This window comes from Annulohypoxylon maeteangense, assembly GCF_022496945.1.
Source record: "Annulohypoxylon maeteangense strain CBS 123835 unplaced genomic scaffold GGS22scaffold_8, whole genome shotgun sequence".
Classification (NCBI taxonomy): domain Eukaryota; kingdom Fungi; phylum Ascomycota; class Sordariomycetes; order Xylariales; family Hypoxylaceae; genus Annulohypoxylon; species Annulohypoxylon maeteangense.
Window position 1 is genome coordinate 1,234,550 of NW_025953255.1, and position 410,275 is coordinate 1,644,824.

A 410,275-nucleotide genomic window follows, 5' to 3' on the forward strand; every position below is an offset into this window, starting at 1 on the left:
AATTTTCGTTTATTTTAATATAATTAAAAACTTAAATAATATAATAAAATAATTAAATTAATTTATTTTTATTATTATAATTTTTAATATTATAATAAATAACGATTATATATTTATTTATTTATTAAATATTTAAATATAATAAAATTTAATTTAATTAATAATTATTATAACATTATTAAATAAATATTTATTTTTTTAATATTTTTATAAAAATAAAAAAATTTATTATATTTATTTAATAAATATTTACTTATACGTATTATAATTTATAAGTTTTTTAATTTTTAAATTATAAAATATAATATATTTTCGTTATATATTATATTTATATAATATATTTTTTAATACATTAATTAAATTAACGGGTTAACGGATTTATTTTTATGGTCCGCCGTCGTTTCGTTTATAGTAAATTTTTAATATTTTTTATATACGTTTTAATAAGATATCTGAATTAATGGAAATATTATATTGTGGTAAAGTTCGTCCCAAGTACACCGTAGGCAAAAGGCTCCGTTCAGCCTCAAGGACTTCATCTCTAACAAGGATCTTCCCTTCATACTAAATCATTCACGCTTCAAGTGATAAATCGAAGAGACTTTTACATCTTGACCATCCCCTGATGTCTCCTAGAACAATAAATCCATAGGTTTATATAGAAATACCTAAACGATAATGAATTCAACAATATGCAGTCATTGCCGCACGGCACTTCGCCAATCACGTCGAGCTCTACGAATGCTCCAACCACGCACAACATCAACCGGCAGCGTTAGGAAGAGCTCAAGCTCAGCTCCCAATACGACCCAAGACCTCGAGAACATCCTCTCAAAACCAAGTTGGTCCGTCCGCTCCCTCTTGCCCTCTTCGGCCTCGTCGGAATCTACGACTGGCTCCCCAACGATCACCCCACAGACCCTACAACATCTACTCCGGCTCTCCGCTCTCCCGCCCCCTAAATCCACCGGAGAGGAATCAAGAATGCTCGCAACCCTCGAATCACAACTCCAATTCGTACGTGCAATTCGCAAAGTCGACACTACCGGTATAGAACCATTGCGCGCCATCCGCGACGAAACGGCACAGGGTATGCGTGAACAAACCATCGGCCTAGACCAACTCAAGGAAGCCCTTGCGGGGGAGGACGTCGTTGGGCATGCACGGCGCCCCCGACGACGGCGGGCGGGGAAAACTAAAGGAAATGGACAAAAGGTGGAAGAAAATACTGATTCTTCGGTAGAGGGTTGGGATGTTCTTGGTGGTGCTAGTGAAACGGTAGGACGATACTTTGTCGTGCGGACGGGATCGACGGATCCAACCCAAGCAGGATAGTGAAGTCACGGCTGGAAACACGAAAAAAGACTTAAAAAGTAATATACGTAACAGTATGCATTCTGGTATGTGAATCGGGTATGTGAATCAAGTAAGTACAAACGTCCAAGCTATACTAACTTCATCCATTCGTATGCTCCCTAACCAGGAATGCTATCGCGAGCTTCCAGGGGGTGGATATGTTCCAGAAGAGAATTCCATAGCCTGCAAACTCCTCGTTCCTAAACCATAGAAAAAAACCCTATGATATAGAACCAACTCCCCATAACCGCCGCCTCAAACAAGAAATACCGGGTATCGTATCCGTTGCGGAGAATCCTAGAAGAGAAATTGCCGCCTTGCCAGACGTCAACGTTACTTTTTGTTGTTCTTCTTCTTCTTATCACTACCTCGTCGGTTGTCTCCGCCTCTATGCTCACCTCCACCTCCGCCAGCACCTCCGCCTCCGCCTCCGCCTCCGTTTCCGCTTCCGCTTCCGCCCTTACCTACACCACCGCTTCCGCCTCCGCCACTGCCTGCACCCGGGCCGGCACCAGCACCGGTACCAGTACCAGTAGGGACGTCGGCAATCGCTCGAACGAGTCCTACCTTGGTGGCTTCCTTTTTGCGGTTGGTACTCACGCCGTTCTCTACCTTGGTGGCTTGCTTTTTGAGGTTGGCACTCACGCCGTTCTTGTCTTTCCACCTCTGCTCGTTTTCTTTATCGAATTTCTCCAATTCGTTAGTCAAGCTAAGCAGATTGGCCTGACGCTGGGGGATAATAGAGGTATCAATATCCTCCCAACCAACTCGAGAAAGGGTGTAGCCGACGAGGTAACCCCATTGAAGATTGCTAGTGACGATATCACTCATGTCGAGGTTCTGAACATTCGGTACGCCTTGGATAGGCTGCAAGCCCGCGATACCCATCGGCCAATGACAGCTGCGGTATAGGAAGCCAAGGATATAATCATTCTTGGAATAGACATTGACGAATCTTCCGGCCACAACGCTCCTCAAGGCTGAACAGGCTCGAACTTCAGTTGGGCATGGTGCGCCCATCATTATCACGTTCTCTACCAATCCGAACGCTCGCTTCTCGGCCAGACACATCAGGCAAGCATAGATGGAGCGGGCTCCGAGACCGAATCCCACCAAGGTAACAGGTCTCTCTCCATAAAGTCGATTCATCAGGATATCGGCTAGCACATTGCCAGCCTTTTCTGCACGAACCATTCCGATACACCAATGATTGTCGACGACTTTGCTAATCCTCACGATGCCAACCGGCCATAAGGTCTTTCGCAACCTTTCAAAGACTAATATCAACATTAGCCAGTGTTCTAGTTAAATTGGAGAGAGCTTCTTACCGTTAACTGAAGACATCTCCTTTCTAAAATCATAACCAGGCGAAGTCTGCAGAGCCGCCATAATGGAATCGCCCGTATTCTTCAGTGCCTCCAATTCGTATCTCATGACGTATGCTTCATTCTTGTTGCCCAGGGCTTTCCAGGGATCAAGAAAGCTGTCTTCGCCAGTGATCATACCACCAATTCCGATAGTGACTCGCATTCTGCGGTCTCCTGTGGGCACATCTTTGGGGTCGATAAGTTCAGGCGTGTTTGCTCCGTGTATAGACACCATGCCGAAATCAAGTACATCCTTTCTATGAGCCTCGATCGTTTTGCTTCCTTGACGGGCTCCATACAGACCGAACAAGGTGCCAACGACCACAGTACTTTCATTCATGGGTCCCAGAAGTCCTGCTGTAGCAGACGGTTTAATGCTGACCTTGTTAAAAACAGTACCAATTCCGGCAGCGACCAGGGGAGGTGAGAGCGTGCCAGTGCTCCCACTTATGTTTGCCATGGCCATGCCCGGCTTCCAGCGTCGAGAAGTCTTGGCCTCTTCTGCCCGTCTCTGGACGATCTCCTCGACAGGGATACCCATTATGATATTCGAAAGAGCACCGGAAACTCTTTTCTCGTCGTCCAAGACAATAGGTAGCGGAATATCCAATGATGAAGCTAGTCGCACGAGTAGGATTCTTGAGTATAAACCATATTGGTCCAGCCCAAGGAAGATCAACAGTGTGCAATGCATAATAAGCATACGTTTTTCCTTAGAGCAGTACCTAAGAGGGGTATCGATTGCCGGGTACGCTTTATGGAGCATGTCTTCAATATGAGCGGGGTTAGGAGGTGGGAGGTTGAAAACTAAGACGTGAAGTTAGCTCTGGCCAGATACCTTTGGGGTATAAGCAAGGCAATGAACGTTAAAAGACAAGCAAATTACTAGATTTGCTCTTCACTCATGGACCGGCTCCTGAGGAATGACTTACCACTCGGCGCTTTTGGTTTTCCTCTCGTATGATAGCCGGACTGGGTGTTGGGCTGATTGCGTTGTTGGAAGCCTAGCTGTCCGGCATTACCTCGATTATTAGGCTGTCCATTATGGCCGCCGCCACGACCACCATAACCACCATAACCACCACGGCCACCGTGGCCACCGTAGCCGCCCTGGCTACCCTGGTTGTTTTGGTTGCCCTGGCTGCCCTGGCTGTTTTGGTTGCCCTGGTTGCCCTGATTGCTCTGATTGCTCTGGTTACCCTGACCACCAAATCCATTGCGAGAACCATTCTTGTTCCTGTCAGTCTTGACAACGATGTCGTTAAATCGCTTTACTGTGCTCAGACGCCACTTGTTAAAATGAGAAAGGGCATCTTTCTGCTGCTCACTAACACTCTCGACTAGCACTTGTTTATCCGACTTTCCTAGGACCGCTTGAAGCTCAGCAGCGTCCTTGGGGTACGTCCATCTGCTTTTGGGGACAAAGCCGAATTTGGGGCCTGGGCGTTCAAATACACGACGATCATTCTCGTTATCCTGATTTGGGATAATGTGACACTGTGCACCGGGGGGATTAATTCCTTGGTTGGCAGGAACTTTAACGGGATCCAAAGACTCGAAGTTCTCCAGCGTCCGCTTATGCATATCCTCCATAATGTCGTTGGCAAGTTTTACGAACTGGGCCTTCTGCTCCTCATCAAAAACGTCACTGAGATCGAGCTCGAAACGTTTGGCCGGACGGCCTCGAGGGGCGTTGTTTCGCGGCATGTTTCCGTCGTCAGAGGAAGACGAAATTGATGGACGTGGTAAATCCATCGTAAGAAGTTCAGTGGAAGAGAGTTAATGAGGGGAGTACATGAAAAGAATTTGGTCGAGAATGAATGGGAAAGCGCGATATTGACGTTGCTACTTCTTGGGTAAAAGAAATTTAATGCCTAGGAAGATGAAGTAAAGTCGTTGCTGCCAGGTAATAAATAAAATGTGCTGCGAGATACTTGGTTGCAAGGCAAGTATGTAAGTGCAAGCTTGGTGGATAAAAAGGTAGGTACAAGAAGGAAAGGTAGAAGAAGGTAGGAAAACGTTAACGAAAGGTATGGGCGCATGCACCTCAGTAGGAAAATGTGTGGGAAATAAAAACGGAAGGAAGGAAGGTACACAAGACAGAAAGTGAAGGTACGGGATGGAAGTGAATAACATGAAGGAACGGTGGGAACTTTGGGAATCTACAAGAATCGGTCGTCACCCACCGCGCTATTGAACTACCACGAAGTCGCAATCGCGATACAAGGGCAAGCCACTATTAAAAAAGGGAATCGCGGGGTTAAATATGCATTACATCTCCAGGGAGATCTGTGCTACAGATTGAAATACAATAACAAACAGCCTCGACTGTGCGCACATCGCATATCAGATGCATGAACGCGCAGATATCAGATACTAGCCTTTGTCATCTAGCCACTGCAGCTATCCGAGTTCCCTGGTTTGACGGCCGAATACTGCAGTATGAATAGATATTTCCATTTACTCGTTAATCGTTTCAATCTGTTAATTATTCTATGTTTTTATAGTGGTAATCACCTACTAGTTTCCCATGCGATGACTAGATAAAAAGGGGCAAGATTTGTCTGTGCCCAAACCAACCTTAGGACAGTAGAATCAGCCACCTAAATTGAACTTAAGTTCTACTCGAAATATTCATCTTGGCTACAGTACCCAGTATCCGAAACACCAGACTATCATCTATCTAGTAGCAAACTTACCTTCAACCTCTGACTCAACCTGGTTCTTACATATTAACCCGGGCAGTTTTGGTGCTTAACAGCTTTTAAAGATCTTATATATCGATGTAGATGACACTCGATATTAAGACTACCTACCTAGTAGGTACATACATTATGCAGGTAAAGTACCTAGGTACCTAGGATCCCGTCTCCAGGCTGCTGGGTCGTTGCGGTTTATGACTAAACATATCTAGACAGCTAACTACACAGTAGGTATAAGTTAGAAAGTTACTTACATACTTAAATATACTATGTACCTAGGTATGTACTTGAACACATGGCATTAAAAAGGTAGACAAGAATGAAAAGCCATTTATGAGCACTGTTCTCCTTTGATAGGTAACTTCATATACCGACTAGGTAGATAACATCGCTATGACTGCTCGGGTATATGCTACCACCCGTGATCCACAAACTCGGGACCACTCTGCCACTTCAAATTAACCACGCCTACGACTTGTTTTAATCCGCGAATTCCTATTATCCAACACTAGTGGGCGGTTCTTTAGGAATTCATCAGGTTTAGGATGCCATACGATCCCTACATGCTCGATATTGGATACCTAAACCATGCCCTTCTGGTAGTCCTTAGCATTCTCGAAAGCTCACGCTTCGCACTACTGTTCTCTTCGAGTTCTTCCTGTCGAAACCAGCTGTATATACTTTCAACACAATGATCCATACGCCTTTTTCTAACGTTCACTCTAGCTATCCTTACAAACAAATATATTGAGACAACACGAAAGAAAGCCCAGTAGCTAAGAGGCCCATGAGAAAATAGGAATAGGGCGACGAAACCCATGACATATCGCAATATCCGTTTAGATGACTGATCGAGACCCTTAGTAACCTTCCAAAATTTCGGGGTACTCTAGGTATTACACCCAAATACCCAAGTTAAAATCCTCAACGTAATACCAGGAAGAACTATGACCATCATGTCTGGCTACTGGTTCGATATTTTAGTGAAAATATGGTTCCCCTTAATGTGTGGAATAGCGATTATTATTTCGAGATTACTAGATTACGAGATGAGAAAATCATGAACTCAATTCATATACGTATCCAAGAGATGATCGCTTTCGTTACTCCTAGTTTGCTATTTAAGCTCCTGTTCTACTCGTCATACGAAGACAACCTTCATATGTTAGGAGAAATTGAGGGTATGAGACTTGTCGGTAGTCTGCAGCGCGATAACAATTCCTTGTGGCGGCGTGTCGTGGTACCCTACCAATAGCACGCTACAATTCGTTATAACCGTGCCCCAAAATCGTCAGCTCCGCTACAATATCCGACAAGTTGGCATCTATCTTAAGTTAGAAAAAAACTTGGGATTCTTCAGATACCGGTAGGGTACCTCACAAAACAGTATGGCTCCATTCTCCGGTATTGATAACTGATATTTTTTTGGGTATAGTTAGGTCAGGATCTCGTTATTGAATACACTCAACGATTCTCTAGAGACCAAGAATTCTCACGTGCCCACATCAAGTAGATCTTATCAAAAGGATCTAACCGACACAAGTGATCAGGGGTTTCTGCAGCGTATAGCATATTACCACCTAGTAGGTGAATAGCCACGAGGATAGACCGATTAGCACCAGATGTCCGTCTATAACCGACGTTGTCGGGGTCCATTCGGGAAGCCATCGGTATCAAACGCTAGGGGTGGCTAGAGCAACTTATGTATATTTAGTTAAGCACGGACTTCCCCCGAACCCGACCACAAGCCGATGATCCAGAACTCGGGACGAAGCTAACAAGTTCGCTTAATGGGTTGATCTAGGCATCTCAATGGCGTGATACATAATAACTATTTCCGCAGGATCCCCGCCTGGTATTCTATAGCTCGGGTTCGATGAGAGGTATATGTCCGTTGGCGTTGGCGTTGGCGTTTGGCGTAGGTACGTAGGAATTGGAACACACCAAGGCGCGTCGCCTATTGGTCAACCAACCCACGTGCGTACGAGGAGCTTTCTTAAAAGGATGAGAGACAGGTACCTGATACACGTATATGTAGGTATGCTAACATACGTAGCTCGAAGATATATGATTGGCCTTGGTTGTCAATCAAGATAGCCCAAGAAGTAGGCCGGAGCCGCTGTTCGTTTGTGTTTGACGCGTTTCTCCTATTTCCTCCCATTATGAGGCAGGAAGTTCGGATCCAATCAAGAAGCTCATCCGTTCAAATTCGGAGCATTTGAAGATCTGAGATTGGGTTTAGTTAGGCTAGACTCCGGTTTAAAGTATCATGAAAATGACAAGAAATACACATATCCATGTATGGAATTGAGTAAGTGCGGCCAATGCCCACGTGAAATCTTAACCTAAGTCTGCACTTGCTCAGCTTGAATGCAGGGGTATGTACCTACGGTAGGGAAGCTCCTATCGTCAAACTGGGGAAGGGGTTAAATATTTTTATTGAATAGATACCTTAAGGTACCTTAAACAACTGCTGTTATCCGTTGCAAATTGGTGGGATAACGACACGTTAAAAGTATAGCTTAAGTCACTTCCGACTCGAGGATGTGGGATCATTGGCCGTATCCGAGGGTCCATATATTTATTACAGGGTCACTCCCTAAGTGCTTCAGCTGAGGGGGGATTCAATTCAATGATGTTCATCCCGCAACCGGATAATTGAACTCACCTCACCTTGACCCGTCGACCATTCGACGTCGCAATCTGAAGACGACCGAATTTAGTAGGTCTTCGTGTCATGATGACCGCAACCTAGCATCATCCACCTCTAAACATCATCTCCTTCTTCTACCTTATTCAGACTCTTATCTACCCGTCGAGACGGTGGCTGGCCGAGATCTAGCGAGCGGATACCGTATTTCGTCTCAAGCTTCCCGCACTGGGCCTAAAGCTCAATTACACCCACAGTTGACCTACGTACAAGTACGAAGGACTGTCGTGTTCGTATGAACTTGCCCCTCATGGCTGTGCTGCACTTCAAGAATTGACACCCGCGCTCTAGGTTAGACCGCGCAACGATCACACAACCCTTCACCTGGTCGATATACTCCCGCCGCAATAATATCGGTGAAGCCGTCTCGCGCATTTCGTTTCGTCACTTGCCCGACCTTCCCCAAGCATCTCCAGTGCATTGTCACACCAGTCTATCAGGTCGCCTAAACTACAACGGGCGTGTTACATTGCACGATAATTCGTAACGGCTTTCAGCGAAGCAGATGTTAAACCCTCTTAGACCCCGTTAGACCTAGGTAACTCGAGGACGGTAAAATCGACCAGGACACTCCAAACTACGTGAGCGGCTCATAATAGACGATTCTATAGCACTCTCTGTATCATTGATATCTCCATACTTCCCGAGCACGGCTTCTTCGATCACGGACCCCTACCTCGACTGCTGACCATTCCGATCGGAAATATATCCCTTGATTCCCCACCCCTCCCTAAGAATTTATTTAGATTCCTTGTCGCCGGTTCACAACTCGATTTTATTTCCGCATAGATATCATAAACGAAATAAACCCACCCCTTATGGCAATAATACACATACAACTATAGTCATGAGAGCTCTCCGGTGAAGCTCCATGCCGGCTCGACACCTTAGGTTACTAATTATATGTGATCTCAATGCTTGGATGCGCTTATCGAGCTCCTTTCGTTGAGACTTAGACCGTGCGATTTATATAGCCGAGGATTAACTTAAGAGTTGGCTACATGCGATCGACAAAATGGAGAGCATCAACATTTGTGTTATAGGGGCCAACGGAGTCGGCAAGTCCCACTTCATACAAAGGGCGATGTCCTTACCACGCGTTCCGGGTCCCAATCCCACAACCGCACGCATTAATATCGATAATGTTCCTTACGCCGTTACTCTATTTGAGTTGGATCTCGAGTACTTCGACGTAGATCCTGATCGGCAAATTAAGTGGCCGAAACAGATGGGCGGTGCAATTGTACCTCGAGTAAATGGTGTTCTACTCTTATACGACGTGATGAATAGAGAGAGCATCATAGAGTTACCTCAAACCCTAAGTAAGTCATTGTAGATGCCATTCTATACCTTGAATGTCAACGAGATACTTTAATACGAGCAAAGACTAAATTAAATAGATGCACTCGTGAATTCGTCATTGCCAGCAGTCCTGGTCGCGACGAAGTGCGATAACCCGGACAATTCAAGACACATTGACACAGAGGCAGTTGCTGCGGCATGTCAATCGTGTCTTGCAACTTTTAAAACGTCTGCAAATAAACCAGAGAGCGCGAGGATAGCTTTATCTACGCTTCTAAAGGCATTAGTGTTGCGGAGCCTAGGTAAGTTTTAGCTCGAGGCCGTCCCCCCTTAATTAAAAAAAATATTGCGAAATACATTCATTCATAATATGATAGAAGTTTATGTAGCTTTCGCTTTTCCTAATTTTTGCTAATCATGAATACAGAGGCGGAGGGTACGGACGGGATAGGTTCAAGACGCAGAGCAGCTTCGGCTGCGCATCTTGATACCCAACTAGAATCATCAAACGCCCGGCCCTTAAGCCAACATAGCAAGCACAGCCGCGCTAGTTCGGATATGTCATTGCTTCGAGGTTTTCCAAGCCAGCCAGGAACGGATTATCGCACTGCAAGATCACCTCGTGTTGATTATACGGGAAGCCATGTCACCGGCCAGTTTCCAGACAATTCGGAAGATGATCCAAACCAAACCGTTTCTAGCATGCTCCGCACAACGGGAATCAGGCTAGATCGTTCCCAGAATGCTGCTTCGTTCTTGGACATCGAGGATTCAGATGCGGATTCGATGAGATATTCTGACGATATACCTTTACTACAGCGAAGCGATGAATCGGTATTTGAGAGGCCGGCAAAGAAGCTCGGTGTTACTTTCGACGAATTAGTAGAACGCCTTGTTGCCCCTAAGATGTCTAGAGCAGACAACAATTTCTTAGATATATTCCTATGTTTATATCGCAAATTCTCAACACCTGGATACCTCTTTTCGTCACTCCTATCCCGGCTGGACCGTATCAAGGACGATAAGTCTGTCCATTATCTTACTAAGACGGCTACGCAACTTCGAATTATTGAAGTGATTGCGAAGTGGGTCGCGACTTATCCTGGAGACTTTGCGCGGCCTGGGACAAAAAGAAAGTTAGAGGATTTTGTGAGACACTTATCTACAGAACCAATATTTTCTATAGCTGCGCAACAAATGCGCAGAACGCTAGAGTATGCCGTGATTGAGGCCGACGACACGGGCTGGGAAAAATCCGACAGCGCCGAGGATATCATAGCAGACGAAAGTGAGCTGGCTGCGAAAGATGCTTCAAGGCGTTTTGGCGACCTATCGGAAAGCATGAGCTCTCTCGGTGTTGATGAGCCGATCGAGCGACGACCTTCGGCTAGCTCATCTTTGCAGACGGATTCTGGGACTGCTGGAAAGATCCATTCATTCCAATTCCATTCGTACGAGGATTATGAACGAGAGGCGGCGACGATGGTGCCCACATATACATTGCCCCTAACCAAATTCCGATATCACATATTCATGGACACGCAAAATGACGATATCGCGGATGAGATGACGCGCATCGACTGGGTCATGTTTTCTTCGATTAGGATACGTGACTTGGTTCGGCACGTTAGCTTATCTACCGAACAGAAGGAAAAATGTAGGGCTATGAAGAATGTAAACCGCATGATCGCCCATTTCAACCACATCGCTGTCTGGGTTTCCAATCTAGTCCTCATGCGAGACAAAGCCAAGCATCGCGCCCAGATGCTGGAGAAGTTCATGAATATCGCCCTGAAGCTAAGACAGCTAAACAACTACAACGGTCTCGCAGCCGTGCTTGCCGGCATCAACGGAACGGCCATCCATCGTCTCGGCCAGACTAGAGCGCTTGTGCCAGCAGATGTTCAAAAGCGGTTTGCGAGGTTAGTACTTCTAATGGGCACGCAGAAGAGCCACTTCGCCTATCGACTCGCCTGGGAAAACTCGCCATTGCCGCGCATCCCTTTCATCCCGTTACATCGTAGAGATCTCGTCTCTGCCGAAGAAGGTAGCATGACGCTGGTGGGGCCCCAAGGGGATCGAATAAACTGGAAGAAATTCGAGATTCTTGGAGAAATTCTCCTGCCTATCATGAAGAGCCAGGGCACCCCATATCCAAACCTATCCAAGCACGACACGGCGAGGGAACTTATTCTAGACTGTTTGATGCCTACGGACGAAGAGGTAAGACGGATTTCACTTATTTTACAGTCCGTTTAGGAGCATACTCGCTAACTTCGCATTTTAGGATATCTATCAACGCAGCATTCAGGTAGAATCTCCTAGCGGTGGCCCTATAGATACTGGGAAAAAGAAATTCCCCTGGTTTGCGAAGTCATAACGACCACGTTCATTTTCACTTACGTTCGATAAGGGATAAATTTAACAGCCAATACTAAGGAGGAATGCTTATCGGATCAACGCCGGAGTTGGTGTTAGGCGGGCGACAGTTAAACTCCGACCCCTGTTTCCGAATATGACTTTTTGGAGGGCAAAGGTAGATTCGACCGGATGGTATACGACGGATGACTTTGGTTTTCATTTTGGCGATTTCCGATTTTCCAGCTTTGCAGCTATGTTTATCAACGAAGAGCCAGTTGGCAGGGGCTTAGGGCTTCTGGGCTATTCTTTTTATTTTCGTAGAATTAGCTCCGTTGCCGCGATTTATTTGGCGTCCATTCTGTTTTGGTGGAAACGATTCCAACCACGGCAAGTAATGTACGGATCTCATCTCGTTGGCGTTCGATACACTATTGATATACATACGAGGTATAGAGAGGGTGTAAGGTAGCAGTACATATACCTAAGCATGTGCTTACATGTATGTGCTTGCTCAGGGATGTATACCTGCCTAATGATGTCATCACACCCAATATGCCCAATACACCCCGCACATGCTTTTATTTCCCCTCATTAGGAGCTCTATGTACAGTGCAAGTATTTCTTTAACAGATTTTAAGCATCGGACAAGATAAGAACTAATAAGCTAGTAAGGTTTTCATACATTCGCCGTGGCTAGAACGATTGAACCCAAACACTGAACCCGGCTAGCTCGCTACATTCTATACATCCTGTGCATCCTGTAAACTCCGTCCGTCCTATCCCGTACATCCTATCCCATACATTTCATACACATCCCACATAGCTACCGACGACTAACGGACTACAAACCCAACGGCTTACCTGAATGAGATAGTCGTGGTCAAGCTCTACTCGCGTACCTGATTTGATTTGATCTGATCTGCAGCTCCAGCGCTTGTCGTGTCTTGCGTTATCACATCTTTCCTCTTTTCTTTAATAGAATCTATACAGGTGTTTCTTCTTCTTCTTATCTTGTGCAGTCGAAACTTATTTCCGACTTATATTTTCCCATAGTTATCCTAAAGTTGGAACTCATTGTCTTACCTTACTAGCTTACGCACGTGCCAGGCGTTACCCCGACTAATGAGCTTGCACTAAGTACCTGAGCAATCTTCAAACATGGTTGTAGTCGACAACTACGAATACCTCACCGAGGAAGAGAAGCGTCTCAAGGAGGATGGAAATCGGATCAAATACTGGAAGAAATGGGGGCCCTATGTTGCTGAACGACAATGGGCCACAGGCAAGCATAGCGAAGGAGCCCCTCCTTTTCGATCTCGCAAACTAACGAGTGGTGTGCAGTGCGAGAGGACTACAGTGCAGATGGTGATGCTTGGAGCCGTGAGTCTATGATTCTAGACATTATAGTACATATCCACACTAACATTCAATAACAAACAGATTTCACTCACGACCACGCACGATCTCGAGCTTTTCGCTGGGGTGAAGATGGTATAGCTGGAGTGTCAGATACTCACGGGTTGCAGAACATTGCCTTTGCTTTCTGGAACGAGCAAGAGTCCGTATTAGAAAATGCCATAGTACGAGTGTAATTTACTGACTATAATTAGCCCCTTCCTCAAAGAACGACTTTTTGGTCTAGCAAACCCCCAAGGCAATCATGGTGAGAGTATCAAAGAGGCTCATTTCCACCTTGATAATACACCTGTAAGCATTGAATATCACCTTAAGCTTTGTCATCACTAACAATTTAATAATAGACAGTAAGATATAGCACAACCCGTTCCACCTGCGCGTTTACTCACGACTGTCTAGCATTCCTATATGAAATACCTCTATAAGTACCCGCAAAGAGCATTTCCATACCAAGATCTCTTAGATACGAACGCCAAAAGAACCAAAACCGATAAGGAGTATCAGCTCATCGACACTGGCATATTTGATGAGGATAGATACTGGGATATCATCATCGAGACTGCGAAGGAGGCAGATGATCCTGATGAGATTCTCTTCCGGGTTACAGCATGGAACCGAGGACCGGAGCCTGCTCCTCTTCATATCATCCCTCATGTCTGGTTTCGAAACACTTGGGCCTGGGGAAGGGAAACCGAAGATAAGAAACCGTCTATCTCAGGGTATTCCGAGAACATGGCCAGGTCGAAGCATTGGAAGCTAGGTAATCGATACTTATTATTATCACCCTCGCCAGGTGTCGGGGTCAGTGGAGATGATGTGCAGCCCGATATCATTTACACTGACAATGACACCAATTATGAGCTTCTATACGGAGGAGAGAACAAGGTTCCGTATGTCAAGGACGCATTCCATAACTACATTGTCGATGGCAAGAAGGAAGCTGTGAACCCAGCTAGGACAGGCACAAAGTGCGCTGCATGGTTCCAGTTCAACGAATCAGGGGGTGTTGCTCCTGGTGAATGCGCTGGTATGTTACAGAGGACAGAAGACTACCAACATGATATACCATACTAACCCCCTTCATTAGTCGTCCGTTTCCGATTTTCAAGAAAGAATGAGACCTACCTAGACGAAGAAATCTTTGATGACATTGTTGAAAAAAGACGAGAGGAAGCAGATGAATTCTACTACAGGATAAGTCCATTGCCGATGTCCGAAGATCTTCGCAATATCCAACGCCAGGCCTTTTCGGGTATGATGTGGTGCAAGCAATACTACCAGTTCATATGGGACCAGTGGGCCAACGGTGACCCTGCTCAACCACCGCCGCCACCTGAGAGGAAGGAAATTAGAAACTCTGAATGGAGGCACCTATACATCGATGACATCTTATCTATGCCGGATTCATGGGAGTATCCCTTCTTCGCGGCCTGGGATTCCGCATTCCACTGCATACCGCTTGCTATGATTGATCCGGAATTTGCGAAGAAGCAGATTGATCTGTTCACTAGGGAATGGTATTGCCATCCGAATGGCCAGCTCCCTGCGTACGTTCTTGTTATTGAACCGTATAATCAATAAAAAGGCTAACTATATCACAGATACGAATGGAACTTTGGCGATGTGAACCCTCCCGTCCATGCCTGGGCTACTTTCCGGGTCTTCAAGATCGAGCGAAAGCTATATGGAAGACAAGACCTTGACTTTCTAGAGAGAGTGTTTCAAAAGTTGCTATTGAACTTCACCTGGTGGGTCAACCGAAAGGACAAGGACGGCAAAAACGTCTTCGAAGGGGGTTTCCTCGGACTTGACAACATCGGCCTCTTCAATCGCTCCGAGCCCTTACCAACAGGGGGGGTTCTTGAACAAGCTGACAGCACAGGATGGATGGCGTTCTATTGCTTATGCATGTTAAATATTGCTCTCGAGCTAGCCAAGCATCGACGAATTTACGAGGATATCGCCTCGAAGTTCTTTGAACATTTCATATTCATCAGCGATGCTATGACTTTCAAACATGGAGATAAGGACGAAAAATCCCTATGGAACGACGAAGATGGTTTCTATTATGATGCAATTTCCTGGGGTGGGCCGTACATTCAACAACTACCTGTCCGGTCTTTGGTCGGATTGATTCCTTTGTATGCAACACTTACTTTAGAGCCAGAGCTGATCAACAAGCTACCATCCTTCAAAAAGCGTGTCGACTGGTTCATGGAGAACCATTGCGATTTGGCGGAAAGGAATATGGCAAGTATTCGGAAGAGGGGTAAGGGTAACCGCATTCTCCTTTCGATGGTAAGCAAAGATAGGTTGGAGAAGATCTTGAAGCGTATGCTCGACGAAGATGAATTTTTCAGCGAGCATGGCATTCGATCACTTTCAAAATTTCATGAAGAAAATCCATACTCCATGGACGTGAATGGCCAAAAGTTCACAGTAGGATACGTGCCAGGAGATTCAGACAGCGGTTTATTTGGCGGCAATAGCAACTGGAGAGGCCCCATTTGGCTCTGTGTGAACTTCCTTCTGGTGGAATCCTTACAGCGGTTCTACCTATTCTACGGACCTAATTTCCAAGTAGAATGCCCTACAGGATCTGGGGAATTCATGCATCTCGGACACGTCTCTGAAGAGATCCAGCACCGCTTACAACACTTGTTCGCCCGGGGCGATGACGGACGTCGGAGTATCAACGCTGGGAATGATACGCTGGACTTTGACCCGAACTGGAAAGACTACATGTGGTTCCACGAATTCTTCGACGGCGACACAGGTCGTGGTTTAGGAGCAACACACCAGTGTGGCTGGACCGGGTTGATTGCTCGCATGATCCACGATACGGGGTAAGTCTCACTTTATGCGGTCACCACATACATTCATATGCTAACATATAGAACAGCATCAGCTGCCGCCTTCCGCAGACGCCGCGTACACCAACAGTAGGCATGGCGCACTACTTCGACGACGTCTTCCACCGGCATGCTGGGACCTCGACGAACGGCTCATCTAGGCCGCACAAAGGCCACATGCGCCGGTCCTCGACGGCACGGTCGATCAGTGCCAGGAGTGACTTCGATGCTTCGGTCAATGGCGAGGAGTTTGACGTCCGCAGCGAGGCGCCCGACGACCCGGAACGGCAGGCGCTGAGACGGGAGGCCGATGAGCATCTGAAGAATTACGTCTCGGAGCAGCTCCAGAGAGTCAAGGACCACGACGACGAGTTTGGCAGGTACGCCGATGTGGAGGAGTATGAGACGCATGTCTGAGGAGGGTTGCGTTAGGGGCCTAATTTGTGGGGTCTGGGACTTGGGAGCTTGGGAGAGGAGAGGAAAAGGGGGTTGGGAACGGGTGGGGAGATGCCTAACTTGCTCGCTTGGATGGATGGCCTAAAGGATACGCAGGCGGATATACATTGGTAGGCTGCATACAGATACAAATACAAGATACAAGATATACGGTAGATGGAATACGAGATTACGAATTTAATGAGATTATACGTGTATGAAGGTGCTTGATGCCCGATCTACCCGATCTATTTGTGATGGATGTGATGGTATGCATAGATAGTAGGTATCTATTGGTGCTTTACTGTATTGGCCTGGTAGGTAACTCATGCTCCCCTATTAGCGGGCCCTTTTGGCCAAAGGATGTTGGAGGTTGTTTATTTGTTTTGGGTCATTGATCTTTTCTAGTCTGTGTCATGTGAATGTGTAAGTACCTAGTAGTTAAGTGAGGGAAACCACGGCAGTGTCTATTCTCTTGGGAATAGTTTGTAGACGGCTTTCCCCTTTACCAGTAACTCTTGATAATAGAAACCATGTTCAAGGACATGATAATACCAAACCCACTTAACTAGATAGACTACGTAAGAGATCTTAAGTTCATCTCTGTTCATACGATGTGAAAGCCTCAATAGCACCTTACGAGGTAGGGTAAGCAATTGAAAATGTTCTCGATTACGTAGGTGGTTGTTCTATGAACGGATGGCTAGAAATGGGGGACGAATGCTTCCTCTATTTTACGAGCCTATACACAAATGGTATCTCAGCGGAGAACCAACCTTCCCGGCGCAAATCGTCTCTCCGTAGCAGCTCCCTCGCTCGCACAAAAGGAAATAGTTTACAGAGTGTCAGTGAGGAGCTTGTTCATCTTGGCAAGCTTGGATGAGACTGAGAGATCGATTGTCCTGTCACCAATCTCCACGACGAGTCCGCCAATGATATCCGGGTTGACTTGGTTGGTGACCTTCAGCTTCTTGCCTTGTCCAACGTACTGAGATTTGGCGACGGCGGTCTCTAGGCGGGAGAGGATCTTGCTGTCCAATTGCTATGATATGTGTTAGCCTTGTCTTAACCCTTCCTACATGGGGTCCGAATTCCGGACAGAAGATGACGTACCTGAGCACTGGTAACGATCAATTCAACCTCTCCACGGGACGCGCTCATGATCTGGCCGAACTTCTCGCAGATTCCCTCGAGTATTCCAAGGCGGTTGTTCTCAGCAAGAGTCGCGAGGAAGTTCTTGACGGTTTCGTTTGCACTTCCGGCACCAACATTCTTCTGTAATTCCGCAATGATGGCGCTCTTGTCCTTTTCGGTAAGAGTAGGAGTGCTTAGGATCGAGGCGAGCCTGGCATCCTTGGAGACAAGGCTGCCTAGGGTGCTTAAGGCCTTCGCAGTCGGGTCAAGGGAGGAAGACTTCACGGCCGCCGTGTACTAAATAGCTCATTGGTCAACACGGTTCATTTTATAATTGTTTAATCCTTTCTCTCCAGTCCTGGCCCCTCCAATTGGACTCTTGACTATTTCCTAATAATAAACATCAAGCTCCGAAAGAGATTGACATACCAGGGCAGTGGCATAGGTACCGTCGAGACCATAGACAGCGACTGGGGGCTTCACTGTTTGGGTAGAAGCGCCAGCGGCGGCGGCGTAGGAGCGTACGGGAGCGCGGGCAAGGGTCCGCTGGGGAGCTGCAGCTCGAATTGAGCGGATCGCCTGTCGAGACAGCATAACGGCGTGGATGGGTTGGGTGCTGGATTCGAAGGGATTAAATGTGGTCGTTTCTCAAGCTCGGCTTTCAATGAAGTTCCAAGTCTGTAAGAAATCCAACCGGCAACTTTAGCGGGCCAACGTTAACCGGAGTGGGTCCTAATCCAAAACGTCCTCTGAAAATTGTAATTGTGAGCTTAGCCACAAATTTGTGTGCAAAGCTCAAGGTGGTGTGGCTGTGGAGCACTATGCTTTGTGGCTCCGGTATGAATCCATGCAAGGTTCTTGGAAGTTGGGCACTTAAGGTTTTGGGAGCGACCAATAGTCTTCCTTACCTCATATTCGTGTCCATTCCTCCGCGTGACTTTTGCCTTCCGCCTTCCATTTTATGGGTCCATGCGCCCAGCGATTTACCATTCTTAACAGCCCGAATCTCGTTCAGATTCAATCCTCGATCTTTCTCACCGTCAACATCTTCCAAAACTAGAAGAGCCATTTTCTTAGGCGCATTTTGTCATCGCCCAACACAAGTGTTCTTTTTTCGCCGTCGCCCTGTTTAGAAGGATTTTGACTTGATTGACTCTATTCTAGGTATACACAGTACTGTGACGCCCGCTATCTACCTAGATCCATTCCCCGTCCATTTCCCGTCCATTTCTCACATTTCCATCACTATCCTCTGCACCAGCAAAAGCAAAATCATTTGCCCTGATCGGTTCCGACCGCAGTTCAGGTTTTAATAGGCCAAGACGCAGATCGCGTTTGGATACATATGATGCAATAGCCAGCCATTGTAGCCATCGTCTTCCTTTCACTTTTACTTTCACTTCATACAAGTATCACCCACAGGACCCTACTTTTCTCACGGTAAGGTTAGGATTACTGTCGTGATGACGAGAGAACGGAAAAAAGTCCCGGCGTCCAATCGTGGCGTACGGGCTCTAACTCGTCGTGCGAAGATGGAAAAAGCCCATCAGACACAACAGCAACATGATGATACGTGGAGAAACTTAAACCCTCACAAGGAGCCGCCCAGAATGAAACACAAGACAACCTTTGAATTGGTCGAGAACTCTGACAAGAAGAAGAAACTTGAATTTGAGGTAGCTATTCGTTATAGAAAGGACGACGATCTTAAAACAATTCTAACTGTCAATAGATTACCACCGATCGAAACCCTCCCCCAGGTTTCGAATTTGTCCCTCTAGGACATCCAGCACTATCTCACACATGTAAAGAGATGTCCAGAGAACAGGATGCCATGATTTTTATTGTCTCTGTGCGTATGGACATCAAATAGTATTTCACAAGTTACTAACACGATTACCTTAGACCCGCGAAAATCCTGATGCCCTAGAACACCACATGAATCGAGTTGGTTACCATTATCGACAAAGAATCGTCGAACAAGCTCGCGAGAAGTTGGTAGCTATTGGAAAGTCTTTCAACGCCCCCAAACTTCACAAGCCTGGCGAACCGGAACCGATCCCTCGAAATCAAGCGGAAATCGATGCTCAAGCTGATAATGTCATAAGAGACCTTTTCCCAAGAATCCCTCATACGGATCGACGCGAAATCATCCAACATGCCTTTCGAAAAGTGCGTTCCTATCCCTAACTCGAATCCGTATTCTGATGTACTAATATGGACCTTTCTACAATATAGGATGGTAAATTCCACGGAGAGTCTAGAGTTGGCATGGTTAAAGAGCTGACATTAGCACGTCGTGTTCAACTTGCTGCACTTGCTCACATTAGGCACACACATACTCGCTATGATGAGCTATTAAAGGAGACTAGTTGGGCTAACGCTCGAAAAGCTGTAGAAAAGCCGTGTCTAGACATCATCGTCAAGTGGCGAGGAGACGAAGAAACCGGTCGCGACCAGCTAGATGAGATCCTTCGTGAAGTCATTGAGATCACTGACACCGAAGAGTCCGAGGATGAAAGTCCAACTGCAGAACCTACTCCGGCGCCCCGTGCTAGCGCGATGCCCACTGGAGTATTGCCGAGGTACACAGCAGAACTAACACAAATGATGCCAGCTGATCACCAGTCGCCTGCTCAGGCTCGAAGACATGATCTATCCGTTCCAGGTGCCCCTACGTCATCCAAACAGAAGGCTCTTGCAAGAGCTGAGAAGAGGAGCGCTCGAAAGACGCAGCGCTTTAGGAGATACGCTGCTGCCGCCGAGGCTCTTGCAGGCACAGCTGGTCGAAGAAGCCATGGCGATGATGCGACTGTGGCTTCGGCTCCCTTCTCTACCGTTCCAGTGGATTTAACTCGGAGTCCCCGTTCCGTTCAAATGCTTGATCACAGCCGTGAGCCAACAGTGGCGGCGCACGGTACTCCCAATGTGGAGCACGTACCTCGTCATTTTGAATTGCGATCAGATCTGCAGCGTTTGAATGCAGGTCCTCGAAGAGAGAGGGTACCCACAATTCCTCACGATTATCCTGAGGCCAATATGCAAGCCTCGCCTCAACGAGCGTATAACCCGGAAAGTTATAGACCCAAAGTTGGGCACGTACCAAACTACGACCGCCCGCAGACTGGACACTCGATGGTAAGACATGGATTACAGGACATGTTATTACAGTCTATTGAGCCCGCATCTCCGCTCGCTCCCCGGCAATCAGATGAGGTTCCTCGTACCTCATACGGTTCGCCTCAGCGCTTTGTAGATGCGCCTCGTATCGTCCCTCGCGCGGTTCATGAACATGTGGACTCTATTCCACGCCCTTGGTCACCTGCGGTCATGAGTAATGGTAATGAATTGATAGCAGAACGCCATCGCCGCGGCAACTATCCGCCTGAGCATGCTGATGCATATACCGGTCCACCGTTTTTTAAGATTAACCGCCAGGATCGTGGTGAGGATCATCGACAGATGCCTGCTGAATATCTTCCGGACAGGCAGGTATCGTTCAGGCCCATTGATGGAGGTTTGCCCCACAACCCGCCAGTTCATAGTCAGGGGATGACACACTACGGTGGTGATACCTCCACTAGAACCCGGGCAAATCCGATTATTATTGATGATGATGCGCAATACCGACATCGTCCAGTAGTTGAGGTGCGACGACACCCTGGCGGAGAGTACCATGCTCCTCCCTTAAGGCAGGCAGAGGCAATCCCTCATCCTCCTATTCGAAGAGATACCCGCGTCCAAAATGACCCCCAAGTCGTATATATTGACACGCCCACCACTCAGCCAAGAAACGCATTTGACTATCGTGGCTCGGCTCACCTTCCCAGTCATAGGTTCAATCCGTATCAAAAGCCAGACGCCCATAGAGTGCCAGCCCCAGGACCACGACATACAATTAACGCGCCTGTGGGTTATGAACCTAGTCATCACAGAGAACCAATGCATAACCAGCACCAGGTTTTTGCGCGGGTAAGATCGCCTGTGAACATGTTTCGAGAAACACGGGCTGAGATGCGGGCTGCCCCTCTGGGGCTAGACCGACCTGATGTGTAAGTGAACTTAATTTGATGTGGAGGTCATACTCTACCTACTTTGAGGGCTTTCTATAATACAAAGGTTTTTACATGTCTTAACATGAGCTAACACGAATATAGGCGCTACGCAAGCACTTCACACCACTACCAAGAACGTCCGGACTTCGCGCCTCTACCAAACATGCAACAAGATCGACGAGACGTTCGATACTATAGAATAGATGAGCATCGTGAGGTTGCGCACCCCCAGGGGGAACATGGACCCAACTACCAACCTCCTCTTATCCCCCCTCCACCCGCGGAACATTACATGGAGCATTACGAGTCTCCACTCCGACAACATGTTCCTGAACGCCGTATGGTCTTCGTAGGCCGTTAGTCCTATATATAATAGGCATTAAAGAATTGTAAATCGACAACGAATCTCCTTGGTCTTATTAATGAGATGGATCGATAGATGGACATGGGGCAGCATTAAGGAAAAACTGGCATCGGCATGATTTGGACCAAATCACATTTGAGATACCCTTTGGCTTTGATGGTTTTCCCCAGCATCACCGCATTGCCAGGCGTTATTGGCGTTTGCATTAGAACAGAAGGCACATAATCGGTGGATGGTCTAGAAGGCTAGGAGTTGAAGGATTGCATTTGCATCTTTGGTTTGCAAAAGCCAACATTAACATACCTTGCCCACCACCAACAAACCCCTTTGATTTAGAACCATCGGCAATATGACAATACCAGAAGGGTATCAAGATGGAGTCTAGAGACAAACTGAATAATAAACATTTGCATATAAATATTTGGACCACTCTTTGAATTAGTGACTGTATATGGGATTTACAAGTTGAATGATGCCTCCATACCTAAAGACAACATTTGTCATTTCTTAGTTATATGACTTTGTTGATGCGATATTATTGTGTCTGGTGTTCATCTAGGTTATACACCTTGTTAACAGTTGGTTTCTACATGCTGGATCAGTGATCATCATATAGGCTCTAGCACTACGTGGTAGAAAGAGAGCATGAGAAAATGAGGAAATTTCCACTTTCTATTCATTGATTATAATAGCCAAAGCAGCCAGCTATCTTCACGATGCTATTCTATATCACCTCTGAAGTAACGCCCAACTTCCAAATCAAAACAGCTCCAGGAGGGTCACCTCCTTGACTCCCGTCGTACTATACACCCAATGTTTCCAACAACTTCTCATGCTCCATCCTCCATTATGCAGTTTATTTCGTAGTTATCTCCCCGTTTGCTCTAGTCAGTCGAACGTAGTTTACGCGGCAAGCATTGCCCTTCGTTCTTGTTCGGGTTCTTGCTCTTGAGGGGCTGCTTCTTCTTGTTGCGTGACCTCGACCTTGGGTAGCTTGGTATTCGGTACGTTTGGCAGCGGTGCTGGGCCGTTGACTTCTAGCTCGAGAGCGGCGAGCTCGTCTTCAACTTCGTCCTCGTCTTGGTTTGTTATCCTGCCGCCTAACATCTCGCTTATTTCCTGTATGATGGAAGATATGCATATTAGCGCGGCAATTCCCATATGTAGGGTGGGTGTAGGGTGTAGGAAGATGGAAGGGTGGGTATGGGGTAGATGAGTAAGGAGATAGATGGATGAGTGGATGAGTGGATGGATGGATAAACACGCACCTTCTGGTAAGCAACAGCATCAGCAGTCTCTCCCATCAGCTTCTCGACGTGTTCGACGCCGCCCATCTCGGCGTGGATCTCCTTCAGCACCTTGGTGCCTTCCTGCAGGCCGAAGACGATGTCCTTCTGGATAAGCGCGAACTCGACGCTGCGCGTCAGCTGCTCGAGCTGGGCCAGCTGGGCGTCGGTCTTCTCGAGCAGCGATTCTTGGTACTTCTTGCGCCGCAGGGCGAGGAGAGCGCGCTTCTTGTCGCCGGCCGCGAGCATCTGGCGCGCTACGGCCGTCTCCTTGTCCGTGAGCACCGTGATGCGCCGCTGGTACTGGTGTAGCTTGTCGCGCTGGAGTTTGAGGTCGAGGATTGCTCTGTGGAGTGGGAAGTGGGTAGATGTTAGTTGTGGACGGGAATGATGGGGATAAAGGGGGGGAATAAAGGGGGACGGACTTGTCCTGGGCGGTTACTCTGCTCTGCTGGTTGCCCATGATCGCCGTACCCTGGAATCTATCGTGGGATCCGAAGCGCGCATTGTTTAGAGGTAGTCGTTTGCTTAGATAGGTAATTCACAGGCGATTGCCTAGTCTAAGGCCGCCTGCTCCGTAACGATATCCGATGTGGTGAGCGTTTTTGAAGCATGTGTTAGAGAGAGGTACATACGTGTAGGACGTCGATGGTATTGCGAGTTTGGCAGGTGGGCATGGGACATGGGACATGGGTAGTTGGCTTATCGATTGCAGGGGGTGAGGCGCATTGTACCTTGTATTTTGTGCAATGACGCACATCATGCTAGGTATTTCGGCATTTCTTAACATTAAATTCAGAATTCGTTCGTTCTAAACTTAATGCCCACGTGAGAATCTTAGTTAAATAATTAGGATGAATTATAAATATTTGGTTCTATGAAGAAAATGAATATTCAATAATGAGCTTCGTTGTCTTTAAAGTGCAGATGCTTGTTCATACTTGGTACATCTTGGGTTCCAATTTTGATTGGCACATGTGATACTTAGGGACTGGTCATGATCTTGGTACGATACATATCTCTTCCACTAATAGAAGGCAGAATCTGGGCCTATTTCAATTCAATGGGGTATTGTTTGGTTCTAAATGGAAAATCACTGCTTTATATTATAACTAGGTACCCTAGGTACCCTTTCTTTGGTGAGGTTTCGTCTCTGACCATTGAGTTGAGAGACCAGTACTTCCTAAGTGCACTACTCTCAACATAGGTAGTAATATCTCGACCCACTTTATTTTTAAAGATCTAAAGTTTCGATTCAATCCAACAACTTTTTCTATATCACCAAGTAATTACATTCACAATACAACAACACCATAAATCCGTTTATGATACTCACCTTGTTCACTTGCTACCTGGCAGGTAGCCTATCACCACAATGCCTCCCAGGACGCTTATAGGCATTGATCGTGATGTTTACCAAATTATTAGAAAGCTCGAAGATGAGCATGAGCGCAACAACTCCGATCGGAATGGAAGCAAGCCACTTAAATTCACTATTTCCGGCGTCTACGATTCTATCAAGCGCTCCAATTCTAGTCTTGGGCGCATGAAGAAGCGACCGTTAGAAGACTCCATCGAACGAGTCCTCCGTCTACGGAAGGAAGAACGAAAGGAAGAAGATGAGGAAGAGGCTTTAGATGAAGCTCCCATAGATTCACCAAAACCTAAGGTAGGCTATTTCCCATATTCCAACACTCATATTCTGCAAATTTTAATATGATTATCGAGTGGCTTGGCTAACATGGCATACAGGAACGCGACTACTTTGTGATGAATAAGCACATCACCAAATCTTGGAATATACCCAAGGCTCAGCAGGGAACCCCAGAAGCAACCACAAGTGATAATGTCTCGGGAGTTGATACGACCGGTGCGGCAACTATCATCGAGAGACTGTCTAACGGGGAAGCTAAGTTGAAAAGGCGAAAGTACGAAAAGCCTAAGGAAGATCGCACTCCGCCCAGTGACGTTTCTCTACTTGATCTCGGCGGTATGGATGATGCTATCAGGGTTCTCGCCGAATCGGTTACGTTTCCTATGCGATTCCCCGAAGTATGTTTGGAAAATGACTTGGAGGCTACTCGAGGCGTTCTTCTGCATGGACCACCAGGTTGTGGAAAAACTATGCTCGCAAATGCTTATGCTGCCTCACTCGGAGTGGCGTACATACCGGTTTCAGCCCCTTCGCTGATCGCTGGCATGTCCGGCGAGTCCGAGAAGAAGATACGAGAACTTTATGATGAAGCGAAATCACTTGCGCCATGTCTTATCTTCATTGATGAGATTGATGCCATCATGGGGAAGAGGGAGAATGCGCAGAGGGAGATGGAAAAGAGAATAGTGGCGCAAATGTTAACCTGCATGGACGACCTTGCACCCCAAAAGTTGGGGGGCAAATTTGTCGTGACGTTAGCTGCGACAAATCGACCAGACAGTATTGACCCAGCCCTTCGAAGAGCTGGTCGGTTTAACCGAGAAATAAGCCTCGGAATACCGAACGAGGCTTCCCGTGAAGCCATTTTACGAAAGATGCTGTGTAACAGCAAACTTTCCCCAGATTTTGACTACAAACTAATAGCGAAGAGAACGCCTGGCTTCGTCGGCGCCGACTTGAAGGATGTCGTTTCTGTTGCGAAGAACGAAATGGTTAGAGCTACCATGTCCCAGCTGGCGCATGCGGGATCTGAAGAGATGGACCTCGACCCAGAACTCGATATCAACCTAGAGCCGGACGTCAATCCGCAGCAAAATATCCCACCAGGACTTCGGCTACATCTTTCAATAATGTCAGCTCCTGCTGAGGCGGTGTCTACAGATAAGCTTCTGCTCACAATGGAACACATGCTCGGTGCGATTGAGAAAGTCCAGCCTTCTAGTAAGAGGGAAGGATTCACAACGATACCGGATACAACTTGGGCACATATCGGTGCTCTTTACGATGTCCGAAAGCAACTCATGCTTTCTATAGTGAAGCCTATCCAGAACCCCGAGCGATTCATCAGCAAGGGTCTTGAAGCCCCTTCAGGTGTGCTTTTATGGGGTCCTCCCGGATGTGGCAAAACTCTGCTAGCGAAAGCAGTAGCAAACGAGTCAAAGGCGAACTTCATATCTGTTAAGGGTCCGGAGCTTCTGAATAAATACGTGGGCGAATCAGAACGTTCAGTCCGTCAAGTATTCAGCCGGGCACGTTCATCCGCTCCATGTATTTTATTCTTTGATGAATTAGATGCTCTAGTGCCCCGACGTGACGGAAACGGATCCGATGCCAGCGCAAGAGTTGTCAACCAACTTTTAACAGAGATGGACGGTATGAATAGTCGGGCAGGCGTCTACGTTGTCGGGGCTACAAATCGACCGGATATGATCGATCCAGCTATCCTCCGTCCTGGTCGGCTAGGAACGAACATCTTCGTCGATCTTCCCGACGCGGATGGGCGGGTTGATATTCTAAAAACTCGCATGAGGCGTCTGTTGCCTTCTTACACGGACTACGATATCTTAGAAGTCGTGGCTCGCGACCCACGGTGCGATGGATTCAGCGGTGCCGACATAGACAACCTACACGTGGCAGCCGGTCAAGCTGCAGTGGAGCGTGCCGACATTAGGGGACCGGACGTGCTCACCCCTGAGGACTGGGAAACCGCTCTTGGAAAGATCAAGCCCAGCGTATCTGTTAGTCACTCGACTAAGTTTAGGGAGTTGAAAGAGCTAGGTTGGGAATGATTTGAATACCCCCTGCCATTAAAACAAAGCGATACAATACAATTGAAAAAATTTGATCATAACAACATTTGACTCGAGAGCAATGAATCGTAGTCGGTGTTCGCCGTGAACCTGAGCAGCTGAGCATGGGTTATATTACACCTAACCCTTTGAGTAAGCAGCATGAGTCGATGCCAATTTTTAACCGTAGTGTTATGCGTACCAATCAATTCTCATGACGACAGTAATCTACGTACCTAAGTATCCCAGCGGTTGAACCACATAAAGCACATGCTCAACAAACTTCCGAGGATCTAAAAATAGTTATAGAGATATTGATATTCCGATTCCAACGCCAGATGTGTTGTATGAATACTCGCTTCATTGGTCAATGAATACCTATAAATGAGATTTGTCTATACCATACAGTAAAATATCGACTCAAAGTCAAAGTTTTTTTTTTTTTAAAAAAAAAAAAAAATCCGAATAACAATCTCGAATAGCCTTAAACAAGGTTATTATCACCGCTCATTCGAGTATGCTTACACCGCATATTATCTGCACGGAATTCCTCGGGTGTGATTGGTTGAAATTGCTCATGCTTTTCCATAAGGGGCATGGTTCTGGTTCTACGTGAATTGTGATTGGCTCTGTTTGGGTGAGTATATCATTGTTTGCCATCTCGAATCCTGCCACTGCCTGTGACAATTCACCCTTTATTCTATGTTGAACACTTCTCCTTGGGCATACATTGTCTTTTATACCTGTCTACATCGCCCATCCCCTTTTTATTCGTCGCTAAGAATCAATAGAACTGATCTACCGGTACGGTGGTGGAGTGGGTCTCTAGGAGGCAATAAGAGCTCATTTTCATCTTGGCTCTGAAATACGCCCTTACGTTATCACTGTCAACTACGTCATCGGTACATGCACATAGTCAGACCGCGAAGTATTTCCAGGTAACAAACCACCATTAGTAACAGTAGAGTCATGGAACATGCGCACTATTTTCAATCCCTTGCAACACATTATATTCAATCCAAGCCTCCACACGAAAGCCTGAACTCCTAGTACTCCGACCAGGTGAATGCTGCCTTGAAAGAAGAGGAGATGGGTATGTGTTCGCACCGCGACGGGTGGAAGTGAAGAAAAACGGTCTAGTAGTCTGTCTATAAGTACAACTGGCCGGTCCTGTCTATGCAATCATGATTGTAATGGTACACGTCTGTCTCGTAACTTCGTCTATGCCGTAGACTCCTTCAAGAATCTGTAATTACAATTAGTAAAGAGGCTCCTGACTTTCTCGAGAGATCTGTAACTCACGTAATAAGATCATTCCTGTCCTTGTCCTTCTTGAGACCACCGAAGGCCATCTTGGTACCTGGGATGTATTTCTTGGGGTTCTCTAGGTAGTCGAACTAATAAGAAAGTTAGCAAAGCTGCCCGAAGGGTCAGTCGTCTTCAGAAGCTACATACCAAAGTCTTGTCGTCCCAGGTAATACCCTTCTGCTTGTTGGCATCTGTGTAGGCGTAACCCTCGACCTGACCGGTCTTACGACCGAAGAGACCGTGTAGCGCAGGGCCGACCTTGTTGCCCTCGCCTTCCTTCAGGGTGTGGCATTGAGCGCATCGGGTCTTGAAGAGGTTGGCACCCTTCTTGGAGTCACCTGATTAAATAAACATGTTAGCTAAGGTACTCCTAGCGTAATAATAAGTGCCCAGGATCTCTCATGAGGTCTTAAACACCAGAAAACCACTCCACGTCAACGCCTGATGCTTTGCGCCCCTAGAATCGTTGTGCGACTGCGTTACAGGCAAGCCGATGTAGCTCCGTAAATAGCGCACGCCGCTGCAACTTTCCTAGGCATCAGATCGGAGGCTACAAATAAACCCGGAACGAGTTCTTGATATGAAATATCTGAGAATATTCTACCCCTCAGAGACATATCGTAGTCGTGCAGGTAGCGGTGGTGGTTCAATGGCTCGAAAACGGTGACGTGTTGACTCTCACAGGACGAAATCAAGGAATATGCAAGAAGCTAGACCTACCAGCAGCGAGGGGCATTTTGTCGGTAGATTTATGAAAAACTGAGAAGACGGATAGAGAATATTAATGATTAGGCGCGGCGAGTAAACGCAGGTATGCTGTCGCAAGGAGAACGAGAGTTATTCGTCTAAGTAAAATGCACTGAGGTTTGTATGAGGGCAAGAAAAGGAAAAAGAGAAAAAATCGGCGCAAGTGTTTTGGGAAATTTTAAGGCGATGAGCTCAGCGTCAGGGCATTTCGGCAAGGGTAGTACGGAAATTCTAGCCACAATGTGGCTCGTGACGAGCAGTTTCCGACCAATAGGGTTGAAGTAGAAGTAATACGTTCCCGGGGAAAGCCGGTTTTACTGACGCTTGGACGAATATTCCACTATTCTTTCCTTTCTTCTAGGCTCTACGTACCCACTAAGTCCACTAAACAGCTCACTAAACGATATAGTGGGGCGGCGATGCGGACGGGAGGAATTTCGGAGTCACAAGTCTAGAAAACTTACGAAAATTTTCGAGGAAACTGACTCCAGAATAACGCGTTTGCTCCCAGCAGCTACCACCTGGCAATTAGCCAATAAACCTTATCTTCCATGAGAATCCATGCTAACCTTAAGGTCCTAGGCCGTTCTGGGTAATTCAAACGGCTACCACCGACTCCCGACCATTTGGATCGGGAAGGAAAGAGACTTCACCGGATTGGATCGTAAGAGATGAGCGATACGAATTTGAATTTCAAAGTTCATGCAAAACGCGCTCAAATCTGTAGTGTATTTACATTGAGATATAGAGACGCGCCTGCGTCTTAATGGTCAATTGATACATAAGTTGGACTTGCTACTCACTCTTTAGTAGTGAACTCTTTCCCTGAAGCTTCAATTTATTTTACCCCGCGTTGAAACAAATTTTAGATTCTCACGATGGCTTCAAAAACGTCATATATCCCGCGATATCTGTTGCCTCAATACGGCGCATTATGGCGGACCGCCGCACGTTCTAATGCTTTTACAAGACCCCTGAACGCAGAACTTGGGCAGGTATTAGTGCGCTACGCATCTAAGACGGCCGCACCAAAAGGAGCTCCCAAAGCTATCTCCTCCAAACCGAGCGCTGCCAAAGCCGCAAAGAATTCCGCGCCGACAAAACAGCCCCCAAGAACCCCACCTACCAAGATTCAACCAGTAACTCCCAAGACACCCACATCTAAAGCGGCACCTACCTCGGAGCCGACTCCGGTAGCTTCCGCACCTAAACCGGTCTCAAAACTCGCACCCGCCCGGGAGATCCCCGTTCCCACGAAGCAGCCGGTCATAACTTCAAAGCCCGTAGATCCCTCAAAGCCCATCGTACTCGAGAAACCCGAAAAGTTTAATCCCCCGTCCCACGGAACACGGCTCCCGCGTTCAATGCCGAAGCATTATGGCGGGGGATTGTCCGAAGCAGAGTTCCAAGCTCAAACTGCGAAGACATATCCAGGTCTACCACCACCGCCGAATACATGGTCGCATTGGTTCCTGAATAGTCGGGGTATCCATCTATTCATCACCCTGGTACATTATATACACAGCCCCTTAAAATCATCAATCTTGATCTAACCGATTACTAGGGCACACTAACCTCTCTCGCTGTATACACCTTCATGGCGAACTTCAACGCCAAGTCACCGTTCGCCGACCTGATCCCGCCAATCTCTGAGTTCCCGCGGCATCCATTCCAGTACATAGGAGTGGTTATCGACGTCATGCGCATGCACGAGGAGCACGAGGCCGCCACGACAACCGAGAAGCGGAGGATGCGGGTCGACGACGTGGCCAAGCGGGCCGAGTACCGCAAAGCGCACGGCATGGAGGTGACGCAGGGGTTCTTCAGCAATGACAAACCAGCCCCTGAGCCGGAGCCGGTCCCAGTCGTCGAACCGGAAGCCGCTCCGACTGCCGAGTCCTCACCGGATGGGAAGCGCAAGAAGTGGCTCGGGATATTCTAAAATAGTACGCAACATACGAGGTAGTGCGAAAGAAAAAGAAAGGATAATAGAAAGGAAGCAATCGCCGCTACTCAATTAGCGTACGGTCTCCCTATAGGTGGATGAATCTCTGCTCAGCTCCGGGACAAGGCACAACCTTGCTTTGGTATTGCACTAATAACTTCATGGTATCGTAATTGCGAATCTACCCCAGATCGACGGCATCTAGACCCTCTAGGACCTCGTCCGCAACACCCCCTTTTTCCAATACCTTCTGCACCATAGCTCCTAGAACAGCCACCTTAGCCCCTCCCCTCGGCGCCTTCCACACGCCCTCTACGTTATCCGTCTCTGCCGTCCTGGCACCCGGATCCTTCGTCGTTCCCCCGCCTTGACCCCACGCTGCCGCGTTCACCGCGTTCGGCACTCCAGGCGCTGTTAGCCTCGAGGGCGGATCTATCGTCCGTACGGAGAGCAGGCGTAACTGTCTACTACTCCCCGCCTCCCCATCCACATCCATCGCCCCCTGCGACTCGTCCACAGGACCCAGCCTCTCGCCAACAGAAACAGCGAGCGCGGAGTCCGCGACCGCGAGCTCTTCTTTCGACGGGTCGAATATGATGTTGTCGCCCACAGCCATGACTAACAACGTGATGGGCGGACGCGAGCTGAGAACGCCCGTTTTTCGCGGGTAGATGAACTGCGAGGCGGCCCAGTCGTCGTCGAACATCGGGTCCTCGTCCGCCTCGGATTTTAACCGCGGCAGACGGGTCGCGAGGAGGGCGAGGTGTGTGGTTAGGCTTAGGAGGGGGAGGGGGTAGGATAGAGGTGGGGATATGAGGATTATCTGTGGTGTTAAGATGTATATATTAGCTTCAGTCCGAATATATCAAAGAACTGTTTAAATGTGTGAAATATGGGGGTGTAGAGCTTACATCGATGTACAACTTCCAGTGAAACCGCCGGTTGATGCGCAGCTTCTTCGTGAACTCGCCGTCGGCCAGGAGCGCCTCGCTCAGCATCGTGGCGAGGAACACCGTGCTGCTGTCGTCGTCCCGGTACCCCGGGATCTCAACCGTGATCTCAACCCAGTCGTTCGAGCCCCCGCCTACCGCGCTTCCCTCGTTCTTGCCATTTTCTCCCTCTTCTCCCTCGTCGGCCTCCCCTCCTTTCTGCTTCCGCCGCAGCTCCTTGTTCTCGTAGAAGTAGTCTAAATACGAGACCCGCGCGCGCTTCTCTACCTCCGCTTTCACACCCACGATCGCCTCCGTGCCGTCTGCGAAACAGATTCGCGCGCTGCCGTTTGCGCCGGGTAGCACCCCGGTTTCGGCTGTTAGCGGTCGGAATTGCGTTGCTGTGCGCCCGTCTGGACGGACTGGGGGGGTGAGGCGCAGGGTGCTGTGCAGGTAGGCGAGTTCGGCGGGGGAGAGGAGGAGGTGTTGTGTTGTTGAGGACATGGTTGTGAGGGAGGATGGTGGTCCCGGATTGGGTGCCCGAGGGATCGGGTCGGTTTGGTGGATATATCACGTCTTTGAAAATCAATCCGAGCTTTTGAAAATTGTTCCACCAGCTGTTTATCAGCTTTGATGTATTGGATTTTGGTCGCGAGGCTGAGGTGGGAGATTTTTGAACTGGGGTCTGGGTTGGTAGATGATTGGCTTAAGCTTGTGGTGGGGCATTTTTATTTTTGAGAGATCGACGAGGCTTGTGATAATGGTTATCGATAGTGTATCAAAAAGGGATATGATTTTATGCGATATTCTCTTTGCAAGATATCCTTATATTGTGCAAACTAGCTGAATTTCAATTCTCATTTACCCCCTAATTTGTGGTTTACAGGACACTACGAAGTATAGTATCCCTCTGTTCACCCATTCATCGAGACTATTATAAATCTCTATAGGATCCATTAAGACTTCTTTAGTGTATAATAAGACTGACGATAAATAGACTAGGGGATCTCAGAAACGAATTATCACGGGGCACCATAGCACCGATTATATCCTACGAGGACGTACGGCTATAGACATTGCCAGAAAGTTCTCGGATTTGATAATTCCAGTTCTCGCTTCACAAGGAATCACTAGCTCTATCCTTTCATTTCAGTCCACTTAACTGTATAATTCTCTTGTAATAATCAAGTACCTAAGCAAGACACATGGAAATTTACCAGGTTACCTAAATATATTTGCAGTGTTGATATCAAGGCATTCCACGCCTGTAAAGACATCTCTTTAAGGTCAATAGCGGAGTATATCGATATAAAAGATTCGTTACCAGGTGATGAAGTTACCTAGTACTACAAAATAGCCTCATCGGAGCCATTTTGTACCTGTTGCGACGCCAATCGAGATGCTGTGTAACGTCCGGGTGCTACGTCACCCGATAGTCATTTGTCTATCCCCTCAACTAGAATCTCAAAACAAATATCATTCTGGTACGTATACGTCCTTAAAGTTCATACATCGACATCCCTTATAAAACATGGCCTTTGCAATACAAAAACTTCTCGCTCAGGTCTACATGAAATGGTTCCACATCCCCCTCCCGCCACCGGATTCCTTCAAGGATCAGTCCGTCCTCGTAACGGGCGGGACGGCCGGACTAGGTCTTGCCGCCGCAGTACACTTCGTCAATTTAGGCGCCACCGATGTCATAATTACGAGTCGTGATTCAGCCCGGTCTCAAGCCGCCATTGCGACTATCGAGCGAGATACGAAAGGCCGAAGTAAAGGCCGAGTTCGAGTTATGGATCTTGATATGAGCCGGTACGCCTCGGTTGTAACCTTTGCGGAGGAAGCCCGGAAGATTAGACAAGGAAAGGGTGGCATCGATACCGTTGTGTTGAACGCGGGCCTTTCTACTATAGCTCCCACGCTCAGTGAGGAAGGTTGGTAAGACTTCCTAGATTCAACTCTTCGTCATTTTGGATCGCATAAGGGTATACTATACAACAATATGTGATAGATAGAGTTATGTTAGGTAGCTAACTGGTGGAAATATCCAGGGACCTAAACATCCAAGTTAACACCCTGAGCACTATACTCCTAGCTCTGCTCCTGCTCCCCTGGTTGAGAGCGGAGCGCGCCAACCGCTCGGCGCCGGCACATTTGGCTGTGGTGGGTTCAGGACGGCATCTAGAGCCGAATATCCAAGAGTGGAAGAAATGGACATCTGAAACTGGCCCCTTAGAGCACTTCAGCAAACCAGACAATTGGCCTGGAGCGAGCACGATGTACGCGACTACCAAGCTGATGGCTCAGTATGCGGTTAACGAACTAGTTAAAATGGCATTGGGGTCAAGCGGACGGTGAATACTTACTCCTTTATACAACCCCTATCTTCTAAGTTTCCCCTTTTTAATATAATAGTTACACTTACGAATACTATGTCAGCCCTAAGGTCGTAGTAAACACCATGTGCCCTGGATTCGTGGCATCGGATTTATCCAGAGACTTAAAGCAGCTAGGGATAGTTGTCAGTCTCATAGTCACTATATTCACGGTTATATTCGGTAAGTCGCCGTCTAACGGCGCGAGGACATACGTGGCAGCGTGTTTGACAAAGGAGAGCGAGCATGTAAGTTTTCCATCCAGCAAGATATTCGCCATAAATTATAGCCCTAGCTTAGTTGGTTGACAAGACAATCTACCAGGGGAGATTTCTCAAGTTCTACGGATCCGATGCCGACTACCAAGAGTAAGTTACTTCACACTTAATATCGAACCTGTCATAATAGTTTACACAGCTGACCTATAGCCTAGGACTGCAGATACTGTTATAACCGGCGAAGATGGAAGGGACATGCAGGCTTTAGTTTGGTCAGAGATGAAGACTGAATTTGTTGCGAAGGTTCCTGAGGTGAGAGAAATCTTAAAGTCGTAAGGATGAAGTTTCGAAGAAACATTGCCTGTTAGATACCTATACATGAACGATTATTACTCGAAAGGCCGTTAAGGGTATAATATGTCGGATAAAAATACTAATATCTAATATGTACCTAGGTAGGTAAGCTGTTACTGAGTGGCTATTTATTAAGCATTGTTGTCTTTAATATGTGTTCCTGGAAAGACTCGTAATCCCATTCCACATCATCGCTATAGCTACAGTACGAAGCGATCAGATGCGTAAAGCTCATTATGCTAGTCTCGCTATTTACAATCGCTTGGGTACTATAATGCTCGATAGTAATACCAAATATCACCTATGTCTTATGACCATATCCCCTTCGTATTTACCCGACACAGTTTTGTGATCTTATTCTCATGATTTCTTGAAGTCCAAACAGATATCATGTACGAGCCCTGGACCAACCGCTGCTACTAGTTCTGCAACCAGAGCCTTAGCCGATCCCTCACTGCTAATGCTTTCGTTATGCCAATCAAATAGATCGCCCGCATAACAGTAACCCCGATTAACACGCACCACAACATGATCCAAGTCCACTTGTTTCATATCTTCAATTGGGGGGATACCGGGCATGTTGCTGTTGAACAGCGGCTTGTCCTCGTCGCTATCGGAACCGTCCTCGGTGATTATTTCCCCCTCCCCTTCCCCGACCTCTAATTGCATAGCCTCTTCGTCAGTGGTAGAGTCGGTCTTAGTGATTCCTTCTTCGGCGCTTTGGAAATGGAGGAGACCGTGGTCGTCGAACTTTTTGATAATGTCACCAGTAAGTCCTACCCACCCTAGAGTGTCTGGGTCGAGAATTTGTTGGGGTGAGAAGTCGATCTTGTACCTCATCTTCGGGCATGTGTGGATATAAAAACCAGGGTACCACCACCTATTCTTGGTTAATATATGTCACTTAGCTCAAAGGTTCTGTAATAGAATCCTCGTGACAAGTTATGACGGCTCGCGTAAATGGACTCGTAAATGCGTGCTTAATCTCCAGAGGATATAGTACAACATAATAGGGGGTCAAGGGAGATGATTTTCTTGAGCACATACCGGTAGCCTCCCTCCATCGCCAGCGCGATTTCTCGTAGAGCCCCAAGCTTCCCGGGGCTAAATTTGTGAATAGATTCATGATATAAGAAGTATACTGTGCTGACACAGTCTGGAAGAAGATCCAAAACCCCTATCGCTACTAACTTACCGTCGATTCGGTAGCATTGATGAAATGAGCCGAGCTGGCGTTCTCGGCCATCTGGCGCTGTATATTTCTCTTGCTTTATTGGAGAGGAGCAGAGAAATCTCTTAAACCCTTCCCGAGAGATAGACGGCAGAGACTCCCGATGAATAACTTTCTGATAATTTTCGAAGACGAGAAATTTCTCTTCGGTAAAGTCGTCTGCCTCTAAGGTTACAGTGAAGGTGTGAGATGGCGCGGGCGGTTCTTTCAGCAACGACCTCTCAGCTTCGTGGATTCTCTCCACTAAATCAAACTCGGTGTCCCGCTTCCGAGCCTGCTCGCGTGACTTCGGATATAAGCGAGCAGCCTCTTTGGCGTAGACATCGCCTATAATGTACCTGTTGAAGCGATTGACAGCCTGCCGTTGATCTTTCGTCGGCCGGAAAGGGCCACAATCAAGGCGAATCGTATAATGCGGGCAGCAAGCGTCCCGTTGATTTGGTCGATAGAGGAGCGATCCGGAGCGCCTCCAACATCGATCCACCAGAGCCTGGTAGCTTGCTGGACTCATAGACGTCGCACGTGCATAATAGGAGTGGCCTGGAAGGCACAAGTAAGTTAAACATCGCTCAAATCACAGTTGCAAAGTCCAGCATGTGCTTGGACAGGAACATTCTTGTAAGACGCTACACAAAGCAAAATATGCGACTGATGACACAGCAATAACTGGATAATTTACCTGAACCACCGGAGCATCAGTGGTTAGGTGGGTTCGCAAACGAGGACATAAGATCGTGAAGAAATACTAGCATGGTCGATATGACGCATCCTCTGAGACTGACCGAGACCCTTGCGGCGGCAGTAACCGCAACTAGATGATTTTCTATAGCCTAGAAAGGATTAGTTTCCGAACATCTACACTTCTATATCGTGAGTTGTCAACTATGGTCTTCCAGCTGAGCTGAGTAAGAGGCAGTTGACCGAGAACGAATCTAGGGGTCATTGTCGATCACTTGATCATGTCTGCAGTCAACGCCTGATCTGGAAAAGGGGCAAGAAAGGAGCATTTCGGAGCACCACGGGAGCGGAAGGCTTGCGATGTTAAATCGTTGCTCCCGGGTGAGAACGAATCTGAGGTGACACGCGATGGCACGTCGGCTAAGTAAGAAACGGTGATTGCACGGCTGGCAAAGTTCGCGCAAGGTAACAAGATTTGCTTTTGGCAGGCTGTGGCTGAATGCTTGGTATTTAATGGTTGCTTGGCATGGGTACCTTTAGTCGCCCTCAGTCGCCTTCAGTCGGAGATGTTGTCGCTTTCACCTAGGTGCCTTACCGGAGCCGTGCGGCGGTTTTTCGAAGACGCCAGTGGGCTGGTAGTGGCGCGCCAACGAACATGACGGAGTGTAGTATTCCCCATAAAACCATATGCAAACTAGCTGACCAACGATAAGGTCGCAATGGCGCACGGGTCCGAATGGTTGGTTGAGAAGGAGTGAGAGAGCTCGAGCGGCTTGGGGTACTTTGTGTAGATAGACTTAAGGCGAAGTTCCAACTCACCAATTGGCGATATATACAAAAATGCATCTTCAAGGGGGGCCTGCATCCTTCAGTAACGCACTCTGTGGTGGCTAGGCTAGGCTAGATTTTTAGATGGCTGAAATGGCTGGATGGTCAGACAGAGCGGTACTGCGTCCTGGGTATGTAGCGTAGACGGTGCTTTGGATTGGACCGGGATTGGAAGAGTCGGTGTCGAGTCAGACGACGGAGGAACGAGTACAGTGCCCGCTATCGTAGGTAGGCTGGTAGGTATATTCTAATATTATAGGGGATCTGCTTTTATGGCTTGCAAAAGGTTGCCGTGGCATGGATGACCTGCATATTGCTTTTGTGGTTGTCCAAGTTTAGGGTTGAGATATCGGAATAGAGGAGGCGAAAATGGAAGATAGCAATGGAACTTGATATTCGAAGTTCTGTCCTGTCGGTGCCAGGTACTACCCAAGTGTGGGTATTTATTCTTTTAGATCAATCATATAGAAGGGTGGAAAGATGAAAGGTTAAAGATACCTAACGTCACTACATCAAACAGGTGTTAGCTGCAAGTACCTACATACATACGCGTTACCTTATTAGATCGAACTTTCCCACGGTAACAGCATCAACCATCAAGTCACTGCTACCTGCCTAGGTAAATTCTGGATTAAAGGCTGCATGGTATAATGCAGGAGCTATGACGAATTATACAACCCAATTCGGTTTCCCGCTTGTGCCTCCGACTCCTGCTGTCATGTAAATATCATCAAAATATGTCAATGTGAGATTGGTCGAGTGATACGCGGGAACAAGGCAAGCTGCAACAACCCAGTATACGAATAGAAAGCCTACCTAACCTACCTAGTACCTAAGTGTCAGAGTCTAGGTACAGTTACAGTTACCAAAGCCGGAGGATTTATGTACATATGGGCGCATGTAGGTACTATCACGTAGTCTCAGACAGATGGGATGAGGGATCTCCGTTAAGTCCAGATACTACGTCACCGACCCGGGTTGGTTCTGTCACGCTGATGGAGTTACTTCTCAACACTTTTATTTTTTTGCTTCCAATTCATAGTGTTAGCTGTTATCGAGTTAATGGTCTTGTCTTCGCCAATTATAACATGATAAAATAGTAGTACCTACTAGGTAGTTGGCATGCATGTCGGTGTCCCCATTCTATACTGAGGTAGCAAGTATAGCAAGATGTAGGAAGATTTTCCTCGTTGATGTGGCTTCTAGTTATATTCAATTGGGGAAATCGGGGATCGACGGTAGGATGCAGACGAGGGGCAGATCCGATTCAAAGCCATAATTAGTTTTATATGCCGACCAATGCTAGGTACAAAGGTAACAAGAATGAGCGCCTCTGAATAAATGTAACACTGTCGTGGGTAAGCTTAACGGTAACCAACATTTTTGTGTAATACTGTATTACTTGAAGGTAGAGGTAGCGTTTGATTAAGAAAGTATAATTGAGTCTCTTGTAAGTACACGCATATGTACATTTGAAACTTGAGACCTGAGGGTATAGCTATAGGTACCTGTTATAGGTATCTATAGCTTACAATTAATAAGGTTGAACTTGCCCATTGTAGTCTCCTATTCTTCCCAATATCTTCTCATGTTTATTTAACGTAAATACATGAATAACAACCTATCATTAGCTACATATAATTAAGGTATACGCGTGGGGTTTGGAAGGGGCATCGAGTATAATTCATCAATCATGTTAAACATTTGCAATTGCTGCATGCAGGTAGCGGGGGTGCGGCAAGCCTATCTGGGTTCTTCCATTCCAATTCGAGAAGAAAAAATTTTCCTTTCTCTATTTTTTCTCCTCCACTCTCGTGCTTCATATTATCATCTTTATCTCCTTTTCTTTCAACAAATCCCCTACCCAGCGCGGGCATTTCGTTAGCTTCGGCCCTGGGACCCGTAGCCAAAAGTTACTGAGCTTTGGCCCTAGCTTTAGCATTGGCACATGGTCGCTCAGGTGGTCTTTGCAGCACCTAATGCCTAGAAATATAGGCGGTACAGAATACTCAATAATGGATCATGCTGGCAGAACTGGCCGACTGACTTCAAAACATCCCGCGTATGATCTATACCGAGCTATACATGTACATCAATCGTCAACCCAAAACACGAAACACAAAACACTCTGGGCATCTGGGCATGGTTAGCATGGCTTAAGATGGTTAAACTAAGTAGGGTAGGTTACCTTAAGCTGTCTTAGCAACATCGAAAGCTGTGTATGTATGGCTTGCCTTACCTTCCAGTCTTTGTCTTGTCTTGCCTTACCTCACCTGGCATTAGATTCGAAGCTACATGTAGGTTACATATCAAATGAGATATGTACCTACCTTGGACATGTGGGTGTGCGGCGTACGTGCTAGCACGGTACAGATTTAGGGATTTTAGGAGGTAGGGACCGGTAGGGACTGGTAAGTATGGGATGTATCCAGGTACCTTTTAGGTAGTCTGGGTCCTGCATCTTACAACCTTACTAAAAAGTAATCGTACCTACCGCACCTACCTAGCTCATGCCTTCGCCCTGGTCCGCGGCTCCTCGCTCATTTTCTTAGACTGGGGGCTCCTTTTTTTTCTCCCTTCTAAAAAAGAGGAAGCACTATAAAAACCAACTCTGCCTGCTTTTCCTTGTCGTGCCCCTCCATTTTATTACAGTTATGGCACGAGACTTGCAACGGACGTGCTGGTCCAGCCAGAGCAGCAGCCTTTATTACAGCCTTTATCCTCACTCGTTAGTGGCTTATTCTCAACGTCAACATCGTCTTGGACACCTTACTTCACCTACGCCTACACTTACACATCAAATTCCCCTTCGTCAGACAAGGAATTGTTCGTTACCTACTTGACCGCTTGCTTCCTTGTCTGTTTGTCTACTAGGTACTCCCCACAAAAAAAATTCCGCTGCAGAATTAGAAAGAAGTCGGCGTATGCGACGAGTTCGTCCTACCCTTCCGCTCCTTTGACTGCCTGCAAAAAAAGTCCCCGGATCTGCCGCGCCTCCTTTCCACGCTTCCGTAACGTCTTCGACCCTGCGAGGATAACCCCGAGGTCACACGTGGGTCCGAAAGTGCCTCTGTGTTTATGTGGAAGTACAACTCTGCCAATACCGCTCATTCCCTTTTCTTGTTGGTTATTAGGGCCGGGTTTCCCTGGATACTACAATACCAGACAAATACAATATTTGTGTGCATTTAAGCTCTAACCTGGGAAGAAGCAAGCCCTTGTAGAAAGAGCTAAGTAAGACGGGAAAAGCTTGACTATTTTACACACAACGCCAACATCACGAGAAACACGATCATCACACCGCCGCTAATTAACAACATCGACTAATCCTCAGACTATTCACGACCATGCAGCTCAACATTCGTCGGTAAATCGCCTTTAGTTCCAGCTCCATCTGGCCGGCGCCCTCTACCCAGGATATCCACCGCACCCAATTATATCGGCCCTCCGCCTCTATCTCCGTCTTAAACTACTTCCTAGGTAGAATCGGAACATCCACGCCATTTCTGTTCCTCTATGTTTTCCAAAATGGCGTCCGGCTCGTCAAATAATCGCACAATGGAGTCTCGTACTGGTAGAAGCAAACAACGTAAGTTTTGTCACACGCTTCTTGGCCGATTTGTCTTGATTTGTTCTTGTGGCGCGACAGTTCTGAACCGCCTACCCCGTAGACCAACTGACCCTTAAATTCCTAGGCTATAACGCAAAAGGCGAACGACTAGTGGCCGGGGTTGTGCCGCTCACCGAGGACAGGTTATACGTCTTGCTCATCCAATCGACTAGGAGAAAAGGTTGGGTTATTCCCAAGGGAGGTTGGGAATCGGACGAAGAGTGTACGGAGGCTGCCGAACGCGAAGCTTGGGAAGAAGCCGGGATAGTTATCCGTATCGACTATGACCTCGGCGAAGTTGTTGACTCGCGGCCACCTAAAAAGCTATCCAAGGATGCGCCTAAAGCATTATACCGCTTTTATGAAGCCACTGTCCTCACAGAGGAAAGTAACTGGCCCGAGAAGCATAAGAGGGAACGTCAGTGGTTCACGTATTCCCAAGCGAAGGAGGCTCTCTCCGATCGGCCAGAGCTTTTACAGGCTCTCGAGCTATCTACCATGCATCGAACCTAATAGTCTAAGTACATAAACGAACCGTATTCACGAAAAGCTCGATTTGCCTTCCCTCGACGTTCTTCGTCTTGCGATACGGGTCAGCACTTACCTTTCTCTTCCTAATCGATTCATTCGATCCCAGTCCTTTCTGGGGAAACTGCATAGACTAGGGTCTTGGAGTTGTCGGTATCTCCCCTCGAGATATTCATTTTCCATTACGGAGCATTACAGCATTATCTCCAGCACCCATTATTTCTAACCTACTTACGGAGAAGAATCCAGGTCGAGGTGACGAACATTGGTATTGCCAATATCACATTCCTCCCTGCTCTTCGCTATTACTCTAATGAAAAGAAGGCATATTGAGCTTGCATATAACTAGGCGTTGTTGGCAACATGGGATAGAAGTTGTTGAAATCAAGATTGGTCGGCAGCGGGCATCACATATACACCTTAGTTGATCGGGCGTTAAATCGGTACATCTACAGAACAAGGCAGTACCAAGGAGAAGTTTTCAAACTTCTCTCGAAATATTTCACAAAGACCGGGGCGGATAACCGCCACGCTTCCCCGTTCCCCAAGCTGATATGCGTGGTGAATACCTACGTAAAAGCATGTAGCTGGATATTCTCCCTGCATGTCAATTCGTGCTAGGCACTAGCAGGTGACATGCAATAAGGGGTCAGATGAGGATCGCGTATTCCGTAACCCCACGCAAATAGTTTATGGATCACGCACTCCATTTCCGTATTTTCTACCGAGCTCCTTTTCTGGGAGACGGACCGACCAGTCGGTGCTTGCCCGGTTTGGGGGTACTTCCAATAAACGTCCCCCCTATCGTGGACGGTCGGTCGAAGTAAAGTAGGTAATGACTCATAATATGTAAACATCTCTATTTCCACGAACCAACCGTCCAGAACAGGGAAGCGTTTCGACCGGCGTAGATGTACGTAAGACTATAGTATACATCGTAGCAGAATCGGAAGTCCCGAGGCTTCCCGCTAATCTGATATGTCTCCGGGAGGATCGTACCGAAGACGCGTGTGTGGCATGTATGGATGTGTTAGATACTTCGAGCTGGGTCACACGACACGGTAAGTACATCTGGGCGTGGTTGGCTTGGTTATGTTGGGTAGCCTTAGCTATTAATGGAACTATCACACCTGCAGTTATCCGGCCAAGTTCTCGTCTTATTTGTCTTGTATCCCGTGTCTAGGTTTTGCTTTTATTGGACTGGCGTCAAGGGCCAGACAGCCTCAAAAACAAGGGTTAGGAAGTATTGGGTCAGGAGGTTCGCCAATAAGAACTGGGTCAACATGATTAATCGACTTTGGTTCTGCTTGATTTTGGTAGTTGTGAGGCTACCTGGCACTTAAGGGTACTGGATGTGTAAATAGGTATTACCTCCTTAATCGCCAACACTACTCGAGCCGGGCGCTAAAAACACACAAATTCGAGACACGGAATGTAAGAAAAATATATATGAATAAACTACGAGTTAGTTATAAATATTTAACACTTATTCGATATGGTATTCCAGTTCCGACTACGATTACTTAGAGTATCCCTTCTCCTTCTCCCGTCACTCCTAACATTCCCAACCCCCTAGTTTCTCCTTCCAAATCCCCTATACCCTTCATTCAAGCCCTAAAGTCGTGTGTGGCGTCCTCCCACATATTACATACCTAAACTAACAATCTCTCATTACATCCCGATCCCAACATCCTCGATCCGACCATCTACCCAGCCCAGCCTGACGAGCTAGGTACTCCCGAACGGCCAATTCGGGCCCCGCGTCTCCCTCTTCTCAGGCTCGGAGACGTCTTTGCTCATCCTAACACTACTCCTCCCGCCGTCGACCTCGTCCAACTCCCTCTTCCTCCGTTCCGCTTCGTCTCTGAGTCGCGCAGTGACCCCGCTGAGTCCCGAGCGACCCCTGTTCATAATTGCCTCCGCAGCTGAACCTCGTGGAGGGCCGTCGCGAATGCGCGGGAATGTGGCGAAGCTGGCCGGGCCAGCGTTTTTGGGCCGCCTGGGTGGTGACTGACTGCCCACGCTGTCGGGACTCGTGCTGTTCGTGCGCAAGAAAGCCGTATTAGTGTTCCTCATCGAGGACATTGTTGCGGAGCGAGAGCGCCGCCAGGCTCCGGAGGCCGGCGAGGGCTCTGCTGACTCGACATCACTGCTATCGCGGAACCGGAGACGTTGCTGACTGGTCATTGTGCTCATCACATTCATTGTCTCGCTGCGCTTTATCGGGGCCGGATCCGGCACTGGGTCTTCTGGTGGCTCGGAGTTTCGGACAACTCGGATAGTTGCTGGTGGCGGCTCCGCAACCTGAGACTCTACTGGCGACGGAGGTTCGGCAAATTGTTGTTGCGATTGCGCCTGCATTGTAACGGGTACTGCTACGGCTACCGGTACTCGTGTTGGAGCTGGTGCTGCCAGCACCTGCGCAGGAAGCGGTGGCGGCGGGGAATTCATTGGACTCAACAGGGCCGTCTCATCTTCCTCCTGGGCCTTGCCTTTATTGCTGCCTACTCGAATAAGCCGCACGCTTGTAGCACTCTTGATACTATTCTCCTTCTGTAACCTGAAGCTCGTCGGCGAGACGCCGTAAACGTCACTATTAGAACTATTAGAGGGTCCTGCGACAACATCTCTGCTGCTGTCTCTGGGGCTGTAATTGCTCCTTGCAAAACCAATATCGCTTAGGCTTGGGCTTGCCTCGTTCGTCTTCTTCCTTAAGAAGGGACTTAGGCCCAGTTCCGGGAGCTTAAATTTATCCATTGGATAGCCCGTGCCACCGCCAAATGGTGTAAAGCGAGGACTAGGACTTGCTACCGTACCGCGAACGGCAATCGGTTTTTCATATGACGTGTCATACTGTTGTTTTTCATTATTAGAATTCATTCCCCCCGCGAGAGGGTCGCGGTTTCGTCGCTTCTTGCGTAAACACCGGACGACGAAGTACGAGGCAATGGCCGTAAGTATAGCAGTGCCAACGACTGATACCGTAACTATTACGGCGACGTTTGTGCCTGACACAGAGTTGGATTGCACCTGTGTGACAATAGAATTCGCATCGCCCTATCATACATCGTCAGTTGACTGATACAATTTTGTAAGATTAAGAATATCAAAACATACTCTTATGCCACTTGCGTCGGCTCTTGCCGCTTGGATTTGACTGGCAGCAATGTTTATCGCATTTGACGCACTTGAACTTGCCTCTACCCGAGCGGCACTTATAGCGCTGTTCGCGCTGCTTTGAGCACTGGCTAAGTTGGACGAGAGACGGCTACTCATGCTTGATAGCGACCGCCCTAGGTCATCGCTCGCGCGAGCACTGGCTGCGGAGAGGGCGCTCGAAGCTGACGATATAGTCTGCGACAATTGCCGGTTAGCATCGTCGGCATTCTGATTGGCAGACCGGACCGCTTGGTCGGCGGACTGTCGGACGGACTGTGCGGATTGAGATACAAGGCTCATGGCCGAAGATGCGCTCGACGAGACGGACGACAGTGCTTGAGTCGCGGACTGTGAAAGCGACTGAAGCTGTTGCGAGAGCGCCTGGACTTGGCCATTGTCCTGACGCTTTTGCGGTTGCGCTGTTGGTTGGGGCGTCGTTAAGGCTGGAGCAGCCTGTTCTTTCGGGCTTCTTCTCGTCGGGTCCGGTATCCTCTCTACTATAAGTTTCCCAACTGAACTGTCCTTCTCGACCACGATGTGTTCAAAGTTATTCCATAAGAACGGCTCTTCTCCTCGTGGCACTTGCGCCACTCTCTGTGGTGACGATCCAGCATCCCCCCGGATATCCCCAACATCCTCCGTAGCCCATATCCCTATCGTGCCCAGCGCGATTAATAAAGAGCACCGCAAAATTCCGCTCTGCTGCATCGTTCACGGGCCCATAACGAGTGACTAGAAACAAAAAATGTCACCAGGACGATGTCATCAAGACGGAAAAGAAGGTGAAGGAAGGAAGAGAGAAGAATGATGAACTCAGTTGAAACGAGAATCGACGACATATGACGGCTGATGGGCACGAACGACAGCTCTTCCGCCCCCATCTTTGCTCATCCGGGTGATTGCTTGCTTTCCAGGGCCAAGCTACCATGTCGACAGAACGTGTTCGTTCATGCGATGGACAGTTAGCGAACCATTGGCGTTGAGCCCGGATCGGGAAACTGAACGTTGAAGCCCCTGTAAGTGCTCACAATCGTGAATCGGGCTGACAGGGGTATGTATGATCTGCTTAGCTGGTCCAGTTACTCCCCAAATCAGTCTGGGTCAACTGTGTGATCTACAATTAGAAACGAGTTAAAAGGCCGCTGACTAGCTGGGCTGCGTGTGCTTGAGAGATCTAAGTGAGCCGCATTGATGGTGAGTCTGCATTTGTGACACCATTCGTGGGTTTGTGGTGGTAACCACGTAACTCATGCTCGGCGAAGAAATATAGTTCTGAGGGTTTATTTGTCATTTTGTTTCTAGGTTGCTCTGATCTGCGTGAGAGAAGTTTGAATTGCTATGAAGTTGTTTATGGTAAATTCTAAGAGTGTTTAGTTTCGAAGGTCCAGCTCTAAATAAGTTCTAAGTTTCCAGGAAAGTATAAATTATGCTTTCTATTCAATGTTGAAGAATGCAACTTCCAGTATACGGATACATGGATACATGCATGTCCCGCTCTCGGCTGGCCACGCTCTCGGTAACTAACAATACCGATATCTGGGTAATGTTTAAGGTTAAATGCTACCATTCATCTGGCATCAAGATTTAGCACTATGATACTTGACATACCTAAATCCATCCAATATCCGTCCTATGATCTTTCAGACGATTTCATCTGAGATGACACTTAGCCTCTTCCGTGCTCTGTAGCCGCATACAATGTGGCACCTAGTGGCACCACGCAGTAGTACTACGTAGTAAAAACAGGGTACGCTGGTAGTAGCTGAAACGTACGGTTGCCCTCTGTCATCCCCTTATCATCGGATGGCTTAGAGCCGGATGGATATTGTCTCTCGCCTAAAGAAAAAAAAGAAAGTAAAAGGATCATGTAGGTACTGTGATCATATAGTGTGTAGCCAACCGGAAGAGTTCCCCACAGAGTATTCTACCTGTAATGACTGGGCCAAGACGTCGCCGCATTATCAAGGAGGGGGGGCGATACCTACCACTTTTAGGCACGTGCCAGTATCCAAGCTGGAGAATTCCTCGAAGTCGATAGACGGAGAGTTTCAAAGCGATGTACGAACCTACCATGATAATTTGTGTAGATATGTATCGGTCACATCGGTCTTCTAATATGTTTATGTGTTTACGTTTGGATAGTAAGTTTCATTTGGCAACCTGTTGCGGTGCTATCGACCACCACCAGTATTCGTTAATTCCAATCCATAGTCGTTTACAGATAGCCTGCGAAAACCGCAGAATGTGTTCGTGTATAAGCGGCAGACGATGAATAAACACTAGGTTGATGAACCCAACATCATCACGGACGCCTTTCGTCAGCCCTAATTTGAGAAACAATACATCCAGTATCGCCGAAGCGCACAAATAACGTGGTGGTCTCCAAGCCGTCAAAACACCTGTGTAAATGCCGAGTCCCTCTAGTGTTGATAGAAGACCATAGAACAACCGAATCTAAAGTATCCTCGTGCTCCTTGAACGCCCATAAACCATTAGTGCGGCCGCCCTCCTTTTTGTCGCCGTCACGGCATTGAGAGTTCAGTGTTTGCGTCAAAACAGCCCTTGTCATTACACATTATCGCGTGTATGTATTTCCTCATGACCTAGAAAAGGACGTTCGCCACTGTTGCGAAAACCGCTCGGCCTCCTTGGCACAGCTCTTGTCTCCCGTCTCTGTGCAGCGGGCGAATACGACGGCAATGTCGCCGTCTTTGTATTGCGCACCATAGTCATTACTACTATATGCATTAATAATGTGTTGGGGAATAACCGCCAATTTTGACAAAATTGTTGGGTGCCATTGAACAATATGCTCCTGATAGCTGTTAGAACACTCTTCTTATTTGAAATCGACATGAACGACGATGCAGAACATACCAAAGCATGGGTTTCCGCTTTCTGGAAGTTGTAGCTCCGATACAGCGGATCAAACCAAGTGTCGAGGAAGAATGTTGCCCATTCGCCGTTTTTGATTATAAAACTTCCCGAGGCAAGACCCTCTTTATCCTGGGACATGACAAACTCGATGTCGCTTCCCTTGATGTGCGAGAATGTCTTGATGATGCTATCCGGTGGAACTACGGGAAGGTCCTTGAGCATGTTGGCTTCAAGCTTGCTGGCGCTCATAACATAGTCTTCCACCTTTAGGTTCGGGTTCATAATGAACGCATCCTGGTCCAGGTACCACATATATTTACAATCGGGATATTTCGTGATCGCATGACGCATTGCCACGACCTTCGACCAGGACGCAGGCGATCCATTGAGGTCGTAATCACCTGCTTTGACAAGTAATGTACCATATCCTACTCGATGGTTAGAGAAGAAAGTTCCAGACGTTCGACCCATAGTTTATTATCTTACCATGTTTTTCCGCATATTGCACTCTATTTTCCTTGATGTTCTTGTGATATGCGGAATTATCACTCTTGTCATCGAACACGGTAACCAGTACAACTGCTGGTTTTCCCGATATCGTATGTTTGGTATGTTTTGAGCCGCCCGAGAATAGCCATATCAATCCGACAATTATTAGTACAAACAAGGCAATCGGTCGTAGATGGCTCCTTCGTATTCTTGGTATCCGCGAGGAACGAGGCAAGTAAGGCGGAGGATTCGAACTCTTCCGAGGGGGATAGGCGTAATGCATAATGAATGTCGATTGCGAGAATGATCTCTCCAAGGGTCGTTAAAGAAGGGAGTCAACGTAGGGATTGTCGGTTCGTTCGCAGACCCGTAGGCTGCTATTAGATTACGGCGCGTCGCAGTAGAGAGGCCACGTCCTCTGCCCTGATAACGATCGATATCCTTCTCAACAATGACAACACTCCGACTAGAGTACCTAGGTACGCAATTTGAACAGACAACGTCAAAATATTAGGTCAATAAGTGGTTGAGACAAAAGGCGGACGGTATGCCCAAATGTCTCGACGTGAGGGACGTGGCCACCTTGGCGCAAATTTGGCACGACGATGTGGTAAACCACGACAAAGAGGCGATAAGCGAAAGTTGGTTGAAACGATTAAGGAACTTCAGATGACTGATGGTTTCGAGTCGCATCAAAGTTACCTGAGAAGCTGACAATCAATGACTAAATGTAAGATAAGTATTATTTTAGGCTCGAATAGCCGTCGTGTTTGACATGTCGCAAAAAAAACCATGTGCACCGCAACCCATCGCCAAATTACGGGAAACTCATTTTTGGTTACTTTTTAATTGACCTAAAGACTAAAGTTAAAGCGGCCTGGACACCCCTGTTGGCCTGGAACGTGCAGAACGTCGTGATCAGACGTCCCGACAGTTTGACCCCGGGTAGCTTAGCTAATCAACCTAACCTATTCCAGGTAGCGTTGGGAGTGTACCCATGTACCTTATCAAGCACTTAAACGAGAAGGAACCAAACTATTAAATCTCAACCAATCGGCCTCTATGATCACTACCTACCTACATAGTAGGTTAGAGGAAGAATAACAACAATACGAGGCTTGATAGAAGATTGTCTGTATCGAAAATAGCCAAACCACACCTCTATGTGAGGTCCATTGGAATATCCATTGGGAAAAGGGTAGTTGAGTCAAACAAGCTCAAGAAGAGCCAATGACGCAAGGCAAGAAATCCGACGTCCTTGAACAAGTCCGGTTACGAATAAGAGCAAGACGCCCAAACTCATCAGATAGTAACAAGGTATCAATCTTTGCACACAGACTAGTTGACAAGAAACGGAAGAGCAACTTCAAGGCAACTTAAGAGTGTGCAAGTTCATCGTAGGGGAGTAATTGGTGTGACATAATATGGCAAACCGAAAAATACCATGCATCAAATTTGGAGAACGGTCAATTTCGTTTCGAGACTAATCATCTTCATCATCACTATCATCATCGTCATTATTGTCGCCCTGGACATTTAAAATCCGTTGACTTGCTCTGTCAAGTGTCTTCTCGGTCCACTTCCGCGTGGCCTTCCAGACCGTCTGAAATTGTCAGTAAGATGCTAAGACGGTCAAGGATAAAACTTACATATAAAAACGTAATGACGCCGATGATAACAAGGACTAAGTTAATATTCTCCATCCGGTCACGTCCGGTTCCAGCACGACGTCCTCCTCCTCCTATTATGCCGCTGGTCCGCAAATTCCACCATTGCCAGGGACTCATAACAAGGAAAGCCTTGACGAACCCGAGCAACCCAAGCGAGAAAAGTCCCTTCAGAAAGTGAATAAACCAGCCTGAATCGCCCAACACGTCAACGTCGTCTTCCAGACCAACATGGCCACTCGTAACTGACTCCGCAATGGTACCGACGGGATCAATCCATAAATTGAGGATAGGATCAGCTATAAACCCGAGTAGAAAGATAGTGATCACCAAGATGAGCATTGTAAGTGTGAGAGCAACTATTGGGCTTCGAATCCGCTGAGCCCAAGTCATTCGCTCCATTCTGTATTGGTAATGGCATCGACCGCATTTCCAAGCGTTTGGATTCTCATTCATCCATAGCTTCAGGCAACCTTCGTGGACATATTTGACACTGCCCTTGCACCGGCATGGGTTAATGAGTCGGTCTCCATCCTCAGAGATGTAGGTTCTTTTTGGTCGCCGATTTCGAATACCATCTAAGAAACCCGTCTCTTCATACGTCGGTTCTACATCATCGTGACAGATCCAGCACATTCGTGTGTGCTTTTTCGACTCGTTCGCATTTGGGCTAGTGTTTGGTTTGGGACGTCGTTCCGTTTGCTCCGATCTCCCGGGGATATCGCTTCCCGTAGCAGTTCCGAACGAAGAATGAAAGTCCGCCATATTGGCCGGGAATTCTTCCCCGAACAGGTTCGATTCTCGTTGGTGTATTCCAGGAGTAGTAACTGCGATGAGAAATCGAACGGTGATCTTGTTGCTTAAAAGTACTTCACTGAATGTACAACTAAAAGGGGTTGAAGGAATACGTGAAGCATAAATAATAAAAACCAAGCATCCCACTCAGAATCTCACCATTATAGTAGAACCTAGAAATCTATAATTAGACGACTAAGATATTGTTTGACGTTCAGCACAAAGAATGTACTGAATGGGATTCAAAGTGCAAGCTTGTGCAAACTGATATTGGTCAAAGACTTCAGTGTTGACTTGGCATAAACGACAGGAAAGAAAGGTTTGTATGTAGCGTTGAAAGTTTCCGAACGAAAATGCAGGCTGCCGCGGGAAGAATCACACTGTGCCGTAATACGGAGCATTAAGCTGTCAACCATGGGAGGTTGCTTCTCTCTTAACCCAGATTTAGCACACTAGGCAGCATCAAATACTGCCTCGTAGCATACTCGACGTCTTAGGTTCCAACAATGGTAAATTTGTATGTGAACGTGGTACTTTCCTCGGGAATCTCGAAGCTGTCAATTTCTCAAAAGATGATTGGAAGTTAATAAAGTAAAGTGGCATAAAATTGTCCCCTATGCGTGTGATGTAAGCTAGTGCCGGGTTGCTGATAATCCGGATTAGTCATTCAAAGTTAGGTCCGAATGGAAGGTACGGAGCTCAAAATATGGACCTAAGTACCTAGGTACCCGATAGGTGCGACGCACCACTTGCACTGGAGCTGCCCTAGAAGGCGCTATGGAGGAGTATTAGGTTGTACCTAAGCTCTGACGCGCAAACTCGCGATGCCTAGCAAGTAACTGTAGCTCTCCACACACAGCTTGAGGTTTCGTAGCCTCGCCATCTAATCCACCCAAGTCACTTCTACACACAACCTCGGAACCTTTCAGTTTCCCAGACATCGCCGAAATCCAACTTCATAATATCACCTCGCAGCAATGGCGGACCGTTACTCGTTCTCATTGACAACCTTCTCCCCTAGGTAAATTCCCTTTGAACGACCATATATCACCATCCTGCGACTCCAAGCTAACTTCCTGTCAGTGGAAAACTAGTCCAGATCGGTATGCCAACTTTCCAGTCGCATAATACTTGTATATGCTGCTACATAATAAAGAAACCCGGCCCTTTGCAGTATTCAGATGCTGTTTGCTAACGATACGGTCCACTAGAATATGCCCTCAACGCTGTCAACCAAGGTGTAACCGCCCTAGGCATCAAGGGTACGTATAATGTTTAAATTGTACATAATTATATAGCTAAATGTTTATAGCAACAAATGGCATCGTCCTAGCGACCGAAAAGAAGTCCTCTTCCCCTCTTGCCGACCCCTCCTCCCTATCCAAGGTCAGCTTAATCACTCCCAACATCGGCATGGTTTATTCAGGAATGGGCCCCGACTACAGAGTGCTAGTGGACAAGGCACGAAAGGTTTCCCACACTGGCTACAAGAGAATCTATAACGAGTACCCACCCACCAGGATATTGGTACAAGATGTTGCGCGAGTGATGCAGGAAGCCACCCAGTCCGGTGGTGTTCGACCGTACGGTGTTAGTCTGTTGATTGCTGGATGGGATGAAGGTATTCTACCAGATGAGGAGTCTGCCGTCGAAGGCGAGTTCGAAGGTGCGAAGAAGCCCTCGGGTAAGACCGGCGGTATTCTGAAGGGCGGACCTATGCTTTACCAAGTTGATCCGTCTGGAAGCTACTTTCCTTGGAAAGCCACCGCCATCGGCAAGAGCGCAACAACCGCCAAGACGTTCTTGGAGAAGAGATACACCGAAGGTCTAGAGTTGGAAGATGCCGTTCACATTGCGCTTCTAACCCTGAAGGAGACCATTGAAGGCGAGATGAATGGAGAGACGATTGAAATCGGTGAGTTGTAACAAAATCCTTAATTAGGAAATTTACTAACTACCTATTTCAAGGTATCGTTGGCCCACCTGCTGATCACCTACTCGGAGTTGAAGGTGTTCATGGTGCGACCGGACCACGATTCAGAAAGCTAACTCCACAAGAGATCGAGGACTACCTGACGAATCTGTAAGCGTAATTGTTACTAGGTCTCGCAGGAGTTCACGTGTATCATAGAGCAGCATAGAGGACCCAATTGAGGCAGAATCATCAAGGGTCTTTGTCTTTGATCAATATGAACGAAGTGCGCTGCCCTGCATTTACACCACAAACTATTTGTCCTACTTTTAACTGCAGAGATATCCTTGTCCACGATCTTGTCTCCTCGACTGGTAACCCTAGCTGGCCATTTGTGTTATCGCCAATAACATATACATCGTGCTCAGAAGTGAGCACGATCATATGTGATTCTCCAACTCCGCAGTCAATTATGTCGCTTTCTTCTACTATCACAGGCATCGGACTACTTGATAATCCGTCGAGTAAAGCTTTCCGTCCCGGGTGACCACCCCAGGCATAGAGATCATGTCCTTCCGTCAGGGCAAGAACCATGTATCCAGAAGCGAAAATCTTGACTATCTTTCCCGTCGGTAGGTCTTCAAGTTCTTCTACAAGACCAGGTCTTCCTGCCGGACTATTTTGTTGTAAGCTCTATGCCCCTGAACCCCTGAACCCAGGTAAGGTGTAATAGCTTACCTTGAGTGCGTTATCGGCCTTCCAAGGCAATCGCCATAACGCTCGTCTCCCCATGTCCAAACACGGCCATCCTGTGATAGAGCCGCAAAGCCTGTTTCGTATGCTACGAGTTGGATGATTTGTTCCATTCCAGAAAATTCATGATGCTCCTGTTCACCTCCGATAGATTGAGACAGGTATTGGCAAATTGTATTATGACCATCATAATCTAAAGTGGTGTTAGCGACGTGTAGGACCCATCGTCAGGATAATTATTACCAGCTATGATACCATTCCCAGCTATGGCTGCGGTGGATGAGAGGAGCTTCTCCTTGATGTTTTCCCGGTTGGCATCGATAAAGCCTGCATGTCGTATTCCGGAAGTAGTTTTAACTGATTTTCGTAAGCATATTAATTAACAAGCCTACGATGCAAGAGAGTGCCACCAACCTAAGGTACATTCTAAAAGGGAACATGGATGTCCGATGAAGTCATCTTTCAAGATAGACTGAAACGAATCGATGTCATCGGGTTCGGAGACTATGCGACTCTGTCGGTTGTTGAAATGAAGTTGCCCCCAAGCGTTGAAACCGGTAGCAAGTAGTTCCATGGTCGCGATACTTTCGATAGTATAATATGGTGCTGGTATTGGATAAGTGTGTTTTGAGTGGCTTTTTTATGCACTATAAATCTTATTGGACCAATGAAATGCGTTGAATAAATGAATAATATGCGACTTCCCTTCCCGTACTACACTACTACATACAACCTGAGTGTGTCGCTCCTTCAGACAGCAGCCTGGAGCCTTAGAGCCTTACCAAATTTAAAACTCAGAACCTGTCATACATGGATCTGACCTGTCGCTTCTGCCAGCGCATCGAGATGATATGACAGCTGAGTACATCTGGTTTGATTTTGTTCTGTTTTGTGTTTCCTGGCGTGGGGAGGGTTCTGTTTTTTTGTGAACACCTAAAGTCATGCTGGTCCCCTCGAACAAACTGCATCGAGGGTCGATATTAGATTGGGCTCCATTTCAACTAAATTCAATTCAAGTTTAAAATCATACGGACACAATGGATATGCATGAAGAGCCGCCGCTATCATGGCCCGGGGATTCGAGCTCAGAATATTCAAGCGACGACGACAATGATACTCCTGCTAGTCAAAACCAAGAAACTTCCGCTTCACCTTTGATTGAACCTACCGAGGCTATGGTCGAGGATGAATTCGCTGGAGTTGACCAGGCTACAGAATCGACAATCATCCATGCTCGTGAATACCAGCTCGAAATGTTTGAAGACAGCCTGAGGCGAAACCTAATTGTGACGGTAGGTGAACGCCGCAATGTTTACCGGGCTTATGTGCTTATAGACTCTGCAGATGGAGACTGGTACTGGAAAAACACAGGTGTAAGTCTTGCGATCTTTTACTCGGACTTACAAAAATGTAATTATTCTCATTCCCCGTATATACGCTCATAGCATTCTAGCGCCGTCCTCAGAATACAAGCTGAACTTGAAAGATCACCACCCGATAAAGTGAGAAACCACATCTACGAGTACTTGTTTTATTTTGAGCTATATTTGATATTGACATTTAGTAGATTATTTGGTTTCTCGCACCCACCGTCGCTCTTTGCGAGCAGCAAGCGAAAGTACTCAGATCACAGATGCCCTCTGTCCAAATCAAATTTCTCAGTGGCGCGGACGGCATTGATACTTGGACGGATGATCGCACTTGGGATGACTATCTAAAAAATGCTCGTGTTGTCGTCTCTACTTATCAAGTTCTCCTGGATGCAACCAGTCATGCGTTCGTGCGGATCGACAGACTCTCCTTAATCGTTCTTGACGAAGGTTGGTGAATCACCTTCCTACGAAACGTCATAAAAAGCAACGTTTAACTAAACTTGGCAGCGCACAACTGTGTTGGGAAACATCCTGGGAGTAAGTTCATGGCTCGATATCACGCTCGCAAGGCTGTCGGTCTCCCAGTTCCATCAATACTTGGCCTGACAGCAAGCCCTATTATGAATTCAAAGCTTGAAGCCCTCGAAATCATCGAAAAGACGCTAGATTCTGTTTGCAAAAGCCCAACAATTCACCGAGAGGAGCTTCTATCCATTGTAAAACGACCGGTCATGCGTTACATCTTCTATTCTCAAACAGACGATATCCTACAAACTAGGATGATGCAGAGTTTGGCTGAAGTGTATCTCAATATGGACATATACCGAGATCCCTACATCGTTCGGTTACGGGAAGAAGGTAGTGAGCGCAGTATTGTAGCTCTGAAAAAGGCCTTGGGAAAGAGGAGTACCTACGTCTTTGATCAGATGAAATATCTATGGCGAAAGAGCTCAGAGATCCAGAAAGAACTTGGATCGGTAAGTAACCACACACCACACACCACACATCTCGCTCCATTTGATGATATATCACACCGGATTTTCTCTGTCTACTTAGGAGCGATGAGCTTTATAGGTGACATTTTACTTTGAAACCGCCCCTATGTACCTTCTTACTGGTAGCTAACCACTCCTATAAATTAGTGGGCTGCCGATTACTTTATTTTTGCTAGCATCTCTAGCTTCCTCAAATCGGTCAAGGAGAACGATACCTGGTTCCGCGAATGGATGATTGAAGAGAAACAATACCTCTCAGAAGCCCTGGAAAAGGTCAATATATCGCGACCACCGCCACTGGAAGATAACATACCCGCCATCGATGTCTCGAACAAAGTTGCGGCTCTTATACAGGAGCTCTCGTGTGCAGCTGACGGGACGATCGGCATTATTTTTGTACGAGAAGTAGCTACAGTGTCTGTCTTAACACACATGCTCTCTGTCCATCCATCCATCAAAAATCGCTTTCGGATTGGAGCCATGATAGGTACGAGTAACCACGCTGGCCGGAAACGAGACATTGGTACTCTCAACAAGAATGATGGTTATCAGGACCTAGAGAAATTCCAGGACGGGACACTCAATCTCCTCATAGCTACCAGTGTACTGGAAGAGGGCATCGATGTTCCGGCATGTAACATGGTTATATGTTTCGATAAACCGGATAATCTAAAAGGCTTCATCCAGAGGCGTGGCAGAGCTCGGATGAGGGAATCAAAGCTCATTCTACTTTTAGATAATCCTACGCGCCAAGTAGATGAATGGACGGCACTCGAGGAAGAAATGAAGAAGCGCTATGAAGAGGATGTACGACAGATTCAAGAACTTGTGGAGCTTGAAGAATCAGAGCAAACGGAAATCGAACCGCTTTATATACCAGAGACTGGTGCACGTATTGACTTTGACCAAGCGAAATCACACCTCGAACATTTCTGTACTCAACTTTCAACTCGGCAATATGCCGATTCACGACCATACTATATTTTCAAACGATCGGAGAATTCTTTAACGCAATTCCGAAAAGTAACTGCGACTGTTGTCCTACCAATGTCAGTTCGTATTCCCGAACTTCGCCGGATAGAAAGTAGTGGATGCTGGTTTTCGGAGAAGAATGCTAGCAAAGATGCTGCTTTACAAGCATATATAGCTATTCATAAGGCTGGCTTGCTCAATAACAACCTGTTACCCCTGAATCATGAATTCCTAAGTAGCTATGATACAAGGGCTGGGATGGCCGAAGTTCATGAGCGATGGAGTCCATGGACACAAGTGGCGCATGCTTGGGGTCAACAGAACGATATATATCAACGTCGACTACGATTGATAAATCAGCACGGAGGTATAATATGCGAATTTGATGCTTCACTACCTGTTCCTTTCTCGGGGGCACCCGATTTCGATGTCTTCTGGGACAAATCAAATGCTTGGAGAGTTGAAATGGGAGAAATGAAGATCATACCTGCGTGCGATCTCCGTGCTGATCAAAGCCCGGCATTGATGAATCTGGCATACGGACATCGTAAGTTTGATGTTCGAGAGAGCACGCAAATCTTACATATTCGATCGCTCACCCAAGATATTCCATTTCAACAGCTTTCTGGGCAAAAATGTGTCGAAGAAGCCTATCTCGATGATACGGTGCTTATACGGTACAATAATGGAATTCCCTATATATTGAAAGCCTGGCTACCCGTTCTCGATATAGACACTCCAGTAAAAGGAATGCTGCAAGGCCAACCATTGGATATCCCTTGGCTGATGCTGGAGAAATTCTCCCGGCGAAAGAATTTCCTTCATCCTGTTGTCGGAGAAGCGACTTCCAGTAAACCAGCTCAATTTGTTGTCCCAGCACATCTTTGTCAGATGGATAGCATTCATGTATCCAATGTATACTTTGGTGCTCTCATTCCCTCGATCATTCACAAAATAGAAATACACCTTGTTGCAAATGAATTATGCAACACCTTACTGAAAGACGTTGAATACTCCGATATCTCACTTGTTAGTATCGCTATTAACTCCCCAGGTACTGGCGAGGGAACCAATTACGAAAGAATCGAATTCCTTGGAGATACGATTCTTAAATTGTTCACAACGGCAACTGTTACTGCCAATAGTATGTTACTGTAAAGTATGCTGCATAGATGATAAATGCTAACTTGTAATAGATCCAAATTTCCCAGAAGGATATCTTGATGGTATCAAGATGAGTATTGTATCAAACGCCAGACTTTGCCGTTCAGCAGTCGAGACTGGCTTAGACAAATTCATTCTCAAAAGAGGATTTAAGGGAAAGAAATGGCAACCCCTTTATGTCGAAGACCTTGTCAAGACGGATATAAACACAGGAGAGAAACGACCAATGTCGACCAAGACACTTGCAGATGTTGTCGAGGCTTTGATCGGAGCTGCTTATATAGATGGTGGACTGAGTTTGACTAAAGCTCTCACGTGTATCCGAATATTCATCCCCAATGTTGAATGGCGCAGTCTTGATTCTGCTCGGACGGCTTTGTTTAACCAGACTTCGCTGAGCACGGAGCTTGTCGCTCCCCTTGTGCCCCTAGAGGAGCTAATCGGATATTCTTTCAAAAACAAGAACCTACTCGTCGAAGCAGCTACGCATTCGTCGTTCGGTTTCGTGAACTCAACGGGGTCAAGCATGGAACGACTAGAATTCCTTGGCGACGCCATTCTCGACTATGTCGTCACCTCTGCCATCTGGGACTACGAACGAGACATGGACCAGCGGGAAATGCATCTTTTCCGCACAGCGTCCGTCAATGCGGATCTCCTTGGCTTTCTAGGGATGGAGTGGACTATCTCACAGGAGACTACCGAAATTGCCGAGGACAAGACGATCATTAAGAAGCAGGTCGATATCCCATTCTGGAAATTCATGCGCCACTCGTCGCGAGACATGGCAAACCGACAGCAGAACACGGAGAAAAGATATATGTCAGAGAAGGAGCCGATCCTTGACGCCATAAAGAATAGTAAGGGTTATCCTTGGGTCGAACTTGCGCATCTCGATATCCCCAAGGTCTTCTCTGATTTCTTTGAGAGTGTGCTTGGCGCCGTCTGGGTGGACTCAGGATCGATGGATATGTGCGTCCAGTTCGCCGAGAGAGCAGGTATACTGCCATACCTGCGCCGTATGTTCACAGACGAGGTCGATGTGCTGCACCCTAAGAATCACTTAGGTATATTAGCAGGAAAATACCTTAAGACCGTGGAATACAGGAACGAAAGCCAGAAAATGGATGATGGGTCAAAAGAGCTGTCCTGCAAGATCTTTATTAACGGAGAAGTCATTGTGGAAGTCGGCGGTGGTGTTAATCCTGAGGAGATACAGACCAAGGCCGCGCATATGGCATATAAGATCCTTAAGGCCCGTGAGGATAATGGCGAATTGATTAGGGATACTGGGGAGGATGTTGTTATGACAACTTGAATATGTCTTTGGACATATCCTTGGACGATTTGATGGATTATGAACGATGCCATTGGTTACCTTTGAATGTTAGATGAATAGGATGATGATATGATCGATGTTGGGTAACAAGGAAAAGCCCATATTTCATAGGTTTTAATGAACGAATTGAGAAATCGAGTAAATTAGTATTCGTGGATGTACTTAAGCCAACCGTACTTAGGTACCTAGCCATGTAAGTGAGATTATTTGTGATAATACCTCAAAAGATTGATAGGAAGGAGTTTAAAAAATAGTCATAAAATCATCACCTTGATCACCGACTTCCTCCCACGGCTTTCTTGAACCGCCGAGAGAGGGCTGTTGAATCAGTCGCCGGGTCATCCTCAAGTTTAATTACCTTGACTTCCTGCTTCATATCCTCTTCTAGTATAATGAATGCCTCATTGATAGATCTACCCTTCACTTTAAGTCGACGACAACGGGAGTAGGTCCCAGCAAGACAGAGATGAATTAGGATAGTTGCATATGATTGGCTGGCTGGGTGCGTTCTGGGGCTACTACTACTGTTAGCTAGTACCTGAGTATTTAGGTACAATACAGTGGAAGGACCGAAGGGGCTAAATAGGCCTTTTCGGGGAATAAGTTTTACCAGGACCCGAACTGCAGGGGCGGTCCCATCGCGGCAGGGACCAGGACTCGCTGATCTACCAAGAGCCTATTGATGCATCATCCAACTCATCCCTGGCGCTCTCAACCTTGGAAGTGATAACAACCTTCCTCCAATAGTCGCCATATCACGAATTGATTCCAACTCTACCGATTTAATCCACCATATTTCGAATCCAAAACATCACAAAATCAATCAATCAATTCACCATACAATTCCGTAAATTCGATCCCAAATTAATACCAACGTCTTCACACTCCAATTTACCACGTATTGCCTAGCTCTAAACTTGCTATTTCCATATCGTCATCCCGGACATTGTGCATCTCGACTTGCGACAAGCTCGTCATCCCGCTCCCCAGAGCTACCCAATCTTATTTTAAGTGATATGATGACGACGATGAGGTCCTATACATGAGCCTTCTCCTTCAATTGGAAGGAGTCTCACCATGCCGCCTGAAGGAGTGTTGAGCAATATTCGAGTCTTCATAACATGGGATGATCAAACTGTCTTTGCTGGCGAGGATATTAAGTGTCACATAACTTTCAAGAATACTGCCCCTGGTCCAAACCAAACGAGATCTTCGAGCCAAAAACCGCCGACTATCCCCGAACGATCGAGACAACCGTCGCCCTTACTCAGTCCTAGGACGAAACCGAACAATGGGTTGACACCCCCAGCCCCTACGCGAGGGCATCGCTCTACGTTATCTCTGACAGTACCTTCAAGCAGCTCGCGATTAAGGGGGCCACCTCAACAATGGACTCCAGCACAGCCATCACCACAACGACCTGGTCATGCTCATAAAAGATCACTTTCTATAGTGTCGATCGGATCGGCGGCAACTATCGAAGAACAGTCGCAAGGAAAAACTTCTCCCGCACGACATCCACGTCCACCTCGTGGCCATGGAAGGTCTGCAAGCTTACAGATATCACCAAGAGGTGGTCTCATAAATGGCCCACAGTCAGCGGCTTTGCCAAGTAGACGACCTTTCGGTTCGGAATCCTCACCCTTGTATAACTCCTTTCCACCAACCAAGCACGGATTTGGTCGCGCATCGGGAGCCTCGACCGTGCCGAACACACCTGGCTTTAATGGCTCACATCCGCCCAAAAGAAGCCCCGGGGTGATGCCGGAATTTAAATTTCCCATGACGCCGTCGCCACAATCAACCGACGGTATCTCGCCGAGTTCCCAGCCGGTTGATTATTTGTCAGCGCCTGGATCTGGTACGGGTGGGGTGGTCAGTCTTCCAGTGCGCTCAAAGGACCCAATACCCACCATTACCGAACAACCAGTCCCCGCCGCAGCACGGATACTGTCTGCAGCCAGTATTGCCGGTGGAACTCCTAGAAGTAGTGGCGAGTTCTATTCACTGAGCAATAACTCATCCGAGACACTAGCGTCGGAGTATGTGACGCAACCACTACATGGCGGACGCAGACCAGCCCATCTACGACGAGGCTCTGGTTTATTAAGTATAAGTCAGGCGCGACTACCCGAGTCCTTGATGATGGGGTATGCGCAAGTACAAGGTTCCTTCACCCTCGACGGATCGCTCATTAACTTGGGTCCCTTCGAGGCAGTTAAACGGAAAGCTGTGTTAGGTGGACAAGGAGGCGGCGTTATTGGCGTTGAAAGTTCAAAAAGAGCTAGTGGGCTTCTGACCGGGTTTGGCTGGGGAAGCCTCGGTAACTCCATCGGAGAACTTCTTGGTGGCGGTGAACTTAGCAGTATCAAGCAGATGCGAGGTGTTGCCAGCACCAAGTCCATTCCCCTATTGTCAACACCCCAGTCAATATTATTCGTAGACTTACAACTGGCCCCTGGCGAGAGTAGGACATACGAATATTCGTTCAAACTTCCAAAAGGTCTGCCACCAACACATCGAGGCAAGGCTATAAAGATCTCATATACCTTGGTCATTGGCACCCAAAGGCCGGGTGGTACTAAGGAGCAGCAAGTACGATCAGTCGAGATTCCATTCCGCGTTTTAGGAAGCGTTAATAGCCACGGCGAGATTCTTGGCCATGATCTACTTTCTCCGTACATCATTCTTCGCGATCTTGCGAAGGTAAAGGCTCTTGATAAATCAGTTATTTATGTCCCTTCAAAGAGACATAAACCTGATCATCCTGGTTCTACTTACAATGGTTTCCTTAGCTATGTCGAGGAACTTCTTGACCGACCCCATCGGGGTCTCGGACTTCTATCCCCGACAGCCACAGCTCCCCAATCCCGCCGTACATCTGCTTTTGAAGAGTCGGCCTCAGCGAAAGACGCTATAGACCTCGCTATTCTCCGCTCAAATTTGTCCTCCGATTCCGGACAGAGCAGCAACCGTTTCGAAATAGCTCGGAACGGCCGACGCGTTGGTGTCGTCATGCTCGCGCGTCCCGCATACAAGTTAGGCGAGTCGGTGAGCATGGCCATCGACTTCACTGGTGCCGAAATCCCGTGTTACGCCATCCATGCAGCCCTAGAGACCGCGGAGCGCGTCGAGCCGACGCTAGCACTAAGGAGCGAGGCCAGCGTCCACAGAGTCACGCGCAAGGTCTACGGCAGCTCCAGCGAGGCTACGCTCTTCGCCCGTCGCATAGTATTTAATCCCACCATTCCCATTAGCGCGACACCCGAATTCGTTACGAGTGGCCTAAGCCTCGAATGGAAGATCCGAATCGAGTTTGTCGTTCCGTCGTCCGCTAACGAAGGCCCCGAGATCGCGGATTCGGATGCCGGGGCCCAGCCCCACCCGTTGTTAGAGGAGATCTCCCGTGATGAGAGGGGCGGGCTTGTGCTAGTTGCGGCCGAAAATCTGGATTGCGAGAGCTTCGAGGTCGCTGTCCCGTTAAGGGTGTACGGCGCAGTGTGTAATGGACTTGAGCGTCTTGAAAGAGACCAGGCGCAGCAAGAGGGTCTTGTAGTATAATCTATCCCGTTATCTATGTTACGAAAGAGGAGGGGGGGTTCAGAGGCGCGATTGGTATAAGATAACTTTGGTTCTATTATGGGCTAGAAAAAAGAGGCACACGAGCAACCAAACTAACGATCAAGCGGGCGGAACGAGAGAGAGAACAAAAATTATGGGATCAGCGAGGCGGGCTCCAAAAAACACACGAGGCAAATGTCACCCCAGTTGAAATACTTTAGAATACTTATCTACGGATGGATGGATGGATGGATATGTATACTTGTAACCTAGCTTTAGAAATGATGAGATGGATGGTCAGATGGGACGAGTTGTGCTGTCTCCTCCCCGTCTACCTAGTCAATCCGTTTATAGAGAAGTATGCCAATAGGGCTCACTCGTCGAATTCATGTAATTATATCGGCTGGCTAGGTAGTTATCACACTGAGCTTGGCCTGCTTTTTTAAGATTACTTACACCTACCTACTCCCTACCAGCCAACCTGATCTCCGATCGCTGTAGTTAATGTGTAGGTACCTATGTTATTTCAACCTTCCACCCCGACGGGAACTTACCTACCCAGGTATCGAACCAGTGTAGAATAGAAGCACGAAAGTCAACTTTCACGAGAATCATATGTACAAACGGAAGAAGCAGAAAGAGCAGAAGCGAAGTATTGAACAAGTAGATGCCCATAAAAATGGGCAAAAAGTCAATTGATGCGATTTAAACAAAGCAAGGAAGCTCCCGTCTTCAGCTGACAGCAACAACACTGTGTGTCACCCCAACCTCCCTTCCCTAGGTACCGAGCGCACATCCCCACACGGCGCTATTACCGCATAACTCCGATTTTTTTTCTCCTGCCAAGTGGTATCATATTGAGTGGAAGCCAACGGATTGCGACTCGATAAACGGATAAAAAATAATATGACAAATCCTCATATCCTAACGCCGTGATTGTGTCTACCTCCTCCTAGACATTTTAACCGAAAAGAGTGAAAAGTGAATGTCCGAAACGCCTGCAGTCACTCAAGACTACATATCCTTCCTTCCTTCATCCTACCTTCCCCGTTACCAGCGTCAACGGCGCAAAACGTAGTTTGCGCAATTCTGTGAGATACAAAATGAACTAAGATATATCGTGAAATAAATGTTCGAGCTATGTCGAATCACTACTGGAAGCCGCTCCAGATGCCCCTGATGCCCCAGACGCCCCAGACGCCGACGAGCTAGGGCGTTTTCCGGGAGAGTCTGGCTCTAGGTCTGAAATCGATCGATAATTGAGTCGGAGCTTCTCGTCGAGCATAGCAACCAGACGCTCTGAGTACTGGTCGAGCAGGCCGTTTAGCATAGTGTCGCTCAAAGCCTTGCTTCGCGTAGCCCGATCACCTAGCGCAACTGCGGTAAGACGGAGCTCTTGATCTAACTCAGCTAATACATCCTGGCTGACGGTATCGCTAGAAGACAGCTTCCTCCGATAGGCTCGCAGCGTTCGACAAGCCTGCTCGGTAGCCATGTTAAGAGATCCAAAGGCTCTCAAATTGTTATTGCTTTTAGTTTTTGTAGAGTTGAGAGCTGGTAGGGATGGACGCCTTTTTATTCTCGCCTTGGGACTAGCTGGGGGACTAACACATCGGCTATCCTGCGACGGTCGCCTAGTCGGGGTATCCTCAACAACTGACAACGCTGGTCCGGTCTGAAGCGGTGGAACAGGTGGAACAGGTGTTTTTGAAGAAGATGATGACGCGGCTGACATATTTAGTATGGATCTCCTCTTTGAAATTGTCCTCGGGGGCGATCGTCGTCCGGCGGGTGGAGAAGGACGCTGGAACTCGGCGAGCTCAGCTTTGGATAGAACGCGCCGAAGAGTAGGTCGAGTATGGGTGGAACTATCCTTAATCGGAGATGGATCACGAGTAGCAGCACCCCATGACGGATCCTGCAAATCCATCTCCCAGATCATTATCGTACCGTCAGACCCGACACTCACAATATTCCGCTTACTGTCGTCACTCTCAACCAGCGCCAGGCCATTGATAGCCTCCGTATGGCCCCATTCACGATCCAAGAAAGTCCCTGATTGGGCGTCGTATATCCTGATCGATTTATCCGTATTCGAGACACCCAGAAGGAAAGCTGGTTCTTTTTCATTTGCGGATCGGGCAGTGAGGGAATCTAAAACAACGGATTCGATTCCGGTTTCATCGGTACATTTAAATGTGTTCGTAAGTTTTCCACTTTCTAAATCGAATATAGAAACGGATCGATCCATTAACGATACAAATAACGACTTTCCATCCGTATCTGTCGTCATGGATGACGGCGTACCCTTCAGAGGAAGGGTTTTGCAGGGAATAGCGGCCATGGCATCTGGCTCGCCATCCTTTGTTGCTAGATCGTGGATTTGCAACGTTCTATCTAGAGAACAGGTTATCACCCTATCGGCCGATGGAACGAGTACTTGGACCACTCTGGCGGCGAATTCGAGTGTCTGGAAATGTTCAAATTCTCCATTCGTTGACTTCTGGAATAATTGGGCTGTACGGTCTCGGCCGCATGTTGCAATAACAAATTTCGACTTATCCTCATAGGTGGTAATAAACTGGCAATCAGATGCGTGTGCTTTCATAGATGCCACACATTTTCGAGTTGAAAAGTCAATAATCTTAACAACGCCGAATTTATCACCTGAAACGAAGAATTTACCGCCCTCGGTGGCTCGAATTAAGTTTAGTTGGTTGAGAAGGTCGGGCTCATCCTCGGAATAGGCCTCATCAAGTGGCACTTGAAAAGAGGATTTTATCTGCCCATCAACATCCCACAGTATGACCTGTCCAGATGCGGACCAGCTATAAAAATCAGCGTCTGGCGCATTCGGGCGCTTGAGAGGATGAACGCCCAGAATGGGATCTTGGTGTCCCGAGATTGGGATAGGTGACTTCAAGTCTAATGTCTCCGGACCCTGTTCGAGCTCCCAAACGTGAATAGTGCGTTTAGTATCGACAGTTACCAAATTGTCACGAAGAAATCCCATCGCGAAGAGGCCCGCAAATGAGCCTACGCGCGTTCGTAGACAGTCTGGATTACATTCCAGGAAAGAGGGCAAATCCAGGGTTACGAGTTCCCCCGATCTGCCACCAACATAGACGACATTTTCGCGTAGCGCTGCACAGGTTATGGCAAATCCACTTTCGAGGACATTAGTCAACTTCATCTGCTTGTCCGCATCGTCGAATAGGCATATATCGCCCGTCTCAGAGCATATGATGGCCTTTGTATCGTCGATAGCGGCGGCGCACGTGAATGTAGCGTCTATCATGTTACCAAGTAACACATTCCGACCGGACAACGTCTTTTGGTGTGGTTGGGGGGCCGCGTTCGGTTCTCCAATGAACTTCTGTTTCACCGGAGACGGCGATTGGCCCTCCTCAACCCTCCACACTTTTATGTGACGTACGCCACAGGTGATTAGGTTGCTCCCCACCCATATCATGCCACGAATGTACGATGTGCATCTGTTTTGCTGAAACAGTTTAGCAGCACCTGTTTTGGTGTCTATCTTCCAAATGTAGAGGAAGCCATCGTTCGCAGATCCGAGGGAGGCAAGGTATTTGGAGTCGGGAGACCAAGCAACAGCCTTTACCCCGAAACCGTGCTCACTAATGGACACGAGCGGGGTATCCGACGAACTGTCTTCGAGGTTGAAGATGAGCACCCGAGGAGCATAGCCAGTTTCGCCAACGGCTAGGAATCTTCCCTCTTTGCTGAGGGCTAAACACGTTGCGGCCTTGATACGTTCTCGACTTGTCCACGTCTTCGACGATGACGTAGAAGATTCGGCCCAATCAAGGGAACCATAAGTTGATTCTCGCAACGAGACTCTATTTCGGCTGTCGTTCGCTTTTGGAGTCTGTGTGGGGGTCGAGGGAGAGTAAGGATGCGGAGGGATACTGTAGATGGGAGTGGCGGTCGGACGAGCTCGGTAGAAGCGCTGGTTATATTCAGCTCCGTCGACATCGACCACGACCACAGCTCCCCCGGCGATGTATGCGAACAAGGAGTTGACGGTGTCGAAACCGGTGGGCGAAGCACAGGTAGTACCGACAACTCGTTTCAGGGAGAGGCGAGGTTCTATCGAAGCTCTGCTACGATGAGGAGTTCGAGCAGGGTGAGGAAGGTAAGGCGAGTTCGATGGGGTCAATTTTAGCCGATTCGAAGGAGTAGACGCCATCTTTTTGCCATTGATTTTTTCTCTCTTTAGAATGCTATATAGGACTGAAGGGATTTTGAGCTAAAGAAGTTTTCTTTTCTCAAGTAATATTGCTAGTGCTAGAAATTTCTATGCGGTGAAGCGTCATGGAGATTTGGATCAAGTCTTGTGGGTAAGAGAAATGCGAAGAGGGCGGGCCAAGAGGCTAAATTAATACGGTATAACAAGAGAAGAAGGCGTTTGTGTCTCCTCTTTGTAAGAGTATACCAGGTAGGTAGTAAGAGAATAAGGAGATGTATGGATGTATAAGAATACTTTAAAGAGACAATAGGCGCAAAAGGAGGAAAGATGCAAGGGTCAAATGCTATAACAATGTCAATTTAGGGAAGCTACACCGCGAGTTATTGTTGTTCACAACTTACAGTGACGTGAAAGGAAAGTACCGGAGGAAGTCTTATTAGGATTGCATGTAACAGCTCATGGAGAAGAAAGACAAAGGCCTAATAGAGAAAGGTGAAAGGCTATTAGTCGCAGAGAATCTGTTGAGCTTCGCACACCTCGTCCGAAGAGGGTCTAAAGATAGGTCAAGGGATCAAGAGGTCAAGAGGTCAAGAATAAGGCCACCTAGGTATGTTAGGTGTCTAGTAAAGAATGTCCATTATAATGCCCATAATGCCCATTATTCTTTGAAAGCAAAAAGCAAAGACGATCCTTTCAGCGAGTCGCAGCTCTTAGACCTCTTGCAAATGGAAAGAAGAGGCGGCCAAAGTGGATGAAAGGACGCAGAATATCGGGTTCGAAGCATAACGAGTGGGAACATAAACCCAACCACCGATTATGGTCAGAGACTTTCTTCGATGTGGGTTTTATTGGTTTGTTTTCACTCCAGCAGTCCAGCAGCTTAGGACTGGACGGCTACAGCGTAGAGGAAAAAGAGAAAACCGACTGGGGGGGCTGGTAGGATAGGTGAGTTTGTTGACGGGGAGAAACCGAAAGTGTTTTTTCATTGGATCGTTCCTGGATTTTTGCGGATCATCCAAATCTCTCTAAACCCCTTTCGGTGTGACGGGTTTATCTGAGAGGTCTCAACCCTGATCATAATCCTGGCTTCCTAGCCCTTTCCTAGTCCGCATGCAGGTCTGCGAGGCTGCAAGTCGACAGGGACGTCACATCAATTCATTCCCCATCTTTTTCCAAAGTGACTTTTGTTACCCTTCCGATGTTAGGGTATGCTCTGTTAATGGTCGTTGCCCCTATTTTCGAGCGGCGGCTGATCGTGCATTTTGATATATGTAAGATCTAGGCAAATAAACTTTTGCATGAAAGATATCAGGATGTTGTTTGGAATGAATTGAATTGCAGAAGCTTGTCCGTAGCAACTTCTAGCGTAATAGATCGTTATCCCATAGCTTGGTGCCTACCTTGTAAAAATCCCGGTAACTACCGCCATATCTTGACCCCGGCTAGCTCAGCTAGACTAAGTTCGGTAATGCAGGACCGCACGGACGACAATCCGTTCTAACCGATGAGGTAAGAAAGGACAGGGGTGTCCCTGGAGTCTCGCGAATATCGTAACAATATCGCAACCCAACCAATTCTCGACCCTCAGACAACTTTTTCTCATCACATCTGCACATCCGCAAATCATTCCACTGCTATGCCTACAGCGGACACGCGTGCGCTAACTTGTCAGCTTGTTCGGTGGATGAATGAACTAATTGCCACGAGGCATGTAGAACATGTTCGTCTTTAGGAATCCGATAGTTTGGCTCCAAGCCACTAGCTACTGGTTGGTCAGTTCCTCAATTCGTCATAGTATCACGTTAGATATCATGAACTACATGGTAAAGGCTTCAAGATTTGTCTTTATTAAACGACTTCCTTAGTCTCCAACATTGTTTAATGCCTTCACATCTATGCTATGTAGCACCTCATACACAGGTCTTATCGTATCCCTTCATAGGGGTTGCAATGGTACCCTCACCGTTACTTCAAAAGCATTAGAGAGAGACGCATTGAATCACATTCCATATTCATATGTGCTACCCAGCGTTATCATCATGCATTATTGTATAAAATTTCTACTTTTTTGATAAATCCGCGAAATGGAAACAATGATTTTCATTACACTTCTCTTAGCATCCCAGGATACCATCAGCCATTCTTACCATCACCTACTTTTCACCATACATACTTCGGGATAGGATCAAGATTGCGACATAGGTTTAGGACATGTCTAGATAAGCAACATACGCGTGAAGATCGATCTACATACTATAATCGATAAGCTCTATAATATAGCAGGCAGTGTCTCGGGATCATTTTGAACGATTATGCTTATTCCACGAACCATTTCAGACTACTAATCTTTATCGAAACCAAAGAAGCATGAAATGAAGGATAGTAGTTCATCAAGTTTCTTCGTCTTGTCTGAGATGGTAAATTTTTCAGGATGGTATAATACAACTATTTACATAGGTGGTAGCCTTGGGCAGAGCAAGACTAAAAGTGAGACTTCCGAATAGCTTTCCGATCAGAATCCGGGTCAAAGCGCGCATCAAAAGCCTTCTCAAAAGCATCCCGGTTATCGGGAACTTTATCTGCCTTCTTCTTGGGTTCCCTAACAAAATCCCTATTAGAGTCCATATTGAGTTTCCTGCCAGAATCTCTATTGAATTTCCGATTAGGATCTTTATTGAAATTCTTGTGACCCTTGTCGAAGCTCCTGTGACCTTTCATGAATTTCTTATGGTGGCGTGGGCGCTCCTTCATCTTCTGGTGGAATTCTTCATTGGCATCTCTGAGGGGCTCCGGGTTAGAGTCTTCAACGACGCTCTCAAGAGGGTGCTCCTTAAAGGTCTGAGCAACCTCCTCATCGAAAGTTCGCCTTTCCCGCCGCTCCCGCCGCTTCAGCTGCTTCCTTGGATTCTTTCGTTTAGGCCACATATGATCTCTCACAACCTTCTCATGGCGCCATATACGCGGGGGCTTATTACCTAGAGCCGCCAATTGACTCCAGATACTCCTGCCGCGGCCAAACCAGCGTCGGTGGCGGTCCTCTTCCTCCTCAGCCGAGGGTTTCCAGTTGGTCCTGAGGATCCTACGAATGGCCTCGGGTGAAACCAAGAACTGGTCCGACAACTCCTCCGTCGTGAAGTGGCCAGGGTATTGCGCGTTCAGAGCGCGGATACCTTCCAACGCGTCCGGCGACAGCCGCTTGCGCGGCTTCCAGCCTTCCGGGAACTTCCGCCTGAGCGCCTCCTTCTGTATCCGCCAGTGTTCCTTCCGGAAGGCTCTAGGACGGCTCATTACCTCTTCCCGCCTTTTACCTCCCATGATCTTCAACTTCTTCAGTCTAGAGCTTTCTCTGATAGGTTTGCGGCTCGATTCGGACTCATCGTGGATAGTGGACCCAAACTTGAGGTTGGGAGGTAAGCGTTCCTGGGGCGACCACTCTTCTGACTCTGCGTCTTCTGACTCTGCGATGAGGGAGTCTATCGACTCAGGCGACAATTCAAGGATTGCGGCTCTACTTTCTGTCTCCTCATATTTGCGAGGAGAGGTATTCAACACCCGTTTGTTAGGTTGATTTACTGCTGCACGATTGTGTCTTTTCTTTTTCTTAGGTTCTGGGGCTTCAGGAGTAGCAGGCGTTGGCGAAGACGATGAGGTCCATGTTAGCGATGCCGATAATCGTCGTGGAAAGCCTAGGGCTGCAGTGGCAGTATATGGCCTGGTTAAGATGAATTGTGACCGAAGGCCAACTGTTCTTGTATATCGGGGTTGGATTGCTCCTGTTGCCTTGGTAGTCGAATGAGACAGCCGCAAGTCCGTCAGGCTTTTGATAAAGACCCTTAAAGACGTCGTGCGGCATGAGCAACTCATGATATTATCCAAGCGCTGGATTCTTTGAGTTAAGATAAAATTGTTGATAACTTTTTTTTTCTACCAAATTCTCTTATCACAGCCAATACTCGCTGATAGCGGTATCGCATGCGGGAATCAACGGTTAAGATACATATCTAGGAGAGATATGCATTTATGCATTATTCTACCCCACCAAATTTCATATATCGGGGTTATAGAGCTAAATGGGAAAACGTAAATAGAAAAGGGGGACGATGCTACTTGACTCGCCAACTACGTCAACCTCCTGACAATGCCTCATGATGGTGATGGTGTCTTCCCTCAAACTTAATCACTCTTAGTAAAACTTTGAGTAGGATCCTTTAGATTGGAAGCATTAATAACCGTATCTCGTCATGAGTGACCGAGTTATCTAGGTAGGTAATATAAAATGGGTTAAAACATCCTCTCCTCTTCGTGTTAGACTACAGTATAATATAAACTCATTCATAAATTAGTATTTATTATCCCTCCTAAAATGTATTGTTTCTAGGTCTGTTTATACCTGTAGAACGTATTTCATATTCTATAGATATTCAACAAGGTACCTACTCATTCTCCCTTAAGCTAAGCACCCTACCTAGGTCCTAGGATGGTCTTAGTAAATGATGAAGACATCAATGAATACGGTTGGAGAGAGTACTGGGGCATGAAATTCAAGTGGACTCCGGAGCATCTAACATCCAAAGACCTAGAGCCCCTAATACGCACATACGACACCGTCGCTACCGAGGCTGTCGAAAGATTAGATGAGCTCTCTCCGCCTCCTAAGAAAGAGGTTCCTGAGGAGAACTATGAGACGCCAACAGCAGAGAAGAAAGTTAGAAGAGACCTCTACGAACTTCTTAAACAACACGGTACTACCGACAAGAAGGCCAAAAGACTATGGAGTGAGGTCAATACCATTCCGGATTGGGTTGACTGGGAACAGATAGAAAGGGGCCAGAAAGTGTTCTACCGATACGGAGGCCCGGCCATCACGTCTGTGAGCGAACTGAATCCGGTAGCAGAGTTCCAATCAAGAAACGTTAGTTGATATAGAGGTTTTAGTTAACCTTCCTATCCCTATTAGGCGGCATGGGAAGCGGCCGAACCGTCGAAACCCTCGACCGAACTGGCGGCTTCAGCGCAGAAGTAGTCAGACGTCGACTCCTAGAAACCACACAGCACACCCTCAACGTAACCCGTGACCTAGAGTCCATAAAGCCAGGCGGTGACGGCTTCGCAGACTCGATCCGGGTGCGCATGCTGCACGCGACAGTGCGCCGGCGGGTAATGAAGATGGCAGCGTCTCGTCCAGGGTACTACGACATGCAAGCCTTCGGCATCCCGATCAACGACCTCGACTGCATCGGCACCATCAACGCGTTCTCAGCGACCGTGCTATGGATGGGTCTCCAACGCCAGGGCATATATCTCCGGCGGCAAGAGACAGCTGACTACCTCGCGCTCTGGCGATACGTCGCGTACCTCATGGGGACGCCGCACGACTGGCTATCGACGCCAGAATCAGCCAGACGAATGATGGAATCGCTGCTAGTCTCCGAGATAAAACCCACTCGCGCGTCCGCGAACCTCGCCAACAACATCATCACGGGTCTTCAAGGGCAGCCACCAACATATGCTTCGAAAGAGTTCATGTGCGCGCAGACGTATTGGCTCAACGGGCGAGAGCTGTCCGAGGCCTTGTCCATCGACCGACCGGGTCCGTGGTATTTTGCCCTCGTGCTCGGGCAGTGCATCCTGTTTATGGCGCTTAGCTACGTGAACCGCAGTGTCGGGTATCTCGACGAGCGAAACATCAAGGTGAGTTTCAACAAACACAACAACATAACATAAAACACCTATACCTACCTACCCAAGCGGCTCTGCCTCCCGAGATTCGCTTTAGCCTCGTGATGAGGCTGTGTCGTCGCAGTCCCACTCCGACTCCCACCGCCGAGGCACCAGGTACTGTTCGTCATTACAGCACATCGGCCATCCAACCCCTCCCACTATTTCAAATCGGATAAGTTCGCATTCGGCACCTACGACCTTTTTACGACACGTACGCGTGACCAAGCGGTCTGCGCCATCTCACACCCGGGCTCCCGGACCCAGGACACACGCATCCGCACCCGCATCCGCATCTGCATTATCAGAACTAACCCATTTCCTCGCAGCTAGTCCGCAAAGCCTTCTACCAGATCCTGCTCCAGGACAAGTCGAAAGGCGCGCTGGGGTATACCTCGAAGTTCAACATAAAGTACGTCCCCTCGTTCGCCAAGACGTCGACGGAGCGCGGTGCGTCGGCATCTCGTGTGATGCGGGATACGCTTGGGAAGGCGGAACGAACGGCTTTGGTATCACTGCTCGCGTCCGCGGCTTTTGTCGGCGCTTCTGTGTGGTGTTGTGCGAAAGCTGTGGCATGGTTGGTTAGCGGATAGTATATAGGTAACAAGTAGAGCAATCATCAGTCTCGTGGGTCACGATATGTATCTTACAGCCAAGTCCCCTATTTTGTCAAAACATTCCATATGAATCGTGGCGTTGCTCTCGTAGGTACACGTAACTCAACAGACGAGTCAGTAGTGGATTTTGATCGAGGCGTTGTAGTCGATGCGAGGAGGATGTCAAACGAAACAGAGAGATGAAACTTACCTAACAAATGTATGCGAATCCTGCCAGTTGGCGCAGTGGCTTGGAGGCTGAAGGGAAATCTACACCTACCCTGTTCGGTTACACTAGCGTCACGCATTCGCCCGGAGGCTGTCGACACGGGCAAATCGCTTTGTACACTTCATCTTGCTATTAATCGAACTTCTGAGCTCTATTGAATTTTGTACAATACGAATAGTTCATCGTCCTATGCTACTCTTCGTTTCTGGCATCTCAACAATATGTAACGAAAACCCCCTTTCCCAATACATTCCATTCTATCCCTCGCGTGCTTCTATTGCTCTCATGGACAATGCTATGCCGTAACGAATCCCTCGGAATGTTTGACCCAGACCCCAGACTCGCGTGCCAATAATTAACCCTGCCGTAACGCCAAACTGGTCCCGGTTGTAAACGGAAATATGCACTTTTCTTTACAAGACTTTGACCCCCGTAAGCATGAAGACATGGAAACCCTATTCCATCAGCTCGACAGGAGGCCGCGCCGTATGCGCTTTGATGGGGCCTTCGTCGTTCTTGGGGCTCAGCTCCATGGGATCGTCCGTCATGTCATCGACGGATATAGCGGGTAGATTCGGGCTACCGCCGTGCTCTTCGGGATGGTAGATTAGAGTACTGCTTCTACTTCTGCTCTTAAATGTCATAGCGGCGTCGACTGGTGAGATCGGTGAAGCGTCTGCGGGAGCGGCTTGGTGACGTAGTTTCGCTAGGGCTTCCGCGAGATCATCGGCGTGCACCAGCTTATTCGGGGCGTCCTCCAATTTCATCTCCCAGCCGTGAGGCGGTGAAGGTGGCGGGCTGATGAAAAACAGCTTTCCGGCATCGGGGAGCTTCAAATGCTCATTCTCGTGTAGATCTAAGGGAGTGGGCTGGCCGAAGTAGACTTTGCACCGCTCACCCATGATCGCCTCGCCGTCCCATACTGATCGTATCCTAATAGCGGACTGCTCGTCGAAGAATGATACTATTATGCGGCGGAAGGATTTTAACGGTGACCAAGTATATATGGGTGCTGTGGTTTGCATGAGCTCGCGGAGAGTTTGTAGGTTATCGGGACGGAAGATCTCAGTATCGTTTAGGTTGGTGATAAGTAGAGTATTTGTAGGTGGCGTTGGTTGGGTTAGAGGCGGTAAGCTGGAGAAATCTAGTGATAGAGATCTGGATGACCCGCGCCGTTCCATGAGGGGCCGCGCGGGCGATGAGGGGGTAGACGTAGGTGATTGAGACCCGGACATGATTGTCTATGGCAGGTCGGTCTAAGATTCTCTTTCAGGTGGGAGAATTATCGTTGTTTATCTGACAGAACCTTAAGTTGGTTTACGTCAGTATCAGCGACTGTTGCTGTGGAAGCGTAGGTATTAGTCTGAAGTCCGTGTGTGGTTGAAGGTTTTAGTAAATTGGTTGTAGTTGTAAGAATGTAAAGGAGAGGAGAAGATGGTGGTGTCGTAGAGTTATGTATTAACTCGTCGGTGGCTGCGCAAAGCGGTGGAATCAAATCACAGAGAGACAATTCCTAAACAAATGCCCTGCACATGCAAGTCGATTAGGTTGATGTGGTGGGTGGGAAATAGGTACTGGGTACTTAGGTACTTGTACAATAAATCGAATAGATGGCGGGCGGCGGGCAGCGGACAATAGCAGACTGGTCTCGGACCGTTTCGCCTGAGCGAGAAAAAAACAGAAGGAAACGTCGAACCGCCTCAGTGGATTCACAGTGCCACACAGTAAACCCAGTAAAATACCCCAGTGACTCCAATGGCTCCAGTGGTTCCACTAACTTATCTGGTAGCTGGCGCTATCCCGCGGATCGACTTGGCCTCTGGCTCCAGTTCGCCGCTGCTGTTACCACTGGCAACAGGGGGCGGCTATGCATGGGGGGTACGTATGCAGCTTGTAAGTCGGTACCTATGCCTGCTATGCCCGCCATGCATGTATTGCCATTGACCGCAGCAATCATTTGAATCATTTTCTACACGTACTCATCTGCTCATCCTACACTAGCGAATCCCTTCACTGTTAACCTTCGTACGTAAGGAGACTGCGGTAGACTAACAACATCGATGGATCATTCAACAATCTTAATTTCCCAACGATGCTAAGCCATCCTGACCGGTAGCTGCCATGCTGCTATGTCAAACCTAGGCCATGGATCATGATGGATGTTCATAGCATCGACCCAAACAATTCCTAGTGCTGTCACGAGAATCAACCTTATCGGCAAGGACATTTACCGTTCTCGGCGTCGTGTGGAAATTCGATCCATGGATGCTGTCGTACTTGGTTTTTCATGCTATTGGTTGTAGCATGACAAGTTGTCAGGTTGTTGTATAGTTTGAAATTTAGAGTTGATACTGTATTATGGATATAAGTTGATAACTGATCAATCTGTTAATCGGTCAATTAAGACGCTAAAGGAGCGGAGGCGTTACACTGCCAGTCGAACTTTCCATAACCGTAAAGTTTATATTAAAATTGTTTACTATATAATTTCCAAGGTTATTTAAACCGGGTAAAATAAAGTTAAAAAATACCGTTTATATATTAATTTTATTATTTTACATTATAATTTAATTTATTCTCGTATTATATAATTTATTTTTTTATTATTTTATTAAAATTATTAAAAAAATATTATAAAATTAATATTTTAATTACGATTATTAATAAAACGTCGACGGTAAATTATATAATTTTAAAATTTAATAAATATTTTTTATAATAATATTTTTTCGTTTTATAAATTTTTTAAATTTTTATAATTAATCGTTATAACGTAATAATATAAAAAATTACTTATTAAATTTTCGTATATATTCGTATTTAAAAAGTTAATTTTTATTTTTAAATTTACGATTAATATAATAAAAATAATAATTTTTAAAAATAATTATTTAATATATTTAACGTTAATTTATTTATTAATCGAAATATTTTTAATAAAAATCGCGTATAAAATTTTTTAATTAATAATATTTAATTTAAAAATAATTATATTAATTTTAATTTTAAATAATTTTATAATAATTTTCGTTTAAATTATAATTTACGTAACGTATTATAAAAATTTACATACGAAAAAATAAATTTCGTTATTAATTATTTATAAATAAAAAATTAAAATGTAAAGTAATATATTTGTTATATACGATATAAAAAATTAATAAAAAATATAAAAATTAATAAAATTTTTTCGAACGAAATTATTCGCCGTTATTTTAATAATCGTAATTTTTATTTTTAAAATAAATAATAAAAAAAAAAACTAAATAATAATATTATTATTTAACGTATTATTATAATTAAATATAAATAAAAAATTAAATATTAAAATAACGAAAAGTAATAATATCGTATTATTTTATTTAATAAAATTTATTACTTTTTTTTATTTAATTACGTTAAAAAAATAATACGATTATTAAAAAAACGAAAAAATATTTTTATAATAAATTATATAATAAAAAAATTATTTAAAAAAAAAAAAATTATTTAAAAAAAAACGCTAAATTAAAACGAAAGTTTTAAAATTAATTTATTATATTAATATAATTAAATATAATTATATTTCGTTATTTTATTAATATTATATATTATATAATAAAAACGAAAAAATTTCGTTAAAAAAATATATTAAAACGTTTTAATACTTTTTTTTTTCGTTTAAAAAACGTTTTAATAAATGTAATTTCGTTATATTAAAAAATGAAAATTTAATATATAAAACTCGTAAAAAAAACTTTATATATAAATAAAAAAAAAAAACGATATTTAATTTATTTATATATTATTAATAAACTTTAAATTAAACTTTATTAAATTTATTATTTTTTACGTTAAAAATTATTTACATTATTAAATATATAATAACGTTTAAAAATTTAAAAAATTCGTTAAAAAAATAATATAATTAAAATAAAACGCGTATTAATAAAAATATTAATAATATATTTAAACGATAAAATAATATTAAATTAACTTATAAATAACGAATAATATATTAAACGTTATTTATTAATAATTTTTATTTTCGATTTATTTTATAATTAAATTTTTTATAATTAAATAAAATTATAATATATTATACGATATTATATTAAATTTTTTAATATTAAAACAAAAAAAATAAATTATATAATACGGGAATAAATTAAATTATAATATAAAATAATAAAATTAACATATAAACGGTATTTTTTAACTTCATTTTAATATAAGCGCTAATATATATAAGAAACAAGTATACTTAATCTCGTTATTTTAAATTCGCTTTATACGTAACCTCGCTTCCAGGAGCTATTAATGATAGGATCGTATTTATCCATCCATGATAACAAACATAATATGTACCTACACATGTACTTTGGGAATCACCGTGTGTTACCTGGTCACGTTGGCAGGGGTAAGGTATGTAAACGCCGTCGGGATATTCTTAATAAACATGGCCGCATAGGAATATCAAATGCCGTACGCAGGTACAGTCGGGAATTCGTTGTCATAACAATATTTGATGTCTTAAAAGACTTATTACATTATTATCTTCGTTCTCTCACGGGTATACCTACCCCTTCTGAATCGTTAAACGTGACAGCGCATTGCATCTGTACCGTTGTAAAATCTAGGTATTATGCCTTTGCAAAAACGATCATCACTTACCAAAGAGTCTAGTAAAACACGATAAGACTATGTCATGTCAATGGTATCTCGGCGCCAATCCAGTCGAAACCTAATATGAATCGCAATATGAAGTAAAAAAGAACTATTGATGATTGGGGTATAATGCAATCTAGAATTCCGAAGCGAAAGACGGGTTTGCACAGCCCCGTTGGCCTCTCCCCCACATTGAATTAGCATAGCGCCGGAGTCGGGATCGTCTGATCGGCAGGTTTGGTTACTGTGGCGTAACACCGGGCTTCCGTCACACATTCCAGAATATCTTGGATATCTTGGTATGACCCCGGATGGTTCCCTCTCGACAAATTAATTCATTTGAATTTTGACTTACATAGCCATCAATTCAACTTCATTTGTTATCTTACCACGTGATACCACCTTGTTGGTACACGGATCCCCCGAGACGAGACCGTTTCTCATCCCTCGTGTGTTGGGTACTGAGGTCAGACGATATTATCCCGCACTCGGGAAAAGTCTGCCTTTGCACTGCCCGGACTAACGCCGGATCTGATGGAAGAATTTGCACAATCTGTTTTAACTTTTATTTGACCTCCTGTTCTCTGGCGTCTGGGCACTGCTAGTCTGGCAGGCTTGGTGTTTTGCGCCTTGGGTCCCGTGAGCCACTATCCGTGTAGGAAAATGAAAAAAGGAAACATGATGAATTTCTTCGCTGACCATACTTACCAACTTGTAGGTATGTACCTGGGACCTGGGTGATATGCAGGTCAGCCAACGCCTGAGCTGCGACCACATACCTGCCTAGGTAGATACTAGGTAACTATCTTTCCTTATTGCATTTGGTTCATGTATGCCATCTCATCGGACGTATGTGCCACGTGGATAATATATCCCCACCACCAAGCCCAAGGAGGCACGGATGACTGATTTGCGAGATGACACATCTTATTGAATATGCTACCGTTATCATAGTCGAATGCATATATCGTGGTATGTAAGCTTAGCAACTTCATATGAATGGCTAAGACCGTGTTAAGTCATGTTGAACCACATTTTCGATTTGATGATGCCCCTTTATAGAAGTGCATTTTTGTGTCTTATTAGTATAGGTATAGTTTACCTTATTTCTACTAGACACGTCCGCAGCGTCTCACGTGTGGTCGAACATGAATAGGTATTCTTCATACAGCGTAATTCCTAATGTCGTCGATTTTCGTCTGAATTTCCTTCGTGGAAATTCTTGAAGCTGAAGCTCGTATCTTTTATCCAAGATCTCTATCCCCTTATTTCCACGCCGAGTTTCTCTACTAGAGATCTCTGAACTTCTTCATGCAGCACATTTGCTTCTTTACTCAACAAGGTCCGAGTGAGACTGCGGTAGTTGATATGGTATGCTACACTCCTCCTGCCGGTTTTAGGATGCGTAAAATCGTCAAATAACTTCGCGTCTTCGACCGTGTCCCCCGCTACGCTACGCAGAATCTCCATGAAGTCATTTTCGCACCATTTATACTCACCCGCTTCAGTATCGCCGCTCTCTGGCGACGGCGACGGCAACCAGAATGATATGTCCCTCGAGCAGGCCGGGTACCTGGAGAACGGTATGAAGGGCCTCAAGGAATCTAGGTTGTCCGACACACCCTTGAACTGTTGGTCCCAGCGCCAATCTTGCGACCAGAAGAGCCGGATATCTGGAATCTTAAAAAGCAACATGGCGATCCTCTCGAGCCCGATGCCGAAAGCCCAGCCCAGCTGACTCGGTACACCTGCATTAATGTATAGGTCTTGCTTTACCACTCCGCAGCCGAGCACTTCAAGCCAAGCTCCGTCATAATAGACCTCAAGTTCCCAGGAGGGACTAGTAAAGGGGAAGTACGCTTCGACCCACCGCATTTGAATCGGTTCACCCAAGTAATTAGGGTCGGCTTCCACTGCTGCAGCCTTGGCGCGAGAGAATATCTCCACAACCATAAGCTCCAGGGACCTTTTCAGATGTGCAGCAATGGCCTCGACCTCTGCCGGGGAGTGATGGGCTTCTTGCCGAGGGTTCCTCTCATCGTGAAAAGGGGGGTTTGGGTCTTGTACCTCGATAGGGTGGCTCGGCAGTTTTTCTACGTCCGACAAGATAGTCGCCGCAATGTCCCCATTGGCTACCTTGGCGCGGTCCCACGACCGCGCACCCTCCATCTGGTGGAATATGGGGTAATGGCTCTTATCGATTTCATCGCGGCGGTACACGTCGGCGCTAATTAGGTAACCTTCGCTGGGGTTTGCGCGGAAGACGTCTGCTTGATGCGCGCTTGTATGTGTGCGTAGGAGCGTATCGCTGTTGATGTAGTACGTATCTCCCTTCGCCCGGCCAGGATGGTCCTTAGGGAAACCTAAAGAGTCGAAATTCTGGTATGTGGTGACAACCGGATTGAACTCATTATGGTAAGTGTAGATCGGCGGTGGGAAGACAGATTCGATGATCTGCCGGGTTATGTAAATGGGGTGATCTTTTTGGAGATGGAGTCGGCGGGGGATTTTATCGAGGACATTTTGTGGTATGTTGTACCAGGAGTCTTTCTTATATGAAGAGCCATTGAGCTCAATGGTATCTTCGGACGTTGAAATCGCTCGGCGTTGTACTGTTGGGACAGCTAGGAAAGTTCAGCTTTCGAAGTGCATATAAGGTGTGATGCATGATGCTCATTGGACACACCTCGCGACAAGACTCTGCTACTATTTATCCGTTGTAAGAAATTGGGTGTGTAGCTATTGGAGCTATTAGCAATTGAGCTAGATGCACTTTTTGCTCGAAGACATGATGTACAAAGCCGTCTTGCCAGCAACATTGTTGCGAATAGCTTCAGGCTGTTGTCGGCGCCGTTGAAGCTAGAGCTTGATAGTTGAGATGCTTAAAACGTTGAGGCTCTTTTTTCTCACTTGAGCTTGCACGCAACCATGAAAATCCGCCAATTCCATAAACTTTAAGTGGGATGATCTACAGGGACCTAGAATCTGCTGTACTGGGTCCATAGCATTTGAACAATCAACCAATGAAACGCCTTCTTTTGGCAAGAACCTTACGGCAATGCATGCGGAAGGAACCCTAAAGTAAAAATTGGTGAGAGTACCTAGGTACTTAAAGAATCGCACTCGCCCGAAAAGCACGGCTGCGCATTGACATTCCCCAATTTTTCTCGGGCGAAAAAGCGCCGCACGAAAAATAATAACCGGTTAAGCCGAAGCCGTTTTATCTCTTTCAATCCTTTTGGATGACTCGAAAAATACATGCCGTCAGGTTAGCCGCCAACTTTTCCTCCGAGCTGGATTAACAATTGCACCATTCTTTATGTCTTGGGCTCGCTGTATTTGGTAGGTGAAGTATACATGGACCTCCTACTACCTATACAATATTCCTTACTATATTACTCTTTTCGATCGTCTATATAGGCAGAACAGAAAAAAACAGTAAGCAGAGCAGAGAGGCATAGGGATGGTGCTTTTTGTCCACTCAACATTCTACCTACGCCACTTTCGTCTAGTGTAACCCTTCCCAGCAGAAAGATGGAGTCCGTTACCACTCCCCGGACCTCCAATGAGTCTCCGGTAGTCGCCGCAACCAACTCCGCGGCCGCCAAGCCCAAGAATCTGGAGAAGAAGAAAGCGGCATTGGCACATGAGCGGATCTCATATCCCTTCTGGTTCGGAGGCAGCGCGAGCAGCTTCGCTGCATGCGTCACGCACCCGCTCGATCTCGGTATGTTGAGAATTTTCTGTTTTCTCCCATCTCCGGTTTTCAGCCTGGTCGAGGATACCTCACCGCTTCACCGGCGGCTAACCAGTCCTGATGTGTAGTCAAGGTGCGGCTGCAACTGCGGTCTGGCGATGCCCCCAAGAATATGAGCGGGACCTTCATGCACATTGTACGCTCGCAAGGGCCGCTCGGTCTTTATAATGGGCTGACGGCCTCGCTCCTTCGTCAAATGACGTACTCTACAGTACGTTTCGGAGTATATGAAGAGCTGAAGCGGCGATCGACACCCGAGGGCACAAAGCCGTCCTTGCCGCTCCTGATCGGGCTCTCCACCTTCTCCGGTTTCCTCGGCGGCATATCGGGCAACGCGGCCGATGTGACTAACGTGCGGATGCAGCAAGACTTGGCGCTCCCGCCCGCCCAACGGAGGGGATACAAGCACGGACTAGACGGGATGTTCCGCATGCTGCGTGAGGAGGGTGTGAAGAGTTGGTTCCGCGGCGTATTGCCCAACAGTACGCGCGCTGCGCTCATGAATGCCAGCCAGCTAGCCAGTTACGATACCTTCAAGTCCTTCCTGATTACCTACACGCCCCTCGGCGACACCACTACCACACACTTCGCTAGCTCATTGATCGCCGGCTTCGTCGCTACTACCGTCTGCTCTCCCGTCGACGTCATCAAGAGCCGAGTGATGAGCACGAGCCACGAGCAAGGGATCGCCCATCTGCTGCGCGAGATCTACGCTAAGGAGGGCGTGACGTGGATGTTCAAGGGATGGGTGCCTGCCTTTTTGAGGTTAGGACCGTAAGTTCCACCCACTTTGCTCACTCACATTATTAGAATATTGGTTAGTTGCTAACAGCAGGATAGACAAACGATATGTACATTCTTATTCCTAGAGGCACACCGCAAGGGTTATAGAAAATTCAAGGGGCTGGAAGACTGAGCTTCTCTTGGATGTTACCTTACCTGCTTACAGACCAACTCTCGATACAGCACTAATAGAAAGGACTGGATATAGAGATTATACCTTGGAACAATGGCGTTTTAGAATGAGGGCTTTCTGCATGACCACAGGCGTTTGGGCGGCATGATACTTGTAGCTAGACAGCAGCAGACTAAGCGAACAGCCCTTTATATTATATGATTTGCATTATGTAGCCCTTCTTGGGCTGTGCTGTTCCTCGAGGATGTGTAATTGCCACGTGAAGAATTATAAGTATCATGCATGCAAATCCTTTTCCCATAGACTTAAGTGTCTCCTAAACTCCGTACCATGCAATGAAATCAGAAACCCAACCTCACGAGAACCAACACTCAAAATTGATAAGGAGTCGCCTGTCCATATCGTGCGAGTGGCCTGATACTGCCACTGCCTCTAGATGTGCCGAATTCATCCAAGGTAAGCCTGTCACTTAATTCCATCCGCTCGAGCCAGAGTTGCCATACGGCGTCGTTCCATAAGCCGTTGCGCCACCACCCCAAGCGCTAGTACCTCCGGTGTTACCGTAAGGAGTGGTATAGCCTTGGTCTAAGTAGTTCGCGCCTCCATCCATCGCATCGGGGCTTCGGGGGCCATCATAATCACCGTTCATGCCATCACTCTCGCCAAGTCCGTGGATAAGCCCGGCCAGTTTACGTTGGATCTCTTTGACACCCTCTAAAACAATAGTATCAGAAGATATGTTGCCAATGCCCTCAACCTCAAAGTAGAATCGTGACGGAACTGCATCGTAGTCGAAGACTTCATTATCACCGAGGGGTTCTTCGAGCTCCGCGTATTTCGACTTCGGCCTATTGAAGGAATTAATATCTGACAAAGCAAACAGAAGACTGAAGGAGGCCAAAAAACTAACCATTCGGCTTGGACATTCTCCGGGTCCTCGTGCCAGAGATCGATGTGGTGAAGATTGTTGTGAGGGTCATATTCGAAGCCAATGGCAGCAGTTGGAGACCATTTGGCGTGCTCTTTCGCAATGCCCTTCTTGGCGATACAGGTGAGCTTGAGCTCTTGGCCTTTACGTAGCTTGCATATCAATGAGCCCAGGTGATCTGGGTCGGTGATGACAGGGTTGCCAATAAGATTGTTAGGTCTCTCACTACGAGCCAACAAATCTCTAGCATAGACCTTCATAATATCGTCCGTAGTGCACTTCGCATGTAGATCGAGAATAATACTGCATCGTTCACAGTGCTGGTCACAGTCACAATCTCGCGAGTAGTTGAGTTGATCGATATTGCTCGAGTTGAGAGGAATAAGTCCGAGTCGGTGGGAGATAAATTCATCGGCAAGAACAGAGCTGTTGACTTCAATCTCGACTAGATCGATAGCAACGGTGGGAACTTCCGCATGCATGACGCGACGGAGACCATTGGCAAGCGACAGGTCGACGTTACTCAGCTCGAAATCGACATGAATTTCGTCAACCTATATTATACAATTATCAACGCGAAGTCCTAGAGAGAACGACAACAAAACCACCTACCGCAGACACTTGCACCTTGGGTCCAAAGTCATCTTTGAAGTCGCCATCCATCATGTGGTCGTACTCCATCGTGACAAGAACACAGCGCGACTCGCTGTGGTGACGTGGTTTAATGTGGATATAGATGTATGCAGAAAAAATTGAAAGAGCGGCGTTATTTTGACGAATTCGCGATGCGAAGATCAAGTGGGGTGGTTCGCTCTTTTGGATGTGATTGTTGTTGAACAAGGAAGATTACAAAGTCCAAATGTTTCCAAGGCTGAAAGATCTCAAGAAGACACCAGCTACGGTAGGTGGGCCTTGCGTAGAATACAATGCGCTAACCTATCCTGTACTAGCGCTATGTGGGAAAGACCTGCAAGGGACATGGTACGTACCACAAAATGACGTTGGTGGGGAGGTGTCAAGTCCAGCTCACAGGGAATCGATCAGTGGTGAATGGAATTTATTCGTGGTATCGAAATTGAATGGAGATGAATGGATAGATTTGCAGATTGGCTACTTGTATCATTGGTGATACTATAAAATATGCCCTTGCGATGCTCTTAAAAGATTATTTGGTCGGCTCACTGAGGATCAGTCAAACATCCCTCGCCATCTCTAGGAAGCCATTTCAAAAGACACTGGCTACGAATAGGTAATATGTTGATAGGAACAGGCCAAAATCTAGATTGGAGACACAGCATCTGCATAATATGAATATTTACACTTTATCACTACTAATGGATCTTCTTCGTAACCCTAGACAAGCTAGAGATAGCAATGAAAAATTCGCGTCACCTGGAGGCAGTGTAATACCAGGGACACAGTGAGAGCGATCATGCGCAAGCACAGAGGATGCGCTCTCTAGGTACAAAAATAAGAATAATCACGATTGAGTCCAAGTAGGACTCTTTCAGAGATTAAACTGAAAAGAACAGATACTACACTTGATCTAAGCCAAAAGGCAAAGAGAGCTGAAGAAGAAAGGAAAGAAAAGAAAAAAAGTGATGGGGAGAACTGAGATTAAATAGACTTGGGCGGAGGTCGCACAGGGCGGTGACGCTAGGCAGTACCCCACCAACAAGCAGCGACCACCGCCAGCCGTCAATACTCTGCCGGCAAGTGACACCGCTTAGACCAGGATGCCAATGCGGGAGAGCGGGCCAATACCTAGACACAGCTCCGCTAAACCAAAAAATTATTTGTATCGCCTCCATCTTGTACATAGTACGAGGCTTTAAACACTGTTCACAAACAGAATCACACGACTTTCCAACTTCTCCTCTTGACCTCTTAACAGTCACACACCTCCAATCCGACATCATGTTAAAACAAGTTATTTCTAGGTCGTCCCGAGCTATATCGTCCAGCTCAAGAACAATTGTGCGACAACCTCTATTACGGACACAATTTTCTCCGGCACCTTCAACCTCCCTACAATCCGCATTCATCCCAAGTCTAAGATGGTATAGTGACCAGACAGAGACGACAGCTAAGAAGGATGGCGAGGAACCTGCTGCTCAAACAGAGGCCAAAGAGACCAAGAAGGCTGAAAAGGATGAAAGCTCCAATGCGCCGTCGGACGTTGAAGCCGAGCTCAGGAAGAAGCTAGAAGCTAAAGAGAAGGAAGCCATTGACTGGAAGGTAGGCGCACCAAATGCGCAACACAATAAAACTGAGGCTAAAGTCTAACATTCTATATAGGACAAGTTCCTTCGGTCAGTAGCGGACTTTCGCAACCTTCAAGATCGAACACAGAGGGAGATGAAGTCAGCACGCGACTTCGCCATCCAGAAATTCGCCAAAGACCTAGTAGATAGTGTCGACAATCTTGATCGGGCTTTGATAATGGGCCAAGAGAAGATCAAGTCAGCTGACGAAGAGAACAAGAACGAGGATCTAATGAACTTCTATGAAGGTGTCAAGATGACCGAAACCAACATGCTACAGACCTTACAGAAGCATGGCTTGGAGAGGTTCAGCCCCGAGGGAGAGAAGTTTAATCCTAATGAGCATGAGGCGACCTTCATGACTCCGATGCCCGGCAAGGAAGACAACACGGTCTTTCATGTCCAACAGAAGGGATTCAAGTTGAACGGAAGGGTACTTCGAGCGGCCAAGGTTGGCGTAGTAAAGAGCCAATAAACGGCCTGACGACTTGAATGATCATGATCACGATCTATCGCCCACTATCACCATCACCACCACCACCACCATCATCATCACTGTATAATATTACCAAAAAGACCTTGTACACCACCATCACGATGAGATCGGCGTTGGGTAATGTATATAAAAATGCTCCTCTCACGAAAAGGCGGCCGGCGGAGATGACTACTTGCATAGTACGTATGATATGGCATGGCTGTTGATATCAAACAGCTTCTCGATCTATACAGGGTTCAGGGTTCAGGGTTCTAGGGGGGTTTACGATGTGCGGAGCGGGTTTGCACAATAAGGACGAAAGCGGCCTACCTAGGAATCTAATGAATATATCCTCGTCATATCCGACATTCGAGATACGCAAGCGACCTTCGAACACAGATATCCATGTGGTTAATGTACTAGGGTCGTAATTATATTGATTCCCATGGAGACCCGGATCAAACATGCTAACGCATACACAGTAAAACGTTCTAAACATTTGATCACCAGTGACAACCAAAAGTACCTTAATGACCTGATGGATAGCACAGTTATATCGCCGTATCAACCGAAGCTTCCAATAGCAAAGTTAAATACTACTGTGTACATAGTAGTACATACATGTTGTAGTGATCTGATTGACTGTGAGAGCACAGACCAATTGGGGTACCTAGGCAAACGCTTAAGCCACTAAACCAGAACGACAGCGAACTTAGTTTTAACTTCATTTTATTTTCTTCTTCATTTACTTTCGTTTTCTCTTTCTTTTTCTTTTCTTTGGAGGCTCACCAAATAAATACGAGCCTAAAAAAAAATAACACGCAATCATGTCGCTAGCACCGGCTATCTCGAAGGATGGGTTCTCCTATGCCGGAGACTTATTCGCCGAGGCTAGCGGTCTCAATCGCCATCGCCGTGCGACAGTAACGGAGCTTAAGGACCATTTCAAATCTGGCTCCGACAAGGACCATCCAGCTCATTGGTTCGAGGCTCAATGTATCCACTACGGCTTACAGTCCTCAAAAACTAAGGCCGTAGCTCGTATGCGCCTATTTGATGCTGTCAACGGAGGTAAACTCGCCGTTCCCTCTCACATCAAGAAGCTGGAATCCGAGCTCAAGAAGGAATGGACGAAGAACGAGCGTGAGGCCAAGAAGGCTCTTAAAGACACATCCACGCCTACAACCAAGTCTACCAAGCGCAAGGCCGGCGCCGATACCGTTGATCTGACCCTGAACGTCGGTGGTATCAACATAACAGTTTCGGCCAACAGTTCGGCCAAAAAGACCAAGACGACTACTGCTAAAGCAGCCCCGGCATCTTCCAAGAAGAAAGCAACCTCAGCAGCGCCTTCATCTTCCGCCTCTGCTCCTTCCACTCCCACTGCCAGAGGCCGTGCACCCCGCGGTCGTGGAGCGCTTCATCAAGGCCCCGGTCGCAACAGTGTTCCTGCCCCCTCACCCAGCCCGGTTGCACCGCGGCCTATCCAAACCGCCCACTCCAGCCAAGGCCGTGCGCGGGATGTGGAATATAACGGGAATACGGATATTAACAATCCCAAACGTTCCGGTAAATACGGTTCTTCCGTTGTCAAGGATGAGGATGAGGATGAGGACCAGGACAGAGACGAACTAAAGCCATTGGGTCTCCTAAATGGACGCTACGTCGTTGTCAGCTCTAACGAGTCGATACTGCTAAAGGAAGGCCTTGATGAGAGTTTCATAGTCCTAACGCTGAGTGGAAGCCAACTCTGGGGCTCCTTCAACTTCCCCATTATGCACGGCATTATCAGGCTCCAAACCCGGCCCTACCAATCCTCCCGCGATGCCCTCAAGTTTAACTGGCGCGGCAGAGAGGAAGCACCGGGAAAGATCACGTTTGGGAATGGCCACGGCGGATGGATCAAGTTCCTAGGAGACGGCATGATCGAGGTCTACATAGACGACTACGGTATCTTATTCACCGCTAAGCGGGTTGCTGATCAGGGCACGAGGAGCGAGATCGACGCCGCCACGATGAAGGCTGAGTATAACAGCTACACGTACGAGTTATTTGACGCGGAGAATAGCTACAAGTTCCCGAAGGCCGTATATGGAGGGTACCGGGGTTAGAACAGAGGCCGACTTGTGACTCTAAATTCCAAGGGGACCGTTGAATACCTGATAAATATTTTTTACGGAACTACTGGCGATTAGGATTGCTGCCGCGGACTTCTTGCCCTGCTGTGTACATACTGTGTAATACCTAAGACTAGCACCTATAATTACAACGGTGAAATTAAATACTCTACTACTGCAAATCACGGGGAACTAGAAGGTATTATAAGAGTTTAGGAGAATCAACTGCATTCAGAAACAGACCTAATGTCCGATGAAATGGGGGGAATAACTAGTGTACATGAAGAGAGCAATGTACAAAAGTTGCCCCGCTGCTTTAGACGTAGTCAAGGAGAGTCACATCCTATATTGAGCTGTATTAGACGTTCGATGAACAGTCAGGGCCAGTCATAACCCGGGTCCAACGGGCCAGAAATGGTAATCGTTGGTATAGAAAGAGGAAATGTCGGATCAGCAGCACATGCTGTATAGTCCAGCGTGTGTCTGAGAATCTGTCCGTATCATGGGTGGCTACACATTATGACCCATGTGTGCTCGACTAGTCGTGATGTATGTCGTAGTATAGTAACTTTCGCGAACCTCGAAAACTCCGAAACGATAGGCGACGTATTGGTGTCATCCGGGGGTACACACTCTAAATGCGTACTCGACAAATGGGATCTTCGTATAAACGGGATCCTCGTCGCAAGATAGATATAAGTAAGTTAATGGGACAAGCCTAAGAGGACTTGTCTCCTTGCTTGGAGCTCTCACCGGCCTCTTCATGGGCATATCGCGAAGAATCGCCTTGTTCCTCCTTCTGCTGTTCATCCTTGTCCTTGCGATCAGCATCGTCTTCGTCGTCATCGCCTAAGTAAGTCATGCTGTTGGAGCACGCGGTAGAATGAGCGAAAGTAAGATCGAACTCGCAACCATCGCGAACAACCCACTTGCCCTTGGGGCTCTGGTTGCGCTTAATCGGGCTCTTCTCATAGCGGACCGGGCTCGCATTGTAAATATCGTCACTGGGCACCTGGTCACACGGAGCCTCAGCCGCAGTAGCAGCAGCGGTAGTGGCGGGTTCGAAGACCGAGACAGGCGAGCGGAGCGTCAAACCAGCGATCTCAAGACCAGTGCCCGCGCTACCACCCGAAGACGAAGTCTGGGGCTTCGGCACAGCCTGGTTAACAGCGTCGTAGACCTCTTCGAAGGAGCTCTTGCCAACGATCAGACATTCCTCAGAGATATCCTGCTCGAGGCGCTTGATCGCCTCTTCCTGCGCCATGCGCTTGCCCAGGGACTCATTAATGCGCATCACAGCGGCATCGTACTTCACACGGATATCCAGCACCAGACCAACCATATGTTCGCGGATGCGTTCATCGCGATCAGCACGGCGTTTCGACTCTTCCATTGCCTTCTTCACGGCCTCGTCAGCGGCCGCTTTAGCGCGGTCTTTGGCGTCCTGACGCGCCTTGTCGAGGACCTGCTTGCGGAAGTGCAGGATCGGGATGTAGGTGTGTCGAAGGATGTGGTGCTCGGTTTCCAGCTTCTCGATGTACTGGCGCTGCGCTTCGATGATGGCCATTTGTTCTTTCTCCTGCTCTTCTACTTGCGCGACGATGCGCAGCTGGCTTTCGAGATAGGCGTCGTGCGCGGCTACGATTTCGGGGCCGGGGAGGGCGCTGTTGACATTGGCTTGGACGACGCGTTGGACGTCGGACTGGTGGGGTGTGTGTTAGTAATTGTATAATAGCTTAATATAATAGGCCTTTTATTTTTATGTTTTTTTTTTTCATCTTGGCCGCGGGAATGGATGTTGAGAGTTTGTACTTACCTGAGTATAATGCTCATTGGAGCTAGTAGTGGGCATGTCCATGATAGCACGGGGAGTAGGGTGCATGCGAGAGAAGAGGCTCAGGAAAGTGGCCGTCTTAACCGGCATATCGGGCACGCCAGGCGGAGTGTAGACAATAGATGGGCTAGTAGGGACCTCGTACTGAGGGGTGAACGGCTCGCCAGTGATCTTGTCGGCCTGTGACTTGGCCTGGTAAATGTAGTGAGGGAACTTGTCACCGCGGATAGGGAGGGCAGTCTCGGGGCGAACACGGGTCTGCGTAGAGAGAACCTATTTCAGTTAGCAAGTAAGTAATAAATGGAGTGGTGGCATAAGTGAAGGTGGAAAGAGAGGAAGGGCAGGGAAGAGGGGGGAAATACTTACATCCTTGGGATCCTTGATATCATCTCGGTTCCAACGCTGAGCACCTCGAGAGAAGGCAAGAAAGGCTTCCGGCGTGATGTGAGCACTGGGGGCGGTACCTTCTACGTCGTCAGGATCGTTATCCCAACCGGGGTGACTAGGGATGTTGGCACGTTCTTCGATGGGAATCTCTTCCAAATGCTGTACCTCGGTGCGGCTGTAAGCGGGTTGTCTATTGGATGTAATTATTAGTTATGTATCAATAATAGAAATATCTTCATGATCAAGGAAAACAAGTGAGATATATGTATAAAAAAACGTACTGGTGCATCAACTCCGCCAGAGGATAACCCTCTTGGCCTGCCACAGGACCTCGCATTGCCGAATAAGTGCGGATGAAGCTCAGCGGGAGGGGAATAGTCTCCTGCTTCTCAGCCTCCTTCTTGGTGTCTTTCTTGGGATCCATCTTGGGAGCCATCTTGGACTCCATTGCTTCTGCCGCTGTTGATTTCTTGGTGGGCAAGTATCCGGTATCAACAAGTGGTTTGGTTGGATCAAGGTTTGTGTAAAATCTCATATTTCCACGCATATAATCCTCTCGAACTTCTACATGGGCCCGACTACTAAAATAGTGGGTTGCTGCACGAGTGTGTCAATAAATTTGCATTGTTTATAGAAAATCGTTTTCAAGGGAATCTTACCAGACGATGCTCCATCTCGGGGGGCGACAGGCTTGGGGGGGGACGTGGGCGCCATCGTTAGAAGTGGTAGAAGAAAATTTAGGATATGATTATCGGTGTTTTCAATTTTCTTCGTTCACTAAAAGTGAACGAAAGAAAAAGAAAAAAGAGGGAAATATGGCGTGGGGGGGAAAGGGAAGAGAAGGACAGAAACGAGAATATTTATTTTCGTATATAGTAACCACCAAAAACTCTCACGACTGTCCTAGTACGCGGTAACTTAGGGCAGAAAGCGATTGGCTCATAACACGTGCAAGTTAATGACTCAACCAAATACAAGGTACCTAGACAATGCTGCAAAGCAACCAACGTCAACATATCGCGAAATACACACAGTGCATGTATGAATTTCTTTTCAGGTATTAGGTGTTAACAATCACATTATAGCGTCGACAATAGCACACCTGTACTTTCTTAACGTAATTCTCCTAATGAATGGCATGGCTCGTAGGATACGGTAACTAGTATAAAACACATACCTCCATGTATATATACCTAGGTATATATATGTAGTATGGAATGATCACTCCTTAGGTGAGGTTTTTTTTTAAAAGTTCCTTTACCCCTTAATTCATGATCTCGAAAACATCGGTGTATTATCGCCTTCATCGTCCAATATGCATGCTCACCCGAGATCTAATAAATATCGATAGCAAAATATGACATTGTTAGGCGTTCATTTGTGGTAGGGTTCTCACTTTTTTGCCTTGCCCTTCCCTCCAGTAGCCTTACCCTTACGCCCCTTCGTTGGTTTTCCCTCCTCATCATCAGCCTTAGCAGTTTTCTTTCCACCCCTCTTTGCCTTTGGCTTTTTGATATATTTATCCTTTTCAATATTACCATCGTCGTCATCAATAGCATCTGCAGCTTCGGCCGCCTCTATATCATCATCTTCGTCATCCATTGCCTCCTCGAGATCTGGTTTGTCTTTTGCGGCAGCCTTCGGAGCCGCTACACTGTTGCTGGCTTTCATGAAGGGAATTGGGTGGGACATTACGTTGTACCTGTGCATATTAGCCTGGAAATTAATTTCTAATCCATTTTCCACTTACAATCTAGTAAAAGTCGCTTTAGTCTGGGTGTCGATATCGATGTGCTCTTCGTCTTGTGGGCCGACGCCTAGCTCTTTGATGGAATCGAAGTCTTCTCTTGTGAGAAAGTAGCTATCCATAAGTTCGATGACTTCCTCGACGGACTCTTTGCCCTCGTCGGCGAGTCTCTTTATGAGCCGTGTCCAGAGCACTGGTAGGTACTGCTGACGAATCTCGTGATGGTCACCGGAAGACCTGAGTCGCATGTGCGAATGAACTTCGCGGATATATCTACCCAGCTTGTTGAATTTACTGTTGTTGCCAAGCCATGAGGTGAAGTTCGATCCTATCAGTTGGCCGGCTACGAAGCTAGCCGGTCGGACTGTGCTGAAGATTGCATGAGTGGGCATCAAACCCCAGTGTTGCTGCGGGCCGTGAATCATTCCGTCTACTAGGTCACCGTCGCTGATGCTCTCGGCTGCCTTATCGACCATTTCTAGGGCCTTTAGGTTTTGCTCGCGTTTATTGTATTGGTTCGCGTTCAGGACGGCTGGTTTTGTTCGAAGGTAGTTCTCTTGTATCATCAAGTAGCTAAATTCGTGATCGTTGAAGTAGAGCTCAATCTTATCATTGAGGGTGGCCTTGCTAGCCGGAGAGAAGAGTCCGCCACCGAGCATCTTCTGGCAGATGTCCCACGGCTTTAGCACAATCGACTTCTCCCAAGCCTTTGACATATTCTTGCCCTTATTAAAGTCTATCGACGATTTGTCCCTCGACGACTGGTCCATCGACATCTGGTCTAGCTTGATTGTGGATAACATATTGATGATCTGTCTGATATCCCGGTTACTACCTTCGACAAGGGCATCGAGAACTTGCGGAGGTAGCTTCAACTGTTCTCGATGGCAGATAGTCATCATTCGGGATCGGATCTGGTCAACGGTTGGTCGTTGGAACTTGACGTCGAATGCCACAAAATCGAAGGGTTTCATCTTCTGCAATTTTCGCTCGTTGCAGATCAGAATAAGAGGTACTTCGGTCTTTTTGCAGAACTTCGCAAGGGCGCCAACGCCTCCGCGGTCGCCAGCGGACATGCCATCGACTTCATCCATGACAAGAACGATATTCTTCTTTTCTTTATCGATCTTCTTTCCATCCCCAGCAAAGAAACCAAGCAGAGACGTGTTATTCATAACCTCGCTTACACCTGATTCCACAAGCTTTTTGCTACGCGTGTCGCTGGCGTTGCTCTCTAAAACGTCATATCCTTCGAGCTTGGCGGCTAGGTGCGCTGCCGTTGTCTTGCCGATGCCGGGGGGACCGGAGACAATGATAGCACGAGCACCGCCCATGCCATCCGCACCTCGCTTTTGGAAGTTGTATTTACGATGCTTAGGCCAGTTTTTCAGCCAGTTCTGGATCTTCTCGACAGCCGCCTTATTGCCACAGATATGGTTTGGCTGGGTCGGGGCATACTTCACCGTCCAAAGTTGAGAAAGGGGAGCTGGGGGGGTCGGAGCAGCGCCGCCAGCGCCGCGTGCGACGGCAGCCTTTCGCGCTTTCTCTGCTTCCGCCTTTCGAGCCTTTTCCTCCCGCTCCATCTCCACGGCTTGCTGTTTGGCTTTTTCTTCCTCAAGTTTTCTCTTTTCTCGGATCTTCTCTGCACCTTTGCCAGAACCGCCACCGGCTGGTAGGCGACGGATAAGCTGAAATAAGCCCTCTTCGTTGATAGTCTTCGTACCATACTGGCGAATCTTAGCAAGCTTGCTGGGACCGGCGTCTTCACCTAAAACTACATAGCTAGTTTTGCTGCTTGGGGCGCCGGTAATTTTTCCTCCGTATCGCTTCACCAGGGCCTGGGCTTCCTCGCGTGCAATAGTGGATAATTGGCCGGTGAAAACAAACGTCAGGCCAGCAAGACAATCTTCCTCTCCTTCAGGCATCTCAGCAATCGGATTTGGTGCCGGGCCAGAATTACCTCCCCCTGCCTTCCTCCAGTCAAACTTGGCATCCGGGTCTTTGGCTGGTGGTGTTGGTGGTCTAACCATGGGGATATCATCTAAGATTGCTTGAATCTCTGTAGATTCCGATTCCTCCGCCTTCTTTGCTCTCGGGGCCCTAGGCTTCTTCGCTACCGGCTTCTTATGAGGCAAAGGTTCATCCTCATCATCGTCTTCTTCGCTCGATGCAGCATCAGGTGTCTTTCTCTTCTTAGCTGAAGAAGCTCCGCCATTTTTGGCAGGTTTCAATGCACTAGGTTTCTCATCTTGGCGGGCTGGTTTGCTACGAGAAGCAATCCTTTTAGGTTTCGGTAGAAAATCTTCTTCACTATCTTCCTCAACATAGTCATCGTTTTTTCTTTTGTTTCGACCCCTTGCATCCGCAGCGAAAATGTCATCCCCTGCATCTTCATCGTCATCCACGAAAGCATCATCCTCATCTTCTAGGTATTGTGGCTTGGGCTTAGTTGAAGAACGATTCTTCGGTTTGGTATCGTTATTCTTGCTCGCGGCTGTAGTAGTATCGTTCGTAATAGTCTTCTTGTTTCTGGGACTCGACCGTACTTCGGCTTTAGGTTTTGGCTGTGGCTTGGCATCGGGCTTTGCAGCTGGTTGATTCTTTGACTTGCTTGAAGCGAAATATTCACTTGCTGTTGTAGCTGTCCCCTGAACCTTCTCATCATTAACACTAGATTACATGTTAGTAAGCGTTTGGCCTTTGAATCGGGATAGAAATTTTACTTACACCGGCTTCTTTCTTGGAGAAGACCTAGTTGCTAATTTCTTCGTCCTTAACAACTAGATTAGCTCCTACATAGTTAATATGCTGGTTGGATCATAAGATCTCTACTTACTCAACCAACTTTTCATCCTCATCACTATCCTCTACAATCTTTCGTACTTCTGGTAATTGTCATTAGCGTGGTCATGATGGAAAGCCGAGTGGCACACACTGTTACGTCTCTTATTAGAATCTTCCTCTGCTTTCACTTTCTTTGGTGCCGGTTTCGAGGGTGCTGCAGCACCACCCTTAGGTCCGAAAAAAGAACGGATATCCGCCATGTCAATTTGGTTCACGATGCCCTTGCGGATCAAGGGAAAAGATGGATGTTGCTTAAAGGAGGTGGTGTTTCGCAAGAAAAACGGATTATCTATTAAAATGCTTGACGCGAATTATGACGCGCTCAACATCCTGGACTAATCCTTGAACAGACATGCAGTATTAATGGAAGTCGCGAATCGTGCACGGGCCACCATGTCTAGGCATCACAGTGTACCTAGCAAGTACTAGGTACCTATGAATACCTACGTGTGCATGCTAGCCCATGTTACCCAGTACTAAAGACGGCTGCGGAAGGGGAAGGTACCTTGATATGTTATACTTCTAATAAGTATATAGTACACAGGTACTTCACAAGCGGCTAACAGCCCGCCTTTAGCTGTGGTGGAGCTTTTTGTCTTTAACCTTTGAAATCTCTAGAGCTGCGAAGTCAGACAATAGTGACCACGGCGACCACAGTTTTCGCCAATTAAGCCGTCAAAATGCCTCCCAATGGCTCGTCCTGTCTTGCCAGCGCATTTAGGTCGCTTAGAATATCCCATATTCCGACTGCGCGACCATCAATAAAACCTAATATCTCGATTGCATCCGAAAAGATTCAATGCCGTCAAAATGTCCGGTTTTTTTCCGCCACCGCATCGATGGCCGGTAGCTGGCTGGAGCCAGATTTGAACCGCAAGGATAAGATGATGAAGGGACGGGCAAGGGTGGCCACTGGCGGTTCGGTTAAAGGAACAACGGTTGTATGGGGGGATTACGGGTTACGGATGACCGACCATCATCGAAGGATTAGTGCAAAACAACTCAAAGTAGCGGAGGATACTATCAAGCAAAGATTACGTGGTCAGAAGTATCGACTCTATAAGAGAGTATGCTGCAATATCGGCGTGTTCGTCAGCGGCAATGAGGTTTGCTTCTCCGTGTCAACCCCGTTGTCTTTTAAACTAACATACGTTTGTAGATGCGAATGGGTAAAGGAAAGGGTTCGTTTGATCACTGGGCTGCAAGAGTAGCTGTAAACCAGATCGTCCTAGAGCTGAGAGGATTGATTCACGAACAAGTCGTCCGGGACGCATTCCGATTAGCAGGTAATAAACTACCTGGTAAGCAATATGCATCATTGTATAGTTGTACCAGCTATATTAACATTATATCTAGGGCAGTGGGAATTTGTGAAGAAGGGCGAGCCGGCTGTGGTTGGAATTACCAAGCTGGATGGAATCACACTGGAAGAATTAAAGAGACCGAGACGAAAGGTCCCCGCAGAATCGCTAAGCCCAGTTCCTCCCCCAAGTTCGGAGACTCAACGAACACCGTTGGATCTTCCTTGATCTTGAGGTATCGTACCCCATGTATAAATAAGGTATATAAAAAAAAGTCCCGTCCGTATCCAATATTGATTGTGTATACCGTGAGGGTCAGTTCCATGTCTCATATGTCTACCCCCCTACATTGAATAACAACACTAGGATCCATATTAGGTAGACTTTAAGTTAGACCTGGACGTCTTATCATTAAGTCTGGCATCATAGGGGGAAGCTACGATATAGTCCCATAGTTATGGCCGATGCTACCGGAACGCTAACACAACCTTAAGAAGTATTTCAAATTCGAACGCAGTTTCTGTTCATATGTGGGAAGCCCTTATACTTGTTCCTTCCCTTGGGCATTTTAAGAGGTGCCCTATGAAACTTCTAAGCTAGGAATCACGATTGAGATTTCTTTCTCTTTACCATCCCTACCTCGATGTAGGTTTCTATTAGGTATATCAATTACGCAGTCCTATGATTTTACCTCACTTACATATCCGGCTAGTCATCTCGATTTTTATATTATGCTCCGAAGAATGGATGCGTCCACCCTTGAGTGCTTCAAACAAGCTTCCTCGCACGCACAGATCTATCTTGTCATTGTCTATGGAACGGTTGTGGGGATGGTTCCTTCACCTTGCCATGGCCGATTATGCAGAGCTCGAGCTCAAGACTTTTGAACTTTCTAGTAGCGATTCCAATGCGTCTTTATCCGTGACTTCCCTTGCATTAATATCTGGTCCTCCTATTTCCCAACACCATTCCGAAGAGCTTTACCAGTTGATTCGGTCAAAGCAGCTGTGGCTCATATCTCCGGGCGTCTGCCGAATACAGATATCCATGGTATCAAACGAAAGCGATGTCGGGTTCCTGGAACATCTAGCCGATGCAATTTGCCAGTGTTCTGTAGGTAAATGCAAATATACGTCTTTTAGTACTGTTACTAATATGCAACCATATAGGTCTGGGCTGCCCTCGGACTCACAATCAAGCAAGAGGATATACAATATCAGCCCCTATACGACGGCGCGCCAAACCTCTATTTTATTGTTGAACATCCTCAGAAGTCATCTATACTCATCTCACCCCCACATTGTCCTACTGCTCAATTCAATGGGATAGAGTGTCTTTTCCGCTATCAATCGGAGGAAAACACAGTTTCTCATGCTACCACGGAGCAATACGATATATGTGATACGGACATGGGCGACTACTCTCACGAGACTACATTACAACTTGAAGATTCAAGTCCCATACATACTCCCTACAGAGATGAGATGTCGGGTAACTATTGGAGTGGTCTAATAGTTGATACGCACATAAACCGAACTCAGCAACGATGGGATGATGCAGCTTATTTTGCTCAAATGGCTCTACATGTAACCATTGGGGTAAAAAAGCGTATGCATGGTTTGCGACTATTCCAACTCGATGACAGACCTTCACTACTCGAATTAGCCCCTGCTATTTGGAATGCTCGCTATCTTGAGGTACCTAACCCCATTTTCAAAAGTTGACCTAGGCTATTACTAATAATGATGGTTAGGCGGTGACCTCTCATGTTGCCAATTTCCCTATTATTTCGAATATCCTAGCAACTTCTTCTCGGGGTCAATCGCCATCTCTCAGACAGAAGAGCGCGAGACTTCTATTAGATAACATACATCCTGAAAAGGTCCAGGACGGTGAAGAGCCAGATGGGGGCCTAAATATTTATCGGAGTTCCATCCAGCAAAGGCTTTGGGGTTTATTGCAAACAACGCTAAAGCCGACGACTCGAATAAAGAACGGTGACTTAAGCGTTAATTCATGGAAAGGTGGAACTACTAATGAAGATTTCGAGTTTATGTCAATGGAAACGGATGGCCTTGATGAATTTGAAATTGGTCTAGTCGACGATACAGACGGCGATAATCTTGGTTTTGACGAATTCTTTGACGGTGGCGGTCAATTGCATAAATTTATGGCATGTCATCAAATCGAGGATCCTGACAGTGACTCCGGCATGGTAACGGAACATCAGCAACGGTGGCAGAGGAGAGAAGTCCTCCATCTAGAAGCTTTTCACGCAGGAGAAGAAGCTCAGTCTGAAGAGCCTGGACATCAATCGGATCCGAGCCTGTCGGATTCGTTCCGAAGCCAACCCCAGTCAAGTCACAGAGAACTACTCGATATATCAACTGACAATCAATATTATCCACACGATTTTACGGAGTCCATTATCAATATCGATGATCTATGCTCATCTAACGATTTACGTACCGTTGAGACTGTCTATGGGGACTCGTATGAGCTTCCATATAACTCAGAAAATATATCCAGGGACGACGGCTATTATACCACATGGTCAGACAAGGCAATAATAGATGGGAATAATTATCTGGACGAAGAAATGGATTATCAGGCTCCACAAATGTATGAATATTGACAGAAATGTAACCAGTAAATACACAATGATTAAGGTGCTAGACGCGGCCTGCTGTCATCGAAGCACTTCTAAATTCCACCATTCTGAGTCTTTTCGTTCCTCTTCTCTTCTCTTCCTTATACACCGGAAATTTATACATCTAAGCGATGAAACTTGAGTCGCCTAGTTGTACGGAATCTCTCTATGCATTTCCTTGACGTTTTCACATCTTGGCATATCGCTTTCATCGTAAGAATTACAGTGGTATTCGGTCGGGATATGTTGTGGGTAGTGTAACCGCCGAGTCCCGTACCCCATCCTTTGTCGTGACTAGTGTTCAGCGGACTATCTCTATCGTGCTGCCGGAGGCTTCGCTGCTGGTTTCTTGCTGTCCTTGGGTTCCTTCTTCTTCTTTTGCTCAGGCTTCATGGTCGCGTAATGTATGTACCAAATGAATACGGACTGAAGGATCAGCGTGACGAGGATGACAACGAGAATGGTGAATATGTACGGCTGGTCGTTCAAAGTGGCAACGGCTTGGTCAGTCGCGCCAATCTTGGACATGAATCCGAATTGACCCGACATTTTGAAATATGTTTGGTGTTGTAACGACTCTGATGACTGTCTGAAGGGAATGAGTTGTAATTAATCGATTTCGAGTCGGAAGATTTTCGATTAGATGAATGGAGCGAACGATCAAGCGAGAGGAATTATAGGCTTGCAAGAAAATTATGGTGCACCAGTCACACTTATAATGAAGAAAGAAGAGGGAAAAAGTGATGATAGCTTCACTTTTCTTTTTCTTCGGAATTAGGATAGAAGAGAAAACGAACAACCAACTGAGTTGGGTAAAGGAGTCTAGAATTAGAATAAGTTGAAGGAGGAAGAGAAACGTAAGCAATCCTACAGAGCGTTTTGGTTTTGCGCAGTTATGAGACGAGCGCCCACCTGTTGCTTGAGGGCCTCGACTGATTGACAATGGCGATAATCCCTGTGAAACTCGTGTGTTTCAGACCTGCGGCAAGAGTCGACTGATTGGAAATAGCCAATCAGAGATAAGGGAAGGGTAACTCTCTGACTCCACTCTGATGAGATCTCGAGGGCGATTTGTGAAGGAGTTTCATTCTAGCAATTGCGCCGCATGAACTTCCCATACATCATCCTAATAGATCTTACCTAGCAGCCTAGGTGGCTTTAGAGAGGAAAGGTCGTTGTTTCCTACATACTGCTATATTCTCAGATACATCCATGGATGAATGATCATGCCATCTCTAAAGCTACGTAGCTACCCCTGCTTCAGCGTAAATAGTGATGGAAAGATAACCCAATCAGAAAAGGCGCTAAATCTGTGTTACCTGACACCAGAGAGTGGGGTTTATCGGTGGATTGTAAATCCGACTCAAGTATCGATATTCTAAAAAATAATTTCCATATACCGTAATTGATATGTACCAATTGAAGGTTCATATCCCCTCCACGCGGCACTTTAACACCCCTACGCCATTGCAGCCATAATTGGGCAGATACTTGGAGGCTAGGGATGCGATGAGCGTAGCACGACCAGCACGGTGTCTGCTCTCAAGGCGGTTTGCTGCCTCTGCTAAACCAACAGTAGCACCATCGCAATGTTACGCCTCCTTCCACAGCTCGGCGCAGCTCGCCTCGAGGCGGAAACCCCGATTCAAGAGCATAAGAGCTGAGGAAATGGGACTTGTTACGCCGCAAAAGGTTGAGGAATATGGAAAGAAGACGTTTCCCAGCTATACTCCGGAAGAGATAGAGGTTTTGAAAAAAAGGTACACTCCCGAGCAGATGGCAGCCCTGGAGGCCGGTGAAGCGGCTATCGACCCGAAGGACTTGACGATACAAGGCCGAATACGAAGAGATCCTTATAAACTGCCGTACTTGGACGATTTCAGCAAAATATATCCTATTATCGATAAGCGCCCTCAAATCCACCCTCCCCCCAACCCGAACGCTCGGTTTATGACGGAGGAGGAGCACACTCTTGACCTACAGAGGCACCTCGAGGCTTTAATCCCGAAAGACGTCGATTTCGAGGGAATGTCGGCGGAGGAGATAAAGAAGATACTAGCAAAGCGCGTCGATCTTCCGATGGAGGAAGCGAAATACTTCCTCGAGCCTGAGACTATGGTGAACAGCAACGGACCCACGAACTCAGCTGTCGCGCCGGCCTTAGGTAAGAAGCTGGCCGGAGTAGCGGGCTTGTATAAGCCAGCAGTCGACCCGGCGGACGAGGGCAAGGATGACCAGGGCATATATCAGCAATTGAAGCGGCGGACGGGCCTGACCGTGGGCGAGATATTGGACATCAACACCAAGATCCTCGTCGTACGCTTCGTCCACAACCAGACTCGTCTAGGCAAGATCCGCAGTTTGTGGATGTTAGCCATCGCCGGCAACGGCAATGGCCGCCTCGGAATCGGCGAGGCTAAATCCGTCGAGAACGAGGTCGCAAAGCAGAAGGCCAAACTCTTAGCCATCCAAAACATGCAACCGATCCGTAGGTATGAGGGCAGGACAATTTACGGCTCGGTGAAGGGGAAGGTCGGCGCAACCATCGTCGAGATCGACGCCCGTCCACCTGGTGAGTTACGACACATCCTATATGCATTATTCATCCGCTAGATACGTTACCAAAACTACTTGCTAATACAATTCTACAGGCTTTGGTCTACGCGCTTCCCACCGTCTCTTCGAGATCTTCCGCGCTGTGGGCATCAAAGACATAGCGGCCAAGATGCCGCGGTCGAGAAACCCGATGAACTCCGTCAAGGCCTGCGTACAGGCTTTGCAGAGCCAAAAAGACCCCGAGGAACTCGCTATCGGTAGGGGCAAAAAGTTGGTGGACGTCCGGAAGGTGTACTACGGCGGAAGGGTGTATTAATATACCAACCAACCGACTCGCTAATTTATGTGTATAAATATTATGCGGGTGAAAAGCCTACATGTAAATGAAGTTAAATAAACCAGATCAAGCGCAGTGAACGCACTGCAGCATCTCCTGTGTGTCCGGAACATTGTGTGCATGTGGTTTATTGATTCGGGTATCTTGCGCGATGTGCTACGTAACCTCGCCTGCCCCCGCCTAGCGCTCATTCATTGTCTAGGCGCATCTTCTCCAATGTATAATTGTCGTAGTCGGGATCCGGGCATAATATCCCTTGTATGCTGACGAGGCCTTATTACCGTAAGGTTGACTTAGGTAATGCCTCTTCTCGTAGTGTCTCCTACATATTTAGAGATCTCTCATATCTCCATGCGATGCGATACCTATGATTCGACAGCGTGATGCCCTAGCTACTAGGTATGCCGCGAATCAGAAGATGGAAAGCATGTATCGCATATTCGTCTTTCCTCTGTTATTGTCCGACGCTAGCTCAACCTCTAGCTTGGTCACCCCAATCGATTTCTTGTTGCAGCACAATGCTATAGACACTGGCCTTGAGCAGCGTGAACACTAAACTCGTCTTGCGCTCGAGCTCGCGCAGGCCGTCGAGGATCTCGGTCGTCGGCTGTCCGGCCATCGTATCAAGGACACCGGCGAGCTGTAAATGATTTATTAGTCAGCTTAGCTCGGGCTTTGGTGTCTCTAGTCCCAATATGGGAAAGGGAAGAGAAGGAGAGGGAAACCATGACGTGGAAGGAGATTGCGGTGGAATGTTGCGTATGTGTATGTAAATGTGTGTATGTGAATGTGATATAAGCTGACGCATGACCATTATCGTGACCATATCAGGTTTGTTACATACCTTCTTCATGTTCTCCGCCAGCCGCTCGTATTCCTCGAGAACCTCTTGCTCCAGCGGCGAGAGCTCGGGCGGAGATAGAAGGGGGTTTTGCGCTTGGCTATCCATCGTGAGATGGTTTTGATGGTTATTTGAGGGTGGAAAACATGCAATGAAATTGCACGTGTTTAAGAACGCGTGTTATTCACGAGGGGTCGTTTACTTTCAGATATTAAGTTGAGATTCCCCGCCAGTGACGTGAGTTACGCTGTGGTACAAATTATTCGGCACGGTAATTACGCTGTGCACAATAAAGAGTATGCATCTAACCTAATCAGGTAAGGTAAGCCCGTACCCGGGCAATGGATCAGGAACCCAAATGGTATATCGGCGATAAGATTACATGGACCAATCGCATGTCACAGTTTTATAATGGAAGGACCGAAATGGCTTTTCAGGATTTTAGGAGGTCACTTCGTATATCCGAGGCTTGTACTCCCTGACCTGTCAACGCTTACATTCTCAACTCCAGAATTGGATATCTCACCGAGCCTCTCTCTACTTCGACAACCTTCTTTTCCGGTCTGGTCTTTATGTGAGCTGAGCATGCGCCGCATCTCCGACTCGTTGCTTGTTTGTCCGAACTCCGACGAGTGAAACAGCATAGAAGGACACAGGTAACAATGGTCTGTGACTTACTTTCCTTTGTCCGTTTGCGTCGGCCGATCAATCTCGGTAGGGTTCATTGGCTCAGGGCTTATAGGGAAGCTGTTAAGAAAACAATCTTGGAATCTTACTATAACCATAACATCCACCTGCCAGCATGTCTACCACCTAATAGACTTTATACCTAATGCCCCGAAAAATACAAGGGACATGATGGGTTTAATACTTAAGACAATCATCCACTAAGTCGATCGTCAAAATATCCTAGCTCGGCCACGTCTGTCCAGATTGTCGGTTCGGTTTCCGACCTACCGAGTCTCGGCCGGGTGTTCAGATGACCTGCCAAACGCCGCCTTTTCTTTACACGAGAGGATGCTATTAGGATCCCATTTTGATTCTGTAGATTGCGTGCTCTTCTCTTCGCCTATCACTCTCTGCCCCCATATCGACTCATTTCTTTTCAGCTATACACGAAGTTACCTTACCCAGTGCCCAGCTAGTAGTGTCTATTAGTATCTATTTTATTAGTTCCTAAAAATCTTGAAATATCGTCACACAATTCAGCCTGGCTTTACGTCGAGAGGCACAGCCGGTGCGGAGGAGAGCCATGGTAGAACTTGAAACTACAGTTGCTACCGAATTTCCACAGTTCCCAAAACTTCCAGCCGAGCTAAGACTTCTAATATGGCGGTTTGCCCTTCCTCATCGAGTTTTCGAGATCCGGAGGGAGACGGTGTCTATCAAACAGGACGGCGAGGCGGACGTTACCAAGGAACTGGATCACGATGCATGGCGGATCCGCAATTCGGACCTAGTAGCCGTGCTGTTAGCCCAACCAGCTCTACGTTCCGTCTGCCGCGAGGCGAGGAAATACGCTTCGCAAACTGGGTCATGGAAATGTGTTGGAAGTCGTCCGCGCGGTAACGGTGGGGTTATTAGGCTAAAGACATGGTTCGACCCTTCGACCGATACGCTTTGTTTCGACGACTCGGCTTTCCAGAATGTCCCGGCACGGCCCACAGAGCGAAACGGACTCTCGATAGAACATCCCAACAACCCTGCCGTGACGAGATTCTACTTTGCCAGTTCTCCCGCGAGTCCTATCTGCATAAGCCTCGCAGCGTTAGCAGGGGCTCCGGGGAAGTTCTTTGTGGAGCAGTGGAAACGTAAGCGAGGCTTCTGGTCCGGCGTACCGCAGTACCAGTTCTACCACGATAGCATACTGATGCATCTGGGTAGATCTCCCAAGGTGTATGAGATTTTTGGGAGGGGTACAGATATGTGCCATACCCTGTTAGTTGATGCTCGAGATCATGGAAAATTACGGCAACTAAGAAAGTTATATGTCGATGAGTCCGACCCAGTCTTCTACCAGGTCAGTACCCCGGGCTTTTTATTCCTTTCCTCGCTAGGAAGTAGTTCTTCCCTATAACCTGATTCTGATGTGTTCTTCCTCGTTCGATCCAAACCCCGTCTAAATATATTATCTCCTGGACAACTGAATAAGGCAGATACTGACACATAAATGTAATAGAGGAGGGTTGCGGATTGGCTCGAAGACATTACAAACCCCGACGAAGGATATGTCCAACAGTCATTTAAGGATTTGAAAGACATTTGGCTTAAAGGCCAAGAAGATGTCCCATCCTCGGCTCTCGTCCTTTCACCAGACCGGGCGAGCATCCAAATGAGATCCCTAATCGATCCCGGCGCCGTCCTCCACACGATACAGAAATTTGACCACGCCCACGACTGGTGTAAGGAAACCGTAAAGACTATGCCGGACATGCAACTTGTAGTCCATTTCCGACTGTGTATCACGAACCATGATAAAGATTGTGATCAGAAGACCAAGAGTCTTGAGAATTAATTGTTATTGGGCTAGGATCTCTCCCTGGCCGCTGTACATACATTTATATCAAATACATGAACATAATACACCTATCTGCCTCTTGTTCTAATGCATTCGCGTTTGCTTAAACCGTGTTCCCACGTCTCACATTCGTAGCCCAATTAGGCGGCCTACCCTGCTTAAGTTTATAAATCCGGAACACAGCCTTACACGCGCCCATCCATCCCAGCTGCTCCCTCCGCCACTTCTTCTTCCCAGCATCCTTAAACAGCCTCTCCACGATCATACCCGGCGGCGGCCCATCCCACTCACCAAACCCATCCCCATAATCCGACTCACACATCTCCACCCCCACCCCATCCGTCCTCCTCCTCGCCCTCAACCCCATCCCCCCCTCAAACTCCGGCATCGAACCCCCTTCCTCCTCATCCCGCTTCTCCGACCCCGTCGTGCTCCCACTACTAGCGACCTCGATCCACACCTCCGCTTTGCGTATCGAGTCTGCGTAGATGATGAGTATGGTGATGAAGACTAATGGGATGGAAACGGCCCAGAACACGAAGAACTGGCTGTTGCCCGGCCCGAACGGGTCGCTCATCGATAGGATGCTGGAGACGATGGAGAGCGGCAGCAACACCCCGCCCATGTATGAGACGCGGTCTAGACTTTGCTGGTTCTGCTCCGAGGAGGGACGGTGCGAGGTTGCGGGCGGGAGGGCGGCGGTGGAGAGTTGGGCGCGGGAGCGGGGGTTGGATGGGGAGGAGGTGAGGGTGGGAGGGGGAGGGGGGTTGAGGTAGCTGAGTAAGGCGAGGTGGCGGCTTAGACGGGCAAGAAGGGATTCCCAGACCGTGGTGGCGGAGGATGGACGGCGGTGGTCGGAGGAGATCTTGTCGCGGAACTGCGACTGGGTTAGGTTTCGCTCAAGGCTTTTTTGCACTTGTTTGTACAGCGCGGTTGTTTCGGCGGTGCCGGGCTTTAGGTCTGTCGGAAGCGCGTCGAAGAATTCGTGCCATTGGTGTATGGCGATGTCTTCGATTGCGGCTGCTTTGTATATCTTCTCGGAGACTTCCTCTGCTAGACTTTGGTAGAGCAGGGTCTCGAGACTGGGGATGTCGTCTCTGTCGCGAGGGGTGGGTTCGCTGTGTAGCGTGTCGCTACCGATACTGTCCCCCTTTTCCTTTCTGGTGATGGGAGTAAAGCAGGTGTGGGATGGCCCCGACGAAGGATATATCGCTTTCCGGAACATTGAAGAGGACCGCGCCCATGACGGAGGGTCTAAGAGTAGAACTGGGCTATGATAAGTATTTGGATCTGTGAGCATTGTAATGATGTATGGACAACTTACCATCCTTTCTATCAGACAACCATAGCGAAGCGCGGCAGAACATCACATATTCTCCATCGTTTGACATCGCGTACGTGGGTGCTTCACCAGCAATATCACCGGCTCCTCTGGCATCTACCGACGAAGTCGGCCTCCCACCAGTCACGGCAGCCCTCTTCGCCAATGTAAGCATCTCCGGGTACTCGAAGCAAGCGAAATCAGATTTCTCTCTCGTGACCTTATCCATAACATCCGCTCTTCCCCAACCACGCTTCATCAGCGGCCTATAAACCCGCCTTCCCGCATGCGCCTCGAGAAAGCGCGCATCAACGCCAAGCTCATCGCGCACAGTATCCAGGTACTCCGCAGGCAAATCCTGGAAGACGAAAAGCCGGTCCCCCTTTATCTCCGTAACAATCGTCGCGCGCAGTTGCTCCGCGTCGCCGATGCGCTTCCGGGCGCAACCCTGGTGTCCGACCTCCCATTCTAGCATGTACGCTGGGCTGAGCAGATCCAGCTCGCGTTGTTCTAAGCTGATATCCGCCTGTGCCATCTTTGCGATAGCGATATCGTGTTGTGTATGAGAAATAGGCATGCTGAGAGTGTGGCCGCTAACGCGCCCAGGAGGCGCTCTTGGCACATCCCTCTCGTAAACATTCGGATGCGCCATGGTGGGCGAGGTCAAACCATCTCATATAGAGTCCGTTAGATCAAATATCGCATTCCCCAGTAACCCAATTTTTTTGGTGTGTTCGTCTAATGTGTCTATACCTTCAAATCACGATGCCATCGCCGGCATCGTCATGACTGGTAACGCCGTCGTAGACTCGAATACGAGATATCCTTGCGTGCGAGTATCCTAGGGTGACGATCCTATGTGAGATTCGGGAAGGCGCCTATAGTGATACGAGACTAACGCAAGTCCTAATAAAAGGAGTAACCAGGGTGTGCCATTTACTGTCTAATATCTAAAGGATAAGGTCTCATTTTATGAGATTTTACCTCGGAACGAGCCGAATATAAGCGACAATGTATATCAGCTTTTCGGCTTAGGATACGTGAATGAAGGATAGATATTGCTTTTCTGCCTGCTGCGTAAAAAGGCGCCAGCCTCGTGTTGGGAAAGGAGGTCACAGGGTTCAATCACCCAATACAACCCTCCACAGCGGAGGTCATCCGATCAGCATGGTGTCAGCCGCAAGCCGCGCATCATGATCCCTAGACCTGGGACTCGATTTTGTAGCTATTTGTATATTCCAAATGTATTGCTTTACATGAAGATGTATGTACATAGTAGATTCGGCTTGTTTGCCTTTGCTTTTTTTATCGGTCTAGTTCACTAGACGCCGTGTAACATTGGGAAAATGTGATAAGGGGGCAAATGATTTAATAAATGAAGAACAGAGAATCAGAGGATACGCCCAGCGATGAAGCATCGGAGAAGTGCAGCCGAGTGGAAAGGCGAAAAGGCATATAACGCAGCTAACTACCTAGTTAATGAATGCTATGTTAATAAGGCAAGTAGCGTGGGCCGTTTCAAGTCTTCTAAGACAACAACATCGACGATAAGCAAGCCTTATTTGTAATTGTCATACAAGCCACTACTAATCCGCAGTCCCTTTTTCAGTGATCTCTCGCCCGAAACTCCACGTGCCGAAAAACGCCGTACATATGAATGCTTTAATGCCGCCCTCGCCCCTTTCCCTCTTGTGCTCGGTCCTGGTCGCAGTCTTCAACATGAAAGGTAGTAGTGGATGAATCTCGTAAATAGATGTCGAGATGGTTTTTTTTTCTTTGCTTTCAAAGTTCATAGTACAATTCATCGGTAATCCGTCAATCAATACTAATAACAAAACCATACGACTTGATGGTCATAGGCTTGATGATAAGAACAGCTCTACTGCTAGGCGCTAAGTCCATGTAAGGCAAAGAATCGTAGTCCTGATGGGTCAAGGTATGCTTCTTAACCATCACCTGTCGCTGTCATAATCGTCTCCATCGTGGTGTAATGTTACACTGTTGAATTCTTCAAACGGATCGACGGCTTCGTTGCCGGGTGTTGCCAGTTCACTATCCAACGGCACACCTTTGGAGAAAGCCAACTGCCTTGTACCAGTGATATCAACGCTCTCGCTCTCTTTGACATTTCTGAAATTGACTGTGTCGACCCCACGACCCGCATGTGGAACTATCGGTGGCTTCATATGTCGAATGAGGGCCCACTGAGTTGTTCGGAAGAACGGATGTCCCTTGATGTCGGAAGCTCCGGCCCTCGCGCCTAATCTTCTCGTCTCATCCTTGATTAGAAGTTTCCGTATCAATGACTTGCAAAGACTAAATGGCAATTAGCATGAGTCTGGTATTTAAAAAAATCGTCTTGGCCGAAACCTACTGTGAAATTTGGGGTGCCCCGGAGTGCTCCGGGAACGGTATCTCCTCCCGGAGAATATTGGCGAAAGTTGCATTGCGATTCTTTCCCTTGAAAGGCGTGGTTCCGTATAACATTTCGTATATCAAGATACCGAGAGTCCACCAATCCACGGCACTCGTGTGTCCGCTTCCTTTGATGACCTCTGGGGCGATATATTCCTCGGTACCCACAAACGAGTTCGTTCTGAAATTGGCAATGCACGATTTCGTATCTATCGTAGGGAGCGACGAGGTACTGGCGCCGTTCTTGCCCATGATCATCGTAGGTTTACCACCGGGATCTGATTGTTTCGAAAGGTCAAAATCGGAAAGCATGATATGTCCTGATTGGTGAAGCAGAATATCTACAGAGCATATTAGCAAAGTTCGTATGGAAACAATGGGATAAACATACTCTCTGGCTTCAGGTCCCTGTAAATGAACCCCATCAAGTGAAGGTATTCTAAAGCTGCCGTAACCTCGGCGGCGTAAAAGCGGGCGTCATCTTCAGGTATACATTTGCCGGGGCGGGTCTGTAACGCTCTGAAGAATTCCCCACCGCTACAATACTCCATACACAGGTATAGATGATCCTCGGATTGAAAAGAGTGGTATAAGGTCACGATAAAAGGGTGGTTACTCGTCGCCAAGATTTCCTGCTCGGCCAATGCTCTCTTGATCTTGTTACGTTTTATCATCTCCTTCTTGCTCAGAACTGTTCGCGTAAGCACAGATCTGTAAATACTCGGAGATGGCACCTACCTTTCATAGCATAGAGCCTGGAGCTCTTCTTCTCCCTTACGAGATAAACCTTACCTACGTCTCCCTTTCCGATGAGCTTAATCTTGTCAAAACTAGCAGGGCTGACCTCTACGGTGCGGACTTTGATCGAGTTGGAGCTGTATGTCCTACGGAAAGCCAGTGAATTAGGGTTTGGCGGCGGAGGAAGTGCTCCAAGGCCATCGCTCTCGGGCACGGCAAGCGTTCCAGCCTCGGCGAGCGCCGCTTTGGCGTCGACGAATCCTAAGGAGGCAGCATTTGTTCCCTGAATCAACGGTTCTTTTCCAAGCTCCGCAGTGGCCGGTCTCTCCCCACTTCCTTTCCCTTGGTTGAATAGACCCTGAGCATTAGGTGCGCTCGCAACTCTCCGTAGTTTCCTTGCCAACTCTTCTTTTGTAGCATTCGTGGCTTGTTCCTTTGCGCCGTCGGGACCGTGGATCTTCAGACTAGGAGTGTCGGGAGGGCTCGGCGGTACGGACCCTTCGTTATGATGTCGGAGCCCGGGCTGGCCCTGATGGGCGAAATATGGATTCGCATTGGCAGTGGGGCTGAGAGCGTCGTCCAGGGGATGTCCCTCACTCGCGGTGGTAGTCGATCTAATCCTACCGACGTTGGTGAAAAATTTCCTTGATTGACGGAAGCTAACTTTGCCCTCTGACTTTAAGGCATGATCGAGACTCTTCTCCTTATCCCCATTGGTGTTTGAGGTATTTATCCGGAAGAAATTCTTCAACTTTTGGTTGAAATGGATGTTGTGGCTATTGGTGCCGGTAGAGGTGGGTGATTTGATGGGCATGTTGTCGGTAGTATTGGTAGCGGTATTAGTGTTGTCGCCTAGGTTAGGATCCCTTAGGTCAACATTCGGATGATGCCATGACGTTAACCGCTTTCTAATTCTGAAATGAGGCCCTCGTCGGTTGACGGATGTTGTGACGGATGTTGTTGGTGAGGGAGGATTGTTAGTATTTGGGGATGGATGATTGAGGTTGGAATGGTGTTCAATTGACTCGTCGGACCCCATGTCGGCGGTAGCGCGGCGGCAGCAACCCAGCTTCTACCTATCGTATGGCGGCTGGATCTGCCCAACTGGGACTGGTGCTGGGGTGGTTTTGGGGGGCAGGGCAAACTAATCGCACTATGCTCACTTGGTACGGTCTTCGGTCACTGGAAGCGAGGGGCAAAAGGGGCCGGGTCTGGTAGGTCTGGGTGGTTTTGAGTGGGCTTAGTCCCACTTTGGGATACGTTGCGTCCAGTTCCCTTCCAATTCCCTCTGTTTGGATGCTTGCTAATCAAGGTCCAGCAGACACTACTGACTGTCTCATTAAGCTCGGGAACATGGGGTCTCTTAGATCGTATGTAAATGTACCAATACTCCGAGCCAGTCCTTTCTTCAAACTTTCCCACTTTGCCGCTCGTTGCAGTAATACGAAGAAAGCTTTCCGAAGGCTGTACTGTATGTACGGTATGTACGGTATGTACTGCGTGTATGTATGTATGAATCAAGAATGAACGAATAATCGAAAAAATGTATTGGACGTATGTAGTGTAGAAGCAGGCAATCAAGTTCCGCAAGTTCCCAGGCTCCCAGGGTCTAACAAGTGTGTTTTCCGATTGTTGCGGATGCGCTAATAAAGCACGAGCCTGGCGTCGTACGCGACAAGTCTAGACGCTCCTAACTAGACTGATCGGTCCGCATGAACATTGGTTGAGCTGTGTTCATGGGTGATTCAGGAATTAATCCGTCCAAGCAAAATGCCCAGCCCAGGTAAAGTCCCAGGTAAGGGGGTTGAGAAGCGGAAAGGGAATAAGGGAACTTTAGATTAAATAGAAGAAATCGAATTTAGGAATGACGAACGTTTGAAGTTGAAGGGATGCGGTTTCCGTTTGGATGGGTTTGAATAATTAGAAAGGCTTCAGAGTTCGGGCTTAAGAAATACCTTAGTTCTTACTTGCCTCAAGAAGGTAGCCTACTGCTATTATTCAAGGGTCTCCGGGGTTCCTTCCAGGTGCAATGCCACCATTATTCCCTATTCCTTAATCCCTATTCCCGTATTTACAGTTAGGTACTTCCATATTTGTATTTGATCACTTTTAAGTTACTTTGCCATAATAAATCTGTTACATCCTTATATTAGAAAGTGTAATAAGAGTGAGATTGCTACCGCTATTTGCTATTGATATCTTCTATCCTATTAGAAGACATTCATATGTACGTCTTCCTACCTACTAGGCTGCTAGGTACGTTCCAAACAACAAGAATATCTAGGTAGAAAAAAACGGGGACCATCAATGCTACCTTGCCGAATCAATGCCGGTTATGTTTGTTACGTCATAAGGTGAGACTGTCAAATCCCAAAGGCTGGAGGTCCGTTATTAGGAGCCTAGTGAGGAGATGTTAGGGGAGGTTGAGGGACCGAGATCTTGATTGATTGGTCAGCCTGCGGCACTCCACGCGTTCGATCAAATAGGTACCTAGGTACATACCTAGTAATGATGTAACTTTGTAGCGCATTGAATTTTTAATACAAATCAATGCGGCACACCTCTCTTTACCTTCATTGCTTTGGAACCTTCCACTCAACAGGTGAAAAGGGTAATTTGCAGGCAACTTGCTTGACAAACGGCTCTCTAGTAAAGTTTGAAAACCTGTAGAAATATACGACAACATAAACACGTATCAAACCAAAAGAAATTGCTACTCATAGGTTAAGGTGTTCATTTGGAAAATATTCTTCCCTAAACACCTCTTCAGCCATGAATAGGTGTGTGTGTATTAGGAAGTGTATAGGTAGGTATCCACGCGATTTATCCTTTCACGGTCATGCTCTGAAACATAACCAACGAAGTCAATTAATGAGACTGCGGCTCGGCACGGAGTAAGTCAATAAGGCCGAGTCGAGTCTATCGAGGTATACAAAGGCTTGGCTACTTTGATTGTTGTGATTCAGGCAATTCCCAGTGTCTGCTTTGTATATTCCTCATCGAAAGGAGCATTCTCGTCTTGCAGAATAAGAAGCTGCTTCAGTTTTCGCTTCCTTTCTTTATATTGTTGGTCGTCCTCGAATTTTTGCCCCGTGACAGACGGTGTAACTTGTTCGCCATCCGCATCAAAAAGGTATCTTGGAAGTCCGTCTGAGTTGCGCTTTAGTATCGAGATGCCGTCATTTTGGTAACCATCTCCCATGTACCACACAAACGACCTAAAATGCGCTTTCTCCATGTGCTCATCGAACTTCTCCTGCTCTGAAAACTGAATGGGGTTCTTCCTTGCTCCGCATCTTCCCCATCGGCAAACCAACGGCTCCTCGTCCCCATGAACGAGATCGACGTGTTTGCGTAGTGTTTTCATGTTTTGCAACTCTGCCGGACACGTTCTTCCTGGTGACCATCGCCATTCACATCGAAAGGATAAATATTGAGCATTGGTCCGCAGGTACCGGTCTCTGGCCGATGGCATAAGAGTGCGCGGAGGTCTCCCGCGGCGCTTCGCTTCTCTAGACTGGGGTTTCTTGGACTCGGTGACTTTCGCACTTTCTTCGCCGCTTTCCTTGACATCCACATAGGCCATCCCGGGTTTCCAACCCCTTGGTCTGCCTCTCTTCTTAGGCTGAGGACTGGCACCCCCAATCTCATTCCCCACGGAAGGCAGAGGACTGGAGATTGCTGCCCCGGGAATTGTTGATCCTGGTCCTGATCGCGCTTGCCGGCTTTTATCTTTGGGTGGCCTTCCTCGTCGAGGTTGGGATGGTGAAGGCGACGAAGTAGATCTGATGTGCACAGCCAATTTTGTGTATTGCGGTGGAGAGAACGGTATAGTTGTAGGAGAAGTTTGCGCCTTCGATTCCGCGATCAAGTTTTGTTGCGGTTGATATGAAAGATGTGATAGGGATGTACTGGGGTCTCCATTAAGGCGCGGTTGGGAGATGTCTGAAATGATAGGCGCATTCCCCCCAGCTTCTTTAAGACTATTGGAAACACTGGTGGCATTGGTGGCACCGGCGTTGTGAGTATTATCAGCCATCATAGTTCCAGGTTTCCTTTATCACCGTATCATTGTAAATATCCCTATTTCTCATTATTAGTTTTAAGATGATTAGAAGACTCGGTGGTAAAATCTCACAATGATCTCAAAATTCATCTAGCACGTTCTTTGAAAAATATAAAAGAAATAGGACGTCTAAACCCCAAGTGCTCAATGAGACGATTCGTTCAAACACGTCCTCAGACCAAATCGAAATATGTACAGTACTTACATGGGGTGAAGTAAAAACGGAGTCTTCCGGTTATTAAAAAGAAGAATCCATTATTATGTAAAGATCAGTATTATGGGTTTTAAATGGTGACAATAACGGTCAACAGGGTTACGCAGGCTTTGTGGCCATAGCTCCTTCTTGCATTAGCCAGTACATTGGAAGTACCGTGTACATGCAAGCCCTCAGTTACTGATGCTGCGCGTCACCACTCTTGAAGAACCAAGACATCTGCATGCTATTTGATCGATAGAGGATTGCGACATCTGCTAGAATTTGTCATCAGAGCTCCAACTCTTCCATTTGAGTATATAATTATAAATCATTATCACGATAGATCCCCTCTTAGGAAGCGACTTGATTACCAGTTAGTTAAGTATCGTTGAGTCTGTCTCTATTATAAGTGAGCCTCGATAGCCCGCCTACTTCACCAAAGCATATCCCTTCAAGAGGAATTTAGATAGTCTAAACTTCTATCTAGTGTTTCCAAAAATATCTACATCTTTCGTAAAACAATTCAGTACAATGTCCTCTAACTTCTTCGCCGTTGTCGCTGGTGCTGGTCCCGGCACGGGCAGAGCCTGCGCTATCCGGTTCGCTAAATCATACCCCGTGGTGCTCTTAACTCGCAAGCCTGAGTCGTACCAGGACACTGTTGCAGAGATCAATAACTCTGGTGGTAAAGCTATTGGCATCAGCGCAGACACTTCGGACGTCAAGTCGTTAGACGCAGCATTCGAGACCATCGCGAAGGAGCTGCCTGGTTCAAAACTTGCCGCGGCAATCTATAATGTCGGCGCTGGCTTTCAAAGGAAACCATTCCTCGAGCTAAGCGTTGAGGATTTCGATGTCGCAGTCGGCGGTAATGCGTATGTTTTCGGCCATCCAATGTATTATGTTCATCCTGGGCTAAACATGGGCTAAACATTCTGACAGGCGCGGCCTCTTTAACTTCGCTCAGAAGACCTTGCCACTGCTTCTAGAATCCGTCCCCGACTCCGAGCACCCGCCCACGTTGCTCATCACGGGTGCTACGGCTTCCGTCAGGGGTTCGTATCTGTTTTCCACAATGGCAGCTAGCATGTTCGCTCGACGAGCCCTCGGTCAGTCTCTAGCACGGGAGTTCGGACCTAAGGGGGTGCATGTGGCACATGCCATCATCGACGGAGTTATCGATATTCCAAGGACGAGTCAGTACAATGTCAATAATGGTGCTGAGGATGGCAAGATCAAAGCCGATGCAGTCAGTACCCATTCAAAGAAACACTCAAAAGCCGCCTTGCAAAGCTGACTAGAAAATTAGATTGCTGAGAGTTACTGGAATCTACATACTCAGCACCGTTCCGCGTTTACTCAAGAAGTCGATATGAGACCTTACGTTGAGAAATGGTGAGAGAAGACCGGGAAATAACTGGCTCACTTTGAAACAACTCGAGGTTTCTCAAATATCCGTAACCATGCCCACAAATCGCAATGACTTGAACTCGTTCATATAACTTCATGGTCAATAGGGCATGCCTAACGGTTAGAACAGCTTTCTGGGCTTATCCTTGGTTTTGTCCTTCCTTGTAGAGTTATAAGACTTAACGCCATAACATCTCACTACATTGAATTGAATGATATCAATAAGTCGCATTAACCGAAACGGGATTGACGAAGGTATAACAACTGGAAGAATGAGTGATAGAGTATATCTCGAATTTGTTTTCGATTAGTACAATCTTTAGAAACCTAAGCCGGTAGACTGAACTCGCCAATTTCATGGCGGATTCGTGCTGTCTCGCATGGTCCAGAAGACTAGCAGTAGCTCAACCCCTATCTGGGTTCGCTCTAGCCTAAACGTAACAGCATCATCAAACTGTCGACATGTTGTCCTTGACGCGTCGCTTATAGTGAGCATCCATCTTCACGATGGAAGTCTACTGGTTTACCCAAAGTTTTTGCTCTGTTACCCCATGATATTGGGGGTAAGGACTTCAAGCGCCCGCAGCCACGGGAGTACTATCCCCGGTGTCCGGAGGTTGATATGAATCGGCAGAGTAGCCCGCAGCTGCAGCTATTCGATCTGCTTCCTTCTTGTCTCGGATGGCTTGTGTCTCTTGCCGTAGCCTTTCCAGATTCCAAGTACCATCATCTTCATCATCTTCTTCATTGTCAGAGCCTTCAGAGTCTTCTCCATATCTCCAGTTACCACTTTCGAATAGAGCACGACCGGTCGACTCCTTAGCTTGCCGAGCTTGTTCCTCGGCGGCCTTCTTGCCTAATCGTTCCTGCTTCCACTTAGCGAAAGTTTCCGGGGTGACAGGCGTGAGCGTTCCGGTTAACTTGTGTCTCTCCGATTCCAAGAAATCCTCAAGAGTCAAAGTCTTGAGCGGAGACTTGTCCATGAGAGCCTTCTCAGCTGCGCGCTGTTCCTTGGTCTTAAGTACGAAACTGAATTGATGAAATTAGACAAGTCATACGATACGTTTAGGGTGGGTGCAATATTGGAAGGATAACTTACCCTGGTGGAAGTGCGTGCTTGTATTTGCACTTATTGCCTTCATTAGGACATGTCCAGAACCAACCGTATTTCCCGTCTTCGATCGCCTCGATGAAGAACTTGCAAACTTTGTCGGTTGTGGTCACTTGGTTGCCCTTCTTAGAAAGAACCACCTTGCGTAATTTCTCTTCGTCCCAGTCTGCAGATGTTTCCTGTTTTTTCTTTTCCTCTTCGTCCGCCCTCCCGTCGGTATATAGGTTTTTCTTTTCGGTCTTTCGTTCAACGGAGAGGTCGTGTGCGAATTTGCACTTCTTCCCCTTTTCGCAATTGCCTTTCTTGAAGAATATACACACAACGGTCTTCGGATCGACACCAAAAGGAACTTTCTGTATCTGGGCTGGTTTGTTGAGTAGTGCTTCGGCCTCCCGCTTGGCATCATCGGCTGCCTTCTTCTCTCGGGCACGGGCATCCTTCTCTGCTTGCTTCTTCTTCTCTTCCGCGCTACCTCCAGCTTTGGCCGTCGCCTGAATCTGCTTGATATGCTTTTGGGCAACCGAACCCTTCTTATTTTTCATACCAAATGTCTTGTCTTCGGCAACCTTGGCAGCGGAAGGCTTCTTGCCTTTGACATCTTCTTTCTTTTTCGGAGGCATACTGACTGGCAGTAACCCAGAGGGTTGACAACTCGGTAATAGGTGGTTTTTTTCTCTTCAAATAGCGGGAATAGATATCTCACTAGAAATTAGGTTTAAATGGCTAATTGGGAAAGAGACCTAAGGCGCTATTAGGTTATACCGAGGCGTTTTTAAGAATAAACTGGTAAAGAAAGGCAATCGTAATTGAACTTCATTGAATGATACAGGATGTATTAGCGGGTTGGTGGGCTGTAAGACTAGCGGGGAAAAACCCTTGGAACCAATGAATTATGCAGATTTTGAGATTTGTCACATGATCAAAGATGTGGCACCTTCAAGAAACTGGAGGAACTAAAAATTGACTTAGCCACACTGCCACATGCACTTGCCCAGGTACATCTTTAAAGGTATCCACTTTATGTACGCTAAGGCCACTAGACTGGTACCGTTGTACTGACTTACGTTGTCCCTCTGCAGTATTAACTGCGAAGCTGCGATTGAGAATGTCCAAGCTGGCCTCAATTATCCGACATGAGAACGAAAGTGTAAATAAATTCATCCGCACCACGTCGCATTACCGTCAACGCGTTATCCCACCTCTACGCTCCTTTTCCTTCCAACCCCAGTGAAAAATCAGGAATAAAGCACTTCGTCGCAAACGTACAAAGTATGTCTAATAATACAACCTTTGAAGTCAAGCAATGGCAAAAATTAACATCCCATTCTAGGTTCACCCTCTGAAACGCCGAGTAGATAATACCAAGCGCATAACTCACGATGATTTCCGACGACGATCTGTACACCCTCGCCCTCTTCCTCGGTTCGATAGCCGTGGTTCTCATCGTTGTGTACCATTTCTTTGAGATCAATTCAGTTGAGGATGAAGCGCCGATTACCGAGAAGGGTGCAAAATCTCTCAGCGTATCGAAGTGAGAGCACTGCCGAACCAACCTAAGGATTTATGGATATTTCCTAGTCTTCATCATACACAAGATGAGGGAAGCTATCTTGATAATTGGTGGTGAACCTACGTATGACTTGGAAGGGCACTCAGGTACATGTCAAATACCTGGGTTATTTAAGACTCGACTATTATATGACAATGCTTCTGATCAAATGCGAAGACAATCTATTCGATCAGTTCGGACTTGGCATTCATGATTCCGGGGGATTTCAACAGATGGACCAGTACAAGTTGCGTCAACAGACTTTCTGTGCTGTATCACTGGCTTATGTGCATAGCCCAATTCATGGATGGTCATATATGAATCAAGCTTAGCAAAGTTGATTTGCTATCAACAATAATTATTAACATGCGTGTGAACTATGAATATCTATGATCTGGAAACCTAGGAGGATTAAAAACATACTTACTAAGTCAAACAAAACAAACCCATTAATCGATTTCGGGCTTCAACCCAAGAATGGTTTCTTCAGCATGTAGACCTTGCAATAGTTGCTATGTAGTATTAATAGGACCTATTTCTAGTACAGTGACAGAGTGAATCGGTTTAAGCATGACTCTACACAGCTGGTAGTAACTACTGTGAGTCTAATCCAAATTAAGCAATTTCGCGCCACGTACGGTGGAGACAGCAATGAGACCCACTCGATAGAGTTTTAGTGGCTAACCAGGCGACTCATTGTTTTCCAACGGTACTCCCTCCCTCGCGCGCTTCCTTATTTGATTTCCTTTCAAACACGACTTAACTTCAATCTATCTTCTCTTTTTCAACTTTATCCAGACATTCACAACACCGTCTTCTTCCTTTACGGACACTTCATCGCAGAGGAGACAGCCACGATAAAGTTCTTTTTAATCTCAGCTTTTTATTCTCTATCGGCTGCATCCAACTTCGTCAGCCATATCAGCATATTCATATCTGCCCGCCAACTCGTCGGATCGGACATCATTGTACCAGCGCTTCTATCACTGCATCCAAACGTTCCGCCACCTTCTATATCTTACGTCGCGCGTACTTCTAATTACAATATCAAGCATCGCGAAATTGTCAAGGTTTGATTTTCGCTGCTACAATATACCTCTACTCGTACGCTTCTTCGCCTACTCAATACATTCACCACCCGTTAGGCCGAACACAGCCTGATCATTTACCACGCCTATCGGTCGTGCTATTGCCCACACAAAACAACTTTTACTTAAAACATAATCAACTACAATCAACAACAATCGCCATGTCTTCAAAGCTCAACCAGTCTCTTGACGAGATCGTCTCCACCCAACGTCGCGTCGGCGGCGGCGGCCGTGGTGGCCGACCCCAGCGCCGATCCATTGGACGTGCCGCTAAGGCAGCACCTGTCGGCGGCGTTCAGAAGACGCCCAAGTTGACTCGTGCTGCTGCAGCGAAGCAGAATACCGCTAAGGCAGCCGGTGGCAACGGCGAGAGCAAGGTGGTGGTTAGCAACCTGGTGAGTTGTTTATAGCCCACATCCCGTTTCTGACTTTACTAACCCGATTTTAGCCCAAGGATGTTAACGAAGGCCAAATTAAGGTATGTTTCCTGAGGCTTTCGCCCGCGGAATTTCGTCGACATCTTCCTTGAATCGTACGCTCTTAATTTAGAACGATCGACATAATTATCCTTATTCTCTTACCTAGAGATGGCTCATCCCGGTTGGCCTGAGGCTACCGGATTGCTTATGCTCCTCCCTTGACGATGTCTGCGCTTTATGCGACTACAATGTCGGAAGTTGAAGCCGTCCGAGTCGCGAGTTACTATTGTACGTCCTTTGGCAGGCTTGGCAACCCTCCACTATTTGGCTACAATTCGCGCACTCAAGTGGACTAAAGCATATATTCACGAGCTTGTTATCTCAATCCTTGGGGTTACTATTCTCGTCGGAACATCCTGTGTAGGGCAATTGCAATCTAGCGAGCATGGCAGTGAGCAACAGCGGTACAATAAACAGCAATCCTAGGGGCGGTTTTCTATTCCATCGACACCGAACCGGTTGTTGATGACATTTGGTGTGCAGTGGGCTAACTCAAACAAGTCATCTGACCTTGTTAGTTGGATTGGGTAGCATCCTATGTCAATGATGGCTTGGGGATTATCTCGTGGAACGATGTGGTGGTTCATCATCCCGAGTAAATCAGACCCTCACCATGATGAGTGGAGATTAGTTATACTGGGGTGTGTTTGGCTTTCGGGGGTTCTATTTGTTCTGCTGGACTCGATGTTGGCTACTAACGCTCACTGCGTGCTCGTTGATGCTGATTTAACTTCGGATACGTACTGTAGACGATTCTCTACTTGTCAGGACTACTCCGATGGTCGATATTGCTTACCGCATTCTACGCACTTCGAATGGATTTCAGGAGACTAACATACGTGCCCTCCATAGGAGTACTTCGCAACCTCAGTTGGCCCAATCAAGCGTGTGGAGCTTTCCTACGGTCCGAATAGCGTCAGCCGTGGAATTGCTACCGTCACCTTCTCTAAGCTTGACGGTGCTAGCAAAGCATTCAATGCCTTGAACGGTCTTTTAGTCGACAACCGCCCTATCAAGGTAATTTCATACCGTTTCCAATGGCTCTATGTTTTATACTAATATCATGAAGATTGAGATCGTCGTCAGCGCGGCCAAGGCAGCTGAGATCGCACCCCCAACCAAGACCCTCACCGAACGCATTACCCAACCTAAGGCCCAGCCTAAGTCTGCAGCCAACGACAAAAAGAAGGAGGCGGCAGGAAAGGCAGTCGGTTCCGGTGCTCGTGGTCGCAAGCGACGCGGTGGACCTCGCAGCGCTCGCCCGGCCAAGAAGACAGCTGAGGAGCTGGACTCGGAGATGGCCGATTACTTCGAAGCTGGTAATCAGAACGAGAATACCAACGGCAATGCACCTGCTGCCACCAACGGCGATGCTCCCATGGAGGATGAGATTCTAGTACGTGTTCCCATGATATACAATACGAGTTTCTCCCTGCTAACCATTGTACAGTGAACGAGTCGCATAAATGTGGACTAATCGAAGTTCGCAATTGGGTGGGTGGTCCGGTTTTCCATTAGGGTTTTGTTCCATTATCCATGTTACGGCTCGGGTTTGCTTTCCTACTATTGAATTTGGCAATGGGTGCATGAACGGGACACGCGGGTCTGGAGGAGGAGGCGGGTATATCAGACCACATACACCATAGCCTATGCAGGTAGCCGTGCTGCAGAATGAAACGGCACTATCCCCCAGGTCTTACTTGCTCGTAAAGGGTATGAATTCTGACTAACACGAATATCTCTCGGTGGGTGGGTAATTTGATTTTCGCGGCTCTGTTTGCTTGCCTAGATAAGGACAATTAATATGTACTACTTGAACGAAGATAATGTTGATGTCGAGACTTTGGTATATTCGATATCCGAATTGGTATATCCATTTGCGGGAACTGGCATGTCATCTACACGAATCGCTGCTGAATGTACTCTGGTCATGCGAGTTCATCCCATCAATTCAGTATTTAACCCATGAAATGCAATCTTAGGACGGCGGACCATAAGAACAAATCCGCCAACCCGCCAATTCAATTAATGTATTGAAATGTATACAGTATAATACAGTATAATAACGTACAGTCTGATACATATTTTACACAGTGTCCTGAACCTTACAGGGGGTTATAGCGTTGCAGAGCGCTAAAAGCCCCTGTAACTTATAGGGGTTATAACGCATAAGCTCCTTATAACTTATAGGTGGTTTCACAGGTATATGAAAAGCCCTAAAGCTAGCGCTAAAGCCTTCTAAGGTTATTATTAATATTTCAACCTTTTCGAAATGAATTAAATCAATTGATTGATCTGATTCAATCGATTGATTCGATTCAGTTGAATGCGTACCTATTAATAGGTAGGTAAATAAGGATATACGCGTAATAGTTCGAACCGAGGGGTGTCACGTGACACCCCGCCGAGCCTCATCGGGTAAATGTCAACAGTGTATACTATATTTTTAATTGAAATGTATCGTATGAAAACTGATCCGCAACTCGTAAAATTTATATTTATTGAAAGGCCTTTTAAAGCGCTTTCGAATGAATCTATTATATTTGCGAGCGACTTAATATTGAAGCGTATAAATGTATCCGAATTATGCGCTATATACCTACCTACTTAGGTGCTTATAAAAAGGTGATGCGCTATAACCCCTATAAGTTACAGGGCTTTCAGCGCCCTGTAGCGCTAAAATCCACTGTAAGATTCAGGACACTGTGTAAAATATGTATCAGACTGTACGTTATTATACTGTATTATACTGTATACATTTCAATACATTAATTGAATTGGCGGGTTGGCGGATACGGGCTTATGGTCCACCCTACTTAGGAAGAAGAAATGGGAAAGCGTTTTATTCATCAAGCATCTAGAGGACCTTAAACCGAAGTCCCTGAAATCCTTTTTCTACCTTCTATCTGGAAAAGGTCTTAGACGAGATGCAGGCGTCTCATTTACAAAGGAGAAGAGGATTGTGCTGGTATTAGACACTCAGCGTCGTTGTCAACAGCCAGCAAACAGTATCTAACCTAAGTGGTAAACTTCTTGAACCTATGAATTGTTAATCTACTATATCTCATATAGGTGGGTAAATAAACTTACTTGTTAACAACACGTTCGATACCATCGCAGCCCATTTGTAGGACATCCATCTTGGGACCGTAGGAGAAGCGGACGACTATTATGACTTGTCAGAAATCGGCAAAGGGAAAAGATACTATGTTAAGGATCTTATGCGTGAAAGGGATTAACTCACAGTGGTGGCAAGGGCTATCGAACAAGTCTCGGCGACGGGAAGGGTTCAAGTCAAAGAAGATACCAGGAACGACGATGACCTTCTCTTCCAAGCAGGCCTGGAAGAAGTTCAGACCGTCGGAGATGGGTCCAGGGAGACCCTCGAGGTTCAACCAAAGGTAGAAAGTACTGTCCGGGACGTACTTGATAACGAATCCCATGTCTCGGAGGCGCTTCACGACGTAATCTCGCTTATCCTAAAATGAAAAGTCAAGTCAGTTTATGTTCAAATATAATATGAGGATGAAGGACTGCTAACCCTGAAGTGGTGTTGAAGAGCTTCCATCTCCTTGCGGACGAGGCTGGGCTCAAGCATAGGAATTGCGGCCTCCTGGAAAGGGGCGTTGGCTCCACCATCAAGGTACGAACCGCAAGAGCCGATGCTTGAATTGTTCAATTAGCTTCAACTTCATAAATATACTATAGGTCGTAGTTAACTTACGCTTTAATGAATTCCTTAGGGCCCAGAATCCAGGCGATACGCCATCCAGGGAGACGGAATCGCTTAGTGAGACCATCAATAATGAGAACGTCATCTTCATCCACATCCTCGATGTTCTCGGCGGCGGAAATGGTTGTTCCGTCGCAGTTACTAGTGTAGTTGTAACCAGAGTAGAACTCATCGCTAACCAAAGTCGCACGTCCACGGCAAATATCCTGAATCTCAGCCAATTCGGGGTTGGCAACCACTCTGCCAGTAGGGTTACGGGGGTTGGAAGTAATAATGACAGAGGTACCTCGGGCAATCTCCCGGGCGATCACGTCGGGATGAATGTGATAACCATCTTCCTCAGAGAGGGGAGTTGGGATGGCGGCGAACTATTTACTATTAGCAAGCTTAAATAATCAGATAGGTTGGAACTATCTTACATTCTTGAATAGAGATAACATCTCGTTATAAGCGGTGTAATCAGGAATGAAGAATCCGACATAGGCATTGTTCAACACGGCGGCAATGCGGATCAAACCTGCTCGTCCACCAGGGACAATGGCAACGTTCTCCCATGAATACTGACTCTCCTTGCCCTGACGGTGCATCTCGTTGTACATTCTGGCAACGGCAGCGCGCAGAGGCTTGATACCGGCAGTCGGACCATACTCACGGAGGGCAACGGAGACATCTATTGTGTGGGGACGTTCAAAGCAGCCTTCGATATCATCCTCAACCTCGGGAGCACCTTGACCAAGGTTTGCCCATTTTTCGGGTTCCTCAAGGAAGCCATACTCGGCGGCTCGCTCAGTACACCAGACGACACCGGTAGAAGCACGTGAAGCGTCTAGACCAGCGTGGGGAAGATGGCCTGGATTGGCCGCACGGAATTGACGATGAATTTTAGAGCTCGTCTCTGCCAAGGAAGATTGTCAGTGACATGTTATGTATATCTTAAGTGAGACATGCTGCCGCAATAATGCAATGTGAAGATCGCATTTGCCAAGCGCCAAGACCGCCACGAGATATACATGATATGTATACCATCATGTCCCGGGTACAAGCACAGAAACGTGCTATTCTTGGCGGGTATTACAGCATAATCAATATAAGGAATTTAAAGGACTATCCATACCATTGGCACTTGGGTCACCAATGCTAAAGCGACGGCGCGGAACACCAGTGTTCCGGTTCCTATTATTGAGTTTTAGTAAGAGTTCATAAAATCATAATCAAGTAGATATGTAGCGATAGGTAAGAATTGTGGCTAGTGAAGATTTTTGAATTTGACGTCATTGGAAGAGATAAACGAGAAAAAAAAACATGCGATGAAGACCGAAAATCTAATTAGATAAGACATTGATTAGGGAAGGACTTACATGGAAAACTTGCGGCTGTTGAATGACATCTTGGCGACTTGCTGAGCCTAACTAATGTGAGACGGTTAGTAAGGAAAAATGAAAGATTCAAAAATAGACGCTTTAGGGTATGGGTAAAAATTTACATTAGCTATGGAATTGCCAATTTGGTTAAGAAGACGGTGTCCCTTTATAAAAAGGGAAAGAAGGGAATTGTACAGAGTTGACGCAGGATAAATCCAGCTTTAGAAAGATCGGGAAGAGGGGAGGATGATATCGCGATGGTTGTCGGTGTGCCCTTTGGGTCCTGAAATAAAGTGGGGGTGTGACAGAAGAGGGAACTTCGGTCCTAATAGGTTAGGCCTTAGTTGGGGTGGATCATCAAGAGAAAAAAAAGTACAGGTCGTACGGCAAATGTGAAGGGGATTTAATGTCATGAGATGCAGGTCAGTGATCAAATTCAAGCTTACATCCAATTATTAACCTACCTTCGTTCAAGTGTACGAAAGAAAAAAGGAAAAAAAAAACCTTCACATTTAAGCAGGACAGTGCTTGGTAGAGGGGTATGTAGGGGTACGTACTGTGAAATTTGGAGTACCTAAAGGGGTACTCAAGTTGAGCAGGTACGGCGCACGTATCTTATTAACGCTGAAAGTAAGTGGCAACCAGCTGAGCACTTGAAAAGCTTGCTAAGTATTTAAGTACTATTTATCTATGAACACATTTTTTTAACATTTTCTATACAGTGAAAGCGTGAAGCGCATGGAGCGCATACACGGTGCTGACGCCACAGTACCTAAACAAATTCATCAAATCGAAAATAACCTGGAAATACAGATTGCAACAGATACAGGATGGCTCCAATTGGGATTGCGGAATGGGACATTGATCGATCTACGCATGCAAGGTATGCAACCCGACAATGTGCATAATAAGGAGACAAGGTATGATCTAAGCAGCCAAGTAACATTGCTTTGCCTCCTTTGCATATACAGTAAGTGGTACGGATCCGTACCTACAGATGAATGTACTCTTATATTCGTACGTAGGTGCAATTTTGAAACCTCGCCATGGAAGAAACCGGAAGTCATATTGGAAAAACGACAACATATCCCTACCTAAGTAACTACGCGGCCTTTCTCATATTACCCCTATCTACCCGGCTGCAGGAAGAGACAACTGTCCGCGAGGAAGTCAAGCGATTGATATTCCTCATTCGTGCTGCTTGAAGTCTTGGAACTCCAACTGTCTATGATTTGCCTTCCTGACTTGTTCGCTTGCAGCTAAATAAGCAATATCGGACATTAACATCTCGATCATGAGATGTCTGGTACCTACCTAGATATTATCTTCATTTGTCAATTACCTACTACATACCTAGTAGGTACCTGTCTAATAAGTAAGGTAGCTTGAGTAGGTCGATACCTAACATGCCCTGCCAGCCTGCATGCCTAACCAGCTAACATAGCCCTGGAGGTGCTTATGGTTACTCAGGCGGCAAGCCATTCACCAGTCTAAACTGTCTCAAACCATTTTCGTAAAGGATTCTGCCCTTCCTGTTGTGACGAGGGGCTGAAAACACCCCTCATCGGCATTCCCGTCTTTTGTACTTCCGCCTTTATACTGACATGCAGTTGGGTCTGCTCGAATTACGTAAGATTGTCTAGTGCCCCGCAGAACGATAAAACTGGGCCAGACCTTTTTCCTTAATCTAAAACTGCAGGCGGTAACAAAGGGCAAAATTAAGCAAACGCGTTCTAAAGTCAATTAACGCGTCCCCTTGCTCTTAGCAGCTTAGCTTGCTTTACCAAACTTTCAATTGACATTTAGACATTCAGGATATTATTTCTGCTCTAAGCTAGGTGCTTGCCATATGTCTATAACTATTTGTGATCAGACATATTACAAACTGAAACACGGCAAAAATGGCTCTTATAGTCGACAAACACCGACCGCGCTCCCTCGATTCTCTAACGTACCATTCGGAATTGTCTGAGAGGCTTCGATCTTTAGTACGTTCATATAGCTCTGGTCTCCATGCTTAATTCACACCCATGGGATTTAACCTAACAACTCATATCGCAGGCCCAGAGCGGTGATTTCCCTCATCTATTAGTCTATGGCCCCTCTGGTGCGGGCAAGAAGACTCGTATTGTCGCCACCCTCAAAGAACTGTACGGTCCCGGTGTTGAGAAGATCAAGATCGATGCCCGAGTGTTCCAAACTACGAGCAACCGCAAACTAGAATTCAACATCGTTGCCTCCGTTTACCATCTCGAGATAACACCTTCGGATGTCGGGACCTATGATCGAGTTGTCATACAAGACTTACTCAAAGAAGTTGCTCAGACACAACAAGTCGACCAGTCAGCCAAGCAAAAATTCAAGGTTGTTGTCATTAATGAAGCCGACCATTTAACTCGAGACGCTCAAGCAGCTCTGAGGAGGACTATGGAGAAATACAGTCCGAATCTGCGATTGATACTGCTAGCTAATAGCACGGCCAACATTATTGCACCCATTCGAAGTCGAACTCTCCTTGTACGGGTTGCTGCCCCAACAGTCGACGAGATCGCAAGTGTCCTAGCAGATTCGGCCAGAAAGGAAGGCTGGCCTGTTGTTAAAGGATTACATAAGAGAGTTGCTGAAGAAAGTGGCCGAAATCTGAGAAGGGCATTGTTGATGTACGAGGCCGTACATGCTCAGAAGTGCGTTTTTCGCCATACTCCCAAAGGCTATTACTTTCATAATACACTAGCTAACACTGATGAAATGTAGTGAGAAGGTTACGGACGACACGCCGATTCCGCCTCCAGATTGGGAGGCATTGATCTCGCAAATTGCCAAGGAGATCAAGGAAGAACACTCACCGGCCCGTATTTTGCAAGTCCGATCAAAGCTATACGATCTGCTCACACACTGCATACCACCTACCATCATACTCAAGACATTAACTTTCAAGCTCATTGCTAATATCGACGATGATTTGAAATCCGAAGTTGTTAAGTGGTCCGCCTTTTACGAACACAGAATAAGAATGGGGAGCAAGGTCATCTTCCACCTGGAGGCGTTTGTCGCAAAGTATATGCGAATAATGGAGATGTATTTAATGAGTATGGATATGTGAGTGGGCTTACTGTTTAACGGAAGCATGATTTATGCAACTAGTTTGGGGGCATGGGGATCATGGAGTAACGGCTGTCTTTATGGCTATGATTCGGTAAAAAGTATCTCGAAGATAACCGTGACATTCTACAGCAATGATATCCGCTTTGACTTAAAATTGACAACCCAGTTCCACTATCGAAGACACCTCCCCCAAAAAATAACAACATTAAAACAATCACCGCTCGACAAGTATGAATCCCGACCATACTTCTATCTCCGGTGACCGGTGTTTCGGAAACGTCGTTGACCACGCTTTTCCCGAAAGGCCGAATTTGGTCCCGGCCCGCATGAGATGTCGTCGCCTGAGGGTCGCATCCGGCAATGAGCATGTCGAAGTAACCGAGTGCCGGCAGCTTGGTTACCAGCCGGAGCGACGGTGGGGCATGAGGCTCTAAGCTCGCATACGTAGACATAGCCGTGACCATACGGATTTTTTAGATCTACCTCGGCTAGGAGAAACTTAGTATATCATACATACAGACCCAGGGTATCCATACAGATCAAAAGGGCTTCAATGGGACGATATGGCCCCCCTAAATCCCTTCCCACGATAACCTAGGTACACCCTAGGGATGGCCTAGGCGTAGTTAAAACAGGGATACGCCATGTTATGATAGTAGGCATCGACTTTTTTTAACTTCAAATCCGTCAAGCCATCAAGATATACACCTAGGTATGCATAGGTAGGTATATATATGTAGGTAGTTATGTTGCCAAGCCGTATACACATCTCACCCAGCTAACCGGAGGATCCTAGCTTTCCCCACAATCTTGTCATCGCGAACCCAAGTTCTAGACATGGGCAGATGGAAGTTTGGCAAGGAGTGACGACATGGCAGCATCTTAATCGTTCGACTGTCTCAATATGGAATCGGGATCTAACGATAGGTAAAAATCGGGATCGGAGATTCTGATGACACCTTATCATTCGCCGGCGAATGGAAGGTCATCATGGTCATGTATGTACTGAAACGTGTATACCATATGTACCATATGTACCTAGCAGCCCTAGATGACACCTCGATGTCATGTATTTATGTAAGCGACGAGGACCCCCAAAGTTTCGATTGGGTGCTTCCGAATGCGCACGAGGGCGACGGAGCTGCGGAGAAATTTGGTATGATGATTAGCGTACTAAAACGGCTGCAAGGGCTTGTCTAGCTTGCCTAGCTCGTCTAGTTACCCTTGGAGGTCTGAGAGCGAATGCGGGGAGGGAATGGGGCGAGGGGTCGAGAGGCGGGGAGAAGGGGTTTGGAGTCGTCGGTCCCCCGTACTTGGGAATTTGGCGGGCATGGATGATGAGCAGGGTGTATGAGTGAGAGAGATGCGACTAATAGGGGTTGCAGAATAATCACAGGACTAAATGCCAATAATCACGACAGTGAGACGGGATATTGTACATATTATTCTTGGTATATGTTCACTATACTCCCTTTCGCTCAACGGTTACATCAAGTGACACCTTCGCTACCTGGCTACTTGCTTTTTATGTATCATGTAGGTAGCCTTCTTTAGTTCTTGAGGCGCCGGGAACCAACAGGCGGTTCCCAGAACAGAGCCCCGGATGGATGGTTCTCGCCAACCTACCAATCGCGGACCTGAATTGACTCTCGGCTGCTTGCTTGCTTGCAGTTCTCTCTATTTATTTAGAACCCGCGAACCTACAAACCTACAAACCTGCATAGGTGTACCAGTATATCGGTATATTATGTAGTTAGAATTACCTACATTCAATTTCAAAACATTCCCTGTCCATATAAAAAATTTTATTAGTTAATGTCCATGTAATTGCGTGGTGTGACTTTCCTATGAGGGCGATCTGTTAGATTAGATATTTATCAAGTTTCGATCTCGACGGCGCCTGTTTATAGGTTCATACATATCCTGGCTACGTTGGCATGTCTGCTTCATGTGACAAGGAAGCAAATCCCAACTCGTCAACACCCACGTCCGGTCCAAAGGGTTTCTTGACATAGGACGGCCTAGAGTTACAACTAGTCCATCCTGCCAATCTGCCAATCTATGCAGAGTACAGTACATAGTGCTATGTAGTAGGGCGATTTGGGAGGGTGTGAGGTCAATACAAACCTGCGTGCATCAAAAGTCAGGTGAATCCGCAATTGTTGAATGCGCCGCTCGCGGACAAACCCTGTACAAGTATGAGGCGCACCCAAGGCGTCCAACCCCCGTAGAATGTTGGCGGTGGAAGGGTTCCATCGTGTAAGTCTAGAATGGGGAGAGAGACCTGGAGAGAGAAAGAGTGAAGGACGGGGGTTCAATAGTGACGAACGGTCGAGCGGAAGAGAAAGATAGACCCACATGGTATTCAACGACCCCCGGTCCGAGTCGGCGTATCCATTTTCCCCAACGCAGTCCAGTCAAGTGCTAATGGTATCTGATTATTTGGACCGCCCTGACTAGTAAGTAATCTAGGTTGGTAATAGCTGGTCACGTTTTGGGTGATTTAGGGGATTTAGAGAATGACGCTTATTCGCACTTTCCCACGCTTTCCCGTGGAGGGCTACGCTTGCCTAGAGCTCGCCTGACTTTTACGGGGTGCAGGTACCTAATTGTACTTAACGCTGTACCTGCCGTACCTGTGACTGCATATGCGAATGTACTATACAATGCAAGTGCTGTGCTACGTTCCGTCCCTGCCCATTCTTCCCAATACTTTTTGCCGTAATACAAAAAGTGCCTCGTCCTCGTCTCTCTCATCAAAATTGGCTCTTACTTACTCTTCGTCAATGCTCTTTGTCCTTCCTCCGGTCACTCTACAACTCTCCAAGCTTCGTCCGAAGCTGTAGTCATCCCACAACTATATATAAAAGCTCATATCGATTACCTTACCCCGAATATATAGCGCCAATCCTTCTAACGTCTACATCTTCTTCTTAACTGCTACCCCGCAGTATCAACGAACAACGCAACACCACCAGTACTACGACCACCACCACAGTTACCAACATCATCAACTACAACTACACCATCGACTCTACTCCGCCATCATCATGGGTGACCAAGTCAAGGCCCCAGTGGTCGCTGAGGCCCATCTGGTCGATACCTACCGTGAGTTCTCTAATGCGCGCTTCTGCGTATATAAATTAAGGCTCTCCGATGCTGACCAGAACTCAACAGACCCCCCACAGAAGATGCTTGACAGTGAGACCCCTCATTCCCAGCTGGTGCTTTTGTTCAGCTGGTAAGCGGAATATATTAAGCTGACATAATACCAATTTAGAGCATCCCAGTAAACCTCATCTAAGCGGTAAGATCGGACTCAGCTTTTAAGTGTATAGTACTTTTGAAAGTTACCTTTCTAATATGCATGATAGGTATCGAGGAGTACCAGCAACTGTACAAGGAGTCTATCACCGAACCTGATAAGTTCTTCGGCAGAACAGCAAGGGAATTATTAACATGGCAACGGGATTTCGAAACCGTCCGTACCGGATCATTAGCTAACGGCGATTCGGCCTGGTTTGTCGAGGGCCAGCTTAATGCTTCCTACAACTTAGTTGACCGACATGCATTCAAGGACCCCAACAAGGTCGCAATCATCTACGAGGCCGATGAGCCGAATGAGGGCCGAAATCTAACCTATGGCGAGCTCCTTCGCGAAGTCAGCAGGGTTGCGCATGTCCTCAAGAAGATGGGTGTCCGAAAAGGCGACACTGTCGCAATCTACCTACCTATGATTCCAGAAGCCATTGTTGCTTTCCTTGCAGTTATACGTATTGGCGCCATACACTCCGTTGTCTTCGCTGGTTTCTCTGCCGATTCTCTGCGTGATCGTGTCATCGATGCCCAATCAAAGGTGGTCATCACCACGGATGAGGGAAAGCGTGGTGGCAAGTTAATCGGTACCAAGAAGATTGTAGACGATGCGCTTAAGCAATGTCCTGATGTCACAGGTGTGCTCGTCTTCAAGCGCACCGGTGCTGATATCCCCTGGACCTCTGGTCGTGACCTATGGTGGCACGAGGAAGTCGAAAAGTGGCCGTCGTACATTGCCCCCGAAGTTGTGAACGCCGAAGATCCTCTGTTCTTACTATACACGTCTGGTTCGACTGGAAAACCGAAGGGTGTTATGCACACCACTGCCGGATATCTTCTCGGCGCCGCACTGACTGGCAAGTACGTGTTCGATATCCATGACGGAGACCGATATTTCTGTGGTGGAGATGTTGGTTGGATTACTGGACACACATACGTCGTCTATGCTCCTCTGCTCCTCGGTGTATCCACCGTTGTCTTCGAGGGAACCCCAGCTTACCCGAACTTTTCGCGATACTGGGACATAATTGCGAAGCACGAAGTTACTCAGTTCTATGTCGCACCAACGGCGCTGAGGTTATTAAAGCGTGCCGGCGATGATTTCGTCAAGGCGCATATGCCGAAACTAAGAGTCCTAGGTTCAGTCGGTGAGCCAATTGCCGCGGAAGTGTGGAAATGGTATTTCGAAGTCGTAGGCAAGGAAGAGGCACAGATTGTCGACGTAAGTTTATGACAATCCCCTTTTTATATGAGCAAGTTCTAACGAGAGACAGACCTACTGGCAAACTGAGACCGGCTCGAACGTGATCACACCCTTAGCAGGAGTGACGCCAACCAAGCCCGGAAGTGCATCTCTACCATTCTTCGGCATAGAACCTGCCATCATAGACCCTGTTTCCGGTGAAGAGATACACGGCAACGATGTTGAGGGTGTCCTAGCTTTCAAGCAACCGTGGCCCAGCATGGCCCGCACTGTCTGGGGTGCACACAAGAGATATATGGACACGTATTTGAACGTCTATAAGGGCTACTATGTAAGTGAACGGCGCGGGATACTTTCTCCAAGATTACTAACCGATTGAAGTTCACCGGTGATGGAGCTGGCCGTGATCACGAGGGCTTTTACTGGATCCGAGGACGAGTAGACGACGTGGTCAACGTCAGCGGACACCGTCTATCAACCGCAGAAATCGAGGCTGCTCTAATTGAGCATCACTCCGTAGCCGAAGCTGCTGTAGTTGGCGTCGCTGATGAGCTAACCGGACAAGCGGTCAACGCATTTGTCGCTATCAAGAATGGTAGCGAGGCCTCGGATGCGTTAAGAAAAGAATTCATCCTGCAAGTTCGAAAGAGCATTGGACCCTTTGCCGCACCTAAGGCGGTATACATCGTACCCGACTTGCCTAAGACTCGTAGTGGCAAGATCATGCGCCGTATCTTGAGAAAGATCTTGGCCGGAGAGGAAGACCAGCTTGGCGACACGACAACAGTTAGTATACCCCCCTCATAGAGATCTTGGAAGCTTGCTAATCATCGCACACTAGCTATCCGATCCATCCGTGGTCGACAAGATCATTGCTGTTGTCAAGGAAACCCGAAAGAAGTAAAGGGTGAGGCGGTGCTGATTTTTAACTTCTGATACCATCCTGTCTTAGATATGTGGCGTGCATGGAACGTGGGGGAATTCAACTTGTTCTTTTTTGTTGGTCTATGTAGGTATAATTGTGAGCCCAAAGATTTCACGCACGCGTTTCGAGTAATGCAAACGAGCTTTAGATATTATAGTTGAACAGCAGCCCGCCAACGAATAATTGAAAAAAATGAAGACTAGCCTCCATAAAAATGGTGCTTCGATCCGAGTTAACTAACCACAACTTCGCAAAAAGAGCGATGAGGCAAGTTTTACTTGGCGGAACACTGCCCTCTATTGCTTAGTAACATGAAGTGCCAAGCTGATCGGTCTTTATCGTATGTGCCTCATCCTAACAGATCTAGGTCTATCCTCTTATATGGAAGTGGCGTAGTACAAGACCGTCTCAAGTCCACTATGTAAATGTGTAGAATGCTATCCGGACAGCCGATATGCGAGTAAGTAGAAAGACCAAGACTCGGAGACGCGTCACTTGTGCCACTTGGAGTTAGCACTGGCGACCCGATCCCCTTGGCAAAGTCTTGAGTATAGGACTGGCGTCAGCGTGATGTCGTCAAGAACATGCATCTATAGTTATCTATGCTTTCGGAGATACGCGAACACGAGTCTGCTCAGAGACTTGATGAGGGGAAAAGGGAACGACGAAGGAGCGTGACACGACATGAAAGGGAAAAGGGACACTGATATCGGGGCCAGTCACTGCAGCCATAGAGGTTTATATTTCGACACTGCATTCTGCAGGCACGGCACGGACCGATGGAGACACGGTCGAGACAATTGGAGAGAAGCACATTCTCCTCAAAATGGTCAGACTTTTCTGGACGGCATGCCGCATGATAATTATTATTTAATATAAACAACATGTTCGGTTGATAATGTGCCGGAATTCCACATATTCTCGAGTCGAAAGGCTAGTACGGCATCCTTCTGAAACAGCACAAGAACTTTAGAAGTCTGAACGGACGAACAGCCGGACATAGTGAATTGCTTAATGTACTAGTCCACGGTCCATACTTAATTAGGTAATTAAGGGAAATACTAGTAAGAGCAGGGGTAGGTTCGCCTCAAGGTCTCATCAACACATGCTGACAAGCATATAATATCGTGAGTTTAATCTGAAGTTTCTCAACAATTAAAGATTGAAAGTTGGTTGATTTCTGAAGAGCATAGTAAGTTGATGACGACGGATGAGTTGGCTGAGGAATTCGATCTTCTCATATCCTGGTCTAAATATGTACTTACGTACATCTGTACATACCGTAGCACGATGCAAATCCGCAGTCCGCCAAGCCGGCTCGCGGATTTTAAGGGTATCAAGTATCGAATAAGACCCCGGATCTTACAGTACATAACAGCAGTGAGTAGCAGTTACCCCCGCCCAGCCCGCCTAGCCCGTCTTCGATGCCAGTCTCACTTGCTATTTTATCAATATTCAAATCAAAACAGGGATATGATTGGCTCATTTGATTATGCAGGACTCAGCAAGCAACTCTCTCTCTCCTCTCCGTGATCCATGATCCGCTCATCGTTTTCCTCGCATATTCCTCTCTCCTCTTTTTTTATGTCTTGTCTTTTGAGGGTCTTGGTTAAGGCCTGCGCAGCCACACATCCAATCTTTTCCCTTTTCCAACCTCTTTTCGTTCTTTTTCTCTATTCCGTCTAATCCGTAATTGAAACATTTCACAGCTTTCTTGTTTCCTTCGCCGTTCTTTCGCATCATCAGGCAGGCACTTTAGTTTTGACCCTATATCCAGATTATTGGACGGGATCATTTTAGCGTTTGAGGCTTGGGTGTCCCTATTCCATATTCACGAGGATTGGCAAACGGAAAACAGGTTCAGCTCGGCAGGGCCTATTTTCTCCAATTCCTTTCTTTAGGTCCCTAGGATTTACAAGCTTAGAAATCTAAAACCAAGCCTCTTCTAACGTTGCATACCTAGGTGGCCGACCGTTGGCTTCTAGATTATACTTGACCCGGTCCCCTACTACATCTGCTTCTTGTTTCATTTTGCTTCCTTTCCCCTTCTTTCTTGGAAATCTTGGCCCTAGTTTGAAGTGCTTAATTGTTCTCCGGCGGACGGATAGACGACGATAGTTCTTAATTTTTTAATTTCCTACTTCCTAAATTCAAGGCGCCCGTAGCGATACAACACAAATCGCGTCGTCGCATGGGGTCTTGAGAACAAGTTATTGTCCTCGAAGCAGGACTTCACCCCACTCGAATATGCGCGGCATCTTCAAGGCTGCGGCCGTTGTCTTATCACTTATATCGCAATCCTCAGATGCGCATTCGGTTAAAAGAAATGCGTTGAATTATCTTAGCCGCCTCGATAATCCTATAATCCATACCGCCTCTAATCGAGTTCACGCCTATTCCTCATTTGAGCTCACATTCCTACTTCATAACGAGCAAGACAAAGTTCGAATAACGTTAGAACCTAATCATGATGTGCTTTCCGACTCGGCCACCGTGCAGTACATTGGTGCTGACGGCTCCGTACGTGAGGAGAGGTTAGATAGAATGGAGCATAGGGTATTCAAGGGACACGCATTCGTACAACATCCAGATCATTTGGAATGGATCAATTCAGGGTGGGCAAGGATTACAGTTCATCGAGATGGGCCGATGCCGTTATTCGAGGGCACATTTCGCATCAATGGGAATCACCATCACATTCAGACCAGTTCTAACTACAGGCAAACGCAACACGAAGATGACCCTAGCGCGCACTCTGCGGAAGATGAATATATGGTGGTTTGGAGAGATTCGGACATCAAACAGAATCCATACGACATGTCGGAATTGAGGCGCGGACTTAACGAAAACTCGTGTTCATCTGATACTCTGGAATTCAATAACGAAGATCAACATCCGGTTCGTCGCGGTTTGGATCTCAGTGATTTATCGGCCGTCGATTCAACTAGACTTTTCGGACGTCAGATCGACGGTACAACCGGCAATAACGGTGCTGGTGTCAACCTAGCTCAGAGTATTGGGTCTACTCAGGGCTGTCCTACGACTCGCAAGGTAGCCCTGGTAGGAATGGCTACGGATTGCACGTATACGGCCCAGTTTAATAACAACAGTGATGTGCGTATTAACATCATCCAACTGGTTAATTCAGCCTCGGCGATCTACGAGAGTTCGTTTAATATCTCCCTGGGTATCCAAAACCTGGCCATCATGGAGAAGAATTGTCCGGGGACAGCGACACAAAGTGAACCATGGAACGTCCAATGTGGCAATGGTGTCACGATCACGAATCGTCTTAACCTATTTTCGGCATGGAGAAATCAACGTAACGATACCAATGCGTACTGGACATTGTTAAGCACTTGCAATACAGATGCTGCCGTGGGTCTAGCCTGGTTGGGTCAACTTTGCTCTCAATCGACAAATTCGAATGGAGGAAACGAGACGATTGCGGGAGCTAACGTCGTTGTCCGAACCTCAACCGAGTGGCAGGTGTTTGCTCACGAATCAGGCCATACTTTCGGTGCCGTTCACGATTGTACGAGCGATACTTGCGCAGACGGTACATCATCGATGCAGAAGTGTTGCCCACTTAGCACATCTTCGTGTAATGCTAACGGCGGCTTTATCATGAATCCTTCTACCTCCCCAGTCATCACTCAGTTCTCACCTTGTACTATTGGCAACATCTGTTCGGCTATGGGCAGAAATAGTGTTAGGTCGACTTGCTTGAGTAACAACCAAAACGTCGTAACAATCACAGGGAGTCAATGCGGAAATGGCATCGTAGAGTCGGGCGAGCAGTGCGATTGTGGTGGCACGAGCGGGTGTGGTAGCAATTCCTGTTGTGATCCGACGACATGCAAGTTCAAGGACAACGCCGTATGTGACCCAGCTAACGAAGATTGCTGCTCGAGTCAATGCCAGTTTAAGTCGTCGGGATCAGTTTGTCGAGCCAGCTCTGGATCATGTGATCCTCAAGAGACTTGCAGTGGCACATCCGGAGCGTGCCCTAGCGATGTTAGGGCGCCAGATGGTCAATCTTGTGGCTCTGGCTTAACATGTGCTTCTGGGCAGTGTACTTCTCGTGATCAACAATGCGCGTCGCTTGTGGGATCAGTGACAAACAACAACAACACGAAAGCCTGTGACTCGCAGACCTGTCAAGTTCGTTGCTCCTCGTCTGAACTTGGGCCGAATGCTTGCTATGACATGGCGCAAAATTTCTTGGACGGCACTCCGTGTGAAGGCGGCGGACGCTGCTCTAATGGAAATTGCGTGGGATCTAGTTTTGTCGACCAGGTTGGATCCTTTTTCGCCGATAATAAGAATATCATCATTCCCGTAGCTGCATCCGTCGGCGGCCTTATTCTCCTCGGCCTCAGCTGCTGTATTTTAACATCCTGCCGGCGTAGGGCGCGGAGAAGGAAGATAGCGAAGACAGTCCAACCGAGCAGCAGCTGGGTAGGTGGAAATAGCGCCCCATTTGCAGCGGCCGCAGTGACACGCCCGCCACTAGCAGCCCGATCAGTTGGCAGCCAGAGGTCGAGACAGCAGCCTTGGCAGGACGAACCTCAATGGGGACAGAGAGTACCTACGATGAGATACGCGTAACAGAAACTCGCTGTTGGAAGAATAACCTGGGCTGGTAACTGGGGGATCTGGGATACTCGAGTCGTTGAATGAAGACTCATTTTGCAAAGACCTTATAGAAGATTACCATGGAGGTTCATCATATCATGGCGTTTTGGGCGTTCTAAGCCAAGCATGCATATTTGGATACCGGGATAACGAACCTTGGATTATTCGGACTTCTTTTTTTTAATAACACGGGAGCCGTATCTTAGCACATACATAGGCCCTTTCCGGTTGGATATTATAGGCAATCGGGAAGCAAATCGTGTGTTTATAAGAGGAGCAGACACCATTTACTGTAGAAAAAGGAGGTGCCTTTTTGAGTATTACTGCTCTCTATAAATGACGAATGATCATGAAACAAACATAACAAACACTTTGAGTCATCTACACTATTCATCTCTATTGCAGAGATCTGCATTTGCATGCGTTCCATCGTGATTCTGCAATTCTTTTAAGCCAAACATATGCTCGGAGCTTATCCTAGGTACATAATGATGCTTGTTCGATGGGAAGAAATGACGCGCACACTTGGGGTATCCATTAGGGTGGTAGAGGAACTGAGCAGATAGCGTACCGTGCGCCTATACCGCGGACTCGGGCTCTAGTCCTTCCCATGTCCCCTCGATAGCGAGGTGCTCGAGCGGAAAGACGCACGTTAAGTCGCGCTGCTTCTAGAATCCTCATCCAGTCTTCTATCTATATCTAGTTTTGATCGAAATCACAACTTCTGCTCATCATCTACTCTTACTCCCATTACTACTCCTCTCCCCCCTCCCCCCTAAAGCCTACCGTCTCCCGCGATGACCTAGTAACACCACGTAGAGAACGATGTCGTGTCGAACCGACTAGCCCGAGACGATTCCCTCCTCTCCCTCGAAGACGTCACGACTTTTACCGCCGAGCCGTTTCGACCGTCTACCCCGACCGATATCCACTACCGCGCGTCCTTCCTAGAGGAGCGACCAGGCGTAGCTACCCGCGAGGTAGAAACCCCGCCACGCTGCGGCTTCTTCGAGAACGGTTCGAGGCCGCAGAGCATGCGCATATATCGTAAACGGGTTGCTGGTATACTCTAGTGCGACTGTTAGGGGGGCGGTGGAATAGGGGGGAAGGGGAGGTGGGAGGGGGAGGGGGAGGGAGTAAAAATACATCGTTGTCACGCTGTGCTGCCATCATCAGCAGTTCCGGACTATCCAATATCTGGGCTGCCATGCGGCGCCTCTCTACCGTAGAAAAGGCCTCGTTTCTGGAGCTTCTAGGTGGTTTTGGTTAGTTGTCTGTGTTAAGGAGTTGTTCTGTACGCATGCATGTACGTGTGTGGCACGGCGTCTTGGTCGAAATGGATTACCGATACTACTACCTATAATACGCGACGAGTGATATGATGGCGAGAAGATGGGGGAGGGTGGTAGGAGAGGATTACATACCCGCCTTTCCGGTAATTCTTACCGCTCTCGCTTGGCCAGTCGCCGCTGCTCCCTTCGGACGAGTCGTATGGGTCTTTTCCCCGGGCCTGTCGATCTCGCATCTCGGGCGTGAACGACTCGACTGGCGCTGCGTCCCCCGGCACTGGCATGCCGGCGGGTGGCCTCGCAGTGCCGAAGCCTCCTGCGCCGGTCTGGTGGGCGCTCATCGTCTTCTCGGAGTTAATCTCTCCCTTTCTCCCTTCCTCTATCCTGTCTCCCCGGGTCACGCTAGCTCGTGCTTATTGGTGGGTATCTCGGTAGACTTAGAAACGGCTTCGTCGGTGGGCGGATGGATATTAGTTTCCTGTTTCTAACGACTAGGGAGAAATATCCGATGCAGATATGAATGTGGGTAGGTTTGTAGGAAGGGTGAGTGTATACTTGGATGTGCACTTGGCCTAATAGGGCTTTTTGTGGGGGAGGACGGAGTATTACTGCGTAACTGCGTAATGCAAGCGCTGGGAAGTTGACCCCCGCGTAGTAGTAGTTCCTTCCCGTCGGGTGTGGGGGAGAGCTGAATATAGCAGCACGCACAGGTTTGTACCTTCTAGCTTTGGACAGAGGCAGAAGACGAGTTATTTACCAACACGTCATACATAACAGATCTGAGATGTGAAAGAACTTTGTGAGAAGTGATTAGTCGAAGAGACTAGTTAGCTGAATTATATTTTTATTTTTACTTTTCCTGATACGACCCCAACTTACGTATGACTACCTAGTATGTACCTGTACATGTTTGAACTTATACCTCTTACCGAACCGCGGTTCCGCGGGGTAAGAAGTAATATTCACATGAGCTAGTAAAAATAGATTTGATAATTGTTTCAGTAACTAACCAGATATCATCAGATACTAAATCTACACCCCTTTTGCTATCTTTAGACTACATGTACCCCTGAATACCTACATACATCTGTGCTTACCTTATCTGAGGGTATCCATGTGTCCCGTTTGAAGCGCACCTGTCCAGATGTCAAGAAAGCCTCGAGCTCAAACGATCGTCTTGTTGACTATCGAAACTAAAGACCTAGATACGGGGTTTAGCACTCCCGCTTCGTTATGCGCACCAATCGGCGCCCAGCGGATGGGATTCTCCCGAATGGGACAGCTTCCCGCAATCCGCGCCGGTCGCCGGTGGGTCATCATACGCTGAGGGGGAAGGTCATGCAGCGGGCCATATGAATAACATGAACGGCCTAGACTGAAGAGAATGTCTTTCTTGAACATTTCTGATTCTTAAATCTTTAAATGTTTCGAAAAGAAACTTAATAGCTCATAATGACCACGTTCACAAAGATCACCGGGGATGAGACCCCTCTCATCGAAGTGGACGCCGCGAAGCGCCTGTCCAAGATAGATCCCATGACATATGGAGGCTTCACCGAGTAAGACCGAATGCCATTCAAAACTCCTCACAGATCTACACATGTCCATATATATATCCACATATAAAGTATCATAAATGACCACCCTCGCTCACAAACCACCAGACACATGGGCCGCTGCATCTACGGCGGGATCTACGAGCCAGACTCCCCCTTCGCCGACGCAGACGGTTTCCGAACCGACGTCCTGTCCGCCCTGCGCGAGCTCGACATCCCAGTAATACGGTACCCAGGCGGCAACTTCGTCGCGACGTACCACTGGCAAGACGGGATCGGGCCACGGGCGTCCCGGCCCAAACGCCCCGAGCTAGCCTGGCTCGGCGTAGAGTCGAACCACTTCGGCACCGACGAATTCATGCGCTGGCTCGACGTGCTCTCCGAAGGAAAAGCGCAGCGCGTAGAGCCGTACCTGTGCCTAAACTTCGGCACCGGAACACTCGACGAAGCGCTCGCATGGGTCGAATACTGCAACGGCACGCGGGACACGTACTACGCGAACCTGCGGCGCGCAAACGGGCACGCGGAGCCATACCGGGTGAAATACTGGGCTCTCGGCAACGAAGTATGGGGGCCGTGGCAAGTCGAACAGATGACGAAGGAAGACTACGCGAAGAAGGCCGCGCAATGGGCGAAAGCGCTGCGATTGCTCGACCCGGAGATCCAGCTGATACTGTGCGGACAGGACGGACAGAGTAGCTGGGACCACTACGTGCTGAACCAGTGTGTGGGGTGGGCCGATATGCACAGCATCCACATCTACACGGCGTCGAACTCGCACCTGAAGAACGCGACCGCGCCACTAGCCGCCGAGCGCGCGATCCAGATCACAGCATCCCTCATCGACCTTGCGCGGATCGAGAACAACATCCCACCCACGAAACCCGCGACGAAGATCTGCTTCGACGAGTGGAACGTCTGGGACCCAGAGCGCGCGCCGGGCGATAAGGGCGCTGAGGAGCAGTACACGCTATCGGACGCGTTGGCCGTGGCATCGTGGCTGAACGTGTTTGTGCGGCAGTCCAAGTACGTCGGGATGGCGAACATCGCGCAGACCGTGAACGTGATATCCCCGCTCATGACGACGGAGAAAGGCGTCGTGCGCCAGTCCACGTGGTGGCCTTTGCTGCTGTATAGCAAGTACATGCGCGGACACACCGTAGCCGCGCACGTGCGCTCCGGTTCATACGTCGGCGAGACGCAGCCCGCGTGGTTGCAGGGGACGCTAGGCGAGCACGGGGCGCCGTGGTTAGATGTCAGTGCTGCGTTGGGAGATGACGGGTTTGTTAATTTGGCTGTGGTTAATATTAGCGAGACAGAGGGGTTTGCCGTGGATCTAAAGGGGGTGGGGAGCAATGTATCTGTGTACACCGTGACCGGCTCCGGGATTAGCTCGACGAATAAAGAGGGTAAGGAAGAGGTTAGCTTATCTGAAGGGAAATGGGACGGGCAGGGGAAATACACATTCGCGAAGCACACATTCACGCTCTTGAGATGGAAGGCGTGAGCTAGTAGGTAATAAGCGACGATGAGCGAGAGCAGAGCACAGCAAAGCATAGCAACGTTGAACAACATAATAAAATTATCTGACAGGATTCGTACAAGTGTCGTCTAGGCTAAAACAAAAGCTAAAGTAGGTAGTGGTGCCATGTATGCGATGAGGGACTGCGTTTTTCCTCCTCGTATAACGTTGGACATTGTCATTGTGATTGACGGATTTTGTGTTTGCGCCAAACCGGGATTTGTCATTGCCTTAGACCTAGACTTGGTTTCGGAGAGGTCGTGAGGGTTTGTCCCGCTCTTGAGGTATGATCACCATTTCCTATACAGCGGTATGGTGTTTATATAGATAGAATGCTCCATTGGTGTACGCCTTACAATGCTCCGTCCCGATATGCGTTAGTAGTAGGTGTAGGTAGTGTAAGTAACTCGTCTTGACTTTTCGACTGTTCTTAGAAAATGAGTATTTGGTTCTGATATCCTGGTGTACTCGAAACAGATCATCATTCACCGGAAGGTGAATGAAGTTTAGTAACGGTCGCCTAATGTTGATAGCGACCTATTACGCTCATTCGATTTTGTTAATTATAGGCAGCGTCATCGTCCTCGTACCGGTCTCCAAAACTTGCGAGTTTGGAGCTCGTGGTTGTAGTTTAATGTATCTCAAGTATCGAAATCCCAAGACTTCATATGAGTTTTCTGTCGGCAGCTCTCCTGTCGGTGGAATGGCTCTACTGGCGCCTACATAAGCAAACTTCTCCCGTTTCCCGTAAATAGCCTTGGCTATATATACGCTGGCGTGGTTATTCGGGCGTGTTTTGGCAATAGCCGTCGTCATGCAAACCGGAGCCGAGTGGGTTGGGTTCCGTCGGGACTGCATCTATAAAACATCATAAATGCGAGTGGTCTTACGCTATCATCTAAAGTTGATAACGGCGAGCTAATTTTTTTATTAGCTCCAATTCAATTGGACGATCCAAACAGGTATATTGGGCACAAGTGGGAACTTACTCGACTGTTGACCCCATATGCTAACTTGTGGCCTGTTGCATCCCATCCCAAACAATGTTCGTCTTCCTCATCCGATTCAGGATTCATTCGCGGGCTAAACCAGCCAGGATGGGGGGCGCGACTCCAGCTTGCACGCGGAATACTACATTCTCCTACCTTCCAAATTAGAATTCTCTCGCTCGTAGCCCCAGCAATGAATGCGCCATCGGGAGTGAAAGCAAGGGCAACAATAGGCGGTCCCATGGTCATCGAACATTTCGCTTTCCCATCAGTAGCAAGAGCATTCCATATGAAGACGGCTCCATCCTCTCCGCCGGAAGCCAAAAGCCGTTCGTCACCTGAAGGTTGTTGTTGTAACGGTTGCCAGGCTATCGCAGTGACTGCGTCGCAGTGAGCTTTTATCTCACGTCGCCTACCGTTATTATCCCAGATCTAATAACACATCCGTTAGAAATTCATACTGTTTTTTGGGGACGATTCATCACTTACGTCAACATAACCCTTTTCTCCGCAAGTAGCCGCTAAAGAACTCCTCCAGTCAAATTGAACTTGCGTTAAGCTATCTTCCTCGCGAATAGCAAACTTCCTCAACTCCTTAATCTCGCCCTCAGCACATTTTAGAGCCATCAGAACGTCGCCACCGCATAATAAGAACTCGGATTCGCTCGTCCATGCTGCATCCAAAGGTTCACTATGTAGATCATGTTGAGATAGAAAGTAGGAAATCGAGTTTGCTGTCACGGCATGGTAAACAGTTATCAAGGCCCCTCCGTTCTCTGGCGCAATTCCTAGAATGGCAGCGTTATTAGGATTCCAACGTAGCTTAATGACGGGTGGCTCGGCAACCTCGAAACCCTGTAGGTGAGAACCATCAGGAGTCCAGAGGCTGATCCGGGCTTTCGAATCTGAATCAGTGGCTACCGCAATAGCCGATCCATCCCAATTCCAAGCCATAGCCGTGACGGTGGTCTTAGTTTGGGTATCTTCTTCGAGTAGGGAGTGAAAATCATTGAAATTTGGAGCGACGCCATTCACGTGACCATCAGATGCATGATCGGTTGTGGCTACACGCGAAACGTTCCAAATTCGGGCTAGCGCATCGGTTCCAGCAGCCGCCAAGATTGTGGGATCTCGGGGATGCCACTGGCAATGCAGGAGCACAGGCGCGCTTTCGCCATTAATTCCAGCCAATGCCGTGGTTGGTGAAGAAGTTGGTGCATCTTCAAGCCTCTGGACGCCCAAGGGGATGAAAGTAGTCTCGGTAGCCAATTCTTCGACTTTCTCGACCTGTGTGCCCTGTTCGGGTCCATCAGTACGGGGAGTTGGCGTCGGTGCCTGTTCGCCTTCTTGGGGGGATGGGTAAGCATGGTTGTCGTGGTTCTGCCCGTCAAGTTCCATTGGAGTTGTGGCTGCATCCACCCCATTTTCGTACCCATTGCTCAGTCTTGGTCGCTTGGCTGGTGAACCATTGAGAAGCTGCGCCTGCGGTTGCTTGTCAATTTGACGTTTTCGGTTATTTTCTAGTTCACCCCCGGACGTAGCTGCCGTTACTGCCATTTCCGTTACTTGCGTATCATCTTGATCCATCGAATCTGTCTGCTGCTGCTCATCTTCTAGCTGCTGGTGAAGTGGTGGATGTGCGCGCACTGGACCAAATATCCCTAGCTGCATCGCCTCGGCCAGTGCCGCTACTGCGGCGTCACGAGGTACCTGCACAGAAAAGAAATCTGTCAGTGCCCATTTGACCGGATCCCGGGCGAGATTGGAGAAGATCAAATTTCGCCTTCATCGCAACCCGTGTCGGATTCGTGTCTCGCTTGATGCACCTCAAGCAAAAACGCATAGAAGGCATTTTTAAACCAAAAAAATTCGAAAAAAAGAGAGAACTTACTTGCGACTGCGCATGATCACGTTCTAATGAGCTATAGAGTAGACCCTTGTTAATGACATTGACTAGCGCATGGCTTTTTACATGTTGCGCGAAATCTAGCTGTCGGTGAGGTTCCTCGACGTGCCACTCTTTTTGGAATTTGACGGCTGTTTCTCGATAATCTGCAACCTCAGGTTAGTTTGACTGCGGCCTTCAATGTCACCACCACACATCGAAATAGTTAAATAGCTTAAATTGCGTAAGATGACCAGTTATGTTAGCAAGATTACGTACTGCCTTCGATTAAATATCTATAATATTGCGTTAATAACTTAGTAGAAAGCGACAGCATAGAAATAACGGACATATGGAAAGAAGACCAAGAAAAAGGCACAGGCTACGGCTTGGTGGTGGTGAAGAAACCGGGGATACCTAAGCGGAAAAAAATAACAACATACCTCCAAATCAAGAAATTGACTCGGTTAGAGTCAAGATACTCTTTCATTGTTGCAAACAGCAAAGCGACTGGATTTATATGATCTCACAATATGTTTACTCGTCGAATAATGGTGTCAGGATATTGGGATAAGCGACATTTGACGATTTGTTGTGAGGATGGTGAAGGAAAGAAGACAACGAGATTTTGACAGTGAGGCCTTGGAACGATTAAGATGCATGGTCCACGGGTCGGGGCCAAGCTAACTCAACTTCCCTGGTAGATCCACCCATTTTCATCCTAGTACGGAGTACCTGAATACCTCGATACTTCGATGTTCCGGCCTAAAATGTTGCAGATTGCTCACATCTAGAAGTACCTTGTAGTACGTAGATACTCAACTTTGCATGATGAGTGGTACAAAGTTCTTGATGGAGACAGCGACTGCCTTATTTACCTAGGTACTATTAGGTGGATAAGTACATGTAGAAAGGAAGTACTGTACCTAGGTATGTACGGATTCGTCTTCAATATCATTGAGAAAATGAAAATAAAATAACGAAGCCGTCGAAGAGATGATTGTCAAGCCCAGCGTACAATACCAAAATGCATAAAAAAGAAAAAGGTTGCATGGTTCACCTTGTCAAGTCACCCTATCTGCTCGTAAGAACACAATCGTCGACGTGACCAGGTACAGATTTGCAAGTCTAACGGAAATCTCTGAAGGTGTGCAGGGTCCTGCTTCGGGGGCGCCTTTGATTACAGTGTACATAAGTAGGGCTGTTGCTCCGCTGCGGTTTTTTGGTTTTGGCTGGGCTGGGCATCAGTCGACCTTGGTTCCGTATTAAGAACGTATCTCTTATTCAGGTAAAATCATAGTCCTATCAAATTGCATTGACGAATTGCTTTGCTGCAGGCACTTGAACCAAAACTTTGTCCGAATCAGGTTCGGCATCTCAGCCTTTTTGTCTCTCTTTTTGCATCATTAGCATCATTAATACAGTGCCTCGGTATTGTTTAATTTACCGTCCCTTTTCGCCAATGACCCACGCGGCAGGGCGTTTCCTGGCGCTGCAGGTGTTCTGGCGGGTAGGAGGATGAACGGAGAGGCTAGCCTTTATTTTGCTAGGTATCCATTTGGATTTTTTACTAGGGAGACAAGACGGCTGAGCCTATCACTTTAAACAATGGAAACGACAGCGAAACTCCAGACGACTCCACAAAAGATGGTCCAGGGTTCTACCATTTTTATTAATCCGTCATCCTAGCTTGGCTACCTAGTAACTAAGCTTGGCTGGGGTACTCCCGGAATCGACAGGAATCTCAGATCTTCTAGTCATAAAGGAAACGAGAAAAATGGCTATAACCAACACGATAAATAGTTTTATGAAGTGTATTAATATACAGCCTATCCAGACAGTTAATATAGATCTTAAGATTTTAACACCCGAGGTAAGTGGCAAGCATATATTCGCCGTATGAGATGTTTACAGATACATGTAAAATAAGTACCGTAGCGTATGATCTTGAATACATAGTACATCAGGAATAAGGAGTTGGAATTTTAATCTGAGTTCCGTACCGAGCTTAGGCAAGGAAACATCGTCTGGACGATCTTTAAGTCTTTGCCATCCGACTAGCGAATCGTCTAATCTATTTCGGGATTAGTGCATTGAAAATAGTATTGTGCATCCCCTGCAGGAATTTCATGGACCTGCTAGGTAGCAGAGCCCTGGAGGTTCGGGGCTAAACTGCAGGTGGTTCAAGCTGGAGGGCCATGCACACGGACAACCTTTTCGCTCCGTCCGGTAGATTCGGAGGTATTAGGTAGTGCGTGTTATGAAGAGATAAAGTCTGCCAGAAACCCTAGAAAACCCGAGATCTCGTTGGTATGAAGTATAATTTTGGACAATATCGCGTACAGCGTGCTATGTAAATAAGGTTCGGTTATACATGCCGTTGAGGTACTTATGAATGTTAAATAGAAAATATTGGAAGTGTCAAGCTTGGCTAATTAATTGCAGGTGAACATTGTACGACTTGGAAACTGACAGAGTTTGTGCACGGACCACGTTAGGCAACTGCCAGCCTTACTCAATCGTAAGGTGGCCCACCACTGACCACTGGCCACTGATATGTGCGCCTCGACGCGATCTCGAAAAATCGACTTCTTACAAACTCTGCTCGAAACTCAAGTCTCAAATATCTAGCCGCCACAATGCCTCCACGAATAAACATTCCTCCAGTCACTCGCGTGGTGCTTGTGGTTCTGCTTTTGCAGTCCGTACTAAGCGCTGCCGTGCGCTATCGCCAGTGGTCCGCACATTCCGAAATCGTCGTGGAATGGCTTACCCTCATACCACAACTATCGCTATTCTACCCTTGGACCTTCCTGTCTGCTACGCTTGTAGAGAATAACATCTTTACATTGGGAATTGCAGGGCTCACTCTATACCATGGAGGGAAGTATTTGGAGCGAGCCTGGTCTTCAAGAGAATTTGCCAAATTTCTTCTCGTGGCCGCCTTGATCCCGAATACATTGACCTTCCTGGTTCTCGTCACATTATTCACGGTTAGTCGAAATGAGGATTGGACGTAAGTAATATTTTTAAGCTTCGAAATCTCGGTAACGCCATATAGGAGTAGCTAGACTAACACGGTAAATATAGGTTAATGACCATTGCCGGCACGATTCCACTTCAGATTTCCTTTCTAGTCGCTTTCAGCCAACTTGTTCCGGCGCATACCGTCACACTCTTCCGAGGCGTCTTGTCTATGCGCGTACCCCGATTCCCTCTACTCTACGTCGGCCTCGTTGCGGTACTATCTCTGACACCGTTGCTCACGAGCGCATCTCTACTTTTGGCTATATTCGGCCTCCTAGCAAGTTGGACTTACTTGCGCTTCTACAAAACTGTCTTCCCGGATCTCGATTCCTCTCAACCGACCTCTATGCGCGGGGATGCGAGCGAGACATTTGCATTTGCCGAGTTTTTCCCCGGACCCCTTAAACCGTTCGTTGCGGTAATTACCGATCAGATATTCTACTTGCTAGTTGCGATGAGGATATGCACACCTTTCTCCCAGGCCGATATATCTGCTGCGCAAAGCGGTAACTTCATGCAGCGCACTGCCCATGGAGGTGTCAGGGCCGAAGCCGAGAGACGGAGAGCCCTAGCTCTGAAAGTGCTGGACCAGCGGCTACATGCTGCCACTGCAGGAACTAGTAGTACTTCGCGAAACCAATCTCAACCTCCTATCCAGCCTTCTGGCTCGACAATACAGACCCAGCCACAAGCGAATGCCCAGGCTGCGATGACATCACAACCTAACACAGTATTAGGGGAGACTAACTACAACCCCGACCAGGACCATGATAAAGGTGATTCTTGAAGTGATTAGTTTTTGGTGGAAATGTGAAGGATGCCCCTATAATACGGGTTTCGAAGCCTATTGGCCCAGGTCAGAATACGCGTGTATTTCTACAACAGGAGCACTTGCGAGTTCGGAGTTGGAATTAGAAAACCAGGCATCTGGATCTCAGGTCGAGTGGGTGGAGCATTCTTGATTGAACAACCCCGAAGTTTCGGTTGCGCTAGAAATTCACGAGGCGGCCGGATAGTCGTTGGTCCCGGGCTGGTTATTCTACACAGGCCGTGGTGTGAAAGCTACCGTACAAGATTACATGGTTATATTGGTGTGGGGGACGGCGAATGGAACTTGGTGTTTGGTACTTTATGTCAGTTCCTACAATACATATAATATTAGTACTGTTTAGCGTTTGGATAATAAGACATGAGATCATACACCATATCCATATCGTTCATCGCTTGTGTCCCCATTATGTAACCTTGATTTCGATGTTGGATGGCCATTTGCATATATATCCTTCTTGTTGAACTAAATACCTACCTTGGTTCTAGGTTATTTACTTTGAAAAGTAGGCGTTGGAAGTATATATATATATATCATTGAACAGTAGTAGTTTATACTTGAGCAATCTGACCAAAATGTAGTTAGGATGGGATAGCACTTCGAATATTTACCTGCATATTGCCCGGATCCTTATTGCCTTATGTTATATATGTACGTACTTAAGCAACTGCTTGATATGATGTATGTTTTATTAAATTATAAATCATTAAGACTGGTATATCAGAATCTGTTCTGAAGCCACCACATGCCCGTCACACCTGTAAGTTCTACAATCGCATGTATGTAGCCCCTTTTAGTCCTCCTGAGCGGATGAGATGAGACTAGCAGACTAGGCCGACGCCAACTCAGAATGTGGCGTCAAAGTGCGGCTTGAGATCCACCTGGGCAGTTTGGGGGCAGCTGTCATATCTTTGAAGAGCCCCAGTGGTCGGGTAGCACTTAAGTGGCTTAGGCTGTACGTCAGTCGGTTTGGGGAAAAACCTCAAACAGGCACAGATTGTCTCTCATCGTACAGAATACTTAGGTACCTAGGTAATCAGTTTGTTCCACTGCATCTGAGTACAACCGGATCGGCTGAGCACATGTGTACACGTATCTCTCGAGGTAGTTTAAGTTCCACGGCTCCTATCCCCGATGCGCTGAGACATCAGCCATTCAGGTCCATTACATGTGACCCTTTGACGAGTGCACGAATCGGCAAATCTCATTAGGATGCCTTTCGGGAGCATCTTGGCAACCGAGAGTAACAACTTTACGAACGTTCTGAAAATGCTGATGCTCTTGCTAATGCTTACCGCTTGACGCTAGGTTCTAAGGCTTGTCATTCAGAACGTTTCGATCCGTGCGAACCCCCTGTACATCTAAAATCCTATTCTTCCCATCGTTTAATACCTTCCTTGCGTGCTAAGCAACTAAGCAACTAAGCAACTAGGCTGCCTTTAGGTAGGTCATATTCAATAGTAACTCAGCTGGTTGTCTGTTCTCCTCGTGGCACTTGGAACAGCCTTCTCTGCCGGTCATCTCGCCCTACCGACCAATGGATTTACTAAAATAAGACGGGTTTGTTTCAACCTTCATCCCCCCCTTTCTGAACAAGCGAATGCTACAAACGAACATTTGACATCCATATCCGTCTATTCCTGACTATTGATGGATGGAGATGCCAATATCACCTGTGCTTACTGACCGGTCGGTCGGTGAATGTTGCCCTACGAAATGTTGGTTGGTTAAAGCTTCAGCATCTACACTACTAGTTACCGTACCGGGTCTGCGGGAATACAAGCGCCAAAGGCGGCAGAATATCCCCAAGGCTAGTCGGTATTTACTCGTAGAAAAAAAACAGGTTAACGCTTTGTTATATCTCATCTTCTCGACTACCTAGTAACTTTAGTAGATGCCAAGGTTATTTAGTAGTGAAGCTATCGTGGTTAAACATTGGAGATGCCTAAATACCGCAATAGGTGATATAGTTCATTGTGACTTTGTTATTCGCCTACCTAATACACTGAACTATCCCGAAATAAACGACTGTGCCGTTGATTTGCAGGCGATGATGATGAAAGAAAAAAAAAGAGGCGGCGCTTGCAAGCATGGACACATGGGCTAGGTAACCTACCGAGTCTACCTACCTGGTACGTAACTTACATCCGGAGGTGTGTGCCTTAGGTATGTACATCTGTAGGTGCGGTATGAGGCGATACGGGAACAGTACGTACCTGTTACGTTCTACCACCTAATCAGCTAATGTAAAGCACACCCTCATCATCATTCCTAGACCGCCGGGGTCCCGATGCAGGAAGCCAGGACGGCTAGCCAGGGTCGACCGCAGACCTCCACTCACACGGGTGGTAGGCTGGTAGGGTGATCTGGCTGTCTGTCCTAGAGGTGTGGGACTAGGTATAGCCACGTACCAACGGCTGCAGATGCGCGAGATGCAGCACACATACTACGGACCCGTACCTTTGTACATGTCACCCAAATCGCCCAAATCTGGCTCAGCTAATAATAAAGGGTTGGATTGAGGTCGCATAATATGCATATATGGGCATATATATGGGCAACGGGCAATGGGCGATGGGTGATGGGCAATAGGAAAAAGTCATAAAAGTTACAAAGTCACAAAAGTCACAAAGGTCACACCGGCTATGAAGCCCCCTCCCTAATATTGTATTGCCCTTTCCCTTTTACTATGTAAGTACCTCGGTACCCTTCTACCCTTCCAAGTTCCTATCCATCTTACCTTCCATCTATCCATCTATCCATCTGCCCCGTCGACGCCTACTTTTTAATATGTAACTAACCTACCCATCTACCCATCTCGCAACCATGTTCGTTCAGATGTTGCAGACTTGCAGACTTGCAGTCTTCTTGCATTCTTCTTGCAGTTATTCTCCGTCCACCCCCCTCCCCTTTAATAGATCCCAGCATCCATTCATGGCTTAGTTATGCCGGGCAATCACATAAACATGCGACCTGCGATGCGTGCAGCTTGCGGGAGAAAGCTCCCCTTCAACTGCCTGGCGATGACGATCACACATTACTGATCAGCCAACCGGCCATCTTCCAAATGATGAATCAATCTAAGTAGATTATCGAAAGCGACACGCTGACATCCCGACAAGACGAACCCTATGAATGATACTTTGAAGGGTCCCTTAGTAACCCCACCTCCGCGAGATGAGGGTCTAGAAGTAGTGACGGTAGCCATGGGTAGTATCATGTATGTATGTATGTGTGCATGTACTTTGTATGTATGATTGTTGGTCTTGAAACATCATCTCGATGGGATTGACTTTGAGTTACAGTACATACATAAATACCTTGCTCTTCTACAGATGTACCTAGAAGAGATTCAAGCCCTGGAAGCGGGATCAGCGAAAAGTCGACAAGGAAAAGCGCCGAGGTGATGAAACCATTAAAGTAATTTACTAAGCTTGTTGTAGGATTCTCTACACACTACGCAGACGGGCACTAGGTATTACTTCCCAGCTGCGTAATAATAAGCCCCAAATAGTTTAAGGCCATCATGAGATTCCAGCCCCTTCTTATTATGACACGTGGGCTTCCTCGAATCGTCTTAGCGCTAGACGTCAAACTACTTCAATAGGAATGATCACGCAAAGTATTAACTTTATTATCTATTCCTATTATTTTTATTTCTTATTCGTTTCCCCGTCCCTTCCCCCTTCCCCCCTCCCCCCAAATCTAAAAGAAAAAAATTGGTGCCACATCGTCGGTGTTTCTTCACCCTCGATCTTCGGGAGATGACGAGATTGGTCGCTTGGCTATTTCCACCACAATTTCCTTGCTGACACAATCAAGCAAACCCACAATAGCCTCATATCTTTTGTCGTTTAGTTTTCTCCTTCTTCCCTTGATCCTATCCGTGTTACCATTTATTATTATTTCAACTGGTTAATCCCATCAGAAATTTCCCGGCATGGTTTGTTAAGTTATGACTACAGTATACATACCCGTTCCTTCAAGCAACGGGATGATCTGGACAAGCTTCTGCATGATTTGCAGGCACGAAAACTCGGCTGCGGCAACTTACCTGATACGACGACCCACCACCTCAACTTGGTCAGCATCGTCATCAACCACATATTACCCGACGGCGACATTTAAGATGCCAAACACCCATCAATTTCACCCTCCATAACTTTTTTGTCTCTTATTTCTTTTTATTTAACTTATGTTCGCATGATGAAGAACATTTAACATTTCGATGACCACGATAAATATGATATATAGCGACAACATACGGGTGAGTGCGTTGTTGCCCCTTGCCCTGTATGTTTGACAAGTGTCAGTCGGGACTTTTAAACTTGCTGAAAAAACCGGCCTTAACTATGTTGGGCAATTTATTCCTGTGCGTCAAGACTCATGATGAGAATTGATTTGGTAGGCTCGCATCGTTTGGTTGGTTTGATGAGGGTAAATACTCCGACATAACGAGAGATAAGCGTTCCTAGAAATTTACCTAAATTGTTCAAGTTGTTCCAAGGTTCTCTTTGAGTTCCTTCATCCATGGACGTACCTACGTACCTACCCAGTATGCTACGTACTATGCATAGTACGTATTGCCCTAGCACCTAAGCTTGCCTAGCGCAATGAGGGATTGATGGTGTGGGGCCTGTGGCTGTTCCACACGCCCCTTCCAAGCAACCCTAAGCAACCCTCTTTTGGGGCCAAGCGGCAAGGTAAGAGCGAATCCGTCCGAGCCGCCACGACCGGTGATTGACCCAAATTTGTACGTGTTTCGGAACTTTGGCCGCCTCTCGGTCAAAGTCTTGAGGAAGTCACTAGTCTGTACCTTCCCTTATTCCTTGCAGGAACTACCTATTAACAGCACTTAAGCAGTTGTTGTCCTCAACCCCCGGTTTTAAAACTTACAACATACGCATCCATATATCTGGAGCAAAATGCCACAAGAAAGTTAATTATTTAAAGCTCGAGCTAAACCCTAGCTGATTACCCGTCTTTGTAGAGTTTGCGGGAAACGATAGAACATTGAATGGTGACGCAGCCCTAGAAACAACCTTGAGCCAAACACAAGGAAGGCAACACACTGTCCTCCTCCTCCTCCTCCTCCTCCTCCGATAACTACTAGTGTTCCTATTAAACATATTCTTACCAACTTAACAGACTACTTCACGTTCTTAGCATCGAACTTTGAAATTTTATATTTTTCTCTTCTTCTTTTAGGCATTCGTTGGTCTGCGGATAATGTGAAAGGGGGGGCGATCCGGCTTAACCTACCTGTTTACGCACATACCTAAGCGGCTAAGCCTACATGGATGCCACGATAGATCGATAAATACAATATTGGTCATCATATAATGTCATATAACTATCGTCTGATATGTCGTGGAGATTTTGATGAAGCTGTCGTGATGTGACCAATGCATACCGTAGCACGTAGCTAAAGAAAATGAAGCACGGATCTAACCAAGTTGCGCTAGTACGTACTATGCAATATGGACAGTATGGGGAACCTATTTTCTATTCATCATAGCTTAGCCAAGAGAAAAAAAAACAGAGGCTGCCCCATATTATCTGCACGTCTAAAAAGTCTCACTTACATGTGTACATGTCGACGTACCTAGGTACATCCAAATACGCCGTGGGTACCTGTGTCTTGGCTCCTTCCGGGTCCAGGAACTCATGCCCCACAGTATACTCCCATGCTTCTTCTCTCAGCTACCCTTACCCACGAAGCATTGGAAGGGGAAATCCTCCTTGGACCGTTTCCCAACTCTTCTTCTCCTTCCCGTCCAGCCTCTCCACCGCTTATTCTCCCCTCCCCCTACCAAGTATTAGGTCGTCAAGAAGACATTGAGCCTCAAGTTTGTCTCTCACACTTCGCCTCCAACATAAACTTCAATCTTTTCGCCTCCCGACGTTAATCCAGTGTTGTTCGGTCTCATCCGAGGTAGATTTGATATTGCTTGGTACTTAGCTGCGGCGAGTAATAGGCGCTCCCGCCCGACGCAGGTTATCGTCCATAATCTACGAAAGCTGCGACCGTTAAAACTTACCTACAACAACCGCAATCTACAGAACTTACAACCACGAGAGTTTCGCGCCACCGCGCCATTTATAAGATCTATTATCTATTCTTTCAATTTACAAATACGTCCTTTCTTACCCTATCTTTTCGGTTTATTTTATTTATATGAACTACTTCTTCACATAATTTTCCTGCGCGACCAAGTTTCGCGCTACAAGGCTCTGTCTTCATTTTCATCCTTTGTCTTGTATCGAACTGAATTTGGTATAAGTCTTAAAGAGCCTGGTCGAGGCTGATCTAGACCATATACCCCTAAATTCATTAGCTATGGCAAACCATCATCCTTCACCTCAGATGGCGATGCAAATGCAGCATCACGGTCCGCCCGTGCCTCCTCCCCCTCCCCCTGGCCCAGCTCAAGGCGCTCAATGGGCACCTTCGCGCCATATCGTAGCGGTTAATGAAGCCCTATGGATGCAGATTGGTAAGTGAATTCTAGAGTCCCGATCGCGTGATGCAGCCAATTAATAACCTTTGCGCAGGAAGTTTCTCTGAACTTCTTGGCAACCTGGACGATGCCATGATCGCATACGAGCACGCGTTAGCCGCGAATCCTAACTCGATTCCTGCAATGAACGCCATTAGTCTGATTCTTCGGACTAGAGAGGATTTCCATAAGGCGGTTGAATATCTGCAGGCTATACTAAAGATAGATGGCAATAACGGAGAGGTTTGGGGTAGCTTAGGTATGTCCGGATTGAGCATGCTCCAAACCAATTTGCAGAACTAATCAATCTTTCAGGTCACTGCTATCTCATGATGGATGACTTGCAACAAGCATATGCTGCCTATCAATCTGCCCTGGTTAACTTACCAAACCCCAAGGTAAGAGCTGCGTGTGATTTCTCTTACCATGCATTCAACTAACATATAGCAGGAACCTAAGCTATGGTATGGTATAGGTATTCTATACGACCGATACGGGTCACTTGACCATGCCGAAGAAGCATTTTCGCAGGTTATGCAGATGCAACCCGATTTTGAGAAGGCCAACGAAATTTACTTCAGACTGGGCATTATATACAAGCAGCAGTCAAAGTATGGCCCAAGCTTAGAGGTATGGTCCCTTAGTAAATGTGCGACTGCTTGACAATTCTGACATATAGTAGTGCTTCAAATATATCGTAAATTCTCCTCCTCCACCTTTGACTGAGGAAGATATCTGGTTCCAGATTGGGCACGTACATGAACAGCAAAAAGACGTAAGTGAAATTTACACACTCTTACTCAAATATTCAACTAACTCTTCTGCAGTACGATAGCGCTAAGGCTGCTTATATGCGAGTTCTTGAACGTGACCCGAATCATGCAAAGGTTTTGCAACAGCTTGGGTGGCTTCATCACCAGCAAAGTAGCAGTTTTCAGACGCAGGAGCGTGCAATCGAGTATCTAGAAAAATCTGTCGCCGCAGGTAGGTTATCCTCAACAAAATCTCGAAGATATGCGCGTTCCTAACACGTGGCAGACAATAATGATGCCCAAAGCTGGTATCTCCTTGGTCGATGTTACATGTCACAGCAGAAATATCCCAAGGCATATGAGGCATACCAGCAAGCAGTGTACCGTGATGGGCGGAACCCGACATTTTGGTGTTCCATTGGTGTGCTCTACTACCAGATCAACCAGTATAGGGATGCTTTAGATGCATACTCCCGAGCGATACGCTTGAACCCGTACATATCTGAAGTTTGGTATGACTTAGGTACATTGGTAAGTTTGGTTTGCTGCTCCCACAAAGTGTGACATCACTGACGAATCGTTCTAGTATGAGTCCTGCAACAACCAGGTCGCCGACGCTCTGGACGCGTATCAGAGAGCGGCTGAATTGGATCCTGCCAACCCGCACATAAAAGCTAGACTTCAATTGCTGAGGGCTGGCCAGGCGTCGGGAAATCTCCCGCAAGCTGTACCCACCGACGTTCATCCCCAATCTTACGGAGCTCAAGGGCCGCAGGCTCCGTCTTGGACCGGCTCAGCAGCGCCCTTAGCGCAATCCGGTCCCGGAGGTCCTCATAGACCACCTCCCGGTCCTGCTGCGGCCAACGGCTGGGGTCAAAGAACAAGCGACATCAACCCACCTCAGCCGCCCAATCCCTACGACCAGCGGGAGCCCTTTCGTGGGCCGGCACCTCCACTCCCACGCCAGCCCAGCCCTCGACAGGAGATGAGACAATACGGCGAATCGAATCGCCCGGTCCCAGCACCGATTCGTAGAGGCCCTTCCCCCGGCCCGCCTGCCCAATACGCCCCTCCTCTCCCTGGGCCATCACAACAGCCTCCCCCACCCGCCGCACAGGGGCCTGCCAGAGTCAATAACCCTAATTATACGCCAGCGCCTGCCTCAAACATGGGTCCCGCGAATGGCCCGCCTAACGGCGCCCCGCCACCTCATTCTCTAATGCCTTACCGTAATGGCTCCCCCCGCTCGGAGCCACGGCCAATCCACGATAACCGTATGCCTTCTCCCAAGTCGGCTTACCCTCAGCACCAGCCTCCGTTCCCTCACCACCCGGAACCAGGAATGCCTAGCATGGAACCGGGTCCTCCTCACCCAAAAGGAGCTCTTGGAGCTATTGGCCCTGATTTGCACAGAGACCATGATCGACCGTCATCGGTGGCATCCAAAAGGATGCGAGAGTGGGAAGACGAACCTGCCATCAAGAAACCGGCTAATGATGAGAACCGGGCCCGAATGGAAGATATTCGTCATCGACGACCATCAACACCTCCGCGTGACCCTCGTGACCCCCGTGATCCTCGTGATCCTCGTGATCCTTATCGTCGTTCCCCCGACGCCCATCGCTTTGAGGAGCAAAGACGCATGGAGGAACAGCGACGCGTCGATGATCAGAGGCGCGAAGAAATGCGGCGTGCTGAAGAGCAGCGACACGAGAGCTATCATCCTTCGGATGCTGCTCATCACCCGCCGGCGCATTCGATGCCAAACCATCTACCCCCAATGCAGCAGGCTCCTCCTCCTATGCAAGGGCTACTTCATGATGGCCCTCAGCCGAGCCCAGCCCCAAAGGACTACCCTCCACCCGACGAGCGGCAGAGGCTTGAGCACCCCGCTGCTCCTGCGCCGCCACAGATAAGTGAACCGGAACGCGCTGCTAGAAAGATGGATGTTGACGATGATTATGATGACAGTGGGGAGGAGGAAAAGAAGGTTACTGTTAACGGTGCTACGTCGGGGCCTAGTTCGACTTCAGGGGACTTGAAGAACACGACGCCTACAAGTGCTAGCATCAATGGGATAATGGGACCTACTCCGAAGGCAGAGGGAAACGCTTGAGACGTGGTTTTATCAACGAATGCTGAATGTCAATACATACCCCCTTTCATTATTACTCAGGATTGTTTCAATGCTATGTATATCAATTCTTAAGTTGGCGAGCTGCCCCCTGTTAGATACTGGCAAGGCGACACCAAAGTCTGTCTATCATTTCGAACTTTTTACTTGAATTATTACTAAGGATCGAATATGCATTCTACTCCTAATTTAAACATGGACGATCTATTATGATGTATACTCGTAGACCGTAGACTGTAAGCTTAATATTTTGTCTAAATATTCTGCAACCGCGCTCGCACGTGATTCTGTGCAAGTATTAATTAATTTATACTGGAAGGTCCAAGCGGTCTTTCTTCATTGTGTCCGTAAAACAGCTTTTAGTCACGTGACAAATTATTTAGGGTTCTTCAATGTGGGGTTCCCTCCCACATTCGGTTATTTGCCGGAATTCTCATAACCCACAGGTTCTTTCCTGCACTACCAGGAAGAAAAAAAAATCGAGCTTCTCCAAACTCGAACATTTTCCTTAATATTCATTCCTCATCCCTAGGACTATCCGATTGACATTTTCCTTCAACATCAAGGAATCAATCGAAATGTCTCACCGTAAGTTCGAGGCTCCTCGCCACGGCTCTCTTGCCTTCTTGCCGCGAAAGCGTGCCGCCCGTCATCGCGGAAAGGTCAAGTCGTAAGTAAAATCATTCTCTTTTGGTTGTAAAATCGCACAACTGCAAAACGCCCGCACTTTAAAATACAGTACTGATTCACAATTGTCGCATTTAGCTTCCCCAAGGATGACCCCAAGAAACCTGTCCACCTCACTGCCGCCATGGGCTACAAGGCTGGTATGACTACCATCGTCCGCGACCTCGACCGACCGGGCGCAAAGTCGCATAAGAAGGAAGTTGTTGAGGCAGTCTCAATTATTGATACTCCACCTGTACGAGCAACGCAGCCCGCTTGGCTATGTGCCTATGGCTAACATCTTATAGATGATCGTTGTTGGTCTTGTGGGCTACATCGAGACACCCCGTGGTCTCCGATCTCTCACCACCGTCTGGGCCGAGCACTTGAGTGACGAAGTCAAGCGCCGATTCTACAAGAACTGGTACAAGAGCAAGAAGAAGGCTTTCACCAAGTACGCCAAGCAGCACTCGGAGAGCAGCGGTGCCTCCATCACCCGCGAACTCGAGCGTATCAAGAAGTACTGCACCGTTGTCCGTGTTCTCGCCCACACGCAGATCCGAAAGACTCCCCTTAAGCAGAAGAAGGCCCACCTTATGGAGATCCAGATCAACGGTGGCTCCGTCCCCGACAAGGTCGAATTCGGCCACGGTCTCTTCGAGAAGCCCGTCAGCATCGACACCGTCTTCGAGCAGGATGAGATGATCGATGTCATCGCTGTCACCAAGGGTCACGGCTTCAACGGTGTCACTGCCCGATGGGGTACTAAGAAGCTGCCGCGTAAGACCCACAAGGGTCTCCGTAAGGTTGCTTGTATCGGTGCCTGGCATCCGTCCCACGTCCAGTGGACCGTTGCCCGTGCCGGTCAGCAAGGTTACCACCACCGTACTTCGGTCAACCACAAGGTTTACCGTATCGGAAAGGGCGACAACGAGGCCAACGCCTCTACTGAGCAGGACGTCACCAAGAAGACCATTACTCCGTAAGTTATGCCCTGTTTCATACATGTGTGCCTTGTACTAACATTGGTTTTAGTCTGGGTGGATTCGTCCGATATGGTGAGGTCAACAACGACTTCGTCATGGTCAAGGGTTCCATTCCCGGTGTTAAGAAGCGTGTCATGACGCTGCGTAAGTCGATGTTCACGCACACCTCCAGAAAGGCATTGGAGAAGGTGGAGCTGAAGTGGATCGACACGTCTTCCGAGTTTGGTCACGGTGCCTTCCAGACCCCTGCCGAGAAGAAGCAATTCCAAGGTACACTCAAGAAGGACCTCGTCCAAAGCTCGTAGAGAGCTACACGTCTCCTTGTATCTTGTCTTTGCTGCATCGGTGTTCCTGGTTCCCTTTTCGGCTATCGCGATGGGAATGGTCTAGGGTTGGCATTTGAGACAAAAAGAGGTTAATGAACAAATGCATGAAACAAAAGTTATATGATCTGTCCGTATGTGTGATGTGAATCGTATCGTATCCTATCGTATCCTATTAGGCTTTTAGTTGATTTATGACAAGTCTACTAACCATACACCCACTCCTCTTTCACTTTACTTACAATAAACGTAGGTATACATCGATTCCAACGGGTATATTTGATGTACCTGATCAAGAAATCGTAGATGAAACAACACCATGTATGGGTTCAACAACATGCCTACATGAATGTGGATGTATAAGACATAACATGATAAGATTTAACTAGTTAATATCTATGTAGCAACTCTACGTAAGGAAGTAGCTCCCACATCGTGAGATTCTGGATTCTGGATTGATTACAGTTTCCTAAGCCGAGACGCAGTATGAATCGGAATGGAGATAATATGCATGAATCGGGAAGATTGTTATAAGACATATTTCACGAAAGCTATGATGTAATTAGCGATAAAAAATATCATTATATCATTATCTGCCCACTAGGTAGCACAAGCTTGCCTTGAATGGTGCAATAGACAACAATTTTCAGCCCAATGGGATCTATCTGAATCAATGACATCTCATTTACTTTCCAAACGCAGTGTGATTCCTAGATCGTTTCGTCAATCTATTATTCTACCAGTTCTGACTACTCCGGCCTCATACCGTACCAAGGTCCCAGATCGAAGAGATCAACTTCATGATATAGCCTATTTCAACTCACCAAGGCTACGAAGTCGATATATTCGTTACATCTTGGACTGTACACAAAACTTCACTACGACTAGGACAGTTAATATGGCGTCGGACGCAGATTACATGGCCTTTTTAGACAAGGCGAACGAGGATCCAAGCAAAGGATATCCAAAAGCGCAAAGTTCTAGCAAACAGGACTTCAAAGCGACCGATGACGGTGCGCAAATCCCAGCAGCTATCCAGGAAGCAACGAAGGATAGTTTCTATGTGAGCGACGCGGACGAGCCGTTTGTTCCGGTTTACTTGGCCTGGAACGAGGGCGGCAAAGGTTTGCCAGACGAAGGTAAGTTGCGACAGATACTGGGCAATTCGCTAATTTCTTTTCACAATGGGCGGCTATTTAGAGCTAATTATGTATCTACAGAGGAATTCGCGACTTTGATACATCATCCCGAGCCAGCGAATGCGCAAATTGAGATACTGGATCCGGCGGACTGGGATACTCAGGGACAATACAAAGCTATTCTAGACGCGGTGCAAAAGGCAGGCAAGGGCAACGATATCAGAGTATACCGGGTCTCGAAGGGAGGCGTTAAAGTCGAATACTGGGTCGTTACTACGGAGGGCAAAGGGGCAAGCGCTAAGCTTGTCGGTGCTAAGGCGCTGGCGGTTGAGAGTTGAATCTTCGAGACGTGATTCAGCTGAGATATATTTGAGAAAGAAGTAAAATTGTATAAGAAAATGGAGAAGGGCAGATTCCGTTTAATTTGAATTCATATCATATGTATTTGAATAAGAGGTACTGAGTACCCCGCGATGACTGATTTCTATGGCACGATGTGGGGTTAAGCAAGTGCTGTATTGTACCTCCCCTTGCAGGATGCCCCGCCTCCGTCTTCGGATAAAATCTATGCAGTTGGTTACACCAATTGAAGTTATCGGAATAATGAAAGCTGAGTCAACGTTAAGGTTACTTTGCTATTAAGAAGAGCTAGAATCTTAGGATTTAGGTACTTGAAATGAACGAGAGCTTATTTTCTTACTCCAAAATTTCTAGTTATATCCGCCCATAATGGCTCAAGCGGTAAGAGATCTTAGACCTCCTAATCCGATTACCTCAATTGGACAATCTGTAAGTTACCTAACTAACACGTCCTTTTTTTCTATAGGACGTTGTTCTGCCCTCGTTAGAAACTGTTAAGGAAATTCTCTCGAAACCCACAGCAGGACCTAAGAAACCAAACCTAGTCCCTTTATACGGTCAAATATCTGCCGATCTCATCACACCCTCCGCCGCATACTTAAAAGTTTCCGCCCATTCAAAGTCCGATTTCTCTTTCCTCTTCGAGAGCGCTGCCACAGAGAGGGTTGGGCGATATAGCTTTGTCGGTGCTGGACCGCGTAAGATCTTGAAGACTGGAGAGGGCCATGGAGAATCGATAGATCCGTTACCCGCCCTCGAGAAGGAGTTGTCACAAAATGTCGTTGCCGACGTACCAGATCTTAGGCTACCGCCGCTTACTGGTGGTGCTGTTGGCTACGTAGGTTACGATTGCGTACGATACTTCGAACCCAAGACGGCACGGCCGATGAAAGACATTCTCAAGACCCCAGAGTCTCTCTTTATGTTATTTGACACCATCGTGGCTTTCGATAGATTTTTCGGCGTCATAAAGGTCATCACCTACCTCCGCATCCCAGAGAACCTCGATACCCTCCAAGACGAATACAACAAAGCCACAGAAACCATCCAGGATCTCATCGACGTCCTCAATTCCCCCGAGATACCCGTCCCCGAACAGCAGCCCATCCAACTCGACCAGAAATACACGTCCAACATCGGCCAAGACGGCTACGAGGGCCATGTGACCGGACTAAAGACACATATCGTAGCAGGCGACATCATCCAAGCCGTGCCCTCGCAACGGTTCGCCCGTCCGACCTCGCTCCACCCCTTCAACATCTACCGCCACCTACGAACGGTGAACCCCTCTCCCTACCTCTTCTTCATCAACTGCCAGGACTTCCAAATCGTCGGCGCCTCGCCGGAGCTACTCGTCAAGGAGGAGGAAGGACGCATCATAACGCACCCGATCGCGGGCACGGTCAAGCGCGGTAAGTCACCCGAGGAAGACGAGCAGCTCGCAGACGAATTGCGCAACTCGCTGAAAGACCGCGCGGAGCACGTCATGTTGGTCGACCTCGCCCGCAACGACATCAACCGCGTCTGCGACCCACTAACAACGCGCGTCGATCGCCTCATGGTCGTCGAGCGCTTCAGCCACGTCCAGCACCTCGTCTCCCAGGTCTCGGGCGTCCTGCGCCCCGACCAGACCCGCTTCGACGCCTTCCGCTCTATCTTCCCCGCCGGCACGGTGTCCGGCGCCCCGAAAGTTCGGGCTATGGAACTTATTGCCGAGCTCGAGAAGGAGAAGAGGGGCGTTTATGCGGGTGCGGTTGGATACTTTGGGTATGGTAGTGTCGGGGCGGATGGTAGGGAGATTGAGGGCGCGATGGATACGTGTATTGCGCTCCGCACGATGGTGGTTAAGGACGGGACGGCGTATCTTCAGGCTGGTGAGATTTTATCCTTTTCCTTTTCTCTTTCGTTTTGGTTTTGGTTTTGGTTTATGTGTTGGTTTGGGGGGTCGCTTGAGGGATGGTTTGCTAATTATTATAATATAGGAGGCGGCATTGTCTTCGACTCGGACCCGTACGAAGAGTGGATGGAGACGATAAATAAGTTGGGCGCGAATATGCAGTGTATTACGTCGGCGGAGAAGTTATATGCTAGGAGGCAGAAATAGAGGGGAAGAGATGAGAGGAGTAGGTAGGGTGGATGGTAGGTAGGGTGGTGCTGGGGGAGGGGGATATGGCGTTCTACGTTTGAAAAATAGAAATGAGATTATTGATTCATTAACTGGAGTGCCGGTGAATGCTGTGATTCTGATGGGTATTTAGGGAGAATGGTTGAGTTGGGGAAGGGGGTGAGGTCTGGGTGGTAGGTATGCTAGGACTATAGAATGAGGCATATGGTGAAAATTAGGAGTGGATTATGATGTTATGCGGGTTCTCCTATTCATGGATTCACATCTAAAAATAAAAACATTGTATAAAGTATATGCTACGGTGTATATTCTACGGTGCTTTGTTTCATCAGTTAACAAGGGGGGTTCTCGGAAATTTGTGAAATATTGGCGATCTGATTATGAGATATGAGTTTCTTATACTAGGTGATGAAGTTATATGGCTACTTGAGAGGTAAGATATGGCGAAGTGGGATCAAGTAAGCTCGTCTACTGTAACTCCTGTTTCTCCTCATCCCAAACGTGTCCTGCCAAGCTCTGCGCGGGTTTAATCTTGTTCTTCCCATCGAGTTTCTTGTATTTGAGATCGTCTAAGTCGATGTCGTAGAATGTGCGAATCTATATCCTAGTTAGCAATGGATATTCCGAAGTTTCAATTTACCATCCTATGCAACATGATCACTTGGTATGTATACGGTAGATACATACACTAATGCCGTATATATCGTTGCCTTTGAAGAAGCCCTCAAAGTCAATACCGAGGCTGGTGCCGCACTTGGGACAGAACATCTGTTCCATCTTTTTGGAGTTGAACCGGTAGCCGGCGCACCGCTTACGGCTGTCGTTGTGCCATACTACGTCTTTGACTTGGGGGTCTGGACGTTGTTAGAAATAGATACTTGGTCGGATCAAAAGTACCTAGGTAGGTAGGTTGTGGCAAGGATCGAAGCTTACACACGAGAAGATAACCGAGGTGCGTGCATGAAGAACAGTTGCAGTTCACCACCTCATGCTCGGGCAAGGGCGGTGATAGAGCGACCGAAAACTTGATGTAACCGCAGTGGCAGCCAGCTTCATACGTGCCTTTCGGCTTCTCTTCTTCCTTCTTCCCCTGCTCTTCTGATGCTGTGCTCATGATTGAATTTTAGTTCTTCGTACCCTGCAATTGTCTACGATCGCCGAATTCACATTCCTCGTCTATAATTCGCTTCTTGTATCTGCGGATTGATTTCTGAGTGTTCTTTGGTTGCACTATGAGGGTATTGAAGGGGATTGTATAGTCCTTTATACAATGTCCTGAGGTAGATATACTCCATTATTGATATCGCGATAATGCTAGACATTAGGAAGGAGTCCTATATAAGCTTAATAATCACATACTCACCGTTACAAACATTATAGCTATTATTTGTTGTGTTTGGGAGTATAGTTTTCCTGGGATGTTTTATCGGGACCGAGATAAGGGAAGCTTCGAGAAGCAGACGTACCAGCATGTATTCTATAGCTTATGTAGTGTAACCGGAAGATGAGATGTATATCCAAGGATCTTTTGATCCTTCAGCTGATTACCTAATCATCAATTTATTAAAGCTCCATAGGTACTAGGTACCTATATTATAGTGCGTTACCGCTGTATCCCAGATTTCATGCAGTGAGAGTCGCTAGATAAGCATATCGAGCAAGCCAGCCCTATTATACAAATTAGGCATTGCGTCTCAACATCATTGGTAGGACTATTCCGATAGATGTTGCAATGCGGGACATCTATGTTGTGATGGGGTGGGACTTGAGGTCGAATAGAGGATCAATTAATGATGTAGTTTTCATTGGTTGTGATGTTCATGCAATGACACCGAAAAGGTTAATGATAAATCATCAAATTATTATATGTACTTTTATACTCCTATTAAAGAGCTTATGTAGTTGTAATTACCTACACATTATATCTATAGGTTATATTCCGACTCTATGTTATATGCGTTCCTTATACAAACGCTCCCTTTCCAGTGGTATCTTTTAAGTCTATTCCCAGCCATATAATCCATCCAATTTTACCCCCCTTTTAAATCCCGGGGGCACTAACAATTAACTTCACGATTAAGCCTTTTCAGATTCGACATTCGTCCTTGGTACGTTTGATGCGGCGGCGTGATCTATGGGGCTGTTTTCTTCGTCCTTATCATCACCAGAACTAGACGCAGTGGCGGGCGGAGGCACGCTTGGGAATGTATGGGCGAAGTTGCTCTTAGCACGGATCTTGTGGCCGTATAGGTAGAAAATAACCGGGATAGGCACCAACAGCGCGGCTACGCAGCCTAATAAAGTAGACGCCCACTGGATACCAAGACCGTTGAACATGTAAGTTGCAAATAGGGGGAAACCGGCGCCGCAAAGAGACCGGAGGAAGGTGTTTCCTGCGATAGCTGAGGCGGCGAACATGAGGTAGGCGTCGACAAGATAGTTAAGGGCTTGAAGGAAGATACCCATTAGTCCGAAACCCGACATGATACCTGAAGCCGCGGGCACGATCCAGTGAACATCGGCTCTGTAGCCTGACCACCCAAACCAGAAGATGCCACCGGTGAATGAGATACCACCAGCGATGACGATTGGTAGACGCCATTCGGGAACTGGTACACCGTTGTTGGCAGCAAGCTTGCGCTGGTATGAAGGTTGATCAAGCAGCACGACGGTGCCTGCGATGAGTTGGCCGATAATCATTCCGAAGAAGGCCAATCCCGATTGTCCAGCGTTGAAATGATGAACTCTCTGGAAGACGAACGGGTAGGCCGTAAGGAATAGATACAATAGCCCGTAGATGAAGGCCTGCGCGAGCAATGTTAGCAGTGTTAACTTTTTGAAAGTAGGATTATTAACATACCATGTAGATCGACAGAAGAGTAACAATCGGTTCACCGAATAGAAGTCGCATAGGACGAGTAAAGTTCTTCTGAAGCAGCTCCTTGAAGTCGACCTCGATTTCCTCTTGTTTGGCGTGGATACCCCAGTTCAAAGTGCGACGACGTAACTCAGCTGCCTTCTCTATCAGGATGACAGGGGGGTAGGTTTCGCGTAGGAAGAACAAATCCAGAACGAATGCCAGCCAACCCATGATGCTCGAAATATACATAGTCCAACGCCATCCAAGGTGCGACTCGACGATGAATCCTCCGACGAAAGGGGCTAGTAGCGGTCCAGTAAACACAGCCATGGAAAATATTGTTATCGCTATACCTCGTGTCGCGTTGTTGAACATATCCGAAAAGACAGCGGCGACGACAGCCAATGGACAGGCTCCGCAGAAACCGGCAAAGAATCGACAGATAAGGACCGTTTGTAAGTCTTTTCCTGTAGCGCAGGCGACAGAAAAAACAGAGAAACCGAACATGGCCACCACTATAGGCATGCGCCGACCCTTGAGCTCGGATAGGGGCGCCCAGAACGTCGGACCAGTTGCGAAACCAACGACGAAGAGAGAAACGCCTAAAATACCAACTTCGGAGCTGACGCCGAATTCTTTCGCTACATATGGTGTCGCAGCGGAGAAAATACTAGATGCGAAAGCGGATGTCATAGTAGTATATCCCAGCATAGCAGCCGTGAGTAACCTTGTGGAAGGAATTGAGTTAGCGAACTATACAAATATAGCTTTCATAGCTTTACAGCTGTTTACGCTTTACTTACTTCCTTTTAAGCGACCAATTCTGAGCATGATAGGGGTCATCCGGCCCGTCAAATTCGACGACATAATCTTCTTGGTTTGGTAAGGGTGGCGGAAACGGTTTACCGGCACCAAAATTAGGCAATGGCTTCCTAGACTCGCGATTTCTTAAACTTCGTCCAACAGTAGCATCATGCTGACTTCGGGCTGTATTAATGCGACTTAGTTCGGTAGGGTGCCTTTCGAGATCTCGTTGAGTGGGAATGCGACTCAGGCCCTCGGCATGCCGTTGTCTGGCTCCGTCACTGGATGATGTTGATGCAGAAGACGCTGTGACCACTCGTTCGACTTCATTACTAGCACGACGGGGAGCTGCAGGCTCATGTGTAGTGGCCGGGGACATATGTTGTGAAGCATCCTGCTCGGCTCGTAGGAGCTCGCGATCGACCTCCTCCATGTTCATGGTAAGGGGTTTAGGTCTATCCGCGTATAGTCGTGATACCTATCTAGGTGTATGTGTATAGGTAGAATGAAAGGCGGGAAGGGTTTATTATAATATACTTAGGCGTGTATGTATAGGTTTATAGGTATATAGATGATAGGGAACTAGGTATTAGATAATGCACTTGCACTGACGACGAAGAGGATCCCTACTAGGTACCTAGGTAGTAGTTTATAAGAATAGAGGATGGAAACAAGAAAAAAATAACAAGATCATCGGTTAGGCACCAAGGCTTTCCTTTAATAATAAAGGAAATGGACATTTCTGATGAATTGGGAAATGGACTTTCCGTCCGGGATTAGGGAGATTCTACGATACCTAGACCAGACTAATAATACATACGTAGACCCTCCACTGGACTATTGAGGCGACATAGCGAAGGTTCGGCATTCGCTCTTTCGAGTAAAATACGGGTCTAGGTCGAAGCACTGGGCAAGCACTGGGACAAGCACCGGGGCTTCAATGACCGTCATGACGAAGGATTGACCACGGATTGACCAGGGAATGTGCAGAGATTTCCGCCAGGGTCAACCATCACCTGGGTCTGCTGGGCATATCACCATGCCACCATGGTCCGTACCGAGATGCAATGCCGGGTATGTTGACTAGTGGAATCAGAGTGAGCTAACCCATGCAGCCTATGGGTTCTCTATTTTCCTTGCCTACACCTATTCAGGGATTGTTAGGCTCTTCTCGCCTGTTATAATTGGTGTCCATCCTCGGGATGTTGCATGAAACCGACCACGCTCTTGGAAAGCCGGAAAGCTTGACTTATTCTGTCCATATCGAATTCCAGAAGGTACGCGAAACCGCCCGCGCCCGAGGCTCAGGGGAAGAATAAGAAGAGAAAAAAAAGAATGTCGCATCTGCCCATCGGCGTTTACCACACCACCGATACAAACAGGTGGGGATAATAATACCTACAAAATCAATTGCGTATGTCATGTCATGTTGACTGAATAAGCACGTATTGCCCGACTGACTCAAACTGCTTGCGCCGTCGCACTGCAGTTTGTTTTCGTCCGCATTATCGTGGCTCTGTTTAGACAAGCCTATAATGTTTCGTCAGTTCTATTTTTTTTCATGTGAAATCCTTGAATGTTTGTGTGGCGAGATCTCATAGCTATCCATCCATCTAGCTTTACTAGATAGGTATCGGAGGTATGGATCTGTAGGCGCATAGCAAAGTCGGTAAACTCCTATGATACTGTATGTACATAGTAGGCATGATCGAGAAAAAATTTGTTAAATTTCTAAAATTTTAGAGGGGCAGGCGTGGAAGCTGAAAGGGTAGAAAATGGGCCGAGGTGAAATTTGACAATGCTACTGTGCTACAATAGCGGGGACCTCGTATCTAAGATCTTTGTACTCCGATACTATAGCCCCACTAAAAAGTTGCCAAACTCTAACTCAGGATGCGATGTCCAATTCGTCAATCCCCAAGCTGTCAAAGCTCGAACGGGATTCAGCGAAGGACCCATTATAACTTTAGCCCGATATCCACACGGAAAACCGGCTGAGAGCGGTTGAAATCGGTGGAATATCCATTGAAAATTGTAAAGGGTTTCGATTCTTATCTCCATTCCGATAAAAATTGGTAATCAACCGCGACTCGCCATTTTAGACCAAAACTAAACGTTGGTAAGATTCTATTTCGAAATACTATAACAACATCAATAGTAAGACTACAAAATACATACGTACCTAGGCACATACATATATGTCAAAGCAAACAGACTCACCATCACGACCACGACATATCGATATGCATGTATGTTTGTACTGTATATTCTGATGTCTATGCCTTATCTATGTACGTCTAGCGGTCTACCATTGCTTGCGAAGCCATTCGTCAATGGGACGTTGAATATGTAGAATAATTACGAGTGCCATGGTAGTTGCCCATGAAAACTGTTACCGCAAATTCTTTCTGCGTCTGTATCAATGCCCAGCGATTCACCGATACTTCCACGCCGCATACACGCTATGGAGCAAATCTACCTTGTAAGAATGTAGGTTAATTAATGTATTCTAACGTTGTTTATGCAGGTAGATCTAACTGTTGTGAAACCGAATCTATATACCATGATACACATATGTATACATACCTACATAGTAGCTATATGTGGCTGTGGCTTGTCTAGCTGTTATAAGTCAAACATCAATCCCGGTACCTACGGAAGAGTAAGCCGAAAGCTGACAACGGCCGTACTAGAACATCCATCTGGTGCGTCACGAGGACGGGTATCCCGGTGGAGGCGTAAATTCGTCATCGGCCGAATGCGCATCGGGAACGGTATCGGCCTCGGCCATTTGATTATTGCCTTCTATTAATAATCCGATCCTTTACAGTCATTTGCTGCTTTTAAGAGATCGTTTATTCTACGCCCCAACCGTTTTCTAGTAGACAGGTGACTTCTTCGAGACTTAAGCCCGCTGTCTCCGGATATATTCTCCAAATGCCAACCCACCCAACGACGCATATGAGTCCGTATAAGCCGAACGTCACCGATGGGGTCAGTAAATCCATCCTGTCATAGATTAGCTTTTCCTAATAAGAGAAACGATTCGACTTGGATGTTATCATCAATTTAAGACGATCAAGGACATCAATAACTCACTATAAAGAGGTTAGCAAAAGTGCGAAATAGCAAAGGTAAACGCCATAGTCAGATTAGAAAGGAGGTCTTGATTTTTTAAATAGAAAGCACTCACCAAGGGCAAGAATGTTAAACCAATTATGAAATTCGCCGTCCAGTTCGTAGCCGTCGCTAATCCGCTGCCAAGTGACCTTACACTGAGCGGAAAGAGCTCACTTTGCATCCAAGGAATGTTTCCAAGTCCTATAGCGTAAGAAGCCACATATGTCATGATGCTTACCAAGATGACAACGGCTGCATTTTGAGACGACGTTGGCGATCCAGAATCAGTCGTCGCAGGCATGGAAGAATTGCCATTAGTCCCCTCAGATGGTAACTTCACGAAACTGAAGCCGAAGGCTGATAAGAAAAGGCCAACTACCATGAAAGGTACCGAATATAGTAAGATCCGCCTACGGCCGATTCTATCGACTAGGAATAATGCGAGTACGGTAAAAGCAAAATTGGTCGCAGCAACAGTTAATGAAGTGAGTGTTGGTATCGAAAAACCCAACATCGTGAAAATCGTCGCAGAAAAATACATCAACGAATTCTAAGTTGTCAGCCAGCGGATGCGATACAGTAGATAAGATACAAGGACTTACGAAACCGCAAAACTGTTGTAGGCCTTGAAGAAAACACGCGATGATTAGTGCCCTCCGATTTTTTGGCACCCTGATTAGCTCATCCCATCCCTTGAGCCAACTACCACTTTTCACTCCATCTGTTGCCAAGGCTGCGTTGCCTTGTTCTTCTCTAAGCTCTCTTTCGATACCCTTTACGACGCTGACGATTAAATGCTTATTTACGTCGGACCCTAAAGTCTTCTCAATAATCCGCTGGGCCTCCATAGACTTCCCAGCTTTTACGAGCCAACGTGGAGTTTCGGGCATGAAGAGCAGGAAGATGCATTGTAGAGCAGCTGGAAGAGCACCTAAGCCCACCATCCATCTCCATCCTATAGAAGGATCACCATGTTCAGCGAAGATCCAACCAATCACGTAAGCTACGACCTGACCCAATGTGACCGACATAGAATTCATCGTCACCAGCCTACCACGATGGGCAGGAGGCGCAAGCTCGGCGATATACAACGGCGTAACGAAACTCGCGGCGCCCACAGCAGCTCCTACTATCGACCTTCCCAGTACCATTCCCCATACTTTATAGCTAAAGGCCTGCACCAAGGCGCCGAATACGAAGAGCAAATCCGATAGCAATATAACAGGCTTTCGCCCAAAGTGATCGGCTAGAACGGAGGAAATCGGAGAAGCGATGAGGGCAAACAACGAGGTGCACGAGGTAATGATGGATTTATCGAGGGAGTTTAATGACCGATCGGAAAGCGATTTGCCTATCGATACTAGAGTTGCGGAGATGACTCCCGTGTCATCTTCTACATGTAAGCGGTTGAGTAAAGGCACCAAAGAAGGTCATACTTGCATCCGAATAAGAGCCCACTAATGCCGGCGGACAGAGTTAAAAGACTGATGAAGAGTCCCGGCCGGCCGGCCGGCCATTCGACGCTTACATCCTCATTATCTTCGAATTCTGAGTGGGATTCATCATCTAGATCGTCGTCGCGATGCGATATCAATGGAGCTTCCGCTGAGTTTTCCATATTAATAAGCCACCACTGCTAATCATAGATAGATTAGATCGGATCATATCAATCAGAATTTGCTATGTCACTCGTAGTCCAGCTTGAGCGAAGTAAGACAAAGTCAGGAAGATGGTTAAAGCAAGGGTAGCCACGTAACACAAAGATTATGTCACGGGTACCTGAGCTGCAGTGAGAGTTTAGTGGAGCCGATTAAAGGTTCCACATGGTTGGGTCAGATAAAGAGATAAAGTGCTTATTATTGCATAACGAATACTCGGATAATAGAATTAAGTACTTCCTATACTTCCTATACTTCCTATACTTCCTATACTTCCTATATTTCCTATACTTCCTATACTTCCTCAACTTCCTCATTTCAATATTACTTCGACTCCATCTCTCAACTATTGATATCTCATAATGGTCCCGATTACTTAAAACAAATTACCACAGGGTATTAACACGGAGCAAACCGTAAAGACTACCACCAAGAAACTCGCCCACAACAGTGAGGTAAAGACAGCCTTATCTTGTAAAGACCTTATGTGCCTGTTTCGGTTCACGACAGAGACATCGAAGACCTTCTCCCAAAATGGCTTCCTCTGATATGCTATGACCCACGACTCCTCTCCGAAGTTATTGGCTGGGCCTAAAAGCTGCATATTTGCTTTTATCGGTAGCGGATCTATCCGCGCCATGTCTTGCTTCTTGTTACCAGAAGTCTCTGTCGGATTCGGCGCCTCTGTCTGGCCAGTGTTCATTTCTGGCTGTGAATTTTCGGAGTCCGTAATTTCGACCTGCTCCCAGGGGCGCAAGTGGCGTTTACGGTTCATGTATAGCCTGATACTAATCCCACGCCCTTCTATTAACAAGATGTAAAGTCCGATGTACCAGAATGGTACTGCAGATAACCGAGCTAGGCGACGGAATTTAGAAAGAATCAGAATGATGTCTAGCATAAAGCCGAGGGCAATCAAAAAAGCACTAAGCACTCTAGCAAATAGCACTTGTGGGTTATTGCTATTGCGAGCGCTCCAATGAATGAATTTGGGGTGACTATCTTCTCGAAGCATCGTTTCGGCAGCTAAGAAAGCTGGGAGGAAGGCAGACGGATGTGTCGTATGCTGCAGGGCATGCATGCAGGAAGTCCGGTCCTGATACGTTAGGTTCAACTTCCGTGGCCCAGAGGTTGAGATGTAGTGGCGGGCTGCTTGTGTGGCTTCGCCTCGAAAGGGTTGAGTCGAGACTTCTAATGTCAGCTATGGCACAGGGAACGGGGGTGATCCAACCCAACTCACAAGGTTGCCATTGCCAGTCCTTTCGCTCTCCCTCTTTTGTCTCTGCTACAGTCGGTGGCGTTCGTGGCCTCGAGAAGTTCTTGTCCACGTGCTCTTCTTTAGATTCTGGCTCCTTCGGTGGCGAAGTTCGTTCAATCGTTTCTGTGCCTCGGTCCAAGATCGCGAGTATACGATTTAACTTATCCGCGCTCTCTCCTAACCTCTCCGATCGTGTATGTGGTCGGACATTTGACCTCTTGCCTACCCCCCATACCGGAGATCGATCCTTTTCCGACTCGGGCAGTTGACTCCATTTCTCGACATAGCCACAAAACCACAGGAAGAATTGAAGATTTTCCGCGTCGTGTTCCACGTATACCAAATAATCCATAAAGTCGTTTAGAGAACATGGCTGGAATATGTCAGTGTTGACTTATACAATCATACGATATGGACTAACCGAGTATGCCTTATTCCTGACTATCTCTTCAAAAGACAGCCTTGTCGGGATATTCGTCTTGAAGATCCCTATACTTTTCAAGTAGGAAATATTATGAGAGTCTACTCGAGGCTCTCTAGCCCGGCTCCCAGAGCCGAACCTATGGTAAAACGGTAGCAGCATGTTTTAGAACCTCAAGTTTGAAGCAAGGCGACAATATCGAACATTCTGTGCTGTTCTTGTCCTCGATATTACCCAATACATTTGTCTGCATAGCCCAGGTTGTTGCCATCTGAGCCCGATTGCCACGAGGAACTTATCAGACGAAAAGAACCACCACTTAATCAAGAGGGTGATGTAACGACTTATACGAATAGCTCTCGGACATGGGATAAACAACCGTGTGAGCTATAACTAATAACATGTAGTGTGGGTAGCAATCATCCCCCGTTCATTCCAACACGACTACATTGCCAATGTCATTATGCAGCCGGCAGTAAAATCTCGGTGAAAAGTAACCCGGTTTGGTGTATCAGAGCTTACTCCTTTCGGCTTCGATCGGGATGAAGCCTATGAACGACTGCGATAATACCTCACCCCTCGCGGAAAATAGCAGTATCCCTGCCTGAGTGCATCGAGGCTCTGTTAACCTTATTTCGACTTGCATATCACCTAGTACGAGCAGGATGAGTTAGCATGACGCAAATTTGTTGCGATACCAATACCCCCTCCGGTAAATCTGAGAATCCGATCCCAATGTTCATGTCTAGTGTTTACGAGGAAAAAGAGACATGATGATCATTCAGAGATGGCACATCCAGAAATCCCGAATATCTCAAGGTGTCATCCTAAGAAGCAAAGAAATAGGGTCGTATTTCCCACATGAGACAAGGTATCTAGGCAGGTAGGAGTGTATCAAGGCCGTATTTCTGAAGGATTTAGCTGGGGGTCTCAAGGCCGGCAATCTTTGCTGCGAATGCCATCATATCATCTCCGAATCCTTCCCGTTTCAGATCTGACCCGAGGAAACGAAACAAAGAGTACCGATAACATAGAGGTCAGTTAATTCCGACGTATCGGCTGAAGATTGGATAGACCTTTTGCAATAGCCGGTCCAGCCTTTCTCAGCTCGTAGTTGACTATCATCCTATGTGCTGCAACCATACTATGCTACCTCCTGGACTATTCGAAACAGCACTTTAGTCCATGGTTAATGATTTAATTATATCGACTGGATACTACCACGAGTCCATGTCATTGATGATATTGTCGCATTCTATTTTGCTGATACCAACAGCCTTACGTTTGGGACTTGACTTAAACGTCGGGAGGTTCATATTATACATTGCGACTGGGGTGAGGCACGTAACTACTTCAATTTATTAAGCTACTTACCCTATGTAGTCTTCATTATAATATGAAATTTACTTCTTCCATCCTCGATTCTCGTGACATATGAGAACTACGCTACAAATAATACTCATTAAAGCCACATCAACGTCTCAATGTTATAACTCGCAGATAATTCACCTTGAGTCTTAGTAGAATATAGAGTTGTAGTATTAAATATATACTTCTTAGGAGCGACGTTAGTCATACTAACCTAACCCATCCCCAACTTACTCCCTGAAGAAAGAAGTGCCACTGGTATGCATAGGTATGCTAGACATGATACGGCCCAAGAACCACGATGGACATGCAGTCCCCTGTGTCACCCACCTCACTTCTTCCTCAACGTCCTCCCCACTAGCCACCATTCTGGACACACCGAACTCCAACCCCTGATCCCCAAGCCCACACAGTCTCCCCCTCAACCCACCCTCACCGCCATCACCAACGCGCCCACAACCGCACCTCCCAGCGCAACCACCTCCAACAGCGGAAAACTCGAGAACCCAAACCCAGGTCTAACCCCAGGCACCGCATGATCACTCTGCGCCGTCTCCGCCATCTTCGCCGTAGTAATCGTGACGCCGTCGGCTTTACTCGTACTCGCGCCTCCGGACGTAGTAGTCGCAGTGGTCAGCGTCGTAGCAGTAGCAGTGGTGGTGGTAAGCGAGAACCCGGGCGCGGCGCGGTAGACCTTGAGACAGCCGTCGACGGCGCACTCGGTGTTGTGCAGACAGCAGCCGCCGCCGATGCTGCGGTTGCACGCGCTCGTGTGCCGGCCGCACCGCGGCGGCAGCTCCGGGCTCGCGACGCACTTTGAGCTCGGCCAGCAGCAGAAGACGCCTGACGGCGAGAAGCTGCTTCTTTGGCATATCATGTCGGGCGGGCAGCAGATGTTCTGGCGTTGGTTAGTTTACTCCCCTGTGCTATGTCTCTCTATTTATGTGCTCGAGGAGAAAAGACGAGAGGTAGTAAGAGGTGAAAGGGGGTTTATATAGGGGGATTTGGTATAGGAGACAACGAACCGGATGGCCGAACGCCTCGCAGCCTCCTCCGGTATCGCTACCACACAAGGTCGTGTCTCTCCCTAATCCAGCTAACGAGATATCTTTGCGCTCGACAAGTGTGTTGCCAGTCGTATCGTGAAGCAGGAAGGCGCCGCTGGAATAGTACATGGCATCGTAGTAGACCGTGAAGACGACGCCTGTGATAAGTACAGCGACAACGAGGACAACGAGCCCGATGAGAAAGGCCCAACGCAGCTTTGGCCGGTTCTGGAACGGACACTACCGGTGCCAATCGAACCATGCCTTGAAGCCCTTCTTCTCGCCTGCGTCCCAAGGTTGGCGGTTGTGGGTTGCGCAGTGCGAGTTGATGCGGTTGGGGGCCGGTTGTGGAGGAGGAGCGTCTTCGGGCATGTTTATGTCTAGGTAAGTAGGGTTGGTGGAGTTTGAGATAGAAGTCAAATTATAGGGTTACGATAATGAATTGTAGGTATATATTATGATAGGTGATTCTGCTCGTATTAAAGGGAGGTTTCTAGGGTAATACCTGGAGGTATTGATGTGTTGGTATAAGGGATTGTAGATTTCGGGGTTAGTATACAACCCTTTTTAATCGAGTGACAGGAATTAACTAGATGAAGTTTTATTAGAGTAAATGGTTAGGTAAGAATGTAGTTTCCTCTTGGATGTACATAACGAACTTATGGTAGGAACGGGATCTGATTATACGTACCTAGGAAGCTGGAGCCCCTAGTTCTCCACTTACCCAGCCAAATCAAAGCTACCTAATCACTTCATAACTTCATCACTTCATAGCTTGGTATCTCCGAATTGGGTATCATTGCCAACGGCGTTTTCTTCATTTTTAAAGGAATCTAATGTTCCCCATCTATGGAATTGTTGCTTCATGACAATCATTAGCGTCGTTTGCCCGAGAATCCTTAACGCGTTCTCTTCATATGCAAGCCGAAGCATTTTCCCTTCAGTCATCTCTGATGTCTCATCCAAGTATGTGCGAACGTCCCCGATGGACGTCAATCATTAGGTAATGGCACTGGAGCCATCCGACGAAAGGCAATAAACGCCGTATACAATGCCTTGCAGATGCTCTAACGAAATCCCCAGGCGGTGAGGTCGAAAGGAAGTGTTCATATGTCGACAAAAAAAGCCCAACACAAACTTCCGATCATTTCGAATCAGGCGGGAGGGCGCGACGGGGTAAATCGCCCGGGGCAGAAAAAAATCCTGGTTCTCAAGGTTCATAGCCAGATTAAAGCCAGAAGGTGAAAACCATCATCACACCCACAAGACCTGCGCCCATACCAGCAACCTCCTTGGATCCAGAAACCGAGTTCTTCGTCTCTGATGCGCTAGGACTAGCGGCCGTGCCAGTAGCACTAGGTACCGAAGAGTAGCTACCGGTCAACGTCTCTCCTAAGCTTGGCAGCGCAACGTTGCCATTGACTAGCCATCCGCTAGCCGTAGATGTCGGGCACGCACGCGTCGAGACTGACGTCGTATCATAATTAGATTTAGATACTCCCGTTGGAGTGAGAGTAGCCCAGTGCTTGCTGAGGTTATCGAAATCGGGTGAGACAGGCGTCGGAGTGCCCGCAACTGTATAGCCTCCGACGATGTTGGAGCCCGTAGCAGTTGCATCGACCTTTGGACCATACGAAATTAAACCATAATTATTAGCCTCCTCGATCCATTCATACACGATAGATCCGCTCCAATCGTTCACCATCTCGTCTCCGAAGATAGAATCTTGGTCATCGAATAGTCGTGGACCGGGCTTGTTGCATCCGGTCTCGGAAAAGAAGATTGGGACGGGGAAATTCTTGGCCTGCGACTGGAGGTTGGCATAACCGGAAGTCTGGTAGTTGGTGGGATCACACCACTGATAAGAGTTCAGGCCATAGAAGTCGATGTTCTCTGATGCGTTTCCTCCACATGTGAGGTAGTCCTGGAGCCAAGGTCGAAGTTCCGCAATATCCGTAGCGGAATATCCAACCGGGACCTTCCGGTAACCCTTGGAATCTCTGTAGGCTTTCAGATCCCGGCAGGCGGACTTGATGAAGGGAGCAGCGAGCGACTGGTTGTTAATAGCAATGATCTCATTGCCCACGAATAAGCCGAGCAGGTTGTCGTACTGCTGGAACGTGTCCATGACCTTCGAATAGCGGTCAAGTTGCGTCTGATTCCACCAAGGGTCGTTCTAAAGACATTCCGTTATTAAAATCAAATCGGGAAACCGATTGAGTTTTGTGAACCTGAAAACTTACAGGCAAGATGTAGGTATCGAAGGTATCCATATCTACCAGGGTGTAGATGCCGGCGTCAGAGAAAGCCGACATACAACCAGAATGATCCTCATCTGGATCGACATGGTAAACCCGAATTGTGTTGGCACCCAGCTTCTTCATGAGCGAAGCATCCCGACTACATTGCTCGGTATTAATCAACGGGTCCTCTAAACACGAAACGACATTAGAAACGGATCATACTACAGCTGGCATTCCGGGTTCGAACTTACTCTCCGTGAGCTGATAAGCAACTCCCTTTATGAAGAACTGGTTGCCGTCGCTTGTAAAGAACTTGCCGCCAACTGCTTCGATTGTCGGTAACGCGTACGAGAGAGTGGCGCCACTGAGCGCCAAGAGCGTGGAAGAACGCATTGCGGTGGTTCAAAAGCGATTGTATTGACACGGTTAAGACAACTGGAGGAATAGTTGCGGAACTCTGACAGGAATTCTTTGCAATTGTATGATCTCTCGAGAGTTTGAGTCAAAACGGTGGTCGAGTAACGAATGACCTGGGGAGTCCGAGATTGAAATGAATATCAATTAGCGAATGCAAAGAGGATCAATGCTCAGAGTTGTCGATAAACGAAGGCGCACAGTGGCACAGTGGCTGGCCTGTTGTCAAACAGATAAACGAATGTTTACAATCTTCTTCGTTCTCGACCCGACTAAGTCCGGTACATACTCTGCTCCTCCACGAATGAGCCAAAAACAACACAAGAGGTAGAGAGAGGAAAGAATGAGGAGTCTGGAGAAGAAATATGGATGTGCTGTGGTGTAAGTCTCACGAAAGCAAAACCACAATCCCGGGTTGTACCTACATATCAAACGCACTACAACGGTAACTAAATGAAGCGGGACCTACTCTAAACAATCCTAGTAATATGAAAAGATTATTTACCTTGCTTGAATTGGGGAAACTCGACAAAGACTTCGATCCTCATAGGCCGATTGGACGATTGGACTAGAAGCTCCGGGGAATCCCACCAACGGTTCTGACAGAGCTAGATCTTGGCATCACAACTGAGATAAGATTGGGGCTTTCCTACGGTTGAGATGAGAGAATAAGCAATGATCGACAAGGTTCCCCTGTGAATTGTCCCGGTGAGAAAAAATTCTTAGCGATTTAGTGAGGCCTATTAGAGTTGTGACGCGTATATGAATGCGGGCAATGGAGACATTGGCTTGAATGATCTGGTAGTGCCGCAAACGAGTTTGTTGTCTAACATCACTATTGGTTAATTCTATCGTGGAGATCCGTGTTTCAGACATTTCATTCAGATGTGATCCTCATAACGGCTTTGACAGGTAGTTATTTCAAACACATTGTCTAGGTTTACAGTGTAACTAGGCAGCTAGGATATGTCGATGAATTTAATGCTCGGTAAGAGTAAGGTGCAAAGGATGGATTAAGGGATAACAAGCTTTGCCTCAATACCTAATTTAATAACTGCGAAGCCCTGGGTATTTCTTAGCGATGCTGCGACGTACGGTTAGATCCGAATCTTAGGTCCCTCACCAGCTACATACTCGGGAGTCTCCATAGATCTCAGCAGCATAAAAACTTGACCGATTATTTACCTATGTAGAAAGTAAGTTTCGTGTCCATCGACAAACAACTCAATCATTTGTCCAACAAAGCGACAGAGTGGATGCTCTATCCGAACTTCCCAAGACTTGCCTTTTTGATACATCAATGACGTAGTGTAAGGATGAGCTATATCGTTTCCCCAATTGCTTGTGTGTTTACTCCAATAATAGTAACACGTTTGCAGATCTCCGTCGAGATACCTGCAGTAGCTGCAGTAGTCGTAAATAGGTAGTCTCTTCCCCCTGTTCCCATGTTTCTACGGACGTACAGAATAGACAACCTTTAAGATAACTTTTAGCATGTTAAATGTTTACACAACTTAGAAACCAATGGCCAATGCTGATATACGTTACACTTGTTACTTGTTTCGTTTCATCTGAGATCGAGGCGCAATCATACAATCCTACAATCCTGATGGAATCCGTGGAATTGGAAAGTTGTGAACAGCGTTGAGTTACGCAGTATATTGTATGGACACTAGATTGCATAGGGCCTAGCGGATAACTCTTATCGATAATAGAATATATACATAAGACTTTGATAAGCTGATAAGACTAACAATCGTTGACAAATGGTGTCAGCTGCCAGTGTGGGGACCTAAACTTGAACTTTTTTTCGATAATATTTCATGTGAGAACATCAAATCTTCAATATTGCGACACCATCGTGATCCGCAATCATGGTAAGTCGCATGCTTATTCATATATAATTCATAGAATACTAATCGTATATTATAGAAGATAAAGGCCTTAACTCGTTCAGTTGCGGCCTACCAGCCGCCTGGGTCCGACGTTCCCAAGGTATGCTTCTCAGATCATCCCAGACCCAAATTATATTCAATTGCTTATCCGCTACTCTTAAGGCCCCTCGTAATCTAGACCCAGCGATTCATCCATTCGAAAGAGCACGAGAGTATACGCGCGCTCTCAATGCCGTGAAATTAGAACGTATGTTCGCGCAGCCATTCATTGCGCAACTCGGAAACGGTCATGTCGATGGCGTTTATTCTCTAGCGAAGGATCCCAATTCCCTCGACAGATTTGCATCCGGCTCGGGCGATGGTGTCGTAAAGTGCTGGAGCTTAACTAGCCGGGATCAGGTCTGGAAAACGACAGCTCATGAGAATATCGTTAAGGGAATGGCATGGACAACCGACCAAAAGCTCCTCACGTGTGCGTCCGATAGATCGATCAAGATACACGACCCGTACAATACTCGCGATGATTCACCACCTTTACATTCTTGGCTCGGAACGAACGCCTATACAAGCCTAAGTGTGCACAGGTCGAAGAATGCCTTCGCCGCGGCCTCTGACGTTATATCCATTTACGATCTCGATCGCTATACAGCTGCACCAGAAGTTCTTCGCTGGCCGTCGTCTGGTGAAACAATTACTTCAGTATCTTTCAACCAGAGCGAAACTTCCGTGCTCGCATCTTGCTCTACAGATCGATCGATTATCCTATATGACCTCCGAACATCTTCTCCACTCGCACGTACGTACCTCAACTTCAGCTGCAATAAGTTGTCTTGGAACCCTGTGGAGCCAATGAACTTTGCTGCGGCGAGCGAAGACCACAACGTGTATATATTTGATATGCGCAAATTCGACCGAGCGCTCAACATCCTCAAAGATCACGTGGCCGCCGTCATGGATGTGGAATTCTCACCTACCGGACAGGAGCTCGTGACAGCTTCCTACGATCGTACAATTAGACTATTCAGCCGAGATGGAGGACATTCTCGGGATGTGTACCACACAAAGCGAATGCAGAGAGTTTTCTGCTCACGATGGACCCCAGACTCTAAGTACTTATTAAGCGGATCGGACGACGGAAATATTCGTCTTTGGAGGGCCAATGCTTCCCAACGAGAAGGTATCAAGTCTGCGCGACAGCGACAGGCACTCGAATACAACGAAGCATTATCCGAGAGATATAGCCACATGGTATGCTTGGCCTCCTTATTCATGATGCCTCCATTATATGACATGATGTGCTAACATATATGACTATAGCCTGAGATCAGGCGCATCAAGCGCCACAGGCATCTTCCCAAGGTTGTAAAGAAGGCTGGTGAGATCAAGAAGGAAGAGCTCAAGGCTATCAAGCGACGAGAAGAGAACGAGAGGAAGCATACCAAGAAGCAATTCGAGAAGAGGAAGAGCGAACGAGACAAGGTTATCCTGGCAAGGGAAAAGTAATTCTATGTTTGATGATATCCCGAAGGAGTTGGCCGTCTAGAACATTCATGAGTTGCATTTATAAGGCGTTAAGGGAATGGGAAAATTCAGATACCACGCAAGACTTCGGTAGTCTATATCTACAATCTCATGAGATTGGATGGCTGTTAAGGAAATAAAGCTCTGTCTTAGTCGAAGTTGTCCGAAATGGTTGAAATAGTTGTGACGATAATCAGATGAAAATGATTACAAGGATACCCAACTACATCTAAAAGCGCTTAGGGTAAGCCTTAACGGGCAACCCTGCTAGATCGGTAGCTACCGATTGGTTGAATTTGGTAGGAACCTGCTTTAGTCGAAACCTTCAGCGCTTGGACCATTTGTTTCAAGGGTCTGAAAGCTTTTAGAAGCTGGGGACAGAAGTCGCGATCCTGAGCTTGCGAATACGGACACTACTACCACGTAGGCTGGACCAACAACACTGAAACTTTCTTTCTTCTATTCCTTCTTCTTAGATTATCCAAATATCTTTCGCTTCTTAAGAATTTCAATTTGAAGGCATCCGAAGTTCCTTCCCTTCCGTTCTCCGTCCTTCTCAGTGCTTGCTGGCCAGCATTCGTATCCTCAATCGTACGATCAGATTATCCGACATCATGAACCATCCCCAACCACCGATGCGCAACTCGTGGTTCGCGCCTCTTTCTGTCGACCTCTTCCTCAAGGTCCTCAATGTCACAGTGCTACACCCATTCGTCGCATGGATCATTCCTCTATGCTTCCGTGCCGAGCACCAGGCGATGACTACGAAGCCGATGATTGTCAGCATTACGTGGGCAGTGTTCATCACCCTTTTATGGATGGGGAATGTCCTAAGTCACAAGATCGCCTATGGCATGCATCGAGAGGTCGACTTGAGCGAGGAGGTCATCGTAATAACAGGAGGGGCCAGTGGTCTTGGCCTGTTAATCGCTGAGGTATATGGAATGAGAGGTGCTACCGTTGCTGTTTTGGATGTTGCCGACCTTGAGAGTACCGACGCCCGCGGCATCACCTACTACAAGTGTGATGTGCGGGACAGGGCCCAGATTGCCAGAGTCGCAGCGGAGATAGAACGCGATGTATGTATCGACTTGCAGTGTCCGCGGTACGACTTAAACTAACCGTGGTGCTTCTAGCTTGGGACGCCTACTGTCTTAATTAACAACGCAGGAGTGGTCATCGGCAAGAAATTGCTCGATATGGAATTCGATGAGGTCGAAAAGAGTATCACAACAAATCTCTTGGCGCACTTCTATACGATCAAGACGTTTCTGCCGGGAATGATTCGTAACGAGACCGGTGGCACCATTGTAACCGTCTCAAGTGTCATTGGTCACCTCGGTGCTGCTCGACTTGCCGACTACTCCGCTGCTAAGGCGGGAGTAACAGCCTTGCACAAGTCCCTCGCTGCCGAGCTACAAGAGTACCCCGAGATCAAGACCATTCTTGTTACTCCAGGTCAACTGAGCACACCACTCTTCTACGGCGTCAAAACACCCAACACATTCGTCGCCCCCGTGGTCGAGCCTATAGAAGTGGCTAAGGAGGTCATTAAGGCCATCGATCTCGGACTTAGTGACCATATTGGTATGCCTCTTTACGCGCGGTGGATTGATTGGTACAATGTGTTACCTGTGGGTGTTCAGAAGATTGCCCGCAAATTATCTGGCATAGATAACGGCATGACGACGTTCGTCGGCCGTAGGGGCACGGAGTTAAGTGAGAAGAACGGAAGCTTAATCTAGAACTCACGACGGCTCGGTTGATGTCGGCTCAGAGGGTCAGTTAATGAAAGACATATTCACAATAATGCTATATTACAGATAGGAGAGCGCTGGCGTTCGTGGGTCTGTCAAGATTTAATGTGTAAGGTACATGTGGTGTAGTAAATGACAAGCTTGTACATACCTCCTAGGTATGCTCCCGCTTCAAACTGATTATCAAGGAGATTTCCAAACATGCAAAGAGGTCTCCCAATGGCGTTGAGGCTGTGCACGAGTCTTGGTGACCATCTGTGTAACTTGCCATCTAGCCTGCAGCTCAACCCCCTCTGCGTGCCTAAAAAGCACCTGCCCGGGTCGAAGCCGGTCTATCAGAGGCTGTATCCTGTCCTGATCAGGAGAAGATGACCGAAAGTTACCAGTCACAAAACCGACCATTTCAACCAACCATCCAAGGTTCTCGAGTTCTGATCCTGTTCATGAGGAATGTTGCACTGCATACGATATACAGAATGTCTCAATATTATACTCTAAGTGGATAGGTCGGACCGAGTCCGTTGCTTTGCGCACGCGGCAACCTGCATGACTGCGTACAGCTGGCTTATCATGTTCGCAGCTCGGGTCGTGCCCCCTCCCGCGGTGAGGCATCCCACAAGCCCACGACGTCATCCCGGAGAGGTGGACGGTGTGCTTTTATACCTTGGCATAACTTTCTAAAATTTTCCGTAATGGAACTTTGTAGCTAGATCTGAGATATGATACCTGCCTATTGGTAGGTATTGAAGGTTCAGCATAGGTAGACATTGATTAGGTATTTACGTTAGTAGGTAGTTAAAACCACAAAATAAACTTACAATAGCAATTTATGAGAGTCAAGTTCTGTTTATTAAGAAAACTTTATGAGTAATACCGGAGAGGGAACATAATTTCCAAGGAGATATATTGGATATACGAATGTGACCGGCTCACCCGTCTCATGTCGGTTATCACACCGGCCTAAAAGCAAGAAATTCCACCAAGTCTATCATCAATACTTGAAGTTGCCACGGAATATCCGAATAACTTCTTTAATTACCAACCTAGACCTAGAACAATAACAGAATCTTTTATACATAACGACATAGGTACCTTACATACTTAGCTCATACCTATCTTAAGATTTAAGATAACATGGGCTCTTAGCTGTTTTTGAGCACAAATCTATTAGCCCTGCGCGATTTTGAATAAACAATATACGATGTATACCTCGGTTATAGCCCCCAACCCGCCTCATTCATTAATTTCACTTACCTACATGGTATTCAGGTAGGTACAATAACCGATGGTGATACAGCATGAGGGTATTCCTCGCACGACACCAGCAATATATTTCAAAATGTGCTTGCGTATGTCTCTTGAAGATACCTACTGAGATAACTTATATCAGTTGACGAGGAGTGAACACCAAGACAGATGCGCATATCCCACATTCGTAGTAATATTTCCCACATGTTAGATTTCAGACTCTATTTTAAGCATCTTCACATGGTACTTACTTAACCTGCCGGTTCTAATCTGCGAAGAGACTTGGCGTACTAAGGAGAGTTTTTATCATGAACGGGTCCCCTAAAAAAATAATACTCCTAAGGTTCTTCTTAGGGTGAAGAGCTGAAAAGGGACAGTAGTAGTGTTCCGTGTAAATTGAAATTACGTAGTAGCCTAGAAGGGAAGGAATGAACTTAGGAGTATCCGTAGTAGAATACATGGAATACATGGAATACACAATGGATACCTATAGTTGCGCCCGGTGAACAGAAATGTACCTATGTAGGTAGAGATCCGAGAGATAGAAGTTACTAAAAGGGAGCTGAAAGGGTAGTCGCAGCTCTTCGAGACCCACAACTGGAACTTCCCTTTTCCCCGCTGTCTTAACTCTGCACTCTCTTGAGGCTTATCACAAACTGTTTCTGATGACGAAGACACAACCCGATTTTAAACACACATAATAACGCTACTCCAATTCACTAGCCGGTACCATTATCTTCCCAATCTGCCAAAGGAGAAAAAAAAACGACGTTGTTGAACGATAAGGATAGCCTAAAGAGTGATTACTGTACTGCTCATATAACCCTTCTCGATGGTTGCCAAGCAGCTCTCATGCACATTGTGGCCCTATGGGCTTCATCATCGCCATCAGTTACGTAGGTCATCAACTATTAGGCTCGATCCCCTCTTAACAACCCTGGGAGAGTATTGGCGTATCGGATAGGCGGAAGACGACCATCTTTCAATATTGGGATATTGGAATATTGGAAACTAATATCATAATCCTCCAGACCACGGTCTTGTATTCTGTACCGTCTGCTTGGAACCGTGCTAGGGTGCTTCCAGGTTCACCCAAGTGCCCCCCAGAACCCTAACGGTTACCAGGCTGCCAGGCTGTACTAGACCCCTGAGATGTCCTCGATGCCCCATGAATCTACCTGGGTGGACAAGAAAATCGGTGCGTGGGGGACCGGGGGTGCCCGCGATCACTCCTCATTCTACAAGGGGACCCTGAACGATGTGGCCGACGTACTTGTCAAGCCTCCAAAATGATCAAAATGATCATGCGTGAATTCTGATTCCTGAATATCTCTGGTCACATTTCAGCAAGAAAAACGGCAAACCTCGGAACCTGTCATAAAATTTTAGCGGGGAATAAACTGCTAATTGCTGCTCGCAGGCGGCGTGAACGGCGCTTTGTGACAAGCGCGAGCTAAGTGGTTTTCGGTGTTATTAAACGGCTCGCTATGCGTCGATATCGAACCCACGAGAGCCTCTAAAGCACATTCTGCATTAGTGGCTTTGACAAGGGTGTTTATCGGCTCTAGGGTCGATCCAGTCACCCCAAGATATCCCTTATCTATTGTTTCAGTTGACCAATCATACCCTCTGGTTCGCATAGAGATTGACTCTAAATGGTCACCAACATCATACATGATTTGCTAAGTGTACCAGGTAATCAGGATCCAGCATCGCTGCGAAGGAATCCTATCTATCATATACCATGCGCCTGCTGGACCGACTGACTTTACTACGCGAGCCATGGAGAGCTGTCGGGAAACATGCCCTTCGAATGCGTATCCAAGAAAGATTGCCTCTCTCGCCTCCCAGGCGGTATTTGCTTTATTTTGTGCTGACTGACATATGTTGCACCTGGCGGACACGCCGCCTCGGTCGGGAGTGACATCCAATTCGCAGATCCTATAAACGGTCTGTGCCCTGGATTGCTGACATTCCCAGCCTTATGCCTCCTTAAATCTGTCGCAATTTTTCTCAAATCACAATTACATGCGGCTTTGAGAGTCGCGTGACTAAAACCAGACCTTCTAGGGTGGATCTATGGTGTAATGCTACCCTTGCTATGTCGACGGTAATGTGGTGGGATCCATCTCGGATTGAAGCGACTGTCACTCGTCCGTTTGTCTGCTCACACCTCCTGCCTGACGAGATAATACGGTTGGATTTACCATTGGGTTTTGGCGATGGGCTGACCGATGGAACTTACTGGGAATGGATTGACGAAAAGGCTAAACGCATATTCCTCATCCTTTCAGATCTAGGTGTACCAGATCAGATCTTCGGACTTATTGACGATAGTTGGGACGACGATGACCTCCCTGTTCCACTGGACCAGATCGAACGACTGGCACTTACACCTACTAGGGATGACAAGATCGAAAAGAGGTTCTATTCCCGCCAGTTCCACTACCTGCTCAAGTTTATCGAAAAAGGAGACTATGTAATCTACGAAGATCCTGAGGTAGTGCCACTTAACGTGGATAAACGCACTGGATTAAATATCGGTACTGCTGTCGATAGGGTTGAATTGCCAAATAGGCCTGGCGAGGCTTTCTCGCGGCGTCGCATTCCTGTCGGGACTGGACCTGGGTTTCTGACGGGAGAGGAATTTCTCTATGAGATCAACAAGGCGAAGAATCTCGAGAACATCCACCTCGCATCTTACTATGGCTCATATGTCCATCAAGGTTTCGCTTACGTCCTCTTCTCACTTCCAAGCGACTTCAGCCTCAAATCTCTTCTGGTAACCCAGCCAAGCTCGGTAAAATCGCTGGCCAAGCAAGATCGACGCCGTCTTCTCATGAACTGGATTCATTGCCTCGTTGACGCTCTCTGCTATCTTCACATACGAGGCCTATCGCATGGCAACATCAAGCCTTCGACTGTTCTTTACAATGCCGACAACCATGTTTTTTACGCAGACATAAGCCGTCTAAGCGTAGAGGCGATAGCTAACACTTCGGACAAATCGACGTTTGACAAGGAGGCTTACGATTACGCGGCCCCTGAACAATGGTATCGCCCGTCAGCTTCACACTCCGGCCCACAACGGAGGAGTACCCTTGTCGGCTCCTCAACGTCAACGTCAACATCATCGGATAATTCGACGTTCTCCATTAACCGAGGAGGGTCGGAGAGCCTAAACCCCGTCTCGATGCTACACTCGCCAACTCCCTCTCTCAATCCTCAAGCAGTCGACATCTTCTCACTAGGTTGTGTGATACTCGAGCTACTAAGTTTTCTAATGAAACGCCAAACTCGGAACTTCGCATCACATCGAGCGGCGAAGCATAAGCAAGCCGGACGGGGAGGTGCAGTGTTGGATTCTTCGTTCCATAAGAACATCGGACAGGTCGAATCCTGGATGGTTGGCCTCGCAAAGGACGCATCGAAGAAAGACGACCAGGTGTTCCGTGGTGTTGGACCTATGTTGCAGGTGGTTGCGCGAATGCTCTCGATTGTCCCACAAGACAGGCCTACGGCCCAGGAGGTTGAGCAAAGCACGTACAAGATCCTGACGGAGAACTGCCTGATCGCCGAGCCACACTGTGTTCACCAATATGGCGGCTGGGACTTTGGGTTCAGCAATCTGAGCATTAGCAGAGGAGGTGATAACTTTAATATCTCGACAAGACGGCAGAGTGGGTCGGCGAGACCGAGTTCCCGGCTAGGATCTGTAGGATCTGGGTCATATCGGCCACTAAGTAGCAGCTCTATACAGGAGAGAGATATGGCCAGCGGTAGCAGCTCACAAGCTATGCAGAACGCCCGAGTAAATAAGGTGCGCAACTGGCAGGCTCACATATACGCAGGTAACCACGACGGTTCCCCAAATACTAATCTGATGTAGAGGGAGAACTGACGTCCTGACGTATGATGACAGAAACGACAAGCTTCGGATGATCTTGGGCATTGGAGGACATAAAAAGTTGGGAAGGCTATCTATTAGTATATAAGGCATAGGAGTTGTGGGAATCTTGGATTCGATATCGGCGAAAATATCTCGGTGGTAACTTGTGGTTATACTCTCTTGTTAAGGGGGAAGACGAAGGGTGAAGGGCGCTCGCTACTTGATATATCGCATAACTAGGTCGTGGATGACCGGAGATGGACTCGTTTCATTTGGAGGGGGATGTACCTAAGATAAATCGAAATTAAGATCTTACGCGGACTTTACTTATGACCAACGCCACATGTTATAATGGGTTTAGCTGTTGATACACAGCATACGGCATATGCTTAACTTGATAGAGATACTAAGAGTAGACCTGGAATTAAGATGGTTCTGGTTACTGGGTACCTATTGTTAGCTTTTACTTTAGTTGTAATTTTATTATGGCTTTGCTAATGTAGTCCAAGTCTGAAAGAAATGGAGATTTGTAGTTAATATACTGCATGCTTGGTTATCGTGAAATGACGTGAATTAGGAATATAGAGAAGAGCATTGATGAGCTTCAATGTATAACATTTAGTCTAGGTACCTTTGTATAGGACGGAACGGAATTATGGATTCCTCCGCGCTAGTCTAGGCAGGGTGAGCTGCGTCAGTACTATGTAGCGGAGTACCCACTTTATTACTGGAGGTAATCGCAAGGCTGGAGCTGCAAGTACAGACGCCGGAAGTTACGAAGCTCGGTTGTATGTTGTATGTACATCTATCCAGTAATTCTTTCTCTTCGAAAATCATCCCCAGATCAACAATTTTAGACCAATTCGATCTTGTAGATCTACTCTTCGAGACTCCTATTCCCTCCCAACAACCAGTTCCTACTACCGTTTACCCATTTCCGAGAACAAACTGGTCAATATGGCTTCGAAGAAGCCGTCTGTGAAGGAGGCGCAAACACTTGCCAGCACCGATCCCCGAAAAGCTGAAGCTACCTATAAGGAAATCATATCTAAACCTCCTTCCGTTACGTCAGATGCTGCTATCAAAGAGTACGAGTCTGCTCTGATAAGCTTGGGAGAGTTATACCGGGACGAGAAGTAAGAAAGACGTCTGGGATCTCGTTTTCGCGCCTCATGTCTGACATATTGTGATTAGGAAGCCGACCGAACTCGTCGATCTTGTTACTACTAGTAGAACTATCCTCTCCAGTTTTGCGAAGGCGAAGACAGCCAAATTAGGTATATCTCAACTGATTCTTTTTCTGTTGTGCTGTAACGTTGGACATGCCTAACTCTCCATTTGTACAGTCCGTCAACTACTAGACCTCTTCGATGCCATCCCGAACACAAACGATATCCAGATTGCCGTTACCAAGTCATGTATAGAATGGGCCACGTCCGAAAGGCGAAGTTTCTTGCGCCAGAATCTCGAGACGAGACTCGTTGCCCTGTATATGAAGAAGCAATCCTACTACGAAGCCCTCACTCTTATCAACGGACTCCTCCGGGAGCTTAAGCGTCTTGACGACAAGCTAGTTCTCGTCGAGGTCCAGCTGTTAGAATCTAGGGTATACCACGCCTTAGGCAACAACTCCAAGGCCCGCGCGGCCCTCACCAGCGCACGAACCAGTGCCGCCTCCGTTTACACACCTCCGCTACTGCAGGCGAATTTGGACATGCAGTCGGGTATGCTGCATACGATGGACCAGGACTTCAACACGGCTTTCTCGTACTTCATTGAGGCGCTCGACGGCTACCACACACAGGACGACACGGCTAAGGCCACCGCTGCCCTGCAGTACATGCTTCTGTGCAAGATCATGCTCAACCTCGTCGACGACGTCAACAACCTGATGACCTCGAAGCAGGCCCAGAAGTACGCGGGCCAGAACCTCGAGGCGATGAAGGCCATTGCCCGCGCCCACTCAAACCGTTCGCTCGAAGAGTACGAGCGCGCCCTCGGCGCCTACCGATACGAGCTCGGCTCTGACAAGTTCGTCCGTGGCCACCTCGCCCGCCTCTACGACGCCATGCTTGAACAGAATCTGATCAAGGTAATCGAGCCCTTCAGCCGCGTCGAGATCGCCCATATCGCCAAGATGGTCGGCCTCGACACCCAGCAGGTCGAGCGCAAGCTTTCCCAGATGATCCTCGATAAGGTCATTATCGGTGTCCTTGACCAGGGCGCCGGTTGTCTGATCATCTTCGACGAGACCCAGCGCGACGAGTCCTACGACGCCGCGCTCCAGACCATCGAGAAGTTGAGCAACGTTGTTGATGTGCTGTACACGAACCAGGCTTCGATGTTGGAGTAAGGTGTTTACCCTACCGATCTTTGGGAGAAAAAGGGTAGTTGAGGGAAAATTCTCAAGTTGGCTTGAGCTGATGCGGATTTGAGCGTGAGCTTAGGCGGGATAGAAACGGGATGCCCTCTGGTGTAATATTACCACTGCATTAGGTAGAGAGCTAGGTAGCTAGGAGCCGTCTGGCACTAGTTCAACGAAGATAAAGGGCGTTGTGGCGGCTTCTACGGCTTATGCACGCACATTACATAGGCTATAGCTTTGCCCATCGTCGGTCACATCATGCTGTCTAAAAGTGTTACATGCACATGTGATTCTATCGTCTCGTCTTGGTGAATTAAACGAATTGTTTGAAATGGTAGGTAACCTAAGGTAGCTGGATGACTGAACTAGTAACTCCCTAGATAAATGCTTTTTTGCTCGCCGTAACGCCTTGAATCGACTCCAATCCAATGACTTGGCCTCCAGACAAATGTACTATACAAGACCTCTCCAATTACCTTGCCTTATGCGAAGAAACAAGAGAACCAGCGAGTTGGTAAGCCAACCGATCAATCAAACAATCTCAATGCAAGCCTTTTCAACCCACTTGCCCACAACCAAATAACGCCAGCCGTTATGCTTTTAAACACACCTTAGGTAATGCCCAGGTATATATAACACCAATAAATGCACTCCCCCTCTCGATAGAAGTAACCTTTCCCTTAAACAATTTCCCAACCCCTTAAGCAGCACCAACCCCCATCCCCGTCCCCATCCTCATCTCCCTAGCCTTCCGCCTCCTCTGCTCGCCAACTATAAGCGCGAACACCCTTTTCGCAAGGGATCTTTCATCCCAGCCGCCGACCTCGAGCTTGAATGCTTCAACGACCTCGAGGTGCCATGGTTCGAGAGGCACGCACTCGCCTTGGGCTCTGATCTCTTTCCCGAGGAGCGTGGCGAAGGATTTGCGGTGGGTGCGGGGGGGTAGGGGGATACGCTGTTGGAACGCGAGGGGATCGCGACGGCGAAGGTGTAGCATTTCGTCGAGGCGGAGCCAGTGGTTGCGTGTCCATTCTGTTTGAGATAGGCTGATCTTGTAGTTGGTGGGTTTGGTTGAGGTTGAGGTGGAGGTGGAGGTGGAAGTGGAAGTGAGAGAGCGTGGCTGTTGTTGTCGTTGTTGTTGCTGCGGTTGCAATTGTGGTTGTAGTTGCGGCGGCGGCGCGGCGGGGTTCAAAGTATCGCTCTTATACCTTGACATGGCTGGATTCTTAGCCGGACTTAAGGCATTGTTCTTATATACGGATGAGGTGGGTAGGGATGGATAAGAAGGATTCATATTAGTTGCGGGAGCGATAGGTGCGGTATTACTTCGAGTAAAGACACGGGAGGAAGACTGATTTGCCTGCTGGCTCTCAGTAGCTGCAGGAATAGGTACAGCGACAGGTGCGGGGGCGGGCTGAATGAGAGGCGGGCCCTGGAGTAAGGGCCTATTGCTTTTGTTACTACCATTCATTTGCCTTTCAATGAAGGCCTCCGGCTGAGATGGCACGCTAGGCTTGAAAGCTACGACACGCCCGGGGGTGGTTGGCTTTAGGGGGGAACGGAAGCAGGATTTGGATGGTGAAAGAGTCCTATCCCATCGAGACGGCTTTTCCCTAGGCGGCACGCGCTCGTACTCTGTTCCATCCGTAAGGAAAGAGGTCTCCTGTAGCTCGTCCTCGTCGCTCGATGGAAGGTCATCGTCATGATTCTTGTTTTGGTTGGTAGAAGGGCCGGTCCTGAAAAGAGACTGACTAGACCCTGGACGTGGAGTGAAGTTTTGCTTCTGTGCGATTGGTGGGTACGTCCGTTGATCAGGGGTCGAGGGATGGGGCGACACTTCAGGCGACCTCTCAGGCGATGGCTCAGGAGTCATCTCAGGCGATGGTTCATGCGATATATCGGACGCTGGTTCAGGTGTTGGCTCAGGTGATTGTTCTAGCGGCTCTGGGGAGGCAGGTTCAGGGGAAGGTGATGGCGCTGGTGAAAGCGACGCCCCGGACGAGGGAGACGGTGCAGGCGAGGGAGATTCGTAGGTATCCTGAACGGTATTGTTTGATTTTGCTTGCGAGGGCGGTGCTGGCGAGAATAAATCAGTGCGCCGCTCTGGGCTTGGTTGAAAATCCTTTTGTGGAATCGACGGAAATAGTCCCGTAGACCAGATGGATTTTGGTGGTTCTTTAGGAACCTGTTCCATTTCCCTAGTCGCAGCTCTCTGGAGGCTGGGCTGCGAGACATTTCCGGTATTTCGAGTTGTGCTCTCTTGTCCTGCTTCGGGAGCCTTTGTGGGCAGTGTAGCCGGCGACGAAAAGAAAGATAAGATATTAAATCCACCAAACAAACCAGACTTGGCAGGTGTAGGTTTCTTTTGGGTAGATGGCACATTCTCTGGCTGCGCTATCATCGAATACTCAGACGCATCTATGGGCTCGGTTAGCTGTTTTGCTGACTGTTTTTCTGGCTGTTCCTGTTCCTGTTCCTCTTCATGCCTATTCTCATGTTCATGCTCTAGCTCCTGGTCCTGCTCATGCTCATGCTCATATGCTTGCTGCTGTTCTTGTTCCTCAAATTCATATTCAAACAGTGGATCTTGTTGTTCAGGTGAAGGTGAAGGTGAAGGTGAATGGAACTCATGCTCGTTGACTTCAGCAGGATCGGGATCTGGAGAAGGTGCCATTTCTAGTAGTATCGAATGAGCATTTGAAGGCCGTGGTGGCTTAGGACGTGCTACTGGGGGGTCTTCCGTCTCGCTCTGTGGGTTCTCCTCAATCTCTATTTGAGAAGGACTCGCAATCTCCTCCCTGTAGATGAGACGTCTTGTTGATCTCCTCCAAGGACTCAGGATCTTGCTCCGTCGAGGAGGCGGATCAAATAGTTGTGACGCACGTCGTTTTGAATCTGGTCTCCTGGGGGTTGGCCTTGAAGCCTCGAAGTCCCAGAGATCAGTATTTTCTGCCTCATAACCTGTTGCGTCGTCATTGTTTTCTTCCTCTTGTCCTTGTTCCTGCTCCATTCCTGCCTCGGGCTCATCGGCATCAATATTCTCGGCCAATGTTTGATCCACATTCGAGTTATGTGTAGCAAAAACACCTGAATTGTGAGAGCTTAATGTCCGTGAGTCTGGATAACGGCTCGTTTCCTCTTGCTGGTTATCATCATCATCTGCGGCCCAGCTCGTCTTGTAACTGGTAGGGGGCATTGCTTTGGTTGAGCCGCCCATCGATGGATGCAACAAAGAATGGTTATGTTGTGATACTCGCTCATTAGTATTGAATGCACCTTCCCTCAATGTATTGGTTTGTGAATGATCGTTTCTATCTGATACAAACGGATCCGACATATTATTAACAATTCCGCCTTGCGCAAGTGGGTGACCGGATGGATAATTAGACCTTATAGTATGAATGAATGTACCAGAGGGATTAAACGAAGCCCGAGCGTTGAATGAAGCCGATATATCGTGATTAGTTCGATTTGGTGATCTAGATATATATGATTGATTGGAGGGATCAAAAGGTATTGGCCGTGTTGACTCATTGTTGCTGGACCCCCTGAAGGGACTTCCTAGACTGCCTTCACGAACTTCGGGGGATGACCTATCCGACATCACATTTTGAAGGGTTCTTCCAACTCGCACAATCGGTGACAGAGAAGGTCTACTGATAGGAGGAGGTTCCAGCGATTTAGGAGGCTCGGTTACTTCTTTTGCAGAGGGCGGTAGCTGAGGAGAAGAATGATGTGGTTCCGGTGTATTGGTAATCTCTCGATCTGATTGAGGCGGCCCAAAATCTATCGAACGTGGTCGATTCATAATAGGAGGTGAGGAATGAATATCTATATTAGGATTAGGAACGGTAAGGGTTGGGGCTCTCGAGGATTCGCCAATCTCATCCTCTGGCGCCCTCTTAGAACCAGCATTCGAAGACGACGTATCATCTGGAGTGGGAAGTCTGGTCGGCCCAAAATCCGATCCCGTACTTCTATTCACAGAACCGGGTTGACGAGTCTCAAGATAACTTCCCTCAACAGGCGCTACTGTACGAGTTGCCGGTTTTGGTGTGGCGGCTTCAAGGATTGCTTCTGGTACTTCAGAAAAGGAATCGTCGTACCCGCCGGTATCATCGTGCTGGTGGTTGGCGGATATCGGCTTCATAGGCAGACGCGCCGGCGTTGCAGCTTTGAGAATACTATCAGGAATGCTTGAAAAGGAGTCGTCCGTGTGAGCTGTCTTGCCAGTGAGGACTTGACGATTTAGTGGCATGCTCTTCTGCCTCCTTGGACTCCTTGGTCGTCCCATCAAATTGTGTTCACTAACATCTGCCAATGAGCCATTTGGCATAATTGTTTGGTCTTCTTCTGCCGTGAAGTGATCACCGTTCGATCGTTCCGGTGATTGCTGGGCTGCGTTCGCCTGAATACTATTTCGTAACGATTCGAGAGTTTCGTTTATTATCATATTAGTCTCGGAACCCATATCCGGGGGATCGGTCGGGAATGCGCTTCTATTCGCTTGGAAGGATGGGAGCGATTCCACGGCTATCATGCTGAAATCGGATGCATGTGCAAGTGTGTCTTGTCCACTGTAGGGTTCATCGTGGTTATCATCAAACTCCGACCCAACATCGCTGTGCTGCTCCATCAATGGCGGATAAGCATCTGATATAGGTAGGTCTTCATCATATAACTCTTCTTCTTGATGTGACGTTCTTGGCGATCCTATATCTTGTCGTATGTTTCCTGACATGCGCGAGTTTGATCTATCCGCTGGCGTAGGCGTTCCATCATCGCTAGCTCTCGCTATTTCATCGATGAGAGTCAATGTGTCATCCATAGTCATGTCTCGCCGACTTCTTTCATTCCTACTTATGTCCATTTTCGAGTTTTCTTGTGATGGCTGAACCATACTATTATTCGCCACATTGCCAGTCGACTGATCACCCATTTCTGCCAACTCAGCAACATCTTCTGGCATTAGCGCTTTTCGTGGTCGTCCTCGCCTCCTTTTTGTCGCATTAGAGAGTTGTGACGATGGCACGATCTGGTTCTCGGAAACATTCCTAGGTGTCTTCCGGACTCTCCCTTTTGGCTTCGGGGTAGATCCTGCATCTGTCGCCTTTGGCGTATCATCATTCATTATACTGATTTCAGATTCTGGGTCGCCTTTTTGTCGCGTCCGCTTAGAAGCCTGCTCAATAGGTGTTCCGGCCCTCTTCCTCCCTTTCGGCAATGGTGTGCCATTGCTCGTCCGCCGCGGCCGGCCACGTCGTCGCGGTGTAGAGTCGTTCACTATCTCGTCATTGAGAGGTACAGTAGTAGTGGTAATAGCCTGTCTACGGTAATCGCTTCGGGTCGGAGAGGATGATTGGAATAGTTTTCGGTTGATACCCCGCTTCATGGCCTCTTCTGCTTCAACGGTGACGAGGATCTTTTGCGGTGAGAGTCTATCGCCAACGTCGAGTTCAAAAGTCCGTTTCCTAGGGGAGTGTTTCGCGGGAGATGACCTCCGTATCTGAGATCGAGGGATGGATATCGCGGATAGGTCGTGGTTTGTGAAGTTACTTCCCCCGGTTCGTCGCGTAGAATGCGCCGAGCTAGGAGGTTCGTCCCCAAGCGGGTCGGGAGACGACGGCAAGTCATCCATGACTAGCTAAGCAATCGGCAATAATTATAACCTCTAGCTAATCGAAGGATGCTTAGAAGAATGACGATTGCAAAATGGAGGTGCCTAGGTATGTAATGCAATTAGCACATCGATATTTGCTCTTGTACACACAAGGTTGTGTAAAGTTGCATGCAGGGGGGACGCGCCGCGGAAAGCTACCTACCCAAACCCTCCGAAATCCCAAAAGAAGAAGTTTGTTTACATTGAATTGGTCCGAGTAAAAACATCTGATTGGTTGAGAAATGAGGCTGACAAGGCTATGATGAAGTGGCGCTTCACTTTACACGTGTATGTACCTAAGTACCAGCGGGGTCTCTTCAAATAGAGTTCCACGCGTCCACCAATAAAAATAGCTGATGCTACTGTAGTACTTTGATTTTCCGGACTTTAACCAGCTGGCACGAATCTGCGCATTAGCTAAGCGGGGATTTCTAATCAATCGTACGGTCCGGCAAAACTCTGGCAAAGATTCAAAAAGCTATTGGATAATTGACTACGTACTACGTCATCTCTCCCGATATATTCCCGATATCAATAAAGAATCGTCTCGACGAATACTAATCTTAAGGCGCACTAAGAGGCATCGGTCGAGATTCTACGCCTTACGACATGTCATCGAAACATTGCTTACATATCGCGTGCAGATACAGCCGGGGAGTCCAGTCAACGAAGCAACCAAGAATGACGTGATTTGGAGTTTACATGCGAGCCCGTTTGATTTGAAATACACTACAACGAGGCACAGACACGGTAGGAGAAATGTAGAGCCATGATGTCCAGACAGTCCAGGTATATAAGTCAGGCTGTTTCGACGTCGAAGTCAAAGTCGAGTTGTTGATATCATCAAGCACCAAGCCTTCTCATACTCCAATACACTAAGAGCATCTCAGCCAGTCGAGTTTCCCATATTAATACATCCCACACATCCAGTTACATAGCGTGTAACCCACTCACCCCCCTATCCCACAATGGCCATAACCCCACACCCCGCCCCCGTACCCCGGGGTCCCGTAACCGCCAAGCTGAACTTCTCGCACCCGCTCCCGGCCGGCATCACCGCCTTCAACTACGTAGACACGCCGCCCGCCGGGGAGCCGCAACGGAACCTAACCCCGAACCCGCGCGCCGTCAACATAACCGACATCCGGGGCCGCGAAGCCGACTTCAGCCTCGACCACGACGCCTTCCAAATCCTGCAGCACATCGCCCCGTCCGCGGAGGAAAGCGCGTCGAACTTCTTAGACGACAAGTCCATCGCAACGCACTACTACCCGGAAGTAGAGCGTCTCCTCCTCGACGCGATCCCAGGGAGCACCCGGATCCACATCTTCGACCACACGATCCGGCGGGCGGCCGCATCAGCGCCGCGTAAAGCCGTGCAGAACGTGCACGTAGACCAGACGGCGTACTCGGCCGCGAAGCGCGTGCAGAGGCATATGGGCGACGACGCGGCGGCGCTTCTGCAGGGACGGTACCGTATCGTCAATGTATGGCGCACGCTGAACAAGAACCCCGTAGAATCCATGCCGTTGGCGTTTGCCTCGAGCTCCACACTTGAGGATGCGGATGTTGTGCCGGTCGAGCATAGGTACCCCGAGGGATATGTCGGGCAGACGGCTGCGATTACGTATAACCCGAACCAGAAATGGTACTACCTAAGCGGGATGACGGGAGACGAGCGTCTGCTGCTCGAATGCTACGATAGCGAGGGTGCGAAGGAGGGGTCCGGTGTAGCTGGTGGACGGGTGCCTCACAGTGCGTTCGAAGACCCTAGGACGAGGCCGGATGCCGAGGGGAGGGAGAGCATTGAGGTACGGGCTCTAGTTTTTGGACCCTGAAGATGCGCGATGATGTAATATATGGATACCAGACAAGTCACTTTATAGTTTATGTGTTTTCTCATGAGCAGAATGGACATTTAGTACATTTACTAATCGAACTGTTATTTGATATCATTGTTGATACCACTGTTGGTACCACTGTCATGGATACCTTGAATGACCATGAAATGCAAATCTGATCCCCCCCAACGCCTGCCAGTATGAACCAAACCATAGTGAAATCCGCTAAGTGCTACGAGCACATTCATGATAAAAACAAAATACCTCGCATGGGTGATGCATCCGGCCACCATATTTCGTGGCACTTGCATCATCGCTCGCTCGTTCCAGGAACATTTCCCTTAAACCGTCTCTGTATACCAGATGTCGCTTCCATCATGTCTTTCGTTTACTACGAGCGCTTCCCGAGCGACTCATCGCAGCACCACCAAGACTGCTCTGTCTGCTCATCGCCACGCCAGCGGCGGAATCCCTCGCCTCCGCAGGAGAGTCTTTGGCCTCTGTAGTATTTCCCGTGTTGTTCGGCCTAGCATTTGAGTCATCTCTCAGATCACTCTCCTGTATGCCCAAAGATTCTGACATTGCTTCGGCGGAAGGTCGTTGGCCCTGAATATAAGCCACGTACTTAGAATTGTGCAATGGAGCTGTCATAGCTTCAAGAAGTCGGCGCCCTCCGTTGTTAACGTTGAGGTTGGCTCCCACACCATGCTTCGTCTGATACGCCCTAAGCAGCTTCATAGCCGACAAGTCTCTATCTCGATCGGTGTCACTTAGGGGTTGCGGAGTGTTAGAGTCGTCTCGCCGGTAGGCCTTCGAGTACTGGGCGTGGGTTAGAGGGGGTAGCTTAGGCTCTAATGTACCCATCTTGTCGAGGTTACCCGGAATCTCGAAGTTGGCTAATCCTTCTATTCCTAGTAATTGATCGTCATAGAAGTTTTGTTGGCCATGCCCACCTCGAGTACTTCGGGTAGTATGAGACGGCTGTCGTTCCATCGTAACTGCGGATGGGTCCTCATCGTCGTTGATCTCTCCGTTGCCGAGGCCGTTCTCATCGGGGGTAATGATGTTGCCGTTTGTGTCACGGCGGACCATGTGCTTGTGAGCTGCCAATGCAGAGACGTTGTAGGTCATAGCCAACTCCTTGTCAGTGAAAAGCTTATCTACACTATAGATCGGGCCTGACTCCTTGCGTAAGGTGCCCCCGCTTCCACTTCGAAGTCTATCGCTTGACCAGAACGGCGTGGTATTAGAGCTGTCCAAAGCACCTCTCTTGGGAGCAGGAGAGCCTTCGTCATCTGCACCATTTCTCTTTCTCTTCTTGTTCTCGGAGAAACCTGGCATTTCATCCATCTCTCTTCGCTGTCGAGTATTTCGTTTGCCATGCGTTCCGCCAGGGCTCGCAGGGTTGGTAAGGCTGAATTGGTTAGGGTGTAGTAGAAGAGCCGAGCCGTCTGAGATGTCTAAGGCCTCTTTCTCCTTGCCTAATCGGAACTTCTTTCCCGAGATAGCGTTACTAAGGCGATCTCGGAGAGTGTTCGATAGAGTTTGGTGTTCTCGCTTAGCTACTTCAAGCTTGTAGGCGCGGACCTTCTCGTGTTCGCTGGTCTTTCTCTCATACTCCATCTGAAAAAATATTAATTAGTACTTGTGCGATTTTTTCATTTTGAAGAACTATGCAAGAAAGAAAACATACCTTCTGACAGGTCATCTCATAGTCGCGGTGTTCGACAAGATCTTCTACCTGGTAAACCCATTCGGAGAATGTAGGGCCCGCCATCTCAAGGAGGCTCCTCTTAGGACTTCCATTGCTGCTGGCATTCGCACTCAGTTGCGCCTTTGCGGACTGTAGAATGTCTCGATATTCGCGGTCGATTACATCTAGAGGACGTTCGGCATAAGGATCGACTCGGGCGACAAGGTTGACGTCGATTTGGATTTTATGGAGCTCGTCTCTGTAATGTTTGTCCTTATCGCGACTGTACTGGTCTTGCATACCAGCTAGGCGATCGTTCAAGGCCTGTCGCTTCTTATCGCGCTTCGACGGGGGCGGAGGAGAGGGACGGATAGTCTTGTTGGAAGTTGTCACCAAAGCTGACGACGAAATAGGTTCGGCGGTAGCCATAGTAAAGAGGTAATGGGTGTAATTCTAGTAACTAGAAATTTGTAATGTTCGATATTGATTATTGAATATTTAATACTTCGAGTGCGAATTCCGAATATAGAAATTTGGCACAAGAAGTAAAAAATAAGTTCAAATGGTAGAAGAGGTGTTAGAAGTAAGGTGGAAAATGGTTTCGGATAGTGGGAGAGAAATTTGGTTAGGTGGAGAGATGTTTATAAGTAATGTGGAAAATGAATTCCGATCGTGGAAAAGAAGTTGAAAATAAAGTAGAAAATAAGTTCGTTCAGTTGGAGAGAAACTTAAAGGTAATGTGGAAAATGAGTTCGGTTAGTGGAAAAGTTAAGTTGGAAGTAAAGTAGAAAGTGAATTCGGGTAATTGGAGTGAAGTTTGAAAGTAGAGTAGAGATCAAAGGTTTTGCTTGGTTGGTAACGAGCATGCAAAAGTGAAAGGTGCGGAAGAAAAAGTTGTTGAAAGGAAGATTGGATATTTTTTTCTCAAAGAGATTGCGGGGATGTCAAGTAAACCCCATGAGCGTACTGATTGTGTGAAGTTCTAAATTGTCAAGTAATCAATCAGTGCGATGAAGTTTGAAGATGAAGGTGAAAGTCGCAAGCTGATTTCACTTACAAGATCAATACCAGGTACCACGGCAGTAAAAGGTACCTAGATACTTATTATATTGACACCCATATGCACGGATGCACTTGCTCAGGTGGTTATGACGAGGTACCTAGGTACCGTTTACGGCTCAATACCAGGCACGTGATTGAGCCACTGCACATATATACATATGTACATCGGTACATAAATACATAGACCGTTTACCTAACCAGATGTGGCTTATTAAGAGATAGACCTTTTCTTAGCTTTAATTTATGTTCCTAGTATCCAAGCTACAGCCCTTCGTCGCTATAGAGTGCGCTATCCACCAAAACAGGATCTGGCAAATTAAGCAGCAGAGCAGCACCGACTACAACGACTTCGATCTCAATTATATCCATGGATGCTCTCAGTCAATTTTCCATTCGTCTACAGCCAACGTGCTGGTGATTCGGGTTTGTCTGCTCCTATTCTGATTACTACCGGGTTCACGGCGGTCCATTATGGCTCTAAGCAATTACAATGTCGTAGTCCAAAGCCAAGCAGGGTGTATGTACTTACTGCTACAGTCTCCATATCGGTACGTCATCTTAGAATGACAATCAGGCGAAATCCGGTAAAGATTTGTGCAGCTATCTGAGGGAGTTATATCGGGAGCGAATTCTACGCAAATCACACCAGTGGGAACTTTACCCGCAGGAAGAGATATATTTGAGACTTGAGTGATTCTTCAGATGAGTGTGTACTATACTCTTCGTTAACCCGAATTATGGAACCTTGTGTCATCAAGGCAGCGTTTCCTCGTACTATATCGAAGTCCAAGAGGGCTTCGACATCACAGCCATGGATTTTCTAACGCCACGGTATAATTGTTAAGAACAGCAGTCATGTTTTCGCAACTCGGACTCTCTATAACAACCCATTCATTCCTCAGGCCTACACTTCAAAGAACGTGATCTTCACAATAAGTTTATGCCAGAGGGTTATGATCCTAGCCGTACTATGATTATTGCGATGGCCTCTAACCACAAGGCTAATGTAGACAGGTCTTGTACCCAGGCAGTAGGCAGAACGTCCAATGCTTCTCGATCGTGGGCATCTCATCACGTAGCTGCCCCCGCTGCTCGACTTCGGCGGTTTTCATAAACCTCGGGATCTTGTCACAAAGCTATCGTAGCTAGCTCGCGTATAGCATATATTGAAGGCCTGATCGTGCCGAAGTCCCAGGCGATATACTTTCGGTAGTGAAAATGGCGGTCCTCATGAAAGATTGCCACCAGCCCTACATAGTATTCGACGAATCGCAGGGTCTAACCTTGATAAATCCGCACGCCGCCGGGATTCTTAGGAGGTCCCCGTCTGTTCATAGACCTCATTATCCTAGGCAACAAGTCAGATGATGAAGTATTATAGGATCTAAAGCTGCTCGAACAAAGTCTTCGGTCACCATGGCGTAGTAACGAGTGCTAAGCCCACTTTCTCGAGTCGTTTCTATTTATCATCGCTGAAGCCGAGGCTCAATGAATGGTGCAACTGTCAGCGATCTCAGCCTAAGACATCAAATTTCGGAGTGAGGAGGGTCAAATCCACCTCTATATCTCCAATGTTAGCCACCTGTGCTCACTAAGAGCTCCATAGAGGGGGCCCTTTGACATCTCCTAAGAGAAGTTAGTTTCGCCGCCAAACTGCTTATGCCAGTCATAAAAATCTACGAATAGGTCACAGCTGTTGATACGCTGGTCGAAGTTCAATACCTCGGCATTCCGCGTTGGGTTACATTATAACCGATAGCATCGCAAGGCTGTGTGCTTACCACCTATCTCGCAAACCATATTCACATTTACATGACAAACCGCCAATTAGAGAAATGGCATTTCTTCTCACTTTTGTTTACCCGCTGTCGTGCTCCCAATAAAAGCACTTAACGACGTAACCTTGTTTTCCAAGTACTTAGTATCCCTAGATGTCTCTTCAAGAGCCTGCTTGCGGCTTACTTGATATGAAGGCTCACCACCGAGCAATTGCTATGTGTGTATGATGAGATATCATTCTCTATTTAACTATGTCTTCTATCACTCATTTCGTGATAGAGTATCTCGTTAAGTGATATCCTCATCTCCCTTTTTACCTCTGAATAACTCCCGCAATCATGGCAACAGAACATGCTCCTTTCAGACCTGAAAAGGATGCCGCTTTCTATGGGGAAAGAGGACCAACCGTAATTACCGTCGTATCCCTCTTCATCGGACTTACTACCGTTGCAGTTTTGCTCCGTTTCGCTTCAAGATTCAGCCGCCGGGTGAGATTCGGCGCCGATGATTGGTTTTCCGTCGCCGCTTTAGTACGTCTTTGGAAGCTTCACACGTCCCCGAGATAGTGTAAACTCACATATGATTACAGATAATCGATATCGGCTTCTCTGCCACCGTAATTCTTTGTATGTCTCCGATCGTTCTAATTTACTCAAGCGATGCCTCCTGACCAGCCGAATAAAGCCGTCCGTCGTGGCATGGGGATACATGACTGGGCCGTTGACGATAGTACCTCGTGGAGAATTGTTAAGGTATGGTGATTTCCCTCAGCTCGAAGACAGGGGATACTTACTAGAATAGATGGAATATATTAGTTCCCTCATCAATCCGATTGCTTGCGTTCTCGTCAAAGTAACGCTCATTCTTTTCTACCGACGGGTATTCACGATGAACTACAAGTGGTTTAAGTACGCGTGGTATAGTTTGTTCTGCTCTATCATCGCACATGCTACAGCGGCCTTCATCGGCTCTGTGTTCCAATGGTAAATCATTTACCTTTCCACTTCAAACAGCTATATACGTATTCGCTAACACCATATAGCATACCGCCATCGTATAGCTGGGAACGGGTTCGCTTGAATCACTCAGCCCAAGGATTCTGCGGAGTCAACAACGACGCTCTCGCCATGGCTTCAAACATCATGGTCATAGTAATAGAAGTTGGTCTATTTATATTGCCGATCACCATGCTTTCGCGGTTACAACTTAAGTGTTCGCAAAAGATTGGCCTTATGCTCATATTCGGAACGGGAGTCCTGTAAGTTCATTTTCTGTTTTGAAAAGCACCGATGATATGTGACGCTGACACCATCAGTGCTATCGCTGCCGAGTGTGTGCAGTTACGATATCAGATACTTGGGAGCCAATCGGGTGTGGATGGAAATTGGATAATTGCTGATATCTACTTATGGGCGGTCATCGAAAATTCCATTGGCTTGATATGTGCATGCTTGCCAATTATCGGACCGCTCATCGTAACGATCAAGGACGCCATACTCTTGTACACGACAGGATCATCACCATTGGGGAATGCAGAGTCATCATTGGGTGTTTCGCCCGGCCAGTCAAACTCTCGGTGTTATTCTGCTATCGCGGGCGCCACGGATAGGGAAGCTTTCGAGGCAAGCATGCAGATGATGAGTTTAGAACAGGCTTTAAGTCAAAGTCAGCAAGGTATCTTGAGGACGGAATATAATTTGGGCACATGCCCCAGAACTGGCGAGATTTCACTTCAGAATCACCACGACCCGAAGAAGCCGGCGGGTTATGTGTCGATAGTTTGATGAGGGCCGGACAATGGTGGATAGCATATTAATTATAGGGAAACTCGACGGAAGGGGTGGGAAATTGTACAATAGACTAGAAAATATCTATAGACATTCCACAACTATCGCTATGTAACAATTCTCATTATAGAGCAGGGAGTTTCATATTGCTTGTCGTAGCTACAACTTCTCCTATTCCACTGATGCTGTGATGTGTCAACCAGCGTTCTGCTGGGTCGCGTACGTAGAGCTCATGTCGTAGCCGGAAAACCCCAAGGTCCGATACAGCCCGACGCCGCCGGCCCACCCTAGAATGGACTCGGTATACAAGAGCGGCAGGTAGATGAATATCTAGCGGTCGTCGCCACATCCAATGCCGCCGGCGTCTCTCTGCGCGCACTCCGCAGCACCTGGCTTAGAAGCAGTAGCAGTGCTAGTGTCAGCGTGCCGTCGGAGTCTTCCAGAACGACAGCAGAAGGGTAGTAGCAGATGAGTCGTCTACCGAAGCGGTGTGGTGTGTTTGCCGCAGTGGCGGCTTACGCTGCAAGCAGATTCGTCATCCTGCGCTCGGAGTTATTAGAAGGAATCGTTTGGTTAGGGCTGGAAGAATTTGGGGTAACCCCTGAGCCTATCATAGTGGGGGGTGGCGCGGGTATGCAGGTAGGTATCCGTGCAAGGACGGCAGCGGGAGATGATCTCATCACCCCCACTCAGTACATGTAGGTACCGATCTCCAATTCTAGGTACGAAGTTACCTACCCGATCTCTAACACACATGATCCATGGATGGATCTAATCGGCTTATAAAGTTTCAATTTTGGTTTGAATTCGGTTTGTTATCATAGCGGGTTTCTACATATAATCGAGTCTCCTCTATGTACATTGTACTTCCCCGCGGAACACCGGCCCTCAATAGCAGATCATGGAATTATCCCATAAGATATAAAATAGGGAATTATTGACCTGTTCTCTTGCCTATACCTATATTCTAGGGATGGCGATCCCCAAAAAACCTTTTACCCTCTACACGAGCTTCAAAATCTTAGATAATTAAGAAAACTTTATTCCATCCCTAATCACTAAATAGGACGCTCTTCACGATATCAGACAAATCCGCTGAAACCGACTGTATCATAGAATTGGCCCCATTCTGTTGTTCCCCGCCCGTGAAAGTATCCGACGGGATTATAACATGCTGTAGTTTATATTCGAGCAACTACTCAAGTTCCTATCAGCCTCTTCTAACCTATGTACTACGCACCAAGATGAATACAGGGAAAGCGTTGGTGTACTCACCTTCCAACGGTGTATTGCAAGAAAGCTAGCCAATGATAGCACCATCAAGATCAAAATGGTTGCTTGTCGTAATACTGTTCTGTGTATGGAGGTGTGAGGATGGGCCTCGCCGTCGATAAATTTAGGTAGCAAAATATGGGGTAAGTGAGACATCGGGATGACAGTTAGGATTCGACGCCAAGATCTAACAACGATGTAGCGTTCGTGTAATACTATAAGCTCACTTCGTCAACGAGGAGAGCTGGATTGTCATTAATGCTTACAGTATTAGACAGGTAGGATGAAAGAGAGGACGAAGAATGGAAGGGATAGAGCATAACTGTTGAGGGCGTATCCCTGTGGCTAACTGACCGGCAACTAGCCAAAGTCAAAGCGTATGTCTTAAAATGGATTCTCTATTGAGACTTTGGCCTATAGCGCTATGACATATGACATGGAACGATTATATTGTAAAAGAACTTAGTACGTCGAATTGGGCTTTATTTCTGTACGTAACTATCTACCTCCATCCTCATATAGGAGCTTATCGAAAATAGAATATCAATTTTCGAATGATGTAGGGCCACCCATACGATACGATACATCTCCATCCTTTAAAGGGGATCAAGGTGGTAGTGTCCGAACTTAATAAACCTCCTTTCTGGCCTTTAGCTTATAACTAAGCCAGCAACTACTGCCCGGATAATGACACATCAGCTAAGTCGGCGGGAACCTCCCAGCCGTGGGTTGCAGCTGCTCGTTTATATGCCTCAACTGCCTCCGCAACACCATATTGATCTTGGGTGTTTCTCGTACTCTCTAGGCGTGCTGGCCGAGGATCTTCGCTGCAAATCGCCATTCGAACTTGGAGAAGAACACTCTCCAGACTGTTGGCTGGTGACCAACCCGAATTCGTCAAGAGTTCCATGCACAAGGCGCCACCCGACGTGACATGGCCGCCTCCACCGTCCATGAAAGGAAGGAATCGAGGACGAATAATTCGCACAAATGGAGGTGAAATTGGGAATCCGCGCAGAAAACGTATCTCTAGGACAATACTAGTCAGGCCTGCCTTCTCCATATCTTTCGCGAGTGGGAGGTCACGATCAAAGGAGTGGAATTCAACTATCCACTGAAACAGGTTATTGAGTCTCTCGAAATCAATATACCATCCAAGTAAGTGAAGAGGCATTGAGGACTGGATCTTCTCTAGCTTCTTGATTTCTTGGCCTAGGGCCCTTTGAGCGGCATAGTCAGCGTACGACGGGGGGGCTAGCTGTGGCAAGGAAGAGAAATCGAGCGTCCCGGGGCGGAAATCGGAATCGCATACTAGGCTTGTTTGAGCATTGTCGCCTTCATGATAGATGAACATAGTATCGTCTTCATCTTCATCGCTGCTATCCAACGCGATTTCCTCCATCTCATTTTCATACGGTCCTTTCCCAGCTTTATGAGCAGAGGGGATCGCATATTTTGGAATCGATAATCGAGCTCCCCTAAGCCCCGTCGCCGTCCATCCGGGGTCTTGTTGGAACTCATCAGTACCAACAGATTGCGTGGCGTTGGGGTCGACAGGCGTCAGGTCAGTGACCATCTCCATAGGTTGGACGAAGATATACCTGCACTGAGTCCAGTGACAGTGTTGTACGACGTAGTACGGATCGTTGCTCTTAAAATCGTAGGGCAAGTTGACAAGCTCGTTTAAGCTAATGACACAATTTACCCTTAAATGAGATCGCGGCCATGCCATTCTCTGTGAAGGATGTTAGTACAGAAATCTAGTCAGTATCATCGAGTTGGGGACCATATGCTGACCTCAGCGCTAAGTGCATATCCCAGGCTCGTGTCGAAATCTCTAGCGAAATAGATTCCGTCGCCATATGTTCGGCCATTCTCCATTGTAGCGTAGTCTAGGCCTTCGCGAATAATGCTATGCCAGTTTCCGAAGCTACTGCCATGCCATGCGAGAATGGTCTTTTGCGGGGCTCTGACTTGCTCTAGAGCCTCGTAGAAGAGGTTCTCTTTCTCTGGAGATCCTTGGGTGAACCTAAATTGGATCCAATCTTTAACGCCACCAATTCTCTCGGGATGTCGAGTATCCTCCCCAACTTTTACGATATGTGACCGATTTGAAGCGATGACCCATCTTAGTAAGTCCACACTTGCTCGTGACATCCGATCCCATTTAGTTAGTGGTTGTTGACTACTCATCAAGTAGGATCTCATGTCCGCAACTGATGGCATACTTGCGAGTAGAATAATCAAGGAGAATGCCTTTTCGAGCACTTCGTCAAGATCATCTAACTCGTCGTTACATAGTACGAGATAGCCCGAGTCAATTCTGGGGTTGTTTGCTAAGTCTGTATCTTCGACGTAAGGTTGCACCTGGTGAGTGTAGTTGGGCATCGTATGTCGCGATACGACGTTTAACAGCAATGTTTCCTTGGATACCAATTCGACGCGCGCATGGTGTAGCACGCTTTTTGGTCGAAAAGCATGAGTACGATTCTCGGCTTTCGTCGCGACGACCACCCACTGGCCTACTCCAACGATATCATTTACATCATCTCTAAGTATCGTAGCGGTGGACTCTCCCCAGTCGAAGGATACATCAATAGGATCCATGAGGTATGCTGAATCGAAGGTCACGGGGTTTCCGTTTACCGAATCCGTACCCTGAGCAGCAGAGTGTGATTTCAATGCAGGACTCCGGATCCTCGGTACTCGTAGGCCAAGCCCTGTGGGAAGGTGACGCATGCCGATAATACCCCCCGATGCTTTGGCAGATTTACACAGAGATGCGAAGGTGAAGCTAATTAACAGATCAATAACCTCTGGATGGTTAATAATCTGGTGGTCTATACTTGGACCAAAGCCTAGATTTATGTACTGGTGAAGGCAGAGAGGCGCGCTGCAGACATATGGCATCAGGGCAGCAAAATTGCTTTTTACCTTCTGATGACAGACGGTACAATAATCGGTGCATCTGACTAGGTAACGCAAGGCGAACTGCATCGCAATTAGTGGTAAGGAGCGCTCCCCAGCACCCAACAAGTGATCGTCCGCAAGTAGAGGTGATAATTGGGGCTCACTACTAGGCCCTCCTTCGTCGTCCATATGGGTGTCTTTAACGTCGTCATCTATTCGGATTATTTGAGACTGTAATCTCTCCTTCGCTTGTTCCCAGGACATATTGTGGAGCTTTCTTATTTTCAGCAACGAAATCAATTCGTTGTTCATGAATTCGTCCATGGACTTGCTAATCCAGAGGTTCGGTAAATCGGGCGAGTCTGACTCTTCTCCACTAGGCCCACTGGCTTCTTGAGATGCGAAAGCTATTCTGGCTTGCTGATATGATGGTTTTTTCTCCGAGCACTTTCTCAGGCGAAAGCTCATGTTGTTATACCCGACTGGTTTAGAAAGAACGTTCTCGAAATCCGCGTAATGCCCATCGTATCTGATAAGTAGGACAATGTACTCCGACGGCACAAGACTCCATGCCTCTCGGGTCACCTTAGGGAGACAAAGTTTGTTCACTCGAACAGAAATGGAGATAATGCCGCTGGGTGTGCCATTGGTAAGCCCATATACTATCCCCGAATGGAATCCTGCAGAGAGTACTGATCGGAGATCTCGTCGAAGTCGATCTAAGACTTCCGGGGGTAGCGGTATTGATGTCGAGGGTTCCGGGCCATCCCCCTCCTGTCCAAGTACAAAACTATTGCCGTAACCGTCTTCATCGAGCTCGAAAGAAAGATCCTCATCACTGTCGCCGTATGCGTCTTCCATATCAAAATCGGAAGCATCTATATCCGTACCAGCATCAGCATCGGCCATTGTCACATCACCTATGTCGTCAGGTTTGTCGGTCTCCAAAACGACTCTCAGTCTTCGTGAAATATCGGCGATCACGTTATCAACCTTCATGCCCATTGTCTCAAACATGGACGCCTCTAGAACTTGTGCAACTGTCGGCGATATATCGTCGTTGGTATAAACAAGAAAGCTGTTATCACTCGGGTATCCTCCCATATCTTGATAGTCACATTGTTAGCTTACTAGAATCCACACCAGTATGAGTCTGTAAAATGTTAATACGAACCTTGTGGTTGAGCATGTACCTCAACTTGAGAGGGATGAGGTAGGCTTGGATGACTAAACACAAATGTGAATCCATCTTCAGCATCTCCTTTGCGGACATTGGTGATGTTGGTATAATCTTTCTCGGTAGCCAACTTTAAGTCAGCCTCAAAGCGTGATCTTGCCTTTGAAGGCGCCATGATGGGCCTCCCTTTCGATAGATAAAAAGGAGGAGGGAAAAGAACGTCAGATATGTGGAATGAAAAGGAAGATTTTCGTGCAAATGCCCTAGTGGGCAAGTGCTCTCTATGTCAAACGTTAGTTGAGAATTGTTGATAGCCAAAGGTGAACGGTATCATGTATAGTAAATATTAGATAGACGTGGTATTTTTTTGTTCAAAAAATACACGGTTCATATCGTGTATATGATTAATTTGTAGAGTACATAAATTGAAAATGCAGAAAGGAATATATAGGCTTACCTTGGGTTAAGTAAGATAATACCTGCGATATGAATGGGTCTTGTAGAAATAGAAATGGTGTTGTAGAATGCAGGTACGAGTTGGTGAGAAAGAGGAAGTTAAGAGGTAAAGAATAAGCACGACTTCAAATGTCGTATGGAATCCTACCTAGGTAAGGCAAGATACGATTTCCCAAGGTGCCTCGAGTTTTACCTTGACCGTGTAGAAGGAAAGAGTACTAGATCTCATGACTGAGGCAGTGAATTTGACTTGACCTCAACCTCGTACATACCTAGGTATATATGTGGTTGCTAGGTAGGAAACATGTGGGGCATTGTGGTTAAAACTGAGAGATCGCAATACCTTACGAAACTCTAATCGTGGATACCTGTTATACGTCTATTGGGGCCGGCTGATTATGTTGACAAAAGTGAGGTAGGTACGATGGGTTGTCTGTTAATAATCTAGAGACCTACCTCTACTTACCTAGGCAGGTACCTACCTACTAAATGTAGGTAGGTATAGTGCCACCTTCCCATACCTATTACCTTCAGGTTGACATTAGACGTACTTGGGAAGGCACGATATAGGTCTCAAGGCTGCGGTTTTGTATTAGTTAACCTTGTTTTTTATATCAGCCCCATAACCTGTTGCCTACATGTATCTGCCGATACTGTATACCTATAGGTAGGTACATAGTATTAGGTAGGTAACTACATGTAGGTTAAACGCGTGTACGTACCTGAGATATTGGACACTGACCAGTATCGAGTACCTACCAATTATGAATTCCCTCGTCTCACAAAACGTGCCTAGGCGTGAAAATTGAATTAGGTGCATTTATATAATAGGAGTTGGTGCAGATACTAACACATAACCCGGTTCAAAGCTCTACCGTCAATGAGATCTGTTTATTAAGTGTGTACCTAAGTAGAGTAGTACGTTAGGTATGTACAAGTACTAGGTAGGTTCCAATATTGAATTTCTACCTCTTATTTTGGGGCGCTTAGGTACTTAGTAAACTGCGAGCTATAATGGATATCAAATATCTAGTAGGAGAGGGCGACGTTGTTGGGAAAGTGTAGTCTGTCTAGCCGCGAAATAGACCGGAAGCCCTGGGATTATGTACCAATGTACCGTTGTAGAGCGGATAATCTAGCGAGGGACAGGGTTTGAGGCGAGTATGTATCTAGGTACCTAAGGCGGGGTGTGCATTAGATAATCTTTATTTCGTGCAAGTACCTAGTACAGTACGTACATCTATGAATGTAGGTACCTAGTACCTGACTATCGATACCTATTAAACCCATCTTTGATTTCGCTGTTCTGTTTAAAGCTGGAAAGATTTAGCTTAAAATAACAATGTCTTGGGACTCGAAATCCGTCACCAGACGGCGTCAGAATAGCTCTGTGAGCTCTTCTAGAGCATTACCACATCACACCCGACAACTATCAAAGCAGCCAGTGCATCCCAGGTCTCACCATGTTACTGACCCTTTTCTCGATAGCTTCCTCTCTCCGTCATTCAACCCCGCCGAATACCTCAATGCCTCCCTCCCGCCGCTCCAGACATCAGCCCGTTCGACCGACGGTACAGTACCTTTAGCAGAGCTATCTACTCAAGCTCAGACGCAATTGTCCCAGTTAAATGCTCACACGACAAGGCTTACGAACACTTTGACACAATTGACTGATGATATCCTACGAAGCGGAAGCCGGTTGGCATATGAAGTTGAACTCCTTAGAGGCGAGACATTGAGTCTTTCGGAGACATTGTCAGAAGGTCTACATGAAGACATCGCGAAATTTATTCCGAGTGGCATACAAGAAAAGCAAGATGCCAAAGCAAGCGGGAGCAATCAAGCTAGCTCTAGACGTGCTTCCGAAGCTATAGCACCCACAAATCTAGAGTCTGTTCCACCGAATGGTAACAACCAAGATCCACCGTACATAAGTCAACTTCAAACCTTGACATTAGTACGTTCGCGACTGGACACTGTCGTTAAGACATTTGGTGAAGCTATGGAATTTGTGTTTCCACCCTCGGAGCTTTCTGTCAGCTCATCCTTCCTGTCCGTTTCCGCGCCGGAGCCTGGAAAAGAAGCGCATAGCACGGAAGAAAAAGGACAGCAAGTTCTCAAACAGCTCAAAGAAGAAATATCTACTTTGCTCACGAAGGGTACCGATCCGGTCGAAGGAATCGAAAAGGCGGCGCATCGCATAGAAGAGCTCAAGGAATTAACAAAAGTATGGAAGGGGACAGCAGAGGAGAAAGGAAGGACAAAGTTTATCGATAGCCTTGCTAAGATGGTTGAGGATAGACATAAAGAGTTGTTGCGGGAAGTAGAACAGAATGGACGTCGTGATGGAAGGGCGGAATCGGATAACGGTTCTAGAAAAGCAGCCACTGGCTCTGATTCAGGCTCCGCGGAGAGCAAACCACTTTACGGGATAATGAGCCAGTTACAGAGACTCCGAGCCGGTCTATAATGACTCAATGGAAGATCAGTCAAACTACCAGAAGTCTTACATATCGATGTGACCATTAGCTGTGTGTAGATTGTTCATGCGCTCACAGGCAGAAATGCGCCTCTTTAGAATCATCGTGTTTATGTGCTTCGCCTAATATTTCAAGCATTTTGCGTTTATCATTAGGTACCTACCTACCAACCTAGGTAATTAAGCCAATTTCGAACACGATTTGTTATCTTGATGGTTCTTTAGGCGCTGTCATGGAATATTATTATCTAAGACTACCTATAGTAGAGCACAACGGTGCTCTTGCTAGGCTTAGCCGTCTAGGTGCCATAAAATGTAGGTACCTAGCCATTTGTCAATGACTTCTTTTATTCATTTCTTGATCTCAGCGGAGCACATATGCGTTTTAAGAATTCTTCATAATTGAAAAGGATAAAATATAATATTTTACCGAATTCGTAAACGCAATGTTAGTATCGGGAATACATATCACTTTGCTTGCTGAAAACACAATTGTGTCAAATATGCGGTTTCAGTTATGATTGACTCTTACTTCAATCTAGTCATCTAGCAAAACAGCAAAACGAACAATCATTGTGCTTCTGCTAGAAATATGATGGAAAATCCAATGATATATAACCGAAGAGCGGTGAGGGGTTACAGGAAGAGGGTTCATTGAACAATATCGATGATTATGATCTTAATATTCCACACAATCTTACCTGATGTCGACGAGATCTAACCTTCCAGCTATGGTGTCTAGTAGCAGCAGGTAAGTAAGCTCTAACTTATGGATGCATATGGTTTAGCTGTGCTGAACGCTAAGAACGCTATGATAGGGCGCCTAAAACTACTACGTATCCGTCTTACAACTTGGAGCAATATCTACGGAAACCACCAACGTCTGCGGTCGAAAGAGTAGTGAGCAACCAGAAGCCTACAACGCCAACGGATAGGGAGACGAAAGTCAAAGCTGAGCTTGAATCTTGGAGTGCTGGTTTTGATAGAGCGGGAAAATCAAAGCATAAGGATGAAAAGGGTAGCTGATGAATACATATAATTGACCATAAAGACAACTTCGATTTGTTCAAGTACATGTAGTAGTTGATGTAGAGGTAAAATTTAAGTCATGATTTAGATACAAATTAAAAGCAGCCCTGGAGAGCTGACGAGATTGCCCCCACCATATTTACGGGTGCCGCTACCTCCCCAAAGCCCGGAACCTCCACTGCCCCACATGCTATCTTGACGTTAGTTGCAGGGTCCATGTGTAGCTTAACTATAAAAAATTTAGTTGGCAAGCACCTTTCAACATTCAATTCGCATTCGATAATTTCTAGTTTACTATCCAATTTCCAGACCTTCCAGACCTCTTGCATCCAAGTTGTGCAGGATCCGAATTTTACGATGAAGATATTAAATACCCAGGAAGCCGTGCTTACGAATGTCGAGGTCTACACCTTTCTGACCAACCAAGCAAAGCAATACAATGATCAAAAGCGCAAGGGTCCAGCGAATCTTGAGACAATTCGTAAGGAGGTAAGATAAAATTTCACTTATCGATAATTTATGTCAACACAATTCTAACGAACAAATATAGGTCCTTCAGTATTTCGAGTCTTCACCAGCTCCTTTGAGCCAGAAGCCTTTGCCCTATGGCACCAAGGCAATCCCCGAGGTCATAAAAAGATTAAGCCCATACGAGATCTCCAAGGGCGAATGTATCATGATCTTGAATATTCGCCCTACCAACGTCGCAGTCCTCAATGTGATCATAGAGAATATGGAAGACCGCTTCAATGCCGATCAGCAACAAGAGATTCTCGATATTGTCATTGAAATTCTCGGACAATTTCCAGAAGATGATGTTATGCAGACCACAGAGGATCAGTAACGATAAAGTCATTTCCAAAAGAATCCACCAGTGTTTACTCCAGATTCAACGACTGAATGAGTCATGATGCGAAATAACAAACATCTTGGGATCAGCCTTGGCGTCATTTCTGGGCAAATAAGTTACCTCTCGGAATGCATGCCATTAGAATCTCTGGGGTCGAGGTTTACGAATATGCGAGGATATTCATAATCAAATCGCTGAGAATAGAAGGAAATTGGGACTTCAAAGACTTTGGGCGATCCATTTAGGTGATCGAACATATCCGTCATACCACAAGTGGTGACATTCGACATGGCGCCCCTCGTTATCTTCAAGGACCAGAAATGATTGGAGTATGAGATCAATTTCGGACTTTACGATATTACACATCCGCCTTCGCTTTGCCCGCCTTCAGCAGTCACTGTCTTCGCCGCGGTATTACAGATCTCTTCGAAGGCAAGCTTAAGAAGCTCACCCGTGACGGCTGAACACTCGACATACTTATCTACCCTCATCTCTTGCGACACTTTGTATCCTTCTTGAGGGTATATGATTCCGTTTGGATCAGTCTCGGACCTTAAGTCTCTCTTGAGGCCAACGACCATGATTGGGAGACTGTCGCTTGTTTGGAAGGTGCTGTGGACTTGTTTAATCCACTATAGGGGGGATATTAGAGAATGGAGAGTTATATGAAGGGATGAATTATGCTCACGAGTCTCTGCATATTGATGAGACTCAGTCTCTGGCTGATATCATAGCAAATCAAGACTAAGTCTGGTTTAAGTAGCCGCCAATCTTCAGGACAGGATGTATCGTAAAATTCAAGACGATATGTGCGTCTGCGATTCCGTATTTCGAAAATGAAGGGCTGGTCTATGTCTCGTAAGAGTGTGATCGTAGCATGACCTTCGAGGCCATTACTACCACGACTAATTCGCCTAATCTAGTTATTAGTGAAAGTGATAATTTCCACGGACATAATGGTGAAGTTTGCATACGATAAAAATGTGGTTTTCCCTACTTTATCATCCCCGAGTAAGAGGACTTTAACTGTCACCTCATCCATCAACAAATATTATACTGTCTTTTGAATTTAACTGTCTTGTAATTGAAGCAGGTTTAGCATGTCGATATGAAGCGATGGAGATGAGATATAAGCGACTTGGGGTCCTGGATTAATTGACCTACAGCAGCTTTTTAGTGACCGGCGCTATCGATAAGCACCACTTTTTACTCATTATACTGACATTCAACTTTTACTCATCTTTTATTCGAGGCACATACACCCATCAAACTCAAGCTTTCAACACAGAAATACTGCCAAGATATAAATTCCGAAGTGGGGGTTGAATGAGACCCATCAGCAGCAGATGCAATAGCCTGCGTCTCGCGACATCGCTAGGACTCGTATTTGCCTCTTCTTCCCGTCGGGTGGCCCGACGCGGGTTTTCTACAGAACTTGCTGCGCCCGTAACCGAGATGGGCAAGAAGAGCGTGTACGAGAAATGGACGAAGGAGGGGCTTATTAAACGCATACAAGCCCTAGAGGCAGCTAGTCTTGCGGCAGGTGTGGCGCTGCCCCCGGAGGTCCCAGCCCTCCCGGAGAAGAAAAAGACGATCGATCCGTCGAAGTACTCCACGCGCCTCGTCGCCTTCAAGTTGGCGTACTTTGGCAAGCGCTATGGCGGATTTGAATTTTCGCTTCATGCTAATATCCCGTCGATTGAGGAGGAGCTGTGGAAGGCGTTTGTGAAGGCCTGTCTTATCTTTCCTGAGAATCCGGAAGTGGTTAACTGGGATAGTTGGGAGTACTCGAAGTGCGGGCGCACGGATAAAGGCGTGAGTGCATTTGGCCAGGTCATTGTTGCTCGGGTTAGGAGTAATAGGCCTTTGCCGAAGAAGGAGGGACCTGTGGAGGGGGGCGAAGGGGAGGAATCAGAGGCAGAAGAACAGCATGAATTCAACGACTTCCGGGATGAGTTACCGTATTGCAAGATGTTGAATAGGCTTCTACCACCGGATATTCAAATGCTGGCGTGGTGTCCCACGACGCCTGCGGACTTCTCTGCGAGACACGATTGTCGAGAGAGACAGTACCGATACTTCTTCACACAGCCCGCGTTCGCACCGTTGCCTCGGAGTATGGAGAACCCGGATACCGCGAAAACTACGAAGATAAAAGCTGGCTGGCTGGACATCGAGGCTATGCGGGTGGCCGCTAAGAAATTTGAAGGCGTTCACGACTTCCGCAACTTTTGCAAGATCGACTCGTGTAAACCGAACATGAACTTTGAGAGAAAGGTGTTCGAGAGTGATATAGTAGAGGTCAAAGACTCCGGAACTGCTCTTCCGTTTTTGGATGGCGACAACTTTAGACCTGATCCAAGTTCGGGATTGGAGCTGCAAGGCAAACTACCGAAAGTATACTATCTACACGTTCGGGGAACGGCGTTCCTGTGGCATCAGATACGGTGCATGGCGGGCGTAATATTCTTGGTGGGTCAGGGGTTGGAAGATCCGTCGATAGTAGACAAGCTTCTGGATATCGAGGCTGTGCCAGGAAGACCAACTTACATACTCGCGGAGGAAACACCGTTGGTGTTGTGGGATTGCATCTTTCCTAGGACCGAGAAGCCTGAGAACGCTTTAAATTGGGTGCATATAGGCGACGACAGCCCGGGAAACCAGCACGGGATGATGGGTCTTATGAACATCATGTGGGCGTACTGGCGCGAGAGAAAGATCGACGAACTTCTGGCAAGCCAGCTGTTGAACGTAGTATCCTCCCAGGCAGATATCACGCTCTGCAAAGACCCAAGAGCAAGGATGCAGCTTTCAGCCACCACAAGGACGTTTGAAGGCGGTAATACGGAACGCCTGGTAGGCAAGTATCAACCGATAATGCAAAAGGTCAGACTCATGTCACCGGCGCAACTTTTCGACAAGGAAGCCAAGAAGAAAGGTTATGCGAGCGTAGCGGAGATGGAGGAAGCAAATGTAAGGAGGTCAGTGGAGAGGAGAGCACAGGTTGCGGCGCAAATAAGTGAGCCGCCGCCGATAGAGGAAGTGGTACTAGAGGAGGCAGTTGGGTAGAGAGAAAGGCATAACGAATACATTACTGTCTCGTGAATACATAAATAAGCTACAAAACACCTTCGGGGTATCATATTTCATGAGCAAATAAACTCCACGCCAAACGCCGTTCTATCTATGCCGACTTCCAATGAATATCTCTTTGCACGGGGCTACGCACCGACGTCACATACTGCTAGAATTTGCCGTCTACCTTGCGACCCTCCTGCTCGTACAGACACCCTCGCACGCCCCTCCAGACCTTCTCCAAGATACGCGGGCGCGGAAGGAGTTTCGGGAATACGACGACGAGATGCTCTTCGCCCTCGACGATCACGACTAGTATATGCCGCACCTCGAAGCCGCGGAAGGCTTCGTTGATCAGGATATCCTGGATCTTGTCGGTTGGGATAAAACGTGTTTTCAGGGGCGAGAAGATCGTCTCGCCGCTTGAGCTGGTTTGGATTCCTAGCCCGCGAAGGACGAGCAGCCGCTCTTCGACGCCGATGCGGAGGGAGAGCAGATACAGTGTTGCGAAGGAGCAGAGGACTGTGATCCATGGGGGTAGGGAGGCGGCGGGGGCGCTGCAGAGCTGGCCGATGCGGGAATGGAGGATGGTTTGGAGGGTTTGTTGGATGGTGGCTAGGAATGGGGAGGCATCGTTGTTGTTATCGATAGTCGCTATTGTGGCAGTGGTGCCAGATGGTGTAGATACGTCGAGTGGTGAACTTGATAGAGGGGTTGACGACGAGATCTGCTCGAGGGTTGTTGTCGGAGTCGAGTACGGACTTTGGGTCCAGACTGAGTATAGTAGTAGTAATACGCCGAGACTGAGTACGAGGCGCAGAAAGTGGATGGCCGCGAGGGTAATGCGCAGCGGTAGTGTGGGTGGAGGTAGCGTCGATACAACGAATTCGGCCGTAGTAGGGGAGGGTCGTCGTATGCGTAAGTATGGCGTCGTCGTTAACATTGTTGCTGGTTAGGAATAGCTATCGTTGGTTAAAAGTAGCACAAGAACGATATGGAGATATCGTCGGATACCAATTGGAATCAGAGATGGGAATATCGTAATGATATGTGTGCCTTAACGACATTGGCTCATTGTAACAATTGGAACTATCACGTATGTTATAAAGTTCGGTGATTGTCTATGGAATCTGTTGGATTGAAGCATTCAATTATTGATCAAAGATGTATCTTCTTCTGATTCTATTATTACAAACAGAAACTCTTAGGAAAAGTTCTTCTTGTCTCAGTGAGGTCACGTGAGTAACCAGATTTTGACAATATCTCCAAAGCACAGACAGGATAGCTATTCAGCACAGACCACCTGAAATACCTAATTCCACGTGACAGATACAAGGAGAGAAAAGTGTATCTGACAGAATCTTTGAAGCCATGGAGCTTCATACGATATTGCGATCGGTGGTTGTAAGTGCCGAACCTAAATTACCCGAAGTTTTACCGCGAGTACCCTTATAATGTAAAGTTTGAACATTTTTCTTTGACTGTGATGGTCATTTGGCGAAGGCGCTTGAAATTCTTCTTCCACTAATCCCAATTCCATCAGAACCCTCGAGCCACGCCCACTGCAAACGCCGCGGTGACCACCTATCCACTTGGGTAACCAGTGTTGATTAGGTGATCCTAGGAAATGGAGAGTAACCTTCAGGGAGGTTTCACTCTGCAGAGTATCTCCCCCGTCGCGTGGTGTGGTGGATAACGTTGGCTTGGGGATTTGGGCTAGCGGAAAGAGATGGAGATGTCAACTCCGATTATTTTTTGTTTTTTCTTTCAAATGTTCACGAAATTTTTTTTCTATGCTCTGATATCGTAACAATCCCTTTTTGAGGCTGCAAAAGATGTTTTCTAGTCGCATTCGAACCCATCACCTTGAAAATACTGTTTTGAAGAATTGACGATAGCAACACCACCGCTCATCCAATCTTACGTCTCCTACTTTTCAACTTCGCATTCACAGCCATCATATTCAACATCAAAGTAATATAGAAACCGAACAATCACCATAAACTCCTAATTGACTATGCGCAAAGACTAAGGTATACTATAATAACAGACTCGTCAAAAAAGGGAAACCAAGCTACCAAAAACTCGGGCCTGGCTTAATCGCTATACCAAGCCAAAGCAGCAGGTAAAGTTTAAAGAAGCGAAGAACAAAGATGCCGTGAGGCAGCACCATTCTTGTCGTTACCACTTTTCTCTTCTGGGAACTTCATCTCGTTACCCATTTTCCCAACCTCCCCCTTTCTCTCTCTCCCCTTTCCTCGTCGTCCAAAGGTCATCATCGTCAGAATTTCGCGCGCACGCACATATAATATAACTGCTGCCGTCACGTTTCTGTATACAAAAAATTCAAACCCCTCTTCATCCTACCCCTCTCTCCCGTCTCACCACGGAAGGAAAGGGGAAGGGGGGGCTTTCCAAAAAATCCAAACAAGCTAAAGGGTATTGGTGGTTCTTTCACGGTTTCCGTTTTTCTGTTTCCCGTCTTTCCCCCGAATGTAGATAAGGTCATAAGTCGTTAAGGTCAAAAAATAGATAAATAGAAAAATTCAAAGAGGTGGAGGTTCCTCGACGGCGCTCGCGCGCGGTCGGAGGATGGTGTAACATCGGGGGTGAGACGAGTCTTTTTTCCCGGTTTAGAAGAAGTGTACAAAGTGTCGTTTCAGAAGAAGAAGAGAAGAAGAATCGTTTCTTGCTTGGTATGGGGAAATAGGGAAGGGTATTGTGTGGGTATTCAGGGTATTGAGGGTATTACGTCTGTCGTCAATTCTTCCTTGCCCGTTCATTATGTAGGTCTGTTAGGGTTACAACCTCCCATCCATCCATCCAATCCCATACAAAGCTTGTTTCGAATACTAGTCGTCGCATGCGCAAAAATAAATGTAAAAATGGCGGGCGTTGGGAATAAAAAAGGACTCCGAGAAAGAGGAAGAAGTGGTATCAATGAGGAGAATATGAAGACGAATGAGTAATGATGATGAGAAGGGAAGAAGATGATGTAAAAACGCCGGCGCCATGCAAAAAAGCGATGCTGGGATGCTGAAGAATACCATGATATGCGGTCGTGGATAAATCGAAAATGTGGCAAGCTGTTGAACAACGAGGCTTGTTGGCTGGAGAGAAGATCGGTTATGCAAATTCGTAGTAGGTTGATTGGAGAGGAAATAGATAATATAGGTGGGTGTGAAAACGACGGCTTAGATCATCTCACTAGCATGCAACCCGCTGCCGTACTCGCGCTCCTGGTAAGCGGCGCGGACCTCGCGCGGGTGGCGCTCGACGGATTGCTGGCTGATGGGCGACGTGAACCCGGTGTTGTGCATGCTTACCGGCGGCGGCACGCTCTCGTACGGGATGTTCGTCGTGTCGGGCGACTTCGTCCTGTTCCCGAGGATCGAGTTTGTTCGGCCACGGCTCGCGGACCGCATCTTCTCGGTCACGCGGCCGATTCGTCCCGCGAGACTGTTGTCGGTGAAGCTTGCGCCGCGGCTGTGGCCCCGGACGGGCGATATCACGGGAGGGCTAGAGGCTGGCATGGGTGGCTGCTCGGGGATTATGATCGGTGCTGGGACCGCGCTCTGCTCCTCTTCGTCCATCACGATCTCGATGGTTCCGGAGCCTGACGGCTGGGTGTACACGTTGGACCTTGCACCAGGGAGAGGCGCGGGAGGAGGTGGAGGAGGAATAGCCAGATGTTGAAGCTCCTTTAGGACTGGTGGTGGGGGTGGAGGTGGAGGCGGGATCTGGTCGTCACGCGAGGTCCTCCTCGAGTGTCTGCCAGCTCCCAGAGTCTCCTGGATACCAGGCAATCCTGCGCTGGAATCGCCGCTCATCTTCCTCGCTGTGATGGACCCGCGTCGGGGAGGCTGGTTGCTGGCCTGCATCCCCTGGTGGGCCGAGTGGGAGAGGTGTGGCGGGTGCTCCTCGGGGATAGGGGCGGACATGCATCGCGGGATGTTGGGTCGCGCGGGGGGAGAGTAGACGGTCGAAGGGAGAAGAGTCAGGGGTGGCGAGGACTCCTTCTCGGGGGACTTTCCTGGCGATTTCTTGGGAGACTTGGTCGGCGAGCTGTTACCTGTGAGGGGCCGGTCAGGAGACGGCTGGCCCGAAGACCCGGACGAGGACTTGTAAGCGGCTGGGATCGCTGGTACATCGAGCTTGTTAGACTGGAACTGGAGACGCATGGCCTTGGGCGTTGCTGGGAGACCGATCATGGGAACGGTTCCGCTGCGCGTGTGGGAGCTCCTGTGGGGGTCCGCGGTATGACTTCTGGCTGGCATATCTCTAGGAGGCACGAAAGTCGTCTGAGGTAGTTCGAATGCGCTCGGGGGGCGAGACACGATCGGGGATAACTCATCCGGGTGAGGAATTGGCGGTGCCGAGGGACGACGCGCGAGGGACTTGCGACGTTCTTCTAGTTCGCGGGCCGCTGCCTCTTTCTTTAGTTGTCTCTCGGCCGAGATCAACTTGAGGTCTCCGGCTCGGGGAGCGCTTGTCTGCTGCTGCTGCGGCTGTTGGATCTGGATTTGTAGCTGCACCTTCTGCTTAGGCACCGGTGGGGCCAGGGGTAGAGGCTCCTCTTGCTCTGCCGGTGTCTTGTTTCTTCTACGGCTCTGCGAACGGTCCCGTGCTCGGGAGACAGCTGGAGAAGAAGGATCCTTCTGGCTGCCGCTGCGGTTATGCCTGTTCCTGAACTGCTCCTGTGCTGCGAGGGCAGCTTGGTAGTCTTCCTCGTCATCCGACGTGTAGAACTTCATAGGAGCCGACATCGGTAATGGCGATGATGGAGACCTCATCAAGGAGCCATCGCCGCGGCTCTTGCTTCTACCACGAGGTTCTAGTGTTAGCGCTGGAGGCCTCCGCTCTAGGCTCCTCTGGCGACCGGTGCGGCTCGAGGCACGGCTGGAAATGCGGGTGTTCTTTGGCGAGGTTCGTCTAACTTGGCTAGCCTTGCGAACAGTAGTCGGCTCGCCAGATTCGAACTCTTCATTAGATCCGGATTCGTTCCGCCCTGGGGTGCTCAGGTTGATGAGATCTTCGGGAGACATGGGCACGGGAGAAGTGGGCGAACGTTTAGCTGGCTTGGGCGTCCAGTTCCGGGAGATACCCCTACCTCTGTCCTCCGAGCTCTCGCGCGCACCATCGAGAGGGGTACGATTATTCTCACGACCTCTTCCATTCTTGTCCTCGCGAGTACGGCTGTTTTCGCGGCTTTGTTGCTTCTTGGAGTAGTGGGATGCAGTGTCCAAGCTGTGAATGTACTCGTTTAAGCCACGGCCTCCGTTGCCAGTCCGGTCGGTTCGGTAACTTCGTCCTGCGCTGGAGTTCGATGTGACGGACCCTGCGATCGAACCCGGTCCACGACGACGGCTTGGCCAATGAAATCGAGCAGATGATGCCACTGACTGTTCTGGGGAGGTTACGTCACTGTTCATGGCGGCCTCAATAGAGTGGAGCCTCAATTCCATACCCTCAGGCTTACGCTCTCGAGCCCCGTTGCGGCTCGAACGACCCTGTTGCATCAATGCAGCAAGGGACTGCGGGGATGGCGACGGTGGTGGTGCCTCCTTGCGTCGGTGGTTGTCCTTCATCATCATTGGGCTTGCGGTGGAAGCTCTTGGTACGGAAAGCCCAGTATCGTATCGTTCATCAGTGGAAGTCTTATGCGCGTGGTGAGCACGTTGGGCCTGGACCATTTCAGGAACCTGGTCATTGGGAGGAGTTGGTAGATCACCATTGTTCAGGTTGCGGGGAAGGGCATCATGTGGGATCTCCCCTATTGAGGGAAGACGCTGTCGTCCAAATCCACCAGGGGTAATAGGCTTCGCGGTAGCAGGCGTGTTGAAGGCGCTTCGTTGCGAGGGACGTAGGAATGCGGTGCTAGGGTCATGTACACCAGGGGAAACAGCAGACTCGGCTATCGGCGTGACACCCGCCGCAATGGGGGTCTGACCTCCATCACCACCAGTTGCAAAGAACTTCGATTTCTTTCCCGGGTCGCCAAAAGAGGTGATAAGTTTTAATGCCGACGTCTTCGCGATGCTACGCTGCGGTCCACGGTTCAAGCCAGGAGGAGATAGGGGCGGGCTTAGAATTTCTGGGATGCTTGGGTTCATGGATTGGAAAGTTAGCTGCGCCGCAGACGGCGACGTCCATGGCTCACTTGACTCCATTCCTGTGCAAGCGAAGCTGCTCAAATTGTCAGTACGGTGATGAATTGATAATCTCGGGATTCTAGATCAGACTTACCATCGAATTGCCAGCTGCTGTTGGCCGTGCTGGATAGCGAATTCTCCCCATTTCTTGATAATCTGAGATTGTCGTTCCCACACGCCAGGGAAGAAGAGGCAGAGCAAGATAAGAGCTTCCATGTACTTCCTGTGCGATACGTAGATCTCGATAGCATCGTTCTGGTCTCCCATTCCAATCATGATCGTTGCTGCCGCGTGTACATCACCGTTCTCCAAGAGACGTTGCACGTATGCACGTCCGAGCTTATGCTGAGAAGCTTGACCACCAATTCCACTTAGAGCTAGCAACATCCAGTCCGAAGATGTCATGTTCTCGGATGTAGCCGTCATCACATCCGCGTCGATATCGCCAAGCCATTTCGCAAGAAGAATACGTCCTGGCGAACCTAGTGGATGTCGGGACATCTCATCGCGAATCAGATCTTCGATCTCCCCGTTCCACCCAAATATGATGTTAAGCATCTGTTGACGGAGGTCATCGTTAGTTAGACGGGATTGGTCAACCAATGGCATGTGCTTGTAAGGGATGTCATGAAGACGGCTCCTGGTGAACTTGAAGAGGTCGTTGACCTTGGATTCCTCGGGGCTGGGTAGAACCTCGTTCCTTAGTCGTGAAGGCCGGCGATGAGATCGTGAAGACGAAGTTACCGAAGCGGAGCTGATGCTGCTGATCGAATAGGCGTCCTTGTCACCATATGGAGGCATCGCCGAAGACCTAAGGGATGACCCGGCAGAGATGTACGTGTTCTCGGTCATTCCACGTGACATGACCGAAGCTGGGTATCGACCCCGTGCACCGGAGCCGTGAGACGACCTGGAAATAGTTGAGTGGCTCCTCGAAGAAACCGGGCTCTGCGCCATGTACCTGTCCTGTTCGATCGTGTCAGTGGTCGAGTCTGCACCGCGGGTGAGCCTCGCAAACGGCGACATGTGATCATCGTCACTTTCGGAAATCTCAGGGTTGATAGGGATCGACGAGTCTGATTCAGAAGTACCGATGATCACGACACCCTGCTCGGGTTGCTCCTCGATCGAGACTGGAGGAGACGGTGGCAAAAGGTTGGCCGGATGCTGGACATTAGCGACCATCATCGATGGCGTATTTAGATCGAACTGCTGGACAGTGTTATTGGCCCCTAGTGTGAACAATGACGCACCCGGGCCGTAGACGGCGAGGCCGCGGACATGCTCTAGAGTCGGGATGCTGTCCTTGGTGACATGTTTTGTTCGAACATCCCACGAGAGGGTCTCCCTATAACCAATGATATCATCAGCATTGCATATAGACTTGGCGCGCGCGTAGTTGTGATCATGCATAGAGAGTGGAGTGGGCCTTACCCTTCAGAATGCTGGATAATGCGACCATTCTTAGACCAACCCATCCAGTTGGGTCCGTTCTGGTAATTCTCCGTGCGTTTTAAGATCCTGACCACCTTTGCAGGATCTTCGCTGTTGAACGACTTCGCCACGCTCCAGACCCTGAGGTCGCCATCGTTGGTCTGCACAGCCAACATGTCCGACTTCTGCCGAGAGGACGAGGCATGCCATGCCAGGTTCACGATTGGCGACGGTGCCCTCGACGTGCTCAAATTGTGCAGGATCGTAAATCGTGGCTGGAGTGTAGCAATAAGGAGCGATCCATTTTGATATCTTAAGGAGGCGTTAGTTAAAAGGCGTTTTAATAGTTACACGGGGCTAAACTCAGGAGAGGCGAGACTATCGAAAACTTACCCAATAGCAAAGGTCCTACAATCAGCCGCAGGAGCAAGACCCGTTATCGGTATTTGGTCAATGGTTCGTGCGGAAATATGTTCAGACGTAGTCGGTTCAAAGAGAATGACATTTCCTTGCGTGTTGCCTATACCCATCATATTAGCATGTGGTTGACGATAGCTTCATCAACAGCGAAACACGGAGAGAGAGAGACATACCGAATGCGACGTTTCCGTTCCGCATCCAAGCTGCGCACGTAAGAGTTTCATAGGAAGCGAATCGAGCAACTTCGTCACCTGTCATCAAGTCCCAAACGATTGCGGTCATGTCCGCATCGTAACTCACTACCAATCGACCCGCTCCAATCTCGCTTTGCGTATCCACGGCTAGTAGATGAATTTCTGCGGAATGGCGTGAGAATCGCCTCTCGATCGTTAAGCTATCGTGGTGCGCAACGACTACCGAGTTACCCTCTGTTCGCAAGAAGTCAATTCGTACTCTTAATTCGTTAATTCTTAAACAACATCTCCTACTCACGTCCATATAACAGCATTGAAGCCGTTGCCGCTGTTGGCTCGAAGTATCTGACCAAGGTAGTCGACGATGTGAAGTCTCTCGGCTCGGCGGGAACCTTTCCCTTTCTTGAAGAGCGCCCGGCCGAGCTCGTGGAGGCATTGCGATGCCGCGGCATCGTCTGGTAGCTCGAGGACGACATCGTAGTACTATTCACCTAGAAAGAGTATTAATATCATGGTAGCATCGCTTAAGGCGGGAAGCGAATTGGGGACGGGCCCTCTTGTAGATCATGTCGGTGCGCAAGAACGAGAAGAGCCAACTGGACGGAAACCGGAAACCGGAACTGGAAGTGAACACACTCAAGTGCCCAGATGAACAACTGACCTCGACTTGCGTGTATATCCGCGAGATAATACTCCCAGTTTCCAAGCAAGCGGGGGCGCTACACAATTCGGCCCCCGAACATCACACGCAACACCTAAAACCTGCCCGTTCCCGGATGAGTGGCCTCTTTCTCTCCTCGTTTTTCCTCGTGCCAAAGCTATGAAATCGGGTTTTCGATCTTTCTACGAGAACTAGATGCGCAATTAGCTCGAGGGATGGCGTCGGGTTCCACGATAGCACGTTGCTATGGTTGCGCCGGCTCGGAAGGGTACTGATGCTCCTGACTTTCTTTGTAGACCCTCGAGGTTGGGAAGAGCGGGTTGTAGAGGTTAGAATTGTTTTTGAGGGAGCAGGTTCTGCGAGGTGGAGAGGGTGAGTGAGTGAGAGTGAGAGAATCGGGTATGTAGCACAGAGGCGTGTTAATCCGATTATTTCCTCGTGGGAGGGTGCTACGGTAGCGGCAGTGTCACTATATTTGAATCAGAATGGGTTGGAGATATGCCTGTCTGATGCATAAAGGTCCTGGGGCCGTGTATAGTGTATACATGAAAAGGACGACTGCGTCGATGAATAAGAGGCGAGGGAGTGAAAAAAAAGAAAGGCGCTCGTCGGTCGAAGCTTGGGGGGTGTGCGAGAGCAAATAAAACGTGTATCGCCTGTCAAGAAGTCCAGCGCCTAAAGAGGAGTTGTTCTGAGCTCTCAATGGCCCAGATCGCATATACTACGTAGTAAAGAACCGAGCGGCCATATCTAGAGCGGATACGGGTCCGGTTAAGCCCAGGTCTACATACATTGGCAGCATCTCGCAGGGGTCTGATCAGCCATCGCCTGCCGAGTGGACAGGGTACAGTTCAGGGTAGCAAGGTAAAGGTGATCGAATCGTCCTCAATACAGTAGTGCGATGGATCATGCAAGACAGGGGGAGAGAACCGGAAGGGAATAGTTAGGAATAGTTGAGAGTAGGTACATCATGAGCGATGTACATGACATCGATATAATTGGTAATAGTATATAATTTGGTATAATTAGCCTCACCTTTAATTCTTGCACTTTTGCTTTGTGCATTGAGGCTCGTCTAGCTTCGCCACTTGCGCAGTATAGCTAGAAATAGATATATAGGCAGGTATGTATATGTATAACGTCGACATGAACACCAAAAGTGTCAGTCGCATGAGCTCTGCGGCATTTTGGCCACATGGGTATTACGTCTTCTCTACCAAGCATCAAAAGCGTACTTGCAGACTCGTTGGTAACAAGGTAAGAAACCCATGGTTATGGTTATTCCAGGAATTCCCATTCTTGGATTTTGGGGACCCAGCTTTCTCCAAAGGAAGCTCGGGGGCGGTTTGAGGTTTAAGGCGCAGCTAGCACCTAATGAGGCGGGATAACTGGTAGAGGACAACCACGCTGACCACTGCGTGTGGACATGATTGCGTAGCATGATTCTGTTTAAGAATGGCCACTAGCCCTTCGTTGGACAGCGTTGCTTGGGAGCATGAATTGGTTCATCTCCAGCTCTCTAGTACTCTCCGTAGTAATAGATAGGAGGTTCCTGACGATTGCTGGAGATTCATTTGGCTATTTTTTAGAGTGCTGAGGAGAATGGTAGCTGTGACATGTGGTTGGGTAAAAAGGTAATCCGTAAGTGGATTAGCATGGAGTCGATGGACAAGTGAGAATGGATGTTGACGAACGTCGTTCCTCGCAGTAGCGCCGACTGTGGTGAAAGGGCGGTTACAAGCTAGGATTGGCCCGTTGCCGGCAAGGGGGGATCAAGCCAGGACGGATGATTGGCTATAATGCATTTACTAAGGCTCGGCGCGGCGGCAAAAGAGAGTGACGAGGAAGTTCGTTGGTAGATAGATGCAAGGGTCGCTGACAGCGATTTAACATGAACAGCCTTCTTCTTTTTTAGTTGACCAGTTATCCCAGTTTATCCCCTGAAGAGACAAGAAAAAAAAAGAAAAAGAAAAAGACAACGACGAAGACAACCATAACCATAATCACAACCACAACATCAACCTCATGCTCATCAACATCAACTAATAAGACCATGTACTGTACAAACACCTTAAAAATACCAAGATTTGCATACATACATGGATATCATTCCACATAATATATATTATGAATATATATTTTACGGACTTTTTCTTGTTATAATTCGTTCTCTCTTCCCCGTCTTTCTCTCCACTTTCCGTTCTCCATCGGACATTAATCCTTCCCTCTAAGCCTTCAAGGGTTACTCATAGGGCGCTTTAAGGCGCTCTAAGGCTTGAACTGACCATAAAAGCCATCGTCTACCCCACCATGATGATCATCCCACGCACGGCGCACATGGACGCCGTGGCTCTCACTTCCTCACCGATGGGTGCCAGCATCCTATCTGCTTATCCACGTTACCTCACCCGTAACACGCGCTCTTCTTTCTTTTTTTCCTGTGCGCTTAACCTTGAACTAATTAACTACTTACATACCTGTAGAGCTAAGGGAGCACGGCGTATGATGCGGTGCCGGCGATACTAGTTACTAACTGACGATATGTAGGTAATGTACGAAATATATGTCGTTAAAATAGAAATAGGTACGTGTTGGTTAGAAGATGGGGAAATGGGGAAAGTTGAGGCTGGTGGCATCTAGAACCAAAGCTACAGAGCTCGATTAGGAAAGAATAGTCAGATCTAAGTATGCATATTACCTCGTTGCGACTGAACATACCCTACACGCATACCAAACATACTTGAATAGGTAGGTTCAAGCATGATCTTAGACATGCCTTAAGCAATGCGGATGGCATACATACTCACATGTGCTTGGTGCTTGGTGGAGTATGATATAAAATACATTGGAAACAGTCAGATTCTGGCCTATTGCGTTGTCTTGTCACCAGTACATGTTCCGATGAGGGACGACATCAAACCTCTTATCACCTCAAACAGCCCAACCATTTCTCAGAACTTACATAGAAGTTTGGGCAGATCTTCATCGGCTTAGTGGCTCCAGTGCTTTAGGTCTTCAACCGACACTCACCGACGAAGCCGGGGGGCGTTTGTGCTACCACTCCCAAACTCGCACGAATCCTCGATACTCTATGTGAAATGCCTCACAATTAGTGAGATCGTATTCCAGAGCACCCTGTGCAACCCAAGGCCTAGGATCGGTTCGGGGGTTGCAGCTGTCGCGCATTAGGAACTTTTTTCTATTTCATGACGGCCCCGCAGGCCGCAACGACAGCGACCTACATACAAGCATATACAAGCAAAATGAAGGTTAGTCTACTTGGTAATTGCTAGTATCAAATAGCAGCCTCATTTCGAAAGCTTGCCGATTACGCATTCTACTCCTCACCTAACAGTCCCTTGCATATTGTCATACCCCAAGATACGATGTCAGCCAGGGGCAACCCCGATACTTATCGAATGTTCTCCCTATTCTGCCCCCATTCCCTCATCCCCCCTGTTCCATCGAAGTTAAGATACCATCGACCCTCCACATCAACCTGTCAATAACGTAACCAAGAGCTTCAGAAGCGAAATGACAGATACCACGCTACATCATTGTAACTCGCAAGGCTGCAAAGTGCAAAATGCAAAATGCAAACTCTTCTCAGGCTGAGAACTCCTAACGTGATTTGTACATACATATAAGTGAACCTTCTCCCGTCTAACCCGTCTAGCCCGTCTAGCATGTCACCTAAGAGGCTAAGACTGGCAACGACTAGCAACCAACTACAACTACAACCCCATAATGTTTTACAGTAAATACGATTGACCTACAGCCGTTGGTTACTAGTTCCCAGGATTCCAGTTATGATCAACGCCATGGTATGTGAAATATCAAGCACGGTATATCTCATTGGACGGTCTAGGATGACAGTCACAAAAAAATAAGCCATCTCTCTTAGCAGCCAAGCAGGCGACGGGCATGACGGGATGGAAAAGAGACGGGAATCTTGCTTCGGCTACGTTCCGCTCCATCGACTAATAGAAATAGTCCAGACGGGCTGAACGGGTTCCCCACCTAGTCGACTAGATAGTAAATTAGATACTGGGTAGATATGTCGCGATCAGGAGCATACCCAAGCAAATAGATACCTAGTACCCAGCACCTAGCTATCTCAAACCTCGCTGACGATTTCATCCCCCTTCCCCTCGCCTGCAGCGCACGGACGGTCGAAATTAATAAGTTGAAGAGCATTGACCGCCAACTCCGGTTCTTGCAAAGTCAGCCTACATATTCCATATCTATCCCCTGAAAATTCGATAAGATGTGCAATAAATTACAACCTTGCTTGAATATTTCATGCGGGGGAGCTCCGAGAACTCGTCGCCAATATCGAATTCGCACATCTTATCTCATCACACACTCGAGTCGAGATGGACTCCGCGTTTACTCCGACTGTACTCTGTATCGTCCTTAAGGATTCCCCTATATATGGAAGCTGAGTCGGATGACCTTGGGCTGATCTGATGAAGGGCAAGCTTCATCGCGTAATAGGCTGTGATTCCGATAAAGCTCCTAATTAGCGTGGGATAATGGGCGCCACGCCGTTGATAATCTGACAATCCAATCCTAGTAAGATGACACTAAGACGATGCTAAGCCGAAGTACTGTACAAGATAATATAATAATACCTTGAATACCGTACCCAGCACTTAGCTGTAGCTGTTGTGTGGGGTACATGTTCCATACTTACTTGCCTACCTAGTCGGTATTCAATACTTGACAGTTGAAGGTTGACTCAAAGATGTTCCGGAATTGTCACGATCGGTTGTCGAGCTTCGCCTTGGCTCGTCATCGTCATCGTGTCTTCCTTCCAGTTCTACCCAACTCATATCCACAAATAGGTACTACTTAATATGTCTTGAAGGATTAAGTGAGTGTCAACGTCAACTCCTATGAGTCAAACGTCTTCGCTGGCGGTCAAGAGCCAACCAAGCCGAATCGGCGAAGGACAAATGGCAGTCGGTCAAGGCAATATATCTCCTTGATTGGCGACAACGACTACACCACGCGATCGTTCCCCCACATCGACTTCGCTCTGATTGATGATATTCTCCCGACTCTAAGAAGCTCTAAGAAGCTCAACAATGCCAATTGAATTCCAGCAGGCGGGTTATGCGCTTTCCGATAGCCACCTACCTGGTTCTGGTCCTTTGGCGAATCCACTTTAGGGCAACTATCGATCAGGCATTGATGGCATTCATTCACCGACAGACACATGCAAATGTAATGTATGTACCTAATGTATGTATGTAAATGCAAATGCAAACCGTTACTAGTGCTAGACAGCTACCTACCTACTTAGACACTAGATAAGTTGTGTCTCAACGTCTAAACCCCACTCTCGAAGCAATCACAAGCTAGAGCGACGTGATATTGCAATGCCCACGGCAAGTTTAGCAAGTTAGGGTAAGGGCTTTTTTCTACATATCATCGTGTATTATCTCATCCCTGTCAACAACTTGTCACTTGAAGGATAGGCGAGCAGTTCCGTAGTGCTATGGATGCGTACCCCATGCCTGTCAACGGCAGTCCCGTCTGCAGAGATCAACAATCACAACCGATCATCACAACCCTAAAAACACACTTTAAATCGTCGTAAAGTGATTGGAAATACAAACATCGCTTCCTACGCTATTCCCAATGAGTAGATCCGGACAGCTGGAGTATGTCTCCTTACATCCGGTGGCTTTCATAGTTTACAAGCCACATATCGTAAACCGTGCCGTCGCCACACTCGGGTTAGGTACCTACCAGGTACATACAACAACTAGTAACTACGTTAGAGGGTTAGGCTTTCAAAGACATTTCACACGAACAATTCGGAGGCACGGATAGTTAAGTTTAGGTATTATTGGTGATATTGATTTAGATTTAATTCATCCTCTGATTTAAACTACACTACATGATTCCTCATTACGAGGTCCTGTGCACCTCGCCATCTCCTTCGTCCTCCCAACCGCACCCATCCATATCATCGCGCGTAGCCCACCCACCATCATCCCCCCAAAAAGAAAGAAATACATGCCGTCAGCCAATAAGCAGACGACCCGGGAATTCTCGTGCGACAGAAATAGGTTTCCATCGCAGTCCAATCGAGTCAGCAACACCCGAAAGCCCGGGTCATCCGCATACGCATAAGTCGACTCGCTCCAAATTTCCCTCTTCCCTCGCCTTGCCCGCTCCTAACTGGTCCATCCGTCTCCTCTTTCCCAAAACAGCCCAGCCCAGACCAGATCTAACGTTCTCCTCTTCTTCCCTTTCCTAGTACATGGTAGGTAACAACACAAAAAAAAATACACACACCGGAATCCGTATTCCTTCCTTTCCTCTCACCGCCGGAACATGCCAAATGCGAAAACACACACACAATTAGAAAAATAGAATAGAACGGAACCCACAAGCCACAACAACCCTGCTTCGGAAAAGCCTCTGGGTGTGCGGATCTCGTTTTCTCCTCCTTTTCCCGTTTCCCGTCCCCTCAATCAAACAGAGGCAGACACTTCGTAAGTAACCCCCGTTCTCCCGACCGGCAATGGGTACAAGCGCAGATCTCTTCTTCCCCCCGCGGAAGATATCGCAGCTAGTGGCTGAGACAGCGGAGCGGAGAAATATCGCGCGAACGAACGAACGAACGAACGCTTCCGCGAATAGTGGAAATGGCCCAGTGGATTAGGTAGATATGCGTGTATGTATGCATGTACCTAGATATGTATCCTGACGTAGCGAAAGGGGGGGAGGACGGAAGAAGGGGGAAAGATGGGGGGAGGGTGCCGGCCAGGCGCTAGATTAAACTGCATGTGTGATGATGGAATTATTTTCTTGCGGGCCGTGGCGCGGACGATGGGTTGTGCAATGCAGTGCAGTGCGATGACTCCTGCTGCTGCCTTGCTGTGTAATGCTATGCTATGCTTCCATCGCCATCCGAACTCCGTGTGCGTGGCGCGGGGATGGACATCCCGCGACGCATTGTCCGGCCGTCCGATGGGTAATGGTTGCTGCTTCTGCTGATGATGCTGATAACAATGATAATAGTAATAATAATGCTGATGATGGTAATGATGATGCTGATGCTAAATAATGCTAATGCTGATGAGGGTGACTCATCGGGGGTATAAATTGGGGGGTATCATAATTGGGGGGGCGTTATTCGTCGTAATCATATCCAGTCGTAACATTTCGCTTGCTTAAAAAAATACAAATTTCTACATGTGAAGAGCGGTCAGCGCAATGTTCCCAGGTTTATCATGCGGGATGAGGCATCGATGCCGTAGCGTCGTCCCAATGCAGGAGGTAGGTAAAAAGTCAAATGTTGAAACTCACCATTAAAAAGTCGTATCGTCGTGCTTAATTGTGGAGACTCCTTCATTCACCGGCCTCGGCGATAGCGTCGAGATGCGCCTGCTTCGTCTTCGGGCTGCTCTTCTTTGAGCCTGATGAGCTGCGTCGTTGCTTCTTCGAGGCTTGTTGCTTCCGTCGCTCCTTCTCGTTGAGTAGGAACTTGATGGCTTCCCGTTGCATCGCCATCTGTTCGCGCTGCATCCTTAACATGTCGGCTTCGGTTGTGGCCACGGGTGAAGTAGGAGTCGTGCTGCCGGCGCTGGATACGCTGTGCGCATCGTCGGAGTCGTCGCAAGGGAATAGGTCGTCGTCAGAAAGGTATGATGTAGCTCTTTGCTCGTGCTCGTCCGTTAGGGATGAGCGTTGCGGCCACGAGGGGAAAGCGCAGCGCGAGCTGTAGGACCCGTTGTAGTTGTGGGAGAGATAGCTGCTGGTGGGGATCTCCATCGGCTGAGAAGCCGAGCTCATGGAGCTGTAAGAGCCGTATGGGCTATACATTTCGAATGTGGTTTCTTCGTAGCAACGATTTGCTTCGGTATGTGTGTAAGTGTTGTTGCTGAGCGTGTTTGCGTCTCAGGGGTCTGTTGTGAATCGCGTATATGTCAGTGCGTAATAGCTGGAATCGACGATATCGCGTAGCAGTAGCAGCAGTAGTAGTAGTATGGCAGTATAGCAGTATGGTTGAAGAAAGCTAATGATGATCTGGTAATGATCTAGCTTGGATGACGATGGTTGATGATTATGTATTACTGCTCTATGGCTATTGTAGATTATCTGGGGTATTAAGCAAGGGAAAACGGAGGCATGGGACGGGAGCGCATGGGATGGCCATGAGAACAAATATATAGTAGGGAGGGTGTGCGTGTCCGTGTGGGAGGTACTCGTGAATCATCGCCGCCGCACGGAGGCAACAACCGGGGCAATGCTCTTCTACTTCGATACTTTGCTACTTTGGCTACTTTACTAGGTACTTCACAACTTTGCTACGTACTTTTCTGTGTGTTACATGCCCTATTTTCCAGTTTCCCCGTTTCTAGTACGCTCGCTACATCCCCCACGTTGCAAATAATCCTAGCAGACCGCCTGTCAGGATGCGGGCGAAAAAAAAGGGGGTGTGGGTATTTGGGTCCGGGACGTAGGGAAAAGGTGTCCTGGCTCTGGAAATGTCTACCATGTCTTCCCTAGACCTCTCTAGTCCTCCCATGTCTACCACACCAAGTCAGCCCAGACCGCCTTAACGGAGTCAGCTTTGAAACCTTCCCCCCCAAAATCCCATTTCCTAATCCCATTTTCCAGCAGCCCGTTCATTCCCCGAGCCTAGTCCCTGCCAATCAAATCGAGCCGAAAATAAGTAAACCATGTTAGCGGATAGACACCGCCAAAACAGACCAAGAAAAGAAAAAAGAAGGCCCTACTCTTTCCTATTCTTCCCAAGAACTAACGGACGTAACTGGACCTGACTGGACCCAACTCGACGAAGCACGGAATATCTGTAATATGTACCTAATAATATGTGTGTGTGCGCACGTATGTATAACATTTGCTGGCAGCACATCGTTGGGCTTCCCCTACCCTCTCGTTTTCTTCCATTCTTCCACCGGCAAGCTTCGTTTGCAGATCCCCACCGCGCCGAAATAGGCATCGCCAGGAGACCAAGATCGTCCCTAGGGCAACATTTTTTGCCCGCTGCTACTGCTACTGCTTGCTGCTGCGCGAGCTGGGCACATGCTGGGCAACCCGGGCAGGCAATGAGAGAGAAAAATTATAATAATGCCAAACCGCGGGATTGCCCATGCATGGCCCCATTGAACAAGGTCCATGGGTCCCGTCGAAAAGCGATGACGATCAGGGTTCAACACATCTCCACTTTGGACTGCCCAGCACTGTCTTATCCGACTGCCGCGGCCGGGTCTATCTCCCGTCCTATGAATGGCTTAGGTCCGTGTCCTGGTTACAAGGTCTGTGTCCGTGTGTGTGTAAGGGTAAAAGGGTTAGGGGTACGTATCTGGTAACTGGTTCCCAGGTTACAGTTACCGTACCATAGTAAGCTCCGTAACGCGTTCACGGTTCTGGGAAGCTTAGAAAGCTTGGGGAAAAGACTGGGGGTTGCATTCTACCAGCTGGCAATGTAGATTTCGAAGCCGGAGGTTAATATGATAATATGCTGATATGGTACTGTTGTACCGCGTAGCAACCTCAGTCTGGTTGATTACTGGAAAGTAAAGTAATATACTACACACATACTACACACAATAACGAAACTCCCCAATACAGCAGGATGCAAAATCCCTTGGCTCCCGTCGATACAACAGCAATCACAACGTTGTATGTAATAAGGATGGTGTTGAAGACGGACAGGTGCCGAAACTCGCAGTTTAATTCATATCCTAAACGACCTAAACGACCCAAACGGCTACGGGGTTAAATTGTGCACACTTTGGGATCCTAGCTTGCCGAGCTATTCGTTTCGTCCTCGGTTGTTGGCCGTTATTTGAGAGATTAGTGCCGTCGTGGGGACGATCCGTCACGATCCGTCACAAATAGTTTCTTACTATTCTACGTTACGCACATGACACCGCCTAATAATCGCTGTTAATGACGACAGAGGCGTTCCTTCGATTGGTCCTCGGCCAGCCAGTTCACCTCGGGCCACCTGGTGCACGACTTAAAATGGGGGGAAAGGTTCCCAACGCCCGTTCCGCTGGCTTGCATTGATTGCTTCATTTACACATGGGATACTTCCAAGAATTCAATAATAGCCAATGTATTTCCTTCCATCTGTGCCCCTCTAATTTTTTTTTCCCTAATTATTTTTTATTTTCCTTTTTTGAATTTTTTATTTTGCTTTCCCCTTTTTGTGCCGTCCGAGCGTCCATTGCATCGTCCCGCCGCCGCCGCTTCGGCTTTTTTGGAAAAAGCAGCGACGGCACCAGCACGGTCCCTCGTCTCTCGGGATTCGAAAATCAAGAAAAAAAGTTTCAACTTAATGCGAATTGTTCACGATGGTTGGTTGGTTGAGCGGACGTAAGGCAATAGTTTACCATTGCGTTGCGTTGCTTTTTAGGCTTGCTTCCGCGACCAGAGAGCTCCCTGAATATTGATGACGATGACGACTATGCGACTAGGCTGGCTGGCTGGTCGTATAGGTAATTACAATTTCTCGCAACTGGCTTCCCTTTGCGCCACGGTGGCCGTCAGCAGGGCTTTCGCCGGGCTGAGCAATGGGCGACTGGCGATGACAGCAACGGACATTGTCTAACGGTTAGTTGATCCAGTTCGTCCAACGGGGAGACAGAGAGGTCGAAGGTGAGTTGGCTGACCGCAACAATCTCGTTGTGTCAACCAATACCGGCATTTCTCCTGACCGCCTACCATACATATGTACGCTGTAGTATGTAAAAAAGCGCGCGCTCGTATAGGTGGGATTTTGCGGTCCAACCGTTTCCAGATTACACACACTAAAATGTATTTTCGGCGTTTGATTTTCTACCTCCCTGTCTGCCTGTCTCCCTGTGTATGTGCGTAAGAAATTCCCAGAATCCCCAGAAGGTAAGCAAGGTCCCGTAATCATGGCCCATGGGGGAGACCGTTTATCGATCTTAATCCTGACTCAGACGCAACACAACGTCGGATTTGACACCGCCCGTAGGATGCTTGGATGCTTTAGAATCATGTACAAATGTGTACGCATACTGCGTGTGTGTCACTGCGCGCAAATGTGTGTAATCTGTGTAATCTGAGGTTGTGTATGTGTTTGTGTTTGTGTCTCGTTCGTTCTATATCCGTGGCAGAAAAGGATCGTAATCTGATCCATCGAAGTACCGCTTACTCTATTTCCTATTCCTACTACAACACCATACGACCAACGTAATTCGGGCTTTGATTGCGCATTTCGTGCTTACAAAGGAGATTACCTGCTCGACGCGGGGATAATGTTTGTTATCATTTCGCGATCATGATGTCGAGCTTCCTCTTTTCATGATGATATCCGGTCCTGGATGGTTTTGTAGTTTCGGTGTTGAAGATTGCGCGCGCACACAATTGAACAGATTGTTACATGGGGTTCTAGCGACCTCCTAGCAACCTCCTATCAAGGGCAAGAGGTAAACGTATAATCGGGACAGTGCCTCGATAGGCAGTCAACATATGCATATTGTACGTAGGCGGTGTCGTACGTATTGTATTGTATGGATTGTACACATCTGCGAATAGCTACTAGGCACGCATAGTAGTGGACAGAACTGGGATGAGCTGGGTTGAATAGGGTACTAAGGCATGTAGCTGAGGTGGATATGTCCTACCGGTTCGACCGATTCGACTTATAGGGATCCCTTTACCAAAGTGCAGGTAACAAACACACAAACCCAAGTCAACAGGGTTGCATCGACATTGTTCTAGAAAGAAAGAGTGATCGCTCCGGATCCACGTTGACCGCCTCGTATTGCAGCTGTCGGTACCCATTAGGGGAAAATCTGGAGTTTCTATTGCTCACATCTCTTATGTCGCCATATCGCCATGTCGCTCCAGAATTCCGAAACGAGCTCCCAACAATTGTACCTACGTATTCTGGTATTTTAGTATTCTAGTACATATTTTGGTATTAAGTAGCATTTTAGCCACCCCCAGATTCTACATATGGTACCTGATATCGGTGATCCTAAAAGTCTAGACAAGACGGCATCAACCGTACCGTGACTAAAGCTATCCAGAAACAGCTTAGTTAAGATATCTAGATTCTAGGATACTACTAGTTATGCTACGGTATTATCATAGAAAGCCTAGAAGTTTTTTTACTTGAAAAAACTTGTAGATCTTGGCCGAAATCAAGATTCTCATATGACTTTTACAAGTTTGTACCTTTCCGCGTCGAAAGTACGCGACCGGCGCGAGGATTCGTGGAAATGGTTGCCGAGCATTTGGCCGAGGATAGCGAATAGGATGCGGCAAAGCGAATGTTAGTTTCCGAGGCTTTTTGATATATCTCTTCGGCTCGCTACCTTTTTAGTCGCGTCATGGAATAACCGAAGCTATTGGCCAAACTCGATATTATTGGCGATTAATATGAGCCATTCACTGTGCTACAATAGTATGCGTCATGTCATGAACATTGAACGCTTGAACACAAACGCGAGACAGGAGAAGGGTTAGACGGGAGACGGGAGAAGGAAGTTGTCGCAGCCCTTCAACCCTTCGACCATTAAAACCCGCACACACCCGATCCTTCGTCATCAGAAGCCACGCTGCCGCCTGCGCACTGCCATCTTGATTCACGAGGGAATCTTAAGGGAATATGTACATATTAGATGCCTTCCGGTGTAACGCTAATCATGAGGCACTTATGATACATACTTCAAGGTTGGATGCGGCGCGGGCGATCAACTTACAAATCATATCTTATTAAGATTGAGTGGTTACGGTGGCAACATGCCAGAGCCTTCGTTGCTTCGGTACATTCAGATGACTCTTAAAAAACTGCCCATGTGAACTCGTCTCTGCCCCGGATATATCACTTTTATAGCGAATAGGCTCGTCTCTGTTGCCTAATGCGATCAACCGAGAGGTATTGGGTGTATCGAATGTATTGGACGTAGGTATTAGGTATCTGCCTAGATATCAATCAACCCTTAAGGCTACCTACCAACACTTTCCATCGTGGGCAAAGCGGCAAAGGCAAAAGAAGAACCTGTTATGGTCAGAGGGATCAGGGTAATCAAATCATCATATATCCAACTATGGAAGTTGATTATTAGGGCTATGCCGCCAAGCTAACAATAGATAAGCCCTACAAGCGAATGGCCCCCTTCTTCGATGACTTCGCATCTTCGACCGTTGTCTCACATCTCGAAGGATTCCCATATGGCTATCCTTGACCTAGTTCAGTAGGTGGTGACTCGCAGGCTTATGATTCCTTCAGGCCCTGAAATAGAGTTATTATTAATATCACAGCCCTGGAGATTCGCGGTACCCTGCCATGCCACACGTTTTTTTAGCTACTGGGTCCCCAATCCCCCAACCCCACGAAGACGATGAGGAGGAATGATGGGGGTAAGCGACGATAACCCCACGCCGGAGTTTCTGTGCAACCCCCAATGCCATGTAGATGTATCGTAGGTAGATATTGTACCTACTTAGGTACCTACCTAGAGGGTGACAAGGTGACAAGGTGACAGTTAGGTAGTAATCATCTTACCTTAGTCAGAAGGAGTACCGGATTTAGTAGCCCGGAAAGTGATATCGTGAATACCGAGATATCGCGGAAGAATCAAGGGGAATTCTCGATTTCTTTCCATCGAGAAAAGAGCTTGTCATCGTGTTGAGGCCGCACACACTTCCGGATTCATCGGACTCTTCATGAGATTAAGCATTACCGCATTAGCAGCAGCTCAACACTTTACGATATGTACGAAAGTGCCGACGCAGCAGTGAAACGACTACGTCATTGTTTCTGTTTCCTTGGCCAATATACCACAATCCACCGGCCTTGATTGCGCAGGTGTCTTAATTGTCATGTGGGAGAGATTTCAGAAATCGGCCCTTACGACAAGGATCCGTAAGTAGCCGACGATGGCAAAGTCAAGCATGCTACAGAACCTACATAGCACTTAGATGAGAAAGAATAGAGGCATTTCAGAATCCCATCCCCATCTGCTTCGTGGCACAATACTCCGCAAGTCCGATGTAGCGCTCGCCAGTGTTCGCGAAGGCAGGTAACAGATTTGTGACCTCGCTTCTCGTAATGAATTCGCCACGATATTTTACCATGTAGCTATAGCAATAGATTAGAGTTAAGTATTCCCCAGATTCTCTTCAAGTCCCGAAGAAGCTTCTCCAACATTAGATTAGGATTTACGACATTTCTACTTATTAGTCTGGGGAAAAGTCTTGGAGTTCTCGTCGTGTCACATCAGCTTCGAGGAGGCAGAGTACGACGACACGGTACTCATTTTTTTCTCTTCTCTTCCTCTCTTTTTCTCTTCGTCGTAGTAGTAGCCACGTCTCCAATATTGCTACTCTACGCGAAAACGGTTTAATGAGATGGGATTCTGTTATCGGATTCGAAGGAAGTCAATACCGACCGGCACAATTCGTTCGGGAGAAAACAAGGTGGATGGCATTAAAGATGGCAATATTTACCGCAATGCGGCTTTTGAGAACCGGTTGAGAACATTCCCCTTATCTTCATCCCAACTATTCGGCGCACGGCCGGCATCGAAATATTGCACGTTGATCGTGTTAGATCGTACACCACCTTCGCTACGACGGCTACCTAAGCTGCGTAGCCCTAAAGGCTTAGATAGCAGACTCTTGAAGCGTCGCCAATCTGAGAGTCGATCTCAGCCCCGTTCTCTGGTCTTTCACACCCTCGCAGCTCTGGCAGCTTAAAAACGATCTACGCCAAGCTTCGACGCAAACTAAGTCTAGCCGAATCACATCTCGTGATATAGCATGCCCTTACCTGTTATATGTCCTGAGACCGCCTGGATTGGTCTTTATTACCAAAGTCTAGATTTTCGCGACGATACATCGTCCAAACAGGTAGCATAGAAGCACATTCCAGAGTGGGCGATAATAACGATCAAATCTGGTATGGGAGGGTGTAATATTTGTTGCTCCCCTCTCATCGCGATCATCGCCAGGGTATCGCTCGCTAGTCACTTCTTTCGAACCGACGGCTCCTCGTTTCGACTTTCAATTTTCTGACAGAAAAAAACAGGAGGGAAAGAAACAAAGAAAGAACTAGAAAAATTATCCTGTGTGCACTACGACCTGCGACTCGGAGGAAAAGCATATAGTGGAAGCGTTGCAGGATGCATTGGAACGTCCCCGCAGCGCCTCTAAAGGCATTGAAGCCCAATTGTCGTCAAGAACAGGGGCGTTCGCTGTCCACGGCCCCCCTGTTCCACAGCGCACGGTCGACTGTTGTCGTGGGCGCCTCTCAGACTCGCTCCGCGGACCTTGCTGCAGATTTTCATATGCGCTCTCATACGTAGGATATCTACCTCAAACCCAAGGCGGAAATCATATTTACAGCTACATACCTACTTACCGATCCATGAATGGTTGACCGCCTGCGCTTCGTACGGGCGCTATGGCGCTTCTGACGCAGCAGCACCTGCGCTCTTATATCATTGTTCATGATGTCTCATGATTTAAACCCGGTAACCGCTGCAGTCGGGACTAACGTGGCACGCCGTCCGCTGCCACGATGGCTTCAAGCGCTGGCCCTCATTTGCGCAGACGCATGCGAAAGCCCTTTTTCCTTTCGTCGTAGCAGTCGGCCGTATGCGACGCAACTAAATCAATCACACTCTTCGGAAAACGCGTTCGCTCACCTGCCCTGTGCTCGAAGGCGACATGTGGAAGGTAAGTAAACCCGTAAGGTAAGTAAACCTGTAAGCCAAGTAGGCACGTAGGTAGCCATTGACCAATGAACCCGTCCAGCAAATCGCGAGTGCGCCGAGTCCGGAGAACATCGCTGAAGATATCGATATCGGTAGACCGGTTGTGATAGATTACAAGTGATGAAGTAATGGCAACAAGTTGCGCCGCTATCACATCTCGGAATTCGAACATCCCGGTGATGAAGGCGGTCCCCCCCCCCCCTTCTTCCACCCAATACCAATTCCAACTTTATGCTTATATGCTCGGGTCCGACATATGCGAGTAATGACCTCGATGCGCGATCTCGTTGGCTAGAGATGCTAGATGCTAACCTACCTGGTGTGTCTTAACTCCGAGAGTGTGATGTGATGTGACGAGGGCTTGCTAAGGTCCGGCACATGACCGTCAAGGCCACCCATACCCCTTGCGGACCGCCGAGCCGCAGACGCATTATCGCGCTTCTCCACTCGAGGCCGACTTTCTTTCCGCATGTGGCTGCTGGGTGGAATCATTATCAACATTAGTATCGGTTATTATAGCGATGGTTATTCAGGATTGGTCTACTGGAGGTACAGTACTTACTTACCTTACAACCTTGAGATCGCTCGAGTAGGGCTTGTTAAGCTTAGATTACGTGATGACTGATGACGAGTTAAACCTAAAGGGAACGTTACGCGCTTAGATTTTCACAGGGTTCGGATTATCGTGATATAACCTCCTTGCATTATTACGACGATGTGATAAGGAAGCTGACTGTGATAGCCCAATGCTAACCTTCAGCCTTGCATCCCCTAGCTAGCCAATGGAGATCTTACTTGGTAGCCGTGCCTTGTGGATTGTTCAATAGTCTGATATATACGTGCTGGGTTAAATGGAATAGTAGAATATTTGTCAATCTCATCCCATGGCTCAGACGAGGTGGCATGTGGGATGCTCACCTTACGGTACCGGTACCTTAATATGTCAAGCATTGATAATGACAGGGGTATTCGAGTTGGAAATGTCATCTGAAAAATAGACTGCTATTATATAACCCCTGAATTATGTGATGCCCCTCCTCTAGACATCACGAGTCGCGTCTCATCACAAACCTTGAGCCAACTTTCCTAAGTCAGCTACAGGATGGCGTGAACAGCATGTCGCTTATACTAATATCTAAGTTGGTGAAGACTATCGCGACCCTTGATCTGGTAAGATTGAGACATTCGCCAAGATCTATTTTAAGTATGTGAATAGCTAACAGTATGAAGGTTTAAACACTTGCCCATGCCGTGTCGCCAAGGGTAAGAGCGCGTGTGCAGTTTATCCTCATTGAAGCGGGTTACGACTACATCCTTCACGGGGCCAATGTATTCAGGATTGAGTAGCTGACCTAGAACTATTTCAGAATGATATCGCAATGAAATCATATGATGCTCAGGGTACAGATCGAGCTGGCCGACCAACCCTCCAAGCTACGTGATGTCTCTAGCCTATCCAAGTTCCAAGGTTCCTTCAAACCCCCGACGAAATCAGGGATTCACACCAAGCTTATTACTCTTCTGTTAGTTAGCCCATCTTCACAAGAAGTGTAGAACAAGGAAACCAGTGATTCTATCCAGACCGTATCGACGACTATTCGTCCATCCTATTCCAGTATCACCATCAAGTGATAATTAGATAGTTAGACGTTGAAACTAGCAATAGTAACTCTTGGGTTTGACTCTCCACTGATCAAATCTAGGCCTCAGACGTGATATCAATGTCGCATTGTACAGCATATCTCACCGAGCAGTTGAATTATTCGTTAGTATCTCAAGTTCTGTAGTAATTAGATACTAAGAATGAGATATGAATCCTTTCCCCACAGGAAGGGTACATGTGTGCCTTGAAGGTTGATGTGATTTCATCCATGGTCAGGTTAAGTCTGTAACCCTCCTGAGTGCATACTGCCTTCTATCTTTTGATAAATCGTCAGCATTTGTAAAAGCTAGAATATGGTTCAAAGAGAGTAGAGCACCGTGGACTAGGACGGATCTACTAAGTTGAGTGAGTCATATCAAAGAGAGCTGTGGACTTGAGTCAACTCAGGAGATGTGAGTAAGACATAGAAAGTCAAATGGCGTAGTAATGAAGAAAATCGATATAGAACCCATCAAAAACAACCCACACTGGCTTATAATATACCTAGGTAGGCACTACCTACTTGCTTCATCATCGTCTAGGCAAGCGCCTCCCTTATGGATTCACTCTAGGTAGTTCTTCTAGTCAAATTCATACTCCTAAGGCTGCCTGGGTACCTTTCACGGGACAGATAGGTATTGTTTCATTACACTCGATTTCTTTGAGGTAACCAATCCAGGTATGACAATTATCAATAACAATCTCGATTGTTGACTTTATTTGGACATGAACTAGATCTTAAGTCCACGTGCTCACCATCACCCTGGTTACTCCCAAAGCCGCATCAACTTCAAGGTCGAGATAAATTAGTTTGTCATAGGTAGCTATTCACAAGTTTCTCGTCATAATCAGATGCATTCTATTAAGCAGCCATTCCGACTCTAGCGACATGACCCCTTATTCTCCTTTATATGTGGACTGAGTAACTTGCCCTAGCTTCCCAGCAACCTCTATTTGACTGGAAATGTGCACTATCGTAGCAAATGTATTAGGTTAGGAACAAACAATTTATCGACATTTTTTTCTAACTTCCTTATAATCCCCTTTTATATCCCCCGAGCCTACAAGTTCTTGAGTTGAAACCAGCAAAATGGCAACCCTCCTTAGCCTCAACGAATGCTTGCCAGATTCTGAGCCACATGCCCCGTGGTTTCTAAGTAAAACCGATTCTGTTCCCACGCAACATGATCTATAGAAAGGCTCTGTGATCGCAGTCATCTTTGGACTTCCCGATGATGGGAAAAGGGATCCGTCTACTTCCCGCCGGTACTGGCTCCTTGGTTCAATGTAGTAGGAGGTCTATATGTTGAAGAGTAATGATGCTGACTATCCTGCACCTGCCCCTGAGCTTGACGCTGTGCCTGGTAGTTCTGGCCGAAGAGATGAACCGGTGGGGCATAATAAGTCTCCTCAGGCGGCCAAGCCGTCAGGAATGCCCCATCTCGCGAGGCTTTGGCAGCATCTGCTGCTGTCCAAGTGTAGGACTGGGAAGAAGAACTCGATGATGAGGCAGAAACCTGATTCTGCTGCTGTGGCCGAACCGGGTATGAGACCGGAGCCGAGATGGCGGTGTTGACCCGTGGGCGGGTTTGCTTCTTTGTCTTTGTTGCGTGGGGCATTGTGATTGCAGTGATTGCCTAGTTCTACTTGTTTGATCAAGTTTGAGGAGAAGTGACAGTTAAATCTGCACAGCACAGGAGCTCAGGTGAAAGAAGAGGTGATTTCAAATTTGTCGAGGTAGAGCGTAAACAGTGATTTATATAAAAACCGTCTTAAGAGGACTATGCTGTGGGATTTGCGGAATCTTGAGTAGAGAGGAAAAGGTGAGAAGATGGGAAAGCTTTATACTTCGGGGACGTGACTAGTGAGTATCATAATACTGGGACAAAGCAAAATGCTCTTTCCATATAAATATAGAGTTTTCCTCTAGGTGCAAACTACCTGAGCAAGCACGCGATGTGGAAAGAACCACACCTACGAACCCAGTAGTTACTTCCGTCGTGTTGCAAAACTGTGATTCACGGGAGAGGGATCCGATAGACTGGTTCCTCCTTCCGTTTTACAGCACCTCCCTTGTTACAATCATTGAAGCGATCCACTTACCTGGAGTGACATCTCATAAATCTTGCAGACTATATTCTATGTCCGTTGGTCTCAATATCCAATGTGGCTGAGCGAGTACCGGATCTCGCAGCTTCAAGTGCAACACCCGATCTCTTGAATCAAATATACGGGACACGCGTATTGTGGGAGGACAGAGCCTCGCATATTGACAGCAGTCCCGGCTTGGGTGAATCAACGCTAGAAGCCGGACGGCATCCGCGGGAGGGAGCTAGAAATAGAAACATAGCGTGGAATAGGAGTGAAAATGGGAAAAGGGAACATCAGAGAGACAGGTACACGTAAATATTGAACTTAGATTGACCAACCGTATGGCCAGACATTTCATCTTGTTCGGAATCCAGGCCAAATACTGACAACGAACACCGCTGTCGCACTAACTAGAGACTCGCAGTTCCGGGGGGTTCGGACGCGGCCAATCACGAATGGTATGGGGAATTGCGGCTGTCCTGCTTGCCGAAGTTCAAGACACTCGCCATGAACGAGAGGATCTTGGTGACCAATGATCGAATTATGTGGGACAGAATGGATTTGTGTAGCCCAATACATGAGCTCGATATGTGGATGTGGGCTCCATCCTCAATGTGATGCTGTTGAACTCGAATAACTTCCCGATATCATCATGCAGAAGACGCTGCTTGATTACTTAATAAAATTCATCGGATTCCAGCTTCACTACCTGGTAACCTAACCTCATAGCTTCCCAATAGCTCGCCGGCTTCCGAAACATCTCATGAGCATTTACCACCTGTTGATCCTACTCTATGCGCACTAGGGCGTCTTTTCCCGGACCTAAGAGGACAAATGGATCTTGCACCATGCAACCGCGGAAGGGTTGATGCTTTGCAGCTCATAGGTAGAGACTGTTTTACGCAGCGGCCTTGGTCGTTTCCTCCACCTTAGCGTCCTCCTTAACGTCTTCTTGTCCTTCAAGAGCTGGCATGTCGCCATCGTCATCGGAATCTTCTTCGTCATCCTCGCCGCCGATGGGCATGTCACCGCCACCAAGCTTGGAGAAGTCGATGCCACTAAAGTCGCCACCGCCTGGTTTAATATGTTAGCTTCGTTGCTACAAGCTTTCATCTGACTACTTTGCGGAATTGTCGCATCAAGTGGCGAAAAATTAGTTACGTACCCATGCCTGGCATGCCACCTGTTAAAGCAATGAATGTTAGCTGGAACACGTCTTAAGATAAAATGCGTCTTCGGTGTAGAGTGGAAAACCCCTCGTGGGTCAAAAAAAGTGCGCAAAAGGAGCAGTGTGGGGGGAGGAGGGGGGATTTCACATACCCATGCCGCCAGCACCACCACCAAATTGCGAGAAGTCATCTTCAGGGGCCTCGTTCTGTTCATCCTCGTCGACCCACTTGTCGAAGTCAGTCTTGAGGAACTGCACTTTCTTAGACTCCTTGAGGAGTCGTGGCCAATACTCGTCGTTGAGCTCCTTCTTGCGCAGTTTTAGTTCAACATTGCGGGCAGTGTGGTGAGTCTTGCTCTCTGCGGGGTCGATCTCAGCGTAGAAGGTAAGTTCAAGGTGGTAAGTTCGCTTAAGAGTGTCGGAGTGGCCGGTGAAGGTGAGGCTTGTGGGCTGAAGATCAAGCTTCAGGTTCTCCTTGGGGATGTCAGGAACCGAGATGGTTAGGTAGATGAAGTTCTTCTCCGGGTCGGTGTTGGAGGAGCGCTGAGCCCATAGAACTATAAGGGAAAAAATTGTTAGCTTAAATGTGCCTAAGTACCTAGGTAGCTTAAGAGAGAGTAAATGAGACCAACAGCTTGCCTATTAGGCGCTGTAGTATCGCACTATTCATCTACTGCTAGACTGAATATAACGCTGATGGAAAATGGATGTAAACTTACCTTCGGGAGTAACCTGCGACATGTTGATAGTGGTGAAATGAACGCTTGCGTGTGTGTTAGGTACTGGTGTTAATAAGTGTAAGTTGATGAACTGCGATGGGATATAGTCGCAGCTTTGGACAGCGTTATAAGAAGGTTAACAAGCACAACCGTATTCGGCGGTATTCCCTTTTTTTCCGAATTGGTGAGAAGAAAATGGAAGAAGAGCGGTGGAATGAAAATCGCAAAAATATGAGGCTGTTCCAAAAGCTTAATGATGCACCCCTCCGTCGAATATCGAACCAGCACGAAAGCGGCGGAAGCAGCAGGGCTGGATTTGCATGGGGGGTAGTTGCCTAGACCATTTAAATATTTTATAGATCGTTCACACTGTAAAGGTAAGCCCAATCGGGAATAGTTTATGGGGTCTATTTGCTTTTTGTATCCCCAGGAATGAGCTGGAAGCAGGTGGGGGTCTTCAATTACCGCATACTTCGATAATATCGTATCTCGTATCCTTAACATTTACAGAAACTTCTCCGATAACTTCGTTGTATGTCGCTCTTTGAAGAACAACGACGTAGAAGAAAAATAGCAAACACCGAGATGACTGCATAGAACATTGAAACGGAGGTTTAGAAGCCTTGCATAGGTTCCAATCCCTTGGTTCTACCTGCATGTCTAATATTGAAGTTGCATTGATCGATACAATCTTATGCAAGTAATACAAACTGAGGTATACAAGGCAACCTTCATATGATGGACTTCCAGGAGCTATCTCTGAATTCGGCATATGATGAATGCTTCCATATGCATGCTCTCATACACGTACCTGACAGCTTAGGTGTCATTATCGTACCTACGTAAGTACCTATCTAGTGTTGTGTCATGTACGAACCAAGTTACGTTGATATTGATTTTGAAGAGTGATGTTTTGGTATTGATATTCACATATATAGCAGTATCAATAAATGAATATATCTTATATAATTATTTGGAGATAGCTTTCCTTACATAATAAAACGAGGGCTTAATTAGTGGATCAACTTATTAGCACGGTGCCGAATACCTTCTAGCACTTAGCGGGGTTAATCTGTTCCTGAATTTTGTCAGCCTAGGATCCGTTTTAGACCAACGTCATTAGATCGCATTAACCTGCATACCCAACTATCCGTCTATCAAGATCCACAACTCCTTACCTACCTTAATCATCCTAATCACACTCTCCTAATTACGAATCTACGAACCTATCCAGCTCCTCGAATTATTCTGCCAGATCCTCCATCCGACGCCTCTCGGCAGGAGTTGCCCCGTCGAGCTGATCGCGACCGTTTCCATCTCCGTTCCCATCAACCAAGCTCCTGTTCCCAATATGGAGGGTCTCAAAGCACTCTTCGTAAAACCAGATCCCAATGCTCAGGTCAGCCCATCCCCGTATACACCGTACCTATACACCATACCTATACACCATATCCATATACCCATCTCCCATCCGCAATCCCCTTCTCCCCACGTACGGCGTGTAAACAAGCTATGACCTCTCCGAAACATACTTACGCGCGGCCCCCCAAACAGATGCGAAAATGCAACGCCCTAATCCGGTCCAACATCCGCAAGCTCGACCGCGACATCAGCCAAGTGAAGCAAGTGGAGACGAAGACGAAGAACCTGATCATCGCCGCGGACCGGCGGGGGCAGCGCAACCCGGCACAGGCGCGGCAGGCGCAGCGGGAGGCGCGCGACTTCGCCAAGGAGCTGATCCGCGCGCGGCGGACGTCGAGCCGGCTGGTCACGTCCAAGGCGCAGCTGAGCTCCGTGCAGATGCAGGTCAACGAGGCCTTCGCGGTGCGCAAGATCGAGGGCAGCATCCGCGCCAGCGTCGGCGTCATGAAGGACGTCAACACCCTCATCAAACTCCCCCAGCTCGCCGGCACCATGCGCGAGCTTAGCGTCGAGCTCATGAAGGCTGGTGTTATTGAGGAGATGGTCGGTGAGAGCCTCCCTGTCGACGATGATATGCTCGAAGATGACTTGGACGAGGCGGAGGGCGAGGTCGATAAGGTGCTTGGTGAGATTCTTAAGGGTAAGATGGAGAAGGCGGGCCCGACGCCTGTGCCGCTGCCTGAGCAACCCCAGGAACAGCCCGTGGCGCTGGACGAGGAGGAAGAGGACCAGGAGGCGATGATGGATCAGATGAGGAACAGGCTGGAGGCTCTGAGGAGCTAGTTGATCGAACGGGTTGTTTTGATTCTAGATCTTCAGGGAAGTTGTCTAGTTATTGCTCGTATCGGCGTTGGGGAGTAGCATTCCCGGATCACGATCATCATCATTGTTTTTATTGTTATCATCATTATTGTTGGTTGGGTAGGATTTTTAGTTTTTCAAGCAAGACAGACGGCTAAAGAAGCTCACGTATATACAAATTACGACACTACTGGATTAATGTCATTTCGAAATAGACTTCACGCATAAACTGGTTCCTGGGGATTCTGATATATCTTATGTATATCCATATATGTATTTACATATAGCCGTCAATCTAAGTGCTTTATGGATGGCGATTGATGGGATGATAGATCTGTGGCTGATCTTCCTAGAATGATGAAATAGGATAAACCCTCTCGGCCTTACCTAATCCTATATCGTGCTTTGATGTTCCTGCATCTATAAATGACGAAGTCTTCCGCTTACCTCAAACTCCATTTTGGAGTCGTGGACGGAATGTTGTCTTGTGCTTGATCTTCTGCTGTCCAATCCCAACTTGACGCGGTGAACACGTCCTTGGCAAACTTCTCCGCACCTAATGCATTCTCGAAGCGGAGGCGTTGATCCCCTGCCAGTGACCGTGTAAAGTGGAACGGCTTTGATTCAGCCGGTGTCTTGCTCTCGCCCTCAGAAGGTAACCAGGCGACCGACTGACGGTTGGCCTTCCAAAGGGTTCTATTGATTGGGATGGAATTAGCTGATAGCAGGCCATGTATGAAGTCCAATATAGACAAAATCCTTGTCCGAAGCCCGCAATTGGTGTGGTTTTTGTCAATCTGATAACTCGGACATTGCCTTAGGGTAGAGATGACGGTCTCTATCTGCAGTAGCGAAGTATCTGCGATAGAGTCGAGAGACGCGGGCGAGAAGTCGACGAGGAACATGAGATTCTTATTCGTCAGAAATTTGAATATTTCGCCCAGTTGATATGAGTCACAAGCAGCACTTGAATCGTAGCCCAGTTTGCACTGGCGCGTACGTGACGTATATAACTTGATAAAATGCCTCTGGACCGAAGCAATCGTATTCAAGATACACTGTCGCCGATACTGTAGCTCCTCTGGATCGAGTTAATATGCACAAAATACAGGGAGAAGTAGGATTTCAATGACTTACGCTCGAGGCCATCCTGTAAGTACCACCACGTAGCATCCGATGCCTCATCATCTTCGGCGAACGGGCTCCACCGACAAGAACCATTCATAATGATTTCCTTTGTAGCTGCTTGAAGTCTAGTAGGTTGACCCAATAGCCATGATACAAGGATCTTCTGGCGTAGGATGTCTTCGTTATTACGACTCATGACAGAAACCTCATCTTTCAGAGGCTTGCGATTGGTCACAGGCCATTTGAACTTTAGGCCACCAACGAGACACTTTGACACTACAGGTGCACAGTCGAAGCGGTCGGCAAGGACAGCCAGCGTAGTCACAAACGACATCGTGATCTGTTTTGTGGCTACTTCCTTTCCATGGAGTATCCGTAGAAGGTCAGAGAACGCGCCCTCACGATGTGCATATTGTGTAGCTTGATCATCGTCGCGGATTTCGATCCAGGGGAGCTCCTTGACTTCGGCAGTTTCGGGCTTTATGTTTCTCAACTTAAGAGAAGCAAAAGCACTCGATATGTCCTTGGCCTCCTTGAAGCGGCTGTCGGCAAGAAGCCTTTCAAAGTACTTCGACTGACTTTTGAGTACCTTGAGGCTGACACGAAAAGCTAATCGGGCTTTCCTCTTGGGCGCGAGCTGCGGTTCTCGAAGTGATAATTTCGATTGGGCAACTCGTGTAGACCGGATCGTGTCTTTAGAATTTTCGAAAATCACATCTAGAACCAAGTCTCCATTTTCTACGATCTTGGTAACTTCAGGGAGCAGCTTCTTCGGAGAGTTGGGATGTAGCGGTTCGCTGTCCGGGGCAGAGCTCGAGTCGCCCATTTGGCTTGTCTCCGGTGTGAGGCAATACCCAAAAGATGCGGAGATCCGGAGTGGTCATCAGTCCTAAAACTTGACGTAATTCCCAGGCTCTTTCAAGAACACCTAGCCAAAGCAACGCAATGTCGCAATAAATATTAGGATTTAACTTGAAATTTATATAGATGAAGCGTGTCGATAACTACTGTGACTAAGCCTAGATAGCTGAAGGCGGGTGAAGTCTTGGCATAGAGAAGTGGCGTTTCGCACCACCAAAAATCGGAGTTCGGCAAATGTGGAGAACTTTAAGCCCCGTCATCATCATTTATGATCTCTCATTCTTGGCATAACTATCTACTAGGTGCCTAGTATTAACGTACATCATTTTCATTACTTCTTCAATATTCTTTTCTCAGGGTAAAAACTTTCGTATGTAATTCTTAATCTTGAAGAAAACCCTTGATATTTCAACGATTAACGATCATCGAAACTTTTGATTCCCAGGGCTATCCATTGCCCCGGCAGCCCAGTCAGCAACTCGCAGCACATAAATCTAGAAAATGCGTCATCAACCTCCCTAAGCAATTTCCCTATCGGGCATGCTTCTCACCTGGGTAGGTTCGCTGGGTTTCTCGACTGGCTCCGCAGAGCCTGCCTTTGCTTTCAAGAAAGGCCAGTGTCCCTTGACTTCCTTATATCTCATGGCGGCGAAAGCGACCATGATAGCGATCCAGTACATGTTATATGAGATGACTGAGCCATATGTTGCCGAATTCGTCCATCCGAGGATGGCGTTGAATATTCCCCAACCTCCTTCGCCGCCATTAAATTCTGGGCTGCAGCACTACAAAAAGAATTAGCCGTTGAACCACAACAAATGGTAGTGGTTACCTACGTTTACGTGCCAAACACTCTTGTCGATATCATAAGATCCTGGACCAGTTCCTAGCTCGGCAGCATCTCCACCAATTATGTTGTTCCACTTCTGGTTTTCAAAATACCAGACAGCACGAGAGAAAAGGCCGGCGCCTACTAGATATAGTAGGCATGTGGAAGCAATCAGGAAGTATTGCAATTTTGCTCCAGCTCCTCCTCTGCTACAAGTTAGCAGGATGCAACGATAGTGTCGCGGAAAAAACTCACTTGTATAGTATGTATCCCACGATGAATCCGGCGGCTAGTCCAACTACTACAGGAAGAGGGACGGCAGTTGCTGGCGCGGAGAATGAAACTCCAGCAACAAAGACAATAGCCTCAATGCCTTCTCTCAAGACAGTAATGAATGGAAGGACAAACATAGCATATTTCTCGGCGAAGCGCTTTAGCCAACCATTGCGGTTACCATTAGTTAATAAGGGGGCTTCGACAGCTTTGGCTAGCTTAACGCGCCACTTCTCCTGCATTTTTCCAACTCGAAGGAGAGCTGCGCCCACGATACTGATAATAACAGAAGCGATAAGCGCAAATGCTCCTTCATAATTGTATTCATTGGTTACCCAATTATCCTTGCCTAGAGTGTAGAAGGCGCCGATCAAGCCGCCAGCTACAACAAGACAAAGAAAGAATCCGAAGCCGACGCCAAGCCATACCTAGAAATTCAACTGTTAATTCCTCTACATCTATTACCGGGGATAAGAGCGAGACGCTGTAATCTTACCTGCTTGACGAGCGCTTTGTATACGTTTGTGTCTCGGTTGGGGCCATCGAGAGTTTGCTTTAGAAAAGCTAACAAGACGGAAACGATAATTACCGTTTCGAGACTTTCTCGAAAGACGACGAGAAATACGGGAACGGCGAAGACATTATCTCCCGCCATCGTGAAGATGAAGATACCTTCGATTCTCTCAAGATCAGGCTACTGAGGGAGGTTTTAGGAAAACGTTCTATTATGGGTGTATGACCCGTGGGTGTATGACCCGCGAGGGATCGCGAGGGAAATAGCGAATTATCTGTTGATCTGATAAGTGGGATCAGATAATCTCGAGTGGGGCATCAGCGTCAAGGATGCCTCGCTTATAATTGAACTTTGGAAAATGATATTGGATGAACTTGGAAGGGGGGTAGTGTTGGGAAGAATTAACCGCCGATTACGGGCAGACGAAATGACCTAGAAGATCTGGAACATCTGATAGAAAGACGATTTATTTCAGCTTTTCCCACGTTCGATCCGAGCAGCTGAGACTAGCTCAGCTCGTACTCCGTCAAAAATTCGTGTGGCTGTCCAAAGCGCGGGACTACCTGTGCTAGGGCACCAAAAGAAGTATAACAGAAGGAATGCAAGATCGCATAGGATCAGCACCGAAGTGCTAGAGAGATGGTCCGATTAATGAAGAAAATCGAATGCTCCATTTTGGGAATCCTTGTGGTACCAGTCGATTTGATTCAAATTGGTTGATCAGTTGTTCGACTCGCCCAACGTCGCACTTTCCCTATGGATGTTAGTTTCACCAAGGGATTTAAGCAGGGTAATGGTAGCCCGGTAGGGTCCAGGGCCTGGGGTAATTTTGACTCCGATACAAGCCTTTGCCAATCCAACCGGTTGCTACCCTAAGTACCTAGCTGCTTCTGACACCGATTGGCTTTTATCTTTTGCGGGGGTAAACATGTGCATAAAAGCTTGGGTACCTCCTAAGAAAGGTTAAGCTCTTAAGTTACGGAGATATACGTCAGGTTGGGAATATCAAGGTTTGCTACGTCCCTAGGCAAGTACGGCAAGCAGTGCGTGCTCTCATCGACGAAGCTTCTAAACGAAGCTTCTAATTTTTTAAGATTCAGCCCGAGTCAGATGTTATTCGTTTGTTCCTTCCTCTTCGAGTTACTAATCCGTTCGCTTTCTTTGTTAATTGGCTATAATCTGATGCTAGGTAACTACACGGAAGAAGCACGGGTCACCCCACGCCGCTGCCACTAACCCTAAGAAATCTTATCAGATCATAGTACCTACGCAGCTGATGTTTTATTGAACTTACCAATTACATTTACACCGAGACCACTACATGGATACTTTATATATTCGGACATGGTAGAGCTTCTCGAACTGCCCAATGAGAATAAAAATTTCAGAGACCGGTACGAGATGTACAGCGGTTTGATTATTGTTGCTATTTTTTTGTTTTCTCTTTTCTGTCACAAACAGAAATGGGACTGAAGGATGTCATTGGTGAGAGATCATTAGGGATCATTAGGTAACCCACCAACCTCCCTTCTTCTACCTAGCATGAGTATAACAATCATTCTCTATCTAGGGTCAATGATATAATCTCGACTGGCCTAGATCTTGAATTACTCAGGAAAGCATTGATAAAAATGTCTCTTACGTCGTAGCGTGTACACTAAACATGGTGTTATACGATGGCGTTGTTCGAAAGATTCAGCCGAGTTACGCCGTTTTCGCTTGAGGTAAAAATCCAGAGTCCGTCTTTAGGCGGCCTGAGCTTCACTTGTCTCTCCACCCTGCCACTTTTCCGCAAAGAGCACCAGATTAATCAAAAAAAGTGTGAGTACTCGACATGGGGTCGATGCCACGGTACATCCTAGCTGTTGCATTGGGCTGATTGATAAGATTACCTGGAATCTATTAATTCGCCCCCTGGCATTCATACATAGTCGGTAAGAATTAGGGCCTACATGTATGTGGCCTAGGTCTTTTGCGGATGGTCCCATCGCCTACCTAGTAGGTAAGCAAGTCAAGCTTGAATTCAGCATAGGCAAAAGTACAACTCCGAATCTTGTCCATGCGCCATCTAGGCCGGTTTCAATAGTACAGCTGATTATATTCAACACGATAATCGGATCAGCTTAGGGTATTTACTTACTCGCGGGTATTCTTACTTCAAGCTTCGACCATTTTGTCACTCCTCACTTACAACTCATTTGCCTACCATCCATCACCCTCGAGGCGGGGTGGCTTCACAATGTCCTCTCTATTCAGGCGTCTCGTCTTGCCCGTAGCTTGGACTGCTACTATTCTGGGCTTCTCAAGTGCTAAGACTGTTACATATGACTTCAACATAGAATGGGTCACGTCAAACCCTGATGGCGCATTTAACAGACCAACTATTGGTATCAACGGTCAATGGCCAATTCCTGCTATTGTCGCTGATATCGGCGACAATGTTGTGGTCACTGCGAAAAATAGCCTCGGAAATCAAACCACTTCTCTCCATTTTCATGGCTTATTCATGAATGGTACAACGCAGATGGACGGACCATCTCAGGTCTCACAATGCGCCATCGCACCGGGCTCAAGTTTCATATATAACTTCACCGTATGAATTCGTGTTTTAATAAGCCAATCACTGAAGCTAATTGTTTGATCAGATAAACCAACCCGGAACATACTGGTATCACTCGCATACCAATGGACAATATCCTGATGGACTTAGAGGACCTTTAATTATCCACGATCCAAACTCTCCTTTTCTGAACACATCCTATATACAAGAAAATGAAAGAGTTTTGACCGTGTCGGACTGGTATCATGACCAGATGACGGATCTTCTTCCTGGATTTATCGACAAGAGTAACCCTACAGGAGCCGAACCAGTCCCAAATGCAGCTTTGTGGAATGACACGCAAAACTTGCAAGTTGCCGTCCAGCCTAACACGACTTATCTCTTCCGCGTCATCAATGTAGGAGCTTTTGCTGGCCAGTACATCTGGTTCGAAGGCCATAACATGACCATTATTGAAGTTGATGGCGTTTACCATCAGCCCGCGGTGGCTGACATGATATACCTCTCCGCTGCCCAGCGTTGTAGTTTCTTGATTACGACTAAAGCCGAGACATCAACCAATTACGCATTTGTCGCAAGCATGGATACGGTAAGTTTACCTTTGATCTAATGTATTTCTACACGATGGTTATTTGGATACTAATGCGTTTGTTGCTATATAATAGACTTTATTCGACACTCTACCGGCCGACCTGAACTATAACGTTACGGGATGGCTTGTATATGATAAAGCCCAGTCCTTGCCAGACCCTGCAACCGTGGATGAGTTGAATAATTTCGACGATATTACTCTGGTTCCATATGACAACCTGACTCGCTTCGGCGAACCCGATCAGACAGTCGAGCTTGATGTGATCATGGACAACTTGGGAGATGGCGCCAACTAGTAAGTTTTCTCTTTGCACATTATTTACAGGCTATGTACTTATTTGTATTTCCTCGCAGTGCCTTCTTCAACAATATCACGTACAAGTCGCCGAAAGTACCTACTCTCTACACAGCCTTGTCTGCCGGAGACTTGGCTACCGACCCTACTGTGTACGGTTCCTACACGCACTCCTTCGTGCTCGAGAAAGGTCAAATCGTCCAGATCACCGTGAACAATCTAGACACTGGACGTCATCCGTTCCATCTTCACGGGCATCACTTCCAGGCGTTATATCGCTCTGATGAAGACGCCGGGACATATGAGGATGCCAAGATCACGGAAGCTGACTACCCCGAAATTCCCATGCGCCGCGACACGATGGTGCTATACCCTACCGGTTTTATCGTGTTGCGCTTCAGGGCTGACAATCCTGGTGTCTGGCTCTTCCACTGCCATATTGAATGGCATGTCGCATCCGGTCTTAGTACGTACACTCCTATCCCCCTTTAGACCTCCAACCGGCGATTTTCTAACTTTAAACACTACAGTCGCAACCTTTGTTGAAGCGCCCCTCGACCTACAGAAGAACCTTACGATCCCGCAAGGCCACCTAGATGCCTGCGCCTCCCAGAACATCCCCACAGCCGGTAACGCGGCTGGAAACACGGTCAACTTCCTCGACCTCACTGGGGAGCCTAAATCTCCGGACCCGCTACCTGAAGGGTAAGCCAATCTATACTATATGTTTTCCTTTCTTGATTTATATGTTAACCAAACCTGCAGATTTACGACTCGCGGCAAGGTCGCCTTAGCATTTAGCGCCCTTTGCGGTATTTTGGGCGTGATAACCGTGGCGTGGTACGGTCTCGCGCCGGACGCCGCAGCGCCCCTGTGGGTTGAACAGCACGCCTCGGAGACGCAGACAGTGGACTCGGGCGTCAGGTCGTCGGAGGGGACGCCGACGGAGCCTGAGGTCGTTACCGTTACTGCCGTAGCCGGGGGAGCGCATAGCAAGGCGTGAGGGGAGGCGCACGGCGCGGAGCGGGATAAAAGGGACGGATGATACCATGGACGACTATCCAGCGTGATATAATGGATCTGGGAGGATGAATGTGCGGTTGAAAATTTATTTGCGATATTTATACCATTTTACGTTTCGAGGCGTGATCGAACCTAGTGGAGTGCGACGAGTATCTAGCGAGATGGGGGCACTGTTATGAATGAGATTTATCTATGAAACTATGTCGTCGCTGTTGAATATAATTGCCCCTTGCATCTATGTGCCTATTGCGACTAGCTTATGTGCAACGCCAACTACCTACCTACTCTGAGTCCCAGCGGTTGTTTGCATCCTGACATGTTACGCCGAAATCATATAGTTTCGAACTAAACACCAAATGGAAAATAACTCCTAGTATAATATTTATTTTCAGGTACCTTCATAGTGATTCATCAAAGCGAAGCTAAAGAAGACGCAGGTAATACATGTTATGAAGAGGAGCGTTGCTAATATAGGGATATAATATGGATGAATACGATGGATTAATGCTGGCTGGTCAGTAAATTTGTGTAAACGTTTTAGTTGTAAATGTTATCGTAACATTCAGATGTCCTGTTACGTGTCTTGCTTGAGATGTTGCCGTTCATCCTGACTACAGGTGACGTTTCTGTTGGGAATTTCCTGAGTATACGCGCTGGAGAGGAAACGACCCTTACATCCAGTTTCGTTATGACATACCATTACTCGGGTTCATGTAGACTACGGATTATAAATACGCTTATCTCTTACCTGATAGGTGGTATCAAATCACGAAGATACGCAAAAGACCAGTTGACGTTTAGGAAATTAGGGTGGATTTTTGAGGTATACAGCTCACACAGGAACTTGATTGAGCCAAGGGAAATCATCAGACCGCACTGCTCCTTTTCTAGATATACACAGGTCACTACCTATTTTTCGGCAGCGTCTATTTAATAGCAGTCCATATTATCCCCCTACGACTTCTCCAGTTCCGCCAAGATCTTCTCACCCTTCGCCTTAGCTGACGCAAAGTCGCCAACCATGTAGAAGGCACCTTCGGGGAGGTCATCACCCTCACCAGCCAAGATGGCCTTGAAGGAGGCGATGGTGGCCTTAAGGTCGACTAGCTGACCCTCGATACCAGTGAAAACCTGGGCAACCGTGAAAGGCTGGCTCAAGAAACGCTGGATCTTTCGGGCACGCTCGACGGTAAGCTTGTCAGCTTCCGACAATTCGTCCATACCCAAAATAGCGATGATATCTTGGAGAGACTTGTACTCCTGGAGGATTTGTTGGACACGGGTGGCGGTGTCGTAGTGGTCCTGACCAACGACACGAGGGTCAAGCATACGGGACTTAGAGTCGAGAGGGTCGACAGCGGGGTAGATACCCAACTCAGAGATACCACGGGACAACACAGTGGTGGCGTCCAAATGGGCGAAGGTAGTGGCAGGGGCAGGATCAGTCAAATCGTCAGCAGGGACGTAGACAGCCTGGACAGAGGTAATGGAACCCTTGGTAGTGGTGGTAATTCGTTCTTGCATACCACCCATATCAATGGCGAGGGTAGGTTGGTAACCGACGGCAGAGGGGATACGACCTAGCAGGGCAGACACCTCAGAACCGGCTTGGGTGAATCGGAAAATGTTGTCGATGAAGAGAAGCACTATAGACAATTAATAAATTTTCATTAGTCGCATACAGGGATCATTGATCATTCTTACCATCCTGGCCTTCTTGGTCACGGAAGTACTCAGCAATCGTTAGACCAGTAAGGGCAACACGGGCACGAGCTCCGGGAGGCTCGTTCATCTGACCGAACACAAGGGCGACCTTGGACTCGCCATCGAGTTGAATGACGGAGGTCTCTTGCATTTCGTGGTACAAATCGTTACCCTCACGGGTTCGCTCGCCGACACCGGTGAAGACAGAGTAACCACCGTGGGCCTTGGCGATGTTGTTGATAAGCTCCTGAATGAACACAGTCTTACCGACACCAGCACCACCGAAGAGACCAATCTTTCCACCACGAGCATAGGGAGCCAAAAGATCGACAACCTTGATACCAGTAACCAAAATCTCTGCAGAGGTAGATTGCTCAATGAACTCTGGGGGGTCGGCGTGGATAGGAAGGAACTTGTCGGTCTTGATGGGGCCACGCTCGTCGATCGGGTCACCAGTGACGTTTATGATACGGCCGAGAGTGGCGGGGCCGACGGGAATTGTGATGGGAGCGCCAGTGTCGGTGGCCTTGGCGCCTCGGGTAAGACCCTCGGTACCTATGAAAATGTGAGTTGATATTCGCGCGCGAATTTTTTTCTAATGCGACGACCTACCATCCATGGCAATGCAACGGACGACATTTTCACCCAGATGTTGCTGTTTTATATTAGAAATAATTTTAACCTATATAACGGTGGGGAGGTTAAGCTTACAGAGACTTCGAGGACAAGCTTTTGGCCGTTATTGGTTGTCTCCAAAGCGTTTAGAATGGCAGGGAGTTTCGCAGTGTCGAACTTGACTATTAAAAAGAGTTAGGTTAATATAACCAGCTCTAAATGTAGTTGGAAAGCTCATTAATAGCAATTGAGGCCTTTACTAACCATCGACGACGGCACCGATGACCTGTTGACATATCCCATTAGCTCCGTTCCGATTCCGTTTCCCGTTGTCCGACAAAGCTTTGCTAGCCGCGGCTTGCGCCAACTCACCTGGTAAATCTTGCCATCACCTGCACTGGATGTGCTCGCTAACCGACTGCTAAGAGGAAATCTGAATGCAGAAGTAGCAGGCTTTAATGCGCGCCTCGTGGGTGCGGCGAAGGCCGGCCGGGCAGCTCTCGCGAAGGAGGAGAGGCCGCTAAGTCGGGGTAAAAAATCCTTGATCAGCTCAATTGATCCCAATTGACAACGAGAAAGGTCGAAAAAAGTTGATTAACTTATATAAACTTACCTCTTGAACATCTTGAAAGATGACCTAAGAGCGATAAAGAATGGATGGAGTGGAGGAGGTGATGAGTCTGGGGTGGAGGAAATAATTTGAAGCAAAGGTCGAGGTGAAAATGGCGCTGGCGGTCATTTGGTCCGGATGAACCTGCACCAGTGAGGGAAGCTCCACTAGTGTTCTAGTATATTCACGTGATCTATCACATGATCTTACGAAACTACCCGAACGCTACCCCACTAAGTTTAAGCTCTACGATTTGCAGCACGTCCGCACAATCTGATAACGAAATATTCTAATGTTCCCAGGTTGTTATAAAGTTCACAGATCAAAATAATTGGCAAATCAGATTAATGAATGAATTTTTCTAGAACTTAGTGCATATAATATAAATCCGTATACACACATATATACACATTCATATATAGAGTACAGAACCACAGCATTAAAATTGCTTCATACAACATAATATTATCAAGTACGCGTTTCTAAGGTCTATCTCCATATGTCCGGTCCGGTCCGATCCAGAATTAAACTGGAAAAATGAAGTGATGGTATCCTATGCCTTTTAAGCATATCTAAACCCGACTCCAATGCAGAATATGCATCCTATTGATTTGCAGGATACTTGTACAAATGACCAAATAGGTCAAACCACACTATAACTCCAATCCACTTTATGCCTTGCTGGCCCTAGCCCGTAAACACCAAGATATCCACCTATACAAGATCATGGCGGCAGCAACCTTGGAACGGCCTTAAATGGCTTGGGCACACTGCCTTATCCTGCCTTGCAAAGAAAAAGAAGCCACCCTCTATGAGCATCATCCAATGTATCATGAGCCTGCAAGGCCCTGTTGACTCTCCGGAGAGTCCATAATCATCGAGCACTAATTCTATCTTGATACCTCCAAGTCTCCTCTTGCTTGGTACCGGGTGGCAACCAAGCTGCATTACTGCTCCCTCTCTGCCGGCCCTTACCAGCATCATCGCTTTTCTTAAAGTCTTCCGGTCCGGAATTGGCTTGAGAGGTGTATCCATTAGTATATGGGTGAGGTGTTGAACCATTGGAGGCTGGTATCGGACTTTCGAAGACCTGTTGGTTTTGAGCAGAGGAGCCAAGTACCGCTTGGCTAGTGTTGAGTGGCAATAGTGGTTGATCTCGTCCTGCACTTTGACTCAGGAGACGTGCACGGCGATCAGCCTTGTTGCTGTCATTTGTTCGGTCGTACAAGTAGAGCCCGAAGAATGTCAGCGCAATGCCCACGGCCTGAAGTGGGGTCGTAGGGTTGCGGAACCACAGGATCGCGACCATGATAACCCACACACGCTTGATAAGCGATGCGACCGAGTAAGTGACTGGTGATACCAAGGAGAGTAGAATAAATGCTAGGATATTCTGCCCGAAGTGAAAAGTACCGTTGAATAGAAACTCAATAGCCAAACGCCCGTGATCGAAGCTGTTTGGGTGTGATGAGAGATCCACTGAACCATCATGGTACACATCCCTGATGAGGCCGACACCTTCACTCCAAAACCAAATCGGGGATGTAAGGAGGAAAGCAAGTCCGGAAGAATAACACAAGAGATTTAGTTTATCAAGTTTGCGTGATTTTGCCGATTGACCATCTGCCTCCGCCTTAGCAGCTTCGTTGAACAGCCTCTTAGAAAAGATATTCTGTGTCACAAAGATGATAGTCGCCAGGAGCGCATAGAGAAGTCCTAACATTTCTCCTTTAAATGTGTGTTTCGATGAGCATGCGAGCATGACACCAAGAGTCAGAGGTATCAACGAGAAATACGTCGCTCTCGGATATCGTATATCAAAGATGAATCGGTAGGCGAAGACAGTGAATAGTGGCGAAAGCCCCTTTACGGTATGGACCATAGAGACGGGGATCTTAGAGGTTGCCGTCGAACTGAGGAGATGACCGCCTATCTGAAACGCAGCAAGAGGGAGTGTAGTCATAATGACATCCCTTGAAGGCTGTCGTATAGGATTCTTCAACGCGGGAATCGAGTTTCGCAAAGACGGAAACACAGTCGCTAACCACGAAGAAGTTATACAATAGAAGGCGACTAGAAAGAATTGGATCATAGTCAAGGTTGCAGGTTTATCGAAGGCGTTTAGGATAGACTTCGAAGACGTATTCGTCAAGGCAGAGGACATATACCACATTATACACAGAATCTAGATTACAGACGTCATGTCAGCATATGATGGGCAAGTAGTCGTATGTTCATTTGACGTACAATGAGCTTTGGGGAGATAGGTGCCCGCAGCGCATCTGCTAATTCATGGGCATTCTGGCTGACACTGCCATTCCTTGCCCTGATAGTATTAAAGGCTTCACTAATGCTCTTCTGTCGTCCATGACCTCGAGAAAGACCAGACGACGGCCCAAGCGGAGAACCCCAACGAACGCCTCGCGATGCAGAGAGGTCTCTTCTTGGTTGCCAGCGATCTCCGTTTATATGAGCCCCTCCACTCAACCCGATGCCGTACGCATTAAGTCCAGGGCTGATGGACCTTGCACCATTGGCGCGCATTGCGGGAGAATCGACATGGTCCGGGAACTTCTCGAGGCCGGACCCAGGGTCGCTTTCGTGGTCATCCGGATACTTGGCATTGGATCGTGGAACGGAGGAATCTCGGGGATACGAACCCGAGCTCGTTGAATGAGGCATGTTATTTGACTATCGAGTTTGCGGTGCAGGCTGGTGGAAGATATAACGAGCGACAGAGAGCAACGCGCAATTACTCAGAGGAAAAGGGGAATTCACAAGACCATTGCTTCGGACAGAACATGTGAGTTGTAAAGTTCGAAACGATATGGAGATAAGGATCGTATGAATGTATGAAAGATAGAATTCCCAAGATCGTTGACCGGCAGTTATGATGTGGTTCGGTTTTGGTTTGGTTGTACAGTATCAGATTCATCCATAAAAAGACCAAGACCAACGTAAGGGTATGTAATGTAAGTAATAAGGAGGGTCAATGACTTCTGCCGCGTGGCAACCCCTGTTGAATTGACTGGCTGACTGACGCGATTGAGAAAAAATTATGGGTGAATCTCGTAACAAAAATGCCAAGGTTCCAGCTTCGCCGCCAGCCGCATATGCCCGTATCTTAGGTACGTTATCAAATTAAGCAAGACGCTAGTGGCCAACTAATACGTTACCGTGGGATACGTGCATAGTGCTGCACTTTTATGGACCAACCTTTTGCGCTGTAGCACTTGCTGAATTTGGCCGGTTCGATACGGTTAAATTGTACGCCACATTGATAAGAGCATTTCTATGTGGCTTCGTGTGGCTGATAAATTCAAAGCTACCACTAGGCTCAAGCTCAACTTTTCGAAGTCGCGTGTTGAAATTATTCAACTCAGCCTTGTCAACGGATAATTATCCTAGACATTGCTCATCCACAGACTCTATCATCAAATCGAGTCTACCTATTCAATAGCACGAAACGGAGAAACCTATTTTCTATCTAATCTGTCATTTTTTATTTGTTTGGGGAACGAAAGGCCGCTGCGCCTGATCCCGTCGCGCATTCTAGCGAAGGAGGCGTCAGCCAACGAAAGTAGACAAGATGGCGGCACCTAAGATGACGAAGAACCAGAAGCGTAGGGCGAAGAAGAAGGCAGACAAGCAGACAAAGGCGGATGTAAGTGCATCCTCTATACATATTTCATCATCGCCTTAATGACTAACATTACCTAGGAAACTACTACAGCCGACGATACTCCCCAGGTTGAACCGAGTGAGGATGAATCGAAACAGGCGAATGATGTGTCTGAAAAGACTGACACTTCAGAGCTCGAGGTTAAAAAAGCACCTGCTGCATCGGATAAGATACCTGCCGATGGACCCGCCGATGACGACGAAGACTACGGTTTCGATAATGAAGATCCCGCGTATTCCATGTACAAGGATATTTTCACCAAGTTTGGTGCATCGAGAGAAGAAGATGATATCGCGAAGGAAGCCAACGCTGGCAACCAGGGCGAGGTCTATTTCGATGACGATAATGATATACCCGACGAGGATGAGGAGAGAGGGGCGCCTCCTAAACTATCCAAGAAGAAGCGAAAGATGCTCAACAAACTATCTATTGCAGAACTCAAAGCGCTGGTGAGGAAACCGGAGGTTGTGGAATGGCACGATACATCATCGTCAGATCCTCGGTTGTTAGTGCAGATTAAGGCGCAACGAAACGTGGTTCCGGTCCCATCCCATTGGTCTCTGAAGCGCGAGTATCTTTCATCCAAGCGAGGTATCGAAAAACCTGCGTTTAAGTTACCCAAGTTTATTGCAGATACCGGTATCGCGGAGATGAGGGATGCTGTGCTAGAGAAACAAGCAGAGCAGACTCTAAAGCAGAAGCAGCGCGAAAGAGTACAACCCAAAATAGGCAAATTGGATATTGACTACCAAAAGCTTTACGACGCCTTCTTCAGATTTCAGAGCAAACCTCAACTAACGCGCTTTGGAGAAGTTTACTACGAGGGCAAGGAGTATGAGACAGATTTACGACATCTCCGGCCAGGAGAGCTAAGCGACCCCCTCAAGGAAGCACTAAGCATTCCTCCCGGTGCACCTCCACCATGGCTCATCAACCAGCAAAGATTTGGCCCTCCCCCTTCCTATCCGTCTCTTCGTATTCCTGGACTCAACGCCCCTATTCCAGCGGGAGCTCAATGGGGTTTCAATCCGGGGTGTTATGGCAAACCGCCCGTGGATGAATACAACAGACCTCTCTACGGAGGTGACATTTTCGGTATCATGCAACCATCTCAAGCAGCGCCCCCGCCTGGTGAGCCTATTGAGCGCACATTATGGGGTGAACTTCAAGAGCCCGAAGAAGAGTCTGAGGAGGAAGAAGAGGAGGAATCTGAAGATGAAGAGGATGAGGAAGACGCTGGTGCTGGACTACAGACTCCGTCCGGCATGGAAACTCCTGGTGGCATGGCTAGCAGTGTGCCTACAGAGTACGGTACCGCTACCGAATCTGTTGCCGGAGAATTGGACTTGCGGAAATCCCGACGTGGCTACGAGACAGAAGATAGCACGCACCCTCGCGCAGCTTACACAGTACTTCAAGAGAAGCAGGCTAGAGCCGAAGGTTTCTTTGGCAGCGATCGTGTATATGATCTCAAGAATGCGGGCGGAGATATGCGCGTTCTCGGTCAGGATGACGATAGCAGCCGAAAACGCAAGAAGCCTGGTGACGTAGATGTATCCTTCGACCCGGATGCGATGGTGGATGGCATTAGCAAAGACGAGATGCGACGAAGATTTGAAGAGGGTCGGCGTGAGGAGGGCGTCGGTGCCAACTGGAGGAGAGAAGAAGGGCTTGACGAGATGATTGCGAACGAGAGCCGCAAGAGACTGAAGCGGGACGAGGAGAAAAGAGAGGAAAGGAAGAAGTACAGGTTCTAGGTTGATAAGCCCCTTATGCGAGGGTTACTATTAACTTAGCGTGTACTAATCAGTGTGTAGTAATAAGGATAATCGGTGATTTGCAAGCACCATAAAATTGGGCGTCGATTCAATCAACAATTTTAACTCCCAAGATCTGGATTTAGACTAAGTGACACAATATCTATCTTTTGTAACGGCCAGATAAAAGCTTATCAATTTCAATAGGTTTTATTTCCAGCCTTTCGATCGCTATCAATGTTCACCATCGCCATCAAATGACTACCTTGGCTTGTCTACTCGCGTATCTCGGTCCTGCTCTCTACGTTGCTAATAATACGGTCGACTTGTTCCTTTTGTGCGCTTTCGGTGCCATGGACCAAGTTGTCAATTTTGGTGCTGGCAAATTTACGAGCGGGTACTTTGTTTTCGAATAGAATATCCAATTCGGCATAAGTCCGCCCCTTCGTCTCGGCTATGGAGATTCGTTAAGTGTCAGCAAACGAATTTACACACATACAACCAACTCAAGAATTGGTCGTTAGGAAGAGAAGGGAGCTACTAACGTAATCGAAAGAATATCCACGCCGTAAAGATGGCATTGGTCCCGGCCCAAAAGAAAGCGGCCTTTGGCCCCCAGTTCCACTCAGCGGGGTTTAGCTGCCGGTATGAGACGACGTTGATGAAAGCGATGTTGATCGCGTTGTACGCATTCCGCGCGAGAATTATGGATTTGGCGCGCAGCCGTGTCGATGGAATCTCGGATACGATGGTGTAGACTACGGGGCCGATGGAGAAGTTGGCCGTAGCGCTCAAGAGGATGACCATCGCCCCAGCTGTCCAAGCTTCGGCAGTGCTGGGCGGGTTATGGATGCCCATGAAGCCCGTAATTCTGATTTGAAATTAGCCTGGGATTAATATGGCTTTGTACGGGGTTACTCACAGCAACAAGATAAACATCATGATCATACCCCAAAGCACTAACGTCCTCCTTCCGGCCTTGTTTAGGATGAACCAAGTCGCAACCGTCCCGACAAAGTTAAGACCATTCTGGCCCCAACCAAGCTTGAACGAATCCGCATCCGAGATGCCGGCCTGTTGGAAGAAGTAAGACGAAAGACCACCGACGGCAGTTCCCGACATGGTCTGAGCAAGCCAAATAAAACAGACAATCTCAGTCCGCCGGAGATCGATGCCTTTGAAACAGTCCCAGTACGTTGTCCCCTCAGAAAGTTGTTTCTCCATCTCGTCCGTGTATATCATCACTATAAAATGGCTCAACTCAACCATCGTTTTTATGTTATCGAGGGGTCTGTGTGCTTACAAGCCATTGCCGCATCAGCGTCACGTTGAGAAAACCCAGAGCTACGGGCTAGTCTTTTCAACGACACTTCTGCTCGTTCTTTGTAACCATGCCGAACACACCACCATGGCGATTCTGGTGCAAGAAATGTACCAATGCCGATGGGAATAGGCCAGACCCATTGCAAAGAAAACGGGATTTTATACCTAGAGCGGATTTCAGAACATAAATCATTATCACAGGAGACACAAAACTTACCCCCATTCGTCCTGTCTACCTTCAAGCCCAACGAGCACGCCGGACGATATAAACTGGCCGATAATCCAGCAGAGGTTGACATAGGTTGTAAGGTAGTGTCTCAGGGGCACGGGGCAAACTTCGGCTGCGTAGGCCACCGTCATGGTCTGGAAAACACCCCACGCCATCCCCTGAAATAACTCGCCGACGAGAAAAACAGCGAGGCTATTGGCAAAGAAGGGGAAGAATATAAACGCCGTCACAGCGACTAACGCGGAGATGAGTGTATACCGATAACCCCAACGTTCACACAACACGCCGGCAATCTAAACAATTCTTTTTGAGTGGATATGGTCGGATTCATATAGAGGGACAAGTAATGTATACCTGAAGACCAATGATTTCGCCAACATTAGTTGCGCCTGCGATACCATTCTGCCAACTCGCAGGTATTTGGTAATCTCCGTTAGGGGCTTGAGTGCCAAACTTATCCCGGAAAGGAGGATATGAAATGTCTACCGACATATTAGCATCATACCTACAACTTGAGCAGGCCTCAGTAAGATGCAACTTACAAGACCCAACGATTGCGGTACCAAACCCTTCCATTATAAGACACGACGACAGAATCATAGACCAGGCTATTGCTTTTGGGTAAACCTTGAAGGCGTGAGACAATTTCATGTCCCGCTCCCTCTCATTCGCTTCGTTTGCTTCGTTCACGAGTCTCTATTATAAACTTAACTCTCATCCTCAACTAACTACCACAACCCTCTTTGGGAAAGCATAAAATCCTCACCATAAAATCGTCAACATTTTCTGCAATGCGAGTAGCGATGGCCGGGTCGATTTGCGTATATTGTTCGCCCTCCCTTGAAGTTTCATTTCCGAGCCCCTTCTCGGAGTCATGCTTCTCATCACTGACCACCTCCTGTCGCATTTCCGTTTCTGTTTTCTCATCCCCTTCTACTCGAGGCGATTGCCTGCCGTCCTCCTTAGCTTTCGCCATGTTGCAGCAGTCTGAGGAATTCCCGAAGTGGCTTTGTCTCTTATCGCGGGGTTAGGAAGTAATCCATTAAATCCTCTTTGTTTACGCCTCAGTGCGCTAGAGCATCACAAAACTCGAGCTGCCGTCGAATAAGATAATTACCCAGCAGCTCGTAATAGACACATACATATACCCCGCAACGTTACAACCCTTCATCCCTTCGCAGATACGACGCCACAACCCGTGGCCTAGACAACGCGGGCATCACAGACCAACCTGCAGGTCGTTATCAACGACAACCCATGCAGCTCTGGTGATTGGGCAACGGCGCTGCATTCCAACGCCCTCGGATGCGGGGTACCGGCTACATCTGACTGTGTTCGGATCGCACGACATCGGTAGAGTTTGGGACACGGCTCAGCGATGACATTCCCCTCTCGGGGCGTTTTTGGAGAAACTTATTTGGAGTCCGATCGCTGCTTAAGGAAGGAGGTTCGAGAACTTACTCAGGTACCTACCAGGTAGGTTAATAATCACTGACTTGAATCGGATGATAGTTTACGTAGTTATACGCATATGATGACCGTTAATATGATTAAATATGGCATCAAAACTTTCAGTTGATCTACGTCTAATTTTTGGATGAGTGTACATTAAACACGAAGTCCTCCAGTTCTTGAAAGGCCTTTTCGAGATCGTGGTTTGTGATGATCTTGTCGTGCACACCTGTTTCGGCGTAATCAATCTCGGCTTTGGCTTGAGCCAGCCTTCTCTGGATGCTACCCTCGTCCTCGGTGTCCCGTCCCCTAAGCCGCGCCTCGAGCGCCATGAAACTTGGTGGCTTAATGAAGACAAATCGCGGATTGATCTGGGAATCCGCCTTCAACTGCTCTTGCTTTAATTGTTTGACCCCTTCCATCTCGATATCGAGCAAAACAACCAACCCTTTTGCCGTCTGGTCGATGACTGTTTGTTTGCTAGTTCCATAAAGGTTGCCATTGAACTCCGCATGCTCTATGAAAGTATTTCCGGCGATAAGTGATTCGAACTTGTCTCGCGACACAAAGTAATATGCTGAACCATCAGCTTCACCGGGCCGCGGCTTACGAGTTGTGTGGGATACAGTTGTAGCGAATATTCCCGGATGTGCACCTAGAAGCCTTTGGCAAAGTGTACTTTTGCCGACGCCTGAGGGTCCAGAAATGACAATCGGTCGACTGTTAGGAGGAAGGACTGCAATGCCATGTCGTGGTCAGCGGTCTACTTCTCCAAGTTGATCTAAATAGAAAGTAAATGAACTATGAACATACTACGAGCCATGGCGACTCCGGCGAACGGCTAATAAGTGCGATGCAACTCCAGGAAGTCCAGTCCTCTTAGACTTTAGGAGCGGAGTTAAGGAACTAAGAAGTAATTGATAGGGTCTTTTGTCGCTATTAATTGGATAAAACATTATTCTTAGCGCAACATCTAGGCCTTGGCAACCTTTAAATTCCTTCCCGTACTGCATCGTTCAATGTTTAGACCTTTTAGTGTTGAATTGCATCGATCATTCAATCTATCACTTTTAAATTAACCTTTTGAAGTAGCTGTTGAGCTGACTGTTTAACTGATTATTGAATCGGCTTTTGAATCGACTGTTGTAATTACCTACCTAGGTATATATGAATTGATCTTCGGACTGAACATTCGACTGTCTGTTACAGTAATCAAAGAAATAGCTTTTGAATTGATCATCGAACTGATCCGGGGGCTGGATCCGGGGCCGACTCCTGAATCGACTACCTACCTGCCTAGATCTAGCTGTTGAACTTGTTTAAGAATTGATATAAGTACCTGTTTAACTAATCTGGGGATTGGATCAGGTATCTCGAAGTAAATGTAAATCAAGTCCTGATAATTCAATATTTTACAGTTATATTAAAGTGGCCTAAGTTGTACTCACATGTATAAGTAGAATTAGATGATACGTTTAAAAGTTACAGTGCTCGTGAATTTCGATAGTAGCGTCTCTGTGGTTATATATTGGTAGTGGCTTGTAGCTGAACTATGCTGAGAGACAAGTGATTGGCGAATCACTATAGGTAGTTTGAAAGGAGCTTGCTGGAGGCGGTAAGGAATGGAGCTTTAAACTTACCTATTCTTTCGGCATTAAGGGGCTTTCAACCTCTTATCTAGTAAGTATGTAGCTAAGGATATAATTTAATCGTATTTATTGCGGAAGACAAAGTATCGAAGAATCATTCTCACTGATCAAGGAATTTTGAGCTATGTTAGGGTTATCGTAAGTACCTACCTTTGATGAAGAAGTCTAGCCACAAGTTAATTGTACGGAAATTCATTATATACCTAAAGTGCAAGGTGAATTGGTATTTTAAATTTTTGATAAAGGGTTTATGATTCGTTTATTACTCCACGAGCTGCAGGTATAAAAGCAGGCTCATCCAACCCTTCTAAGAAAGGTTCAGCACGGAGTTCGTGGATAGGTAGGGATAGGTAAGTAGGGGCGGGTATGTAGTTACAAAGAGTTTCAAGATGCCCTATCGCGCGCCTTTCAAATGTTGGTTATGACCGGACCTCTGAATGAACTATTCATTCACCCCCCTCTTGGATGCCATATTTAGACTCTTACATTGCACCAACCGCCTTTAATCACCTCTTGAATGACTACCTTCACCAGCTACCTAGATGGGTACTTAGGTAGGTTATGGCGTTAAGTTCGAGGCAGGTTGGAAATATCGTAATGCGTACACCTCTAATAACCCTCACTAGCTGTCACAGCAGCTATTACAACACCAATTATGCTTCTCTACCGGCATTTTTGCAGCTTTTCGGATGCAATCCGCATGGTAAAGGGGTTTCTCGCAATCCTAAGAATTATTAATGATGTGTTTCTCGGGTACAGTCTTGAATGACACTCACCATATTAGAGCAGATCAGTGTAGAAGGCCCCCTGATAGGTTGACCACAGACGGCGCATCCTGATGCTGACTTGCGATACTGAGTTCTTGGGGACGGTGGTTTTGTAATTTCAGGCTGCTCAGGGCGCTTCTCGTCCCTTGCTTGTCGCATGATCGCCATAACCTTGGCGATTGTTGATTCAGTTAGGGCATCCCTTGCCTTCAAATAGGCCAAATGTTTCGAAAATTCCGTCATGCGACTTTGAGACGCAACTAACCATGACGCCTTAAGCTGTACGAACTTGAGGTAGACATCCTGTAGATGTGGATCCGAAGTGACACATTCTTTGTTGACATAGGCATCCCACTCTGAGATAAATTCTTTCTCCGCTGGATGAACATCGCTGTAGTCGCGGATGATATCCCGATGCTTTTGCACCAGCCAAGTATCGTCGATATCAGGTGGATCAACAAATGTGCCTGGCTCGAGAATTGCTTTACTGAGGCGATCATACATAGGCTGTTTGTTATTCGGGACCAATTGCCTAGGATCCTTCGGAGTGTTGGAAGGTAATGACTACATACGAAGTTAGCATATTTGTTTAATAGATTTAAACCAGATGGCTTTCGATGTGATGCGAACTTACTTTCGACTGTGCTAGAGACTTTTGGATCTTATGAGGGGATACGTAATCTTCCAACTCGCTCTCCGGATCTTCAGAACTAGCGACTTTTAGGAGAGATGAGCTGGAGCGACGCCGGATTTCTTGTCCGTGTTGGAAAACCCAGATTCGAGAAGAGCTCGGATCAAAGTCATATTTGAACTCAGGATGAACCTTTACATGTTCTATGAGTTGGTTCATCGATGAATGAACTCCAAAGCATCTTATGCACTGGTAACCCTTCAATACAACCTTGCCAGATCGGGGAAGCACCCAGGTAGTCTGCCCAGCTTCTTGTACTCTAGCATCTGTCAACTTACGTTGCTTCCGCTCCTTCCGCTCCTTGCCTCGTGCCTTGTCACTTAGCAGTTTTAGATTATAGTTCTGCTTCTCTCTTGTTCTTAGTGAACGACTGGGAGTTGCAGCCTCTTCATGGTCTTCGTCTTCTTCTATAAAGACATCCTCATCTTTTGTAGGGCCATTGGCTGTATTATCTGACCTCCCATTGACATGCCCGTTTGTTAATGGCTCCAAAGCTCCGCTGGTGAATGATGTCGGAACCTCTGGTGGAGAAACCTCGACTTCTGTGACGCTGCCTGCACTATGACATGCTGACCATCTAAGATCCATATCCATCGATAGGTCAAGCGCAGTCTCAGATCCAACCCGTTTCCTGATCTTGACAGGAGCAGATGCCCGGTGTTTCTCGAACTTGTAGACGACCGAAGAAGTGAGTACCCAAAGCTGAGGGCGGCTGGATTCAGGATCGTTGGCTTCATCCTTGGGCAGCAGATCGACAGGCGGCCAACTGGGATCTCCTGCTGATTCCAACTCAGCTTGAACCAGGTACTGGTCAGCTAGGTCAAACCCGTTTTCGTCATCCCGTTCCACACATAATTTTTCCGCTGGGACATGGAATGGTGATGTGAGATAAATCCTAGCCCTCCGACATGCACCATCGGCGTCGCGAAATACCTTGAGGTTGCATATTTGACTATCGCAATAAAGTACGCGAATTTCTTTGATAGGAAATCGCCAACGGAAGATGGTGAGCTTGCAACGGACGCGTATAGCCGGCATTTCTTTCTTAACAGGGGATCCTGTGCCGTTTAGTAAGTTGCTGGATCTGTGATTAGGGCTGTCTTTGTGTGTAATCTGAAGCACATCAACACGAAGCGCCTTTTCGAAGTCGTTGTCTCTTTCAGACAACATATGGCCCAAGATGCCTTTTGGCGTAGACTCGGATGAGTCTTCAGTTATGCGACGCCTTTTGGCTGCGCGGAGGGCATGGTCATCATTGACGACAGTGTCACCGTTTGTGGAAGACAACTTGATTCCCATGCTGTATGGGGATAAGTGGTCGACGGCAGTCTTCCAAGCTCTGTGGATGAAAGGTAATTCGCGTTTGTACGGAGTCATGGTAGCCATCTCTGAAGGAGAACATCGGCGCAGCTTGCCACGAAGTTGTGGCCGACTGCGTTTTGGTAATCCGAGATAGAAAATAGATCCCTAAATAAATTATCAGGTAAGTAGTAGGTACCTATTTATGTAGGCGAAGGTCAAGGCGGCACAATTGCCAGTTGCCGTTGCCAGTTACCCTGTGGATGTATCCGGGCAGCTTCCCGATTTAAGTCGGGATGCAGAGAAGGCAGGTACGGACCGTCTCCGAATAATTAGGAAACTAGAAAGCACCACCCTCTCCAACACGACCAATTAAGAATTATAAAAGCCTTGCAGGCATTATTGAAGTCTTCGGTGTCGCCAACAAATCAATGAGTGGATATAATGTTAAGAAATGAACGAAAGTGTAGTCTAGGTAAGTAAGGAAGTAAGGATGGGTGAATACAGTAAACCGGGCCGTGGGATGAATGAAATATGCAGCAAGCAACAAGTCAAGCGTGGGTGTGTCTGTCTGTGTCTGGGTCTGGGTCTGTGTGTGGCTATGGATCTGGTTGTTTACATGCAACCTCGAAAGGTAACGAAATTCGCGACAACAGTAGCCAATATTCCAGCGCATAAATGTTGTGATGACAATGGTGAGTATAGGGAAAACCCGACTATAAAGAATAAGTAGGAGAGGGCATGTGATGCGGTTGACATGTCCGCGATGCGTGAAAAGTGGAAGAATCCGTAGACGCGTTCCAACTAACCAAGGTAGGCTGTTAGAGCAGCACCAAAAGCACGAAGCACCAGACCTGCAGGGGTAGGGGCAGTACACTAGAGTAGGGGTGAGGAAATCTCAGTGTTGTGAGCCTGTGGCTACTGTCGCATCTTTTTAGTAGCGGGTCCGCACAATTAAGGAATCACAAGCCACAAATATGCTGCCAGGTGCTACCGTTACTCCCTAGTCCACATATTTCTCCTTGTGTACATCATGGATATACCGTAAGTTTGCAAGTTCCAAGGTTATCTCCAAGTCATTGCAAGGATGACATGGACTTTTTTGCAACTGCAACGATGGTATTGCGCAAGTTCATTCGTTAAAAAAACCTAAATATTTTGTTCTTTCAGCACCTAGTTGAAGCTGGGACATATTTACATGTATTGAAGGAAATACATATGTATCTATTATATCCGATATCCATATGAACTCTCGATGAAATATGAAATATAGGTAGACTTGGGTATTTATTAGCTCAGGCTTTATGGGATCTACATACTGCAAACATGTTGATCTTTTTTCATCACAAGGAACTTCAAAATAATTATAGCGATTTACAAACCACTTTTTGGGGCTGCTGGTAAATTATCAAGACTTCACGTAGCAAACTTCTGGCAAATTTTGTAAAAGTTGATACAGGCGTTGGGTGTGATTTTAATAGCCACATATAGTACCTAGTTAACCTATTATTCTGTTGAGGATCCGCGAAAAAAGCGGCAGTGGCCATGTGTTCTGTTCAATGTAATCACTGTCATTTATATCGCTGTTGCTAGTATATCCTAGGTACACATCGATTAGTTACACGACCTGATAGTTTTCATGGGCTTGTAACCTTGGAAGTCAATGTCAATGCTTGTGGGCAGTAGCGGCTGGGTTTAAAGATACAAATATTTTACATTTATAATTACCTAGGTATAAACCTATAATCTATTTCTCCTACTATGTAATATATTCCCAATGTTTAATAATAGATCATTAAACATAGTTGCTTCGGCGAAATTCTTGGTGGCTATTCTCGTCAATAGTATTGACTACCAGTGACCACATATGTAGGGGCCTAGGTACCTACACTACCTAGATAATGGATCCCATAGTATCGGCTACGTACCTAAAAAGAAACCACCACCAATTCTGGGTTAGATACGAAGCTGGAAGTCTATTCGCAGTTGGAGTAGGTACGCTTTCAGCTATGTATTGACCTAGATCAAGGAGATGGTGGGGCTGTAAGACGTAGATCCAATCATAATTTGAAACCTTATTCAGTGGGTCACCCTGCTAACCTATTATCTTTCCGCAGTGAGTCAATCATCTATGCCGTACTTCATACGTCGTACCTTTCTCTGTCGCAAACCTTCGGTCGGTCAGATTTAATCCATCAACCGATCAATTCACACAACTTACAACTTATTCATTCTTGATTCACCTTCATGTTTCCCCCCCAAAAGCTACCTAGGTACCTCCAATTTTACGAAACTCAACTTTACTCGGTCGCTACTTCCTATCTTTATGCAGCTCATTCCCCTACCACTCGACCAAACTATTGATGGTCCTCGTACTTGACAATGAATCGTCCTCGACGAGCAGTACGGAGCAATCCGTCCCGAGCTGCTAAGTTAAAGAAACCAGAGAAACCAGCTTGCGAGACCCGATCAACACGATTAACCCGATCAACACAGCCAGTTGTGACTACTCGCTTTAGGGCACTTTCACTCTCCCCCTCACCTGACGAATTTATGGACGATGATTACTCGGATAGTGCCAGCATTCCTACTCCACACACCTCGACCGCTGCACGAAAGCGAAAGAACAATCATGATGATTACCCACAACGCCCCCAGAAGGTCCAACGTCGAACTCGAGCCCAAACCAGTATCAAAGAAAGCCAGACAAAGGCAGTCACTCCTCGTACACCAAGTTCGACTGCAACCACACCTACAGCTTTTAATAGCACCCCTTCCTCCTACCCTCCTTGGGTAGAGCTCCCTTATCTTGTTCTATTGTGCATTTTCGACAAAGTGGCTGCACCGATCCGTGATCCTTCATCCCGCCGAGAAGATGTCTCCGAAGCCGTTAGCACCCTGTTATCGGCTTCACGAACTTGCACTCCCTTCGCGGAACCTGCTTTAGCAGCCCTTTACAGATGTCCTCCGTTTTACCATCAGTGGCGCTACACCAAGGATCCCTTCACGTCCATGAACCAATTTATCACCACTCTGAACATGGATCCTGCCGATACGAAGATTAAGTACCGACCCAAGATCGAGACTCTGTTGATAGAAGTAGGCTCAGCTTTAGCCCCGAAGTACCAGACAAACTATCTTGGCCTGCAGAATGCGATCCCGCTTCTTAAAAGTCTATCCCGTGTAGACTTATACCACGTATCTGACGAGCCGCCCTATCGTAGTCTGGATGAGACCGTCCGATTTAAGTGTAATGCGAACGACACACTCAAAATGCTGGCCGGCAGTGAGCAACACGAAGTTAGGCCTAGGGAACTGAAGAGTTGGCGTTGGAATTCTCGCCTGACTGATGACACATTATCTCTTGAAAAATTAGAAGAATTCCATCTACACCCCAGTTTTGCCAGCCTCCAGAAGGTGGCCTTCGTCAACTATCAGATTGCTTCTTGGGGTCTACCGATGAAAGCTCAGCTCACGGAGGAGATGGAAAGAAAAAATTATCTCAAGATGGTCCAACTTTCTGCCTGCATATCTGCTTTACCAAACCTGCAACATCTCATCTTAGAATCCAGCACGCTAGTAACCGGCTCACTACTGAATCGACTTCCAGTCACACTCCAACATCTTGAACTCATCAATTGCTGGGAGGTGGTGGCTGATGATCTTGCCAGTTTCCTACTGACTCATGGTCACCATTTGCGAAGTCTCACAATCAACCATTGCCAGTCGTTGAGTCTAGCTTTTCTTCCTATCCTACAGTCGGCCTGTCCGAAATTAGAGTGCCTTTACATGGATCTATCGTATTTCCGACATCATGAGCACTACGCCGACAACAAACCGGAATATGATACACTTCTTGAGGAGCACCAAGTGCCGGCATGGCCCGCTTCGATACAATCCATCGAAATTCTACACATGCGAAAGTGGGACTTCAAAGCAGCAGAGATGTTTTTCGGATCCTTGGTGCAGAGTGCTCCGAACCTTCCCAACCTTCGGCGCATTGCGTTCAGGGTTGCACTGGACATAGGCTGGCGCCAGCGCCAAGAACTTCGGGAATTCTGGGTCGAGAAGATGGTGGGAGTTTTCAAACGAAAGATAAAGTCTGCCAAAGACATGAAAGTGCTTAGCCTGCCTCCGACCAAATCCGACGGGCAAGATGAGAAGGAATTTAAGAATACGAAGGCTTTGTCCACGCCGAAGCGACGAAGCACTCGAATAGCGAACATCACACCAACACCTACTTCATCGGAAGGCGAGATGGGTTATCTTAGTAAGGCTCAACTTGCGAGAGCCTCAGCTATTAGCAAAGAGCTCCAGCGACTTAGAGGGAGCGGACTACTCCTCAAGGAGCGTCTACTTAGGGAACAGGACGCCGACGATGAGGATAGCGAAGATGAACTCGCCGCTGACCATTCTGATCAAAGTGGATTGAATCGCAAAGTCAGAAAGGTCTCGAAACATGTGCCAAATGACGATGAATTTATTCATGGCATGTGCGACGTAGTAGATATCCAAGTTGATAATCATCGGCCTACGGAACGACACTTTGATATGGAAGATTTCTTGGACTCTGAGGACGAATCAGATGAAGAATGGGACGGTGGGGACGCGGACGTCTTCGATTAAAAGCTATTCAGGTGAACAAAGCTCTTCCCTGTACAACAATTACGACATGATTTGCATGAGGATCCAAATTGGCATGAATGATTGGGGGACCCGGAGTTAAATAAAGGGTCTACACGTTGCTAGATTTAAGTCATCACTGACACATTATTCAAGATATGGAGTTCTACCGGCAAGGCATTCAATACCCAAGGAAACCAAATGGGGTGGAATGGCTATCTTGCATTATTGGGTGGAGTAGGGATATTCTAGCTCTGGAAATTTGCAAATGACAGTATGGCTACTGAAAATATGTGCTCTGTCCTAAAGTGCAATTGCTTATTTTTAAACTAGGAGCAGTTGTAAAAATTGCATGAATTCAAGCAGCGTCTTCTCATTGGCTCTCTTTAAGTGCTTTATAATGTCACCTTCCAGGGGTTGAAATTCTACATGATCAAGTTAAGCGTTCAATTTTTTAAAGATAGGGGTTCGGGGTTTTTGTCATTTGGCGTAAATATCTGTCAAGCATCACCCAAAGCAATATCGAACTTGCGGCAGGAGGGGGTCTGCTTTCGCGTCCTGAGCGCCGGTGCTCCGTTCTGCGGCCGGAGCCGGACAACGGATTTCTCACAAACGGAGCTATCGGGAACTCCGGGGGATCTGTTCATCCCGCTCCGCCTGCTACCGTACATTATACACCCACACCTTTTCTTGCCTTTCTCACTTATACTTGACCTCCAAAATGACGACTTAAATCTGACCCTGATCAATCCCCGACACTCCAAGATTTCACCACGGCAATGCATCTTCTAGAACGTGGCGAACACAGTAGGATCGAGTTTGCTAAGTCAAGCATTCCGTTAATCGTAAATCCCCGGCGGCCTTATATTGCGATCCATTGAGTTGAGAGCGTGGTTATAAACTTGGAGCGCTTCTGACCATCGATTACCAAAGTTCTTTACCAGGATATCTCTCATATCACTAGAGGTAACGTCCTCGACACCCCGAGCCCCCATATGCCGACGAATAGTTTCCTGCATGTCTCTGATCTTCTTGATTTCCCCAGCTTCTGCTTGGGAAGGCGGACGAACATTGCGAGGAGGGCAGTTCTCGTCAAACTTTCTGGATCTCGCCATTACATCCATGGAGGAACCCGCAGGGGGGTCTAGGAGTGCTTCCATGCGGTTAGACTTATGGGCTTGGGTGACTGAATTGGACTTGTTCTGGCCGAAGAAAAGTGAGAAGTTCTCTGGTGTATCTTTTCCCGTGAGCACCAGACGTCGTATGGGCAGGCTGCAGATATTTGTTAGAAGAATTATTTATGTCTGGAGCGAAAGGTTATTACTTGAGTGCAAGAGATGACTTATTGGTGGCGGTGGGAAGGACAAGACCAATTTCATTGGCAAGGTCCTGTGCTTTAGCATCATGCGCCGCGACTTTCTGATAGTATTCCAAGTCATCAAAAGACGCAGAGCTGGTGCCGTTGGTCGATACGTGCTTGCAGAAGGACTTGTGCTCTTTCCAGTCCTGTTTCTGACAATCCTTGGAGCAGTAACGAACTTTCATGCACCCAGAACAGCGGAGGGAATTTTCAGGTGAGCTATCGGTACATCTGTAGTTATAGCATTTGAGGGGTGTTTTTGTCTCAGGTCGCTCCATGATGCGTTTGGTGCTATCGGGCAGCTGGATAACTTGGCGAAAGTTTTAATATCGGGCAGGGCAGAACTGTGTAAGCCTTAGTTGAAATACTAAATTTGGAGAGGATGGGATGGATATGTCTGTGAAAGAAATTCGGGTAGCGAACTGTTTCTTGTTTCGGGGTTTAGGGCTTGGGGGTATTAAAATTGTAAATACAGCACTTGAGATAGCCTTCTCGACGTTTCAAGTTTCTGAATTAAGGCACGGGCCACAATAAAGGTTAAGGCACTGTAGCATTGAACGAATTTTAATGTGAGCTTGCTAAGATAACTTCATTATAGGCATTAATGATCATGAGGGTACCCCTGAACTCATCCTCAACTCATCCTCAACCCATACCTTCTATTCCACGTGTTTCAAGTGGTATTTTCTATGTCGCGACGATACACATAAATCCCAAGGTACCCACGGGTTAGCGTTGTAAGGTCACCGAAACGGCCATCGTAGGAACGGTACCAGATCTTGGATGCTAATATCGCGGCGCCAGCGGAGATCTCATTGGACGGATGCGCCCAGTACGCTGCCCTAAGATTCTTGCAAATCTCCATATCAAAAAATTCAGATTCTAAGTCGTTTTCCAAACCTCTTGCTACAGCCCTAAATACCGCAATCTCTTCGAGCCGTGGAAACAGGTTTAGCCATGTTTGGCCTAAAAACCACGCTTGGCCTAGGTACCTAATATCCCAGAACGGGCTCCAGGAAGACTTTAGCGGGAATGTAAGGCCAAGCGATCGTACGCGGCGGAAACTTTTGTAGCACTCGTCAGGATTGATGACGATGCTTTCAAGGCAGAGCCGGTCTAACAAGAAGTTGAACCAGATCACAGGTCGACCGTTAAAGTCGAGACGGTGCCATGTCATCCATAAGCCACCGTCATACGGCACTGAGAAAGCTAATTCGTATGAGTGACGTTGGGCCTCTTCGCGCGATTCTCTGCAGATGTGGAAAACGACGGGAGCGCGTGTGTGGCGGAGTCTTTTTACCACAACGGTGCGTGGCCCTGGGAGGCAGAACTCCCAGATTATAGCTCGGATCTCTGGAGGCAAGTCTGCAAACCCAGCCATCGCGCCGTTTCGCAGCAAGACTTAGTATATAAAGTAGCTGTGATTATTATAGTATTGTTTATTACCTAGTAATAAGGTGATGAGGTTAAGGAGGCCAAGTTCTCCAACTTGACAACGATCCACTTTTGCTCGTATGGCGGTCTAGCTCTTACATCCCAAACCCTTACAGCGACGAATCAGTGGCTTTTCTTAAGGCATGATAGGCAGAACATACCTATACACGTGGATCCAAGAAAGAAATCAATTCCTAGACCTCACTCATAAATATTTGGCTTTGAAGGCCAACAGGTACCGAGAGAACGAAATTCATTGTGTTAAGGTCAATCATGCGTGCCAACCTAGCTCTACAATACTTAAGTCTTAGGTAGGCAATGAGTAGGACGGGTGTGACAACTCGACATCGCCAAGGTCCGAAGAAGTCGAGACTGCTGTCGACATGCCTGCCGTATCGTAATGCAGGACTTCTAGTTCTGGTGACGCGAGTGTTGCCTTGCTCTTCTCTGCTGGAACCCCTGAAACTAAACGACTTAAAGCCTCTAGGGCTGTCCCCTTGCTGAAGAATACCCCAAATTTAAAGCCACGGCGAGCGCTATGAACGCCTTTAGATCACTGTACCGCATGATCATCCTTCTCCCCTCTAAACCAAAGCTAAGATCTCACCTGCATGTTCTATATAATGACAGTAAACTGCTATCCAATGGCTGCTAGAGGTGGCCAATTCTCAGTACCGTAAATGCTTAACTGCATTACAGGAGCATAGGTACCTGTGTAGGTAGGTATAGCATAATTAGTCAATTTATCATTAGACAGATGGTTGTTCGTAGGATGGGAACCAAGACGGTCAGGGTCGCCCCCCTTAACTCTCCCTATATGAATTTTGGAAGCATTGCGGCAGCTTAATCGGCGACTTGATGATTTAGCTAGAGTACTCCTAACACCGTTTATTAGGGGGTTGGAAGCAAAAGCTGCTGTATGTAAGAATGCCAAATCTGGGTTTTCAGCTAGCAATATTCTTTGGGGGCGTCACAGTGTGCCACACCACCCTCTGTGTTCAAGGTTCTCATCGCGATTCGTACCTACCTGGCTGCCTGGTATGCATTGAGTTTTCTTACTCGTCTCGCAAAACTCCACTGAGGAGCATCAGAAGTAGGCATCCTATCACCAAGTATTGAAGGCATTTGACAACTCATCCATAACGAAATCCTAGAATGTGATTAGTATGTCAACGATTCAGATTCTCACATATTGCGCTTACATAGGTGCCTTGCGTGATCATTTATGAGACTATTCGAGATATATTGGAAATAACCAGCATAGACCCATCAAAGATCATGCCGGACGTCAATAACTCAAAAGTGATGAAAAATGGCAAAAACTGTAAGTGATGAGTTTGTCGTAGGTAGTTCGGGGAATTTTAGGGGATAAAGTTAGCTAAACGTTGGAGGTACTAGGTACCGCTCCCCGCTATGTATTCCCTGACAAGGGTTATCGCTGTAAGGCAGTAAGCAATATCTAGATAGATGACGTAGGAAACGGCAAGCCCACCTGGCATTTGAATATTCAACCATCCAACCTGCCTAGGTATATTCAACTTAATCTTTTACGTACATCGTGATTAAAAACTATTGTCCAGTCAATAAAATATTTAGGAAATAATCAGTCAACGAAAACAGAAATTAATCGATGTTTCGGAAAGCCAACAAGTTTTTGAGCGGTGGTGGCAAGGCGGAGCCAACCACGAAGCAAGACGATGAAGGCGAGTCGTTAATAACCGTACTAGAAACAGATGAAGATCGTAGTGCCCTTACGATTCTGGTTTGTGATATCACTGAACTCATGCGCAAACGGCTCGTCAACACATTTGACCCTAAAGAAACTACTTCTCAAGTGGATCAGCTTGCTACAAATACGACCGAAAATGTCGAGTCCGTCGACATCGATCAAACGACCAATGATGAACGAAATAAGGAAATACAGAAAACATCAGAGAAAGACAGAGCTGGAATTACTAAGCTAGAGAAGGAAGTTGGCGAAGCGAAGATGGTTGCATTGAAGACCAGTGCTCTGGAGTTCTTTGATGACTGGAGAGACAGCATTATTCTCCGCGTTGGGGAAGTTGTTAATTCAAGAGAAACAGCTCAAAACCAGTCGAAGCAAGCGAAACCAGAACTATCACGTTCAGATCTCGAATCAAGTACGGACGAAACCAAGACTGACGAGAATGAGGATGAAATTGCCGAAGCACTACTAAAGCTATATGTCCCTATCGAAACCCCACTACGTAAAGTGGCTAAAGAGAAGAGAATGTTGATACTTCATTCGGTACTCTTGCTTCTCCTAAGCCTAGAACATTACAATGCGCACTCACGCATCCTCCTATTACACCTAACCACGAGCCTAGGACTCTCGGTCACGGTACTTTCCGAAGACGAAAAGAAGGTCGCCCGAGGACTCTTAACAGCAGCCGAGAAAATGTCGGGTGACGAGGAGGCTAAGAAACGAGCCGACAAAAATCGGACATCCCGTAGATGGAAAATGGGCATCGCTGGAGTTGCCGGCGCAGCTCTCATCGGAATTACAGGCGGACTAGCAGCGCCTCTCTTAGCATCTGGTCTCGGTACAGTCTTGGGTGGCATTGGCTTAGGAGCTACCGCCACCGCGGGATACCTTGGAGCATTAGCTGGAAGTGGCGTACTGGTCGGTAGCCTATTCGGGGCTTACGGTGCTAGGATGACCAGCAAAGCTAGTGAGTACCTACCTACCTAGCCAGCCCATTTTACGCCATTTTTAAGATATTATACCTGCCTTAGGTACTCACGCTAAACATCACAGTGGAACAATATACTAGAGACGTGGAAGATTTCGCATTTGTGCCCACCTATGAGCCGGAGAGCGAAATCGATGCACGCCGATTGCGGGTTGCCATTGGCATATCAGGTTGGCTCGGCAATAAAGACGACGTAGTTGGGCCTTGGAAGTGCATTGGGCCAGGCCAGGAGACGTTCGCTCTTCGCTTTGAGCTTGAATCTCTAATGAATCTGGGAAATGCACTTACTACTCTGGTCACTTCTACCGCTTGGTCGTATGCAAAGTCCGAAATCATTAAACGCACCGTGTTCGCTGCACTAACAGCTGGGTTATGGCCATTAGCACTCCTTGTAAGTTAAGGAGGTTCTCTCAACAGTCCTCCTTCCAGATGTACGATTCTCATGTAGTAGATTACTAATACCTAGGTACATAGAAAGCCCGCCATCTCATTGACAATCCTTGGTACGTCGCCAATCAACGAGCACAGAAGGCCGGAGAGGTGCTTGCGGACGCTCTCATCAACAAAGCGCAAGGCGAACGACCTGTCACGCTCGTGGGATATTCACTCGGCGCTAAAGTTGTCTTCGTGTGCCTTCAACAGCTCGCCGAGCGTAAAGCCTTTGGGCTCATCGAAAACGCGATAATACTAGGCGCACCAGCTCCGAGTAACTCTGCTGACTGGCGCCGGGTTCGCTCTGTGGTCACTGGTAGAGTGGTTAACGTATACAGCACGAAAGATTACATGCTCGGTTTCTTATCTAGAACCAGTAGCATCCAATTCGGCGTAGCTGGACTTAGCCCAATACTCAACGTGAAGGGCGTCGAGAGTGTCGAAGTGGGAGATCTGGTCAATGGTCATACGTTATATCGTCATGCGACCGCTCCGATTCTAAAAAGAATCGGTTTCGAGGATATAGATTTCCAGGAACTTGGACACGAAGAACAAAAACTCGCAGAGCAAGAGAAAGATGAAGAGGAGCAGCGCAAAGCTGCTAAACCCGACACCAACCTGTCACCCGCCAGTGTTGAGGAAGGTGTAGATGCCGAGGTCAACAAAATGGAACATGAAATAGAGCAAAAGAATAAAACAAAATAGCCCAGTCAAATGAGGGTGGTTATAGTTGCTGGTATCGCAGACAATACGAGGATGCGAAAGTACGGCACGAATTACCTAGCTAGGTAAATTTATATCGGCACAAACAAAAGAAAATCTAAGAGTGTATTTTAAAAGCAAGGTTCTTAAATACCTTCCACCAACCGCCAGGTATGAACACTGAGGCCAATACAAGCGCGATGGACTCGTCAACTTCGACCTTCTCTCCAGAACGCTGCGCGAATCTACACAATCAGCTCCTCGCAAAGGCAACCGAACATAGCCCAGATGTACAAATTGAGCAAACTCTTTCAGCTCGCTTTTTAGACATAGCGCCCGAATTCACTGAAGTTCCCTCTCTGGACGATTTACCGCTGTACCGCTTTTTACGCCTGGTTAATACCACGCCACCAGCCTCGAATGGAGGCGTGGATCTATTAACTCCATTCACGTACCAGCCAGACCCAAGGACATTCTGGACTGACCGTGTCAGCCACGAGCCGTCTTTCGTTCTGCTCTATGGTCAAAATAACGGTGATTCGCCTATCGACGGCGGAATCTATGTTGATATCCTGTCGTATCAGGCCGTCTGGCATAGCGGCAACTCACCTCGTTTCCCCCCTTCTGATCAGTGGCTACCGCTAGAGGTGATATTGCAGAAGTCACTAGATGCATGGACTACCGGCAAGTTCTATTGGGATGCACAAGAGGCTACCATCAAGGTCAGAAACTGGACACAACATGATGTAGAGCAGTCCATCGCAGCCTTCCACCGCCTCATTTCGAGCATCGAGCTTCGCATGCCGTCTGATGAGAACCAAGTTCATTCCCACCATCGTCTAGAACCTCTAGATTCTCAAATACTAGAGCCATTTAAGATAAGCACCTTTGCGGTTAGATTTCTAAGTACTGCGAATCGGCCGGACTTCCCCTTTGTCGCACCCGGAATCCGCGTGTTCACACCGCTCCTCCTCGACGAAATCTACGGTGTCGAGGTACCAGACTCGATACGCCGGACCCATTGGCTGGGAGATGAAGAAGACTGGCCGACGCTAATTCTGCCCGGCGTTGACTCCGTACCTCACAATGTCGACCAGAGCACAAACCAAAACATCAACGCTTTCGACCAGAACTGGGGGTTCGGAAAGTTCACGGTCAATCGCCAAAGCGGGCTCTACATAGCGCCCGACACAAGCAACTCGGACCTGGTGCGTCTCGTTGCCAGCTCTGGGCTTTGCAGCGCTTGCGAGTTCCGGTCTCCGTGTCGATGGGGTCCGCCTAGAGATCCTCGACTCGCTGAAGTCTTCGATCACTGGACGTCCCTGGTTGAAGATGGTACATGGGCGGTTGATGCGAATGGCGTTTCTACTGGTCACGATTGGTTTACTATACACACATCGGTAGCTAAGATAGCTCCTGTCGTATGATCTAGCGAAACATATAATTCGATTCTTAACCTAGCTATTTCTTTATTTTACAGTGATCATTTCGGGTGTCTATCTATGAAATCCCTCGCTTTCCCACGCCGTTTTCATATTACCCCTATTTATCAAATCTGCGGATATATTTATAGTTGTTCTCCTATTCCGAGTAGTAGAGTAATTACACGTCGTGAAAAGGCTTTCTTTCTACTTTTCCGCTGTTCACGTTATAATCCGGCATCTGTAGTGTTGAAGGTAGTGTGAATCCAATGAACCCATAATTGACCTTTGAGTTAACAATTCACTAGGTATACTCCGTACTCCCCTAGGGAATGTAGATCCGAAGAGGACAGAAACATTTTCTTATATTCGTTCACTATGCTTCTCTCTTTGAAACCAATATGACAATGTTAGTTTCACTATTTATATAACTTTACAATTGCATATAATTGCTTGATATTGTAAGTTTTTAACTTAAACCCGTTGTGTTTTATATAAGTTTATTGTATTATTATTATGTCAAGATACTAATTATAACCATTATATATGGATTATAATATTTATAATACTTCTAAGTTATCATAAACACCCTTTAATACCAGAATTAAACTAACACTAGACTTTGTAATAAATCGTTCATTCAGGTTCCAACATTACTGTGAAAATACATGGAGGTATTCGGTAAAATCTTACATTCACGATACGAACTAACTACCCAGGTGAGCTACCTTAAAACTTGAAAGATCCAGAGAGCCCCTGAACTAACTAAGTGGCTATTATTTTATCTACCTAAGTTTTATTTGGGGAACATATGAACTCAAGCCTCCACACCATTTATATCGTATTCATACTCTCCTATAACTTGCCATTTACCGATATAACGCATAGTATTGCACTAAAATAACCAAGATGTTTAGGCGACAGAGCGGTTGACACTTTTACTAAGATACAGCGGTGAGGCTAGACGAATTCTTACAAGTTGGCTTCAGCTATTACAGTAACAGGTAAGTACCTATCACGATGAAATTACTCTTACGGGTAACAATGTGGACCCTAGATGGTTACCGTATGATCTACTCAGGCGCGCGGCAGCTCTTGTTCATTCAATACTAAGATAGGCATTGTTACCTAACTAGGTACTTTCCTACCTCCTAATAATACAGGCTTTGAAATACAACACGTACTAGTAATAGCTCAAAACAAAGACTAGGTTCCAGCGGCGTAGCTCCCACACCTTGCCCCAAATTTGGAATTACCAGGTATTGATGTAAAAGCTACTAATTTGTAATGGGATCCTGGATGATGCTCACTAACGCCGCTCGTGTGAATCTTTCTCGGCACTCCCATTCTGTAGCCCCAGAATTCACGATGGATGAAGAACGGCTTACCAAATCTAGAACCAACATCCCCTTCTCTCTGATCCTCCGTCTCTTCACGCAAATGCGGGTCACATTATCACCGAAAGATCTTGTCTCGAAACAGCACGGGTATCTGGATCTTATTGAAACCTTAGATATGTTGAACCGCGGCACAGCAAATTTCTAGAGTGGACCCGCGGGTAGCCGTAATAAGTGAGCTTCTAACCGATATGATTAGTTGACGTACGAAGACTTCGAAGAAGCTTACGCCGCACAAGAGTGGCGTAGTTACCATTTTCTCGACGTCTGGGGAAGGGGGACTTGATTATGCATACAACTGAGTCTCGACTGACCCTGAAAAGCTTATTGTGCCTTATAGGGGGCCAGCCTTACACCGGAATTCCTATTGATATCCATCACGATAATACCTCCCGGTTGTTACTAGGCTCAAAACTAAACTTGTTAGTTCCAACAACCCAATGGATCATTGTCAATGGTGGCCACAAACCATGGTATGAGTCTTTGCCGCATGGCTAACTCTACAGTTCCATGGGAAAATCAACAACTACCTTGATCACAGGCATTCCTACTAGGTACTATGTATAAAAAACATGCCTAGGCAGTAATCTGTTCGTTTTCTCTGGTAACTGCTTGGGTGTATGCAAGATACTTCTGCTACGATCGTCTGAAAGCTAAGACCCTATAGCCGTCTATGCGGTCAACCAACAGCTCCCAACCAAGATAACAAGGAATTTTGATGACGAGGATTCAACACCCACCTTTTACGCCGTCTCTCAGTCTTGGGCTGCCTTGTCTGGCTTCAGATTACCATCGGTTCTGCAGAGCAAGCATTCTACGACGATAGGAATTATATTTAGATGATTAAATATAGGTAAATATCAAAATACCCATCCGGCTACGCCTAACTTGGATGCTAGGCGGCTAATTTTTGGGCTTGATAACTTCCTAGCTCTAGCTGACCCCAGGCTGAGGATCACGATCCTTTCCAGCCCTGATACATCGTAGTCTTGCCTTACGTACGTAGGTACAAACGCGACGATGGAGACGTAAGCAGGGTCGAGAACCACAGTTTGTAACTTCACTGTCACGTAGTTAGAGTTCTGAGTCAGTCAAGATCGAACTAAGGCAGTCTCTGCTGCTCTACATTAGTGGAGTTGCATCTGAATTAAACTATGCATGAAGGAGGCTCGCAGAGGTGCTGCAGAGTTCTTATTACGTGTACGCGCAGCTCTGAAAGAAGAAGGACTACGACATCGTATGTATACACGCAGATCGCGTAAACGGTGCAATCGTAGACGCCGGGCAGAACTTTTCCATTCCTTCTCATCCTTCGACGCTCCCCTCCCTGCGGCTTTTAGGGCTAAAGAGTACCGAAGCAGAATGAATCTCCGTCAGGTTGCTCAATGCGCAATGCTCCTACAAAACTACCTACATACTTACATGCTTAGCAACGTATACACCGTAAGGTCCACGTTCGTAGGCAGGTACATCCATACGATCAAATAACACAAGAAACTAACTCGGCCTCAGACAGCAATATTTGTGCAAAAGTGCCCACCAAACCCGGTTCGGACCTCGTACTGACGGGTACGCTGAATGGGGCACGGATAGATATCGATGGTTGTTTAAAAAAACGCTTTGTTCAGAATCATACCTGTGCCCCTTTTCTCGCGATTTAGACCCGAGTTTTCCAAAAGTCCCACGCTCATCGCTCTTCATATGTACCCCGTCGAAATTTGATATTCGACTTCTACGTATGTACGCTGTAGGCTGGGCATGCTATTATTTTTTCCCTCCCCCTCCACCAACACTAACGGGTCGAGCATCCCGCTCCATACCTGCCTAGATGCCAGGCCCACGTTCCCGTCGTCGCGCGGGCACGCGGTTTATTGCTTGCTTGCTTGCTTGCCATGTACCTACATACCAGCTGCACGCTCCTCCCCATAGGGGTTACGGCAGCAAGCACACAGATCTTCACGTGCGGTATAGGTATGTATGTATTATTACCTAAATTTGCTATGGCCCCGCCGGCCGGTGTGTTCGTCGCGGGACACAGGACTGGCTGGTTTAGGAAGGGGGGACGGCAGGGATGGCGATCCTTTGCTCGCCTACGGCACAGCGCGGCAGCTGCTGCTGGGTTGGCTGGCACGACATAGCATGTTCTTGTTAAGCCATTAATTTTAGCGGACGTGCGTGCGCTGCTTGCTAAAGTGCTAGCTCCTTCACTCTCACATGGCTGCATGGGAATCTTTTTTTTCTTTCGTGCTACAGAATGTCTGGCGTTGTAGAGGGCTGCTGTTGCGGTCGCCAGTGCTATCTATCTCCTATGTAGACTAGGGGATGGTTGGATGCGTTCAGCCCGGAAGATCCTTTTCTTTTTTCGCTCATATCTATTCGTCTGGTCGTTCGTTTCTTCTGATATGCGTGTTTTCCTGTATGACGACGCCAAGGTAAATAATTTATATTGTTTCCAAGACTTCCGTAGACTAAGGTTGCGAATCCCGATGCAAACCCGTCGACCTTCAAAGCGCGCGGAATTTGGCGAAAGGGGCAAAAGCGTTTGGTTCAACAAGACGCGAGATTCATCCCTTCGCCTTCATCGATACTTGTTATCGCTACTGCCGCTCCCTCGAGCCGAACCCCCCTGCCCGTCAATCCATCCCTATCCTATCCCACGTTACGTATATGTACGAATGTATATGTTGTATGCGTTCGATCCTCTACCTACCTAGGTAATGAGAGCTAACTAATGAGCACGCTGGGATATCCGTCTAGCCGTCCGCGGACGTCCCGGCTCTGTGGTTAGCGGACTAAGTCAGAACTTAGGGCCTCTTCGCACGTATGTACCCTGATAAAGCGGTGAACGTGCTCGATCCTAGGCAAACATAAAAAAATCTGTAAATCTTTTTTCTTTTCGGTCTGTACCAGTACTCGATTGGGTCCAAGTATGTGCGTCGGTAACGGACCGAGAGGATGGATGCAATGGCTACCGAACTAAACCAGGTCCGTCACGAGAAACAGCGTTGAAACCTCTTGTGTGATTTAGACGTCTTCGGGATTTGGTTTAGGGTAGATTTCTAAGACGCTAGTCATCAACGAACGAGGGTGATGATAGTTAGATCGTGATTGCTCCTCGTAGGAAAGCTCGGAAGGATGGTGATGCGGTAGGCGCAGCAGCCCCATCGGAGGGGGATCGGGGCAAGGCAAGCAAGCACGTAAGTAACAGCCGCATCCCATCCATTCGATACCAAACCCAGCTGTTTGAGGGGTGTTCTGGAAAGCTGTTTTCGGACAATCCTCGTCTAGGTTTCACATCCTACTTACCTGAAGGATATCGATCGAATAACCAACACGTTTATCCTCACGAAATCCTTTGTTCGAGAAGAGAAATGGAATGGATTATGTCAATAATACACATTTGAGTGGTTCGGAGATTTCTCATCCTAAGGGCTTTAGTGTCCCATCAAGCGCCAGAGAGCCACGTTTTCTGTCACCCACGTGGTGGTCACTAGCTTGAAATGTACTGCTAACTTTGGTGGACTAGGCGGAGTTTAGTCCGCCATCTTTCTCCCTCCATAGTCCGTGCCATATCACGTCTCGCTTTCGTTCTTCTCCAAATCCGTAGTTTCTTTATATACATGAACCAAGCCTATAAAAATAATTACATAATCTCTTAACGTCTAGTCTAAAAATATAGCCTGATTTACCCTAGCCCGGTATTTCTCCAGGTTGGGGGCGGTATTCATTCCGCCGTACGGTTTTGGATCTCTATGGGATAGGGGCCAGAAATGGTAACCGCCCCCAAAGTGGGACCGACGTCCACGTTCTTGTAAGGCTGAGACCTGTTTGAATCGAATCCATCTGCCTTGTAGGGCAATGGATTGCGAGATCGTTAATCGAGCCACCTAGTGGAATATCTACGCAAGGTCATGCTGGCTATTTTGCTAACCTCGACGATGACAGCCCAATGTTTGTTTAGTCGAGGCTCTCCGCTCTTAGACCAGTAACCACGCCCTCCCTGCGAATACCGTAGGCAGCTAGGTCTAATTAAAAAGGGGTATTTTATGGATGTCATGTTACACGAGTGCCCCTTTTTTTAAACCATATCTCATTGAACTTTACGATAATAACCCATGACCGATGTTGCATATCGGCTCGTCGTTTCGAGGCCTGGACTAGGCGGGAGTCTGAGCATGCATTCGAAGATGGATTCAAAATCCAAAAGTTCCACCACGTATCTATAACCTGGAGTAAATAAGCGCCGTCTATGAAGAAATAATAGAGTCAACATGATTCATAGAATCCAACAAACCTATGACTTGCCTTTCGCGAATGACTCCCCGAGACACGGACATTCTTCGAACATGCCAAGGGACCTATTGCTAGCGCCTGGTCTAACCAGTCACTTACCAGGGCCACTGAATCCTCCCAGCTTCCAAGGTTATGCTTAGAAGTTTCAGGTAGTTAGTCATTTAAGGATATTCAATCGAACAAGCCGAAACTTCCATGCGCATCTGTAAAATCCCACGGCTCCCATATGTTAGTCGAGGTTTCCATAAGGTATAGCGTATTGATTTGCAACAGGTTGGCAATGTAGTAGATACTAGCATTGACTTATAAGCGACGAACGCCTAAAAATAGGCCCCTGTCATAAGGCAGAGGAGTTAAAGCCGCCAATGAGCAAGCTTCGAAGTAGCCGCAACGTAGTAAACGCAAGCTACTAGTTATGTAGGAGGTAGTGTTGTACCATGCTATACCTCATGTCCCCAGATAGCTCATTGTCAGCCCAAAACAAGGATTGAGAGGTACCGAACCAGAAAGCTCATCAGTTAGGGCTGAAATATCACATTCAACTTGAGTCATACCGTGGTAGTTACCTAGTAGTTATCATACCTTGACGTGATCTTCAGCTGAGGCTTTCTGGATACTAGGTATTAATTAGGTGCTGGATACTAGCAGGTATGCAACTAAGGGCATGCCTTTACACCGCTAATATTTTGCCCTAAGATACCTACCAGACCTGATTAGGTAACCAAGGACGAAATTAGGAAGATCATGATTTTTAGAACTCACTACACTAGCGTAGGTACGGAAGATTCCCGCATTGATGGCAAGTCTCCATTCCCATGCTAAATAATCTTCCTTATCCACTACTTTCCTTTTTCCCCCATATCAATGCAACCCTTCATCCACGATGCTCTGTATCGACACCAGGCGTGGCGGGTTCGCGATGGCTCGTGATCCTGGACATTGAACGTCTGGATCTTGGCATCAATGGAACGGTGTGCTCTGAAGACACCTAAGATCGGGACCGAGGAAAGTGGAATGGAAGACCGACCGGGCTAGGCGATACCGAGCGTATGATCTGGGCTGATCCCTATATATACTCACAACTGATCCATAGATGCATTCCATGGCGTAGTTTGAAGTATAGATATTGCCATCGGAAGTGGACTGTGAGTGAGTGAACTATGGTAAACAGATATGGCGGAATTCTAGCTATTGAAACATCGTAGAAGATCCAATAGAAAAGGAGGATCGATGAGGCTAAGATTTGGCGCGCGTTGTGGGTTTGGCCAAAGACGAAACTAAGCTCTGAAAAGCATAGCTCGATTTACCAATATCCAGTTCGATTTGATGAATCATCCGTTCTACCGAAAGGATGCATTTCAGTGTCGTTGCGGCTGAAAGAGGTTTTTTTCCCCCAATATAGAGGTGAGGCCGAGTTGGATTCTAACAAAATATGCCGCACCGGACCGGCCGTACCAGTTACGATGACCGCAACGGACGATCGGACCAGCGCCGTCACCGAAGGTGCTGACTACATGCCAACTCAAGCAGGTAGGATATCGGCGCTCGCCATTCCTGTCACACACGGGGTGCTTCATCCGTCAGGTAACGTTTGAATCAGCGCAGTGTGCTACGCGAGAGGAAGCTGACGGCCCCATGATATGATTTCGCATGTAAGGAAGTCTATGTAGCCTAGACCATGTTATCGTTACTCCCCTCCCATGACCGCCGCGAGAACGGCCGTAGCCTGCCTGAGGTTGCTTCATCTGCCACACACACACCTACACACATACATATAGAGGAGCTTAGATAAGCCCATATCACGAAAAGGATCAAGAAAAAACTGACGAAAAATATAACGAGAAATAAGAATAAGAAACGAAATGTGTCTGCAGTCAGCAACGTGCATGCATACGCATGTGATCACAAGACCATAGACAACGCACTTTTTTCGTTTCAGTCCAAGATCGACCGCCGACTAATAACGATCTAGCTCCCGTAGGGCCTAAATTGAAAAGTTTCAGCTCTCATCTGTCTCTCACGCGCGCACGCGTGCAGATGCAGTAGCAAGCAATCAAGCGAGAGAAAAAAAAATAAGATAAAAAATAATGCGGTGTATCGTCGTACAGCCCGTCCCATCGTATCGGGCTTCGAACGAGATCCCAGATAATGTCGTGCCAGCCCTGCTTAAGGCCGTCCGTCCGGCGACACGAGGAGGCGAATTTCCGCTGGTGGACTCCGGTGGGCTGGCTACCTGCCTACTAGGTAGGTCATAGGTAATAAACTGAGTAAGGTGGCTGACTTGAACCTGTTACCCTTCCAGGGTACGTGTGCGATATAGATCCATTGCGGCGAAAAAAAAGATTGCGCTTGCTTACACCCTTATTAAGCTATTTAGCTAGGGATCAGAGAAACACATGACGTAGAGGCATGCATGCGGTGGACCGCAGAACTATGGTTATTTGTGTGTGTGTTAGGTATTATAACCTCGAAACGCCGGCGAGAAATCAAGTAAAATCAGGAAATTCCAGAACCTACATACCGGAACATCCCTTGCGTTCATACGCTATAAACCCACTCGGGATCGTATCGCGGGGGGGGCTTATGTACAGCAATATGCTACAGTATCTACTGTAGCTGTAGTTTCTAGCATGGAGTTTATGGGTTACCTCTCGGCTACGTACGCTAACGTACGCACACATGCGAATCAGAAGAGAGGTATCCACACGCCTCGTGAAGTATGTAATCATCGTACATGCTAGGGACTAGGCAAAAGAGATAATAATTAGCAAAAGCAGTGAAAGCTCAAGCGACGTGCCGCTGTAAGTAAGTGTAGTTACCAGCAGCGGACCAATCACTGCATCGGGGCTAGTATTGTGGGTTCGGCCGGGAGGGTCGTCGCCTCGGTTCAGAATATTGGGCTTGAGAGCTTTAAAGAAGTTTAAGGGTCTTTCCCTCCTAGTCTCTCCCATCCATGCCTTGCCGAGCGACGCAGAGTCGCATCGCGACGGCGATTGAACCCCGCGGCGCTCGACGCGATGAAACTCTTAAAGCGGAAGTATGTGGTCCCGGACTTCGTTTCGGTCCTGTCATGTCCAGTAGTCTACTATGTAATACGTATGCATTTGCATTTGTATAAACTAGACAGGTATAATAGGTATAATGTACGCATGTACGTATGTATGTACTGTACTGTGCATACCGCAGCTCCTCGTCGAGTGGGACAGCTAGGCTCGTTTGTCTCTAGACGGGTGGAGCGCCTAGTTTGCTTAAGGAAGACATCTTCACCACCAACGCATATCGAGTGTGACGTCCCGCATAGGATATGTAGTTTACGATAGCCTACATTTCCTAAAGTCGCTCCCATAGGGCCTAGCGTCGAAAGAGAAAAAAATGACAGCAATATGACAGATCTTGCAGTCGAAAAAGAAAGGCTAGGCTGCATGGTAAGCTGAACGTGCAGTCAGCAAATCCATTCGCCGGTTTTTCTTGGTTACTATAAGGTTACTATAAGAAATAGCCGGCTTCCCTTACCCACTGCATCCGAGGTGGTATATTCTTGCTTCGGGATGGATACATCCTAGTTGAATCGGTATTTTAGATAGGAAACTGCCCATGACTTCACTCCAAGGAGTAAGGCCGGGGACTGTATGCAGGCAGGCAGGTAGGTAGGCAGGATGCTATGGAGCTCGTGCGGGTGGAGAATGATGTAACGGGCGGGATCAGGATCATATCTACTAACCATGGTTATCATATACCGAGGCCTTGGTCAGCCTTACGAGAGCTGCGAGAGCCAGTTTATGAAATCCAGGGTCGTTACTATGCTACCTTTGTCGAAGACATGCTCCACCAGAAGGGGTCGGGGTCTCGAAATTCCCGTCCCATTTTGCCGACGTGCTAGTCTGGGAAGGCTTGACAAATTGGGAATTGGGATCGCCTTCTGTAATGGAGACCAAGACCCGCTAGAGCCCTCGTGGGATATACGTGGAAATAATAGAAATAATTATCTTGTCAGTTAAAGCGGACTCCCAAGTTTGATATGTACCTACATAGCAGCATACTATGCGTACTAGGTAGTAGTAGCATAATAGCATAGTATCATAGCAGCATAGTTAGTTATTGGACCACAAATTCGTCCCAAGAATCCCATTAGCAAGGGACGCTTTGATGATTGGCCACGTGCTAACTTTCGCTTCGTGTGGCTGGTGTGCCCAGGTGGGTAGGGATGATGGAGGAGAAGTTCCACAGAGGTCGGCGTTCAGGATCTAGCAGTTCCATGTAGGGTTCTAGGAGATGAATCAAGATTAGTTTAGTCGATACCTAAGGTAAGCGATGTATTGACATCTCGGTCATTGGTTGACATGCAGGAAATAAGTAATATAGTCTTCGGAGGTATAAATATCATATGGGAGGTATAATTAATGAAGTGTGCGTGCCATGAATGCCATACACATACATGTCATACATACCTTCGTCGAAGAGGTTAGACTTCTGGAAGATCGGCCGAAGTTTTCTCCCGAGCTTCCTAAAGGGGAAGCTTAGGAGAGAAAATGCCCGCGAGAATGGAAAGCCCTCGGTAGCATATGTCACACAAATGGCTACATGTAGGGTGCGTTGTCTTCGCATATGCACTGGGCATTCTGAAGGCTGGCCTGTTCCTGAAATCATCACTCTAGGGCAGCCAGCCGACCAGCCAGAGACCAGCCGTCGTCTGTGTGACATGCTGTGCTCAGGTAGGGAAAAAAAACAAAGAAAATATTAAGCGACGGTCCAAACTCATCATGAAACGTTCCTTCATCAAAAAACATAGCATACGCCATATATATCCTCCGGCATCTTGACGAAGTAAGACCTGAGTCCCTTCCGGCGACCTAGGTATGGCACTTGCTGCAACTCTGAACGTGCGCATACCACGTTAGAAGTTATGGTTGATAGGGTAAAAGAGAGCGCCACTAGAGAATCGGCGCTTGGTGCGATGCTGCGTGATATGTTCTCCAATTAGTCGACTGGTGTAGTAGCACCGCGAGACCCCAAGGGACTGGGGATGTGTTCGATAAGGTTTCTCTGCAGATGAAAGGGGTCCTGGGAAAGCACATATTAGACGCGCAACAACGTCTCATCCGTAGCGGAAGCAATATACCTCCCGGCTGATCAATATATCAATAGCCGGCGAATGAGCCGTCATTGCGGGGGCGCGTGGACTGTGCCGCTGGGCTTCCACGAGTCTCATCCATTCATGCCCGGAGCTTTATGAGAGGACGCCGGGAGCCGGGGATGGGGATTCTGCCCGGGATCAGTTCTGACCTCCTTGCTGCCTTATTACCTGGGGCTCAGTATACCGCGCTGGCGGGACTCAGCCTTGGACGTCATCCTTGCTGACTGAGGTCGGATCGCCCTCCTCGAAAGGGCCCTTAAACGGTTTACGGATTAGTCTATCCGAAAGAGGCGCTGGAATTTGATGCATGTGAATGTAAATCGGTACTGTCTGATTCGCAACTTTGACCAATGTTTCCGATATACAAGACAAGATGTGATTTATAATTTCTCTGCCAGTCGTGATTGGGTCGGAGTAGAAGCGAATATAGAAGCGAACGTAGAAGAGTGACATTCGGTTTACATGTTGATGTGAATCTCCGCGGGTGGGATATAGCGCATATTGCTGCAAGGGGCCATTAAAATTTCAGAGTAGGTAGAGAAAAGGATAAGAGGTGAAAATTTTTTTAATTTTTATTTTATTTGCTTCTTCTCGGTGATACGTATGGGCCTACTTCATGCATGAGCAAGCAGATAATAAAACAACCTATCAATTTCGGCGCCTCTTCTCGACGTCACTAGACGAGACAAAATATCCGCTGGTGTGGGTGTGGGTGTGTGTATGCAAAGGTGTGAAGACTTGGAACAGGCAAAAAGACAGCCACGGCTTAAAAGGGCTGATGTTCCTGTTTACCGGATGGGGAGGTTGTAGTAAGTACTCAGAGCAGTCCCAAGGTGGTTGGCAACGTCAGTTATGACAAATGCGACTCGTATTGCATTTGAGGCCTGTCGGTACTTGAATCGAGGTCCAATGGATCATCAGATTATCGTCGTCGCAGGTTGTTGTCCCATCTGTGATGAGGAAAGGATATGGCGACTTTTAGGACAAAAAAAATGTCTGGAAGACCACGCATCGCATATGCAGCATCGTTATAAGCAACGAATATCGTTGGTCTCTGGCGGACATAGCCACACAGGCTTGCATATCACGCGACAGGGAGCTCGGCAATAAAAAACGCCGGAACGTGTTTGGTTAGCGGTAAGGAGTAAGGAGAACGAAAGGTTACGGGATCTTCGAGGCTTCGAGGCCGCGTCGTTGAATGAACGCAGGGAAGATTGAAAACCAACGATTAGACGCGTAGCCTTGTCGCCTCGTATGAGTCAGGTAGAGTAGGCTGTAGAAGGCTGAAGCTGAACAGCTTGCCTGTCTGCCTACATCTAACACGTAAATAACCTGGGTAGGTACCTAGGCCCTAGGGCGATTAAATATTGGCCCCCAACTCAAGACCAGCCGAGTCCGGAGCGGGAGGACGGGATGAACTGGCAAATTCATACCTGTCTCCTACGTTTCTATGTCCAGGTGGATGCAGCCTTGTAAGGTTGCGTGCAGTTCGGGCTGCATGTCATGCACGCCAAGCCCTAGGTACACATACGTGCCTATCCCGCTAGGATAGGTACATAAGCTTGTACGGACCGTGCCAAACGTCGATTATCCTGTACGGTATAGACATGAGAGACACTGTATATAAAAGGAGGGGATTTACATAAGAATTTGGGGATTAGGCAAGGGGAAGACGTTGTACCCCGAACGACGAAACATCTGTGTACAGCCGAATATGCATTGGTTCTTGGAGGGTGTCTCTGTAACACGAAATATCGTTGCGCTTAGGTACTATGCCATGTAAATGGTGCACTGTACATAGTAGGTAGAATATCAAAATATCAACCTAGCTTCTTTTAGTGGTAGTTCCCTCAGCTGAGAAGGGACTATCCCCCTAAACCACTTGCTAGTGTTATGCCAATCACCGATGTCCTCGTAGCTATCAAGTTTTCTACCGACCGGTTTGGATAGGAGACGAACCGGATGTCGAATCGCTAGACTGAGCTCCGTCATCCGATGTGGCGTCTTGGTGGGCTGCGACCTTGGAACCGGGCTGTGTAGTAAAGTGTTTTGCCTACTGATCGAGACTCCTGTTTTAGCATCCAAGTCAAATGGTACCTAGACCGTAGATGGATATTCTAGAATTCGTGAAAGTGGTTCCTAGTAGTTCCAATGCCAAGCTAGGGCTGTCATTTATTAGGTACTCGTAAGCTATACGTACTAGCGGAATCAATATCCGCAGCTGGAATAGTAGCCTCAACTAGTGCTCGAACCTACGTGGTCAGCTTTAAGAGTCTAGACCTATTAGCATCATCGCGTAAAGTTGTGAAATCGGTTGAAGCATAATAAAGAGTAGGTAGGTATGTGACGTGACACAAAAGGTTGAAGATTTGATGTTGTCAAGTGCTCGGAATGATTGTTCCTTAGGAGGTAGGTAGGTAATTACATAGGCTCAAACCATGGACTAGAGAAGTACCTAAGAACTCAGATCATGATCGCTGTAGGTTGGTTCCGCGCTATAATAACCATAAGTTAGGGACATTTGGCATCATATTTACCAATGCCCTTACAGAATTTTCTCGTGAAAGGAGAAAATATATTGAAGTAATTACCTCAAACGAAAAGATATAAAAGAAAAATTACTAGGCACTCGCCAGATAATTCGGTCATCATTCCCGGTATCGTGGATATGGTTCAAAGCTGCCAATCAAGTGCACATGAGAGTCCCGCTGTTGGACGCTTGACCATTGGATTAAACAGTATCCATGGTTTACACCGGAGACTTCCTGGTTTTAGGTACTTGGCCCGATTAGTTCTCCTTTTTCAAGCCCCTCCACCCCTGATTTAGTATCTACTATTATGGGAAAATAGTAAATAGTACTGACATTTTAGGAGGAAGGTCGCGTAATTTAGAAAATATCAATACTTACCGACTTAGCACTTAGCCTGGCAGCCTGGGTATAACTGATGGTTTTATTTTTGTTATCCTTATCGAGTCTTCACGTGCCTCGAAGGATAAATATAGCCAGAATAATGGTAAAGCGACGCAGTCGAAGCGTTGAAGTTGGTTGGTTGGTTGGCATTGATCGAAATAATACAAGGGGCGGAAGCTGCCGGGCGACCGGAGGATCCACCGGCGGTCAGCCAGTCTCTTAGGCAGATCTTGCATTACCAAGTGGCAATGAGATCTTCGGCATTTTTGACGTCTTAGCGCCATGATTGCAGCCATTCGGCCCTACGTAAAGGACGTAAAGGGAAGGCTCACGAATCATGTCTCATTGTCGAACGACAAGTGCCGCTCGGGGCGAATGAGAATCACTGCATCGTGACAATGGTGCCTGCGTCCGTCGTGCGCGGCTCGCCTGTCGTCTACCGAGGTGGTACGCAACCTCGCGCAGTTAGATCACTATTTTGCGCCTCACCACTGGTATGGTACGTATGTATGTCCAAGTTCCCAGTGCGACTGTCGAGCCATCTTGTCAAACCAGGTGAGAGCTGAAGAGAGTCCCAACCAGCCAGGCATATAGGTACCTAGGTAGGTATGCAATCTCGTCGTGAAACTGTCTAATCTCCCCGAGCTGCGGACCTTCTTTTCGCTGGTATGTGCCTTGTGCGTACGAATCTGAATATTAGATAATACGTGGGCTAGAAGGGCTCTAGAACTTCATCGAACGATCGGTAGGGCGGGACCGATCGTTCGGGCACCCCGCAAAACAGTGTCCTGTCCGAACGACGCGTAACATATGGAGTATCGTCGTCTTTTAGTTTGAGTCCGGCCATGGTCCATTGTGCTAAGTTGACTTAGAAATGAAAATCTCGGCGTGTGTGGCTAGATGCGATGGTTAGGTGGAGAAGGCTGTCCGTAGTGCCGGAAGAAAAATCATACCAAACTAAATAAGAAAGGTCATGGATTCGTCCATACCAACATTTGATTTTCGTTGCCCTACCATAATGGTAACACAGTTTCAGCAGACACTTTAAGCCTTGTAGGGTACGGACACTCTCCCACGTAGTAAGGCGAGACGCCATGCTGTGTAGCGGATTATAAGAGATTCATTCTCTAGGCGATTTTGTGGCACAACCTCATATTATCAAAGCCCAGTCGGCTTTTGATTCAGCATTAGCTTGGACCCAGTGTCTTACACTTCATCCCATGGCACTTGCCTATGTGTAAGCTTATTGTAAAGTCGGTACGTATTCTTCTCTAGAGGCATGCTCATTTCTACCCCGTATTGTGCTTTCCGAGAATCCTGGAATTCTTGATCATCGATTCATACTCCAAAATCGCTTATTTTGGCGGCTTTTGGAGGCTCACGTATGGCTGGGTGACGCTAAAATAAGAACCAAGGCTCGCAGGAACAAGCTCAGAAGAGCTATATTACCTATCTAGGTAATTAGCTTCCTTATTTTTAGCTTCGCGAACCGACTTATTTCGGCGTAAGTGTCTGTCGGAAGTTTTGATCATCGGATCAGCATTTTAGTATTTAGTATCAAAGGCCCCTTAATAAGGCCAAGGTAGAATCTAGATATCATGGACAACGTGGCCTGGCGAACTTAGCATTTATTAGGGGTCTGTTGGGTGTTGGGGGTTGCGAATTGCATGATACCCATTCCCTAGCGCATTGCTGAAGATTTGTGAATGAGCGGTCGCGCAAAGACATTGCACCGTCCGGGATTAACGGACTAGGCAGAAATTTCCGTCATTGAGATATGAACTCGGTAATGACGATAGTCGAATATGAGGCGCTTAATCTATTGTTGGATTCTATCTTATTCAATGTCGTATGTATGAGGTAGGAGGCCTGTATGTAGGTCCCATACCATACATGAACTTAACTGAGGCTGTACATAGCGATCGATGAAGGATATAATGGTCAATAGAGTTGCAGATGAATAAAAGCCACCTATAGAATTATCTCATGATATTGTCTGAGTTTCCATGAATATTGATTTGGCAGGATGTTGAAAGATAAGTTGAATGTGTAACGTTGAAGGTTTTTCGTTCTACTTGGTGTGGTGATGATATACGGTAGTACGGTGGTACCTACCTGTAGGTAGATGCCCTAGCTAAATGTGAAGGTGTCAAGGTGTCAAGGTAAGAACGTTGAAGGAGGGGCACAGATAGGAGGGGTTCTAAGGTTCTAAACTTAACCCATTTCCGTCAAGGCAATAGTCTGCGGGACCAATCATAATATTGAATAATCCATTAGCCTGTCTCAATTCTAGAATCTGAGATGGCTTGTAGGGCTGAGGAGAAACTTCGCGGGTTCGCGGCTTCTAGGGCTGGAAAATCCGGATTTTGGATGATGGCGGGATTACACCTATCTAGGACTTAGGGATTTGTAGGTCTAGGGTCTGAGCACTTTCTGAGAGCAGTGACGTTTGAGGTCTGCTAAGGTGTGCAAATAACCTAGCGAACGGTACTACAGGTACATCCTTAGGCAGGTATGTAGGTAGGTAAATACCTGTACCTTTCAATGTTGTACCTATTGAATTGCGAGGTAATTACACCAACACCAAATACATACCTCCATACCTTTAATGTTCTCATCTGCTTGCTGCATCATCAACTTACATATCCACATATCCAACGTACAACTTACATATCATATGAGGTATGTAAAACATTACAATTTTTATGCGAGTTTACTGCATATGTAAGTTCATTCTTCCATTTATTAAGCGTACTGCGTGCCATCCATACTGATCTCGTGTACTTTGATTTGTCACTTCGTATCGCGCCACGGTGATCTATCCGCCGCAGAGCACTTCAGAGTAAGCTAAGCCGCTGTCAGATTGTCTCGAACTAGGCCAACATACATATATCCGGCGGTCTGATAACTCCTACTACCTAGTAGATATGCCTTATGCGACTCTCATAGGCCACATACCATCGTACATATAAATCATGTTTGATGACGAGATTCCGCGTTGGATCCCGGGTCCTAACTAGAGGGCAAGGATGAGTGATCTAGCTGTCTAGTTCGCCTTGGTATAGGCTTTTGCTTTTACCCATGAGTGGCATGGAAAGTACCCGGACCGGCCTTGAAAATTTCAGGCGAATCTCACTGTTCACGGGCTTAGCGGTGGGTTCTAGGTACCTATTACGGTAACCTCGAATTCGGTAATTTTAGTCATCATTGTTTAAGAAGGGAAATGGGTCTGGTCTTGCTGGGTACGAACACCGATTATGTAACGAATTTATAATCATACCTATCTTACCTGCAGTATACATTTGCGGTACAGGTATGTAGACCTACGTAGTACTTATGTAGAAGTCCTCTTCTGCTGCGAGTTCTTGTTGTATCGTACGTAGGCTAATTTGCATGGTCGGAGTTCCATCAACGATCGCAATACATGGCACGTTAAGTATATTGGGAATTAGCTAATCATATTTATGTCCCTATATAAGGCTTTATAAGGCTGAAACCCCGATCTTTATCGCTGTCGTCTGATTGCTTATGAGGCTCAATTTGGAGTCATGACCGGTCCCTACCTACTACGTATTTACTACGTATCGGTAGCGGACAACGTGGGATAGCGGCATAGTGCTGGGTTCTCTTGGGAACCTTGGAAATTAACATGATCGGACCGAAGACTGCTCCCCAAAGACACCATATCCAATTCGATCAATAGATTACCAAACTACCTAACGGAGACGGAAGAAACCGAGTGCATCGTTACAAGACTTAATTAGGGGATGGGAAAAATAAAAGTACTTAGCACACGTACACATCATTCGATGATCATCGCATTACTATGTTCATCATAAAAAGAGCAACCGTAGAAGTCACTCGATTTATATGTATGTATCTATTTATTTACTTACTTAGATAGTACCTAGGTAGGTAGGTACCTAGTTATGTAGGTATACTACCTGGTATGTAATGTATACACACTTGCATCATATGCAGAGGGATCCGTCTGATGCCAGCAAAACAAAAGAGATGAGTTGAACCCATCTGTTTTCGAGACATGCTAAAAGGTGTGGCTATCAGCGTCATTTTCTCAAAATGGATGCTGGCTAATGCTGCATGGTATAGCGGGTAGCATGCAGAGGGTACCGTTGCTTGACTTTGGGCTTTTAAACTACCTAGTAACAACGCTCTTTTCAAATTCCCCCCTTCTTTAGGACATCGACATCATCGATGAGACATCTAACCCATACCGCGTACATCCATACCTTAGTAAGTAAATATATAGGCATATTATAGCACGCTTATATATAAGTTAATAAGTAAATATGTAACAAGTAATAGGTAGGTAATTATTGAAAAAATGAGTACACACTACGCAGTATATGCTCTCTTAGTAACCTTATCCTACGCCAATTTAATATTCCAGCCTTTAGTGGAAGGCGGGCTGGAAACGGTGCAGCCCTGTGCCGGCTAGAAGTCGCATTGATCCTACCACCCATAAATGCACCTCACTTCATCCATTGAAGTTGTCTAGTCGCATATGGATCCTGCCTCACCATAAGTCGGTACGTAGTTACAAGAGCGACCTGAAGAATAAGTAGGTAATTACGGACACTCCCCAAAGTAACCGTGTACACCCCTGTACGTAACCATTGTTCCCTTCGCTGTTTCTTCAAACCCACCCCACCCTAAATCCTTGACACCCTTCCGCCCTAATGATGCTCCACCAGGAGTACGACGAGCAAGGTATCGTCTGGTGTACCTAGGTACATATGTATTATGACTCCCTAGTAGCCCTAGCACAACATGAATTATCTAGGCTGGGACCCACTTAGAGAAACTTACAGGGTATCTAGGTACCTCCACTCTTGTAAGGCACGCTAAAGCGAAATCTGAAGACCCCTGTCTTTTCTAAAGGGCTGAACCCACGCAATCCTAGGTAGCTTCTAGCCTACTAGGTATGAGAAGGTATGTACCTGGTAGGGTAGGCACTATGTAGGCTTGGTAGGCTGGTAGGGCGGGTTTTGTTACGTGAGTGTGTGGGTTAGTTCCATTCTCGAATCTAGTTTTTAATATGCACCTAACCTCGCCCCTCTTCGTTTTCTGGGAAACCTTTCAAGAAAAAGAAAAAAAAAAGGTTGTGGATGGGTTCTCGCGAGTGTTTGGCCGAACATTGAAACCTCTTACAACGCCTTACCTCGTCTTTCCTGTTGCCTCCTCAAAGCAAAGGCCATAAGGACTTTTTATAGCCACACGAACTCTACGGATATAGAAAGTGAATGTCGAAAGAGGAGTCAAAGGGGCAAGGAAATTGAGTCAAACTGAGAATCTGGAAACAATTGGTCAAGCTTCGTGTTATTCTACGAGAGACCAAGACCAAGAATATATTCGACCCGACCCGACCCGGACCTGGCCTTATTACCCTGTTAGCCACCAGCCATCAGCCATCTTCTCTTCTCATAGCTGAGCTGAGCTTCAACTACTATTACCTTCAACCTCGATTGTTTCTCTGGAGGCCCAATCTTGTACCTATTTGCTTTGGTTTCTGCTTCATTGGGTCCATCTCGGTGTATTATCATCGTGTTATTATTACATGTTTATTACTATTATGACGCTTTACGTTTTCTTGTTGTCTTAGAATACCCTCGCACCATTCCTCTCTACTCACAAGTACGAGCCTTCAGCAACAACAACACCAGCACCAGCACCAACACCAGTACCAACACCATATTTCCGCTGCCTTTCACAGACGAAGTCGGCACTGCCGATACGAATATTGCCACCGCCCTCCCTACGACGTATGCCTCTTGATCCAGGTCCGGCCTACCGTCCGTTTCCACATACTGTCCTCAGCGCCGCCATCACCGCCTTGCCGACTCCACCATCTTATTACATGCTCTATACCCTTCTTGGCGAACTAATTCCTTGATTCGGCGAATCAGCCGCCAGCTTCTGCATCTACTCAGCTACTCTCCGTTACTACTAGGCTGTGGCGTTCCTGTCATTGGCCTACGTCGAACAAAACCAGCTTCCTCTCCTCAAGTTTTCAAAACGGGGAACACAATATGGATATCCCTAGATACGTATCAAGGGAGCCAGGAGGCTCACCGCCGACCATATACATACAGGGTTCGAACCATTTCGATCATTATGGAGGTTCAGGCCGGTCCCATATGCAATCCGGATTCTCACCAACTTTAGCCTCTTCTACTCCTATGCCGATATCTAACAGACACCGTATCGCCGAAGACGATGCGCCGCCACCTTTACCTCCCCCCAAATTTATTCCCGGTTTGGGGCAGCCCTTACAGCCTACCAGACATGACCGTATTCCTTCAATTGATTCGAATGCAAGCTGGGACAGCACGAGACAGGATTTGGAACATGACCGACCTCGATTCGGTAGGGCAGAGACTGAGCATGGGATAGCACGGCCTCCGAGGGACGAAGGCTATCACAGCCTCAATTCCACAATATCGTCATTAGGGTACAGTCACTTAATCCCAAGATAGTATAGACCTAAACGAGACACTAATTACAGGGCTTCCATTCAGGTCTCAGGACTCGCTCCCCAAGAAATTGTTCATGTCCCATGATCAGTACCAGTTCAACAGGCCAAATGGTAACGACTACGACAACGCATTAATCAAGAAACTAGATGCTCGACGGAACTTCGACAACCGATCTCCACCTCGCCGGTCTGCTCTCAGTGCATCTGCAAATAATGCTGTTTCCGGCTTGGTTGCGCAAGAACACCGCTTGCACCCTCAGCTAACGCCACTTTCCCTTCCTATTCGATCGGGCAACAAGTTAGTTATCGACTCTCCCGGTCGTTATACGGATACTCCTCCACAATCTGCACTTTCGCCACGCGGTCCGTCTTTCTACGGAACTGCTAGCAGTGAATACCGCTCTCCCATTGAACCGATAGATCCAGATCGGTCACCATTCTCACGGACGAGAAGAAACAACAGCGGTTCATTGCCGGACGACGCAACAATATCCACGCATAGTAGCTACGACAATATGGATGATAACGATTTCCCAATGGAGGATAGGTCACAAGTAGATGACTACATGTCACGATCAGACCATCAGGCCATTGGACAAAAGAGGCGGGCATCTTCACCGCCTGGTGATGATCTCCCAATGCAGGGTATGCCCGGATCATGCGACCCATTGCGACGTCGCGAGGGTGCTTCAAGGGCATCACCAACTCCACGTCTTACCGGTGTCCTTCCGGGGTCTATCGCTTCGGTTCCCTCGGCGACACGAAGTGGATCTTTTGCTTCGAGCGCCTCACTGACCACAAACCTTTCCGGTATCAACTCATTTGCCGGGAGGTCACCTAGAGGTTTATCTAGTGGAGGATTATCCCCAGTTGACGTTATTTCGAACTCGCCTTATAGTATCCCTAATTCCCTTGCTCACTCGCCGAGCGCTTCATTTGCACGGGTACCTCACCAGCGCAACATAAGTAGCGAAAACCGACGGCTTGCATCTCCTCGCAAAGTAAGCGAGGTTTCAAAAGCAGGCATTTCAAAAATACCTGGTGGTTTCTTTATGTGTGAATGCTGTCCCAAGAAGCCGAAAAAATTTGAGACGGCAGAGGAATTAAGGTAAGTTGCAAATATTACAGCCCCTTGTCCGGTGCTCCTATGCTGTCTCTCACTTTACAAGTTGTTAACCAATTAATTAGTGCCCATGAGGCTGAGAAGCAATACGAATGCTCATTTTGTGGCAACCGGTTTAAGAATAAGAATGAGGCAGAACGTCACCAAAATAGCCTCCATGTCAGACGTCACAGTTGGTCGTGCTCTGCGCTGCTTCTTTCGCGGTACGATCGCGCATTTCACGAGAGTACGAATCGACCTGGGGAAGCCGACATATGTGGTTACTGCGGAGAAGAATTTGAACGGCGTGGCGGCGTTGGGCGTCCACGACAACCATCAGAGCAAGATTGGGAGGAACGTCTGAGACATCTTCAGGAGGTGCATAAATTTCGCGAATGCAATTCGAGCAAGAAATTCTACCGCGCAGATCATTTTCGGCAGCATCTGAAGCATAGCCATGCGGGAACAAGTGGTAAATGGACGAATATGTTGGAAAATGCATGTATGCTCGATGAGGAACCTCCACAGCCAGCAAGATGAGCGAATTGAACTGCCCACAAGCGATGGGGTTGGGTAGCAATACTGCGCGGGGTTCTCGACGAGAAAGCCTATGAATTTTGGATGCGCAATATTCGGATAGATTGATTCGTTGGCTTGGGGTAGGGGTAGGCGCCCGTTTATGCACGACAGCCGGACCTAACAATTGGCGCGCTGGGAATGAATGGGAGAGGGGGAGTTGTTGGAATCCCCAAGAGTAATCGTGCGTGGTGTATGGTGCGTGGTGCGCTTCCGAGTCTCACCGCATTCAAGAGCATCCTGGGTCGCGTCGCCGATCTCCCGCCTGCTGGATGGTTCCTCACGGAGATCAGTGGTCGGTGGCGATATGATTTTGAAATCGATATACTACGGATAGTTCAAACTGAGAGAGCAATCGGTCCTGTCTACCAAAAAAAAAAAAGACAATCAAAATCCAGCCGATGTATCGGACGCCACCAAGGCCATATTGGGACATAGTACAAGTCGATTACACGTTGTCAATGGTTAATTTACGAGACGCAGCTGCTTGCTGACGGCACTCCCATTCCAACGGGCATTTTAATGCTTGGCACATGTCGAAATGCAGCTCTTTAATGCTAAGTCGGAAGGTTAAGCTATTGATTATCCACCTATAGCAACAAAACTCAATTTAGTACGACATATTTGGACGTAGATAAATGATGACTTGTTAAATTTCAAGTTGTTGTGAGTCTAAGGTGAAGAAGAGAATAGGACCAGGCCTTTTCACCTATACGGATTCTGCATATTCTATAGAGGGCGATGGATGACTCTTCGCCATTTTTCTAGCAGATCATGTCAGCTCATGAATCATACGCTGACGACTCCACGTTGCATGCCCGTAATCATGTATCGACAAACTCTCGGTAAACGATGCTATAACGGGTTCATCACGATGCTTTGGACAAGGAGTAAGGGGATTTCATCGACTATTATGAATACCTGACATAATTAAATACTGTGGTATTTGTAAATACTGAGATATGTATATAGTCAAATCGAAAAAGGATATATAAAATAGTAGTATTTAACCATACCTCCTATCTAAAGAAAAGTGATATTTTCTACTACGGTAGCCATGACCTGAAAATTCCTTGTAAAATCGGAGCTAAGCGCTTTCTCAAAAAGAAAGGGAAAAAAAGAAAAAGAAACATACCTAGGTACAATGCTTGACCAAAGTCCCATCTCGATTGGATGGGAATTTGGAGAAAACTGGTGCCGCTAAGGATTCAGCAGAAGCACGAGCTGCAAGTAAACCAATTGATCACTTTTAAGGGATTAGCGCCATCACATGATTCAGCCCTATCGGGAGAGATGAAAAGTTTAATTCTAAGCCTAGGTGAGATTTGATGCGCACAGCCGCGAACGCCACATGCATGTATGGATGTATTTCAGCCTGCCTCAGGCGACTGACGAATGACTGAGGGGCGGGCTAAAGCTTGTACAGACCCATTTTTTGCCCGCGGCACCAACGACTAGAAATATTTGTTTTCACATACAGGCAGGAAAGACAAAGACAACATTTTGAAGGTTTGCTAAAGGACAATTTGCAAACTTATTTATTAAGTTACTCACTTACATATTATTTATAACATCTTATTCCGGTCTTAATATTCGTCGCAATTCGTCACTTACATTTATAAAGAATTTAATACACCTAGGACCAGGTACTTGATTCATATCCAGGAGCTTACTGGGAGAACGAAACTTGAAATACATAATACAAAAGCGCCATGTCGTTATCCAGGGTCCCCGGACCTGACAATCTTTACGTTGGAGGGTAATTTCAATTCTTAATTTCCCCCATGTCGTATAATCCCAGCTTAGAAAAAGATGAACTAACATCAGCACTTAGAGCTTGGGTCCTGAACACTGAATCGGGCCGTAACAAACTTCGGGAACAGAATATTACTCATATTCTCTCCGTCATTAAATTCACCCTGGAAAAATGGGGTGATGAAGTAAAGCGCTTTAAACATTTGAGCATTGATGTTCTCGACGATACGGATGAGGATCTACTGGCGTTTTTCCCGTCTGCGGTACGCTTTATCGATAGTGGTTTAAATCCCCCGTCGTCCAGCGGCGCAGACACAGAGGCGAAGCAGTCTAAGACTGGAGATGATGATGATGACAAATCCCCCAGCGGCGTTTACGTACACTGTGCCATGGGTATATCACGTTCCGTCAGCTGTGTGATTGCTTATATTCTTTACAAATATCCTCACCGCTTCGGAGGCAAACAATCCATCCCTTCAAGTACCTCGGTGGCCCAGCGGCGGCAGAACTCGAAGGAAGCTGTCCAAAGCGCGTTGAAATTGGTCCGTGAGACTCGCGAGGGTGCTGAGCCTAACTATGCCTTCATTAGCCAGCTCGAATTATGGTGGGAGATGGGGTGTCCCGCTGACGATGACAAATCGGTGGAGCGACATCCTATCTATCAGAAGTGGTTATATGAGAGAATGCTGAGTGAATCCCGGAACGTACACGAGGCGCCTAAGGCTGAAGACATCCGATTCGAAGATGAACTAGAGCCAGGCAAGGCAATTCCTGAAGCCGAGGCAGATCAAAAAGAGGGCAAGGAAATCCGTTGTAAAAAGTGTAGACGCATCCTTGCGACGGCGAAGTTTGTCGTGCCACATGCTCCTACCGGCCGAACCGAATCCTCAAATTGTGCTCACGTCTTCATCGAGACACTTTCGTGGATGAGGCCGATGCTAGAGGATGGTGCTCTCGAAGGCCGCTTGTCTTGCCCAAACGACAAATGCGGCGCTACAGTTGGTCGGTTCGCATGGCAAGGTCTCAAATGTAGCTGTAGCGAGTGGGTAGTTCCGGCATTTTCGCTAAATCGGAGCCGGGTAGACGAGGCGGCTCTTCGGCGTACAGACGTCCCTGGAATCCGGCTCCCACCTGGCCGGAGCGGTAATTTGTGAATCAAGCCTGAAAGTCCGATCTAGCTGAGGTCTTAAGCCTTACTTTATCAATTAGTCATCGTTCTTGCATTTAGAGGCATTATATCCCTACAAACATCAAGTAAGCCTCTTGTCCGATTCGTCGAAACTACGATCGTTTAGAATCTCATGCGTACCAATCTAGGGCGAAATACGCCGTTGAGCACGAGCCAACAGCTGCTGACGCTTAATAGCACACTCCCCTCCAGTTCCCTTCACAAGTATCTTACCTAACCCGCCGCTAAGGACTCAAGGATCAAGTCAGAACAACAGGGGTCAAGCTACTTTGTCAAACATATCTTTTTCCGTTCACACCTCCCCCTTCAGCTGCTGTGCCGGAATACATTTCGCAAAATGTACCCCAATCAGATATCATATTATACTAGGGGTACGTAGAGAGCGTATCGCTAACAAGAGACCTGTCCCCTTGTGGCAGCGTAATGTCAGATGCATACGCTACCTAACCCTACCGAATTTACGCTTCAAGCATAGGGCTTATCCCACCCCCTTTAGTAGAAGACCTGGGGTCGCAACCTGGCTTACCGTCTGATCCTCAAGGGCATTCCCGTTCCCCCATGTCAGCTTGCGATCTCATTGAACATTCCGCGCCGTCAGACAGCTTGTTGTTGCTGACGCTATCGCGCGCCCGTGGAGTCTTTTTCGACAAACTGACAAATAATCCCTGGTTCTTTGTTGGTGGTTTTAATGCCACGAGCGTCTTTCGCTCAAAGAATAAGCGAACTAGACAATTCACCCTAATCAACCCCTCTCGCCAGCTAGTCGACTCGGGATTAGCTTACGACCCTCGCAAAAGCTTTTTGTTTGGCCGTGTGCGCTTCCCCGAGATGAGATCACCTAGATAGTTGCGACCTGTCAGCCTAGTCCGCGACAGAACTGTCGGTGAGGAAAGGTGGGATGTTTCAATCGTCGATGAAGGTCTTCCACGCCTCATTTCAACCTGTAACGCCGCGTCACAAGTACCTACATATCTGTTACAACTACTGACGCTGGGGCTGGCCTTTTGCTCTGAACACAGGACAGCTTCAATTTTGGATAGCTAGATCGAGCCAAGATCCTCTGCTGACGCCAAGGCAAACTATTTCTCTGTCTCGAAGAATAAAGATCAGACGTTTCTTAATGATTTCTTGAATTTACGTTTCATATGCTAAAACTCATAGTGGTCGAATTAGGCCTCGGGGTTTGGTTTTCCAGTGGATGATCCGTGCCGCCTGTCAGTTTTCATATTGCTCAGCCCTCCGCTAATCATTCTGATCATCACACTCTCCCCACGAAACTCCCTAGGAAGATAGGTTGATGACAAAAGGGCAAGCTCTGCTTACGGAGCCAACTACGTTACGTTATTGAATTTGGTCAATCTTAGTCTGCTACGCGGGAGGTTTTTGATAATTTTCAGCACATATCTAATCACATCTCAATCTCCGTCTTTTCATTGCCCATTGGAACTCTCCCACGCTTCGGTATCGTACACACGTCGTTTACGCAACAGCTGAAGCTCTTTTCTTACTTGTGAATTCCGTAATTGCCTCAAGTTACGTACAACAAAAGCACCGCGCAGGTTCCATTAAGCAATCTCCCTGATAAGGTAAAAAGAAGCATTGATAGAAAAAAAAAAAAAAAAAAGGAATAAAAGGTAGAATAATTCTCCGATAGAGAATAGATACCCCCTGTAAATTAGATCTACGTCACGCCACGAAGCTCCTTTCCATGCAGGAACGGCGAAGATAGTGGGCTTTGTGACAGGTCACAGCTACGACCGAGGAAAAAAGGCAAGCTCCGTTACATGCTTTGTATGTATGTACGTAGTATGTAAACTCGCTAGGGGTGACCAGCCTGGTGGGTGTACGAATTCTGCCGCGTGCATGGAGTATTATTATGTATGGGATAAGTCAGTCGTATGGAGAGACGGTAGGTAGCTGACGCAGTCGCATTCCTATCGCTTCACGAAAATGACTACTTACCACGTATACATGTGAATAATATTATATTCCTAAATGCGCACCTAGCAAACGCCAACGCAATCGCATGAACACACCGCGTACATATGTTTAACAGCTGTTTCGATGCCGAGCCCAGGATCCTCAGGGTCCCAGCTTTAGCAATTTAGCGATTCATCGCAACATAAGACGATACCTATGCTTTTTATAAGGGGCGGGTTGCGCGGGTTGCGGCTTACCTAGGCACAGACGACCTATCATACCTGCGCGGGAGATGGATCACGCTATACATAGAAAGCCGAAGCGCGTATCCCTGGGCAAGCTACCTACCTATCCAGCCACGTACGTCTAGGGGCGTTTTATATGAGGGCCTCGCCATCGTTTCTATGGGCGCTCGTCAGCCGGTGGCTTTTTCGATCTCGCATATACGTCCATATACGAAAAAAAGAAGAAAAATACCTACCTACCTAATTTTTAGGTGAGCGACCCGGCGCCCCATCCGTGTCTCCCCGCCCCCTCCCCCCTTCCGCCTTACCGTGCCGTGCGTCGCCAACGGGGCGCAAAATGCCGCCTGCCTTGGTAGGCAAACCGGGCTGTCGTCTCATTCACGCCAAGACGCGAGCCGCGCCTATCTCAAGCAGCATATAGCTATTCTCGTAAAAATATGATAATTATATATATGTAGGACCTGGGCAAATTTGGGGTCTCTAATATTAACCCTTCTTACCAAGTACTGCGTTAGCCTACCTAATTTACCTACTTAGGCACTCGCCCGCATGGGGTCGGCGGACTTCAACAGTGCATGAAATCCCCGGATTTGGAAGCCTGAGTACCTTCCTAACTGAGGTATAAGCGGGATATATATATTTACACATATGCATAGGTATATATATCGAGGATTACTACATATAAGGTATGTACCTAGATAGATAGGCGTTCATCGTCGTCGTCGTCGTTACCAAAGACGAGACAACCGCGGTTCCTGCGGTTAGGGGCTTAAAAGCCTTTCTTATTTCGACCTGTCTTAACGACAGATACGCTACCTATATGTATGTACGTGCGTGTGTGCGTGCGTACCGTTACGACCTCCTGCCGCGGGGAAAACTGGATCGATCCCGCGGACCGGTTGGCGTCCCGGCGGCAAGGCAAGGGGGGGTGGGAGAGAGCCCGGCCGCGAGTGCTGACTGCAGACGTGCGCGCCATCGATCTCCGCGGAGTCGCACGGCAGCAGCTGGGTCTAGGTGAGGGCGACGGGGCTGGCGGCGGATGTGTAGATATGTAGGTAGATAGATAGATAGATAGATAGAGTGCGACGCGGTTATCGTACCGTCGTGTCACGAAAGACCTTTCCCCGGGCGTGCGAGTGGGGTGACGGGAAAAGCGGAAAAGACGGGCCATCTGAAAATGTTGGAACTCCCACCCCCCTTTGCAGCCTGGGAAGGATCGATAATGTAATGTAAGTATATGTAGGTAGGTATGCAGACGCGGGTAGGGGGGGAATTGGGGGGGCGGTCAGCCGGAGAAGTGTCAAGTTAGGTAGGTTGGCTAGCTGGTGCGTGCTACATACGTGCTTCGCTAGGTTATCCTGCTAGGCTGCTAAGTATGGGTATCCATTGTTGGCCGCTCGCCACATACGTGCCTTTCGAGGGTCTGTGTCCCCGTGACGAGGACCCCCGGGAATCAGTAAATCGGATCGTCCAATGGGTCGCAATGCTGGTGTCCGGGGCGATCAAATCGTCGGCGATGATACGTGTGCGCGTGCACGCATATGTACGTTGGGGGTCAAGCACAGAGCAACAGCAGTAACGCCGTAGGTATCCTTTCTCCCCTCTTCCTCTTCCTCTTCCTTTTCCTTTTCCTCTTCCTCAGCAGGCACGAGGCACGTCGGTTGGCCACTATGGTCAGATTCAGGTAACGACCGAGAGGATGAGCGGGTTTTGCTACCCCTCGGTTTTTGGTGGTCGCAGAGGCCGAAATAAGCGTAATATTTAGGTGATCATGTCAGCAGAGAGGGAACACACAAACGATATGTTTTTGGCAGCACTAAATAACATGACCTTGTGTCGCAAGCGACCGTGCGGCGCAGGCGTAAATGCGGCTGGCTAGGCAAGAACATTAAGTCCGAAAGGTGGCCGCCGAGAGAGGAAAATACCACCGAGTAGCATCTCAGTGATAATAGCCTCATCTGTCGGCTGTACCTCATCGGCCGGCCTCGGTGTGACTTAGATGGGGGTTAAGCAGTGTCAAGGAGATGTTGTGCAAGTACCTATCTGCTAGGTGTAAGCTTTTGATTTTTATTGTCCCATGTGGAATGAGATGTTGGATTGGTTCGGCTAATCATAAGGATCTTGCGAGATCTGACTGCGGACCGTCCGCGCTCTGCCAGTTAGAGGCGCATAGAGCACTCAGCTTAACGCCGAACTAAGCAAAATATGATGTATGACGAAACATATCATAGGTTGTGTACGGACGTATGGTTCCATACATACGCTGTATACAACTGTCCACTGCGTTTAGCTTCGTGGATATGCCGACGTATAACGCTGCGAGATCCTGTTGAAATACCAGGAACAGCAAGTCTCAATTGCCGGATTCTATGGGGAAACGTCCGATAGGAATCGACATTCGGGAGTCCCGAGTTTCGCGTATGCAATGCTGGTCTCGTATGCACAACTGTAAAGTCTGCAAACAACAAGAGGGATATGGCATGTTCCCAGCGTTAAGCACGTAACATATCCACGGCCGTGTACATACCTAGGTAGCACGACGTTGAAACCCGCTATCAAGCCTCCGCAGGATGGTCATTCTAGAGTAGCACAAGAAAGATTTCGATTGTTAGGAATGTTTCGTCTTGTCCTGGCCCGACCCGAACTTCTAGTTCGTACTATCTATAGAGGTCTCAGGATCAGAGCCCCTCTAACTTAGGGAAGAGCTTGCGATGTAGCATAATGTCTGTGTACGGTGTGCCGTTAGGAATCTCGCGATGAGAAGACAATGCTCCTAGTAAGTTTCACGTCGGGGATTGAGGTGGAATTGATTTGGAACAAGTTCCTGGCTGGTTACTGCCAAGCCCATTTAGTATGTCGTAGGGCTAGCCGCCAGCCCTATGCAGCCCAGTTTCGATAGATAGGGTCGGTTTAGTGCATCCGTAGACTCAGCCACCGTCACGTCACAAGGGAGACGAGAAGCATAAAAATCAAAAAAGTCCCAAGTCTGTCTGTTTTAAGCACTCATGGTCTTTTTTTGTCGGAATATTGAAATGCGAGGGCTTGGGTAGTAAGCTGGCGGGTATCGAATAGTTCCCACAGACCTGCAACTCTTATTTGACGCATTGGACACCGAGGCCAAGTTATCCGTAGTAAGTAGCAAAAACGAGTTTCCCCTCACGGAAGAAGCCGAGGACCCGGAATCGGTGTCTGTGTAACATCAATGCGGACCCGTGAAGCGGGAAAACCACGGGGGTCTGTCGGTGTGCCCGCAATCCATCGAACGAGAAGGTGCGCTTGTGCCACTAAAAGGTTCGCATTGTAATATACCCCTGAAATAATGTTGGTATGTCCTATACGAGTTCTATCAGCGAAGACATACTGTAGTTACCCCAATCTATTCTTTTTCTTCGATTTATAATATGATGTAGTAGGATAATGAATAGATTCTTGCAGTATAACCATGCAGGGTTCAAATGCGAGAAATCGCTTCGGGGCTGAATCGGATTATCCGATCAGAAAACCCACGAACCGTAACATAATAGGTACTTACCTTGGTACTCGTATCTAAGTTTCACCAGGGGTAGCTACCTACATAGTCGGTTGGTAGCCATATACACCATAGCGTGTTAGCGATCCCTGGTGTACTTATGTAAGGGACGGGAGTTGCCATTTTGCCTTATGCATTGCAGAATGACTGTTAGAATTTCCCATAATGAACCTTGGAACATTACCAAATCAAAGATAGATATGTACCGACTTATAGATTTCTTAGGTGTGAGTGACATCATCCCCCACATTTGGTCAGCTCTGTTGAGGTGCGAGTCCGAGAAAGATAGTTTTCTAATTACTTGCTGACAGCCCGGCAATTCTGCAGTGATTGCAGTGATCCCTGTGCCGAAACCGTACCATGGAGGTATACTGGGTAGCTCGTAAGCCGCGGCCACAGCCGAGTGTAGCTCGATGTATGTAGTTAAGACTTGAGCAGATCCTTGTCCCGTGGGAGTGCACGTAGAGGCAGCGTGGACGAATTATTCGACAGTGTTATGAAGGATTGAGAGGGGGGTCAACCTAGAGCGTCAGCACTAATGTACAACTTTCAAGTTAGACGGTCCCCGCGCAAATAGGCAACAAGATAGCCCGGTCCATCAGCCGGACCGAAGACATTTAGTAGTACTTTATAGGACAAGAGTAGTGAAAGTACACCAAGGGGATATGGGGACGGGTCGTGTAACAAACCTCAAATACAAGCTTGAATGTGGGCCTATTGTATCTGGGATTGTATTAGGTACTTCCATATTGTGCCGCTTTCATCCATAGATGCTGTTGCGGGACATTGACGTCGGAAGCCTTGTGGGTTTAAGCACCCCAAACTAGGACAGTCAACATCCCGTAGTAATGGCAACAATCACCGAAACTAAATACGGAGAATCAACATGTAACGTGGGGGCGATGTGTGATAGTTACTGAGGAATCGTTAAACCCATATATTGCATCTCATGGTCAACAGAATGCCGGGTCTGTCCAGTTACACGACGGTCGTGACCGATCACCGGGACAGATCCGAACGCTCTAACATGTACCCCTAAAACTTACAACGGCTGAAGAAAGTCAGTAGACCCACATGCTCCGTGCTACCTCTCGTAAGGCTGATACTTTGAGGTGCCAGTCTGTATCCAATCTGCTTAGAGAAAACCCGAGTATGGCCGAAACACAATTTTTCGTGAGCGCAGGTTCATGTTGCACATCTTAACGTTACCTTTCCTGCAGTTTTGGAGGAGCTTCTCAAAAGGGGGCGGGTACGCGCAGTTCATTTGCAGGATAAAGTGACAGCACCCCTTTCTCGTCACACACTCGCTCGCGCGCGCGCACACATAATATGCGCCGAGTCCATTCTAGAAAAGACGAATATAACTTCCTAAATGCAAGCACAACCAGTGTTATCCCCGTGACCTTGTTTGAGACGTATCGGTTGCATTAATGCTGCATCGGCTCATCAACGCGAGAGATGACCGGTAGATCAACCACTTCTAGGTATTAGGTGTCACAACATACACTGCCTCGCTATTCGATATGGTATCATCAGACCTCGTGTCGTGTGTTGTCGATGCAAAGTAAGCGCTAATCTTGATGCATTGGGCAGCAGAAGCGACGAAGTCGTTGACTGAGGTAGGCAACTCGCCAATGCTTCTTAAATGCGCGTAGCATTTCCCCAACAATATGGGAAGCACATATGATGCGAAGTGACGAGGACAAAGCTCGCCAAGTACCTGCAATCGATATCCGGGGCGGAAGATAAGACACTGGTGTTATGTAACCTATAGAGTAAATTTTGTTGGTGAGAAACCATTGTCAGCCTTATAAGGCGTTTTGAAGGCTTACTGCCTTTGGCTTAGGAAAGCCAATCGATTTCGGTGGTCAGCTTTTCAATGTTTACCCCGTAGCCTATTGCTTTGCAGGGCAAGCCACCTAATCGAGATAGACGCAGCTAGGCCAATACGGCAAAGATAATCGTCTGGTGTGTCCCTAGAGTAGGAAGATGGTGTGTTGATGTGAAGTAAATGCGCATTCCCGCAGTGGTATGCCGGGCCAAGACACAACCTCGCCGGCTTACCAATTCTATCAAGCAAGTACTCAACAAAAGTACTTGGGGCTATGAAATAGGTGTTTTAAGGGTATATCAAACTCTTTCTTTAGCGACCGGGGTATATATTCCAATGATAGCCAATGATTCGCCGAATATTAACTGTTCTTCTTAGATGTCATCGTTTTCTAACAGGGCAAATTAGCCCAGATAGGGTTATACATGTCTAAGAGCGTAATGTAAATAGGGGTAGGTAGTATCGCGGGAGGTTCAACTTTGGAGCAAACTGCCTGGGCACTGGCACGAGGGGCAATTGGAACCCGAGATATTCGCCTGTCAAGGTAGATTCTTGGGGACGGAAGGAAAGAAATTGGGATTGCTTAAGCGTTCCCGATTTCTTTTAGCCATCTCAATTTGGCGTTTCTTGTCTAGCCGTTGCTGATAGAAAGTCCTATAGGCCATCAGCAAAGAGAGTTATCATTCGAAATAAGAACATATATAAACCTTTGTAATGAGAACACTCTTGGCTCCTCTTCCTCTGGTTTTGGCGGTGTCTTGTCGTCTGTTTTATCCTGAACAGGCCAATTAGTAAGGATGCAATAGGTCAATTCCCCAGGCAGAGATATACTTTGGAGTCCGGCTTTGGATCATCTTTCTTATCGTCCTTTTTGGTATCCTTTTCGTCGTTATCCTTGGTCTTGTCTGAGTCCTTGGCCGATTTTGATTCCTTTTCTTTCTTTTTACGCTGTTTTTCCTCATACTCCTTTTTGGCACGCTCAAGCTCTTCATCCATCTCTTTTTTCTTCTTGGCCGCAACAGCCTCCTGGTCGATGATAGGAGAACAGAACCCTCTATCTTTTAGATGGCTGGGGCAGACATAGAAGAAATCCTAGTGACGGATATATTAGGAAGAGGTGCCTCTAAACCTATGCTCTGTTACCACCTACCTTGCTCTCCTGTGTGATAAGGACACTGGTGCTAGGTTTGAAGCAAACCTCGCATGCTTTGGCTGAGGTGTCGGCTACCTTCCGATGGTTCCAGATGTTTGGAAAAGACATGACTCCCTTGCCTCTAAACAAAAATAGACAAGTAGAAAACGTACGACTTAACAGCTTCAGAGCCTTATACGCTGAAATGAGGTTGAAGCAGAGCTTAGTTGTTCAATGTCGGTGCACATAGTGGTAGCTTAAGGTGAGAAGGTATCGGATGTGGGATGTGGGGTTGGAGTTGGACCTTATCGCATTTCGCGCCACATTCGTGTGGCGTTAAAAGAGCGACTTGGCAGGCGCGGGTTACAGCCTTGGCATCTAAGAAATCCCCTTTTTTAGGAAGCCCCTGTACGTCATTGCCCAGTGCTTACGCTGTAGCAGTAGCAAAACTCTTAGCGCAAAATAATATTTATTCAATTTCCAAACAACATCACAGCATTGAAACCGTGATCTGAAAAGCGAACTATAGCCTCGTTGTTCCCTCAACAACTATAATCAATCTTATTGACTTTTTATTTGGGGTGATACCCCATAACAATTTCTCCTTGACGCCATGGCTGGTGGTCTGGATATTGAGAGATTGGACTCTGTTTTCAAGTCGCGACCAGATATCTTGAAGGATATCCACAAGGCTGCCGGTATTTACCAATTTAATTATTCTACGCATTTAAACTTTTTTACTTCTATCGTCGCTTACCCCGACCTCTAGATTCCCCATCGCGAGTCCAGCTATTTAATAAGATCGCAAGTTTTGTCTATGAGCAGATCGGCGACCAACAATCCACTTCATCATCGCTCAAACGCCGCCGAGTAGATATCGAACCTTCCCAAAATGGAACCACACAAGATGCCACGGCGCCAACCACCATCGAGGATGTGGCCAGCGAGAATATACTGCTGGAAATAAAAGATATATCCGTCTCTATCCCACAGCGCAAAAAGTTTGAGCTGTGCTTCACCCCCAAACACATATATGCCCGAGTTCCAGGCACAACGACACCTTTGCCTAGCATAGTGTACGCGTGGAAGGACATTGGTATGCGTTTTTAACCATTTGACGACCTAATTTTAAGGCTAATCATGATATAGAATATGCGTTCTACCTTCCCGTACCTGAAAAGTCACAGGTTCAACATAATTACATCCTGTTCCCCCGAAACTCCTTCTCTTTATCAAAATCAGGCACACCGACTGAAGAGCCGCTTGTATTCACCGTATCAGCCGCCGCACCGAAACCGGGTTCGATTGGTGGGCCGAATGCCGCCGCTGCTTCTGCCGTCTCTGACTCCTATACCACCTTATTCCATTGGGCCTTGAATAAGTGTCTTCAGGCAGCCAAAAACAACGTGCAGATAGTAGCAGCGGATCCTACGAAGTTCCATAGCAAAGTTCGTCAACCACACCGACCAAAGGAACCAGCCGTTCACGTGAAGGCTTTCAGGGGATCCAAAGACGGCTATCTCTTTTTCTTAGAGACCGGAATTCTGTGGGGCTTCAAGAAACCGCTGTTGTTCATACCACTGGATAAAATTGCCGCAGTCAGCTATACGAGCGTGTTACAACGCACATTTAACGTGGTGGTTGAGGTTTATACTGGCGAAGCCGGTGATAACGAGACGACCGAGGAGATCGAATTCTCGATGTTAGACCAAGAAGACTACGGAGGCATTAACGGAGATTATGTCATGAAGCATAAGCTTCAGGATCGAAGTATGGCAGATCAACGGAAGGCTAAGAGGGAACTAGCTGAGAATGCAAAGGGGAAGAAGGATGCTGATGGCGAAGGAGAGGATGCGAATGGTGATGCCGGTGAAGATGGCATGACCGAACTAGAAAAAGCCCAGTTGGAGGCCGAGCAACAGTTGCAAGACGAAGAGGATGAAGACGAGGAAGATTACGATCCTGGTTCGGAAGGCGAGAGCGAGGGTTCGGGAACTAGCGACGAGGAGGACGATGATGATGATGACGCAGCGGAAGACGACGAAATGGATGAGGATGACGAGTAAGAGGTAACTCCAAGACGTCGATGGTAGGATCCCACGCATCAACGGCGGACATGTAATAATACCTACAACCAAGTAGGCAAGCGTTGTTTCTGCCGAGTAATTCGTTTCGGCGAGGCACTGTTTTAGGCAAGAGTCGAAGGAAATCCATGGCTTCGACCCTCGAATATCGTATCATAGTGACTACCTAGGTACGTCATATCAGCCGGCTTTAGCCCTTACTTATGAAACAAGCCTGTATGAGCCGCATAGATTTCTTTCAGCAATTTGGTTGTGGCATGTCGGATACAAATACATCTCGGGGTTGATACGACGGTGGATTATCATGAATAATGCAACATATAAATATATTCGCCTAATTACATTGATCTATATGGTGTAATTTAGGTACGAAATAGCCCGTCTCCTCCCTCTGATTAGTTGAGACTCACAAAGGAACAGTGTCCTGGAGATGTGCGGGAGGAACCGATCCGAGTTGGGTGTTTCGAATGCCCGCAACTTGTAAGTTCCCGATAAGGTCTCTGACTTGCTTGTTCTCCTCGGCAGAAAGTGTGACATTCAGCGCACCTAAGTTTTCCTCCAGGTACTTGGGTGATTTAGTACCAGGGATAGGGAAGAAGTCGTCTCCCTGCGCCATAATCCATGCTAGTACCAACTGGCTTGCAGTATGGCCCTTCGCATTTGCGAATGCCTCAAACTTTTGCACCAACTCTAGGTTCTTCGGAAAGTTCTCTTTGCTGTATCTTGGCACCAGTCTGCGGTAATCCGTTGGCTCGAAGTCATCAGGAGACCTGTAGCGGCCTGTCAGGAAACCTCGTCCGAGAGGCGAGTAAGCCACGACGGCGACTCCCAATTCCCGGCAGGTGGCAAGCAAGTTGGTCCCTTGTTCGTTTTCGATATCCAACGTCCAAGGGCTATACTCGATCTCGACTGCGGTGATCGGGTGAACCGCATAGGCTCGTCGAAGCGTGTTGGACGAACACTCGGACAGCCCAAGATACTTAATCTTACCTTCCCTAATAGCATTGGGTTAGTGATTCTGCTCATTCTGCGCTCGGGTCCTATCTATTTAGGTCCTTACTTCTTAAGTTGTGCCATAGCCTCCACCGTTTTCTCGATGGGGGTTTTGTCATCAAAACGATGGCAATAGAATAGGTCAATGCTATCGAGCCCGAGTCGCTTCAGAGACCGCTCGCAGCTTGCACGGCAGTTCTCAGGGGAACTATCGATGAAGATATTATGCGCGCCGTCGGGCGTCTGATTGAACTCAAGCGCGAATTTTGTGGCCAAGAAGATATCATCTTTTCGTTCCGGATGTTGCTTGAACCATTTGCCCACGAGGTCTTCGCTATCACCATAAGCATAGGCGGTATCCCAAAAAACCTCACCCAGCTCCCAGGAGCGGTCGAGAACCTTTAGTCGTTCCTCATCAGACCTTTGCACAGAGTTAGTTTTCCGAGTGCCAATGGCGTTTTGGTGGCTTTGATCTTACCCCGCTTCGCCGTATCCGACGCTCATGCCCATCAAGCCAAACCCAAGTTTAGTTACCTGAGGGCCATCCTTTCCTAGTTGGCCAGTTGGGAGCTTGACTGGAGGAGACATGATGCTAGTTGATATCGACAGATTGATTCTTCTAAGTATTACTAAGCGGCCGAGAGAGTTGGAATCTTGCTGGTTGATGTTCAAATTTGTTTAATGGGTAGCATGGCAGATTTATATATTCAATTACCTCTTCACTATCGCGCGAAATAATTAAGTAACAATACTTGTCTACAGCGCTACCTCGATCGCCACTTCAAGATATTCTATGAAGTTACTATCTAGTTGCGTAAGTCACCGAAATTGCTGGCGTCATTCACTTAGGAAATAGAGTGCAATTCGGCAATAAGGGCTTTAGGCGGCAATTTCCTCTTCAATTGACTAAATATCATATTTCATTGAAAGAAAAAGATCGCAATGAAGTCCCTTCGGTGCTCCGCGGACTCAATGCAATGGTGTTTCTACATAATTCCGACTGGCACCGTAGTTAAGCATTCGGATGGGATTAGGGTCATCGTGCATTAAATCCGCTACTAGCAGAGTTCCCGCAGCCTTAGCCTCGATCGCGCCCTGACTAAGAATATGAAGCCACGAATATGTGGAACGTGAAGCATCATGCTCAGTGATGGATCGGCTTTCTCATGACTAATATTTATATGTTACGTAAGGTAGATACCTACTAAGTATACCTATTATTTGAGGCTATGATGTAAAATCACCTACTCGACGTCAAAACCGACATTCTTGATCGTCAATGAAGTAGTTACCATTTTATAGAATAATCCATCTGTGAATATCTAACCTACTATATTGTGTGGATTCATTCCAAGCTTCTTCAAATCCCACCATCCACTTCCAAGATGCGCGTTTGGCGATGATCGCTTTTGATAGCGACATTCGGACATCAAAATTTCGATACTTACTGCTTTCCTATTTCTACAAGGCATGCATTTGCTATCAATTATTTCATCCATCTAGGAATATTCAAACCGAATTTGAGGTAGCATCAACTACGAATCTCTGTTTGCGGGGAGGAAGAAAGTCACCATGTCTGGATATGCGCCATGCTTATGTCATCTTGAAAAGGGGGGAACTTAGAGTCTCGATATACAATATTTCATCGAACCAAAGAAATGTATTGTGTCAAATAAAAATGACAATATTGTTTATTGTAGAATTGGAAGTAATTCGAAGTAAAACACATATTATTAAGTTCTTCCCTACCCGAGTGTCTATTATATGAACACAATTAGGAGTTCAAATAGACTCGCACATTACGTAAGCGCAATAAGGGGAGCTACTTCCCCTATTTACCCGTCAATGCCATTAATACTACGCATTTGTCCCCTACTACATGTATTGTTATATAAAGACGTATGCCTGAATTCTTTACTCTACCTACAAATTCCGAGGAGACCGTTACCTACTTCGTAGCGAAAATACTTAAACCTAACTGATGATGGATTATTACCTAATACACGACGCGGAATAATCATTATGAGGAAATTACTATTAGCCTGTAAGTCCTTAATGGTAGAGAAATAGTGGCTTCATAAATACCTTGAACTCTTTCCGTTTACTGGCCTAGTAAATGAAGTATTCTAATAACGAGAGGGTATTTACATGACTAAAAATACCCAAGGTATCCCAAAAACTCACTATTCATGGTGGGGGTTATGCTTGTGTTAATCACCTGGACAGTCTTACGGTAATAAGTAGGTAGGTAACATACCTAGTTTTAATTGAACTGCTCCTGGGAAAGTGTATTTTGGAGTATTTACTCTTAGGCTGTAGTTTTGCTGCATAGTCACGATAGTATGCCTACATAGTAGGTCAATGAGCTAATCCATATCTCGACTAGAAGAGTTCCTCGAGTACTTCCTAGGATATTCGCTGGGGGGTACTTGACGTTACTAGTTGCCATTTTAGTGTCCTAGGATCATAGAAAAGGCTCGAACCCCTTTAGTAGGATAGTAGTCACCTCGTATGATTTACACCAATGATAAAAGTCGCCGTCGAGAATCAAGACGAAGGAAGGCTCGTTTCAAACGAATCGGACTTAGACCCATTTCGGCCTCATTGTTTGATCACCATGAATGCCGTGGGAACGGGATGACGCCAGCACTATATCGGTACTGAATTGGGAATACTAGGGCTTAGGTAGCAAACAAATTAGACCGGTTCCGACCATTATCTACCGAAGAACCTGATTCATTAAATCCGTCTATATCTCTTTATAAAGTCCTATGCCAGAAATAAATAATACAAATTTATCCTTGGTCGTGATATGCGCAACAGCATTAAGAGTCGATAGCCCCTGGTAGTTAGGAGGGTTCAGACTTTAATGGTGCTATATTATGTTCCAACATTTTTTATCGATGAGCGTACTGTCATAGGGATTGGTGCCAAGTTACTGTTGGCATCAGACACATACTACCTATAAGCTTCCTTTCCCTAACATTTCCCTTATTTTCTAACATTGGCCGAGGAATATTGTTTCCGGATCCCTCAATGAGAAAGAACTTGCTTCGCCTTACATAAAAGCAAGACCGATGCTATTCGAGAGCTGCCCCACAAAGCCATGAATTAAAGGACATAAACGAGGCCCGCTGGAACTAGGCGCCGACTACCGGATACCGAAGAGAGAGGGGCTATATGGGACACTTCTTGGAGTATCCACGGCGTTGAAACTGTGCCGCTCATGAGTCTACCTATGGGAATCATGCGATGAGTACAATACTATCACGCGCCATTAGTTTCGGGTTGTAGGATACCTATATCTTGCCGAGAGCGTCATTATCTTCGGGTCCCGCGTCTGTTGGAAGGGATTTTCGTCTCGGTGGCGGTTAGATATACCAACCAACTAACCTATTAACTAATATTTAACTTTGATATAATCGTGGTTGCGTATTCTTGGACCCTTCGCTTTCACAATTGCCTTCTATGCATATCGGATGTCTCTCATTCCGCTGTACTATTTGGATCTGGCCAGAGAAAGAAGCAAAGATTATCCAAGACTGAGTGACGATCCACTTAGAAAGTGCAAAAGTCCCGAGAAACTCAATGAGAGGCATTAAGAATCCTGTGACCATACGATATATTATGGAGGCTCTTCTCTGATATCCACTTTCTGCTATGACTCGAATCATGAGCCACTCTAGTTCCTTGGTAATTATGTACGTGCTTGCGAGCGTGAAAGTGGCACTTGGTATAGGCTATTATATGGATTTTACGTTAAAAAAAGAATGTACCTATCTATCTGGGGAGTTCGTCTTAAAAGAAAACCGCCAGATAGCATTGCGGGGCGAAATGCCGTGCCGTTTGAGCTTGGGAAATGCTATAGGGAAGATCCAAGAAGCTCTTGTTCACCCCGACGATTATATGTGCGGTTGAGGCAAAGTACTTATAATTACGCGCCGCAGTGGCTATCATAGATACTTTAATTATGTATGAACTTTCTTAGGTAAGTACCTAGTAGTCATCCTTCGAGGAAGTATGTGCCGCGCATGCAGTAGTTCTGTAGTTTAAATGGATGAATCCCGTGTACTTTCGTCGAATCAGGTAATCGTATTCGTGATATAATAATCCCGATTGGTAGGAAAATCAAGCTTAATCCGCTTCCTACATGGGTTACGTCAACAGCAACTGGCACTCTTATAGTGTAATTGTGCAAATGTGAATTATGTTTCGTATAGCGTATCCGTATTCGGAAAGGAAAGCCATGCCTGATTGGATCCTAACCCTTGGGAAAATCCTCAATGCTACTAAACACGATCAATATCATGCAAAACATTGGTGATTCTCTCAATTGTGGGGTATTGAGAACCTACATAGGCGGGTAGGTAGATATCGAGGAGGTAGAACGGGATCAGGTACGGCTCGCTTAGCACCTCGGAAGCTTTGTCTTATGCAACCGAGTAAAGTGATGAAACGGTATCTGCGTATGCAGAGGAGAGCTGATAGCGAGGCAGTGAGCGTTAATATAAAGTCGTTTGCTTCTGTGCAGGTTGCATCGTGATCTTTGTGTTCCCAACTCTATCTCGATACACACACCACCAAAAGCTGCGTTCAAGAATGGAGGTCCTCCAACGTGTTCTTCCCACAGGATTACCTGTATCCATCCAGGTGATCGCTGCAACCATAGTTCTTGGCATTGTCTATTCACTCGTTACCGCAGAGAGACCGTTTACTGGATTTCCAGTGGTATCATTCGATGGAAAAAGCCCCGCAGAAAGTTGGATGTTCCATGGCAAAGAAACACTAGAAGAGGGATTGCGACGGGTATGATGGATATGATCTTCGACAGACCACTACCTGCTAATGAAATGTGCAGTTCTCCGGCCCATTCCAAGTCATCACAGGAACCGGTCCAAAGATCGTTTTGCCTAATAAATTCGCCGACGATATTCGCAGTCATCCTTCTCTGGATTTCAATAGAGCCTTTGCCAAGGTACATATTTGCGGCTTGTATTTATGAAATAAAAGAAAGTATTGACAGATTTAGGATTTTCTGGTACACTATCCAGGCTTCGATGGCTTCCGCGTCGGCTTAAGCGGTGACGAATTAATCCAAGAGACTGTACGAGTGAAACTAACTCAGTCTCTCGGCCTGATCACGGAAGATCTCGTGGATGAGACGACAGACGCGCTGCACGTTGTCCTTGGTGAGAGTAAGGAATGGACTACTAGGTTCATTCGGGATGATGCACTCGAAATTGTCGCCCGACTTTCGTCTCGAGTGTTTTTAGGAAGCGGGATATGCCGTAACCGAAGGTGGCTTGACATCGCGAAGTCTTACACCATCGATTCATTCGTGACGACACGTATTTTGCGAGCTGTTCCATCGTTCGTGCGCCCTATTGCTTTTCTGTTGCTACCACAAAGCAGAACTCTGAGGAAGGCCGTCCGGGATGCACGTGATCTCATCGATCCCGAGGTGGAACGACGTAAGGCTGCCGTCGACGCAGCTAAAGCAGCAGGGTTGAAACCGCCAAAAGTTGCGGACACGATCGGTTGGATGTACGAGATTGCCAGAGGCAGAAAAAAGGACTTTGTCGCTGGACAGCTTTCGCTAACAACTGCTGCTATTCACACGACCACGGAGACAAGCTGCTCGGCACTGCTTGACATCTGTGAATACCCTGAAGTTGCTCAGCAACTTCGAGAAGAGATCATTCAGGTTATTGGCGAACACGGTTGGGCTAAGACTTCGTTATCTAAGCTCAAGCTAATGGACAGCTTTTTGAAGGAGGGACAGCGAGTCCGCCCGATGAGTAGTTGTACGTTTAACATGGCAGCATGATTGCACCGTTTTTGGCCGAGCTAACGAGAAAGCAGCTACGATGCATCGATACGTGGAGAAGAAGGTGGAGATTTCCGACGGCACGACGTTACCACAAGGATCACGGGTGGTAATTGCTTCCAACTTCATGGACCCGACCATATATCCCGAGCCGGAGAAGTTCGATGCCGCTCGATTCCTGAAGATGAGACAACAGCCTGGCCAAGAGAATAATTGGCAATTTGTTACGACTAGTCCATCTTATACTCTGTTCGGACATGGACAACACGCTTGTCCGGGTCGATTTTTTGCGGCAAATGAGGTGAAGATTGCGTTGTGCCACCTACTGCTCAAATACGATTGGAGATTTGTTCCAGGCGAGGGTAGGCCGGCACCGACAAATTTCGAGGGTGTTAACGGTGTTGATCAGAAATCGAGGGTCCAAATTAGGCGAAGGCAAGCAGAAATTGACCTCGATCTATCGCCAAATTGACCTGACGAATTGTTTTACATTGTACCTAGGTAGGTAGTAGGTTGTTAGCTGTTGATGTATTTTAAAGTCTTAGACTATTCCTATTTACTGAAATTATTAAAGATTGATCTCTCCCATTACCCCTCGTTGGCTTGTTGGTGGCTTGTTCGCTTGTCTCAGCCACCCAGCATAGATCGGAATGAGGCCCACACACCGATCGTGTCTGAGAAAAGAATCGAAGTTAGCTCTACCTTAGCACCCCTCACACTTTCCCATAGATGAGAGTTTATCTCCTTAAGAGATAGAAGGTGCTTTCAAGATTGCGAAGAGGGAGCCTAGGTTCTTTTGAGCAACTACAACTGCAAGATACAGTTCTCCAACAGTTTTTCTTAATTTGATTAATTAATCATTGGACTAGAACCCCCCTTGAAAACTGCGCATTCTCGAGCGGGTCTATTAGCTGCTGTGGATGAATGTTCAGCTCATTTTCGTGTTCAACAGCCCAACAAGCTACCTACCTAGGTAGGTACCTGGTAACTAAGCGTCTCCCCCAAGGACAAAATTACAGTGCATAGAACGTTGCCAACTCTTGAATCAATTGGGCATCCTATACCACGAAGCCGGTGAAGCCGAAGCCGGATGCGCTAGGCTTTAAAAGCCAGGTGTTCTAGGTAGTAAAAACAGCCCTGGAGATCTTTCAAGCAATTTGAAGATCCCGCAAGTTGATATTCACATTCATACTCCTGAAATTTCTGTGATCGATCTAACAGATGCGGATTAACAAACTTAGGTGACTATCAAAAATCGGATAGTTACCTAAGTATCCATGAGACTCTCATGTTTAATTTTGAAAAATCAGATAAAATTTGACCAAACTGATAATCGACGTTGTAGGTAGGTCTCCAGTAGCGGAAAAGGGGCACAGCATCCCTCTTGTAAGCTTTCAAAATGACGAGGTCACATTGAACTTATTTAATTGGCCTACTCTGTCGAATCCCTGGTCTTATATCGGCAGTAAGAGGGCGCAGCTTATACATAAGTGCGAGATCCAACATTCGAGATGTCAAACGAATTTTTCATCCCTCATTCTCCAATTACTGTCTTTCTCACCCTCAGTGAAAATCACCACTTTCACCCACCTTCTCTAGCCCACGATTCAAGACACCCTCTAAAATGCCCTCCCTCAACCAAAGCGCTCAACCAGAAAACTCAAAAATGTCGGGTTCAGAACCCGACACGGATGGCTCTGCGGTGATCACCGCAGGGTCCAGTTCGCAGATACGGTTGGTAATAGCCGAAACTAATAACGCGAGTACTGTTGCTAATCACGGCTTGTTTTCTCCTTGTATAGACCCGGAGCGTTCCGAAATTTGTTGTGAGAGCGACCGGTCGCTTTCGGATGCGTCAGCAAACAACGATGACGGTCGCGCTGCTACCGACGACGAGGTGCGCGATCTACTGCACGTAGTCGATCGAGTCCCCGTCCGGCTCTGGATCGCATGTGTTGCTGGCATTCTGGAGCGCTTTGTTTGGTATGGGGCTACTTCCCCTTTGCGTAAGTCGAACTCCCAGTCTGGCGAAGATCCAAGGAGTAGAAGCTGACTATTTTCTAGAGAACTACCTGCAAAATGCACCCGGCGGCGAAGTCCCCGGTGCCCTGGGCTTGGGTCAGGCAACTGCATCCAATATTGTGAATGCGCTTATGATTGGGTCTTGCATCACCCCTGCAATGGCTGCTGTTATTGCGGATAGTTGGTTGGGTCGCTATAAGACGATGTTATATGCTGCTATGTAATGTGGAATTCTTCCTTCTGTCATTTCTTTTTTTCTCGCCCTGTGGATAGTTGCTAACATTATCGCAGCATCGAATCTATCGGGGCAACTATCCTATTTGCGACTTCGCTGCCTGTCGCTATTGAGGGGGGAGCTGCTTTGGGTGGGGTGATTACGGCTTGTGTTCTGCTGGCTGTAGGATCCGGGGCTTTCAAGACTACCGTGGTACCGTTTATTGGTGAGCATAAAATCCTATTATTCCGATCCATCTATTTAGAAATCGTGCGTGAAATTAATCTTTACTAGCTGATCAATACGATCAAACCGGCTTTCGAATCCGCACGCAGAAGACGGGCGAGAAGACTGTGAGCAGTCGAGAGTTGACCATTACCTATATTTACAACGCGTTTTTCTGGTTAGTACCTATAATTCACCCATTCCCTAAAGCATAGGGTCCTAATAGTGAATGTAGGGCTGTCAATATAGTGGGGTTCTTCGCTGATTCTACGCCACTGTTGGAGAAATATGTCGGCTTTTGGCTGGCCTATCTGGTCCCATGCTGCTGTATGTGGCTGGTCCTGATTCCAATTCTTCTTGGCCGGAATCACTTTGGTCAGTTCATTTACCCTCTCACGATCTCTTTCAGGGCGAACTAGCTGACATTAGTTTAGTCCGAGCATCGCCAACAAGCAACATCATGCCCGACGTAGCAACCGCCTTACGGTACGGCGTAGCCGGCGGTTTTAGAATGGATGCGGCGAAACCAGATGCCCAGCTCCAACACCACAATCGCCAAGTCCCCTGGGCCGACTCCTTCGTCGAAGACATCAAGCGCAGTCTTCTGACCTGCCGAGTACTTCTCCTCTTCCCCATCCATTGGCTCTGCTACAACCAAACGTTCAACAACCTGATCTCCCAGGCAGGTCAAATGGTAACCTACGGCATCCCAAACGACATGATGAAAATCGCCGGCGCCATCTCCGGCATCCTGGTCGCACCCATCATCCAAAAAGGGCTATACCCACTCCTCACGCGGAACCAAGTCTCATTCGGTCCCATCGCGCGCATGATAGTCGGATTCGTCATCTTGGCTTTATCAATGGCATACACCACCATCGTGCAAAAGCTCATCTACGAAGCCGGGCCTTGCTACGACGCCCCTCTCTCCTGCCCCGCCGCGCACGACCACTCCGTGCCTAACCAGGTCTCCGTGTTCCTCCAGATCCCGATCTACTTCGGCGGCGCGATGGCAGAGGTCTTCTGCCTGACCACAGGCACAGAGTACGCGTATAACAACGCCCCTGAGCGGATGAAGACCTTGGTCCAGGCTATTTGGCTTGCGATGGCGGGAATTGGGTCGTGCTTGGCGCTTGCGTTTACGCCGCTAACGAGAGACCCCCATCTGGTTACTATGTACGCGATTTTGTCCGGGCTTTTGGGCGGCGCGACTGTTTTGTTGTGGGTGCTTTTTAGGAATGTGGATGATGTTAAGAAGGAGAGTGAGTGATGGAATCGATTATAGGGGGTTTTAGTGTGCTAAATGTGGAAAGGGGTAGCCTAGAGTGAGGGGTTATTTGGGGTGGGGGGTCAGAAAGATAGGGGACTTGTTGAAGTACAAAAGCTTAGAATAGAGGAAAATTGCTGGACTGCTTGATTATTCTATTCTATTCTGTGACAGTTTATAGTCATTTTAATAGAATAAATTTGTGCATGGAAGGACTAACCGCCTAGCACACGAAATGACAAAGAGAGCAGATATGGAGGCCTAATACGAACATCTGCGTCGAGGGGGTCCATATGTCGGCTATGTTCCTTGCCCAGAACGAGTACATAAATGGACGAGTGAGCTAATGCCTATGACTTAATAGCGATTTGTCCGCTAAATTAGTCGCTACAGCTCAGGGGGCTTGGTGCTAGAGAAGGACGCCACACAGCGCTAAGATATGCTCTAACATACCTCCAGGGCTGTGATAACCTACCTCTCTATATGCAAAGGGCGATATCAAGTGAAGCCTACAGTAATAATGTCACCACCAAGACATTTTAAAACGCAAAATAGATGTTAAAAACCCGTTCGTATTCTGAAGGCAAATATAACAGAAGCAAGGAACTAGTTACATCAAGCCCTCAAATACATGGGGAACATAGTGAGAATGATCCATGTAGCTAGGACAAAGATCTTCCACTAAGCCCTAGGACTGCCACTGTCCTGATGAAAGAAACTTGTAATAAAAGCCAGCAATCCACTCCAAGCATAACCCATTGATCAGCGAACGGAGACACATCCCTGTTCTTCAGTCGTGGCCTACTTATAAGGTTGTAGGAAAATAAAGCGATAATCCATTCACCTCCTCAACCCCTATACCCTAGAAGAGCGACGAGAAATCCTATTACTTTGCCCATCTAGTTGTCAGCATGGGGGTAGAACTCGTTATCATCTTCTGAATCGAAGCCTCTAGCGGCCTCCTCCCTAGCCATACGGTCGGCAAGAGTCTGGCGTCTGCGGTTCAGCCTTCTTGTACGGTGCGATCGACGCGAAGGTTGTGACAACGGGGTGTCTGGGTCCATCGAAGTGCCCATTGGACTGCCCGCCATCTGCAACTGGTGCGATTCAGCAAGCCAGAAGTCCTCCTGGTTCTGCTCACGGCGGCTTTGCAATGGAGCATACTGTGCGTTGAATGTGGGGCTGCTGACTATGACCTGACGAGGATCGGTGATGATCTGGCGACGGCTTGGCTTGAAGTCAGGTTCATAAGTGTCGTTATTACCAGAGTTCTGGGTCGAGACATGGAAGCTAGGGGGTCCAGGGACGCTTCGGCCTTGGGGTTGTTGGGAGAATCCAGGGGGCGCACGCATAGCTCGTGCCTGAGGTTGATGCTGGAATGGGTCACCAGACACAAAGGGGAGGAGAGACGTCTCTCGATAATGGCCACGGATGGGAGTGCGTATTCCAGAGTCATGCTGGTCCTGAAATTGCGGCGGGAGCACCACCTTAGGAGTGTTGGACGTCGTAGACTCCTGACCGTCTGACTCTGGCTCGGGGCATTGGATAGGGATCGTGGTCTTATCGAAGGGATACGCAGCGTCCAACCACGGGATAGCTTTGCCATAAGCAGGGAAGCCTCGGGTAACTGTTTATTCATAAGTAAGCTTGTGTTTCATTATTTATTAGATAGCATCGAAATAGGTTGCTTACCCGGCATGCGGTGATCTAATGCTACAGAGACACGACCCCATGTCTCTAGGGTAGAACTTCCTCCCGGCGAGCTAACGTCAGAATGCATGTCGGCATAGGAAGGGAAAACGAGAGGGAAGTTTCGAGAGCCTTCAGGTCGTTTCTCCTTAGGGAGATCGTAATCGCAAATGGTGGACATGACGATGAAGCTTGCGTAAGTGTAGAAATAGCAGGGTAATTTGTGTAGGATAAGGTAAAATGACGGAAGATATGAGATGATTCAAGTGTAGATATCTACAGTTGAGAAAATCTCGGGTACAAGAAGAAAAAGTTGATTCGTCGAATTTGGCGATAAAACCAAATTAGTACCAAGTTGAAGAGATGTTGAATTTGGTGCAGAGTAAGGCTGTGAACACCTTGGAAACGGACAGACATCCTTAATGTTCTCCACCAAAAAGTAGAATCCTTAGGGTTAAACTTTGAAGTCGGAATAGGAACGATGCAGTGATTTGTTTCTTAGATCAGGAAGGAAGCAAGTTGAACAATAGGAAAGTGCGGCGTCGTGGAGCGGTTATGCGTTAAGTTGGGCGCAGGTACGATTATATCAAAGAAGGAGCGACCCGGTTTTCCTCCGTGGCTCTAACAGATAACTGCTAAGAAGGCATCACCATGAATCGGCGTGCCTTCCTTACTTAGATAGGTAGGTACCTAACAAGTACCAAGATTTACAGGTACATATATGTATTCGAATACCGCCGGCTAAGTTTATGTTAATCTATGTTGATTCATACACAGAGCCGTCTTTTGTGATCCTGGGCACCCTTATTCTAGAAGGCATTAATTTGGTTATCGTGACATCTTCATTCCATAAACTATTTTTCTCTTCAATTTACTTTCGAGTAGGATGTAGGTAGGATAATAAGTATCTAGATATCAGCACAAGCTATCCATTGCCATATTTATGTAAGAATAGATTTTGAATATGTAGGATCTGTAGCCTATGCTGAACATCACCTAGACACTCTGTCGAAGCAGGAGCTGCAGTTGGTAGTTTATATGGAATTATTAATAGTTAGGATCTACGCCTTCAGGGCTAACATATGAATCTCGTACTGTACTATACCAATTATGGTTGCTTGTCTTTCAATAGCAAATGGTTTCATCATAGCAGAAAGTCCAATTCAGTGTATTGCATACTATCAATTCTGCTCGTGGTGGGAAGTACCTTATCCGCGTCCTGGTATTACCGGTGGAGGCGCAATCCTAGTGTCGAAGATCCGCCGGTCGAGGATTTTAAAATCGAATATTTTTTCTAGTTCTGCTTTCACCCCTATGAGCTCTTCGCTCGCTTTTCTAACCTTGTCTGGCTGGTTGTCGTCGAGTACGTTCAGCTTCACGTTTAACACCCACTTCTGCGCTGGGTCAACTGGCCGTAGATCTGTGAATGCCGGAAGAGTAGACACAGGTCGTCCCGGTGAGTCGGGTAGGTAATAGTATCTGCTGAAGACGAACTCGATATTCTCTCTGACGAAAGAGTAACTCTCCTGTATCATCTCATTCTTATACCTAACAATGCTCGTTAGTATTAATTATCGCAAGAACGTGGCTAATATAATAGTAATCTTACTGGAGACCATTGTCGCTCATAGCTAATAGGAGAGCGGGCTGGTCGGGTATCTCGATCTTTTTCCTTGATGTGACTGGGGTATCTCGGAGAGGATCCGGTAAGTCTGTCCATCGCAAGGTACCAGGCAAGGCATTGAAGTCCATCACAGACCCTTTTCCGAAATCTTTATCTAGAGAAAGCTCATACGCTACTTGAAGGACATATGATGACCGAGCTAGCTGGTTGCTCAGTTCCTTCCAGAATGGTAAGAAACGCGACTGCTGGAACGCGCGTGAGTTTTTGATGGATCTCGGCTGTGGCTGGCCTTGAAAGAATAGAATGCGGTGGACGGTCTGGCGTGCCGTCATCCATGTCAATCCTTGCAGGATTGCGCATGTCATAGAAAAGTCGGCATCCTTGACGGATGCGGTTAAGAAGAGCTCGCGCATTCTAGATAGAAGAACAGATATCTAGAGCAATGCCTTCTGTGGACGGTCGTCGGGGTTGCGCGTGTCCCGGCAGGACTTAGGCGTTCGTGGCGCGTTTCGGAGATTTTAAGTAATAAACGAGACTGTAGCTTTATTCTGAAGCATTATTCCGTATGAATTGATGGGATATATAGCGAAAAGTGCCTCTACGTGAGTGAGTAAACGTCATCAGACACAGATGGTTTAAAGTTGAAGATGTTGAATTTACCTTAGCTCTATATGCACCTGTAGACAATGTCACAGTGGGCAATAGGGCTGAAAGATGGACCCACCGTATTCTTGGGGTACTTTAATCGATACATTTAGTGCTGGACACCACTAGTGGCTACAGCCGCTATGAAAGTACTACACACTGTGAGGGGTACCTACTAGGCATTTCAAATCTTATTATTCACTCCCGTTCTATCTAGATTTAAGATTTAAGTGAAACAACAATATTAAAAGCACACTTCCTTCCAGAGTTCTCTTCAAGGTTCTTATTGAATGGCGACATATTTTTCCTGAAATCGTAAAGATTATTCTGCTACCTATCTAGCTACTGCTTTTCTAGCTATTATGGATTGTTATCTTTATAAATTACTTCCTAACTTCTCCCTATAATCCTATGAAGAGATAATAAGTGAGTCTGCGGTGTTTGTAATGAGTCACAAACAAGATTTCATTATCACATACATCATCATTTAAGGTGGGCTGATCGAAAACATGTTCAGGATGTCTGTCCTTGGACGAAAGGTGAACATTTACTGCAGAAGTGTATACAATCTGTCTTGTTCCAATTTCGCATATCATTTTCATATGTGAGAATCGTCAGAGAGTAGAGAATTAAGGGCTAAGGCACACCGGATCACGCCTTTTCCCTCCCCGATACCTCAAGATACTGACCTACCACATCTAACACTGCAGTCTCAAAACTCTTCAACTTCCCATCCATCAGCTTCTCTGCATCACTCGAATCATATTGAAAATCTAATGAAGGCACATTTCCCTTCTTGAGCACCCCATCCTGTATAGCCTTCGGAAACGCTTTCTCGACATAGCCCCAGACCGTATCATAGTCAACTTTCCTCGCCACCCCGAAATCTTTCGATACATCCGAGTTAGGTTCCCGGTCTAGAAACGCGGCTCGCAAGTGTATTTCCGCTATGTCGTCTATGTGTACGAAACCCATATGGACGGGAAATGCCATTTCGCCACCGGTAACGCCCTGGATTATGGCATTGTTCGAGCTGTTGGATTGGCCCATAGCCTCGACGGTGAGTGCGAGCTCGTTGCGACCATACACGTAGCCGGGGACTATATTTGCGACGCCGAACGGCGGTTTTTTCTCACGCACGAACGTATCCGTGTCGTGTAGCTGTACTATCTTCCCTATTATGTACGCTTCATACCCATCTTTGAAGGTCTGCGGAATGGGGTCAGGCAACGGCAAGCGGGTTGCAGCCGAGACGACGTGAGCTGGCGGCACGGACCCTAGGTTCCCCACGATAGACGAAGTGATAACGACGCTCTTAATGCCAGGCGTCTTGAGCGCGGAAGAGAGTATGTTTGAGCACATCTTACGCGTAGGCTCGAAGATGTCCTTATAAGGATCGTACCATGGCATAGGCACGGGGGAGCCGGTATGGATGATGTGCGTGACCCCTTCAAGGGCCGAGTCGAATGCCCCCTGGATGGTGAAGTCCGGGATCACTACTGCGGAGAGTCGGTCTCCCGGCGCTAGTTTCTGGACGGCAGGATTCGACGAAACTATCCGAGCTTTATCTTCCGAACGTACCGCGAATCGCACATTGTGCCCGGCTTCGAGAGCCGTAGTGAGAATGCGGAAGCCAACTAGACCGTTGGTACCAGTGATAAGAATTGTCGCGGCCATCTTGTTATGCTTTGAATTTAGGATAAGCTAGCTGTCTTGTCTATGTTCTTCTCAGGTAAGTATATGTCCTTTTCGATCAGTTTGTTCTTGGTTACATTCGTTTCTTTTCATTATGATCGATTTATGAGACGGAGTACTACCTAAACTTTATAAGGCAACCAATGCCTCGAGGGAACAGCCCGAACCCCTCAGAGATATCACCCGCATCGGCGATGGGCTGCGCATCCCTCCTACCTTGCCGCTTGATAAGCTTATTGATCGGACATACCATTAATTCCATCGGCGGATATCCTGTAAACCATTGTCCGCCCCAAGACTGTCTGCACGGTTAACTGTATCTGTACCTAGGTACCTAAATGCCGCGTCCGGAAACGAGATTTATGTACGCAAGAGGTGAAGAACGTTGGTACGCAGCGTAACATGACCCTAGTAGGAACAACTTTCCCTACCTAGTCAGAAAACCAAATATTGGTTCTTGTATTGCAATTGTACGATGAAGTTCCATAACTGGTTATAGCGTGCGGCTCAACAGAACGTCCATGGGGTCTTTAATCTAGACCTAGAGCGACGGCTTGGCGACCAGAGCTATCTAATTACTACATAAGAAAGAGCTTGAATGTATTCTACGAATAAACGTATCAAGACTTCTCCTACTTAAGGAAAAGGCGTTGGAATGCTTCAATTTCAATCCTCGAAGGCCGCTCGCCGCCGTATTGTCCGCTCTGTCGTATCCTAACTACAGGAATGGCCGCTTAGCTTATAAGTATTAGTCAGATGCGGCGGAAAATGAAGTACATAAAATCTTCTGTGCGATATAAAGATCTGACTTAACACGCGGCCGTTGATTACCGTTACATCCCGATAGCCTATGTCGAACGGCAATGCGAAGAGGGGAAATGGCGTAAGGTTCAAAAACTTACCTGTTCATCACACGTTATAAGATTTATAATAGAAGCGGTAAGACGTTGTGTAACGCATAATGAGGTTGGAATAAGGATAAAACGGGAAACTTAATGATGAAGCTAATAAAGTTTTGATAGTAAATGCTAGTCCATACTAGTCCATCCGACCCCCTTTTCTCCCTTACCCCTTACATACTTGGTAGGTAGAGATAACCACGACCACCACACAGCAAAGGGAAACCGATAGCCTACTGATGCTCAAACTTAACCTTTAGTAGTAGATCCGATATCTCCCCATCGAATGTTAGAGAAGGTGACGTGAGTGTCGGGATGCTGAGCCTGGATATTAGCCGGGGTGCTCTCCGCGATATTGCAGGGCCCGTTATTGCCGGCGTCGAGCCAAGACATCTGCTGTGTAGCGTCGTTCCAGATACTCATCGCCAGCACCACTATACACGTAAGTAAAACACGATGTCAGCATTCAGTCTCACGCAAATAAACAGGTTCTAAGAAATCGGCAGATAAATAGGTATGGTTGGTGTAAGACATACTCCCTCGTCCCAAAGCCGCTCCCATGCCAGCAAGTCCGCCCTGTCCGTCGTTGCAGGCGGAGATGGTGCCGCCGGGGGTCTGCTTGCCGTCCTGGATGTAGATCCGCGAGATGGAGGTCAGACTGCCGCTGCCGGCGAACTGCGTGATGACGGTGAACTTCTTGTTCGTGTCGACCGTGCCCCCCGTCGCCCACAAGTTGCGCTGCCCGCTCGCGTACGGGTTGTACCCGCACCCGGCCTTGTCGCAGTTGTCCCCCTGGCATGGGTGCGGCGTCATCGCGTTCGCCTTCGCGTTCGCTTCGAGGATGTCCATCTCGTTGCAGCAGTATCCCTGGCATTGCGCGTCGCAGTACCCTTGCCCTGCGCTCGCGCCCCCGGAGGACCCCCCGCCGTCGGCTTTCATCTCTGATAGGTAGAAGGCGCCGTTCTCGCCGCAGGGCACTTGCGAGTAGTCGACGTCGACGGATAGCTCTTGCCCGAGAAGCTCCATCATCACGTATTGCCCGTTTGCGTCGAGTAGGTAGATGCGCGGGGACGCCGGGTTGAGCGTGCTGCCCGACTTGACGTAGTGGTACATGGTGACGGCGTCGCCTTCGGTCGAGACGCCCATCGCGGCGTAGTCATCCGCTGTCCTAGAGCCGGCAGCTCCGGACGCGTATTTAGAGTCCTTGTCCAGCACAACGGACGTGTTCTGCTGGACGCAGCCTCCGGCGGTGGTGCATTTCCAAGTCGTCAGGGGCGGGTGGGCCTCGGAGCCCTGGGCGACTGCCGCGCTTGTCAGTAGCGAGCCTAGCAGGCCGACATACAGGAATTTGGAAGCCATGTTGAATGAGCAATACGAAGTCTCACAAACGGTGTAATCGAGAAGAAAAATGGCGCAAGATGGGAGAGAGACCTAATTTTAATCAATTCCTTCGTCTTGCTTCCTCTTTGACCTTCACGTCCTATCGCCTATTTAGGCGTAGTTACTAGTGGTGGATCTTGATATGCCGGGCCGACAGCCCACGACCCTTCAATTTAGGAAATCCGGAGAATATGGGGATATTGTAACATAACGGCTGAAATGACAGCCGTAGCCAAGTTTCGCGGGAGATACCTAGCTAGCTCTTGTTTCAACTTGATTCTGCGTGTAGCCATCATCTATACGCAATACCGACTAGAGTACCAAGACTTACTCTACCAAAGCACTGCTATAGCCCGCCCACCGGTGTATTAACCGCGCTAATGCCAGATCCCATACAAGTATAACAGATATAGAACTTTTAATTGGACATTATTAGATTCTAATGAGCGTGATTCAGTGAACCAGCCGGCAGCATAAATCTACATCACCGTATCCTCTTGCAGCGTCAGACACGTCATACTCGTCCACCCCGTTATGAATGCACCGTGGTATGTGGTATCCCCTATTATCCCCTCCCTTCCATTATTCAAAAATTGGACCCAACCCCTTTTGCGTAGCTATCGACAACGCATATCCTTCGAATTCCGTATATAAGTTTAGATGGTTTAGATGTTTTAGATGACATTTCCCTTGACCTGCTTGAAGTCCTTCACCTTGATGTCTCTCCACATAGCGGTGGCTACGAGACCCACACCGGTGATAGCAGTGGCAGCGACGAACATCCACTTGAGGGAGTCGCCATAAGCCGCAATGATAGCTTCTCTGGTCGCCGAGCCAACGGGGTAAGAGAGCTGCTGCGAAAGGTCGCTGTAGATGGTGAGGAGATCTGGCTGAGACTCTGCGGGCAGGTACTTGGCCAACGCCGCGGGGAACAGGCCGGTCCAGATGGCAGCAGAGACGGTACCGCCAATAGCACCGCCCACACTGCTGAACATACCCTCCATCGCAAGAACGACGGCAACGTGCTGGTGAGCAGCAGCGGCCATGACGGCCATTTGCTCGCCAATAACGCAGGCACCACCAGCGAATGCGTACAAGATTTCACACATGATAATCCAGCCAAGGTGGGTGCCGGGCTGTCGGAAATGGATAAGGAGACCGATGCTCAAGATGGTGACAGGTACACCGAAGTAGAGAGTGGTCCACTTGAAACGACCAGTGTAGCGGATCGCGAAACCGACGATGAATGAGAAGAAGCAGGATCCCAAACTGTAGATGTTGCTGATATAACCGGTCTGTGTGACGTTCAGGTTAAGAACAACCTGGAGGAAAGACGTGAAGTAGGCAGTCCAGATGTAGTATTCGACGAAGAGAACAGCGGCGAGAATGCAGGCACCAAGGACGGTTCGGTCCTTGAGAAGCTCCCAAGGCATGAACTTGACGGGGGCGAACCATTTCTCCCAGACAACGGCTCCAATCAAGAGTAGGCCACCGAAAATGATCAAGCAGATGGTCAATGGGTCCCTCCAGCCATAGTACTGGTACGAGTAGATGTTGAAAGGGAGCAAGAAGAGCGCGAAACCACCGGAAACTAGGATAAGGCAGATGACGTCGAATTGCCAGAAGTAGTACTTGATGCTCTCCCAAGTCGTTCGGCCGCTGGGGGTATAGACGATCAATCCAGCCCTCTTGGCCTTAGAGTAGTTCCATGTGAAGAGGAAGAACAAAGGCAAGCACATAATCGGTGTGATGATGGAGAAAATACCGAATCCCCATCTCCAGCCAATGCCGTATAGAATGCTCTGGGACATGGGGCTGGTGATCCAGACTGTGATGATATAGGGAGATGAGACGAATGCCAACATCAAGGCTCGGTTCTTCAGGCGAGAAGTATCGGCAATGAAAACTGATAGGGAGTAGCTGATTCCATTGTATCTGTTGATAGGTTATTTGTTAGGTGGCCCAATTGGAAGGCTAGAAGGGGGGTGAGTACTAACCCAACCCAGTAGAAGACCTGCGCAGCGGCATAAGTCTCGACGTTGTTGCAAGCCGCCATCATGACAAGACCTAGAGTCATCAATAGGACGACGAGCAGGAAACCCTGAGGACGACCCCAGATATCTAGGATCTTAGCTAAGGTGAGCTTCGAAACACCTCCGATAATGCCGGACATAACGCCGGTGGTAGCAGTCAAGGAGTGTAGGGCAAATGAACTCGTAACGTATGGGGTCAAAAGCGAGCTCATTCCCGATTGCATGGAGTCGACGAAGTAGATAATCCAGATGCTACATTTTGTTAACTCGCGGATCCACGGACATTGGCTACTTGTTTTCATAATAGTAGCCGCATAGCATTTACTTACAAGGCATAGGCTAGGATTAAGTTGGATTTCGACCAGACTTTGGTCGTAGCTTCCATCTTCTGGACACCAGCCTGAGCGTCAGCGTCAATGACATCGGGGTCGGACTCGGCATCGCTATGATGGGGTTGGTTATCGGTAACGCCAATCTCCTTGTCGTTGGAATCCGGAGCTGGTTTCTCTTCGACGGGCACCTCCATGGGCCGGGCGAACCGGGCGAGCGGTCCTCTCATCATTTTGCTAGATTTGAAGCTAAAAGCTGAAGTTGAATTTGAACAAATCTAAATCGATCCGATATCGATATTAATACCGGGGTGTCCAAGACCTGTGGCGTGTAACACGACTTGCTATTGGTAACAATTGCAAGCCACTTCGGTGAACGCGAGACCTCTATATACCCTTATATACCCATATATACCTTGATATATATAAGAATATACAAACGAAGCAAAGCTTCTCGGCCGGGAGGTGTTGGGATATTGGCTGGTGAGAGGGATGAAGAAGAAGCGAGAGTAACCTTAAGGCGGGAGAGATCTCGCTATCCTTATACTCTAAAGCATTGACGGAAAGCGTAGGTGGGAAAGGCGCGCACCCGAACCTTGATCTCTGGACCTGGCCGTTCACGTAGCTAAAATAGTGGGACTCTGGCGACCGAAGTGGAGGTTCCTTCCTTTGGTAGTGGTCGATAAATTTTGCATACGGTACCTGTACGTAGTACATGGCTTTTGCTATAGTTAGAAAAAAAAAATCTCGGCATGATAAAGCAATAACCCATACCTGAAATGGTTGACTGTCCCGCGATGGTGGCTCTAAACTAACAAAAAGCCATACCTAAAAAAACCATCTCGTTCCACTCCTTTTTTTCTTTATTTGAATAGCGATATTTACGTAAAACCATCCCTCTCTCTACCCCATGCCTTGTACCTGAGCTGAGATGAAGGAATCCTTAGCAAGGTGTGGTTGCGTGAGTTGGTCTAGAGAAGGGCTAGTGGAACATCGAATCAGTACCAAACGGGGAAGGTTGTTCGGGCAATCCAGGCAGTTTAGTGGAACAGTCAGTTCAGCGAGGACGACGGTCACCTATTCCCTGCCAAGCTAGACTTGATCCGGTACACTAGCCGATCAGATATTCTGAAAAGCGGATCCCTGCGAAAATTTATCTTATCAATCAGTACCCATCAGCTCAACCTGCGTGACCAAAAACAACACTAAGCAAAGCTAATAACGGGATCACATTCTCGATCTCGTTGGCGTATCCCAATAGTCCGGGCAGCATTACGTCGAGACCGTTACAGGCTTAATGCGAAAGTCCACTCTTTCCATCTCTGCGCGACTTTCACGGCCGAGAAGTGTGTATAGTCCATAAACGTTAGAGCTGTATGTAAGACAGATGCGACTGGTTGAACCGCGAGACTAGCCGGGAGGCAAATCAGCACATGATTTTTTTTTCTTTTTTTTCAGATCTAGAGTTCTAGAATAGACGCGACGGCGAGCTTCTTTCTGGAGATCACCGATCACTAATACATACTTGTATGTGTGTAACGTCTAGCACTGCCGACGTGGACTATGGCGTAAACTCGCTGTGGAAATCCAATGGATCATCCGACTGACGACAACCTGCTTGAGCTGAATTTAGCATCTGGACCGAGCTTACTTTCACGATCTCGTGAAAGAGCGAAGGAAGTTGGCACTAGGTCATCTGATTTCTTCGAGATCATCAAAACGGCCGAAGGTTGTGTGGTAATTGTGTGGTAGTTGTGTGTTAGTGTAGTGCGACCTCAGGATTAAGTCGGGTAGCGTTATCCCTTCTCCTGTTCATGCAGGGCACGGACCATATAGTGGACTTTGCTCAAAGTACCGGTACATAAACCCACTTATCTCTAAGGCTTTAATTGGTGGCTTTACCGCAGCTCCGTGGCAATCGAACCAATCAAAGCAAAGTAGCTTACTTAATGAAGCGCTTGCCACGCCAGTCATAGGCCAGGCATAAGAAGTACATCTTATTACATACAAATCTCAATACAAATCAATGTACCGCTGATACTACATACATATGTACGCAATTGAACTTGAAGAAATTCAACACGATATTCAACGTAATATTCAACCAACGCGAACACATCGCATCAATACAACATATATATCAATTGAAAGCGCTTTCACAGCTGATTCGAATGAATTGCATTTGATTAAATAATACCTAATATCAAGCAAGCTATGAATCATCGAAAACGCGCGTAGGTATATGTATGAAAAAAGGGTATCACGTGACTGACACGCTTTCGATGTTTACCTAACATTCAAGCTAAACCAGAGACATTAAAACAAGATCTTAAATACTGTAATTATACAGATAGATAGCGCTTTCAAAGAGCTTTCGAACAAGCTTATCGCCAAGGTTCAAGACCTAGAATTGAATGAGCTATGGCGGGAAGAAGATACGTGATTACAACGCGTAATGCAAGTCCAAAAATGGATACAACGGTGATTGTTAGGGACTTCTATACTGGAGACTGCTGTACTGACCTAAATAGCTTAGATATATCGATGAAATCGTTGAATAGCTTCAAAAACGCGATTGCAATAGAAATAATAATAATATGGGAGGAGAAAGAAGGAGAGAAACAACAATTACGCGTTGACGCGGTATCATATTTACTTGATTAGTCATAATTGGATCCACTTAATATAGCCGCGGCGCGTTTAGGTGGGTACAAAAGGTACAAAAGAGAGAAGTAACTTGACAAGGATTAAAAGTGGGACGAACAGGAGAGGGGATAACGGGACCGATTAAGTCGCCCAGTCCTGCCAGATCTGACAGCTCGTTACCACTTCTGTAAAACCGGACACCAACGGCGTTGGACGAAGCAAACAGGAGATGCCGATATTGCGGCCAGAATTCGGAGTAACCAAGATGTAGTATAGACTGTACTATGTAGCAAGTCTCGACAAGGTAACAGCCCGGTTTATGATTCGTGCCATCTAGAAAGGCTACATAGGAGGATTACGTGTACGACGTCGTATACCAATCATGAGTTGCGAATAACAGGACTGAGGACGGGTATGCCATGCATATGCGGGCTAAGGTTCTCATCCCTTCCCAAATACCCCCATCTCATCTCCAGTGGTGTGGGCGTGGGACTCGTGGGAGTGGACCATATAAGATTATCAGATTCCATGCGATCTGATGAAAGGGTGGTGTGGGTTGGAGCGCGTTGAAATTGAGGTGGAAATAAAAAATAAGCCTTACGCTGGTTACAACGGGCAGAACGGGCTAGCTGACTAGCGAGGACAAGCTTCTGAAGAAAACTAGTCCCAATTTGGGTTAGGCTCCGTAAACGACCGCAACGGCGCTTGACCCTATTTTATGAGCCGATCTCAGCACGTGACCAACCTTTTTCTAGCTAGATCCAACTTCTTGAGTTTTTTTTAGGTTTAGTTACTTTAGGAATAGTTCGAAAATCAAAAATCGGAAAAGCTTTATGTCGACCCACGCGATTTTCGATTGACGATTAACGATTGACGGTTGATGGCATATCAATCTACGATTTGGATACCCAGCTCGACCCTTCCAACATGTCTCAGAAACCAATTCGTCTCCCTCCACTGAAGTCGCTGCGAGTTCACAACCCTAATGGTCAGCGGGAGAGACCATGTGTGGCTCTCATGTCCTCCGTCTTAGGTATGCGCCATCAGCCTCATACTAGATATATCCCATCCTATATTATATTCCCTGCAATGGAGCAATGTCGTCGCATAATATTGTGCCTCAACTGACTTTCCGACTTGAATAGCTTGCTGGGCGTCCACAGGACACAACGCGGCAGGGTGTGCAAGCATTGAGCAAGCTTTGCGAAATTGCATGGACGCACCTCCGCCCCCGAAACCGAAATCTAGCGAGATCAACTACCACCTTTCCCGATTTAAGAATAGGCTCACATCTGTGGAGAAGAAGAAGAGATAATAAGCCTCAAATAAGAAGATCTGATATAGGACGGGAAGAGCTATTCCTCCGTCGTGGTATAAGAAGATTACTACCTATTACTGGATTCTGGCGCATCAAGGCCGAAGCAGTGAACAGGAATAGTTGCTGTCCTGTACGATAATGGAACAAGCTATTACGGCAGGAAGACATATCTCCTTTCAACAGTAAAAGCATGAACCGGCGTTCTGGGTTGACCTGCGAGGAAGCCAGGTCTAGGCTGAAATCCTAGAGGTGGTTTTCAACCACCATGTACTAAAAGTTGTACATTGGACTAATGCCGTTAGGAGATTACGAATACACAAACGAATTAACTATGAATTGGCATAGTGGTATTTAGATGTTCATGCTCTAAGATGCCAATGACTAACGGCATATAACTCTGTAAAGTAATAAAGGGTATCAGCTATAATGACATAATGTCATTACAACTCCATCAACCCCCTCTACCCCTTAACCACTCCACCCCCTCAACACAAGCAGGGTAAATGCAGACTCTGGTAGTTACTACAAGTCTTCCCGCTCGGCGTCTCACTCCCCATCTGCAAGTAAACCTGCCAATAGCTCCCGCTCAGCTGACACACCAAGAAGTTGAGCTGACGCCCAAAGCTGCTCCCCGTCGAAGTGATGATCGTGTCGCCCTCGAGCGCCCAAGCGTCTGTCGAGCCCGCGTCCGCAAATGTCAGCGTCTTGTAGGACGTCGAGTCGTCCCCGATGTTCAGGTATGCTGATGTATTGGTGCTCTGAATCGTGGAGCCGATGTTGAAGTACTCGCTGCTGGATTCCGGACCCATCACGGGGATTATTGCTGTTATGGGATATTAGTATTACCTAGCGCTTCTGCTCTGTTCTTGATATGCGTAGTAGAAAGATGAGCCCGGTGAATAGAATGGTGAAGAGCGTTGTGATGCGAAGGTGAGACGAAAAGGATGGGGACATACGATCCTGGGGGTAGGCTTGTAGATAGTAGTGAAAAATAGGAGATGTCACGGCGCGGATCTGCTCGGGCTTTGCCACCGTCGTTGGGATCGCCGCCGCCACGAGCAAGAAGATACGGCTAGTTAGCGATGGGAACATGATATTAAGTAGTGGGAAGTTTTCAACAATGTTTATGGACGAAAACGAATTAAGCGTGAGGTAACGGCACAAGAAGAGCTACGTAGGTAGTTACATAAGAGTGTAGATCGAGGATAAGAAATCTTGAACGGTGAATGATCATCAGAACAGGCTGACAGGTATACCAAGTTTCGTGTGCCACTGGCTCATTTATACGGTTCAACTCTGTTTTCACTAGATGCGACGCTGCATACATAGTCTCATAAACTGGGAATGGGGAGAAGGCAATGAGGGGACGAATAGTATAGAGCCAAGTAGACGAAATAGGCAAAATACGGAAGTGCATTTCCGCCCTTAACGGAGATAAGCTCATTCCTATCCGGCTCATTCAACGCCATATTTGAATAACAAGAACCTTTATTAGGTGTACTACTTAGCTATATAGGCGAATTGGTAGAGCTAAATGTAACAAGTACAAGATAGACGCGAGACAGTTTACGACATCTTCATTGTAGCCTGCCTATATACGGCAGCCACCTCTCAGAACTCTCAACCTCTCCTTAACACTCTGAGTAGGATTCACCAGTACATTCGTCGATGACTTGGAAAAAAAAAAGTCACGGCTTATTAGCCCCGTCAAGTCTGACTCACATTACACCGACAGTATGAAGCCCTAGCTGTACTCCCCGCCAATGCTGAAAACAATCCTCTTGCTCTTTCATGCTTGCGAAGTCAGATGCGCGAAACAGCAGAACCGCCATCCTATCTTAACTAGCGCCGATCCGTGCAAGGGGTCAAAGTACGAAATCTCTTATTAATCTCCTATAGCTCCCTAGAGGCCAGCAGTTGTGCTGCCAAATCCTGCCGAAAATCTCGAGCCTTGATAATCGTTCGTGCCACAAAGTATGAAAGTGAAGTGATAGTTGAACGCGTTGTAAAATATAGTATTTGGGTAGAAACAATGATGCTTGCCCATGGTGCTTCAAAATAGGCCTGATGATGAAGGCTTATCCATAACGATCGGGAATCTCCTGGTGTAGCACCTGAACTTGTAAAAGAATGTCGGGCTCCTTTAAACCTGGCAGGAACCCAAAGCCAGTTCCATCTATGATCAAAGAAAGATCTGGTATCAAAAGTATGTGCAAGAATCGTAAAATCATGAAATGAACGTCGTCTAGTAGGTCTGAAAGGGAAGGAAATGGTATCAAGCTGCGGCGTATTTGCTGCTGGCGTGTAGCGTATCATTATTGATAAAGTCCAGATTAGTATTATGTCTCGGAGTTCTTGAAAAAACGTCGAGTCTTATCCGTGAGGATATTTTGTTCGAAACGTCTTTTCAAACACCTTCACTCAGGCTCTTCGTTGCATACTCAACTGGTATCTCCGACGCAGAAAAGTTCTATTTCTCCAACGCCGCCAGAGTATATATCCTGCACGCCCTCGCGCCACTCCGAGAATGCAATTTGGATATCGTCATCGCTCTCGATTGTTACGGAATCACCATCCTCGTCACGATACCGCAATTTCAGATTGCCCTTAGCAATTGAACTATTAGTGAATCGTCCGAGCTTGGAATCAATGCGGTCCCTGAGTGATTGATACGAGGTATTAAACGCAGCGACAAGGGTGAAATATGTTCCATCGTCGCAGTTGACCTTGACCTTCAGTTGTGCAGGAATCGGCAAATCCGGACTCGAAAGCGGGTTGCCCTGTGTAGCTGTGCCGAGAGCTGGCGATACAGGTTGTTGGTTGTTGAGATTCAGTGGCTGAGGTGCAGTTGTTGCCGGCGCAGGAGTAGTCTGTCGGGGGTAGACAGGTTGAGTAGGAAACTGCGACATGGTCCCTCCGAACTGACCAGATTGCTGAGTCAACCTTACGTCGCGTTGGACACCTGGACTTTGGGTGCTAGTACGTACTGGCACTTCCTGCCTGGGGGAGCCGGTTTGGGATCGCGGGATATTTGCATCATGTGCCGGATGAAGATGAGGTGGGATTCCAGGTACAGCAGGGACAGGGGTACTATTGTTAGTTCTACGGCCATTTGGCTGCCCGTTGATGTCAGGTGTGCTATACGACCGACTACGTTGCTGCTGGGTTAGTGTCTGAGAACCCGAGGCCATTACAGGTAACGAAGGTCCTCTAGGGTTTCTCCCGCTCATCGGAGACGGGCCGTCCCTCGAAGGAGCTCGTGGCATAGCGGGTGCAGTGTACCGGTTATTATCTTCCCAACCAGCCTGGGGAGTTCCAGTTCTTGGAAATGGGAATTGTCCATTAGGCGCAAACATGGTACTCTGCGTACTCGTCCGCGATGATGCAGGCGATTCCGCCGTGGGTGAGAAATACGACTCACCAAGACGAGTGCTGGGGGACGGCGCGCCACCTTGTGTCTGAAGACTTAGCGGTCCTGGAGGCGCTGGGAGAGGGAAACGTGGTGGCGGCGCCCTGGCGATGCTTGCCAACGACTGGGCACTCTCAGCAGTTGCAGAGCGTGCCCTTAGACTTGTACTCGATGCATTGCGATTGGGCATGACTCCGCCAGTTGATACAAAGCCCATACCGGGCGGCGATACCTGTGATATAGGCGCTTCCTCTTCCTCTTCCTCCTCTTCTTCTTGTTGTGCGTAGGGATTCTCGAGGTTGTTCTGGCCTTGCATCCAGGTAAAGGCTGGCGTCGTCTGGTCAGGGCTCGTGGCTGAAGCAGGTGCATTTTCCTTTCTCTGCGCGACTAAGCCTGTCTCCCACTTTTTCATCGTCTCTTCGTTAGAGAACTTGATGATAAAGTTCTCCACGCCGGGGTCCCCTTTCCACCATATCTGCACAGTGTAGGAGCCTAGAAAGGTTAGGTCGAATTTTCCAGTTGAAGCTCTGTATAGCTTACCTGGTTTTGCGAATGACAAGACCTCGGTCACGTTCGTCATAAATATCCGACCCTTTAGCTGCAATTTGTTGTTTTTGTTAGGAATCTTTGGAGCGGTCTTGTTCTTGTCTTTCTTTTCCTTGTTTTTGTTCGGCTGCAGCTCCTTGCAGCAGAGGAGAATACATTCGAATAAATAAATCTCGTACTGAACGGTATCAGCATACTCCTTGGTAGCAGATTTGACCTTGACGAAACTTACGTCCTTCTCCTGATCGCTACGGCCAGTGACAACTGTGTATACACCGTGCAATAGCAGTCTTCCAAAAGATTCCACTCTATGATTCTTCCAGTCATCGACCCTACGTATCAAGTCCTCCAAAGCTTCGTCTAAGAGGTCGCGATCAACTGCCTGATTCGCCTTTGTGAGGACTCGTTCTGCCGCGTCGATACCGCCGGTTAAATCCGCCTTAATGGTGTCGTCTTCGCACTTTTTCAGCAAGGACTAGTATATGTTAGTGCCATCGAGTCAAGTAATAGGAATGTGTCTTCAAACCTTCAATAATAAAGGATATTTCACCAATCGCTGCATCGGTTTCAGCAGGAAACTATCCAATGTGTTGAAATCGAACGAAACAGGATGTTCGGCTAGTTGAATTTTGTCAAAGACCTGGTTGGCGATCTGGCCGGCTTTACGTTGATTTGCAATGAACGGCTGGTAGATATCGAAGGCGTCCTCGTATGTGAGAAATGGCGCGCCCCATCGTTGCGATTCTTGCGGCATTGAATTGGTAGTTTCGACGCGAATCAGGAATCGTCTCTGAAAATCCAGGATGGAGTTTATGTTCAGGAATATTTGATGGATGATGTCACCAGGAATCACACCCTTCTGCTCTAACGTTCTCTTCAAATCGTGTAAGTTCTCAAGATCTTGCACATATTTCCGCTCTGTGTCAACTAGTTCTTGGATAATGTGATCGCGATACGTCATCCGAGATCCGGGAATGACAGGGTTGATATCTTCCGGATATGGCTGTAGGAGAAACCCACGTTGCTCGGCGAGGTCTAAGACGCGATTCACGACTTGGATAACCTGTTTGAAAGAAAGATTAGTTTGCCAGCTCGTAACATACAATCGCCGAGTCCGATCGCGTGTACAAGAGTCGAATACCTCGGGTGAAACATACCTTAACAAAGCCAGTAGTATCGTTACCCATAAGATCACTGATGACGAAAGACTGAGAGGGTGGGATCTCGAGTCGTTTCATGCATACCTCAACAAACTTGAAGATAGCTAACTTAGATCGTTTATTCTCGCTGACAGATGGGTCGATTTCTAAGGGGACCTCGGGTTGCAGGCAATTGTATACGGTGAGCAGTGGCAGACCTGTCCGCAACAGGTTCCATAGTGACTCGACCGGGCCATCCTCATCGCCGGGTGCAGAGAGAGATTCGAGGTGAGTCTCGAAATTAGGGACTCGTGCTAGTCGCTGTCTCAATGTGATACAGATCTGGTATAGTGAGCGGGAAGCATCCGCTTTCTGGTTGATAATGTTTGTAGTAGGCACAACATTGCCATTGCTCCCCGGAGTAGAATTCGACATGGATGTAAGCGAGGAATTCGACGAGTTAAGGGCTGTCGAACCGGACAACTGGCTTGTGCGAAGGCTACTCATAGAGAGAGGACCGTACTTGTTGTCGGCTGGGAATACGGGGGCCGTGTTCGTCCGTAAAAGAGCCGGAGCATATGCCATGCTCTTCAGCCCATGCGAGATCCGCTGAGCTGGGCCGTGCTTTAATGGCTAGTAAGTGTCGGAGGACTTGATTGGGAGTACCAAATTTATCGGACAAAGTGGGCGCGGCGGGGTGTGTAAGAATTGGGTTGGTGAGATCGCCGCAAGAAATATTAGTGAGGTCGAGAGTAATCCTTGAATTCTATACTGTCGTTCTATGCCAAATCATAAGGCGAATCAATGGGAATTATCGTGCTCGGAAATCTACGATCGTATAATGCGAAGGTGAAGACGGATGAAATGACTCCTCTTTTGCCTTTTACTTTTTTCCCCTAATGTCTGTCTGTTCTTGTTGCCTTCTCCGTGAATCAGCGTCCGTCACGCGAACTGTTCCAAATATTCTGCGCCTTCCTTTTTTCCCTTTTCTCTCAGCGCAGGAGGATGAGGGATGAATAAGCAGTCGAATGTGGAATATTTCTAAGAGTCGGTATAGTGTTTCGAATTGTGAATAGGTTACTATAATAGTATGGTGACTTGAAACATCGAAAGTCGAGAGGGTCGCAATTCGCAAACTCGGGCGGTTATAGGTAACCAACGTTCAACTCTGGAAGAGTCGGGTGGGCTGGCGCCTCTTTCTCTTCTGCCGATCCGATTGTGGGTTGCGGACTGCGGATTGCGGATGGCGGATTTTGGTGCAGGTCAGGTGGGCGGTTGCAGGTCCTGTAAGGTGCTGTACCTACATAAGGCTATGTAAGATTGAAATAGTCGGGTTGGCTAGTTTCGTGGTTCATCTCTTGTGTGTTGTGGCCTTCTCGATTTATCGACGGTGTGTGGATTGCGAAGGACAGATTAGGTAGACTGGGGATTGGATTGTGTGAATGGTGTGAATTGTGGTGGATAGGTGGGTAGTGGATTGCGACGGAATGCGGATTGGTTTTGTTAGGTTTGGGTTTGGGTGTGCTGGGTGCTGGGTGCTGGGTTGCTGGGTGGTGTAGGTTGTAGGTTGTAGGCTGTACTATGTAGGTTGTAAGGAGTTGACGATCAGGAATGATTCAATGACCAAGTTGTCCCAAGTGGGTTAGTTAATGTTACATACCCGGCAGTTTTTACCCCCCCTTCTTACCTTCTATTCTTCATGGAAAGTGGAAAGTGCCTTCTTTAACACTTATTAAATTGAGCAAATTGCCAATGCTCATTTAAGTTTTCATTCTTTCCATATTTTATGGGTATTAAGGTTAAAGTAACGCCATATTTTGATGAATAATACAGTATATTTTTCTTAGGTACTAGGTATTTATCGTGCAAATCTCATCTTGCAAAGAACACACACTATGCACATGCCTACTGGGTACTATTAGAGACTCAGTATCGACAAAATCGAATACACCGCCAGTGCTGCAATCCCAGCTTGTGCCTGGAGATTATTGAATCGTACCTAGGCGCCTAAAGAAGTATCCACATACGGCATTAAGAGGTACCTATGCTGTACGGAGGCATTTTGGGCACCTAACCTACACCTAACCTACTTAGGTACTTGAGGTGCGGTAAAGCAACGATGTCTACCTCTATACCAAACCATAGGGACTTTTATGTCACCGAAGGGGGACTTGAACAAGCTCCCGCAATTGGGCATTAATCGTGATAGACTTTGATTGTTTCAAATTAGCGAACCCCCGTTGCTATTCCTGAAGGGGTTAAATCCCGTTGCACTGAGCAAGAAAACCTACCACGATCGACAAGCCTTTCCCGTGCTTTGCCTAGGCTCCTAGGGTCGATATCGTTGACAAACGACGGTGGATGTATTAGTGGTTATGCTATGCGTCCCCCACTAACGTTATAGGGAACCTCCAGGGCCACCTCGAAGAAGTATGCTTACTAGTATCCAACCTGTATCTGATACGTATATCCTACATACAAAAGGATCGACTTTGGCTTACGATGCTAGACTGCAAGCTCAGTAAGTAAAGGAAACAAAAAAAACGATGACGAACCGGTGGGCTGGACATCCCCAGGTATGTACGAAGCCTCACTGCAAGCAATCCTTAAAATATACCATAATTACATCAACTTGCGTAAATGCGACACGGGAATAGTGGTGCGGGTAGTATTTGTATTGTCTCTAACTCGCTTCAGCATTCACTTTTTCTTGGCTCCTCCTTACACAATGCAGTCAGCCATACGGGCACTCCACATAACAGGTCGGTCCATTTCCAACTCAATGTAGAGATTTTATAAAAGCACTAGATAAGTATACATATTTAGAAGATACTAGCTGTCGATATTCAAAAAAGTGCAAATGCTCTTGTAAGAAAATCGCGTCAAATTTCGAAAATGAATATGTCCCTTCGTCAGCATTAAAAAGGGGGTAGGGATCCTGATGAGCACATCACGATTCACCAGGCGGGGAGCTCGAATCCTGCAAGGCATATGGAGTGATCAGGGTGTGATGGAATTCTCCATGCATGATAGCCGCGAAGAGATAAGGTAGCGTAAGGATTAAGGACATAAAATATGGGACGACTCCTAAACTGGTCGGATATCGAAGTTCTGCGATGCTTCTATGCATGCTTCTCTCGACTTATTCAACATCACATGCTGAACTAGTTTCTATCTTGCATTCTTTAAAGGCTCTTATAACGTTATCTCTAACTACCTATTAATAACATGGTTAGGTAGTAACTATGTACTATTGTTAAAATAGTCTACCGAGGCTGTACTGATAATGGTTTCTTAGCTGAATGAACTCGGTCCTAAGCTTCATATTATATGATCACCTTTCTATAGCACGTATGAGGAAACTTGCATAAGGGAAGGTATTGTGAGGGTTAGTACTAATTATCTGACCCCAATGAGGGAGGTTATAGTATATAAAGGTTAGCCTATCGGGATAAACCGAGCTGCCGTTTTAGATCTCTAGTCGTTAGATATATCATTTATCAACCTGCTATATATACCGTACCTAGTAGTTGGTGCACTGGTGCGCCTATATACCGAACTGGCATATCCATCTCATCCATGTCATGATTCGTTTTCGCTCTAAACATGTCTTATTCTCCCCATCTCTTTGATACTTAGTGGTATCCATACCTAGCAAAATTTCTGTAAACATACGATGGAACGATCGACATTCGGCCGAGGGATGTGGATATGTACAACTGCTGGCGTTGGCTCTATTCAGCCTGTAGGCAGATGTATCGTCCACATTCGAGTTTATGGCCACAGGATGGAAATATTAGTGCTAAATATATGCCTTCCCACCTAGTACTATGTATAAGAATTGTCAGAGGTGTCATCCACAGATCTTCTTAGGTAGGTAATTGCTATGCTTGACTCGAGGTTATCTACATATGTACCTAGGTAATTACTTCAGTATTTCACAATAGAATATTTAGGAATATAAACCATATTATTCATTTTAGGTTTTACGTATAAAAATAAAATACCTAGTATTGTTCGTATGTAATTACCTAGGTATGGAATGGTTTGCGTTTTTACATGATGTCTTCGACGTACCTGCCTCCAGGCTAGGTCCCTACATGAAGGAACTGGAAGGAGTGACCCCTCACTAATCCTCTGATCCTGGCTTGCGTGGCACTGGGCAGCTGCTAGGTGGTGCCCCAGACTCTAGAACTTAATCAGTGGAGCCTGCCCTGTCAAACACCAATGGAGTCATCCATAACTTCCCGCTCAGGCCGTGGGTAGTCACATCAACTGTTCTGGTGCAACCTTGATCTTATTCTCTACCGCCCCAGTTCAAGGTTGCCCGGGTCTCTGACCAAATCTTCCTCAGATTTACGATTGTTACGATCACGAATCACCTAAGATAATTCTTTTGTTCATGTCTAATAACGTCAAATATTACTAATTGTTTTTCGTTGCCTGTTGCCGCATGGTATTTGAAATCGCATGGCAATTTTGGTCGGGGGGCAATACCCTACCATTCGTTTGGTCGCCTTATCTGCGACTCATATTTTGATACATCGCGACAGCCATCACAACCAATATTCGGCCAAGTCTGGCGCAGCGCGCTGTCCGCTGTCTTACTAAGTACTAAGTTCATGCTCCATCGCCTGTTACCGGCTTGCCAGCCTGCCAGCCTGCCTAGGTGTCGACTCCCCCTGCACCTCATTAACCTAACCCACATCGAATAAGACGAATTGTTCGAACTCGCAAAGATCCCATACCCAACAATCAACGAAACATCCATCACTAATCACAAGGCACGAGCCGAGTCTACTTATAATAATCCGATGGATCCTTTCTCTCCTGCCCAAGAACCCGATGAGGGTTATTCCGAGCATCCCCTAAATCCCTCCGATCCGGCCAGCCTTGTCAACAATGGATCACTGACGGCAAAGCGATCACCTGCCGATATACCGGCATGGTTGTCGGCTCAATTACCCACACTGTCGGTGCACCAGAAGTCTCGTAAGTTAACCCATTTCGGTTCCAAACCGGATACTTCTCCGTATCCATAATTGGATTCAAGTCACCGTCGTCACCTTTATTTTAATTTCCCTTCCGTCATGCCACACTGTTTACTTTCTTTCGCTGATGTGACCACTTAAAACCCGCAGGTCTGGCTATGCTCATCTTGAACGAACTACCAACTACCGTCATTGCAGATATCGTCATGAACGAGTTAAACCCCCGCCTCTATATCAATTTCGTCGAACGACTACCTCCCGAGATATGTCTCAAGATCTTGGGCTATTTGGACCCCGTGTCCCTAATCTACGTCGCTATGTCCTGTCGGGGTTGGTATGACCTGGCCATAGATCGCAAGTTATGGGAACGATTGTTTTACCTCGAGGGGTGGAAGGCTATACCATCCGAGATTATCGCCGCCGAGCAACGCATGAATGAAAACCTTTCCTCTCAAATATCCTCCCAGAAAGCTCAATCGTTCGAAGACGGTCACGTCAATAAAAAACGAGCCATTTCCGACTCGACGCCCCAAGACGACGAAGATTACGAGATGGTAGATGCCGATGCGTCTGTAGGACAGGAACCCGCAACAAATGTGTTTAATGTGAGTACTTCCTACTCTCATAAGCAGGGGGGTACGCGTATTGGAAAAACAAACGTGTCTAATATATATGTACAGAGCGCATTCTCTGTTCGTCGGCCGGGAGAGAGCGGTTCATCTTTCCAAAGTAATACTAGTGTCACCCAACATATGGGTAATCTAATGATGAAATCGCCTAGCCCTATGCCGGATTTCGGAGGACAACCTACTTCGCAGGTGACTAAAGGTAAAGGAAAAGCGACTGTTGAGTCCCTAGAACTTTCACGCCCGTTCTTTGAGGTGCCTGCCGGGTTGCCTAGCCTACCTAAGTCGACGCTTTGGATTTATGATACTAGAGACCGTCGGTACAAGATAAACTGGAAATACATGTATACGATGAGGCGAAGATTGGAGCGTAATTGGGATCGTGGCCGATTCGCCAACTTCCAATTGCCTCACCCGGATCACTTAGACGAGGGGCATAACGAATGCATTTACAGCCTCCAGTACAATTCCGACTATCTTGTTAGTGGTAGTCGAGATCGCACGCTACGGATTTGGAATCTACGCACACGCCGCCTCATACGACGGCCTCTCGGCGGCCACCAAGGCTCAGTCCTCTGCTTACAATTCGACTCGGATCCTGATGAGGATCTCATTGTCTCTGGAAGCAGCGACTCAGATGTTATCCTATGGAAATTTTCGACAGGTGAAATCATACAGCGACTTCGAAAGGCTCACAGGGAATCTGTTCTAAATGTCAAATTTGATAAGCGAATCCTCGTCACATGTTCTAAGGACAAGACTATCAAGATTTTCAACCGTGTTCCATTAAGACCCGGCGACTTAGGCTATGGCAGTTCCCAGGGCGTTAGTCCCGTGCCTATAAACTTGAGGAATTACGGGTTCGATGATTCCCCATTAAACCAAGCCGCCATTAAACAGCCGTATACCATGATTGCTTGCCTTGAAGGGCATGGCGCTGCCGTAAACGCTGTCCAGATCTGCGACCGCGAAATCGTCTCAGCAAGTGGTGACAGGCATATCAAAGTTTGGGATTGGCCCAATCAGATATGCCAGCGAACGTTCCTCGGGCATAATAAGGGTATTGCCTGCGTTCAGTACGATGGGAGACGCATAGTAAGTGGGAGTAGCGATAATGAAGTCAAGGTCTTTGACCGGGAAACGGGTCTTGAAGTTGCAAGCCTTCGGGGACATACCAACCTAGTTCGAACGGTACAGGCTGGGTTTGGTGATCTCCCTTATAGTGTAGAGCAAGATCGGCTAGATGCGAGAGCTGTTGATCAAGCGTACTTTAAGGCCTTAAACGCTGGTGATCTCCAAGACATGCAGTCGTTGAGACGACGGCCCCACAACGCGGGAAGCCGTCGGCCTGAGGATATCACGGCGTATGGAGCTAAGCTGCCTCCTGGCGGCGGTGGTGGCCCATACGGGCGAATAGTCTCCGGTTCTTATGACCAGAGCATCATAATCTGGCGACGAGATCGGGAGGGGGTGTGGAGGAATGCACACACACTTCGACAGGAAGAAGGCGCTGCTGCTGCTCTCAGACAATGTTCTAGTTCATCCTCGAGAGCGACTGCGCCATCAACGTCAAATCGTAATCTACCGACACCTCCTGCAGGCGCGCCGTCAGCACTTCCACAGACACACCCAAACTACACCCACATCGAGCATCCTATCATCGCCACCATCACTCCTCAAACTACTTCGTCCTACACCCAGATGATCGATAATTGTGTGCCACAAGGCCCGGCAGCTCTTGAACAGGCATTGGCAGCTTACCCGACGATGTTGACGTACCAACACCACATCCAGGCAGCCATCGAACGTGAAACAAACGCACTTGTGCGCTCACAGCTAAGGCAAGTTGTGAATACGGCTCTGGTCCGAGCGCAGATTGCGCAGAACCGTGCGAGAGAATCTATACAACGCGCGCTATCAGCAACATCCGGCGCTGGTGAGGCGTCGACATCGCAGCCAGGTCATCCCTCGACCCGACAGGCTGACCAGCCTACATCGCCGAGACAGTTGACTACTGCTGTCGCTAGTTCTGCTACTGTCTCGGCGGGTCATGGTATTGCTGGTAGCGGCGGTGGCCCGCCTCCTACGATCGCCAACATAACTACTCCACATGTCCAACAGCACAACCAACAAGCACAGTCGCAGCCACAGGTTGCAGCACCTCAGCCGCAAGCCCAGGCTCAGGGGCAGCAGCAGCAGCATCCTCATATCGCCCAAGCTGATACAAGCCCAGCACGGATCTTTAAATTACAATTCGACGCGCGACGGATTATTTGCTGTAGTCAGACAAGTACCATTGTGGGTTGGGACTTCTGTAATGGAGATCCAGAGCTCGAAGAGGCGGCCGTCTTTTTTGGGACAGTGGAATAGGGACTTTCTTGTGTTACGTCACTTCTATTAAACGTACTTTGTCAAGAGTTTGTACCGACGACCGCGGACATATACGACGCGAATGTGCTAAAGCCGGTCGTGGCAACTGTGAAATAGCATGTTGGAACTACGGTAACTAAAATAGAGTATAATAAATGATGATGATCCAATATCCAGACCCTGCTAAACCTGTGTCACCAACTCCCGCAACTCCTTTCCTTAGAATAATATTTGCATTTTACTTAAGTAGTTACTTCGTACGTACTCCTCGTATCATCACCGCGCTGCCTCCTGCACCTTGGAATTTGCCTCCGGCGGCTCGTCGATGAAATCAGGGACCTCGTCTCTCATGAAATCAGGCACACCACCAGCCTCCATACCCCCCTCCATCTCCATCTCGGCGCCTAGCAGCTCCAGCTCGGCATCGAGCTCGGCCTCGTCCACATCTTCGGGTACCTCGTAGCCACGACTCAAAGTCTCGTTGATCTCGTTACCGACGTCCATCAGATCCGCCATCTCATCCTGCATGCGCTCGATCTTGTCCAAATCCACCTTGCCGTACTGCTTCTTCAGCTCCTTCTGCGTCGTCTTCATCGCGTCCACCGTCGTCATCACGCCCGCTAGGTTGTCCTGCATCGTCTGCGCTTGCTCCATGTTCCACACTTGCGACTGCAGCTGGTCCCGCTGCGACTCGTATTGCTTGCGGCGCTGCAGCACTTTTAGCGCTTTGGATTTCAACGCGTTTTTGCCCGGCCCGTCGCGCATTTTTGACATTTTGGATTGGTAGGTCCCGAGCTCGGCGTTGAGACTGGCGATTTTTACGTCGAAGGAGGATATTCGCCCGTCGAGGTTCGTGATTGCGGTGTTGAGCGTGGGTTTGGGCGCCTTGGGCGCGCTGCCGAAGAGGCGGTTCATGGTGGGGGTGCAGGAGATGTGGTTTGGGTTTGGGTTTGGTTTGGTTGTTACGGATAGGAAAGGCGGGCGCGCGGATGATTAATAGGATACTGATGAGAGATGTATTCGTTTCAAGAATTTATGGTTCTGGTTAGAGTGTTACGCGTCGGTAGGGATATACGCTCTTGTCGTCGTAGGCAACTAGATACTAGAATGGCAATCGTAAAGCGGGATGTTCTTGTCTGCTGGCTTGGGTGATAATTGGATGTGCTGTTGGTGGGGCAGCAAGCAATGACGTCTCTTGGCGCTGGCAGCTGCTGCCCAGCTGATAGTTCCTTATGTCAGCTAAGAGCCATAACTTTATCCTAACTTCGAAATGCCAAAGTTTCAATCGCTAACTTCACAACTACCGAATATCACACACTCTTCTCGACTCGTACAGAAGGCCTTTTATCCTTCCGATACCTTTTCCCATGTTTAGTAATCAATTATTATCGTTCATCATTCCTAGATACTCATATATTGCCCTATACAATATACAACAAGATCATCTTCATCGCCCCACTTACGAACTTTCGTAGCTACTATGTGTTTGCTAATGGTGGTCGGGATGGATTGAGTGATTAAGTTCATGGAGTGAAATACATTCACATCTATGAATATAGAGGGAACTAATTGATAAATAAATATAGGCTAGGCTGTTTAATTTACACCTCGAGGGATTCTATGTTTCCAAGGTTGCGAAAAGAATCCCTAAACGCAGTCTAGGTCCGATGCCTTGCAGCTTCAAATACCTCACCCCTCAGCACTACTTTATCAATCGGAAATCGATGATAAGCAAACACACCCCTTCAGCTATACCGCAGTATGATGACTTGATGCGATGGGAGAGGAGCGGGGGGCAATATTGGGCTTACGTCAAAACCACTTTGTTGACCACCATCGATTCATGGTCGGATCCTTCCGTCCGGCTGTACTGAAACCTATTCTCGGCCGAAATATCTGACTGTATGGAATTACAGATGATATCCGAGCTTCTAGCTAAAGAGGATATGGAGAATGTTATAGGAGTCTGGTCGCTTGGTCGATACTATGCGGTCGGAGTAAAAGCGACTACGTGGACAAGATGTCTTGGGTCAATTTTCGAAGACTGACAATTACGATCGACATACAAAGCATACACATAGAAGAAAACCTTTTATGTAATGATTCAAATGATGGAAGAGAGGTAAGTTCTGCTATTTCACCCCGAACGTTGTCACCAAATAAAACAGACAGGCCTACTCAATGGCTGCTGAGCTCTGATGGTGGATACTTAATGTGAAATATAACGGATTGAAGAGATAGTTTCCTGGGAAATCGAGTGCGGGCTCGATGGAGGGATGAAGCAGAACCCACGATATTTTTCCACCTTCTAGGACGCCATGGATTCATTACCAACCCCGCCTCCCCAATCTCACTTTGGAAACAACACGCATAGTCAGCCCGCCGGAGAAAAATGGCCGCCGGAAAGCCATCTTTCCGTCCAGATATTAAGTTGTCTGAGGCGATTCAGCTTCTTAGAGGTTCCGGCAGCCCTTCGAGACGCTAGTTGAATGAGGGATTAGGAATAAGAATATGATTGGGCGGGCAGGACGGGACGGCAACCGACTAGACATTCGCAACCTGGGGAAAGAATGGAACGCTCATTCATAGGTAGGCTGGTAGGTAGGTATTCAGCATTTCATCCTGTTTTTCCGCGGCAAATGGTCTATCACTATATCTCTTACTCGCCCTAATGCTAAAACGAGAAGGTTAGCATATGCAGAGTATGCAATAGGAAGTGAGATGCTTCGCATTGCTCGCATTCCATGGAGATAAAATGGGGCTGAATCTAATGATGACTTAGTTCCAAGTTCTGGAAATTGACAAGTCGATTGCTGACTGCCATCCCATGATGCGGGAAGCTGCGCAAGTCAATTGCCCTTAGTTGCTTGTCGCGGTGAAGCGATCGCATCGTATGGATCTATTCCCATTGGTTGTATGTAAATGTAAGCATTCTCATCGAATTCCAGAAGATGCAGAAATTGCATGGCAATATTTCTTTTTGGGAACCGGTGAAACTCGCTACCAGAGACAGTTTTTGTTAAAGAGAAATGTTGTAATTTCGACGAAAAATGGCAACATCTCGACTACCGACCTAGCAGTCGCATATGCTAACATGGTCCTGATTAACGCCAAAATCCACAACCCAGAATGACCTTTGCAGGATTTTGAAATTTTGAATTATAAATTGCAGCAGTCAATTTACTTTTCGGAGAAAGTCGATGGCCTAGACCTGTCCTACATAAGCCATTTCCCGGGGGTTCTTCAAACGTAAACGTGGCGTCCGTATCGTAGCTTGCTTTTGGTACGCAGAAACCCCCAGAAACCCAACACAGCTTATTACGTCCTACCGGTCATGCAAGTTTAAAGCACCCTTTCATCTAGGCGTTTCTCGTTCGCCGGTCAGATGCATATCATAACATCTTCCAATAACATGCAGGTCCAAGCCCTCGTGTTGTGACATTTGACTAATAGTCTAGATTATCGTGGCCTGCTAGAAATATTGAGGGGTCGGGAACCTACAGCAATCAACTACTCGGCGAGCTGATAATGCCTGTCAATATACAAGTATGAATGCCAACCCTGCCTTAGGCACCTACTCACGAGGAGTGCATCCAGGTAAGGACCCGATTAATAGTACTCCGCGGTCATGCACGTTTCTGCAGGTCGACTTTTGGCTCTCAACTTTTCTTTTCGAGTATAATTTCCAAATTCGTAATAGAAACCTAGATCCTTGAACCGATTCTATCGAGCCGCATCGTCGGCTCCGGCTGTATGGGCCATGTGCGAAGGAGATGGTCTCCTAATAGGGGGTAACCTTACCCCTATCTCCAACAAAAACCTGATATTTCAACTTGGTTCCACAACACCAACACTGTTCGCCAAGTCTGAATTTCCAATTGCCGCTACATCGTAACTCGTAACACAATCAAGATTAACTAGCATCAAGAGACATTCTGACTATGTGGCGTGTAGAAATGTGAAGCTTTTCTTGGTGAGTTTAGGGTGCCGCTAGCTCGCGCGGCAATTAAAAGTCGCCTTAATCGTATGATCTGAAACCTCTTCCCTCTAAACTAACTGAACTATGTAAGTAGGTAATCGGCAACGGTTCTTGCCATGTCCATGTCCACGTCCAAGTCCATCCTCGAATCGGAGTTATTGCGTTCTCGAAAGGATTTCAAGGCTGGCGGTAGTGAGGAGCTAATTGTTCGTTTCGGCCGATAAACCGGCTACTGGGCGTGGTTGAATGGTTTTGAGCCCTCTATCTTGGATATTGGCTGCTTACTATCAGCTGGCCTTCGCATCGAACATGCTTACTTGGGAATAGTATCATGGTAATGTATGGTGGATTACGCGGCGAGTATAGTCGCAGAGGTGCCGTCTCGGCATGTAATGTCTCATCCGGCATTTTGATTTGCCAGCTGAGTTAAAGCCCATGTCATATAATATCTAGATCTTTATGACAGCCCCGGATAGCCGTCCCAGATCTCAATGAAAGGTTATAGACTACTATTGGTTAGACTCGATCTCAAAACAATATCATGTGTTGTTATAGCAGGGTTCCTTACCGCCCCTAAACCTTCAAGAGTATAGACTCTGATATCCCGTGTTGAGCTGTCATCTTTATCCGGTATTTTGATCAGCTTTAGGATCGTGTCCGCGGCTCGAGATGCGATTTAGACAAGGATTCTCCTACACCGCCATGGAGCTGTTGATCTAGCTAGATTTAGTTATCTAAACTTGACAATGTGTTCCGCGTTTTGGAAGAGTGAGAGACTAAGAACTCATCGAAGCTTAGAAGTCATGGGGAATGATTAGTTGATTTACTCCATGAGGCTTACATGGGTTCGTTTAGTGACCGCGACCTTGTCGCCAATCATGAAAGCTAGAGTGTAAGGCTGGTTGCGCCGCTCCTATAACTTGCGTTGGAGACAGGTTCCCAAGAGCGGCTATGACGTTGTATTCATATACGGTGCAACCACACGGTGGTTAACTGCCTAGTGACGCTGTGCGAGTCGTCCCTATTTCTTGCAGGTCAACCATTTAAATTTTGCGCTTATAAACTGCAGCTGCTATAGTAATATGTCGTCCGACCGTTATTAAGCATGTCTCATCGGTAATTAGCTGCAGAATCTCTTTGCTATCTCTAGTAACTTTGTTCACCACAACGGCCGCCTTGTGTAAGGGACAGATCACTGCACTTTTCTGCCTCGATCACGACCGAGTCTCTGGGTCAAAAACGGGTATTCCCGCCCACGATAGGTCATTTATGCAGCCTATAATGTGGAGTTAGGCTACCGGCACTCCCGGGGACTTTTGTCGAATATGAAATGCATGTCTCTCGACCATGTGGCTTGAGCTTGAGTCTAGAATGTGGTTACACGGGGAGAGCTGAAGGATGTACTGGGGGCACGGTCCTGCTTATTGGATGCGAGATGCTTGTCAGCACTTACCAGCGGTGATTGGTTGCTTGGTTCAGACCTAGTTAAAGTAATTTGTACTGCAGTGGCTTGCATCGATCATCGAAACCTGAATTTTCTCCATGACTAAACATATGACCAGGGTCACACGGTGAAATGAAATGGCCCTGTCAAAGAGATTGTGGTGGCGATCGAGACGCCTTCGCGGGACATTTCGAATTAGCTTTCATTTCGATCGGACAGATCAGTGCGAGATCACATCCGACACGGAACGCCATCTTGGCTAAGGAAACTAGGAAGCATGCAGCATCATGTCCGAAAGCGCAAGACTGCGGGTTTATAGGTAGCCTTGTACAACGAGTAGTCCTCGTAACAGATATATAAAGGCCTTCGAACCTCCTCAAAGTCCAGAGTTAGAAACAGCATCGCAGATCAACAATCCTCAGTCTTCAGTCTTCGCAACAATCTTCAGCTCTCTACAAGCACTTCAGTCTCTCTCTACAAACGAGTCCAACCCTCTCACAACATTCAAAATGCAGTTCAGCACTATCACCACTCTCTTCACTCTGGCCGCTGTTGCCGTTGCCGCCCCCGCTGAGGTCGCAGCTCGCACTGGTGGAACTGGCTCATGCAGCAACTCGCAGCCGAACGAATACTGCTGCTCTGGCCTCAACCTTCTTGGCTGCACTCTTAACATCTTGGGCAACTCCTGCGGTGGAACTGCCTACTGCTGTGACTCCAGTGTCACCGTAAGTGAAATCACATCAACTATGATGGTTTCTGACAGCTAACGATCTTGTGTTATTATAGGGATCTGTCGTCGATATCAGCCTCCTCAACTGCGTCTCCCTCTAAATGCCTATCGCTACATGGTGTGAGCTTCGCGGAGAACTGAAGTAACTGGGGAATTGGTTTGAGGAAAACGATGGTTGAAGGATTGAGTGCTTGGATTTGCTTCTATTCCGATTTGAAATTTGTCATGGCCTTGATCACACTCGCTTAGCTTCGGAATACTAATCACATACGTGATTCAACTCTTTATCATCTTGATCAGTGAAACTTGTAATGCGTCGTGAATCTAAACTGCTCTATGGGGCTCGGAGTATGCTGACTAATTGAACTCCTCATCCCCTGAACATGCTTAACAAGGTAGTAAATAGGTAAACGAAACGCCTCCCATTCCTCTGGAGACTCGATATTGAAAATCCAAAGGTATGACTTCCCGGACACAACTTTCACTAAGATGAACACTAACAACACAAGCAAGTCTTTGAAGATTCATAAGACTCTTACGAAGGCTCTGTGCCTTTACCTCAAGCCGAGCCCGCTTATTATGTTGGTTCAGGGGCTCGAAGCCGATCTGTAATAGGCCTTCATCATTTAATTCAGTAACTACCTAGGTACCTATGTAAAGTGAGAATAGTCCTAGGAGTCGGTTCATGAAGTAACGCCAAATCACTTGATGATAAGCGCTGTCAACGAACGTCCACATTCAAACTATCGGTTGCTGACTAATACACAAAGATCTCTGGAAAGGGGCTGGGTTAAGTACCTAGTAGATACATAGGTATCAAGTAGGTAATAAAAATCAATCTTGAAGTATTGATTTCGTACCATTCTAAGTGTTGTAGCTAGGCACGTATCTTACCCCTATTTTCGATTTAGTGCGACGCTACCTAAGCTGAATGTTTAAAGTGGATTAGTCAAACTGTATTGCTGCACGTGATACCCCTCAGAGTCAACACACATGCTTATTCAGCCACGAAAATTTACGTAATATCTTACATAACTCTGATAAAATAATCCGGTAAAAGTGTAACCATGATTAACTAATCTATTGGGCATGTATACAGAATAAATATATTAAAAAAAGGTTACAAGGTATCCAAGTAACATAGGATCAATTCGTACGCTTATTAATTGAAATGCTAACCACATTCACGGATAAGCTCTGTCAACTCTTAGAGGATAGTAAGCTCCTCATCAAGGATGTAAGGCTCCCACGACTTCCACGTGCCCTTAAGGAACACAAAACACACCCTTTCCCAAGAAGTAGTCTCCGTTGGAGAGCGTCTAAGGAGAAGACATAACGCACGTTCCGCGGGATAGCCTTCCCAGAATGTGTCTACCAAAGCGACACATAGGAGCCGAGATTCAAGTTGAGCACCTGAAGTCAAGACATCCCAGTCACTTTGAACGTCTAACTCCAATACCGTAGGTAAAGGGGGAGGGTATCCTGGGGGCAGTTGCACCGGCATAACTGTAAGATAATTCACCCTATCACCCCTAATTTTCCAAGTCGCATCGCCCTCATCCCACAGATTCTGCGCTATCTCCTTCCTCATATTCTGCTGCCTCTCCTCCACATTGACCTGGACAACCTTACTCCTAACCTTAAGGTGCGCCGAAGCAACCTTTCCAAAATCGCCATCAGAACCATTGAAGAGACACTTCGCCTCTATAACTTCCCAGATAAACCGCGTCTCCCTCGAAAGCGGCACGAACCGTATCTTCCCCGACACCGAGGCCCACGACCACGACGGCGCGACGTACTCCGCCGTCCTACGACACGGACCCCTCGCTTCCCAGAGAATGCCGGTATTCAATTGCTTACGCCATATCCCCCCGAGGTAATCCTGCCGCGGCGCCGGCACCTTACTAGCCAACCCAGCCAGGGCAATCATCCTATCGCTCTCGAAACTCAGGCTCCTAGTTGTGTAATGCTCCACTAGTTGCTGCCATAGCCACGCCGGCGTCTTCCACGGCATCTTCTTCGCCTTCTCGGGCTTGACTAGGATGGAGAAGTTCGCTGTCGGATCGCCCATGTCGGGCGGTGTTGGAAGACCGCAGTCGCAGTTGGCGAGGGTGGGACACTTCCACTTCAGCTCTGTCTCGGTGAAGTGGATGCGCCGTCGCGAAAGGCATTCCTCTTGGAGGATCCACCCGCGCCCGGAGAGTTGGCTTGGGGTTTGGTCGGCTTGGCAGAAGAGCTCGTGGACTTCGGTTGCGAAGTTTGCGGTGTTGGGGTCTATTTGCGTCTGGACTATTACCCTGGCTGGGATTTCGGATTCTTCGGTTTTGAAGTCGAGAAATCGAAGTGATCGTATGGTTTTCCTGTCTTTTTCATTCTGGAAGAGGCCTTCGTCGCTGTGTGTCGCCCGGTCCGCGAAGATGGTAGCGAATGCGTTGGAATATACGTCGGCCATACGGCTCGCTTCAGTCTCCCAGTCCTTTTCATCGTTTTGGATTATGCAGATGGAGTCTATCCAGATGTACTGGATTCCCAAACCTCGAGCTACTTCGATGGCTTCGCGGAAGGTTTTTGGAAATTCTTCAAGGGGTATGCCCTTACAGTGAGTAGATACATTCTCCTTCAACGTCAGAAGCCTCTTGTGCGAGGATTTCGGGTCGCCCCATCGGTGACTTAGAGCTAAGTAGCGGGCCTTCTCCCCCTTTTGGGAGAGGTGCAAGAAAGGTTTCTTTCCATCAAGCCCAACATCGATAACCCGGGTTGGTAAGTTTCCAAGGCAAGAGGGGTTAGATTTGGGACAGTTTGGGTGATTGTTTCGACAATCCTCGATGCGGTCTTGGATTAATTGGATGTCCCTATCCTTCGTCCGCAACATCGGCGATTTCTTTAGAATAGGAAGCCACTCTAATGATGGAGGACAATATCCTTCTATGTGAACCTATTAACACACTTCCTTAGGTAAGATATGTATGTTTAAGCATACCTCCGTCTAAGGCCAGTGTTACAGACACATGATCCCATAGAGATCCCGTCGTGAATCTGGGTTTAGCTGGGCCTACTGCAAGGTTAAAGAAACCGTAGCCACCAATTGAATCCACGCGCTCTATCGTTGGGTCATTGAGGTCGAGTTTCTCCGACAGTGCAGTGTAAAGAAGGGTACATGTTGCGCAGTGCCTATCGGAGGCCTGTCGAAGGGCGGCTGTACTGCAGAATCCCGGTGGCACAATCAGAGTTGTACAGACTGAACACCGAGAATTTAGATAATTCTTGACCGTCACCCCCATGACTGTGTGTATACAAGTATTAGCGAAACAATATTAATTGCAATCTTCAACGAAGTTATCGTCAGACACTGGATACCGATGAAGCACTGTGGAATTAGTGGGGCGGAGCATCACGATTCACGCCTAACTCAGCAGTGCTGACTAGGCTGGATCGCTAATCGTTATATTAATAGAAGAGCCAATAGAATTCTCGACGGATGTCTAATTCCTTGCACATAGGTAGACCTACCTAAATAGGCCTTATACGATACTTCGTATAGTTTTGGTAGGATTAGACCCAAGTTTTAAAGTTGATGCATTCCTTAATCTATATGCTGTCGCCAGCTGTCAATAGTCTAGACTGTATATCTATCGATCTAATACCTAGTGTAGCGTTAGCCACATGGATTATTTATGGTTCATGAGCCGTCTTGATAATCATTCATGTTCTGACATGTTGTTTTCCCAGATACTTCCTTATCCGGCTAACAAATATTGCCAATCCTTATGTAATGGCATCTTTCTTTAACCTAGACTTCCAAACAGGTTTACTCCGGAGTAATCCTCTATCGCCGTGATGCTCTATCTCTAGAGCCTCTACACCAACTTCAAAGTGGCATACGTCGATTGGAACGAGTTTTCACTCGTTATTGTGTGAGTGGTAGGGTTCGGCTTGGTATCGAATTCGATACCCACGTATTGGGGATATGCTTTTAATCTAGCCCTGCGTGCATGATTGATGATGCTGCTGCCAACTAACTCTTCATGACTTCGTCCTGTAGATGTGGATATTCAGGTGAAGACAGTCTCGGGATCGGTCTGTCTTGCCGGGAGCTATGGCGACTCACAATCCTCGATGGGTAGTTTGGCGGTCTGGTTGTTGTTGTAATATGTTTGAATCTTCCACCTCCTCATCATGCATATTCTTTCTTTTCAGACATAGCTGGTACTAGCGGTCTCTCTTGCACATGGCCCTCTTCTAGTGTCGGCTCAAACCAGCGCTCCTTCCTATCAATCCGCCCACACATACGTGGACCACATTGAGCGAGAACGCAAACCAATGTTAAGACTACCACTGTAATAACACATCCGACTGCAAGACCGATAATCAGTTGATTCTTAAAGTCGCTACCGACTGCTGCCATTTTGATGTCTTCTAATGGAGAAACTTCGAAGATAGGGATTTGGGTTTTGAGTGAATGGGAGACGATGAGATGAGTTGTGAGTGGATATCGTAATTTGTTTGACGTCAACTTATGGTAAAACGATGATCAAATGTGATATTTTGAATATAAACAAAGTATGAAGTAGTAGAGTATGGGTTTAGTCAAGAATTACTACCAAGGTTAGAGTCGACTAGTTCCCCAGAAAATAAACAGTCATAGATGGTAGCTTATATATATGAGCCAGTCTCTTACGCCTCTTTTCTGCAGCCGCCGGGGCTTGAGTCCTATTGTTCGTGTTAAAATACATACCTATAAATCTGTTGGTCCTACACGTATTTAAGGCTGCCATCACCCAAAACGTCGCTACGATCAGGCCTCGCAAGGATTATATTCTGGGCAACAGGGGATAGCTTTGGTAGGGCTGGGCTGAGCTAGACTTGCGCTGACGGCGGGTCGCGGTAAGCGAAACGTGCGTTGGGATCTTCAATCTATGCCTAAATCTGATTGGTTCCGATTGACGCTTGTTGGTGGCATAGCCCTTCCTTTTCAGTGGTTAACAGCGTACGAAATACAGAGGATCTATAAATAACCAAATATTGAAGAACGACAAGCGCGCAAAAATTCGGAGTCCATTCTAACTCTCAATTATTCGAATGAGTACCGAGGTATGTTGATAGAATCTGCTATAACTCGTTGAAGAATGATGAGACAAACGGAATAGTTAGGACAGGGATTTGTCTCTCAACCAACGGACGCGTGTCTACATGTGTGGACTTTGTGTGGACTTTTGTGTCAACTCTTGCGAGAAACGAAACTCGATGGTTTGGGATCGCTGCTGTTTGACACCTACTGGCGATGGGGTCTCCAACCCGCAATAGTCATAGCAGTCGGATGATCCTCTTTTTGGTAGTTGGTAACTAGTTCCTAGTTGTTTGTCTCGCAGATAGTACTATACGTACTTCGTACCATTCTTTAACGTTGGCCGCCAATCATATCTTATTCGACAAATTAGTTGAAACGATTGTGGAATACACTTTTGGTGTTCGGTCGAATTCTTAAGCCCGCTGAAGTTGTAGGCGAGACGTACTCCACTACCTCCTCACTGAAACAACTTCTGCAACTGCCCTTCCGCCAAGGATCCTGTAGCGAAACGTGTCTGGCACTGGGTAGTTCATACCAAAAAGCATACGTACGCACTGTTCAAGCTATTCGATGACGAATTTGCTTGCCATCTTGCTCAATTTAATCGTAGCTTGAGTCCCAATTTATGTAATATCGGAAAGTCTGCCGATGTTTTGCATGAAATCATCTGAAGAAGAATGATCGTCAAAACAGAAGATCCGATTTGGACTTTGCGGACTTTGGTATTGGTAATTGTGTAGGCATTTGATAGATTGGAATGAATTGGCGAGTATTCGCTCGCAGGAGACAAGGAGAATGAGAGTTTCTATGCTAATCACGTGAATATAAGCAATTGATAAGGTAGACTGTACTTTATGACGTCACCATCTACCTGGTAGCGAAACAAGGAAGGCATGGAAGAGTCTTTGGAGCTTCCCTTCCCGGCAGTCTTTAGACTTTAGAGCTGTTTAAGCTTAAAGGGAATGATGTAAGTATTTCATCGATATAAACAAAAAATGATCTACCTCGGAACCTAACCATACTAGAAAATTAAGCAGCAATGAGCTATGTGTTCAGGTCGTGTTCCCGACTAGCAGCCTCTACCTTACGGCAGTTTCCTGGTCACCGTCTTGGTAACACAAGTAATAATACAGCTTCAATTCGGCGGGAAAGCCCAGTACCTATTTCGCGGCGGCCTTTTACAATAACCCGGTATACGAGAAGATCTCAGCTCAATACTGAGACAGCGAGGGAAACAAATCAGAGAGATCAAGCTGTACATGAGAACGAAGTAAAAGCTGGAATTGAAGATGCTACGAAGCAGCAGATCAGGCGCCCCTGGCAGAGGGAAGGCGCCGATGAGCCCCCCGTTAGTGATTCGAGACGTAATATGAATAAGTCCATGACCAAGGGTACTTTGCATCTCGACCAACTTCAATAATAATAATGAATGATGGTGACTAACTATGAACACTAACTAGGCAAACTTCTTACCACACCAACCCGACTTCTTAAACTAATACTTCCTCTTCCAGTTGACGCCACACATGATGAACGGGGTAATAGAGGAGAGTTCCGATCACTCGCACAGAACGAAGATATCCAGCCCCTAGCACTGCTCATCCACCCCCAACAACCGCTATCTTACCTCGAGCGCCTAATCCAAGCCGAACTCCCCGCGGTCCACGACAGCGATGGTCGCGAGAAGATGCCTAGCGTTTATTTCCTAGCGGAAGGGTCTGAGCGAGATGAGACGGGCCAGAAGACCGGGATAGGAAAGAAGCAGCCGAATATCGCATCCTATTCGGGACTTGGCCGCGAAGGGGCTGATACGCCGCCAGAGCACAAGGACTGGGTTCGGTGGAGCAGCAGTACTGAAATCGGTGATTTTATCCGCGACGCCGCACGTGGCAGGGAGTTCGCTATAGAGATCGCCGGTCAAAACAGCGAATTGCGAGTCGGGGTGCCTAGCTTTAATGACCGCACTCATTATATGCGTATCCGATTACAGCGCATGTCCCGTAAAATTGACGAACTCTCCAAGATTAAACATGAGTGCGATATGCTGGCGCATCGCGGCGCTCATCGCATTGCAAAAGCTGGTTTTGTCGCTTTGGCGGGTTGGTGGGGCGCTGTTTACTTCTTAACATTTCATACTAACGCCGGCTGGGATCTTATGGAGCCGATCACCTACCTCGCTGGTCTGACAACCATCATGGGCGGTTATTTGTGGTTCCTGTTTATGAGTCGGGATCTCAGTTACCAAGCCGCGCTCAAGATCACCGTCTCAAAAAGACAGAACATCTTGTATCAGGAGCGCGGCCTTAATCTTCAGAAGTGGGAACACCTGGTACATGACGCGAACGCGCTAAGGCGGGAGATCAGGAATGTAGCAGAGGATTATGATGTTGATTGGGACGAGACTAAGGATCTTGGTGGGGAAGAAGTCAAACAAGTCCTCGAGCATGAAGATCAGAAGAATGGTAGGAGAGATCATGAACGTGAACGCGAACGTGAGGACCGCGATCGCGAGAAAGATACAAGGCATAAACCGGAAGAGCGTAATGAATCATGAATCATTATACCCAGATAATACATACACACATATATAAGTATAGAGAAGCCTTCGGTCGTTTTAGTATCATTCGCGGATTTGTGCTACCGGCAGGGAACTCGTCAATATATTTGGTCATTTTTGTCTATACCTAGTAGTTTTCCCCTCAATTTTCGGTTATAACGAATCCTTCTAGAAAAGGGGCTTTTCCTTCCTGTTCTGCGTTTCTTCGCTATATTATAGTTGATTAGGAATTGGTAGGATTAGGCGCCGAGAGTGCCCCTCAGAACCTTGATCTGCTCTAGGACACTCTCCTTGCTAGTACCACCCTTGGCGGCTCGCATCTCGACGCTGCGCTCATAGTCGAAGTACTCGGCAATGTCTTGCTCGAAGCGGGCGTCTATCGACTTGAGCTGATCGTACGATAACTCGTTCATCGGCGTATCGGTCTGCTCCGATAGCGCCACTACGCGTCCTGAGATGTGGTGCGTCTCGCGGAACGGCACTCCCTTTCGCACTAGGTAGTCAGCAATATCAGTGGCCAACATGAAGGGGTCGAGGGCCGCCTTCATCTTCTCGGGCTTGATGTCTAGAGTTGCTAGTACGCCTGTCGCGATTTGGATGCTGTCGCTGACCGTCTTGACCGTGTCCAGCATCGCCTCCCAGCTCTCCTGCAAGTCTTTGTTGTATGTGCTCGGCAGCCCCTTTAGCGTCGTCATGAATCCGGCCATCTGACCGAACACGCGTCCGCTCTTACCCCGTAGTAGCTCCAAACTGTCCGGGTTTTTCTTCTGCGGCATCAGCGAGCTGCCCGTCGAGTACGCGTCCGCTAGTCGTACGAAGCCGAACTCGGCTGTCGAGTAGATGATTAAGTCTTCGGACCACCGCGACACATGTTGCATTAACATGCTCGCCCATTGCAGTGTCTCGGCCACAAAATCGCGGTCCGCTACTCCGCCCATCGAGTTCCACAAAAGTCCGTCAAACCCTAGCTCTGCGGCCATCATGTCGCGGTCGATGTTGAACGGGTTCCCGGCTAGAGCACCACATCCGAGCGGGCTCTTGTTCACACGCTTGACGACCTCACGTAGGCGCTCGAGGTCGCTAGCGAAGGCCAAGCTGTACGACATAATCCAGTGGCTCCAGCGAATGGGCTGGGCACGCTGCAAGTGTGTGTAGCCGGGCATGACATACTGAACCTCGTGTTCGGCGCGGTCGGCGGCGACCTTGAGGAAAGTGATGAGGTGGTCCTCGATCTTGCGTAGTTCGTCGCGCAGCCACATGCGCATATCGCAGGCGACCTGCTCGTTGCGGCTACGGCCGGTGTGCAGCTTGCCCGCGACCTCCTTGCCGATAACCTCGCCGAGCCGGCGCTCGTTTGCCGTGTGGATGTCCTCATCTACGCCCGGCACGATCACGAATTTGCCTTCGTCCCACTCTCGCATCACGGCTTGTAAGCCTGATTCGATCTTGCTGAACTCATCGTCGGTCAGGATACCGCCTTTGTTGTTGGCGCGCGCGAAGGCGATGCTGCCGAGGATGTCTTGCTTGTACAACGCCTTGTCGAAGTGGATACTCTCGTTGTAAGCCACCATGAGGGGGTCGAGGCCGCCTAGGAGGGGTTAGTTGGGAGCTAGTAGTAGCAACGAGATGTAAACTCCGGTTTTCGCATTTATGACTTAAAAATCATGTTTTTAACATCCCATCGAGAGGCAATATATATGTTTTCATCTGATTGAAAAGTTAAGATAAAATAAACTGTATACGTACCTGTGAAGCGACCTCCCCATAGCATATTCTCGCCGGGTTTAGTAGTAGACGCCATGGTTTATGCTTATTCCCCCGAAATAAATCTGAGGAATAGAATATAAAAAGATGAGTGAATTCACAACCTCGCTGTTTATGAAGGTGTTAGGTGACTCATATAGAAATGTGTCGATGCTTGAGGCGCTTATCAAATGAAAATCAAAATGAAAATTGATTCACCCGCACATCAATTGATGCATATCTCTATCTATTGATAATGACTTGATAAAAGGATATGACCAAAAGGGTGGGCAAATATATTAGGTAATATTTGATAATGATAACCCCCAATTATGTACTTAGACATCCCGGTTTCTTCCTCATTTTATTTCTTCAAATCTACAACCACCGGACAATTTCTTGTTCATCGCCAACCTAACGCTTTTCGCAAGAGTTATTTTTAGGCAGAACTGTGTAGAAAAGCGATCGCGATACCTCGTGGACATTCAAAATTCTAGATGTCCAATATCGGATGCAATGCTTCCCCAGCTCCCACTAGACTTACATGGGTGGTTGCACTTAACGGTAACAACCGCGATGGAAGCCGTGGGAGCAACCGTTTTCTACCACGATCTTATCAAGAAGAGAATCCCGAGATGACTTTGTACGACCTACTTGACACTTCACCTTGTATCTGATTAGCAATTGTTAATTGCTCATTGGATACCTATTGCCCGGTACGACAGACGCCATAGATGATGGCGTCTTAGTTGGCGTCCTTAGGCTATAGGTACCTGGGTACATCAGCTGTCTCAACCGTCTTGATGACTGCATGCGGCTGTCCGAGTCGGGTCAAGAATCTGGGGAAAGTTTAAGATCGATAGCCCTAGGACTAACACCACTATTTCATGATTTCCCCTCTCCTGACGGACCTGAATAGGCTTAACAGGGGAGCTCCGTTACTCGCGACCCCACTATCAGTCCTCTGTCTTCACCCTTCAACCGAGTGGTATGACGTTCACGAAAACTGCGCGAAACGGAGTCGCCGTTTGCCTTTGCTCTTGTTGCTCCCGTTTTAACCCTGAGTAGTTGCTGAAATCTCAAGTTATCGTCCCACATTGCCTTGTTTGTGACATATTACCGATTCCATTTAATTAATTTTTTCCATTTCTTCGGTAGCCAACAGAACTCGTCCAGCTCACGGGGCAATCCCCATTACCACTTTCAGGCTCATCACATGGGAACACCGCCAAAGATTTACTACTTAAACGTTATCAGTGGATCCATTACGTCGGAAATGAGTGATATCCTCCACCTTCTATATCCTTGAGCTTTGTCTTTCATTCAGCCCTATAATCCTTTTACTAGGTATCGACATCGCCTTCCAATATTCATCAAATACATGGCGCCATCCATAGTACATCTACCGGACGGCCAGAGCTTCACGGTTCAACCTGTATTCTCTGGCCTATTCTTCAAATCTCACGAAATAAACAACCACGCACCATTCCCTGCTGGCTGGACCGTTGTCTTACATAGCGAAGATCGTCCCGAAGACCATCTGCACAACCTCACTCTCCAAGACGATGACAGTGAGCCCCGTTCCAGACGAAGTCATATTCACAGGTATAGCCAGCCGACCTTGCAAAATGACACCATCTTCATCTCTTCTATCTCGAGCCCCTCGAGCAGTGAATTTAAACCCCACGCCAGCCAGTCGCGACAAATAGCCATGATGATATGGATATCGCTGTACTGGTATTTTCAACAAACTGAACCGTCGCCGTATGTCTTGACTGAACAGTCGAAACATGCTCCGCCAGAGGCAAGACCAAGGGGCGAGTGGCGCATTCGGGTCAAGAGAGAAGGTGTCCTGCGCACGCGAAACATGATCCCAAAGCTGGAGAGGATGGGCTTAATATCGACTTTGGATTCAGCTGTCGGAGAGAACTCCAGCGACCATAATCATGGATGGGATCACATGTTCGTTACCCGACGCATGTTCTGGCAGATCCATACTGGCCTATTTCTCTTCAGCCTGCAGCCACTGAAGCACAGCTCTTATCCTGGAACGCCGAGCAACAGCCGACCTACTTCACCAGTTAGGAGCGAGACAGGTCAACTGTCATCCTTATCCAACGCCTTAACCCCGGAGCTACCACCCTCCCCCATCGGGCCATATCATTCATCGTCGCACTTACCAACCTACTATCCTCCGCCGCCATTGCAGTATGTACTTACTAACAATGTCCGACATCCACTACGGCAGAAGCCGCCGCATATGGGCGAGGTCTTCTACACGCGGTTTATACCAAGCGTGGGAAAGTACCTTTCATTCCGCGTGGCGTCACTCTCCCCAAAGCCTGTACCATGTCTTGGGCCTGTCGGACCAGGTGAAAAGGAGCATACTCATTTAAATACCTTGTCCGATTGCTCGCTCCTTCAAATGTGGCTGTCAACCCCTAGAGTTGCGTCATTCTGGGGTCAGTATCAGCCTAACTTCCTCTCAAATGCTCTGCAGTCGCGCCACTCGTTTCCGGCTATCGGGATGTGGGATGGTGTACCGTTCGGATACTTTGAAATATACTGGGTAAAGGAAGATAACTTAGGCCGCTATATGGGCAACGACGTACAGGATTTCGATCGGGGAATACACGTTTTTATCGGCGAAGAGTGGGCTAGAGGGAGGGTGCAGCAGTGGCTTTCGAGTCTTGCCCATTGGTGCTTCCAAGCAGACTATCGCACAATGAACATCTGCCTTGAGCCTAGGGTGGATAACGCAAGGTGAGTTGCATTAATAATTTCCGGTGGTTCGCAGCTTGCAGTTCATTGACACGTGTATAGGTTTATTCAGCATCTTCAATTCGGAGGATTTGCGAAGGAAAGGGAGTTATCATTCCCACATAAAAGAGCATGGCTATGTCGGCTACGAAGAGATGCCTGGGAGGGACCAGCAATGTGAGGACGGAAGGTTTGTTCATGGCACCGATGGTTTAATTTCTTTTGCATATGGTGGCGTGGTCATACGGCCTCCATGCTTTCCAGACGAGCAAGCGATGCATGCATTTTCGTGAAAGGCGCCTATGCATATGCGCCTAGGGGAAAGGCGATGTTAGACTTGATTTTTAGTCACATCTCGATTTCAGCTCTCGACCGCCCTAACGAATTAAGAGCTATCATTTTTACACAAGAAAGCACTAGGTAAACGATGGATCTTCTAACAAGAAACTGCTGATCTCAACTCAGCTATGATTAGACTACACACCGATAATGGCCGAAGCAAATATTCACATTTCAACAAAACTCATGATTCGTGTCGTCGTTTGACTCCTAATTTGTTTCCAGGACTCGTGAAACGTTCCTTATGCAAACACCCGATGCTCGCGTAACTAGCCGTTGATACGCGCGCTCGGGACCGAGAGCTTCGGGGCTAAGACAGTGGCGTAGGCCGTTCTTAATTAGATTGACTTCATCGATAGGGTTCAGACGTTTCCTTCGCTGTTTTACTGCGCCTCTCCCCCCTCCAATTACCTTCTAGAACAGACTCGGAGGCGTAGTCCCGAACACCGCGTCTCATAAGTTGAGGTCCCGTGTAAATGGTAATACGAGCTAGACCTACGAACTAGAAGCTCAAGGCTCGCGGATTATATTTACATTCGGGATGTGCACGGGTAGCTGGCGGTGCAATTGCAGTGTGCAGCGTGCAGCTTGCATACCTAGGTGGTGTCTAATATACCTAAGTGCACTGCATATTGATGAATCCTCGTCATCCACCGCTACGCCAACGAGGCTGCTCCGAAGATGGGACGGGAAGTCGCGTACTTGGGGCTGATCCCTTTAACAGGGTCGTCCCCTATCCAGGGCGAATGTTAATAATAGGGTCGGCGAGGCGGCTTCTAGAAGCTGCGTGCGTCCGAGCAAGGGCTTGCTTTTGATTGCCCTTAATTAGGGCTAATCGACCTTCCGTTTACGACACGAAAAGCTATGACCGTAGTCATACCTAGCACCTAACCTTAAGACAACTCGCGAGGTTCAACAGAAGTTAGGCCAAGCAATACCAAGATGTCTACGTCTACTCCCTCACGTACTATCCTGGTCGTCGGCGCGACAGGCCAACAGGGGGGCTTCGTGCTCTCAGAGTTGGCAAACCTCCTATCGAGCCTATCTTCGGGTACCAAGCCCGAGGTCAATGTCTTGGCCTTAACCCGGACTGCCTCCTCGCCTAAGGCTCAGGCATTACCGTCTAAGTACCCGAGCCTGCATCTGACGGTCGTGGAAGGCGACACTCGGAACCCGGCCCCGATCTTCGAGGCGTACCCGCAAATCGACTCGGTGTTTAGCTACACGACGCCGCCGGACGAGGAGCCGCAGGCCAACCTCCTCATCGACGCCGTCGCGGCACATGTCCGAAAGACCGACACACAAACCCCGCATTCGAAGAAGATCCACTTCGTCTTCTCGAGCGTTGACCGTGGCGGCGAGCCACAGAGCTGGGAGAACCCGACCGATATCCCCCATTTTAGGGAGAAGCACAATATCGAGATCCATCTGAAGGCTAAGGCCGACGAGTCGGAGGGCCGGCTGACGTATACGATTTTGCGACCGGTCGCTTTCATGGATAACCGTGAGTTCTCGTCGGCTTTATTCCCTCGTATCGAGGTTCCCTATATCCCTTGCCTTGCACTCACCCGCTTAGGACATACACCCATATACCTACCTCCTATATAGTAGTTAAATATCATACTTACTCAACACTAACCCACCACAACAGTAAACCCAGGCGGCACCTTCGGCATGGTCTTCGCCAGCCTCTGGAGCACCATGCCGGCATCTCAAAAGCTCCAACTCGTCAGCGTCCGGGACATCGGGCTCTTCGGCGCCGAAGCACTTCTCGCGTCCCCCGCCTCCCCGCATTTTCTCAACCGCGCCATCGGTCTCGCGGGCGATAACCTCACGCTTGGAGAGGCGCGCGATATATACCGGCGCGTGAGTAAGGGGAGGGAGTTGCCCCAGGCTTGGTGGGTTGTGGGGTGGGCCGTTCGCGGCCTGGTTGCGGCGAAACATGTTGGTGCGATGTTTACTTGGTTCGAGACGCACGGGTATGGCGTTGATGTTGAGGCGTTGAGGAGGTGGGAGCCGGGGGTGCTGGGGTTTGAGGCGTGGTTGAGGGAGAGTAGTCGGTTTGAGATTCCGGAGGGGGGGAGTGAGAGGGTGAGGTGATGGTTGACTAGGTAGGTAGGCGCTTAATGGGAAAGTTACTGAGGGAGATACATACTGAGGTTTTGGGGCAAGTATGTATGTCTGTATAATCGGGCGGTTCTATGGGTTTGATATAGTGAGTAGTTGAATTGAACTGGTGTGAGCTCTCTGCGGAAAGGGGTGGGGTCTAGCAGATGAAGCTGAAAATCCTACACAGAGTATTAACTACCTATGAGTTTCTATTACCAACGAATTGATTACGAAGTCCAAGTGAGATCTAACTTACCTATCTCTAGATGCCATTCTTGTCGGTACCGAGATTCATGAGTTTCAGGCCTGCAGAATATGACGTTATTTAAATCCCTAGAATGATTCTTGGTTTAGAAATTGGAGGGTTTAGTAATACGTAAGCGAAAGTTGGGGGACGTGTTTCTAAACCGACAAGCCTACCTAGTAAGCTTCCTGCCATAATCATAATATTCAGCGGCACATATTTTTGGGGGCGATCATGGGTATTGGATTATAAATATTCAACCAGTCTATACAGAGTGAGATTTTCTCCAAGGTTTCTTTCCATAAACCGCGATAGATGCCTGGGTGGGATTGTCGATGATTCATGACAGGATGAACTAATATTGCAATAGGCCCCAAGCTAAAACATGAAGATGATCTCGGTTCCAAAACAAACGAACAGGACAATCAGTTACCGAGGCTTATATCTACTGCAATATTCGAGCGGTTACTCTACGATTTATAGATAGATATATAAATGCGAAAGGAAAGCGACGGAGATAAAGAGGTATGTTTCAATATCGCTGGCGGGCGATCCCTTGGCATTTCGCACATAGCCGCTGACTGCATTTAGTTTAGGAGAATTAGAACGCCCAAGCGATCATGGCAGTAAATGTAAGAAAATATTGTCCTGCTGAAATACTGGTGTTGGTAAGACGAAGAAACCTCGAGGGGCAAGAATGCAACCCCTTACTGTTGCAATCGTCAGATTTGGTTGTTGGGGGCATATGCCAGAGCCTCGGTGATGCTTACCCACCTAGTATTTGGATAGAAATCTGCAACAAATAACAAACATTTTTTCACCTACTTCGTCTATCTATCTAGGTAGGCGGGGATGGAGATGGCTTGATAACTTTCAATTAACATGAGTAGGTAGGTACCTTTCCTTACCTAGGTAGCTCTGCAAATTGAAAACTAGGGTGCCAAACAGCTTCCTAAGCTTAGTCTACCAAGTTCCAGGTTGAAGTAAAAAGAACCGTTTTCCTACTTCTCAACGAGGGCCAGCATTGGCGTGGCTAGCTTCCAAATGGTTTATATTCACTCTTGAACCCGAAGCAGTTCTCGTCGGCTCTTTCAACTCGAACCCACCCCCCTAAAACCATAGAAAATGGATGTGATACAAATACGACGACGATATCTCGATGTCAACATCGCCGATGGGTCGCTCTGCCAGACCATTGCCGCGATCGTCCCTTGCATGGTACTTGGCTTCGTCGCGCTGGCGATGCGTCTAGCTTCCAGACACGCCAAAGGGGTGAAATATCTCATGAGCGATTACCTCGCCATCTGTGGTTTTATCTGCTCATGGGTCGTGTCTTTGATTGTGATACAAGGTGTGTATTTCACGAAAGCTTTGATATTAAGCTTGTATATGCCATTCTAATTCTCGACTACTTTTCAGAGGCAAGATTTGGACAAATTCGCCCAGTGACAGTCTCCCTTCAACGCGAGACCCTCAAGATCAGTTTCGTCTCGGGAATTCTCTACGGCACTGGTTTTACCTTGATAAAGTTGTCCATTATTATGCTCTACCGACAGCTTTTCCCTACGCGCTTCATCCGTATAAGTACTGCCATTTTGGCTGCCTGCGTCGTAGGGTGGGGTCTTGCACTTGTGCTTGCAACCGTCTTTAGCTGTCGGCCTGTTAACGGCTTCTGGGACGTCGATATACCTTCCAAATGTATCAATACGAAGTGGTTCTGCGTTGGCAACGGGATAACTAATATGATCACTGATATGTTTCTATTATGTCTGCCTGGTATGAGCTTTTGTTTATCGTTTTGGACTAGGGGCCGGGGGGCCTTGTCACCGCATGAATATATGCTAACTCTCTCCATTGAAGTGCGCGAGGTATGGCGTCTTCAACTTAGCTGGCGTTCCAAGGCCGGTATCAGTGGTCTTTTTATTTTGGGTGGTTTTGTCATAGTCGCAAGCGGTCTTCGTATTGGCTCCATGCTAGTCACCGAGTCTAGCAATCTCACTTGTGCGTTTTCATCCCTAGATTACGAAGGAGAGTTCCTTTTTTGTTACTAACATGGCTTCTAACAGGGACTTATGTTGATGTTAGTGTTTGGGCAAGCATCGAGATAAACGTTGCCGTTATGTGTTGTTGCTTTCCCACTGTCCGGCCAATTCTGGTTTGGCTTGTACCCCAATCCTTCAAACGCACACGCAGTGGAAAGCCAGATGAAACGGATCAACCAAGTTATAAACTACTCCCCTTACGTATCAGACCTGTGACTGGATTTGACCTCAAGATCCATAACACTCAAGATAGTCTTGCCCCGTTGCAGAGTGTGGTTGCTCGGTCGGACTAGCGGGAGAAAAAGAATAATCTATTATAATTAGACTGTTTGTCGGGAAAGAGGTAGATATTCAACTTGAAGCAACCACTACAATTTGATGTTGTGAGTATAAATGGGTATATGGAAATACATTGTGATGTTAGAACCTTAAAGGAATATTGAACAAGCTAATTCCAAATATCGTGTGGCGTTGGCTCAGCCCCTGAAACCTAGTGGATATCCACTATATCTTAGTTGAGTTATAGGTGAACAGATCACTATTTGGTCAGAGTCTTCACCTAACGCAATACAGCTAGAGCCCTTATTCAGCGATTGCTTCCAACCATAAAACTCGACCACCACATGGGCAATTTCTCCAGCGCGATTACGCCTATTTTATAGCGCGGTCCTAGGCTATTCAAGCACAAACTCCCTACCCGTCTACGCCTCAGATTTCTTTTCGTCCTCCCCACCTTTATCAGGCGCGTCTTGCCTAGAAACCTCTTTCCTAATATCCTCAAGGGAGATATCCCACTCCTTAGCCAGCGCCTCCTTCCACGCCTCTACGGTAATCTCTTCACTACCATTCTCATCATAATAAATCTCCAAAATCCCCTCGTCTCCATTTCTACCTTTCACTTCCTTCGGCACCCGCACGGTCTTCGTCTTTAGGCCAACGTACATGTCGTCTCCCTGCGGCGGAATCCGCATCCACCGATGTTTGGCGCTACACACCGTGATCCCGGAGTCGGGAGTGGGGGCGCGTAGTCGCGCGAGACATTCGGCGCAGAAGTCCCGGTTCGCGCAGTATATGCAGTGGTAGAATTCGCGCTCGAAGCTGGCCGTGTTCTTGCAGTGTCTGCCGTCTGGGTTGCGGCCGTCGCAACTCCACCACCAGAAGGCCGTCACGTCGATTTTAGATGAGTGTATCTGTTGTAGGGTAGATAAGCGCGTATGAATGAGGCTCAGAGCGGAGGCAGTCTTGAGTTCTGAGGCCGTCGGTTCGTCTTGACTTTCGGGCTTATCGGCTTCAGGTTTGGCTTTGGCACTTGCCTCGGCTATGAGAGAATCGATGTGTGCTTTAGCAGCTTCGATGCGTTGAGTTTGTTGTGAGAAGTTTGGGACCTGAACCTTAGCGACTTCGATTGTTTCCTTGGCTAACTTATTAACTATATCTAACAGCAATGTATTGTCTGCGTTGTCATCTCCTGCAATGTCCTTAGCCTCGAAATATAGTTTGTCAGTAACGAGATCAGGGGTGCCCGCCAAAGACAGGGCAATGGCCGCGTTACCAAAATCAAGGTAGTGATTAAGCGTCCTCGATATGATTGAGTACCCGTACATATCGTTCTCTAGTATATCATCCGAGAGAGTACGGAACGCCTGTCTCATCCACCCCACTAGCACTTCTCTAGCATTTTTCTTCATGTTCTGTCGCGCATACACTGTGCCTAAGAATCCAGTCGTGTCGTCATCATAGACATAACTGCTAGACTCTGCCTCTGTTAGTCTGGCTAATGCACTGACATGGTCCAGATGGTTTCCATCCATCATATCTTGGAAGTAATGTTTTGCGAGCGCTGTGGTGGCGTCACGTCGCGCGATCGATGGATTTTGTCCACCAATGTTAGAAAGCAGATCGCGGCTCTCCTCCCACAGCCGAAGGGCCTCGCGGACTGCATCAGTGCCGTCGGACGATACATTATACGTATAGGCTGCGACGCCCCGATCATAGAGGAGAACCCCGCGAACCTCGTCATTGGCAAGGAGATGGTTCTCATTCAGCACAGGCGGTGCCGTCGCAGTTTCTATGTCGCGTACAATCCCTTCGAGAAGGTATGGACTATCCTTCGCCACACTGAATATCTTGGACATGATCATATCGTGTTCTGTGTCTTGCGCAATTGTCTTAAGCACGCTTACCATCGTTCCCTCCTTGCCATCGTTGGCTAATTTTCCCTCCAATAAATGCCGCATCACCTTTGCATCTAGGAAACTGAGTCCGGCCTTCAGATAGCCTAGCTGTCCCTGCTGCGCTTGCGCCGAGTCCTCACTCTCGCACACAACTTTATAGTAATCAGCCGCCTTCTGCCCATCGCTACCCTCGTAGGCATACTGCCCCAAGAGTAGATACAACTCCATAATATCCTTCACTTCCGGCTTGGGCATGGCACCCTCTTGTTTCGCTTCTTGCAGCGCTCGCTCCATATGTGCGATAGCTTTCTGTGTCCAGCCCTCTTTAAAGCACGTTTGTCCAAGGCCACGGTAGCATAGCCAACTAGGATTATCCTTTTCAATCGCCCGTGCGTATAAGGACAAGACTGTGTCTGCTTTACAGTATTGCAAAGATGAGGCTTCAGCGAGCCGCTCATACCAGAGTGAGTTGAGCTCCGAGTCTGGAAGTCCTAGAAAGTTCTGGCACCAGGCGCTGGCACGGTCCCAGTCAATGTCATCAGGAGAGTTGATAACAAGGGGAGTGACAGATCTAGAGGAATCTTTTTCGTCGGCTCTTAGATGCTCGTTAGTCTGCTGGAACTTTATATCCTGTTGTCGGTGAAATATTAGCGCAGGTAATTATATCGAGGGCATGGATCAGATTGGAAACGACTCACTAGTTTCATAAACTCATTAATCCAACCATATGAACTTTGAGCTTCCCAGCTCCTTGCCCTCAATAACCCTTCGACGATCACCTTTACGAGATCTTTCAAAAAACTCCTTGTCGGACTGATAAGTAGCTGCACCCCACTCCGCCATTTCTTGTCTAATTTTCGCACAACAGCGGAGTCCATCAACCATTTCTGCATGTCTTCCATTTCACCCACAAACCACCGTGTCAATTCGAAATTAGTCTTGTGGCGTAAAACTATCTTCTCATCCTTGAAGAGTTTGTACAGACTCTGACCAATATCGATCTGCTCGCTGGGTGTCAGGGCACCCTTTTCTTCGTCCTCGAGCTGGCGGAGCTGGTTCAAGTGATACGGCAGCCAGCCGACTAGATAATTTCCTACATCCTTGGTCCGGTCCTCATGCTCTTTATCGAGGTACTCAAACGCGCGGGTAACAATAGTGTGATGTGCCTCAAACTCATCTGCCGCGATGGCAGCCTGGTTGCTACCATAGAGAGCGCTGTTGGGAGAAGTGGCATCAAAGTCAAACTTGAATTTTTCCCGAATAGCTTTATGCGCGAGGTCCCAAAGGAAGTGTGCGCAGAGCTCCTGGTCCACGTTATTTATGGAGATTTTCATGCTGATGGTAGAGCGGTCTTTAGAATGCGATGCCTTTCCCGACATATCTTTATCCTTTTGCAGGTAGTCTTTGACGCCATCTTGGCCGTAGACATAGCCATTTTCTAGCTTCAACACAGCGGAATACTTATTCTTAATGATGAATTGTAAGGATGCAAGGGACTCGGTACCAGAATAGAGGAACTTTCATGCTTTTGGTTAAATTTGCACTTTTAGGTTAGGATCAGAGTGCTCACCATGGCCGCCTCAAGTTGGTCTAACGTCATGGGTTCCTTGCAAAAGAGAACCCACTTAAGCAACTCGTTCAGCTCGCCAATCTCATCCGCTGTCAGCGACCGCTGTAGGTTCTTGATAGCCGCCTCGTGACTACTCATCGGCTGGCCCAGCATACGGTCAAGCTCCTGGGAGGTAGTGCGTGTACTCAGAAGGCGGACCACGTCATCGAGCCCGAATTGTAAGCGGGAATAGCTTCCATTAACAATCTGCGGCAGCTTCTGAACGATCTTATCCCGCGCTCTCTGTTGTTCCGAGCCAGGCTTTGGGCGCTCCAACATGCCCCGCTTGGTGAGCGCCTCATCGACCACGATGCGCATATCTAGCCCGTTGTGCTTCTCCATTCGGATTCTTAGAGCCTTGCTCGTATTAACGCCTTCAAGCTTACCGACGAACTGGTCGTCAGTCCCGCTCACTAGGATGCGCACGCGCCCGGCTGATTCATCCGTTAGCTTAGAGCCAAAGACGAATTTTAGCAGTATGTCAACCTGCTTGTAGGGAAGATTCTCGAGCCCGTCGAATATAAGGTAGTATGTGGCACCTGACACGGGCGTCCCAATCTTTAGGTCCCCCCATAGTGCGTCCAGAGTCTCGAGACTGGCTGAACGCCGAAATACACCGGAACCAGCATCACATGTTTCGCCGAGCGGCTTTTGAACGGTAGGATCAACGCGCGCTATCTGAAACGCCATATACTTTAACGCTGAATGCACAGGCAAATCCTTTTCGTCGTCTGACTTTTTTATACTAGGTGGGAAGAAGTAGTGCGCCACATATGTGCGCCCCTTTTGCTCCTCAAGGCGCTTTGTAATGAGGGCGCTGGCTGAAGTCTTACCTGAGGACGCGGGTCCTGATAAGATTAAAATATGCGAGCTTTCCTTGTCCTTATTAGGTGCTATCCATGTGGTATAAGCATCGTGCGTCCAGATCCAGGACCCTGTGCGGTTGTAGCATCCTTTACAGATATCGGTGCATGTTTTCGTAGTGTTAGTATCAAGCCGCACCGTTGGCCAAACTTCAAGTGCGTTACGGATCTTGGTCAGTCTCTTGATGCGGTCGGCGTCGTTCTTGAAGGACTGCACGTCCTTTTGCGCCTCCCTTACCAACTGGTGGGTCTCCTCGGTCGTCTTTCCGGAGACGGCATGTTGCTCTCGGAGTATCGCAACATCCTGGTTTGTCTTAGCCACCATCGCGAGTGTGACGGTTCCTTCTACGTCGTGTTGCTGCTGCAGTAACTTTTTGAATTTAGCCATCTCATCAGACAGGCCCGAGTCATCGTCGAAGATAGACTTGACCTGTTGCAAGATGCGGTCCCGCTTGCGGCCCTGGCGATACTTGACAACATGGGCGCAGAGCTTGACGAGGCTGGTCATCACTAGGTGGATTCTCCGAATAAGCTCAGGATGAATATTTTGTATCGATGCGAAGACTTCGAATTGCGAGAGCGCCGAAGACACCTCGCTAAAAACCTGGTCAATGGCGTCATTGTAGCCTTTGATAGCCTCGGGAATGTCAAAGACGATACAGAGGGCAGTGCTAGCAATAGTAACTGCCGATGCGGGAACGGGGATCTAAAAACGTCAGCAATCATTGAGATAAATGTACCTATACAATCCAACATACAATTGAAGCTGCCTGTGAAGCAACTCCGACAAGCGCTCTCAGATATTTGAGCGAGCTGAGCCCGGCGCTCTTTGCCTTATCCCATTTGTCTTTCTGCTTTACGTCGTATGATGCTTTGCTGATGCCCTCGATCTTCTTCTTCACATCGTCCAATTCCTTCACGTCGCCTCTCTGCAATGATTCGCCACATATGTCCTGAAACGCCTTAGCAGCCGCATCCCACATGTCTTCCACCGAAGTTTCCTGTTCAGATGCCTCATTTACTGCTCGTTGTTGGTCGCTCATCGCGCCCTATCTTAATTGGGGATATAGGTAATTATTGAGAATTCAGAAGCTAAAGCCATGAAAAGAGCCTGGATGGCAGTTTAAAGAACGATGAAAAGAATGGTTGAGACTCCTCACCCCTCAAGTATAAGCCCCGAAGAAAATGATTTTCTCGCATCATCGACCCAAGTATAGTATAAGGCTGTACTTATGCTGGGGATGTAGTTGCACTGCAGCTGACGGATTAGGCACCTACCTACCTACCTACCAACTGAATGTCAGCGATTCAGCGAGCCTTGGGGCCTGCATGAGGTAGCCTTATTTTGAACCAAATTTCATCAACCATAGTGCTTCGTTTTCAAAATCTTGCCTAATGCTGACAACGGGCAAATGCGTCTTGCAAGGTTAAAAGCCAGAAGATGATCTTCATGGTGATTGCGGCGCAACACCGTGAGAGTGCATTGTGATGACCTAGCCATCTACTGCATATGTACTAGGTAACTAGTAGGCACCTATCGTAACATACAAGATGCCATTTTACACGCTGAAGCCTAGATGTAAGCTCGTTACCGATGACTGAACTAACCAGAAGGAATTTTTGAGCGGTCTCGATGACTGGAAGACTCGAATGAAACTACACCGAAAAGGCTTGGAATGAACGGTTTTATGCAATCCAAGTAAAGTTGTAGGTGGCGATGATTTATGATTTCCACATGAGGTTATAGACACATAAATGTGGTGTGGAAGATGATGTTGTATTGGGAAGAAAAGCTCTAAAAGCTCTCTAGTGGGATTAGCCTTGAAAGTATGCGCGCAACACTGTACCCGCTATTTATTAAGGTTCGGGCCACGTCCTTTGCCCAGTACGCGATTAGATAAGCGATGAATTTATATTGTATTTGGTCTAAGCTTTTATAAAACCGAGACCTGACAGTACTAAATTCTGGTAGGTACCTAGCTGCTATAAATTAAGCCTGCTTAGGGGGCTTAGCCGCTAAAGAAAAACGCCACACAGTTTCAGTTTATACGGCTTTGAACCATCAGCACATGGTCCAACATTTTGCCCCGAACCTTCAAACCTGATAGCACAAAAATACACGAGTTCATACCAAATTTGCCGCGTACAGTTGCACCCGCAATGCTCTGACATACGAAACGGTACCTCACCCAGGCTAAGGGGTAGATAGTTGCCCAGCGCCAAGAGCTCAAATGAAAAGGGGTCAAGGGCGATATGTCCGAGGATGAAAGTACGCTCAGGATGGGTCATTGTTAGGTGGAATTGATGATGTGTGATATCATATATTGTTACCTGCGAACATTTGAACTTGGTATCAAAGGGTATATTCTATGGCTAACTTGGCGGAGCAACGCCAATAATCCCGACTTTCTTCAACGGGACTTGCCAAGCTAGCCGTTTACTTAGGTAGGTTGCAGACTAAGGGCGAATGCTGAAGGATGATGCTAGTATTCCAAGCAGCTCCTATGATATTCCAACCTTGAAATATATCCACCCACAGCCAGCACCGTAACTCACTCATCATCCATCGCGCAGAAATGAATCATAAACCTTGAGTGCCTTCTATCCAACTCCGGCCATAGTGAATGAAGTCTAAGGAGGTTGTGTGATGCTGTAGCTTGTCTATGCTTTACGAGCTTCTTCGTCCATATGGCTCGAAGGGAAATATCGCACTAATAACTGCCATTGCAAGAAAAAGCGCCGCACAGATGTAAATAGGAGCCACAGACCCTGTGTTGGCGGTACTGTCTACTACAGCGGATATGATACCCATGATACGATTACAGCCCACAGCGATGCCATTTCCCGTGGCTCGATGAGCACTTGGTAGCACCTCGGGAGTGTACTATAGTGACAGAAGTTAATGATTGCTATTCTCAGTTCCTCGAAATACTTACAGCGTATAATGTTCCGTAGTAGATGTTGATACAAAATGCGATAGCGCAACTAAACCCGACGTTTTGCGCCGGGGTTGATACGGCAGTGTATGCGAAGAAGAAAGCCATGGTTATCAGTGCGCCTACTACCATAGTATACTTTCGGCCGAGGACCTTCATGTTGCACATCCATGCCGCTAGAACTGGTCCAAAGATACCAGAAATATTCGTAAGTGTATAATTACGCCATGTATCGAAAGTACCAACACCGTCGGTGGCTCCGCGACTAGCGAGATAAGAGCTGCAATAATATTAGATATAAAACCATAAAAACAAAAAGTATTTAAACATACTTTAAGAAGACGTAGAAGAGAGGGTAACTATAATCGTAACAATTAGCTTATCCTTTTGGATATTCGTTGGAAGAAACATACGCAAGCCCAATCAGTGTCCAGGAGAGCCAAATGAGTACAGTTGAAAGACCAATTTTCCTTGTAGCGAAAAGTCCAGAGATATGCACGAAGCTCTCAGAGAGAGAATAGCGGCTCTCACTGTGGGCTGTCTTGACCGTCCCACAAGCTTCCAATTTTTCCAAAGTCAGCGTACAGGTACGATTATATCTCTTCGCGATAGAATGTAACGTCTCAACCAACTCAGCATCTTCTCCTGTCCCGAGGCGGTATTTTGGTGTTTCTTGTAGCCGAACGACGGTGATACGCGCAATGGACATGGCAAAGACAAGGGCACCAGAAGTATACATGACGTATCGCCAGCCTTGATTGGAATTTCTCGGACAGTTGTCGGCTGACTCGCAGTTCCACTGAGACGGAACTGTAACCATATGAGAACCTGGCCAACAACTCAATCATCATAGGGAAAACTCACCTAAGAAACCCCAACAAATGAAGCCAGTGACGGCTTGACCAATACCCCACCAACAGGCCAAGAAAGTCAACGCCCACTGCTTGTTGCTGGGGAGGTACTCGAGAAAGACTGTGGTATCTAACAGATTAATGATAATTAGTGACTTGATTAATATATATACCATTTTTTGAAACTCATACCTAGGATAAGATTACCACCAGCACCGAATCCCACCATGGCAGTAAAGAACCCTAAGGATGCCCAATTTGGAGCCGCCCCAGAAACAATAGTCGCCACAGCAGAAATGAAGAGGGATATGTTGAACGCCCAACGTCGGCCTATGATGTCGGCGCCCATACCCCAAAAGAGCGCTCCTATGAGCATTCCGACGTATGTTGCGATTGTTTGGGCATTGGCGTAACCGACCTCACCAAACTCCTTAAAGGCCGGACCTGCAATATTGCTCTGTAGTAAGAGAACTAAAGAATCGACAGCATATCTATGGGGTCACCGAAGGTCGCGTGAGCATTTGAAGACTACCTAGCATTTAGAATTGAGTGTCACTCTTACCCAAATCCGTTCAAGACGAATAGTTTCCAATGGTAGTTAGTCCAACCAATCTCATCAATCACCTAGCATATGGATGTTAATAAGCCAGTCTTAAGCTATCACAGATGCTCATAAACTTAGTCTCACGTTATTGACAAGGTGCATTTTCGCATTGAGCGCAGGGTCCAAATCCTGAAGAGCTAAAATGTCCTCAGCATCGCCTTGACCTAGAGAGGAATGAGCATCGTCGCCCATTCCAACGTCTCTTTCGAAAAAGCCAGGGTCCTCTTGTCCCTTGCCAATTGACTTCTCCTCCGTGGCCATTTTCGAACTGAAGAATTAAACCGTGGCGTTTTACTTCGAAACTAGGTGATATTGACTGCGTGATATATGAAAAGTCATGTAGCAGTTGAGTTATACTTAGGTACGTGTGGTGGAGGATGGCGTTTAGTAGGAGATCGGCAAATAGTTGGAATGAAGAGTAGAGAAACTCAAAATCAACAAAATCTACCAAACTCTTGGAATATTTGAAGTTGTAAATGGAGAAAACCCGCCAAACAAATGGCACTAGGTAATAACTAATCACTACGTAATGGCCATCTCGAGTTCGATCTAGCCTAACGAAGGCTTTCTCTTCCGAAGAGATAGGTAAATGTCAAGGATTCCTCACTAGGTAGGTGCGAGGTACCGGGGTAAGTAAGACCTCTAAGGTTAAAGCTTGTAAAAAGATTGCAGGTGCACGAGATATTCTTGCCATCTTGGTTAGCAATGCAGCTACCTGCTGTAAGTAAGATAGAGAAGATCCTCGTGCTAATCCTCGTGCTACCTAACCTTCACGTTGATAGGCTAATTCCGGACCGATCCTCTGTAACCCCACGCTACGCGGATTGGCAGATTGGCAGATTAGCGGCGCTGATGTCTTAATCCTCGACCGATAAGAATTGTCTACTGCTGCAGTTTGTCGCCTGTGGCTTTTTAATTTCCCCGTAAGCTAGGAGTCTCAAAATTTATATAATTATACCGACCTCGTTTATGAGTCTAACAAAATAGAATTAAAGAAGTTTAGTTTATAATACCGGTGCCATAGCGAACGATTAGGACGTATTCAGAATTCGATCCCCCGCTTATCGGTGGCTTTAATCTTGTAGCACGACGCACGGGCTAGCCCTGGAGTTTTAAACAGTGTAGCCACACAAGTAACCTTGGAACGCACTGTACATGTAGGGAAGAGCCACTGACCTCATAATAAGCATCCATAATAACCTTGGAACGCTGAACCTTGAAAGTGTACCTAAAGGTAAGCATAAAGTAAAGGTTAAAACTTCATCCTGTTTTTTCAATCTTTATTTTCATACTTACCCCGACACGATTAATTCAATCCCAATTCACAACTTCATTGGATCTCGCATATAAGATACGTATCTCGTGTTATCTTTCCCGAATAGATGGATAAGATAATTACTACGTACCAAACGTCAGGGACTAGGCAGCTAGGTACCTAGACTTCGGAACCCAGCTCTCTGGGACTACCGAATTGCTCACTAAAGCGGAATCTTCCGCACGTGCAGCTGTGTGACCGGCTCCGGCACAACGACCCAATAGACACAACCAATTCCTGCACGTTTTGCGGCTCTACCATAGGCCTCTGGATTCCTCATCGGAAGATATTTCCCACCGAGCTGGTTCCCTTAGGGGATTTCTAGGTATTAGGTATGCATCGGAAGCCGGAATGCACCGCCAGTTCAAAGATCGGTCCCTCTTCCTTTTGGAGCTATATCCAATCACGAAATCGATGATTACTCCCGGCTTTCCCCTCTCGTACTACTGCATTGCATCCAGTGATGTCTGCACATGGTGAACATATCCCAATATGTTACCTACTTTGGGTACGTCGTATTGAAGCATTTCAGGCAAGAGTATAAAGGAAAGCCGTGTCTATGTCTTCCATTCAAGTAAATATCACGGAACATGGTTATCGCACAGCTAACTCACCATGGCTCGTAACTTACAATACTTGACCTTCGTTAGCATTGCTTCAGCAGCCTTCACTGGCAACCTTAACTATGACTCTCCCTCAAAGCACCATGCATCACTAGGTGTCTCGATCAACAGGGTAGCTAAGCGGACATACGGCAACTCTCCTTGGAATTCAGACCAACTAAATTTCACTCATGGCATTGCTTCCGGTGACCCATACGACGATAGTGTTATCCTATGGACAAGGGCTGCGCCAAGTAGCGATAACAATGAGAGTAACGTAACCGTGTCGGGTTATGTTCCGCTCTATGACCATTCGACTGAGCAGTATGTGGCAAAGAGCGACTCTCCAGTCTGTGTCGATTGGAAAATCAGCGCGTCAAAATCATTCAATGATATTATTGATTCTGGGAAAGCATATACTAGTTCTGATATTGACTACACTGTGAAGGCAAGACGCCTGCTTCCAAAAATGTCAGTGCGATGTGCTAATGGGCGTTTAGGTCGAAGCCAAGAAATTGAAACCTTCTACAACTTACTGTAAGTGCGCAGGTCATGGCATCAATTAAGTTTTTCAATTGAGTTTGCCATCTGAAGAGAGTAAGTTTGAACTTAGCGTTCGCTAACTGTTTCGTTAGACTATCAGTTCAATGTGTGTAACTCTAACAACAGTTCACCTATCGGCCGTACCAAGACAATTCCCTCTGCCAATGACGAAGTATCTGAACCAGTGAGACTTGCTGTGTACTCCTGCAGCAATTACCGTCAGTTTCCATTCGATTGAGCACCTGCCTAGTCCCTACCTATTACACCATCTGTATTACTTCGGGGCTAACTTGGGAGCGTAGCATTTGGTTTCTTCAACGCATACGGTAATCCGGTCAGGAAGGACTCTGTCGATTATGTGATCCACCTTGGTGACTATATATACGAGTACGCCAACGGTGAATACGGTTGGGGTAATTCTTTTGATCGTATCCCGCTTCCGGACAGGGAGATACTCACGTATGAAATATCTGAAGGCATTTAATACCGAGTCATCTAACGCGCACGCAGTCTATATGATTATCGAAAGCGTATCGCCACATACAGAACCGATCTAGACTTGCTAGCAAGCCATCAGAACTTCCCCTGGATAGCCGTATGGGATGATCACGGTAGGCCAGCCCCGCTTGAACGTTGGTGGTGTTTATTGCTGACTGTCTATCTTCTAAAGAGGTTGCTGATAATACCTGGCGTAGCGGTTCGTCACATATGAACAATACTGAGGAGTCATTCATAATGGATGGTGGCGTACCAGTTGACCAGCGGAAGATGAATGCTGTCCGAGCATATTTCGAATGGAGTAGGTTTATGATATGATATTACGCCTACCTCTATATCTTCACTAATAGCGAAACTCCTAGTGCCCATTCGACAAGTTGACATGGATGACAATCTACGAATATGGCGTAATTTTAAATTCGGCAACTTATTCGATCTTGTGATGCTCGACACAAGGCAATATGACCGAGCCATCACCGATGTGTATTGGAATACTGAATATCTAGGCGAAATCTACAACGATGCTAGCCGAACCCTAATGGGTGCGCGGCAAGAAGCTTGGTTCTATCGTACATTGCGCGAAAGCTCGACACGAGGCGCCACCTGGCGTGTCATAGGCAATCAGATTGTCTTCAGCCGAATTAATTCAAGCGCTAGCACTGGTGCAAATTTACCTTACAATTACGATCAATGGGACGGCTACCAAGCCAATCGCAACCGCACATTTCATACTATTTACGAGAATAACATAGGAAATAACGTTTTCCTCGCTGGTGACTCGCATGCTTCCTGGGTATCTGACCTCGTGTGGCTTGATGAGCATCCCTACGATCTAGCTACTGGATCCGGGTCAATGGGTGTTGAGTTTGCAGGATCTGCTGTTAGCTCTCCGTCGCCAGCTGGACAGAACGTCACCCTAGATGCCGCCATGGCCTACTCAGAATGGCTTACAGCTGCAAATGCCGAGCTTCAGTGGCAGGAACTATATTACCGTGGTTATTACGAGTTATATATCAGCCACGAGAAGGTTGACGCCTCATTCTTCGGTATTCCAACTACCACTCTCCGGAATGGATATGAGATTCCCCTAGCCAACTTTACTGTTCTTGCAGGTGAGAATAAGTTACATCGAACTAACGGGTCTCCCAGTGTGGGAAATGTAGAGAGTGGAAGTATTAAAGGTGGCACACCTACACATTCAAACTTAACATATGACACAGAGACTAAAAAATGGTTTACATATACCGACCCTTAGTTGCTTACAGGAGGGTAGAGCTCACATCTGCATGTAGAGTACCTCCCTACCTTCCTACCTACCTAGTAGGTACCCAGGCAGTATACTGACGCTTGTGGAATCCTCGGCGATTGTTAAATAGGTACCTACCTAGTACATATGGGTAATGGGAAACCCTAATTGATCCATCGGTAGACATCATGCATGGCCTCTTTTATGCATCTTAAGATCTTCCGAACAGATTCACTGTTCATAGGTCTTGAGTCCAAACCCTCCCATGTACTTAGGAGGTAACTTCTTGTTCATAGCTAATGTGAATGGAATTAAGAAACTTAATACTTTCTATCTGTCAACATCTATCTTTTGTGGCTTTTGAGCTACGTTTCCGGTTTATATGTTTATTACATCCCTAAACCCCTTTCAATATTTTTAACTTTTCTCAAAGTTTTTGCGTTTAAAATACCGCCTCAAACCTTCGTATGTCTCGATTTAGGTGTACAGTTGTGACACGGCTGTCAGATGCCATCCCATCTCAGACATCAACGTTAACGTGAAAGTTTACAACACGACGCCATTCCCAAATTCGCCAATATTTGGTGCGAGGCATCAGGCTATTGGGGGGGCTTTTGTCGCCATTGAACCTAACTGCCAGATTTGAAATTAAGCTGGATGACTCTAAGGTTGGGCTCCATGAACCCCTAGGTATAAACTCCAGCATATTTCAGACCATTGATGTTTCTCTGGTGATGGCCATTAACTCAAAATTCAGCCACTCATTCGGTCAGTGGACTTGGGGTATAAATAGTTCCTCACCCCCAGGGAAATTCAGAACTTCTTCCTTTCTTTCCCCAAAGCACACTGACAGACACACACACACACACAGCTATATTTCTCGGAACCATCAAGAAATCTAGCACCTAGTGCTCAAACAACATTGATTCAACGAATCTCAAACAAACTCTCATCTTATTATTCTTCTACTCTCATCTTATTCAGGGTTCTTGTTTAAAACAACACACCATGGCGTCTACAACACCAACCCACACGTTGCTCACTGGCAAACGTCTCGTCTCTGCCCTAGACACAATGGACTATCATCACAAGCTCCTGGAACAGATCTTCACTACCGAAGATGATCCAACCCAAGTTCTCAGAGAAGAGTTCGCCGAACTCTGCGAGACACTTCGTCAAACTGTGTCCCCGGAAGTTGAGAAGCTCTTCATAGCGTCACCATCAAACAAAAACAACCTGCGCTATGACTACCAGACTAGATGCCGAGTCTGGGATAGCATCTACAGGCGAATCTACGCTCCTATCGGCAACCCTTTCCGATTCTCCCACATCAGCTCACACAGACACGTGCGCCTCGATGACCGCGTACAAAACCACTTGAGCGAAGACCTCCAAAAAACTCTACCACTAAACATGGATCCGTATGGCTATAACCCCCTAAAGAAACTTCAAGGGGGCGCACCAAACCGCGGCCCACGTCCATCAACAACAACAACGGCAGCAGCTGGCAACGTCATCCGTGGAAACTACGTCCACGATGACATTATCTATTCTCCTACAGCCCAAGCCACGACACGCGCAAGAACGCCCACGTCAGAAGTCTATCAAACTTTATCTCTAGGCGAACTTCGCCGCCCGATCAAGATCAGCAATTCGCCCCGAATACCGCATGGGGACCGGCAACCAACAGAAAAGCCACAAAACCCAAAAACATCCACAAAATCCAAAAAGTCTCTCTCTCCTAAACAACCTCAAACTTTCAAGAAACCTAAATCTTCTACCGAGTCTCCAAGAACTCCAAAAGACAAGATTATTGCGACCTATGCGGGACACGTCGAGGGCGAATCAAGCAAATCTAACCCCTCTATTTCTAACACGACCGATGACTCTGACTGGGACGACGCCACTGTCGTGTGCTCTCACAGATACCACTGCCAACTATGCCGCAAATACCAGCGCTTAAACGCCATTGTCGACTCCATCCGCATTGAAAATGCTTCTGGAGCGACCGACGGACCGAACGTCAAGAACACCCATTTCTTCGCAGCACAACAAGTGAAGGACTACCAATACATATTACGCATGATGGAAAGGAAAACAACAGTCGACAATCCCACCTACGACCCGGCCGACACGCGCCTGTGGTCTTCCATCGCCGAAAACATAACGATGATGCTGGAGACTCACGAGCGAGACGAAAAACAGGCCGCGTTATACCTACTAAATAACTTCCGCCGCACAACCTTTGTGCTGGTGGAGCGTGGCAACGTCTATGATGAGAACAACCATGGTACTCTCACCCAAGAGCTTCCACTTTCGGGTGATGAACTCGACTTGTCTGGCCCGATGCTAGACCCTGAGCAAACGGTGATTGACGAAGCCACCGATGAGGAGAGGGATCGCTTCGAAATTTCGAGACTCCCACTCTATTATTTCTTGAACAGCAATATTCTTGTCCAGCATCACTGTCCTTCTCCTTGTCCACCACGTGAATCGAGGGCGAGCAAGAACCAACAAGAACCTGAATTAGAACACGAACACGACTCCGGATTTGAAGACGACGACTCTTTCTGGCTAGATCCTGATGATGACGACTCTTCTTGGATGGATTCGGAAGACGACGACTCTTCCTGGATGGATTCGGAAGACGTCAATCTTACACTTTTCGAAAACTACTAAAGCGTTGCACATATGTCGCTTATGAGCCAACAAATTGAATGCTCACACGACATCAATGCTTTTCAACCGCAAACAGAAAACACGAAAACCCGACAAAAAACATTGTTTTGAATTGAACGAAATGGAAGTTGCAAGGAACGAAGGGAATCATGTATGAAGGAATCATGAGTTTATGGAACAGCAAATTGGGACGAAGCATTTTTAACAACTGTACATTGGCGGAGGACTTTCATCATCATCAATGATTGTCTCATCATCTCTATCAATAGAGATGACGTCTCCGCCGGGTTCGTCACTGACGAAAACCCAACCAACCAGGCGAACAAGTTTATTCGGAGTATGGAGTTATGATCATGAGCATGGGGCTCAATTTTGTTGGAAACGAAGGAAGCGAGGAGGAATTGTAGGAGTAATGACATTGCTAGTCAGGGACTATTGGAGTAATGACATCTAGTCAGGGACTGGAGGAGTAATGACATCTTGTCAGGGAGCGGAGGAGAAATGACTTCTAGTCAGGGACTGGAGGAGTAATGACATTTCTAGTCAGGGACAGCGGGAGTAATGACATTGGCAGTCAGGGGAAGGCGCGATCGTCAAGTTCAATGCTCATAAAATGAAGCAGGGCTTGATGGTTTTTTGATACCACTCATCAATGGGAATCATTCGCCTTCAACAATGCATTTGATCTCATGAACTGTGTGACTTTTGTGACTTGTGAAGCAGGTAAGCTGTAGTTGAAGGTTAGTTGTTACTAGGTACATGTAAGTGAAGATGTCAACTTAAACTCGGGGTCGAATAGAACCTTGAAGTGACCAGTCTCGTCTCGTTTCCCGCTATCGGGACTTGCCTAATTGCGTAGTAGCCGAGTACCGCAGCTGCCAGCTGGGTTAGGCTTATTCTGGTGGGATAGTGGTGGGATCGAGGTGGGGCGTGGCCCTGAATTGGCTCCCCTGGCGATCGCCCTTACCCCTCTGCCGTCTTCTAGCTCCATCATAAATAAAAAACATCAGTGCCTGACCGTTCTTTTCTCTTTCCTTATACAGCATACATAATAATAAACTTTATACCATATACAATATTTGAAACGATGGCTGACACTATCTACAAGGCGAGCACTACTGCCCCCGTAAATATCGCGGTGGTCAAGTACTGGGGAAAACGCGATGCGAAATTGAATCTTCCCACCAACTCGTCCCTCTCCGTCACCCTGTCACAAGCTGACCTCCGCACCCTCACCACCGCTACATGCTCCGCGTCCTACCAAGGCCAAGAAGACAGCCTCACCCTCAATGGCGAGCCTTCAGACATCACCGGGGCCCGCACCCAGGCCTGCCTGCGCGAACTGCGTTCTCGGAGAGCCGCTGTCGAATCGGCCAACCCGTCGCTGCCCAAGCTCTCGACCTACCCCCTGCGCATCGTGTCCGAGAACAACTTTCCTACAGCAGCCGGTCTAGCCTCCTCCGCAGCCGGCTTCGCAGCCCTCGTCCGCGCCATCGCGAACCTATACGAGCTACCGAGCTCGCCGACCGAACTTTCGCTAATCGCTCGCCAAGGCAGCGGCTCGGCTTGCCGCAGCTTGTTTGGCGGATACGTCGCCTGGCAAGGCGGTGAGCAAGCCGACGGACTGGACTCAAAAGCAGTAGAGGTCGCGCCCGCATCGCACTGGCCCAACATGCGTGCCCTAATCCTAGTCGTGTCCGCGGCCAAGAAAGGCGTCAGCTCGACTTCCGGCATGCAGCAGACCGTCGGCACATCTGACTTATTCCAGCGACGCATCTCGCATGTCGTGCCCGCCCATATGGAGAAGATGGAGGCTGCGGTGAAGGATCGGGATTTTGCGAAGTTCGCGGAGGTTACGATGAAGGACTCGAATTCGTTCCATGCGTGCTGCGCGGATACTTACCCGCCTATTTACTACATGAACGATGTTTCTAGGGCGGCTGTTAGGGCTGTTGAGGCGATTAATGCGGCTGCGGGGAAGGTTGTCGCGGCGTACACTTTTGATGCGGGCCCGAATGCTGTGGTGTACTATCTAGAAGAGAACAGCGGTCCTGTTGTGGGAACATTCTACAAGCAGCTCCATGCGACGGATGGGTGGAAGGATGGTGCTGACTCTTATAGCGCTGCGGCTGTAGCGTTGGATGAGGCTACGTCTAGCTTGCTCCAGGGCGGCGTGAGCAGGATTATACAGACCGGAGTAGGTGAAGGTCCGATAAAGACGGAACAGCACCTGGCATGAATAGTCGGTACATCAAAAGAAGCGACATCGTAGGGACGACGTTTTAGATCTTGGACTGGAGTTCACGAATCTTTTGGTTTCATGATGAATAAGCCTGTTGATATCAACATCGAGGGCTAGACAATATGAGCGGAATTTGTCGGTTACAAATATACAGAGCGCTTTGTTTGCATTAGAGGCAAAAGTGGAAAGGACGTCGAAACCTGATATCAATTTTAATATACCATTTAATACCACGAAAGCATTGCACCTGCATGTTTCCATTTATGCACAGTCCCTCCTTGCCTTAAGGCTATTCTATGGCAATTAAAACGCACTAGGGTGGACCATAAGCCCGTATCCGCCAACCCGCCAATTCAATTAATGTATTGAAATGTACATAGTATTAATAAGTAGTATATATGGAACTTATATTGTGTTTTATAGTTTATAAAGCGTTGTTAATATTTAATGATAATATTTTTAATATTTAAATAAATATATATTTATTATAAATAAGAATATTTTTTATTTTATAAAGTTTTTAATTTAATAAGTTAAAACGGGAAAATAACGTTAATTTTTATTATTAAATTTTACGGTTTATTAATAAAAGAAAAAATAAAGTAAAAGTTATATAAGTAAATATTTATTAAATTTAAGGAAAAATATAATTTATTTTTATTTTTTATTAAGTATATATTATATGTTATTTATTTTTTACTTTATTTTTTAATTTTACGTTAATATTTAAATTTTATAATTTATTTATTTAATTAATTTTTTTATTTTAACGTTATATTTAAGTAATTATTTAAAACTTAATACGAATTAACGTTAATAAAATTAATTATTTCGTTATAAAAAAAATTATAAACTTTTAAAAAAAAAATAAGTTATTTAATTATTTATATTTAAATTTCCTTTTTTTTTTTTAAATAAATATTATTAAATATTAAAGTTATAAAATCTTTTATTTTAAGCATTTAATTTTTAAGGGGTAATTAGGAAAAATTAATATTTATTATATTAAATTTTTAATTTATTTTAAAATAAATATATTTTATTTTAATAATAAGTTTTATTTAAGTGTAAAATATAATAATATTTAAAAAAGTTTATAAGTATAATAATATTTAAATAAAAATTAAACGATTTTTATTAATTATTATTTATATTTTTATTATTTAAATTTTTAATATTATTTTCCTCGTAATTAATATTTAATTTTCGGGAAAGGTTATTTATTAATTTAACGTGTTTAATTTAATTTTTTCTTTTTATTAAATAAAATAATAATAATAATAATAATTAATATTAACGTTAAGAAATCGTTATTTATATAATTATTTTAAAGTTTTATTAAAAATATATTAAACGTATTAAATTAAGTTTTATATTTTATACTTAAATATAAAATTTTTATAATTTATTTAATAATTTATATTTTTAAACGTACGTTATAACGATTTATATTATATTTTCCTTATCGAAAAGCGAAAAAAAAAAAAAATATAAAAAAAACGATATTATTAATAAAATTAAACACGTATTTATTTAATAAAAGCTACGTTAAATATAAATTTAATTACTTTAAAATATTATTATTAATATATAATATCGTTTTTTAAATTTATTAAAAATATTATTTTTTATATTTTTATAATTTTTTCGTAATAATAATAATAATAATAATAAAAATTATAATAATTAACTTTATTACGAAGTAAAATTAAAAAATTATAAAATAATAATATTATTACGCGAAAAGCTTTTAATTATTTTTTTTATAAAAAATATAATATATATATAAATGAAATTTTTTATTTATTTTACTTTTAAAATTAACCGTAAATAAAACTTTCATAAAAATTTTATAAACTTAATTTTAATTTTATAAACTTTTAATTATTAATTTAAAAAAAAATTAATATTTAATAAACTTTTTTTACGTTTAAAATTTTACTTTTAAATAATAATTTAAATTTACGTTTTTTTAATTTTAAATATTTTTTAATAAAATAAATAACCTTTAAATATATAACTATTTAATAAATAAATTATTATAAATAAATATTATAACTTATTTTTTTAAATAATAATTATTTACTATTAAATATTAAAACCATATATATATATTTATTTAATAAATAAATTAAACTTAATATAAATATTAAAAAATTAATTATATTAAAAATATACGTATTATTATTTATTTTATTTTATATTATTTAAATTATAAAGTAAAATTAAAAAACTTAAAAATAATAATATTATTACGTAAAAAACCTTTAATTATTTTCATTATAAAAAATATAATATATATATAAATAAAGTTTTTTATTTATTTTATTTTTAAAATTAAAAACTAACGGAATTTTTATAAATTTAATAAAAACTTTATAAATTAAATTTCGATTTTATAAATACTTAACTATTAATTTTTTTTTTAATTAAACGTAAAATAATTTTTATAAATAAAAATATAATAAAAAAAGTAATAAAATAAGTAAATATTTAATAAATATACGACTTTTATAATTATATTTAATAATATAAAGTTATAATATTTTTTTAATTAATTAAAATTAAGTTTTTATAAAAGTTTTATTATTTTAATAATATAATTTAAATTCGAATGCGTGTTTTTTAATTAATCGAAATATTTATTAATAAATCCCCGTATTTTTAAAATTAAGCTTAAATAATTAAATATATAAATATTATTTACGTTATATAAAATTAAAAAAACGCCGGTAAAACGTATATATATTATTTTATATATATTAAATAAGAAATTAAATATCGTAATTTAAACTTTTAAACTTAATTTTAAAATTTATATTTTTTCGTAATATTAAATTTTTAATTAATTATTTCGCATTTAAAACATTTTTAAAAATTTAATAATTAAAATAATTTAATTACTTTTATAACATATTTTTAAATAAACTTAATTACATTAAAATTAATAAAAAATTAAATCGAAGTTTTACGATCGAAATTAAATTAAGTTAAAATTAATTCGAATTAATTAAAATAATAATTAATTTTTAACTTTAAATATTATAATTAAATAGAAATTTAAAAATTAAAAAAAAAATAATATATAATTTAAATTAAACGTTTTTAATTAAATTAAATTAAAAAAATTAAAACGTTAAATTAATTAAGTTATAAATAATTAAAATTAATTAAATATATAATAAAATTTTAATATAATTTAAAACGCGTTCGAATTAACGTTAAGTTTTTTTTTAATATAACGCGCATATTAATTAAAACTATATAACGTAAGTAATTTTAATTATAAATATTTTAATATTTAATTATTTACTTTTTTTAATTTTTAACGAATATATAAAATTTACATTATTTTTAAAAAAAAGAAAAAAAACTTTATATTATACGAAGTAATTTATTTAATTTAATTTAATTTAATTTATAATAATATATTTTATTATATTATTATTAATTTATAACGTTATTTATAATGTTTAAAATAAAAATTAAAAATGTTTATATAATAATTATAATTATATATATAATTTTAAACTTAATTTAGTTTAATTTTAAACGATATAACTTTTATTTATGTAAAATTTTTTTTATTATATATATATTAAAAAGTTTTAACTTAAATACTTAAAAATTTATTCGGTAATAATTTTTAAAATTATTTTTATTATAAAAATATTATTTATATAATAATTATTTTAAATTTATATATATTTTATATATTTTTTTAAATATATTAATTATATTAAATTTAAGTTATTTTTTTTTATAAGTTAAAAATATAAAAATAAATATTTAAGTATAATTAATATAATATAACGCGTGGAATTTTTATTATTTATTTTTATAAAAATGTTTTTTTAAATAATTTTTTTTAAAACTTTATTTATTTAAATTATTAACTTAAATATTATTTTTTTAAATTTTTACTTTATATTTATTATATATATTATAAAATTAAAACTTTAATTTAACTTTTTAATTATAATAAAATATATATTTTAAGTTATAAATAAGTTATTATTATATAGTAATTTATTTATAATTAATTATAATTAATAAATTATAATTATTTTTTAAAAAATGGAAATAAATATTAACATTATTAAAAGTAATGTTTACACGTTTAATATTAATTACTACGTTTAAAATAATTAACGAAAACGTAAACACGTTTAAAATTAATGTAATAAAATTTAAAATTAATATTATATTATTAAAAACGAATATTATAATTTTAAAAGAAAATATTATTATTTTTAAAGTAAATATTATTATTTTTAAAGTAAATGTTATTATTTTTAAAAAATATATTATTATTTTTAAAGTTAATATTATTACGTTTAAAATAAATATTATTACGTTTAAAGTAAATATTATTAATATTAATATCCGGTTTAATAATTTCGAATTTTATTTTATCGTTTCGTAAGTTTTTTTTTTTAATTATTATTTTTATATATTAAAATATTAATTATACGTTTATTATAAAAACGAAAATATAATTTCACGTTTTATTAATAATAACGTTAATAATTATATAATTACGTTATAACTTTTTAAAAATTTAAATAATATAATTATTAATAAATTTAAAATTATAATTAAGAAAATTAAAAATATGTTAAATAAAAGTTTATATATTAATTTATAATTAATATTAATTATTTTTTTAAATTATAAGTTAAATATAATTCTTTATAAATTAAATATAAATAATAATAAAATTTATAATAATAAATTATAAAAATTTATATATATATATAATATTATTACGTTACGTAATTAATGTTTTAATGAAATTTAATAAAAAATAAGTTTTAAATTTAATAAAAAATAAATTTCGGGTTTAATAATTTTTAAATGTTTAAATAAATTATAACTAAATATATTAATTAAATATCGTTTTTTTTTTTTTTTATATATTTAAATAATATAAAATAATTAATTTATAAAATTAAAAGTCATTTTTTTAAAATATAATAATAATTTAATTATAAAAGTTATTTTATTATAATAATTAATTAAAATTTATAGTAAATATTTTATTATATAAATTAATTAATTACGAAAATAAAACGGGATTTTTATATAATGTTTTATTTTTTAACGAATTAATTTTATTAATATATTTATTTTAATTTTTTTTTATTTAAATAATATTTTTTCGAAATATAATATATTTATAAAATTATTTTATAATTAAAGTTTTTAATTTTACGATTTCGAATATTTAACTTTTAAATTATTATAAATTTTAAAAAAATAAATAAAAAATTAAAAAAATCTTAACTTATAAAATATATATATGAAAATTATTATGTAATTTTTAAAATTTTTTTAATTTAAAATATTATTAAGTTAAAATGTTTTAAATTAAGTTGTAACGTTATTTATTTAACTTAAATGTCGGGATAATTAACACGTGATTAATAGCGTTAGGGCTATTAGTCATGTGACCCATTAAGGTTGCATCCTTCGTGTACATAATCTCGGATCTCCGCCCCCACCTTGGGGGTGTAGAACGTAACCTTAACATAATCCTTTTATTAATCGTTTTGCTTTAAATTAACCGCGGTTCATATTAATCCTTGGCTATATTAATATTAAATGTTTTATTTTAATTTATAATTATTATTTATTACTTTTTTATTATTTAATATTTTTATTTAACGTTTTACCGTAATTAATTAATTTATTTATTTCGAATATACGTAATGAAATTTAAAAAATTATTCTTAATTATAATTATTTTTTTTATTTCCTTTTATTTTATAAATATAAATATTATAATATAAATTATAATTTTAAATGTTAATATTTTTTATTTTAAATATTTTTAAAGTTATTTTTTATTATTATATTTTTTTATTTTAAATAATAATAATATTAATTATAATTTAATATATTTTATATATTATATATTAATTAAAAATATATAGTTTTATATTGGAAATAATGGAAATTATTTATATTTAATTAAAACGTTTAATTTAAACGCGCGTTATATTATTTACTTTTTTAATAATATTTTACGTAAAAACTTTTATTACTTTTTTATTTTTACGTATTTAAAAAATAAGTTTAATATAATTTACGAAGTTAAATAATCGTTAATTTATTATAATTTAATATTTTATTATATTAAACTTTAATAATTAAGTATTTTTTTATAATAATTTATTTAAAATTTAAAATAATATCGAAATTTTTTTCGTTTTTTAATATAAAGTTTAAATTTTACCACGAATAAACGTTAATGTTATTATTATACGCGATAAATGTTATTATATTATATAAGCATTTTACGAAAATTAATACGTTTATATTATTTTTTAATTTATAAAAAATTAATATTTTATAAATAATATAACGTAATATTTTTATAATTTATTTATTCGGGTATTATTAAACGATTTAATTAACGGTTTATTATTTCGTTTTAACGTTTATTATATATTTAATTAAACGAAATTATTTATATTTTTAAAGTATATTAATAATAAATATAAATTAATATTATATATTTTATATTTATAATTTTATTATTTTTTTAAATAATAAACGTTATATTATAATCGTAAATTATATATTTTTTACGGTATTTCCCGTAAATTTTTATTTATTTATTTTATTTAATTTATATTTTAAAACGATATTTTTCGTATTTTTTAAATTTAACGAAGTTCGTTTAAGCTTTTAATACGAGATTTATTAACTTTTAATATTAATTTAAAAATTATAACGAAATATACCGGCTTAATAAATTAAATTATAAAATTATTATTATCATTTATTAAAGTTAATAATAAAAAACGCTTTTAAAACGAAGTTAACGAAAAAAGATATTACTAAATATATTTCGTTAAAAAAAAACGAATAGTATATTTAATTAATGAAAAAAAAAAAAAAGAAAAAAAAAAAAACGATAATACCGATATTAATAAAAAAAAATCTAAGCTTTTTAAATTTATTCGGCTTAATAATTTAAATGTATATATATTATTATTATTATCTTTTTTTAACTTTAATTTTAACGATAATAACGTAAATAATAAATATTTAAATAAATTTTTTTTAATAAAAATTCCGAAACTTTATTATAATGTTTTTATAAAGCGTTTTTTTTTTTTATAATATAAACGTTAATTATTAAATAATAATAATTATAATAAATATTTTTTATAAATTATAAAAATAAATATAAAAATTTATAT

At 46.7% G+C, this 410,275-nt stretch overlaps 131 protein-coding genes across 131 annotated transcripts; 62 read left to right on the forward strand and 69 right to left on the reverse strand.

The window, feature by feature from the left end:
- Window positions 1–490: 490 nt before the first annotated feature.
- GGS22DRAFT_141893 (uncharacterized protein) lies at window positions 491–1,700 on the forward strand. Its single transcript, XM_047958750.1, has one exon. The coding sequence runs from the start codon at window positions 679–681 to the stop codon at window positions 1,333–1,335; it is 657 nt and encodes a 218-aa protein (XP_047819125.1). The 5' UTR covers window positions 491–678; the 3' UTR covers window positions 1,336–1,700.
- Window positions 1,690–4,430, reverse strand: GGS22DRAFT_179834 (uncharacterized protein; the record flags this gene model as incomplete). Its single annotated transcript, XM_047963711.1, has 4 exons — window positions 1,690–1,935; window positions 1,969–2,633; window positions 2,685–3,530; window positions 3,656–4,430. The coding sequence occupies 4 exons, from the start codon at window positions 4,428–4,430 to the stop codon at window positions 1,690–1,692; spliced, it is 2,532 nt and encodes an 843-aa protein (XP_047819126.1).
- A 4,423-nt stretch (window positions 4,431–8,853) lies between these two features.
- On the forward strand, window positions 8,854–12,387 carry GGS22DRAFT_141976 (ras GEF). The gene is made up of 4 exons (XM_047958751.1): window positions 8,854–9,457; window positions 9,536–9,739; window positions 9,865–11,660; window positions 11,725–12,387. The coding sequence occupies exons 1-4, from the start codon at window positions 9,151–9,153 to the stop codon at window positions 11,815–11,817; spliced, it is 2,400 nt and encodes a 799-aa protein (XP_047819127.1). The 5' UTR covers window positions 8,854–9,150; the 3' UTR covers window positions 11,818–12,387.
- An 88-nt stretch (window positions 12,388–12,475) lies between these two features.
- Window positions 12,476–16,724, forward strand: GGS22DRAFT_163372 (Six-hairpin glycosidase). Its single transcript, XM_047961346.1, has 8 exons — window positions 12,476–13,080; window positions 13,140–13,178; window positions 13,239–13,356; window positions 13,409–13,505; window positions 13,614–14,241; window positions 14,302–14,761; window positions 14,816–16,060; window positions 16,117–16,724. The coding sequence occupies exons 1-8, from the start codon at window positions 12,957–12,959 to the stop codon at window positions 16,481–16,483; spliced, it is 3,078 nt and encodes a 1,025-aa protein (XP_047819128.1). The 5' UTR covers window positions 12,476–12,956; the 3' UTR covers window positions 16,484–16,724.
- A 426-nt stretch (window positions 16,725–17,150) lies between these two features.
- On the reverse strand, window positions 17,151–18,413 carry GGS22DRAFT_163373 (putative oligomycin sensitivity conferring protein). The gene is made up of 3 exons (XM_047961347.1): window positions 18,065–18,413; window positions 17,615–17,932; window positions 17,151–17,543 (listed from the first exon to the last, which is right to left on the reverse strand). Exons 1-3 carry the CDS (start codon window positions 18,227–18,229, stop codon window positions 17,337–17,339), a joined length of 690 nt encoding a protein of 229 aa, XP_047819129.1. The 5' UTR covers window positions 18,230–18,413; the 3' UTR covers window positions 17,151–17,336.
- Window positions 18,414–18,621: 208 nt separating this feature from the next.
- Window positions 18,622–22,472, forward strand: GGS22DRAFT_163375 (uncharacterized protein). Its single transcript, XM_047961348.1, has 5 exons — window positions 18,622–19,311; window positions 19,368–19,487; window positions 19,541–19,807; window positions 19,874–21,687; window positions 21,793–22,472. Exons 1-5 carry the CDS (start codon window positions 19,099–19,101, stop codon window positions 22,049–22,051), a joined length of 2,673 nt encoding a protein of 890 aa, XP_047819130.1. The 5' UTR covers window positions 18,622–19,098; the 3' UTR covers window positions 22,052–22,472.
- Window positions 22,473–22,700: 228 nt separating this feature from the next.
- GGS22DRAFT_163378 (charged multivesicular body protein 6) lies at window positions 22,701–23,979 on the reverse strand. Its single transcript, XM_047961349.1, has 3 exons — window positions 23,766–23,979; window positions 23,323–23,686; window positions 22,701–23,173 (listed from the first exon to the last, which is right to left on the reverse strand). Exons 1-3 carry the CDS (start codon window positions 23,801–23,803, stop codon window positions 22,958–22,960), a joined length of 618 nt encoding a protein of 205 aa, XP_047819131.1. The 5' UTR covers window positions 23,804–23,979; the 3' UTR covers window positions 22,701–22,957.
- A 564-nt stretch (window positions 23,980–24,543) lies between these two features.
- GGS22DRAFT_163379 (AAA-domain-containing protein) lies at window positions 24,544–27,097 on the forward strand. Its single transcript, XM_047961350.1, has 2 exons — window positions 24,544–25,009; window positions 25,093–27,097. Exons 1-2 carry the CDS (start codon window positions 24,716–24,718, stop codon window positions 27,061–27,063), a joined length of 2,265 nt encoding a protein of 754 aa, XP_047819132.1. The 5' UTR covers window positions 24,544–24,715; the 3' UTR covers window positions 27,064–27,097.
- Window positions 27,098–27,994: 897 nt separating this feature from the next.
- On the reverse strand, window positions 27,995–29,365 carry GGS22DRAFT_163381 (cytochrome c-like domain-containing protein). The gene is made up of 4 exons (XM_047961351.1): window positions 29,092–29,365; window positions 28,519–28,709; window positions 28,366–28,460; window positions 27,995–28,309 (listed from the first exon to the last, which is right to left on the reverse strand). The coding sequence occupies exons 1-4, from the start codon at window positions 29,105–29,107 to the stop codon at window positions 28,285–28,287; spliced, it is 327 nt and encodes a 108-aa protein (XP_047819133.1). The 5' UTR covers window positions 29,108–29,365; the 3' UTR covers window positions 27,995–28,284.
- Window positions 29,366–29,835: 470 nt separating this feature from the next.
- GGS22DRAFT_142042 (uncharacterized protein) lies at window positions 29,836–31,152 on the forward strand. Its single transcript, XM_047958752.1, has 2 exons — window positions 29,836–30,626; window positions 30,683–31,152. Exons 1-2 carry the CDS (start codon window positions 29,997–29,999, stop codon window positions 31,058–31,060), a joined length of 1,008 nt encoding a protein of 335 aa, XP_047819134.1. The 5' UTR covers window positions 29,836–29,996; the 3' UTR covers window positions 31,061–31,152.
- Window positions 31,153–31,191: 39 nt separating this feature from the next.
- Window positions 31,192–32,676, reverse strand: GGS22DRAFT_142045 (ribosomal protein S5 domain 2-type protein). Its single transcript, XM_047958753.1, has 2 exons — window positions 31,975–32,676; window positions 31,192–31,886 (listed from the first exon to the last, which is right to left on the reverse strand). The coding sequence occupies exons 1-2, from the start codon at window positions 32,494–32,496 to the stop codon at window positions 31,245–31,247; spliced, it is 1,164 nt and encodes a 387-aa protein (XP_047819135.1). The 5' UTR covers window positions 32,497–32,676; the 3' UTR covers window positions 31,192–31,244.
- A 795-nt stretch (window positions 32,677–33,471) lies between these two features.
- Window positions 33,472–35,078, forward strand: GGS22DRAFT_163385 (NAD(P)-binding protein). The gene is made up of 5 exons (XM_047961352.1): window positions 33,472–33,933; window positions 34,047–34,349; window positions 34,435–34,618; window positions 34,695–34,738; window positions 34,804–35,078. The coding sequence occupies exons 1-5, from the start codon at window positions 33,524–33,526 to the stop codon at window positions 34,922–34,924; spliced, it is 1,062 nt and encodes a 353-aa protein (XP_047819136.1). The 5' UTR covers window positions 33,472–33,523; the 3' UTR covers window positions 34,925–35,078.
- Window positions 35,079–35,103: 25 nt separating this feature from the next.
- On the reverse strand, window positions 35,104–38,071 carry GGS22DRAFT_163392 (arginine-tRNA-protein transferase). The gene is made up of 4 exons (XM_047961353.1): window positions 37,671–38,071; window positions 36,956–37,003; window positions 35,990–36,713; window positions 35,104–35,822 (listed from the first exon to the last, which is right to left on the reverse strand). Exons 1-4 carry the CDS (start codon window positions 37,714–37,716, stop codon window positions 35,303–35,305), a joined length of 1,338 nt encoding a protein of 445 aa, XP_047819137.1. The 5' UTR covers window positions 37,717–38,071; the 3' UTR covers window positions 35,104–35,302.
- A 3,136-nt stretch (window positions 38,072–41,207) lies between these two features.
- On the forward strand, window positions 41,208–41,802 carry GGS22DRAFT_188596 (NUDIX hydrolase domain-like protein; the record flags this gene model as incomplete). The annotated part of the gene is made up of 2 exons (XM_047964738.1): window positions 41,208–41,268; window positions 41,375–41,802. The coding sequence occupies 2 exons, from the start codon at window positions 41,208–41,210 to the stop codon at window positions 41,800–41,802; spliced, it is 489 nt and encodes a 162-aa protein (XP_047819138.1).
- Window positions 41,803–43,149: 1,347 nt separating this feature from the next.
- Window positions 43,150–46,356, reverse strand: GGS22DRAFT_163401 (uncharacterized protein). The gene is made up of 2 exons (XM_047961354.1): window positions 44,935–46,356; window positions 43,150–44,874 (listed from the first exon to the last, which is right to left on the reverse strand). Exons 1-2 carry the CDS (start codon window positions 45,682–45,684, stop codon window positions 43,546–43,548), a joined length of 2,079 nt encoding a protein of 692 aa, XP_047819139.1. The 5' UTR covers window positions 45,685–46,356; the 3' UTR covers window positions 43,150–43,545.
- A 747-nt stretch (window positions 46,357–47,103) lies between these two features.
- On the reverse strand, window positions 47,104–49,190 carry GGS22DRAFT_163402 (glycosyltransferase family 34 protein). The gene is made up of 3 exons (XM_047961355.1): window positions 48,340–49,190; window positions 47,854–48,281; window positions 47,104–47,791 (listed from the first exon to the last, which is right to left on the reverse strand). Exons 1-3 carry the CDS (start codon window positions 48,623–48,625, stop codon window positions 47,573–47,575), a joined length of 933 nt encoding a protein of 310 aa, XP_047819140.1. The 5' UTR covers window positions 48,626–49,190; the 3' UTR covers window positions 47,104–47,572.
- Window positions 49,191–49,193: 3 nt separating this feature from the next.
- Window positions 49,194–50,910, reverse strand: GGS22DRAFT_142111 (uncharacterized protein). The gene is made up of 2 exons (XM_047958754.1): window positions 49,992–50,910; window positions 49,194–49,945 (listed from the first exon to the last, which is right to left on the reverse strand). The coding sequence occupies exons 1-2, from the start codon at window positions 50,772–50,774 to the stop codon at window positions 49,826–49,828; spliced, it is 903 nt and encodes a 300-aa protein (XP_047819141.1). The 5' UTR covers window positions 50,775–50,910; the 3' UTR covers window positions 49,194–49,825.
- A 704-nt stretch (window positions 50,911–51,614) lies between these two features.
- On the forward strand, window positions 51,615–52,930 carry GGS22DRAFT_142121 (proteasome A-type and B-type). The gene is made up of 5 exons (XM_047958755.1): window positions 51,615–51,825; window positions 51,888–51,907; window positions 52,016–52,066; window positions 52,117–52,719; window positions 52,773–52,930. The coding sequence occupies exons 1-5, from the start codon at window positions 51,782–51,784 to the stop codon at window positions 52,889–52,891; spliced, it is 837 nt and encodes a 278-aa protein (XP_047819142.1). The 5' UTR covers window positions 51,615–51,781; the 3' UTR covers window positions 52,892–52,930.
- On the reverse strand, window positions 52,850–54,073 carry GGS22DRAFT_142129 (RCC1/BLIP-II). The gene is made up of 4 exons (XM_047958756.1): window positions 53,884–54,073; window positions 53,713–53,826; window positions 53,455–53,662; window positions 52,850–53,392 (listed from the first exon to the last, which is right to left on the reverse strand). The coding sequence occupies exons 1-4, from the start codon at window positions 54,041–54,043 to the stop codon at window positions 52,969–52,971; spliced, it is 906 nt and encodes a 301-aa protein (XP_047819143.1). The 5' UTR covers window positions 54,044–54,073; the 3' UTR covers window positions 52,850–52,968.
- Window positions 54,074–54,440: 367 nt separating this feature from the next.
- Window positions 54,441–59,448, forward strand: GGS22DRAFT_163408 (uncharacterized protein). Its single transcript, XM_047961356.1, has 7 exons — window positions 54,441–54,761; window positions 54,814–54,842; window positions 54,923–54,971; window positions 55,037–55,289; window positions 55,350–55,819; window positions 55,985–57,953; window positions 58,006–59,448. The coding sequence occupies exons 1-7, from the start codon at window positions 54,507–54,509 to the stop codon at window positions 59,289–59,291; spliced, it is 4,311 nt and encodes a 1,436-aa protein (XP_047819144.1). The 5' UTR covers window positions 54,441–54,506; the 3' UTR covers window positions 59,292–59,448.
- Window positions 59,449–60,276: 828 nt separating this feature from the next.
- GGS22DRAFT_142161 (Rgp1-domain-containing protein) lies at window positions 60,277–62,991 on the forward strand. The gene has a single exon (XM_047958758.1). It carries the CDS (start codon window positions 60,390–60,392, stop codon window positions 62,871–62,873), a length of 2,484 nt encoding a protein of 827 aa, XP_047819145.1. The 5' UTR covers window positions 60,277–60,389; the 3' UTR covers window positions 62,874–62,991.
- A 788-nt stretch (window positions 62,992–63,779) lies between these two features.
- Window positions 63,780–67,283, reverse strand: GGS22DRAFT_142145 (WD domain-containing protein). Its single transcript, XM_047958757.1, has one exon. The coding sequence runs from the start codon at window positions 67,081–67,083 to the stop codon at window positions 64,012–64,014; it is 3,072 nt and encodes a 1,023-aa protein (XP_047819146.1). The 5' UTR covers window positions 67,084–67,283; the 3' UTR covers window positions 63,780–64,011.
- Window positions 67,284–69,373: 2,090 nt separating this feature from the next.
- On the reverse strand, window positions 69,374–71,094 carry GGS22DRAFT_163415 (uncharacterized protein). The gene has a single exon (XM_047961357.1). The coding sequence runs from the start codon at window positions 70,945–70,947 to the stop codon at window positions 69,565–69,567; it is 1,383 nt and encodes a 460-aa protein (XP_047819147.1). The 5' UTR covers window positions 70,948–71,094; the 3' UTR covers window positions 69,374–69,564.
- Window positions 71,095–71,560: 466 nt separating this feature from the next.
- GGS22DRAFT_179856 (uncharacterized protein) lies at window positions 71,561–73,394 on the forward strand (the record flags this gene model as incomplete). Its single annotated transcript, XM_047963712.1, has 3 exons — window positions 71,561–71,953; window positions 72,019–72,774; window positions 73,131–73,394. 3 exons carry the CDS (start codon window positions 71,561–71,563, stop codon window positions 73,392–73,394), a joined length of 1,413 nt encoding a protein of 470 aa, XP_047819148.1.
- A 373-nt stretch (window positions 73,395–73,767) lies between these two features.
- GGS22DRAFT_163417 (Calcipressin-domain-containing protein) lies at window positions 73,768–75,176 on the reverse strand. Its single transcript, XM_047961358.1, has one exon. The coding sequence runs from the start codon at window positions 74,859–74,861 to the stop codon at window positions 74,082–74,084; it is 780 nt and encodes a 259-aa protein (XP_047819149.1). The 5' UTR covers window positions 74,862–75,176; the 3' UTR covers window positions 73,768–74,081.
- Window positions 75,177–79,210: 4,034 nt separating this feature from the next.
- Window positions 79,211–81,344, reverse strand: GGS22DRAFT_142204 (phenylalanyl-tRNA synthetase). Its single transcript, XM_047958760.1, has 2 exons — window positions 80,960–81,344; window positions 79,211–80,897 (listed from the first exon to the last, which is right to left on the reverse strand). Exons 1-2 carry the CDS (start codon window positions 81,090–81,092, stop codon window positions 79,531–79,533), a joined length of 1,500 nt encoding a protein of 499 aa, XP_047819150.1. The 5' UTR covers window positions 81,093–81,344; the 3' UTR covers window positions 79,211–79,530.
- Window positions 81,345–81,441: 97 nt separating this feature from the next.
- Window positions 81,442–83,143, forward strand: GGS22DRAFT_163420 (mitochondrial dicarboxylate carrier). Its single transcript, XM_047961359.1, has 3 exons — window positions 81,442–82,000; window positions 82,099–82,804; window positions 82,871–83,143. The coding sequence occupies exons 1-3, from the start codon at window positions 81,808–81,810 to the stop codon at window positions 82,944–82,946; spliced, it is 975 nt and encodes a 324-aa protein (XP_047819151.1). The 5' UTR covers window positions 81,442–81,807; the 3' UTR covers window positions 82,947–83,143.
- A 246-nt stretch (window positions 83,144–83,389) lies between these two features.
- GGS22DRAFT_142212 (insert subdomain of RNA polymerase alpha subunit) lies at window positions 83,390–84,789 on the reverse strand. The gene is made up of 3 exons (XM_047958761.1): window positions 84,487–84,789; window positions 83,857–84,428; window positions 83,390–83,794 (listed from the first exon to the last, which is right to left on the reverse strand). The coding sequence occupies exons 1-3, from the start codon at window positions 84,553–84,555 to the stop codon at window positions 83,416–83,418; spliced, it is 1,020 nt and encodes a 339-aa protein (XP_047819152.1). The 5' UTR covers window positions 84,556–84,789; the 3' UTR covers window positions 83,390–83,415.
- Window positions 84,790–85,203: 414 nt separating this feature from the next.
- GGS22DRAFT_163424 (uncharacterized protein) lies at window positions 85,204–85,440 on the reverse strand (the record flags this gene model as incomplete). Its single annotated transcript, XM_047961360.1, has 2 exons — window positions 85,204–85,328; window positions 85,359–85,440. Coding segments are annotated over 2 exons (174 nt in total), but the record flags the coding sequence as incomplete, so codon positions are not given.
- Window positions 85,441–85,663: 223 nt separating this feature from the next.
- On the forward strand, window positions 85,664–86,728 carry GGS22DRAFT_142220 (GrpE-domain-containing protein). The gene is made up of 2 exons (XM_047958762.1): window positions 85,664–86,112; window positions 86,173–86,728. Exons 1-2 carry the CDS (start codon window positions 85,792–85,794, stop codon window positions 86,611–86,613), a joined length of 762 nt encoding a protein of 253 aa, XP_047819154.1. The 5' UTR covers window positions 85,664–85,791; the 3' UTR covers window positions 86,614–86,728.
- A 302-nt stretch (window positions 86,729–87,030) lies between these two features.
- Window positions 87,031–88,943, forward strand: GGS22DRAFT_163426 (uncharacterized protein). The gene has a single exon (XM_047961361.1). The coding sequence runs from the start codon at window positions 87,441–87,443 to the stop codon at window positions 88,722–88,724; it is 1,284 nt and encodes a 427-aa protein (XP_047819155.1). The 5' UTR covers window positions 87,031–87,440; the 3' UTR covers window positions 88,725–88,943.
- Window positions 88,942–91,399, reverse strand: GGS22DRAFT_163427 (uncharacterized protein; the record flags this gene model as incomplete). The annotated part of the gene is made up of 4 exons (XM_047961362.1): window positions 88,942–90,432; window positions 90,547–90,837; window positions 90,931–91,141; window positions 91,233–91,399. The coding sequence occupies 4 exons, from the start codon at window positions 91,397–91,399 to the stop codon at window positions 89,449–89,451; spliced, it is 1,653 nt and encodes a 550-aa protein (XP_047819156.1). The 3' UTR covers window positions 88,942–89,448.
- A 944-nt stretch (window positions 91,400–92,343) lies between these two features.
- GGS22DRAFT_188614 (replication factor RFC1 C terminal domain-containing protein) lies at window positions 92,344–95,742 on the reverse strand (the record flags this gene model as incomplete). The annotated part of the gene is made up of 5 exons (XM_047964739.1): window positions 92,344–92,653; window positions 92,702–95,368; window positions 95,426–95,470; window positions 95,535–95,583; window positions 95,634–95,742. The coding sequence occupies 5 exons, from the start codon at window positions 95,740–95,742 to the stop codon at window positions 92,344–92,346; spliced, it is 3,180 nt and encodes a 1,059-aa protein (XP_047819157.1).
- Window positions 95,743–96,168: 426 nt separating this feature from the next.
- GGS22DRAFT_163431 (ribosomal protein L16) lies at window positions 96,169–97,182 on the forward strand. Its single transcript, XM_047961363.1, has 3 exons — window positions 96,169–96,648; window positions 96,702–96,843; window positions 96,899–97,182. Exons 1-3 carry the CDS (start codon window positions 96,223–96,225, stop codon window positions 97,069–97,071), a joined length of 741 nt encoding a protein of 246 aa, XP_047819158.1. The 5' UTR covers window positions 96,169–96,222; the 3' UTR covers window positions 97,072–97,182.
- Window positions 97,183–97,692: 510 nt separating this feature from the next.
- GGS22DRAFT_188616 (uncharacterized protein) lies at window positions 97,693–99,478 on the forward strand (the record flags this gene model as incomplete). Its single annotated transcript, XM_047964740.1, has 3 exons — window positions 97,693–97,956; window positions 98,013–98,540; window positions 98,597–99,478. 3 exons carry the CDS (start codon window positions 97,693–97,695, stop codon window positions 99,476–99,478), a joined length of 1,674 nt encoding a protein of 557 aa, XP_047819159.1.
- Window positions 99,258–100,426, reverse strand: GGS22DRAFT_163434 (uncharacterized protein). Its single transcript, XM_047961364.1, has one exon. The coding sequence runs from the start codon at window positions 100,040–100,042 to the stop codon at window positions 99,809–99,811; it is 234 nt and encodes a 77-aa protein (XP_047819160.1). The 5' UTR covers window positions 100,043–100,426; the 3' UTR covers window positions 99,258–99,808.
- A 403-nt stretch (window positions 100,427–100,829) lies between these two features.
- Window positions 100,830–102,478, forward strand: GGS22DRAFT_163435 (ribosomal protein S5, C-terminal domain-containing protein). The gene is made up of 2 exons (XM_047961365.1): window positions 100,830–102,065; window positions 102,145–102,478. The coding sequence occupies exons 1-2, from the start codon at window positions 101,003–101,005 to the stop codon at window positions 102,363–102,365; spliced, it is 1,284 nt and encodes a 427-aa protein (XP_047819161.1). The 5' UTR covers window positions 100,830–101,002; the 3' UTR covers window positions 102,366–102,478.
- An 8-nt stretch (window positions 102,479–102,486) lies between these two features.
- On the reverse strand, window positions 102,487–103,657 carry GGS22DRAFT_163436 (DASH complex, subunit Dad3). The gene is made up of 3 exons (XM_047961366.1): window positions 103,547–103,657; window positions 103,231–103,466; window positions 102,487–103,026 (listed from the first exon to the last, which is right to left on the reverse strand). Exons 2-3 carry the CDS (start codon window positions 103,333–103,335, stop codon window positions 102,859–102,861), a joined length of 273 nt encoding a protein of 90 aa, XP_047819162.1. The 5' UTR covers window positions 103,336–103,466; window positions 103,547–103,657; the 3' UTR covers window positions 102,487–102,858.
- Window positions 103,658–104,479: 822 nt separating this feature from the next.
- Window positions 104,480–105,754, forward strand: GGS22DRAFT_200246 (uncharacterized protein; the record flags this gene model as incomplete). The annotated part of the gene is made up of 2 exons (XM_047966408.1): window positions 104,480–105,247; window positions 105,407–105,754. 2 exons carry the CDS (start codon window positions 104,480–104,482, stop codon window positions 105,740–105,742), a joined length of 1,104 nt encoding a protein of 367 aa, XP_047819163.1. The 3' UTR covers window positions 105,743–105,754.
- Window positions 105,755–105,805: 51 nt separating this feature from the next.
- Window positions 105,806–108,122, reverse strand: GGS22DRAFT_163443 (uncharacterized protein). The gene is made up of 2 exons (XM_047961367.1): window positions 107,070–108,122; window positions 105,806–107,011 (listed from the first exon to the last, which is right to left on the reverse strand). Exons 1-2 carry the CDS (start codon window positions 107,716–107,718, stop codon window positions 105,849–105,851), a joined length of 1,812 nt encoding a protein of 603 aa, XP_047819164.1. The 5' UTR covers window positions 107,719–108,122; the 3' UTR covers window positions 105,806–105,848.
- Window positions 108,123–109,018: 896 nt separating this feature from the next.
- On the reverse strand, window positions 109,019–111,033 carry GGS22DRAFT_179864 (Pkinase-domain-containing protein; the record flags this gene model as incomplete). The annotated part of the gene is made up of 4 exons (XM_047963713.1): window positions 109,019–109,382; window positions 109,441–109,822; window positions 109,873–110,172; window positions 110,220–111,033. 4 exons carry the CDS (start codon window positions 111,031–111,033, stop codon window positions 109,019–109,021), a joined length of 1,860 nt encoding a protein of 619 aa, XP_047819165.1.
- A 1,413-nt stretch (window positions 111,034–112,446) lies between these two features.
- GGS22DRAFT_163445 (uncharacterized protein) lies at window positions 112,447–114,303 on the reverse strand. The gene is made up of 2 exons (XM_047961368.1): window positions 112,722–114,303; window positions 112,447–112,657 (listed from the first exon to the last, which is right to left on the reverse strand). The coding sequence occupies exon 1, from the start codon at window positions 114,259–114,261 to the stop codon at window positions 113,182–113,184; it is 1,080 nt and encodes a 359-aa protein (XP_047819166.1). The 5' UTR covers window positions 114,262–114,303; the 3' UTR covers window positions 112,447–112,657; window positions 112,722–113,181.
- Window positions 114,304–114,673: 370 nt separating this feature from the next.
- On the forward strand, window positions 114,674–115,813 carry GGS22DRAFT_163446 (NAD(P)-binding protein). Its single transcript, XM_047961369.1, has 2 exons — window positions 114,674–115,356; window positions 115,424–115,813. Exons 1-2 carry the CDS (start codon window positions 115,013–115,015, stop codon window positions 115,776–115,778), a joined length of 699 nt encoding a protein of 232 aa, XP_047819167.1. The 5' UTR covers window positions 114,674–115,012; the 3' UTR covers window positions 115,779–115,813.
- A 307-nt stretch (window positions 115,814–116,120) lies between these two features.
- GGS22DRAFT_142348 (uncharacterized protein) lies at window positions 116,121–117,829 on the reverse strand. Its single transcript, XM_047958763.1, has 2 exons — window positions 116,991–117,829; window positions 116,121–116,920 (listed from the first exon to the last, which is right to left on the reverse strand). Exons 1-2 carry the CDS (start codon window positions 117,620–117,622, stop codon window positions 116,464–116,466), a joined length of 1,089 nt encoding a protein of 362 aa, XP_047819168.1. The 5' UTR covers window positions 117,623–117,829; the 3' UTR covers window positions 116,121–116,463.
- Window positions 117,830–118,075: 246 nt separating this feature from the next.
- GGS22DRAFT_163451 (uncharacterized protein) lies at window positions 118,076–119,032 on the forward strand. The gene is made up of 3 exons (XM_047961370.1): window positions 118,076–118,277; window positions 118,339–118,896; window positions 118,979–119,032. The coding sequence occupies exon 2, from the start codon at window positions 118,382–118,384 to the stop codon at window positions 118,535–118,537; it is 156 nt and encodes a 51-aa protein (XP_047819169.1). The 5' UTR covers window positions 118,076–118,277; window positions 118,339–118,381; the 3' UTR covers window positions 118,538–118,896; window positions 118,979–119,032.
- A 768-nt stretch (window positions 119,033–119,800) lies between these two features.
- Window positions 119,801–122,089, forward strand: GGS22DRAFT_200254 (RNA recognition domain-containing protein; the record flags this gene model as incomplete). Its single annotated transcript, XM_047966409.1, has 4 exons — window positions 119,801–120,034; window positions 120,088–120,117; window positions 120,971–121,135; window positions 121,188–122,089. The coding sequence occupies 4 exons, from the start codon at window positions 119,801–119,803 to the stop codon at window positions 121,569–121,571; spliced, it is 813 nt and encodes a 270-aa protein (XP_047819170.1). The 3' UTR covers window positions 121,572–122,089.
- Window positions 122,090–122,835: 746 nt separating this feature from the next.
- Window positions 122,836–125,678, reverse strand: GGS22DRAFT_163455 (PLP-dependent transferase). Its single transcript, XM_047961371.1, has 8 exons — window positions 125,210–125,678; window positions 124,966–125,024; window positions 124,271–124,746; window positions 123,843–124,219; window positions 123,660–123,783; window positions 123,363–123,597; window positions 123,209–123,284; window positions 122,836–123,157 (listed from the first exon to the last, which is right to left on the reverse strand). Exons 1-8 carry the CDS (start codon window positions 125,236–125,238, stop codon window positions 123,136–123,138), a joined length of 1,398 nt encoding a protein of 465 aa, XP_047819171.1. The 5' UTR covers window positions 125,239–125,678; the 3' UTR covers window positions 122,836–123,135.
- A 1,052-nt stretch (window positions 125,679–126,730) lies between these two features.
- Window positions 126,731–128,407, forward strand: GGS22DRAFT_163456 (P-loop containing nucleoside triphosphate hydrolase protein). The gene is made up of 3 exons (XM_047961372.1): window positions 126,731–127,200; window positions 127,274–127,896; window positions 127,967–128,407. The coding sequence occupies exons 1-3, from the start codon at window positions 127,114–127,116 to the stop codon at window positions 128,313–128,315; spliced, it is 1,059 nt and encodes a 352-aa protein (XP_047819172.1). The 5' UTR covers window positions 126,731–127,113; the 3' UTR covers window positions 128,316–128,407.
- Window positions 128,408–131,046: 2,639 nt separating this feature from the next.
- Window positions 131,047–134,424, forward strand: GGS22DRAFT_163463 (uncharacterized protein). Its single transcript, XM_047961373.1, has 7 exons — window positions 131,047–131,425; window positions 131,495–131,518; window positions 131,598–131,624; window positions 131,692–132,854; window positions 132,907–133,167; window positions 133,218–133,622; window positions 133,678–134,424. The coding sequence occupies exons 1-7, from the start codon at window positions 131,368–131,370 to the stop codon at window positions 133,738–133,740; spliced, it is 2,001 nt and encodes a 666-aa protein (XP_047819173.1). The 5' UTR covers window positions 131,047–131,367; the 3' UTR covers window positions 133,741–134,424.
- Window positions 134,425–135,756: 1,332 nt separating this feature from the next.
- On the forward strand, window positions 135,757–138,518 carry GGS22DRAFT_142527 (zinc metalloprotease mde10). The gene has a single exon (XM_047958765.1). It carries the CDS (start codon window positions 136,009–136,011, stop codon window positions 138,370–138,372), a length of 2,364 nt encoding a protein of 787 aa, XP_047819174.1. The 5' UTR covers window positions 135,757–136,008; the 3' UTR covers window positions 138,373–138,518.
- Window positions 138,519–138,819: 301 nt separating this feature from the next.
- Window positions 138,820–140,463, reverse strand: GGS22DRAFT_163466 (uncharacterized protein). Its single transcript, XM_047961374.1, has 3 exons — window positions 139,824–140,463; window positions 139,546–139,651; window positions 138,820–139,468 (listed from the first exon to the last, which is right to left on the reverse strand). The coding sequence occupies exons 1-3, from the start codon at window positions 140,027–140,029 to the stop codon at window positions 139,331–139,333; spliced, it is 450 nt and encodes a 149-aa protein (XP_047819175.1). The 5' UTR covers window positions 140,030–140,463; the 3' UTR covers window positions 138,820–139,330.
- Window positions 140,464–141,009: 546 nt separating this feature from the next.
- Window positions 141,010–142,771, forward strand: GGS22DRAFT_163470 (glycoside hydrolase family 51 protein). Its single transcript, XM_047961375.1, has 2 exons — window positions 141,010–141,247; window positions 141,353–142,771. The coding sequence occupies exons 1-2, from the start codon at window positions 141,141–141,143 to the stop codon at window positions 142,749–142,751; spliced, it is 1,506 nt and encodes a 501-aa protein (XP_047819176.1). The 5' UTR covers window positions 141,010–141,140; the 3' UTR covers window positions 142,752–142,771.
- An 805-nt stretch (window positions 142,772–143,576) lies between these two features.
- Window positions 143,577–146,258, reverse strand: GGS22DRAFT_142538 (WD40 repeat-like protein). The gene is made up of 6 exons (XM_047958766.1): window positions 146,084–146,258; window positions 145,920–145,936; window positions 145,647–145,807; window positions 144,245–145,465; window positions 143,756–144,187; window positions 143,577–143,684 (listed from the first exon to the last, which is right to left on the reverse strand). Exons 1-6 carry the CDS (start codon window positions 146,128–146,130, stop codon window positions 143,661–143,663), a joined length of 1,902 nt encoding a protein of 633 aa, XP_047819177.1. The 5' UTR covers window positions 146,131–146,258; the 3' UTR covers window positions 143,577–143,660.
- Window positions 146,259–147,957: 1,699 nt separating this feature from the next.
- Window positions 147,958–150,064, forward strand: GGS22DRAFT_163472 (DUF1751-domain-containing protein). The gene is made up of 4 exons (XM_047961376.1): window positions 147,958–148,025; window positions 148,086–148,656; window positions 148,731–149,509; window positions 149,561–150,064. The coding sequence occupies exons 2-3, from the start codon at window positions 148,280–148,282 to the stop codon at window positions 149,452–149,454; spliced, it is 1,101 nt and encodes a 366-aa protein (XP_047819178.1). The 5' UTR covers window positions 147,958–148,025; window positions 148,086–148,279; the 3' UTR covers window positions 149,455–149,509; window positions 149,561–150,064.
- Window positions 150,065–155,621: 5,557 nt separating this feature from the next.
- On the forward strand, window positions 155,622–158,965 carry GGS22DRAFT_142574 (TPR-like protein). Its single transcript, XM_047958767.1, has 8 exons — window positions 155,622–155,993; window positions 156,052–156,255; window positions 156,312–156,394; window positions 156,447–156,626; window positions 156,679–156,771; window positions 156,824–156,980; window positions 157,035–157,279; window positions 157,335–158,965. Exons 1-8 carry the CDS (start codon window positions 155,837–155,839, stop codon window positions 158,862–158,864), a joined length of 2,649 nt encoding a protein of 882 aa, XP_047819179.1. The 5' UTR covers window positions 155,622–155,836; the 3' UTR covers window positions 158,865–158,965.
- A 281-nt stretch (window positions 158,966–159,246) lies between these two features.
- Window positions 159,247–161,213, forward strand: GGS22DRAFT_163478 (ribosomal protein L3-domain-containing protein). The gene is made up of 5 exons (XM_047961377.1): window positions 159,247–159,552; window positions 159,648–159,804; window positions 159,857–160,530; window positions 160,584–161,028; window positions 161,099–161,213. Exons 1-4 carry the CDS (start codon window positions 159,461–159,463, stop codon window positions 160,837–160,839), a joined length of 1,179 nt encoding a protein of 392 aa, XP_047819180.1. The 5' UTR covers window positions 159,247–159,460; the 3' UTR covers window positions 160,840–161,028; window positions 161,099–161,213.
- A 266-nt stretch (window positions 161,214–161,479) lies between these two features.
- Window positions 161,480–162,470, forward strand: GGS22DRAFT_142595 (uncharacterized protein). Its single transcript, XM_047958768.1, has 2 exons — window positions 161,480–161,996; window positions 162,078–162,470. The coding sequence occupies exons 1-2, from the start codon at window positions 161,531–161,533 to the stop codon at window positions 162,332–162,334; spliced, it is 723 nt and encodes a 240-aa protein (XP_047819181.1). The 5' UTR covers window positions 161,480–161,530; the 3' UTR covers window positions 162,335–162,470.
- A 98-nt stretch (window positions 162,471–162,568) lies between these two features.
- GGS22DRAFT_163480 (anthranilate synthase component 1) lies at window positions 162,569–164,498 on the forward strand. The gene is made up of 3 exons (XM_047961378.1): window positions 162,569–162,737; window positions 162,823–164,230; window positions 164,339–164,498. Exons 1-3 carry the CDS (start codon window positions 162,726–162,728, stop codon window positions 164,458–164,460), a joined length of 1,542 nt encoding a protein of 513 aa, XP_047819182.1. The 5' UTR covers window positions 162,569–162,725; the 3' UTR covers window positions 164,461–164,498.
- Window positions 164,499–164,836: 338 nt separating this feature from the next.
- On the reverse strand, window positions 164,837–165,896 carry GGS22DRAFT_142605 (uncharacterized protein). Its single transcript, XM_047958769.1, has 3 exons — window positions 165,415–165,896; window positions 165,169–165,335; window positions 164,837–165,078 (listed from the first exon to the last, which is right to left on the reverse strand). Exons 1-3 carry the CDS (start codon window positions 165,593–165,595, stop codon window positions 164,950–164,952), a joined length of 477 nt encoding a protein of 158 aa, XP_047819183.1. The 5' UTR covers window positions 165,596–165,896; the 3' UTR covers window positions 164,837–164,949.
- A 622-nt stretch (window positions 165,897–166,518) lies between these two features.
- Window positions 166,519–169,156, reverse strand: GGS22DRAFT_142617 (MFS general substrate transporter). The gene is made up of 3 exons (XM_047958770.1): window positions 168,145–169,156; window positions 167,342–168,068; window positions 166,519–167,286 (listed from the first exon to the last, which is right to left on the reverse strand). Exons 1-3 carry the CDS (start codon window positions 168,582–168,584, stop codon window positions 166,558–166,560), a joined length of 1,896 nt encoding a protein of 631 aa, XP_047819184.1. The 5' UTR covers window positions 168,585–169,156; the 3' UTR covers window positions 166,519–166,557.
- Window positions 169,157–171,000: 1,844 nt separating this feature from the next.
- On the reverse strand, window positions 171,001–172,883 carry GGS22DRAFT_179875 (general substrate transporter; the record flags this gene model as incomplete). The annotated part of the gene is made up of 4 exons (XM_047963714.1): window positions 171,001–171,168; window positions 171,339–171,815; window positions 171,868–172,655; window positions 172,724–172,883. 4 exons carry the CDS (start codon window positions 172,881–172,883, stop codon window positions 171,001–171,003), a joined length of 1,593 nt encoding a protein of 530 aa, XP_047819185.1.
- Window positions 172,884–173,185: 302 nt separating this feature from the next.
- GGS22DRAFT_163487 (uncharacterized protein) lies at window positions 173,186–173,685 on the reverse strand. Its single transcript, XM_047961379.1, has one exon. It carries the CDS (start codon window positions 173,624–173,626, stop codon window positions 173,300–173,302), a length of 327 nt encoding a protein of 108 aa, XP_047819186.1. The 5' UTR covers window positions 173,627–173,685; the 3' UTR covers window positions 173,186–173,299.
- A 2,706-nt stretch (window positions 173,686–176,391) lies between these two features.
- On the reverse strand, window positions 176,392–177,388 carry GGS22DRAFT_188642 (uncharacterized protein; the record flags this gene model as incomplete). Its single annotated transcript, XM_047964741.1, has 3 exons — window positions 176,392–176,868; window positions 176,996–177,131; window positions 177,276–177,388. The coding sequence occupies 3 exons, from the start codon at window positions 177,386–177,388 to the stop codon at window positions 176,392–176,394; spliced, it is 726 nt and encodes a 241-aa protein (XP_047819187.1).
- Window positions 177,389–178,104: 716 nt separating this feature from the next.
- On the reverse strand, window positions 178,105–180,149 carry GGS22DRAFT_142648 (glycoside hydrolase family 72 protein). The gene is made up of 3 exons (XM_047958771.1): window positions 179,511–180,149; window positions 179,260–179,447; window positions 178,105–179,192 (listed from the first exon to the last, which is right to left on the reverse strand). Exons 1-3 carry the CDS (start codon window positions 179,650–179,652, stop codon window positions 178,245–178,247), a joined length of 1,278 nt encoding a protein of 425 aa, XP_047819188.1. The 5' UTR covers window positions 179,653–180,149; the 3' UTR covers window positions 178,105–178,244.
- Window positions 180,150–181,488: 1,339 nt separating this feature from the next.
- GGS22DRAFT_163493 (WD40 repeat-like protein) lies at window positions 181,489–183,400 on the forward strand. Its single transcript, XM_047961380.1, has 4 exons — window positions 181,489–181,550; window positions 181,606–181,668; window positions 181,731–182,816; window positions 182,886–183,400. Exons 1-4 carry the CDS (start codon window positions 181,548–181,550, stop codon window positions 183,069–183,071), a joined length of 1,338 nt encoding a protein of 445 aa, XP_047819189.1. The 5' UTR covers window positions 181,489–181,547; the 3' UTR covers window positions 183,072–183,400.
- A 69-nt stretch (window positions 183,401–183,469) lies between these two features.
- On the forward strand, window positions 183,470–185,036 carry GGS22DRAFT_163494 (NAD(P)-binding protein). Its single transcript, XM_047961381.1, has 2 exons — window positions 183,470–184,168; window positions 184,226–185,036. Exons 1-2 carry the CDS (start codon window positions 183,704–183,706, stop codon window positions 184,832–184,834), a joined length of 1,074 nt encoding a protein of 357 aa, XP_047819190.1. The 5' UTR covers window positions 183,470–183,703; the 3' UTR covers window positions 184,835–185,036.
- Window positions 185,037–187,983: 2,947 nt separating this feature from the next.
- On the forward strand, window positions 187,984–190,506 carry GGS22DRAFT_142707 (kinase-like domain-containing protein). The gene has a single exon (XM_047958772.1). It carries the CDS (start codon window positions 188,196–188,198, stop codon window positions 189,981–189,983), a length of 1,788 nt encoding a protein of 595 aa, XP_047819191.1. The 5' UTR covers window positions 187,984–188,195; the 3' UTR covers window positions 189,984–190,506.
- A 205-nt stretch (window positions 190,507–190,711) lies between these two features.
- GGS22DRAFT_163499 (PCI-domain-containing protein) lies at window positions 190,712–192,612 on the forward strand. Its single transcript, XM_047961382.1, has 3 exons — window positions 190,712–191,119; window positions 191,178–191,260; window positions 191,330–192,612. The coding sequence occupies exons 1-3, from the start codon at window positions 190,941–190,943 to the stop codon at window positions 192,334–192,336; spliced, it is 1,269 nt and encodes a 422-aa protein (XP_047819192.1). The 5' UTR covers window positions 190,712–190,940; the 3' UTR covers window positions 192,337–192,612.
- Window positions 192,613–193,048: 436 nt separating this feature from the next.
- GGS22DRAFT_200267 (uncharacterized protein) lies at window positions 193,049–198,147 on the reverse strand (the record flags this gene model as incomplete). The annotated part of the gene is made up of 5 exons (XM_047966410.1): window positions 196,006–198,147; window positions 195,879–195,975; window positions 195,774–195,827; window positions 193,557–195,737; window positions 193,049–193,394 (listed from the first exon to the last, which is right to left on the reverse strand). The coding sequence occupies exons 1-5, from the start codon at window positions 197,984–197,986 to the stop codon at window positions 193,049–193,051; spliced, it is 4,659 nt and encodes a 1,552-aa protein (XP_047819193.1). The 5' UTR covers window positions 197,987–198,147.
- A 381-nt stretch (window positions 198,148–198,528) lies between these two features.
- Window positions 198,529–199,937, forward strand: GGS22DRAFT_163506 (uncharacterized protein). The gene has a single exon (XM_047961383.1). The coding sequence runs from the start codon at window positions 198,976–198,978 to the stop codon at window positions 199,843–199,845; it is 870 nt and encodes a 289-aa protein (XP_047819194.1). The 5' UTR covers window positions 198,529–198,975; the 3' UTR covers window positions 199,846–199,937.
- A 205-nt stretch (window positions 199,938–200,142) lies between these two features.
- Window positions 200,143–202,542, reverse strand: GGS22DRAFT_142740 (Sds3-like-domain-containing protein). The gene is made up of 2 exons (XM_047958773.1): window positions 201,542–202,542; window positions 200,143–201,471 (listed from the first exon to the last, which is right to left on the reverse strand). The coding sequence occupies exons 1-2, from the start codon at window positions 201,968–201,970 to the stop codon at window positions 200,224–200,226; spliced, it is 1,677 nt and encodes a 558-aa protein (XP_047819195.1). The 5' UTR covers window positions 201,971–202,542; the 3' UTR covers window positions 200,143–200,223.
- A 1,938-nt stretch (window positions 202,543–204,480) lies between these two features.
- On the forward strand, window positions 204,481–206,335 carry GGS22DRAFT_163511 (uncharacterized protein). Its single transcript, XM_047961384.1, has 6 exons — window positions 204,481–204,912; window positions 204,972–205,008; window positions 205,067–205,134; window positions 205,184–205,365; window positions 205,425–205,640; window positions 205,698–206,335. Exons 1-6 carry the CDS (start codon window positions 204,721–204,723, stop codon window positions 206,164–206,166), a joined length of 1,164 nt encoding a protein of 387 aa, XP_047819196.1. The 5' UTR covers window positions 204,481–204,720; the 3' UTR covers window positions 206,167–206,335.
- A 1,779-nt stretch (window positions 206,336–208,114) lies between these two features.
- On the reverse strand, window positions 208,115–211,703 carry GGS22DRAFT_188652 (uncharacterized protein; the record flags this gene model as incomplete). The annotated part of the gene is made up of 3 exons (XM_047964742.1): window positions 208,115–209,176; window positions 209,239–211,457; window positions 211,526–211,703. 3 exons carry the CDS (start codon window positions 211,701–211,703, stop codon window positions 208,115–208,117), a joined length of 3,459 nt encoding a protein of 1,152 aa, XP_047819197.1.
- A 1,599-nt stretch (window positions 211,704–213,302) lies between these two features.
- Window positions 213,303–214,479, forward strand: GGS22DRAFT_142786 (uncharacterized protein). Its single transcript, XM_047958774.1, has one exon. It carries the CDS (start codon window positions 213,327–213,329, stop codon window positions 214,452–214,454), a length of 1,128 nt encoding a protein of 375 aa, XP_047819198.1. The 5' UTR covers window positions 213,303–213,326; the 3' UTR covers window positions 214,455–214,479.
- Window positions 214,480–215,046: 567 nt separating this feature from the next.
- On the forward strand, window positions 215,047–215,489 carry GGS22DRAFT_200269 (uncharacterized protein; the record flags this gene model as incomplete). The annotated part of the gene is made up of 2 exons (XM_047966411.1): window positions 215,047–215,214; window positions 215,282–215,489. Exons 1-2 carry the CDS (start codon window positions 215,168–215,170, stop codon window positions 215,487–215,489), a joined length of 255 nt encoding a protein of 84 aa, XP_047819199.1. The 5' UTR covers window positions 215,047–215,167.
- A 222-nt stretch (window positions 215,490–215,711) lies between these two features.
- On the forward strand, window positions 215,712–216,397 carry GGS22DRAFT_142796 (HRDC-like protein). Its single transcript, XM_047958776.1, has 2 exons — window positions 215,712–215,981; window positions 216,043–216,397. Exons 1-2 carry the CDS (start codon window positions 215,850–215,852, stop codon window positions 216,334–216,336), a joined length of 426 nt encoding a protein of 141 aa, XP_047819200.1. The 5' UTR covers window positions 215,712–215,849; the 3' UTR covers window positions 216,337–216,397.
- Window positions 216,398–216,520: 123 nt separating this feature from the next.
- On the reverse strand, window positions 216,521–217,448 carry GGS22DRAFT_142793 (P-loop containing nucleoside triphosphate hydrolase protein). Its single transcript, XM_047958775.1, has 3 exons — window positions 217,317–217,448; window positions 217,031–217,256; window positions 216,521–216,974 (listed from the first exon to the last, which is right to left on the reverse strand). Exons 1-3 carry the CDS (start codon window positions 217,382–217,384, stop codon window positions 216,693–216,695), a joined length of 576 nt encoding a protein of 191 aa, XP_047819201.1. The 5' UTR covers window positions 217,385–217,448; the 3' UTR covers window positions 216,521–216,692.
- A 349-nt stretch (window positions 217,449–217,797) lies between these two features.
- Window positions 217,798–219,411, forward strand: GGS22DRAFT_179885 (pseudouridine synthase; the record flags this gene model as incomplete). The annotated part of the gene is made up of 1 exon (XM_047963715.1): window positions 217,798–219,411. One exon carries the CDS (start codon window positions 217,798–217,800, stop codon window positions 219,409–219,411), a length of 1,614 nt encoding a protein of 537 aa, XP_047819202.1.
- Window positions 219,399–220,593, reverse strand: GGS22DRAFT_163525 (GPI-GlcNAc transferase complex, PIG-H component-domain-containing protein). Its single transcript, XM_047961385.1, has one exon. The coding sequence runs from the start codon at window positions 220,358–220,360 to the stop codon at window positions 219,587–219,589; it is 774 nt and encodes a 257-aa protein (XP_047819203.1). The 5' UTR covers window positions 220,361–220,593; the 3' UTR covers window positions 219,399–219,586.
- A 2,018-nt stretch (window positions 220,594–222,611) lies between these two features.
- Window positions 222,612–228,093, reverse strand: GGS22DRAFT_188659 (uncharacterized protein; the record flags this gene model as incomplete). The annotated part of the gene is made up of 6 exons (XM_047964743.1): window positions 222,612–225,603; window positions 225,664–226,917; window positions 227,004–227,315; window positions 227,397–227,523; window positions 227,597–227,851; window positions 227,916–228,093. The coding sequence occupies 6 exons, from the start codon at window positions 228,091–228,093 to the stop codon at window positions 222,612–222,614; spliced, it is 5,118 nt and encodes a 1,705-aa protein (XP_047819204.1).
- A 7,376-nt stretch (window positions 228,094–235,469) lies between these two features.
- On the reverse strand, window positions 235,470–236,251 carry GGS22DRAFT_142875 (uncharacterized protein). Its single transcript, XM_047958777.1, has one exon. The coding sequence runs from the start codon at window positions 236,118–236,120 to the stop codon at window positions 235,647–235,649; it is 474 nt and encodes a 157-aa protein (XP_047819205.1). The 5' UTR covers window positions 236,121–236,251; the 3' UTR covers window positions 235,470–235,646.
- A 10,668-nt stretch (window positions 236,252–246,919) lies between these two features.
- On the reverse strand, window positions 246,920–247,332 carry GGS22DRAFT_200275 (uncharacterized protein; the record flags this gene model as incomplete). Its single annotated transcript, XM_047966412.1, has 1 exon — window positions 246,920–247,332. Exon 1 carries the CDS (start codon window positions 247,283–247,285, stop codon window positions 246,920–246,922), a length of 366 nt encoding a protein of 121 aa, XP_047819206.1. The 5' UTR covers window positions 247,286–247,332.
- A 1,163-nt stretch (window positions 247,333–248,495) lies between these two features.
- GGS22DRAFT_142926 (HSP20-like chaperone) lies at window positions 248,496–249,883 on the reverse strand. Its single transcript, XM_047958778.1, has 4 exons — window positions 249,645–249,883; window positions 249,078–249,482; window positions 248,923–248,940; window positions 248,496–248,831 (listed from the first exon to the last, which is right to left on the reverse strand). The coding sequence occupies exons 1-4, from the start codon at window positions 249,664–249,666 to the stop codon at window positions 248,656–248,658; spliced, it is 621 nt and encodes a 206-aa protein (XP_047819207.1). The 5' UTR covers window positions 249,667–249,883; the 3' UTR covers window positions 248,496–248,655.
- An 847-nt stretch (window positions 249,884–250,730) lies between these two features.
- GGS22DRAFT_142953 (uncharacterized protein) lies at window positions 250,731–252,136 on the forward strand. The gene is made up of 2 exons (XM_047958779.1): window positions 250,731–251,043; window positions 251,199–252,136. The coding sequence occupies exons 1-2, from the start codon at window positions 250,996–250,998 to the stop codon at window positions 251,847–251,849; spliced, it is 699 nt and encodes a 232-aa protein (XP_047819208.1). The 5' UTR covers window positions 250,731–250,995; the 3' UTR covers window positions 251,850–252,136.
- On the reverse strand, window positions 252,080–254,033 carry GGS22DRAFT_142957 (uncharacterized protein). Its single transcript, XM_047958780.1, has 2 exons — window positions 253,005–254,033; window positions 252,080–252,948 (listed from the first exon to the last, which is right to left on the reverse strand). The coding sequence occupies exons 1-2, from the start codon at window positions 253,819–253,821 to the stop codon at window positions 252,311–252,313; spliced, it is 1,455 nt and encodes a 484-aa protein (XP_047819209.1). The 5' UTR covers window positions 253,822–254,033; the 3' UTR covers window positions 252,080–252,310.
- A 341-nt stretch (window positions 254,034–254,374) lies between these two features.
- GGS22DRAFT_188666 (iron permease FTR1) lies at window positions 254,375–255,613 on the reverse strand (the record flags this gene model as incomplete). Its single annotated transcript, XM_047964744.1, has 4 exons — window positions 254,375–254,641; window positions 254,693–254,891; window positions 254,941–255,386; window positions 255,455–255,613. The coding sequence occupies 4 exons, from the start codon at window positions 255,611–255,613 to the stop codon at window positions 254,375–254,377; spliced, it is 1,071 nt and encodes a 356-aa protein (XP_047819210.1).
- Window positions 255,614–257,711: 2,098 nt separating this feature from the next.
- On the forward strand, window positions 257,712–259,921 carry GGS22DRAFT_179888 (multicopper oxidase; the record flags this gene model as incomplete). The annotated part of the gene is made up of 6 exons (XM_047963716.1): window positions 257,712–258,065; window positions 258,118–258,621; window positions 258,698–258,918; window positions 258,978–259,384; window positions 259,449–259,623; window positions 259,684–259,921. The coding sequence occupies 6 exons, from the start codon at window positions 257,712–257,714 to the stop codon at window positions 259,919–259,921; spliced, it is 1,899 nt and encodes a 632-aa protein (XP_047819211.1).
- An 816-nt stretch (window positions 259,922–260,737) lies between these two features.
- Window positions 260,738–262,987, reverse strand: GGS22DRAFT_163564 (ATP synthase beta chain mitochondrial precursor). Its single transcript, XM_047961386.1, has 7 exons — window positions 262,874–262,987; window positions 262,633–262,780; window positions 262,525–262,546; window positions 262,357–262,442; window positions 262,258–262,300; window positions 261,646–262,200; window positions 260,738–261,587 (listed from the first exon to the last, which is right to left on the reverse strand). Exons 1-7 carry the CDS (start codon window positions 262,882–262,884, stop codon window positions 260,896–260,898), a joined length of 1,557 nt encoding a protein of 518 aa, XP_047819212.1. The 5' UTR covers window positions 262,885–262,987; the 3' UTR covers window positions 260,738–260,895.
- Window positions 262,988–263,322: 335 nt separating this feature from the next.
- GGS22DRAFT_163566 (TPT-domain-containing protein) lies at window positions 263,323–266,054 on the reverse strand. The gene is made up of 2 exons (XM_047961387.1): window positions 265,118–266,054; window positions 263,323–265,055 (listed from the first exon to the last, which is right to left on the reverse strand). Exons 1-2 carry the CDS (start codon window positions 265,550–265,552, stop codon window positions 263,745–263,747), a joined length of 1,746 nt encoding a protein of 581 aa, XP_047819213.1. The 5' UTR covers window positions 265,553–266,054; the 3' UTR covers window positions 263,323–263,744.
- A 200-nt stretch (window positions 266,055–266,254) lies between these two features.
- GGS22DRAFT_163568 (DUF382-domain-containing protein) lies at window positions 266,255–268,466 on the forward strand. Its single transcript, XM_047961388.1, has 2 exons — window positions 266,255–266,534; window positions 266,591–268,466. Exons 1-2 carry the CDS (start codon window positions 266,460–266,462, stop codon window positions 268,307–268,309), a joined length of 1,794 nt encoding a protein of 597 aa, XP_047819214.1. The 5' UTR covers window positions 266,255–266,459; the 3' UTR covers window positions 268,310–268,466.
- GGS22DRAFT_163576 (sugar transporter) lies at window positions 268,467–271,388 on the reverse strand. Its single transcript, XM_047961389.1, has 8 exons — window positions 270,628–271,388; window positions 270,404–270,557; window positions 270,216–270,343; window positions 269,850–270,154; window positions 269,613–269,797; window positions 269,232–269,553; window positions 268,855–269,180; window positions 268,467–268,763 (listed from the first exon to the last, which is right to left on the reverse strand). The coding sequence occupies exons 1-8, from the start codon at window positions 270,835–270,837 to the stop codon at window positions 268,585–268,587; spliced, it is 1,809 nt and encodes a 602-aa protein (XP_047819215.1). The 5' UTR covers window positions 270,838–271,388; the 3' UTR covers window positions 268,467–268,584.
- Window positions 271,389–271,394: 6 nt separating this feature from the next.
- On the reverse strand, window positions 271,395–272,203 carry GGS22DRAFT_163580 (guanylate kinase). The gene is made up of 2 exons (XM_047961390.1): window positions 272,127–272,203; window positions 271,395–272,049 (listed from the first exon to the last, which is right to left on the reverse strand). The coding sequence occupies exons 1-2, from the start codon at window positions 272,134–272,136 to the stop codon at window positions 271,448–271,450; spliced, it is 612 nt and encodes a 203-aa protein (XP_047819216.1). The 5' UTR covers window positions 272,137–272,203; the 3' UTR covers window positions 271,395–271,447.
- Window positions 272,204–273,195: 992 nt separating this feature from the next.
- On the reverse strand, window positions 273,196–276,455 carry GGS22DRAFT_163581 (uncharacterized protein). Its single transcript, XM_047961391.1, has 3 exons — window positions 274,364–276,455; window positions 273,739–274,293; window positions 273,196–273,686 (listed from the first exon to the last, which is right to left on the reverse strand). The coding sequence occupies exons 1-3, from the start codon at window positions 275,804–275,806 to the stop codon at window positions 273,585–273,587; spliced, it is 2,100 nt and encodes a 699-aa protein (XP_047819217.1). The 5' UTR covers window positions 275,807–276,455; the 3' UTR covers window positions 273,196–273,584.
- Window positions 276,456–277,264: 809 nt separating this feature from the next.
- Window positions 277,265–280,345, forward strand: GGS22DRAFT_179894 (uncharacterized protein; the record flags this gene model as incomplete). The annotated part of the gene is made up of 2 exons (XM_047963717.1): window positions 277,265–277,280; window positions 278,145–280,345. The coding sequence occupies 2 exons, from the start codon at window positions 277,265–277,267 to the stop codon at window positions 280,343–280,345; spliced, it is 2,217 nt and encodes a 738-aa protein (XP_047819218.1).
- Window positions 280,346–281,157: 812 nt separating this feature from the next.
- On the reverse strand, window positions 281,158–282,225 carry GGS22DRAFT_143058 (uncharacterized protein). The gene is made up of 3 exons (XM_047958781.1): window positions 282,126–282,225; window positions 281,667–282,046; window positions 281,158–281,614 (listed from the first exon to the last, which is right to left on the reverse strand). The coding sequence occupies exons 2-3, from the start codon at window positions 281,978–281,980 to the stop codon at window positions 281,182–281,184; spliced, it is 747 nt and encodes a 248-aa protein (XP_047819219.1). The 5' UTR covers window positions 281,981–282,046; window positions 282,126–282,225; the 3' UTR covers window positions 281,158–281,181.
- Window positions 282,226–282,255: 30 nt separating this feature from the next.
- On the reverse strand, window positions 282,256–283,742 carry GGS22DRAFT_163584 (uncharacterized protein). Its single transcript, XM_047961392.1, has 2 exons — window positions 283,298–283,742; window positions 282,256–283,245 (listed from the first exon to the last, which is right to left on the reverse strand). The coding sequence occupies exon 2, from the start codon at window positions 283,081–283,083 to the stop codon at window positions 282,376–282,378; it is 708 nt and encodes a 235-aa protein (XP_047819220.1). The 5' UTR covers window positions 283,084–283,245; window positions 283,298–283,742; the 3' UTR covers window positions 282,256–282,375.
- A 1,011-nt stretch (window positions 283,743–284,753) lies between these two features.
- GGS22DRAFT_143090 (DUF726-domain-containing protein) lies at window positions 284,754–287,072 on the forward strand. The gene is made up of 3 exons (XM_047958783.1): window positions 284,754–285,829; window positions 285,916–286,241; window positions 286,325–287,072. The coding sequence occupies exons 1-3, from the start codon at window positions 284,767–284,769 to the stop codon at window positions 286,985–286,987; spliced, it is 2,052 nt and encodes a 683-aa protein (XP_047819221.1). The 5' UTR covers window positions 284,754–284,766; the 3' UTR covers window positions 286,988–287,072.
- A 112-nt stretch (window positions 287,073–287,184) lies between these two features.
- GGS22DRAFT_188678 (uncharacterized protein) lies at window positions 287,185–288,411 on the forward strand (the record flags this gene model as incomplete). Its single annotated transcript, XM_047964745.1, has 1 exon — window positions 287,185–288,411. The coding sequence occupies one exon, from the start codon at window positions 287,185–287,187 to the stop codon at window positions 288,409–288,411; it is 1,227 nt and encodes a 408-aa protein (XP_047819222.1).
- Window positions 288,412–297,136: 8,725 nt separating this feature from the next.
- On the reverse strand, window positions 297,137–298,169 carry GGS22DRAFT_163593 (uncharacterized protein). Its single transcript, XM_047961393.1, has 3 exons — window positions 298,127–298,169; window positions 297,817–298,076; window positions 297,137–297,525 (listed from the first exon to the last, which is right to left on the reverse strand). The coding sequence occupies exons 2-3, from the start codon at window positions 297,826–297,828 to the stop codon at window positions 297,181–297,183; spliced, it is 357 nt and encodes a 118-aa protein (XP_047819223.1). The 5' UTR covers window positions 297,829–298,076; window positions 298,127–298,169; the 3' UTR covers window positions 297,137–297,180.
- On the reverse strand, window positions 297,509–298,169 carry GGS22DRAFT_163595 (uncharacterized protein). The gene is made up of 3 exons (XM_047961394.1): window positions 298,127–298,169; window positions 297,609–298,076; window positions 297,509–297,525 (listed from the first exon to the last, which is right to left on the reverse strand). The coding sequence occupies exons 1-2, from the start codon at window positions 298,158–298,160 to the stop codon at window positions 297,850–297,852; spliced, it is 261 nt and encodes an 86-aa protein (XP_047819224.1). The 5' UTR covers window positions 298,161–298,169; the 3' UTR covers window positions 297,509–297,525; window positions 297,609–297,849.
- A 10,471-nt stretch (window positions 298,170–308,640) lies between these two features.
- GGS22DRAFT_143144 (uncharacterized protein) lies at window positions 308,641–310,368 on the forward strand. The gene is made up of 2 exons (XM_047958785.1): window positions 308,641–309,745; window positions 309,826–310,368. Exons 1-2 carry the CDS (start codon window positions 308,712–308,714, stop codon window positions 310,277–310,279), a joined length of 1,488 nt encoding a protein of 495 aa, XP_047819225.1. The 5' UTR covers window positions 308,641–308,711; the 3' UTR covers window positions 310,280–310,368.
- Window positions 310,369–311,802: 1,434 nt separating this feature from the next.
- GGS22DRAFT_143165 (dual specificity protein phosphatase 12) lies at window positions 311,803–313,552 on the forward strand. The gene is made up of 3 exons (XM_047958786.1): window positions 311,803–312,074; window positions 312,150–313,324; window positions 313,388–313,552. The coding sequence occupies exons 1-2, from the start codon at window positions 312,028–312,030 to the stop codon at window positions 313,222–313,224; spliced, it is 1,122 nt and encodes a 373-aa protein (XP_047819226.1). The 5' UTR covers window positions 311,803–312,027; the 3' UTR covers window positions 313,225–313,324; window positions 313,388–313,552.
- Window positions 313,553–321,242: 7,690 nt separating this feature from the next.
- Window positions 321,243–322,179, reverse strand: GGS22DRAFT_143190 (DUF1742-domain-containing protein). The gene is made up of 4 exons (XM_047958787.1): window positions 321,935–322,179; window positions 321,616–321,876; window positions 321,492–321,559; window positions 321,243–321,438 (listed from the first exon to the last, which is right to left on the reverse strand). Exons 1-4 carry the CDS (start codon window positions 322,043–322,045, stop codon window positions 321,324–321,326), a joined length of 555 nt encoding a protein of 184 aa, XP_047819227.1. The 5' UTR covers window positions 322,046–322,179; the 3' UTR covers window positions 321,243–321,323.
- A 230-nt stretch (window positions 322,180–322,409) lies between these two features.
- GGS22DRAFT_143203 (Rtt106-domain-containing protein) lies at window positions 322,410–324,275 on the forward strand. The gene is made up of 3 exons (XM_047958788.1): window positions 322,410–322,614; window positions 322,686–323,012; window positions 323,066–324,275. The coding sequence occupies exons 1-3, from the start codon at window positions 322,530–322,532 to the stop codon at window positions 323,980–323,982; spliced, it is 1,329 nt and encodes a 442-aa protein (XP_047819228.1). The 5' UTR covers window positions 322,410–322,529; the 3' UTR covers window positions 323,983–324,275.
- Window positions 324,195–325,827, reverse strand: GGS22DRAFT_143207 (Aldo/keto reductase-like protein). Its single transcript, XM_047958789.1, has 3 exons — window positions 325,472–325,827; window positions 325,061–325,414; window positions 324,195–324,995 (listed from the first exon to the last, which is right to left on the reverse strand). The coding sequence occupies exons 1-3, from the start codon at window positions 325,579–325,581 to the stop codon at window positions 324,407–324,409; spliced, it is 1,053 nt and encodes a 350-aa protein (XP_047819229.1). The 5' UTR covers window positions 325,582–325,827; the 3' UTR covers window positions 324,195–324,406.
- A 3,425-nt stretch (window positions 325,828–329,252) lies between these two features.
- Window positions 329,253–331,373, forward strand: GGS22DRAFT_143222 (cytochrome P450). Its single transcript, XM_047958790.1, has 4 exons — window positions 329,253–329,799; window positions 329,852–329,968; window positions 330,023–330,797; window positions 330,856–331,373. The coding sequence occupies exons 1-4, from the start codon at window positions 329,593–329,595 to the stop codon at window positions 331,290–331,292; spliced, it is 1,536 nt and encodes a 511-aa protein (XP_047819230.1). The 5' UTR covers window positions 329,253–329,592; the 3' UTR covers window positions 331,293–331,373.
- A 1,113-nt stretch (window positions 331,374–332,486) lies between these two features.
- Window positions 332,487–334,616, forward strand: GGS22DRAFT_200281 (uncharacterized protein; the record flags this gene model as incomplete). Its single annotated transcript, XM_047966413.1, has 6 exons — window positions 332,487–332,826; window positions 332,885–333,062; window positions 333,134–333,282; window positions 333,351–333,459; window positions 333,517–333,656; window positions 333,716–334,616. The coding sequence occupies 6 exons, from the start codon at window positions 332,487–332,489 to the stop codon at window positions 334,549–334,551; spliced, it is 1,752 nt and encodes a 583-aa protein (XP_047819231.1). The 3' UTR covers window positions 334,552–334,616.
- An 831-nt stretch (window positions 334,617–335,447) lies between these two features.
- On the reverse strand, window positions 335,448–336,418 carry GGS22DRAFT_188687 (uncharacterized protein; the record flags this gene model as incomplete). The annotated part of the gene is made up of 2 exons (XM_047964746.1): window positions 335,448–336,175; window positions 336,241–336,418. 2 exons carry the CDS (start codon window positions 336,416–336,418, stop codon window positions 335,448–335,450), a joined length of 906 nt encoding a protein of 301 aa, XP_047819232.1.
- A 906-nt stretch (window positions 336,419–337,324) lies between these two features.
- Window positions 337,325–338,492, reverse strand: GGS22DRAFT_163628 (mediator complex, subunit Med18). Its single transcript, XM_047961395.1, has 2 exons — window positions 337,847–338,492; window positions 337,325–337,785 (listed from the first exon to the last, which is right to left on the reverse strand). The coding sequence occupies exons 1-2, from the start codon at window positions 338,272–338,274 to the stop codon at window positions 337,446–337,448; spliced, it is 768 nt and encodes a 255-aa protein (XP_047819233.1). The 5' UTR covers window positions 338,275–338,492; the 3' UTR covers window positions 337,325–337,445.
- A 554-nt stretch (window positions 338,493–339,046) lies between these two features.
- GGS22DRAFT_163629 (putative cinnamoyl-CoA reductase) lies at window positions 339,047–340,452 on the reverse strand. Its single transcript, XM_047961396.1, has one exon. The coding sequence runs from the start codon at window positions 340,181–340,183 to the stop codon at window positions 339,158–339,160; it is 1,026 nt and encodes a 341-aa protein (XP_047819234.1). The 5' UTR covers window positions 340,184–340,452; the 3' UTR covers window positions 339,047–339,157.
- A 688-nt stretch (window positions 340,453–341,140) lies between these two features.
- GGS22DRAFT_163631 (glycoside hydrolase family 7 protein) lies at window positions 341,141–342,813 on the reverse strand. The gene is made up of 2 exons (XM_047961397.1): window positions 341,637–342,813; window positions 341,141–341,534 (listed from the first exon to the last, which is right to left on the reverse strand). Exons 1-2 carry the CDS (start codon window positions 342,457–342,459, stop codon window positions 341,350–341,352), a joined length of 1,008 nt encoding a protein of 335 aa, XP_047819235.1. The 5' UTR covers window positions 342,460–342,813; the 3' UTR covers window positions 341,141–341,349.
- GGS22DRAFT_143285 (MFS general substrate transporter) lies at window positions 342,807–345,424 on the reverse strand. The gene is made up of 3 exons (XM_047958791.1): window positions 344,843–345,424; window positions 344,478–344,765; window positions 342,807–344,415 (listed from the first exon to the last, which is right to left on the reverse strand). Exons 1-3 carry the CDS (start codon window positions 345,073–345,075, stop codon window positions 343,155–343,157), a joined length of 1,782 nt encoding a protein of 593 aa, XP_047819236.1. The 5' UTR covers window positions 345,076–345,424; the 3' UTR covers window positions 342,807–343,154.
- A 2,647-nt stretch (window positions 345,425–348,071) lies between these two features.
- GGS22DRAFT_143292 (mitochondrial ribosomal protein 10) lies at window positions 348,072–349,141 on the forward strand. The gene is made up of 2 exons (XM_047958792.1): window positions 348,072–348,521; window positions 348,634–349,141. The coding sequence occupies exons 1-2, from the start codon at window positions 348,416–348,418 to the stop codon at window positions 348,801–348,803; spliced, it is 276 nt and encodes a 91-aa protein (XP_047819237.1). The 5' UTR covers window positions 348,072–348,415; the 3' UTR covers window positions 348,804–349,141.
- A 1-nt stretch (window position 349,142) lies between these two features.
- Window positions 349,143–350,139, reverse strand: GGS22DRAFT_143296 (uncharacterized protein). Its single transcript, XM_047958793.1, has 2 exons — window positions 349,763–350,139; window positions 349,143–349,629 (listed from the first exon to the last, which is right to left on the reverse strand). Exons 1-2 carry the CDS (start codon window positions 349,896–349,898, stop codon window positions 349,292–349,294), a joined length of 474 nt encoding a protein of 157 aa, XP_047819238.1. The 5' UTR covers window positions 349,899–350,139; the 3' UTR covers window positions 349,143–349,291.
- A 1,108-nt stretch (window positions 350,140–351,247) lies between these two features.
- Window positions 351,248–354,485, reverse strand: GGS22DRAFT_179904 (uncharacterized protein; the record flags this gene model as incomplete). The annotated part of the gene is made up of 4 exons (XM_047963718.1): window positions 351,248–352,707; window positions 352,756–353,236; window positions 353,288–353,824; window positions 353,919–354,485. The coding sequence occupies 4 exons, from the start codon at window positions 354,483–354,485 to the stop codon at window positions 351,248–351,250; spliced, it is 3,045 nt and encodes a 1,014-aa protein (XP_047819239.1).
- A 3,711-nt stretch (window positions 354,486–358,196) lies between these two features.
- Window positions 358,197–362,060, forward strand: GGS22DRAFT_163638 (WD40 repeat-like protein). Its single transcript, XM_047961398.1, has 3 exons — window positions 358,197–358,892; window positions 359,042–359,496; window positions 359,572–362,060. Exons 1-3 carry the CDS (start codon window positions 358,715–358,717, stop codon window positions 361,885–361,887), a joined length of 2,949 nt encoding a protein of 982 aa, XP_047819240.1. The 5' UTR covers window positions 358,197–358,714; the 3' UTR covers window positions 361,888–362,060.
- Window positions 362,026–363,296, reverse strand: GGS22DRAFT_143326 (uncharacterized protein). The gene has a single exon (XM_047958794.1). It carries the CDS (start codon window positions 362,800–362,802, stop codon window positions 362,164–362,166), a length of 639 nt encoding a protein of 212 aa, XP_047819241.1. The 5' UTR covers window positions 362,803–363,296; the 3' UTR covers window positions 362,026–362,163.
- Window positions 363,297–367,702: 4,406 nt separating this feature from the next.
- Window positions 367,703–368,320, forward strand: GGS22DRAFT_163644 (uncharacterized protein). Its single transcript, XM_047961399.1, has 2 exons — window positions 367,703–368,035; window positions 368,097–368,320. Exons 1-2 carry the CDS (start codon window positions 367,820–367,822, stop codon window positions 368,139–368,141), a joined length of 261 nt encoding a protein of 86 aa, XP_047819242.1. The 5' UTR covers window positions 367,703–367,819; the 3' UTR covers window positions 368,142–368,320.
- Window positions 368,321–369,247: 927 nt separating this feature from the next.
- On the reverse strand, window positions 369,248–371,321 carry GGS22DRAFT_179907 (HET-domain-containing protein; the record flags this gene model as incomplete). The annotated part of the gene is made up of 2 exons (XM_047963719.1): window positions 369,248–370,965; window positions 371,021–371,321. The coding sequence occupies 2 exons, from the start codon at window positions 371,319–371,321 to the stop codon at window positions 369,248–369,250; spliced, it is 2,019 nt and encodes a 672-aa protein (XP_047819243.1).
- Window positions 371,322–371,529: 208 nt separating this feature from the next.
- On the reverse strand, window positions 371,530–373,015 carry GGS22DRAFT_163647 (uncharacterized protein). Its single transcript, XM_047961400.1, has one exon. The coding sequence runs from the start codon at window positions 372,443–372,445 to the stop codon at window positions 372,215–372,217; it is 231 nt and encodes a 76-aa protein (XP_047819244.1). The 5' UTR covers window positions 372,446–373,015; the 3' UTR covers window positions 371,530–372,214.
- Window positions 373,016–374,013: 998 nt separating this feature from the next.
- GGS22DRAFT_143384 (uncharacterized protein) lies at window positions 374,014–375,925 on the forward strand. The gene is made up of 3 exons (XM_047958796.1): window positions 374,014–374,075; window positions 374,134–374,499; window positions 374,569–375,925. Exons 2-3 carry the CDS (start codon window positions 374,148–374,150, stop codon window positions 375,660–375,662), a joined length of 1,446 nt encoding a protein of 481 aa, XP_047819245.1. The 5' UTR covers window positions 374,014–374,075; window positions 374,134–374,147; the 3' UTR covers window positions 375,663–375,925.
- On the reverse strand, window positions 375,905–377,466 carry GGS22DRAFT_179909 (argininosuccinate lyase; the record flags this gene model as incomplete). Its single annotated transcript, XM_047963720.1, has 2 exons — window positions 375,905–377,253; window positions 377,412–377,466. The coding sequence occupies 2 exons, from the start codon at window positions 377,464–377,466 to the stop codon at window positions 375,905–375,907; spliced, it is 1,404 nt and encodes a 467-aa protein (XP_047819246.1).
- A 1,182-nt stretch (window positions 377,467–378,648) lies between these two features.
- GGS22DRAFT_143376 (acyl-CoA N-acyltransferase) lies at window positions 378,649–380,899 on the forward strand. The gene is made up of 2 exons (XM_047958795.1): window positions 378,649–380,171; window positions 380,232–380,899. The coding sequence occupies exons 1-2, from the start codon at window positions 378,790–378,792 to the stop codon at window positions 380,347–380,349; spliced, it is 1,500 nt and encodes a 499-aa protein (XP_047819247.1). The 5' UTR covers window positions 378,649–378,789; the 3' UTR covers window positions 380,350–380,899.
- A 550-nt stretch (window positions 380,900–381,449) lies between these two features.
- On the forward strand, window positions 381,450–382,607 carry GGS22DRAFT_188702 (NAD(P)-binding protein; the record flags this gene model as incomplete). The annotated part of the gene is made up of 2 exons (XM_047964747.1): window positions 381,450–382,011; window positions 382,159–382,607. The coding sequence occupies 2 exons, from the start codon at window positions 381,450–381,452 to the stop codon at window positions 382,605–382,607; spliced, it is 1,011 nt and encodes a 336-aa protein (XP_047819248.1).
- Window positions 382,608–383,985: 1,378 nt separating this feature from the next.
- GGS22DRAFT_200293 (uncharacterized protein) lies at window positions 383,986–385,195 on the forward strand (the record flags this gene model as incomplete). Its single annotated transcript, XM_047966414.1, has 4 exons — window positions 383,986–384,211; window positions 384,280–384,636; window positions 384,721–384,861; window positions 384,927–385,195. The coding sequence occupies 4 exons, from the start codon at window positions 383,986–383,988 to the stop codon at window positions 385,193–385,195; spliced, it is 993 nt and encodes a 330-aa protein (XP_047819249.1).
- Window positions 385,196–385,365: 170 nt separating this feature from the next.
- Window positions 385,366–391,050, reverse strand: GGS22DRAFT_200296 (uncharacterized protein). The gene is made up of 4 exons (XM_047966415.1): window positions 390,307–391,050; window positions 388,647–390,254; window positions 387,775–388,593; window positions 385,366–387,706 (listed from the first exon to the last, which is right to left on the reverse strand). The coding sequence occupies exons 1-4, from the start codon at window positions 390,589–390,591 to the stop codon at window positions 385,604–385,606; spliced, it is 4,815 nt and encodes a 1,604-aa protein (XP_047819250.1). The 5' UTR covers window positions 390,592–391,050; the 3' UTR covers window positions 385,366–385,603.
- An 803-nt stretch (window positions 391,051–391,853) lies between these two features.
- Window positions 391,854–394,597, reverse strand: GGS22DRAFT_163660 (MFS general substrate transporter). The gene is made up of 8 exons (XM_047961401.1): window positions 394,024–394,597; window positions 393,898–393,959; window positions 393,528–393,826; window positions 393,349–393,465; window positions 392,898–393,294; window positions 392,817–392,843; window positions 392,485–392,764; window positions 391,854–392,432 (listed from the first exon to the last, which is right to left on the reverse strand). Exons 1-8 carry the CDS (start codon window positions 394,198–394,200, stop codon window positions 392,217–392,219), a joined length of 1,575 nt encoding a protein of 524 aa, XP_047819251.1. The 5' UTR covers window positions 394,201–394,597; the 3' UTR covers window positions 391,854–392,216.
- Window positions 394,598–395,731: 1,134 nt separating this feature from the next.
- Window positions 395,732–398,446, forward strand: GGS22DRAFT_163661 (PhoD-like phosphatase-domain-containing protein). Its single transcript, XM_047961402.1, has 7 exons — window positions 395,732–396,304; window positions 396,357–396,393; window positions 396,492–396,617; window positions 396,702–396,858; window positions 396,910–397,010; window positions 397,070–397,198; window positions 397,260–398,446. Exons 1-7 carry the CDS (start codon window positions 395,870–395,872, stop codon window positions 398,150–398,152), a joined length of 1,878 nt encoding a protein of 625 aa, XP_047819252.1. The 5' UTR covers window positions 395,732–395,869; the 3' UTR covers window positions 398,153–398,446.
- Window positions 398,447–399,078: 632 nt separating this feature from the next.
- GGS22DRAFT_200300 (uncharacterized protein) lies at window positions 399,079–400,932 on the forward strand. The gene has a single exon (XM_047966417.1). The coding sequence runs from the start codon at window positions 399,152–399,154 to the stop codon at window positions 400,820–400,822; it is 1,671 nt and encodes a 556-aa protein (XP_047819253.1). The 5' UTR covers window positions 399,079–399,151; the 3' UTR covers window positions 400,823–400,932.
- Window positions 400,911–401,359, reverse strand: GGS22DRAFT_163664 (uncharacterized protein). Its single transcript, XM_047961403.1, has one exon. The coding sequence runs from the start codon at window positions 401,239–401,241 to the stop codon at window positions 400,993–400,995; it is 249 nt and encodes an 82-aa protein (XP_047819254.1). The 5' UTR covers window positions 401,242–401,359; the 3' UTR covers window positions 400,911–400,992.
- A 216-nt stretch (window positions 401,360–401,575) lies between these two features.
- On the forward strand, window positions 401,576–403,316 carry GGS22DRAFT_163665 (Diphosphomevalonate decarboxylase). The gene has a single exon (XM_047961404.1). The coding sequence runs from the start codon at window positions 401,910–401,912 to the stop codon at window positions 403,059–403,061; it is 1,152 nt and encodes a 383-aa protein (XP_047819255.1). The 5' UTR covers window positions 401,576–401,909; the 3' UTR covers window positions 403,062–403,316.
- Window positions 403,317–410,275: the final 6,959 nt, after the last annotated feature.

What these genes read in the sequence shown, in the direction of transcription:
- GGS22DRAFT_141893 (XM_047958750.1), top strand. Translation starts at nt 679, where the DNA reads ATGAATTCAACAATATGCAGTCATTGCCGCACGGCACTTCGCCAATCA.
- GGS22DRAFT_141976 (XM_047958751.1), top strand. Translation starts at nt 9,151, where the DNA reads ATGGAGAGCATCAACATTTGTGTTATAGGGGCCAACGGAGTCGGCAAG. An exon ending in AGAGTTACCTCAAACCCTAA is followed by an intron (nt 9,458 to 9,535) that starts GTAAGTCATTGT and finishes TAAATTAAATAG; the next exon opens with ATGCACTCGTGAATTCGTCA. An exon ending in TGATGCCTACGGACGAAGAG is followed by an intron (nt 11,661 to 11,724) that starts GTAAGACGGATT and finishes TTCGCATTTTAG; the next exon opens with GATATCTATCAACGCAGCAT.
- GGS22DRAFT_163372 (XM_047961346.1), top strand. Translation starts at nt 12,957, where the DNA reads ATGGTTGTAGTCGACAACTACGAATACCTCACCGAGGAAGAGAAGCGT. An exon ending in TCCACCTTGATAATACACCT is followed by an intron (nt 13,506 to 13,613) that starts GTAAGCATTGAA and finishes ACGACTGTCTAG; the next exon opens with CATTCCTATATGAAATACCT. An exon ending in TGCTCCTGGTGAATGCGCTG is followed by an intron (nt 14,242 to 14,301) that starts GTATGTTACAGA and finishes CCCCTTCATTAG; the next exon opens with TCGTCCGTTTCCGATTTTCA.
- GGS22DRAFT_163373 (XM_047961347.1), bottom strand. Translation starts at nt 18,229, where the DNA reads ATGCTGTCTCGACAGGCGATCCGCTCAATTCGAGCTGCAGCTCCCCAG. An exon ending in GTACCTATGCCACTGCCCTG is followed by an intron (nt 17,933 to 18,064) that starts GTATGTCAATCT and finishes TGAGCTATTTAG; the next exon opens with TACACGGCGGCCGTGAAGTC. An exon ending in TGATCGTTACCAGTGCTCAG is followed by an intron (nt 17,544 to 17,614) that starts GTACGTCATCTT and finishes CACATATCATAG; the next exon opens with CAATTGGACAGCAAGATCCT.
- GGS22DRAFT_163375 (XM_047961348.1), top strand. Translation starts at nt 19,099, where the DNA reads ATGACGAGAGAACGGAAAAAAGTCCCGGCGTCCAATCGTGGCGTACGG. An exon ending in TCCAACATGCCTTTCGAAAA is followed by an intron (nt 19,808 to 19,873) that starts GTGCGTTCCTAT and finishes TCTACAATATAG; the next exon opens with GATGGTAAATTCCACGGAGA. An exon ending in GGGCTAGACCGACCTGATGT is followed by an intron (nt 21,688 to 21,792) that starts GTAAGTGAACTT and finishes ACACGAATATAG; the next exon opens with GCGCTACGCAAGCACTTCAC.
- GGS22DRAFT_163378 (XM_047961349.1), bottom strand. Translation starts at nt 23,803, where the DNA reads ATGGGCAACCAGCAGAGCAGAGTAACCGCCCAGGACAA. An exon ending in AGAGTAACCGCCCAGGACAA is followed by an intron (nt 23,687 to 23,765) that starts GTCCGTCCCCCT and finishes CCCACTCCACAG; the next exon opens with AGCAATCCTCGACCTCAAAC. An exon ending in ATGCTGTTGCTTACCAGAAG is followed by an intron (nt 23,174 to 23,322) that starts GTGCGTGTTTAT and finishes TCCATCATACAG; the next exon opens with GAAATAAGCGAGATGTTAGG.
- GGS22DRAFT_163379 (XM_047961350.1), top strand. Translation starts at nt 24,716, where the DNA reads ATGCCTCCCAGGACGCTTATAGGCATTGATCGTGATGTTTACCAAATT. An exon ending in TAGATTCACCAAAACCTAAG is followed by an intron (nt 25,010 to 25,092) that starts GTAGGCTATTTC and finishes CATGGCATACAG; the next exon opens with GAACGCGACTACTTTGTGAT.
- GGS22DRAFT_163381 (XM_047961351.1), bottom strand. An exon ending in CCTGGGACGACAAGACTTTG is followed by an intron (nt 28,461 to 28,518) that starts GTATGTAGCTTC and finishes CTTTCTTATTAG; the next exon opens with TTCGACTACCTAGAGAACCC. An exon ending in GACAGGAATGATCTTATTAC is followed by an intron (nt 28,310 to 28,365) that starts GTGAGTTACAGA and finishes TTGTAATTACAG; the next exon opens with ATTCTTGAAGGAGTCTACGG.
- GGS22DRAFT_142042 (XM_047958752.1), top strand. Translation starts at nt 29,997, where the DNA reads ATGGCTTCAAAAACGTCATATATCCCGCGATATCTGTTGCCTCAATAC. An exon ending in TCCATCTATTCATCACCCTG is followed by an intron (nt 30,627 to 30,682) that starts GTACATTATATA and finishes ACCGATTACTAG; the next exon opens with GGCACACTAACCTCTCTCGC.
- GGS22DRAFT_142045 (XM_047958753.1), bottom strand. Translation starts at nt 32,496, where the DNA reads ATGTCCTCAACAACACAACACCTCCTCCTCTCCCCCGCCGAACTCGCC. An exon ending in ACTGGAAGTTGTACATCGAT is followed by an intron (nt 31,887 to 31,974) that starts GTAAGCTCTACA and finishes TTAACACCACAG; the next exon opens with ATAATCCTCATATCCCCACC.
- GGS22DRAFT_163385 (XM_047961352.1), top strand. Translation starts at nt 33,524, where the DNA reads ATGGCCTTTGCAATACAAAAACTTCTCGCTCAGGTCTACATGAAATGG. An exon ending in GCATTGGGGTCAAGCGGACG is followed by an intron (nt 34,350 to 34,434) that starts GTGAATACTTAC and finishes ATACTATGTCAG; the next exon opens with CCCTAAGGTCGTAGTAAACA. An exon ending in TCCGATGCCGACTACCAAGA is followed by an intron (nt 34,739 to 34,803) that starts GTAAGTTACTTC and finishes CCTATAGCCTAG; the next exon opens with GACTGCAGATACTGTTATAA.
- GGS22DRAFT_163392 (XM_047961353.1), bottom strand. Translation starts at nt 37,716, where the DNA reads ATGCAGGCCCCCCTTGAAGATGCATTTTTGTATATATCGCCAATTG. An exon ending in CTGCCGCCGCAAGGGTCTCG is followed by an intron (nt 36,714 to 36,955) that starts GTCAGTCTCAGA and finishes TGTGCCTTCCAG; the next exon opens with GCCACTCCTATTATGCACGT. An exon ending in GCGATGGAGGGAGGCTACCG is followed by an intron (nt 35,823 to 35,989) that starts GTATGTGCTCAA and finishes AACCAAGAATAG; the next exon opens with GTGGTGGTACCCTGGTTTTT.
- GGS22DRAFT_163401 (XM_047961354.1), bottom strand. Translation starts at nt 45,684, where the DNA reads ATGCAGCAGAGCGGAATTTTGCGGTGCTCTTTATTAATCGCGCTGGGC. An exon ending in CCGACGCAAGTGGCATAAGA is followed by an intron (nt 44,875 to 44,934) that starts GTATGTTTTGAT and finishes GATGTATGATAG; the next exon opens with GGCGATGCGAATTCTATTGT.
- GGS22DRAFT_163402 (XM_047961355.1), bottom strand. Translation starts at nt 48,625, where the DNA reads ATGCATTACGCCTATCCCCCTCGGAAGAGTTCGAATCCTCCGCCTTAC. An exon ending in GCAATATGCGGAAAAACATG is followed by an intron (nt 48,282 to 48,339) that starts GTAAGATAATAA and finishes ACCATCGAGTAG; the next exon opens with GATATGGTACATTACTTGTC. An exon ending in AAGCGGAAACCCATGCTTTG is followed by an intron (nt 47,792 to 47,853) that starts GTATGTTCTGCA and finishes AACAGCTATCAG; the next exon opens with GAGCATATTGTTCAATGGCA.
- GGS22DRAFT_142111 (XM_047958754.1), bottom strand. Translation starts at nt 50,774, where the DNA reads ATGGCGGACTTTCATTCTTCGTTCGGAACTGCTACGGGAAGCGATATC. An exon ending in GCGTCATTACGTTTTTATAT is followed by an intron (nt 49,946 to 49,991) that starts GTAAGTTTTATC and finishes TGACAATTTCAG; the next exon opens with ACGGTCTGGAAGGCCACGCG.
- GGS22DRAFT_142121 (XM_047958755.1), top strand. Translation starts at nt 51,782, where the DNA reads ATGGCGGACCGTTACTCGTTCTCATTGACAACCTTCTCCCCTAG. An exon ending in TTGACAACCTTCTCCCCTAG is followed by an intron (nt 51,826 to 51,887) that starts GTAAATTCCCTT and finishes ACTTCCTGTCAG; the next exon opens with TGGAAAACTAGTCCAGATCG. An exon ending in AACCGCCCTAGGCATCAAGG is followed by an intron (nt 52,067 to 52,116) that starts GTACGTATAATG and finishes AAATGTTTATAG; the next exon opens with CAACAAATGGCATCGTCCTA.
- GGS22DRAFT_142129 (XM_047958756.1), bottom strand. Translation starts at nt 54,043, where the DNA reads ATGGAACTACTTGCTACCGGTTTCAACGCTTGGGGGCAACTTCATTTC. An exon ending in TGGGAATGGTATCATAGCTG is followed by an intron (nt 53,663 to 53,712) that starts GTAATAATTATC and finishes ACACCACTTTAG; the next exon opens with ATTATGATGGTCATAATACA. An exon ending in AGGCCGATAACGCACTCAAG is followed by an intron (nt 53,393 to 53,454) that starts GTAAGCTATTAC and finishes ACAACAAAATAG; the next exon opens with TCCGGCAGGAAGACCTGGTC.
- GGS22DRAFT_163408 (XM_047961356.1), top strand. Translation starts at nt 54,507, where the DNA reads ATGGATATGCATGAAGAGCCGCCGCTATCATGGCCCGGGGATTCGAGC. An exon ending in AAAGATCACCACCCGATAAA is followed by an intron (nt 54,972 to 55,036) that starts GTGAGAAACCAC and finishes GACATTTAGTAG; the next exon opens with ATTATTTGGTTTCTCGCACC. An exon ending in CTTAATCGTTCTTGACGAAG is followed by an intron (nt 55,290 to 55,349) that starts GTTGGTGAATCA and finishes TAAACTTGGCAG; the next exon opens with CGCACAACTGTGTTGGGAAA.
- GGS22DRAFT_142161 (XM_047958758.1), top strand. Translation starts at nt 60,390, where the DNA reads ATGCCGCCTGAAGGAGTGTTGAGCAATATTCGAGTCTTCATAACATGG.
- GGS22DRAFT_142145 (XM_047958757.1), bottom strand. Translation starts at nt 67,083, where the DNA reads ATGGCGTCTACTCCTTCGAATCGGCTAAAATTGACCCCATCGAACTCG.
- GGS22DRAFT_163415 (XM_047961357.1), bottom strand. Translation starts at nt 70,947, where the DNA reads ATGAGTTGCTCATGCCGCACGACGTCTTTAAGGGTCTTTATCAAAAGC.
- GGS22DRAFT_163417 (XM_047961358.1), bottom strand. Translation starts at nt 74,861, where the DNA reads ATGTCCGGGTCTCAATCACCTACGTCTACCCCCTCATCGCCCGCGCGG.
- GGS22DRAFT_142204 (XM_047958760.1), bottom strand. Translation starts at nt 81,092, where the DNA reads ATGTTGCTGGCAAGACGGCTTTGTACATCATGTCTTCGAGCAAAAAGT. An exon ending in TAGCAGAGTCTTGTCGCGAG is followed by an intron (nt 80,898 to 80,959) that starts GTGTGTCCAATG and finishes GAACTTTCCTAG; the next exon opens with CTGTCCCAACAGTACAACGC.
- GGS22DRAFT_163420 (XM_047961359.1), top strand. Translation starts at nt 81,808, where the DNA reads ATGGAGTCCGTTACCACTCCCCGGACCTCCAATGAGTCTCCGGTAGTC. An exon ending in CACGCACCCGCTCGATCTCG is followed by an intron (nt 82,001 to 82,098) that starts GTATGTTGAGAA and finishes CCTGATGTGTAG; the next exon opens with TCAAGGTGCGGCTGCAACTG. An exon ending in GCCTTTTTGAGGTTAGGACC is followed by an intron (nt 82,805 to 82,870) that starts GTAAGTTCCACC and finishes ACAGCAGGATAG; the next exon opens with ACAAACGATATGTACATTCT.
- GGS22DRAFT_142212 (XM_047958761.1), bottom strand. Translation starts at nt 84,555, where the DNA reads ATGGAGTACGACCACATGATGGATGGCGACTTCAAAGATGACTTTGGA. An exon ending in CCAAGGTGCAAGTGTCTGCG is followed by an intron (nt 84,429 to 84,486) that starts GTAGGTGGTTTT and finishes TGTATAATATAG; the next exon opens with GTTGACGAAATTCATGTCGA. An exon ending in GAGAATGTCCAAGCCGAATG is followed by an intron (nt 83,795 to 83,856) that starts GTTAGTTTTTTG and finishes TTCCTTCAATAG; the next exon opens with GCCGAAGTCGAAATACGCGG.
- GGS22DRAFT_142220 (XM_047958762.1), top strand. Translation starts at nt 85,792, where the DNA reads ATGTTAAAACAAGTTATTTCTAGGTCGTCCCGAGCTATATCGTCCAGC. An exon ending in AGGAAGCCATTGACTGGAAG is followed by an intron (nt 86,113 to 86,172) that starts GTAGGCGCACCA and finishes CATTCTATATAG; the next exon opens with GACAAGTTCCTTCGGTCAGT.
- GGS22DRAFT_163426 (XM_047961361.1), top strand. Translation starts at nt 87,441, where the DNA reads ATGTCGCTAGCACCGGCTATCTCGAAGGATGGGTTCTCCTATGCCGGA.
- GGS22DRAFT_163431 (XM_047961363.1), top strand. Translation starts at nt 96,223, where the DNA reads ATGCCTCCCAATGGCTCGTCCTGTCTTGCCAGCGCATTTAGGTCGCTT. An exon ending in TGTTCGTCAGCGGCAATGAG is followed by an intron (nt 96,649 to 96,701) that starts GTTTGCTTCTCC and finishes ATACGTTTGTAG; the next exon opens with ATGCGAATGGGTAAAGGAAA. An exon ending in AGCAGGTAATAAACTACCTG is followed by an intron (nt 96,844 to 96,898) that starts GTAAGCAATATG and finishes CATTATATCTAG; the next exon opens with GGCAGTGGGAATTTGTGAAG.
- GGS22DRAFT_163434 (XM_047961364.1), bottom strand. Translation starts at nt 100,042, where the DNA reads ATGTCGGGTCAATTCGGATTCATGTCCAAGATTGGCGCGACTGACCAA.
- GGS22DRAFT_163435 (XM_047961365.1), top strand. Translation starts at nt 101,003, where the DNA reads ATGAGCGTAGCACGACCAGCACGGTGTCTGCTCTCAAGGCGGTTTGCT. An exon ending in GATCGACGCCCGTCCACCTG is followed by an intron (nt 102,066 to 102,144) that starts GTGAGTTACGAC and finishes ACAATTCTACAG; the next exon opens with GCTTTGGTCTACGCGCTTCC.
- GGS22DRAFT_163436 (XM_047961366.1), bottom strand. Translation starts at nt 103,335, where the DNA reads ATGGATAGCCAAGCGCAAAACCCCCTTCTATCTCCGCCCGAGCTCTCG. An exon ending in TGGCGGAGAACATGAAGAAG is followed by an intron (nt 103,027 to 103,230) that starts GTATGTAACAAA and finishes AATCATTTACAG; the next exon opens with CTCGCCGGTGTCCTTGATAC.
- GGS22DRAFT_163443 (XM_047961367.1), bottom strand. Translation starts at nt 107,718, where the DNA reads ATGGCGCATCCGAATGTTTACGAGAGGGATGTGCCAAGAGCGCCTCCT. An exon ending in GTTGTCTGATAGAAAGGATG is followed by an intron (nt 107,012 to 107,069) that starts GTAAGTTGTCCA and finishes ATCATAGCCCAG; the next exon opens with TTCTACTCTTAGACCCTCCG.
- GGS22DRAFT_163445 (XM_047961368.1), bottom strand. Translation starts at nt 114,261, where the DNA reads ATGATGGCTGATAATACTCACAACGCCGGTGCCACCAATGCCACCAGT.
- GGS22DRAFT_163446 (XM_047961369.1), top strand. Translation starts at nt 115,013, where the DNA reads ATGTCCTCTAACTTCTTCGCCGTTGTCGCTGGTGCTGGTCCCGGCACG. An exon ending in GTCGCAGTCGGCGGTAATGC is followed by an intron (nt 115,357 to 115,423) that starts GTATGTTTTCGG and finishes ACATTCTGACAG; the next exon opens with GCGCGGCCTCTTTAACTTCG.
- GGS22DRAFT_142348 (XM_047958763.1), bottom strand. Translation starts at nt 117,622, where the DNA reads ATGCCTCCGAAAAAGAAAGAAGATGTCAAAGGCAAGAAGCCTTCCGCT. An exon ending in AAGCACGCACTTCCACCAGG is followed by an intron (nt 116,921 to 116,990) that starts GTAAGTTATCCT and finishes TCATCAATTCAG; the next exon opens with TTTCGTACTTAAGACCAAGG.
- GGS22DRAFT_163451 (XM_047961370.1), top strand. Translation starts at nt 118,382, where the DNA reads ATGATTTCCGACGACGATCTGTACACCCTCGCCCTCTTCCTCGGTTCG.
- GGS22DRAFT_163455 (XM_047961371.1), bottom strand. Translation starts at nt 125,238, where the DNA reads ATGTCATTCAACAGCCGCAAGTTTTCCAT. An exon ending in CTCTTCAACACCACTTCAGG is followed by an intron (nt 123,598 to 123,659) that starts GTTAGCAGTCCT and finishes TTTTCATTTTAG; the next exon opens with GATAAGCGAGATTACGTCGT. An exon ending in ATCGAACGTGTTGTTAACAA is followed by an intron (nt 123,158 to 123,208) that starts GTAAGTTTATTT and finishes AACAATTCATAG; the next exon opens with GTTCAAGAAGTTTACCACTT.
- GGS22DRAFT_163456 (XM_047961372.1), top strand. Translation starts at nt 127,114, where the DNA reads ATGGCTCTTATAGTCGACAAACACCGACCGCGCTCCCTCGATTCTCTA. An exon ending in CTGAGAGGCTTCGATCTTTA is followed by an intron (nt 127,201 to 127,273) that starts GTACGTTCATAT and finishes CTCATATCGCAG; the next exon opens with GCCCAGAGCGGTGATTTCCC. An exon ending in GAGGCCGTACATGCTCAGAA is followed by an intron (nt 127,897 to 127,966) that starts GTGCGTTTTTCG and finishes GATGAAATGTAG; the next exon opens with TGAGAAGGTTACGGACGACA.
- GGS22DRAFT_163463 (XM_047961373.1), top strand. Translation starts at nt 131,368, where the DNA reads ATGGGTGACCAAGTCAAGGCCCCAGTGGTCGCTGAGGCCCATCTGGTC. An exon ending in CAGTAAACCTCATCTAAGCG is followed by an intron (nt 131,625 to 131,691) that starts GTAAGATCGGAC and finishes TATGCATGATAG; the next exon opens with GTATCGAGGAGTACCAGCAA. An exon ending in AAGAGGCACAGATTGTCGAC is followed by an intron (nt 132,855 to 132,906) that starts GTAAGTTTATGA and finishes AACGAGAGACAG; the next exon opens with ACCTACTGGCAAACTGAGAC.
- GGS22DRAFT_142527 (XM_047958765.1), top strand. Translation starts at nt 136,009, where the DNA reads ATGCGCGGCATCTTCAAGGCTGCGGCCGTTGTCTTATCACTTATATCG.
- GGS22DRAFT_163466 (XM_047961374.1), bottom strand. Translation starts at nt 140,029, where the DNA reads ATGAGCGCCCACCAGACCGGCGCAGGAGGCTTCGGCACTGCGAGGCCA. An exon ending in AAGAATTACCGGAAAGGCGG is followed by an intron (nt 139,652 to 139,823) that starts GTATGTAATCCT and finishes AAAACCACCTAG; the next exon opens with AAGCTCCAGAAACGAGGCCT. An exon ending in CAGCACAGCGTGACAACGAT is followed by an intron (nt 139,469 to 139,545) that starts GTATTTTTACTC and finishes CAGTCGCACTAG; the next exon opens with AGTATACCAGCAACCCGTTT.
- GGS22DRAFT_163470 (XM_047961375.1), top strand. Translation starts at nt 141,141, where the DNA reads ATGACCACGTTCACAAAGATCACCGGGGATGAGACCCCTCTCATCGAA. An exon ending in ACATATGGAGGCTTCACCGA is followed by an intron (nt 141,248 to 141,352) that starts GTAAGACCGAAT and finishes ACAAACCACCAG; the next exon opens with ACACATGGGCCGCTGCATCT.
- GGS22DRAFT_142538 (XM_047958766.1), bottom strand. Translation starts at nt 146,130, where the DNA reads ATGAAAGAGTATCTTGACTCTAACCGAGTCAATTTCTTGATTTGGAG. An exon ending in GTGATCATGCGCAGTCGCAA is followed by an intron (nt 145,466 to 145,646) that starts GTAAGTTCTCTC and finishes TTTTCTGTGCAG; the next exon opens with GTACCTCGTGACGCCGCAGT. An exon ending in GAGAAAAGGGTTATGTTGAC is followed by an intron (nt 144,188 to 144,244) that starts GTAAGTGATGAA and finishes ATGTGTTATTAG; the next exon opens with ATCTGGGATAATAACGGTAG.
- GGS22DRAFT_163472 (XM_047961376.1), top strand. Translation starts at nt 148,280, where the DNA reads ATGCCTCCACGAATAAACATTCCTCCAGTCACTCGCGTGGTGCTTGTG. An exon ending in AGTCGAAATGAGGATTGGAC is followed by an intron (nt 148,657 to 148,730) that starts GTAAGTAATATT and finishes CGGTAAATATAG; the next exon opens with GTTAATGACCATTGCCGGCA.
- GGS22DRAFT_142574 (XM_047958767.1), top strand. Translation starts at nt 155,837, where the DNA reads ATGGCAAACCATCATCCTTCACCTCAGATGGCGATGCAAATGCAGCAT. An exon ending in AGTATGGCCCAAGCTTAGAG is followed by an intron (nt 156,627 to 156,678) that starts GTATGGTCCCTT and finishes GACATATAGTAG; the next exon opens with TGCTTCAAATATATCGTAAA. An exon ending in GGTATGACTTAGGTACATTG is followed by an intron (nt 157,280 to 157,334) that starts GTAAGTTTGGTT and finishes GAATCGTTCTAG; the next exon opens with TATGAGTCCTGCAACAACCA.
- GGS22DRAFT_163478 (XM_047961377.1), top strand. Translation starts at nt 159,461, where the DNA reads ATGTCTCACCGTAAGTTCGAGGCTCCTCGCCACGGCTCTCTTGCCTTC. An exon ending in CATCGCGGAAAGGTCAAGTC is followed by an intron (nt 159,553 to 159,647) that starts GTAAGTAAAATC and finishes TGTCGCATTTAG; the next exon opens with CTTCCCCAAGGATGACCCCA. An exon ending in ACCAAGAAGACCATTACTCC is followed by an intron (nt 160,531 to 160,583) that starts GTAAGTTATGCC and finishes CATTGGTTTTAG; the next exon opens with TCTGGGTGGATTCGTCCGAT.
- GGS22DRAFT_142595 (XM_047958768.1), top strand. Translation starts at nt 161,531, where the DNA reads ATGACATCTCATTTACTTTCCAAACGCAGTGTGATTCCTAGATCGTTT. An exon ending in CAAAGGTTTGCCAGACGAAG is followed by an intron (nt 161,997 to 162,077) that starts GTAAGTTGCGAC and finishes ATGTATCTACAG; the next exon opens with AGGAATTCGCGACTTTGATA.
- GGS22DRAFT_163480 (XM_047961378.1), top strand. An exon ending in GACGGCGTATCTTCAGGCTG is followed by an intron (nt 164,231 to 164,338) that starts GTGAGATTTTAT and finishes ATTATAATATAG; the next exon opens with GAGGCGGCATTGTCTTCGAC.
- GGS22DRAFT_142605 (XM_047958769.1), bottom strand. Translation starts at nt 165,595, where the DNA reads ATGAGCACAGCATCAGAAGAGCAGGGGAAGAAGGAAGAAGAGAAGCCG. An exon ending in CCTCGGTTATCTTCTCGTGT is followed by an intron (nt 165,336 to 165,414) that starts GTAAGCTTCGAT and finishes AACAACGTCCAG; the next exon opens with ACCCCCAAGTCAAAGACGTA. An exon ending in ACGATATATACGGCATTAGT is followed by an intron (nt 165,079 to 165,168) that starts GTATGTATCTAC and finishes ACTAGGATATAG; the next exon opens with ATTCGCACATTCTACGACAT.
- GGS22DRAFT_142617 (XM_047958770.1), bottom strand. Translation starts at nt 168,584, where the DNA reads ATGAACATGGAGGAGGTCGATCGCGAGCTCCTACGAGCCGAGCAGGAT. An exon ending in AATTGGTCGCTTAAAAGGAA is followed by an intron (nt 168,069 to 168,144) that starts GTAAGTAAAGCG and finishes TCCTTCCACAAG; the next exon opens with GTTACTCACGGCTGCTATGC. An exon ending in CTCTTCTGTCGATCTACATG is followed by an intron (nt 167,287 to 167,341) that starts GTATGTTAATAA and finishes TTGCTCGCGCAG; the next exon opens with GCCTTCATCTACGGGCTATT.
- GGS22DRAFT_163487 (XM_047961379.1), bottom strand. Translation starts at nt 173,626, where the DNA reads ATGAACACTGGCCAGACAGAGGCGCCGAATCCGACAGAGACTTCTGGT.
- GGS22DRAFT_142648 (XM_047958771.1), bottom strand. Translation starts at nt 179,652, where the DNA reads ATGCGTTCTTCCACGCTCTTGGCGCTCAGTGGCGCCACTCTCTCGTAC. An exon ending in TGCTTATCAGCTCACGGAGA is followed by an intron (nt 179,448 to 179,510) that starts GTAAGTTCGAAC and finishes TTTCGTGTTTAG; the next exon opens with AGGACCCGTTGATTAATACC. An exon ending in TCGATACCTACATCTTGCCT is followed by an intron (nt 179,193 to 179,259) that starts GTAAGTTTTCAG and finishes GAATGTCTTTAG; the next exon opens with AACGACCCTTGGTGGAATCA.
- GGS22DRAFT_163493 (XM_047961380.1), top strand. An exon ending in CTGGGTCCGACGTTCCCAAG is followed by an intron (nt 181,669 to 181,730) that starts GTATGCTTCTCA and finishes GCTACTCTTAAG; the next exon opens with GCCCCTCGTAATCTAGACCC. An exon ending in CCGAGAGATATAGCCACATG is followed by an intron (nt 182,817 to 182,885) that starts GTATGCTTGGCC and finishes ATATGACTATAG; the next exon opens with CCTGAGATCAGGCGCATCAA.
- GGS22DRAFT_163494 (XM_047961381.1), top strand. Translation starts at nt 183,704, where the DNA reads ATGAACCATCCCCAACCACCGATGCGCAACTCGTGGTTCGCGCCTCTT. An exon ending in CAGCGGAGATAGAACGCGAT is followed by an intron (nt 184,169 to 184,225) that starts GTATGTATCGAC and finishes TGGTGCTTCTAG; the next exon opens with CTTGGGACGCCTACTGTCTT.
- GGS22DRAFT_142707 (XM_047958772.1), top strand. Translation starts at nt 188,196, where the DNA reads ATGTCGACGGTAATGTGGTGGGATCCATCTCGGATTGAAGCGACTGTC.
- GGS22DRAFT_163499 (XM_047961382.1), top strand. Translation starts at nt 190,941, where the DNA reads ATGGCTTCGAAGAAGCCGTCTGTGAAGGAGGCGCAAACACTTGCCAGC. An exon ending in GAGTTATACCGGGACGAGAA is followed by an intron (nt 191,120 to 191,177) that starts GTAAGAAAGACG and finishes TATTGTGATTAG; the next exon opens with GAAGCCGACCGAACTCGTCG. An exon ending in GGCGAAGACAGCCAAATTAG is followed by an intron (nt 191,261 to 191,329) that starts GTATATCTCAAC and finishes CCATTTGTACAG; the next exon opens with TCCGTCAACTACTAGACCTC.
- GGS22DRAFT_163506 (XM_047961383.1), top strand. Translation starts at nt 198,976, where the DNA reads ATGGCCATAACCCCACACCCCGCCCCCGTACCCCGGGGTCCCGTAACC.
- GGS22DRAFT_142740 (XM_047958773.1), bottom strand. Translation starts at nt 201,970, where the DNA reads ATGGCTACCGCCGAACCTATTTCGTCGTCAGCTTTGGTGACAACTTCC. An exon ending in ATGAGATGACCTGTCAGAAG is followed by an intron (nt 201,472 to 201,541) that starts GTATGTTTTCTT and finishes ATATTTTTTCAG; the next exon opens with ATGGAGTATGAGAGAAAGAC.
- GGS22DRAFT_163511 (XM_047961384.1), top strand. Translation starts at nt 204,721, where the DNA reads ATGGCAACAGAACATGCTCCTTTCAGACCTGAAAAGGATGCCGCTTTC. An exon ending in GGTTTTCCGTCGCCGCTTTA is followed by an intron (nt 204,913 to 204,971) that starts GTACGTCTTTGG and finishes ATATGATTACAG; the next exon opens with ATAATCGATATCGGCTTCTC. An exon ending in CTCTGCCACCGTAATTCTTT is followed by an intron (nt 205,009 to 205,066) that starts GTATGTCTCCGA and finishes AGCCGAATAAAG; the next exon opens with CCGTCCGTCGTGGCATGGGG.
- GGS22DRAFT_142786 (XM_047958774.1), top strand. Translation starts at nt 213,327, where the DNA reads ATGTCTTGGGACTCGAAATCCGTCACCAGACGGCGTCAGAATAGCTCT.
- GGS22DRAFT_142796 (XM_047958776.1), top strand. Translation starts at nt 215,850, where the DNA reads ATGAAGATATTAAATACCCAGGAAGCCGTGCTTACGAATGTCGAGGTC. An exon ending in TTGAGACAATTCGTAAGGAG is followed by an intron (nt 215,982 to 216,042) that starts GTAAGATAAAAT and finishes GAACAAATATAG; the next exon opens with GTCCTTCAGTATTTCGAGTC.
- GGS22DRAFT_142793 (XM_047958775.1), bottom strand. Translation starts at nt 217,384, where the DNA reads ATGGATGAGGTGACAGTTAAAGTCCTCTTACTCGGGGATGATAAAGTA. An exon ending in GGGAAAACCACATTTTTATC is followed by an intron (nt 217,257 to 217,316) that starts GTATGCAAACTT and finishes TAACTAGATTAG; the next exon opens with GCGAATTAGTCGTGGTAGTA. An exon ending in TCATCAATATGCAGAGACTC is followed by an intron (nt 216,975 to 217,030) that starts GTGAGCATAATT and finishes TCCCCCCTATAG; the next exon opens with TGGATTAAACAAGTCCACAG.
- GGS22DRAFT_163525 (XM_047961385.1), bottom strand. Translation starts at nt 220,360, where the DNA reads ATGTTAACGACGACGCCATACTTACGCATACGACGACCCTCCCCTACT.
- GGS22DRAFT_142875 (XM_047958777.1), bottom strand. Translation starts at nt 236,120, where the DNA reads ATGTATAGCCCATACGGCTCTTACAGCTCCATGAGCTCGGCTTCTCAG.
- GGS22DRAFT_142926 (XM_047958778.1), bottom strand. Translation starts at nt 249,666, where the DNA reads ATGTCGCAGGTTACTCCCGAAG. An exon ending in GTCGCAGGTTACTCCCGAAG is followed by an intron (nt 249,483 to 249,644) that starts GTAAGTTTACAT and finishes TTTCCCTTATAG; the next exon opens with TTCTATGGGCTCAGCGCTCC.
- GGS22DRAFT_142953 (XM_047958779.1), top strand. Translation starts at nt 250,996, where the DNA reads ATGGAGGGTCTCAAAGCACTCTTCGTAAAACCAGATCCCAATGCTCAG. An exon ending in AACCAGATCCCAATGCTCAG is followed by an intron (nt 251,044 to 251,198) that starts GTCAGCCCATCC and finishes CCCCCCAAACAG; the next exon opens with ATGCGAAAATGCAACGCCCT.
- GGS22DRAFT_142957 (XM_047958780.1), bottom strand. Translation starts at nt 253,821, where the DNA reads ATGGGCGACTCGAGCTCTGCCCCGGACAGCGAACCGCTACATCCCAAC. An exon ending in CTTACAGGATGGCCTCGAGC is followed by an intron (nt 252,949 to 253,004) that starts GTAAGTCATTGA and finishes AACTCGATCCAG; the next exon opens with AGGAGCTACAGTATCGGCGA.
- GGS22DRAFT_163564 (XM_047961386.1), bottom strand. An exon ending in GTGATGGCAAGATTTACCAG is followed by an intron (nt 262,547 to 262,632) that starts GTGAGTTGGCGC and finishes ATATGTCAACAG; the next exon opens with GTCATCGGTGCCGTCGTCGA. An exon ending in CCGTTGCATTGCCATGGATG is followed by an intron (nt 262,201 to 262,257) that starts GTAGGTCGTCGC and finishes ACATTTTCATAG; the next exon opens with GTACCGAGGGTCTTACCCGA.
- GGS22DRAFT_163566 (XM_047961387.1), bottom strand. Translation starts at nt 265,552, where the DNA reads ATGCCTCATTCAACGAGCTCGGGTTCGTATCCCCGAGATTCCTCCGTT. An exon ending in CTATCTCCCCAAAGCTCATT is followed by an intron (nt 265,056 to 265,117) that starts GTACGTCAAATG and finishes TCTGTAATCTAG; the next exon opens with ATTCTGTGTATAATGTGGTA.
- GGS22DRAFT_163568 (XM_047961388.1), top strand. Translation starts at nt 266,460, where the DNA reads ATGGCGGCACCTAAGATGACGAAGAACCAGAAGCGTAGGGCGAAGAAG. An exon ending in ACAAGCAGACAAAGGCGGAT is followed by an intron (nt 266,535 to 266,590) that starts GTAAGTGCATCC and finishes AACATTACCTAG; the next exon opens with GAAACTACTACAGCCGACGA.
- GGS22DRAFT_163576 (XM_047961389.1), bottom strand. Translation starts at nt 270,837, where the DNA reads ATGGCGAAAGCTAAGGAGGACGGCAGGCAATCGCCTCGAGTAGAAGGG. An exon ending in CGCTGATGCGGCAATGGCTT is followed by an intron (nt 269,554 to 269,612) that starts GTAAGCACACAG and finishes GCCATTTTATAG; the next exon opens with TGATGATATACACGGACGAG. An exon ending in GTGGATATTCTTTCGATTAC is followed by an intron (nt 268,764 to 268,854) that starts GTTAGTAGCTCC and finishes GAATCTCCATAG; the next exon opens with CCGAGACGAAGGGGCGGACT.
- GGS22DRAFT_163581 (XM_047961391.1), bottom strand. Translation starts at nt 275,806, where the DNA reads ATGGCTACCATGACTCCGTACAAACGCGAATTACCTTTCATCCACAGA. An exon ending in AGTCTCTAGCACAGTCGAAA is followed by an intron (nt 274,294 to 274,363) that starts GTAAGTTCGCAT and finishes CTTCGTATGTAG; the next exon opens with TCATTACCTTCCAACACTCC. An exon ending in CACTGATCTGCTCTAATATG is followed by an intron (nt 273,687 to 273,738) that starts GTGAGTGTCATT and finishes AATAATTCTTAG; the next exon opens with GATTGCGAGAAACCCCTTTA.
- GGS22DRAFT_143058 (XM_047958781.1), bottom strand. Translation starts at nt 281,980, where the DNA reads ATGGAGCGACCTGAGACAAAAACACCCCTCAAATGCTATAACTACAGA. An exon ending in AAGTCATCTCTTGCACTCAA is followed by an intron (nt 281,615 to 281,666) that starts GTAATAACCTTT and finishes AAATATCTGCAG; the next exon opens with CCTGCCCATACGACGTCTGG.
- GGS22DRAFT_163584 (XM_047961392.1), bottom strand. Translation starts at nt 283,083, where the DNA reads ATGGCTGGGTTTGCAGACTTGCCTCCAGAGATCCGAGCTATAATCTGG.
- GGS22DRAFT_143090 (XM_047958783.1), top strand. Translation starts at nt 284,767, where the DNA reads ATGTTTCGGAAAGCCAACAAGTTTTTGAGCGGTGGTGGCAAGGCGGAG. An exon ending in TAGGATGACCAGCAAAGCTA is followed by an intron (nt 285,830 to 285,915) that starts GTGAGTACCTAC and finishes TAAACATCACAG; the next exon opens with TGGAACAATATACTAGAGAC. An exon ending in TATGGCCATTAGCACTCCTT is followed by an intron (nt 286,242 to 286,324) that starts GTAAGTTAAGGA and finishes CTAGGTACATAG; the next exon opens with AAAGCCCGCCATCTCATTGA.
- GGS22DRAFT_163595 (XM_047961394.1), bottom strand. Translation starts at nt 298,160, where the DNA reads ATGCTACTACTACCTAGTACGCATAGTATGCTGC. An exon ending in TAGTACGCATAGTATGCTGC is followed by an intron (nt 298,077 to 298,126) that starts TATGTAGGTACA and finishes TGACAAGATAAT; the next exon opens with TATTTCTATTATTTCCACGT.
- GGS22DRAFT_143144 (XM_047958785.1), top strand. Translation starts at nt 308,712, where the DNA reads ATGTCCCATGATCAGTACCAGTTCAACAGGCCAAATGGTAACGACTAC. An exon ending in GAGACGGCAGAGGAATTAAG is followed by an intron (nt 309,746 to 309,825) that starts GTAAGTTGCAAA and finishes CCAATTAATTAG; the next exon opens with TGCCCATGAGGCTGAGAAGC.
- GGS22DRAFT_143165 (XM_047958786.1), top strand. Translation starts at nt 312,028, where the DNA reads ATGTCGTTATCCAGGGTCCCCGGACCTGACAATCTTTACGTTGGAGG. An exon ending in GACAATCTTTACGTTGGAGG is followed by an intron (nt 312,075 to 312,149) that starts GTAATTTCAATT and finishes ATCAGCACTTAG; the next exon opens with AGCTTGGGTCCTGAACACTG.
- GGS22DRAFT_143190 (XM_047958787.1), bottom strand. Translation starts at nt 322,045, where the DNA reads ATGTCTTTTCCAAACATCTGGAACCATCGGAAGGTAGCCGACACCTCA. An exon ending in TTATCACACAGGAGAGCAAG is followed by an intron (nt 321,877 to 321,934) that starts GTAGGTGGTAAC and finishes ATCCGTCACTAG; the next exon opens with GATTTCTTCTATGTCTGCCC. An exon ending in ATCCAAAGCCGGACTCCAAA is followed by an intron (nt 321,560 to 321,615) that starts GTATATCTCTGC and finishes TGGCCTGTTCAG; the next exon opens with GATAAAACAGACGACAAGAC.
- GGS22DRAFT_143203 (XM_047958788.1), top strand. Translation starts at nt 322,530, where the DNA reads ATGGCTGGTGGTCTGGATATTGAGAGATTGGACTCTGTTTTCAAGTCG. An exon ending in GGATATCCACAAGGCTGCCG is followed by an intron (nt 322,615 to 322,685) that starts GTATTTACCAAT and finishes CCCGACCTCTAG; the next exon opens with ATTCCCCATCGCGAGTCCAG. An exon ending in GTACGCGTGGAAGGACATTG is followed by an intron (nt 323,013 to 323,065) that starts GTATGCGTTTTT and finishes ATCATGATATAG; the next exon opens with AATATGCGTTCTACCTTCCC.
- GGS22DRAFT_143207 (XM_047958789.1), bottom strand. Translation starts at nt 325,581, where the DNA reads ATGTCTCCTCCAGTCAAGCTCCCAACTGGCCAACTAGGAAAGGATGGC. An exon ending in GTCGGATACGGCGAAGCGGG is followed by an intron (nt 325,415 to 325,471) that starts GTAAGATCAAAG and finishes CTCTGTGCAAAG; the next exon opens with GTCTGATGAGGAACGACTAA. An exon ending in GCTATGGCACAACTTAAGAA is followed by an intron (nt 324,996 to 325,060) that starts GTAAGGACCTAA and finishes CAATGCTATTAG; the next exon opens with GGAAGGTAAGATTAAGTATC.
- GGS22DRAFT_143222 (XM_047958790.1), top strand. Translation starts at nt 329,593, where the DNA reads ATGGAGGTCCTCCAACGTGTTCTTCCCACAGGATTACCTGTATCCATC. An exon ending in TAGAAGAGGGATTGCGACGG is followed by an intron (nt 329,800 to 329,851) that starts GTATGATGGATA and finishes TGAAATGTGCAG; the next exon opens with TTCTCCGGCCCATTCCAAGT. An exon ending in AGTCCGCCCGATGAGTAGTT is followed by an intron (nt 330,798 to 330,855) that starts GTACGTTTAACA and finishes ACGAGAAAGCAG; the next exon opens with CTACGATGCATCGATACGTG.
- GGS22DRAFT_163628 (XM_047961395.1), bottom strand. Translation starts at nt 338,274, where the DNA reads ATGCGCGAGCTCTTCTTAACCGCATCCGTCAAGGATGCCGACTTTTCT. An exon ending in ATGAGCGACAATGGTCTCCA is followed by an intron (nt 337,786 to 337,846) that starts GTAAGATTACTA and finishes GAGCATTGTTAG; the next exon opens with GTATAAGAATGAGATGATAC.
- GGS22DRAFT_163629 (XM_047961396.1), bottom strand. Translation starts at nt 340,183, where the DNA reads ATGGCCGCGACAATTCTTATCACTGGTACCAACGGTCTAGTTGGCTTC.
- GGS22DRAFT_163631 (XM_047961397.1), bottom strand. Translation starts at nt 342,459, where the DNA reads ATGGCTTCCAAATTCCTGTATGTCGGCCTGCTAGGCTCGCTACTGACA. An exon ending in AGCGGCTTTGGGACGAGGGA is followed by an intron (nt 341,535 to 341,636) that starts GTATGTCTTACA and finishes TTACGTGTATAG; the next exon opens with TGGTGCTGGCGATGAGTATC.
- GGS22DRAFT_143285 (XM_047958791.1), bottom strand. Translation starts at nt 345,075, where the DNA reads ATGATGAGAGGACCGCTCGCCCGGTTCGCCCGGCCCATGGAGGTGCCC. An exon ending in TTAATCCTAGCCTATGCCTT is followed by an intron (nt 344,766 to 344,842) that starts GTAAGTAAATGC and finishes AACAAAATGTAG; the next exon opens with CATCTGGATTATCTACTTCG. An exon ending in CAGGTCTTCTACTGGGTTGG is followed by an intron (nt 344,416 to 344,477) that starts GTTAGTACTCAC and finishes ACCTATCAACAG; the next exon opens with ATACAATGGAATCAGCTACT.
- GGS22DRAFT_143292 (XM_047958792.1), top strand. Translation starts at nt 348,416, where the DNA reads ATGTCTCAGAAACCAATTCGTCTCCCTCCACTGAAGTCGCTGCGAGTT. An exon ending in TCTCATGTCCTCCGTCTTAG is followed by an intron (nt 348,522 to 348,633) that starts GTATGCGCCATC and finishes CGACTTGAATAG; the next exon opens with CTTGCTGGGCGTCCACAGGA.
- GGS22DRAFT_143296 (XM_047958793.1), bottom strand. Translation starts at nt 349,898, where the DNA reads ATGTTCCCATCGCTAACTAGCCGTATCTTCTTGCTCGTGGCGGCGGCG. An exon ending in ACAAGCCTACCCCCAGGATC is followed by an intron (nt 349,630 to 349,762) that starts GTATGTCCCCAT and finishes ATCCCATAACAG; the next exon opens with CAATAATCCCCGTGATGGGT.
- GGS22DRAFT_163638 (XM_047961398.1), top strand. Translation starts at nt 358,715, where the DNA reads ATGGATCCTTTCTCTCCTGCCCAAGAACCCGATGAGGGTTATTCCGAG. An exon ending in GTCGGTGCACCAGAAGTCTC is followed by an intron (nt 358,893 to 359,041) that starts GTAAGTTAACCC and finishes TAAAACCCGCAG; the next exon opens with GTCTGGCTATGCTCATCTTG. An exon ending in CCGCAACAAATGTGTTTAAT is followed by an intron (nt 359,497 to 359,571) that starts GTGAGTACTTCC and finishes ATATATGTACAG; the next exon opens with AGCGCATTCTCTGTTCGTCG.
- GGS22DRAFT_143326 (XM_047958794.1), bottom strand. Translation starts at nt 362,802, where the DNA reads ATGAACCGCCTCTTCGGCAGCGCGCCCAAGGCGCCCAAACCCACGCTC.
- GGS22DRAFT_163644 (XM_047961399.1), top strand. Translation starts at nt 367,820, where the DNA reads ATGCAGTTCAGCACTATCACCACTCTCTTCACTCTGGCCGCTGTTGCC. An exon ending in GCTGTGACTCCAGTGTCACC is followed by an intron (nt 368,036 to 368,096) that starts GTAAGTGAAATC and finishes GTGTTATTATAG; the next exon opens with GGATCTGTCGTCGATATCAG.
- GGS22DRAFT_163647 (XM_047961400.1), bottom strand. Translation starts at nt 372,445, where the DNA reads ATGGCAGCAGTCGGTAGCGACTTTAAGAATCAACTGATTATCGGTCTT.
- GGS22DRAFT_143384 (XM_047958796.1), top strand. Translation starts at nt 374,148, where the DNA reads ATGAGCTATGTGTTCAGGTCGTGTTCCCGACTAGCAGCCTCTACCTTA. An exon ending in GAATAAGTCCATGACCAAGG is followed by an intron (nt 374,500 to 374,568) that starts GTACTTTGCATC and finishes AACACTAACTAG; the next exon opens with GCAAACTTCTTACCACACCA.
- GGS22DRAFT_143376 (XM_047958795.1), top strand. Translation starts at nt 378,790, where the DNA reads ATGGCGCCATCCATAGTACATCTACCGGACGGCCAGAGCTTCACGGTT. An exon ending in CCTAGGGTGGATAACGCAAG is followed by an intron (nt 380,172 to 380,231) that starts GTGAGTTGCATT and finishes ACACGTGTATAG; the next exon opens with GTTTATTCAGCATCTTCAAT.
- GGS22DRAFT_200296 (XM_047966415.1), bottom strand. Translation starts at nt 390,591, where the DNA reads ATGAGCGACCAACAACGAGCAGTAAATGAGGCATCTGAACAGGAAACT. An exon ending in CTTCACAGGCAGCTTCAATT is followed by an intron (nt 390,255 to 390,306) that starts GTATGTTGGATT and finishes TGACGTTTTTAG; the next exon opens with ATCCCCGTTCCCGCATCGGC. An exon ending in TTAATGAGTTTATGAAACTA is followed by an intron (nt 387,707 to 387,774) that starts GTGAGTCGTTTC and finishes CACCGACAACAG; the next exon opens with GATATAAAGTTCCAGCAGAC.
- GGS22DRAFT_163660 (XM_047961401.1), bottom strand. Translation starts at nt 394,200, where the DNA reads ATGGCCACGGAGGAGAAGTCAATTGGCAAGGGACAAGAGGACCCTGGC. An exon ending in TGGTGGTAATCTTATCCTAG is followed by an intron (nt 393,466 to 393,527) that starts GTATGAGTTTCA and finishes TTAATCTGTTAG; the next exon opens with ATACCACAGTCTTTCTCGAG. An exon ending in CTCTTCTACGTCTTCTTAAA is followed by an intron (nt 392,765 to 392,816) that starts GTATGTTTAAAT and finishes ATATTATTGCAG; the next exon opens with CTCTTATCTCGCTAGTCGCG.
- GGS22DRAFT_163661 (XM_047961402.1), top strand. Translation starts at nt 395,870, where the DNA reads ATGGCTCGTAACTTACAATACTTGACCTTCGTTAGCATTGCTTCAGCA. An exon ending in AGCCGTATGGGATGATCACG is followed by an intron (nt 397,011 to 397,069) that starts GTAGGCCAGCCC and finishes TATCTTCTAAAG; the next exon opens with AGGTTGCTGATAATACCTGG. An exon ending in CCGAGCATATTTCGAATGGA is followed by an intron (nt 397,199 to 397,259) that starts GTAGGTTTATGA and finishes CGAAACTCCTAG; the next exon opens with TGCCCATTCGACAAGTTGAC.
- GGS22DRAFT_200300 (XM_047966417.1), top strand. Translation starts at nt 399,152, where the DNA reads ATGGCGTCTACAACACCAACCCACACGTTGCTCACTGGCAAACGTCTC.
- GGS22DRAFT_163664 (XM_047961403.1), bottom strand. Translation starts at nt 401,241, where the DNA reads ATGTCATTACTCCTACAATTCCTCCTCGCTTCCTTCGTTTCCAACAAA.
- GGS22DRAFT_163665 (XM_047961404.1), top strand. Translation starts at nt 401,910, where the DNA reads ATGGCTGACACTATCTACAAGGCGAGCACTACTGCCCCCGTAAATATC.